This window comes from Pleuronectes platessa, chromosome 9 (assembly GCF_947347685.1).
Source record: "Pleuronectes platessa chromosome 9, fPlePla1.1, whole genome shotgun sequence".
NCBI lineage: Eukaryota > Metazoa > Chordata > Actinopteri > Pleuronectiformes > Pleuronectidae > Pleuronectes > Pleuronectes platessa.
The window spans coordinates 20,942,700-21,377,064 of record NC_070634.1 but is presented as its reverse complement, the minus strand read 5'-3'; the positions used below and the strand labels follow the sequence as shown (position 1 = coordinate 21,377,064).

The window sequence follows — 434,365 nt, the reverse complement described above, 5'->3', positions numbered from 1 at the left end:
AATCAGTCCTTAGAGAGAGACACAAGAGGCGACACATGAGAGACGGCACGAGAGACGACACGGCCAGAAAACCACAGAATGTACCGAAGTGAGAAGAGCGGAAAAGAAAATGACAAGAATGCTGAAGTGAAATGAGTCGATCCTTTTGGGAAATAAGCTCAGACTGTTCAGTTTGCCTTTATTAAGAGGCTACCGCTGGTTAGCTTAGCTTAGCTTAGCAAAAAGAGCAGTAACCATGGACTGTAAATAAAGATGGACGACATGACACGTCCCAGAAGTGAAGCCACATCATCTTGATTAGCTGAGCTGGCTGCAGGTCAGAAACCCTGCCCCCCCCCCACTGAGACTCGTTCCAGAGAGAACACGGAAGTCAGATATTCCATCTTGAAATTTCCAACTTCCAACTTCTAAGCGTTCTGTTTTAATTTACTGCACTTTGATAATTGAAATATTCTAATATATAAGAGGGAGAGAACACAGGCACTGTCACAAAATCACAGAAACGAGGAAACGAGTCCAACAGAGACGGGCCTCAGCTACAGAATCTAGAAATGTCCATTCTCTATGAGCGCCGCCATTGTTGTGTGACATCAGAAACCTGCTTCCCTGAAGTCAGGGTAGATGGATTTGCCTCGAGATCCCAAGTCGGAGCTCCGACTTCGAGCGGCGTTCCAAATAGGAAATTTGATGTTGGCTCCACACAACAATCACCAGTGCACAGACACAGACAACAGGAGTGTAATCATTGTCATCCATCTTTATATCCAGTCAGGAATCAGCCTAGTTCAGTCAAACAGTATCAAAATCCTACAAACATCTTCGAAGCTCACAAGTTCACAAACAAAACAGAGGAACTAAAACTCAAGTTGCACCTTCTATAAGAGGGCTGTGCACCAGACTTCCTCTTGGCCAAGATGAGTTGCTGAGCAGCAGGAGTAGATTTCAAGAAACTACTGATCCAGCCCAAGCAACCCAGCACACAACCATAAGAGCAAACTAGCATTTGACTGCATGAATTTGGCTCGATATCATATTCCGTTTTTTTTTAATTGTTGGACTATCCCTTTAAGGAACAACTAAATTTGTAAAAAAGAAAAAAAAGTATAAATGAGAAGTGGATAAAAATGTAAATTATGGTTTTTATTTTGATTTGTGTTGACTGAAGTGGCACATTTGTACTCCCCTGTGTGACGGTTATTCAAAGGACTACACATCTGAGACAATAATCCAAAAAGTGCACACACACACACACACACACACAGACTTTGTTATGTTGAGAGCGTTTGTCTCTGTATGGCTCCAGCAGAGAGGGGTTAAAATCCGATTGAGTCGATATCACTGGAGAATAATACATGCAACACGCAGTCTGTGTGTGTGTGTGTGTGTGTGTGTGTGTGTGTGTGTGTGTGGGTGTGGGTGTGGGTGTGTGACTGTGTGTGTTTGTGTGTGAGCAACACGGAGCCTAGGGACTTCCTCCCTCTCTCTTTGCAGCCCTCAGTTGAAATGGAATTGAATAGTCTGAATCCTCAATGGTAAATGTTCACAAAGTCAATACCAACTGTTAAGTCTCCCCTGCATTGGGGTTAAGGGCATTACCATTTCTGAGACTTCAGGAAAACACACACACACACACACACACACACACACACACACACACACACACACACACACACACACACACAAACTCACCAGATGCCCCATGAGATGATAAAATATTTTTGAGTCTTTTACAAAATGCTTACTATACATTCTGCTTAAAAATTCCCTTTTGCTGTAAAATATTCATCGAAAGGCTTGTTTTCATTTCTGTCGACTAATCTGTGAACAATAATCCTGGTGGGCGTTTTTAAAGTGACATCAGTGCCTGAGGGACGGTGGTTCACTGATCTGACTAAGCATCTAATTCAATTCAATTTAACAGTGTTTAAGCACACGGAGGGAAAAAGACTTAGAATCACATGAGCTGCATTAGATTCATCATCAGGAGCAGTGATGGGATTTAATATATAATGTTCAGGAGAATATGGGAGTGCTTCATTGGAACCCGAGCCGCTCCCAAAGAATAAAACAATACATTTAGTTTAAATTACAGATCGTGTATGTGAGAATGAAATAAGTGTATTTGATTATTTTGTGGTGTAATACAGTGGGTTGTATATTTCCAAAGAGATAACAAAAAATCAACAATGTGTTTATTTTAATACTTACAGACTTGTATATATATGTCAATATTTTAACTTCTTTATGATTATGTTTAATACATTGACTTTTTATAAAGATGTAGGAAATGACAGCACCTAAAAGTGAAGCCAATGCGACTTGATGCCACCTGGTGGCTGCAAGCAGTATAGGTCATAAATCCTGCCCACTCCATGTGGAGATGGACCAAAACAAAAATAACAAAATACAAATCAAATACATTTGATGCGGTCCATTTTTCCAGGTAGCTCCTTATATATAATGCATGTCCAAGCTTTCATTTCTCCAGTAAGTTGTAATGCCATAGAAATGGGATTACTGGATAGTGGGAGAAAGGAACGTCATAAACAGTCTATGGAACTTCCTAAAAAAATAACAGAAAACAACTTTAAGAAATGTTTTTCTTTGGCCCATGTCCCATCTGCTAACATGGAGGAGGTGGGATTAATGACTGAAGCTGCAACCAGCCAGAATGTAGCGATCAAGACCCTTTGACTTTTGGGAGCCGTCATGTCGTCCGGCCTCATACAGTCTGTGCTTCAATACAGAAAAATGTTCACAGTGACTTCAGAGACATTTTTATTTACATTTATCATAAGACTTTCTCTGATCGAAGCAAAGCGCTGTGTTTGTTAAGTAGAGTCGCTGTGTACATGTTCTGGTAGTGACGGAATAGAAGGCCCTATGCTGCCCAGAGACACTTTCTCTTTAGAGCGGGTCAGATGCGGGTCAGTACATCGTGTGGCTGCGTTCACACGTCTGCCTGGAACCGTGATAAGTTAGGTTTGGGTAAATTCGCTACCCAGTGTGGTGGCCAGCTGTACGAGTGGCGCAGCATCTAATTCATCCCGCTGGTCGTTAACGTTTGGCCAACGTGGAGCTCCTACACACAGCACAGTGTCTCATCTGAGCAGCGAGCCATAAAACCCCAGGCTCTGTCACTCAGTGTCATTTAAACCGGGAGTGATTGGAACTATCTCTGGCCTTTGCTTTCCCACCTTCCTTCCCCGCTCGCAGTCTTTCGTGGTCGCCTCATGAATAATGAATGAGGGTATATGCAGGCTGCAGCTCAGATATTAATGGAGCTGAAAAACAGAGGGAGAACCATCCTTTGTGCTGCCAGCCATCGCTTCCCTCCCTCCCCTCCCGAAGCTGCCCCTTCCCCGCTCGCCCTCCGATTTTTTTTTTTCTACCTTCCTTTTTACTTCCTTATTCCTCCTTTCCCTCCATCTGCTGCCAGTGGGCCCAGATGAGATCATGCTCAGTTTCTCTTTCTCTCTCGCCCAGAGGTATGCACTTCTCTCTTGGCTGTCACAACGAGGGCAAGGGGTGGACGCTGACTTTGAAATGAGAGAGGCCAACTTTCAGATTTAAAAAAAAAAGTCGGCGAAACTGTGAAAATGCAAGTGTGGCCATCGGTACCATCGTTCAAGGGCATGGCAGCGAGCATCCTCCTTTGTTTACCCCCATCCTGTCTTCCTTCCAGCCCTTACATGATCTGTCGGCTCTGGCCAGAGAAGCTCCGGCCAAACTGGGGCGGTCAAGGGCGAGAGGTGCAGTGCAGGGTGGAGGGCGGCTGATCCAACACCGGCCTCAGCTCACATTCCCAAGTCCTGTCCCAAATATTTCCTCATCATAATAAAAGCGATCAGATGTCAACGAAGAGAAACAGCTCCATTGTTTCGACTTCCATCACCTTGAGACCATCTCATAAAAGCCTGCTGACATTGTACATGAGGCACGAAGGGGCTGGCAGTCGGCAGAGTCCGGCCCCGGGCTGGCACAGTCGCTGCCCATCCTTGGATGACTCGCCCAAACAGGCCAGAGGGCACACATAATGGGCAGAGTCTTCTCACCCTTTGTTTGTGCCAGAATGTCTCTTCAGCCACGTTGCATCCGCACCGCATAGAGTCAAACAGGCAGAGGATCATTATTCAGTCCACAGGAACTCTGAGTCGGCCACTGTGGAGAGAGGAGGCACGCGAGCGACCCGGACCAGGTCGACCTCTGACCTCTGACCTGCAGAGCAGCATCACCTCCTGCGTCTCATCCCTCACATGTCTAACGACCATTTTATCGGAGCTTCTTTAAAAACATAAACTAAACATTTTTACTGATCAGCAGCCGGAGCTTCAAATGAATTCTGTTAATATCAGCAGTTTTTGTGATATGTTCTTATTTTTCATACAAATGTCCCAATACTGTACAGTTAATATAATAACTCTATAATGACAGGAGGGTGCACACGCCCAACAGTCTCCATAGATTCAATCATGTTTCAAACACTACTATAGATATCGGTCTCCTAAATATGCCTAACGTTTTTCATCATTATCTCATTGTATCGTGAGAAATTCACATAAATGTTGAAAAAAAACGTTGAAAAAGTTGCGATAAAATCGGTTTTATAGTTTTTGTCCACAAACAAATAGCAATGACAACACAACCTCCTTTGGTATTGTGCACTCCTCCTCTGGGCAGCATGAGTAAAACTATTAAATATATAACATAACCCTGCAGTGAATCTGGTGGACGTAATCTGCAGCGTTATCACAACCTCAACATATGACTTCAACATTATCCCAAAATAAATCCTTCCTGGTTCTTCACCACGTCCTCGACATGGAGGTGTTATTCCGTGTTCGACCGCTTCACAGCTGCGTTAAAGGGACAATTCCACGTTTTTTAAAACCACCGGTCAGTGGATCCAATTACTCTGTCACTCTGTTAGCATGTCATCGATGTGCTTGTGTATTCTCACAGTCGTGCCTTTTTCCATTTGAACACGTTGCACAATTTGAAGTTTCCGCGGCTTGTTAATGGGACTCGCAGGTTGGCAGCACTGTTTTGCTGTCCACGTTCTCCAAAGACTCCAATAAAATATCTTTCCACCGCGAAGCCGGGTTTTTTGATCTTGGAAGTGAAGTAGTGTGTCAGTGAAAAGACCGTTAAAAAAGGAGTGCGGTTCAAAAAGTTGGAAATTTAACTTTTTGGTGCTTGCCTGGGTGAGCTTCTCAGTTAATTACGCGCAAATCCCCGACGCTCGCTGCTCCAATCCGCCGGCACCGCTGTCTCGGCAGAGGACAAAGAAAACAAAGGAGACTGACAAACAAACAGTGAGTGAAAAAAATATATAAAAGGGAGGGAAGCTTTCTTTCCATATAGCAGCTGAGCTGAGGCGACAGTGGCGTTTAATCAGTTGGTTTTTGCAGCGCCGTCAGCGTGAGCAGCCTCGGCGGTGCAGCCCTCTGATCAGCGCTGGGAGAGGAGCTCCCCGCCGTGCCGCTGCCGCCCCTGAACCACAGGTCAGTCCTTGGTGAGTAGGTTTCATTCTGCTGTCGCCTTCATAGAACCATCTCCTTCTCTCATTAGGATACAGCGTGTGTCTGTACTCGTGTGTATGTGTGTGTGTGTGTGTGTGTGCACATGCATGTATTTATGGCCTTGTGTTTGTTTCTGTTTGTTTCTCTCAATGTGTGTGTGTGTGTGTGTGTGTGTGTGTGTGCGGTGTAAATGCACCCCAGGACTAGCCTAAAGGGGATGTGGATTCCCGGCCTCCGCTGAGATCCGGCAGCACAACTAGGATTTCTACCAGTGGGGGGGTTGTGTGGGTGTGTGTGTGTGTGTGCGTGCGTGTGCGAGTGTAAATGTGTGTTGGAGGCAGATGCAAGATGCATCAAGTGACTCGGTGCCTCGGGGTCAGACACACACGCATGCAGAGAAGGAGCTGGTGCTGCGGCGGGGTAAACAAGAGCAGCCTGTTAGATCTCATCAGCCTCATCACACGCTTTATTATGCTGATTTGGGAGCATACTGTAAACTAATCAGAAATCCAGCAGTCGCGGGGGGGCACTCGGCTAAAGGTTAGACATATAGAGAGTCAAACTTGCTCTGCCTCGGAGTTCTGAACTTTTGCATCTTCTTATTTCTCTCCTTCCCGCTCGCAGAGGCTCCTCGGCTGCCGCCATGCAGGAGGAACCCGTGGCTGGAAGGTTGAAATCTCTCCCCCCCCCCCCCCCCCCCGGTTGGAAAGGTTTGCTTAATGTCTGCCAGGGCTCATTCCAGAGGTGCGGGGGTGATTGACGGGCAACAGGGAACCCAACGTGGACCAGGAGTTCTGAACGGGAGTCAGAGGAGCCCAGCCTGTCGGTCGCTATATGCTAATGTTGGCCTTTAAACAAATTTACAAAACACACTCCCAGCCTCGTCTTTGTTCACTTGCATAAATGCATAAGCTTCTCATTCTGCGTCGGAACACCTTCCCCGACTTCCACAACAACGCGACAGAGGGAAGTTATAAAGTTCACAGCGTCTATTAATTCTGAGGCATCTGAATAACATCTCGGTGTTTAATGGACCCGGCGGCGCGCTTCACAAATAATGAATAAAAACAGTCGCCTCTCGTTGTGTGGACATGACTCTCTGAACAGGAGCTTCTTTGATTCGATGGAGCGTCACTCGCGATGGCGGGAAAACGCACACAACTTTTTTTTTTATGTAGCTTCCTGTCCCGTGCGTGTGCTCGGCTCCTCGGCGGGGAGACATTTAACGAGCGCACGGACTGAACGCGCACTCGCACCGGGAATGTGGCAGATGAGCGAGTTAGAGAACGAGGGGCGAACAAGGAGGCAGGTTGGGGAGAGGTGGCAGAATTACCTTTTCTGGTCATGGTGACAGCGAAGATGTGTGTGTGTGTGTGTGTGTGTGTGTGTGTGTGTGTGTGTTTGTGTGTGTGTGTGTGTGTGTGGTGGGGGTGTTAATTAAGAGTTAGTCGGTAACTGCGTGTCGTGTGTTTTGCTGTGCGATCGTACACAAGCGTATGACACACTGAATAAACTGAAGTGAAAAGGGCCTGGGGATATTTACCCAAGCGTTTTTTTAAGGTAGTTCACTTGGTTGTATCTATTATAAATTACTTTATACTTCTACTCAACTTTATGATCACATCCAATAATTTAACAAATGTTTTAAAATTAGAAAAGTAGTTTGAGGCTTCTGTCACAAACACGAATAAGTATTAACAACCTGCTAATATCACATGTTAGATGACACAAATATGAATTATTACACAGTGGTGCAGTGGGCTCTGGGTTCGAATCCCCAATTAGCTGGGGGCCTTTCTGTGTGGATTCAGACCAAGTCCCCCCCCCCCCCACACACACACACACACAACCCAAAAAAATATATTGAAAACACAACAAAACATCAAGTACAACACATAATAAAATAGAACATTGTATAAAAAGTGGTGACAGTAAAGAAAAAGGATCAAATAAAATGTAAGAAATAGTAAAAAAAACATTGAAATATGAGTTCAAAACAGACAGTGAGGTTTCAAGCCAATTATTCCACAGGGTCGAGTTCTTTTCACTTTTATACTTCTCATAAAACTTCTGCACTTTTACTCTGCTACACTTTTTTTCCCACCTTCTACTTAAAAGAAGCGTCTTTTGTTTTCACCACTGACGATGACACAGAACACCTCAACGTGCACTCGTGGCCAAACGGAGAGCACATCGGTTTGAATCCTCACCTGTGTGCACCCGCATATAATCAGCTAGAGTCTGTCATCGTCAGCCTGTGTTTGTGTGTTTGTGTGTTTGTGTGTTTGTGTTGCCGCTCGCTCTCCTCTGAGGCTCCAGTCTGTCGTTTAGGACTCGTAAACAGGAGTCGAGGGTCGTGCTGCTTTGGTGTCTCCTCTGAGCTGTCAGAGAAAACACGACACACTGAGGAGACAGACAGAGAGAGACGGAGGAGGACACGTCAAGAGAGAAGGAGGCGGGGCTGAGCTGAGGAGGAAAGAGCGGGAGTAGAGTGAAAGAGGAACACAGATCCAAGAAGGACAAAAGTGAGGGGGGACAGATGGAAGAGGACAGGACGGAAGGAGAGACAGTAAGCAAGATAGAGACAAAACAGGGGATGGAAAGACTGAGAAGGACAAAAGAAGGTAAATCCCTCAAAGACAGAGGAGAAAATTCATAAAGACTAAAGACAGGGACAAAAAAGAGAGATGAGGACGGATGACAAAAGTGAAGAGGTAATTGTAAAGACTTAAAACTGAAAATCAGCATAACGAACGTAAAAGAAAATAAAACACGAGACAGAAAGAAATTTGGAGAGGACATGAGAGGAACTGTGAGGAGACTGATTAAGACAGGAGAGATGAGAGAAGACACATGTAGGGAACAGGACAGAGAGAGAGAGACAGAAGAGGACAAGACAGGGACAAGTCGACGAATCAAACGATAGAGGAAAAATAAACACAATCAATCAGTCTTTATTCATGTAGCACAGATTCACAATTTGTCTCTTAAAAGTGAAATCCTCTTCCCTAAAAATGAGGAAAAACGACTAAAGAGAAACCTTTTAACAGAGAAAAGAAAAACGCGTGAGGAGGGACAGACGTGTAACACAACTAAATGTTCATGAACAACAAAAAGAGGAGGAGGAAATTGAAGAAAACGTGATTGAAACAATAAGTAAAAACAGAGGAGAGACAAAATAAAACAAAACACAAGTAGAACGAGAAGAAGAGGAAGAAGCAACTTAACAAATTAGATCATCACAGACGTGAACTGCACAACACAACCACAGAGAGAGAAGTCAGATCCACACAACACAACCCAACACACCGTAACACACGGTGTAAGACAGTGGCCAACAAGTTGTGTGATGACCTGCCAGCAAATAACACAACCTTTTGGCTCCTCTCTCTCTGTGATTCCTATAAAAAGTGCTTTTGTTTTTATGTGTATGTTCGTGTATGAGTTTTTTTTTGTCGGCTTACACACACACACACACAGACACACACACTCACAGCGCTCACCTGGAGGTGGTGGGTGGGAGTGGGAGGATGGGGTCTGTGTTTAGCTGTGGGCTCTGCAGACAGGGCGATCAAAGGCTCCTCAGTCTTTGTCTGCTAACGTTGAATAGACAATAGTAAAGAGGCTCCGCTTTGATTTCAGCTCACTTTTATTGATCACAGAGGAGAAGGGATTGAAATAAGAGAGACAGGCCTGAACTGGATTCTTCTTCAGCTATTGATTATATCCAGAACAGACAGCGTTTCACAACCATACAAGTTTTTCTATTTCATCCTCGTCTTCTCCTTTTTGAGTTGTGTTTTTTTTTTTTAACTATGAAAAAGTGTGTCTGGCTCCTCGCTCGTCTTTCAGGTGATAAACTCAAACTTCACCAGAAGCTGCTTCTCTGACTTGTTGTGGTTGACGTCCAAAACGTATCCAGGACGTGCTAACAGGAACCCCCCCCCCTCCCCTCCCTGCTCGTGTTTACCCTCTTTCATCCGTCCTCTCCACAGAACCTTTAAAGAGCTGTTAGACGGTTTTAGACGAGGTGCCAGTCGGTGTCGTTAGGCCACATGGGGGCATCGGACCGTGGGAACTGGGAGTTATGGGACGACCAGGTACAACCCAGGGCCTCGGCTCATCTCTCACCCCCCATCGTCCCTGGGATTCAAACCGCGCTGACAGAACCTGAGACCTGCAATCAGGTTATCGTCCCTGTTATGAGGTGAGATGCAGATCTGCCTCCGAGCTCAACTTACGATGGTTTAAATTTAACTTGCATAAAACAAAAGGAGCCGGCACCTCGTGGAGCGGTAATTAGAGACAAACAGAAGGTATTATATCATGTTGCTTGACAGGTGGATTCAGACAGCACCTTTAATCAGGACGTTTGCTTCAGCTCAAGAACCAAGAAAGAACATTTTAATTTGAACATTTCTGGTTTTAAAAGAGCAGAAGAGTAATTTCCCTCGTCCTGAGGAAGAAGCTGGTCGTTTCCCGGGATGTCGACTTTTCTCCTTTTCACGGCAGAGATAAGAAATTCCCTGCGACTGCGTCTGTGTGCAGCCGCTGGGATCCCTTCATCTTTAAACGTGACTCTTTAGGGCCTGTTTAAGTTGAGCTGACAGATGTGGTTATTTGGGGACAGCTCATTGGCAAGTTTACGGCCAGAGCGCTTATTTTACTGGAGCCGAGCACATGTGCCTGTGACAGTGAGGGAAATCCTTTCGGAAGTCTGGCATACGGTTGAAATAAAGGAGACTTAGGAGGACATAAAACCTGCCTGATGTTTATCGCTATAAAAAAGAGGAATAAAAAAAAAAATGTCAGAGTTCTGTCCGAGATCACGAGATGATGAAGTTTGACTGAGACATTATTCCTCTCAGAATAAAAGCTGCTTTTAAAGCAGGATCTTAATATTTGACAAATGATCACATCCACAAATCACTTCCTCCAGCACTTGATAAATTCATTGGTTCATTTAAAAATTTAAATTAGATTTTATGGTTTTCAATTGAAGGTGACAGCGTTTATTAATGCCCTGATATTATTTTAGAGAAATAAAACAAATAAATTGATTTAAAGCGGAATTAAAATGTGATTTAAAGGCAAATATGATTATTTTCACGTTGTTGAGTTTGTGTATCATTGTGGCTGCGTGCATATGAAAAGCTGTTTGGAGTGGATGTGCAGTGTTATGGCAACATTATAGCTCTGTCCATATTATTTATAATATGTACAAATACACATTTACTTACTGTGCATACTCTCTCTCCACACACACACACACACACACACACACACACACACACACACACACACACACACACACACACACACACACTCCTACACACACACACACACACACACACACACACACACACACACACACACACACACACACACACACACACACACACACACACACACACACACACACACACACACACACACACACACACACACACACACACACACACACACACACACACACACACACACACACACACACACACTCCTGACATCTTTACAGGCTGTATTCTGCTAACATTATAGGGGAAGGGGTGGAGTGACTTAAGTCTCACATAGGAAGTAAAAACCAGCATTTGCGTGTGTGAGTGTGTGTGTGTGTGTGTGTGTGTGTGTGTGTGTGTGTGTGTGTGTGCGTGTGTGTGTGTGTGCGTTGGCGAGGCCTGTCTACATCTGACACACCCCCAGCCACCTGTAAACTCTTCCTCTGAGGATCACATTTCTTTTGAACAACTTTTAAAGACGGGGGTTCACTTCCAGTCGTTTACGGTTTGTGAAAACACTCGTTCCGGAAGGCCGGGCCGCGGCTGCAGCTTCGTTTTCAGGGACCTTGTTTTACAAACCTCCTGTCAGGCCGCTGGACGGACCAGGGAGAGGCTGGACCGGCCTTTTTAAGAGCCCCTGGCGGGTTTAGTGAGCCACTCGGCTTTTGACTTGGGCTCTGCTCACTGCAGGCTGCTTGTACTTTACTAATCCCCCCCCCCCCCCCCCCCCGGGCTGGGCTGGCGGTTGCAGATGTAGGACATGCACAGAGTAAGAGCCGCTCATTACACCGGGGTCCTGTGTGTGTACACATGCTTATTATGTGTGGTGTTTAGCGTGCGTGCGCCTGCCTTCACATGTGTTAGTGTGTCGGGAGCGGGGCTGAGGAGTGACGCCGGCTGCGGCCTGCTGGGTGCAGCTTCCATCTGAGAAATGACTGCAGGCGGCGTCTGTCTCTACCTGCACCTCGCCATGTTCTCCCCGGAGAGCGGCGGCTGACAAATATCCCAACCTGAGAAGCAGAGCGAGGCCTACAAGACAACTGTTTCATTCTAAATGTGAGTTTAACCTGTTTAAAGTTACTCAGGTTCAAACAATAGCAGCTTTCAAATGATGAACAGGACTGTGCTGCAGTTCCCCCTCGCGTCTGGAGACTGTCCCTGGTGATTCAGCTTCTCCCAGCAAACTAATATGTTTGAAGCTCGGGCTGCCATCGCCAAGGAGGCGCCACAAGCTATTTCAAATGTGCAAAAATATTGATATTCCCGGCTTCTAAAAACAAAACAAACAAACAGGGGGGAAAAAAGGGAAGATTTTTTTTTTTTTTTTCAAGTCAATGTCCTCTGGAATGGCCCCATTTCTACGCCTCAGAACCCACAGATCACCTGGGACAGATGATGAGCTCAGAGAATATTCTGCTCTGTCTTTAATCTACACACACACACACACACACACACTGCGCTTATAAGATCCTGATGTATTTGTGCTCAAACCCTATTTAAAGTACAAGTGTGTGTGTGTGTGTGTGTGAAGTACAAGTGTGAGCAGATACAGATACAGGGTCCTTTAGCAGCAGACTTTGGTTTCACATTTCAACCTCCAGGAAATCAACCCTAACTAAACTGCTTCAGAACGTTGGAGGTTTATCTTCAGAAAACTGGTTCATTCACTTTTTCATACTTTAACGTCCATTGTGGTTTTACTACTATTTACTACAGGGGAAAAACACAAGGTTGGATAAATGTGTAAAAAGCAACGTTAATCTCTCATTTCGTCACTAATACGGCTTAATGCCTGCAAGAGGAATAATATACATGTATCTGCTTTTGATAAATAAATAAAATATGAATATTGATGGAATAAAAGGACTCAGCGGGGAAGAAAACTGCAGTGAAGGCTTTTCACCACAAGATGGACTTAGGTATGAATGGATTTGGGGTGTACAGTAAACAACAGGAAATAATTATCTGAACGCTGCCTAACTTTTTGTTTTTAATCATTACACCCAAAGTGCAGAGCCAGTTTCTGGATATATATAAATATCTCTATACCTTCAGGCCTTGAGGGCCCATCGACGCTGAGAAGCGCCAAACAACTTATGTATTAATTTCAGATATTTACTTTTGTTTGTTTTGACTGTGTTCGCGGCTCCATGGGAGCAATCTTTGCCGTGATGAAACTGAACAGCCGTCCCCGTGGAGTTCATTACAGGGAGAGAAACCAGTGCCCCCCCAGCTCCTCGGCCAAGAGGGATTCAGAGGTCCCTGAGGGATGGGTTAGTTTGGTGGGTGGAGTATATGAAACCTATACTGAATGGAGTGAGGGTGTGACTGGAGGAGGGGGGGTGGTACTCAGGGGAACACTTGGGAGGAAGGAGACCATAAACACTCACGTAATGACCTCAGACACACTAACAACACACTAACAACACAGTCGAAATTAATGAAACGACGCAAACGAGAAACATTCCCCTCTGGAGCGAATGGGAGAATGTTTTCTTTGTTTACACTCGGAGAAAAGAGACTGTGTGTTGTTTTTTTTGTGTATATTTATCGATGGATACTGCAGCGACTTGACTGCAACTTTACTTTTACAGTAAAAACAGGAAGTAGTTAATACTTTAGAAGGAGAAGGAAAATGTTCACGTGCTGCAGGTTTAATGACTTAAATCTAAATCGCGCAAATCCTGTGACTCAGAGCATTAAGCTGGTGTTAGAAAAATACAAATACAGTGAAAGTGTTCAGATGTCACCAGTCTGAGTTTCAAACCAGAGGCTCAGGCTCGTTTCCAGTCTCCATGAGACAAGTGGTACTCAGTTGACTGCAATATGCAACTTCAACACTAGAGGCCACTAAATCCTACACACTGAACTTTTGCCATTATAGGGAAAAAATGCTGCGTAGAAGCGTTGAACTTTTTTCCTCTTTCTATTTCGGTTAGTGGCGTTACCATCTGGTACAAAATAACTGAGGTACTTTTATTGTGTAGAAATTAAATAGTTGTAAACATAATTTCTAAGAACCAGAAAACAACTGTTAAATTAGCTAATCATGAAATCACTGCTACCTTGTTTCTTTTGCTTTATGTCCGACCAGCTGTAAATAAACATAACAGATAAACATTAATGTTATAAATAAAAGCTGGGGTGTGTCTCGAACTTCTGAAGTTTCAGGCTCGTTTCTCTTCTACGATTCCAGGTGAAAATTTTAATGGGTGATTGGCACAAAGACGTGAAGATGGTAATTATAATGTTTTAATTATTATTCTGTTAGCATTCCTTCACCTCAGCCTCCAGCTACACACTCACACTCCTCTCTTCATGGCCAACTCCTCCAAACATGTCATACCTCACACATTGAACATTCCAATGTATTGAAACCATGCAGAGGGAATGTATGGATCAAGTATTTTGAATACACATTTGCAGTAATTATAGACTTCATGAGCTTGTGAACACAAACCTGTCAGCTTCATTCCATGAAAACCTGTTTATTCCTCACAGGTGTTAAAAACCTTGTTTGTCATAAGTCCCCCCCCCCCCCAAATGAAATCACAAAAATAGACAGTGTGTTGCTTCTCCAGCTACGTTATAGACACATTTTATTCATATAGATAAACTTAACATTATAGTGATATATGAAAACACTTAGATTATAAACTCAGGGAACATGAAACCTGTGCCGCTGCATGTGACGGCCGACAGTGGTTCTGAACTGCAGCTGGGACAAGACAGTGTTTTCTGAGTTTGGTTTTCGGTAGTTTGAAGAAACATCATCATGTTTGCGTTCAGGTTTTTAATCGATATCATTAAGTTTACAATTAAAAACCTGTGGTGAGTTTAAAAAGTTTGTTCCATCAGATGAGACCAATTCAAAACCTCCAAGAGCTCCAAGCACTCACTCCGATGTCCAAGAGAGATTTCAAAGCTTTATTGCATCTTAGTTAGCATACAAGGCATTCGTGATGATGGTCTATAATTTGACATGAAATGTTCAGATAACAATTAGACTACCAGAAGAATAAATATTAACCGTAACATTTAATATTTCACTTTCTGGAAAAAACGCCTGGACTCTCGGGAGTGTACAGAAAAGGAAGGTCAGGTGAGGTAAAAACAAAAAAAGCCGGGACATAGAAGAGCAATGTCATGTTTCATAAAAACATAAAAACACTCAGTATCAAGACACAGACAAAGTGTTAACGTGACTTATTACATGTACACACAGATACACAGAAACAGGGTTTTTGAAAGTCTGCTCTTTGGAAGTTGTGTGTAGAAATCTTAGTTTTAGTTAAAACGCTGTTTGCATGTGGACGAGCAGCACGAACGCAGAGGAAAAACAAATATCCACATCGTTCGGGCATAAAAACTCTCAACTACAGAGGATTATAAAATAATAATCCTTAAAAAAACAACAGCAGTGCTTTGGAGTCTAAAAAGGGTGTAAACGTAAATCAATCATTGAAGCTCTTAGAAAAGACAGATACTTTGGTTGGATACAGTCAAAGCTCAAACTCTCTTTCTCATCGACCACCGGAGAATTCATTTTTGGGTTTTTCTGCTGTAAAATATGACCAATTTATTAAAGGAATTTTGCATAGCGACTAAAACATATAGAAAGTGCTTTGAAGCGATTGCTCCCCTGAAATTACAACAATACTGAAAGGTAACACAGATGTGCTTGTTGAGAGAGTAAAGAGCGAGCGAGAGAGAGAGAGAGAGAGGGTAAACAGCACAGAGGGTGAAGAGGAACAACAATCAAGGTAGTTATTACATTTTTTTTAAAGAAATCATTTCATTAGAAGAGAAAGGAGCAAAAATTATAGACAATTGCAAACAATAATTGCAAACACTGTATTTGCACGTCTGAGAAAATATAACTAGTAGCAACACACTATCAAAATATTCTGTTAACCATAATAAAATAACTTATTTTCCTGCTCCTACAAGCTTTGATTTAATTAAAAAAAACAAGAAAAAACTAAAACATGGAGAACATGAGCGATAATTCAACCGACCAGTTATGAGGCTATTTGATAAGTCATAAGAGACTCAAATAAAGCGTTATCAATCATTGTTTACATGCTGTACCTTCCATGTGGCCTGACTGTCTTTATGTAAACCAGCCCAAGTCAGTGATGGTCGTCTGTGACCCACTGGTGTAAAACTTATACTGTTACAAGAAAAAAATCTATCACCGTTCCCTCCCTCCAAATGAATAAAGGGTCATCACAACCCTTTGGTATTAAAACTACAGGAACCTCTTCACTCATCTACAGTAGCAAATAAACCTTATTGGTGCTTGTTCCTTATATCTGCGTTTGTCTGACACATTTCTCATGAAGTTTTAACACACTGTAAATATATATAAGCTGCTCTCTCTATGTGTGACTTTACTCTTTGGTAACTCAGCAGAAGTTCTGGAGGCGCGCTGGGATTTTTCTCATGAAATGGACGCTACACGAGGCACTGATCTCTTTCAACACATCATAACAACACTGCAAACGGACACAGCAACGTTAACAAGCTGGTGGGTCCATGGAGAACTACGTGTTTAATCATTTCATACTTTGCTTTATCATGATTATATCTATTTTTTGTTTTTAAACCTGACACTAAGTAATAACAGTACATGTTGCTAAAGCTGCACCGGGGAGTTAGATATTTAGGTGTCGGTGACGAAGGTAAACAGCAGATGTAAAACTGCTTGTGTAACAGTTTCTACCACTCCTTCCAGGCTGTCAAGAAAAAAAGACACTCTGAATCTTTTCAAAGACAATACATAGGTGTCGACTTGACTTGCATTCAAAGTGTTGTGGAGACATCTGCCCATGTTCCTTCCCCCAGCGCATCTCAAGTCTACCCTGCACATGATCTTTCCTTTCCTAATACATTCATTAGGCCTGATCGCCCTTCCAGCCTTCTTTTACCAGGATTCTTTTTTTAAAGTGCAACACAACAACACTTCAACCGTCAATACCGCTCTGTACGTCTCTCACTTCTTCTGACATGGATAGAGAATCTCTTCACTTCAGGAGGTACCGTCGTTCGAAAAGTTTTCACGGTCTTTTTTTTTTTTTGAGTCATTTGTTTAACACGGGACGCATCAAAACAAAAGATGCTATTTTGAATAATCTTTGCATTGATGAATTGCTTTGAGGACAGCAGGCAACACTGGACATCACACTCCTGTTTGCTAATTTGAACATTTTCTAGTATATCTGCTTTAAACAGAATCTTCCGAGGAATGGCTTTACTTCCTTATGTGAAAATACAACGGACATGCTTTTTAAAGCCACAGCAACAAACACATCAATGAGCTACAAGACACTGATTCTCAGGGGTGTAACATTGAAACCTAAGGAATGGGAGTTCCACGTGACAAAACAATTATAATCTCTATAATCTTTATCGTAGGGCAGAAATGGTTTGGGAGTCAGTGGTGTTGTAGACTGTGGCATCACCCTGGAAATATCAATCTGTTTCAAGCTCTAATTATCACAGGGAGCTAAACTCTGGACTAAGTTGTTGTATAAAAGCTGACAGATGTGTACAAGTCCAGCATGAAAAGCGGGTGGGTGGGGGGGGGGGGGGTTGTGGTGTCGGGAGAAGTTCTGCAAAGCGGTCAGGTGTGTAACTTTGGGCTTAGCTGCCCTGTGTGTGGTTCTGCATTTGTTTGGCGATGTCGTACACGTAGGTGATGTCCGGCCTCTTCTCTGGGTCGGGGTTGATGCACATATCTACCAAGTTCCTCAGCTGCAGGGAGACGAACAGGAGGAGGGGGGGGGGGGGGGGGGGGGGGGGGGGGCGGTGGGAAGGTAGAGAGAAATGATTTAGTCACTGACACTGTAATGAAACTGATTTTTTTAAAAGAGCAGTTCCGCAAATGAACAGACCTGCTAATTTTCTCATTAGCAACAGGTAACTGAGACAAAGACGTGGAGATGGGTTAGAGCACTAATCACTTATTGGTCGGCTCAATCCATTTGTACAAGAGCCCCCCGCGCACATCCGCCGGCAAACGTCTGGCATGGGGGCGCACACACACACACACACACACAAACACAGACACACACTGCTGCCACTCCATTGCCATCCTGAAACGGCACTTGAAGCTGAGCGAAGCGGCTGATTGGAGCAGATAGATAGACAGGCTTGCTGGCGGAACAGCCACCACCATCATTAAAAAAAGAAGAGAATAAAAGATGGAGAGGAAAGAGGAAAAAAAAAACATAAATTCTACTCGAGGTCGCTATGGTAACCGTCTACCAACGGCCGTTGTTGCATGGCACCAGCTTGGATGGGTTCTCGTCAGCCGCTGTACACACGTGTGTGTGTGTCTGTGTGTGTGTGTGTGTGTGTGTGTGTGTGTGTGTGTGTGTGTGTGTGTGTGTGTGCCTGAGCGAGAAAGTGAGAGAAACATGCAAATTCAGACAGTCTGAGAATTAGTCCCACAGAATGGCAATGGTGGTGGTGGTGGTGGTGGTGGAGGGGGGGAGGCAGATATGTAAAATATTCATGTGCTTCTTTGCATGGCGAGTGGGGTGGGGGAGTGTCAGGTGGAGGGAGTGGGAGCGAGTGAAGGGAGGCGTGGGGGGGAAGCATAGATGGAGATGGTTAAATGACACAACAAAGATGAGCAGCTGACAGTTTGCTGCCGATCCTTCAGGAGCATTGTTTACATCCCGACAGGCGCTGCAGGCACCCCCCTCATCTCCATCTCTCCATCGCCCTGTCTCCCGCTCTATCATTCCCTCTCTCTTTCGCTTTGTCTCCCTTTCTCCTGGATGGGGGTGACATGTGGGGCAACACAGACGCTCACTGTGGTGTGTGTCTGTGTGCTTCAGTAACAAATATAAAATTTGCACAATATCTGTTGCATACATAAAAATACACATCAGACACCGAGGAGGTTTGAAACACTTTACAATTAGCCTCTATCAGCCTAGAGGAGTAAATCTCACTGTATCGGGCTCTGCAGGGATTAGTGTCTGACCCCGGAGACATGAATTAGGATAGTCACTTAAAATAACACACTGTGGACTGTGTCAGTCCGGATCATAGAAGTGAGGAGGGCAAGGAGATGAAGGACACAATAAAATGGAAACTTTTTATGGCTCTAAGTTAGTTTCGATTCATTTAAAACTAATTTGTCCAAAATTAAACTTAAATAAGACCAACAGTAATAAATACTTGATCTGCACTTTAATGTAGTCTGAAGATTTTACCGCTGTTAAGAACTTTGACATTAAATTTGGATTCAAAGACCGACATTTTTACTTTAACAATCAGAAATGTTATAGTTTGTGGCTTTCATATGTAAAGTTGTGCAAATTTTTCTCTATTTTATGTCACTGTAACTGAATCTGTTTACAAAGTCACACAATATGGACTTATTTTCATTATGGGGACAAAATGTAAGTAAAGTGAAGACATGTTTTAAAGAAAGGTTTAGTTTAAAGTTAGGTTGCAAGTTAAGGTTTGAAGGAAATCAATGTAAGTCAAAGTTACGTCCTCTGAAGTCATAGTGTGTGACTGTATGCGTGTGTGTGTGTCTGTGTGTGTTTGAGAGAGAAGAAATGCCACCCACACAATGAGGACATGCAACACAAAGCCATGCGCACTCATACACATGTCACCAGCAATCACCAATAAGACAACATTTGACCACAACCCGACTAAATTACATTTTTGGGTGCAGGGACAAGTCAACGCAGAATTACAGCAGATGATTTAACATTTAGTTTAGGGAAACATGACTCTCCAGCCCATTTAGTTTCACCTCACTCTGTAGCACGGCCAGATGCTTTTGATATTTGCGTTTAATTTAAAAATCATAGCCGGCCTTTTGATCACAGGGTAATATCATGGTTCAGACAGTTGGGTGGATTACACTTACATATAAGAAAAAATAAATTTGGTCAGTAGAAGTAAAAAATCAGCGAACCTCCACAGAGGAGGCGGAACGAGCCACTATTGCTTAGAACAGTTGAGCGTTTGAACATGTTAAATATTTCGACAGTTTCTTTTAAAGGAGCAGAGACGATCGGGAGCTCTTTTAAAAACACTGAGCAGGTCCGTGGCAGGAAAAGACAACTGAGACGGGACTCACCTCCTCTGAGTAGTGATCTGAGGGAAGAGGGGGGTAGTCACACTGTTCTATCTTCTTACAAAGGGAGTAAAGGTTCATCTTATCCCCGTAGAACGGGCTCTGTAGAGCTGCCATCTGAAAAGTAAAGATGTGAGAGAAAGGAGATGGTGAGAAGACAAGAGGCCTTAGAGGTATAGGAGGGTGAAGTAAAATTCTCAACAGGTGCTACTCAGAAAATAATGTGGTGTAGTAAAAGTATTGCTATCAAGCTATTCCACTAAAAGTTTTGTGAACATACAAAAATACATGTATGTATTTTTATTCGTAGTGGAATGAGCGATGCTCTAAAATTCAAGTGAACCAAGATAGACAATTCCTCCCTTAGCGTCTGTGTGTTTTCCTCCAGTTTGTCGGCCCTCTCTGCTGCACTGCTTCCAAAACTTCGAGACGAGAATGAGAGGAAACAGAGATTTGAGGATGGAAAAGAACGAGAGGTGGAGTGCAGGGATGCGGTGGGAGCGAATTTTTCAATTTGCTGGAGCAGCTCGAAAACTGTATCCTCCTGAAAACAAATGCAAGCAGGCAGAACGGAGGGAGGGCAAATGGGAATGGTAAGGAAGTGTGGAAAGCATGAGACCTTCGCCGGTGAGTGGAAATACGAGGGAGAAAAAAACTCTGCCTCTCTTAGAGTATAAAACATGGCATGCACTTTTGCCAGACTTGTGACTGACTGACTTCCTGTTATTTGAATAGGAGTGTGCAAGGTGAAGCTGACAGCAGACCTGCATAAAAAGCACACTGAAATTCTTTTTTTTTCTTCTTTCAAAATAAACTGTTGATGCTCATGTGTTGGGCCCAGACAGTCTCAGCAACGGGAACCATTTTCCCTTCCTGATCTGATTCCGATAGCTGGTCTTAAATAACGTACACTGTCTGTATGCTACTAACCCTGGATGTAAATGATTGCTGTGATTGCAATCCTTATTGTGAGGTTTATTGCTAAGGCTAGCCAACCCAAAGAGATATGTCACAATTTTACTTGAGGGACTTTCCAGCGTGAAATCAAACAACCAAACTGTTGACATCTTAGCTCTGGCTCTGGTATGATACCAGAAATCACTTATTCCCCGCTCTACAAAAACTATATGCTGTATTGGAGCAGCGAAGAAGAAGTGAGTACCGGGAAAGAAAATTGCAATTTTATCTGGGTGGAAAATAATATATTTAAAAGAAATGGTATTGGATCAGTACAGAGATTCACATACTCACCGATGCCCAACCCAACATTTCAAGCAGTATCTTGAAAAGTATACACTTTTATCAGCCAACAAATAAATTGGTCAGTCTCTATTCAACAGGCCTCTTCATCAATGTTAGATCGGTTATTACGTCTACCTAACATTACCAAGTCGGGGGTTTCTAGCTCTGTTGCCTGTAGCTATGAGGGTAACAGACGCTGCCCAAAAAGTGCAGAGCACATCTCCAATTTGTAAACAGCTTCTTCATTTTAGTCTTCACTGAAAAATGTGTCAGACATTGATGTTGCAGAGAGAGAAAAGTTCCCGCTCCCTATCGGGTCGATTTTGACAGCGTCTCTGTCACAGCTTCCAGTGGGAAGTCAAGATGACAGCAGCATCTCAGCGGGCCATCTCTCTTCTGGACACCATACACTATCGCTCACTCATCCGCTCAGTTAATCAAACACTTCGCATTAATATGATACATCCTCACGAAAAACGCATGGGAACAGGAAGTAAAGAGGATTCCCCTCCCTCTCTCCTTGGACACCCTTTCTCCCTCTGCTCCAGCGATTAATACCGAGACTGGCACAGCAGGTGGGCGACAGTGATGAGGGGTGTGTGGAGACGCTCGTTCCTGTGTGTGTCAGCAATGATGCACATCTACTTGTAACAAAGCCTCATATCTCTCACCCAAGAGTTCACATCTGATTGTACAGTGATTAAGAGACAAACAGATACAAACACTAATCCTACAGACTTTTAAGGACACACACTTAGAATTAACATATATGGTATCTGGTGCGACATATGGTGTGCCAGACAAAAACAGATGCAACAATGTTAAAATGCTTAAGCAGCTCAATTGCCATCAACCAGGGCCTATAAACAAATCCTCAGTTTGTGAGACGGGGACCCTCATCACTCTTTAATCTCATCGTCTTTCCGCTTTGGCCATTTGTCTTTTACGCGTATGATACCTCCTTTTCAACCTGAGATATTTGTTTTCAATTCATTTATTTTCAAATTCTTGTATTTTCCTGTTTTGCGTATGTCGCATGTTGGAAAAATCAACACTCCAACTCTCATTGGAATATTTTCAGGAATTTTTTTTTAAGTGGCTGGCAGGAAAAGTAACGGTAAATGTCCTGAGTCTTAAAGCATCTTAAGGTAGCCTAAACGGGCATTGCAATTTATTTCAGAAACTTGAATGCGATGCAAGATTTGTATTAATTATATACATTTATATTCTTAACACTTAAATGTTTTCCAAAAAACCGCATGTGAAAATACTCTTCACTGATTTAAACAAATATTCTTACACCACTTAGTAGGCAGTGTGTATGTTTGTGGGTTGTGTGTCAGGACTGCACAGAGCTTCTCAGAAACTCAGTAAGAGGAAAAGGGGGGAGGGACAGAAACAGAGGGAGAAAAGGAAGAAACCCAGCCCGAGACACCAGGAGGCAAAGGGTTAAACAAGACCCCATCGTATTTTCATGCATCTTCTGCTTTTGACAGATGAAAAATGTCAACTGTCCTGTTTGTATTTGGGAGTTTTTGCACTATTCATCTGCTTCATTAGTGCCTGCTGCTCCGAGCCCCTGACAGCTGCCGGCCCCCTGCTCTCAGCACGCACGCACACACACACACGCACACACAAACACACGAGCATGCCCACAGACACACACTTACTCCTTTTTCAGACTGTGTCATCGCAGGGTTAGATGATTGACTCACTCTCTGACCTCTGCATCCCTGGTGTGTGCTTGTGAGACTGTGTGTGTGTGTGTGTGTGTGTGTGTGTGTGTATATGGTTCATTGATATTCGAAAGACATACAATGCACACGCATGCCTGCTGTCTGTCTGAGGGGTGTGAGCTGCTGGTGGCAGAACACACCAACGCACGCACACACACACACACACACACACACAGGCACACACGCATTAACACACACACACACACACACACACTCCTTTGTTCCTGAGCACATCTTCAGCTGGCCAGGTTGTGCCCTCCTCAGCCCAGGCATGTAAAGCCAGCATCTCTGTCCATGTACAAGGTCTGGATGGGGTCTTCCAGTTTAATTAACACCGATCCATCTCTTTCTCTCTTCCTCCTCTTTCAGTATCTTTCCCTGTACACCAATTAAAAAAGAGCTACGGAAGGCTCCCGTCTTCCTCTTCTTCCTCCCCCTTCATCCCTGGAGCCCTTACAGCCTGGGACCAAAGGGCTTCTCATAAGTTCTCAGTTACTCAATTATAAACACACATACAATTATAGGCATATGCCACATCAAAATAAACATCTAAATGTAAACACACACATACAAGACACATGTATATTTGAATATTTGTATCCCTCAGTCTTCCTTTCTCTTTCTAGCTCTCTCTCTCACCCTCACAGACACACACACGAACGCACACACACATAACTATATAACTGTAGAAGTGAGCAAAGCATGACTTTTTCATGTTCTCACTGGTCCTTCATGTGGCTTTATGATGATATATTAATCAAGGCGATAAGTCACAGAGCAGGGACAGTCATTAAAAATATACCTACACCCAGTGGAGTCATCACTTCTCTACTTCAACACACTAAAAAGGGAAGAGGGAAGGAAGAAAGACAAGAAGAAGAAGAATAGACACATGTGGTAAAAGAGCAAGATTGTTCCACGAAGCTGAACTTTTGAGGAAGACTGATAATAAGTGTTTCCCCAGTGTCCCCATCTGAGCTGAAAGCTGGCCTTTGAAATGTGAAACATAAAAGGAAAAACTTAACAATTTGGGAAACTTGTTTATGAGTTAATTGATCCAAATATCGATACCAGTTAGCTGTTAGTTAAATATGAAGCGACGACCCATTAAGCTTATAACAGGTAAACGGCCCGGCTCTGTCTAAACATCTCCCTACAAGCTCATCCAAAACATCACTACATTGTTTTTCAAGTTTGTTTAATCTGTCCCAAAACGAAGACTTCATTAGTTTCTATTTAATTGACATTCATGGAATGAGATTATAGAGGTACAACAGAGTTGAATATTTGTTATTAATAAAGATAAAAAACCATAAAGTAAGTGTTTCATCAGGATGGAGGGAGAGAGTGGATGGATTTGAGAGGTTAGGGATCAAAACATTTATAAAGTGGTAAAAAATAAAATGCTTGAGATACAGCTCAAACGTTGGTTAAACAGTTTGTTGGACATGTCACGGCCAGACACTGATACTGGTGCAAGGAACGTGGGTGTTAACGCATCAAAAGAGGCACACAGTATGAAAAGGGTTAAAGAACAAGCAGGCTTAGTATGAAAAAAAACAACTTCTCTTTTAAAAACATACAGAGACATAGCCACAGGGCAGCTCATCACATGTAAAACCCCAGCTCCTTGGAACCCAGCCTTTTTTGGGTCTCGTAAAACCAACAGCAAAACAAGAGAGGGACACGGGCTGAGGCAGGAAGCAAGGGACAGAGGCACAGTGAGAGGTATGGATGAGTGAGTTCCATACAGGAAGGAGACTGATCTTGTAAAGCTTTTCAAGATATTCTACTTCTTTTACGAACCTTTATACAACCACGACACATGCGTACAAAAAGGAGATCAGAGAGTGTGCGTGTAATGCACAGAGCCTGAGAATTACTGATGTAGATATCTAATAAGACATTTTGATTGGGAGCAAAAGGAGAGACCCCTGCCATCTCCGACTGGCATGCGAACGAAACATTTTCCTTGTCACTCTCGGCGACAGCCCTGACGAGAGCAGCGTCCCTGTTTACCTCGGTGAGGAGGCACAGGGCAGGGTCAGGTGATGTAATGAGGTTAGACACGAGGAGAAAGGGATCAAACAGAATGGGAGATGAAGACAGACGCAGATACAACGACCAGGTATTGACATATGGACCCTCGGACCCTTAACCAACCCTCGAGCACAAGAATGAAAACTGCAGGCGCTCTCAAACTGAGCCGTTTCACACATAAGGAACCAAGCTCCCTTGGATACAAACGCACGTGATCGTGAATGCACACAGGCAAAAACCTCAACACACGAAACCTCGGCCCCCACTGTATGTCCAGAGTGAAATCAATGAGTACCAAAGGGATCAGGCATGGATTTCTATGTGAATTTCTGATGCCTGAAGGTTAAGTGAAGAAAAGGGAGGCATACGGAGGGGAACCTACACGAGGGGAGGAGAACAGAGCAGAGGGGGATGGAGGAGAGAGTTTGGGAGAGAAAGAGGCAAGTTTCCTGACACCAAAATGTAGCGCGCAGCCCACTTACCAAGAAGTTGGCAAGCAAGGGTCTGTTCTTCAAAGAGAATATGCATGACGTGGTGAGCCCTCCTCTGGTAACAATGAGGCTGTAAAATCTTTATCTCCACAGGCTCCTTGCATGGCTCACCTTGACCTGGTGGTTGGAGTTCTGTCTCTGCTCATGTACCAACAGTACTTTCTCTCTGAATGAACACCCCCCATCTCTCTCTTCGCTCCAGCAATCTATAACCCTGCTCTTGCTATTTGTTATTTTTCCCTTCCACTTCTCGCCCTCTGTTCCCCGTCTGTCTAACCTTCCATCTGCTCTTTCATCTCATTCTCTCTTAGGACCAAGCCCTCACCCTCCACTAGCTTCCTATATTGTTCCTGTATGGATTCCTAAACTTTTCCACCTTATATCTTCATTCACAGTCCTCTGACCTCCTCAGGGATTAATAGGTTTCCCCTCCATCTTTTCACGTTTGCTCTCCATAGCTCTCTTCGTTGCTCTCCTCATTTCTGGTCTGCATCTTGGCTTTTCTCAGTGTTTCGTCTCTACTGTGACCCCTAGCAGTTCTCCTGTGGTGAAAGGTATAACAGATCAATGCACCGCACCGCGACTGAAACTGTAAAACAATCAATGCTAAGGCTCCACATGCAGCACCATGACAATTTCAAACTGAGCAGCTTCCCCAACAAAACAGTGGAAGGATTTTGGAAAATGTCAAAAAACAACAAAGCCCAATGTCTGATGTTGAAAATGAGAAAAACCGCCCTGCAGCTGTATCCCTCCGTCCGACCAGGGCAGATTCAGTCCCTACAGGTGATCCTAACATGTTGCATGTACAATAATGAGGTCACCATGACCTTTGACCACTGACATTTAATTAGTCTGGTTTGAGTCCAAGTGAAATTTGAATAAATTACTGAAAAATAAAGATGAGATATCAAGTACAAAAGGCCAAAAACGTGCTGTGAGGCCACCAGGACAGATAACCACCAAAATCTAATCAATTCATCTGTGAGTCCAACTGAACATTCGTACTAAATTTGAAATAAATTCTAGGAAGTGTGTCAATTCAATTTAACAAAACCAATTGGTGCTTGTGTGGTTACACAATCATGACACCTACATCAACTACACAACTGGAGCAACGTAACAATGAAATCTGATTTTTATTAACAACTCAAGTAGCATCTTCTGTGCAAAACACACGAGTGCACCACAAATAAAAAAGTACAAAAACAGACTGTGACCTGCAGCACCCACCGCTGTAAGCCAACCACAGCCGTGCATTACCATAGTGCATTGTGGGGAACTAATTAGCATGAAGGACTGTGGTCTCTGAGCAACCATGACCTGCAAGATGAGCTCAAAACTTCTTCCGTGCGTTCTCTCCACCTCTATGCCTGAGGCGCTGTAGAGGAGGTGCAGTCACCGGTGCGTTGAAATGCAGCCCAAGTGATCAGCAGCTCCGGGGAGTTGGGAGAGAGGAGGAGAGGAAACTGTGGGTGTTTCCTTGCCCGGCAGTGTGTCTCTGACTTCGTGCTTGTCTGTTTGTATTCAGTGCATGTGAGGGCTGGCAAGGTGAAAAATCAGATTGACTGCTATCATTCATGTCCATCATTATTCAGCTCCTCACTCTCCCCTCTTTGTTCCCTGCGCTGTGGGCTCCTCCCAGGCTTGTCTGCTCTCAGTGTGGTCCGTAGCCCTGTGGTGGTTTACTCCTGACTAATCAAACTAGTCAGTGTCACTGGGCAGCCTTATCTAAAACACATGGCCATGTCAGTTCTCCTCACTCAACAGCTTTTCAACATTCAGCAGGTACCCTGCCTAAAAAACTCAGTCTCAGAGTTGAACCAGGGACAGAAGCGAGGAACACGAGGGATATGAGGTAAAGAATTATGACACAGCATTCACAATTTTAATTATTAAACTGTGACAAAAGAGCATGAATTTTTTTCCTTTGCATGTCTAGTGATGCTCACTGTAAATACAGCATCACTCTGTGGGGAAGCGTAAATATCTGTATATATTTTCTTATAGTACTCCCTTATATGTGGGATTGAGGAAGGTTTGTTTGTTTGTTTGTGTGTGTGTGTCCCAGCCGCTGTGTTCTCACGTCACTCCTGCAGTCGACTGCAGGGTGACAGTATGTGCACATATTCCCATAGTTTACCTCATAGAGCAGACATCCTAGCGACCAGATGTCAGATTTGAAGTTGTATCCGTTTTCATGTATCCTCTCCGGTGACATGTAGTAAGGAGTACCCACTGGAACACAGACAAAGGGGGGAAGGAGGGGGGGGAGGCGGAAAGTGGGGGGGAGGAGGACAGAAGGAGATAGGAGGCACAAGAGAACAAGACAAAAAAGAGAGAGTGAGTGTTAACACTTTGCATTGCAAACCCATGCTCCCCCCCCACCAGTTCATCAGCATCACTGACACAGCTCACACACAGCACAGAGAAGCGGGCGAGGATTGGAGGTGAAGTCTCAAACTGTGACACATTCAGGGTCTGCAATACTTTACCGTTTTTTTAGCAATAGCACAAAAACCATAACAAAACCGACGTAGAAGTGGATTCCCTCTATTAATTCTAGGTAAGATCAAATTTAATAAGGTTACATTTCATCATGTACACCCATATACAGTGCATGCAATTGTGCAAGTACCACAAAGTTGCAAACATATGTACAGCAGACACACACGCACACACAAAATACACATAAATCAGTTTTGATTACTGGAGCTCGGTAATGATCTGAAACAGTAGTCAGTGAATATGCCCGGGGAGCAGTGGTGGAAACTTTAAAGTTGGCCACTTTCTGGTTCTGGTTTTGAAACTCAAGAATCCCCAACTGCCATGGCGACTGGCGGAGTGCCAATGAATCAGATCTTCATCCGAACGGACACGACAAGGAACCCCAGCTCTCCACATCACATGCATAACGCACCGCAGGAAGCTTTGGAGATTTGCTGCTTTCTTAGCTGAATATGACCAGATGCCTTTTTCCTCCCTGCATTTGCTTTCTGTTTATTGTGATTTCCCATGTAAAAGTCCACCAAGCACATCCAGCAGAGGTTCCACATTAATCGCATAGGGCTTAAGGATGGAAATCTTAGGAGCTCTTTAACCTGTGCATAGCAGCTCTCAGGCTTCTCTCTCCAAACCCTCTCAAACAAACCTGTGAGTCGAGGACTTTCTGAAATAGAATGACGACAGCTGCTCGGACACTGATGCGCTGCTGTTCAACTTCCATCAGTATCATTGCAGCATGCAGAGTGGGTAGGCTGTGTTACTTATGCTTTAAATGCCAAAATAATCAACATCTTCTGGCATTATCTTTAAAATCCACAATGATTATTAACCTCGTATATTTTAAATTTAAGATAACCTCACACTGTTTACTCTAATTTGCTGCTAATTAAAAATTCTGTGTGTCCGGTGCTGTACAATAATTCTCAGCTTTTCAGTCCAATCAACACCAGCTAATTCTGAGGGTGCAAATACTAGTAAAAAAAAAAAAAGTGAAGTAACTAATGGATTTAAATCTTAAATAGCACTTAACACCACAGAATGAAAGGGCTAACTATGGACTTCTTCATAGATCTGCTGTACATATGAGATAAACAATTTTTTTATTTAAAAGCAGTGTATTTTCAAATTAATTCCTTTACAAAAAAAATAGTTTACCCTATCAGATCTGACCTATACTGTAGTGATGAGTTTTGATAGAGGGGATCTGATGGTTGTTGCATTTACAATACACACTCAACAGTTGCAGTGAGCTGGGGGGGTGAGAGCAGCTTTCAAGTGGAACTCCGAAGGAAAGTCAGCTTGCAGTAATATAGAGGGGGAAAAAATCCATACTCCATACTCACGCACACGAACTCTCCAGAGCCGCTCTGCACATTTACAGGTTGGAGGAAACTGAACTGATGTAATTGCAATTAACAGAACTAATACAGAGGGGGTATTAGATTTGAAGTCTATGGGAAATGAAATGAAAGGTAGCACTTTTAATTTTGGTGCACATCTAATTGAGTTGAAAAAAAAACACGCTTTTATCTTAAAAGGTGCGGTTTTGAATAATGAAGTGTTACCTGTCATTCCAAAAAATAATCAGCATCTGCACAGCCAGAAGCAAGAGAGAGCACGCAGAAGAATAAACTGGGGACTGGGGATTGCCATTTTAATTGGTCATCAGGTTTGTACTGTGGTTTTTTCTTGTGTGTGTATTCGCGTGTGTGCGTTTGTGTATGTGGGTGTGTGTATTCGCTGTGAGATCTCATGGTACGGTCTGAACAAGCTCCCCTAACATTCATTATTAGTTGATTAAAAGAATCAGCCTCTCTTATGCTAATAGTAGCATAAAAAAAAGGCAGCAGCGCCCGACTCTGGCTCCTTCAGCATGCTAAATTAAGGGTACATTACTTATTCATGCAAATAAATTGAAAGTCATGTTGGGATTGATTTCCATTATTGTGGATGTCTATGACAACACTGTATTCTCTGTGTAACAGGGTAAGCGTTACTGTATAGGAGGTGAGATCCTATCCAGTTTAAAGAACCCTGCTCTTGTGAAAATTAACCAGTCCTGTCGTTTAAAATACATTTATTGATATAATTACACAGACTTGCTGCAATTTCCTGTACACTTAAAGCCTTAAATGGAACTTTCAAATATAGTGAAGCATTTCGTGCATAGCATTCATTAAATGTGTTAACGTTCCCTAATCTGTGATCCATCACCACTTTTACATCTGTGTGTTTTAAACAGGGATGAGACTCTGCTGCTGTGGGGACTTGAAGCTTTTCTGTGTGCAACCACCAAACTAGCATCTACCTTCTGGATCTAAGGTATTTAGTGGATGTCTGTGAATTTTAATTACAGATGACCTAGGTTACACACACTCCCTCCCTGAACTGCATGAATCTCTACATGCACATCAGTCATGATAAATTCTCAATCTGTAGAAACACGGTTCTGATTCAGAGCCAGTGCAACCGCCACTCCAGCGGGTTTTAACAGACAAAAGATTTCAACTATTAGTCAGGAGCACAGCCAGAAACGATTTATCCTCTTAGTCAAGGGAGGTTTTCTGTATTTTCTTATAATCCAATTATGTTTTCCTTGGTGTTCTATACGTCTTGGTGAGCCCTCACTCCCTCTTTGGTCGTCCACCTACGCCTCTTCGTTTCATGTCTCGCTTGTTTGGCTTTATAAGTTAATAAAGTCTTCATATACACATTGAAACAGTCATAATATATTTTGTCAACACATGCCTCTCCTACTCCAGTCTGCTTCCATTTTGTTCGCTCTCCTCCTCTTTTCCTCCCTTTCCCCCAGTACTCATCTTCAACACCTTTCTCATTACAGGTGTTAATTATAGGTTTATTATACTACTTATTACTGCCAATTGGCTGGTCTCTCTTTTCTCTAATGATTGCATTAGCTTTCCTGTTACGTCTCTGCTTTTGTTCTTTTTTGCTTTCATCCAACTCTTTCCATAACCCTACATCCTCAACACTGGAAAGCATAACGTGTGTAGTGGGTGTCTTTTGCATGCTTGTGTTTATTTTTGTCTTAAGTCCCAAGTGGATATGTATGATGTATATATGATGATGACTATATGTGAATGGTTATCTGCTCTTTCATATGTATGTTCTTTCGTCCAACCCCCATGTGGATGTACATCTCAACATTCATCTGTATAGGAGACAAAGAGTGTGTGTGTGTGTGTGTGTGTGTGTGTGTGTGTGTGTGTGTGTGAGTCTGAGTGTCTGCAGGCTGCTGAGCAGCTGAGTTGAAAGCCTAGGAGCTGACAGGCTGTATGCCTGGACCTCCATCTCAGCTCCACCACCCTGCTCTACTGTTCAACTGGGTGGCTGGGCTCATTACAGACCCACGCTGGCACGTGATTGGGCATGCGAGTACACTTGTGTGTGCGTGCATGCACACAAGCGAACATACACACACTCTTTCTTTCTATCCCTCTCTCTCACTCATGTTTTCCCTTTTCTCCTCCATTTTTTTATGTCACATTGTCATATTCTCTCCTCTTACACTGCTGCAAACTTTTTTCCCCTTTCTCTTTGCTTTGTTTTTGTCTCCTCTTCTTTTCATTGTCACTGTCACGTTCTCCTCTCTCGCACCCGGCACTCTTTTTTGGTTTCTTTGTCACTCGTTCTTTTTCTTATGCACCTTTCTTTTTCTGACATATTGCTTTCTCCCCTCTCTCTCTATTCCTCTCTCTGTGTGATTTCCTCCATTCTCCAACTCTAGTTTTCTCTCACCTTCTCTCTCTTTCTCCTCCACCTTTGTATTTCTCTTTGACTAAAAGTCAGGGCGCCAGAGGGAGGGACAGAGGGGAGGAGAAGTGAGGATGAGCAAGATGAAGAAAAAGCAGCAGGAGAGAAGGAAAGGTGACAAAGAAAGAGGAGATCAGCTGTTTAAAACGCACGGCAAGAAATGTCATGTGGAAAGCCAGTGACGCACTCAGCATCCCTTGTTGACAGGTCACAATAACCTAGGACATCATCCGTCTCGATAGCACAAGATCATCTTGGAAAACATTCTACCAAACATCCTTGTTTGGTTAAAATATTCTTAAAAGAATACAAATTACTCTAGTGACATAAGGACAAATAAAAGTCATCTTTGAAAATAACATATGCATTCTCATCATGCTTATGATATCATGTCAAATGCATCTACATATAAAAGAAAAATGATTTCAATCTTCACTGGAAGAAATATTACACTGTGAGCTGTGTAGATTAACAAATCAGTTCTGTTTGCTAGGAATTAATGAGTGGAGTATTCCAGTTGACCCCTCAGCTTGTGGGGCTGCCTCTCCTCCGTCAGCCTAAAGAGGGTGCTGCGGACTCAACGTTTAATGAGCAATCACAGGCACGTTTCACCCCGCTCTGCCAGCACCGCAGGCTGCTTCGCTGTTTGAGCTTCTGCTGAGTTCATCATGTGATTCACACTTTCAAAGGCTGGGCTGCGGCTGTACAGGGGCTGCATATAGCGCGCCGCTTGTGGTAATAACAGCGTGAAATAGGGAAGCAAGACAGTGCGAATGACGGCGTATATCTTTGTGTATATACTCTCTAGATTTTCCCGTTCTTGCTTAAAGACTTGAGTTTCAGGGAATTACTTTTTTGTGCTATCAGTGTAATATTATTTTTTATTATTTCATGTACAATATCAGTTCTGTTATTATCTTATACAATAATATATGCAATATGACATTTATTATCATGTGAAATACTTCTCATGTCATTTCAATTACTCATCTATATGTATATTTTTAGATTTTTTTATCTTTTATTACTTATATAGTTATATATTTAGACACATTTTCTATAGATATTTTTAATACTATAACAAATCATTCTTTGTGATTGTAGCTTTGGAGCAAGGTTTGGCAGGAAATGCATTCACATTAACAGAGGTCCATCTTATCTTAATTCATGATTGAAAGTGTAAAACACTGAAAATTCTGCTTGTGTTCTGGCCTTTTTCCCTCTTCCTTCTTTGAAGGACAGTCTTCGCATATCCCTACATTCTCAAAACACATCAGTGGTTTAAAATGTTCCTTGGAAAACATCCTTATTTACAGGCTTGAACAGTAAACAGAACATTGAGCTTTTAGTGTTTTTCTTGATTTCTTCCATCTTCTAGTTCATTACAAAATAGGGATTATGCTCCGACTCTTTCTTGACTTTACAGCATGCTCACAGTTAATCACCAGAAAAGGTGCTGGAGCAGAGAGACTGAAACAGTATGGCACAGTGGTAAAAGGCTGGTAGGAACAGACAGTTAACAAATTGTTAAAAATGTAAGCTAGTGTTTTGAACACTCCTACACCCATGAAGCGAGGGAGACGAGTGTGTGCATTTGTGTTAAAGCCAGTGTCGTGGGGTAAGTGCGATTAGCTACATGTTTTCCCTGACAAGAAAAAAGCTAGAAGTGGTAGAGTTGTCGGTGTATAATATTTATAAAATCAAGAATTACTAAGTTTTATTTCACTCTCCTCTTGATCAAAAAGGTTTATAGAATTGTCCTTGAACACGGTTAACACCAAAGAATGGATTTTAAACATGTGGTACAATTCAATTTGTCAGTATGTCCAGTCTTAGATGAAGCAACTCCTTTTTTTGTTACGTCTTAGTTATTGTGGCAAAAAATGTAATTTCCCTGAAACTAAAAAATATTAGTGTTATATGATTTTATTTCCTACGAGTAACAAACACACCCGAGCACTGCCAACAATAACCCCGATTGTAAAGTTGGCCGGCTTGTTTTATGGCACATAGTCACAATCAGAGCTGTGTTTCAACCTGCCTCTGCCCACTCTTCATCTGTGTTAGGGTTAAAGGTCAAGGCAACAGGAAGTGGCTAAGTGGCCTATGAAGGGGGTGGGCACAGCCCTGGCCAGGCAGCATGACTGTATGACACATGGCTCTGGGCTCACCATGCCTAATGAAACACATCCAACATTGGGTGATTACTGGGGGCCGCTCTCGCTCCCTCTCTCTTTCATTGCGTGTGCGTGTGTGTGTGTGTGTGTCTGTGTAGACTGTTGAAAAAATACCTAGCGAATGAGCGGCAGTTGTTTTGGAGCTGAAGAATCGTCCCAGTCCCAGGTCTCCTAGTTTCACTACTCCTGTGGCTGTGATGAAAACATTGGCTGGCTTGATATCTGGAGAAGAGAAGAGTGGAGAGGAGTCAGTAAAAGAGAAAAGGAAGGCATTCATGAACTGGTTGAATTTAACTGAAACTCACTGTTTAAGGGCCTAATATAAATTATATATTAGTAACAGAAGCAGCAACCACACCTGTGGTGGGGATAAACTATAGTAAACAAAAACTGCATCTGCTCTTTGCCCAGTAAACATGTCAGCGTTATGGAAATAAGTTGAACAATGAAATGTTAATCGAAGGTATTTTTGTGTGTTAGCATCCGATTTCTGTTGCTTTTTCAAACTTAACGTTGATGTGACAACGCATCAGACTTTGAAATTTACTGCTCCCGTATAATCTTAAGCTGTTTTTGAATAGGCGGTCTCTGTCAAGTGGTCATTAAAACTCTGAGCTCAGGGTTCATTATTGTCCCGGTGCCCTAATCAGAGTCAGCCCAACGGAAGTACATCACCTGTAGCGGTTTGTGTGTGTGTGTGTGTGTGTGTGTGTCTGTGGGTGTGTGTGTGTGTGTCTGTGCGTGTGTGTCTTTAGCAGCAGCCTATGTATATGAATCTGGGACTTGACCAGGCCCTATTGAAAGCATGTGGGGCCATAAACACTATGTTCTCTGGTCTATGTGTTGTTTAAGAGCTTCACTTAAACTTTCTGTCATATGCAACAAGGTCATTCACAGTAAAGAAAACCCAGATTGAAATACAGACATAATGTTCTGTTTTCTGTCATTTTCTGAACCATGACTAGAGATTGTGTTTAATCCAAATCGGGAGATGATATGCTTCAACTTCTTAAAAATGCCAACATTATGCTTTTGAGGTTTCGCCTCTTCCTTTAGTTTGTGATACATTTTTTGTGCATGTAACAGGTCTGCTAAGTTTAAAACGCAAGAGTCCTTCTCTTCCACAGAAAACCCTGCTCCTTAAGAGCCTGAAAAGCTAATATATTCATATAAACCTGGAAATAATTAAGAAGCTCGAGTATTCAAAATCATTGAAAAACATAAGACGTTCTTCACGCGCAATAAAGAAGAAACATTAAAGATGCAGGAAGAATAAAAGTTACAACACCATCAAGAGATCAATACATCCGTCTTCTTTCCCTGAGAGATAGAAATCTCTCTCGTCACAGATACAGATAAATAAAGAATTCAAGACAGCAATCAGCTGTCAAACGAGGGCTGTCTTGTTGTGGTCTCAGAGGACGAGTAGCAGTTTCTAAACGGCTCCTCAGCCGGGAAACAAGGCCAAACATTTGATGCGGGCTAAGAAGTACTGGCATTTCACTGTGGATGACTGAAAAAAATAAAAAGTCCTATTTACTGATGATCCAAGTTTGAAATTGCAGGCAGCAACAGAGGAGTGTATAAAGGAGACAAACATGATAATGATACATCGGTGTATTAGACTGACTGCGAAACATGGTGGAGAGATTATTCAAGTCCTATTGTGTTTCGCCTACTCTGGAGTCGGAGACCTGCACCGAATCGACTACACTCTGACCAAAGAGAGCTACCACTTCATTCTTCAGACACATGCTGTACTCTGTGGTTTGCATATGTGTGGAGAGAGCAGCAGGACAAAGACCCCAAACCCACAAAGCTACAAACTGCCAGAACTACATGAAGACCAAGGAGTCCCGACTGTCATTGCCTTTATTCCACAGTCCCTTGACCCCTACCCCTGAGACAGCTGAGCCTTCTGTGGCATCACTAAGGTCATTGGGACACAGGGAAATATTTCAGGGATAGAATGAGTCATAAAATTCCAAAGTCCATTTGTTCAAAGATTCAAAGTTTTACTTAAATTGTTAAGCTCATACAAACATTTAAAAAGTAAAAAATGCAAAATTCACCAATGCAGCAAATGAAAAAATAGTATTATCTTTAAAAGCGGTTTTGAATAAAATTAAATAAAATATATTTTCAAGGGCTAATGTAAGAGTTCATATCTTTGACTTAATTTTGTCAATAAAAAGTGGTACCTCTGCCTCTGTGTTTTCTTATCCATAAAATTCATAGGAGGTGAGAACAGATCTGAGCAGCATTTCTACAAATCTCTGCATTCAAAATACATAATCCAATACTACTGAAACAATTTTACATTCATGGAGGCTCAATTTATAAGAACAACCTGGTTCAGGTTTTGAGAGATTCTATATATTAAAATAAATCTATGTATTGGTATGTGTGTCGGTGTATGTTTGTGTGTGTTTGTGTGTGTGTGTGTGTGTTAACATTACCTCTGTGCATGACCCTCCGGGAGTGCATATGTTCGAGCGCACTGCAGAGTTGGACGAAGTACTTCCACACCGTTCTCTCTGGGATAAGCCTCCTCTGCTTCTTAAAGTGCTGAAAAGTAAGAGAGATAATCCTTTATTAGTAACACAGTGGGGAAATTTGCCTGAAAGAAAAAACACATAAAATACTTTAATAGGGATGGTAAAAAGGTCTTGTGTGACAAGGAATACAATTTTAAGATTGTAGCAAAAGTTTTTATGTCTGCGTGCGTTTGTGCCGCATCAATCCCCGGCCTCAGTCCTCAGCTCTGTGACTCCACTCCTAATGCAACCCAGACCGCTCTCCTCTCGCTCGGTCCTTTTTCCTAACCAAGCTCCATCTCATTTTCTCTATGGCCTACAATGAGAAGCACATGAATTCCCTGAGAACAGAGAGAAGAAATTTGTGGTACCTTCCAAAAGGCTCCCATCTGGCACACAGCAGCTCTTTTGTTAAGTGCAGGTTTGTGGGACGAGGGTTCCAGTTGTTTTCAGTTTATTTATTTATTTATTTCATGGGGGTTGTTCTGGATCATTTAGACTCTGGTCCCTCCCAAGAAAAGCTTCACTGATGACAGAACTTAAACTTGGACATCGTGGCTTTTTGATCCACAAAGACAAAAATCATTAAATGACAATTGGAGCTCCTCCTCATAGCAATGTCTAAGTATAAAAAGATGTAGGAAATACAGCTACTGGCAGGATTTTTAAAGGGTGTTTTCGTGGTTCTATTTACAGGACGGAAAAGCTTCAACTTGAGCCAGCTCCTGCACATGGCAGTTACAGTTTAGACATTTAGCAGAGACTCCTGCGAAAACCTATGACAAGAGCTACGGTATATTAAGTTCAATATCATAGAGGTCAGTACATAAATCTAACTTACAACACAGAGTAACTGTGTATGTATATATTTAGTTGTATCTTATAAAACTACGGTTAAAAAATGTTGACAAAGCATGTGTGTGATTGTTTTAGCTGTGCAGTGTTTAGAGGACCAGATTACAGTAGAAAATATTTAGTAGGAGACATTTATTATAGAATCAAAGTGAAAAATAATCTCTAGTCAGATCAGTTAGGTCAAGGTGGGGAAAGGATGTGACTATTACAAATTCATTAATTCAAATAACAAATAAGAGAAAAGAAACAAAGAGATAGAAATAATGATGAGGTGATGGAACATTATGAAGAATCAGTAAGTAAAGGATGTCAACGATGGTAAGAGGTACAGAAAACGAGGGATGGTGTGCATGAAAGAGAGGGATAGAGATAGATGGAGGGATGGAGGGTAGACCTTGGCCTACATCGAAACAAAGCGTCAGTGAGGAGCCATTCTTCCCTTGCCCTCCCATTTCCATATCAGAGGACTGTTTGATGTCAATGGGGGAGCACACCAACACCACCACCACCGCCACCCTCTTCTCCATGCCTTTAACAGCAAACACTGCACATGCAATATTCTGTAAGTGCATGCAAATCAAGGACCATTTGATTTCATTTTAATTCTGAGATGGTCAGAGAGAGTAATAGAGAATGAAGGAGGAATAGGGGAAGGAGGAGAGAGCAGCAAGGAAGACGAGAAATCAAAAAGAATAAAAAATGTTAAATTCATGCATGGGGGGGGGGGGGCTGGTGTCAGTTTTACATATGGAAAACTGTACGAATGTGTTTACTTCCCATTACAGCCAAAGAAGTGGGGCTAAGCCCTGGCATGCACCTCTGGACTGCCACTGTTACATTAGGAAAACAAATCATTTAGAGCGGTGCAGGAGACAAATGCACATGTGCCCTGTGTGGTGTCAGCAGCCATAAGGCAGAGGCACAGTCTGAATGCTCCCAGCATCCTCAGTAGCTTGGCTAAGATAGTGACGCTCAGTGGTTTGTGTACCTTACCTCCTCAAGCTGCCATGTTATGTCTTTGTAAAGTGAATCTCTGAACATTTTTGTGGGTGTCTCCATGGCCGTGTCTGTACATACCTTGGAGTAAAGCAAGGCATATGTACACTATGTGTTCAGTTTGTAGGCGTGTGTCGGCACTGGATATATATACCAGTGTGTGTATGTGTGTGATGAGCCTGCCATGTTCTTCTCTCTTGTACCGCTAATCCTCGCCTCTCCTAATTTGCTGCTGAGTAAGACTGCAAACAGCTTGTCGAGCTGTACCGATACAACGCTGCCGCATCATTTATGCATGGGAGAAGACCAGGGTTTTTACATGCACACCACTTATTTGCTATACTGGCAGGATTTTTATCATAACTCTGGATTTTGGTTGAACTACAAAAATGAATAACAGGATGAGCCGGGGATGGAATCGCTGCCACTTTTAAACAATAATGTTGCTTCTTCTGCTCCAATTTCAACAGCAACAAATCTGAACAAAAGAAATAAGATTGAGGTCAACTCACCTATGTGCTCAAAGTCACACATGATGTACTTTATTCAACCATACATATGCTTTTATATTGATTAAGGGTTATTTTAATGGTTAAAGCTAGTAAAATTGATGCATCTCCTTTATTAAGAATATCAAACTATGATGAATAGCTGGGAAAGTTGATTCCAAAAATATGTGGTCAGTATTTATAGTATTATAGTATAGTGTAATATAGTATTAAAAAATGATGTGAAAAGATTTGAAACCTCAAGTTTTCCCACATCTTCATAAAAATATAACCAGACTTCAACTTCAGGATTATATCTGTAAAAGATATGAGTTAAAGTTTAAGATTAAAGCCAAATAAGTTATCTTGGTTATTTGTTTACAAACCCCCCCATACAAAAACATGCTGTAACTTCAGAACAATTAATCACAGTTGGATTTTTAACAACTTCCCTTTCCCAGTCGAGGCACATGTCACAGACTTTCGGGATTAAAGGAGTTTGCAGGAGGCCTTATTTTATTTGGCTTTGGTTTTATTGTGGAGTGGATGAATCACCGTGACTCAGTGTCCAGGTAGTCAAAATCATTTTACAGCCGCAAACCACAGACCGAATTCCTTCAGTCTTAAAAGGCCACGTCAGCAGTTTGTTCCTACAATATTAACATTTCTTTCAGAGAGAAAATGTGAGATACAATGTCGGACCGGCAATTTTTATGTTCAGATATTGTCCCCCAAGGCCAGAACATGAATTAAAACCAGTTATACACCTATTCATCATCATATTAAAGTACTAAGTAATAAATCTCTAATTGCTGACTGCGTTAGTTTTAAGTTCTAAAGATAAGTAGTGTGAAGTCAGTGTTAATATTTGTATAAATCACATTAGTTTTCATAACTCAATAATCTGTAAAAAAACAAAGTGACCACTTTCAAAACTGGTCTAGGACTTTCCCTTTAAATGCAATAAAATTACTGTATAATTTCCTATCATCTGTGGAATTCTAGCCTCTTGTGGTTGAGTGTTATAGAAGTTTTCACAGAATCAAATCACTCCTCTATCAGCTTCCTGGACACAAGCGGCAGCTAGAGAGACAGCTGCTGGGCTGAGCTCCTTACCTTGATCATACGTGAGAGGTCCCCGGCATCCGCTAACTCCAGGACTATGTTTAGCTCATTGTCCTCGATAAAGGATGCGTGGTACTTTATCACATTGGGGTGGTTCAATTGCTGTGGGAGAGAAAAAAATAAAAAAATCAAGACATGTCATGAGAGAGATAAAGAAAAAGCAGGCACGAGACATGTTGGTGACACTTGTCACATTAAGAGCGTCCTTGGTCACACCATCTAAACCAAGACTGAAAAATCCTCCCTTGTCGAAACTATGGCCGGCAGCGTCCTCTTACAAACCTGTTACACATTCTATATCCAAACAACCGACCAGCTTACAAATAACAGAGGTTTATTTCATAAGTTGTGCAATCAACTATACTTTCACCACCAATTAAAATAAAACAGTTGGATCCATTTTTGGATTCCATATTGGTAAATGCGGACCTAATGAGATGCTTTTGTCCTCAAGTGTGACAAAGCTGGGTGATATGTCACAACAACCCCTCTGTCTGTGGTGACAACAACCCATGTGTGAGAAGCACAGACACACACACACACACACACGGCTGACAGGCTGACATGGCTGGCAGTCAGAAAAACAAGCATCCTGGGTTCATCTCTGCCTGAGATTCCTTCCTGTTGGTTGGCCAATAAGGCAGGAACAGCAATCCCTGTAGTAAGCACAAAGTCTCTATCCATCCAGAGCAAGAGAGGAAAAGGGGGAGAGAGGGAGGAAGGGAGGGAGGGAGGGAGGTGCAATGAAGGGAAAGAAACAAATGACACAGTGACACAGACAAGGAAAAGGAATGATGGAGGCAGAACTGGATGGGGTGACGAGTTTGGAAAAGAGAACAAAGATGAGGGGGGGGGGAGAATAGCAAGAGAAGGTGAACGGGGGATGGGGGGTGGGAGGGTGATATGTGGAGAGCTGGAGGTGTGGAGCTGGGTGGCGTGGCGATGTGGAGGAGAGGGGGGGCCCGTGATGCAAGCAGACGGAGCGGTGTGACAAGCGTCCTCCACTCGGCTCCACTCTGCTTTCTCTGCTGTGATTAAAGAAATGTTCATGCTCTGGATGATCCAGACAAGAGGGGAAAGGAGAGCACAGTACAGTGCACTCCGCTACACTACACTCTCCACTCCATCCCTGCATCCCTCCGCAATCCTCTGCTTTACCATTCGTTCCCCCTTTCCCTCTCTCATGTCTCCATCTTTCCTTCACCCTCCCGTGTCCGCTCTTGCCAGATGTATTTTTGGCTCAGGGTGGCAGTTCTGCACGGATCCACGCTGTCGCACAGCCAGGGAACGATGACAAGCCCCCTCCTCCACCCGTCCCGACCCACTCCTCTTCCTCAACTTCAACCTCCGGCGGAGGATTCAGAGAAATAAAGAGATGTGTTCACGTGCAGATGTTTATGTAAATGATGGATTGGAGCCTCCTGCAGTACAACAATCATTCATTGGGAAATATCACATAGCGTATTGCTTGATTATGTAATTACACATGCTGGCTGAGACCAACCAGTGTGTGTAATCACTTAATCATGCAGGACCGTGTGATGTATTTGGTGAGCTGGTGATGTGTTTCAAAGAAAGACAATTAACTGATTAATGCTGAGGGCTTAAAATTAACCATGACACTAAATTGGATCATAGTTATAAAATTCAATTACATGATTATATTCAGCTGATAACGATTGATCCGGTGTGCTGATCACCGTCACCAGCAGAACTGAATGCCTTGTATTGTCAGATATTCATATTTTAGAGTAAGAAAATTAGTGCATATGGAAATTTGGTTAGTTGAAGGAGAAACAAACTGCTACAAGAAATATAGAGCTTATAAACAGACCTAAAGAAGTGCAGTTAGTGTGTGTATCATGTTAAATGAAGCTGCTTCCTGCCAGTTCTTGGTCTTGTCAGTAAACCGCTGGAATAATCTAATCAGAAGCAGAACCCTGACATACACGCTAGAGGGTGGATACAAAGATTAAAACAAAAACAAAAAATGTTCGGTTTCCGTTTGGTCATCTCAGTCAAATAATATTTGAACTTTGTGTATTAAATCAATCTACATATAGCCAATATAAATCAGTGTCTTTTGACAGTCATTTAAAAGCTGCCCACCCACATGTAATCAAGGTAAACAGGCAAGCTGTGACCATGGTGACAACTCCATGACAGGGTAACTTAAACTCAGAGCTTCAGCTGAAATTAATTGCATCATGCTCAGAATGAAAAAAAACAAAAAAAAACAGAATGCCTGCTTGGCTCGGGTCGGCTCGTTTACTCTCTCAGACTCGGGTCAGGTTCAGATCAAAATATGCCGCCGTAGTCGCACTCTAATACACACAGACACACACACAGACACACACATTTTTACACAAATACATACAGCGCAGAACACAGACAAGCAAGCAGACAGACATCATTACTGCTCTTCACTGTTAATTTGGGCGGATCATTAGTCTTCAGAATACAATCCAGTCTTGATAGTAACCACAAGCGAGAGGGATACACAGCTGTGGGATTTCAAGAATGGTGAAGCTGGCAGATTGGCAGGGAGCGGGCTATTTCTGCAACCAACATTCCTATCAGCGAGGGTTTAGACAAAAGGACCGAGTGAGAAGTGAGATTCTCAAGTTGAAATCATCATGCCAGAACAGGAAAACACAGTTGAATGAGCAGACACAAACACAGACAGACAAACAAACAAATAGGCAGACTGTTGAAAGGCCATGACTGAATGTGTGTATACGTGTTTGTGTGTGTGTGTCCATGCACAAGTATGTGTGTCATTCCAGTCGGCCCATGCCAGTGTGCCTCTCATTATTCTGATTTGGCTGTGTCTCCTGTTGGCCTGTCTAGTGGGGATAAGGCAGAAGGACTGTCTCTCTCTCTCACACTCGGCCCTTTATTATAAGGCTGGCTGGGCAGCATAGGGCCAGGCATAACTTCCATGTTCACTACCAATCAGCTTACACGATAAAAGAAAGGGCACAAAAAAGCTAAAAGCTCTGAGGGGGGAAAACGAGAGAAGGAGAGTGAAAGGAGGAGGGGATGGATGGAACTACATGGCAATCGGGCGAATAAGGTATAGATCGACGAGAAACGAACAAGCAGAAGAGACAGACAGAGGAATGGTACGGAGGAAGAAGATTCATATAATGAGACAAAAGAAGACTCAAGATAAGAGAGATGCATAAAAGGAAATAAGAAATGTAGTCACCTGGCAGAGGGTGACATTTAACCCTGCACTGACCCCTCTTAGGAGGTCAGAGATACGGACCCAGGCGAACTCGGCTGTCTCATGCCGTCAAGTCAGTGATCTGCTACTCAGATTACAGCTCTCTGCTGGATCTCGCTCGCATCTGAGTATCGTTGTCTTTGATTGGCCCGCAGAGCCCCGGGAGCTTCACTGAAGTGTTTGAGTGGCACAAACTAATTGGTTTTGTTTTCTTGTTCTCTCTAATGTGTATGTGTGAGCACGCATATGTGCACAAACCGCCTGCAGTGCGCACTCACACACGCACACAGAGGGGCTGCATATACGGAGGGAAACACTACAAGGGATGCATGAATGCACACAATCAAACCACAAACACACACAACTTTGACACACATCTACAATCTTTCAGACAGGAAATACTGAAGCTGTCATTAGTTGTTCATTAGTATTTGGAAGCAGCCCATTTGACATGTTTAAGATTTGATAAATGAAACCTCTTGGAAAAAAGACAGTAAAAGAAGAATGAGGAACCGGAGGAGGTAAAACATCAAGAAGCACATAAGGGAGGCTGCTAAATTTCCATGCCGATGCTCTGTTGCCCGGCTTTAAACATTACAAAAAGATAAAAAACAATGATTTTGGCATTAAAAAGGGAGTCAATGTGAGCCTGGAGGGATGTAACACTGCTGCACAATACACACGTACTTTAGAGTCACACACACATATTCATTCACTCTTTTTACGTGTGTGCACGAATACAAAAACACCCCCTCTGCATTCATAACCCTGCAAGGGCCCGCGCACACACATGCATGGGCCCACGCACACACAACACACATCCAAGCCGTCTGGTGCAGATCAATTGTTTTCCTGTGGTGGAAGGTCTCAGCTGAGGCACCTTAAGAGAACAGAGCGCAGCGCATGACGCTGTCTCCCTCTTCTCTGGTTCTTTACCTTAAGGAGATCTATCTCTTTGATGCAATCTTGCCGAGCTTTGGCATCCATCAAGTCGAATATCTATCAAGAGATCAAAAGGGGGGAGAGAGGGAGAGGGAGAGAGGGAGAGAGAGAGAGAGAGAGAGAGAGAGAGAGGGAGAGAGAGAAAGAGAGAGATAGAGAGAGGGAGAGAGAAAGGGGGTGTTATGACATGTTCAAGAAATGGTAAGATTGATGTGTATCTGTAAGTGTAGAGAAAGTGTGTGTGGGGAGGGAATCACTTAACAGAAAACATGGTTGCTGTTATCTAGACAGTGGCGTTGGAGTGACTACAGGTGTTTCACATCAGTGTAAAACGGACCTATCACTCTGTGTGCGTGTTTGTGTGTGTGTGTGTGTGTGTGTGTGTGTACCAAAGAAACGTAACCTCCTGGTTTTGTCAATATGTATTTGAATCGGTAAATATTGTACAGTATCAGTGTATGCGCATAATCAACATGATATCTATTGATACAGTTAATTTCATATTTATTTTAATTTCCTAAGTTAATTTGTGGTTCTGTTTACACTTCAATATCAGAAACATCAACATAATAATACCCATGTGTTGATTAAGTTCTAGATAAATCCCCAGTGCTTAACTTCCCTTTATTGTAAGTAAACTTGTTTCAGGTCTGACTGATTGTTTTGACCTAATGTCAACATAACAACAGGTGATAAAAGGTTGTTGGACACAAAAATAGCCGACATTTCACTTTTGCTAAAACCACTGGCTGCACTAGTCATTCAAATGGACTTTATATTTATTTATTTTTCTGTAACTTACCTGGACCTTCTTCAGGGCCACTGATGTGTTGTCTAGCAGGTACCTCGCCCGGTATACCTCACTGAACTGCCCACGACCAATCTTCTTCTCGATCTGGAAGTTGGCGAGGGAATTATGGCCCATATCTGGCTGCAGTGGTTTCTGAAAGAAGAAAAACTCTATTCAGTTTGTACACAAACACACATTTGGGGTGTCTCAAATCGGAACCTGAAAGAGCGTGATTCAGGTTGATGGAACTATCGAAAATATTTCCGATATTTTATCAACTAAACCTTACTCCATGTTTCAGGAATTTTTTGGTCCAATCATGACTGAGTGATCAAATCTGCGGAAAAAGTTAGGATAGTCGAATTGCTACCATGTCCTTCTACAGTTCCAAGACATGCATGTTTGTAAAATGTGGGAGTGAAAACCTGCCCGCCTGTGGGTGTGAATGGTTGTGTCTCGCGACCTGTCCTGTTTGTGCCCCGCCTCTCACGCAAAGTCATCTGAGATTGGTTCCCCCCCCGCGACACTGACAGGATAAGCGACATGGCTCGTGGAATAACTTCTCAACATTACTGGAAGAGGAAAAGAATGATAGCTGAAGGCTGTGGGTAAAACTGGAGAGGCCCAGCCTCTGTGGTATGTTTTGCTGAGAGGCTGCTGAAGGCTTCTGATGATTTGACTGGCATCTTGCTGATGTGTCATGCTATGAAAGGTCCTGAGGAATCTGCACAATTTTAACTGTAGCAACACATCACCTCACTAAAAGCCCAGAGATCCAGGAAACAACAGAATTTCTATTATTTAATAAACTATCAATTCAAAAGTGTTACTTACATGAGGCAAGCCAGCAATAACCTTAAGGCATGCAGTAGGACACCAGACATGTTGGCACCAACTGTTTGATTACAAATTAACACTCAAAATCTAGATTTATTTTTTGCACACACACACACACACTAACACACACTAATAAACCAGAATGAGCCCCTTGGATATGATGTGAGAGGAACAAAAGCACAGAGCAGTCTGCATGACCTTTCCAGCCTTTTGTTAAACTTGTACAAGGCGTTGGCGGGAGCAAACAGAAGGTGACAGATATCAGAATGCCACATGTCACCAGTGCTTCTGCCAACGTAGCTGTGGGAGCCGCTCTGGGGCAGGCGACTTAGGACAGACAGAAGGAAGACTAGGAGAGGGGAGAAGGTCAAAAATGAAGTCTCCCAACCACCAAAACACACGAAGAAGGAGTGTCATCACACTTGTTTGCTTCACTTGTGTGCCACTGTTTGACAAAGTTACCATGAAAAGACTAGAGGCTGTACAGGATTCCTTCAGCTGCCAACTCACTACCAAGGAAGACCAGGTCAAATTCATTGAAGAATTAATGATCTTTGAACTAAACTAGAGTTTGGTAACTAATGACAAATTTATTTTCACTAATAATTCTCACAATATTTTCTCAGTCAATCAAATTAAACTCTAGTCTGCAAAATGTCTGACATTTTTTAAAGCAGCTACCAAAATAATGTTGAATCATGTTGAATCAAGAAAATCTATAATTTCTTGCATGTGAGGTGTTGGGAACTGATTCATAGATTCATAATGAATGATTCCAAGGATTGTTCATCCAAGGCTGGGGTTGGGGGGTGGGTGGGTGCGGGGTTGGGTAAATAACCAATTTAAGCACGTCATTGTTTTATGTTTGACAGCCAACGGAAGAGGTGTGAGCCAATGAGATGCCCTGTCCAATTAACACTGCTGAGGTGTGTGCATTTTTCAGCATGACACCACCATCATCCAAAGCTGTCTGAGAGTCAGTCTGACAGCGAGCATGACACTCCGCTCCACAGCCCACTGTTTAATATTACCATCGCTCAAAAGAACGGTTGTGTCTCTTTGGTAATAACCACTGAATGCTTTCACAACACTATCATAGTTCCAGTGGGGATTTCAAAATAAATTTAACTTGTATTTAATTTATGTTAAATGCATACCAATACAAAAATCTACAAGGGGCGTGTCATGCTTTAAACTTGGCTAAATTATGCTTAATAATGACTAACGAAGAAGGATGAACATTTTGAGGAAGGGAAGGAGAGAGAGAGAGAGAGAGAGAGAGAGAGAGAGAGAGAGAGAGAGAGAGAGAGAGAGAGCGAGAGAGAGAGAGAATGAGTAAAGGAAGAGAGAGAATGAGTAAGAGAGAGAGGACAAGGGGGCATTGCTTTCATTCGCTGCGTGGTAGCTTGACAAATGTTAGCATGAACCTCTAAAGCGCTGTGACAACCGCCTGCTGAGAGCACAGTCTCGCTAATGTGTCCTGGCATGCCAGCCCCGTAATCACACATTTACATATGCAATGACCTACATTTGCATGTCAGATCGCACACTGTCCGGCATGATTAACAGTGGGCACCTCCCCGTGTGGAGTCGCCCTGGGTGGCAGCAGAGGCCATGCGAGGGTGGAAGAGAGGGCTGGAGGGAGGGCAGCTTTTTTGGCAGCCAAGGGGCCGGGCTGCCAGGCAGGATTATGTCAGCCAGCAGCCCCGGCATTAGACACTTCATTAGAGCTAATCTGTTTAGCAGTGGGCAGTGTATGTAAACTTCACAGGCCATTTGCGGCACCTCTTCGCCCCCTGGCCTGGCCTTCAAAGGGCAGCCAGGCCGCAGCTGACTGACAGGCCGTCTCATCTGCCGCACACGGGTGTCACACAATCAGAAGCTCCCAGCTGAAACACAAAGCCCTGACAAACACACACCCACACACACAGGAAGTCACAGGGGAATGACCCTGAAGGACACAGGGTCAGTGTCTTAGCAAAATTGCTAGGGCTATACAGAAAAAAATATCTTAACATGACTTTCAGGTGCATGTTGAATAAGAAGGTTGAGCTAAAGGATGAGGATATCACAGACCTTTCAGAAGAACAGGTCATGTGTATCATGTTTATCTGAATGAGTTAAGCATCACACAAATGCTGCCAAGGCTAAATGTTTTATTCATTCATGGGATGTTCATGAAAAATCTAAAAGAACAAAAGAAATAATAAGGCAGGTCAGGAAAAGCCTCCTACTCAAGTCATTTAAAATAATTCTCCAGAAGATTTCAAACAAAGCTGAATATTTACCTGGAATTAATTAATCACTTTACTCAACTTTTATCCACAGCTGGAGCTGAAATCTGCGAATAATATAAAATCTTTAAAAAAAAGTCTAAGATCACTATAAAAATCTTAAATAAAACATCAGTTATCAGAATTGATAATTTACTCCAGGCCTTTACTACAAGTAGAGGTTGAGAAGAAGAAGCAATTACTTTAAGGAGCATTGATTCTTACAGTCTCTTTCTAAATTAGGATTTTGGTGTTGCATAGTTTCTTCATCTCTTTCTCACCTCACATTTCTGCCCTGTACAATGTGCTGTGCTCCCTCTTTTCACTCACATCATTCTGGTTGGTGATGGAGACAAGCTGCAGGGGATGGAAATTAGGTGGCAGCCGTGCAAGGAATTATGGGAAAAGTCTTTAAGGGACAGCATGTCTTGGGTATAAAGGTGACACACAACCGCCATGGGCAACTCACTAGCAGGGGGATTGAAAGAGAGAGAAAGAGAGAGAGAGAGGGGGTAGAGAGAAGGAGAGCGAGAGACAGGGAGAGCAGACAGACCGCTCGTCGGAGGAAGTGTGATACAGGCTGCCCGATAATGACACCATTGCCAAACAGCTGACAGGACACATGGTGAGTGGAAAAGGGAATGCAGGAGACAGGGAGAGGGAAAGAGGGTGAGAGGGGGGAAGACAAGCAGCAGAGGGAAGAGGGTGTGATGTGACAGCCCAGCAGTGCCAACGGCTGCCACAGAAAGGCCAGCGGCGGCAGAGAGGTGCTGTCTCCCATGGAGAGAGACAGAGGGGGGATGCAGAAACAGAGAGGGAGAGAGAAACTCAGGGCACGTCCACACTGAGCTGGCTAAACTCGGGGAAAAAACCCCCACCAAAAATACATCTTTCGATCGGTGCACACTGAGCATTAAAAACGTCTGCTGGAATAAACCTGAACACTGTGGTCACATCCTTTGGTTTGGTTGGAAAAAATTAGATATACAATCATAGAAAAATATCAGAAGTGAAAATGATCCCAGACCAGACATGAACCGGGGATGTTGTGTATCATCAATGGCGCCTTCCCCCCTTGGCCACCAGGACGCCTGAGATCACTGATTCAAATGTTAATATGCCCAATCACACAGAACATGTGTTGACATTGATGTGATGTTGAGCTGCCGATAATCTCATATCCGTATTGAGGCCATATCGTAATCCAGTCCACGATACATATCATTTCTTTATTATTGTCGGATCTTGAGCAGCAATTGTTATATCCACCTTGGTAAATCTTTAACATGTGATGAGACACTGGAAGAATCCACAAATGTACTTTTGTTGACTCTCTCGTTGCAGTTTGTCACGATTCTTCTTTAGATATGAAAGAGGATTGCGATGTTTGAGACGGTTGCGGTGACTGGTCTGCGACATAGTCTGCCAAGTGTTTTGGTCCGTGTCAGTAGGTAAGAGATCCTCATTTTGTCTCGGTTGGTCAGAGAACCTTCTCATGTTTGGAAATACCCCCCACTGTGTCCCATTCACACTCCTCCATGATTCCTTCATGCAAATTTCCTGCTAGCACCTGTGCCATGTGAAAGAAGGCATAGCGTCGTCCAATTGGAATTGTGTCTTTCATTTTCTTAATGTTTTAGTAAGGACAGGGACCTCTGTATGATGTAGTGTGGACAAAATTTTTTTTCATACATACAAAGTGTTTACCGAATTAGTGGGACTACTGTGGATGTAGTCTCCAAGACAGACAGGGAGGGATACAGGCAGAAACAGCAACTGGCAAGCAGGGGGGCTCTCTCCCACCCTCTGCAGCAGTCACCAGCCCCCTTGAGCACAGCACCATGCAATATTCATCCTCAGCCAGTCAGCCAGTGAGCCAGCCAGGCAGTTAAACCAGCAGGATTCACCCCAAAGGTGCTTCTCGTTCCTCTCCCCTCAATCTGCTCCACAACTGCTCCGCCTTGTCCCAGCGCTTACCGACAGATCTGTGTCTGTCAAACTCTGCAGTGACGATCAAAATCTGATCTGAGGGGGGCCTCCTTGCCAACCCTCCCACTCACTCAAAGAGCAAATGCGGCATTAAAAATGCACACCTTTCCAGCTCATCTGGTTTACCTAATGCATATGCATCATACCTTCGGGACCAAGAGAAATGATATTGCAAGCAATACAGATTTTCCTTTATTGCACATACAATTCAGATTCTCCAGGAGGCTGGTGGATTTTTTTCTCCTGCGCTGCAAAACAGACTGAACCTTTGGAAAGTGTGAAACAGATAGAGGACTTGTTGAAAGGCACCCATCTGGTTCCTGGCTAGACAGCCATCTACATATACTAACTGACTCTCTCTCTCCAGCTCCCACTAAATGGGATATCAGTTCAGACATGTTCTGTCAGAGTAAAAAAACAGGATGCCACACAGAAAGTTCACTGTGCATTCAATAAAAAAAAGTAGGCCTGGAAATAAAACTGACGTAAACTGCTAGAAATAGATCGGAAAAACAGAGAGAAGAGAGAAATCATTAAGCCTGAACAATAATACATAATCAACTGCTGAGAGTTCCACAGAAGATGTAGTGCCTGTGTGTGTAAGCATGGAGGGCTGTTGCCTGAGTCAAATTAATCATTAGAGCTTTTATCTGACTTTCTTCTGTGCACAACCCAATTATCCTTAATTTTCCAATTACAAATCTTAAAATAAATTAAACCCCTTGGCGATTCCAGTGTTAATGTTGCAGCGCCCTTGCATACGCAAGAAAAACAACTACTGAGAGCACCGGCCTATTTTTAGTGTTGTTTCTTTCTGAAAAAAAATTACTCTGGGGCATATGGATGATCCTCTTTGTTTAAAGTCTATTCAATAGTTATGGAGGCAAAAACATCCTTCTGGAAAGAAATCAATGGGCCTGATGTTGGAGGGCGGTATTAAAATCCAACAATGACCAGAGCTGCACAGAAACCTGAGCTGTATTGAACCAAGAGAGGCATGTAGGGAGGCCAGGCTCTGCCAGCTTCCACAGCTCTGATCAATAAAACAACTCAACATTCATCCACTGCTGTCTGTCTCACACACAGTGGTCTGCAGGATGTTTGGACTGTAAGGCACATCTTGATTGACGCAGGCAAAACGAGGGGGCAAGGATATTTACAGTTCAAAATGTGAAAGAGGTGGGAAACTATGCTGGCAATGAATGGATGAAGGGATATATCATCATAAATTATTGAACACTTTCCCTCATAAATTAATCTACAGAAAAAAAACGATTCATTCCACAATTCCTTGTTCACGAAAATCACACATTGTGTAAAATAAACCCTTAGTTACAAGGATATTCAAAATAGATAAAATCTTTTATAGAAGTATTTCTGATTTTAGTATGGTAGCATTGCCTCAATTGAATCTTAAATGAATTCATTTTACTTTATTTGTCATCTTAATTCATGGGGCTAGTTTGTCTCATCTCCACGTGTGTGTCCGTGTGTGGGGTTACCTGGGGTTGGAAGACTGGCACTGCTGCTTGCTGTCCTTGTGGCTGCGTATCCATATCCATGGTGTCAGGAGCTTGATCCTTTACACCTCTAAGAAACAGAAACGACCATTATCCACCCCAGCAGTCATTCCCTTAAAAATATTTTTTTTAAAAACCTTTCACTAGTACTAATGACCCTAATCAACTAGGCCAATGTTCGTTGTTGTTATTCAGCAGCTAACTATTGAGTGCTGGTTGCTGCCACAGTGTCCTGTTTCAGCCAAACTGGATCCCACGTCACGCCTGTGGATTGACACTCATTCTCTGGGTCCTTCTCAAGTTGCAGCATGGCGCAACTACGACAGGCAGCAATATCATTCTGAATGAAGTCGAGACAATGCTACTCTGTTTTTCGTTGGAATTCTGTCATAGATTCTTCCTTGGAATTATTGGTTAATCCAGCATTCAGTCACTTCCGCTTCATTCTAGCTTTACTGAGAAAACACAGTCTACACAAAGGTAAATGTGTTGGGTGTGGGTGTATGCCATGAAGCTATATACATGCATGTTCTGGCTTGTAGCCTCGAAGCAAACTAATTGCATAAGATACTCCACCAGCCGTTTCAAGGCTTATGAACTCACTTAAAACAGACAGTGGCATAATATGTTACCTGAATGAATAATTTACACAAATCTTTAAGAGAAGTATGATGAAAAAATGATTTTCACACGTGCAATTAGCTTAGGATTTTAGAATCTGCTCTCAACTCATGTACGGGAAGAACTCGGATTCTGGCAGATGCTCTGGGATCATTGCCAGTGCACACTAACTCACAGAATGTGGTTGCATAGCCGAAAAATTAACACCGATTTATCCATAATTTACACAGGATACAATGCAGTGTGTCATCCTCAAGGAAACGCGTATGTGAGGTGAGGTGTTTGCATGTATTCAACATTCAAAATTATGCTATTGAGATATATTCACACTTTTGATGTGATATTTGAGAGTGTGAATGTTTGTCTGAGGGTGTTTCTGTCATCTTTGAGTACAAATTTCACTCTAGGAACCAGTTACTTGGGGATGGCTTGTCCATTTGGGGACAAAAGCCACACCCTCAATAGGGAGAAAGCTGCTATTTGTGTCAGACGTTAGGGTAAGACTACGGAAAAAGTATTTTTAACATACCAAAAAGAGGCAGAGGAGAACATATCTGTGTGCGTGTGCTTTTGTGTAACGGTTGCTGTTCATCGACAGTAAGTCTTAGCATTTACAGCTGGTAGTTGAGTTGTGAATGATAAGGCCCAGTCAGGAAGTGAATGTGGGTGACTGCGTCATTGTTTCCAAATGCCTCGGTGGCTGCCTGTCCAAACTACCAGGCAGCCTCAGAGTATTCAAACTAAAATAGTGCCAGTAGCGTTTCCAAAATTCTCTGTATTAGTTGGCAGGCCATGCTTAAACATAACAGAAGTGATGAGTTTTAAAACTCAAGCATGTCATTGTGGAAGTTACCGCACTGGAGAAGAGCTGTGTCCCTCCTGTCAGTCCCATTCACTAAAGGTTAATAATGCTAATTAGACACCAGCACTGAGTAAATAAATAAATTCACAGCATTGTTAGAGCTTGTTTGTGTGTATTGAGCGCTTTCATGTGCATGTAAGAAGAATGTAAATGTCCACATGAGCAGGCAACAATTGTGCCAATACTGTGGATGTTTATTTTAGATTAGTTCAGCTATTCTTTCCGGGCGTTCACTGGCCTTGGTGTGAGCTTTGAAGATCAGGAAAATAAGTGTTTGCAGAGCGCTGTCTCTCCTGGGATTATATTGGCTATATTAGGCATATTATTTCCTGAAATTTACATTAAAAGCTTGTTTCAAACAAGTTTAAATCAATTCAGATCTGAAAAGGGTTTACAAATAACACGGCCTTAAAAGCAACCACTGCTGGAGGCAGCAGAGGCAAACACTGTAAAATGTCCGGTCCTGAGGATCTTTTTTGCTTCCCATTTTTTACCTAATAAACTCTCTAAAGTAAAACAACTTTTGAAAGCCAAATAATGCCACAGCTTTCATAAAGGTCTAACTCTGGTTAGGCTGAATAAACAACATATTCATGTTGATAGATTTTTGGCTGTTTCCTTGAAAACCACTATAAGGCCTAAACACTGAATGGTACTAGGTAGTCTGCCTTAAATTTAGGCTACCTACAATGCACCATAACAGTGATTCCACACAAGCTTTTTGACGGAGCAATAAAATAATATATAATAAAAGATAAGAAAACAGTACTTTTTAGAAACCCAACCAGAGAAATGTACCATTATGTGAAGGTCAGTGTTTACACAGGCAGAAAACCACTAAGACTGAAATTAATCACACTCCCTATAATCGCAGTATATGTTGTACCCATGCAAACCCTTAATAAGTAGACAAATGGGTTGAAAACTTAAATTTCCTATAGATAAAGGTTCCAGTCACATACAATGAAAGATCTGGGGTTCAGTAATCTGCTCTAATCTCTATATAATCATCATCACATTTTGAGCATGATCCCGTTAATGTGGATTTTTGTCACGTTAATGAAGGTGTTGCCTGTTAAGTAATTTTTTAAGCATGTTTATCTTCACATGTTAAATGAGTGGTTGGCAGCTTAATGAATTAAGGATGAAAGCTAGCGTCAGGAAAATTGGTTTTGCAGATGTGTGCAAGGTGATTTACATATTGATTAGATAAATGATTCTATAGTGGACACCTCAAAAATCTCAAATAAAAGCCAATGACATGATGTTCTTGAATTAGCAAGATTAACAAGAGTCTGATTAAAACATGCTGAGGGCTCCATTATGATATTTTAGACCACAGCGATGAGATGATTGTTGTGTAAATTATGATCAAATATGTATTATTATAATCAAATTAAATGAAGACTGATAAAAAAACTTTCAAATTGATTAAGTTAAATTGGTTGACAATTGTACAAGCAAAAAATATCTTAATCCTGGAATAAAATGAGTGAAAACTTCAGCCACATAAAGAATTTTGCACTCCAGCCTTTCATATGACTAATAAGATATGCATGGAGAACTTAATACCAGGTGAAAAAGGACTTATAAGTCAACGCCTAACTGGTTGGCTGACCAACATGGTTATTATGATTTTGTGGTCATGGGGGACTTGCATGTTATCAAACCAGCCAGCGTTCCTGCCTCCTGCCGTGACTCTCTGCACTTCAGCCTTGTGTTTCGTTAGATTGGGGCTGGCACCCTCACTCCTCTCCCTCACCCTCTATTGTTTCTGACTGTCGACATGTCAAAATAACCAGGAGGCATCCGAGGTCCCTGACGGTCTTTTGCCTCCCACGTCCCACATTAACGAGATCAATTAAGACTGCCATGTTAGATTAACGCACGGCGAGGAAGAGCACAATTAACGAAGCTAACTCAATCAAGGGGAGTCAGCGAGGCAAAGTCAGACTAAAACCTTCACCATATTAACCGTGAATCTCCCTGAATCACTCTTTCCACTCCCCCACTGCAACGTTTCTCTCATCAACCCCCAAAGGTCCTGTTGTCATCACAGGAAAGGAATTTTTGACTTCTAAAAGATTTGGCTGACAAAAAGAGAAGTGGAAACTCAAGGTACCAGTCTGCCTATGAGAATATGGTGTCTGGCCTGACTGGGATTTTGGCAGCAGCAGAGCAGCAGCAGCTAAAGCCTAAATCCCCTAACTATTCATAGATGCCTGTCAGAGACTAGTATAGAGATTTGGTTTAAGACAGCTGCTGTTTACACCAGGATAAACTCATGTTTGGTATGCGGTCGAGAATCATGTAGCCTAAATATGTTAATGCGCAATATACAAGTAGTGTTCCTAAAAATTTTTTTCATTTTTTACCAGTAAGGAGTTATCTCGCTGCTGTGAAGTCTCGTATCTAATGTCATACAATTATATTGTTAAACTTTAAAACAATAACGGTTCAAACAAATGATCCAGGAATATTCTTCCGTTGTAGGCTGGCAGGTGTGAATATAAAATAATTTAGCAGATGAATACTGGGGAGATCTACATTATATTAAGAAGCGATAAGCAAGAACCTAATTTATCTTCCAGACAGACTGATGGCTGTTTTTCTGCCACCCAGACCACCACCACTCAGTGTAAACAATGTTTTTTTGTGAAATTATAACCCGACATTGTCACAGCAGGCCCAATCACAACAAGAATATGATATGATGGACGAGGGAAGGGAGGAACAGAGTGAGGCAGAGCAGGAGGAGGAAAGACAAAGACATTAACAAAGCTATTCAGCAATTTTCTGTGAACAGCGTTCGTCTTCCTCCTTCAGCAAATGACAGGATTTGCATGTCCCCAGTCCTCATTTAAATTCTATCAAACTCATCTAATCTGTGTTTTTTTTATTTGCCTGTGACACCGGATCAATTAACCACTGTGTTGTGCAAAAGCTTTTGTTTCCTACTCAACATAAAAGCTGCTTTCAGACGTGCGCTCTGATCTACGGGAGAAGGCAAATGTCCGAGACAGTTGCACCAGACATTTTCAGGCTCCCTAGTAAAAAGTTTGGAAAATATCTGAGTGAGACAGTGTGAGAATACAACAGGATATTCAGAAGGATGTGAACCTGGGAAAATATTCTTGGGAAGCAAAAGAAGTGCCATGTATGTAGAGGATGATGACAAAGATTTTTTTTAAAGGGATAATACATTTTTGGATTAATGAAAACTATAAGATTCCATAAGAGATATGCGACCTCATAGGTTTCATGGTCTATTCATTGAGAAAAGCAAGTTCAACCTGTGTTCATTTATTAGTGGATTAATTATTATAATAAATCTTATTATTGTGCAGAATTTTTCATCTTATTATTTCTCAAATGACTATGGTGATGAGCTTTTCTGAGCCTCAAAAAGACATTCTGGAAAAGTATGTACAAGTTGGCTTTTTCGCAGACACAGTGGACAACAAGGCGTCCAACTTTGATATGAAAGAGCATATCTTCAATCATCTGTGGCAAAACTGAGTGGGAGTAGGGCACAGCAGGGATGAGGTAGGACAGAGTGAGACAGATGCAGAGCCGAGAAAAACGCCAGGAGAGAGAAAAAAAGAAGCTTGTTAGCCCTGATGTGCTCCTGGTCGTGTGAGAGACGGTGTGGAGCTGCGCACCACAGAAGTTGGCACTGGCTTTAGCGCCTCTTTAATCCCCATTTCCTCCCTACTGCATTATTCATTTAGAACCGGAGAAGAGGAAAAACAAAGAGCGGCAGCCGATTATGAAAAAAAAGGTGGATCAAGCAAAGTGAGAGGGGGGCGTGGGGGTGTATGGGGAAGTGAAGGGGAAGGGTCCTGGAATTAAGCGGTCCCAAATAGAAGAGTGCAAAATCAGCTCTCGATTGAGGACGATAAATGTGAAAACAGTCTGATGAACTTGGGTCTAAGGAGGAGAGAAAGGAGAGAGGGGCAAGATACGGGGGTGACGAGAGGGGTTTGCGGGGGTATTTAAAAAGGAGAGCGGAAAAATATAATGCGACACTATCCGGCCCGGGTGTAGGATGTGAGGGAATCAAAGACACCTTTGAGACGGCAGAAGATGACAGTGAAAGTGCCATAAGAGTGCTGTCCATGATTACAAGAAGTGCAGAAATCTTTGAGTCTCTGCTCATGAAAGGCCACCCCAGGCCTCGTCTGAAACCCCTGCTCGACTAACACTGATGACACAGAAACGGAAAGAGAGGAACAGAGAAAGAGAGAGCCACTAATGATGGAGGGGTCCAGATACTACAGACGCGGCTCGCTCTCCAATTCATTTTAATCACTATTCAAAATCATTAGCTCAAATGTGCGAGCACTCGTGTTCGTTGGACCGAGAACCGAGAGAGAGTCGCGGAGCGAGAGGGTAGCAATTACACCTCAGCGTGTGCGCCAGTCTTTGAGGACTTTGAGTAAGACGGTCCAAGACTTGATGGAATAGAAAATGAGGAGAGGAAACTATTGTCTCTCAATCTAAGAGAAGAAAAAAAAAACACAACATGGAGATAAAGGGGAAGGCTTTGAAAATGTGCTTTGCGGAGGCAGCCAAAAACACGACGAGTCGAAGCATTTGGACTTTTCAGTTTCCCCAAATGTGACTATAAAAGCCTTCAGTTAATCAGGGAGCAGCTCACTGGGAGAATATAACAGAATCTCAAACAGTCAGACAGAGGATCCAAACAACAAAAGGGACATCAAACAGGATTCATTATTCAACCAGCAGAACATGGCTCGATTTATGACCAGGTCTCTTCAGATTGGATATAGTGTGTGAATGTCTAGTTAATGAGTGTAATGTACAAATAAATGTATCTGATCAAACCCAGAGTAGCTTTTCAGGCTCTTCCAACTATAGTCTGACCAAAACTGTATTATTATTTTTTTTAAGCGAACACAGACAACAATATTCCAAATTATGATGCTCCTGTTGCATTTTACAACGTAAAAGGAGAAATTAGGAGCAGCTGTGGCTCAGGAGATGGACCAAGTCAAACAATAATAAGGAGGTTGGTGGTTTGATCCCAAGTCATACAGAACAACACTTTGTGACAGTGTGTTCAAATGGCTGAATGTGACTCTGGGTCTTAAATAAGCAAAACACAATCCATATGACTCCCTTACAATTGGTTATTTAATATCTGTGTTTAAAAATAAACTGACAAATATAAATCACTACATATTTTTGACAGTCGAGGGTGCACCCCACCTCTCACTCAGTGTCAGCTGGAATTGGTTCAAGGACCCCTGGTGACCTTAAATGATAAGTGGTATAGATCATTGATGGATGGATATTTTGGTTTTTGAATGCATTTTCATCCATTCACTGATTACTGCAGCTGCCTGTACCTGTCAAATCTTCACCAAGCAGACAGCCCAGCTGGACACCGCAGCATAAAGGCTAGGAGCTTTCAGAACTTGAAGAATCTCAGTCGACTAAGGGGGTCGGACTGACTGATGATTCAAGTCCTAAATGACCAGGGGGCAACACACGTGCACAGATGTGCTTGTGAATCAAGTTTGTGATGAAGAGTTTGTAGAACAAGAGACCGGAAAAACAACTTGAAAACATGTAATCTATGATGTGTCGTGCATTACGCGTTTATGTGCCTGTGAGTCTGTGTGATAACTTCCCCCTCTCCCTTGTGAAGAGAGCACAGCAAAATGATAAAAAATAAAAGGAAATTAAAACAAAGAAAAACCACTCAGGTCCGCTGGGACAACACAAGGCCAGTGATCCATAATGCTGCTTCCCAACTATTTATAGTCCTCCTTTACATTTTTCACTTTCCAATTTTTATAGGCTAATGATTATTTCACTCCAGAAGTAAATAGCACAGCACAAATAGCCTGGGCTTCATGTGCGGCCCAAATTGATTTATTCCCCAACAATCCTAATTAAGTAGCACAGTGCTCCGCTCTGGTGTGTGTACATTTCACCTACTGCAGCTTCTATAAAACATCTGCACTATCATCTGGCCTTTTTATGAACCAGTAAACCCATTAACTACACTGGACCCTGCTCTGTCTTCATCTGTGTGTGTCTGTGCGCGCCCACCTGCACATTTGTATCTGCTTCCATCTCAGTTTTCATTTTACATTCTCAGCCACTATGTATAGTAAACATGTCCGACACTGTGAAAAGAACTCAAGCACATGCAGGTGTCAGCCACTCTCCATCTCCCTCACACTTGTCCTCCCCACCTCCTCCCCACCCCCCTGCTCCTCTGTGCTCTGTTGCTTCTGTGTCTTGTTGACACGAGCTGGCACGTGGCTAAGAGCCCGGGCCACCTCTCTGCTCTATTGTCCTGCCCAATACACTTCGGCACTGATGGCTCTCTTGTGGCGAGGGGCCCTTTGTTGCCAGCCCGTCACTTCAGCAGGTGCCCTACAGCAAAAGGCAGAAACCAGCCAGCCAGCCCGAACCGCTTCGTTAGTGCAGAGGCACCGTTTGATGTGCTCATTTCATCAGCCGGAGACGGCAGCCAAGCAGGATGCTAATAATCACTTGAAAAACAAAAACATTCTACTCAAGCTTGTAAAAGATAAACTCCAATTTCAATGATAAAAGAAGAGTGACAGACAGCCATGGTAACAGTAGAATTAAAAGACTGCACACCAGACCAACCCGCTCTCTTTTTTCCTTAAAAAAATCCACCTTTTCCGAGGTGAATCCAATTCATACTGTCAGTCACTGAGAATAAACAGGGTACAATGACAAATTGCTGACTGTGTAAGGAAAGACAAAATCATGTGGCTATAGTATGCAAAAACATAGCTGCATTTAAGACAGCTGTGTGATCCCTCGGAAACCCTAGTGAGTGACGGAGCAGTCTGTGTGAAGCAGAGAACCCCCCCAGGCGTGCAGGAGAGGGGACCCTGGGGGTTTGGCCTACACTTGCACACCCTTGCTAAATTCACAGCCCTTCAAGATGCCATCTCAACATCACACCCCAGTTAAAACATATAAATTGAAGACGTGAAAGAACGTCAATGACACTTAATTCATGCTGGCTCATCTAGCTGTACGTGATGCAAGAACTTTTTACAAAAAATTATTAAAAGAAATCAGAGGATTCCCATGAAACCAGTGCATTAAGACCATTCCAATCATGGATTTACATCCAGCTCCTGGTTGTACTGTAAATGGTTTGAGGGTTATAGGGTTTTCAACGTTTAGGATGACAATGCCTCATTAAATGAAGTGGATCATCACAGAGACAATTAAAACTTACACAGACACTAGAAGGGCACTCAGACTGCACACCTCTGCCAAGCCTGAAGCCCTATCACGCCCTTTAAAGAATATGGGGGGAGGGGGGGCAAAATCGGACACAACTCCAACATTTAATGGGTTCTTCCTTGACTCGAGTCCCGTCCTTTTATTATCTTGTGAAGCACTTTGTAAGTTTATTTAAAAAAAAGCCATACAAATAAAAATGATGATTATATTATAATCAATAACATTATCAGTTCATTTAAACATTTGAAAGAAAATATCCCCACCCAGATGTGCACAACACAGCATGAGTAGGTCCCAAGGCTTACGGTTGCATTAGTGCCCTGTAGCAACGACTCAGGGTCTTTCACAATGCAAAACAGAGCATTGCACAGCAGAGCAGAGCTCTCAGTGCTCGGGGACCAATAAGGACTTTGTTTGTTAGCCATGTCACTGACTGACCACTAAATTAGCTTCATCACCTCTGGAACGAGTTTATCGGATGTGACATTGTGTACCACGGGGCAGGGGCTTTGTTTGTCTGCAAGGCTCCAGGGTGTTTAGTGTAAAAAAAAGAGAAAGACACAAAATGGGGACAAATGAAGGGATTTTACAAAAACATAAAATAAGGAAATGGCATGTTCACTTTTATTTATTTTTGCACTGTTCTAAATAAAGGATTGTTTTACACAGCCCTGTCAGCAGTGACAGTCTGGTCTTCGTCAGGATGGCTGTGTTTTCTGAAGCCTATAACCTCGTGATCATGCTAACAGGAGTCAACAGATGAGAGCATCATCTTCCAAGCAGCGTCTGAAATTACATTACCCTTCTTTGTCCTCTAGCAATATCTATAGAGGAGGAGATGAGGCTGCAAAGGAGGCAGCTTGACATGGCCCATGTTAACTGAAAATTTCATAAAAGCAAACAACCCACGGCAACAGAGACTCGACTATCCTGGGATACAGCAGCAAATAATTTGGCGGAACATAGTAAGGACCCTTGCAGACAAGAATCAATTAGTCATTTGTTTTTTCCAGAAATTCGGTGTGTATTTAAAAAGGAGATAAAAAAGCTACTCTTTTATCTTATTCTTATTCTGATCCATCTCAGGACTCATTTTAACAATGTGAGTGCATTGGTCGAACAAGATTGTTCGATTGTCATTGTGAGAATGGGATCTAAATACTTGATACAGATATATCAATATACAGGAGCAGCTTCTGCATGAATGAGTAAATATGACTCCTATTGTAAAGCGCTTTGAGTGGTCGTTAGTAGAAAAGCATTGAATAAATGCAGTCCTTTTACCATTTAGGCACCATGGCAGATGCTATTACAAGGGTGGATTGGCCAGGTAGAAAGAGTGCATCTGCAGAGAAAACAGATCTGTGTGTGTAACAAGCAGTATACATGAGTAGTGCCCATGCCATCGTATAGGGGCGTGTATGACTATTTAGCTCTTAAAATAACAATGAAATGCTGCATCACTGACTTCTGCAACAAATCGGTCAAAAGTCAAATTATTTTCAGATCGCCAAAACTTTACCTGACCACACCATGGGCGCTCAAATAGGTGCATTTTCTGTGTTTGTGGGTGCTTGAGGAAAAACGACAACTGTGTTGCTCTGAAACTAGAAAAAATACTTTTGGTCAATACTTTGACCAAATGTAAGATAGGGCCCTAGCGTTGTTTGAGACAATGAGACCTGTGATATGATTTTCTCATCTATGAAGGACTATTGAAAAACATCTGGTGAATGTAGTCTATTTTTCCTCCACATAAATCCAGGAGTTTCTCATACTCCTTTTAAGCAGTCTCCCCCCTCCCTGGACAGTTTGAGACTGTTACCCTGCGTCATCCCCAAAGTTTGTCTAACGGGAAATGTCCAAATCATTAGTAACGTGAGAGGAGCATTTCCCAGGCATGTCTTGTTACATAGTTGAGTGCTAACGTGAGGGCTCACGTTGGGGCTCTACTGAGCCCAAGCCTTCTCATAGACTGTGAAGGGGGTGGGAAAAAGAGGACCACAACCACTCAGCATCTCCATGGTCAGTAATGGAAATATCAAGACTCTACCTAAACCAACCTGAGCTCAACAGTGTCACACTGAAGAAAGAGATTCCAAAACATCAAGTGTGGTCAACACATAAATGTGACACACACAAACCCCCAAACAAACATATGAAAATGGATTTAAATAGAATGCATATAATGAATACACACAAATAGTGAGCCCATGGGAGCATGGCTCCACAAAAATCAATCTTTGGTCTGGCACTGGATCAGTTTCAACTTGCTGTGGCCTCTGTGGTGGGCCCTGCTGGCTGCCTCACACACGAACACACAATCATCTAACCAGATCCAGAGTACTGCTACTCAATCAGAGGTCAAATGCAATACTGATGCTGCATACGAGTGTGTGTATACACCCATGTTGTTTTCATTCTGCCAAATAGGATGACTCCTATCTATGTAACCAAAAACAACAGGAGTATGTCAGTTGATTCCAGTAGCCTAATTTACCCCGTCCTACATCACATCACACAGAGATGATTCAGCCTGACCAAATATGCTAATCTACAAAGCAAAGCCAATTATAGCAGCTAAGGTAGGGTTCTTTTCAAGGTTTTGTTTTACACTTTTGAATTTGGGATTTGAAAAACAGACATTATGTGATGATTATTATCAGGGGTGCAGACAGGCAAGCATTGTTCATTTCTAGACATATGGTTCAGTCTTGACGAGTAGGTGTACCTTTGAGGAAAACCTTGGGACTGAAAATAAAGGAAAAGGGCGACCATACAAAAGCCAGTCAACATTTTTGGAATGAGTACTCGAGAAAATAAAAATCTTCTATATCTTACCACTTCTCTATTTCACATATTCTATGTACAGTAATATTTGTTTTCTCTGCACAGCAATGGAGTGATAAAATGAGAAAAGAAGCTTATACTGCTGTTTAACGCTCACACTGCTCTGACTTCGGCCAAGATGCCAAACGTCTCGAAAATGTACATTTTGAAACAAATTGTTAGAGAAACCAATGAACTAATATGCATGTGAACGGAGAAGATGCACAGGCAGACGCACAAATGCACACGCGGGAAGTTAAACGTTTATTTTATTCCTCAGGCGCTCATTCTTCTTTGCATGAGTGCATCATCCAGCGCGCTGACAGAGCATCCCCAGTATGTGTGCGAGTGTAAGGAGCTGACGATCAGAGAATAACGTTACCCCTTAGGGGTCGCACCTCCCTCCATTCTCGCCCTCCTCCCGCACCCCTCTGCTCAGTGCCTGCAGGGATTTCCCTTTTCAGTCCAGGAGAGATGTCAGACCTGTTCCACCATCCCTCACATAGAGGCTGGACTCTGTCCTCCATTCACCCAACATCTGTAACCAACTCCATCAATCAGCCTCAATTCTAGATATCAACTCGAAATGGAGCTGTACAGATCCACAGCTAAATAAAAACAGGATATAATCAAAATGTGATGGGAATAAGGGCCACAGCCCTTTAAACGGTCGCTTTTATATACCTCATTCTAGCGAGTGCTGTTTTAACCACTCTCTTAACCCTGTCCACAGATCCATCACACTCCATTCTAGACATCATGAAACCAATTCCTTTCTTATTTTCTCTCTTGTCCTTCCTTTAATATAGTAACTTCCGCCACATCTTCATTCTGTCATCAGAAATAGCCACAAACAATGAGAAACTCCCTCTATAAATAATTATAGGACACAATCTATTTAAGAAAAAAAAAAATCACACTGACCTCTTATGCATGAGAGCTGCTGGCATGGTAAAGGTTTTTGCTTTTATATCCCTTTGAAAAAACGGTAAATACACAAAACAAATCCATAACTGTAGAAAAATACATTCCAAAAGTTATTGATTGATCAATTATTTATAACCTAGAATTATTTTTGAAAATCTATTTATTGTTTTGAATAAGCTTCTCAAAAAGCAGGATTTGTGGCTACATCTTTGACATACATTTTTGGGAAGAGAGTTAGTTGAACAAAACAAGCCATCACCTTGCAAAATTGTTATTTACATGTGAGAATACATTAGCATTTCTTAGAATTACAATGTTATACACCAAATGATAAATAAAGACTGATCTGCACTTTAATCAACAATGAACATATCAACTCAAGCATCACCATCGGTCTAAAGAGAATACCAATCACTGTCTAGCATCCCTTATCAATGATCAATCAATCACACATTGATTTGAAGAGCCCTTGTGTGACACAACATTTAACATAACCAGAAGTGCAGAGGGTTGATAATATTTTTGCGATATTCAAGCCAAAACTATGAAATACGAGTCTGAGGAAAGGCTTCTATATGAGAATAGAGCTGTCAATATTCAGAAAATGAAAACAGCAGTCATCAAAATTACAGAGAAAGATCGAGGGAAAGAGAGTAAGAGGGAGAAAAAAGCTCCACAACAGGCAGCCAAACCAAAGAGGTCTTCCCTGCCTCCTTCACATATTACAATATTAATATTAATGAGACTTCCTGTTTTTTTCCCCCTCTGTTTTTTCCCGTTAGACGATTTGAACATGAAAAACTTAAAAAGCGTAAATTCCAGGAGTTGCGTATCACAGTTTGACCTGGAGCCACACAGCAGACACCAACCATGACAGACTCACTGTTCAAAGCAAGCAGGAGCCGCTTTCATCAGGGGATCCTGGTGTTTTCTGTTTTTTTACAGTGTGACACCACCAGCCCATGCCATCTGCCTTCTTATAAAACCAGAACTTCAAGATGTGCTTTCTGCTTATGCGTTGTTTTTAGGTGGGCTTCACAACCAAAGCCCAGCGTCACGCAGGCTTTTGCTTCTATGCTGCTTGCTGACTGCTGTTTACAGTCAAGCCCCGCAGAGTGGCGCAATGTTGAATATTCACTGTTAAACTGTCTAGCCAGAACTGGTTGGGAACCCAGCCAGGTCTTCACAATGCAGTGGCGTAGGATTCTTCCTCCCCCCCAAAATGCAACCCGATAAAAATCCATCACTCCTTCTCCAGCGAATCCAGAGTCAGACCAGTCTACTTCCCTCCTCTTACCACACCCACTTCCTGAAGTGTCTCGCCTCCTGAGGAGACCTTTATTAAGCCCAAATCCTCCTCCATTCTTACTTAAGTACATTTAGTTCATCATAAATAACTACATACCAATACATTAACACACATATCATTTGCACATTAAAGCCACCTCTCCTCTATATCGGAGCAGGCCTCTGCTGACTCCTGATGCCTGCCTTCAGACATCTGTAAAATATTTTTATTCTGTGCCCCAATACCGCACTGGCAAAGGTCTCTCATCCTTGGCTTGGCAGGACTTCTGACAGAGCCAGCCGGCAGCGCCATACAGGCCTAACCCCTGCTGCTGCAGCTTCCTGCTGCTCCTAGGGAGTCAGGCTGCCTGCCTCCCATTGACAGAGGGCCAGGCTGGGCAGGGAAAATGAGGCTGAGGGGAGGCCCCCGGGAGAGGACCCCCACTAGTGGAGAGCAGAGTCAAGAATGGGGGGACAGAGGCTAAGGGGTGGGCAGAGGCAAGAAGAAGTGGTGAAAACTAAGTAGGGAGACGAATGGCAAGTCAGCAAGAGGAACTAAGGGTCTAATACACGAGGCAGTCATACAGACATGGGTGGCATGGATGTGGAAAGGGAGCGAGACAAAGGGGCTCGAGGACATGTTCGGCAGCAGGAGTTAAGGGGACCTTCTCATTATGACTGCGCTCCCTCCTTCATGCCCCCAGGCCTTGACCACAACCTCAAAGCCCCAGGCCAGACCAAGGGACCAGGGAAACCAGGGAGGACTGCTGTGAGTCAGGGTACAAATGCAGAGAGAGGAGAGGGGGGGTGAAACAATTTCCTCAGCACCCAAACGAGGTAGCGTGAAACAAAGAGAATGAAAATAATCCAGATTTCACAATTAAGGTTGTTTTGTTTCTGTGATCCTAGTCTTATGAGATTCATTTTCAGGAAAAATGCTCTATTATAAAAAATGTCCTAATTACATTACTTTATTAAAATTATTAAAAGTCAATCCAGGTTAGAATATATCTGGCAGCAACATTGAAAAAACATGTAGAAAAGCCTTTATCACAAACTTGTTCTGAAATACTTTCTCATGATATTTATTATTTTGTTGTTTGTTTGAACTCCCAGTAGCTTAGCTCCTAACAATGACAATATGAATACAATTGAAACTGCTGTTTGTGCTGTTCAGCAGCTCGGTAGCTTTGTAACACGAACTAAGTAAACTGGATGTTAAAGTACAATGTGTTACAAATAAAGATTCTAGCTTTATAAACCTGATCCAGTTCAATAAAAAAAAAAAGCCTTATTCAACCCTAAACTTGATCTTGCAGCTCAATTAGCGACGTCAATAGAAGGTAAAAAAACAGAATATTAAACTAAAAAGATTTGCAAGAGAGACTGTCCCTAGTTTTTCCACACTGAAAAGGGGGAGGGCAAAACAGACAGTCTGTCAACACAAAATGCTCTCATACAAATTTGTTCAATTCTGCAGCAAATCCCGTGTGAAACATTAACGCTCATTTGTGGTGAGGCTGGAACAAACGCCCATAGCACAGTCAGCAAGCAACACACACAAAAAAACATTCCTCTCTCATTCCGTTCATGAGTGCAAATTCATTCTGCTTTTGTCTCATCTCATGACAAATGTATACTGTCACTGTCACTGATGTGGTGTTTACACTGGCATCCAGCATCTTGTAATTATTCTGTGAAAGTGAATTTGTATCCTGAGGGATTTGTGTTTTTGCATGTGGATAATCAAAAGAGATAGAGCGGGAGAGGGGACATTTGTAGAGTGATCTCCAATATAAAAAAAAAGGAAGATAGTGCTTGAGAGCCATCTTTTCAGTGCAGTTCAAAATATGGCAACATGACTTTGGTATCTGTTTTGATCAAATGTGGACAACATCTGGGGCTCTGGTTGTATACAGGCCTCAAAACAATTTGACCCTGCCCACAAAACAATTGATTAATAAAAAAATACTAAAAAATACTAAATCCTAACAAATACAATTTGTCTTATGATGGCAATTAATTTTTCTCAGAAAATAACAGCAGATTGTATCCCAACATGTCTTTCAGGGGGGGTCCCTTCTCTATGTAGTGCTTACCTACAGAAACGGACAAACAATAATGACTGACCATTGGAACTGGTTTGTAGTGATGTGCTCCCACTAATTAAAATGTCCAATCTTGAGCATCATTAAATTTTTTTTCTTTCATTAAAAACATGCTAAACTGGATATGTTGCAAGGATAAATAAGCTTGGATGGAATCAAGGATCTTCGGTGTTGTGGTTATGGTTCACAAACTTTCACTCGACCACCTATTTCTTTCAGAGACAATGATATGTTACGAGGGAGAAGGAACTGTCTTTGCCAAGCATGGAACTACCAAAGTTGACGATTTGTTTGAGCAAGTTGATTAGGCTAAAATGTAGCATCATCATCATCGTCATCATCACTACCATCTGACATCAGACGCCTCGCTTAGAGAAGTAGTTACATACGTGTGTTTAGGTAAAGTAAGCAAATGTATTTGTATAGTACCTTTCAGATACAAATCACAATCACAAGTTATAAAGACAAGAATTATTCTTGAATTAATATAATTATAATAAAAAAATGTTATAAAATGTAAATAGTCCTACAAAGAAAAGGGTTCCTCAGCCCCTGGTTTAGATGGCAACAAACTGCAGTATAATTCTCAACATGCAGGAACCCACAGGCGCAGTTCTCATGGTTCTATAGGTAGAGATACACACAGTATCTACTGTATAATAAATATACAGGTAGGCCACAAACTAAGAGGCTCTTTATGTAGCCTGACTTTGAAATAAAAACTCACTGATTACAGTCCTCTATAAAATTTGAAGAGTCTGTGTACTTAAACAAATACTTATAACAGCTATATTACACCTATACTCTGTCAAGTAAGCAGCTCCTAACAATGAAAACAGAAAGCTGCAAACTATTTAAGTTCAATATATCGAAATTAATGAAATATCTACTCATTTTCTGTACGGATTTACAACAGTGTTACCGAGTAGACCTTGTTTTAACCTTTCCAGTAAGCAGTGGATAAAAAGCAGGCGTAATGGGGCTATTTTTTCATCTTTGTTTAAACATTATTTCTGCTTAAGACTATTTAATGCGAGTGGGAAAACGCTTTAATGTTATTTCTTAGATTAATCCATTATTTTAATAGGTTCATAACTCAATTACACATAAATAGACTTTTTTATAGAGCAGGATTTCAGAATCAAAGCAAAGACAATAACTGTGAAAAAAAAAAGAATGAATAAAATCTTTTTTCAGAAACCCTTTGCGGGGAAATAAACCATTGATATTGTGTGGTCATGACACAAGCTGACCAAGGGGCACTGACAGCATTTCATAAACTTTAAGCAGGGTCCTAGGTCAGTAATTTTTGTGTTTGCATGTCTTTGTAGTGTGTTTCCCCCCAGAGCACTATAGAGCCCAATGAGAAAAGGCATCGACGCCACAGTGAAACCGAGAACTTTCACGTGACGTGGGGAGCCGCAAGGCATCCTCCAAGGATATTTGAATGTTTGAAACATCAGTGACCCTTCATAAGATAGAAAGGAGATGGATATGAAAAATATTGACAGGCTGGCTGTTTGAGGGGAGTGTAAAAAGCAGCTCAGACAGCCCACTCTCATTGCCAAAGACCTTACTCTAAACCCTAACCAAACTGAGCCTGGAAAGGATAGACGATGCTTAATTCTACTGGGAAAGGCTTCTAGTTCGCCGTTTATCTTTTGAATTTCCTTGCTTTTTATCATCTGATAATCTAACAGATAATTGCAAAGCCCCAACACCAAAGTAGCCCATATCCTAAGCAGTGATCTGCTACCTTTGCCAGCATCGTTTCTGTACAAGGCTTGGCCAAGGTCTTTGACATCATGCAAAAGACAGTGTTTAATGTAGCTCAAAAGTCGCCTAAGGAAGCATCTTGCTTTAAATATGCTTTGTGAAAGAAAAAAAGGCAAGCTTTATTTTTTTGTTCTTTACGAAAACCCAAAGGCAAGATGACTGTTACAGTGGTCAGATGACAAATGTCTCATCTGATCTTTAATCCAGTGGAAGGGCCAGCTCCGGGGCTAAAACAGGAAACTCTCACAGGATTGAGCGATTTGGTAAATTCCACTGCGCTAAATCACTTCTGTGGGTGCAGTAGATTTCTCCACACCAATGACTAGCATTGTAGTTTCTCTCTCTGCGAATGTCTTAGTAGTAGAAAGCCATTAAAAGTGCACCGACAGAGAAGACATGTACTGAATGGCCTCGGCCAATATTTATGTATCTGAGACCAGGATAAATTATCGAGAGAGAGATATACTTTTTTATCTGTGCTTCCAAGAAGGTAAACAAGTAAAATACAGAAAGAAAATAAAGTCAAGTGAGATGAACAAAATCTGTTATAACAATAGAAGCAGATAGCACATATTCTGTCAAATTGAATACATTTTTTCTGTGTAAATTGGGATCATGCCTTCGAGGATATAAATCGTCTGGGATTTGTTTTAAGCACTCGACTTTACAGTTGTGGCTCTCATCTGTAATTTGACATGTTTCTTGTGTAGGTGGTTTGGGGGGACCACTGTTTGGAATAATTTGCAAACTACACTTTTCTGATTTGTGTCAGACTTATACATGCAAGAGAAGTGGCTCCTTTTTTATGTATGAGCTACGCATTGACTCAGCTGGTAAGAGTCCTTCTCCTTTTGTCACTTACTGTGTTGTGTGTCACAGTGACTTTCTTTAAGTTGTTTTCAAGCTTATTCTCTGCCCGAATGTGTACGCAACAAGTCATCCAAATTAACAAACAGTGTGGGTTAAAGTGAAATAAGCATTAGCTAATATGAGAGATATTTTTCAATTGTAGCACAATATACATTGTCACATTGCACAGCCCCAATTAAGTCTGATGACAAAAAATCTCTTTCTGTGCTTCTATTTTCCGTCGGACTAAACACTACTGAATGCCATTGCTATAATATCTCTCTGGTTCTGCTGCTTTTATTAAATGAAAACACTGCAGCAGGAAATCAAAATCATTAAGTTTTGCCAAAAGCTGTCAAAAGTAATCCACCTCTCGTCAGCTGAGGTTCAAAGCAGGGTGTACTGGCAGAAATCCCTCATCACACAGACTGACACGAACATTTGGCAGTGATTTGCTGATCATCCGGTTCATGACACATTCCTTGATAGTCAACTTCACAGAGCCAGCCGGTGTTCATCTCCATCACCTGATGACGCTGGCACATTCAAGCCTGTTGTCTTTGACGATCATCGTATGTGGCAACAGAGAAGTGAGTAATAATTGGGTCAACAAGGTATGTCAGTTCCCACTAACTCTCGTCTGAATCATCTCTGTGCAGCGTAGCCAAATGTGATAGTATGACGCCGGAGTTATTTGGCTGTGATAGGCAGCGACAGCAACATGGTATAAGAAACTGTTTTAAACCTTTGTGTGACCTATGAAATGTTCAGGGCCAGAGAAGCGTGGCGGTGCCTAAATACCTGTATGGTTCAGCTCTCACCTCATTTTCTTATGCGTTTGTCGAGGCTTTTGGTTACATGTCATCCTCTTATATTATTATTACAATTATCGTTTAAGATTTATTGGGATCATAAATATTCACTACAAGGCTTTTTCAAAATGGGCCACTCAATTCCACAGCTATGAACTCAATCAGTACGTAAAGGTTTCGGCACAAGAAAAGCACTAAGTCACAAAAGAAAACTCTCCTCCTCTAAAGAAGACGTCTAGATTTATTTTTCATTCAAATAAACCATTTCTACTGGTATTTCTCTTCCAAATAAACCCTGTCCTCCAGGCTATAACTCTTATTGGGATTTAACGGTGTAAAACAGACAGCTGGGAGCAGTGCTTGGGCCAAGTCTCTCCTTTTTCCCAGAGATACAATACACATATAAACTTTATGGTTTAGAAAAATATACTGACACAATTTCGGGTGAAATCTAATGGCTAAGAAATGTTTGTCTGGTGGTAAGAATTGGAAATCACAGCCATAAGGGTTTAGAAGAAACACACAGTTGTCCTTGTGTTAGAATTTTCATAAAAGAGCATGTTGTTTTAGAATATGGTTGCTTTGGTTTTAGTTTAATAACACTGCATATTGCCACATAAATGACAATTAGAACTGAACTGATAAATACCAAGCTGGTTGAAGTATATATTATATGATAATAATTTTCCATTGCATGTTTTATTTAAATTCGGCATTAAGAAATTATTTGATTCAAATAACTAAATAAATTATCAATTTATTCAACATATTTATTGTTCATTAAACTATTTAAGCCAACTAACCCTGAAGGGTTAGGGTTAGGGGTTTCAGCCCCTCACTCTTTTGCATTGTCAAATCACATCTAATCATATCATATTAAATTACAATTTAAAGGCCTATTCATCACCTACTTTTACTATCAGGTCTGTATTAAGTTATCAAATTTTTATTCAACCATTCATACTCAACAACAGGTCTCTAATATAATTTAAGTGTCATACAGCTGAGGAGACACCCTAAGGTTAAGTCACCAATAAAGTTTTGTCCAAGCACAGACAGCATGGATAAGAGTACAGCTGTAATTGAAGTATCTGCTCTCCATCTGTGAACATCCATAAAATGCTCGTCGTGTCCTACTTTTGTGGTATGTGAGTGAGCTCATTGGATGCAGATGCAACATAAAGTTATACATGTTTTGATACTGGCTGGGGACCAGTGTAGCAAATCATTGCCGTTCTCATTCTCTCCTCTTCTCTATTATTGTTGTATAGAAAATTGGGTCCAGGTATTTTCAAGGATTTGCCTTTCACATATTTGGATCAGATGTGTTTACCACAACAGGAAAATGTCCAGATCATTTAGGTGAGAGGTTGGGGCCTGGGTTGAGCATCCAGGAGGCAGGACGTGATGTCCAAACGTTCGCGATTCTCGTTTTCTCAATTTGACATTTTCGTCGGCGTCTGCTACGTGTATGGCTCCTCATTAATATCCCGCAATATATTAGTTAATTATCTGTTTTTGCATCATCAACACACCCATTTGCTCTGATATTTTCCAGATATTTTAATAGACAGCTGGCAGGAGGTTCTGGAGAATGTCCAAAGCAACTGACTTGGATATGTGTTCTCAAATACAGCCCCTTCCGAAAATGTCAGGAAAAGGTCCGGAGTTAAGTGTACGTCTGAAAGCAGCTTCTGTCTCCTCACTGCCCACTTCCAAATATAGATTAAAAGGAAACCTTTAAAAGATCATAATAACATATAGGGGCAAAAAGGGGTATATACCCATCAGCCTCTCTCTTTCCCTAAATAGACTCATCAGGTAGACAAGCAGCAAATGTGGACAACTAAATCTGAATCTGCAGATTTATCAGGGTTTCTGCAGGTTTCAACAAGTTGACTTGAAGACTTTAAGACATTTGTAAAACCATAATACATGAAATTCAAGACCTATGTCAAGCATGAGTTATTACCTCAACCTCCCAAAGTTATCATTTCAGTTGATTGTTGTATTTTGATTCACTTTGTCAATATATATTTCCCACTTCAACAAAACAAAAACCCACAACATTAAACAAAACAACGGTCTTGTTTGTAGTTTTGTTTCAGCCACTGTCTGTAGCTAGAACTACAACACATGGAGACACAACAAACTATGTGTGTCACCAAAACAAAAAACTAATATTTAGGAATGGGATGCAACAGAAGTAGCGTTAAATAAACGTTCACATGATTAGGACCTACCTAAAAGTTTTTTAAGGCCCAGTATGAAATATTTGACCATATTTATAATTTTGGAGGCCTAAAGGTCAGAGTATTGAGTTCTAGACTTGGCCCTCTTAATGATGGCCCGGTCTGAAACTGTGTGTTGTGTCCAAACGGAGGAGAAAGATATCAAAGTGTTTATTCAACTATTAACAGGACCTGACACATTTATAGTCCAAAGTAAACACGGCAGGATGAGTGGATGATTACTTTTAAATCCCTGAGGAGAGAACTTTAGCTACTTTTTAGATCCGTAAACCACATGAAGACACACACATGAGCTAACTTACGTGGAACAGTGTATGCAGAGTAGATAAACCTATTCTGCCACCTCATCTTTAGCAGTAAAACTTATAAATGAACTGGTATTTGTGTAGCACCTTACCACAACATCACCGTGAGGCTGTAGCGTGATGCTTGTTAAGTGTGTAACTGTCCTTCTTTCCACTTCAGGTTGAAAGCTACGTGGAGCTAAAGCTGTTGAAAAACACGCTGTTATGCTAATGTTACTGTGACACTGTCAGATCGAAGTGACAGCATCGGACTGCTGCGGCGGCGAGTTAGCAAACGGCGTGCTACTAGCGAGCTAACAGGCTAAAGCTAGCTGCGCGAAACTTCGTAGAAACTTTCCCGAAGTGAGCGTCACACAACCAGAACGTGAGCTACACAACCGAGTCAAAATGGAGGGGAGGGGGGGTGATACCACTGTACGTTCGCTGTGGTCCACTTTCACGAGCTGGGTGTCAGGTAACGCTGTGTCAGTTCTTACCAGGAAGTGTGGGACTCTTCTGGTTGCTAAGCTGTTCCTTCTTCTTCCTCTTCTTCTTCTCCTCCTCGCGGTTATGGCGCACGTCTTTTTGACTTTCCCTTTTCTCGACAAGGTCGCTCCGGGGGAAGTCGTGTGTCTGCGGCGGCGGGGGCCTCTCGTCTCTCCTGCGTGGCACTGCCGAGTCTGAGCGCCTAACTTTTTTCTTGTGTGTGTGTGTCTGTCTGCGTGTGTGTGTGCGTGAAGCGGAGACAGAGGCTGTGTTGTGGAGCCAGTGGAGATGTGTACGTGTTTCACGTCTCTCCTCCTCCTCCTCCTCCTCCTCCTCCTCCTCCACCACCGTCATCAGCGGCTCTCCTGACCCGCGTGCCAGTTGTGTCAACACGGCAGCATTCTCGGGAGGGCCCGGTGTCAGAGGAGCGGAGGGAGATTCAACCGGGGAACTCCAGCACAGACCTCCCTCACTCCATTTCACTGGGGTTTTATTGAAGTCATGTTAAATGTGTGTTAATTTGTGTGTGATGGTGAGTGAGTGTGTGAGTCCATTCTTTACCCAGGAAACAACTTGAGTTCAGTTTTAGTTTCACCAGTGTTGTTGTGAACATTGCTTGTGTGTGTGTTTGCTTGACCTGATGCTGGTTGCAGCTTCTCCTCTGATCCCAGTGCACATATGGTTTTAAAAGGGGATAGTGCCCCTGGAAAATGAAAATGCACTGGTTACCTACTCACCACTGTGCCGATGGAGGAGGTGGGTGAAGTGTTCGAGTCCACACAGCACACCTGGAGCTTCAGGGGTGGAAACAGCGCTGCAGCCGAATCCAACACAATTGAAGTAAATGGTGACCACCTCTTCAAATGTAACCATACTGGTCCTGTGTAACCATACTGGTCCTGTGGTGTCATCCAAGCCCCGACATTCAAATTCAACTTGAAACTGCGTCATTTACACCATGTGTTTAGCCTAAAGTCCTCTCTCCAGTCAGCTGTGTTCAAGTTTGCGTGCGCACACACTTCCCACTGCATTTTGTGGTGTTTTTCATCTTTATAAAGGATGTTTGTTATCTAGGATGATAATGCAAATGCCCTGAATAAATTTGTAATCGTTGAAAAATGACATAGGTGTTTTGGGGCCTGGGGAGTTATGAGAGCACGTAAGTTGCTTGCTCTGCCCAGGTAGTCATCCAATCTTGTATTGTGTTATTATTATGGTAAATGGGCTGTGTTTATCCTGTGCTTCTCTCCTCTTAATGGCCCTTTTTTAAAGCACTTTACAGCTTAGTCCACCCATTCACACAATATCATGTCATGCATCACATTCTACCGGCACAGCCATCTGGAGCAGTTTGTGGTGTCAGTGTCATGCCAAAGGACATTTTGTCTTGCAGACCGGAAAAACTGGGAATCCAACCACCAACCCTTCGACTAGTGCTCTCTCTCCTGAGGCCCAGCCACCACTAATAGTGATGTATTTTCATTTTAATCAATTGTTGAAGCAGAGCTCATTTATCTTCTCTGCTTCAAGATTAAAGATTTGATAGGCCTTGAAAAAAGTAGTAATCTTGACTCAGAAAATTGACTCTGATTTTATAGAGAAAAGCAAAATACTAAACATAATGTTAGGTCGTTTAATCTATAAACATGCATCAAACTTTATAAACTGACGCAGTAGCTGTCAAACTAAAGTACAATATTTCTTGATGAATTGAAGTGGTTTAGAAGTGGGAATGACTTTCTCCACAAATTCAATTTAAGTATTGTAGTGAATGGACTCGGTTACTTTCACTCACTTTGTGTGACACATACTTGCAACAAAAACAATAAGACTGGTTGATGCAACTTTGCTCACAATACGCAGGATGATTGGTCGAAGGTGTGTAAGCGAGTGTGGGTGTGTACGTGTGAAAGAGGGAGACGGAGCCAGCTCAGGCTTAATGGAATCTGCTGAACACACTGGTATCCACACACATCCACACAGAGCCTGGCTCACTATTACCATACGCAGATGCATGCAGGGTACCCACACGTCCCATGACACACACCCGCACGCACACGCAGCGGGTAATTGGGTATATCATGAGAATTTATTGACAAAAATGGTATCGCGGATTGACACGCATGGACAGCGAGAGCATCTGGAATTGATCAGCTTACTTTGCTTTGATAAGAGCTTCGGCGCTGATTCCAGACTGACAATTCAAACACTGCTGATACACAAGAAACACATCTGTCTCCTTCCCATCCCCATTGTTAATAATCAACAAGTTAGGTAGGTTTGTGTTTTTTCTCCCTGCTTCAATAGCCTTTCTTGTTAACCTCACTGCAAATACGGAAAAAGGGAGAGATGCCTGGAGTGTAGGATTTCTCCCCCTTTTTCTTCAACAACAGTTGAAGATTAAAAGAAACGTCTCACGGAAATCTGTCAATTCTGTATGTGAATAATGCTGTGTGGAATTTAATGGCATGAGTTATATTGGGTTTCCTCTACACCCACATTTTCTTTCAATAAGATCAATGGCGCTCAGTGACAGATAGGGACGGTCTTTTGTATCTTCAAATTTCAGGTTTCTGAGGGAATAATTAGATGGATGGATGAAAAGTAATGCATCAGTCTGCGAGGGGAGCTGCACCCGGAGATCCTCTGGTTCAACATGCATGCCTCCACGTCGGTTTGGTAGAAAAACTGTTTAATAATCGTGTCGAATTTCCATTGTTCTAAAAGTGGCTCTCTGCACTGATCTGGCGCTTTAAACCAATGGCAAACTTTTTGTGTTCTTTTTGCTGATATTGTTTATTTAACAGAGAGAGGATTTCCTTTTGATTTGGGGATATTTTTTTTTTCCACGTGAAGAGAGTGATGTCATCTGTTTCAATCTTTTCCCTTTTAAAACTTTCTGGTGGCGCTCGCAGTGAACCCCCCGAATCCAAGGACCTTCCTCCGGATGCTCTGAGGAAGGTAGAATCGCTGGAGTTACAGTGATGCTTTGGACATTTTACTGTAAACGTGTCATTTAACTCTGAAGCTTTTGATTCTCGATCATATTTTCGTGTGCACAAATGTAATCTGATGACAACTAAGTTGAATTTATTCGTCATCTAGAGGCACATTAGGCTCAAATTGATCTTTAGGCTACTTTCAGATAATTTGTAAGCATGAATATTTAAATTGTGAAGAAGAACTGTGATAGTCTGAGAACACATGCACGCTTGCTCAGTTTTTGTTTTTCTTCAAGACACACATTTCACTGCAATTCTACCTGGGCTTTTCATTGCTAAATATGCAGAAGTGTTTGCACCCAGAGGCTGAAAAGCACATTTTAAACACTTAAAAAGGGAGAAAATGTTGATATTCTCACTCATGTCTTTTATATCTCCCTCTGTGTTGTTGATCTGGCTCAGGGGTTAGGTATGACTGCAATGTGGTAGAGACAGAAGCTGCAGTCAAAGCTCCTGTGATCGGGTGCAGACTTCATAGAGACCAGCAGATGGAGGGGAGAGGAGCTGCGTGCATCCTGAAGGTTTAGCGAGAACTGAGAGGTTACACTCCGCCAGTACAAAGATGACCTGTCACACACTGAAGCATGCCGTATCAATGCAGACGAGCTTCCTGTTTATCTGCCGCACAGAGCGCAGCCATTAGAGCAAGAGAGAGAGAGAGGGATTACAGATGGAAATATGTATGAAATGTTGTCTCTCCCTTCGTATACCCAGACGAACTTGGAGGCAGCGAGCATGTGATGACTGCATTTCCATTTTATTTTCTGCTAATTAATGTTGTTTTGTCTTCAAAGCGCAATTGCAACCCATAGTGATCAGCCTTGATCGCAGCATTTTCAAGGTTGTTTAGATGTGAGCCGTCACATAACAAACACGGGTAAATATAGAATAACAGCACAACAGAGAAATAGAGGATTTATGGCGTGTGGAGAGCGCCGCGCAAATGAGGCACAGGAGAGATAGTCTGCGGTAATGTGAAGGACAAAACTGGCATATTATTTCTGCCTAGATCACTGCAAGAAAATCTATTTCTCAGTGGCTGCTTTTGTGTTTCTGCATTTGTGTGTGTGTGTGTGTGTGTGTGTGTGTGTGTGCGTGTGTGCGTGGATGCATGTGCACAAATGTATCTGTTAGCATATTCCTGCTCTTGGCAAACATCCAGCACAGTGGATCTCTCCACCTGCTCGGCGTCAACCAGAAGGGCAGGCCTCAGTCTCTCACACACACACACACACAAATGCAGAAACACACACACACACACACACACACACACACACTAGTCGCTGTATACGTCTACAGTGGCTACACACACATACACACACACCAGTAGAGCTGCGTCTCATTCACATCATCACCCCGCTGACATCTGCCTGTGTGTGTGTGTGTGTGTGTGTGTGTGTGTGTGTGTGTGTGTGTGTGTGTGTGTGTGTGTGTGTGTGTGTGTGTGTGTGTGTGTGTGTGTGTGTGTGTGTGTGTGTGTGTGTGTGTGTGTGTGTGTGTGTGTGTGTGTGTGTGTGTGTGTGTGTGTGTGTGTGTGTCCTGGTGCCGGTGTGTATTTGTGTTAGCAGGGTAGCTGGTGTGCAAGGTGAGGTTAAATAGGTACCTAGCATGAGAGGATGGAACTGAGGTGGAGCTGGCAGAATGTCACACACACACACACACACACACACACACACACACGCAGCGACAGTAGAAACAACACCATCAGAGACACATGTAAACTGCAGGTTGAGGCAGAGTGAAGACCTATGCCTCAGTGATCACTCCATACTTTGTTTTGACCCTGTCGCCTGTCACTGTGTGTGTATGTTTGTGTGTGTGTGTGTGTGTGCAGTGTGTGGTTATGCATGTGTAATACCTTGCAGAGACTTGCTGATCACACAGAAGGGACGATGTTGTCGGAGTTAATACATGTTTGTGAAATAATCACACATCTGTTGTTACATGTGGGGAATAACTTTGATTTATGATGGAAGACGTTCAAGATGGAATATCTGACGTCCACATTATGACCAGAGATTTCCTCTGATACACTTTTGTTATGACTGATAAAGTCAAGTGCTCATACCTTTAGTTCATCATGTGACCTTTATGAGTGATGCACTTTCTGAGGCAGATCTTATCAAATAAGAAGCCTCGGCTTCAAATGACACAAAACTGAGCAGGATTTTAAAACATAACCCTGATGAACTGACATGTATCTGGATCATAGACCCTTTTAATTACATGTGACTCCAGTAAAGGTTTCATCAGCAGCTACAGTATTAGTATTGATTGTCTATACCAGGATCTAGGATTCTAATTCAGGGGCCATCAAGGGGCCACAGTTTACACTAAGGGGCCGAAAATATGTCCTACATCCTTGAATTTCCCACGGGATTAATAAAGTATCCATCTATCTATCTACCTACCCACATTACCTGATTCAGGAAGGTGCACATTTGATTAATTGTTTGTATAGTTATAGCTTTATAGCTGTGATGAAAGCCACATGTAATCGAATATATTTCGGAAATTTGTCCTTGTTCAAGCACAATGTCTTCATAATAAGGACTTAAAATTCATTTTAATTTTTCTTTATTTTCACTAGTGTATTTAAAAAATACAACTGACATGTCAAGGACACTTCAGGGGCCAATCAGATTTAAGCTGGGGCCTGAGCCCCCCTCCCCCCCTGTCCTCCCCCTGGATCCGCCCCTGGTCTATACATCTGAAGTGTCTCAGAGGGGGTCGAGTTCCTGGCCAAGATTTATATGGAGATTGAAGCTGAAAAGGTAAAACACAGTGTCACACCTATCACCATAGGATTACTGAAGCTTTATGGACAAACTGTTCGTGTGACAGCAGACACCTCGGGTTGTCTGGATTGTTTTTGCACAGTCATTGTAAACAGACGCTGTCATTTAACAGGAGGAAGTGGTTGGAGGTGGGAGGAGGACGTGAGCTGGCAGAGACCCTCCTCTCTCACATGTCGAGGCCTCTACACAGACGAGGTGATATTACTTATTTATTTATTCATCGATTGATGCAAAGTAAGGATCAGAGCTTGAGGAGGGATATCGCTCTATAGTTTTCACAGGAAGGTGATCAACAAATATACATGTGCTCAAATGCTTGTATGCAATATAGTCCTCATTAGGTCCAACAAGGGGGTTATGTTTCCACCCCTGTCCATTTGTTTGTTGGTTTGTTTGTTTGAAAGCAAGATTGCCCATAAGCAACTGGATGGACGGGTAGGAAGCCATCACAGTCAGGTGCGGATCCAGATCAGGGATTTTTATCACTCTGTTTTTTTTTGGATTTTAACATTTTCACCATTTTCCCATGGAATAATTCATGAACCTTTATGGAAACAATCAGGTATATTTAGGGATCTCATATCTATGAATCTGTGAAATTTGGTGCAGCTTTATTGAATTTAAGGAAACTGGAGGTAGGTTCTCTACTGAGGACCATTCTAGTTCAGCAATTCTCTCTCTCCCCTCAGAAACCTCCCCCCCCCCCCCCCCCTTTATTTTACCAGTCTCCATATCATTTAATATATATTTTGAAATACCTGGAATTGGGGTGAAGCAATCCTGCTGGGAAGAAGAAGATGGTTGATCAGACACACACCACCACTCTCACATTCTAGTGTTGTGATAGGCTGCATTCCAGTCACCAACAACAACCCCAACAGGCAAACCCCTGAAATTCTTGTCAACACGGGGCCGTGATGTTGTCCAGAATTTTTCATCCCGCAGTTCCAAAGGAGGCAAAAAAAGAAGAAGCTGAGCGGCGCTGGCTGTGTTTGTTTGTGTTTCCTCTCCAGCCCGGCTTCCTGTAGCTCTGTGGTGTCAACCCGCCCACCGTCAGACCCGGGGAACGCCAGCCCGGCTGCCACAGCGCGCAGGCACCCCAGCGACTGAGGTTTCTTCTTGGACTGACTGAAGTGTTTGCTGTTTCCCACATTGTTGGAATTCAACACCAGCCTGTTTACTGGTCCCCATGTGGCTTTAGTCTCTCTCTCTCTCTCTCTCTCTCTCTCTCTCTCTCTCTCTCTCTCTCTCTCTCTCTCTCTCTCTCTCTCTCTCTCTCTCTCTTTCCACAACACACCCTCTCCTTACATCACACACACACAGCTTATAAATACTAGGTAATGAGACTGTACGCTGCCAAACTCTGAAGACATGTGTGTTCTGTAGTTTGCATATTAACTTCTTCTCCAACCATTTTACTATACATGTCAGATTTGACTTCAATCATAACGAGCTGTGGTTTTTATTGCAAAAAAAAACATTTGTGTGAAAATGTGTGAATTTACCTTTAAATCCCATTGAGTTTGAATAGAATTGAAAATAATTGTTGTGTTAAATACACTGTGATAGTGCCACATGTTGTACGATCTATATATAGGAGTGTTTAGCTGTGTTATGACATGCTCCAAATATATTTAGCAAAAATCAGTAGAAAGGACGATAATGTGTGTTACCCTCCATGTTGACCTGAATGTCGTGAACAAATAATCTTGAAGCATCGTGTCCGTGTCCTTACAATGACATTTGTTCAGTTTCCCACTGTGAGGTGCTGTACGGGCATCAGGGACGTCAATCTTATCATTATCGTGCTTTATTTTTTGCAGCTGACAATGACTCATACAGTGAATCAAAGGAAATAATACACATCTCAAGGAAAAATGTTAACAAGATGATGAGGCGCATGCAAAATGAGGATCTCTTCTTTATCTGCTTTGTGTTTTTTTTCTTCTTCTTCACTTCCTTCCCTCGGTGCAGCCAGATGGCAAAGCTCCAGCTCTGCAGTCCCCCTTCATACACTCATCAGGTTTGATGGGCATCCTGCTGCCGAGTTTCAAGGAGGCCATGTGTTTATGAAATGACACTCGTGACAAAAGAAAACTACTATTTAGCAAGCTGATTCTTGGGTGGGGTGCATGGGGGCAGCAATGTGTGTGTGTGTGTGTGTGTGTGTTTGTATAGAGTAAGTATAGTTGGGATGTATATATTGTGCTTACATAGGAGCAAGGAAGTGGGGGAAGTGTGTGTGTTTGTGTGTATCTTTCAGTAACATCCATACTGTCTCCGTTTCACACTCTTGTCATGTCGGATGCCATGTTTTTTTTGTTTTTTTTGTCACATCCTGTTTCTTTCTGTTTTCTTTTCTTTCTTTTCTTTTTTTTACTATGTTACAATACATTTTATTATAATTTTGTGCATCTTATAATTCCAATACAGAAAGATTTTCTTCTTTTTTATCACATTCATATCAGATTTTATACATTGTTGGTTCTCCTCCGCTGATGGACTCAAACATTCAGGACAAACCTTTGTACTTTTTCTTTTTTTTTGTTAAATCCTCTGTTGTACATTTGCAACTGAAACAGGATTTTATGGTGGTTGTTTATTTGTTCTCAATTTGCTATCATCTTATCCTAATATTGTCTTTGTCTTCAATGGTGATGAATTCCCATCAAAGTTTTCCCCTTCTCTTAATACTTTAGGGAATTTTCAAACGTCGGGATGTATGGCTGTAATGCCCCAAGATTTGTTCTCCCTGAAAGAAATGATAGAGTAAGAATATATTAACTACAGAGCAACCTGGCTTTACTGGGTCTGCATTTACTCTTACTTCATTTTAGGTTTACCAATATGTAATGCATAAATATATATATATCAATAAATGCTTTGCAGCATTCCTTGGATTTAAATTTTAAAGCCATGTTCATGCATTAAAAAGCAATTTCATATTTTTGATTGCAGGGTTTAGATGCAAATCCATGGGGCATTACGTTAAAAAACCATAAACATCATAAAATAGGAAATAGAAATAAAAAATGAAGGCAAAAATGAGGACGTTTAACTGGTCATCAATAACTGAATGCTGTCTCATTTGTTGATGTGACAAAACAAAAGGAATCGTTTTCGAGAAGGAACACAAAAAATGGCAAGTGTAATGAAAAAGAAAACCCATTTAAAGCAAAGTAGTTTTATTCACACAAATTTAATAAGATATATAACAACCGTTTGGTCCATAAATATTTAAGGGGAAATAGTTTCTATACACCATCTTTATCAAGAAACAGGGAAACATGGACAATCTTGATAGAACACTTACTGTACTCAACTATTAACACGAAGATCAATATATAAGGTTCTTGGATTACCCAACTATATCTGAAAGAGTGCACAAATGCTTTCTATGACATCGCTGCCCCCTTTTTTTAAAACAGGATACACCAAAAAAAAGATCTTCGGAAATAAGATGCAAAACAGTACAAAACTAGTGAGGCGTCAAAAGGATGTGAATCAGTTAACAAAGAACACATATATCCTGAAGTTCACAAACTTTCTCCCAAGTTATAGCATAAGGCACATAGTAGAACTGAGTTAGGCGTCTACCTCGTCGAGTAGATCTAGAGTTACCACTTTGTTCTACAGTAGAACAAACTGTGACGCGCTCACAATGAAATGCATCGACTCCATTGAAGATTTGCTCTTTCCCTCTTTCTCTCCTTTTTTCGTTTCCCTCCTCTATCGTTCAGCCAGAAGAAACATGTTTTTGGTTTCTGTTCAGTGGCAAGTGTCGTTAAAGAAAGTATAAATATGGCCAAAAGAGAGAGAACACATGGACGATGACTTCCCACTGGCTGCCTCTCACGACTCCACCTATCTGAGGTCATTTGAATGTTTGTGTCAGCTCGACAAATCTAGTCTGCAACGTCGCACCCCCCCCCCCCCTTACTTTTTGTCAAAAAAATCACATTGTTACCCTGAGCAACATGATAAAAACGATAATGCACTTTTCACTGGGCAGTATATTGTCACTGTGCAATTGAGTTTAGCTGTGGATCTGTGGATATGTTTGCTAGGATTCATCCATTTGCCTGCGGTTAATCGATGAGGACAACGAATCTGAAAAAGTGCTCTGTCACGGAAACAGTCGATTACAACGGTGCCCGTTAACTGCTCTCCGATCTGAATTCCTCCCGCTCGCCTCTCATCACCAAGCTCTTGTGTTGATGTGACTGCGTTACGTGTCGAACAGTCACCACTGTACAGACTGTGGGACTGGCTTTTTGAAAAGACATTAAAAAATGTGTATGTGTGTGGTTTTTGGGGCATCTGCCTGCCATCTAACCGGCGATGGTTTGGTGCTTGTAATGTAATTCAGACGCTCTACACGTAGCTCTGTGAAATATCCCAATGTCCGATTCCATCCAACTCAGTCTCACAGACTGAAACATTCGGAAATAATTAAAGCCTGTTTTCTGGAGTTACCCAATACAGAACATTCTACAAGTTTATTACCCAAATTATTCCAAACAGAAAAAAAACTCTTTAAATTGGATAGTGCGAACACATTGCATACATATACAGGGTTCTGAGTGCAGAATATTCATATTATTTACCAATTAACCATAAATTAGAGAGGGCTCATTTGATCATAATTCAATACAAATGTACAAATCAAGTCAAATCAAGTAGAACTACTTATTTTCCAGACAGGATTCAAGTTTAGTTTTTTTTTTTTCCAAATAAGCTGTGAAACACACAACAACTTTTCTAATGCCTTCAACTTCAAAAAGTCCCGTCCAAGATCTGCGTCCTGCGAGTCAACTACAGTCATGGCTGCCGTGCGGTTTTCAAATGCTACACATTAAAATGATTTCCTCGTCTTTTAATGTGGTCGCTGCTGTTCTTGTTCCTGTTGTTCTTGTTTGTGTACACAGTACAGCACGTTCTGTGCCAAGGAGCTGTCTCTGGTTCATTTAAAGGTGTCACTTTAAAAAAATAAAATGTCAATCGAAGAAGATCAAATAAAAATTCAAAAAACAAACCAGCAAATCAAAATCAGATGAAATAAAAAATAAAAATAAATCAATCCGCTAGAGATGGATTGTTAGAAAAGGTTTGTCAAGGTAGTTTGTGAAGGGCTCCCCGAATCATGGCTGTCCAAACTAGAGGTGACGGAGGTCACTACAGTGATAGAGGGGTTTGTCAGGTCTGTTAGTGTGGCCGCGCTGGAGGGGGGGCTCAGGGCCCCACTGTCGGATGAGGGTGCAGGGAGTGAGGTGCCATCAGCCTTATCAACTCCATTCTCCTGTCGCAAAACGTTCCTTCTGAATTTGGCTCTTGCGTTTTGGAACCAAACCTGCAAACCAATCCCAGTGTGGCTTTTACTTTTTGTGTTTAGGTAGGATTAACTTTTAAAAAAGAATCATGTGTACATCAAGTTATCACAGCTGTCACTCTATCAAGCTGCTCTTTCCTCACATAGATAAATCTTTATACGGCATTTTGAGCTGAAGGGGCAGATAGCTATGAACCAGTTAGCTCCTGAACAAAGATATTTAATAGCAAATCAAACAATAATCCTGATCAAAACTTTTATCTGCGATAGTTGAATTACACCTCTTTCTGCTACTGAGATAAAAAGGACATGTGCACTCTCGTTATTATTAATATTAGCAACAGTCTGACCTATTTTGTGCTTAAGAGCTACTTTTCTCCTTTCTTTCCCAAAAAGGAACATTAAATAATTTACAAAATCTCAGATAATAACCCCTGGATATACATCTAATGACTAAATGGACCAACCAAACAAACAGAAACGAAAAAAGATGACGTGGATGATCATTTGGGTGTGGGATGAGGGGGACGTGGAGGGGGGGTGGGGTGCAGACACACACATGGGCTGATCAGATCAATAAGAAGAACGGACTCGCGGCTTACCTGGAGAACTCTCTTAGTGAGCCCCGTTTTCTGGGCCAGCTGCTTTAAGTCCTTGGCATCTGGGTTGTGGTTGATGGCAAAGTAGGATTTCATTGTCCGCAGCTGATGGTGTTTGAAGGAGGTCCGCATGCGTTTGGTCTTCTGCGTCGGGGCGTAGGACTGCTGGTCCCGGTCCATGTGATCCGTGTCATTCTCGTTGCAGCCTGAGAGGTCAGGGAGCAGAGCACAGGGACAGATCAGAGACCCGGAGAACTACACATTCATTTTCATTCTCTAGCAATTCTGTTTCCCCCCAAAAAAAAACGTTGTCTGAGGAATATGCGTGGGACAATCGGTGATGATGAACTCTATATGAAGCAAATCACCTCAGTGAGAATCGTGTGTTAGAGACAGCCATCACTCGTTATTATGATAAACGTGTTTCATGGCCTTCACACACTATATGAACTCAAGTAAATACGTATATTTCCATTGACCTAAGCCAACTACAGAGTATTATTATGTGCTGCATAGTAAATAATTGAAGTTTTTATACGTAGTTAGAAAATACAAATCAGCGAAAGTAAATCAACGGACCTGATGAAACTGCAGACATTTAAAACATTGCGAGTTTAGGTTATCGTGTTTGTTTCTGTGAGCGCCGGAGAGTTAAGAAGAAATTAAATGAAAATAAAGCAAAGTGATGACTGGGCTAAATTATTTCTGCTTGTATTTGTTAAGACTATCAGGCCTAATGGGGCTCATTTGTCAATAGCTGAGCATGTAAAATACTTAAAGATGGTGATGTGCAAAAAAACGGCTCCACTATATTAAACGCGTGTGTGCAATGTAACGCTGAGGCTGAAAATCTTCATCAAAGCATTGACAAAATCTATGTTAACACTCAGTTATAAATATATATTTAAAAGAGATCTGTGCATAATTCTGTTCTGCTGCAACAGAGACAATCCCTTTGTCTAATGAATTCTCGCATGTGACTGTTGAACATTGACATGATTTCTATATGAAAACATCAATTTTTTTTATAGAATGTAGGTTTCACATTAAAACAAACCTCATCACTTATTCCACTGAAGATGCAGAGGAGCACAGATTTTAATATAAATCATAAAGTAAGCTGCTGTAATTTGCCTGTCTCCCTGCGTGTGTCCTAAATGCTGAGCAGTAGTTTTTCTCTGTGGCTGATAAATGATCAGATGAACGATCTCAACACAAGGTGCAGTGCAAACACTTTCCTGTGCATGAATCATTAAGTTAAATCACAAATCAGTTTAAATGAGGAACAGTGGCTTTTATGTGTTTGTGTTTTACTTCTCCTCGTGACACATGTCATGGACATCTCATGTTGTGCAGCTGCAGCCTTCACAGGGCTTGTGTTTGACTTGATGTTACCCACTAGGGGTCTCTATATCCAAACAAGACCCAAGTTTCCACAGTGCTGTGGAATACTCTGTGGACCCACACCTTTCCCTGGTGGAAACAAACATGAATGTGCTCGCTAAAGCAGAAACAAAACCTCGAACAAAACCTCGTCCCATTTGTCAAGAAGGAGATTCTCCTGATCTGCAGAGCCACATTTTAACCGGGGCAACAAAAAAAAAAAAAAGATTTAACAGCACAACAAAGGAATAAAAAGGGAAATGTCAAAATGAATCAGTTGTGCCCTCAAGTATTATTTTAAAATGTTCCACTTAATTTTTAGTTAATGGGATATTTAGAATCTTGTGAGGTGGCATTAAATTCAGCATTTATTTAACTTTTTTTTTTTTTTACTTCAAAACAAAAAGCCAATTAGCTTCTTCTTTTTTTGATATAATAAAAGAATTCGATTCTATTTAAAAATCCCCATTGGGTCATATAATATTCCCAGTTGGTCTTTCACTGGTCTGACATCATCTCGCTGCATTTGGTCTTTCTCTGCATTTTCTTTTGTGTGACTTTTGTACCTGTTGTGGTTGTGTTACTCATTTTATAGCTTTGTTTGAGGAATGCGTGTTGCCCCATTAAAAAAAAAACAACCCTGCAGACCCTCGCTGGTTATTTCTCATCGCATGAAAACTTGAGGATTTGCATAATGTCCTATGAATTGTGTTTATCCGGGAAACCGACCCCAGCCCCTGTGTGGTGTACAGTGCCGGGTCCGCAGCCCCCGGGCCCCTCTCCCCGCGGCAGGCCCCTCTGCGCGGCGCTGAGAACCGGCGCTGACCGCCGCACAGGAGGCCAGGGATTCCAACGTCACCTCCAATTAACGGAGAACAATTAACGCGCAGATTACCCTTATTCCTCCCCATTCACCGGGAACACAGGAAACTTGGCAGCACAATGACAAACTTTCCCAAGCGCGCACTAATGCGCAGAAAGCGACAGCAGAATGGGGACGCTGCGGGGGGGTCGGGGGGTCGGGATATAACATCCACAGATTCAATAGCAAGTTTTCAGGAGAAACCTACATTCAACAGTAGCTCAGTGTCCGCCGCCCTCACTGCTTTTGTTCCGCCCGCAAAAAAGGTCAAGCACGTGCAAAACGTGAGATGATTTTTCTTGACGTTTATTTGGCTGCGAGTTTGTCTTTTTCTTCTTCTTCTCTTTTCCACGCACCGACCCTGCGCCACATTTCAATCCCTTCACACTCGCTCCATACATTTAATTTGACCCGAATTAATGGTAATTGAAGAAGTCGATGGCCGAGGTCAGATTTCGATCCTTCTCCCGCACGGCTAGAAGCAGAGAGACGGTGCGTTCAAGGACCACGTACAACAGAGAGCTGCAGATTAATTAGCCCTCGGCCGCGGGCGTTCACCTATATTTGCATCTGCCTACAGGGCACGTGGATTCATGTCCTATAACATGGGAAGCGAACCCAAGGCTGGGGAGATGTGCGTAAAATATGGGAACCCCAAGAAAATATTTTAAATATTGTTTTTAACGATTAAAAGAAGATTACAAAAAATATTTATATTTATTTAAGTGCGATTTTATTATTTATTTTTACGGGCTCTAATTAAATGAATAAAGGATATAGGCCAGTATGGTTTTAGTATAAGATACATAAACCATAATGTGGCAAAAGGTTCTCAACTGGTCCAAGGACAAATGGGTCTTTAAGTGGATATTTAACCCGAGCTCCTCAAAGAATGGCTCCATGTTTAATTAACATTAGAGTTCACGTTATAGGTCTCACCGTTCTCCTGCAGTCAAAGACTAAAGGCTGCTTTTCCACCATAGTAAGAATGAGAACCTTATTCGCCTTGTTATGTATGAATTATATATTTATACACATAAACCGATATCCTCTTCCCAGTGCGTGGGGCCCAGCCCTCACCTGTGTTGTAGCTGGGTATATCTATCCCCATGGCCGGGCTCTTCCTCTTGCGCGGCCTGCCCTTCTGCGCGCTGCCGGTGCCGTTGAAGTAGGGCAGCGTGAGGCCGCCGCCCTTGGCCGCCAGCTCGGCGAAGTTGAGCTGGGGGTGGTAGTCCGGCCCCTGCACCAGGCTCTCGAAGTGCAGGCGGCAGTACACCATGCTGTCCTTCATGCCGAAGTGGTCGCCCGTGGTCAGCGTCTTGTTGCACGTGGTGCACGTGAAGCAGCTCAGGTGGTACACGGAGTCGCGCGCACGCATCACCATCTCCGAGGCCGAAATCCCGAGGTGGCAGCGCGCGCACCTCTGCACCGAGAACCTTCTGGAACAGACACATCGTCAACACACCTCATACATGGACACCAGGTTACACACACACACACACACACCAGCACCGGAGCGGGATACACGCACAGGGTCACTAGGGCTCATATATGTAAAAAAGCAACATGTGATGTACACGCGTGTGTTTCCCCCTCAGCAGCCTCCCTGTGTGTGGGTCTGCTCAGCTGCAACAAGCCAACACACTGAGATCACAACCTGAGCTGCAGCAGCCACATCTGGCCTGCAACTGGCTGACGGCTGCCTGCTCCACGAGTCGCACTGGGTTTTAAAAAATACTATCTGTGTACAAATACTTTCACTCATAAATAAGAAGCTTTACAACGCCAGAAATAAAACTGATAACCCGGTGTATTTAACATTAAACACAAGAGGCTACATGTTATTAGAATGTGAGAGAGCTCACAACACATCGAGCATTTCTCTGTCTTTACTGCGGCTGTGCATTATAAAGCCACTCTGGACTGTGCATGGATTTAAAAAAATGTATAGGCTATATTAAAATATAGGTTAACACGTGACCCAGGAAATATGTTTATTTTTTCCATTCATGCTGACAAAACAAAAACAGGAATGTGTAATGTGGGTTGTTCTTTGTTTATGAGAGTGACTCTCAAGTTAATGTGTAGTTTACATAATACTGCCAGAGCTGGAAAGTCTAAAGAACAAACATTTAAAATTACAATTTAAGATTATTCCCATTGAACAACAAGCCTGGTTAATGCAGACAGTTGTGATTTATAAAAGAATAAACATGAGGCCTGATTGGATCAGAAGTCAGAAACATTAATCCGGACGAGCAGTCTCAGCCTGTTGAATCGCTGCTAACAGTGTATGTAGTTTGCTTTCTTTAAATATAGTTTAATTTTTACATTACACCAGGAACATAAACGGATCCATGCGTGCATTGGGTGGGTTATTCTACGCGCGTGCATGTGTGTGCGTGACAGGAACTGACGTGTAAATAGACGATGAACCTGGATTTTTCTTACCTGTAGTAATCATCTTTGCAGTAGATACTTCCATCCTTTGCAAAACACGTTAGCTCCGACTCCAGCGCCAGTTTACATTCACAGCATTTGAGGCATCGCAGGTGCCACTGTTTGTCCACGGCCAGGAGGTAATATCTGTCCGAGATCTTGCCTCCACAGCCGGCGCACAGAGCAGGCTTCTCCGGGCTCATGGAGGGCATGGTCTGCGGTCAGAGGGAGAGGACACGGTGACTACACTTTACTGCACCGGCTGGAACATGCACAGTATGATATAACACATAATACACAACAATAGCTGGACATTTGGTTAAACTTGATTCTCCACCTCGATGAGGCCATTGGAGCTTTTTCAACACGATGTTAAACAATCACAAGCTTCGGGCCCAAATTAAGAAATAAAAGCTGAACAACCGTGATTCAAAAATCCATGAAATGTCGAGCAGAATTAAAAACATTGGATTTAACATCACGAGTTTAACCTGCTGTTTATTTGTAGCCGTGAACAACAACTTCACTTTAACTGATTTAGGAACTCACTTATATTTAATGTATTAAACATATTGAAAACAGGTAAAGAATTATTTTCTGCCAAAATCCCAAAGCACAAATTTAACAACAACAATAACACGAATAATAATAATTATAATTACTATTATTCAGACAATTTTCTGAAGTTATTTTATAAACCCAACTGCAACTAAAACGATGTAATTAGCCCACAGACAACGAGATGTTACTGTTAATTATAATAATGTACAAAGATTAATTTAATAACAAGAGAAATTCAGTGTTTCAGCTATTTAAACAACTGGATGTTAAGCTGCAGCCAGTTTGCTTTTGGTAATTCGTTTTGTGCAGCTGATAAAGTTTTCAACAATTGCAACAATCCATGAGGAAGCGAAAAGTAGTTTTAACAAATTTAGTTGGACTAAAATACATTTTAAATTTGATTTGTCCATAAAGAAGTGGCTGAGATCCTCCTCTCCAGTCTCCTACTCACCCGCAAAACAACTACAACACGTTTCCCTGCGCGTTACCGGTGCCACAGTCGCCGTTTACGCAGCAGCGAGGGTAGAAAAAGGAGTTTTAACACGGGTCGACCCCCGGCTCTTACCGACTCTCTCCCGTTCAGCTGCATGCCCTTCGCCAGGCGCGACTCCGTTTTCGACCTCCTCTCCATCTCCTCCATGATCCCTTGGATGTGATCCCCGGAGATCCCGTGGAAAAGCATGGCTCCCGGTCCTGGACGCAACTTGCAACTGCTTGCCTCTCTCTTGCAGCCCACAACTTCCATATACCTCAGCGCATCCGACGTGGGCTCTGGGGCTCAGGGGGAGGCGCGGGGAACCGGAGCAGCAGCAGCCACACAGCCCCAGAGACTCAGGCTCAGATCACCTCCTCGCCACAGTGCAAAGGCAACTGGAAGAAAAGGAGGAAGGCAAAAAAAAAAGAAGCTACAGCATGGGTGGGACAGGAGGAGGAGGAGTGGTGTGTGTGGTGCACCAGCGTTCTCTCCTGCTTCCCGTCAAATGTCTCTCCTCCAGAAAGAAAGACAGGACCAACAACAATAATAAAAAAATAAAAAAGAAGAAGAAAAAAAGATTGTATAGTCCAACTGGTGCGACAGAGCGGCGTGGAAGTGGTGGTGGTGGTGGGGAGGGAGGAGGGGAGGGGAGGGGGTGCAGTATGAACACTCTCCCAAAATAATGACACACAGTTATTGTTGTTTCTCTCTCTCTCTCTCTCACTCTCTCTCTCACTCTCACTCTCTCTCTCTCTCTCTCTCTCTCTCCCGGTTCTCCCGCTTCTCCCAGTCAGGGGCTCCGCGGTGTTTGGAGGTCAGGTTGGGACTGACTGGATTTCAGCACCGTGTCCTATTTGTGAAGGGAGCGGAGCCTGCCCAGTCTGAATAATTTGGTAGGAGGAGTTCCCCTCTCTCTCCCTCTCGCTCTCACACACACACACACACACGCACACACACACACACACACACACACACACACACACACACACACACACACGCACACACCCCCCCCCCTCTCTCTCTCTCCATCAGACACTCTCTCTCTCTCTCCCTCCCTCTCCTTCTCCACTGAATTTCTATTCACCAACAAAGAGCTGTCACTCTCTCCCTCAAAAACCTCCCGATGCTGGCTGCACGCTGCTGCGAAGGACCACCACTTCATGGTACTGACCTTTTCATTTACTTTTATTCCCTCATTTAGAGGCGAGGACGCTGCGTTGTGGACAACCGATGCATACAACAACAACAAAAAGATAATACTAATAATTAAAATTAACTAAAATAAACTTTGAATAATTTAAACGCATATTTTTCATCCATTTTACACATCTTAAATAAGTATTTACATCTTAATTAAAATGAATGGTCTTTAGTTATAATTACAGGACGTTTAATTTCAGGAGAGTTTATTAACTTTTATTATAAGTTTTATCGTGAAATTACATTAATATTTAGGGATTTAATTGGTTGTGAATCTGAATTTAGTGTGTGTGTTTGTGTTAAATTTAGTACTGTCTAAAAAAATTATAAAAACTAATAAAATAATAAAATCTGCTCAGTGTCAAACTCCTTTAAAATAAGAAAATTTTGACATTTTAAATTTATTTCCCCCACTTATACCAAAGCTCATTTTTTTTGCTGTATTGAAAACAGATTTAATTTGAGCAGGCGACAAACCACTCCCTCTTTTATAGTCTACATTTACAGGCTGGTCTTTTCGGTGCAAAATCAATTTTTATCTCCATCAAACGAGCATCATAGATTTTTACCGAGCCTCATTAACACGGTCCCTGCAGGGTCTCTGGAATTAGACCTAAAATCTGCTTCACTGGTTCTGATCATGAACAGAAACAAGACCATATATATTTCAGTGTTTTCTTATGGACCCTGCAGCATGAAAAAACACCTCCATAATATTTTCACGTGATTCTTTACCATAATATATATAATCTACACTGTGCACGAGGCTGTGAAGCTACAATAAAAGATCCGTGTCCGTTTTAAAGGGTGTGAAAACTCTGTAACACAAAGTACACACACACACACACACGTATATATACACACACATATATATATATATGCAAACCGATGAGTTTAAGGTCCGACTCACTGTAGGACGAGGAATGGTGACAACATCCAAGAAAGAAGTATTTTGAGGTATTTTGACAAACACCACACAGGCCTTTACAGCTGATATCCGGATAACGAGATCTGCATGCTCCCTGCAATATCATATATATATATATATATATATATATATATAGATATAAAAAATACTAATATATATATTTTGCATTAAAACAATATATATATATATACTGTCTGAATCTGTGACTCTGGTCCCATTAATAGATTTACTGAGGGGAGGGAGGTGGTGGTGGTGGGAGGTGTTTGCAGGTGTGGATGCTTCATTACTTCATCTCGAGACGTGTTACATTATCTCGTGTGTCTCTGCCCCCCCCACCCCCCACCCCATCCCCACCACCACCACTGACATCACCCACCACCATGAAGTTGTGTTGGCTTTAATTGGAGGCCCCCTGATAACGCAGCCAGAGGACTTTAAGGCTCGGGGCCCCTCCTGGACGAGCTGGACCTGCAGCTGTTCATGTGCGCTCTGTCAGTGTCTCCGCAGCAGTGCTGCTGGTGGTGGTGGTGGTGGGTTTGAAAAGAGAGTGTGGGGGGGACGCGAGGATCTGATTTCACCTGGACAAAGACACCCTGAGAGGAGGCATCAGCTCAGCCCTGCGTGATATTTAATCTCACCGCAGGTTTCTATACACCCTGGAAATTAAATAAAGGCGATTTATGATGAGAATATGACTTTTTCCCATTTGTGCATGCTCCCGTTTAATTTTATATTTCAAGATGGAGACATGTATGTGGATAGAGAAGAGTGTTGTGACCCGTTGCCTGCAGCAGTGACATTTCATTTGACTGAAGTGGGTGTAACATTGTGTCAGTGAGGGGCTGAGGGAATCAGGTCTTTTGTGTTGTCGTTCTGTTGTGTTACGTTTTCCCCCTTTTCCCCCCTTGTAATTGGGATATTACCTGCAAGTAAATAAATAAATAAATAAATACACACTGATGACGTGTTTGTTTGTATTATTTTAAAGCATCACATTAAACTGCAGATGTTTTATAAACTAAAGCTCATGCAAGACTTTTTCTAATAAAACTAAAGGGGCAATATTTTTTGCATGAATTGGAAATGAACCCTGCCAATTAAATAATGTAGTTCTATGCTTCCCATCACGTTTCATTAGTGGCTTCAGATATATTGGAGGTAAAGGAATCAGGGCGATGGTGTGTCATTTTTCGTTTAGCTCCAGACGATGATTTGCCCTAATTTAAGTTGCACGATCTTGTAAAAGCAAATTAAAGCTTTAAAAACACGAAACAATCCGAATTAATCACTGATTGTTTTTCATGTTTTTTTCATATTTAAACCTCGCTTGCAAAAAAAGAGAAAACCAAAATATAAACAATGACAAATGTGGTGTTTTAAAAAGGGCGATGATGTCTCAGGGCATGAGTTTTGTCATATAAATAAAAAGAATAAAATCTCCCATCTCAGTTATTAATAAGAATTAAATGACTGGGTGTGTATTTGAAGAAAGGCGTCTTTTTGGGGGGGCTGCATTTGGATTTGATACCAAACTCCAGAATAACAAATTAAATAATTTAAGATTGCATTCATTCATTGCTGAAAATACGTATTTACAATAACCGGTGTATAAATAAATCGGTGAAATGAATGAGGGGTTGGTTTTACCTTCCACTACGTCTATCCCGGAGACGAGCCTCTATCGCCCATGCCACTGGATTTATCAGGCATCAGATCAGTCGCGCATTACTTCACACGCTCTCCTCTGTCGTTGCTCTCCTTTCTTTTTTTTTGTTATAACCTCTCCCCTGAATTTTTAATTTCCCAGTCCGACACGTGCATATAGAAGAGGTCTTACCTGAGGCTTTGCGCAGTGAGATCCAGATCCCTGTGCAGCGCGCAGGCGGAGGCGCTCCGGACTGTGCGCGCAGTGCGCAGAGCTGGAGACGGAGGAGACGCTGCCGGTAGATGGGGGCTGTTCCTCGTTTCTGAGCCTGCACCTCCAGCTCAAGCGTCAATTAAAACACAAGACATTTAAATATTCCTCTCCCATGTGCAGGCGGCCCTCAGCGCACCACAAAACACACGCACACACACACTTGGAAAAATGGGGAGATGAGCCACTGGCCTACTCAGCATGTAGGTTATAATGTGTGATGCATACTCGTAAATTAAAGAGGGTTAATCTGCAGGATCTGGAGTCAGTTGTCGCCAAATGGTAAACAACCATCATTAGAGAGATTTGAAACCAGATTCAAGGATTTTTAACCCACTTTCCACTTGTTTTAATACAACTTATGTTTGAATTCACCCCCCAAAGTTTTATTTTGGACCTGAAGCACGAATTTTGAAATGAAAAGGAATAGTAGATTATATCCTAAAATGATAATTACATAATGTGTGGGTCAAAACTGAACGAGACGTCAAATGGTCACAAGTGTGATTCCACTGGCTGCAGAGCAGAGGTCTGTGGGAGGGACTGATTGGAAAGGTCTGTACAGTCAAACTAGATCAATCAATCTGACGGACACGTGGAGCACAACAACACGTGCCTGTGGAAAGGAAAGGGTACTGAATAATTACATCAAATCGAAATCAGATTAGAAATAAAAAAAATAGATTTTAATTTCTGAATTTTAGGAGAAAATCCAAATTCAAGAGTGATTGGCAGATATTTACTTAAGATGATTTAAAATGGCAAACGAATGATTACTTTAATTCATGAAACGGTACAAATGTAAAACAAAATATGAATTTACAGGTTAGGATGTATAACGTGTGTTTTTTTCACTGGGTGTGCACTGAATACAGAATATTTAAATAACTGAATCACTGTGTTCACATTTCGTTTCCCCTGAACTGTGACGTATGTTTCTCCGTTTCTCTCACCTGCAGGAGCAGAAGCGACCAACCTCATCTACATTCAGTGTATAGATAAACAGTCACAGTCAATAAAGCCAGGAAGCATTTTACACACCATTTGGCCTCATATTGCAAAAATACTGATTGAAGAAATAATAATAATGTCAATATTTTACTAAATATTAATACAGTTAATGTTTGGAAGAAGGTTTGAGTGTTGCTGTGACAAAATGACCAATATCAATATTTTTCATGGTAATGTAATGGTAATGTTGCTCTAATTTCATTGTGCATCGCTGGATCACTGTTCACCCGAGAGGCTGAGCATAATAACAGGCCATTAAATAATAATAGAATTAATAACCCAATGTAAGACAGTTTAAAGGGCATGTTCTGGATTGTATGTTTACTGTTCACATGACAGAGGGAGGTCATCCACCAGGCAGGATGTCCCAAACCACATTCACACTGGCCACATGGAGGACAACCCACTGACGTATGGACTGGTTTCCAATTGACAAGTGAATACTGAGTGAGTGAGCGCTGGGACTGGGAGCAAAGGGTGGCAATTAATTACACCTCTGTACTGCTTGCATAAATGATCATGTGCCATATTGCTAACAGTCATTTTGCTTTGCTCCTTCCGCCTGGGCTGACATCACAATGTATCTCATCAATAATGCAGCGGCACTGAGATCCATTTCACTGTGTACTATGACGCGTACTGTGCACACAGCGCTCTCCAAGCATGATACCCAGCTCTGCAGCGGGCTTGGTTCAACAGTGAAGCCGCAGATGCAGCACCAACCAGGATGCCTGCCTCCCTCCCTGCCTCCCTGCCTCCCTGCCTCCCTGCCTCCCTCCCTGCCTCCCTGCCTCCCTCCCTGGCTCCCTCCCTGGCTCCATGGCTCCTCTCTGCTGTAGGGCACGGCGGTTAGATTACCACACATCCAGGGTTCATCTGGAGTTATCATTTCTGGGTCACCTCAAGTGACACTCGAGTCTCACAGAGGGAACCCTCAGTGGGTCCCGAAGCAGCGCCAGAGAGAGGAGCGGAGGAGAGGTGGAGGCGACGTGGGCAAGGAGTCCGAGGGAGGTGAAGGAGGAGGAGGAGGAGGAGGAGGTGGGAAGGCGATCCCAGGATCCACTGTGGCTCAGGGAACCACAGGCTAAACACTGACAGAATGAAGGAGAGGAGTGGGAAGGGAGAGGGGGTTTGAGGAAGAGGAGGAACAGAGGGAGGAGTGCAGCTCTGGATATCCCAGTCACATGAGTCTGGGTGGGTGGGTGGTGTGGTGAGAGGATGGTGATATGGAAATATTTACAAACACACCATGGACATGGAGTCACAGTCATTGGCAGTGTGGAAATATTAAAATATTAGGATAGAATATAGCCACACTAATGTTTTTATTATTTCTGATGCCTGCAACTCAAATGTTTAACAGGGGTTAAGAATAATAATGATAGAAGAGGCTATAAATAGATCTCGTCGGTCGCCATGTATCCTGTTTTTCATTTCCATCCTTATTTTCTCTCTCCCTCACTTTTTCCCCTCTCCCTCCTCCAAACTCCCCGCTCCCTCCACACTTTCTCTTTTCCGTCTCATCCAACCAACGCTCCCCCCTCCCTCCCTTTACCCCTCTCTACGCCGCTCCCCCCGACCCCCAACAGCCCTACCTCTCTACATCCCCCCCCCTCCTTCGATCCCCTCCCTGCTCTGCTCTGCTGGAGCTCAAATCACAACCCCGGTCCCTGGCAGATGGAGGATAGGAGAGAGAAGCTCTTAACTAGCCAGCCTGAGCCTCTGCTCTCTGCACACCAACTGCTGCCTGCCTCCCCTCCCTGCCTCCAGAACAGCTCCGACTGCACACCGCCACCTCGACACACACACACACACACACACACACACATACATACACACGCTCTCATCTCCTCTGGGGACAGAGTATCCTCCTGAGGAATGGTGCACGTATTAGTCCATATCTGGCCACACTAGAAAGGACATGGAAACATAATAGATGGATGTTCTTTATCGCTGTATAACCTTATGGGGTAAAAGCAGCTTTTTGGGAGGAGGCCCAGCGGTTTATGTGATGCTTGTTGTTATCCTGTCAAACGGGCCCCTGCTTCCGACTGCAAGACGGAGTCAGAGGGGAACATCATGATAAATAGGTTGGGCTTTAGATGGTTACAAAAAACAAAACAATGGCACCACTTGTCTTCTAAATGTGGACAAGAAATCACAGATAGGATTACATCAGCGAGGGACCTGGACGGAAGTAAACAGGCCAAAGTTCTCTGCAGGCACTTCGAGGTTCCCCGTGACTGCCCCCGACGCTTCTTTCATCTGGGCTCATCTGGCAGCCTGGACTTGGCCTGGCATGAGCCTGACCACCAGTTGCGGTCAGAGGGAGAAGCCGCTCCTCGGTGCTATTTGCAGCCCCGTCTGTCCAAAGGCATCTGACACGCTGACTGTCACTCAGTGGCCATGTGAGTGTGTTTTTGTTTTTTTATCACTAATTCAACCACAGGGATCTGGTTGTCCATATGACCACTGTGGGGGCTGCTGCCCCGAGGCGAGCTGACATTGTCTGTGTAGAGCGACCAGACGTTGATGTTGGTGCTGCTCAAATTCTGCTTGAATATCAACACGCACGTGCACGCAGCCGCACGTGCACACACACACACACAATCACACAAAGCAGTGCCCGGCCAATTGCTGCGACTGATGTTCCTTTCAGCCATCATACGGCTGACACTCAAGTTGTTTTTTTTCCTTCCCTCCACCAACACTGTGTCAGTTCCTGGCTGGTCTGGCCAACAGTGATGGAGACACTGTAACTGACTGTGGTTGGGGCCATTGGCCGTGGGGCTTCTGTGCCTGTTTGAGATGGAGGGGGGGGAGGGTGAGGGGTCTGCTCGGCCTGTTAACTGGTTGTGACTAGAGCCTGTCTGGTCACAGTTCCAAACTGGACAGCTCTCTCTTTCTCTGCGGCTAGGGCCACCGTCCTGTGGAAAGGCACACGGCCTATAGCTGCCACTCTGCTCCAGCGCAGCATATGCTCCAGCTGAAGGTCAGAGATGTTCAGGCCAAAACGCCTGAAATAAACACCTCACGTCTGGTTGGCGGTTGTAACTTGGGAGGCACATCTGCGCTGTGGGAATACCGCTGGCTGTGGGTTAGTGCGTGTGTGTGTATATTTGTTTACATTGAGAAGTAAAACCTTATTTTTTTCTTTATTTCATATAATTCTACTGGTACTTAATAAAACAGACAAAATCAACAAATGAATGAATTGATGAACTAGGTAGAATAAATTTGTTTTGAATAATGTGACAAACTTGTCAACTGAAAACTAAATTAGCAATAATTAGGTGTTGTAAATAAATTAAATAGGGGTTCAAGTTAAATGATTTCTTGCCAATTATGAATCGCCCATTTAAAGAAACACAACTCAAGAAAATGCTTGATTTAAAAAAACACAAAATGTTTTATTTATCATGTTTAATCATTCAGGTCATAGATGTTCAAGTAAATTTCACCATAAATCTGTCGAAGTCATCGCTGTGCTGTTTGTGTCTAAGTCACCGACTGCTCGGCTACAACATGATGGGAGAAAAAAACCATTTCAAATTGTGCCATCACTGGATTGGGGAGACGTGGAGGGATGAGGCAGACATGAAAGTTGGCCTATTTCATGGTCAGGCTGCAGGACCGCCGAGGCCCTGAATGGCAATGCATCTACTTTAATGTGACAGACAAGTCCCTAGGCAAAACCCGCAGAGCCGCGGCAGGCAAGCAGGCCCAGGTACTTGATGAGTGTGACACCTTCACCATCCCGCTGTAGGAATGTTGCTGCCGCACGCTCCGCTGCCTCGGTTTAGAATAACACCAAATAAATTCGCCTCTCATCCCGCCTGACGACGCGTCCCCAAGAACCTGTCCTCCCCAGCACTGTTGGGATCATGAATCTCCTTGTAGCCGCTCACAGGGCTTTGCTCCGATCACTAAGCACTTGCCTTTGGGACCCACCTGCCGAGGAAAATTGTGGCCGCGCCAGTAGGCGGCTGCGACAGAATTCCGCGGCAGACACATCCTCTCATCCCGACGCGGTTTGCCCAATCAGGTGGAGACGGGTGAGTGTGTGTGGCAGGTTAGGAGCCAGCGCCTGAAGGCATCGCGCTGCCTACCCACATGCATTCACAAATCAAGTGGCACATCTCAACTCAACATCTCTTGTTAGCTCCGAAGGTAGCTCCGAATGAGCGCTTGACCCCACCTTGTACCATTACTGTGGGCTACAGTGTGCGGTGCTTAGTGCAACCTTTATACTATATTGGCCTATTAGGAGCCACAGGGTAGTCTGATGGAGATAGCCTTCCTATGCATGTGTGCGTCTAAGCATGCTCCTGAACATGAGCTGATCTAGCGCAGTGCTGGGATAACAGGGCCCAGGAGTTCATTAGGCTGCAGCTCAGGAGAGCAGCCGCAGGGAGCTGCGCTGTAGCCAAGTGTTGCCAGGAGGCTGAGCTGCGAGTCCGGTGGGGAGGGCTGCTGTTGATGTCCATGGCATGTTTGTTAACAGCCTGATTCCATCAAGTGGTGTAAAAGCAGCGCAGCCAAGTGTGAGGGCTGACCCTTGGCCCCTGCCTAGTTTTAATAACACAGTATTTCAGTCAGAGGTAGACAGTTCAGTCGAGCACTTGTGGAGTGAGAATGATGCAAATATTCATGTGGTTTTACATTTGGGAGAAAAAATAACGAGAGATGCAAACGAGCTCAAGACTCTGTCCGACTATCTACAGATACTTTTGCTTATGTGCCCTTTATCTTGAGGGCGAAGATCTAAAATGCTCTTTCAGTTTTCATCTCCATACTCCCACAACCCTGGTAAATGTATCAGACGAGAGAGAACACCACATATTATTCAAGAGTCTTAAGTAGATACGGACATCCGAGTAGCACCGTTAAAAAGAAAAACAAAACAGAGACGTGATAAAAGGCTATTTTACATGAGGCTCTGTGGAAAGAATCCTTCCTCCTCCATCCTTGTCTTGTGAGAATGAAAATAATCCTAAGAATCGTTGTGATTCATAGGAGGTAAGTATTGCACAGACACTACCCATATTTCATCATTTAGTACACTGATAAAAAAATGACTCAAGTAGTCAAAATAACGACAGGCAGAAGAGAAGCAACATGCGCTCCATTCTAAACAGGCTCTTACATTCTACCTTTGGCACCAGTGTGTTAGGCCTATACATAAAATAAAGAATTAAACTGTTTCTTCATTGCAGGGTCCTTCACGTTGACCTGGTCATACGGACACTAGAGGAGAATCAAAAAAGATAATGGTGTTAAATGGTTACGTGTGGAACAGATCGTCAGTGAACAAGAGAGTAACATGTGCAAAGAACATATAAGAGAAGAGCAAAGTGAGAAACAAGAGGGGAACAGGATGAGGAGGAACCGAATCAGGACTGAACCACTGGGAGACTGGGGGAGATGTGATGGTGCAAGGCAGGACAGAAAATGAGACGAGGCTGGATGGGACAAGATGTGGACTCGACAGACCAGAACATGTCAGATATGAAAACAAGAGTGAGATCATGAAAACCATCCTGCACCCCCCATGTGTTTAAACAAGAGGTGTGAAAACTGAAAACAAATCCAGGTAACTTGTGAAAGGTCAGAAGCCTCTGACAAAGTCCAAACACCAACAGAATCAACTGGGATCTGTGCCTTTCAATCCCACCAGTAGTGAAGTGTATAGGTTCTAGACCTGCCTGTTTGGAATGGGCTGTTTGCTCGGCCTGTGGTGATGCTGGTTGCAGCTTTCTTTCTGAAACTGTAAAAGTGACCTGCTGTAATCGAATTGCCGTGGTAGGTAAAGACTCAGTCCACAGAACCCTGAGTCTGCACCACACCTGCTGCACAATGAGCTGCTCACCTGTTTATTCAGCCACCACTAGTCACCTCTTTACATGAAACACATGTGGAGACATGAGGCAACAGAGAGACATTGCTTTGGTTATTAAAGAGATGTTGATAATTTATGTTGAAGTCATCTCCTGCCTCTGTTGCGCTGTTTGGACTTTATTGCTGATTTTTCCAATACAGGAAGGTGATGACACACGCTCACATTCAAGAATCAACACTAAGATCTGGAGCTAAACAATACATTCACTTGTTATCAACTTCCACTGATCAACATGTGTCATATAGATGCACAGAGTGGAAGCTTTAAATGAGCTTTAGTTAAACGATTTTGTATTTAATTTTTTAAGTATTTGTGTTGTTTTTTTAAACAAAAACCTAACAGTGAAAATGTCAAAGTTAAATAAATAATGTCATCATCCTCATCAGCACCATAGACAGCTGAACTAAGGCTGCCCTGAACTGCTGTACACATACAAATTGTTTTAACACGATGGAATCAGGAGTTTAACACTGACTATAAATTATAGTATGGAAACAGACCCCGGGACAGAAAAGGACCGGACAGGATGGAACGGGGGTTGAGCAGAACACAAAAGAACACAACTACACAACTGATGAACACAATAGAGCGCAGAGACAAACAGGGCTGAGGAGGAAGATGCATTTGGTAAAACAGAAAACAAAGAGCTCACATGTCTGCAGGCGCTGCCACAGCATTTTCCTCTCTGAAGGTGGGCATACTCTGTGAACACCTTGTACCCACTGGAAGGGTCGACATACAGCTGCTTCTTCGCCTGAATATAATGAAGATATTATTATATGATTAGTGTGACACAAAAACACATATGGGAATGTGTGACCCCTGCATACTTAACCCTATACATTACATATACACAAAGGCATGCTCAAGCACATGGAGACAGATTGCTTTGGGTCGACTCGAACACAATGGATGACCTCTATGCATAGAAACAGATGTAAGACAGTCGAATTCTTATGATGTTACTAATTAGTTAGTGCTGTCCTTTTGTGAGCATTTCACAGTGCACGGGAAGACGGTCGTTTTCATTCAGCGCAGATTTGCAGGAAACTGAACGAAACGTATTCCAGACACAATGGGCTCTTTTATTTGTTGTGTTTGGACCGATCGTTTGTCTCGCACAGACACACAAACACCTTCTGCGAGTGGAAAACACTGAACTCCTCTGCCATCCCTTAGGAAGTTAGAAAATGTCAGCTCTCAGTCTGTTTCAAACTGAGAGCCCACTAGTTGGTGAGCTTTGACAGGCTACAAAGGGAAAAGGGCCCCGGGCACTTTGGTGACACAGCCTGTCATTTCACATGGCATTGCAGGGCCACATAGTGAAGCTGGCACGGCCACGGCCCCCTCTGTATTGTGCTTTTCCCACCCCGGCTCTACCACTCTCCTCAGGTCGTAGCCAACTTGCTTCAGCTTCACCCACAGTCAGAAGCACAGTATTTACAGCGAATAAGCCCAAAGGCGTAAAGACGACACCCGTACACTGCGGCCATCAGAGCTCACTGGCCCTGATAAAGAGCCAGGAGGATTTAGTGAATATGATGGATCTGATGAAGACAATGATCATTGCTTTTATGACATGTGCTGGGTGGAAAACATGTGAGATGCTATGCTTCTAAAGAAAACAGTAACAAAGCTGCTGGGACTGGAATCGTCTTGAAATATCTCCAGGCTACTGTTTGAAAGGGTTTTTACATCACATGCGGTGAATCCAGCCACGATCTCTTTGTTAAATGGTTCAGAAAATAATAAATATTACAGCTGGGGAGAGAAGACGAGTGAAATCTGATACCAAAACAAAGAAGTCTATTCTGCAGCACTATACCCACTAGTTGTAATTGAAATGACAACATCTCATTCTGCCGGGGACCCATGGGGGATCTCTGCCCTGGAGACAGATGGGCTCTAGAGAAGCACCACAGCGAGCATATCATTACGGCTGGTACAGCATCAGATTATATAAACAATGTTGGTATTGGTCCAAAACCATTTGCATCTCATAATTTTAGGCTTCTTGTGCAACTGACAGCAGGTCTCAGGCTATTACATGTAAAATATGGTGTTTTTAAAAAGCACTTAAAGGAGACATGTCTTACACAATTATCCTGCTTTGTACGAGGATCCTCAAAATAAATTATTGGTCAATATTTTTAGGAAAATAGAGATTATTGGTTTTAGCTACAAAATCATTTACCCTTAGAACACATTTTGAAGATTGAGATTCAGCCTGTGTAGTGAGTTGTGTTTGTTTCATTGCAGCTCAGCAGTTTCGCTATAATATTATTCACCAATGACTAAATTCATCAGTATCATTTTTACCTCAAACAGGGAGAATATGTTTTCACCACTATTTCATCTGTCAGCAAAATTACTCAAAAAGCGTCTGAACAGATTTCCATGAAACTTGGATGGAACTTTGGCAAAGACAGAACCTGGTGCATTTTGGGGGAGATCTGGACGAATGGACAGATCCAGAAATGTTATTATCACTTTGTTTAACATAGCAAGGTTTTTTGTTGTTGTATATTTTCCTCATAGAATGTTTATAAAGATGGATGACATGACAGCTCCCAAAAAGTCTCTTCAAATATGAATATTATAGCTCATAACCAATGAGTAAACTATGCACGACACAAAGACGCTCAACATAAACTCGTATAGATTCTAAATTTTCCAGGTTTAGAATCATGACTTGGCAATAAACTGATATAAATAATTTTCACAATAAAACAGTAATCATTAAAAGCAATATGACAAAAGTCCGATACATAGTGAGGAGGTATAAATACATAATACCTTTGATTTGTAAAATGTTTCCTTCACTCAGGGGCAAAATTCAGTCTTTAAACCCAACTGATAGTATATATACTATATGTAATACAAGTATAGAGCATAATAATAATAACACTCTGAGATGAGTAGTTATTCTTTATATGTATGCAGGCACTTTGCTGTTAATACACAAGGCTCACATGGATGTACTTGTATCTGTGTCACATTGGGAATGATAGACTTTAGTTGTATTTCTAGTGTAAAGGAACTATCTGAATACTTTGTGCACTGAAGTTTTATCACACAACAAACAGTAGAAAAGCTCTCATTCATCACAGCTAGTCGAGTAGATGACTGAGCCCCAGATGAAGGTGGAGCTGATGCTTCTCACCTCACACGCCTCTCTATGGACCCTGTGCACGTCCATCTCTTCCTGGGAGAACCTCCCCTGGTTCTGCTCTCCCTCCGCCCTGCTGCTGCCGCTGCCTGTCCCCGGCTCGGACCGCCTCCCGTCGGCATCGACCCGGGTCACGCAGCCGCTTCTCCTCGGTGGCCCCGAGCTTTCCTCGGAGAGGTTCGGTCCAGACATCGTTAAGAGTCGTTTATTGAAGCGGAGGAGGATCAGCCCGCAGACGAAGGCTTTACCCGGGTGGTTCTGGGGGAACATGCTCCTGGAGCTGGAGGTCGTCACTGGGGAGAAACACGTAGAAACTCCTCACACAGGGTCACGTGTAGCAGGGGAACACAAACCAGCTCTTTATTCAATAACGTGTTATGTGTGTGTAGCATGTTTACCTCCATGTTTACCTCCAAGCCTCCAGTGTCTACTTCCTCGTCACATGGGTGACATGTAACCGTCTCATCCACAGGTCCACACAGCGCCCCTGCTGGCCACAAGCAGCAGCTCCTGAACCACTGCTGAAGTGAAGATGTCTACACTTTACTGCATAAAAAACTTAAAGGTTCAGTGTGTAGAATTTAGTGGTGAAGTTTCATGTTGCAGCTGAATACCCCTCACCACCCCCCCCCCCCCCCCCACCTTCCAAACATGAAAGAGAACCAGTGGAAACCTTCAGTTATCATGAAAACTCAAAGGGTGTTTAATTTGTCCAGTTTAGACGACATGGCGGCCTCCGTAGAGAGGACCTGCTCCAGATGTAAATATAAAGTATTTAAATCTAAAAGACTCATTCTAGGGGAAAAGAAAACCACAATTTGTGCAATGTAGATAACACATTCGTGAAAACATCACTAGGATTATTTTATATTTAATTTCTGCCAATAGTTTCCTCACCTGAATCTTACACCACAGCTTTAAGAAAACAGATTTATTGTAGATAGATTTCTGAGCAACTTCCTTGTAACACACACACACACACACACACACAAACATTTGTTTTATTTTTCTATGTTATGTGCATTTGGCTCGACCACTTCTTTAACTGACAACACAGCCCCAATTCACACATACGTCTCCCTCTGGTATTGTATATACAAAAAATGAAAAAAAGAGACGATACACACACAAAAAAGATTGTTTACATTGAACTTACACTAAAGATTGCATATCTATGAATTCACCAAAGTCTGTGGAGATTTCTCAATATTCTAAAAGCTCCTCTCTGGAGATTGATGATAAACGCGTCGTTTTTATTCTTTTTAACTGATTTAAAGTTCAGCAGAACTCAATGGACCTGTTTCTTGGAAGTGACTATCAGTCAGTCACATCTCGCTCACTGAAGTTACATAGAGCAAGAGTATCTATCTATCATCTATCTAAGAAAACGTACTGCGTAATCTGTAGGTTAAGATTAGTTTAATTGAAACTACTATCTACCAAAAGAGAGTGTTGTGTAGAATAATATAACATTTTAGTGGACCACATTAAAGGTGCAAGGTGGTGAAGCAGCTAAACCTCCACTGTCCCTTCTTTACAACCTATGTCTCCTTGACTGCCATTGAGTGCAAAAAAAGACTTCTTATAATATAAGTAATGTGGGGACTTGGAGTAAGCACTGCAAGGTTGATGAGTGGACATTAATGAGTCCCACCAAGGTTAGCCACCGCTGTAAGCCACCTCCGATGATGCGTCTACTCCAGAATTCTGGGTAATGAAACCTGACAAGTGTCTTTTGACTGACATTGTGAGGTCAATTTACCATCAGACAAATTACACATCACTCGTACAAAAAATATGCAGACCTACTATTGGAGGCATAGAGGACATCGAAATGTGGTAGATGTACATAATGCTTTCAGTTTAGTTTAGTTCAAAATTGCACAATATATATTATATGAATATATAGAAAAGACACTGCGGCAAAGGAAGAAGCCTAGATGGATTATTCCTGAGTCATACATGAGTCCTCCCCTTATTTCAACAGAAAGAAAGACAATTACAAAAAATAAATCTAATTAATAGTACATTTTCAAGCTTTCTGCATCTGATGTATTTTCAATCCAGCTGCTCTTACTGATAAATATTGAAAAAACTGAGGTTTTATTAACGATATTGCCATAGACTCTAGAATACAATGCAATCATTTGTAATAACTCTGCTGCATTAGGTTTAGGGTTTTCTTTTCTGGGCCTGATAAAACTTAATTTTCCTTTTTTTATTGTTAGTTTCTCATCAGTGAATATAATCTTGGACTGTCTGGAAATATGAATCCTCACTGGTTTGCAGTACCCAATGCTTTATGAATGTGAATGCTTTGCATGTGTCATATTGTCTTTTTTATGTTAACGCTGCAGCGCCACCATTATCATTTCATAGGGATGCCTGAAACAGTATGCCCCAGTCTGCTGCCACTTAATTACCTTCCAGTCAGCCTGGAGAAATCTGGCTCTGATCCAGTCAGACTCTCTGGAGAGGGGAGAGCACTACATCTGAGCTATTGGTTTCAATTTACCATGGGACAAATATTGCTTAAACATGAGACTCAATTCAAACGTTAAAAGGAAAAAGTCTGCACGCAAACAGAATTCACATGGCGCGGAATAGCGGCAGTGATTGTGGAGAAGGTAAAAATAAACACTTACAAAGAAACAAATATGTCCCTTAAGATTGAAATCAGAGCCTCTAGTTATTAATTGATAATGTCATTAGGTGTCACTGTGGGGAATTAGTCCACTGACGAATTAGCAGCTGACTCTCTCAGCTCAGAGGATGTTTTGTTTGCGATATTACACTGAAATCAGATTTAACTAAATGATTTGAATCACAACATGTGTGCGTGTGAAACAAGGAGCTGAAACCTGAACTGTTGAGCTTTGAAATAACATTAAGAATAAATAAAAGCATAAAAAATAAATGTACTTTGTGTTTGAAGGGGCGTGCTGAAGCAGTTTCCAGTCGCCATACACAGTGGGATAACTTTATACATCCTACACACATCATCACACACACAGTCTCTCATAATTTATAAGTGTAACTGAGTTATGCTTTGCAACATCAGCACTGATTTCACGCTTGGACAGCAGTAGTCTAACATGGTTAGTGTAAGTGGCATATGCTCATGACACACTGTAATTACGTGGAGGAAAGTGAGGTAATCGTGCCAGCGCCTACCAGACTTCCCCAGTGCACCGCAGTGGGATTTGTTGGCGACGCAGCAGTTTCTGTGTTGAGGGTTAAAGACCTTCAATGGGGGTAATGACGGAGGAGGGGCAAGCACTGCTGTTTCACTTCTCACATTCAGATCAAGCTAAACAAGCTCCAGACATAAAATTTGCTGCTAAAAAATTCTAGGCCAATAGGTTAAAAAAGGTGACCTTGAATTTGATTGCTTTTCCCCTGGTGCAACTTGAGGCGACATAATAAGTATGTCAAACTCCAACCAACAACTAATAGTCAAATGGCCATTTTCACAAAGTAATCCTTTACATGTGACACATGAGGTAAACTGTATCCATGCAGATTAGCCTATTAGAGGCTCAAAGAAGTTTGCTTTTGGCCCCTGTTGACCTCCAAGAATCCATACTGCTCTTTGTGAACTGTGTACGAACAGTGTCATGTCTGTTTGTCAAGTCCAGCACACACAACAAACATACGGCTATGCCACGCTGATTATCATCTTGTGACCCTTCACCTGTGGAGGGGTGTTGTGTTCCTTTGAGTTTGTATTGAGCTCATTTGTTGTGTTCAATCAAGTTGCTTTATTTTCCAAGTAATGAATAGAAGGAGATGTCCTGGGAAGGATGTATAATTCTATCATAGGAAAACTGTACGGCTACAGCCAATAATTATCTAGATCATCAATTCGTCTGACAATAATGTTCTTTAATAATCAATTGATTGGTATGTGTATGGAATGAAATTGGTGGAAAAGACCCCATTTTTTAAATGTTGAGTTTACTGTCTTAGAAAAGAGGGAATTGAACTATTCGCATTTGAGAAGTGATCAGATAATAATCAACATTAATCATCATTTTCAGTGAACTATCCCTTTAAACTGAAATGTTAAGATAATTAATTATATATCTGATGTCTGAAGTTCACTGGCAACAATAATGACAATTGGTTCTTTGTTTAAAACATTTTTTCAAGCAAATATACCCAAAACAAAATCCCCTCTCAAAAGCGAATGGTTCAATTCCCTATTGCTCTGTAACCGAAGTAAGAAATGAGTAAATTCGCCTCGTCGTTGTTTCACCTGTAATGAAAACAAGGTTCAGTTTGTGAACTCACAGTTTAGTCATGGGTCACATGATCTCAGGTCAGCTCGTGCGCATCCAACCTGTTACCCCTCGTGCAGGGGGAGACGCCGATGTGACGCGCTGACGTCAGCAGGTCTGTGACAGCACTTCCTGGAGTCGTGTTTGTTGTGGGAAATAATTACCACCGTGGAGTCGGACCTGGGAGAGGACAGGACGAACTGCAACCTCCAGCCCGACCTCCGAGCATGTGTCCGTGGCGTCAGCTGAGACGGGCGGGGAAGTGACGGCCCGGACCGAGGAGGGGCACGCGGGGGACAGCCACGGACCTGACAGCCGCTGCAGAGCCGAGCCGAGCCGAGCCGAGCGGAGCCGCCGACAGCCTCGGAGCTGTCGCGATGTGGTAGCCCAAACCATGGACAGCAGAATAAAGTAAGAGTTTGCTCTCGTCTCTCGTTCACAACTGTCGAGCTAATGGCTAAGAGTGTAGCTCTGGCTAACCGGCGGCAGCTGAACGTGAGCCGCGGAGGAATGTTGTAATTCCACCGCCATCCCCGGCATCATGTCCGGCTGTGGACTTAACCGCCGAGGCCAGCTGGCTCCTCGGCAGTCGGGTCAACCAGTCTGTTGCCCTGCTCTTGCTAGCCTACCGCATATTAGCCGCTCCACTAGCCGAGCAGACAGCCTCTAAACCGGGGGTTACCTGTGGACACGACGCGCTCCTCACCATCACCTCCACCAGCCGGGTCCTGCTCGCCGTGACCCCGGTGTTCCCCCCCCCCGGTCCTCCGCGCACACATGAACACGTATCATTCATACACGCAGAGCAAAGCGGTGTCAGCTGCAGCTAACCTGCTGGCGTGGAGCTGCGACTCATGTTCACTGAAGTAGGCCACCTCGGCACAGGTCCACCTCAGGAGCGCAGAAATGCTGTGAATGTGCAGGAATCGAACAGTGACACTGTTGTTACACATGCGTGTGATGCTGTCAGCGTAATAACAGCTGCTTGTGATATCCCCAAGAATCAACAGTGTGTGTTTTTTTGTTGTGTTTTCAGGGAGAGTCCAGAGAGAACATTTGATCTGGTTCTGCAGGTGTCCTGTCCAGCAGCTGAGCATGAAGGTATGTGATGTTACTGCTACAACTGTCTGGGATCAGTTTGGGTCATACAAGTTTAAAAACATGTTTCTCATCTAAAATGAATAGAGATACAGTTGAAACAAGTTGTCACTTAATTATTTTATCAAGAGCATTTTGAACTGCTTTAGTAATTGATTGATTATTGATACAAGTTTTCCTTAGTGTAAAACTGTGCAAAAGGTTATTGTATTAACTTCATAGCTTGCCACTAAGGTAATTGCTAAAAAAAAGAGTTCATGCATTGGTCAGACGTGAGGATGTGTTTGACACATATTCATAAAAGGTCTCTGCACACGATCAGTCCGCAAGAGTCTGTTTCACCACTCAATCTGCATTTAGTTTCCTATTAACCCAGAAGCCAAAGCAAAGACAAAGAAAAGGAAATTGGTGATATTGTTGTATATTAATGTAGATACAAATTATGTCTGTTTTTTTGAAGATCACACTTTGATATGTGGGAAGTTTTCCACCAAATCTGACGTTTGAAGATGAGATGACATTGATTGATCAGGAAGGAATCTGTAGATTCTTTGATATTGAAACATATATTAATAGTGAAATTATTAGACTCTGGGCATTAATCAAACATTCTTGGTTTCCTGAGTTTTGAAAGTGGGGATTTTCTCAGTGTCATAGCTCTTATATCGTATTTTTTTACATACAAGCAAAACAGATCCAAGATCTTATAAAGAAAATCAGTAATTATTTGATGAAAAAAAACTGATAAATACAGAATTTTAAATTACTGTGTCTGTGGCATTAGCTTCTGTTTTCATGAAGGTTTTTATGTGTGCTTGCCAGTTGAATTTTTTTTGTTCACTATTTGTTTTTGCCAAATATTACTGTGTGTTGTGTAATTCCGGTAATTGTAAGGTTGCACCGCCAAAGTGTCGTGTAACGTCACCAGCTGTGTTTACCAAAACGTTCTTGCACAGTATTTTAGGACAGACAGTGAGCATCACACAACAGTGCAGGACTGAGTCGAGCCCTGCACAATGAGAGCAATCATTATGTCTGCTGTGCTATTGTGTGTGTGCCCCAGAGAAGAACCTATTCTGTTATTAAGCCCCGACACTAAGTTCACCATTGTAGCCTTTTCTCTTGCAATTGTGACCCCACAGAGATTGTTTGAGAGAGATCACGCTTTGGTCAGCAAGCTGCATTAACAGTTCTGCTGCTTTCGGTGGTCAAACATTCCAGCTGCCGTGGTCGGGACAGAAAGCGGTCGGGCTAGCCTGGGAAATGACTGCAGGTGATGAAGAACAACATCATATTCTGCCTTTATGTGTATGGGAAATAAAGCGACCAATATTTCACATCAGTATCCAGTGTCACCCATAAGTCAAATATCATGTAAAAACATTTTCACTGCATATTACACCAGCTGTCTTATTTTGCCCACTGAGTTGTGACGTTAAGGAGGTGCTATGTGGATGGTTCACTCGTGCAGCTGCTGAGCTGACCAGAGTAGGCTGAACGTTGTCCTTGGATGTAGTTCTGATATTGGATTTTAAACCAAACTCATAAACCACCGGCCTGTGCTGTAATAACTGACTTCCCCCACGTATGATCCAGGGTCAGACTCATATCCGGACTTCTGCTCCCTGGAGCACAGCTACGGAGCAACGTTTGCACACCCCTCCAGTCAAATGGAACATGAGCATTCTGCGCAGTCATTTGCCTGAAGCACACTCGCTGCTCTGTGCTGAGCCCTGATTGGACAGAAGAACATCCCCGTTGAGGAAGTCATGTTGTAGATGTATATCTGCCAGCAGGGGCTTACGGTTGTGGTGGCTTGTTTTTTAAAGGAGCAGTTTCAGATGGCCATATGAGGAATGAATCACTTCTCTCTGAATCTAATCAATTTCCCTTTCTTTGTCTTGGCTTGCGCTTAAGTTTATAGGAACTGAAATGCTTCTTGAATGTTAAAACTGTGCTGAATGGACTCTTAGGGCCTAACTGGATTGATTGCTTAAAAATATTATTTATGTACATGTGTCAAGCTCTTAAATATGGCTTTTCCCTTAGCTCTTGTTTGCATTTGCCTTAGTGTCATGCTAGGTACTTTTATTATGCGATGAAAGGGTTAATGCTGTGAGTCATAACACACCGGCTTTGGCCAAGATATGAAACCTTCTCAGTCACTCGCCACAAACTGGAGCTGCTTCTTCTGCGGCCAAACATTAGGTGCTTTGCCAAAAGGCAGCACTTCACATTCACACATTATCTTCCCACTGCCTCACACAGGCAAACAAATAACAGTGCAGCCGTGACAGACTATTACATCGTCATAGCAACGTTGTATAAAAAGCATTTGGAGAAGTGGAAGGTTTCGGCTTGCTCATATATTTGATATCACCTCACAGTTAAGGGAATTCACGTTTCAATTTAGAGTGAATCTGAATGGATTTCCGTTTATGTGAAATCCTTCCACCGGCAATTTGGTTAACTGTGCTTTGTGCGTTAACATGACTGAAAGGGTGTATACTCTTTGTGTGCCTGGAAAGCGTGTGTGTGTGTGTGTGTGTGTGTGTGTGTGTTTGTGTGTGTGTTCAGGGTTTTGCTGATGCCGCACCAATGTTTTGCCACTCTCACCACATCCTGGTTGTGCAGGTCTGAAACTAGATCCACATGCCGCAGCATGAAACGATCTAGCTTAGAGTGTAATGGGCAGATCAATTTGTTAGTAGCTGCAATGATCAAAATGCAGAGGTAAAAAATACCTGCACTGAAGTCAGACAAAAATGGCTTCGCCTCTTTATAGATGGTCAGTAAGGCTTTCCCACAACTTCCTGTGTTAACTGGGTTTCACACCTCCTGTAGTCTGCAAAATATGTGCAGATAACACCCACATATCTGCAGACAGGGTTCCTATAAGCTTTTATTTAATAAGTTGTCTCACAGTGACCTTTTTGTACCACTGGTCTCCGAATAGATTCCTCACTCATTATATCCGTGACATTTTGGAACAGAAACTGGCTGAGTTTGAAGTCAACAAGGTTATAATTCTTGCAAGCCAGAATTTTCATAATGAAGTTGTTAATACTTTAAAATTAATGAGTAAATGTTAATTGTAAAAGTTTGGATAGAAAGTACATTAACCGACAAATATACAAAATCACCCGACAGTAATTGTGCATGCGCAGGAAATAGGTTCCATGTGTGGAGTAATTTTAGTAGCTTGACTTGTGCTTACTTCCCTTATAACAGGGATTACTGGGCCTTGTGCACCATTAGGAACTGTTATCTGACCCAGTGGTGCAGGCGTGGTGTAACGGCAGCACACAGCCCATCCCTGACCATGTAGATATATACACACGTTTTAAAAGAACAACAAATTAGCTGTTGTAAGATAAGGGGAATTTATTTTTTATATACTGCGGCTTGATTTCGTGCGAGTGAGATTGAAGTGACAGCACTACCCTTTTTTTTAACTGATCACAGCGATATCATTCTGGGGTTTTTTAGATCTGTTTATGAATAATTATTGGTCACTTTTTTTTTGTGCACAATTGATTAAAGAAATTTAGTTTACGAAGGACAAACTGTTAAAGTAGGCAGCATGGAGCTTCATGGGTTGGTTTAACTTTCGCTGTCTGTTCCTGGCAAGCATCCACAGCAACAACATACCATTCAAGCCGAAGATAACAAACACACAAGTCCTTAACAAATGTAATTATAATACAGAAGGTTTAATTTGAGTATGGATTTTTTCCCGGTTGTTGGAGTTGCGGTCTCCACACTTGTCAGTAATTGAGATGTTAAGAGAGCATCAACATTCCATAACTGGAGTGTTGCTGGAGGGGGGGGGGGGAAACAAGAAAATTAAGCTCACAACTACAATGGTGGCGTTGTCAATATCTGGACTTGGCCCCACACTTCTAACCATGGATGTGTGGGTAGATGACAGACACTGGCCCTTTTTCCTCATGCAGGTCCACGGAGACCTGGCCTCCCTGTTCAGCGCGTGCTCAGTTCCGCTTAGCTCTGTTGGCTCAGTGCTCCGTGGATGCTCAGGCTGTGAGCGAGCGTTGCCTGAGAGCGTGACTGGCATGCTAGCTACTAGCGGCCCTGGCTACATAAAGCCATATTGATGTGTTTCCAAGATGCTGCCACAACTAGCAGATGACACTAATGCTGCCAAGGCAGTAGGTGGGGACAGATGCTACCTGTCCTCACCCGCTCTCTCCAGCCAGATTGTTCCCAGTAACAAAGCAATAAACTTAATAGATCAGCATATCAATTTTACCGCAACATTCATGCTGCAATTAGGGGAATGATTTATTGTTTTAGAAAAAAACTCAATGAGGGCAGCTTGGTTAGAAATGAGGCTTCACAGAAGTGAGATCCTGGGATTGAAACCAAGCCCTGGTTCCTCTCTTTGCGCTTTGCTCCTGTTTCTCACGCTGACTTTTCTCTTTTCGTCAGTCCTCCTCCCACAGTTCAGATATGCAGGTCAGATGAATTTGGAGCTCTACCTTGTCCTTGGGTGGACGTGAATGTTTTTCTGTGCACTGAGATAGACTGACATTCCGTCCAGGTTGTTTTCCTGCCATTTACCCCTGACCTGAGACCCCCATACCAACACAGGATTCAACAGTTATTAGGATTTTATTTTATTGATATAGACCAAAAATCACAAATTTGTCCTAAAAGGGGTTTGCATATATCACACACTTTGAATATTTCTTTTGAGCTGTAACCTAAAATATATGAAAAAAATAAAATCTGCACTTCATGGGTTGAACACGGCTCATAATGCCACCCAGAAAATTAAAACCTACTTTGACCTTGCAAGGCCGATGCTGAGTTGATGCCCTCTAATCAAATACTGGTGGGTTCATTATCAGACTTGGAAAATGGTCCTTATTTACAATTTGTGTCTTTTATTCCAGTAGTGTAGCATTACCTGTGGCACCTTCCCCATGGTCCTCCACCACACTAATGCCCACTTCAGGGGATTCATGAGGGGAAAAGTCCTCAACTTCTAAAGAGACCAATGTGGCCGAGGTGTCTTGCAATTCGGAAATGTTACGTCATTGACACTGTCACTCTTACATCCAGCCCCCCCCCTCAGTTTCCTGCCCAGTTTTTAGCATTTTTCAATATTATCAGTTTGTAAACTAAGGATCAGAGCTGCGGGTGGAGTTACGCCTAAAAGGATTGTTGTCATTTTGTTTGTGGCTGTCAGTTATGCACCATTGTTCATATGTCTTTTTTTTCCCATCTGACACAAGTGACAGGTTTATTGTCTACTTTGGTATTTCACGAGTTTGTCACTAAATGCTGCCTGAGGTTCAACCGTTAAAGCATAAGAGCACTTTCATAAGTTCTGCGACTCCCTTCAGATATTCATCAAGAAAAAAAACAGAAAGCAGAAGTAAAGAGTAGACATGTTTTATGCTTTGATTCACTTGGCCTTATAGCTTCACTTTGTCCAATTATGCAAAAGTTACTTTAGTTCTGTATCCTAGGAACATTTTCGCTGAGACCCGGAGGTTTCGCGGTGTCACCTGCTGTTCGCTAGTTATTATCAATCTGCCTCTCTCTCTGCCGTCGCCCTCTCAAGTAGCACTGTGATGTTCCATTTTTCTCCCCGTTGGCTTTCACCTCTTCCCATATCCACCCTCCGTACCCTGAAGAGCAAAACTCCTCTGTAGAACTTTTAGAAAAGGTTGAACGTTGACATTCTGCAAAATGTCAGAATTGCTCCTTGACCCGAGCGTTGCCAGTTCTGCATTCTGATTGGATCCCGGCTGTGTGTGGAGTTCACGGCTCACACTCAGATGGGAGGCCATTGGAGTACTAACAGATGCCATGGCAACAAGGAGGGTGTTGATTGGTCATTAGAGAGGCCACACTCTTCCACTCACACTCCTGAGAGGACCCCAGGGTCTCACACTTTGTTTATCTCACAACCCTCCTGCCTTTCTCTTTTGTCTCACTCTTATGACTTCGCTAAATTGGCTCTTTTACCAAGAATCAGATATCATCCAAGACTCTTTTGTCTTTTATTCTGTTGCCTCTGAAAAGAACGGAGGAAGTCTCTTAACTTCCCTACCGTGGTTTGATAATTAACACAGTATGAGTTAACTTTGAGAATTCCCTCTCACTCTGTGTCCTCGGAGTGGCGATAGGATCACGTTTGAGCCACAATCCAAGTTATAGCAGCCTAACCTCTCTTTGTGTTTGCATCCACGGTCTGGGTCAGAGGGGATTTTGAAGAGTTTTCATGACATGATGTACTTAAACTTTGACCTCTGGACGGCACTCCAAAGGTTCACAGCAGTAGCCAGAACTATTACAGGATTATTTGTATCACTGGTGTGGAGATCAGACCATATTAAAGGTAACTGGAACTATACGATAAAATATGCTAAACATCCATAAAATGTTTGACAGCATAAAGTTCTCATCAAAAATAAAATTTGAATGTATAGATGATATCAATCTCTTGGTAAAAAGGCAAAATCTATTTTAAAGAGCCACATAGAATCTTTATTTATTTAGAAACCAAGTGTAGATCAGTGTGAATCTACGGCAGAGCCTTTAATTATGATTTAATCCCCTTTTCTTTTCTCAAGAGTATCACACAGTAGGATACAACCCAATGCTTGTTCGTATATTTTTTTATTTTTGGCAAGTCAGTGTCATTGCTTCTCTGTGGTCTCCAGCCTGGTTCTTTTGTTCAGGTCTGGAGTTATTTGTAACTCCCTACCCGCAGTCACTCACCCATTCAGTGGCTGTGTAGTGGCCTGCTGCTTACTGGGTCCAGTTCCAGCTCTTTTCTTATTTAAAAGCGGTGGAAGAAAGTGCTGCCCTTTACATTTCATCCTAACCGGTTTGGGTTCAGACTATATGGAGAAGCTTTATATATATTTACACTGTTACCGATATGTCTGTGAAAGGTTCATATTGGCTGCTCATTATCTGACAACTTATAAATTGGTCTGGCTCTAAAGTGAATTATATCCTCCACGTTCAATGCAGGAGAATTACACATTACCTGCAATATTATTTCACTTCTGGTTTTTCTTGGTGTATGGAGATAAAAATAATTCTGTCCAGGAACAGCTGCCTGTTTCACACATGCATGCATTACTCAGGTAGCAAATCTCCCGTCTCGACCCGTTCCTCCTTTTGCATATCCACTTTTTCTTTGTGATCACACCTTGTTTGCACAGTCTCAATCAAGGTGCCATACTTCTCACTTCCCCTCCTGACTGTCACTCGTTATGACAGGGACACACGGGCTGTGCAGAGGGAACAGAGGGAACAGGTCACTGGGAAATTTTTAGGTGGTGCCATGTGACCTCACGACACATGTTCTCACACATGCATACGCACTCACACACTGCGAGTGGACTTTTCTGTTACCTCTTCCGAGTACAGGGTATTATTGGCCAATTCTCGAGGAACTGGGGCAAAACGAGGTGGACTTGGACAGGGAGGAAAGGAGGGAGATGGAGGGGGGGGTGAAGGGGGTGGTGGATATGCTGATGGCAGTAGTCTATAAATTGAGAGGTGAGATACTGTGGGGGTTGCAGGCTGCAGTTTTCCCATTCACGGAGATAGTGGAGCGCTGAAACTCCAGGGGAATACAGTGTTTTGTGTGTCTGTGATAGCAGTTATATGTTTCAGTGTATCGTGTGTGTGTATGTGTTAGTATGTGTGCATGGAAGCATGGATGTGTGTGGCTGGGCATGAGAAGGGGAGACAGAAGAGCTGCAGGAGGCTCATCTGAATTCACTAATGCTTCAGACGGGGAGAACATGGAAAGACTTCCAGGCACTGACTCTCACAGCTATTTTTAGACTGACCCCTTCCACGGTGAAAAAGTGAGGAAAAGGAGGGACCTGATCAATAATTTAAAATAAGATGATTTTGATGAATGCAGAAGAGGATTGTCACCTCACCTTCACCTCACAACATTGTGTTTTGTGGCTTGTTTGTGTGTTTGTGTGCATGTGCTATTTATCTTTCTCATGGCAGATGAATGTATTCCCATGTGGCCGCTCTAAGTTATGCTCTAGAGAGCTGTTGGAATTCAATGTGTTAAAAATAAATAAAGCAAAGGCTAAGTTAGTGTCCAGCTTCCATCTCTTTCCTGTAGAATTGATGGCCAGGAGTTTACAGTATAAGTTCAGCACAGCAGATGGCATAAGCATGTACAACCAAATGCATGCAACCAATTATTCGAACAACAATGATTGGCTAGTTCTACTGCATGTAATACCTATGTGGCCTAGTTTAGCCCACAAATGAACAGGATTAGTGCAGCTCCTGCTTTAATGGAGCTTTAGTGATGTTAATCTTTTCTAGTCTGACAAATTGGATTTCATAAAAAAAAAAGATGTGCTCAAAAATATGGTTGACTTCCATGACTGTCAAGTGGAGCAGATTTTATGATGACAGGATTTTAACAGGATTTGGGGATGACTCACTCATCATGACTACAGCAAACAGTCAATTCCTCACACCATGCGCAGAGGGATTGCAGCAATGGCGTATTTTTCAGTGATCCCAGGAAGCAAGTTTCAGACCGGTTCCCTCGTTGGCTTTTGGAATGTTACAGAACATTCCCTCTGTGATAAACTAGAGATTATGACGATTGATGATTATGATTATTGTTTGGTAAGATAATCTTCAAAGATAAACATCCCTGTGATCTTTTTTTAAACGTAATCGCCAGATACAAAAAGCTAATATAAGTCTATAAATAAATTACACAAAACACTTCAGCACCACCACCGATATGCTTCTAATTTGTAAATTCATTTAGATCATTAACCTCCTCTGCAAGCTCCTTTTTCTCTTAGAAAGTTATACCTCTCTAACACCAAATTAGCAGTTATACACCTACAAAAAGGGATGGAGTTCTTTCCCATTTACCAATGCTGTATTGCCAGTGATGTATCTTGATGATGAGAGTGTGATACGAATAAGGGCTGCTGGCTGTTCTTGCACCAACCCACCAAAAGGTGCAGCGTCAGCGTCTCATGACAAAATGAAGAAGATGAAGAAATTAGTGTGGTCGTCTAATGCAGAGTCATCTTGGTGAATGCCGATTATATCCATTCCCATTGCAGACAAAAGTCACATGTAGTGGGTTTTTTGACCAGTGGAAAAGAGGCTTTAGTAGTAGTTTGGGAGTGCAACACAACCAAGGTGTGACTACATTGGTTTTCATGTTTGGCATGATGACATTTAATGTTCCCTACAACTTGTTTGCAACCCCCTGTTTTTAGACACGCAAATGTTTGATTTATGTAGTAGAGTAAAATGTGAAAATGTTTTAGGCTTCTGCACAGACTTGATTTTAGAAGTAAAACCAAAAACCCATTCATGAATCCCTTCAACGTCAGGATGAGGGAACCAGAAGTGCAAAAAGTATAACTTATTTAGGGGTTTTGGAGACATTCCTGCAGCCCTGTATATTATAAATTTATAAAGCTTTTCATATAAACCAAACCATATTAAACAAGACACAACTTTCTCTGATATTTGACTTGCAGGAAAGTGTAAAGATTTCAACAACATTGCATATATTTGTATTTTCTACTGTATTTTTTTAGCAAATAACATTCCAAATGAAATCTCAAGTATTTATTTGAAAGGTATTCTGAAGGATCCCCTGCCATTCTGTGAATCGCATTTGCAGACACACAGAGGAAGCAGAGAAAGACGGAGCTTGTTACAGAGGATGATGTCTCTTATTTTCTGGGGTCACGGGCTGCTGCCACATAGACTGATGTGAAACTGTCCCAAAGATGACTGATTCGAAAGACAGAAATTTATTTTCTCCGGCAATTAAGGAAATCAACCTACTTATTGATATGATGTGAGTACCGGTATCTTGACATCTAGACTGCTGTCCTTTAGACCTTAATTCTGTGGCCAAGGCCGAAACCCATGTCAAGCAGAACCAGTAGTGCAAGGCCACTGTCTGTGCTGTCATTTCAGCTTCTCTCCTCACGGTTTACATGTCAACAGCTATGCCCCGAGGCTACGTCTCTCCACTCAAGGCCGCTGCTATGTTGCCTAACACCACACAATTACTGTGAAGATGATGGCGTTTACATGCGTGTTACTCCTACCGGCCCTTAATTTGGGTTCTGGCCTATTTTTCAAGACTGAAAATATAGGTCGATCTTGATGCCTTTTGTGAGTGTCGGAGATCATTTATCATCTCAAATCACTTTGTTTTGGTAGATAGACGCACAGACACAACACATTTATGCTTTCCTCTCTTCATCTACCTTTCAAATCCTCCTGCCTGCTTCTATTGTTGGGTGGATTTTCTACGAGTGGAATACCCGCTAATTACCTCACTGAATGGGAATTAGTTAAAATGAGACCAGCAGTTGTATGGATCTAAATTTAATTGACATTGATGTAAAAATGTAGGACAAGCCCATGTTATTTAGCTGGGCTGCAGGACCTGCTCCCAACCAGGGCTGAACTGGTCTGACTTTGAAAGGATATCTTTTTTAAATTGGTATACAATTGCTAAAAGATTATTGTAGCATCATTGTAGATGGTGGAGTCAATATTTAATTGGGTATTTTAGGAGGTATTCTTTTCAAATAAACAGTGACAATTATTATATTTTCAAGTTATCTCAACCTGACCATGTTTTCAGTGTTTTATCCTTTTGTCCTGTTACTAAAACCTCAAATCAGTCCTAAATATGCAGGATTAGTTTTTCATCAAAATCTGTGTATTATTCCCAGAGAAATCTCCCAATGCTAAAGAAGGTGATAAAAGAAATTCCTGGATCCGCCCCTGTATCCAGATCCGCCCAAAAGTTGAATGGATTCTTTGTTGGCTCACGCTCCATCCTACATTCAATCAAACTGGGGCAAAAACATGACGTCCTTGGCAGAAGCAATCAAGGGCGAAACAATTCAAACAAATCCACGGTTTGAATCAGTGACTTGCGCCATGGTTCGGTTCATACCTCATATTTCTTTTGTTCTTTTTTTATTGATTAATTAATTAATTTGAAATAATAATTCAGAATTTAGGGTTTTGTAATGGATTGGTTTATCAGTCATCTCTATGGAACTACAGCATTAAACCTGAGTCGCATGTGAATTGTGGAGGACATGGACCTAAAGCTGGGACTACAGCCAGAAGTTAATGGGTCCAACTGTGTGTGAAAGTGGGTGTAGTTGTTATACTATCATGTCATAGCTTGTGCTGTCACTTGTTGGCTTTGCACATTTCAGTTCCAGTGAGACTCAGAGGAGGTGCAGTATCAGTGATGCATTGTGACTAGTACAGTTGATTTTGATTGTTGACGATGGTAATAATTAGGCAATAAGAGATGTTTGTTTTTACATTCTTATTTGAATTTAGATCATGATGCTCCTTGATTCCAGCAAAGCATCTTGTTCTTGGTTTGCAATTAAAATTACATCGTTGAAAGTGAACACAGAAGTAATAGACATTTTAGATTGAACCTAAACCCTTGAAGCCACTTAGATAAAACTGGAAAAAAGGAAATGGAGAAATCAAATAATAGATTGACCTGCACATTACTTTTTTCGACCCCTCCCTCAGTGACTATCACAGAAAATCCCCTCAGAAGTTGGTGTTCTCTAAAACTTCACTCTTACATTTTTAACTGAAGCCAGTTGAATATTTGGAAAATGTTTGCATCAAAGTATGTTTGTTTCAGTGGTTGTAAAGTATTTGCCCTGTTTTTTTTTCTGTTCACATTTTTCCACCGTCAGTCCTGTGGTGCATTGAGACCCCTGTGAGCGCGTTTGTACGCTTTTAACAGATACAGATGTATTGTCATCCCTGTGGAAAGATTGGCTGACTCACTGGCTGTCTGCCTGCCTGACTGAGAGCTGTCTGTCTGTCAGCCTTTGCATGTGAACTTCAAATCACAGCTCTGCAGCACCGAGCATGTAGCCGCCAAAGGCAAGGCTTTACACTGTCATCAGCACCACACGGCTGCCTCTGGGTGCTGTGCCATATGACATTAACTGAGATCGATCCGCTCCACACCTCAAGGAGCTGCTGTGCTACACACAGTGTTTTCTCTGATGCTGCAGCCACCACCTCAAAGACAAGAAAAGGAACTCTCTCCCAAGCATATGTAACTGTCTGACAATGACCTGATCTCCAGCTTTTCTGAAACTTTTTAAGTCGTGCATCCCCAAAACAATATTTTGTCAGGCTCATCAGGCAAAGGTGCCTATTCTGTCACATGGGACGTCAGCACAAAACTCACGGATTTCTTTTTTTGACAGAAGAGCTTCAATAACAGTGTGCAACCATAACAAATAGTCTCTGCCCAGGAATAAAAACAAATCGAAATTATCTTTTATAATGACCTTGTTTTGGTCGGCGCTTGTTTCTTTGTCTGTTTGTTATTTCGCAGGATTATGCAAAAATGACTGGACGGATTACCACAAAAGTTGGTGGAAGGATGCAGATCCAGGAATTTCTTTTCACTTTCTTTAACATTGCGAGATGGGGTGTTTTCCATAATTTTTTCATTTTGATTTCTCAGACAATAAGGAATAGATCTGGTTCAAAAAATGTTTAAAGGACGGACATTTATACTCCAATAAATATCTGGATCAAGTAAATATATATTTGGTTTCGTAAGGGCCTGTTTTAGTTTCAACATGGTTCAGCGTAAATAAAGTGAGTTGTATTGTTTGAATAGGTAATATTCATGTCTTTTTATGCATATTAGATTGATAAAAGAGACATTAATTTACTATGCCTTCGTAGATGCTGTTATTTGACTGAAGCAGATGGTTGAACCATATGGAAAGAATTACATGAAGAACATCCAGCCAACAACTGGTGACGGAATCACCGTTACCTGTGCTGCTGCGAAATATCCTCTGTATTTCTCCATGGATTTGGGAAATAAACATCTAGATCAGATCTGGGATTTCCGACTTTGAATTATATCTTAGATTTTGGTTCACATCCCTGCCTTAATGGAAGAGCTCGATTTCCGTGGCAGCTGCACATCATACAGCGTGAAGAAAGTTGGAGAGTAGTCCGTCTGGGGAGATACCGGTTTGTTTTTCTTTATCTTAGGAGGCTAACTCTCCCCCAACAAACATGCTGTCTGTGTGTTGGATTGAAGATGCAGTCATGCGGAGCTGTTGTTTGACATAATGTTGGACCAGTATGGAATCTGACTGGGAATATCAGCGTTGATATGTGGTGATACACAGAGGCTGTCACAAAGGTTGCATCCATATGCTGTGCCACTCACTCGTGAAGCTGTGAAATTGGGTTGCATCCCAACTAGCCTGGAGACAGTATCGCTTTCACTTCTCTCTTTCTGCGTCCCTCCCCACCTCCTCTCCCCCTCCTTCTCCCTCTCTATCGCTCTCGCTCTTTTTCTCAGCTCTTCCTGCTGAAGCATTTTTCCTCATAAAGCCGCGAAGACGGAACAACTAATGTGGCATTAATAGGGTCACATCATCACCATGCAGCTCTTTCTTTCTTCTCCTTCCAGTGAGGCTGAGGCAGTTGTTTATCTTCTTCAGATGTAGCTGAAGAAATGGCTTAGAAATCCCCCAGGCCAGCATCTCTCACATTTGAAGCCTGCCAGTTGATTTTTTTTTGGCTGGTAAAGCAGGCTCTACCTTAGAGGTTTTCTTTTTGTTTATTTAAAATCTCAAGCTAAAACTGGAATTAAATTGTATCACTGCTCTGCAAATGCAGACCTGTTTGCAGAACGAATCTAGATCTTTGCTGTGATATATTTGTCACTTTTATAAGAAATGCGTTAAGAAATATTCTGTTTGAGTGTTTTGCATTAGCACATCCTGTTTCGTTTGCGATCCAGTAACCAATTTGATATCAAACGTAAATGTCTTCTAATTTAATTCAGGTCTTTCACGGTTTCTGTCATTCCCAAAGCCTCATGTTGAACAACATAGTGTGACAAATCAGTATTAGTTAACTTGAGGACCATATCATCGTTTAAGAAGTTTCTCTTTTCTCCAAACCTTACTAAATCAGCATGAAATGTAATGCCATTTGCAGTGTGCAATCTGAGACTTGATGGGCCAAGGGGGGGAGAAGGAGTTTTAAACGTGTGTGAGTGTGTTTTTCTTTCTGCTGGCTTTTGAAAGACCCCCGTTAATCTGCTTACTCCTTTAATTGTGAGTGGAGGGGTTGGGCCTCCTCCTGGCCAGAATAAGGCTACTGATCCAGAAGTAAAACGATGACCACCACAGTTATTCCTTCCCTTAGGTTGTGCAGCCCCCCAGTCTTCTTTCGCCACACCTCGTCTCCTCCTCCTCCACCATTCCCTCCCTCAGAGGGAAGAAAACCCCTTGTTCTGACAATAGACATTTTTTGCCATATGTTGGCTTGACATCTTCATCAGGTTCACAGCAGGTTACCTTAGTTAACTTTCACTCCACTGCCTGATGGGATTTTCTCCCTCTGTTTCTCCAATCGGCCCAGGCTCAAAGTCTAGACGGCCTCCGAGGCAGGGTCCTTGCAGCCCTGTGCCCACAATGGCAGTATTGTGGATGGTTAGTAGCGGTAGCTTCCTCCCATTACAGCAAACAGGCTAGTGCTAAAACAATGCTTTTGTCTGGGGGCATGTGAGGGGGGCCTAATCCACTACATACTGTGAAATAAATCTCTCTGAGAGATGAGAGAGCGAGCGAGAGAACCAGAGTGAATGAAATCATTGCCAAGGAGGTTAGAGTGCAGCAGTTTAACCCCTGGCCAAGAAAGAGGGAGGAGAGGAGGCAAACGGAGCGAGAGAAAGGAGGAACAAGGAGAGGCAGGCACTACATCCCTTCATCTCTGGAGCACGGATGGAGGAGAGGGGCTGCCGGTGGCTTTCACAGCCTCTCTTCTCACCAGAGGAACTGCTGTTCACCATATGGGATTTGGCCTCTCTTAACAAACAGGCCTCCTATTCACTTGCAACACACATTCAGTCGTTCATGGAATAAGGTGAAAAAAGTGCATTTTTATGCCTTTAGAACATTGGATGGCCATGAGGGCTCTAAGTCTGTGTTTGATTCAAATAGTATAGAGAATTATAAACTAGAGGCTTTCATCTAAATGTGTATTCACACTGGATTTAGGGTTAGGCCTTTTTTGTGTTATTCTGAAGTCTCTCTCAGTGTTGCAGCCAGAACCACGTATTCAGGCCACTGTTATTGAGCTGCTAAGGTGATCCTATAGAAAGACTGCACTCCCACAGTGCACTCTGCTCTGTGGGTGTGTATCATGTTTACCATACGCTTTTCCCGGCAGTTTGAAAATTCTATTTTTATAAAGCTTGACGTCGTTCAAAGAAAGTAAGCGAGTTGGATCGTACTTTTGTAGGTTAGTGACAAAATGGCTTGAAGTTGAATAACTTGCAGTGCAGCGTTGGGCAGTGTGCGCTTCCTGACAGTAGTGTTACGTGCCAACTCTTTTCTTCAAGCCAGCAGCATTAGGGCAGCATTAGGAATGACATTCTCTGCCAACAGCCTCCTTTTAGCCTACTCAGAAATCCCATGAAGCATAGATTTATGCCAGTAAGATGAATATGCCAGTATTTTTCAGTTTTTTTCAGCCTACTTGGAAGCGCCGTGGAGAACAGATTTATGCAGAAAAGTGAAGAAATGAAAGATGAAGGGGTAGGCTTATTTGTTGTTCCTCTCATGTTGCGGTGCAAGCGTTCCTCTCTAATTTATTCTGTTTAATCCCGTCACGTTTAATGATCCACCTGTGAAGGTAGGAAGGGAGTGGTGTCAGCTGAGAGAGGAGAGGTCTACCTCCCACTCTTACACATCCATCCATTTCTTCCCTCACTTCATCCTTCCTCCTCCCACTCCTTCCCCATTGCCCCGCTCTCAGTTCCCAGCACCCTTCACCTATTAACCCGCCTCTCTCCATCCTCCTCCAACATGTAAAGACAGGTGTCTTAGGAATAGCCAAAACATTGATTTTTGACCATCTCCACCCCCCCTCCCCTGTATCTGTGTCACGGCTCAGGGCTGCTTTCATGTTGCCCCCGTCGTTACTGTTGGAGGTCACCCACGCTTGAAGCCCTCAGGGATCAATGGACATGGTACTGTACAGTAAATATTCAATCCCGAGCTTGCCATGTATCTGTAAACACGCATGCACACATTTGCACGCAGACACACTAGCACTTTGCACGGAGACCAAGGGGTCGCCGCCTGAGCGCGTCGTCACATTTACCCACCTCCATTTCCTGGGGTGTGAATGGAGGAATCTGATTCTGGATAGGTGATTTCAATTCAATTCTCACCCTCAGGATCTGTTTACGCTCCACCGGGGTGAAATATGCTATAGGTTGGCCAGTGGCGTCACATCAAATGGACACTTTTTATACTGCTTGTAACAACTCTTTATAGATTTTGTCAACTGTAGGAAATACAATAAACACGTTTTCAATTGTTTGCATTTTTGGGGCTTTGGTGGACAAAGGTGAGGAGGAGGCTGATGGGAAACAAATCCATGTGTTATGCAGGCAGGCTGACCATGGTGTGCCTGAAAGATTTATTGGTTGATAATAATCGGCCGATATGAGCCGTTCACAGATATTTAGGTTTAGGTGTTAATTGTTTGTTTTTTCTTAATTCAAGGTCAATATATTTGATTGTATTTGTGTTTAAAAAAATTTTTTAATAAAGTCTACGATTTAACTGTGAAATCATGTGTCTACCATCAGGGATTGACATTTTATAAAATCATTGCCAGGTTTTAAAAACATATTTATTGGTATTGGAAATTGTTAATCCCTTATATCTATATTGGCATAAGGCCTCAAAAACCATTTCAAACTGGCTTGTGTATGTCAGATGTCGGAACCTGACGAGGATCAAATATTTGTGTGTATTTCATGTACTCATACCTGCAAATGTCTTGGCTGATGTCTTCTAGGGCCCCTGTGGGTCCAATTTTAACTGACAGCTTCTATCGTCTGTTGCAAGAAGAAGATGTTTTATGACCTTGTGGATGAGTCAAAACATTTATAAAGGCCGAGTGCACTTGTAAAAGATGTGTTTTGAAAGATCACAAAAAAATCCTCATCCTCAGAGGTGGCAGACTGAAATGTATTGAGCATAATCTCTACCCTCCACCTCAAGCATTGACAAATTTGGATGACATTTACACAAAGCAATTTATGAGCAGGTCATTTTCACCTGAGATACAATTTATGTGCTCGCAATAAAATTGTTAAGCCATTCTGCATATTTCATAGTTGGCGTTGCACAATTGAGAAATGAATTGCATTATATTTTTTGGTCAGAGTTGCAGAGCTCTTTGTGTGTCTGTCTGTGTGTCAGTGTGTGTGTGTGTGTGTGTGTGTGTGTGTGTGTGTGTGTGTGTGTGTGTGTGTGTGTGTGTGTGTGTGTGTGTGTGTGTGTGTGTGTGTGTGTGTGTGTGTGTGTGTGTGTGTGTGTGTGTGTGTGTGTGTGTGTGTGTGTGTGTGTGTGTGTATGTTCTGTGTGTGAATGAGGGGAGGCTGGATTAACCAGTGCAGGATCTGTCATGGTGACATTTGTGTCCCCTGGCGGAGCAGCAGGGGTCCTCTTCACCTCTGTAACCTTCAACTTACAGCCCCAACTCCCTTCAGGCTCCCTCTCGCGTCCACCACACGCCCAGCACGTCTGAAGGGAGGGGCATACAGACACAAGGGAGCGTGAGGCAGCCACAGAGGTTGATATATAGGGAAAGAAAGGTTTTGGAAGATGTTGGGGATAAAAGCAGCATGTATACGCATAGAGAGGAGAGGGCATTAGGCTGAAACGGGCTGGAAAAACAAGAGGAGTAGGTAAAAGTATAAAAACTGAAAAAGAGTAGCCAAATGAGTGGCAGGGAAAGGTGGAGGTAGAGCAGAAAGAAAAGAAAAAGAGCCTGTAGAAGAGAGAGGAAAGTATACAGGATTTCTTAAGCTTTCACTGTGTTATAGAAAACCTAAGGAGTAAAAAAAAAACTATAGGCATTAGGCTATTTATCACACTGAGGGAATAATATCCCCCTAGTGCTATAATGGCTGGAACAAGAGATAAATGAAAGACGAGCCATATAAATGATTGTATTTACAGGCGATACACAGCGACATTATACATTTGTCTGGTGAAAACGGAGCCCACTGCTTCAGCTGTAAATTTGAACACTGCCGTCAGGATCGTCTGGAATGTGGAGAAAAGTTTTTCCCTTTGCTAGTAAACCTTCTCCGTTTTCAGACCTCTGCACACCTGGCCAGTCTCTGCAGAGGAGCCAACAGAGCTGTCAAAAGTTACCAACACTGGGTACAACAAGCCAACCCCCCCCCACCCCCCCCACCCCTCCTCTCCTCTGTACCTCCCGTCCCCTCTCCTCTTCCTCTGTCCTGTATCATTGTCCGACAGCAGTTCCCATCCTCTCACCCAGTAAATCGGCATAAAATAGCCCCTAACTTTGGCAGATCATAGGGTTGGGAGAAGGGGGCGGGGGGCGGGGGGTGTAGGGGGGGTGCTGGTGGATGGAGTTGGGGAAAAGAGCTTTGGGCTCCGGTGCCTTTTTTTTTTCTCTCTTTCAAGATGGGGCCCATGAAATTATCCAACAGGATTATGTAAGCCATCATGGATTCTGCTGCGTCCTGTCATGCGTTGGTACATTGTATTACCCCCCCCCCCCCCCCTCAGGCAGCCTGCCACTTTACAAGCTTCTCTGCACACTGTGGTGCTTTTGCATATCCTCTTTACTGCTCCTCTCGTCTGACTTTAAGCTGTTTATGTTCAGCTTTTTGAGCATATGTGTAGGTTAGGATCAAAGGCAGATATAACCCTTGTTAAAATGGTCATACAATAATCAACCTCATGTTTTACACTTGTTGAACTCGGTTATTATGTTTTCTTCCAGAGTATCACTGCTATCAAAAGGTTTGTTGCTCACAGATAAAGAAGTCTGGTATGTTCATGAGCCTGTGGGCCTTGTGTGTGTCCGAGACGGTGAACCTGGCATGTGAGAGCGCGTCTCTTCAAACCCTCGCTGTTCCTGTGGAGGTCACAGGGTGACCTTGCAGCTGTGGAAACCATGTTTACCAGAGACCCCTGTGTTCAGGCTGTGGCTGGCTGGCTGCTTCCTTTTAACCATATTGTATAAGCCTGAGTGTTTATTATAATTTTTGGAACATAGCTTTCAGAGAGATGTACACATGTTGCACAAAAGCAATCGTAGGCTGACTGGTTACTACAAAAGATCAAATGGCAATTTCTTGCAGTTTGATATATTTATCCTCCAAATTGGACAGTTCCTTCTCTATTTTAATAGTAATAATAATAATAATTATATCTTTATTTATAGAGCACTTTTCAACGCAAAGTACAAAGTGCTGCTTCTTTAGTGAACAATACTTGTCATCACATCCAATAATAAGAGAATATCTGTTTATTTGCTATTTGATTTGCTTTTATTATTAATATAAAACATTGATACATACAACATTTTCTTTCTTTGCCTGGAACTGGTTATTTTACTGTAGATTATTTTGTTTTTTTTTAACTAATCAATTAATATGTATTCTATTGAAAAACACAAACAGAAATACCCATCACAATTTATCAAAGCAAATAAATTGTAGGCTTTTTATCTTAGAAGCAGCGGAAACCCTTAGTGTTCAATTTGTAATGACATTTTTGAAGCTTTTGAGCTCTGTAAATCGAGTCACACTATAGTGATATGTTATTAATAAGTGACATAACAGTTAGTTTGCAATATCAGATAGATTGTTAATTTCCTGTCAATCTACAAATCGGTTAATGTACTTGGCAAATCCTGCAGCATTAATTTGTTTGCTAAAAAAAAAAAAAAATCACAAACCCCTTCACAACCGCTATTATAATAACAATAATAAACCTTTAGCGAAGCATTTGCCTCATTCCAGCAAATATCCAGGCTTGTATCAATGTACGAATAATTAAGGGAATAAACCCGAGTATATGTGCTGATGTGGCTTTCTTAAACGCGCATGATTTGGTGTATAATATAAGCTATCATATCTACACTGAGGATATAGATTTGCATATTTACAGCACATACAGCCGAGACGCTCTCGCTCTTGTCTTTCAATGTGTGCGCTCGCTCTCTCGCTTTCCGCGTGTGTGTGTGTGTGCGTGCTGCGTGCACAGACTCGAAGCAGCCACCCTTGCCCCCACCCCTCTCATTAATATGTATGTGTTCTGAGGCAGCTAGCGAAGACGATGTGTTTCTCACCAGCTGATTAATGCTGTCTGTCAATTACCTCTAGATCCAACCGTGCTGTGGAGCTTCCCCCAGGACCACACAGACCAGGTTGGAACACACTCTGCTTTTTCATACTTCTCTAACTCTCTCTCTCTCTCTCTCTCTCTCTCTCTCTCTCTCTCTCTCTCTCTCTCACTCGCTCCCCGTTACAGACAACCTCCACCTTCTCCTCCTCTCCCATCTCCCTTCCCTTTCCTAATGCCCTTCCTCACCCTGCCATCCTGTGGTAACCTCCCCCAACACCTAACACCACCACTACCACCACCACCACTACCACTCTCCTCCTCATTCCTATCTCTGCTTCCTCTCCATCTCTCGTTCTCTGGCTCCCTCTCTCCTCCTCCTCCTCCTCCTCCTCCTCTCTCCCTCTCTGTCTCATTGTACGTCTGTTGCTGGTAATGAAAAGCAGTGAGCAGGTCTTCAATAACCGACGAATCTGTAATTATCATGCAACCGTGACAGGAATGCACACCTCTGTTTTCCCCGTTTCTCTCTCTTTCTGTCTCTCTCTTTTTGTATCACTTGCTTTTTCTCTCATTGTCCTACTCTGCCTGCTTCCTTTTGTTTCACATTTATAGGTTTATCGGATTCATTTTCAATCTGAGAGCAGCAGTTTTGCAGCACGTTTTGCCACTCTGTTCCCGCTAAACTAAATACTGCTGGGTTCTCTATACATGCATTGTATCACCTAGTAATCTGTATTGATGAGGACATTGTTTAAAGCATAATACCAGTATTTAACAGCTTCAACTGCTATCCATTATAATAACACTGTACTCCCAAAAGAAATAGCTAAAGTCACTTTCCTGGGAACATGGGAAAATTGCTGCACTTAAATATGAATGTGCAAGTAACACAAGCAGTCAGATTGTTTACAGTTACAGGTTGTACACAAGCAAACAGTTATATAATCTAATCTATAATAATCTACTTAATTTTGAGGTGAAATATAAATGAAGTCTCCCAAATGCCTATCATGGGTAAATATAGTAGAGGTCAAAGGTTAAGTAGATAGTCTGCCTGTAACGTGCAACGGATGACACTCGTTCAGTCACGGAGGGCTGCCAATGCATTTCCATAGCCGTGTGTCCCACTTCCACTTCCAGTTGATGAGGTAAACATAACACTGCACAATGAAACAAAGTAAATAATTGTCACATTAAATATAAAAATGTAAAATGCTTTACTTTTTTGCACAAAGATGAGTTTAAAACCTCAACCTTTATTCAAGTGCAGGACAAGTCTTAACATTTAAAGCAATTGATAATGTGACATTTATAGTGCTAATTATAAATACCGACACATATATGAAATATTTTTTCTTAACACAATTGTTTTGGCATATCGACCATTCCTGAGTAAATTGATTTAAAAATTTGGTTTATAAATTTTTTACTGGTATTACATTGGTATTAGCTGAGTTAAACTGTATTGTTACGTAATGCCTAATAATATAACGTAATGTCTTTTTTTGCAGAACAGTTATTGTTTGATTGCTGGAGTCTATTCCTGTCTGAAGTCACTGTAGCTAACTTGTGTTAACACTAATAGAATTTGTCAAAACCACTGTTGTCATGAAGCTGAATCATTAGCCAGTCTTATTTCTTATCTGCCGTCTTTGGGGGACAATACATTTTTTAAATTGGATTTGATATGCCTTTTATTTAAAAGACCCGATCTTTGCTCTGAGAAAACTACACAGTCTCAGCAGGGTGCCTTTGTTTTAATCTCTGGCTTCACCTTCAAAGCACAACGGTCGAGATCCAACTTGATAAAAACAATCACAGCGCCAATCTGTATTAATTTCTACGTCGTGCTTGTCACTATGTACTCTAAATAGATTTGACTGAATCATTCTCCTGTTGTTGCTCCAGCGTGTGGTGACTCCATGACACCTGATCTCTGTTGCCGTGAATTCCCAGGCAGTGAATGTGCGTGTGATTTTTGCACCGACACTTAGATTTGACAAAAAAAAAAAAAAAATAAACACACAAAACGTGGAGCGAATTGTGTCTGTGCCAAGAGCAGCCACAGGACAAAACGGGACCTGGAGCAAAATCACTGGACAGATGACTGCAGCAGCCCACGAGGGAGAGAGGGGAAGAAATGCACGAGTAAAAAGAAGAAAAAAGACACTGAGGGAAAGACAACAATATGTGCGTAGGCTAACTATTTCTTAACACAGCAGCCAAGCCAGCGAGTTTAAACAGCTCTCCTGCCTCTCTGATCCACTTTGAGGAATAAACGGGCTTGTAAAAAGATGCTTCAGGCAATGTCTGCCTGCCCCACAAGAACCAGAGCATGCTATCAGAGTAAGTGGTAGAGGGAGTGAGGGAACGAGAGTGTGAGCAAGAAATTACAGACTTACAGAGGTAGGCACAGGAAATGCTAGTGAGGGAAGACGGGTAAAAAGAGCAACTGAAACCAAAAGAGGTGAAGGGGGGGGATATAAATAGTGTAAACATAGTGTATGAGTTGACATGAGCCTGTCTCATCCTTCTCTTCCAGCATGTCTTCTTTTTTAGCCCCCCCACCTCCTCACTTTTCTTTCATTCTGTTGTCAACCAGATCGTTTGTGTGGATAAGATGGCCCTTAAGATGGCTAGTTAGCGTGCTGTGTACAGAGGGATTGGCCCTTTCCCCCGTATACATAAAGGCTGTATTCACGGGCCTCATTACCAGGATTAGGGCTCCTTTCCTCTTTTGTGGGGCTGTAGGCTGGAGTCCTCTGTAGCCACGGTCGCCTGTCTCTCTCCGCGGCCCGAGCTGGCCAGCATATGGCAGCAGCAGCCAACAGTCTCCGTCGAGGGGCTCAGAGCTCAGAGCAAGGCCTCCTTTTGTTTAGGCCGTTATTGTTGCTCTGCGTAGTGACATTTGTAGGCCGTAGGATCGGGGTGGAGGGGTTAGTCTACCCCAGGGGAGAAGGGGAGAGAGAAGGAGACAGAGAAGCGAGAGAAAGAGAGGGATGGAAGGAGGGGGGAGAGGCGAAGACATGAAGACAGACAGGAGTGTGGATTATGGAAATATGAATTGATTTTTTTCTGTTCTGTGGTAGAATAGAAAGCTCAAAGGAGAACAGACTGCAGGCTGGCTGGCACGCCGGGGTGGTGCTGGGGAAATATGAAGTGAGAGGCGCTTGCTCCCTCTTTCTCTCTCTCTCTCTCCTCTCCATTTCCTCTCTTTTTCCCCTCCTGCTCCCCCTATTCCTCCCTCAGCCCCAGAGACTCTTGATGCCCTGGTCATCTGCAGATGCCACTTGGAAAGAGTGGGAGAGATGGAGGGGAGGGGGGGGGGAAGAGATGGAGAGAGAGTTGGCTAAAGCATATATTTGAATCACAAGAAGGTTTTTTTTCCCCATTTTTTGCAAATGGAGCAGACAGATGGAAATCTGTCCGTTTCCTCTCAGATCTCATCCCAAAGTTGTGGAAAAAACACAGTAGGCAGAACGCACGCACACACGCACATACGCACACACTCACAGAAAACGATTCTGCCAGTTAATCCTAGCTAACCACAGCGTGTTGCATATAAGGCCCACTTCTCTGTAGAGAACAGAAGATAATATGATAAACACTCAGCAAGTTCCACAAACGGACAGAAGACCATTTGAAAACTAAGAGACTGTGAGAAACTCTACAACATTTAAAAATGTGAAGTTACTTCTCTGTTTCTTAAAGTATGCCGCACCTCTTCCAAGTGTATTAAAGAAACTTATTTTAATGCTTAGAGCCTCCAGCAATACACTTTTTATTTGTTTATTTAATGTTTTTGTTGTCATTTTGTTCACGTCTCGTCTTTCTGTTCTATTTAATTAGTTTTGGTCTTTGGTTATATTTACCATGTCATTGTCAGGTTCTGCCATTTAGCTAAATCATCAAGAAACATTTTTGAGCAGTGGTCAGTGATATGCTATAAAGGTGATGGATCTCCACTTCCAAAGATGTAGTTCACATTCAAAGTAAAACCACCGTACACGGGGCACCAGCCCGACCAGGTGATCTAACCAGTGTCCTACAGTTAGGCACTAACCATAGGTTCAACCTTCAGAATGAGAATTTACATCATTGGCTTGCATTAGTTTACTCAGGATTTTGTGGGGGGAAAAACATTGAATGACAGGCAGCTCTGCAGAATAAACCACTTTTTACTACTGCGGTGAGCTGTAAAAGCAACACAGATTGCCCAACATCACACATCCTGGGGGTAGATGGGGGACAACATGAGAAGACTTCTACCCCTGTCAGCCAAGAGAAGAAACCTGAGGCTGCTGTAGACACACACTCACCAAAATTGGTCAGTTCAGGACCTCGTCTGATGAATCAGGGTTTCTGCTGAGGCTGCAAATGATAGTGTTAGAATTTGGCATGAATCCATGGACCCAACCGACCATTTGTCAATAGTCCTGGGTGGCTGAAGCCGTGTGTGGGATGTTTCCTTGGGCCTTAATACCAATCAATCATCAATTTACCATCTGCTAATCGCCACTTCCAGCATGATAATGCACCATTTCTTGCACATTCCTTTCTTACAGTTTAGAAGCAGCTTTCCTCCCTCAGTACATTTGTATATCATACATGCACTCACACGCATACAAAAAGAGATAATGTTGTTTTTGCTTCCTTGTTATGGTTCATTCTGTTGAAACCTCTTATAGCTCCTAATCTTTCCCCTATTTTTCACTCTCCTCTTGTTTATTTCTTTCTCAACTTTCATGCCAATTTCTCTATTTTTAACCTACCCTCCATCTCCTCAATACCCTTTCTACCACTTACTCCCTGCATGTTTATCAACCTCCTTGTTTCCAAAAGCCTCATTTACAATTTCCCCTCACAAGCCAATGTTGCAGGAAATAGCAAACTACACACACATTTATTTTTCTAGCAGTCTCGTTGGAGCATAATATCCAGAAAGAGATAAAGGAAAATTTGAATTATGAATAGATTTATTGCAAGGTCTAACTTAAGTTGATGTTAAGTCTCTATGGCCATTCCACACATTTGAATAAGGAACCTTCGATATTCCTGCTGCATACTGCATCGAATTGACCACATAACATGCTGTTTTTTATTTATGCCAAGGCTACAGTAGCTATGATTTGATCCTAAAAGGAAATATCTTTGCTTTGATACACATGCATTGCTATGTATAATTAATTTGTCATATTAGATGCATTGCCGGGGCTCAATGTTGTAATGCACTGTTTGCTTTTATTGTTATTGAGCAGTTTTCTTATGACTCTGTAGATTGACTACCATGCATTTTCTTATTCAACTTTTATACTGTCAAAAAAAATCCCTGTTCACGTCTACTCAAAACCTCACTGTGTCATCGGTGGGACAGAAAGTGAGGTAGGGACAAAGAGAAAGAGAGGCAGACAGTCTCTGGAGGCTTCAACCTTTGTGAAGCCTCGTGTTGCTCTGACGCCATGCTCCATCAGGGCAGGCTGCCTGACATGTTGTGATCGGTGGCCACAGCTCTGTAGACTGGCTCTGGGTAGGGGATGTATTGAGGGGACTCTTTGGAGGAGAGGTCAGGTGGGCGGCTGAGGGGTCCCGTGGTCTGAGGGATGTAGCTGGGGGACATGATTGGTGGATTTCAGCCCTGAGGGAGCTCAGTGTTGACCTTGGGGAGAGAAGTAAAAAGTGGGTAAGAGTGTTGGTTGAGAAGTCCGTAGCAAGGGGCCAGGGATGCTAACTTAAAGACAATGACATGTAGCCCTATTGAGACCTTATAGGGAGTGGAATAGACATGTTGTTTAGGAGAAGGGGCAGACGCAAGGGGAGGCAAAGGAGGAATGGGAAGTAGTGGGGTTTGAAAAGAGATGTATGAGATAAAGTGTGACAGCTAAGGTTGAAGGAGGTGAAAAAGTCATGATATCGATGTGCTAGACATGTAAGAAGATGAAAGGAAAGTGAGACGTGTTGAATTACAAAACAGGAACGAAATTGTGAAAAAAAAAATGGAGGACCGCAAAAGTGAGTGGGTTAGTTTGGCTGTGATGAGACTCAGAAGTGTGAAAGTTTGAGGTTTTTCTTTACGGGAAGTGTAAATTCGAACGGCCTCGAGGTCTACAAACCCAGCGATAAAGGATTACAAAAATGACACATTGTCCTTATTCTAGTCACTTCTGCAGCTTTTGACAAAGTGGCACATTTATGTGTGAATACAGGGAATTAGTAAAATATTAGGTGATATACTCAATGACATATTAATGCAGCATATTGTAAAGTTCATGTAGGCTGAGTGCAGTTGACAGAGGAAGGCAAATCTGTCAGACTACAGGCTTCACAAAGACAAAGCCGTCTTCCCCGCCCATCTTCCAAACAGATAGGAGACAGAAAAGCCGTGATGCTCTATGGTGAGCTGTGTGAGTATTTTGTCAGCTCTTTGGCTGCTGCTGCAGCCAGTTATATGAAGCTGTAACAGCTAGGTGTAGGGAACTGAGAGATGAAAAAGATGGAAATTCATGCCTTTTTTGTTTACGTGTGTGGAGAAGTGTAGGCCTGAATGTGTGCGCCTATGTGTGTATGTGTGTATTTTGTGTGTGTGATGTCTCAGTGTGACACGGGTTCTCGTCTTTCCCCTTCACTGCACCCTGACAGCAGTGTCAAACAAGGCCTCATATGATCTGTGTATGTCTTTGAGAATATGTGTGTGTATGTGTCTGGGTTGATCGTGTTTTTATTCTTCTTTCTAACCCCTTTCACCTCAGATCCCTGGGGTGTTCCAGGGGTCTTGCCTAATGGACAGTCTCGCCCCACTAAGCTGGCCTTTCTCTCGGGCACTGAGCTGGACGCCTAACTAGGGCCCTTTGTTGCTCATGGGTCCTGATTGCGCTGACCTCTGGGCTCTCTTCCTGGGAGAAGAAGGGTGGTGGAGAGAGAGGAGGAGAGCAGGGGAAGTGTTTTTACGCCTGGTTGCTCACATCTCTCCACTATCGCCCAGTGACTGGTGAAAAGAAAGCAGTGGTGTGTTTTGGCAGCAGTGTAGAGAACCATTGGCTGCTTGTCTTTCTCAATCTGCTGGTGGACAGTCATGGTTTCAACTATAGATGCACCCATCCCAAAAGTACCTCATCGGATAAGCCAACAGCTCTTTGGTACAAATATGAGCTAAGCCAGTTCCTAGCCTGACAATGAAACATCAGATATGTGCAATATAATCCGTCCATCCATCCTTATCGGATATTATATATAGCTTATCTTTTAAAGGGTCATAAGGGGAGCTGCAGCCAATGCCAGCTGACATTGGGCGAGAAGTGTGATACACCCTGGACAGGTCGTCAGAGTATTACATGGCCAACATATGAAGACAACCACACTCACATTCGCAAATTAAGATGGTTTAGGGTCTAACCCCAACCTGGATGTCATCAAGCTTCGGAGGAAGTCTGACTACCTTAAGAATACCAGTGCAGACACATGGAGAACAAAGATCCTGGCAGAATCAGGAATCCAAAATGGGAACCTTCTTGCTGTGAGGCGACGTTGTTAACCATTGTTAAGAGAGATTTATGGGAAAAGCCTTAGCATCCTCAATCACCAATCAACAATGTGTGAGCTCTTCTAAGACACGGTTCCAGAGGCTTGCGGACATGTTGCCTCCTCCAATCAGACGACAAATGTGGCGCAGACTTACTAATTCAGAGGGTCTCCTGGTGAAGGTGTGCAGTGTGTGACCCCCTGTCCCCCAGTCAGTAAATGACTGCAAGACTCCCAATCACAAGACAGCGAGCCATGTTGAGCTGCACAGTGATCCCATGACTTTGAAAGTTGTGTAGTCTGAACTTGGCATAGGATGGGTAACTGGCGGTCATTCAAAAGATTCAAGTTTCTAGCATTTCCGAAATTGGAACGCTGGTGCTGGCACAGAGCGGCTGGGATGACCACAAAAAACAATAGATGAAGACAACCCTGCAAGAGAAAAACATTCAAGTTCAACATAAACATACACAGCTTTCATTCAAAGCCCTCTTTGATTATCAGAGATTCCAAAAAAGAAAGTAGCTGCTGCTCTGGCCTGTTTGAATTTTTTTTTTGAACATATAGCCTCAGTTAGGGAACAGAGATTTAGAAGAGGGAACAGGGACATGTGGTGAAACATTGTTCCACCTTTTTGTGTTTGGTAATGAAATATTGAATTCAACACCCATTTGTCAGAGTTGTGTTTTGCAATGAACATATGCTGACTGGACTTGTTTAAAGCTGCCGCACATATGCTCCCAAATGTATGTATATTTTATTTGAGAATGATGCCAAACTCTGTCAGTATCACGGCTGCCGTCACAGAGGAAGAAAGAGTGCATCTCCACTTGGAAACAGGTTGTCCCTGTCAGCCAGGAAGCTCATATTTACAGTATCAGATGCCAGACTTACCCGAAACCACACACTCCCTCTGCCAACAGAGCTATCACACCTACTAGGATGTGGCTTAATTGGCGTTCGCTACCCCATGCATGGCACGACCAGCAGCCACCAGCCAACGACAGAGATAGAAGCAATGGCAGAACAAATAGGGTGTTGTGTAAAAGGGGAGAAGGATGGAGAGGGAGGGGGAGAGGAAAGGAGGAAAGGAGGAAAGGAGGAAGAGGAGCGTGCAGCGATGACCTGACCCTCTCTGCAAGATTCCATGTACATCTGTCAATGAGACGTCCACAGCCAAATGTTTAGGAGCCAGTGTTGCACTGCTGCTCCCCCGCTGAGCGTCAATGTATACATTCTTTGTGCATGTGTGTGTGTGGTTGAGAGAGAGAGAGAGAGATTGTGTGTGTGTGTGTGTGTGTGATGCCATGTGTTAGAGGCAGGCCCACATCAGGGTTCATACAGTCGAGCTAAGCCCAGTGGGAGCTGAAAGCTTAAAGAAGGAAATCCCCCCCCGGCTGCTTCGCACACGCGCACACGCTCGTGCATTCTCTCTCTTGCTCTCTCTCACTCACCCCCCCCACCCCCTCTCCCTCTTCTCCTGGCACTTCATTAATGAAGCCCATGCTTGTATGTTTGGGGCATATGCAGCTCTCTTGGCCCAACACTACGTGTGTGTGTGTGTGTGTGTGTGTGTGTGTGTGTGTGTGTGTGTGTGTGTGTGTGTGTGTGTGTGTGTGTGTGTGTGTGTGTGTGTGTGTGTGTGTGTGTGTGTGTGTGTGTGTGTGTGTGTGTGTGTGTGTGTGTGTGTGTGTGGTTAGCGAGTGAGACATCTCCCCCTATCACATGGTAATATATTCAGTGGAAGATCTCGGCAGAGGCATAATACTGCCGCTCTCCCCTGTCTGAGCCCATCTGTGATATGTAGAAAGGACATCAGCAGGACAGGGTATTAGCACTGGAATAATGCACACTGTTATTGTTGACGCCACATACTTATTCTCCACGCAATATGCCCCCTCACCGACTAACATAAATACACCCATTGTGGAGAAAGCAGAAAATAAATGAGTGCTATACAATAGATGACATGTGTAGTACCCTACTGAAATGCTTTATTGGAGGTGACTCCAACAGCTGATAGATGGAGAACGAGTTTGGCACTGGACATTGGGGGTTAACACAAATTCGATAAGGACGGAAACTTGTGGAAGTTGATTTCCCGGTGATGATTCCATTGAGGAGGTGGATATAAGGTCTTAAAATGGAAACTTGTGCTGTTGCGTGGTTCACAGGAGGCCTAACGCAGTCTTTATTTTGTCCTTGGTGTAGGCAGCTGTGATTTCCTCAAGGGTCCTAAAGTGCAGATTTGAAAATGACATGTATTTTCAGCAAGGTTTCTTCTCGCTATAGAGGTGGCACATACACAAATGAATATAAGAACACGTATGCCTGTCAGGTGTTGTCATGAGCTTGAAGAGGCCAGAATATTAGTCTGCCACCTTCAGCACCTCCTGAAGAACAGCTCAGACTGTTGTCAACCAAAATAACCTCCGTCACCAGAGGAGCTCTGCATCAGAAGGGTCAGCGTAACCCGAAACTCGCGGTGGGGATTAAAAAACATCCAGAAAGACAAAACTCCCTATTTCCCTGTCTCCCTCTCCTATCAGCCCGGGCGCAGTGAGCAAGAATGTGAAAATGTAACGCCCCCGTGTCAATTTAAAAGTGCACCTCATCGGCTCCTATACCCCTCCACCTCTCCCTATCACCCCCCTCTCCGTCTTCCCACTCTCAAGCAGCTCTGTTGCTTTGGTCCAGCTCTGAAGGCCGTTCTTATTACCGGCACAGAGCGCAGGTCAGAATGGCAAGCCGGCAGCATACTATTAAAGCCTAATGAAAGGAATCTCTGCAGGGTCTGGGGTCTGAAGCGGCCAGAGGAGGCTGTGCCTCTGCCCATTGTTCTTCTGCTTCTCTCCTCACTATTCTGTCGTGTTTTTTTTTTAATATCCCATCTTTAAATCTGACTTCTTTTCTGTCTACCGTCTGTCACTGTCTTTGTCTCTCTCACTCACTTTGTCTTTTCCTTTGTCTTGTTCTATCTCATACTCTGCATCTGTTTCACTCTACCTGCATTTTAATCAGATGGTGTGTCTCAGATGACGTTTTCTCTCCTGTTCATTTGTCAAGCTGTGTGCTCATATTACATTACATTACATGTCATTTAGCTGACGCTTTTGTCCGAAGCGACTTACATTTTTAGTACACTCAACATTTTATGAGGGGCCATTTTTTAGGGGTTCAGTATCTTGCAAAATACACTTTGGCATGCAGATGGGGAAGAGTGGGGATTGAAGAATCACATTGATACGAATTGAAGAATAAGAAATGAGGTCACTGATTCCCCCCTCGACAGGAAGGTTTGAGGTTAGTGTCACCTATCAAAGTGTTATCCTACAATAGAGACAGTTATGTCTTGTAATAGAGGTAAAAGTTGCCCTGCAGTGGCTCCCTTTTCAAGAAATATATACAGAAAATGTATCGTGTAGCTTTATCATTTAAGTGATTTGGCCTGATCAAAGTGCAGTGATGTGGGTTTTTAACTACAATATGTCTCATGCAACACTTTCCAGGCATCAGCATGCCGGCGTTTATTTTATAAGGACTGGAAAAAATGGCATTGTTTAAGAGCTGGTAAACATTATCGGAAGCAGAAATTGCTGGTATAGATTGTTTGATACTTATAAAGCAATGGGTTAATATGCTGTGGTCTATACCGTTACAGGAGGATGTATGAAAATGTATGGTACTATATTATATGGTACTTTGTGTTCCTCTCAGCAAAACAGAAAGCCCTCATCACGTAATAGGTTGCAATGCTAACTTTTATATTACATTTCACAATGTCAATGTTTTGATTTTGGAATATCTATTTTGGAAATTAACATTTAAATTCCACTAGTTTAGCATCACCTCTGGTTTCGGTCCTGGTTTATCAAAATATATCTTTCCTTTTTATTGACCTCAGTGCAACATCGACGCTACACCTGAGGATTGTAAACTCCACCAGCGGACAACCACTTCCATCGCTCCTCTGATCCTCTGTCTTTCTGTATTCATTCCTTCACTCTTTCTCTTATTCTTAATATGTTTGCCTCTGTTATTTTTTCAGTCTCCACAGTGTCTGTCCCTCTCATGGAAGTATCACTTCCTGTAACCTTTGGGTGTCTGGGGCAGTTTTGTGATTACTGAACAAACAGGAAGTTGTCCGGGAAGTCGTTGATCACAGTATATTAGAACAAGACTAACTCACTCCCCCTTTCTCTTTAAAGTACTGATAATCGTCTCCCGTTCAACAGTTAATTTGGTGCAAAAAATAATTTATGAGTGATTTGAGTCTGACTTTTTGTTTTTATCAATTTTGAGCTCAGTTTTTATCCACGATCGTACGAGCCTACCCAATCAAGGTTTCATACCATCATACATTTTTATTCTGCATTATTTATTTTATTCCTCTCGCTCTAAAACCAAGGCTCAGCTGTCCTTGTGCCTTTACACATTGCAAATGAATGCATATCCATGCAAATTCTTAAAAAAGAAAGGCTGAGAATTTGAATATTTTGCTTAAAGCTGCACCCAGGTCGACCCTGCCATTCGGCATTTGAAAGCAGTGTGTCTGTTTGAATACTGAGGATCTCTCTTTGTCATGTTCGCCAGAGGGGCTGGGTGAGCGAACCAGCACCGGCAGGATGGGCAGAGATCGGCTGGCTAGCTGCACACAGACAGACTAATTGGAAAAAGGGGGGCGAAAGGGGGGACGAGGGGTGTTGGTAAGGGCGAGGAAAAGGTGGGGTTTGCAGGAAGGGGGGAAGCTAAGATGACGACAGGGGGTTTAGGAGGGAGGTGAAAGAGGACGGAGAATGGGGGGATGTAGTGAAGGAGGGAAGGACGAGAGGAGGTGATGAAGAGGGCACGAGAGCGTGCGGGAGGAAGAGGTGAAGAAAGGGTGAGTGGAGACACTGTGGTTTCCAGCGCTGATGTGTTAGTAGCCCTGCTGACTATGTCATTATACTGTTGAAGCGCTGGCTGGATACCCAGGGTTCCCGCCTGCTGCAAACAGCTGTATCCTCCAACTGTGCTTGGCTCATATGGATGAGAAAGCTTCGTAAAAAACAGTTTTCTTTTCGACCACATTTCGAACAGGAACTGAAATCTCGAGTATCGAAGCAAAGCTTTGAATCCACCAGGGCAGTCATCTATCGAAGGAAAAAGTCATATCGATGTCTAGTCCTGAGAAGGGATATTATACATTTGTGTATAATGTGAAGTATGTATTAAGTCAACCACCCAGTGAACTTTTATGAAATTGCACCATGGTGTCATCATGTTGGATCGTGATAATGATTTAGTGTCACCAAGAGAGTTGTGTAGAGGAACCAGTAGGTGTTTCTGCATTCCTTAAAACATGTGCAATGTAGCGTTCTAAGCTTAAGGTAAAAATAAACAGTTTGATAATGATAAACCAAAATATCTTATCTCAAGATCCATGCACCAGTAATTCTTTGAGACATTTAAGCAAATCTTATGGTCTTCCTCTGAAGTTTAAAGATTTAGAAGGGCAGGACATGGGCTTTATATACAGATGAAAGACACGTCTCCACTTCCTCCCAAACGCGGCCATCTTGCTCATTTGGAGCAACAGTCTGTGCTGTAGCCATCAGGGAGGATGGAACCAATGTGTCAAGGTCCCATCGATACAAGTACTCACACAAGTGCTTTTTTTGTTTGATCCATAATCCCAACCACTAACATGGAGGAGGCAGGTTTTATTACCTGTACTGTAGTCAGCCTCCAGAGGACGATTCAATGCTTTGGCCTCATTTATGGGGAGCGGCCATAGTGTCCATCTTTATATAAAGTCTATGATGCAGAAGCTTTGTGCCCTGGACTCTTTATGTTGCTTGACGGGTAATTCTTTAGACCATGTGGTGTCATCCTCGTTACCTTTATTCTGCCAAGGTGACTTATCTTACTACAGTTTCATATTTTACCTACATGTTATTAAGTGTGCAGCAGTAAGCCTATACCTACTTGATAGTAGTTTAATTATCGTGACCAAGATAATCCCAAGAATACCATATTCCATAATATTTTGCATCGATTATGGGTTAACAGATATTAGCTTTAGATTATATCCATTATGGTCAAGAGGTTGTTCAAATTCGAGCAACCTAATTCCTGGTTTGATACCCGAGTCCCCTGGTGGGACTATAAATTGTCGAACAGATGCACAGATGTGTAGCTTACTGTACCATTATAGATGTTTGAATGTGTTTTACTACCTTCCCCAGCGTTTAATTGATTCCCATTCATTTCCATATGGTATTAAAACATTTTTTACTTACAAAGACTTAACTCGAGTCGGGTCATTCATAGCAGTGAACATCTTGTCCGCATTATTCAGAATTGTGATATTTTCTGTGGTAACGCAGGGCAGGCCATTCAAATCAGCCTGCACTTACAACTGCATTACCAGGAAATAATAAATTAACTTTGACAAAAAAAAAACAAGAGTGGACACAATGTACACTGTGATGGATTATACAGTGAAAAAGACATTCAGACATATAGCTGACAGCAGACAGTAATGTAAAGTACATGTGAATTGTAGTAATGGGTTAACGCATGTATGCAAAAACACGGATAATAGTTCTTAACAAAAATCTGCTTCTAATATTATAAATACCAGTGGTGCATTTACAAATCTGCCTGACACCAGCCTCCATTGCTCCTAAAACTACATCCTGTATAAGGGGCTCCTGGGGCCCGGCTGCACTGAACTAGGTTGAGTTACACTGGGTAGCTAGCTAGATTGATCTGGCTGCAGTATCCAGGGGAATATAAAGCAGGGCAGGGGCTTAAAGTCTGAGTCCCCCCAGGGAGGAGTCCTCACTGCATGGGGAGAGGGGCATGAACTGAGCTGCTTACCCCCCCCCCCCCCCTCATCCCTCCCTCCTTCTGCCGTTCTGTCCGTCCACTGAATGTCTTCTCCGTCTCTGCCTTCCTTATGACATTCCCTCCTGTCAGTCTCTCAGTCTGCCTCCATCTTTTTCTCCTCCTTGTATTTTATTACTCTTCGCATTAAATTGCCCTTTTACTCCATCCACACTCCTTCCCTCCTTTCATCCACATTTTCTCTACAACACTCCTCTCTCTCTCTCTCTCTCTCTCTCTCTCTCTCTCTCTCTCTCTCTCTCTCTCTCTCTCTTTCCTTTATATTTGCAGGCATATGGGAAAGTGAATATTGCTCATGAAGTTCACACCCAAAATGAAACACCATCAGGTCTGGTGCTGAGTTCAGTATTTAATCTGCCTATAAGGGACACATCTTTTTTTTCAAACTGGTTAACATCATTCTGTCCATGCTATGATGTTAAAAGCTGCGTTCCCCCCCCCCCCCCCATTTATAGTGATGGTGAGTGGCCAAGAGGGGAGGTGCATGTGTATGTGTGTTCGAAACAGTCAAGCTGAGCCCACACAGTATGATCTACCACGTGTCAAATCCCCACAGCGCCTGCTGTGCGCCTCAACCATATATAGCTTAACCTGCTACAATTACTTCTAAAAGAATCAGGGTGCAGCAGGAATAAAAGTGAAGTTTAGGCCTGTTTTTTTTTTAAGAGTAGAAACGCGGGAGTGTTTTCCGCGTGCTGCAAAGTTAGCTGCTTCTCCCTGCTGTACCGTGCTATTCTGCTGGGGCATGGTGCAAAGCTTGACGCTGCTGCTGCTGTGTGCTGCTGTAGTGTTGTGGTGCCGTGATAGCAGGATCGTCCGCTGGGGGAACCCAGAGCGTTCTGTCTCACTGAGTGATACCCCTGTCTCCACTCACGATAAACAGCACGCACAAACTCCCTCACATACACATACACCAGTGTCTGCCAACCCCAGCCTAGCAGCAGATTCCTCCCTCTCCCCCCCACCCCCCACACACAAAGCTGCAAATATATTAGCTGCCTCTTTTTCTTTTGTCTTGAGAAAATGGCAAGCAGGGTGTGTGTATGCATCTGCGTGTGAGGTGGGGTCCTTACTGTACATGGTGGTAGAACACCCCCTTTATGCCATTCCAGTTTAGATATCCCCATGGTATTTGGCCAAGGCATGCAGAGAGGGAAGCGGAAACTGAGCTTCAGATGTGTAAGAGAACCAGTAAAGGCTCATTTATGCTCAACGTTATTTATATATATATCTATATATATATATATAGAAACGAATCCAGATGGCGCCTTCTCTCAGTTCATTTTGTCCATACTTATGCACACAAAAGTTCCACCTTTTTAAAACTGCACAACGTCTACAAGAGGTACATTTTTACGAAATGCTCCTCCATCGCCATGTTTGATGGTGGAGGATGTTTGTCACACACTGGAAGAACATGGGAACTTCCATCGTTTGAAATTGATTATTTAATTTAAAGGGAGCATTAATGAGGGAAACAGAAAACAGACTGACAGATGAGTTGCGTATAAGATAAACATGGTCCCTGTGTCTTTGATTTTCACAGAGGGAAGGTGTTGGACCAGAACTAAATTTGAGATCAGTAAAAAGGGTTGATTCATCCAAAGTACAAAAAAGTTTCATATTCACTCTCTCACCTCTTTTGGTGCTATATATATAAAGTCATGCGGATCATTTTGGTTTTACCTGAGGTATTTTATATGTTTTGAGATATTAGTCCCTGTGGTCTCTTTGTTAATACCACCACATTCTGCCAGAGACATAGACCCAATAAACGTGTTTGACAGTAAAGTCTGTGGATTAGCCAGAGTAACAGAGATTTAAAAGAAAACGTTGCCCTTAAAATTTTGTTTTTCAACTCTCTACTGAAATTACTTCTCTTCTGACTCACTTGTGATGGGATGGAGGCAGAAATAAAGGCCATGAACAGCCTATTTGCTTGGCTAGATTGCACTTTTTTGGTAGTTTGGGTGAACTAACCCTTTAATTAATTTGTTGCATTACACATTTGACAGTGCTCTGCAGACTGACAGATGTTTAGCCTTGTTGACAATGGTTCTTTAGTCAGGTTATGTTTTGGGCTGCGTTTGCTCACAGCAGTTTCCCTTCAAAGCTTTTATAGATTTTCAATAGTACATTAGAAAATGTACTAGTGGTTAAATATCAAGGCCCCATTGCATCATCAGAAAAGTGTCATCGTATTGATCTCAGTAATATTTGAACAGAAATTATTTGACTATCAATAAGATGCTATTGGGCGCCCCCCATACGGAGGCTTGAGTCCCCCGCAGTGACTGTAGGTTCAGTTCTGATCCTGGTTTGCTGCCTGACTTACTTTCTTTGTCAAATGTGAGAATCTGATTCAAAAACTGTGAACTTCATATCTTTAGGTTTTGGAAATGTTGCTCTAAAGAAAACCATCAACAGATTATTAAATAATTGCAGCCACAGGATCTGTCCCACAAGCCTCAGCCTTTGAGTCTCTTAAATGACTAGACAGTAGATTGAAAATGTGAGGAAGATATGTGGTGCTTAGAATGTAAAAAAAATACATATATATATATATATATATATATATATATATATATATACAGAAGATATCTGTTGTCAGTGACACATTACACACATACAGACACACCACTTCCCATTGGTCCTGTATGAGATCAGAGTCCCTGCAGGCCCTCGGCTGTCACTCAAACACAGATACCTGATGTGGGCGGGGCTGCGACAACTCTCAAATCTGGCAAGTCAAATGTTTTTATTTGTCGGGAAGGCAAGTGCCTGTGTGTGTATGTGTGTGTGTGTGTGAGAGAGCGTGTGTTTGGGTTTGTGTGCCATATGCAGTGCGCCAGGGAGGGCTCGCTGGAACATATTGGTGTGCGTACATGGTGGTTAATAATAGCAGCAAACACATACAGCGATGGCAGCTCTGATGTGTGTGACAGATTTTACAGCCGCGCACACCGAGACGCAGGCCCACACATGTACACACACACGCACACGCACACACACACACACACGCACACACACACACACACACTCTCACTCCCACAGCAGAGACGGAGACCTCCTCTGCCACCGAGCCCCCATCTTTGTTGAGTTCTCAATTTTATCACAGATCCTCATAAGTAAAAACAACCACTTCCCACCCACCCTGCCTCGCCTCCCCGACCCTCCCATACACCCCATATGTGGCAATGTGCACACACAAACATATAGCCGAGTCAAACTCAGCTACCCACACACACACACACGCACACACACACACACACACACACAAAAAATGCATACAAATGTACATCTAACATCTAACCACTCTCTCACATTGAAAGCACAAAGTCCTTGAAGCAGGCAGGCACTCACATACTGTACATCACACACTCAAACGCACACACATACATAGGACACACACACACATATACACCCTCAGCCCCCCCCCCCTCTGTCGTAGCTCATTGTTGCCTTAGTCTGCTTGTCTGTTGTGATGGTTGTGTTGTGCTTGGGTGGCAGCTTTACGTTTTTGATAAGGAGGGGCAGGGGATTCAGTGACTGCTCCCCACGGCGAGGTCTTAGCAACAGTCGGCAGCAGCAGACATCCAACCTGTCGTCCAGATCAGTGTTTGGGGGAGGCAGTGAGAGAGGGGGAGAGGGGAGGGGGGGGGGGGATGGTGGAGCATCTCTCTCAGCTTGGTCATCTCCAGTCAGAAAGAAGAGACAGACCTTGGGTTCAGCAGCCAAGCTTGGCAGGCGAACGAAAGAGAAAAGAGGTGGACGGCAGGAGAGGCCAGAGCATAGCAAAAGAGCCACCCAGTCCCCAGGATTAGTCAGTGAGTTTGGCAGAGCCTGCCCAGGACAGAGAGAGAGAGAGAGGTAATAGAGAGACAGACGGCAAAAAGGACCTGGTGCCCGGCCTCTATTCTGAGCCAGAGAGACGAGGAGCGACAGACAGAGCTGGGACCCGGTGCTCGGTGGCTGTGTGGCTGGTCTGGAGTGGCTCACCCATATGGTGCTCCGCTCTGCTCCTGCTCCCTGTCTAAATCCATATGCCGCTGGTGGAAAGGTGCCCCTCTCTCCCCTCCTCCCCTCCCACCTCGCTCGAAGAGCATGCAGACCCTCACCCTCCCCGCACCTTCCCCCCCAACCCACAGGGGAGGTGTTGGGAGGTGAAGCCCTAAAGGCTTGTCCCCCCCCCCCCGTCGCTCCTACCTCTTAACCCCTCAGAGCTGCTTAGCCCATTGTCACTACAATCTGCCACCATAGCCTTCGTGTTGTGCCCCCCCAACCCCCCCCCTCTCTCTCTCCCTCTTTCCTTCTTTCTTTCTCTCTCTTCCTTCATCTTTTCATCTCCTCTTGGCACCCGATAATCGATGAACTTATTAACTGCTAATTATTCAAGCTGTGGATCGAGGATCCCTCCCCACCCTTGAAAACAGGGGAGCCTCTCCACTCTGTTCTACCAAATGAAGTGGTTTATGTTGCCCATTCATTTGGATTAAGTGCATTTAGGCTGCAGTGTTTAGGATGTGAGGACCTTGTCAGATTTTTATCAGCAGCATTTAGCATTAATCCTCATTTTGTCCAGCGAGTTGATAGCACCTACTTAGCAGAAGCTCAAGAGATTTAAAAATGCATGGTTATTACTGGGATATGTGTTTCTCTAAAAGGGTGTGTTCTCTCTGTTCTGGTTTCTCAGGAGGTCCTTCAGACGATACCAAAGTTCTGCTTTCCCTTTGACGTGGAAAGGTACGATTCCTTTCCTTCTCCGCTTCCGTATTTTTTTCTGAACTGGGGCTCACTGTCGCCTTCACACACACACACACGAACACACACACACACACACACACACACACACACACAATCCCTCCTCCGACTAACATAAACACACATGTGCATTTTAACATATATATAAAGATGATCTGTGTGTTTTGCCTCTCACTCTTCTGTTATGAACTGTAACGTTACCGTCATTCGTTGGATCTGTCACATGATTACTGTGACTATCAAACTTTAATGATGAGTGCGTTCACTATTGCAAGAGGCCTTTCTGGATGTAAACCCGCCCCAAAATGTCCCTTTATGAATTTCTTTAAAAAAAAAAAAAAAGAAACACAGCTGTTATGAAAACATCCCCAATCTTAATGCTGTGCCGTAGAGAACAGATGTTTATGATAACGACGAGTGACCAGCCCACTTGCATGTGTGATTCACAGCACTGTGTTTACGAGAGCGTGCGTGTGACAGAATCCAGAATATGACGGAGTGGGTTTCTGTCTAAATTTTTAGTCTAGTCAGGCCAGCAGCTCTCTGAAAAGTACCGGGCTCATATTTTCAGCACGGAAAATTACATGTTAAAATTCCCATTGTAAAGATGGGGGGGGGGGGGGTCCATAAAGTATTTTACTGAAGCTGAGCTGCTGCCATCTAGTGGTGCAGGGTTGTACCAAGTTTCTCTGGAATTCACCTTGAGGTTAGAAACGCTTTTTACAGCTTTTCAATACTAGAAATGTGTGACATCAGATTTGGACCCTGAATGGAAATATCTCTCATGGCCAGAGAGAAAAGCAATAAAGAGTTTCTGATCCAGGCCCATTAAACTGTGTTGAAATATAGTGAATTTATAAAAAGACTTCATAGATTTTCTTTAACCTACTGTATTCAGTCAATTATTTAGACTTTATGTGCTTTGGTCATATATATGTGTGTGTGTGTGTGTGTGTGTTTTTGTGTGTGTGTTTCTCCCTTGTGTCTGGATCCAGGGTTAACCAGAGTCAGGTGGGGCAGAACTTCACCTTCGTGCTGACGGACATCGACGGCAAGCAGAGATTTGGTTTCTGTCGTCTCACTCAAGGCTGCCGGATCTGCATATGTCTGCTCAGGTAGGACACACACACACACGCACACACGCGCACACAAACACACACCCACCACCACCAGTCCCTCTCCTAATCGCTTTACCTTTTTTTTAATTTAATACTCCGAAGGTACATATATTTATTTTTCATTCAGAATCATTCTGTCCTAATGTACTGAGACTCATTTTAGCCTTTAACATGTCACACGTTAAGAATAAACTTATTCAACTTCAATCAATTTAACAAATGTCATAAGAGACACAACTGGAAATGCCGAGAACTAATGCGCCCTTTGCAAATGCAAACATTTAAAGTTAACCTTTCACATTTTACTTCTAAATCAGAATCAAGGGAATATGTGAAACGAGACTTTGTTCAAACACCAGTGACTTTACTTACTTATTCAAATAACCAAGACTTGGACTGTTTTGCCCTTTTTCAAATGATCAACGGATCACTGTCAAAACCAGCTTTCTTTAATATCTGCATTTGTTTCTCAGGTGTGATAGGGAAACATATTTTTTTTCACACAACCCAGAAGTTTATAGAGCTTTTTGAGACAACATTTCAATTCATTCTCACGCTTCACACTGAGCTGCACTATGCCAGCATAACAAATTTATATTCTCATCTGCCCACACAAATATGTTAGTGGTGTGCCTATAATTACCCAAAAGTTTAGCAGTTTTTGATATTTCACAGGTGGATTCATCATATCACAGGATGCCTAAATGAGGAAACCAAACCCAGGAAAATTACATTTTCCTCACATAATTACTCTTCAATAAGAGCTATTATCATTTAATTACCGCGTAATTGCATGTTGACACAACGTTTTTACACGTGTGATTACCTCACCATCACAAAGAAGGAGCACCCCAGCGTTAATACCAGTGAGAAGGCTCATGCACTTTCGAATAAACTGTGCAGAATGTTTAAAATAAATCAATTTTTAATGAGTGTATTAAACAGTTTAACAAACACCAAACTGGAGACAGAGCACAAAGCCCTTTCTTTATCTCAGTGTAAAGCAGCACTCATGTAAGTGCTGTCTTGCCTCTGTGTGTGTGTGTGTGTGTGTGTGTGTGTGTGTGTGTGTGTGTGTGTGTGTGTGTGTGTGTGTGTGTGTGTGTGTGTGTGTGTGTGTGTGTGTGTGTGTGTGTGTGTGTGTGTGCATGCATGCATGTGTATGTGCGTGCGTGTGCGCTGGGTGTGTGTGTCTGTTGATGGACAGTCGTGGGTTTGTCACTGCCCTGATGAGCTGCTGTGAAGAACGGTGTCCCTCCTCCCCACACCACCCACCCTTCCCGGCCAGCTTCCATGGCCTTTGTGTTTCTTTTCTCTCCCTCCGTCTCTCTCTCTCTTCCTCCCTCTCTCTCTTTTCTCCTCGTTATTCGGCTACTGCCACAGTGCGACAGCAAAGACGCTTGGCCCATAATTATGCATGAAGCTTCGCTGCCAATTAGCAGAGGCTCCCCTGTCCCTCTCGCTGAGTTAGACATGCTAATTCATTTGACATATGATGTATAAAATTCATTATGCATTCTGAGTAGTTTGCATGGCTTGCTTCATTTATAATAAAATAATGTATAGAAAGTTTTATTTTTTAATTCAAATTTGTTTATGTGCTCGTAGTTTTCTTTATTTTTTTTGTAACCCTGATCTTTTTCCTTTTACCATCTTAAATAGCCCCACAGTATTGTGAAAAGATTCATGGAAATAGTCAAAAATATAAATAAGAGTATCTCATTGAGGAAATGTGTAATTAAGTTCCTGTGTTCAAGGCTCTTGGTTTAAAAGTTTGTTCTCCTTGTTTACAATTAGTTAAGCCCATTCCTTCATATTAGCAATGCAAGCCAGTATCAAAAAAATTAAAGTAGATTTTTGTTTGTTCGAAACATTTGCAATTGTAGAGGAATGACGATAATACAGTTTATATTAGTTGTTCATCCTAAAGAATTGTAAGTAAAAAATTTGTTTGGTTAAAATCCAAAGCACAAAGGCCCATGCTAGCCTTCTAGTCTATATTCATTTAATCTATCATTTCCCATGGATACAAAATAGAGGTAATTAAAACAGTTTGCATCTGTGTGATTGTTGAAGTGCTGGGACCATAAAATTGTCACCTCTCCTTACGGGAGGAAGTGCCTTAATGAGTAGGACAGTTTTATGTGTACAGCCCTTTATAGTCTCATTGCTGGAGCTGTGGTCCAAAGAGCCAGGAAAAACATCCAACAAAAAAAAGAAATGCGTACGGAAACACAGAATTATAACTGGTTTTATTTTGAAACCTTTACTCCCCTGTCTTCCCTCATTCTTTTCTCACCTTTTGACAGATTTTCTGTTAAATGGGTGTAATTCAGAAATGAAAAGTAAGGATTTCCTCAGTTTTATTTAATGGCCGAGGCTTTAGCATACATTCAGGGACTGCGTTGCTCTGTTTATTTGGTCACTTATGGGCTTGCCAGATGACACTTCCTTCCCCTGTGCTTAACCCTTGACCTGAGAAGGTAAATGTGTAATGAAGTCTTCCACTGAGCCGTCTACAAAGTGTAAGATGACTTACGATTACAGGTGCCTGCGCTTTAAAGGAAATTTAAGACTCATCGGAGGAACATGAATAAATGTCAAGCTTAACACCTTACAAGTGCTTTATGGTTGCACCAAGGGCTGAAATTAGTGCTCTAGTATTAAGGTTTCATCAAACAACTAAGCACTGCGGTTTATATGTGTAATATGTGAGTGTGAGTCCACAATATTCTGAGACAGTTTCACTCTAAAGTTTCATTTTGGATACAACCAACTCACTTGAAAGATGTATTTCTTCGCTGCTGTTATAAAGCATAATTATAAAAAGTTCCGAAGGCACGTCCACGGCTCTATCGTTTATCAGACCATCTCGCAGCAAGGAAATATCTGCGCCTGGGATGGAGAGCACGGCGGGCTGTGAGTGGGCCACAGATTAACTGGTTCATTCTTTGAATACATGGCACTTTGAGGAGACATGTGTTTAAAATGGCAGGAGAGATTGCGGGGCCCCCACGCACTGAGCACGCCAGTGATGGATGCCTCTCTCTATCGGAGGATTTGCGAAGCACAAACAGATCTGAGCAATGAACTGTGAAGAGTAGGAGTATCTCTCTAAGCTTTTCTAAACTTTAACTTTACATCAACAAAGCCAGCGGAACGTGTGGGGTGGGGGGGGCGGTGGGTGGGGGTAAAATAAAACAATACACCTTTTACGTTATATACTTTCGGTTGTATTTGAATAAAGCACAACAAAATTAATGATCTATACTGTAGGACGGTGTTAGAAAGAATATGGATAATTTGGGCTTGGCTGCCTTCCCCATAGTGATCATGCATTTTCCTCTAAGACAAAGGATTTCCAGCACCTCGGTGTAGGAGTGTAATGACTGTGAGAACAGTGAGGCCTGATGGCTGTCTCTCTGACAGCGAGAGCCCTATTTACATCTCCTCCTACTGTGATAAATGAAGGATTAATGTCCAGAAGCCTGGCTTTAGAAGACAAAGTCACCCCCCCCCTCCCCGCATCATTATATCAGGCTGAACTTTGCGTGTGATGGTTAAAAGTAAAATGACCCCATATGCAGATATTTGCATGTTGTTTGACGTGGCAGAAATAGGTCTTCAGGTTGATATCCGGTCAGCACGTGAATTAACATACGCGTGTTTGATTTGGCCTCTCCTGCGAGTGTGACCTGATTGCACTGAATCTCATGCAAACGTCAAAATATTGGCATGTAAAGAGGCTGATTGTTTCAGACTAATGGTCACTCAGCCTCTCTGATTGGTGCGCTTGGCTGCACTTCCTCGGGAACCCGGCCTGTCATTGGCCCCTTGTGGATTTAGCGATAGGAAAATTTGCATTAGGTTCACTTTATTGTTTTTCTTGTTGTCTGTTAATTCCAGTCTACAGAGCAGCCAGTGACCCATGCCCTGGATTCTCCTTATTCTCCAGCTAACAGGACGTCTTCGCTTTATAAACTCACACCCTCAAAACTCTGACTCTGACAGATGAATTATATAATCATGGAAATGCAGATTTAATCAGAATAATTTTAATTGAATTATAGTTTTTATTCCTGTTATTTAAGACAATTCACATACTGAATATTTATCAAATTCAGTAAGAAAATATGATTGGCCACTCATTTATTTTTCAACTCATGAATCCAGTTAATTAAACAATCATGGGAGTTTCTGTTGATTTCATTGCGATGCTAAGAAGATCCTGGTAAAGAATTGTTAATCATGCAATTTTGGAAAATTACAAGTTAAAGCCCTCAAACTAGATCAAGATTCAACACCTTAATTTGACATAAGTATTATTATCATTTAATTACATAACATCAAATGAACTGAGCCCTAGCAGCTTTCGTGCCAAAAAGAAGATGTTGGCCACCTTCCACTCCGATTGGAAGTGGACTTGGCCAAGAATATGTCAACTTGGTAAAGAAAGCCATGCTGCAGATGCTCTTAGCTTATGCTGGGTGTTCTTAGTGATTAGCCATAACACAAACACTGCAGTATAATTTATTTTGAGCTTGTTAATGAATTTATTTATTTCACGTTCATTTCATAAGGCAAAGATTTTTTTAAGTACGTGAAGGGCATAAAAAGAAGCAGAAAGGAGGAGGGAGGAGGCAGGAGGCATCTTGGGCTGCATTTTTGTTAAGCTTGTGCATCTGGGAGCAGCATGCTTGTAAACCATAGCATCCCTCCACATCACATTAAAGCTATGGTTGTTTTTTCTTTTTAAGATCTAAAATCTATTGTTTTTTTCTTCCACCCTGCCATCCTATTGGCTTAAAGAGCAGAAATGTCAAGAATTCCTAGCATGTGGAGAGCCCTGGGTGCGAAGAATGTCAAAATAAAGCCTCTTCTCTTTTTACCGATGTAACAATGACACTGGAGGAGCTGCAGTGAAACACAAACCATTCTAAATGTCCTGTATACATCTGACGTTTTATGGTTGCAGACATTAACCAGTAGATAAATCCGGTAATATTACAAGAGTACAAATACAAACTGTTCGTTTTGCAGGGTCCAGTTATTTATAGACCTCGTGACAAAGTTTCCACGAGACAGAATCTCTCTGTATGTGTTGTCCTTCTACATCCTGCAGGAATGGAGACCCTGTGATGCATCACATGTTAATCGGTTTTGATTTGTTCTGTGCCTTTTATTTGTCTAATGCATATGATTAACCAGCTAGCCTTTTTGTTTTTGTCTCTTCCAGTTATTTACCATGGTTCGAAATCTACTACAAGCTGCTAAACACCCTGTCGGATTACCTAATGAAACAACAGGTAATTATAGAGAGTTTTTTATGTACATGAAATGTGTTACGGGAACACGATATGGAAACAAGGCACGGTTGTAGGATTTGACTGAGAAACAAGTGCACAGTTTTGTGTTTTTGAATCTGCACTGTGGTAAGATATTTCCCTCCATTCTGTTCTTCCTCTGGATGCTGCATGTTATCTTTTGTGTGCAAGTTTTGTTCGGCGTCTTTGGCTCGACTTGGCTTCTGTTGTTAGCAGCAACAATGTTGACATTTCACAGACCAAACGCTGATCTGACACTGGAAGTTATTCCTGATGATTTACTGGAAAACAAATCGTTAAGAAAACACACACGCACGTACACACACAAGCGCACACCAACACACACACACACACTCGCACAAATGCTCGCATTTTATAAAAGTCTTTTCCCCTGACTATTCAATGCATTGTACGAGCAAAGGGAGGGGAAATGTAAAATATGCAACAAACTGGGGAGATGTGCAGCGTCTAGCGCAGAGGGTGTAGGTGATGTTCCTGTGTTTAGAAGAGAGAAGAGGGAGATAGAGGAGGAAGGAGGGAGGGAGGGAGACAGAGGAGAGGAGAGGAGAGGAGAGGATAGAGGCAGAGAGCTTTGGGACTGCTTTCAATTGTCATGTAGTCACTGCTTCCCCTCAGAGACCCTCAGAGAGTCGTGATCAGGACTCAGACTTTTTGCCAAAGTAGACAGTCACATAAACATGTACACATTTCTCCGACTAAAAGGGATTCAGGAGGATAATCTATTACATATATATAGGCTATACGCATATATAATATATATATATATATTTATTCTACAGAGAGAGTGAGAAGCTGAATAGGATAGTTTTGTGTGTGGGCAAGAATGAGGAAGAGAGAGACAGAAAGATTGCTGGAAATCCTGAGTGACTGAAGTGTTAGTGTGCATGATTTGGTTTCTATTTACCCCGCTGTCCGTTCCAGGCGAGAGGGAGATGTTGACAGACGAGGGAAGACAGAAGAGCGATGAGGGTTTAAGGCGAGGGGTAAATGAACTGTTTCCCCAGGCCGTGTTGCTGACCATGCGTGTGAGCATTGAGCCTCTCATGACAGGAGGCTGTTCGATTGCACACACCCCGACACCCCCCCTCCTCCTCCTCCTCTCCCACCCTCTTCTTCTTTACTGTATATCGCCACCCATTCCTCTTGAGTCTCTGTTTCTCTGAGGCTCACACACGCACGCGCACACAAACAAACAGTTCCTCAAACAACTGCTGGCAGCCAAAACCAAAACAAAGTTCCCTGAGAGGGCAACAGAAAAAGGAGCTAAAACCAACAATGCTCAACCTCTGCGCTCACAGTCGTTATTTAAGTACACGTTGCAAAGTTTGGTCCCCCTTCGGGTTTTCCAGCCATTGGCTCAGGAGTGTAAATAGCAGTCTTGTTGTAGAGCTCATAAACGCGGGTGGAATAATCTCGGGGCCTGGTCTGTGGTCAAGCCGGCTCTATGATGGCTTCCGAAAGCCCCCATCTTCAGAGCGTAGACCCCTGCTTAATTACCGGCAGCCCTCTCAGCCATAAATCAACGCTGCAGGATAATAAGCGTCTGCAGCCCTACGCTCAGCCGTCTTTTAACCTCACCACTGCTCGTTAAACATATGTCAGTCGGATGTTTTGGAGCCCTTCAGGCCTCACTGCAGGATTGCCCTCTGGTCTGCATCAGTCCCAACGCTGTTGTTGAGATTGACACATAACTCGCGACATCAACAACACAAGTAAATAGAAATTCGTTTGTGCTGTGTGTTTTGATGTATCTTTTTTATTTTTGTTGTTTGTTTCTCTCCCCCCCCCCCCCCCCCCCCCAGGAAAATGACTTGAACGACATGCTGAATTCTCTCTATGATCTGCCTGTGCCAAAGCCCTTCACGCCAGTCAACCTGAGTGTGGTAGGTATAGATCTTATATTCCCCCTTATCAGAGGTAAGACAGCTTAGAGTAGACTCAGAAAGAGAGAGGAGAGAGGGCCAGGTTGGTTGCTCTAGGAGTGGATTGCATCAGGAAGGAGACTATAGCACAACGATAAAATGTGTAGTATTTTCTTGAAAATGTCTCGCCAGCCCCCCAGTCAAATGTCCGGAAAATGTCTGAGTGAGGCCATGTGAGAATACGGCAGGAAAATGTTCACAGTGAGTGAGTGGACCTATTGATGAAGTTCTGAACATTCAATAGTCGCAAAACTGAAACTAGAATGACGCTCAGCAGAGTTCATACCTCTAACAACAGTCCCCTTAAAAAAAAAAACACATTCAATTTCACTAGATCTGAATTTTTATCTAGATCTGCAGCAAATTACACAGACTCATAGATATTAGACCCCTAAACACGAATTACTCTCTGAGAAATCAAGGAAAATTTTATTGCAATGTTAAAGAAAGTGGATCCACCTTCCCTGACCCATGCATCATCCTTTCACCAAGGTCTGTGGTAATCTGTGGTAGTTTTTGTGTAATCTAGCTAACAATCAGTTGGACAGGTATGAAAACATGACCTTCTTGGCAGAGGTGCCAAAACAAAAACAGTACAAATATCTCAGTATGAGAAAGAGGTGGCGTACGTGTAGAAGACGCCGACAACGTGGTCAACTTGGAAAACGAATGAGATTGTGTAAACATGATGATCTGCCCCCTGCACGCTCTCCCCAGATGACACCCACTGAACACTCCAGACGTTTCCTTATCGTTGGGAACGCATCTGACCGGGAAAATCTACTGCTGGGACTTCATGTTAAAGGCAAAACATTTTAAATTCCCCAGATATTCTCTCGAGTTGATGTTTGGAGACAAAGAGGGAGGAATAATGAGAACCAAAGTGAAATGGACACAAAGAAGAGAGGAGGAGACCAGGACATGGCATGAAAACAGACGAAGAAAAAAATATGGGGCAGACAAGCAGAAACGGGGAGAGATCAACAAAGTAAAGAGGTTGCGATAAAGGAGATAAATGAGCGAGCAGCAGAAAGAAAGTGGGGAGGATCAGATACTGTAGGTAGGACGAGGGGAGACACTGAGGGCCCACGACTGACACTCTGTTTGGAAGCAAGAAGTGGCGCTAACAGGTTTGCGTGTGATTTGCCTGAGCTGGGCATGTTTCAACTTGAAGGGTCCTTTCACAACTCCTCATGTGTCCTGCTTATCAAAAAAACTGGAATGGATTAACGGCCCCCAGGTCCCTCAAAGTTCGCCTGTGTTTGTGTTAACTCAAACACACAATCTCATTGTATGGTTCCAGCTCATACATAAAGAGATCACTCTTAAACTCCAGTAAGCCTAACACATCTAACGGCTGTTTAACTCACGATATTTTTTATTCACTTATATCTGTGTTTCTGAGTTGCTCAGACTCTACAGCGTAATGGGATCAAAAGAGTTTCAGCGTTAGCCTTTGTGCTCGAGGATTAAACCCTCCTCCTTTTTTTTAACCAATTAAACAAGCTACTCTGGGTCTTTTCTGCGGCACAGGTCTCAGAAGGATACCCATCTAATTACACAGATGAATATACAACATAACAATACTAATTCAAGGTAATCAATATTTCTCCAGCAAGGTTAACAAGGTCAATTAAGATTCCTTGTGATTAATTTTTTCTTTGTGTCAGTTTTTTTTTTTTTTCATCGGCTCTCCATGAGAACAAAACCTTTTCATCTGAGTCTCAGAGCTTCATTGGAAAAGAAGCCCCAGAGAGCAGAGGTGATAGCTTCATCTCTTTTTCTGGAGAAGCCACTAGTTTGATATTTAATTGATGAAGCAGAATTATTCCCTAAAAGAGTTTTTTGTTTTATCGTGGCAGCCAAGAAGAAGGATCATTGTCCCCTTTCATGTGTGAACCCTGTTTTGCTCTCTCTCTCTCTCCCTCTCTCATTGTGCAAGAATGAGCAGTTGTATATTGCCACTGGGCAAGTACTGAGAGATCGGGGAAGCAAGGAGATGGTGAGTGGAGGGGAATGAGTGAACAGCAGAGATGGGAGGAGGGAAGGAGGCTGCTGTGAAATATGAAACCGCCGCTGCACTAATCGCATGGGAGCCGCGGCTTTCCAATTTGGCCAAATAAGCTGCTCTATCTTTTTAAATATAACAAAAACAAACTATCCTGGGCCTTGGTGTGTGTTTCTTCTCTTCTGGAAAACAATCAAACTTTGTAAATGATTAATGCCATTCCACTCTGCTATATTCTCTCTCTGAATATCAAAAGTTTTTTTTTTTCCCTCCACACTCTCCTTATGTTTAAAGCAAAGGCAATTGTACTCAAAAAATCTCCTTGATGCCTTTCCAGTTAACCCACTTTCAATGTTTTTATATAAACATGTCATCGAAAGATGAAAAAAAATAAAGATAGGATAAGCAAGCAAACAGCCAATGAAAGTCTGGGTTGAGTTGAGGAGCATGGCTTGTGATTATCACAATAGCATGAATTTACAGACCAATAGGGAAGGAAACATTTAGCGTAGAAGAGAAAAGAAAGAGAGCTGCCAAGAGGATTCTACTGTACGGTAAACTGTTGTTTGTGTGGCGGTTACAGGGGGTGTCCAAATCTACTTCAATCTCTATCACAATTTACTTATTCGACTCATATAGTTTATAATTGGCCCGGTACCGGTTCTCTTTTCGGTTGGTTTACCAAACAAAATACTTGAAAAGACTTTTAACACTATGACATTAATACAAGTTCTGCCCCGAAAACATTCCTTTTATTGAAAATTATTAAACCCGAATGTTGCCAATAAAACAAACAGGAAAGAGAAGTGGGTAATACAGTGAAGATCTGACTTCATTTGAGGATATTTAAAGTTTTCAGTCATAGTTTATTTCACTTGCACAACAGTAACAACTCAACTTTTCAACATTAATGTTCGATAAAATCCATACAGATTATCACTATAACACATGTCTTAAACCTTTAATGTCTACACAATATATTTTTTGTAGCAGCAGTTGTGGCTTCGCAGTAAACCAGCAGCTATAATGCAAACTACACATAAAAAGAAAATTCTGCAGCTCAATACAGCAACTTTACCCAAGATTTATTAACTGTCATCAGAATAAACAAGTTAAAAACATGAAGTACTTCTTACATTTCCAGCTGTTTATTACTGCAGGGCAGAAAAAACTGGCACTTTTGCTCTGTCAGGCACTTTGTAAATAAAACATTTATTTAACTTCATGACATTGTTGATATTAAACTTATTATATTGAGCCTAATGCTGCTGCTGGAAACATGGGAAAATAGATTCAACTAATTTCCAACAAATTCTTACATTGCAAACAGATTTCCAGATATGTCAGCTAAATTTAGAATAAAACTTAAAATAATCGCCCGCTTGCTTTTGTAGATCCATTTATAAGTCCTAATGGTAGCTGTGTAAAATATGCATGAAATATGGCTGTAATAATTGAAACAGTATGACAAATTCACTTATCTTAAAGACGGGCACGTAGGAGTCAACATGAACATCAATCTTTCGCCCAGAAAATAAATTCAAAAGGCAAAGCTCTGGATGTGGGTATCGGGTTAGAGTTTGCTCGCGCTGCATGTTCGTCTCCTCTGAGCTTTATTATAACTACAATGAATGCCCCCCTCTGGGGAGTATGACAATTCTTTACACATGTTGTTTTCAAAATTGTCCCTTAATAGACGAAACAAGTAAGTGGTAGTGCTGCCAATTCTTGTAAGTTATTAGTTTGTGATTTATTTCTTCATATTGTCACATATGACTTTTGAGCATCAGTCTTTTCAGAGGTTGGTAGAAAATTCTCTCCTGCAGATGTCATGTAAAATCAAGGGAAGTTTCAGAATCAGGCACAAGTCAAATACTGAACAGCAGCACTTTATACTTTATGCTCATGTCCAACATCGTAGTTACTTAAAAAACATTGAATCAGTTAATAAATAATGTCATGGGTTAGGGTTATCCTGCACTGAATTAAGTATTTTGAACTTGTATCATGTCCTATAAAAATAAATAGTTTTTAACTTATCCCAGGACATTAAATTAGTTAGTTATTATTATCATTTCCTTCCCTACATTTCCTCTCTGGCTGTGACGGGCTGCCTCTCTTCCCTCATCATCTCTAGTCTCTATAATCGGAGACGTCTTTCTCTCTTGGTGGAGATACTTCCCTTAGTATTGCTGATTTTGAATGCCTTAGCATGTTTATTGTAAGCCATGATGTTGTTTATATAATGTATACCTGTCAAGTTTTCTTTATTCATCGAAAAGGATGACCTGTATTTAGGTGTATATTTCTTTAAATACATATTTATTATATTTTGATTTAAATATGGCGCTAGTATAATTAAAACCTGTTTTCTAATCAGGCTTCGTCTATTCATTCAATACCTTTTTACCACCACAGCTCAGGTGCTGGATGCCATTGTTCCTGCCACTTGAGCCTCAAATTCAGTTCTTTAACACTACAGCAAACACTGACTATGTGTTTGCCTGATATAATTTGCCTCCCAAGTCAATAGCGGGAAGCCATGTACAGATGAATAATTTGTAATCTTTTACTGTACTCACTTTGCTTGCAGTGTGATAAACAACTACTGTCCACGCTACAGTGGATTTCAGCAAAGACCTGCAACAGATGGTCGAGTGGAGGCCTAGAGAAACGCAGGTGTACTGCGGATACAGGAGAGTGTGTGTGTGTGTGTGTGAGAGACACAGCAGTGTGTTGGAGTTGGTGGTTTGTCTACCTGTCTCCAAACAGCACCTCTCTCTGGCCCCTTTGATCTGAACACCGAACCTGCCCTGCTCTCCCAAAGTGAGACAGGCAGCCCTGTGATCCTCTAAACAACCTGTGTGTGTGCACCAGCGTGCGTCTGTGGATGCACACGTGTGCACATGTGCACGGGTACTTTTGTCTGTGTCTTGTGGCTCCACAAAGCCTTTTTAATGCTTAAATAAAGACTCAGCTTTCCACTGGAGACATCACCCCAGTCTGTGTCTATGGGGAACAGAGCTGCTATTGAGCTTTCTCTGCTCTGTAGGCCTGATAAAAGCGTTGCCACAGTTCAGACACCAGCTCAGCAATTCATATAGACAGAGCTGAAGATGAGCTATAAATCATAGAACAAAGTGAACGGCCTATTCCCCCCGTCTTCCCCTCATTCTCCTCTGTGAGTGGTGTGCTTCGCTCGTGACCTTCCCTCTTCTTTCTCCCCCACATGTTTGTGTTTTCGCAGCACTCGTACTTCATCGCCCCGGATATCAATGGACTGCCAACGATCCCTGAGAGTGTAAGTACACACACGAAAAGAAAAGAAAAGAGACAGAGGGAGTCAAAGACAGTTCCCCCCCTTCTGGAAACATCTCTGCCTCTAATCGCTGTTAATCAGATACACTTGTCACCTTTTGAAATTATTGCATCACCGTCTTGTCTCAGCTTTATCTCCTGTGGTGCTTGTACTTTTAAAGTTGAAGTTCAGTGATTGCCACGGGTATTAGAGGATTCAAACTGAACACATGTTCTTTGTTTGAGCTTGTATTCAAATTGTAGCTCAACGTGAGTTTAGCAAGTCTTTATGGCAAGATAAAAGACCCGCTGAGAACAGTAGTCGCTCTGGCATTTTAAAGCGACATTGGTTAATATGGTATCTATTTTTTTAACTGCGAATACTATATTGTATCGAAAAAAATATGTAATGTCATGACAGGCAAAACAATATGTGCACACGTGGAAGTCCAAGTCCTTTTTTTTTTTCAGCCAGTACTGCATGTCTCTCTTTATGGCACATTGTGGAACTCTCCCCATCTGAAGCATCCACACTTAACTGTAAACAACGACAGTCTGTGATGTGCCTTCTGTTCCTGTCTGTCTTCCAGAGGAACCTGACAGAGTATTTTGTGGCCGTGGACGTCAACAACATGCTCCAGCTCTACGCCTGTATGCTGCACGAACGACGCATCATCATTACCTCAAGCAAGCTTAGCACTGTGAGTCCATTCCCTCCAAGTCATCCTCCCTGTTAGAGTTATCAGCCGTAGGAGAAAAAATAACAACCTCCAACGACGTCTTGAAAGATGATTCATGTCTGAACATTGTTGGTGTAGGTGTAAGTTTCTTTTACATTTTAATCGGGTTTCAATGAAGAGTTTCCAGTCTGTGTGTAATGCTTGGTGTTTGCAGTTTGCCATGTAAACATCTTGTCTGCTGTCTCTCTTGCATCCCAAGCAACAAAAAAAAAATCAGATATGAGAATATGACTATAAATTTGCAACATTGAGTCATGGTTGCGAATTTTTGGCCTCATATCAAATTCAGATATTGAATTAAACTGCCCAAAAAAGTGTATTGCTGAAATGTTGGGACTATTCCCCAGATAGAACATGATTCTCTTCATCAATATTCAAACAGGATATCAAACCCTAAGTAGTATGATGAGAATATTTATCTGACATGGCTGCACCGCTTGTAAGGGGAGCGCTGAGCTGATCTGTCGGCCTCCCCACCCAGACATCCTGCAGTCAGGCAGCCGCACCATCGCCAAGCTCTGACAAGCTGTGAAATCCACACTGAGGCTGGATTATATTTGACTGTTTGTCTTATAACTGCAACATATTAATGGGCAAAAAGTCTTAAATTATCCGTTATTATGTGTCTCAGCTCTTTCACTTAATTTAAAGGCCCTTCAGCCTGTACGAGGGAGGAAATCTCTGTCTCTCTCCCCCTCTTCCTCCCTCTCTTCCTCATTCCATCCTCCTCCTCCTCCTCCCTGTTATCTCTGAGACCGACGAGGCAGAGCCAAATGTTTATGACAGATGAGATGGACGGGGGGAAGTGATGTCATCCAAGTCATATCTGTATCTGCAGTGTAGCGGCGTGGTTCTGCCTCGGTATCTTTGTGGAAGGCTGCAGAACAGTGAACAGCCGGAGGGGCCTCTGGTGGTGATGGGTGCTGGAGGAAACGGTACCAGGGTTCCCCCGCAGGAGCTCTAATCAGGACGAGCTGTAGAAATCAGCCAGCCCTCGGAGAGTCTCACCTGTCTCCCCTCAGCTCTCTGGACCAGCAGCACCTCCTCTCAGTGTCGAGTTAGCACACTCTGCTGTGACACGAGGTTACACGATGTAAATTACCAGACTCAAGGGTGAAGGTGTTTTCGTTTTAGAGGGAAACTGGGGTGAGGGGGGGGTGACTTTTGTCTGTGATTTACAGTTTTCTGCACAGACAAATCTTGGCTTTTTTTTTTATTTAATTTTTTATACAAATATATGCCGACAGGATATTTTAAGAGCTTCCACGTCAGACCTTTACCTCTGTAAGCCTTTTATCCTCTGCAATCCTTCCTCCACTCATCTGTCTATCCATCCATCTTCCTCAGGGAGAGGTGTTTTGGTTTGGTAGCGATATATGTCAGGCGCTGTAGTACAAAGGTATTTTCACATCCCCACTGGGATTACTAGCAGGCCTTGTGTTATTACTGTTCCTGTGATGCGTTATTTTTTGCTGCTGGGTAGATTGACCTCCTAGTTCAAGTGGAAAGGTCTTCCAGGATTCTCGAAGTGTATACATACTAAACTGAAAAAAGAAGAGAGAGTGCAGCTCATTATCCACACCACTTGTCTTGTGATCAAATATCTTAAAGGATGAGAAATATATAATTAATGTCAGGGTTTGTCAAAATGTTTGTTAAAGTGAGTGTTAGCAGTCAGCGGTTAGACGGGTAATATTTCTATAGTCGGCTTGCCCCGGATATAGAGGATGTATGAGAGAAGGTATTGTTAGTAACATCGTTAGTACCATCCAGCTGCTTTTCACCACCTCCGCCTGTCCAGCCTCTCAGCCAAGCAGAGAGAAACAGGGAATTCAAAGAGCAGGGAGAGTGAAAGACACACACACACACAGACACACACAGATATATTGCATTTATTCTGCCTGCTCTAGGTGCTGCCTGTGTTAAAGCCCCCGGTGAACCCACTGTGTCAGTCTGTCGGTACATGGCCGGCGTGTCTTGCGAGCAGCCAACAGCAAAGGAATAAATCATGATCTTACAACAATGCGTCAGTTGACTTATTGCTGTTTCGTGACCAGAGGTGAATGGTACCACGGTTTTAAAAGGCCGGTCGGCGGTGGCACAAGGGTGGGAGCCAGCCGAGCGTGCAGCCTTGTCATAGGGCCGTATAATAGGGCTGCATCCGCCCTTCCTCTAACTAGTCAGTTGGGAGGACCCCCACCACCACCACCACCACCACCATCGCCCCACCACCCTCCGTGTCTTTCATCTGCCGAGGCCCCCCAGCTCTGGAGCCCAGCCTCTGCCCTGCCTATCGCCCAAACTCACACAGCTCAGCCCCAGCACCAGCTGACAGCAGCCCTCTCATCAGCCTGTCAGGCCTATGCTAACAAGGAGCTATCCATCCGCCATGCCCTAGAGTGCCAGCTGTCTCTCTGTTTCCTGCCTTTTCCTCTGTTGTTCCTCTCCTCTCTTTCCCTGACTTCTGTCTATCTCTATATTTCTCTATTTCTCTCCATCTTAGTTATTCCTGCTCACTGATATTTCATGTCCATCTGTCTCTCACGGACTCTGGCTGCACCGCTCTTTCTCTCTGACTTCACCCCATTCTTCCTGGGTGTCTTAATGTGTCTCTCTGTTGTTGTTGCATCTGCAGAAATCCCCCCTCCCCCCTTCCCTTACCCTCAATAAACTTATTTCAGCCCTGTGCCATGTGTCTCGCTGTAACGTTTGTGTTGTGGCACAAGGGGCCGTGTATGTGCACATGTGCACGTTGCGGGTGTCTGTGCATTTTTTGCATGCATCTGTTCATTCGCGTCTCCTGCACTCACAGGTGTTTGTACCTTATGCCGTATGTCTTTCTTTCAGAGTCAGTGACCATGTGTGCATGTGTGGGAGGCCTGGCGTTAGCTGTTACCCGCTTTGTCCTGTGTGCCCTCTCTCTCCCTCTTTCTCTCCCTGTGCCACCTACTTGTTTGTGGCACACCTCCGTAGTGCTGGGCCTGACATCCCTGTATGTCAACAGAGGGAGAAGCAGAGCGCGGGTAATTGGCGATTTAGTTGGTGAGGGGAAGGGGGAAGGCTTAACACGACGATAAGCAAACAGGAGAAACAAGGGAGAGATGGCAACGTACAGCAAGACAGCATGAGGAGAGGAGGAAAACAGAATAAGAAATTAACTTGGATGAAAATTAGACGTGGAAAGTAGAAGAGGGGATTACATTTGGAGAGTGCGTAGGGATAGAGTTGGAAGTAAAGGCTGGTGGAAGGGGAAATGATTGTTTAAGGCTGGTGTGAGGAGGTCAAGAACAAGTCTGTTGATACCATTCCTCCTGTCAAATTGAATTACGTTGCCTGGAGCAGCAGTTATTTGTCTCACACTCTGCTCTCACTATAATTTAACATGTTCAACAGGTTCCTCCTTCTGAGAGTCGATGTTCAATCTGGTAAAATGGCCCACATCCACCTTTTTACTGCCCCCTTACATGTAAAGTAATATGTGAGAGGTGGTGTACGCGGGTCCCACAGTCGCTTTCTCTCCACTTCTGTCTGCTTTACTTCAACATGTCCGGTTGCTTAGGTTCAGAGGAAGGGTGTGGGTGGAAACACACTGCTGGCTGACACAGTCTGCAGAGCTCAGAGTTGCAGGGTTGAGACGATGGGAGATCACTGGTGGGTCTTGTTCTTTAGGGAAACATCACTGTTGGTTTGTGTGGCCGTTCGGGGCAGGTACAGGGACAAGCCTGTCTGGATATGAGGATGTATGAAAACAGAAAGCAGTGAGTTGTGGCAGCTGTTTGTCAGCTTGTTCTTGTTAACTGGTGAAGTCTGTGTCCAAATTGTTACCTTTAAATTCATGTAGAAAAAGCCCATTAGCTGTATTCATGCTACTCATTCTAAGCATGCTTTTATTATGTTGTATGCGTGCTGTGTATAAAAACCCGATATTTAAGTGTGTTGTTGATGGATGTCATTGTCCCACAATGCACTGCACAAAGAAGGAGTCACCGCTCACAGCTTGAAAATATTAGAAGAAATTCTGACTTGTGGTGAAAGAGCTTTGTAAGTTGCAGAAAAAAACTTTTATAATTAAAACTTTTACAGTCTCATTTGTGAAGTTTTATTCCAAAGAGGTAGTTTGATTGACATCCAACGTGTTTTTATGAATGTATACAAACTGAAAAAGCAATATTCTTAAGACATTTATTATGTCGTACACACAGTAGACTGTAAGTATATATCGTCTGGAGTCAAGACACAGCCAGTGACTCACGCCCAGACCTCTTTATTGACAAAACTAGTGTGTGACCTCTTAGCTACAGTTTATTGCTACCTACTTCAAAGTGGCAATGCAAATTTATCTCCCACTTTCTTCTCCGCCTCTTCATCTCCGTAAGTCTCCGTGTCTCTCTCTTTTCTGTCCCTCTCTTCCTTTAGTGTTGTTGAATGGATCTGGGTAAACCAGTGTTAGTGTGGACACTTTCTGTCTCAGCAACAGCGCACTAAGAAAGCTCTCAGGGCAGAACCAAAGACCTTGACTGTTTTTTGAAGCAGGCTGTCGCTGTATAATCGGTTAGCTTCTCTCAGAGGAAGGGGCAACACACACACACACACACACACACACACACCCACACGCACACAGTGTGAGAGTCAGCCAGCCCCTCATTACCAGGCAGAGCCCTGGTCCCTGAGGACTGGACCCAGCACCTAATCCCGTATTTGTTCTTGGGGACTGTATCTGTGATTCTCCATTGAATGGAATATTAAGCACCCAGGTCTTTTGTGGAGCGTGTAAGCCATTTGGCTCCACTCATCTATTATTTATCAGCCTGGCAAATATTTTATCAGCCTTAGCCTCTCATGACCCACTCTCATGTGAAGTCCCCCCCTAAATGAAGAAGGAAAAAAAGAGAGGAGTACAATTTCTCTTTTTTTCACCCATTTATCTTCCCTTTTTACTTTTTGCCTCATTTGTTCTCAAACCTGAACAAGGACACAGGGATACGTATTAAGCTCAGTTAGCGGAGCAGATATGTGAACTATTCCTCTGCAGTTCCCTCCAAGTTGCCCTATCTCAGGCACACTGCCACCTCCATCGCTTTGGAGATAACAAATAAAAGAAAACAGGAATCTAGATTTGCTTTATAAATCGTTATCTTAGTTTCAGTGTCCCCCCCCTCCCTTCCTCCCTCCCCAACTCCCTCAAGCCAGCCAACCAGCCTGAGAAGAAGAGAGAGAGAGAGAGAGAAAGACTCCTGTTTTCCCTTTCAACCTGAGAGTAAATCATGCCAATTGAGGGACTCACCTTGAGGTCTGGTGGAGATAATTGGAGTTGGTTAGCGAGGTGTTCTGTGCTATTACCTCCTGGTACCAGGGAATGGCTGGGGCTCGTCTCACACTCCCTGAGGAGAAATACACTTGCCTGTTGGTTGTCCGCTAAATGTGTGTGTGCGTGTGTGTGTGTGTGTGTGTGTGTGTGTGTGTGTGTGTGTGTGTGTGTGTGTGTGTGTGTGTGTGTGTGTGTGTGTGTGTGTGTGTGTGTGTGTGTGTGTGTGTGTGTGTGTGTGTGTGTGTGTGTGTGTGTGTGTGTGTGTGCGCACATGAGACGAATGTACATATGTGTGTGTATACCCATAGCCGGTTTGCTGACCTCTCTTCATCACATTTTAATGGCCCGTTAATGTCAAAGCTTTGGAAAAGGGAGAAGGGTGTGCTGATTTCAATAGTCGCTCTTCCACCAAGTGCTTCACTTTCACACATTAATATTCATAGCATTGATTTATTTTCAGAATTAACCAAAAAAAAACAACAAGAAAACAAACTGTTTGCCAGGGAATTAATCCTGACAGGAGCGTGGCATTGTTGTGTTTTATTTGAAGACGGCAGCCAGTGTAAATATGCATATGCAGATACACAGAGCAAGACACCAATTAAATGTTGATTAAGTCCTAACTATTGTGGGACTGGGTTTATGAGAGATTGCACGGAGACGATGAAAAAAAAAAAAGGAAAGAAGATCATTGCCTCCTTTTTTTTCTGGCCGATATGAAAAATGAATGCAGTTAAACATGCAGGCAGGGACACAAACACATGCACACTTGTTTTGTTGCTGGGAGCTTTTCAGATGTCCAGGCTTGATGTTCGGGTGGATCGTGCAGGGTGGGGCCCCTCTCTCTTTTTTCTCCGGCAGCAGTGGTTTTCAGCCGCCAAAAGCTCGCCCACTTTTGGCCGGTCAATTGTGACATTGTGTGTGTCAGTGAGCAGGGGGTCTCCTGGTAGTTGTGCTTGTGTGTGTGATAGTGTGTGTCCGCTTCACACATTGACTGTGAAGCTGCAGCAGTATAACAGCGGCTGCTGCTCCGGGGTCCCGGCGGTATTGGCCTAGCCCGCAGTCTCTCTTGGCTAACTCATGTTTCATTCTTTGGCAATTTGCCCTAATGAAGTCCCGCAGGAGCCCCTCAGACCTCTGTTCTCTTTCCATATTTAATCATGTTATTTTAATCTGGGGGATGAGCTAAAGCCTCTTTCTCCTGCCTGGTGTGTGTGCCTGTATGCGTGTGTGTTGCAGGTCATTACTATAGCAGAGTTTTTATGAGACGGGAATGTCAAGATGGGGGGTGCTGCTGGTTTTTAAGACGCTGGAGACAATGACTTTAATTTTATGTGTAATGTTGGTTTGACAATGTAGAGAGCGTCTTTAAAAAGGAATGTCATCCTCGTGCGATTGCTTCTCATTATTTGCTGAAAAAAGAGGTTAATTATTCCATATTTTCTCTTTAATTTCTTAGTCATGGTAGTTGGGGTAATTTAGATTTGTATGGCTCCTGTCAGCGCTGTTTCAGACTCCCTTTGTTGCTTTAGTGCAGGTCGCAGCACAATTCTTATTTTTGACGTGGAAATTGAAAAGCAGTTAATTAGGAACGCAGGGACGGTGTTTTGCTCATTTCTGTGTTTGAAACAGGCTTGAATCTGTTTTGTTTTTTTTATATCCAATTTGAAAAACGCCTTGTGCAATTTTAGCAATATCATTGCTGTGCTGACCCACCACAATTGAATCAGTATACAGGAAGCACTGGTTTCAGCAGTTGTTTCCTTTTCTTTGTTTTTTTAGGTCAGTCTTTACTATACTTTCCTTTGCACCTCCCCATCGATCCTCCTCCCCTCTGCCACGTTCATGGGGTTAAAGACAGGCTCCTGTCAACTGGTTGATCTTTAGCTTTCAGGCTGTTTTTCTCTTTCTCCAACAATAGCTTGCAGGTCGTGTGTTCATCACAAAAGCGCCTGGCATGTCAGTGCACCATGTGTTTCTGAGGGCTCTTGTTTGTGCGCAGGATTAAAGGTTTACAGCAGCACGTTTGTCAGTGATAACTCAATGAAATCAAAGTACATCAACACCATCACAACTTCAGCGTGCTTGATCAGATTTCTTTTAAAAACAGGATATTACCAGGGTATGGTTAGAAATGGAGCGTCTGTTCTCTAGACCTTGGCAGTTAAACTCAAGAAATCAAGAAAACAAGAAGAAAAAGGAACATCAGTGTATTTAATGTAAATGTACAAGACTGTTTCTCACCTCGCTGCTCTTCTTTCTTAGGGGCAGTTTTTGGGAGTGAATTCAGTCAAACTCTGAGAACAGAAGAGTTTTTTTTCTGTCTCTGTTTTCTGTGTTGTTGTGGAAACTTAGGTTGAGTTTGTCCTCTTGTCTCTTTCTGTAGTTAACGGCATGTGTCCACGGTGCGGCTGCGATGCTCTTTCCCATGTACTGGCAGCACATCTTCATCCCTGTGCTGCCCCCGCATCTTCTGGACTACTGCTGGTAAGGCTGACCACCTCGGAAAAAGTCACGCACACACACACACGCACACACACACACACACACACGCACACACACACACACCCCCACCATGTGTGCTGGTCATTCACTGAGCTCTGCCGCTAAAAACCTTGGTGTAAAATTGCAGATGCACGTGTTCACACATTCTCCCACCCGTTCCTCGCGTGGTTCTCACGATTCCTCTCGTGGTGCGCCTTCTCCTGTGCGGCCCCTCAACATAATGAACAGCCCAGATCACCTTGCTCCATATTTCATGCCAGCGCTAGCTCCACACTCCCATCATCTTAGCCCTCTCAGGGGTTCATTACCATCCATCCAATGCAAATCTGACAAATCTGAATGGACTTGATTGGAACTGAACGGAGAGTAGCGGCTCATCTGCGAATCCGCGAGCGTGCGGGTCAACTTCAGATCTGTGCATGTTAAAAAGAAAACACAGAGTGTGGAAGTCAGCTGATGTAAAGGGAGCTGGTTTAAAGCTGATAGCTCGTACAGTACAGGGCTTTTTACCACGAGGGACACATCAGCAGAACGCTCTTCATCACTGACAGTAAAATGTGATTTTCAACACTCTGGGAAGACTCATCTTTATCTTATTCAATCACAGGGGTGAGCTCCATGCCCTGATTAGATAACTAAATAATATTACATGCCATATGTGTGTGAGCAGTACCTCAGAGATCCTGCTCAAACTGGTGTGTGTATGCGCAAGTATCTGTCTAAACCTATTTGGAAAGTCGGTGCTGCACGTTCATATAACAGAGTGGACAGTTACTACAGTGCAGAGCAACAGGCCTGCTGCTTGTGTTTCTGTTGCTTTAAGTTAATTATGAGCCTGTGGCTTCTGGATCTTTCTGGCCAGACATCCACTCAACCAAAGCTATTCCGTTGTTGCTGCCTCTGTAAACCTCATCGTAAAAACCGGCTTTCTGTTATTTGACTATTAAGTTGATTTTATTCATCTTGGTACTTTTAATACAACTTTTAATATGAAGATGAATATGACATTGAATAAGAATAAAATAACATGAATCGATAAATATTTATTTAGCATTCAGAGAACCCTTTTGACAATTCTGCTCTTAAAGTTCTCTACAGTTTTACAAGTTTTTCCTTAGCACTTGAATCTACCATCTTGTTAGTGGAAAACTACATGAATTTACTTTCAAAAACACTTTTTGTCAATACTAAAATTTAAGTTTTTTCTTTATTTAAATATATAGTTGATTAGTAAAAGTTTCAACGTTTCAAATGTTTGTATTTTTTTCTGCAATGTCTGTTATAGTTAAAGACAAAATATACAAAAGATAAACTTTTTAGCATTTGAATCAACAAGTCAGTAACCAAAAATCCAACGACTTTAATGAGGGAGAAACATGGTTGTTCAACTTCAAAAATCCAGCCGAGTAAAGATGAGTTTGTTTGTCCTGGTACACGATGGTTAAATCAATGTTAACTTCCTGTGCTCTTTTGTAAATACATTTAAACAGAAAACAGTTTTGTTGCCCTTGTTAGGATAATCTATATATGTGCAGCTAAATTGAATTATACAGCTCTGACTATTTTTCCATACAGCCACTGCACATCTGTTGTGGCACAATCGTTTTCACAATTTTCACAATTTCCATATTTCCTTATTTCTTTTGTAGAATATCACAGACGCAATCACAAGTTATATCACAGTCGGGTCATTTCAGGGCGTTCGGGCTACAGCTCTAAAATACAGATAAACCACTCAACACATTAAAGGAGCCGTAATTTATTCAAGTTTATGGTTTAATAAATAAAGATGAGTCAAATATCAATGAAGTGATTAAATTGACTTCAGCAGATCGACTAATGTGTTAATGAAAGAGCAGGCACAAGACATACAATGTTTGTACCCTTTTCCACATGGGTGTGTGGAACGTACAGTGATACTGGAGCCTCCATATGTATTATAACCACATTCAGCCATCTGATAATATTATTGTTGTTGCTTTGTTTTCCTCTCTTCATTCCACAGTGCCCCCATGCCATACTTCGTGGGAGTTCATCTGAGTCTGCTCGAGGTATGTTAGTGAATCTGTGGGTATGTTTACACAGTATGCATATGAATGTGCATGTGTATAAATGTACATCATTATACTGTATGTGCATAATTACATGTGCTGCTGCAAATTGATGCACATGTGTCAACTCTGTTCATAAGTAGTTAAATGCTGATGTTTACTAATTTGATTTAGATGTTTGTTATGAATTTCAATGTGATTGTCTGTAGATTTTCTAGAAATAAATAATACAATTTAGGGCTGTAAATGTTTATTGTAATGCTGCAATTGCAACATTGGACCTTGAATAATGTTATAAAATTCAAATAATTAAATGAATTAGAGTAACGTGGTTTTGCCTCATGCAAATCAAAAACACCCTGAATTCTTAACCTGTCGTACAAAGAGAGAGGGAGAGAAAGCATCTGCAAGCAAAGAGCATTTTTACTTCATTGTTAAACCCTGTGTGTTGGCTGGGGGTCAACAACATGGCTGCTGTGTGTGAACGCATGTAGCACAAGCACATTTGAGCTTGTGTGTGGGTGTGTGTGCAATTGTGCAAATGCGTATGTTAGTCTATGCGTGTGTGTGTGTGTGAGGGTGTGCAAATGCATATGCTATAGTGTGCGTGTGTGTGTGTGATATTTGTCTGACAGTTGCAGCAGTGGCAGTATTTATCACACTCTGCATCCATGACAGACCCCCTTTCCACCACTACATAATTAGTCCAGATCAGCATGTGAGCCTCCGCTGCACAGGCTGTCACAAAAGTGACAAACTAGAAATTCACACACTATGCTGTACACAAGACCCCCCCCCCCCTGCACACACAAACACACACACACCTGCCTGCATCCTGTACCACACTGAAATAATTGTTGAATTTGTCGCCATCAGGATGCACACAGTACAGCATCACTGTGCTGTTGTTGATGCATGAGGTGTTGGTGCTGTTGAAAATGTTTGCCCAGTCCAAATGTTTTCTCCCAGTGCCGTTCTTCATTCTCTGAGTTAGTTTGTTACAGCAAAGATGTTTTAATATTATTTATGTTTTCCCACACATCATTTTTCATTGTTAATCGTAAATCAGTGTGACGACAGTGTGGTTTTAAATGTGGCCACTTTGTTTTCTCCTTTCTCGTTGCTTCAGGGCATCAATGACTTTGTCTGCTGGGAAACACACATGGGCCTCAGGATTAAAATTTGATCTTGATTTAATAAATACCCAAATAACATTTAATGATCGGCCTTTTTTTTTATATGCCAAACATAATTACCAGTGTAATAATGTACGTACATAATTGTTTAAAAAAATATGGCGGGTAATGGTTTATATTTTACGGCCCTATAAAAAACAAATATTTAAACCAATAAAAATGTGCTGGGTTTTGATAAAAAAAATAAATAAGCATAACATTTGTTAAGCAACAATTAAAAAATATATTATATAAACTTCTATTTGACACAAAAATAGTTACAGTTGGATATTTGTTAAGTATTTTTAGACAGTGGTCAGAACTGTTCTGAATTACTGTGACTGTGCTTTGCCAATAACTCTGCACATGTTCTCCTTCAGAGAGTACGCAGTCGATCACTGGAGGATGTGGTTATTCTGAATGTGGATACCAACACCCTGGAGAGTCCATTTGAAGACTTGCACAACCTGCCCAGTGACGTGGTGAGACACACACACACACACACACACACACACACGCAAACACTCACACACTTTTATACTTCTACCTATGTGAGGGCAGATACTAACATATTTAATCTTTCACATGAATTGCAGAGTTACATCAAAAAGAATCAGCTCTGTCAATAACATAAGACATTAATACATGTGATTTACAGGTACAGACCTTAATCCTCGAACAGCTCTTTGTTTTGTAAGGACTGGCCAAAATGTCCCCACTCTGTGTGTGCGCCTCGACTTGTACTTCTATCGTTTGAGTTACACACACCCACACACACACACACACACACACACACACACACACACACTCACACACCTACCTTCCAGAGATCCTCAACCTTTATTGTCTCATTACACTTGACACACAGAATGTTCATTTTTACTCACTTGCATAAACACAAATTTTCTTGTCCTTCAATGTACTTACGGTCTCTCTCTCTCTCTCTCACACACACACACACACACATACACACACACATACACACACACACATGCAGAAACTTGTCAAAGTACAGCGCTGTCCCCTCCCCACATCATTAATGAGTGCAGCACTGGCTCCTCGTATTGTGGCTGTCTAAAGTAAACTCCCGTTGTGTCGTATGACGCTTGAAGGCGAACAGCATTCCCCCGACCATCAGAGGCTTGTGGGAAAATGTGCAACTCCTTTCTCTTCATCTCCAACCATTCTAATCATTATTTCACATAGTCTTGCATTTCTGCCTGCCCACTGGCACGTTTCTGAGAACGGGAGATCGGAGGAGGGAACAAGGCAGAGGAAAGAAAAGAAAAGGCAGAGATGGGTGATTTTCTAGGGGGAGAGAGTGAGAGAGTGGGAAGAAGGGGGCCAATTACCAGTGTGGGCAGTGAAGCCACCTGCCAGCGCATCGTCTCTTTAATTAATGGAGCACTGACGGCGGTCAGTGCTACAGGAAACATCACCACGACGTCAGGGTCACTTGCACATTCACACACCTTCTTACACACACACACACACACCTTCTTACACACACACACACACACACGCACATACACACACACACAAACAGACATTCAGAACAACACACGTTCTTGTCTCCCCTGTCTCTGTCAAAGCAGGGATCTGTTTGTTGAGCTGTTTTCCTGGGCGTGTGTGTATTAGGCCTCCTCTGTGAGACACTGAGGCCCCGCTGAGATTGTGCACGAACTATTACCCACGTTACTCACGGTGTATACTCAGGTTCCACCGCCTACTGGACTCCTGCCCTGACAGCAGTATATAATTCAATCCCCTGCCCGGCGGACTCCAGACCTTCTCACTCCCACACTTCTCTGGTTCTCCTGATTTAGCACTGCTCAGCCTACTACAACTGCTAGTGCGTATGAATGCCTCCTTACTACCTGCACCAGTGTGATCTTTCCTACATTTTATACCATTTCCTGCCTACTACTTTTAGACTGTTTGCCTGCCTACCTTATCGCCTGCCTGGCTGCTCGAGTTTCATGACACCTGTCTCCATTCTTGTCTCCCTCTCGGAGTACTTACCGCCAGCCTGGACGTTTCTTCCACCCGCTGTTTGCTTCTCTGCCTGTGTGCCTGTCTGGCTGCACTACCTTCCTCTCACTTCCTGCCTGCTTGCTTTTCTGCACCCAGGGACTCAAGTCCTAAATTAAACTGCAAACTGAGTTTGTCATAAAAAGGAGTCAGGGCTTTTGAAAAGCGACAGAAGCAGAGAGAAAAGCCTTTGTCTTTGCCGTATGATAAATTAAGTGGCAGGCTCAGAGCCTTTTTCGCTTTGATCCCCTACTCACCATTTTTCCTGACTAATGACAGAACATAGCCCGCATATCATGTCAAATTACACCACCTGAAACAGAAGCTTCTCTGGCATTAATATATTTATTGTAACAAATTGTTGTTGTTGTTTTTATTCCTTTTTCCTTTTTTCCCCCGTCCCCTCTTATCTTTTCACCGGTGCTAGTAGATTAATAAGGAAGCGAGCAGGTACTAATTGAGTGGAATTCCAGGTCTCTTGTTAGTTTGCTTGTTAGCGATGAGGACATGCCACATGGCATTTGATGTTTGTGTTTACACACAGAGAGATGTTTGAGGCATTGTGCAGTTTGTCAACCAGAGGCCTGAAATGTTGATTAATGCTTTGTGATTCTCCGCCGCAGCCCAAACGGCGGCGCGTTGTTTCAGAGCTATTAAACCCGCTCGTCGTTTCCTCTAAATCGCACTGTAACACAGGCTACTTCACACACAGGCTACTTCACACACTTCATTCACTGTGAAACTGAATCCCTACTCTCCAAGTCATGAATATTCTCATTTTAAAAGTGCGGCGTCGCTTCATGTGAATATACGAAGCATGTAAAGGATTATAAGTTAAAGGCCACAGGCTTTTTTTTTGTGTGTGCATACATCAAGTAAAAAGGGAAAACAAAGCGCTCTGATGTTGATTTAAACAAACCTTAAGAGATCCGTCTAATTATGGCATCGCAGACTGTGAGCACATGTGGACTGGATTACGTGGCCCGGCTGACCAGTGGCCAGGCTTTTAGCAGGTTCAGAGTTCACAGTTGTCCTGAATTAGCCGCCTTCTTTCAGACAGGACCCCTACACCGGCTCCACTAGTGCCCGCCCCTTAATGGTCTTTCCCCACAATTTCACACATAATATTTTAGATTTATTGACTATTACAAACGCTACCATGCCAGTAGCGGTTCCGTTTAGTAAAAAAAAAAAAAAGAGGAAGGATCTAGATGAGAGAGTAATTGTTAATGGGTCAAAAAAGGATGCAAAAATCTCCAGAGAATAAGTTTTGACATTTTCTTTAAATTGGAAAGTGACTTGAATCAGAAGTTTATAACATTTATCGTCTTTTTATTTGTCCTTTTTGAGGATTGGATTTGTCTTTTAAAATGTTTTGACAGTTAAAAGAAATCAATGTTATCAACCTCTTTCATTTTTTCATCTTTTTCGATTTTTTACCCCCTTTTGTTATTTATAGCTGCAACATGCAAAATGTCTACTGAGCATCCGTCTAAACAGCTCCTATTTTAACCAGTATATTTTTATATTTTGTATGAAAAATAATGGAGATCAAGGAACTTTTTAGATCCTTTATTTGAGTTTGCGTTTTTTATTTATTGTTGTTTTTAATAAACATGGTGATAGTGTTCGAGAAATAAAGGAATATATTCAATAGTTTTCCCCATTAATAAATCATACTAATCTCAGAGAGACTGTGCTTGTGTCAGTAAAATCAATGTGTTGACAAGCACACTGAAATGAAATAGTCAATAAAAAAGCTGTAGTTTTTCCCTGGAAGATCAAGGTATTTCTGTTTCTTTTTCTGAAATCCACAGTTCCTCTTCCGCACCCAGATTTGTGTTGATAAAGTTATAATTGGCTTTTTTGCCGGTGGAGCTGTTTACTGCACTCGTCATTAAAAGTATCCAAGAATAGCAAATTAGGAGTCTGTTAATTCTGAAAACAAACACTGTGCGACTGAATCGGATTCGTATTTGATCCCGGCAATTGATCTCAAACCAATGACGGAAGAACGGAGGATTTTTTTTTCATGTATTATTCTTTCTGTGCCACATATTCAAGCTGAGGTGCTACAATGCAGCTCACATCTTTATTTTCAGATGCTCCTTTTCACATCACAGCCTAATTCCTTCTATTCTCCTCCTCTCTGCCGCTCGCTACTTTGCTGACACCGTGTACCCATGCATTCCGAGCCCTCACACATTTGATCATTTGTATTCCCAATCAAGGGGGAAATTTACAGCACACACTCCTACTTCCTGTATTTCAAGCCTGCATTTGGAGGTTTACAAATGAATGAGGGGGTTGAGGTTGTGTCTGCGCGCCTCTCCTGAGATCACCTGGCACACTTAATCAAACATCGCGGCTTTAATTTGGTGTTCATTTTCCGACGCTCCCAGAAAACAACATCTACATCATCATCTACAAGCGAGCACAGCCGACAGCAGCCGCACTCACACACACACGCACACACAGATGCACAGACACGCGCGCACACACACACCCACACTCTTATCGGCCAGGAATGTTCATCAATGACACTCAGATCTAGCTCAGGAGTAAACTTTTGCTACTCACAGATTTTTGAGTTTCTCCGCCAGATTCCCCCCATTTTGAGTTTGGATACAGCCGATTGTGCCTCATTTCACTGGAGCCCTTCTTAGTGGAGCGGAGCCATCTACTGTAAAGCCCCTCGCACACTGTACTAACTACATGGTAGCTCAGTTGTGAGAAGGCTGTTGCTCCACCTCAGTTACATTCTGTGCATTTTACAGAACCGATCTCGCTGCCGCAACGTACGACAGGCAAAGCTTCTGATTTTGTGGCCGTGTCGACTCCGTGCTTTACCAACTGCAAAGACCATTTGAATCATTACCTGAAGGGGTAACGATTTGGTTTTAAACGGCGCTGAACTCTTCACACACCTACACCGCGGTGTGAGCAGCCGTTCCTTTGCTCATGTGGAGTTTAAAAGCTGCACTTCATTTTCACATAGTCGTTCTGCCGCCGGTTGGCTCCGGATTAAAAGTCAAAAAAGGGAGAGCAGCATCACCCACTGCGTAAGTTATTGAAGTGAGAGATGACATTTAGCTGTAGTTAATTATGTATGCAAAACTCAGCTGCTCGGCTGCTAGAAGAGGTCAGCCTGACAAAGTAACCTCACACCGGGGAGAATCTCGTGGCAATGGGATAGCCCTATTAAAACACACACACCGAGACTTTTCCTCCCCTTTGCTTTCCCACTCCTTTTCCTTTCGCCTGACTAATGTATAGTGTTGCATACAATATCGTGTGACTAAGAATTGCACGTCTCACTGCTCGCCTCAGTAATAGTCCATCTATTCTAGTCTTTCTTGATTTTTACATAATATACATTTTATCCCCACACTTAACTAATCTAATATTCACAGTAGTTATTTTTACTATCCTACCTCAGACTTTTGTTAAGTGTGGCGTGTGGCTGCTTATGGGAGGTTGTAGTTAACTCCACCTCATCAAATGTAGTAATGTCCCCATCGTTCTGCAATTCTATTGTAAGACGAAAAAAAGAGTTGATTTAAAAAAAAAAAAAACATTCATAAAATATTTAATTTTAAATTGTACGAATGGATATGATTTCTAGATTCTGAGTCACATGCTCATTGTTTACATGTATACGTGCATGTGTGAGAATATATGCCCGTGGTTTTCCTTGTGTGTCTTTGTTCGAATTTGTATGTGTGTATGAGTGTGTGTGTGTGTGTCTGTGTGTGCGTGTGCGTGTGTGCGTGTGTACAGTTCAGACTGCAGCACATCAAAAGAAAGTGGGAGATTTTCATAACTATTTCTTTCTTTGTAGTTCTTTAATTGCGTCCCCATGGCTTTCTTTCCCTGGACAGAATCTTAAACAAAACATTCTTTTTTTGTGAGAAGAAAAACCCAACTTTTCATTTATTTTTTTATTTTGTTAAACAACAGACACGTGTCAGGGTCGTTATTTGGGAGGAGTTGTTTTATGCTCAAGTGAAAATTTTATATAAAATTCTAAATATATACTTGTGTGTGTAACTTTAATCTTTATTTATTCATTTTTATTTTAGTTTTATCAGCTTAATATTATCAGCCTAGCGCCTACATTTGGCATGTTTTGATTGCTATCTTTTCTGTTGTTGTTTTTTTCTCTTAACGTGGAAGTCTATGATTTTTCCAATGTTAATTAACTGCAGCGACCATGTCTGTTTATATAATCACTTGAATTGAAATATTATTTCTTCATTCACGACTGCAATGATAAAACCAAGATTATTATATTATCAGGTTGAGTTTTATAATATAGTAGCAGCAGTTGTACACTTCATTGTCTCTTGTTTTGTCAACATCACCCTTTCTCTTCCTCTAAAAGCTTGTGCTGGAATAAATGTATTATATACTACATACAGTACCTCAGTGTTTTATTAGAAATAGATAGTATTGATGCATCAAGTCACTCTGTGTGTGTGTCTGTGTGTGTCTGTGCGTACAACAAGCACTCACACACTGATCTGCCTGGTGTCACCTACAGTGGTATCATCCCTTACAGTCAGGCAGGGATCATCATTGCACCTGCTAATTACCATCTCCAGCTGGAGAGTTAAATGGAGATCTGTTCCGTGTCTGACCTTTGAACCCCTGCTCTTTATGTGACGCACTTCAAACCCTGTTTTGGGCTGGCTGGGCCGGGCCTTAATGAGGCCCCATGTCTGCCCTCTGTGGGCTGTGCGCGTTGGATGCCCTGCTTTCATCCCCGACCATCTTCCCTTGATGTAAATTGAAAAGATCACAGCTATGGGGAGAAGACCTGTACTGGAAAGGCCTCTCTGCATAGATTATGAATATCATAACTCAACAGTTTTTTTTATTTCCTGCTCTCCCACAACCACACAGCCCTCTCTCTCTCCTCCTGCCCACCCCCTCTCCCCCCCACCCCATCTTTCCCTGTACAATGCTATAGTTCTAATTGGACCCAATGGGGGACTTTCTGCTTTTGATCTCATCACCGCCACTGTGACTTTACACTAAAAATGTCACTGCCAAATAGGGTTATCACCTGTAGAGCTTGGCCTTCCTCTGATGCCTGTACGCATCTCGTTAGCTTCACTCAAACTGGAGAAGTTAATTAGTCTGACAGGTCTATTACCGTGGAGGCACACCTGATGATTGTGGTGTAGGCAATTACTAACCATACATTTATTTTTTGTATCTCTTTCAAGGTGGTCGCTTAACAAAAACACTCGTCCGGTATTTTGTCATTTCGCCGCTACCATGTTTGTGACATTTGATGAATTAATTGATCACCGGAATGGGAGTGAATCATTTTTCATCTTGCTTAATTTTACTCATGGATCTTCAAACTTTATCACCCATTTTTCTCAAACACCGGGAAGCAAAGGGAGTGATTGTGTACCCACCTCATTAAAAAGTGTCTGCCACTGCAGTGCTCTCACCCGTTCAAAGCCGCAGTACAGAACTCTGTGTGCAGAGTAAACTCCACTATCCCATCTCCTCTGACAGTCTTTGGGGTATGCCTCCTCCTCTTAGACTGACATTGTGTTCGCTTTGATTCTCCCCCCCAGAAAAAGACAGTTTAATGATTTGCAAGGATGAAAAAAAAAAATATGTGAAAATGCACACAAACATGAAATATTAATTCCAGAAAGGGCTTTACATAAACATAAAAGCATTTAGCACAATGAGTGAATATGGAGATGACACTTGTTAATTTAACCGTGATAAACTTTCTATTTGATGCCTGGGAGCTTTTGCAATGGCACCACGGGGACGTTGTGGAGAGTGAGAAAGCCCAGGGGAGAGGAATCGACGCTGTTCATTTTGTCTTTGTCCCAGTTTACGACTGCCACTCTCTCCGCCATCCCTCTCGCTTTCTTTCTCTCTACGCCTCTCTGTTTATTTCTGCCTGTCCTCTGTTCGAGCTGTGCTAACACTTTGCTTCTCCTCCCTCCAGTTTTCCAGATAGGCTAATTGCGGTCGCCCAGTCCGTGATATCCCTCTAACGCCGCGGCCTCACAGCAGGATGCATTTGTCCACCTCTCTTTGAAATTGACCAGATCAAAATAATAATATCACATTGCAGAGCAACTGGAGCCATTTAGTGGTGGATTGAACCTCTGGTTGTCTTTCTGCCTAGAAATACTGTTACGAACAATAACAGCATCAAAACCAAGAAATAAAAGATTTTGTTTTAAAGCAGTGAACAAATCAGTCAGAAATAGCAGATACATATCTGACACAAACACTGATCACACTCCATTTAATGTTTTGCTGTATTAGGAGGCGATTTAATGAGCTGGAGAAATAAGCAGCACATTGTTAAATTTAAAAGGCAAACTACCAACCACAAATGTCAATTTACTCTGTTCCTGGTTGTTTCACATGCACTTTATCTCCTCTGCATAGGCAGTAGGTTTTATAACATAGAGATACACAGAACATCCTCACCTTACCAGTCACATGCACCGTTCTGTAGGAATCATTCATCTGAGTTCTATGTACATTAAGCATTGATTCATACTTTATTTTTTTGCTTTTATAACAAAGCAATGCAGTGTTATTCAGGGTTGAAACTGTTATTCTGTTTTTTACGAGTAAAGGTGGAAGCTTCTATAAACTTATCGGTTTTCTTTTGAAATCATGATTCAATTCCATGCAACCGCTACAACAGCCCACTCCTCACTGCATTCAGTAATACAGAGCTCCTATGCAACCCAATCATGCTTTTGTGCGAAGCTGGCACAGCCCACACACAGAGTGGCAGTCCCTTCGCTATCTCTGCCTCCTCCTCGCTCTGCCACTGCACAGTCAGACTACTGCTGAGCAGGTGAGGAGAGCCTCTTGACAACTTCCTTCCCAGACTCCCCAGGGCCCGCTGGCCAGGGTGAATCTTTTGTCATCCTGAAACAAGCCCGGGCCTGCTGCTTCTCCACTCTCGCCTGGAGTCCTGGAGACGGAGCCAGGAGAGAGGAAAATAATTAAAGACATTTTATGTCAAGTGTCCCTTTCTAGAGGGAGTCCGGGAGAGCCAACCGGGGAGGGGAAAACAGGAGAAAGAGAAAGGAGGGGAGTCAGAAAGGAAATGAAAAAATGGAAGAGTAGGTGATGGGTAGCAAAGCGGGGGTGGCAACGTGGAGAGAGAGGGTGAAGAACGAAGAGTGAGGATGTGAGTTTCCATTTCCTCTCTGCTGTCCCCTCCTTCTCGCCAACCCCCCATCCTCTGCTCAATTAGCAAAGCAGCAGGTGCTCGCAGCAGCACAACAGATAAGCTCGGAGGAAAGGCTGAAGACTTTCCCTTTCTTCTCTTTCCTTTTTTAAGATGACCTGCAAATGTGATACTTCACACCCAGAATGGGCTAGCTGTTTCCTCCACCAATTTCAGAGGTGATAATTCAACTTTTACCTCTCCACCCCTGCCTCCCCCAATCTCTCCCTCTCCTTCTCCCTCTCCCACACCCTCCTTGTGTTTCCTCCAGGTGTCCTCTCTGAAGAGCAAGCTGAAGAAGCAGTCGACGGCAACAGGAAGTGGTGTGGCGAGGTCCTTCATGAGAGCGCAGGCCGCTCTGTTCGGATGCTACCGAGACGCCCTGAGATATAAACCAGTAAGGATCCAGTGTCAATAATTACAGAGCGATATTAACAGCAGCACCGTTTCATATGTGGGCTGATATACACTTAAATGAATCTTGAAATATGCACTGGTTTACCATTAGACCCATTAGATTTGAGGCATAGTGTTAAATCTAATCTTTTTGTAACAGTTTGTCCATCCATATAAAAAAGGAAAACCATTTTTCCACTCTTGTCTCGTGTTGTGGCTCTCAACATGTTCTGTCATGTCCCCTTTCAGAAGATGTTCAAAGCCCTGAACCACATAATTTTTAAATCAATCAATCAATCAATCAATAACAATAATCCTAATGAGGTATAGGCAGGTTTTCCCATCATATAAATGCAACTAGGTGTTGTCCATGTCCCCATGCAGTGACTGTATGTTCCCCAAATATCTTCTTACGTTTCTAGTATCTGTGATTTCCAAGAACATGCAAACATAACAAAAGTTTTTTTGTTATGTTTGTATGTATGTTTATTGTGCCTAAAAACACTTTTGTCTTGTTAATAAAAAACGCAACAAAAATAATATATCTCTGGATAATCAATAAGCAGCAGACAAACGGATTCAAACTTTTTCAACCCTCAAATTTCAACAAAGCTTTTTGCTTCTTTGAATTGCATTTAGATAATGAGACAATAGATAAATATAATATAAATATAAATATATAATGGATAAAGGCCACAGACTGAATCTTTATCTGAAAGAGGAAACATACATGAATATTTTTGCGCTCCAGAATATGCAGTCATACTCGTGAACTCAGTTTGTGTGAAATGATTCAAATTTCCCCGTCTTCCGGTTGCAGTGGGGCCGTTTCGACTGAAGGTAAAAGGTGTGTTGTCAGTCAGAGCGCAGAGCTGAGGTGGGCCTGTCTGAGGTGGTGAAATGTCAGAGGAACCGAAAAGAGTCGGGACGTTCCCTTTGAAGATTCCTTTTAGCCACCTTTGGTGTTTCACTCTCCTTTGCTAAGCCCTCCTAACGTTTCTTCTCGATATCTTTTCTGCTTATCAAGTCTGAGTCAGAGCAAAGCAAACTACAGCATGTCCTGTTTGTCAAATAGCGAGGCCTTTGTTCCTTTGGCTTTGAGATTAATTGGACTTTGTGGACTACCGGAGTCAAGATGCTACATTATTGATGCTGTCTCATTTTTCTTCATACAGACAGTATACGAACAAGCTGCCTCCCCTCTGACACAAGCACTCTGTGTGTGTGTATATATTTGTGTGTGTGAGCACAACACGCAGTTAATTCTGAGTTCGCTCTCGCTCACACCACATCTTAGATGGTATCTGTATAAAAGCCTTGGAGTTTACATACATGCACATCTGCATTCATGAAGATGCAGATGATTCTCCCTGTGTTCTGATATCTGTGGAACATCACTTTACTAGTTGTTGCTCCGAGTCGAGGAGAAGATCTTCCTCGACAGAGCCGAGCGGAGCGATGGGGTTCACTGGTCCATATGCCTCGACAGAAGGAGGGGTGTGGATGCTTGGTGGGAGTCTTGCTGAGTTGTAAATGAAACAATACTGGAAAAGGATAATGAGTTGAAAAGCAATCAGCTGATTAGAGCAGCATTTCTTAGGTCATCTGTTTCCTCTCACGTCGGTGCTCCCCCAGGTGCTTCTCACCAGCTCGGAGCGGCACACGTGTCTGACACATGAACCTGAAATAGCAATTCAAATTAATTTTCACCACCATTGATGAAACCAAGTCAGTTGGGTGTCTATTCATGGCTGCGTGCTCGGTACCTACTCGTGGCACAATTTGCCAAAGTTCTACTCAAGTTGGCATGTACCATTTCATATCATCCGACCAAGTGTCAAAACTCTGCAGGGGGGGGATGTGATGGGTTTCCAATTAAGTAAACTGGGTTTTAGACACAACCTTCCCCCCCAGCAGCTGTTTAGGAAGTTGACAAATAATGGTAATTTATCGCTAAACCCTTGTTTCAGTTAGATGTGTTAAAACATTACAAGTACCAGGAGTGAGTTTGTATAGATTAGCCCCATTGTATTGCTCTCAGTGTTGTTATAATTTAACTTTATTGACTAAATACAATTAAGTTTTTTTCATTGTCTTTGATGCGCTGGTTGCTCTGGTGGTTTCAAAAGTAAATACAAAAGATTAAATTCATGTTGGTGTCTCACAGCAGTTGTGCTGACATGTATGTACCACAGGATTTGGCTGGACATTGATTTGTACACTGACCCACTCCTATTAAAGTTAACTTGGAAAGTTTTTTAGTCCCAGAATGCTTTTTATCTTCGTAGCTGCAGCGTGGTCCGAGGCTGTAGCCATGCGAAGACAACGCTGATTGAACCACAGCTGAGGCGTCTTTAAACTCGGCTTTTAACGCGAGAATACGCCTTAAAAACTTTGTGTGATGTAAGTGGAGCAGTGTCTCTGTGATGTAATTTGGGCCACTGGTATCATCCCCTTTAAAATGGGGTTAGTCTCCAGTGTCGTTAAGTTGTTTTTATGTGCCACGCTGTGCTCATAGCCTGGAACACACAAAGCACATTGTTTCACACCAGAAGAATTCGGAGCATCACTGAAATATGTGAGAATTATGTTAATTATGAGAAAACATGAGTTGGAGATGACTGTGGGGCTGAGTGTGATTGGCCTGCAGTGGTTCTGTTGTCATCCTCCATGTCTATAGCTCACAGGCCAAAAGACATGATGTAAGAAATAGTAATAATGTGTTAATGTGCGCGTACAGGGGAGTTTACTGGGACACTGTCTTCTGGTCTGGGGGAGAGCGTGTGCGCTCTGCCAGGGGAACGTGTTATTCTATAAGGCACTATTATTATTGTTTTACTCTCCCTCCTCCTCTACCTTCCTTCCTCTTTCCTTCCTGTCTCTCTTTTTACGCTCAATTTTCATTTCAGGCTCACTTGGCTCACTAATGAAGAAATCAGTTGAAATAGTTCTTTGTAAGAAAGTGCATAATGAAAGCAGGCGCGATGCGAGTGTCTCAGTGCTGTGAATCACATTATAAACCACAGCGCTCGGTTCAGACCCCCTGCCTTTCAACACACCAAACGCATCTGCCTTCCTTCCTGCGGCTCGTTTCTCAACCGAGTAAACACGGCGAAAAACAGATTGATACAAAGAACTGTGAGCCAAAAATGAATTAGAAATAATTGTGTGTTTTCATTTTTGTCAATAACGTCTCCCTGGACTCCTCAGGGGGAGCCTATCACTTTCTGTGAGGAGAGCTTCGCGAACCACCGCTCGAGCACCATGAGGAACTTCCTGTCCATGGCTGTCAACCTGCAGCTCTTCAAACAGGTACAAACATCTGTGTGTGTGTGTGTGTGTGTGTGTGTGTGTGTGTGTGTGTGTGTGTGTGTGTGTGTGTGTGTGTGTGTGTGTGTGTGTGTGTGTGTGTGTGTGTGTGTGTGTGTGTGTGTGTGTGTGTGTGTGTGTGTGTGTGTGTGTGTGTGTGTGTTAATAATCATTTTACAAACCTCTTTTAAGCCAAATAAGCAGGTTTATGCAGTTGTTTTTTAATGCAGGTAGAAAAGTTTGCCTCTTGGTTTATTATTTTCTTTCCAACGTCATGTTCAATGTCAAAATTGCGCCGGAAACTGAGAAGCTCTCTCACCCCACTGTCCTTCCAGTGTTGCATCTTGGATGATATGAAGAAAAATAAGCTATTGTGTGTTGTTCCCATGATGTAAAAAAAAACATCTATACATAAACATTAATGATTATTTATGCATCAATGCCCAGAATTTCCTCAAGTGTCCAGAATGCCAAAACAAAGAAAAGGAGCAGATTTGAGTGTTCGCTTGGTTGTCATGTTTCCATCACTGCCGATTGGAGCTGGATACAAACCTGTGTCTACTGCAGAGTCATTTGCAGAGAGTCTCCATTCCCAGGGCAGAGAGAAAGCCAGATGTTAGAGGGAGGAGGTACTCAGTCTCTGTAACGAGTCAAATTAATATGAACAATGAGAAAATGTGCAAATTCCGGTTATGTATTTGACTTTGACCGTGTAAAAACTGGACTTTATTTACTTATCTATAGATTGCTGTCACTTATATATATGTATAAAACACTGACACTGATGCACAGCTCTGTCCCTGTGAGCGTCAGCCGAGCACATATGGAAACAGATGACTGATAGAAAAGCAGTTCTTCCATGGCAGGCTACTCTGTCCTTTCCCCATCAATGTCAGTTTATTTTTAAGCTGTTTATTTTTTTGAGCAGATTTTTTTTTTATTTTGCAGGTCTAAAATAAAGAATCTTCAGTTTTATAGGTAGAAACTGTCTCTCAGCACCTCATGTGCTCAGCAACCTGTCAACTGGGTAAAGTTAGCATTTAGTATCTTGACAGTTCAGTAGTTCAGAGTCAGGAAAAATGGAGACGAGAGAGAGAGATAGTGGGGAGGGGGGGGGGGGACTGGGATTATAGATGGTTATTGACCCCGAGAAACTGTTTACTGTGGTTATCTCCCAACACTCCTCTTAATGTGTCTCTGTTTGCTCAATTTTACTGAATGTACAAAAACAACCACGATAAGTCAGGCATGTTAGAAGTACTCTTACTGTACAAAGCCATATCAGGTCAGGCAAACACATGTGGCAACTTTAAACATAGTCATCAGAAAGCAATCTATTTATGTTTAGTGTATATGTAGAGTGTGTGAGTGTGTGTTTTTGTACAGTTGTGAGGACATTTTTATCCAGTTCTCACGACTTTGACATGCTTTTTGAGGGATAAGACTTGGTTTTAGTGTTGTGGTAAGAAATAGGTTTAGGTCAGAGTAAGGGTATTAAGTCAATGAGTTGTCCTCACAACATTAGAAGGGATCGGAGTGTGTAGGTGTCACTCACACTGCCCCTGCTGTGGGAACTAAATCTGTTAACTCACTGACATCACGGGGACTCGTCTTCCTTATGGGGGGAAAAATAACATAAATCATTGAATTTTAAAGTGAAGTCACGTTTTAGGTCAGGGTAAGGTTAGGTATGGTGTGTGTGTGTGTCTGTGTTTGTGTGTGTGTGTGTATCAGGGAGTAACTATCCTTTATTCATGCTTGGTTACACGAGTTCCCCCTAAAATCACTCATGTATACTTAATATGTTTTTCACCCCAAATCCCTTCAGCGAAACTAAACTTAGCTGAGCCTGCGCTGAGAGGAGAGACACCTCTGGCTCCAAAGAAAATTTCCTCTCACCCCTTGAATTTTTCTTTGTGCTCTCTGACCCGTGATAGTAGTGTGATTTACCCCCGAGAGTTTCTGCACAGCGGCCCTCAATCAGCCTTTTGTTTTTCTGGACACTCTGCCCATCTATAATTTTCCCAGGCAGAGCAGATAGCGAGCATCAGTTCAAAGTGTCCTCCCGGCTGGCTCCTGCCTCGGCAGTAGCATTGGGAAACAGGCCCTTATCTCCTCCACCTCCTCCTCTCCAGCTCGGGGGACGGGGTTAGCTTATCTCCTCCACTCCTCTTTTGACTAAAGTGAGGGAGGCCAGTGCTTCGCCCGGGCTCTGCTCTGGCCATGACCCATACCCGTCCACAAACACAAACAATACTCAGCGTGCCTGGCCACACGCATACACACATCCATTGTATATACATAAGGCTGTGGGACTGGATTTGTTTTCTGTTTTTCTCTAGGTTTTTTCTTATTGATTGTTTTTACACCAACTTGTATTTTAAGCTTTTGTCCAATATATTGTCTTCACTGTCGGTATATTTCACATTATTTATAAGCAGATGAGTACAGCAGCTGTCTAACCAATCCCCCAGTAGCACAGGGAATAATACATGTATGGATTTTTATTAATAATAAAAAAATCAACAAATGTTGCATCGTAAATATTACAGTAAAAACAGGGATTAACCAACAGTAGCATTAGTTGAAAACTTTACTTTTAAAGGTAGTTAATTATTTTTTGCTAATTTGTTTTTCTGTTTTCTTTCTCTAGTTTAATTGAACAACAATAATTCCCAATGCGTGAAGTAAGGGTGTCATGGCTGCAATATTTGAGCTTTGGTGTAAACAACCAGGTTGTGTTGCTCCATTATTAATCAGGCAATCATCTGTGCTCGACTTTACACAGTTTATCTGAACCATTATTATTTAATGACATGTATCACTTATTCAATCACACAATAGCTTTGGGGATTTTTTAAATGTCATCTTTATGTCAAACCTGAACCAAATTCAAACCACATTTTTTGTGATTGTTACACCACAAGAAACTGTTGATCACACACTTACTGAAACACACGTGTGTAATGTGGAGGTGTCGCCTGAGTTTGAGGTGTTACCATCTCAACAGGAAATTGTTTTTTTTTTCCTGGAGATACTTTATTTAGTGATTTTGTTTTCTTTCCCTGAAGAGAAGCTCCTTGGTGTCATGATCTGCCAGAAATAAACAAATTCCTCACTGCCAAACAATTTTTAAAAACACACATTTTAATTTAAGATTTTTATTTTTAAATCCTCATAGATTTAACTAGATGAGGTTTGTTTTAAAGTGACCAACAGTAGGAACAAATTTTATTTTTAATATTGTGCCACTATGAAATATAGACACTGAGCCAACACTGGAATGATAACATTCAAACACACCACTCATTATGACACTTGTGCTCCCAGACGTTTTCCTTTCTGCTCGGTCCACCAGCTCTTCTGTGTTCAGAACAAAACAAGTGGGAGAGACCATCCTCAAGACTGCGGAGGGAAAACCTGTCTCCATTAACCTGCTTCCTATCAACTCAGCTCCTACACACTCACGAGCACACATGCACTCATGCATTATATCTGTGTGCGCTGTGCTAGCAGAGACTGATTCAATGAGCTCTCACTGAGCCACACAGTGGTTCATTGAGTCAGCAGGAGGTCTGATAATGTCCTGCCAAGAGCCTTTGGAGAGACAGTCAATCAATAACCGTCCATTGTTCTGTGTATAAATGAATGGGAATGAGCCAAAAGGTGCAAAATCAAACAATTTGATCATGTGGTGGCTCCCTCCACTTTACACAGTCTATAAGACTCCATATTGCAGGAGTTACAGTAAGCTGGTGAGTAAATGTTGTAAAAAGCTCCTGCTGCACATAATTAGTGATAGAAAGCTGCATCTTATAGCCAGTAAGCTTAAAGTCTTATTTGGATCTATACATTATAAATATTGGTGGTGATTTAGAGAATACATTTTATGAGCTTGATTAACATTTATCACATCATGTGAAGCACCAGTTGTGATAGTCTCCTTATGCTTCCTCTCTTTTTACCAAATCTGCTCTGGTAACTTAGCAAAGATGGTGGGGAGATCACAAGATGTCATGCAGACATGAAGAGGTGGAGCAGGGTTTTCCTCAAAATGTGAAACTCGGTTTGACATTATTTACACATGTAGTTTGGTCTGAGATTCTTTGGTAAGATGAATAGATAATTAAAGCAAAAGCATTTAAATTTCATGAAGTGACTTGTTCTTCTTGTCACTGGATTCACAGTGAAGTTCTTCCTGTTTGAGACTCGTCCTGAAATCACCTCCCGTTTCTCTGAGACGTTTTTTCCCCCTCTAATTTTGGGTGACTCTGGTGACAAAGAAAATGAGCTCCTTGTTTTCAACAAGTTGTTTTTGTGTCCATGCACGTACATGAGTGTGTGTGCTTGTGTGTGAGTGTCTTTGTCTGTCTGTGTGTGGTGATCACAGTCTGCCATTGTTGAGTAATGTCTAATTAAGGACCACAGTGCGGCAGGTAATGTGCCTGTGGTGTGTGCAGGGAGATGGGGGAGGGGGCGGATAGGTGATGATTTGGGTTGATTATCTGCACTAATTGGACTCGCCAAGTAGCCAAGCAGTGGTCGGAACCTGGAGTCTCACCTCTCATTAAAATGATCTAATGATGAGCTTCCAGATCCTCTGACCAGAGGAGCGGGCGGCGGGGTCGCTCACTAGTTAGCAGGCTGTCCCTGTGGATGTGCACCCGCTGCGACACTGAGACACTGTTGTGTTACACTTTGGACACACTCGCAGAGGTGGGTGTAGCATTGCTACCATTAAAACAAAATCTGTTGCTGTTTTTACATATACAAGCATTTGAAATGTAGGAGGTGGTGGTTTTTAATTAATGCAGTTATCAGTCAAAAATGTATTTCAGCGTTAAATCTAAATGACACCACTGCTGATTGTTAGCCGCTTTTTCCTCCCACCTCTAAACAAAAAGTCCTGTATGGATTATTAGGAACTTTTACGGGTGAAAACAAAGATTTATTATAGATAATAATATTATAAAGTTTTATTTCAATAGCGCTTATCTTAACGAGGTTATGGTTTGCTTTTCAAAACATATTGGAATTAATGCAAAAGCCTCAAACAATCTGATAGAAAGTTTTTCAAAGTGTAAAGTGCAGCTGAAACTTTCCAAAAGTATAAGGATGTCAGTAAAGTGTTGAAGAGGTTTGTTAATGGTTTAAAATATTTCATAGGAACATATTTATATATATTTATATACATATACACGTGCACACCATTTTGGCAAAACAATAAGATAAATGCCATTTAATGTGTTTGTAGGCGATATTTACATTATTTATGTTTTCCCTTCTTTTATTAGTTCATGCTTTAATGCTACTGTCTACTCTCATGTTATTGTATTGTGTTGAGGCGTGTTTGTGTGCATGTTTGCTTTTACCTGCACAACATATTTAAGAGCATTTGTGCTCATGAAATGTGTCTTGACTGTTGGGTCCATATTTATGAGATGGGGTTTTATGCGCTCCACGTTACACAGGGAGGAAATGAAACTTCCTCATGTCTCAGACAGCGTGCAGCATGTAGTCTGCGGCCCTAATCCCTCATCTGCTCCACATTACCAAATCCCTATTACCTGCACCCCACCTAATCTTCCTATGTAGTTTCCGTCAGGCAGGATTAATAACACCCACTGTGGTTAGAGTGTTTGAATCTCTGTGTGTTTGTTTAAGTGTGTCCACTTTCTCCCCCCCCACCTCCTCCCCCCTCCTTTAATAAGCACATTGTAATTTATGGTCCGTAGTTCATCGACGGACGGCTGGCCAAATTGAACGCAGGCCGCGGCTTCACCGACGTGTTTGAAGAGGAGATCACAGAGGGGGGCTTCTGTGGAAGTGAGTAGCGCCGGGCCCTGTCTATCAATTAGTCACCTGACGTGTGTTTGCCATATTTCGTGCAACAGGCAGAAGTTATTGTATTACAGTGAAACATTAAAAGTGTGAACGTAAAAATAAGGAGAAACCTTTTAAAGTTATGAAAATGAAAAAGAGTTTTGTGCTTCTCTAAACTGTGAACCAGTAAATTTAGGAAAAGACAATTATCACAAGAAACCGGCTTGATACAAACACACCTCCATATGAAGAAACGCTTATTTATAGTATTGGAAAAGATCACTTATTGCTCAAGAGAGAAAAGAAGTTGAGTACAGAAATAGGTTTAGAGATAAAGATATTAGCACTGTATAAAACTATTATTGTCAATTATTGTATAAAAGTCTGACACTACCCATTGTAGAATGTGAAGCTCCTCTACAGTTGTTTGCTTTGTTGCTGTTTTGTATATTTGTACAAAAGCAGTAAAATTGGAAAAAGGTTAAAAGACAAACAATTTTAAACTAGTTGAATAAACTTAAATCAGTAAATTGTATTATATACGTTTGTATAAAATGTCAATATGACTGCATTTCTCGTCCTCAGATTCTTATTGTTCACATCACATTTGAAGTCTTCTTTCTCATAAACACGCCTGTGACCACATAAAGGGCTTTAAATATTAATGCGCTAATTAGCTCTATTTTACTTTGAAGAATAGAGTTTAATTATTAATATAGATAATACATTTTTCTCATACACAAGTTGCTCTCAGCTGTTCTCAAATCAGTGCAGAGCTCAAATTAATAATGATAAATATATAAATAATAAAATGGCTTATTGTTTTCTATATTTTTGCCTCTCCAGTGTCATTTATATCAAAAATCCTTATTGGAACTGATAAACAGGTGAATCTCAGTGAAAGAATTAATCTCATTTTGGCAGGAATGAGCTTTATCACATCAGAAGTTTGAGTGTGAAACAAATCCCACAGGAGCGCTCAGACAAATGAGGTTGTTTTGATCATAACACCTCAGGTTTCGAGTCGTATTTACATGACAAGAAAAAAAGAAATGCCGTCCAGATGTTGCAGCTAAATACTCATCCTGTTATTATAAGGCTCATCTTTTCTGATCGTGACCCAAACCCCCGCTGTCGTCTGTAATTATCTTCTGTAAACACGTGAGAAAACAGTCCTCTATCCTGTCCGAGTTATATCAAGTCCAAGTTACATCAAGGTTCAATTCTAGATCATTTTCAATTGTAAAAGGTTAAGTTTATAATTATGATTGTAAAAGAGGCAAAAAGGTCAAAAGAAGAAAACAACTTTTAACTCTGGAAGTTTACTGGAAAGACTTAGAACTGAACCCAGGCCAAAGACACAGAGTAGTTAAGTTTAATTAATAGTTCACTTTTATTTTCTTGAGCCACTTTACAAAACACTGTCACTACGTTTGTTCGGGATAAATTTCCCCACAATTTAAAATTCTCAGTAAATATGTGGAGCTAAAAGACTGTGTCACAGAGTAATATCCATAGTTACCTTTGCTTTGCAATGTTCACACTGTGCTACTGGGTGCAAAATGATTAATTCATACGTCCTGTGTTTTATCCCCCAGGTAATTCAAGGTCTTATCAGCAATGGATGCACACCGTGAAGGTATCACCAGAAAGCCGTGCATCTCACACCTAAATGCTTTTATCTGGGGCTTTTCTTTATGTTCCACTCATTTTCTTCCTGAGTTATATTTAATTAAACGCGTGATTGACATGACTCCGTTTGAAGTCCCGGTGCTGCCTCTGGAATGAAGGGGCTGCCTGAATGTACAGATCCAGCTTGAGTGCACTTTGGTGTGTGAAGCGGCGCGTGCAGCAGGACAGTGGAGGCAGACAGGGAGGGAGACAGAAGTGATTTGACGTGACAAGACGTCCTCCAACATGACATGTTGATCTGGCAGCAAACACAGGCGTTACTCCGCTGAACCGACCCAGGAACACAGATCTCTCCCTCCTTCTTCATCTCCTTCTGTTGCTTTCCTCCTCTCCTTTCTCTCTTTATTTCTCTCCCTCTTTTCATCTCTGTCACAGCCCCCCCTCTGTCTCTCACTCACTCCCTCCCTCTCTCCCCACGCCTTCAGCTAAGGCTGAATTAGTTCTCTAGAGTGCTCTTCAAAGGTTTGTTAAAGTTCACATTTCCTGACTGACAGGGATCTATAAGAGGGGCCTTCACCTCGGCCCCTCTCCTTCTCTCCCTCTCTCCCTCTGCCGACTTCTGAAACACTGTCTGCCATTTACTCTGTTTAGCCGTTTAGCCGACGCTTTGTGCTTACACTAAACACCAAACACTGAGAGAAAGAGTGCGACGCCGAAAGGGGAGATGCAGCCTCTCAGAGAGGGAAGACGAGACAGGCGCACAGAGATATTGGGCACCTTAATGTCAGGCTGCAGAACTCAAAGTAGAAATCAATCCTGCACAGTTCCTTCCATCTCTGTTTTAGGCTGCTTCTGAACGAACACCTCCTGAATGCTGTGAGTCGTACAGTTTATCATGGCTCAGCAACACAAGCCTGATGTCACCGTGGTTTCTTCCTGAAGTCAAGTTGCGATGCTCTTTATAACTGCAGACGAGTTTTGGCTGTTTGATATTGAAATTGAATCCTTGGGGTTGGGTGATCTTGCAGAAATATTGATTGTGGTATTGATACGTTTACTGTACATCACCGTAAGGCAAATACATGCTAAAAGATACTGATTGAGAAACAATGAAACAGTTTTAAATTCCCTTTAGCTGATAAACAATGCCATTAAATGTTTGCATATGTTGGTGCATATATGTTTGCATACATACACATATAGTAAAGGAATAATCACCTGATACCTGATGACATTTGGTTTGAATGTGTGGCAACTCCCTCTTAATGTATTTCAGTGTCTGACAAAATAATTGTCTTTGTCTATCACAGAGAGGAGGAGCACTCATCAACACGGCCGTGACAAAGGTACGTTCTCCTGCAAGCTGCTTATTAGGGAAACACATCAGTGCTTTGTTCGATACCGTACGTGTATAAATTGAATCCTCAAGTCTGGAGAAATCCATTGAAACGGAACCTGGGGTGACATTTTTGCAGGTTCTTTAGGGAAAATTAATCATTACGCGCGAATATATGAAAATTAACTCGAAAATGTGTCTGTTGGAATTGGCTGTGGAGCGAGTGGGAGCGCCGTGCATGACTAGTGTGCGTTTGATGAGCGGTGCCGTGTCGCTATGTGCTGTACAATAGGTGGTCAGGGTGCCCTTTCATGTTATCGCCTCCTGTTAGTGTGCGAGGCTTTTCTTATCCAGCCTTTTGTCTCCGTGTTTTTGCCACAGGGATCAAAGCATTTCTTGATGTTACATGAAACCAGAGCAGAATGTTAATGCAACATGTTTTGATTAGTAATCTGTGCGTGTGTCTGTGCGTTTTTGTCTCTGTGTGTATGTGTTTCTGTGTGTGTGTGTGTGTGTGTCACTGTGTGTGTCTCTGTGTTTGTGTGTGTGTGTGTGCTGTTTTCCCACCTAGGCCAGGAGTCATGCCAAGAGGGGCATCCGGGACATTAAGGGCAGACTAAAAGCAAGGGTGAGCCACACGGACCTTTTGCGCCTCCCTGACACACACACACACGCACACACTTTTACCAGCACACATACACACGTGCACACATGTCTTCTGTTGCACTCCGACAGATACACACACACATCCTCGTAGAAGCAAACGCGAAGGGCTGCTTTACATGTAGTGTGTGATTCTGACGCTGCGGCTTTTAATGACTGTTGAAGGCTGCTTAGCGCTTTGTTCGGGCTGTACATTTTTAACCAGCGCCCCTCTGGCTATGGCCTGTCATGTCATCCGAGCCCCAGCCCCTCTCTCTCTTTTATTGTCTGCATATTTCATCAGTTAGCCTGTGATTTCCTCAAAGCTAATGTAATGAGGTGTATGTTTCCATAAGCCTGATGGATTTGATAAGGCAATAGCAGTTTGATCTGTCAGTGGGAAGCTGAGGAGCGAGGGCACTGATGATGAACCAGGAGAGCATGCGGTGCTCTGCAGTGTGAACACTGTGCACACAAACACACACAGGCCCGGGCGGAGCCGAGGAAAAAAGAGGCTGAACTCTATTTTGATTTTTAAGTCAAATTTCCCCGTGCAGTGAGAAAATCAAATACGTTGTCTTTGAATCTAAATAAATCGGCATTTACTGTTTGTTACTTACAGCTGCACATGTCGACACACATATTGAGATTAATCTACTGTGAGGTGGTCTTGATTATACTTTTATATATAAGGTTGGTGATATAGTAAATATGTTATTGTCACAAGCGGCTTTAGTCCTCTCAGTACTCTCCGTCTTCACTGCTACAGTATGTCTGTGGTTGTTAGACCCAAGCCCGTTAAAAAAGCTTCAGCTCTGTGCTTGAACAATTTGACTCTGTAATTGGATCCGAACATCATCCAATGAGAAGTAGGTGATATTTTCTGAGCACTGTTTCAGGTGCAGATTTGACGAGCTGTTTGCTACCTAACAGATCTATGTGTATGGGACTGACTAAGATAAATTACAGTGCACATGTTTATCATAGTGAAGGAATGAAACTGTTTAATTGGTTTAAAATAACAGTTTAGGTCCATGACACAGAGGAACAGGCTGTTTCAGATATATATACTTATTACAATTAATTAATTTTTTTAGTCCATTGAAATATATTAACTTCTATGTTGGGGAGTTGTCTTGTTATTTCAAACAGAATATAAAACAAACTCACTGATACTTTAGTCCAAATTGATTTATGATACAAACCATCTAAGATTTAAATTCTTCATCTTCTCTCAGGAAGAGGAAGAAGAGGGGATGCCGGTCTGTGCAGGGTCTCCCACCAGCACCAAGAGCCTGTCTCCAAGGAGACTGCAGAAGATGAGACGGGTATGACATACACACACACACACACAGACACACACACACGCATGCACACACACAGACACACACACACGCATGCACACACACACACACCCACAAACATCAGTAAATGAGTTAACTACAGTTACACTGACTTATCCTGGATGCTGTCTTCCACTTCTGTTCTCTTTCTGCCATTGCTTTTTATTTCCCTCTTCATCCCATTTCCTATCATTTTCTTCTATATTCATCTATCTCCTCTCCCCCCCCCACCACCACCACCACTCTCCCTCTCTCTTATAACAACTCTTGGAAGTACAGTAGTTTGTCAGGGTGCCAAACGTAATGATAAGCATTTTCTTCTCTGTCAACACACTCGTGTTGTACAGTCAGTGTTTTCCTCTGAACAGCGCGGACAGTAGAAGCAGCTCATCTGCTGGTCAGCATTTCCTGTGAAGAATTTGCTTGTGCACCATAAGTGGATAGCACTTTTTTTTTCTTCCTTTGTTGTGTACAGAGCGGGCACACGATGAGCGAGGACGTGCACGCTCACAAAACACACATTCATCAATAAATTCATCAGGAGACTTGAGGACATTAGGAAATTATGAGAGCCTGTAGTGCAGCGTAAATTATCACGCTCGCTTATAATTCCTGGTGTTGGAAGTTTGGTTTTATGTTATTGCAACTGCACACTGTACAGTAAAAAGCACATGCATATAGCCTGAGGCGTACTAGTTATATTTCCCTCTGCATATTATATCTATACCTCTGGAATCCCAGCTGGAGCTTCTCTCCCTCTTATTGCTGGAGGAAAGAAAAGGCAAACGGACACTCAATTCTATCTAAAAACAAAAAAAAGCCTGCTTGCACACACTGACATTTTGGTCACAGCCATGTAAGAGTGTGATTAGGAGAGGTTGCGCTGCCTCTAATTAGCATTGTGCTTCCTGTGTATGTCTGTGTGTCTGTATGTCTGTGTATCTGTGTGTGTGTGTGTGTGTGTGTGTGTGTGTGTGTGTGTGTGTGTGTGTGTGTGTGTGTGTGTGTGTGTGTGTGGTGTGTGGGTGTGTGGGTGTGTGTGTGTCATGAGGCTGGAAAGTCTTAGCGCACAGGAAGGTGTGACGGCCGGGAAGAGGAGCAGCAATTAGGGCTTTTATAAAGGCCTCCTCGGACCATCCCCCTCCTCCCCCTGCTCGTGCACACACAAAGATGGGCCAACACACAAACACACACACAGGCAGATTAAAAGTTAACATGCAATTGATTTGCACACAAACACCCATGTGCTGTTTTCAGGATCCACACACCCCTGTCCCTGCCGCTGAGGCCTGTTCATTGCCACAGTAACGGGTCCCTGGGGACGACTTGAGGAGGGACACACGGGACCGCATGTCCCACAGCCCTGGTTTTGTGTGTTTGTCTTTATCATATATATAGTTTATCATATTCTCTTTAGCCATAAACCACTGGCATCGTCAATTCAACTGCTTATGGTTCCTAATCCAGAGTGGAGGGGTAGTCCAGTTTATTTCCCTCGTTCCAGTCACATTGAAACCTCTTTGCGAACGCTCCTGTTCCGTGTGTTCTGTTAACTCTGACGAAACGAGATTCTCTTCTGTCAACTGAAACCAAGACTGAAAACGGAGAAGGCGAAGAAAGCCTTGATAATTCATGGGCTGTCAGTGTGCAGTAACCCCTGCAAGACTGAAACTCTTCAAAACTCCTGTTTTAGAGAGTTTCAAAACAAATGAAGAAAGAAAGAAAAGGCTTTTGTTTATAAAAACCACAGGCACATTATTTGGCAAGTACATATGGAAATAAAAACCCTCCTTTTAGGTTCCTCCTGTAGCTTTTCATCAGATGTTGTGACACTTTACGTTCGCCATTTATTTACTTTTCCCTTGCTGTTAATAGTGCACCACATTTATATTTCAGTTAGTGCCACAAAAAGTGATGGAGAAAAACAAAACTGTTCTTTTTCCATCTCATCTCTCTGTCTCTTACCTTTCTGGGTTTTTATTCCTGATATTTCTTCCTATGAAATCTTGATACTGTTGTTCTGCCCACAACTGTCTGGACCAGGTGTTCCCTGCACGTGAAATTGATCTCAGTGGGACTCACCTGGTTAAATAAAGGTTAAGTAACATGAAGGAGAAAAACACTCAGACTTTCACTCTAATAGCTCTTCTTCTCCTTCTCGTGCCCACACACACACACACACACACACACACACACACACACACACACACACACACACACACACACACACACACACAGACCTTTATGCTTGGAAAATTCTTATTTCAGCCTCGTCCTGTCTCTGTCTATTAAATCCACGAATCCAAATATGTCCCTATAAAACAATAACAGTCCTAATTTGATAAACTTCCCAAACATATGGACAAACTGCCCTCTCGCCCTTTTTTCCAGTAAAATAAATGGAAGCATGATATGAACCAAGTGACATATTCGTGGGCATTGTGTCCTCTGCCACCCCCCCCCCCCCCCCTTCCGTCATCCTGCCATCCTCATACCTTTGACCAAGTGACAAACAAATGCTCTCTCATCTACCAGATAAATTCAGAAACACGTTGTTATCAGAAGCTCCAAAAAATGTGAATCTGATTAAAGACATTCCAAACTCCCGAATGAAAGAAGCCGGAAAAAAAACCCTGATGCATTTTTATCATTCATCATTTTTTAGCAAACACCTCGAAGTCTGTCCTTGAAATGAAATGAATGATCCTGGAGAAGCTCCTTTAATTAATCATAGCGGAAAAATAAATCAGAGTCAAAAAATTCGTATTCCATTTGATCAGCCAACACATGTACCAAAGTGAAAGTGCTGCTGTCATACGCGTATATATTTCAGCTGTATCCAGCAATGTGGGTGATTTGTAGTGTTTGGTGAGTTAGATTAAGAATGTAGGAGTAATCCTTTCTTTTGACTGAAACAAGAATGAGTAGGACCGCTGACTTGTTGTCTGATACAACAAACAGCAGCCATTGTTCTGGCTCCTGTAGGCTTTTGGGTGTGTGTGTGTTTGTGCCACATCTGTTTTCGAGATCCTCTATGTATTATTTTGTATATTTGGTGTGTGCATGTGTGTTGTTTTATGTGTTACTGTGCTGTAAGCATCTGCAAATAGAAAGCGTGTCTGCACCTCAGCCCTTTTGTACACGAGCATGTCTTTCGGTGTGTGTGTGTGCCCCATGTACACAAACACGCATGCATTTAGCGGCTTGCCTCAGGTTGGAGGCAACAGAGTGACAGCTGTTAAGAGAGCAGAGGGGAGTGGAGGTTGGGACAGTGTTATGGACAATGACAGCCAGCAGGCTTGAGACCGGGACTCAGCCCCAGGCTCTGGACTCTTCACCTGTTGAGGCAGGAGAGGTGCCAGCCTGGAAAACACCCCACAGCATCATGTGGAGGGCGAACAGGGAGGGAACACAGATGTAGAGCAGAGGTACAAAGTCACATGGAGACTTCAGTGTGTGCAGTGTGTAATGCATTGTTGTGTGTGTGTGTGTGTGTGTGTGTGTGTGTGTGTGTGTGTGTGTGTGTGTGTGTGTGTGTGTGTGTGTGTGTGTGTGTGTGTGTGTGTGTGTGTGTGTGTGTGTGTGTGTGTGTGTGTGTGTGTGTGTGTGTGTGTGTGTGTGTGCTTCATCAGTGGGGACAGCTAATGTGTTCATGGCTGGTGGACACAAATTTAAACTGTACACAGGGCCTTTCTGTGTATAGTGTCTGTGGTGTTCAGGGAAAAATACACTTTTTTGTGAACAATGGTTTGTCTGAGTTCAAATGTAGCTCTACAAACATTTATATTTTATTACAGTTACACTTTACTTGAAATATTGATCATAGTGCAGCCTATAGACATTTATATTCAGCAAATGATTCTTATAAGGACAATATGCAAAAGAAACAGTCTGAGTAAAGGGAATAGCTCATATCTATTTCACAACATATTCTTTAACTGTACCATAAAGAGCATATTATGTTTGTTTTAATTCATAAACATGCAGTTTTGATGCTTTTTCGAAAAATGGAAAACATTTCAGATATGTTAATAATATAATATCCATTGTAATTTTGTGGATACATATTTTAGATGAATAGCTGAGATGCATCACAGTGAACCTTTGCAGGGTCAGTGTGTGTGTATGTGTTTGTGTGTGTGTGTGTGTGTTCACATGGTTATTTGTATGCGTTTGTAGTCTCAGCCTCGCTCAGGTTCTCTCCACCTCAGTGACCACAAGCAGCGGCTTCCTCGCTGAAACCAAAGTGCCATCTCCTGGCAGGGTCCAGGTACTGCAGCCACTCACTTGGAGACACCTGGTGATTTTTACTGGATGAGTTTAGAGGAACAGAATGAGCATAATGCACATTCTCCTTCTTTTATGGCTGATGTTTTTTTTTTCTGTGAGAAGGAAGTGAGCTTTCAGCATAAGCCAGTTGGACAGAAAGAAGCAGTGGATCTTGCCTCAAACGTTATTCCCCCCCCCCCACACCTCCTTCGAGTGAGCAGCTCTTAAACAGGCAAACACAGACTTGGCCATACTTCTGCGAAGGCTCTGTCTCTCCCCAAGGTTTGTTTGCATTTTACCGGCATCTCTTTACATACACTGCCAAGCTGTGAGATCAGTGCCCGCTCAGAAATACCATATGAAATGTATAATGTAAGACCGGCTATTAAAGTCCGCGAGCGTCTGGCCCTGTCACAGAGAGGCATAGTTGTTCCGCTTCACCGGTCATGCAGGGAAGGAAGGGAATAGGAGGGGGAAAGTTTGTTTCTCCTAATGCTGAAACTAAGATGGATGATGATGACTATTTTCCCCTCATAACTGCAGAAATGAAATGAAATTTAAAGACTTTTTTTTTAAAGGCACCTTAGATATATTCATTCCGTAATAAAATGTTATAACATGAGAATAAAGGATAAGTTACAATTTTGCCATCATGTACCCACAATCCACAACTATACGACTTTAATGTACAGTAAAGACAGGAGAGAATGTGTTTTTTCTTTTTTATGTCGCGTGTGTGTGTACAATTACAAAATAACATAGTAACACACAACTTTGCAGTAGAGACTGAGGTGTCAGCTCTTCTCCTTTCATTTAGGAAACACAGGAGGCTTCTTATCCTCTTCTACAATATTGGATCGAGCCATTTTGACTAAAATAACCTGACGATTTTTTTCATTATTTCCGTGACTTGTGTTCGTCTGCTGCGCCCCCCCGACTCTCCCGCTCTCTGCGTTCTGTTCGGTCTCAGTTGTGGTGGAGAGGAAGGAAGCGGGCGAGCCAGGCAGACAGAAACAATGACATCTGTCACTGACAGCAGAGTGACAGAGGGGGAAGACGGGAAGTGGAGGAGGGAGAGTCGCTTTTTTTTTTCATTTTCACCTTTCAGCTTCCCATTAGCCGACAGTGAGAAGCTAATGAAGGAGCGGTATGATAATCTGTTGTTCTGCTTTCTCATGCTTCCCACTGTCCTGTCAGGCCTGTGGTTGGAGGGGATGGTGGCAGAGCTGTCACGACTCCAACTGGGAGAGACATGATCTCACTGAGGACGTCTACATTTGAAGAGTTTCCATATTTTTGTTGTTTTTTTACAGTGACATTAAGAACATCTAATTTTAGATCTCAAATGTAACTGCTATTTTGGGTTGAAACACTTCTGAAGGAGCAGCGACACTACGTTCAAATAACTGACAAAAGCACACTTTGTATCTCACATTACCAGTAAAATGAATGCAACATGTTGGCCATTTAGGGAAAAGGATGTAAACCAACCCCTGTGCCAAATTTGGCGCTTCTATCGTAAAACGCTCAGTTGCTGTAAATAGTTTTAATCTTAACTGCTGCACTAAAGGGTCACAGTGAAGAGAGGGAATGACAAATTGATAAAGCCGTGAAGAGAGGTACCATCCATTTACTGCTCCCTATGGAACTTCCTCCCAGGTAGACGGCACCAGAGCTGTAACGGAGATCAGAGGGCCAGGCTTCATGACCTGCGTCTGGTTGTGTTTGGGTTCACCTTGCTTTAATAAACACCTCAAACACACAGAGAGGCCCTGTGTCCCCAAACCAGCAAGTCCAGCACAAATGACCAGACTCAATAACTGCACGCGCCATAAACATACAGTGCAATGGTTTGTCCGTTTTTTGTGTGTCCGTTCCGCTGTCCGGAGCTCGCCCAGTGTCTCACAGGTGCATCTTCCCTCGGCCGGCCTGCGTCGGGCTGGCTGGCACGTCGCCCTGGCCCCTGATTTACTGCCCTGACACAGGAATCCATTAAAGGCTGTTTAGGGATCCCGGGCCCGAGCCCCTCTGAAATCTCTTTCATTATAGCTCCAAGCTACCATGGAGGGAGAGCGGCTCGGCCAATCAGCGCTGCCACCACATGTGTTCGTGTTTAGCCCGATGGCTGAGAGGCTTAAGTGGCTACTGCACACATCTCCACCGCTGACTTTTATGGAGAAAATGGCACTTTAACTCTTTGTGTTTTTTGTTGTAATGGAGTGCGTATGTGACTTGAGTTGTGTGTGTGTGTGTGTGTGTGTGTGTGAGTGTGTGCGTGCATGAGTGTGTGTGTGTGCGTGTCTCTTCACTGGCCGAACACGGGCCCTAAATGAGGCCAGGCCAGTCACACGTTACATTCCGCCTGTCTGGCTGGCACTGCGTCGGCTAATCAAGACCGGCTTGGTTCACGGTTCCAATGCTGACCCCCCCCCCCCCCACCCCCCCCTACCTCCACCATTCCCATCATTCTTTGGGGCTTTCAGGAATCTTTCTTCACCTCTCTCCATTTGATTCCTTCCTTTCTTTAGTCCTTACTTTCCTCCTCCTCCTCCTTTGTGTTGCCTTTTTTTTTTCTGACGACATCTTTGCTGCAACCGAAACCACAACACAAACACACAAACCCCGACCGTCCTGGCTCCTCAAACACACACACACCTCCTCTGCACTTTTGTGGTTGTAAAGAACCTTTCACTCCACGTTGGTCTTTGATAATGTGGCTAACGTGAGTTTACAGAGAAGAAGAGAGAGGTGGAGCTAAGTAGGTGTTAAAAACAGGCACAACATTACAGTGCATACTAATGCACACATACAGATTGTTAACTGCGCCCTGTGAGTGTCTCAACAACAACAAAAAACACACAGAGACAGAAGCATAATTTTTGATATTTCCCAAACCATAGACATGGGAGTGTGAGCAGCAGTTTATATGGAGAAGGAGGTAAATGGGCAAAAAGCAAAGAGTGTATATTAGAAATTGAAAGATTAACATAAGCGAACACGCTCACACAAAGTGAGAGGGAACATGTGCGTGGTAGTGGAAGGCATGTTAATAAGTGGCCTGGGGGCAGATTTGGGTTCCCATGGGGAGAGTCCTGCCCCGCTCTGTAAAGCTTCTGTCTCTTCTTTAACTCGCCCATTAAACATGGTACACAGGTGGCTTATTAAACTGCATCAGACAACTACACTTACACACTGATCATTCAACACAGCGACGTGACAAACACAATCACATCCGCCGGTGTGTCGTAGTGCAAACGACTTCGTGCAGCTTCCCCTCGTCTTCGCTCGCAGTCCGCGAGTCGCTTGTGGTTCTCATTTAACGCCGAGTTTGATAAAATACTGCGGAGGGGGGGGGGGGGGGTATTAAAGATTTTCATCCCTAGACTCGAATTTGACAAATTTAGTCTCAGCCCTGAGGGTCCAGGCTCATTAAAACAAGCCCCTGTCTTATGGAGACCCACCAAACACAGACCTGCATCTTTTCTTTTCTTTTTCTACTACTATCCAGTCCCCAGTCATATTTTTCATGGAAAGCTGAACCTCAGCACAACGCCACATTCTGTCTAGACTCCATGTTTCACGGGAGCCTCGTATCTTTAAGCAGAGACCCCCCCACCACCCCCCACCCCGTGGGTCCGTTTTTATTGTTTTATCATGTTATTCTTTTTGTCTTAACTACATCCACTTGCTCCGTTTTTCTCATTAACAGCAGAACCTCAGAAAGTCTCCCATGAGCATGGACCCCAGAGATCTTGGCTACGGGCTGGATGATGATGAGCTGGACAGTGCGAGCAAGTACGAACTCCCATTTTTATGAGCGATTGCTTCACACTGATTTGTCGCTGAAGTCATTTTCAAGTAGTTTAAAGTTTGCATGTCATGTACGTCAACACGAGAGAACTTTTACTGGCGAACCGATTTAATTTTATTGAGCCTGTTTAAAAGTGTGTTTCCAAGCAGAGTCCTTCTCCCTTTGCTCTTGATAACACTGCCCCCAAGTGGACACATTTAGTAAAATAATAAAATTAGAGAAATGTCTGAGGTTGTTTTCTCAAAACCACGGCAACTTTGTGAAGGTTGACACGACACACACCCGCTGATTCACTCCGCCTGTTGCTGTGGGTTCTCTCCTCTAAACACAGGCTGTCCTCAGAAGACAGCGGGGACGTCCCCTCCTACACAGAGGACAGCGACGACTCGTACTCGCTGGAGCTGGACATCGACTCGTCCCGCTCGGGCCAGATGAACCTGCTGGAGGAAATCCTGGACTCTCTGAACACCACGGGGCTGGACCAAGGCAAACTCAGTGCCGCCAAGAGCCTGGACTTCTTCAGGTCCATGGATGAGTTAGACTACAAGACCTCGGTATGAAAAGACAGGAAGTGTAGATATTAGAATTCAGATAATGAATTCTACATTGTCACTCTTATTTAAAAAAAGACGTTTCTGATTTCAAATCTGGACGAATCGCACAGTTCCCTTTTCAGAATTGCTGTAGTTACTTTAAACAAAATATAAGCTTGATATGATATATGTTGCTTCCATGATCAGAGAGTTGTTCTTTAATTCTGAAGGAATCCAACTTATTACTTCAGCTGAAGTCGAGTGGCGCTGAGTGGATGACACACTTGAAACTTGAAACTACATTTAGATTCAATTGATTCAGATTTGTATTTGGATCTGCACCAAATTGCACACACTCATAAATATCAGCTCCCTAAACATGTCCGATTGTTTTATGAAGATTTGTGAATTATTCTTTAAGAAATCAAAGTTTTTGTTGTACTAGTGTTGACTTGTGACATGTATCAATCATGTTCATGGGCCAGTCTCAGCAGCTCACGTCGAGGTACAGATCATTTTCACACACAGACAGCAGATATGAGGGGACTTGTGTAATGGTGTTTCCTTGTTTCTTCCAAATCAGACCAAACCGACCCCCCCCACGGAGTCTAACCCTGCAGATGACAGTGGTTGTGCTGGGGACCAGAACCAGGGCGGCTGGAATATGGGCCAGGACGACAGCGCCATCCACGGTAAACACCTCCCACCATCTCCGAGGAGGCAGCCCAACAAGAGCAGCCTGAAGGTGTTGAAGAAACCTGTGGTCGCTCCTCCAGCCCCCCCAGCTCCCAGATCTGCCCCAGTCCCTAACCTGTCATCTCCGGAACGACATCCAGGACACCGCTTCTCTTACATGCCCCTACTGCCCCACAGCCCTACACCCACTGCGCAATCTCCCACACTCTCTTACACTCACAGCTCTCTAGCACCGGATTCCCACCTGGACTACTCTCCTGATCCAGTGGGCCGGTCCCGGACCATCTCAGACCCCCAGGCCTGCACAGAGTCTTCTCAGACCCTGAACCAGAATTCCTCCACTGGCATCCTGAGGAGGAAAGTGCTGTCCAAGGAGATGGTGAAGCAATACCAAGAAAAGGCCCTTCACAGGCTGGGCAGCCGGGTCTACCAGGAGGGCGAGGAGAAGCACAGACAGTCAGCCATGCCGGTCCCGTGGGAGAAAGAGGTGTCCAAAGAGGGGCTCCTGGGGCTGGGCCTGGGTCTGTGTGAGAGTCCAGGCTCTGGGGAGGCTGTGGTGCAGGAACAAACCCTCCTCGAGGAGATCGACGCCAGGTGTTGCCTCGGCTCGGTCCTCCACACCAGCCTGCAGCTTTCCCAGGTTCACTGCAACAACAGTCACCAGCAGGTCCAGGGCAAAGCCACAGAGGAGTCCTGAGGCACCTCAAAGACTCAGTGTCCGTAAAACGCCATAGAAGTATATCCACTGTCATCGTAGAGGACATGAGCAGTTCAGAAGTTTTTCTATCTCAACACCCAGCGATCAGGAGAGGCCACAAACAAACTTGATGTCATAGAGGCAGCCGCGAAGCGGTAGCTAGGATGCTAAAAGGAAAACGAGAGTGATGAGCTGGTGCACTGCACAATTCTCCATCTGTCGTCCATCTTTGTTTTCAAATGATTCAATTTGTATTTCAGGTGAAATAATCTGATTGTATCTCAACTTATTATTTCCAAGATAAGTGGACAAACTTTTTACTTGTATCTGGAAGTGAAATAGAAAAACAACAAATTAGTTTTCTTTGTAGTGATTCAGATGCTACAACAAGAAAAACTTCTGAGTTTATAAAGATTCTGGAAACAAGTGACAGCAGCAGGACAAACACACAAAGTGAGACATGCAGTGTTATTTCACTTGGATTTAAGAAAGATTGATGTTTCTGCATCACAGTATTTTTGTTGATAATCGTCTACATTTCTGAACAACACATTCTCGTGTGTTATATTATTCATCTACAAAACATTTCACAAAGCAACACTCGACCCTTGAATTATGTTTTGCACAGAATCTATGTAGCCGACAGGTGAAGGAGGAATTGTTCACATTGCGAAGAGGAAATCCAGAAACTGCTGCGTCAGCATCACGAGGGGGGGGGGGGGGGGGGGGGGGGCTCCTCATGGTCCAAACATTTCACATGATCAAAATTTGCACTTGGTTATCAACAAATAATACTCAGTTATTACTACGTGGTACGAAAAGTCAAACAGGATTTTCTAGAAACAAATGAAACTAATGATACACTGTGTAATTTAATTTTTTTTGTTTTTTTTTTATCACCATGCCTTAAGTGGACATGTGATTTGTTTATAATACTCTGGTGTCTTAATCTATCTATCGATACCAATACAGGTACTTTGTAATCCGATTACTTACAGATCGTTAATGCAGCAGTTAGTAGAACTTAAACAGCACTATGTGTATCTGTATTAATAGAGTAGTTAATATATGATGTGCTTTAAGTTGCTGTTTTTAAATTGCATTCCCGATCATGAACTGTGCACGTGGAGAAACCTCTCTCCTCTCCCTGCGTTCCTCAGGACACTTCTGCAAATACACTCACAGTTTAAAGACGATTCTTGTGAAAAAAAAGCCAATATCCTTCCTCCAGCTCCTCTTCTTCCTCTTTTCCCACCGTCGCCTCTCTGTCCCTCACGTTGTCTCTCGCTCTCGACCTTTAGAACGACCGCCAGTCGTTGCAGAGCTCGTGAGGTTTGGAGCGGAGGTGGAAAAAGTTGAACTTTATGCGATACGACAGATAAAACCGTACATTCCTGTTATTATCTACAGATCCCGTGGAAAGACCGAAACTAACGATACAGTGCTCTGCCTCATAGACCCCCCCCCCCCTCCCCCCCTGTTTGCGGCCCACAGCCTCAAGCCCATTTGTTCCTACTGATGATGTAAACTTTCAAAGTGGGTCACAGATCCTGAGTAAAGTTCTCATTTTCAGTCTCAAAACAAGCCGTAGCTTCTGTAGAGAACAGAACTAAACACATTCGTCTGTAGACGTCTAATCAGTGGAATTAATTCATCGTTGATTTTGGGTTTTCTCACGGGATTTGTTGACTTTTTTTCCGAAGAATACAGAACCTCTCGTATAACTTTTTGTATCGTCTCATCTCACATGAGGAAATGCAATCTCTGTCCCTCTAGGTCCGAGTCTCACACTGTAACGCAACGCAGTGATGGACGATTGTGCTGTAACGAAGCAATACAGTTCTCCTCAGAGAGTAGCTACATGGATGTAACGTGTACAGAGTCGAAACTATTTCTATAACAGACTCTCCTGTGGAGAGAAAACGCCATGTCCGGAGATTGTGGGTTCCCATCGTTCTCTTGAGTCACCACAAAACCCAGGATGGGGGAAAAAAAACGAAAGCCCTTTCATGTGCTTGTGTTGGGATTATTACATTTATGGTTCGTTGTTCTTATGATTTATGCCAGACGCCAGTCGGTGTGGCAGTTTAACAGCAGCTATTCCTCCACTTTTTGAGTGCTGCTCTGCGTTAACGATTCGCCCATAAAGTCTTTGGCTTCTAAAAGCCCAGGAATCGTTCCTAGTAATTCCGAAAAAGGAAAAAAATAAACTAGACTCCAGAACAATCTCCGTACGGGCCTCACCTATCGCAAACAAGCTTATTTACTATGCAAGTATTTAAAATGATGAAAATATAGTATTTTTTTCCACATTATATTCTATGATTCTACTTGAAACCAACCAAAATTTAATTCCTAGTGAGAATAAACCTCACGTGTCCCTAATTTAATTCACAGTGTGCGCTGAGGTGTGTCTAAAGGTGTGTGTTGTGCCTTAAACAGTCAAGAGTACCATCCTATACCATCACAACAAGGTACAGTATCATAGAAAGTAATATGCAATGGTTTCCGACCACCTTAAATCACACTATGGAGCATCTTTGTATTTATATGACAAACGGACACAAAAGCCCTGATTTGGTTTGGTGAGGAAATGACCTGGACTGAAGTCGGGTAGCAGCGTTGTTTGTGTAGCTGTTGTGTTTCTGACTTTCTGCTTCAGCTGCAGTTACTCCGTGTTTTTCTTTTTCTTTGGTCCCGTGGGCGCTGGGAACTTCCTGTATTGAAGAGAGGGTGTTGGAATTTCTCTGAGTCATTTTGTCTTTATTTGTAAACAAAGTACTTTCCTGAATTGTGATATTAATACGTGTTTAGTTTGTGCTCCTTGTCTTTTTCATCTCTCTCTTTTTTTTTACTCATTCTGAGCAAACTGTATTTTAAAAAAAAAAAAACATTTCTCAGAGGAGTTTCTTTAGTTGATTTCATATTGATGAATAATTATTTTCGACTGAATAGACGTGTATTTTTTCTGGCCTAAGTATATTTTACATGAATAATATATGATCGGTGTTATATGTTGTAAAGACAAGATATAAATGACGCCTAATATTTGAATGTTTTAGATTTTATTTTTGGAGGAAAAAAACCAGAGAGAGAATATAAGAGAAATGTCCCATGTAGCCGTTCAGGTTCAGAAGCATCTGCCACCTTTACTGAGACTGATGCTTGTACATGGTACAACGCTTCCTGTTGTATCCGCATGTGTGTACCTGTTTGTGTTGTGACGCTATGGTTTACTTTATTCTTTTGTTCTGAATTATTATTTGAGCAGTTGGCACTTCCATCGAATCAATGGAAATGAACGTTACACTTCTGCCTTGCTTTGGCTATCGTAGATTTTTACGTCATCGAGCCTTTTGCATTTCATGTAGAGGAAAACATTTCTTTCTTTTTCTTGTTAGCTGTAAATTTAACTATAGAGGTTTGTAGGGAGAAATAATTGAGCAGTGAGCTGCTGCTGCTGCTGCGGATATGAAAAGCTTTAGTGACTCTGGTCCTGTTTACACTCATGTTGTACAACAGTGAAGTTATGATTGTCAGGGAATTCGCATTTCAACGTGTGCAAGCTTGAGACAATAAAAGATTCCCAACACTCATTAAAAGCTATTCGTTAATATAAAGTAATAATAATTGAATATTTGAAGAGACGGATGTGAGGGACTTTGAAGCAGCTTTTCTAAACTTACTACAGAGTAAAGAACAGGTTTAACTTCCCCTAAGCAAAATATTCAAGAACAGATATTTTTTATTATAGTAAATCTGAATGTTACAGTGAGAAACTTCCTTTGCTCATTTCAGTCTGTTTGTTTTTTATTATTTTATTATCTCTTTTTTTTAATGCCATTTAATTTGATTCTCTGATTCTGGGCACAATTGCATGTTTTCATTGCAGAGAAAACAACCGTCTTAAACAACTGAGGTCAGTCTAATGTGCTATTGATGAGTAACATGGTACAACTGCACGTAATGTATGCACTGTGAACTGAAAATAAAATGACACTGTTTCATTCTCATGCTCCAGGAACTCTTTTTTATCGCACAGAATCACACGCAGTGAAGACAATGTGGTTTATTGTCTATTTACCCCCCCCAGGGCAGTTACCTGATCTGTCTCCGTGGTTATGAGGTATTATAAGCTATCGTATCGTCCGTCTGTCCCGACCTTGTGGTCAGACACATCAATAACATCTTGAATGAATTTCTCTCATAATTTATCATTATTTGGTCCAAAACTTCACTTTGACTCGAGAAGAACTGATCAGAATTACAAGGTGACATTTCAAAGTAAATTTCATTGTGAACTTGATATTTCAGGAACACCTCTGAGGAATTCTTTCAAATTTGGTACAAAGGTTAACTTTGACTAAACAATGAACTGTGACTTTGACCTTTGATTAGACGAATACATTTACTTTAATTATCCAACAGAATACTCACAGTACAGCATTCAAAATCAACATTACTACTTACACACTTCTTGTTTCTATAAATACACGGGTCAGTCTAGAAGTAACTATTCACAACTAGTGCAACTAATCATGAAACGTGAGTATTTTTCTGTCAGGAGCTGCAGTGAGAGAAAAGTCTCATGGGAATCAAGACTCAGCATAAAGACACGTGACGCACAAAGAATCCGACATTTTCCTACGATAAGAATACACACGGAATGAATTTAATCTTGAATAAGGAATGTCTTCACTCTTCACTTGTTTCCCCGTGTGTCTGAAGCACTGTTCCATCGATTCTGAGGACACGGTCACAGAGATGTGAGACACTCGATACGTTCTGAGCTCAAATCTTTGTGTTTAGACGGATGTTGTGTCGGACGGCGACTCCAGCTGCAGAACATCTCAGGAGGACGGATGAGGCACTGACAGGGCCGGCTCCAGCCTCTATGGGGCCCTCAACACAGTTTGATTTCGGGGGCCTCCCACCACTTTGTTGCCAATACTATTGACTATTGTTGAAGCTTCATCTTCCCCCCCCCCCCCCCCCAGAGTCACAGTTACAGCTCGGACTGAGACAGCAGGGATTGATTACACCAGTAGTATCGGCCATCACGCCCGTTAACATCATGTTGTGTTTTTGTATAATTACAAATAAGAAAAAACACATTTCAAGATTTCCTGTGGGGACATGTCGGGGGGCCCTCTAGTGGCCACAAGCGCCCCGACCCCATGCAATGGGTCTGCATAAAATCTACACAGACTTCCAGCATGTGCATGTGGAAACTGGGAAAGCCAGCTGTGGTTTCAGGGATGAGGTGCAGACCATGTGAACATGCAGGAGCCAGTTACACATCAGACATCAAGTTTTCTGTATTACCATGACAGCAGGATTACCACCCTGCATGTACACACAGTCTCTCCCCCCCCCCCCCCCCCCCCCCCCTCATATCAGTCTCTCCATGGGAGGCGGTTGAGTGATGCTCCACATCTCCACCCGTGATCCCTCCTTCTCCTGCCGGCTGGGACTGTAGGTGCCGTGGGTGGCGCGGCGGTTCAGCGCCACCACCAGTCCAACGGAGGTCAGGATGAAAGCCAGCAGCAGGACCACAGACACCAGAATGATGGACAGTAAGAGGTCAGAGGTCAAACCCTCAGAGGTCAGCTGCAGGACAGAGAAACAGATGCTTGTGAGACTTAAATTATGATTTGGGGTCAAAGATGTTCACGCACAGGATACGTTGTTGATTCGTGTCTCTCTCTCCGTCACACACTCTTACACACACTTCTCCTCTCCTGCCTGCTTCACACTACACCAGGCGCTCCACGCGCGCTGCCAACGTGCTGATGGATGTGTTCCCCAGCTCAGCGGGTGAGTCGTGACCGCCGGCGGCCTCGAGATGCCGCGGACCGAAGCTGCCCTCCGTCTGCCGCCTCTTTCTCAGTTTGGCTACGGCCAGTGCCAGGCCCACCATCACCACTATCGCCAAGCCAATCAGACACGGAGCCAGCACAGCGGCCACCCGTGAGCTGTGTGGAGCACGCTCTATCTGTGGAGGATCACACACACACACAGGCAATATGCCGCCTGATGATCCCATCGGCACAAACACAGGAAACAGCACCAAGGAAAACACACACACACACACACACACACACCAGAAATAGCTTATACACACAAACACACGTTCGCAAATCTTCCTTATTAGGACTTTGCATTGACTTCCATTCATTGTGGACAAAACCTGAACTCAGACACACACACACGAATGATTTACCTTATGGGGACCTGCTCTTTGTCCCCATATGGAGAGAAGGTCCCGATACTGTGGTAAATAGATGTAGGTCCCCACAACACCATACGCACACACACACACACACACACATATATCCTTATACCTCTGTCTTAGTGAGGACACTCACTAGCATAATGCCTTCATGAGCCCTTAACCTCACAAAGACATAGAGTAAGTAAAATTTCAAACACACGCACAGACACACACACACACACACACACATGCATACACACGAATCTCTACATAAAGTGTGTGAAGGCGTTTTATTAACTTGTGAAACCTGCTAAGATACATTTTTAACTCGAAGCCCTTTGATATTCACACACTGGGAAAAAACACACCAACAGCTTCAACCACCACCAACAAGAAACACCAGCGCCCTGCACCCACCACACACACACACACACACACACACACACACACATACACACACACACACACTTGTCTGACCCCAGCAGTCAGGCCCAGTGAATCACAGCGAATCAAAGTGCAGCAAGTGAGTGATTGTTAATGTCATTAACCGGCCGCTGGAGATCCGAGCGTCAGACGCACTTACATGGGTCGTGGGGGTCGGAGCGGTGGTGCTGACATTCTGAGCTGCTGATGAAAAGGTGAAGCAACAGCACAACAGCTGTGAGTATCATCCCTACACAACACTTTCAATTCTGCCTCACACCAGAAGCCTCTTACTCGGCCTGTCAGGTTTACACCAGGCTGTGTGAGGAAGAAATCTCAGAAGTCAGCAAACTTTATCCTGAGCAATCACTGTGGGAACGTGAGAATTCTAATAAAAATTCAACCGTCCATATCCTGAGGCAGAAAAATAACTTATGCACTCACGCTCGACGCTGTAGACTTTACACTTTCTCCCCCTCGCTACAGGTTCTTTGTTGACTCCTGGAAAGTGCTTACCTGTCACTGTGGCTGCCAGAGCGAGTGTGACACCAGCGAGCCGGAGCAGCCTGCAGCCAGGACCCGCCATCACTCACCGACTGCCACACACTCAGACACGGAGACGTCTGACTAACCAGTCTCTAAGGTGCATGGCGAGGCCGCCCTGAAGCCTCTGCAGCTCCACACAGGGAGACGGCAGCTCTGCTTCCCTGCTGTCAGCACTATCACCCTGCTCTCTGTGTGTGTGTGTGTGTGTGTGTGTGTGTGTGTGTGTGTGTGCACGTGTGTGTGTGTGAGTGTTAGATAAGCTGCCCTCATACGTTTCTGTGAAGCAGGCCGAACTTCTGTGAATGCCACCAGTTCTCTGCTGAAACTGCACTTCAGCGGCAGATGCTGCTTTTATGCTGGCGAAAGCACATCTCTCTCTCTCTCTCTCTCTCTCTCTCTCTCTCTCTCTCTCTCTCTCTCTCTCTCTCTCTCTCTCTCTCTCTCTCTCTCTCTCTCTCTCTCTGTGCTTCTCTCATTGCGGACAAGAGAAGCCGAGTCACATCAGTGCCGACACTGAAAAACTGATTCTTATTTCCTCCCCCCCCATCAGGGCTGGCCATGCCTGTAGAGGACACACACACACCCTCAAACCCACACACACACATAAAGGTGCACGCAGACGTTAAGATGGGAGCTAGAAGGCAGGTGTATGAGCCATGCGTGTTCTTGCATGTCAGACGTGTGTGGGAACCTGACAGTCACACACATATATGACTGTAGAATATCTTATCAAAAACCATCTGCATTAATGTGCTGCTCTAAAAGAACCCCGGCTGCAGGTTGGATCGACGCAGCATGAGTGAGGTTGGGTATTGATGTCGGCTGATGAGGTAAAAACAATTATTATAGCTTAGATTTGTCCAAGTGCATCTATAGTCAGGTTCTTATATAAACAGTTTCATGTGTGAACATTCATTTTGTTCATACTTGTCATTAAAAGATTTCTGTGAAAGTGATCAGGGACAAAATCTCCAGCCGTCGCTCTGTGCAGGTTTAAAGGCTTCAGTTTCCAAGTTGGACAAAACATGTGGAAACCATCCAGAGTTAAATTCTTCTAGAACAAAAACTGCCCCGTTTTTATGACTGTTACATCACTGCAGCTCCAGAGGGAAACAGCGTCAGTGGAAACACCCGCAGGGAAGTTTATGTGTAAAAGACTTGGACCATGTCTACTTGACTTGACAAACTCAATCTGCAGGGGCCTTGTATTAACTTAGATGAACTAGGTTTTGCACGTGAAGAAGACGGGAACTCTTTGGAAGCACATGAAGAAGAATGTTTTTAATGGCCAGTGTGAATAGGAGGAATGAGGAGTGTTCATATGTTGTTGTTGTTTTAAAAGAGACATATGATGCTTTGCAGTGTTTCTTCCCTCTGCTGTGCTATATAGTATTTTGTCAAAGTAAAAGCTCTGCAAAAGCATAAATATCTTGGAGGTGAAGGGAGCTGCTCCTCCAGAGAAAACACAGAGCATCCTGAAACACTCGGTTGTGTCAGTAATCACCCACTCACTCATTGTCAATGTCGCAGGATTATGACGAACACCAACAACAACGTCAGCTGATGGTAAATCAGCCCATAAATGTTTATTTTACACTTAGTATTTCATACTTTAAGGTAAATCGAATTATATTAATATTGAATGATCATCTTTAAATTAAAAAATAAACTAGTTTCCTGATTTTTGTGCTGGGATGGCTGCTCTTCTTCCGTTTACATGTATATGACAGGTCGAGCTGTTCCTGCGGCTCTCTCTCCTCCCGTCTCTCCGCTGCGAATGCAATGCATGATGGTCCATATTGCTCGGTTAGCGACCATCGGTTGTGCACCTCTTTTCCCGATGCATTGTGGGAAACAATGAGTGAAAAGCATAGGGTATAAAAAACTTTCGGACACTACTACAAAATGGTGAACTCACTATAAAGTGATTGTTGAGTGATTTCCGATGCTTCCAGTTCATTGTGATGTCATGTGACATTTGCATAAAGCTCAACTAAAACCTAGTCTGACACGCCCCCTAACAAAGTCAGGTTGATGTGAGAGCGGACGCCGATTGACCAATCACAACCGGGTGGGAGCAGTTGACCAATCAGAGCAGACTGGGCTTCATCGAGAGGAGGGCCTTAAAGAGACAGGAGCTCAAACCAGGAGTTTCAGACAGAGGCTGAAAAGAGTAGCTGCAGCAATGGACAGAATGAGGGAAGAGATGTGATTCATGAACATTAGAGTAATACAAAATTTAAATTATGAACCTGCACATGAGCATATTATGTCTCCTTTCAAACACTTGACCTTATTCACTCAATCTACCCTTTATCCTTTCTGTGTGCACAATGTAGAGAGCAAATCCGGCCTTAATAATGAAATGCAAAGGTAAATGGACAGCGGTGTCTCAAGGCTGCAGCACGTTGCCTTCACTCTCTCTCTATGTGGGTGTGTGTCTATGAACTCAAGCTATTCTCAGGGTTAGTTACTCTCACTACATCTTGTTAAGACAGATTAAGTGTCTATGTTTGGTGGAGGACGGCGATCAATGAAAAGATCAGCCAGAGGACATTCAGCTGAAAACCAAATGTGAAAAATGGAAAAAGAAACATGTAAAGGAAGATGAGGTGAAAGAGATGAAAAGAGGACAAACAACAAATCAAGGCTGATGAGACAGATTTAGTTTTATTTGACAGAGACAGGAACACGAGGACAGAACATGATGAAGAAAAGACAAAGACAGACGTCACGTGAATCAAACGTGGATCATTGGGACAATGTCACAGCCACAACACAGAGAGACAAACACAAACAGTGGGGGGGGGGGGGGGGGGGGGGGCAGTGATCCTGAGCGTCATCAAACACCGACCACAGCAGTGCTCACAGGTACCGTTCAAGCAGAGCCGCCGAGAATTCAGGCTCCAAAAACGGACACCTCACACGGGAAGGTTCAGAGACAGAAGCGTCTCCTTTTGGTACAAAACAAGGCTCAGCAGTCAGTCGCTCAGTCAGTCAGTCCAACCCCCCCCCCCCCCCCCCCCGATTGTTTTTTGATCGTTCACACACGCAGCTCCCACAATGCAGTTCAGACCCGACTGGCAGGACGTCCTCCAAGAGAAACATCACAAATAACACAGATTTTACAAAGTACCTCACTTCACCGAAAAGTGCTTTATTGAATTTGGACTATCTCTCCCTTTGGACCACGATCGCTAGTTTTTTTTCTCCAGACATAAAATTGGTGGGGTTCAAGTTTAATAACAAATTCATCTTTCATGTGATTTATGAGGAAAACTTGATCTCTACAGCCTCTTGGATAGGTAAATTAAATAGAGTTATATACAGCTATATTGAATAAAGTGCTTCTGATGACCAGCGAATCATTTTAAGGCACAGAAACAGCTCTGTGGGCGTTTTTTAAACTGCACTTCAAACTAGAGAAAAACTTAATAAATAGAAAAATATCTTGTGTGTTGGTCATAACTTCCTGATCAGGAGTCTTGAATGCTTTGACCAGAAGACCACTGACCATCAACCACCTGACAGAGCTTCAAACCCCCCTCTGCATCCATACTGTTCAAACACACACACACACACTCAGTCGTTTCCTCCCCAGTCAATCTCGGGCTCGTCGTCCAGCCTGAGGATGAGGTAGGAGAGCAGCTGGAAGAGGTTCTGCCACAGCAGCAGCGCCACGTAAAAGTAAATGTCGCTTACGTCCATCTGGCACAAGTCTCCCGCGAAGCTCATGTCGCACATGCAGACGAACTTGTTGATGAGGTTGCGGCAGTAGCCTCCGTTCAGACAGGGGTTGGACTGGCACTCGTCCACCTCCTGCTCACACCTGCAGACACAGACACACACAGGCGGCTCAGAGGCACTCACAGCAAATGGTTACGTGGATTGATTTGTTTTTTTTTGAGGGAGCTTTTAAAGATACTTTAACGTTCGATTCCTGACAATTGTTGAATCGACGATGTTGAACGTATGGTTCATGAGTAGGTTGTGGGGGTGGAAGGAGCTGAGCAGCAGGAAGGTGTATCAGAAGAGTGAAAACACAGACTGTGTACAAAGATGCACGACACAACAACTCCCCGAAAAGTCAACCCAAATCATCTTGATCACCCCCTGTTGGCCAGCTGAAGAATAGGTCATAAAACCCCGTCTTCTCCATGTTAGTGGATGGGACATGGATGAAAACTAACAAGCACTCATCAAATATGTTTTTCTCAAAGATGGTTTCTGTCATTTTAGGTGTTTTTTTTATCGCACTGATAATTTTTAAACGTCATGATTGACAGCTGAGACTGACTTGTGATTGGTCGAGCACGTGTATGGGGGCAGGACCTCGATACCATGGCTCCACTCCGTCACGTGATAACTACTGTTATAAGAATAACGTAAAACTTACAGGATGGATTATCATGAAACCTGGGGAGCGGATGCAATATGGTTCCGAAAAATATCAGCGGGCGGAAGATCCATAAAAATCTGGATCTAGTGAATTTAAATGTTGATTCATGAGGAGGCTGTTGGGTCGGTGGTCTGTTGAGTGTCATTTTAATAACAACCGAGTGTTTTCCTTTCCTACCGGTGTCCAGTGAAGCCGGGCGGACAGTCACACGACAGCTCTCGGTCGGTGCAGTTGCCTCCGTTGAAGCAGGTGTAGTTCCTGGTTTCATCGCCGCACACGGACACAGGAAGCTTCGGTCGTCTGGTGAAGGACAGTCAGACGCGTCAGAGGATAAAAACATTGTGTTTTATCTGAGGTCACACAGTCAGAGGTATTTCTGTATGGCGTGCAGCCGTCTTTCTACAGAAGCAGGAGAATCTCCCTGCTGTTCTCCACAGGGGACACAAAGAGGTTTAGGTTGTGACCAGGATAATAAGATTAAACCTGTCGCAGGAGGTCAAATCACATAATACAACGATTTCCTCCTTTATCCTGTATCTGTCCAAAGCAGCAGCTCTGTTTTCAAATGGAGGGAACTTGAAATTCCTCTCTGATTCGACGACTAAACACAGACATCTTTGTTTTTCAAAAGTGAACAATTTTGGAAGGTGAAGTTTTCATTCACATGCCAGCGATGGTTTTGAACTCCAGCTGTCACTCAGGTGAAACACAGCGTTAATATTAGCTTTGCTTGGCATTTTGTTCCACATTGTTGAACCCCAAAAAACAAAACAAATATCTAACAGGAGACAAACACCTGAGAAACGGAAGAAAAAGTAGAAGAACTTACACATTTTTGATAACAATGTACCACGGAATCTCTTCAATGCGTTCACTGGAGGGAAGCGGGAAGAAAGCCGAGAAGATGGAGGTAGAGAGAGACACAAACAGGAGAGACAAACAAAAAGAAGTCATTTTTTGATGAAAACTTTGCAGCGTAGATGTTCCCAGCAAAGGGAGACGTGCAGCCTGTCTGGTGGCTCGCTTGAGCGAGACACTTGCAAAGCCTTTCCTTGTGCAGGAGGTGCGAAATGCAGGAGGCGCTGTGTGTTTACAGGATAAATGGTTGGAGGCGTTCCCCTGCTGGTTCTCCGAGGCAAACGGTAGATGACAGGGGGAGAAGAAAACTGTCGCTGAACCAGAGAGCCGCGTGTAGTGAGAGGCTCGGCAGACTGAGGCCCTTTCCGGCTGACACTAGAATAGAAACACGGCTTCTGAGACACTCGCTGCAGGCGGGGGGGAAACGCTGAACAGAGGCAGACGTGTGGAGACATTTACAGTGAGGGCTTTTTGTTTGTGCCGCGGTGCAGTCGTTTCTCCCTGAGCATTTATTTGTGTATTTCGTGTTTTCTAACTAACTCGAATCTCAAAACTGTTCACTGAAGAGCAAAGTCGTCTTCAAGGCATGAGATGTTCATGTTGGTGTTTCCCTCTTCTGCTTTACGCCCGTTGCTCTCACCACAAAGAGGCTATTCTTTGCTGTGTATAAATGGCGGCTCAGGAACGGCTCGTTCACTGACAAGAAGGTCAATGGTTCGACCATAGATATATATATATAAGGCTAGATGTCTCGGCCAATGGAATCGAACGTCCGTACATGGCGGCCATCTTGCGTCAGGAGGCTCGCCCTCCCATAAAATTGTGATGTAATGGTACGTACTTTTTAAATAACCACAACTTGTTCAATTTTCAAACGATTTTTAAACGATTTGTTTTTTATAAAGTCAAAGATGTAGTTATGACACTGCATACTTATGAATAATTATGTTCTTTTCAAAATAATTGAATAATGTTCTTAAATAGGTACACGATTTCCCCTTACAAATATACATCAAGAATTATTTTATTTTATTTTCTTTAAAAAGTACATGTACCACTACAACACAATGTTATGGGTGAGCGAACCGTCTGACACAAGATGGCCGCCATGTGCGGACGTTCGACTTCGTTGGCCGGAAACGCGGATGAGACATCTAGCCTTTATATATCTATCTATGGGTTCGACTCCCGGCTCCACCAAGAATAACTGTGCCAGCAGTGTGTGTGATGGAGAAAATGTAGCACATATGCATGAATGTGTGTGCGACTCTATAAAATACAGACTATTTACCATGTAAGTCATCTTTTTACCTGTATCCAGAAAGCACTTACTTGCAGAGGGGTCCCGTGTAGTTCTCAGGGCAGAGGCAGGCGTATCTGTCCGGCCCGTGCAGACAGGTGCCCCCGTGTGCACACAGGTGGTGCTCACATATGTCCACCTCCTCTTCACAGTCCACTCCGGCGTAGCCAAACTCGCAGGTGCACTCGTAGGCCTGTCCTGTCACGCTGCAGTTGCCGTGCACACAGGGACCGGTAGCGCAGGTGTCGGTGAAGAAGTCGCAGCGCCTCCCGGCCCAGCCGTCGGCACAGCTGCAGTTGTAGGTGTTGAAGTGGTCCTGGCACTCCCCCCCGTTCAGGCAGGGGTTGGGCCGGCACACCGGGCCCCCGCTGCAGCCCAGGACCGGTGAGTGTAGAGATGTCTGGATGAACTGCTCCTCCTGCAGCCGTGGGAAGTTCACGTCGGAGGAGCTGAAGTAAGACAGGGCGATGCCACCCAGCTCCACGGTGCCCAGACACCCAGCCAGGGACCAGCCGGAATCAGGAGACAGGCCCCCCAGGAAGATGTCCACCCCCTGCTTTAGGAAGTCCAGGTTGCCTCCTCGGCTCCTGGAAGTGCTGGCCGCCTCTATTTCCTCATCCAGCACTAGAGTCCACCGGGAGGTGTGCGCCCAGGGTGTCGCCATGAACACCTGGACACTGTGCCACTCTCCATCACTGACACTCCTCTGGCTGCTGATGCTGACTGTAGACGAGGCCTCCTCCTCACTGGCGTCCACAGCGGTGGCACTCTGCAGCTCCATGAAGAGGAAACCATCCTGAACAGAGACTGTGAGGAATGCAGAGCCCTTCTCCGCGTGCAGGACGGCCGTGTTGCGCCTCCTCGTGCGCAGATTCAGCGAGAGGTTGGTCAGGTTGCGTGATATCTGTCCGTTTCCCCTGAATGACAGCACCGTGCTGTCATTCAGGAAGGTCGCATTGGAATAGCCTGAGAGATCAGGAGGTGATGTTAATATTTGTCAAACTTAATTGTTTCAAATATGTTTATTGGGAAACCAATCACATAGCAGAGAAATTAACAGTCGACAGTTATGTTTCCTTTGTTTTTACAGAAGGTGAAAAAGTAGTCCCTGACAAAAAAAAAAGACTAATGACAAAAAAGAATAGCAAGTGAACAAGCAATGCCCTGCATCAACAAAACAGATGAAACAAAAAGGACAAGACGGAGTGCATCCATAGGGACTCAATCAGATTCTCTTTCGAGATGAGAGACCAAAGGTAGCCAGATTTTATCAAAATCCCTCAACTTGTCTTTCAGAATAAATCGAATTCTCTCCAAATGCAAGGTGTCTGTCAAATCAGTCAACCAATGTTTATATGAAGGGACCTCAGACTTAATTGTTGACACATGTACACACTTGCTTTGTTGGACCATTAAAAGTGTCAGAATACAACAAATTTAGATGATGAACAGTTAAAGGGGTAAAAAAAATGAAAATACACTCATTATCTTCTCACCGTACACAGCTTTCGGTGAACTATCCCTTTAAGTTGGACATTTGCTTGTTTGATAACAGTAAAATCCTTTTAGGCAACGATAGAGGTCAGAAAACCTGTAGGAAGCAGGTTATTGGCTCCTCGATGAGTTAATCACTGAACGTGGGAAGCTTACAGGACAGACGGGTGACACAGTAAATCATCACTAATCCCAACAAAAAAAAGGGATAAGCTGGCCTCAGGCCAATCCTGCTTTACGGAGCACGTCCACTTTACCATGTGCCCAGAGTGAGGCCGCTGTGTAACCAAGTGTGTGTTACACGGAGGCCTACTCAACAATGAGCAAATACACAAACATCTTTATCCGACTAAACTAAATGTTTAGTCCTTTTTTTTTAATTCTATGATTTTGTGCCCTGATCACTTGATTGATTTAAGACATTCACCCAGACAGACGGGTTCATTCTGACTCCACTCACATTCGTAGCCCTGGTTCAACATCCTGCACTCTGAGTCCATGGGACAAGGGGACAGCTCGCACCACCTGACCTCCTCACAGCGCCGACCTGCTGTGCTGGGTGGGCAGGTGCAGGTAAAGTCATCCCACATGGAGTAGCACATTCCCCCGTTCAGACAAGGATTCTTCTGCAGATGAGAACAAAATCATATTGAGGTTCAGTTATAATCAAATCCTGCATAAAGTCTAATAGACGCATTGCACTAGATATGTGTTTTCTAAAAAAAACGGTTGTACTGTAAGTGCTGTAGTTATTTACTTGTTTTAAAGATACAGTGAATTATTTATCAAAATGTGTTATCTATGACACACACATACACAGTGTCGATGTGTCTTTACTCACACTGCAGGCGTTGTCCCCTGAGCACCCGCTGGTCACATTCTCCATGAGCTCCAGAGGGTAAGATCTCACTGAGGTGTCCAACCCAAAGAACTGCAGCCTGCTGTCGTTGATCCTCAGGTCCTGAATACATCCTTTAAAATATCCACCGAACACTGAGGTGCTCTTCTTCTCCAGCAGCCCTCCCACATGCACGGTGTCTCCGGCCTGCACACTGAGCGTCCTGATCTCCACCTCCCCCTGTTTCTGAGCTGCTACGTACAGAGTCATACGACCCTCCACCACCTCCACACTCACAAAGTGGACCTCCCCGTCGTCCACCGCGCTCTCCGCCCTCACACTCTCCAGGTCATTGACCTGAACCGTGACCTTGCCGTCCTCCAGCCACATCTGCAGGTACTGGCTGCTGTCGTTGGCGAGCACCAGGAGGAGTCCGTTGGGCCTTCGCGTACGGAGGAAGAGAGAGATGGAGAGGTCCTGAACCAGGTCGTCTGTGACATTGAACACGGCATAACTGTGAGAGTCTTCATTCCCAAAGCGTGCGGGCACATGCTCTACAGAAAGAGGGAAAAGTTGATCGAGATGAGACAAGGTTGGAAAATACATCTTCAAAACTTTTCAGCTTTGCCAGTATGAGTTATGAGATTCATCACTGATGACAAATGTGGTTTTAGAAGCTCAAGGATTGTCATTTATTTGCACTTCCTGTCATGAAAACTAAGATAAAAGGGAAGTAAAAATACAAAGAAAGACAAAAAGACAGCTGGAGTTCATGCAACCAACAATTACAAGAAGAGATTAAGCTTGTCTTTCTTTTTAAAAATCATATTTGGGACAATTTAGCTTTTATTTACAAGAAAGACTAAATTTGAAAGGGGCAGAGACACGCAGCAGAATGTCAGAACGGAACCTGTGGCAGCTGCAGAGGATTCAACAGAACTGTCTCTAAATATAGATACAGATGCATCATTTTGGTTAATTTAATAAAACAAACCTTGTTTTAATGTTCAAGATTTAATTAATTATGATTAAATATTGCAAATTTCGATTTCTAATAATGGATTATCTTATTTTATCTTCTTTTCCATTGTGATTCGGGTGTTAGCAGAGTTTTAAGCTAACTGAGGGGACTAGTCGTCAGAGCACTTTGAGTCGAGGCTCAAACGAGAACAGCCACCAGCCACCAGCCCTCATGCACCGTGTCCCCTGTCAGCACTTTCTCCTGTGCTTGGGTCAGCTGATGAGACAGACACAGCACCGAGGACACACACACAGAGGACACACACAGGGAAGACACACACAGGGAGGACACACACAGAGAGGTCACACAGACAATACCACACGCTGCGTAATGTGGATACTGTGTGTGCGCCGTGTGCATTTCCGTGTGTGCAAATATCCCATCAGACACTGCGGCCAATGAATCTCCTTGGCCAGACTCAAGAGGTTAGACATATCCTCAGAGGAAAACTTAGAATTTAGATATCTTCAGGGATTTTTGTAATACTTTTAGTTGATAAATGCTAATATTTTGTTCCCCCGTTCATCAAATCTCTCTGACGGTCAGTTCTCCGCGGCTCAGTGATGCTGTTTACTCTCCTTCCTTACGTCTGTGTTCTTCCAAAATAGAATCCCTTATATCCTTAATCCTGTGCGTCAGATAAGAGGATCTGCTCCTCTCTCCTTCACTGTGGCTTTTAATTGGCCTCATCTCTGCTCCTGTCTATTTACACATCAAGGATGTTATACCAGGATAAGAAATTTGGTCAGAGTGACTCAGTATTTCTCTCTGACCTCAATGAAACTACACACTGCTTGAATGTGAGCGTGGTGGAAATATCAGAAATGTCCTTTAATGATTGCACGGTGAAGTGTGATGCTGCTGACGGATCTACAGATGCAGACGTACCCTCCTCGCAGTCCTGCCCCTCATAAGGCCTCGGACACCAGCACTGGTAGCTCTGCCACAGGTTGACACACTGTCCTCGGTTTTGACAAGGCACATCCAGGCAGCGGTCCCTGTGGCTGCAGCCGGGGGACACGTTAACAGCCGAGTCGCTCAGCCACTCCTCAGGGACCACGAGCTGCCAGTCGACAAACACGTCCCGCATGCAGCCGATAAATCCTGGAAGTGGAGCGTCCTCACGGGGGTCGTGCTGGTCCTGAGGCGCTCCTCCGATAAATGTGTTCCACATCGCTCCAGCCAGGGTGCTCGGCCTGACTGAGGCCACCCTGTGACAGGCCTCGCTCCCACAGCTCCCAGCATCATGCAAAAGTTTCAGGCTCAGCACCCAGTTTTCCAGCACGGCCTCTACAGAATGCCACTCTCCATCTGTGACATTGAACGGAAGCTCCAGGGCCTGGGGTGGGCTCTCTGCCTCAGCCCCAGCAGAGGCCTCCCTCCTCAGGGTGAGACCGAGCTGCCCCCCCTCCAGCTCCAGGCTCAGCAGCAGGCCCCTGTTGCTCCGCTGGAACAACAAAGCAGTGGGCAGCAGAGTCTTGAAGCTCAGGGTGATTTTGCAAGAGAACTCTGCCTCCACCAGAGGGCTGTGGAGCAGCAGGTAGCCCCTGCGCTCGAAGGAGAATGTGGTGGGGGTGCTGCAGAGGTGTCCGGTGAACCCGGCCGAGCAGGAGCAGTCGTAGCCGTGAGTCCCGTTGATCAGGAAAGGAGAGCAGGAGCCTTGATTCAGGCATTCGTGTCCCTCACAGCCCACCAGCCTCACATCACAGTTCAGGCCTCCATAGAGAACTCCACCATCACTCTGTTTGAGGCAGTGGCAACTGTAGCCTCCGACGAGGCCTTCACACCTGCCCCCATTCTGACAGGGACTGGGATCACACTGGTTTACCACCTCCTGACAGAGGGAACCTGTCAGAGCAAGAAATACAACAACGTCACCTGTAGCCTGTGGTTTCTATCAAGTGAAGACACTGATTCAGTTGTGAAGCAAATATAAAACATCATCGCAGAAATAAAATTCTCAGGCACTTGCACAACTTCTGAAGATGAACTGTGGTCTGTTGTGAGTTATTCTGCTGTAAAGGTAACTAATTACTCTTTATTCAATTGTCATGCAAGCAAAAGTATTTCCCCGATGTGAGTTCACCAGTCACGGTCAGTTTGAGTTTGTATGAAAAGTTAAAAAGAAAAGATTCATTAAATTCTCATTATGCAATACCACTATTACATATACAAAAAAGCCAATTAGATGTTACCTGTTCCAAGCAACAAAATCGCCCAGATCCATGTTGCAGGTGTCCACATCATGCCGTCACTTCCCCCCCCAGAATAACCCCGAACTTGTCTGAGTGCATCATATTAGTTTGTTTGTGTCCCGGTCGGCTCCGCGTCTCCTTCTCCACAACCACACCGAGCTGAGCAGCTCCGGTCAGGAGACCAGCAAAGCCAGATCCTGGGGATTAAACTAATGCTATTTGGCTACCTCACTGAGTCCGTGCCACTGCAACTGGCAGGGTCACATTTTTAGAACACAACCCTCAGCAGGCAGCAGCTCACAGTCTTACCTGCGCTACCAGATCATGGACTCATATAATGTGGATGTTGTCATGTGGAATATTGTTAATGACATATCTGCAGACCGTCTATAAACATTGGCTGATTTGCACTCACACATTTCTCGTCACACAACTATAAGAAGGGCAAAATGCAGTTGTGTCATTGTCAAATATTTCATATTATTGTGAAGCTTTTGTTAAGAAAACAGTGAGAAAATCCTCTTGAAAATATAAATGCAGTTTATAGAACAAGTTGCTGTCTGCCCCAGTGTCTGTTTCTCATCCTCCCACTGGGGGGCGCTATAATAATAAAAAGCTGACTGATATTGCCTTTAAAGGGTCAGTTCACAACAACAGACTCCACAGCATCTTTTACATGCTGATTATGGACATTTAACGATAAGCCACCTATTGTGTAGGTTTCTATGTATTATTCTTTGTTACCTGTTATTTACAATACAATACAACTTTATTAATCATTGTTTAATGATTGTATACAAGATATTTGTGCATTTGTGTTTTCTGCATGTGGCTGGATACTTAGAAGATTGTTTCTGCATATTGGTGCGATGCATTGTATAAACACAGAGGGGCGGTCGCTGTCTGTGATTATTCAATCAAAGCAGAATAAGTACAACTCAACCTTGTCTGCATGACAAGAGTAATGTATTATGTAAATGATATATGTTGTAAAAGAAAGAAATATATATTCTAAGAAGCACATTTTTTTAATTTGAATTCACCAAATGTCTCTGGTGATTTTTATTATAAACTTATATCATTATATCACACAAGTCCCTACGTTCTGTGGAATGCGGCTCCTTGAAACGACCTCCTGTTTCCCTCACTAGAGGTGTGTGTATAATTCATTCAGCTGAGGACCGTGAATAGAGTACCTGTTGTTCCTGGAGGACAGCTGCAGATGTAGCCTGCGGCGTGCTGCGGGTCGTAGCGCTCGGGCAGCAGAGGCTCGCTGCCGTGCAGGACCTGCCACGACCTCTCGATGCAGTGGCCTCCGTGCAGGCAGGGGCCGCTGCTGCACTCACTGATGTCCGTCTCACACTGACGTCCCTCGAAGCCTGAAATGAGGAGACAGATAATAATAATGTATTAGATCTAGAGTTCCCTTGCATATAGATACAGATTCTACAAACACACACAGTAGTAACAACCTGATGCTGCAGTGTGTGTATGATAATCTGTATGTTGCTCTAGCAGATAATGGTTTCTTATTCATATTATGTCTTATTATACATTTCTCATCTGTCACTCATATCTCTCCATCCTCATCCTCCTTCTATAAACTTTGTCTTTGTTTCATTCACCTGGCCAGCAGTCGCAGGTGTAGCTACCCAGCTCGTCCCTGCAGGTGGCGCTGTTGAAGCAGGGTTGGGAGAGGCAGGGCGGGGGTGGTGTCTCACAGTGAGGGCCTGTGAAGCCTGAGTGAGAGCAGTCACATCTGTATCTGACACCATCACACGAGAAGACAGGATTTCCCTTAGTGTGCGTTCATGATGAGAAACCGATGCATGAACGTATGAATAGCTGAGCTTGTCTAATCTTGGCAGGACGTGTCCTCGGGGGCCACTCACCCGTTCCCCCCCTCTACACACGGGGCCCCGTTCTGGCAGCGGTGTCCTTGGAAACCGGACGGGCAGGTGCAAGTGAAGCCACCCGCGTCGCCGTGGCAACTGCCCCCGCCGAGGCATGGCTGTGATTGACACTCATCAATCTGGAGCTCGCAAGTGGCCCCTGTGGACATCAAAGGAAGACAGATGCCAGAGGGCGGGAGCATACGACACATGGACTGAAGTGCAATGGAGCTGTTTGTGTGGACTGTCTGTGATCATGTGTCTTTTCATCCTGCAACAAAGATCTGCAGATGTTTGCCACTCTGAGATAACCCCCCCCCCCCCCCAAAAAAAACAGTACACAATAAAGCATCTATCCCTTCACCGCTATGAGGATCCATGTTTCACCACAGTTTTTAAATCCATCTGCAACTGAGCTTAGACACATATAAGTATCCAACTACAGTTAATTCTATTTGAAAATAATCCAAGAAATATAAATAACAAAGCTGTTTGAGGGACATCTCACTTCTAAGATGCTCGTGCTCAGCACAGCTCCACTCACCAGTGAACCCAGGAGGACACAGGCAGGAGAACCGTCCCACTCTGTCCACACAGGTGGCTCCGTTCCTGCAGGGCTGAGACACACACTCGTTCACATCAATGTGACAGTGAGAGCCCTGGAACCCCGGCACGCAGAAGCACGAGTAGCCCCCCCGGCGGCTCCTGCATAAGGCCCGGTTCTGGCACGGGTTAGGAGAGCACCGGTCCACAGGTTGAGGCGGCCTGTCAGGAGACGCACCTATGAAAATATCATATTTATAAATTGATATCAACAAACAAACAAATCCCTATTCCCAGTCGTCTTGATGGGAATATTTTGTAATATGATGCTTCTCATATTGGTTGTTTTGGTCGTGGAGCAGAAAGATTTACAACAGAAGGTGCATCAGTGACTCAGAGCAAAATGCTTCTGGTTGTATTTAGAATACAGCTGATGGCAAAAACACAATCTGAACAGCTCCTTCAACGACTCAATTTACTCGTGTACAACGTAACGTTTGCATTTTTCATAAACCAATGGAGCAGACGGGCTTTGATAATGAAGCTCCTTCATCTCTTGTTAGAAATAAATAAATAAAAAACACTTGAGTTGAGACGTCGTCAGGAAAAGACTTGAGTTTAATGGCCTCTCAAGGCGCTACGCCTGGTTGCCATGGTGACTAATTGCACTGTTTGGCCTCATCATTCGATCTGATTCCATAGAAATAGATAAATTGCTGAAGAGATATGAAGCACAGAGATGTCACATTTCAGTCTTCTCCTTCAGCTTTGTGTTTCAATCAGCAGGATGTGATCGTGTCCAGAGTGGATGGATGAAATGTAAATGTTCTCAACTCTGCATGACTTGTTTTCTATTTACAAATAAATTAAAAGTTTCTTATATTAACCTCCTTTAAGTCAAAACACACACTACTGTATGTTCATTTAGTGTTTTTAGTCATTTCAATGTAAACCTTATCCCACTATTATAATGTTATTTCTTTCATTCAAATGAGAGTCGGGAACAGTCAGTAAACTGATATAATAGATAAATAGTTAACCCACCAGATCCACATTTTAAAGAAGAATAAAGGTGTCACATTAAAGTTAGACTCAATCAAACCTGCCTTATAAAAGTAGATGTTTGTTAATCACGAGTAGCTTCATGAACTTTTTATGAAAGCTTTTACAAACCGGATCTCATGGGCGCACCACTTCAGGCATAATCTTGGCAGATAATAATTTTAAATCTCAAAAAACTACTGCAGTGGTTTAGGCAAATACTTTCAAGACTTCCTGATTTTCCCATTCTCCTAATATTGTATATTTAATTCATATTCAGGCAAAATTAAAAAGGTTAAACAGTCTAACTTTCTAATTTCTCAAAAACCCTCAACCCTATGATGGTTTCTTTATTTCCTTCAAGTCTTCTTTCCTCTAAAATCACACATCACTTCCGTTTCGACCCCCTGCAGCTGCTACATTTGGGAGAAAATATCAGAGACAAATCAAGACATTTAGAAATTGCCATTCTCCATGCAGAACAAATGGGAGCCGGCTCAGAGGCGACGATCCACGTCATCCATGGACTGTGTATGAGGAGACGCGTAGGCAGGATCCATCTGCACAAGTGTTTCCTCCATTGCACGATAATCTCTGCACCACACTTTTAAAGCCTTGAAAGCGATGACGGGAAATTGGACCGATAAAGAGAGAGTACGTGTGTAAGTATGTTTTTCTTGATGGGTTTTTGACTTAATTACGAAGCTGTGGGCCACACAAGTAGCCACGACTAAGATATTCCGGTAATCACCCGCGGTAATCATCCATCAAGAGTCCAATCAGGCCGAGTGCAGATTGTAAAGACAGAGAAGAGCACAATCACACTCGGTCCTTCATCTTCACCCTCTCAGGCTCTGTCTTCTGTCAGTGGCGGAGGTCAATCAGTTTGCCAGACAGCAGGCGGCGTTCTCCTGCATGGAGCAGCTTATGCTCGTCTAGACCGGGACTCAGCGTGACTCAGGTATCGGCCGAGTGCCCCGGGGGTGTGATGGATATCATCATGGGCATCAGCGGCGCTGCTCTGACCATATGTCCATATCAAGGATCAGCCAATGAAGTCGGAACAGATTAGATGTACATGTTGCAGCAGTTTATCTTCCAGACTCTGATACATTGATTCTGAGAAGAAACTAGAATTGGCTTATCTCCGCCAAGGCCCAACAGTCCCCTTAAATCCAATTTCACACACTTAGATATATATCAGTCCCCTCAACATGCCTGATTTCCCCCCCCAGATCAATTAATTATTCCCAGGGAAAATAGTGAAGGTGTTAAAAAATGCCACATGTAAAATAAGCCCTGAATCGACCCGGATCCACACCAAGTTTAGAAGGTTCTTTTCTGGCCTTCCACCAAGTCTCATTGAAATCTGCTCAGATGTTTGTGTGTAATTGTGTTGACATACAAACTGGAATTGCAGTCAGGGGATCACATAAATCTCCACCAAGGCCCAACAGTCCCTTTTACATTTGAACTCACTTGATCCAGATTTTTATTTGTATCTGCATCAAATCAAAAATATTTCCCTGACCGATACCACACCCTTCCACCAGGTTTCATGGAAATCCGTCCAATAGTTTCTCTGTAATCCTAAAAACAAACCCCAAAAAACAACAGTGCCGAAAACACAACCTGCTCGGATAATAACCATGGAAAAAAAGAAATTGCCGGTGACTGTCCGTGTATGCTTCAGGACATCATGACAGGTGGTGTCCCTCCTAACTAAGATTTGTCTTTTTACTCAACTGGTTTCTTTCAGTGTTCCCCTGAGGCAGAGTTCAGAGGATTCAGAGCCATGCAGGCCTGTTGCCAAATTGAGACACGTCTCCATCCGACCACACATCCCCTCCCACCGCGTGTAGGGCTTTTTTTCTGATGCAAATCAGTGCTGAGGGTCTTTGTGTGGTCCTATCTGGAGGCCCTTCAAATGCAGCACCTGACATCTCCTCTGGACTGATGCATGTGGCCCGTGCGTCTGTCTGTTTGTTTCAGTGGTGATAAGAAGACACACAAAGCAACCGCCCCCCCCCCTTTTAACCATGATTACCACCCAACCCCCCTGCAGATTTTATTCCCACTCCCACTCCCACTTACCACACTGCCCCCCCCCCCCCCCCCCTTGTCCCCCTCTGTTGTTAGATCTCTTCTACTCATCTTTGGGAAATGTGTAGATCACAATAAGTGATGATTTAGGCTCACCGTCTTGTAATTGAAATTCAAAGCATGGACTGGTTGAAATGCAAAACAACTACTACTCTCAAGCTCAACACATAGAGGCTGGGATCATATCGTATGCTCCCCTGAGTATTTTCAACGTTTAACAAAGTGTTAGCATGAAAACTATAAGTGAAATAAACATGTTTTAAAAGAGTATTATGAGATATTGCATGCTGCATGGGGTAATGATGCTGTAACACCAACTGAACAAATTCAAAATGAACAATTAGAATAAGTATAACACAATCACAGCACAAGGTTATGAGTTGTTTACAAGATATGATGACCCACAACATGCAGTAAAAAAACAATAACTGAGAAATAAAGCTCAGAGCATTTACTTACCATCTATCACAAACAGTGATGAGATGAGAATTGTGCAGGTGAGAAATTCAAAATTGAGACAGTGATTTAAATCCATTATGGTGCCAGGACCTCATCCTGCTCGCTGTGTGGAAGTCTTGTCCTGCGAGGATCTCTCTGCTTCTGCTTCTGTCTGCGGCGACTCGTCTGTTGTCAACTCCAGATCCACTTGATGCTCACTTCTCCTGCTGCTGGAGCAGCATCAAGAGCCTCCATCACGCATGAGGCAGAGAGAGAGAGGCGTGTGGCCCCCAACAGGCCGAGCACACAGGGCCGGGAGGGGTTATTATGGGAGGGGGTTATAACCGGTTCTCTGCTGAGTGAGGGAGGGGCGGCTCACTGATGTAAAGCAAGGTTATAATTATAACTAAGACCAAATAGAGCATTAAATTAATAAAAAAAATTATAATTAAATGTACATGGTTCCTAAAGGTTGATACATAGGCTACAACACATTGCAGTAAAAAGATTTTTAAAAAAAGTTGGAGAGTTAATTGTATCATATCAAAAACTAAGAAAAGCATATAACAGGCCTGCACAATATATAACATTTATTTATTTAATCATACATTTTCAATTATTAAATGGTTGATATCTCGACATCGATGCCTCATTAAATGCTTAAAGGTTTATTTACAGTATTATATTGTCCTTTTAATTAATTTAAAATGAATGAATTATAGATATGATCTCCTCCACATTACTCTAATAAATAAATTATATATATATAATAAAAGATAATATCCAGAGTCAATGTAAATAGTGACACAAATAAGAAGCGGTACAAATATATCAAACAAGAAATATTGAATTAAATAAAAGATAAATTAAGGAATAATCGAACAGTAAAATCTAGTGTATTATTATTATTGTTGTTGATAATATTCTAAATATTTAAATCTATTTAAAATCCTTTTTTACAACTAACCAGTACAACTTAGACAACACACAGAGATGTTTCCATAGCAACCGGACCAGGAAGTGGAGGCCGCGGGATCAGTCGCAGTCTGGACTTTGAGAAGTTTATTCTAATTATTCTAATTAAAAATTCGAATCCCTCGAATGACTTGATCACAGTTTGATCATAGAGTCGCTGGAGCCTTGAGGGTCACTCCTCCACCGTCAGAACCCGATGTCTGCGTCCGTCAGAGCCGCTTCAGCGCCGAGCTCATCGAGGCCGGAGCCGGTGATGGACCCCAGAGGTGAGGGGGGGAGGTTAGCATGAAGCTAACAGGGGGATGCTACACTGACACAAGATCTGTGTGTGCGTCTGTTCGTGTGTGTGTGTGTCTGTCTGTCTGTCTGTCTGTCTCTCTCTCTCTCTCTCTCTCTCTCTCTCTCTCTCTCTCTCTCTCTCTCTCTCTCTCTCTCTCTACCTGTATTAAAAGTCCTCATCTTGATTATCTGTGTTAATCAATGCAGATGGAAGTTGAATATAAAAGATGTTGGATATGAAAATAAGACCAAAGGGCTAAATGGAAATTTAAACAAAAAAAAAAGCCTTAATGTGATATTTTCTTTTGTTTACACTTCATTGCCTGACAAACCAAATAAGTAACAGAAGACTGAAGTGTTAAGTTCTGTTTAGTTAATTTCAGGCACCATATGAATACAAAATACTTAAATAATTTTTTTTAAATACGTGTAAGGTGTGATAAGAACCAGTGAGTTCTAATATGAACAACAAAAACATGAAATACAAAACATACAAAATCTTCAATTCAGGTTACAAGTGTCAAATGTCCTTGTTCCTGATTCAAGAAATATCTGTTATTATACGGAAAGCTCAAACAGTGGGAGAGGTACCATCCCCTCCTACGGGTCACAGTCTTATTATTAAATTTTTTCTCAGCAGCAGAACTGAATTTCCGGATACCAGCTGAGAGCAGGAACATGCAGCTTCCTTCATTCAACAACCAGCTGGTCCCAGATGAGCTGCTGGTCAGCCTCAGCTCCACTGTCTGCACCAGGAGCACGCTGGGCCACACGGCACACCATCGCCACTGCAAGGTACATTCAATCCTACTGTATATGAGAGGGCTATCTCACACCAGTGCTCCTAAAGATGACCTTGTGTTTCAAAGGGCTGTGGAATCAGACGGCCGGACGCAGTCTGGCATCACCCGCTCGGACGCAAGAAATACAGACACTTCCTGGAGCAGCCAACGTCCCTGACCGGAGCAGGCAGGTCTGAACCTGAAAGTCACAAATTACACATTTCTGCATGTGTACTCTACAAGTTTAATTTAGATTTTGTATTTTATAAACTGAACATCCAGTAAATCCAAACTTATTGTAGGTTTCTCTTTAATCAGCTGATTCAATAACAAGAATATAGAATGAGGGTAACATGAAAAGTCTTGAAAAGTCTGAAATTTGTCTTTCTGTGATCCACAGATGAACTAAGGAAACTGAATGTGTGTATATTTGTTTGGTGTCAATACAGAGATATTTCGTTCCTGTGTGATGCCATGGTAACCCAGAGGAAGACGACACCCCTCCCACCCCTGACCGACAGGAACAGCATTGGTGACACACAGGTAATTTATTTTAACTTATTCTATGAATTGCTTTTATTGGAAGACATAAACAGATTTAAACGATATTCCTACTTTGAGATCAGGTTCACGTGGTTTTATTGTTGTAATTCGGTTACAGTTCTGAGTTAAACTTAAGTCCCATTCTATGCATCCACCCTAGTATAAAGTATGAGGGGATAACTGCAGCCACTTTGTCTTCCAGAACCTGAGTATCTCAGACAGTCTGATACCAGAGGAATATCACGTTGTGAAAAACAAGGGGCTGCGAGGCCTCGAGTTCTACGAGGAGTGAGTGTGCTTCCTTATGTTCACCCACTTGGTTACTTCTGTACACTCATCCTATCGTTGTCAAATAGAAATCTGGTTTGTCTGTGAACTCTCATGTTGTATCTCTTGCTCAGTGCATTTACAGTTCAGCTGCAGGATGACGAACACAAGCTGCGGGTCTTTCCATCACTGTGAGTTTTAAATTATAAACCTTTGTTGAATAGTCTTTACCAGGAGATTTTGCTGTCTGAATTAGAACAGCCTAATAAATGGAATCGATGGTAAGATAAGGGATGAATGTCGTGAAGGGAACGTGAACTGAGAAGCGTTACAGATCGGTGTGTATGATCTGTGTGTCCAGGAGGCCCAGCGGCAGATTAGAAGTGGTCCAGCTGATGAGGATGATGGACGACATGCTGGAGAAGGCTGGAGTGGATCAGCAGAGTGAACAGCTGACGCAGCTCTCCCAGGTAGAGGCTGGGTGCCTCTGCTTGAAGCACCGACTCAAATCAAACACCAACACGACTAAACAACTAAACAAAAACAAACATTTCCAACCACAACCTATTTAGATGAATAACATTTTGTGTAGCAGTCCTTTTTTAACCTTGCCATGGAATGTCTTACAGATGGAGGGTCTGCTGGAGCTGGTGCAGGTTGAGCAGAACATCTACAACATTGTTTTCCATGAAGTGATCAGGCAGGTCAGCGTGGGCTGTGCTGAGAGGGGACAGCTGCTTGCCAAGCTCAGGTGAGCAGCCGGCCACATCGGGATAGCATCTAACTTAACCTTGGCACTTAGTGGAGTTTAATGAGCCTTATGACCAAATATAGATGTAAACAAGAACAGATACAAATAAAGCAGTCCCATATAAAATGAATATAAACTGGATTATCCTTTTGTGAGCTTTTTTATGAACTGTCTATGACCCTGGACGCCTTTTTCTCAGCAGCCCTTGTGTTTGTGTATCCAGACAGCGCTACCAGTCCCTGCTGGAGCGAATGCCCCGCTGCCTGAAGGCCCTGCACACTGAGGCAGTGGCACAGAGGGCTCTGGACCGCCGGCTCACTGAAGAGATCCACCACATCAAGACATCCATCCAGCAGCTCAGCACGTACGTAGGTCGGGGTCTGGCAGCCGGGTCACGACTCACGATGGAGGAAATCACATAATTATACTGGACTACGTTGGTGTGATTTTATTTTAAGAGGAAAAGAATAAATGCAAGGAAGGAAAATAAAAGCACGAATTAACAGGTGTGAATATGGAAATGAATGTGCTCATATCTGAGGAAATTTGTGTTTATGTGTTCTTCACAGGGAACTGTTCAAGATCAGAGACCGCGATGCCTCGGTTTCCCAGCAGGTGGAGTTCACTCACAGGCAGCTCGCGGAGGAACTTGATCAGACTCACACCAACTCAGGGTCAGATCCTCGTTACACTCACAGAACCTGACCTACCTCCACAGAGCTGAGTCCAGACTGGATCTGAGTACATGAATAAATTAACCAGCTTAAACTTAATGAATTAAATTTTTCTGATTACAATTATAAATGTATGATAATATACATTTATCAGTTATTTATTTTACCTGTAGTATGGTGCATTCATGTAGTAGTTTACAAATGAGGGTGAGTGTATGCTTAATTATCCAAACATTTTTATTTAAGATTTAACGACCTGTTATGAGAAAGTAAAAAGATCATTTCTATAAATGTTTTCCTCAGAGCTGAAACCTAAGTTCTGCATGAATTCAGTAACATGAGCCAAAGAATAAAAACGTGGCAGAGTGTTCCCTCTGTAATGTTCCTGTGCTCTTCTCAGTGTGGTCCAGGGTTACCACGAGCTGTATGAGCCGCAGAGAGGTCGCCTCGAGGCTCAGATGCTTCAGATGACTGAGGAGAGAGACTCGTGGAGTCAGCTCACCTTCTGCTTCGCCCTCAAGGTGTGTGAGCCATGATCTTACAGCAGGACTCACCTTCTGTTGTGTGGTGGCAGGGTGAGATGATGGTCTAAGTAACAGGTTTACTGAATCTGGAGGAATAATGGCTTAAAGTTGATACAAACATGTGAAGTGTTTTTTCTTAATGGTAGCGAGAGGAGCTTGAGCCAGTCTCAGCTAACATTGGGCGAGAAACAGGGTACATCCTGGCAGACATATAGAGACAAACAACCATTCACACAAGTCGATAAATATTAGGGAGAACATGAAAACTCCACACAGAAACAGTGCTGACCACTGGATCACCATGCCACCCTTAGTAGAGTCAATATTACTTAAAGTTGATCCAAACATGTGAAGTAAGCTTTATCTCCGGTTGTCAGGTGATCAGTGTGAAGAAGCTGGAGCTGGTGCGTCGGCTGCATGTCCACGAGCAGAGCTGGTTTAAAACAGCAGAGCACTGCATCCTCTACCTCACTTCAAAGGTAAAGCAGTTCCTCCTCCTTTACCCTCTCTGTATGACCCATGAAAAACACTAAACTCCACACTTATCTTGTTGTAAGTATTCCTGGTGGTTCAGTTACACCCTGACTATGACAGTGATCATCCTGTTGTAGGACACAGAAGACATGAACATCATCATGGAGCTTTCTGACAACTGGAAAGAGCAGCTGATGGCTTTCGTGTCCCAGATGAAGAAGAGTGACCACGCTCAGTTTGAAGAGATGGATGCCATCCAGCAAGACATCACCAAGTGGATCTCCTTCTGCACAGCACAGAACCAGTAGGACAAGTTACCAAAGAAGTTTATTTACTATTCTATCATTACCTAGTGCTGTTGTAAAATAAAACTTAAATATAATTTTCAAAAGCAGTAACCACCTTTTATTGGCACTTGATTCAGTGCCCAGTATATTTAGGCAAAGTCCCTGAGAAGAATTGTTTATGTGTGAAATCTGCCAATAATGTTTTTCTGTGTTTCAAGGTGTCCTGACTCCAAATATGAGAACGTTACACTGGGAAAGATTCATGTTGATTTGAACCAGTGGTCAACTGTAAGACAACACATTTACTTTGTGTGTCTGTGGTCATTGTGCTTTTATCTACCTGATGTTTCTCACTTTGATCATTCACATGAAGTCTCTTATTTCTGACATCTTTCTGATTTATGATCTCACTGTCATCATGTGTTCAATCTGTTTCCACAGTCGTGTTTTTGATCCAATCACATCATCTCATCACTTTCCTCTGTCAGCATCAGCCTCATCTCTCTGAGTTATTATCACTTGTCACATCAGATCCATGTTATCTAAGCTGTCACCTGTTTGCTGTATTTCACCTCTTTTCCATCTCATCTGTCTCATATGTGTCCAGCACCAATCACTTGTTATTTAGCGCTGTCATCTGTTTTAAAACCTGAGGCATCAAAAATTATTGAATGTCCTATGTAGATGTCTTTTCACAGTAGCAGAGCATTAAACACTTCATGTCGAAACATTCTTCTGACCAGTATTTCTCTCTCATTTAGATTTCTTTAGATTTAATTGCAAATATTTAGTGGATCTGCTTTATTAGTATGTTTTGATCTTTCAAAATGTTCAGTGAACAGCCAAGTGTCTTCTGAAGTCTGCCTCTGTCTGCTGTCTCTCTTCAGATCTTGGCCCAACAGTGTGAGCGATACCAAGGGGAGGAGCTGTTTGGCTGCCAGCAGACACTGGGCGAGCTCGGCTGTGTCCAGGAGAGATGGCTGAACATGAGCGCTCAGCTGCTCAGGAGACACTCCTCTCCTGACCGTGAACCTCCGATAGGTGAGGCGGCCCTAAGTGAGCTGGTCAGGGTCCTGCCTGAGCTCCTTAAACGACTGGACACACAAGCCAGTGGAGAAACTGGTGAGAGCCAACACCTTCTCTGATTTGAATGTCTATAGACTCTTTTGTAGCGGAGAATCCTCGAGATACTGACCGGTGTTTCTGTTTCAGGCGTCCATGGAAAGATCATGTCACTGCTCGGGGATATGGAGTCTTGGGTGTCCAAGCTTGACTCAGCCATTCGCCAGCCAGAGACGATGTATGTCTCCGATTGGCTGAAGCTCGAGCAGGCACTGTGCATTTGGCAGAGTTTGGCTGAGGAGGCCTTGAAGAACGAGATGAGAGAAGGAAAAGGGAACGAAAGGGAACAAGATGAGCCCGATGTGTAGTACGTTGTTCCTTCAGTGGCAGAGCAAGTTATTATATCAAAGGTTCCATTCGTACAGTATTCTTTCATCAGGTCAAAATAACTTGTTAAACAATGGATTTCATTTGAAGACTGATGCCTTGTTTAACAGCATTTTGTAAATGTTGACCTCTGTGATATTGAATGTTCCTCAGCTCAAGACAGTTAGCAGTTTGAGTTTTTTAGTTTATCTAGACAAACCGAGTCTCTAAGCTTTTCTGAACACATTATATTCATTGTTTTTACAGTTTTATTAATGAGAAAATGAACTTTAACTATTCCCTGGTAGTTTTTTTGTCATCGCTGTCAACTGTCTGTTGTGTTTGCTTGTTCAAATAGTAAAGAGACAGAAGACATGTTGGATAAAGTGAAGGAGTTTATAAACAGCCTGTCCAACACCACCGATGGTGAGAACCAGGGACTCAGTGAGGAGGTGAGTACCAACCAGGTTCAGTCCAACTGTCAAGTGAGGTTTGCACCCAGTTTGAAAATGTTTTGCGAAAAGTCCATTGTCACTTAAATGTCTCACATCAAGTGGAACAAACATATCAGCCTCATGAATTGTGAGGATGTTATAAAGATTTTCGGTTTGGGCACCTCATATAGGTGACACAAATTTGGGAAAACTGATACTTTAAATATTTTAGAATTTTATTTTCATCATTTTAATATCAAAAGATCGACTGTAATATTACAAGCTGCTGTCTTGTTTTTCATTGTATCTTCCCGACCAGGTCAGTTCTCTTCACATGGCTCAGACCCGCTGGATGTTGGATCTGTTGCTCCTCATGGTACCTGACCATAGAGAGGACCAGGACCAGGACCAGGACCAGGATCAGGTCCATGAACAGGAACACCAATTAATTACAAACATCTCACCGCAGACACTGGATACGGATGCCAAGTTCCTGACCCAGAAACTGAACTATTTTTCCAAATACATCTCCAGGTACCAGAAGTTGTTACCTGCTACCCTGCTAACCAGAGTTACTAACAATTAGTTTGTAGTCAAATAAACAGACGTTGTTGTCTGACACAAGCATTGAACTGAATCAGAATAAAGATAGGAGTGAACAAAACAAAGAAAAAAATGCGGAAATATGTTTAGTGACTTTAAGATTTAAAATGTATGTGTCTTGACTTTAGCTTTTACAAGTTGATTCTGGAGGAGACGACTTTTCCATATCAAGCTGAGGATGAAAATGACATGAATGACTCGTGTAGAAAGCTGCAGGTAAACAACGGTCTCATCAAGAACATTCCACCAGGGGGCGCCATACTAAAGTACAACGCATGCTCGGCCCTGCAAACCTACATAATGTGGTGCATGTGTTTGGTCCTGTGTATGTTCTCAGAGGGAATGCGTTGATTGGGTGCAGACCTGTGTCATCCTGCTCTCGGGGGTGAAGGGGGGTCAGGTGGAGCTGCCTGTGAGCCAATCTGCCACTTCCTCCAGGAGTGATGTGTCAGCTTCCCCAGCAGACAGCAGTGGGACTGTGGTGAGGACTCAACTCAAATATAACCAGCATGAAAGTATGAAATTGATAACTGGTCAAAGAGAACATATTTTAATGAAGATGAGCGGGGCTGTTGTTACTTATATATTATAAATTGAAATAATAATTATCATTATTTAAACATCAGATTTTAAAAGCATGATGTACTTTTTTCAGGATCAAAAGCCACCGTTGTTTTACTGTTTATCATGATGCCTGTGTGTGTGTATGTGTGTGTGTGTGTGTGTGTGTGTGTGTGTGTGTGTGTGTGTTTACAGGTAAACAAAGAGGTTTCAGCAAAGCATACAACATACAGTGAGGTTACAGATGTCAAAGATGAGACTGAGGCGGAACCAAGAGAAGTCAGTTATTTATTTTGGATAAAAGCTGCTGATGATGATGATGATGATGGTGATGATGGTGCTGTTCCTCTTTTGTTCACAGAGCACAACTGACGGACATGAAATAAAACAAGAAGTTTGTGAGGTATTAAAGCATCTATGAAGTGTACTTTGATAAGTCAGTTGTGTGCCAATTGTAAAAATAAAAAAACTGATACAAAACAAAAACTGATCTGAAAAATATCTTGGTATTGTTTTTGTCCTGCAGGGGGAGCTAATGGTTTGTGAAACACCAGTGGTGAAGCTGATCGGCTATGATGGAAACATAACACAAAGAAAGCTGGGGGAGAACAGAGTCCACCTGAGAGAGGTGGGACAAGTAAACCACACACATAATTAGTATGTATTGACCTGAAAACATTTCTCTGACCGTCCGTCTGTCTGTGTGTCTGTGTGCGTGTGTGTGTGTGTGTGTGTGTGTGTGTGTGTGTGTGTGTGTGTGTCAGATTGATGAACTGGTTGTGTGTCCAGCAACAGATAAAGCTCAGAAAGCTTTTAGTGATCTGACCACAGTAGGAGTCCTGCAACAGGAACTGCAGTAAGTTCAATGTTCCAATAGCTCTATAGGACACTTGTATTTTTGGAATATTACCAATACTATGTGATAATATACACAGATCAGCTTTTGGTCTATAAATAAAGAACTATTATTTTCTGTTTTTTAACTCATGTTATCTTCATGTTCTTCTTTTATTGTTTTGACTGTTTTGTGCTGATTTGAACACTCTTCTATCTCTTTTTTAGTTTAATTGATTTTTTGTTAAGAATAAGAAATGGTAAACAATTACCACAACTTTGCAGATTAATTAGGATCCTGTCAGAAGGTCAACACAATAATAAATCAATTTTTTTCTGGCAAGTTTAGTAACGATCAGTCGTTGTCGAAATAACTTTGTTGAAAGTCCACGCATCAGCTAAGTTCCTTTTGTTGGACATCTTGATTCCTCTCTGTGTGTGTGACAGTGATTCTGAGCTGCGGGTCCAGAGCTCTGAACAGCGAGCCCTGAAGGCCGAGGAGGCCCTGCAGGCAGCCCTGGAGAAGATTCAGGACCTGGAGAGACAACTGCAGGGTCGGCCCAGTCTGGAGCCCAAAAGTATTGAAGGTAAACAACACATTTGTAATGGCTTTTAATTGAGGAGGAGAAGCAGGAACAGGCAGTGTAGAGGAAGTACAGGTCTCTCTCTGTTTGTGCTGCAGAGAAAAAGAAAACACCGCCACCTTCTCCACCACCAGAAAAACTCCCAGCTCCTCTAAAGAAAACAGCTCCTGAGGCCAAACCAACAAGCACCACCAGAAGGACCAAGAAACGCTGATGTGAGGGCTAATTAGAAGAGGCTGCAACTCCCTCTGGACGTTTATGTTTGGAACACGACCAGAGAGGAATGCAGCAACAAGCAAGTTGTTAAGATTCCATGGCTGCTGTATGAAAATAACTATCACTTAGTGCTACTACAATTTGTGTAGTGGTTTGATGTGGCTTCATTGAACCTCATTATACTTTTGATGTTAAAAAAAAAAGGCATGCACTTTTCCCTAAAAAAATAGTTAATATTTATATTTCAGAGAGTGCGACTTTTCAGGATCTTTATTTTTGCAGTGAATTGGGATTTTGTTGTTATTTGAATGCACCTAATGAGCAGGCTGGACAATACCAATGTGCACTAGAACCATAGTTTTAAAGTTTCACAAAAAAGAACAAAACTCAATAATTGTATATTTACCAGGACTGAACATTATTTCCTGTAAGTGACATCTGGTTTACAAGACATGTAATTTTCTGTTTAAACAGAAGCTTAATTTACCAACAGTAGAGGCTCAGGTGTTTTAAGGGAAATGTTTTCAAATAAAAAGTTATATCACAAATCTTGTCCAACTCATCAATCACTTTATCTGTTGTTGTTGATAACAATAAAAATAATAAAATGGTATTTATTCACAATCTGTCACATCATTGGTGAGTCTGTTTCCCGCTCCCCCTCTGTCATTGTCCCTTCTTCCTCCACAGCAGGAGGAGGCGGAGGAGGAGGTAGAGATGAGGAGTCAGAGGTCACACTGAGGAGATCTGGGGGGAATGGAAGGACCAGGGCTGGATGGAGGTGACGGAAGGAGGCCCTGAACCCCTCCCAGGCAGCTGATTCCACTTCTGTTGCTTTTACCTGGAGGAGAGAAGCTCTGCTGTTTGTAACCAAACACTTTGGACCATTACCTCAATAGAAGTCAGAAGTAAAGAACCCATACTTTACAGGCTTTACTGCCAACTGGTTTGCTTTGCCTTTTGCCACTCTCTAGTTTATACGACTAGTGGAAGCTGCCAAAGTTAAGAAATGTTCTAACGATAAAGTTCACAAAGCTTTAATTATAGTATTTCCAAATGATGTGCAGATAATGCTAATAATAATAGAGTTCTTGAGTTTGCTAAATGCTATTCTTGATAATAAATAAAAAACAACCCACAAACAATTGCAAAGCAGCAATAGAAGATAATTACAATATTAAAAAGGTGCTCTTGTCACTTACTCTGGCCTGTTGTTGTCTCTTGGCCTCGGCCTCAGCAGCCAGACTCTGTTGTAACTCCACAGGAAAACTGAGCTCGTCTCTGACAGAAAATCAAACACGAGCACAACCCATTGTGGTTTGGAGGATTTACACATCTCAACATGACTTTTTTCAGTTTTCCTGGAAAAATCGTTGAATGCAGAGGAAATAGATGCTTCGCACACAGATCGGTAGCAGAGTTATCTCCTTGTTTTGTGCCTTTCCTTCAAAATCATCTAGATTCTCCATTTTAAGCATCATCCCCTGTGCCAGCATCAGGGTGGCTGGAGGCATTATCGGTTGTCCATCCATCCCATATTATCTCAAAGGTCAAGGTCACTTTGAACAGATAAAACTATTGTTTTGCCTTGTGAACGTGTTATTTTAAGACAACATGAGAGAATCCTTTTAAATTTGGCACAAATGTTGTCTTAGACTCAGATTAATTGATTCGATTTTGCTGGTCAAAGTTTTGAATATGATATCTCAATTTCTTCAAAAAAGACCAACTGTCAGTTGGACTCAAAGATGAACTGATTGGATGTTATAAATGTGTATGTAGACTGCACTGGTTGTCAGAGGCATTCAACTGCTGGGCTGTAATTCCAATGAAATGCTGTCACTAACTGGGGTTAGGATGCTTAAGAAGGTGAGTTTCAACCCTATACTAATTACAGAATCTGTTGGGATTTCACTCTCCTCAGTCTTACATGTCTGCTCTCTCCACTCGGATGCCCCAGCGACAGGCGACAGAGTCAACAGCAGCTTGTATCTGCTGAGCGATCCTCCTCCTGTGCTGTAGGATGTGGCTGAAAGTGTGTTGGGCGAGAACGTCTCTGACTGCTGCCTGGACCAGAGTCTGCAGAACCGTGGTCAGACTGGACAGGGCCGTGCAGCACAGAGCCACGTTCTCGATCTGGTAATAACACACGGCGCTCAGCTCTGGCCTCACCAAGTCCTTTGTCACCACCTGCATACACACATGTACTGTCTGGTAAAATGCTTACTTTAATCACAATCCTTTAACGTTAATTTTTTTTGAATGTAGTCCTACTATGGTTTAAAGTTGCCGGTTATGTAAAAGTTTCATCTCAGGGCTCAGGGGAAGCAACGATTATTTACAGTCATTTTCACATATGTAGCTAAATGTGAATATACATCAGTTGTGTGTTTCATTGTTCTGTACCGTGTGATGAGGAACCTTCAGCATCTTCAGTCGGATGTCAACCTTGTGACAAACATCAAGGAGAGGGAGATAGAAAAGAAGACCTGGGTAGAGGAAAGAGAAAGATTTGATCAAAAGATTTATAAACTGAATTATTGTGTCGTTTTTTTCCTTTCGGACTTTTGAGCGATACAAAAAATGTACATCACAGACATTATCTTTGTTTAAAGCATATTAAAACCTGGGCCTCTGGGTCTTTCACGCAGTAGGTGGCCGAGTCTGAAGATCACAGCCCTCTCGTGCTCTCTAACTACCTGTCAATCAAAACAGAAGACATCAGTCCGTCCACATAAATGGAAACATATGAACGTTTCAGTTTGGTCTGTGGTGCAGTTTGTACTTTGAAACAGAACCAAATGGACAGAGGGAGGAAGAGGAGAACCAGAGCCAATGCGAGGGCCATCAGCAGCCACTCAAACACTCCCAGGTCCATGCGCCTCAAACCTGCAGAGAGCCACAGTTAATGGTAAGAAGCACTTCAACGTCTGCATGGAAATAAAGACAATATTAACAATTAACTCAACTCAGATATTAACTCCAAAAGTGGAGAAAAGATATTAAACAACTTCTAAGAAAGACAACTTTAAAATAGACTTTTACTTCTGCCATAAAAAGTGTAAACATAACAAAATGCAACATAATCAGTAATAAAGAACATAAATGAGGATCTGTCAGGATTCTCCTCAGGCTTCAATTTACCATCTTCCTGCTCTGCTGCCTCCAGGAGCACCATGTTCTCCTCCTTGACCTCATCATCCCTCACTCTGTCTATGTCCACCACAGTTGATTTCAACTTCACCTCCACCTCCTGTTCGGCCTTCACGTCGTTTGTCTTTGGCTTCTCTTTCCGAGGCTTCTCTTTCCTTCCCTCTGGGGCCCGGCCTGCCTTCGACGGCCTTTGCCGGTGACTCCTGGGAGGAACCACGGCTCCCCTCTCAGTCTCCTCCTTGGAGGTCATTCTGGAATCGGGCAGGTGGACGTTTGAGGAGTTGTCCATGTCGGCTGGAGGCTCAGCAGTAAAGACTACAGAAGCGCAGAGGAAGGAAAAATTGTGGAGCTGTGAGGTGCTTCTTCTGGCTGGAGTGTCTGGAGCCGTCTACTGTGGTAATGAGACACGATATGTTGGTGGTGAATCCGGGGATTTGATGGTGGGAGTGTAGGATGGCAGTGGGAGTGCCACACGAGACCAACTCTCTTTTGAAATATTTCTGTTTTCAACATTAGTGAGCATGAAATCAAATGTTTGTCAAAGATAATAAAATGAAAATCATTAAAACCATCTCTGTCATTTTTACCCCTGATTTAAAATTGCCCTATTTGATAGAAAAGCAGTTTATTCCAGTATTATTCTGTTTTATTTATCAATTCTTATCCAGATGTACCAAAAAGGGTAAGAAATAATTATAGATTACAATCTATTTATCCCCAAACATGTGTGTTTTCTTAGCCAGTGGAGCTGAAGGATTGAGTGTGTCTTCACAGGGAATGTGCAGACTCAGCTTCTCCTTTTCAAATAGCTGACACAGTTTTTACAGTTTAATTAACCTGGAAGTCAATTCATGTACCCATCTGTAATCGAAATCACGAGTCTAATTGTGTCCAAACCATTATAAGGACCTCTTCACTCAACTGTGGAGAGTTTATGGGATGAAATGGCAATAACCATGATAGGCCTCCACACAATGAGCAAAGCTATACATGAAGTTAATCTAAAATGGAATAAGGAGATTTGATTGAGGGGAGAGCCACAATCTGAGACTTTTACCAGATTACCACAAAGAGCATGAGCAGGACATTGATAATACTTCAAAGACACTGACTGTTTGTGATTTGTATGGTTGTGAAAATGTTTGGCACAGAAAAATTTAATATCATATTTAACTCTGATTTTCATACTAATTCAAGCCAGCAGTTCAGTTTAGCGTCGACTTTCTAATTTAACAAATATTTCTTAATACTATTATCATATCTATTTCAGATTTTCCAGTTTAGACAGTCATCCGATGAGACCAGTTGTAAAACGTCTTCTCTGCTCCAAAACGAGTTTAGGCAGATTTTATTTAACCCCTGATGATGCAGTGACATCATGGATGGACAGATGGGCTAATGAAAACAAAGACAACTGATTTGCATTATGGGAAATTTAGGATTCTGTGTTTTTGACTCAGCTTCTTATTTTACTTATAGATATAACAGATCCTTTTCTTTTTTTCTTTGCATTTTTCAAATAGCATTGGATGTTGTAAATTACCCATAAATAATTTATTAAATTTTTTGGATTTGTTAAAGTTAAAGTTCTATAAATACTATTGAAAAACAGCCTTTAGAATAACATCGGCTTTCAGACAACATCACACCCATTAACATTCAGTTACATCCGGACACTAAAGTCAATGAAATCCGCCAATAAGAGAAAAGGGAACTTTTTAAATAAATAACGTGAACGACATTATTCTTCCTGCAGGAAACATCTTTATCTTTTAACTTCATTTACCGCCTCTCGTCAGACTTGACAGTGTCTTAACGTGTTGACATTAATATACGTGTATACTGTTCTGTCGAGTCACGTTTAGCTACTGTTAGCCGCTACTAGCTAATGCTAGCCGCGGTTAGCTAGCGAGCCACAGGTGCGCAGGTGACGAAGAGGAAAGGGTGAGACATCTTGGGAGGATGAAGCCGCAGAGACGCTGAACACACACACGAGGTAACTTTGTGTCCTCAGAACTTCAGGAAGCATTCGATGACGTCGTCTCTGTATTGAAACACTTTACTAGCTGAGCAGTTGTGTAATCATTTATTGCACCACGTGATTTAGGTGGTTGGAAGCCAACTTCAATTGTATGCTAATCCAAGTGTTAGCCATGTGCTGCTTAGTTAGAAGTTACTCCCGAAAAAATAAGGAGCTGCAGGACATGTTTAATCAATTTAACAAAAGATGAAATATGAGTGTTTGACCATGATTTTTATTTTTGAAAGGATATGTTAGACCCAGGGAGACTAGGCAATGTATATGTATGCATATTTTCTTCAATTATATATGTCCTGAATTTCCTTGTGTTCATGGTTTCTTTACTTGTACTGTCCCATTTTGTTCCATCCCCTTTGCTGGTGGCACCTTTACCCATTGTGGTACTGATTAAAAGTTCTTATCTCATGATGCCCTCAGCACAGTGTCACCCGATCACTCTTTCTTCCATTTTGTTTCCTGCTGTGTATTCTGTTGGTTCAACAGGCAACATGAACCAGGAAGTGGCCTTTGCCAAGTTGAAGAAGGATGTTCGCTCCTTGCTCATCACGTCCAAGCTGGGCCTGGACCCTGATAAGCTCAGGCAGGACTTTGCTGCAATGTTGGGCTATCCCATTCCCCTGAAACTCCTGGGCTTCAGAAATGTCATGGACATGGTGAAGGAGATGCCCGACGTGGTGTCTATCAACTTCAACGCAGACGGTGGAATATTCCTAAAGGGTAGAGTTGATTTGTTCATTTGTGGGTGTTTATCAATTTGGATAAAGTTGCAGTTCATTGCAGTGAAGCCACCCTGGCTATGGTTTCCATCAATGCAGCTGTAGGCGATGAGTCCACGTCGAGAATTGAGGAGCTGGTAGCCAAGCAGCGCACTAAGACGGCCAGGAAATCTACCAGAGGTGGTTTCGGCCACTTATCGAACCGCTCCCATCACTATTTCCCCCCTGTGATGCTTCCCCGAAGAGGTCATGCTCCTATAGCTCTCCCTGCCCAGCTCAGGGCTCAGTTCTGCATCCTGCTCTCCCAGGTATGACCTTATCATTTACCGTTTCTCATCAAAACCTCTTGTGTGTCTTCTCCACAAAAAGCTGAGCTGTTAGAAACTTTCCAGATGTTTGATTAAAGGCATCTAAGCCAAATAGTTTGTTGAAACAGGACAGACTGTTCGTTTTTTTATTTTAACCTAATCAAACGCACCCAATTAATGGCGAGGCAGAGGCGCCAGAATGAATCCTATGTTTATATTTCTGACCAAAATCATGTAGTTCTCATATTGCAAAATGTTGTTTAGTTTGAGTATTGAAGCAGCCCCTCTTTTAGGGTCCTCTCAGGTTATCTGACCTGGAGGTCAGCTACCTGCGCTGCTTTGGCCACCCCCTGCGTGTCCACAACTATGGCTTCTACTCCACCGGAGAGATGCTGGAGGCAGCAGCAGACCTCATCCTCATCCAGCAAGGCCGGCTGGGCTCAGTTCTGACCCTGAGGCAACACATGCTACCCAGTAACCTGGTCAGACCGTTTAGTACACCAAGGAGGACTGGACCTGTGAAGCCACAGTCACCTAGAACTGACGTGCCAGCACCTACAGGGCCTGGCACCATTGCTCACACAGCCTCAGTACTCCCAGGTGTGCTATTAGAGGGGTGGTTGTACTTGGTAAACTGGTAAATTCATTTACTGGTCTCCAGTTTTTGGAGACACTGTTGCATTTACACCTTTTAAACATCTTTATAAAATGTGTTTCTATTGATAAATCTTTATCCAGTGGCTTTATTGCATTACACATTACTTTTATTTGAGATCGGAGAGCTATTTAATCTGTCCAATGTTTATGGAGCGGCTCGGTGTTAGCGGGTTAGTAATGATAAACTCAAACAGTGTTCAAACTCGATTTGAAATTTTGTAAGTTTTGCACAAAAAGCCCTGAGCAGTGGCTCCTAATATTTCTAAACACGTTTTTGCTTTTCAGCTCCTGTCCCAGTGCAGCAGAATCCTTTGGACCAGTCTTCTGCTGAGACCGCTTCGGCCCGTGTCTGTCAAGAGTCGATAACCGTCAGTAACAAGCCAAACAAGGTTGAGATGAACCAAAAATCTGAAGACGAGCTCTTCCAGGAAGATCAACTCTTTCAGAAACGTGTTGTCAAGGTTTGCTCTGATTTTGCGTCACTTTTGTTGAGCGGTCATCTTGTTCATCTTTATATACAGTCAATGGTCTTGTTGCTGAACCTGGAAACTCAAACAAAACTTAATGTTATTTAATCTAAGTTCAAGTATCTCTGTTCTTTCTCCTCAAATTCTCCATCAGCTGGAAGAGGAGCTTCGTCAGAGAATCCTGGAGAATGGAGTAGCTGCCACCATTAGTCAGGAGCTGAAGGACAAGTTGCTAAAGGTTACATCCACTAGTTTGAGCAAGTTGATTCAGAACCTATTATTTATGTAAATTATTTTTGAAACAAGAAAGAAGCATTTTCTTTCTCTTTTGTAATGAAACTCTTTACATCCTCACACGCTGCAGGTTGTACGTCAGACCTGTGGAGGGTTATCGGTGCACAATCTGCCTGCAGAGTATAAGGTAAAAGTAAACCAGTCATTCAATGCTCCTGTTTACCTTCATATTGTCACATGAGAGTGGAAGACAAATTATACGTGGTCACATTTTGCGCAGCTCATCTGTGTTGATTTGCTCCTCAGAGGTTCTTTGGTGAGGAGCTGCCGCTGCTACAGAACGGCTTTGTCAGTGTCACAGAACTGGTCGATGCCATGAGAGACACCTTGCACCTCAAGCCTGCAGGGGGCGACGACGCACAACACTGGATAGTTATGGACATCCATGACAATGAAAGCACACAGTCAGGTGTGTACGTGCATGTATTCAAGTACCAGCAGTCAAGGCCTGTGTGTAGTTTGAAATGTGCTGTAGGAACACCTCAGAAATATAAATGACCATAGCAGCTGTCATGGAGAGAGGGAGGACACACTAATCTTAATGTGGTTAGATATCAGTCATGCGACAGAGTTGTGTAAACAATTAAACATTGCTTTTGGAAAGAAAAGGTCAGACTGGCAGAATAGTGGAAACTTGGGATGACAGGATTGTTTGAAGAAGATTTAGCTGTAAATATAAAAATGTTACGTTTATATCATTAAGTTTCATTCGATTACCAGTCTCTCTGTATTTAACACTTTTCTAATGACCTGCTGGAATCAATAGTTTGATTGTGTCTGTGGCTTTGAACTTATCATGGAATGAATTTTTCTGTATTGTGTAGACTCAAAGGAAACTGACGGTACAAGCTACTACTTAAACGGCGGAGAGTCTCCTTGGGAAGGCAAACTGGAAGCAGACAACCATGAGATCACAGAAGATCTCAAGAGCGAGAAGCTAGAGACTAGTCACATTTCCAAGATCCAAGAAATGGTGAGGCAACATCTTTTTTTTATTCCATTATTTTACATTACCAGACTCAATCAGAAGCAAAAGACCCGAATAAAAATGTCAAAGCAATACGTAAATGTCAATCATGAATTTACATTTACATTTTGTCAATGAATAGCTTAGTCAGCCCTCAAACCGGTTATCACTCTTTATTTAACTTTTATTAGATATTTTATATTACTAATGTTTTGTTATAATCTTGTAGACTTAAACTGCTGTGTCCTGCTCACTACTTGTTCTTTTTCCCCTTTAACTTGTTGTGTCCGCCTGTAGAGGTCTGAGATTTACCCTGTCATTCAGGTGCACTGCAGCCCTGCTGTGCCCCTAGATGCTCTCCAGAGTCAGCGTCTCAAACCGCCAATGCGACGTCAAGCTCAAGAGCAACTCCAAGTCCTGGTGGAACATGTGGAGTCGCCAGGACATTTCTACATCCGCTTCAGCAACGTTAAAGAGGCGCAGGCTATGGAGGACATGATGATTGAGATGAGGTGGTGGACATGTTCTTTGCCCCTTGTTTAAAAGACATAAGAACAAAGTTCTTTTGAATTCATTAGCAGTCTGCTGTTTTTACTATTTCATAATTCCTGGCACACTCTTAAAAAATACGGCTTTGACTCAGTGCAAAGTGGAAGCTGGGGATCTGAAATTTAAAGATAAATCACTAATCAAAAAAAAATCCCACATTTTAATAATTTCAAAACTGCTTCATCCTTAAATTCACATGATTCCTGATGCTTCTCTGGGAGCAATGACTTTGTTTCACTCCCTCTCTTGTTTTTGCTGTAGACGATGTTACACCTCTCCCAAGGTGTCGGAGCGCTACACCCTCCGGAAGCCATTCGTACGACGGGGTCAGGTCTGCTGCGTGTCACCTGGTGGAATATGGTTCTACCGAGTGGTGATCCATCAGATCATCAGTCCCACTCAAGTCGAGGTGTACTATGTCGACTTCGGTGGAATGACTGTTGTGCAGAGCGCCAACCTCAAGTTCCTCAAGTATGGGCATCTCAGACATTGAAGCAGTTAATCGATGGAAGTCGTACCACTAAGCTGGTCAGTGTGTGTGTGTGTGTGTGTCTTATACTGAACTCTTCATCTCTCCTTTCATCAGGTCATGCTACTTGGTTCTTCCTGCACAAGCTGTTCCGTCATCACTTGCTGGAATCAAACCCAACTCGGTGAGTGTGATAGCTGACCTGATATTCTATTCACATTCATGCAGAGTTCTGCACCACTTCTATGTTAAAACCAAACCAAACTGTCTATCTGCTTAAAGTTAAATCTAGTATTCATCCTGCATCATTACTAGTCAGATATTCCTAGTTCATAACCTAGTTGTTGAGAAACCATTCATCTAAGGCTTCTAAAGACAGTAAGTGTGATAGGTTAACATTCAATTTAACTTAAATGCAGACAGTAGTGGTTCCCTCATAAACATTTGAATCTTCCTACAGGATAAAAGAGTATAAACCAATATTCTAATATTGTCAAGAGATTCACATGTTTTCTGAGTCAGTCTTTCTACAGTTTTATTATTCAGAGCTGTAATCATTGACTTTTTAGGAGTGTGAGTGTTGTGGTTGTTCTCTCTCAGGGCAGCTGGACTGCTGAGGCCACTGCTTGTTTCCAGAAGCTGTGCTCTGATCGCGCCCTGGTGGGCACTACGTGTTGTAACACTGGAGATGTGCTGCAGCTCTACCTGTGTAACACACTTACTGCTGACAACGTCTACATCCACCTTGCCCTGCTGAGCCAAGGACATGGGACACAGTGCTGCCCTACAGCCAGTGCAGCAGTGAGCCCCTCACACACAAACTCTTATTTGCATCGTGATTATGATAAATACAAAAGTTTGTGATCAGTCAGTTGATTGGTGTTCTTTCCTCAGCTGTGTGTCCAGGTCAATCCAGTGAGTCTCTACTTGGGGGAGGGAAAGTTTGACCTGCCAGAGATAGAGGAGGAGATGATCTGCCCTGAGCCAGCAAACACTCCTGAACCATCCATGTCAGCCACACTGAAGGTAGTACACACACACACACACACACACACACACACACACACACACACACACACACACACACACACACACACACACAGAGACACACACACACACACACACACAGAGGCCTGGCTGCTGCACTTCTTTATTCAAATCTATGAGGTTGTGGTTCAAACTAAAGATTAGTGTGAGTACTTGCCTACTTGGATGCGTGTGGTGGAGTTGTAGAATATGATGACTCGGTTGTTTTCTTATCTAAGAGAGCACTCTCCTTGTCTCTTCTCTTGCTCCCTCGCACACGTCAGTCTTTCTAATGTTGCTTCTGTTCCTCTCCGTTCATAGCTCTTATCTTCCCAGCCATACTGTGAGTGGTGCAGGCCCACTGCAGCACCAAGCACCCTCAACACACAAACTGTACTGGCATGCACACACAGTCACTGCACGAACATATAGTCTGACTAGTGGAAGGTCACCGCTTGTTGTTGTTTAGTAAATAAGATGGCAGCCAATCAGTGAGCTGTTTGAGGACTATTGGCTTACAAGGCAACAGAATATCCCAATGAGTAAAGGAACCTCACTGGTGACTAACTCGAGTTTCTGTTCATAGGTAGTAAGTTACTAATGCTTCTGAAATTAGGTATCAGAAAGGTCTCCCACACCCAGTGTTCTCTTGTTCTTCACGGTACTTTTCCTCTGACGAGAGCAACTGATCCTGTTGACATCACAGTTGTGTAAATAGTCAACTTGAAGCTACCATACAATCATGGCTCAATTTAAAATGTGTCAGCTGATCGTTTTTCAAACCTCAATACTGTTTTCTCAGTCTGTGCTGACTGTGCATCATGCTGCTCTGAATACTGATTTGAATGTGTACATGTAACAGGTAAGCCTGAGCCAATATTTACTGTCGCCCAACAACTCGTTATCTTTCCTTCTAGTGCACTGCGTGTTCTGAACTTGCCTGTTTGGAACGGGCTGTTTGTAAATGAGCTCACTCAGTCCACAGAACCGCTGCTGCTCCACGAGCTGGTCACCTGTTTATTCAAAGTTCAGTGAGGCGATGAGCAGAACCCTGAGCTGGAGAATTAACAGATGTTGTCGTGATTGACATTGTCACTTAGGTTAATGTGTCCCAGCCACTGCTGCTATAGATAGATATGTGAATTAAACTAGGGCTGAAAAGTAGATTCAATACTGGCAGGATTGTCTTTGCGTAGAATTGGAGTCTTTTCCTCAGTACATCAGTGAGCCTTGATTTCCTCGCTCATCCTCACAACGACTCCTCTCTCTCTTTCTCGTCTAAACACGCTGCCTGCGAGGGTCTGGATGAGTCTCCCGTCTCTCATTAGCTCCTGTCTCACTACGGAGGAATTTATATCTCATTTATAGTCCCATCTTTTTAATTTTCCTTTTAATTCAGCCTGATTCTGTCTCACTTTTCTGTTGTCTGTCATTTTATCTCCTGCTACATAAATAAATCTGACCTATGAATTTATTTATCAATCCGTATCACATTCAACTATGGACCATTATATTAGTTTGTGAGACGTAAGTGTGAAGCACTCAGAGGTTTCTTGGTGTCTCAGGTTGAAGAGGAAGAGCCGCCTGCCCTGGAGTGGATTGAGGACAGTGAGGTCATCCATCAGGTCCAAGTATGACCCCCAGACACTGACCTTATGCACAGCCACACCCCCACCATCTTCACTGTGTATTCAGAAAGCTTAGATCTGTTAGAATTTGGATGCCTTTAGATTTTTAGGAAGGATTTAGACTGAAATATTGTTTTTAACTTACTTGTGGAATACAACTCAAGATTAGAGATTTTGGATTTCTGATTCACTGTAGTCACCTTATTTTAATAACAATGAAATGGTAGACAATGTTTATCTGTATGTGGACACAATTATTTTATGTTAACAAAATGTAATAGTGTGAGCAAATGCTGCTCAAGTCTAACTAATGTGTCTTCTTAAGGATACACAGGCCGTCAACCCATTCAGTGTTCCTCTGAATGAACAAACACTCAGCTGTAGTGAGTTGGCCTTGTCCGTGACCAACGAGTTCCCTCATGCTAACTCTACAAGTCCTGCTACCAGTCCCCTCGTCCCTCCAGATGTGATCCAGACCAAGACAACCCCAGCTCGCTGTACAGCTGATCTCACAGTGAGGAGACATCTTTTGTCTTTTTCTAGAAACAATTCATAGCTGTGGAGTTAAGGTAACGGTAAAGTAATGAGTGACAACTTATTATAGAAAAAACTTGATTCTGTTTTCAGATGTTGAGCAGGACTCCTCCAACAAGTACTTCCAGCAATAATTTGAGCTCCTGTTACCAGACTCCTGAAGAGGAGCAGCACCAGTCGAAGAGCTCTTCCCCTTTACTGGTCTCACCACCTCAGCTCCTGAGGACCCTCTGCCTCCATACCCCTGACCTGGGCAAAATCCAGAGCTGCATTCAGGGTACGTATACACCTATATTCATTGATGCTATGAGGGAGGTACAGCACACGGTGTGGGTATAATTTATAATGATGATAACCAATACTAATAGGTTTGTGAGTGGCAACAGATTTATTTAAATAAGTTTGTATAGTCAGTTTTATTTATACTAAAGTTATTTCAGCAAATGTAATTTTGTCAATATTGAATGGAACCTTGTTGTTTTTCTCATTACTTTTCATCATTTCGCAAAAAGCTTCACTACTTGTATGGTGCTAAGATTTAGTGCCAGTTTGGTGCATCTTGATTAAATGAGTTAAGGGCCTGTTGGTCCATGGCAGAGGAATGAGCTCTAGTGGGTGTTGTAGCTTTTCCTAGTTTTTTTATTTGGGAGACAACCACATTTCCATAATGCTTAGGGGGTGTAAACAGGAAAAGTAATCATGCCAAGTTTTTTTTGTACTGTAATTGTTTACATTTGGCACCATTAAATCTATAATGGATCTAAGTTTAAGGATTAGATTCATCCAAATGCATTGTTAGTCATAATACAGACAAATAAACACTATATTTCTAAAGTCATCTTATAAAGCTTTAATCCTGAGTAAGTAAAGTTCCCTTTATATTGTAAAATGATAACATTGTGGAACAAAAGTCAAAATTTGTACACAAAGCCTTGTCTCATGCACACACACACACATTTTCTAATAGGATTATACAATGACCTTCATCAACCTGCACATATGCACACATTGGCTCTCGCTCTCTCTCCTTCTCTCTCTCTCTCTCTCTACCACACAGAAAAAAAGCCTTCAATGAAATTAGAGTTTATCCATGGATGCATAGAGGGTGTATTGATTTCCATGGTGCTGCCTGCAGTAGTGGATGTACCTGTACTGAGAACCTGACACAGATTCAATTAGATCTGTTACCAGAGCTATTTGACCCAACAAGCCGCTTTCATTGCATTTGTCCTGATATCGATACACTGCTGTTCCACCACGCTTCCACCCGGACAGTGTTAATGAGAGGAAGAGTTGGTCAGGGCAGATTTATCTACTAATCGCTTTGTGCGACCTGCAGCGTTTCACACAGATTCACAATTAGAGATTTGAAAACACAATATTCTAAGTAGTTACTGTATATTAACTTTAGGCTAATGGAAGTAGTGTAATAGAAATTCTTCCTTCTAATATTTTGTTCCCTCGTATGCCCAGAGAAACGTTATGCTGCGCTCCCGGAAAAACCTGACTTTGCCGAAACTTAACTCAGAAAAGAAAAGTCTACACTTACACAAAAAAATGCAAACTCAGCACTTGTCCATTGTCGCGATTCTCCTGTCTCTCTCATGATGGGCCTACGGCTGTGAGTGGCTGCTCAGCAGATTTGTTACCTGCAGGTCAGGACTCAGCTTGTTTTTCTGGAGTCTGCAGAAAAGAAAATGACCATTTCTTTGGTTATTTATTTATCAGGCAGTTTGTTATAATGTTAAAACTAAGTTAACAATAGCAGAGAATCTTGCTTTTGCTGACTTCCAGTGGTTGAAGTTGTTACTTTTGCTGATGTAATGAACTAGTGCACTTTCTGTGAGCTTGCGATATCACTGTCCGGTATGAGTGCAGGTCCAGCAGAACACACCTCTGAACAAAGGTAGGGACATGGGTTGTCTCATGTTTAGTCTGGGACTTAAAGACAAGAACCCATCAGGTGTCATGGAGGTGACGCTGAGGAAGGGCGACAGTCAAGATGGTTTTTAGTGACTTTGTTCGGCGTCCCTTTTGTGACTATAGAAAATATCACTTACCACATGGCAAAGTATATATTTACGTGAAATGTATCAAAGTATTGATACTGGTTTGTGTTTGATTGTGTTTTCCAGGTGCACCTCTGTCTCTGCTCCAGATACGTAACCCTGGCCTCATGTTCCCTTTGTTTGGGGGCAGGTAGGTTTGAGCCTCCTGTCACTAATCTGAAACCAACTTCCAACGACCTGAATGAGTCAAAACACAAAGGAAGCCTTATTTACAGCATTTTCTTATAACTATCACTGACCTGAAGGAAGTGTTGACATATTTCTTATAAGAAGTTACTTTTCATGTCATTTTAATCATTAAGATTATTTAAACCTAGAATATGTTGAGCTCTGTTAGTTTGTAGTTGCTGTAACAAAAGACAGGAAGTGAATGGTTGTTCTTTAACAGTGAATAAGTTTGTCAGTGTTGTTTGTTATAAAAACTATTTTTGTTTAGGTTAAGTGTTTTATCATTATCTCAGAGGCCATCAAGATGCTCGTATTTCTTTTGCGTATTAATATTGTTCTGATTTAAGGTTGAAACATTTCAATATTCTAACATGATGAACATTACAGTCGTATGTAAGTCATGACAAATGTAATTTTAGTTTGAGAAATAAATTTATTATGATTGTTTTATTGTTTCAATTTGAGTTTTGTGATTCTTGGAAGTGGCCGGTTCTTTCCACTGATTTCTTCTTCATGCAGCCACAACCTGACATTAGTACGTAGATCAACATTAAAACACATCAGCTTTTTATTTCATGGAGCAATAAGCCTGTTAATGTAATCTAACAAATAAAATATGAGCAAGAATATAAAACATATATTCTACTTAAATTTCCTGTCCAGCACTGGATCACTTGTGATGCTCAGCTGTAAACGAACAGACACCAACAACACCATGTACAGTTGGTAAATGTAAGAAGACAAATGCATATAAATATGATTTTTCTGCAGAATACGTTTGTTGTGGAAATGCTTCGATCAATATTTTTATCTTCAAATCCAGTTGGTGTCTCAAACTTGATCCTAAGATCATCTGAAGTTATATTGTTTTTGTTGTGCTTCTAGATAAAATAAATAAAATCCGGTAAATTTTTCATTTCAGCGTTGATTCAGTAATTCCTCAGCTGTCGTGCAATTCCTCCCTTCTTCAGTGTCCATGTTACATTCACCCCTGCAATTAATCCACACTTTGCCTGGTCCTGCTGACTCATCAAATTTCTCGTATTTACACAAGTGTTCTTGTCCTGCTTGCGAACAGCTGCACATTAAATCTGTGTCTGAGAGAAGATGATTTAAGAGACAAGATCGCCGCACAGGAACAATGAATAAAAAAAACAACAACCCAGAGACCGACTCTAAAATCACTGACGCTCATTGTCTCATTCATTTTCCGATGAGAGAACAACACGATGTGTCTTTTTGAAACCTGTCGAGACGGGAACTGAAGCTCAGGAACCAAAGAGTGTTCGGACTAAAGGTTAAAGCCGAGTGTGTCGTCCGGGATCATTAGTCTGCATCCTGCTGAGCTCCCTGACCTTTCCTGGCTCAGCCTATTAGCTTTTTAAAAGGCTCCTAATGAGAGGAGCTCCTCCTCTCACTGAAAAACAGCAACACAATGACGGCCATTAACCTACATACTGTACACACATTCTCGTTCACTCATTCTGGTGGAGACCTGACATTGGCGTAATGCATTTCCTCGCCCCCAACCCTCAAACATGTGCGCTCCAGCATCCTGGTTCCCACAAAGCTGTCGGATGCTCGGTTTTTGGACCCTGCAGATATAGTTAAACACCTTTAAATGACATTAGATTAGGATAAAACTAAATAATGTTCTTATACACCTGCTTTTATTTTGTTATACAAAAGCCAAACCCTGTTTCAGATTTGTACCATAACCACAGACTGTATATAAAATGTCACCTATTGGCCCAGTGTGCTTGTTCGAGCTTTCGTAGTTGTTTTAGTGATCTTGTCTGGATGGAAATATTTAGATACACACACTACTTCTTGGGACAAACACCAAATGACAAACATATTGCTGTGTTTAACAAACACACACACAGTAAACCCTTCTTAAGCAGGAGAGTAATGTGGTTGCAGTTGAATCAGCAGCCGACAGCAGCAGAATATCTGCTGTATGAAGCATGAAGATCTGATGACTTTGATTTACACACGAGAGCTCAAACACGACTGTTACATGATTCACAGGCTTTGGTTTTCTGATGAGATGTTGGTGACTGGACGTATTGATCACTGGGAAGTTTGTCTCCACTTATTAACATTTACATACTTTGGGAGTTAGATACATTCTAGAGCAGCTTGATTGAAATAACTTTTTATTTCCTGCTTTTATACGGATTGATGGTATTTTCTTAAATGATTTAAAAAGCACATTATCATTAAATATTCTCCTTAAAAAATAATCATTGCTAGCTCTAGTAATTACCTAATGCAAACCTCTTGAACTTGTGTTCTTTTCATTTGGTCGGAGCTGCACCTTATTTTACGTTTAGTTGTGTATTAGTTTTTCACTGAAACCCCGGCTCTCGGCTCTCAGAGCTTTACAGGCAACGGTTTCCTTATTCGCTATTCTCACCTGAGCCGAGGCTGTGTGCTGGATATTAAACTCTTCATGGTCCGAGCACTAAATCGATCAGATTCATCAGTGATGATTTGATCTGGTCACGATCAGGCAGATTTTCCCCACGTCTGTTCACAGCTGCTGGGATGCTGTCGTCTCTATGACCACCAGGGCGGGTGTTTTATCACCAAAGATTCTTCCATTGTCTTTTCTATTTATTCTTTAAAGTTTATTATTGTATAGTTTTCCACTACATCACTTGCTCCTGGATTTGCTTTATGCTTTAGCTTATTTTTGACTTGAGTTCCTTGTAAATTGAAATCCTACTTGGGGATAAACCTGATTTAGGTTATAATCAATATTTCTATAGACAGTAGTGTCTTTTATCAGAGTTTAGAAAAATCTGAATGTCACTGGTTACAAATGGATCCATGGATTCAAACGACCAAAACATTGAATCTCAGATGGGTCTTCCCATCTGCTATTCTGTTTCTGAGGAGGTTCTACAATGTTGTGTGTATTTCATCATCACAAATAATTGATGTTTCTCTCTGAATCCCCAAAATGCACGACGGCGATTAGCTGCATAATCTGGTTCTGTTTTCCTTCCAGCCACGGTGAGCCATCTTTTCTCACCCCCCCTCATCGTCCTCCCTGTAGCTCGGCTCCATTGACAACAAGCTTTTTTTGTTGTTGTGTTCCTGGTTTTATATTTTTTACTTCTGCATCTGTGTGGTCAATGTGTGTGTCTTTGTGCGCTCGTATGTATTTTGGGAGGGTTTGTGTGTATGTGCACATTCATATGCTGCGTGTAAATCAGCGTGTGGAGTCACACTCGTCCGCTGAGATAATTTCTGGAAGGGAGGCGTCTTTATTTTTATCCTTGTGTCCAAATTCTTATCTCCTGTTTTAATTTTAGGACAACCGAGAGAAGCTTCATTATCCAGCCAATTCCTAGTAGAGTGGAAATGCTCCTAGTTAAGCATTGCCACTCGACTCATTAGATTTATATGAAGCATCCTTACGTTTTCATGTTACTCCCAACTCCCCAGCTTCCAGTCAATGCGACATGTTTAGGAATGTATTAATATTGTCAAGGCAAATTCCAAATATTTTATGGGGAACATCAATGATTTTAATTATAATGTTGTGTTTGCACATCATTTTGAGTTCCACTACATTTCACAGGTTCTTACTCTGTGTCTACAAGGAGGTGGATGTTTATATTAGGCAGAATGAGTCGGATAAGAGGTTCTGTTGTGTGGAGTTATGGAACATGTAGGCGCCAGCATTTAATGGAGCTTGACCCTTCTACAACATGTAGCACTAAAGAGCACTATCACTAATTAATATTGTACTATGGTATACAAGGTAACATTATAGTATATTATAGTACTACAGCAGTGTCTGAAGAAGCTTTTGCTTGTGGTTTACATCTGTTTACATGAAGCCTTGATTCAAATGAAGCAGCCTCCTTCCAGCCGTGCCTCCTGCCACTGTGCTGAGAATTTATGACTCGGTGGATAAATGGAGGCCTTGAAGAGACCCTGGGGGACGGAGGGGAGCTGCCTGCTGGACGGAGGGATGGAGGGAGACAAGATGAATAAAGACTAATGCTTCCTCTCATTTCTTCACCTTGCCCTTTATGGCCCCCTGATGATTGCACACTCTCCTTACATGGTGAAGTGTCCTGTTTAAACCGAAGTTTGTACAGTGACTGTTTAGACCTGCCAGTGTGCAGAGAATCTGGTTTCACCAGGGAAACTAGGATGTTTAACGTCAAAGGAGTAAATCTAATTAGTGAGCAACTTAACGGGTGACATCAGAGCAGCATGTTTGTCAGAATGGAAACTTTCCATGAAGTCTTTCCACTCTAGATAAATTAGATACAAAACACACGAGTATAGAGGGAGTCACTGTAGGACTTAATGAGCTATATGGTGTAATAACAATAAAAACACTGGTACCATCAACTTCAGCTGCACTGAACTGGTAAACTTAGTGACAGGGCGTCCATCAGGTAGTGAGGAGGTGTCCTCAGCTTTAGTAGTTGTTGTTGGATGAGAACTTCTAACAGAAAAGTGATGTCCAATCAAATCAAATGAAGCAGAAGATAATCCCATTGTATTGTTTTCACCGTGTGTGTTTGTGTGTGTCATGGCAGAAAATGTCTGTGTCTGAACCAAACTTGTGGCTGGTGGAGGAGAGCTACATATGGATTAGCTCAGCTGGTTGAGAGGAAATCCTCCAGGTCCAGTTTTCAAACCCTCAAAAATATTTGAGCGTATTTTAAGCGGAGTCCTCGGTTCCATGTTCATTTTGGGCCTTTTGTGTTGGATTGTTCAAATAACAGTTGAGTGTGTTGCTGTTATTGTGTCCATCTTCTTTGTAACTGTATGGACTGATGCTTTTGTTGATCAATAAAAAAAACACTATTATAAAACTGTTCAGTATTGCATTCTAAAATTCAAGTTATTGAAATTAAAAGGGTGAAAATCACGAGTCAGAATAGGTTCTTCCTTTCTACCCCCTTTCACTGTTGCCACTTGGATGCAGATGTGGCCGATGTTGTTTGCCAGCAGCTTCCAGCTGCAGCCGAGCCCCTCGGCTCAGTTTATGTGCAATGGCACTCACTGACAGTTCCATTAAACCATATTTATGGCAGCCACAAATAATCGATATGCAGATACGCCGGCTTGTCCACATTCGCAGAATTGTCTTTGGTCCAGCAATGCAATGCATCAAACTGCCGCACTCGGTGACAACAGAGACAATATGCACCATTACTGGGTATTGTTCGTCCCTGTAGACCTGCTTACTCGTCCTCTCTGTCTTGTATCCTGGCTTCCAACCTCCATTGTCATGTTTTCCTCACCCACCACCCTTCTCTTGCTTTCCGTTTGCATTTCAACAACTTCAATCTGTGCTAAATATTGTTTATTCTGTCAAACATTGTAAAATACATCAATAAAATAGGCACGGTAGAAATGTATTCCTTATATGAATGTTCCTCTGATAAATGCAGTGAATCTGTGTAGTTAAAGCCTCTCTTCTTGCTCCACACTCAGTCCCTGTGGAGAATTACACAGGATTTGTAGAACAAAAGAGAGTAAGCTATACATCATATCTGGGATGAGCAGGCTCCAACTCTTCATATAGACCACGTCAGCCCCAGACCAGCAGCGTCCTGCCTGCCACGGATGCAGAGCTGTAACTGGCAGCAGTGGGAGCAATGTAAACCTTCAGTGGAGACCTTCATTGCTTCGAGCTGCGGTTTGAAGCTCGTGCAGTTCACAGGGAGAAAGAATCATTGGGATCAAGAGTGACGGCCGTGTGGATTCTGCAAAATGGCAGCACGTGGCCGATTCTGTAAATTGAGGTTTCAGGAAAAGATTGTGCTTGTGATGGGGGTTGAACAACGAAAACAATCATAGTTCGGAAAAGGTTGTGGCTACGGCTTTAAAAAAGGTCAACATTTATTACCAATCTGTGGGTTTAAGGGCAGCTGTGGCTCGGGAGGTAGAGCGGGTCGTCTAATAAACAGGAGGATTGATGGTTTATAAGACTCTTTGTGATGGAAAAGACTGAATACTTCTAGGAGGTGAACCCTTTAAGTGCCTTCTAAGACTAGAATAAACACTGCATATAAATGCAGTCCCTTTAGCTTTACCCTGACTGCTGACCGGGCCTTTCTGTGTGGAGTTGGCATCTTCTCCCCTCATCTGCGTGTTTATTTTTATTTCTTTGTTCTCCCACATCCTCGGAATGGTTTCTTGCCTCTGAATTTTGGATGAATGGACCATTAGCACCAGCCAACACAACTGTGAGTGGAAGGCCTGTGAGGGGTCCTGTCCTTGCTGGTGCTCTAAAGGAGGTGCAGTCAGGTGGGAGGTGAAGGCTTGTGTGATACCTGCTTTGTGTTGGTGGCAGGTTTGTAGTCCGATGCAACAAGGGTAAGATGATGAAGGCAACGTCTTTGAATCCAAATTTGAACACATATTCATGAGCACAGGGTTTTCATCTACATAGCAAGATAACATGCAGATTCTTCAAAATTAGTTCAATTTTTTTAGCTTCTGAAATCAGGACAGGAGCTTAAAGGAGCTGGGGCTTGAACCACTGCTCCATTGACCCAAAAGGAACCAGTCGATGTGGATTGGGTGTGTTAATGGGATGTTTTCTGGAGATGTTTACGTCCAGCTGGGTGGAGACTCAAGCTAGAGGACATGTCTGTAGGAAAAGGACATCAGGCTATACGCCTTGTTTATTAATTTGCTGTCATCAAGTCGTAAATCCACGATGGCAGAAACAAACCGCAGGGATGTTATGGCTTCACAAATTGAACAGGTGCCTCGTGAGCGTCCGGGTTCCTGACTCTGCAAGACTGCTGTTGAGCGATCATGTGAAATATACCCTTGTTTATTTATTGTGATTTATAAAGTAGCCTATCTGCACTTGAGTTAGCACAGATGGATATGTGTTGCTGTTAAGTGGGTGTGTGTGATCGGTCTCCGACTGATGTCTTCAGTCAAATGATGACACGTCGTACTTAGAGAGAGCCGATCTGAATGAAGAGCCGCACGTCACCTGATGAATGGATTCTCTCACAGCCAGCGGTGTAATGCTTAGTCATGATCAATCATCGCAATCGTGCCCCCCTCCCCCCCTTTCCTTCTCACTTCTTCTCTCCTCTTCTGTTTCATCGTCCTCTCTCCTTTCCGCCCCTCCGCCCCCTTCTCTGTGCTTCCTCTGTCCTCAGCCAGATTTATCTATGCAGGGGACAGAGGTAATTAAAATGTCACCAGTAAACCTTGTGTTTTCAAATTTATATTTTTAAAGTCACACTGACCGGCTGAGAATCAAAGCAGTGGATATGTTAGGACATGATAACTGGCAGAAAACCCTTTGAACCGTGATGTCAACGCCGACCTTCAGACAGTTTTGCTCATGTGACATTGTCATGTCAGTGCATAAAGGGACCAGACAACACAGTGGGCTGTCCAGATTGAAGCTCAAGCCATTAAACAGAGGGAACCCGTTATGTCCGTCTAGTGGAGCCCTGTGAAAAGTTATAAAACGAAGGGTTCGGCGGCTCCGTGACTAACGGGGGCTCAGGGCCTGTCCTCCTGGGCCACAGTGCACAGGAGAGTGGGATTCCCAAATTGATTTCACATAAAATATTTCGAAAGGTTTTGAGTTCAGTGGTACTTTGAAGTCCTCGGGTCACCGAACTGACTCATCCACATAAATATATGATTGTGTTTTATTCCTCCACCGTTCAACGTCCACCCTGTGAGTGAGAGGACAGCGCGCAAGAGTTGTGTCTTAGATGTGTATTCCAGGTCAGGTGTCACATGTAATACTTTTAAATTGTGTTAAGAAGTATAACTGGCCACAGTTAAAGGGACAGTTCACCTAGAAATGAATCTTCACTCATTATCTACTCACCACTGTGTTGATGGAGGGATGGATGAAGTGTTTGAGTCCAAGAAACACTGTAGGAGTCTCAGGGGGAAACCGTGTTGCAGTCAAATCCAAGAAAATTTAATAATAAAGCAACAGAAAAAACATAACATGCCTCCATGTTCACTAATTGGCATATAGGGCTGAATAGATAAAGAGTGAATTTCCCTTTTTGGGTGAACTATCCCTTTAACAGTTGAAAGGCAGCTTGATTTAATGCAGAATCAAGCAGCTCCAGTGACCTGAACACACCCTAAAAAGAGATGTAGGAACATTTTGTAATGTGTATTTCTTTTTCTGAGAGGAGAGAATACGTGTGTCTGGGAAAAACTGTCCTCGTCTGTGTGTGTGTGTGTGGACACGGCCTCAGAGAGACAACAGGCAGCGTGCTAGAGTACCAGGGATGGGCAAGTCCAGATAAGCATCAAGTCCGAGCTGCCTCTCAGCACAGGAAATAGCATTAGCTCCGTTGTCACACACACACACACACACACACACACACACACACACACACACACACACACACACAGAGAGAGACACAGTGACCTCTTGCTGCCCAGGTTGCCATGGAGATGCTGCTCCCTCTTTATACCCCCCCCCAACAGCTGCTCATGTAAAGGCCGACGTGTGATCACTATGTGTCTCCATCATTTATACAGTTGCATGTTAATTACGTTCTGTTTCAGGTGCAGCACTCAGCTTTATTAAATCTTTGTACAGGCAGTAATTATTACATTGTTTCTCCACTACGCCACCCAGAGGGGGGGGTGCACTTCTGGTAAAGGTGAAGCCAAAGCGTCTTGATCGCCCCCCTGGTGGATAGTTGCTGTATTGGTCAACAAGTCCTGCCTTCTCCATGTTTGGGAAGGGGACATGGAAAAAACTAAAACGTAAATGTTGATATTCAAGTGTTTGGTTTTTAATTAGTTATTTGATGTTATAAAAACGGGGGGGGGGGGGGGGGGGGGGGAGACGACACATAATTTGTGAAGCTTACGTGTCAGGGCTCCATCCCCCGATCGCTGCCGAGCAGACTCTGGGTCCTCGTGTGCAAGATGGCGATGTTCATATCTGGGATATTCTGGCTTCATTTCTGAATAGTGGGAGGAGGCGGAGACATGTCGTCCGTCTTTATTCACAATCAACGGTTCAACCAGAGCGACTGCTTCTCCTCATCTGCTGAGTCCAGCTAATCCTTCTCTGTTTGATCAAGTTAAAAAATACATTTAAGAGAAGTCTCTCCCTGCAACGTGAATTCCAATATGTCCTCTGGGGACATGTCTCCTGTTTCCATCTGCATCCGTCTCCATATTGAACTTGACTTAGAGACTCAAACCTCGGGCTCAAACTCATCAGGGTAATGGATCGCTTTGTCTGGCAGGCCGATCGAAAGGTTGCAACAATGTTTAGCTCATCTGCTCGGCCTCTCATTGGAATGAATGTTTAGAATCAGACTCATTAATACTCATCCCCGGCTGTTAGCCTGCTCGCTGACACCTTGTTGCAGCGGTGTTAACCATCTCGCCAAACCACCATATCAACGTCCACCAACAAAGCTAATAGTGATAGATATTGTGATGATAACTGGACGGGTTAAAGGAGTAACATGCACATTCTGGACTCTGAGACCTCTGACCTGTGAACTCTGCACTCTCTCTGGTCCACTCACTGAGAGGAAAGAGGAGCAGTCACTTCTCACAGACCTAGCAGCTGGACGAGCAGCTGGAGGCACAGGTCCAGTGTCGCACCCGGGCGGTTCACTGCACCTCCCTCAGAGCCGGGAACAGCGAATCAAACGCACCCCAAAAATAATGGCAATACCACTGCTCCAGCTGATTCTGCACCATGGAGATGCTGGAGATGGCTCGAGTGCGGCCGGATAACGGAGCCGGTTCATCTGATCTCTGCCACAATGGTTGTATGTAGTGTGCATGAATTGCAATTTCATTTTACACGTGTGTGCATTAACCTGGTTGTGCTGTGTTTTATTGAGAGTACTATATTCCAGAACTCCTGCGTGGTCTATCGGAACACATTTGTGTGGTCACTGGGTTTTCATATCTTCTGTGACTCAACAATGCTTTAGTATCATTACAGACAAGTCAGCTCCTGTATCCACACTGTGTCCAGTAACCACAACCACAGCATCAATAACCACAGAGTCTGTAGAATCAATCAGTGTTAAAGTCTTAAGCTGAGAGTGTATTACAGAATAACGGGACTAAAATAACCAACTGTTCCTTTGGGCAGGAGGAAATGCTACTTTCATTGCACGGCAACACAAATGTACTTTCTTGTATTTTATATAAAAATTCCCCCTCTGACCTTGTTATTGAATAGTAGCTTCTTATTTACTGTACAGACATAACAGTGATTTAAGACTTATCCTAATTTTGAACTATTCCTTCTTTGATTTAACACTCCGCTCTGGTTTACATTCACACGGTTAATTAACAAGACGTCTGGGTCTTTGAGCTTCTTTAAAGATTATACCAGTGACTAATTTTCACCATGAAGAAGACGTAACTATTTCTCATCTACCAGAACTCTGTCTGTATTTTGGGCACTGGGGGAAACTGTGCTTTCTCCAGCATAAGGCAGTTTTCTAGCTGAATGAACACTGGTGACGTAAATTGCTGTTCAAGCAGCTTTATCTCTGCTCTGTAGATGAGACGCTCTATGAAGAGAAGCTGCTCTTTCAGGGGAAACTTTTCTCTCCTCCATTTTAAACATTGCACAGCCCGTAGCTCCAGACTCCCTGAACTCCCTACCACTGCCCTTCGGTCTCTTAAAAACGTTTATTATATCGAAAATTTAATTTCGTTTTTTCATTACCAATCTGAGCAGTTTTTGGCAATATCAGTGTGTTTGGCTGTAATTACCCGATAACTCTGGACCCATCAAATGTGTGAGGCTAGTGGACAAACAGCAGCAAGTCATTGTCAAGAAACCTCTTCGTAATTTGAAGGGCACTTGAGGGTCATGTCTACCTTTTTGTTTTGCCTCTATCTGTTTTATTTGGCCAAAATGTCAAAATAAAAGTCTTCCTATCCTCTTCTTGCTGCTTCTTTTGGATGTTTTAAATCCATCAAAGCTTAATCTCAGTTTTTAGCCAAATCTGGTCTGCAGCAGGTCTGAGTTACTCTGCTGTATTCTGCCACGTGCAGCTCAACACCATTTATAAAAACACAGAAACGGTTAAATTGCTGTGTCAAAACATTTACAGCAGTTTCAAGTGAGAAAGTGCAGCGTTAATGAGGTAAAGATCAAATCATTTGCATGCATGTAAATGAACCGGCTGAAATACTCGCTGTTCTTTGACTTTCACAGAGAAACTGCACGTTGGTTTATTCATTAGCCGAACGCTTTTCGAAAGACATCAGAGAGCTCGGTTTGCTCAGAGTTCCTGATTTAAAAAAAAAAGGAGCAAGTTGGAGTGCATGTGTTCGTCTTCAGAGATTCATGAAGGAAGAACCGCTCTCATTTCTTTTTCCAACCGGTCTAAGCTAACAAAGACTTTCCCCCTCTTTCACCCCTGATCTTCTTCATGGAACACGTGGTGTGAAGTTGTTCCTGTGACTTCCACCACCCTCATCTCAAATGAATCGGTGCAGCCGGACTCGGGCGGCCCAGGCCTTCCCTCCCTCTCCGTCGATATTTGCACGGACTTGGTTTGCAACAGTAAGTAGATTAGGAGACCAGTGATTGAGGGCAAATCAATTACTGTAGCTCAGTGGTCTGTGTTGGGGGAAAAGGGGGGGGGGGGGGGGGCACAACCACATTACCCAGCCTCTTTCTTTTCCCCTAATGGGAGCATCCTGAACCAGACATGAGGGTTATTTTCTGTACCTCATAGTTTGTGACCAGCCGTGACTTTGTAATCACGATGATGATGATGGTGCACGTGTCTGCGTTTAGTGACATTTATCTCAAGTTATTACAACGCGGTGCACAGAAGGAGATTAGGAGGTTATAGTGTACGTTACGATTTGTGATGAGCTGTGACTTCATGCCCACGGTTATCATGGTGCATGTTTCCTCTTTAAAGGACCGTTTTGTATTTTCGTGAATTAATCGTAATTTGGTGTTACTAAGTGTGTGTGTGACAATTATTATTTTATTTTTATATATTTTTATGTTACTGCTTTCATTAATCACATCTTCACGTCACTATTATTGTTTTTATTATGGCAGACAGAGCTTAAATATGACTGTTACACAATTGTTCCTGGTCTTCTCTACCTTCCTTTCCCCTCCCTATCTTCTCTTCTCCCCAACCCCCCCCCCCCTTCTCTGCTCCACTCAACCGGTCGAGGCACATGTCCACCCACAGTGAGTTTTTCCTTTCCACTGGTGCCAATGCTTGCTTGTTGTGGGAACTGTTGTTATTACCCAAAGTGCCTCGAGGTAATGTAGCCTTGGTTCTGATTTGCTGCTAAATAAAACTGAGTTGAAAGAGAGACCAGGAGGTTCTATTTGCATAATTTGTGATCTAAGGCACCGGTGACATCCCTCCTCTGTGCCAGGTATCCATTTCAAAGTGGGACTCATTTGGAACAGGTGGAGGGATTTAGCCGCAGCCAGGTTCTCGGGATATTTCCTCTGAGACCAACCTGCTCCCTCACATAGATCTCCATCCCTCTGACATGTAGCACATCAGCTCCTTTGCCAGGGAGGTGGTGGTGTGTGTGATGCGGGGCGGCTCCTCTCCTCCCACCGCCTCCTCCTCCTCCCTGTCCCCCGCCCAGCAGCGGACTCCGTCATTCCTCCTCCTGGTCCCACACTTGTTGGATGTGCACGTTTGAATTTTTCATGCTTCCTGCAGCTGCCGTTGCTCTCCTGGTGTTTTAGGGGAAGACCGCTTCTGTGCGTGAAGGTTACAGCGATTTTACTGGTTACATGCGCGTAAAAGGCGCGTATCCCGACGCGCCGTGGCCGTCCCTGTGCCCGTGTGTTGGCTCCTGTGCCCGGGTCGCGTCTGTCCCTGCGCTCGTCCCTCTGACCTCTAGTCTCCTGGTGCCACAGCGGGAGCGTGGGGTGTCCCCGGCGGCGTTGTGCGCTCTGGACTCCGGCTCATCCTTTGAGAAGTTCCGCCGCAGTCCCATGCACAGCGCGTCTCCTCCTCCTCCACCTCCTCCTCCTGCTGCTGTGATAAGAGTGCTGGTGACTTTTCATGGTCAAACTCCACAGGATTAGCCCGAGTTGGACAAACGGACCATGTAACCAGATCAGGTAGGTGAACTGATGGAAATGAGGGAGATGGGGGTGGGGGGGGTCACATTTCTTGTTTCATCAGAGGAAAACGTTTCCAATTTCCTCTGGATTCAAATGTCAGAGGTGGTAGATGCGTCTCTGGCCCTGGACCTCTGGTGTGAAGAAGGGAATTTCACGTTGTGCTGCACAGAAATGTGGCTCCAGCTATCGTTTCACTTCAAATCAAACGTGAAATGTGTCTTTATGGCTGCCGGAGGAGGTGGAATGACAGAGGAGCAGCTCAGCAGGAGCTGGTCTTGGGGGGGGGGGGGGGGGGGGGGGGGGGGGGCATTTGGCTGCTGCTGCTGTGATCTCCTTTCACACTGGTTCAGTCTGGTCACTGTGGCCTGCTGCTGCTGCTGCATCGCTTCAATTAGACAAGGTGGTCAAGGCAGTGATGGTCCTGGTGATTGTCACGTGTACTTTAATAATATATCATGAAACATTTTGGACAGAGAGGACACAAGGTCGAGGCTCCCGAGTTACTCTGGGTTGAGCAAAGCACTCATCACACAGCTGGATCTGGAGCGGTTCAATTCCCAGAGCAGCTGTGGCACTGCTGGTTTTCAAAAAATGGTTTGGTTCAAAGTGGCTCATTGTATTTTACACTGAACTTGAAAATATGACAGTTTCCATATCCATGGGTACATACATAACAAGCAAAGATATAACTACCTTTCATTTCACTCGTCCACTGCAGAAAACAAATTTTTATAACATTTGCAATGTTGTAATTCAGACTTTGAGAGGACAGATTTTTAGGCGAATGATTATATTCAATCACAGGTTGTATATGTAGTCCCATGTTACAAGACTGATCAGTCAATGCCAGACAGTCACACAACCAAACATTGTGTTCTGTCATTTGTGTAGATTAATTGCTGCATATTGTCCACTGGTTTCATTAATGTTAGCAAGGTGCTGTTTTACGAGTATTGTGCAGTCAGGTCAAGAGAAATTAATTTTTGTTGAATCCTGGGTTTAATTTTTGTAAATTAGTGCATGAGACATACAGTAAATGTGGCTTAACATCTTTCTGAATCGTGTGCATTGTCCTGTGGAGTTGAAGCTGCAGGAGACGGTGTCACCACACGTCTTTCTGTCTCCCTTTGTCTCTGCAACGAGGCTGATGAGTAAAACTGTGTCATTACATGAAGCACAAATTGATACGAGGGAAACATTTCTCTTCAGGGCTCCAACATCCGACTCTCCTATCACACAAAGATAATTAGTAACGTATCCCTTCATGCAATTAGTGTTTTTCCTCACGGGGCAAATCTGCTCACATTAAACATATAAACAAAACAAAACAAAACAAAAACTTGCAACCAAAATATCCCTTCGTTAAATACAGTTTGTGAAGTGTATCGATCTCTCTCATCAACACCCAGCGGCAGGTGCCGTGCTGCTCTGACCCATTTCTCACAGAGGAGGCTGTGACTAAGTAACTGTTGAGCAGCCTCTGAATACCCTGCTGTCTCCACCCCGCCACCAACACACGCCATACACACACGCACGCTAACACGCACAAACGCACACGCTTCTTAATTCCTCCACCTCCAGTGCCTCCGATACGACAGGAAGTGGGCTGATTTCCCACAGGAGTCTGCAGTCAGGGCTGTCACTGCAAACACAGCATCAGCAGACACAATGTATTTAAGACACAGGAAGTATAATGGCGTGCTGTACAGACGGATCAACACAACGTGGTGCAACACAACATTCGGCCTGTCAGTGGTAAGTTGTTCTGTAGGAGCCTCTCTGGCTTGGAAACTAAATATTTGATCGTCCTCAAGTTAATTTAGGAAATGGCCTTATTAACCCCGCACATCTCATTATCGCTGATGGGAGACCGTTTTTTTATTTTTATCATCGGTTAGTTGATGCTGAGAAAAGTGTTGACAGCGATGAAATGGACCAAATCACTCTCGTCTGTTATTTATGACTTGACAGCTGCCTTATCAGTCTGCAGGTATTGTGTGTTATTAAGCACTGAAGGAGATTGGCACTATGTGATGCTGCTCTTTGTCTGAATTGCATAGTTGTGTAGACTGGATTTTAAAAGCTGTACAATCTTATTGGATAAATCTTCCTCCAGGGTTTGAAGTACCTGAATCAGACAACTGAAAAAGACATTGAAGAACCTCGGCTGGTCACAAACGAAGTCATCCTTCCATGTTTGCTGGGACGTCGTGACCAACAGTCTTGCATCAGGGCCGCATCAGATTGGCATTTAAAGGCTAGTTGCCTGTGTCGTGACGCAAAGCTCCCTGTAATTAAAGTGAAGCCTCTCGCTGCCAAAAGAAAGTCCCCCTCATTACGAACTCAAACCCACTCCGGGTTGTGTGGAATTTAAATGAGCCCCTTTTTCAATCAGAGTGAAGTCGTTGCCGGTGCAGGAGTCGGCCTGTGAGTCACAGATTTAGTCTCTCCTGCTTTCTGGAGGCAGATTACTGTACTCAGCCTACTTCTGGTTGTTAGGTCATGTCGGGCTTCCTCCTCCTGACTCTCCACTCAGCGCACTTTCTGGGACGACATGCACGGGATGGTGTTTTGAAGTCGCGGTCGTGTTTGCGTGTGCACTTGTGTTTGTGTTTGTGTGTACGTTCGGAAGGGGAAAGTGTTTCAGTGTTTCAGGAGTAGTGTGTGAATTATTGAAAAGCCCCTCAAGGTTTTCCTGGCTGCAGGATTGGTATTTCTTGTCGTACAATTGCAAGTCGAGTCGAGTTGAGTTGAGTGAACTGTAGTTGTGCGTTAGAGGTGGGACAGGCTGTGTCCAAACCGCTGCAGCATCACCAGGACAGGAGCCTCGACTCGTAGGCTTCAGTGAGACAGGCAGAGAACCTCGTCCTAAGACCATCCAGCTCAGATGCATCTGGATTCTGACAGAACAAGCTGCTTCATCTTCTGCTTTTAGCCGATGGAGGAGTTAAACAAAGGATGGTGAATCCATTTGTTCCAATGGAAGCTGCTCATGCAGTGCAAACAAGTCTCCCGCTTAATAGTCATGTGCACAAAACTGAGCACTGGATGAGCCTGGCTAATATTCATAAAGGATACAACAATAAAACTTGAAAGAACCTTTTGACTTTTGATGGATAAAGTAGTTTAAGTGTTATGGACCCATTTGAATTCTGTAATGATAATTCATAGGATCACCCAAATAAAAGGGAAATTCAAATCAGCTCCGTCTGAACAACCAACCAAACAGAGAGGATGAATGTGCAGACTGTCAGAGAGAGGATGCACAGGCTGATCCTGCAGGCACAGACTCAATCCTCACAAATCGACAGTGAAACCACAAGTTCGATGTTTCAGGTGAAGTTGAGATAGAGATGCACTTCCTCCAAAAATGTGAAAAATACTGTTTTTTATTCAATTCTTTAATTCCATATTTCAACGAGCTAAATGACATCTTAAAATAAAAAGCATCAGAGGTACAATGCATATCCTGCACATGCTGTGTTGACTTGTTTTTATATTGTATGATGTCATTCATTCTGTCTATATGATCAGAAATAATGTTTTGATCCGTGAGCTCTAGGTCGGGTCCATATATTTATATAGACTGCAGAGCTTCCTTGTGCAGACATGATTTTACTTCCTGACTTCTTCATTGACCTTGACCTTGAGCAATCAGCATGAAAATGTAATGATCTGGAGATACCCCCCCCCCCCCCCTCCTCCAAGTAGTAATCCCACCAATGTTGGTTAAAATCAGTCCATGAGTTGTTGAGTTCCGATGCTTCCAGCGACCCCAGTCTGCAGGGAAAAGTACCCCCATGAGGAGATGGGGCATATTTTACTGCCCAATATCTACATGAGGGACAGTTAATTATTTTTGTTTGTCTTATTGTTCTTATTTTGTTATCATGTAATTGTAAAAAAAAACACATCTTGGACTTAAATTGCATTTTGCAGACGACACAAAGTTCGTCTCTCTGAACCGGCATGAAATCACAGAGTTGAATTTTGTATTCACTCTCCTACAGGCACAGGACTATGAGCAGGTTTCATTTGTTTCGGTTAAATATAGACAGGCGGTGGGACAACTGGTGGTCCGACTGTGGCATTGTGTTAGGTGGCGTGTGGATGTGAACGCCGCTCTGAACGCCGGGGCTGCGTGAGGATGAGGCCACTGAGAGGAAGGCTTGTTGGCAGAGCCTGAGGCCCCTGGAACAGAAACGCTGTTATCTGCAAATGTAGCTCGACTGCTGCTGGCTGCTGTATCTGTGGTGACTCATCAAAAACACACACACACACGCGCACATTCAGACACACACGCATATAAATACACATCCAGATATATTCAGAGCAACGCACACGCACTTTTGAAAAGACACAATATTTCCTTGACATTTACAGACACACACATGGATAGAATCAGACATGAGCACACAAATCTAATCTTCTGAACACTAACAAAGATGCACATGGACGCTGAGGAACACAAACACATGATATACCCTGTCATACTGGTGCTATAGGTGTGGTTGACATCTAGCACCGGCCAATGGGCGCAGGTTGCAGGTGGAGTGCCGTGTCCTTGAGCTGTGAATCTGGCTCCATCCCCCACTCCTCCAAATTTGGTTACCGCTTCAACAAACTAAGATGGCGTTGGCCCGAAATGCCTGACTTCATTATCTTCTCACCACTGTGCCGATGGAGCTGGTGGGTGAAGTGTTTGAGTCCACAAAACACTTCTGGAGTTTCAGGGGTAAACAGTGTTCCAGCCAAATCCAATACATTTGAAGTAATGGGGGGGACTACTTCAAACATAAAAAAACTACAGTAAAAAAACATGTGTGTAGTCATCCACGTGCCTGTAAGCGCACACTTAGATGACACAATAGGAGAAATATGGAGGAATTTATATTATTTTACCGTTGTTTTTTTACATCTGAAGAAGTAGTCACCAGTTATTTTATTTCAATATTGTATTGGTGAGTAGATGATGAGTGAATTTCCATTTTTAGGTGAACTAGAACTTTTATTCATCATTATTTAAATTGTAAAAAGCGTGCTTGAAATTTACATCCATCTTTCACAATAGCAGTCGGCAGTTGTTTTTCTTCTGATTCTCACCTTGTGCGAGCTGCAATAAGGGGAGGGTCATAGGTCACAGGACCCAGATAACATCTCTGTAACCTGAGCTGAATATGGATGAATTATGTGCTGAGATATATATTCACCATGAATAAAACATGTTGCACAGCTGAGATTTAAATCTCCTCTGATGACGTCAAGACTTTGGCTAGAAATGTCAGATTGTTTAAATGTCTTTATAAATGTCAGTTTGCTTAGAAATCTCTTTATTTTTACAGTTTATTTGGGTTTTGGGTTAAATTTGCTGCGAAATAGGAAAATAAACAATAGAAAATGTGAATTTAATGAGTGAGAATGTAAAAAGAAGAGGCTGGAAACCGAAAGTAGAAACTTGAATTACATACATGTGATATCTGTAAGCTGCACTAGTTCATTTTAAGAACTCCTTAATGGGAGAATGTTAATAATAATGTGGTCATACAGTTTTTCTTTTATGGGGCAAGTAACTGCTGTATGCCAGATACAATAAACTCAAATCTTTCATTTACATGCCAAATGGTGTAAGTGCATTCAGACTGATTTTTAAATGAATCCATGTAAAGCAAGATATTATAGGAATCAATTAGTTTAGACCAAGGAAACCTGTATCCATTCAATCTGAGAATAGTCCTAAATCCAATTTCCGGTCATGTAAAGGTTGTGATGTTCTCAAGACATAATATTTGCTGAGTCTGCTGTCTCTCCTTCCTGCTTATACATTGCTGGAGATTCAAATCATTCTATTTCTTATTGGCACCTCAAAAAACCACAGCGGCTTACTTTCCAGACGTCTTTGGTTTTATGTGACATTGATGCAGCAGTTTGATATTTACTCAGAGGAAAGGTTTATGGCTGCAAAATGAACAGATTTGGGTCAGAGACACGTCTTCACTGCGTCCGTCATGTGTCCAGAACCTCTGAGTTTTTACTGACGAGTGAGTTGTGACAGTGGCTCATATAAAATCCTCAATGAGAGTCTCAAGAGGTGAGAGACACGTCACAACTAATGCAGAGAGACGAGAGGAGATGAGAAGCGTTTGTCCTGGAAGTGACTCCTCCTCAGTGTGTCGGCCCGGCTGTTGCCCCGGTGGAACAGTGGATTCAGTTTCTGTTCTGTCAGCAGAAGGTCGGAGGTTCAGGTCTTTTTTTTCCCGCACATCAATGTGTTGAAATTAAACACTGAAACACACACCTATGCTCATTAATTGTCTGGCTGACGGTTTTAAGGCCACATTTCTTTTCATCCATCCAACTATCCATTCATTCATCCATTCATCATTCCATCCATCCATCTATTCATTCATCCATTAATTATCTTCACCGCTTATTCTTTGAGGGTTGTGGGAGAACTGGAACCAATCCCAGCTGATATTGGGTGAGAGGCGGGGCACTCTCATAGACTCTCATGGACATAAAAATGGACGTGGACTCTGGGTCCCGAAAGTGCAGCCAATGCAGGAAAGTGCCTGAAACCTGTATTATCTCAAATGAGCAGCAGATGGCGACTCCACTGGTTTGAGAAAAAATGTATTAGTTTCAAAAGAAAATGACTTACTACCTCTTACTTGATTTATAACTTCAGCAGACAGTTCTTATACATTTACGGTGTCTATCGCTAGCTTCATGGTCCTCTTCAGTGCAGCACGATGTTCATTCGGCAAATTATTTTCACATTTGGATTCAAGTAGAAGATAAAGCTTAGTATGCATTGGGGTATGGATACGGTGTCATTGACAGCTTGTACCGTCCAATGGATGCAGGTCGCAAGGTGTAAGTGGGCTCACAGTCAGGCTCCACCCCCTTAATCCTCCAACTCTGGTTACTACTGGCTCCAAAAAAAACAAGATGGCGCTGGACAAAAAGCCAACCTTGAGGCGTTAAAAAAGGAGTTCACAAACCAATGTGGGTCTCCAGTATATCACAGCACTGACATACAAAGACAAACCACCCTCTACATTCACGCCTACAAGTCCAGTTTATCTCGGATTTATTGAATTTATCAGTTGAGGCAAAGGATGAATTGAGACTAAGGGATAGCGAAGACCTGACTGGTTGTGTTATGGCTTTACAAACTCTGTGTTGACAGACCAATATCTGCCGTTGTTTTTTATATTTGTAGTACAACCTCCCAGAATCGGACTGACCTTTATGACAGCCAGTAAAGTATTAAAAACAGAAATCGAGTAAACTCAGTTTGATCCCTAGAGGACGGAGCTGTTAAAATCCACTTCCATCCACCAGTGGATTCAAAATGTTGTTCACAGTGATAAGACGCTCCAGTCCGTCAGTCAGATTCTGTTTGGTTTAATTCCTCATGGGAAAACAAGGACATCCACTGGTCCTCAGAGAAAGTTATCAATTCATTAATCCCTCACCTCTCTGCCCTGCCGTTCTGCTCATGAGCAAGGCACCTCTGCGGCCCTGCCTTTTCCCCCGCTTGCCCTGCCGTCTGCGGCTCCCTCACTGCCACAGATAAAATGTCTGTGTGAATGTATGCTAATGTAATATTCGTGGTACATTACTCCCTCAAAGATAGGCGCTGGACCATTTCATTTCCTTTTATGAGGCCGCCGTGCTGACCGGCAGAATGGAGGTACAGTAATTACCGCTCCCTCTGTACTGGGTGTTCGTTCGATGATGACGCACCGCTGCCAAGTGTGAAAGAGAAGCTGGCATATCCCAGAACAGCAGGGGAGGAGCTGAGCAGCCATGATGAAACCTCCACAATCCTCGTAAAGCAGGGCGACGTTCAGCGGGTTTTTCCATCAGGTCAGTTTCCTGCTGAAGTTCTTCACTGGGAATCCGCCTGAGCTCGACTTAAATAAACCAGGGAATCAATTGGATCTTCTGGTTTGAAGTGTGAGTGAGTCACTGCCTCTGTTCCCTCGAGGAATCTTAACAAGCTGGGGTTGTGCTGGAATCTTAAACTGTCTGTGTGAAGGGTTCATCCTGAATGGGACCCACAACCAAGACTGTTTTCCAGCTCCTGCCCTTGTTCCCAACGCATGAGACCAACCACTTAACAACCACGAGTCTCAAAACATTGCTAATGTGCATACTGTGCAATCCTGTGGTCACAATGGAAAAGTGGCAGAATAATTTTTAAGTTGTTAACCTTTAGAAAGAAATGTTGCTTATTTGGTTAAAGTATTCTATAATTATCCAGATGTTTAAAACGTTAAATAAGTTATATCGTCATTAAAAATTTGTTTTCAACTAGAAAGACACTTTGAGAACTCATACCTCCGCTAAGGTCCAACAGTCCCTGATGAAACCACATTTAAGTCGACTAGATCCAGAGCAGAAAAAAAAAAAAACTTATTTAAACAGCCATTAATTATTCTCTGAGATAATGTTGAATAAACGTCCTCATCTCACAATGTTGAAGACATAATAATTCATAATTAATGTTACCAAAGTTCAATGGGGTTTTTCCCTGAGCCCTAACACATCTAGTCAGGTTTCGTGATAATCTCTCCGGTAGTTTTTACGTAATCTTGCTTACAAATAAACAAACAGAACAACAAAAAACAAATGGACGGGCTTCAAAATGTACTTTTCTAGTTGCTTTTTTTTTTGCTTGTCGTCTTTCATTTCCTATTCCATATTAAGTATTAAATGTGGAAATATATTTTGATGTATTTATTTATTATAATATTTTATTATAATAGTTCAGTGTATGTTTTTGAAGTGTGGTGCAGTGGTCCTGTGTTTTAGAGTGGATGTCTCCAGCAGATGAAAATATGATCCATCTGTGTGAGTTTGACCTTTGGCCTCAACATGTAATACTGTTCCCGGAGCCGCTGATGTTGGAAATGAGGTTGATTCATCAGTTGCAGCCAAATGCATTGGATAAAAGCATTCAGCAAAATTGTGTTAGCTGAAAGTAGAGCCCGGTGACCTTGGCACATTGTCTGTGTGAGACGTGGGCCTGTTGTTCCTGTTCACTGGCCGGTTGTTTGCTTCCTGGTTCCAAGCTCGGATCAGCAACTTTGCTGGAAGGTTATTTACTTTTATTATGTGAGTGTAAACCAAAGAAAGAAGATGTTCAATGATTGAACCCAAAACCAAATCAAACTGAATTTAAATTACATTAAGTACCGTATGTAGCCGCAGTGCAGCTTTAGTTCCCTTTGGAAGCTGTGATTCAGGAGGTTGAACAATAACCAGGTCGGCGGTTCGATCCCCTGCTCCCCTGGCCTTAGGCAAGATACTGACTCCCTGGCAGTGTGTGAATGGTTTATTATGGTCTGTACATTGCCACAGGCTGATTTGTCTGCCTTTGTTTGAATGAAAAAGTTTGTTAGTGTGAGTTAATCTTAAAGAAGTGAACTGACCTCCCTACAGTTCCACACATTTTAACTTGGGATGTGACTGCCTGGAACATAAGCTGTGTGCCGCTCCACTGTTGCAGCTATAGGAGATACAGCAGTACAAGTTTCGTTGCGTTAAATCGAGTTGTATTCATTCCCTGCTGCACAGTAACTTTGAGAGTTCAGCTATCAGGCTCCTCATCAGACGTCATCGTCACTGTTATCCAGTGAAACATCTTCCTTAATGTTTTAGCTGTAACAAGCTCTCTGCTGCAGGCTGTCTGTGGGTTTTAATGGACGCACCACAGCATCCTCCCGGACACCAGTGCTTCCACTGACAAGATCTGAGCTGAAGGATTTTGAGATAAAAAATGTGTTTTGTGTCATGTGTATTTTTAAGGTCCCTTCTGTGCATTAGACAGTTTTATTTCCTCAAGCGAATTTAAACAAAATGATAAAAAAATGCTTAAAACACGTTTTTTGACTTTATTGTTGATTTCCCAGGGAAAGATTCCTGGATCTTGATTAAAAAAATCTGCCATATTAAGGCGACGGATATTTATTAACGTGTTGATTTCAATATTGTTTTACGAGACGATTGTGGGGCCTTGACGGAGGTGTGACTGACAGAGATGCAAAAATACAAAATATAACACAAGTCGCAGGTATTAGACCTTTAAATAACGTGCAGTATAAAAAACTAAGACTAATTAAAAAAAACTAGGAGTCAAGTAGGGGGCACAGTGCAAAGTATAAATGTTTAATGAGCTGAGAAATGATTAATTAAGTCTAGGTCAGTGAATGTGATCATAGAAGTTGTCACAGTAGCTCTACAGTTGTACAGCAGTGAAGTCCCTGTGGCAGGATAGAGAGCAGACGTCGACTGGGGGGCCCACAGCGTCTCACTGGTCTGGACGATAGTCGCCAGTTTCCTTGTAAGTGAAGGTGTTCCCCTCATCTGGAGTCACGAGTTTGTAGAAAGGCTGAATAAGGAGCTGGCAGCCTGGAGTCCAGGAGCCTGGAGAGCAGCACAGCAGTATAATGTTCACCAGTTATAAATCTAACAGCGGTATATTCTCCATCAGAACCTGGTCCCGATTGGACGGAGAGACGGGACTCAAGCCGCGCTCCAACTATCTGTCCTCCCGGCTCGCTCCATCTTCCCAGGGACCGGGCTGTTTTACTGCGTGTATTGATCATGTGCTTTTATAGGGCCAAGAGGATCGTTCCTGGGAGTGGCTCCTCACATTCTTTGCCCCAAATGACCCCCAGCAAAATGAAGTAATTGAACTAAAATGTTCGGTGTCATCAATCTCTGCCTACTGGGCCGTAACTGCTGCGACAGCTAAAGAGGGAAGATGGGAGAACGCTTGGTTGAGCTCCTGTGGTTCCCTCCGTGCGTGGAGAAGGTTTTTCAAGGTCACGTGTTGGAGGAGTCGCGTCCTCAAAAGTTGTCATCCTGAGTCTTGTTCTGTCAAAAACTCTCAGCTGTAAAATACTGATGAACAGTTTGTCGTTCTGGGATCAGTTTTGTCTCCATGGTACGTCTTTTCCATAAAGGATTGCTTCTTCACAGGATGTCTTAATAGCATACAGTATACCTCAACTTAGTAGAAATGTTATAATCAAACAATAAAATATTTATTCGTAAAGCGGTCAGTGGTAAAATAGTGATATTTAAGAGGTAAGAGTGAACCTGATGCGAGGTGCAGTATCCGCTCCTGCAACACATTATCCTGTTCATTTTTAAATATCACCTATTAAAACGGTGTTAATATATATGTTATTATATGTGTTATTATATGCAGATACACGGTAAAGTCATTAGTATTAATGGTTTTCAGCAAAGTAAGACTTTTTTGATAACAGTTTATTATTGGACACGTTTGAAATATGCTCCACTTGCAACATTAAGAACATTAAGAACATCAACTAAAGAAAACTGAAGGATAAACACATGATACATCACATTATGTCCACAAAATACAGTGCAAGGTCGATACACAGACTTTTGATCTGGGAAGTAGAGTTAGACTTTTCTTATTTAACAACTTCTAAGATCTTGTCTCTTTCCTCTTTTATAAAATCACAGGAAGCCTTATGTAATAAGACACCTTTCTTCCCCCCCACTCACCTCATTGCTATGTGTGTACGCCTGCATTCATGATACATAATTTAGCATATGTGTGATTTTGTAGTGTTTTTTTTATACAAGCAAAGAATCAGCCCCATTAGGATGATCTATAATAACTATTCATTATTTTTCCCCAGTGCCATCATCGGGTCATAGGTTTTATTTGCCACACATGTTAATTCATGACCATGTTAAAGATATTCTCATCAGCCTCAGCTTCTATTGTTTGTTGTGATATTAATACAATTTTCAGGATTAAGACACCATCTTTCTTTCAACTTGTCTTCACTAACTCGGCTGTAGTCTTGTTTCTGTTGAAAAACACCACATCAGTGCTTTTGGGTAAAACTTCAATGACTTCTTCAAGATGTTACATTTGCATCTTTCCCAGGATCCACGCTGCACTGCAGCCACCAACCAGGACTGAGCTGTTGCTATTCTACAGCATCAACTCAAAGCTAAACTAAACTGTGTGAAGTTTCCTCCTTCAGATAGAACAGATTCTGTTCTTCTTCTTTTCACATTTCACCCATGATTCTACTTTTACCGTGAATAATCTTCCTGAAAAAGAAATACCCCAATTTCTAAACCGACCCCCTAAATTGTGTTCGCTTCACTCCCACTCGTCCCCCAAAAAAATAACACACATTCACACGCAAACACACATAGACGCCCACGCTGGGCTGCAACAGAGACGATGCAGAGAGGGAACAGATAGAGGAAAGCCTGTAACAGGATTAGACAAATTACATTTTAACTGTGACCATGAATCCCATTTGGATGGAGGACTTGTTTTCTTTCCACTTACAACAGCAGCCATCGAGTTTGACGAGGAAATTGTGGTCTTCCAAAATAATATCTGCTCAAATTTATCATGAATTAATACCTGGTAGTTGCATTAAACCATGTGTTTTTTTTAGAGAGATGTATTTTTGGGCACTAGGGCTTTTATTGATAGGAGAGAAGAAAGCAAAGTATGTGCATTAAGGCATCTTAGGGATCGATGACAATCTCTTTGCTCATATATCAGCCGCTTTATTGGTATCAAATTTAATGTTCTAATATCAGAGCAGAAACCTCCACTTTGGGATGGCCGTAGAATTTTGTTCCACAAAAAAAGGCCAGTTTTGACGTTGTTGTCTGACGAGGTGAGGTTGGCGTCTTGCTTGAATACAGGGAGGACATGTTGTTAATTTCAAACCTGTGATCTTTTCTTCCAATACACTGAGGACAGATGGTGTTGTAGTGTGTGTGTGTGAGTGTTTGTGTGTGTGTGTGTGTGTGTATGTGTGTGTGTATGGAGGGCCAGAGACTGACACCAGCTGACTGCTGGCCTGAGCAATTTAAGATCCAAAGAATCAATCTTGTAAAAATCTTCCAGGGCAGTGAAGGTCCTTCAGATGCTCCTGAAGACTGATGGCCGAGACTCCAGAGGGAACACTCCATCAGAGCCAGAGAGGGGGAGATAGAGAGAGAGGGAGAAAGGGAGGGAGAGAGGGAGGAGGGGTGTTCTCATTACTCTGATTTGACAAAAATCAGCATCCGGGGATCCTGGGGTATTAAAATATGAGGGGGATTTTATTCCACAGACAAAATAGTTTGACAGGACGGAGACAAAGGGAGGGCAGCAGTGGAAGTGGGCACGATCACCGGACAAGCAGATGATAACAAAGCCTGATGAAAGTCGCAGTCTATCGAAGGCTGGAGACTTCAAGTGAAAAAAGCTTTAAAGATCAATTCTCTGGTGTCGAGATGATAACATGGCTTAATCTTACATAATGGACCGGAACAGACCGAGCGACACACTCTGGTATCATTTCTCAATTTATTTGAATAAGTGAACAAACATAGAGTTGTAACCCAGTGGTTCAACAGTTAATGAGGCCCACGTACACTGAGTCGTATCAAAGTGTGATATAACGAGCCATTAGCACTGTGCATCAGAGTATAACATGTCGCAACAAGACGCAATATAAGATATTTCAGCCGTAATGGGGGATGAAAATTATATATTTTCTGCCTCAAGCCAAAGTGTTGCAGATACTTAAAAAAAAAAAAAAGTGATCCCGAAATGAAGCTGAAATGTGCTGAGCCCAGAATGCATTGCAGCTTCAACTCCAGAGGATGTCGGGACTCTCTGTGATCGTCGGGCCGTGATTCACCTGAGACGCAACTGCCATTCACTTTGATTTGAAATGGAGATAGAGTTTCCCTTCTTCAGTGCACGTGAAGTGAAGCTCGGAAATATGGAAACACACAAAAGTCTCCCTTTAAATCTGTGAATCCTTGACGACCTTAGCAGCTGTCTCTCTAAATACATTATGGATGTACCGATCGTGAGCTGCTGCTGGAAATGTGCTGCAATCTTTATTTATATTATACTGAAACATCAACACTTTGGTGTGAGAGTTAGGTTCACTGGTTATTTTGTAAATTGAACTTTATCTCACCGGCTGCAGAGGCAGTATGTTTGAGAGTTGTCCGTCCATTTGACTGTTCCCATTCTTGTGAACACGATATCTCAAGAACGCCCTGGAGGAATTCCTTCAAATTTGGTGTAAAGATTCAATTGGATTCCCCACAAAACCTGATTCGAGTTTGGTGGTCAAAGGTCAAAGGTCAAGGTCATTATAAGGGACTATCGTATGAGTTTAGGAAAAAACTATGTTGGCTGACACTGCACTGGTTTTGGCATACAACCACAGTGCGCTATTTCTAGTATTACATGTTAGCCTGTTTGAATACTGCATGTGCGTGTGTGTGTGTGTGTATGTTTGTGTGTTTGTTTCTTATCAGTATACAGGGCTCTTCAGGCAGTATGGGGGATTGAGGGCCACTCTAATCTGGACCCAGAGGTGACTGATCCAGCTTTCTTTCTGTCTGTGCTCAACGTGCCTGTGTGTGTGTGTGTGTGTGTGTGTGTGTGTGTGTGTGTGTGTGTGTGTGTGTGTGTGTGTGTGTGTGTGTGTGTGTGTGTGTGTGTGTGTGTGTGTGTGTGTGCTGTGTCTGCAGATATCTCATTGTCTATACAGTTTGTCAAATTAAGTAAACTTAAATTAATCTAACTAACAAATTGGTCCCAAAGTGCTGGCAGAGCAACATGTCTAATGTGAGAAAAACAAATCTGTGTGTGTGTGTGTGTGTGTGTGTGTGTGTGTGTGTCGGAGTAAAGGATGACGTGGTGACAGCGGTGACTCCCTTTCCATTTCCTTCTTGCAGTACAAGTAACCGCGCTGGCATTAATTATGAAAAATCGGGTGGTGTACTCAAACTGAGTTATGATGAATGAAGTTGAGAGGAATCTGTCAGCTGCCGTCCCGTTTGGTTCCCACAAATAATTGAAGGCTAGTGTACTTTCTGACAGAAACATGCTTTATGAGCTTGGTGCCGGTGTAGCGGCTCAGTTCGCTGCCGGTGGAAGCAGCACCGCCTCCTTCTCCTCTGCAGTGGAGAGTCTGAGAACAGCTCCTTACAATCAGATTAGAATCAATACCATCAAAATAAAAACAATATGATATGAGATATTTTAAACTTGCAGGTTAAAACTGATCCATTTGTGTCCAAGTGTCATTGTGAGGGATACAAATAAATCCACAATGTGCTCAATAGAGAAAAGGACAATGACTAAAAAACTTGAGAAAATGCTGGTGTAACTCACACAAAGTGTTGTTTAATTTTGTGTTGACTTGTTTTTGATTGGATCACAGCTAATTAAAATAAATATATAATTATAATTTTTTAACGTTTTTCAAACTTAGTGTAGAAGAAGGTACAGATCAGCACACTGTGGGAATCAGCCTTTAATTAGAAAACAGTTGGTTTCTGGATTAATTGTTGTTATTCCGACTGAGGCAGCCGCTGCAAACCCCCAGGACAAAGCTGTGAGACCAGTGACCACAGTGACCACAGTGACCACAGTGACCACAATGACCACAGTGACCACAATAACCACAGTGACCACAGTGACCACAGTGACAACAATGACCACAGTGACCACACTAGAAATCGCTTGTCATGTGATGCCCATTGACTCAAAATGCTCCTTTCCCTCATATGTCATCATTGCAAAAGGCAGAGCTGCCAAATGTCATATTTCTCTTTTTTACACCAACACTTACTATTTTTGCACTTTGTATTTCCTTATATTTCATATATTTTTGGAATATATGAGAAGAAAGAAGTCTTGAAGGGGTAAATTACTGTTATGGATGTGTGTGGGAGACCAACAGGGTTCTCACCCTGAGTCAAATGCTCCTGGTGAATGAAAGGGGGAGCATATTCACTTCTCTTAAACAGTCTGCCTACAGTTCTCTGGGAGGACGAAAGCATATGTAGAAAGATCTGTGGCTCCAGGAGGACGAGCACAAGTCTCATAAATTGTCTCACTTGAAGACTATGAGGTTTCCTTCTCAGTCCCCAGTCCCCCACGGACACATTTGTCACCGGTAGCAATCTGTGATCTGTCTGCAGGCACGTTGCACTGTGGATGGCATAGGTATTGGATTCAGGATCTCTTTAGTCTGGTTAATTAATATGGATTTGCACAGTGATGGACTGACAAACATCATTTTGTCACATCTCATGCACGGTTTATTCAGACGTCAGACGACGACAGGACTCATAAGTGACAGGCTGAGAAATGTGCTCTGTCTCCTGTAACTCAGAAAGCTGTGGATATGTGTGTTTACCTACAAGTGTAGCGCTACAATTCTTTTATCACTTCCCTTTTGTTCATATTATATCCTACTGGTTACATACATGTTTACCCCCTCTATACGTTCATCCCTCCTTTTTTTTCATCCATCTGTTCCTTGTCTACCCACAGGACACAATGGACCCAGCCTCCAACTCAATCATCAGTTTGACATGTTTTTATCAGGAGGAATAGATTTCACTTCCCCTGGACAAGCCTCAGTCTGCAGATTAAACCCCCCCGACCTACTGAGGCCTTCGCTGCTAAATCACTTTTACTGCTGCTCCTCGACAACGTGCAGGGGCAGCACGTGCAGCCTGTGTGGAGACTTTGTCCAAGAATATGGTTGAGAATTACAAGACCGATGCTTAAATATCTTTGAGGATTTTAATTGAAATTATTTTCTTTCTCTCCTCTCTGTCCTCAACGTGTTCTGTTTCACCGATTTCTGCTGTGTACACTTATGAACAAGCATCCAACAGAGAAGACATCACATGCTTTCCCTGAGTGTGGTGGCAATGTTGTGTTTGTTTACAGCAGATGGACACCACGACAACACATTTAAGTTTTGTACAGCACCTGTCAGTAAACAACTGCGTGAAGATTTTATTTTTATCACATACAAATACCACATTGTTTGAGGTATTTATAATGGAACATTGCATTGCATGGTGTCACATGACACGCAGCTACATTTGTTTCTGTCCTGTTGGTGCCACCTTGTGGAGAAAATGTTTTGACTTTTTAATTCCCTCACGATTCCTCCTCCTTCTCCTCCTCCTCCTCCTCCTCAGAGATGTTCATACAGTGTGGCTATCCAGCGCCGGGCCCTCTTATCTTCAACCTGTGATTTGACCTCTCAGCTCCTTTGCAACCTTCAAACACTCCTCTGATGTAAGTCTGTGAATTCAAAATTGTTTGTCTGCAAAAGCCGTCCAACATGTTGATCCACAGTCTCCCACAATCATTTATGGGGTTTGAGGTGTGTGGACTGTGAAGGCCAGAGAATATGATTCCTATAACTGTCATACTCATAAACCCATGCATGCCTTTTATGCAGCCATCTGCATTTGCTTGTTTCGCCAATCATTTGTTTAATTTAATCATTTTGGTCAGCAATAGACAGACAGACCGACAGACAGACAGACAGACAGACAGACAGACAGACAAATGTGAATATGTGTCGTTTAATTCAACTTCTACTGTTATTGCTCTGATTTCAGGTGTTAAGCAACTTTGCTGAACGTGAGTATTATGACCTTAATCATGAAGTTTATTCTGTTTTGTCAAATCTAAATAATTTATGTTTTTGTTTTAAGTTGCATGTTTGAAATGTGTGTTCACATTTGATTACTTCAAAATAAAGTTCCCCTCTGTGTTTATCATCAGACAGGCTACATGATGTGATCATTCTAGCTTCAAACATTAAGGCTTCGTGTCAGAGCTGTGCAACGTGATGAACGTGTCCCTGTGCGCATGTCATTTACTGCATGTTCTCCATTCTTGTCACATAATTATAGAATGACCTTTTTGAGGTTGGCTCTATTACAGTGCTTACATCGGAAATATATCCCAGCAGATTGCCTCCCTGTTTACTGGAATACTGACATTTACTGTGATTTAATTAAACCTCAAATCTTCTGAGGAGCAGGTCGTTGATGATGTAACTTCCTGTGCCTGTGTCAGAGTTTGATGGAGAGCTGGTCGGATGACAGCTGGAACTGTTGTCATAACCGGAGGAATACTGGCCACAGTGATACTTCTGTGTATCATAGCTGTGCTCTGCTACTGTCGACTCCAGGTATGTATTTGTGTTTGTGTGTACTTTAGGCTCATATGTTTGTATGCATATGTGGTTATATATATGTACACAAAGCATGTGTACACACAGTAAGCCACTACATGAATGCATTGTCACCTTTTATTTTCATGTTGAAAATACTACTTGCAAATACTGTAGTAATTAAACTTGCAAGTAAGTACAGCTTAAACAATGATAGTTGGATTTGAGTAAACCCAGTACCCCAAAAATTCAAAACCAGATGGGTACACAGCAAAAAGTGCTGTCTTACCAAGATTTGAAACCTATTTTTCCCCTTAATATATATATATATATATATATATATACTGTATATATATGATATAGTCATTACTTCATCAGTCCAATTGGGGGACATTTCACATTTCACCTGTTAAAGCAGCAAAAAAGAGATAGTGTAATACACACCCAGTAAAAGTAATTAATATGTAAATAATACAATATAAACACTAAATTCAGAATATTTTTCTGAAGGTAAAAAGAAAAATATACAGTGTACCAGTATTGCACATATATGAAATTCTAATTACACAGATCAGCAATTATTATTGCACAGTTAAATTAGTTGAAAGCCTGAGTTATATATATAAGTGGTCTCCTGGGAGCAGTGCTGCTTGTACAAATTGATGCCAGAATCTTAATTTAGGACATATGGATGTAAAACCACACCCTAACCAATATGTTAATCATATCAAACAAAAAAATACTGTGAGATAGCACATTAATGAACCCAGACTGTAGACCTGGAGTTTATTATGAACATGTGTTGAAAGGTGCTTTTGTTTGACAAGGTTACGACAGTGTGATTCTCTCTCTCCTCTAGTACTACTGCTGTAAGAAGAATGGGTCGGACAGCGGCTCCATCTCTCAGCAACACTTTGCCTGCAACTCCTGCAGCGTCACCGGCCTGGACGGATCCATCGTCAGCCCACTGTCCCTGTCGCCGCCGGACACGGCCAGATCCTCCAACCCCGCCAAGCCCGGCGGGGGGCGACGCAGCTACTGCCCCAGCTGCTCGCCCTACGACTCGCCCTTCTACATCCGCACCAACGATGAGATGCGCAATGGCGGCGAACGCATCAGCTACATGCCCACACACTACGAGAACCAGGCACTGGCGATGCCGCTGCCCGCCGTCCGAGGCTCCCTGCTGAGGGAGACTCAGCGAGGGCGGCCTCCTGATTTCTACACCAACACCCGCGCCATCAGCACCGAGGTGTGACCAGCCCAGAACCCCATAACACATAACAACACACATACGCACACATACACACACACCAGCACCAACACTAACAAGACCACATAAGTGATTTAACAGCTGCCACCAGTGAGGATGTGCTGGGTGAAGATCCACTGTCTGTGCAGGTCACATCATCACATTGAGGATTACTTCTGAACGCCAAAGTTCAAACCTTCACTTCACTTTATACTATTATAGATTTTAAATACCCATGTCCATGAAGACAATAACTATATAACTGATGAAACTGTAGCTGTAAAACGTCCTGTAAGAAAATGTCCCTTTATGTTTCCACATGAAGGGAGCGCTTGTGCACTGTCTGTTGACTGTTACTGTAACTCTACTGACTGAGGGCTAATTTCTTCACTGAGAGAATTCCATGGGTTCCTCCCGCTGCATATTTCCCAACGACTGCCAAAACGACGAAAGGAAACTGTATAATGAAGTGTGTGAGCAGCCATGAAGCAACTGTGTCATAATAGGAAGAGTTGAAGAGACTGAAATGCATTTGAAAATGTTACAAGGGCAATATAACGAGAGGAGCATCCCCTTTGCAGTTCCCTGGATCTCTGGAAGCATGTGAGAGTCACAGGAAAGGTAGAAGAGCGCAGACGACTGGAGCTTTGTCTATGCAAGCAAACTGCTGCAGCTCTTCATCTCCAGTTCTCTCCTGTCAGCAGTTTTCATCCCATCTACTTTATTGGAGGAACATCTTGGGGCGGCGTGCAAACCCAGTGAGCTACGACCGTGCCCTTAGACCGACACACATTTCGACCTGGATTGTGGATACAGTGGTTGGGTTGCCAGATCTGGTCGCTGAACCACCACTTTCTCCCCCGTGAAGTGTAAACCTGTGAAGAATCAAGGATGCCTGGCTGAGCCCTCGAACGCAACAGTGGTGCGCTTAAAAATAACTGATTGAATTTCTCTTGACTGACAGTGATGCATAAAAGTTTGATGTGTAAATATGAACTGGAACGAAAGTGTCCTCTTGAGAGATGCACCCTGGGATCTGAACTGTGTATTTTGAAAGAGGGAGTGTGATTTACTAGTTTGTGCTATTTTGTCCACACACTCCTGCTATACTCCTGTACTACTCTCATGTTGAATCTTTGAAATGCAATTAACCATTTTCATTTATTTTCATGGTTTGTTTTTCTTCGTTTTCATATTGTGAGAACGTCAGAGAACACGTTTATGTGATTGGAAACAGTTTCACTTGTTTTCCCCTTTGACACTTCCCGGTGTTACTTGCCATTCATGATGATAGTTCCAGTGATATATGTCTTTGTATTTCTGTGTACAGGACTCAGAGGCTTTCTGAGGAAACCCCACTCACTTGCATGGTGTGACATTGTTTGGATAAGGTTTTCAGAGTGGCCACGTGTCATCAATCAAGCATTAAGCTAAGAAAATGCAGCCTCATTTCAGAAACATAATTAAAGTTATCAGCAGCTACTTAATTTCTTTCTAAATTACTTTTTTTACATTCAGGTTAAATAGATGCAAACTGCAAAGAACAAATAAAAATAACCAAAAGAACAAATAAATGTACAGAGGACTGTTAAAATGAAAGTTTGTCACAAAACATCAAAATGTTTGCTTTTAGGGAAACTGGTGAAATCTAGTCGGACACATCTCGAAAGAGGATTAAGAGTTTCTACATGTTGTTGTCCACTTCTACAGATTATTTGTCACCATTCATTTATTTATTCATTGTGTTAACTATCTATTTTACTACTTACTAAACTATTTATCTTTGAACATAGGAAAAAAATAAGATTTTTAGAAATGTGGGTAAAATGAAAATCGTACACAATAAATACAGAAACAGTAATATTTGACAGTGTTGACTTTTGACAATTAAAGATTTGTAACTGCTTGAAATTGCTTTTGTGTCATTATTAACAAAACACTCACAAACACAGACACACACTTTTTCCCATTGAATTTGCTTGAGTTTCATGAAGATATCAAAGAGCAGTTTTCTACAGAGTGTTAGTCATGGTCTCTGAAGAACTTTGACCTGCAGCTAATGAATGTCATGAGGCAGACAACCCCTACCAGATATTGAATTTAATTTTCAGAACAAAGCTTTCATTTTGCATGTTGTTCACCCCCCTACGGATAAAACATTCAAATGCATAACTCTTATAAGCTTTCATATTTTTCAACAATCAGAATTGAAGGGATTGACCCGAAGGAAACATTGCAAATGTTCAGGACAGCTACAAATACCTGGATACCTTTGGATTCTGAAGAAAAAAGGACACCATGGACTTCAATTGTATTAGATTCTGCTGCAACCAAGTTCCCCCCTGAGACCAGTGAGCTATCCTCTGAAGTATTTCTTTAGGCCACGAATGAGAATAGGTCCAGAGTGTGTACGATTTAGGTGAAAGCGATCTATTGTCAGAAATTGAATATAAAATAATCCTAGCGATGTTTTCACAAGTATATTTCATCTTAGTTGTGCAAGTTGTGGTTTTCTTTACCCTACAATGGGCCTTTTATATTAAATACTTAACATACAACAGGAGCGGCTCCTCTCTACGGAGGCCGCCATTTTTTTTTTACAGTAGCCAAGACTGGACAAACTAAACACCTTTTGAGTTTTTAAATCACAACTGGAAGGCTACCACAGTTTCAATTTGGTGTGGGTGAGGTGAGGGGTATACAGCTGCAACATGAAACTACACCACTAGAGGTCACTAAACTCCACACGCTGATCCTTTAAATTGCACAAAATCAGAATCAGAATTATTTTATTGGCCAAGTATATTTTCACATACAGGAAATTGACTTGGTGTGGTTGGTGCAAAGGACATAAAACAACAATATATACAAGTAGACAAAGCATTAACTGAAAATTGGCAAAAGAAGACCTTCAACCCTATAAAGGATATTCACCATCTAGTCCTATAACATATTCTAATATTGCGCATGTTGAACGGTCATATTGCAGAAACTTCTCTATGTTATAGGTATATGCAAACTAAGGACGTGCATGAGCCGGAGAATCATCAGGACTACAGCGCATGCGCTGAAATGGAACTTCGATTCCGAGCGGAGTGATTCCTCCTCCCGGACACGACACGATCTTCGGGCGCAGCTCTTGACAGCTAAGCAGCGAGCAACTCGTCCACGATCCCAACAAGTGAGTTGACAGCTCTGTCCTCCGCACCTCCGTCCGTCCTCCACCCGCAGGTACGAGCCCCGGGGACCGCAGGGTGGGTATCCTCCTCCTCCTCTCCCCCTCGGTCCGGCCCCGGAGCCGGGCGGGGTGTCGCTGAGAGAGAGAGAGGGAAAGAGAGAGAGAGAGCCCCGCTCCTCTCCGCCTCTGCTGCTCCAACTGTTTCTGGACTTTGGGCTGGTTAGCGTTAGCCAAACTTAGCGTTAGCTCTCAACGCGTAGCACCGCTCACTTCCTGTTTGGGCTCCGCTCACCTGTTAGCTCGCTGTCGGCGACCTGCTTTACTCCCAAACCCAGTTGTTGTGTGTGAAAGCAGCGTACGAGGATCTACCGCGTCAGTGACTGTGACGGGTGAGTTAGCCAGTGGCTAGCTAGTCCGTCTCCCACCCCACCTCCCCCGTGCTGCTGTGAAAGAGGGGGTCAGGACTCCTGGTGGTGTTGTGCTGCACCACCCAGTGCCACGACCGTGTGATTGAATCCACTGAATGTCGGTGAGACTGCTGCTGATGAGGGGAAAGGCTGAGGTGCAGAAGGTAGCCTGCTGCTGATGCTGCTGCTGGGAGGCTGTGTGATGAGCCTCCTCCAGGCCCTGCACACTACACCACCCACTGTAGGACTCAGAGTTCACAGACACACACTAAAAAGAAAACACACCCTGACATTGCATAAGGCAGTGTCTCATTCACAGTTGAAGCCCTGGCTTTTTGTTTTAACGAGCACTGACTGAATCCACAGATGGAGCATCAGCACTAGAGCTGATAGATGGTTCCACCAGGAAGCACTTCATGAGATTTGTTTTGTTTTTGTGTCTCATCCAGAAAAAAGACTCTTTGCAGCTTTTGCTTGACACTTTTCATCCAGTTGAGTTTTATGTGAGTGGAGAAGCTCACAGCCGTGTTGTAGAAAACACACAAGTTACATCACTGGATCTGCTTGTCGTGTTGTCAAGATAGTTCTTTGACAGGAGGGAGGTCTCTTTTAGAGCTCACTACTAAACCATCAAGTATTTGGAATAACACCTTCCATTGGACTATATTCACGGTTGTAGGTATATGTTTGTATTTGGGAATAAACAGACAAACCAGCAGATAGTGTGTATTTGACTATAAAATGAACTATGGCTGCAGGTTTAGACTGGGATGTAATTCACTGACTGGTGTTGGGTGTCACTAAAAGGCTCTTGAGTTGGTTTCTGTCCCAGCTGCAGTAATAGCTGAACTCTTTGTTTGTACTGGGCATGTGATGAATCACCTGACTCAGATGTTTTGGACTTATTGAAGTCACTGTCGCTGATGGATTCTTCAACAGAAGGAAAATTACACCGACAGGGAAATGAACTCCCAACCCTGGCAGTGCTGGATACACCTTTATTACAGTTTACCTGTTATTTAGTTTTCCTGCAAAACCTGATATCATGACAGGACTAAATAGTTCACGTAGGCAATTCTTTTCAAATGTATAGTGTCTTATTAAGTTAGTCAAACATAACCAGCCTAACCCTAACAATGGCTTTATGTTAATCACTACTGAACAGGTTTGCCATGCTGCCATGACAGGTATGTTCTTTGTGCTCATGACACATAATCAACTTGTTGATGATGAGGCAGCAGACTGTTGACATCAGGTTGAGGTTGGTCAGCCTCAAGTTATCCTCTTCACAACAAGGTCAGTGAGGTCATGAAGCAGATGGAGGTAAACATCAGATATTTAGCCACCATCACCTACAGTCTGAAGAGACACGAGACCAGATCCATCACCAGATTGACCTGTCAGCCAACTCTACATTGTTGTGTTGTGACAGAAGCTTTCTCACTCATACCTCCTGCACCCAGCATCATTCACTCTGTAAAACTCCCCTCAGATTGAATCTAATCCTAATGTTTGTATTTCAATCGTTGATCTTAAATGAGGTTTATGCCTCTCGACTCTCAAACAGTAATTACAGTATTCTGTCTGTTGATACTGTTGTATCTCAGCAGGGGCAAGTCAGCCCTCAGAAAGACGTGCACCCATAGACATGACGTAGTTGCTTCGCCCAGCTCCTGTGGGTGCTATGCAGTCTGTCTACACCACTGGCCGTTCACAGTTTCCACACAGGCAGTCATTGGCGAGCGAGGCTGCCAACTGGGACTGGCGGAGAAGGCTGGTAATGACTGGGTGTACATTTGTTCCGGTGTTTAGAGCCAGTGAGAAAGCAACTGCCCCGGCCACCGGAGGACACTGACTTGGAGAGAACGGAAACAGTCTAATCTGGATGAACACTGTTGTGTACTATGTGTGTAATTACTTGAAAACTCATGGATCCCTTTAAATTAGTCCTCAATTGATAAATCCTTGGAAATCATCCACCATATTTCAGTGTAGTAGGTCAGACATGATAACATCTCAGCAAATGCACTAATCAAAGCCTTTGCTCATCATGTTAGGAATGCTCTCTACTTAAAAGTTAATAACCACTTCGGTGTGGGTTGGAGTGTGTTCATCACATGATTCACAACCAGTTTGACATCCGAAGAAGAGACGTGGAACTCGTGGACATTTCCTCTCAACGACATAGATTCCCATCCGGCCTCTACACTATCTGTGTTTCTTATCTTGGTTCCTTCTCACTGCAGCTCTGTCCAGCGAAGTGAATCAGTGAGAGTGTTCCCTTTTTTGCTTCATGCTCTTTTCCTTCTAATTGAATAGGTGTGATCGGAGCACATGATGCTGTTGCTGCTCATGTATGTCTGCGTTTAGCCAAATGCGTGTTTGAATTTAATTTGCCCGGGTTAAGTGTGTATGAAAGCCTTTTGTGTGCATGTGAGCATGTCACTGTGAGTGAATGAATGACCCCCTTCATGCTTTTGTGCTGAACAATGTGTTTGTGTCTGTGTGTCTGTGTGTCTGTGAGTTTGTGTTTTTGTGTGTCGGTGTGTGTGTGTGTCTGTGTGTCGTTGTTCTTCCACAGCATCATCATAAACTCTAAACTTAGACCCCATCTGTGTGATAGCTGCTTGAGCTGTACATCCTTTACACAAATGATCTATGTTTTTAGCTAACTATAGTAAAAAAAACAAAAACTAAAATATAATAATCTACCAATCTATCTAATCTATAAAAGAAGTAGAAGTTAATGCACTGGTATTGGCAATGGTTATGAAAAGATACATCTCAGTTTGGACATAGTAACTTATCTTATTATAAGTATCATATATGATGATATAAAACTGAAAAGCAGCACATTTCTATGATTCAATTTGATACAATGATACAATTTATTGATAAAAACATATCGAGTAGCAAAATAACTACATATTTATTCATCATATGATTTGTAAATTTGTTTAGTAAGGAGGTTAATGTGGCTTTTGAAGCAGTAGGCGTTAGGCTACACTAAAGTACTCCTGATTGTTTATTGTTTATATTATTGTTTATTTATTTTAACAGTACTGTTTTGAGGACTTTCTTAATTGTATATTAGAAACAGAACAGTGCAGCTTTCTTGCCCACAGTAAAATGATCTGCCATCTTGACGTGTTTGTTTGTGGTGCAGGTCGACTCACAGCAAAACAAATGAGCCAGCAGGATGTAACATGTCGAGACAATGGGTTGGTGTTGATGTGCAGTGAGACACTTTCAGGGGGCTGGTCTTCTGGAGTCTGTAGAAGTAAAAGAAAGAAAATATATACAAATAATGCCAACAATTAAATTTCAATTCTTTTCATTTGAAGCTTCAATAATAAATTGAGTTGATTAGGAATTACCTGGAAATGTGTTGTCACACATCTGACAATGGTTGATGTGACTACGTCAGTGGATTTCTAACTGTTGCAATATTGTCCAACCAGGGCTTAAGATAATAACTGAATGTTCAACAGAAACAAATAGGTGATGTTAGAATAACACGGAAGGATGAGGATGTAATCCTTTAATTTCAGGTTAGAATATTGTATGGGTGTCATTAACTCAGAGATGACATGTTGCTTTGAGTCATATTTGCATCGACTTACGTCTACACCAAAATGTGGTTTCCACAACCAGGAAGTTGTTTTGCTGTTGTCTGACAGGTCTTCGGTGTGTGTCTGTGTGCATGATGGGTGTGTTTGGTGTGAGAGCCGAGTTGATTTGCACGTTACAGTGACACCGCTGCTCACTGCACATAAATTGTGACACATTAAACCTTGATTTGTTGAATAGGACAAAACATTCACCGGCCTCTCAATAGATTTACTTACTCAATGTGGTCTTTGACTTATGATCTTATAACCACATAAGTGAGAAAGTTGCTGAAAGGAGAATTGAAAAATAGTTTTTTCTTGTAACAGGGAGAATGTTGTGGCTTTCGTTCCCACTGTACTGTGTATCTGTGGTAAGGGGGGGGGGGGGGGAGCATCTCCTGTGTGAGGTGTGTAACTGATTGATAGTTGCAGCCTATAATCCCTATAATCAGGGCCAGAAGGGCAAGAGTAATACCAAACTGTAGAGCAGTTCAAAAAAGACACGGAAGTCATAAAAACATCTCCAATATTCAATTTGGAAAAGGGAACAAGTATTTTAACAGAGTTTGGTGTATTTGTTACAGCTGCATCTCTTATTGTTCATGAAGCCAGGGATCATGGGTAATATCCACAGTTCAGTTGTGTTCCAGTTCAGTGAGTGGGTCTACCCAGTCTAGAGAGTGATAGGCTTTGCTTTTCTCTGGCTGAAAACGACTTGATCTCTCACAGAGCACAACAGAATTAATCACGACATGTGGCTGCAGAGGGCGCTGTTGCTCAGGAAATAGCTACATAGTGTTGCTTTAACCATTTCAATGCTTAAACTGCTTCATGTTGCTTCCTTTTTTTCTGCTTGCAGATTGTGTACAGAGCTGGGGCGGACAGGAGAGGGAAGGGGAGAGCTTGAACCCTGGTCTCCCCCGCTGACCCTGAGTAAACCAGCCAGCCATGGATGACAGCTCCTCACTGGGAAAAGTCAGCAGCTCCACCGAGTCCGTGGCCACCGTCACCAGTGAGGAGTTTGTTCTGGTACAGCCCAGTGCAGCAGGGTCACCACAGGGCTCTGAGGGCAAACCGAGACTCAAGGTCAGAATCACACCTGGACACACTGTTACACCTTATTAGACTGGTGCAAGTTGTCATTTTCCGAAGCACAAAAGTATCCAAAACTACACAAAAAGATTTAACAGGGCAGCTAAGAGAGTTTTACCTTGAGGTCTTCATGTGGTTTTGCTGTGTAATTACAACCCAATAAGGCATATGTACAGCACGTGATTCACAAACTTTTGGCAAAGGATTGAGGAAGCCCTTGTCTGTCCTCATCTATCTCAATGTTTCCTTTTCCTCACCATGTTTAATCTCTCCTTGTTGCTCCCTGTCGTCTCATGTTAAGTCCCCTTTTCCTCTATTCCTTAGATGTCTTGCAATGGAAGCGAGCAGCTGGAAAGAGCCATGGAGGACGTGCTGGATGATGATGATGATGATCAGGTGAAGACGGAGGTGGAGAAGAGCAGCGTGGAAAAAATGGAGAAGCACAAGGACCCAGAGAGCCAAGTCCTGGAGCCACCACCTCCAGGTAAAATGTCATCTCTTGACCTTTCAGCTCCATCTACAGTTACTGTCTTATTTTCACAGAATATTATTATCAATAAGCAGTTCATTTCATAAACTGTCATATTTCAGTGAGCTTTTCTGCACAGATTTTTTGCATTTGAGGCAAAGAAACCCAACAAACAATTTCTGATAGAGCTCATACTTGGCTTATCTCTTTCTTCACTGGCATTTCATATCAGAGTGGAAATACCAATTTGTAATGCATTCCTGCACGAAATTTTTTTTAACACTGACCAGAGAACCTTGAAAATGCATACCATTGGGGGAAAAAAATAAAATAAATTGAAGTCTCGCCGTATCAGATTGGCAGTGCCGCTATCTGAACCTGCTGACATTGCTTCAATGCTGCATGTATCAGCAAGGACGAGTTGACCCAGACATCAGGAGAAAGACCAACACTCTGTACTGGGACTGATACACTTCACTGTTTACCTTAGTGGCATGTACAATGCATTAGCAGTGTACAGGCTCCAATCCCTCTGAGGTCCCTCATCACTAAAACTGCAATAATGGTGGAAAATGTGTTCTATTATGAGGGATTTATGAAGTCACCTAATCATGTTAAAGAGGTTGAATTTTTTTGATATGATTTTGCCCTGGTAAACTTTGGTGTTGCATTATGGCAGTACTTAAGATTTTGTTACGGTTCTGGTTTCCAAATGAGTCTAAAAAAATATTACATATGTGTATAATGTGATTGTTGTCTAAAAGGCCCTTCTAGGAACAAGCATTTTGAATCAGCAGTTGCTGTAAATGCTGTGATGCATTGCACGGGATTATTGCTGCGTTAGTTACAATATATTGTATCCCTCTTTACCAAATAAACATTTAAATAAAAATAGAATAACATGTAAATCCAGCATCCAGTCATTTGAGAGACTATGACATTAGCTCCGCAAACACAGGATGTGAGGAGATGAACTAAGGGGGAATGTACCTCTTGTATGTATTTTTAGGCAAATGTGTTGACAAAAAAAAAAATTGTAAAGCCCTTATGCTGAAGCGCTGCACTTTCTAGTGATATGAAACAAACACTGATGCCGTGTCACAGAGGAAGGAAGCACAATCATTTGGCTGTCTGCAGACAATAATCAAATTCACGGTGATGCTAAAAATGAGATTTGTACGACAGAAAACTGTGAAAAATCAAGGTATGTCCAAACTTTTGCATTGTACCATATACTGTAATTATTTTAGCATTACTGTCTGTTGTATAAATCTCACAACTGATGAATGCAGCAGGTGAAAGAAAGTGAAAGTTTCAGGTGCTTGAGAAGAATGATGACCATTAATATTTAATATATGTGTTTGTACCTTAGATGGATATTTTTACTTACAACAGCATAGAATTAAATGTTTTAGTCAAGACAGAATATTCGTTATTTTTCATTTACTCACCTGGCAGACATGCTTCTATCCAAAAACAAATCACAACTGGAATGTTACGTTTAGACTACATGTCTCTTGTTTTTAATTCATTTACAGTTACTTTATTTTTGTGTTACTGCACAACTGCAGTGGGAGCAGAGAGGAAATGGTTAGTTTGAGGGTCAAAAAGGAGTCATTCAGTCAGCAGTGGAAATCCAACCGCTTCTCATTGTTCGGTTTCCTGTTTGGGAAGTGTGAAAGATTCAGGCTAAAGGCCGCAGTAGCTGTCGTGGACCTGTTAAACTACAGGATGTTAAAGTCCAGAACAGGTTACGTTCTCATTATGCTGTGATGGAATGACAGATTCACATGATATGTTGCTTTCTCTTGGTTCAAGATGGACAATCCATTTATTTCGGAATATGCACAGATAACCCCTAAGAGTACATCCCAGCTTTTGAGGAAAAATTAAAACCATCCCAACAACTCTGTGTGTCCACAGAAGCATGTCCAGCACCGTCCAGCCCCGTTGTCCTGGAGGAGGACAGTGTCCAGTTTAACAAGCTGTCCTACCTGGGCTGCACATGGGTCAAAGCCCCCCGCAACGAGGCAGAGGCACAGGAGGCCATGACCACCCTGCGAGCAGAGAGCGCCATCCCCATCCCCATCACCCTACATGTCCCCTGTGGACCAGATGGCTCAGTCAGGTCTGTACTGGATTAAGAGTGAAGTAAGATGAAGAGAAAAGTAGATGCGTTTTTTGAGAATGGTTGTTCTGGTTATTTAAACTTTAGAGTAGGAGTAAAGAAACTACACTAAAGAAATTGCTGACCCTATAATCGTGGACTGACAGACTTCTTGTGAGGTCCAATAAAATCACAAAACCTAATGGTAGCTGTGGTTGTGGTGCATTCAAAATGAGGACACCAGGATATATCTACAAAGCTTTGATACATTATTCATCACAGTCTCCAGCAGATAAACAGTCACTTAGGAGAACAACCGAGAACAGATCATCATGAATTATGTGTTTATCCAACGACCACAACACATCTGCTGGTGGATATCCAGCAGAAGAAATGAACTTACAGAGGAATTGAGTTGAGAGAACACTTTTCAACCATCCTGAGTCATTAGGTGAAAGGGGAACATGAGACGTGTAGATGCACCACAGAGGAAATGAGACGTGACTTTCTTTTGACTCTGTTGAAAATGCAGTGACAAGGATTACTTACTGACTGAATGGAATATAAAATGTTATTCAGTTCCTTGAGTCTTTGTACTACCTCGTCTTTAGCCTAAGTTATCTAATGCCAGTTTTACACACAACATCTGAAAAGGTTTCCTGATGTTAAATATTGTCAGTGGGATGTCGGGGTCACAAAAAAATAGTTTTGGTGGTAATTGTAAAACAATTATCATTGACCAAAACAGATAAACTCCTCTTAAAACCATTTTCAAATTAAAGTTTACTATCCTCAGCCTACTTCTGTTTCGATTGTTAGTCTGAACCTTGACTCTCTGCAGGATCGTGGACCAGGCTTCAGGTACAGAGATCGCCTCCTTCCCCATTTACAAGGTGTTGTTCTGCGCTCGCGGACAGGAGGGCTCAGTGGAGAGCGACTGTTTCTCTTTCACCGAGAGTTACCGGAGTTCTGAGGACTTCCAGATCCACGTCTTCTCCTGTCACATTAAGGAAGCTGTGAGTTTCATGCATGTTGGCCCCATTACAAACTGCAACTCAACATAGTGTTCAGCTCTCTCTACTGCATGTAATCCAACACCATTGAGACACAGGATAGCAGGCATCAAGGAAGCAGTTGTGAGCAGGAAACGATAATTAAACAGAACTTCTGCTTCAGTAAAATTTGCAGCAAGTAAACAAAAGCTCACTCTCCATGGATACGATATAATACAACAAGTTGCGTCACAGACTAAACACAAAGCTTCTCGTTTTATAAGTTTCACATTTTATATTTTGGAAGCAACATTGGCACATTTACAGATATCATTTTAAGCCTTCATGATTGTACCAAGGGTGTGAAATGGAAAACAACCTAATCTACTCTCAGTAATGTTTCCAGTAAATCTCCACAAATAATGTGTCGGTCAAAACCAATGACAAAAAAACTCTGTTCTTAAAAACTCAGATGTTTATAAGAACAGATATATCTGTTTTTTAATCGTACAGAATGTCCACTGTATTGGGATGTACTGACATTGTTGAACCAGTTGAGGGCACTGTTCTCCTGTTATGTTGATCTCAATAATCTCCGTTCTCTTCTAGTTATTTCTATCCCTTAAATTGTCCTGTTCTATTAATTTCTGTTTGTGTACATGTATTCTATGTACTCATTTCCTTCTCTAAGATTTGATTTATCTTTTCTGTTTGCTCATAAGCAAGATGTACTCTTTTCTCTTCTCCTCACCCTTTGATCCTTCCCTCTTCTTTAACTCTCAGCCCGAAGTTCATCACCTCCCCTCTTCTTTTTTCCTCCAGGTCAGTCGGATCCTCTACAGTTTCTCTACGGCCTTTCGACGTTCTTCTCGGCCGGCAGACATCAGGGACACGACGCTGTCTGGTCCGCCCGACAGTGACCTGTACACCTTCACTGTGTCGCTGGAAATCAAAGAGGATGATGGCAAGGGCAACTTCAGGTACTGGTTTCGTGAATACACACGAGAAACAGCCTTTTTAATGGAGGAACCTTCATTTGTTTGTCATACATGTAGTTCTGTATCATCTTAGTACCACAAAACATGTGATTTAGAAATGTGTGTTTTATTGTTCATTTGCTGCTCCAATAGTAATTGATCCGTCTGTTATCATTCATCCTCAAAGAGCCTGAAACAAGGAATTGATTTTTATTTTCTAACAGTTATCTGATCTCCTGAAATAAACATTAAAATAGCAGTTCTGAACGTTCGGCAGATGCCAGTTATATACATTCCATTAAGGAGAGGACTTGATGGACTGCATGTCATGTTTTATCTGTAATCATCAATACTTTTGTCATACTAATGTAATGATATTTGTCAAATATACCTTCATCAAGGAAGGGAACAATAAGTTCCAGCTACATCAAGGACCATCACAGTACAATGCACAAAGTCAAAACTCTTCTTCTCCTTCACAGTCCAGTGCCAAAGGACAGAGATAAGTTTTACTTCAAGCTGCGACAGGGCGTCCAGAAGAAGGCCGTCATCTCCGTTCAGCAAATGTGCAACAAGGAGCTGGGCATTGAGAGGTGAGCTGTGTTTGTGCTGATGACTTCCTGCTGAGTTGCAGGTAGTCATCAGTTTCAGCAGGACGATCGAGGTAGGAGGTAATGATGATGAGCCCTCAAACACGGCTGTAAATATGCCGGTGGTGGACATTGCATATTCAATCTGTAGCCATGTTATGAATTTCTTTATGGTTTCCTATGACAGCACCAGGCTGCTTAAAATGGACAAACTCAGTGGTTGAAATACTGCAACAACAATACCCTTGAAATCTCACTTATTCTTATGTGTTTACTTGCTCCTGTGGCACGGTAGCTCAGAATAACTAGGTCAGCTTCATCTCTCCCCCATGTCTTCCTTACCCTTTACCTCCTATTGCTCTCAGAGGGAGACCAGCACCTGCCCTCTCCTGTATTTTTAGCGTCAGTAGAAATGGTTATTGTGCTCAGAGCTGATCCTTTCCGAGGTGCGCAGCCTGTGTTCGTGTTTTTATTATGCCTCCGCGTCGGGGACAGCCTTTGGCCGGATGCATTATATTTTCTGGTTGTTCTTCCATCCCATTCTCATGAATGAGATATCTCAAGAACACATTCAGAAGAAGACAATTTCTTCCAATTTGATACAAATATATACTTTGACTCAAGGAAGTTCGTGAGTAGATGTTTGGTGGTAAAAGGTCAAAGCTCACGCTGGCCTCACAAAGTCTGTTGATTTTTCTTGAATGTGATATCTTAAGATCAGCCCGAGGGAATTTCTCCAAATTTAGTACAATCATTCACTTAGACTCAAAGATGAACTGACTAGATTTAGGGGACCAAAGGTCAAAAGGTCAAGGTCAAATAACTATCTGATGTTTTAAACACAATATATCAGAAATGGCCAAAGGGAATTTTATTACATGTGGTATAAACATTCACTTTGACTCAAGATGAACTGATTTGATTTTTGGTACCTGGTCAAGGTCACAGTGGCCTCGGATCCCTGTGAATGGGATATATTAGGACTGACCGTAAGGACTTTCATTACATCTGTTGCAATTAACTTGGACTAACTGATTTATTGATTCGATTTCAGTGGTCAAAGGTCACAGTGACCTTAAATGAATCTGGTGTATTAATATAACTTACCTTTAATACCCTCAAAATGTTTTAAGCTTTGTGCATCAGTGATTGCATACATTTTTATCTGTATTTGCAGCTGAGCGGCCTTCTTGTTAGAAAGAGAGTGTCTTCTTTCCAAGCTTATTAATCCTGGTGAACTGTCACAAGACATCTGACCCCTACTTTGTGAAATCAGTTAGAGCCATAGTGGATTAGTGATGGATATACTGTAAACTCACTCTTACATAATTCAACTCTGAAACTGAGATTCCCACATTGACCACTTGATGGCACCTCGAACCTAAAGCTGAGGGAACTTGCTTGTAACACGAAACCCCTGTTTGTTCAGTATAGATTGCTTATGGACTGACTGTTGATGGAGCACTGACCAATTTACCCATCCAATAAGGTGACAATGAGACCCCTGATGGGTGTTACAGTAACAGTAGATAATATAATCCCACTTTTTTTTCTGGTTGTTTAATTTCCTGTGGCTATGAAGCCCTTGTTGATGTAAGGGACGTCTCTGTTGAGGTTCAAATGTAGGACCCTTTGTCACAGGCAGTGAGAGCAGGAAGGGGCTTATACATGTATGGCTGCCTGACATGCCTAAAAGATTACACTGAGTCTACTTCATTGAGTGTAGTATATTCCATATTATAAGTTTCCTCTCAGAACACTCTGCTGGTGAATGCAGAGTATTGATTTATCGTTGTACCTCCTGCATCTTCCCTCCAGGTGTTTTGGGATGCTGCTGAGTCCAGGACAGAAAGTCTGCAACAGTGACATGCATCTCCTAGACATGGTGAGCAGACACTTGACTGAGATACAGTTTACAGTACATCATGATAACTGAAAGTCGTGTACTTGCCTTGTGTTCGTCGAACATGAGAATAGGCAGACTGGTTTATGAAATACTAAACTCATTGTAACCTTTTAAATAGAATAGGAAGAGTATTCGGTATAATTTAAACACCTATCTGTGCACTATTTGTCATTTCAAAGTGACTTGTAATTTACACTATATAAAAAAAAAACGTGTGTAACGAGAACATAAGCAAATGGACACATATATATATATATATCTAATAAATATCTACACAGGAGTCGATGGGGAAGAGCTCTGATGGGAAGTCCTACGTTATCACAGGAACGTGGAACCCCAACTTGGCTGTCTTCCAGCCACTGAATGAAGACACACCTAAAGGTGAGGACGGGTTATATACTAGGCAATGCGAGCAAGTTTCTTTTACACGTTTACATTTATTTTCCACCATACATAAATTAATGTTTCTGTTGAAAATATTCAATGCCTCAGTGTTTCTGGAATTAACGCACAGTGCACATAAACAATTGGATATTTGTAGAATAACGAATTGAGGAATATTTTTGTTGAACAAGATTTAATCTACATACCTTTGTTCCATTATGGTTATAATAAATCAATAAAAACTGATAAGATTGTGTTGTTCTAGAACTTGTGATGGGTAGTTTATGAAGTAGCAAATGTTTCTATATATTATAATACGCATTGGAAGTGTCACAAAAACCCAAGGTCACGTCTGGGAATTATGCAGCGCTCGGACGTGTTAATTGCTTTGTTCCATTCTCTGAAATAACTTATAGTCTGTGCACTGTCCTGTGACCCAGTGCTTGTCACAGCTCGACATGTTTGTGCAGAGATGGAAGCGTGAACACGTCGCGCAGCAGAGCCAACAGAGCCGTGGACACACTTCGTTCTTATGCAATTCACTTTGCATTACTGGCTTATATTCTTATTTTATCCAATTCTATGTCCAAAATACTCAAGACCAATTTTGAATAATGAAATATTATTATTATATTATAATGTAACCAAACTTTGGTGCCTGAGCCATTAAAAGAAAAGCCTTTATTATCTAAAAAAATAAACTAAGAGTTAGGCAATCATTCTGGACTGAAGCTGCAGCAAAAGTCCCTCTCATTCAAAAACGTTTCTCTAAACGAGCAGGTTCTGCTTGACATTATCATTATTATTATTCATGTCAAGGGTTTATCTCATGTTCTTCTACAAATGTATTCAAACTTCCTCACTGTAAACACATTTCCTCATGTCCTCCTTCCCATTTGATTATACTTCCGTTATAATAAAACCAGAATAGATGCATGAAGTGATAAGTGTTAGTTTGAGCCATACATTTTATTGTTTATGTAGCTCCTCTCGTTTCATATTAAGAGAAAAGAAAAATGAAAGAGTCTCACATAATGTGTCCCAGATACTTCAGCCCCAGTAACCTTGTTTTCCTTTTTCTCCCTGTTATGGATCAGATAAACAAGTGTACATGACGGTGGCAGTGGACCTGGTCGTGACTGAAGTGGTGGAGCCGGTTCGTTTCCTACTGGAAACTCTGGTCAGGGTCTATCCATCAAACGAACGCTTCTGGTACTTTAGCCGGAAGACCTTCAGCGAGACCTTTTACCTCAAACTCAGACAGGTATTTCCCCTGCAACTGTTAAATCTAACCCTGTACACATTTTGCATCCTTTTGCATATATTCATGCATGTTTAAACCAGAGTGTGATTGATTAACCAGAGATCTTTTTAACCTGGTAGATTTTTGGTTTCTTTCTCTAATGTCTGGTCTGACAGGGGATCAACAATATCTTCATTTCAATCCTAAAGTAAAGAACCAGTTTGAGCTTATTTAATCCAACACAATTTCTCCAATCATCCCCACGCACACTACAGCTTACAATGTTTTAGATACATGTACAACTGTAATGGGATAAATACCCCGAATCGGTCGAGTCCTTTTTCACAGCATTATAACTGTCGCTGGTTTGGTTCACATAAAGTCAAATTCATTAATGGAGCCCATTATCACGTGCGTCCCAAAGGGCTTTGTTGTCCACAACAGCGTCAGTTCCCAGCCCGAGCTTGTCAGAGAGAGGAGGGGGAAGTGGAGCGAGTGGACGGACGGCTCGGAGGATGTGTGCAGCGGAGGAGGAGGAGGTCAGAGCAGACAGTTAGGAGGCGTGTTGCTGTGTCAGTGACCAGTCAAATGCTCTACTCGAGAGAACCGAGACACTTGTTTTTTTGTAAGATCAAGTGCGGAAAGATGCAAATATCTTATCAGCGGATTTTCCATTTCCCTTCCTGTTCACAGGCCCGTTTATTCAAAGTTTGGTTTCAGTGTAACTCGGTTCACGGAGCCCTGACCTGGAGAATTCGTTGTCGTGAATGTGTGTGTGTGTTGTCGTGATGCACAACGTCACACATGTTGATTAGTCCCAGTCGGACCAGCTACAGAGCGCTGGTCGTGTGAATGTGTAGCAGATGAAATGAACGCTCCTCGAGATAAGTTCTACATACAGAGAGACTTCTGGAATTCGTTTTTTTTAAATGTCCAACGGCACACGCCCAGAAACATGAGCCCTTTTGAGTTTCCTCACTAGTTGCTTGATTAAAGAATTGCTGAGTGAGAGAGAGAGAGTTAAGAATGCACATTCACTTACCTCCCACCAACACAAGGACACCCGTTCTGAACAGTTGGTGCAGGTGCTTAGAAAATACAGTTAAGCCGTAAGCCTCTTCTCCCCTGTTAAAAAGCACATCTCCTGTAGGAGGCCGTGGGGAGCTGGCAAAGCAGTGAAGTGTGGGGAGGCTTTGGATTGTAGAGCTAATAAGAGGCTCTGTCGCATTATTGGCATTTGGGTAATTAACAGCGGCGTCTGACTCATCCGCCTGATTTCCTCCGTAGTTATCTCCACAGTAAATGGAAGGGTGTTGGACTGGTGCTGTGGTTCAGAGCAAATTAAAATAATATTGTATTTTTAGTCAAAGATGGCAATCATGTCGTCCTGTTCTCTTATTCTGCCAAAAACTGTTATTAGTCATCCGGCGAACCAAGAAGTCATTATCTGTGCCAACCTGTGGAAATTGTTTTCTTTGTCTTCTTAATTCCCTCCGCCCATGAGGTCATGCTTTAGTCTGCGTTTGTGTATTTGTTAGTTAGCAGGATTATACAAAATCTACTCAACCGATTTCCAGGACATTTTTGGGAGGCGGGGGGGCATGACCCAAGGAAGAACCCAGTACATTTTAGGGAAGGTCCAGGAATTATTTTTTTTACCATGGCGAGATTAGCGAAATTAGCCTTTGCAGAGTTATTTGCTGTCTAAGCTTCCATCTGTTGACCAGCACATAGGAGGTTGAGTTGATTACTCAGCGAATCATTTTTCTAGGTTGTCCGCTTTACCTGGAAACAAACCTGCCTGTCAAGTCCAAGTTGAATTCAAGAGTCCTGTCACTTTCTACGTCAAGAATGGGGCTGAATAGGATTCCATATTAAGGATTCAGGAATTCATGAAAGAGATCAGCCTCCCCACCCCCCCCCCCCCCCCAACAAATATCCGTAGGTTGTAAACCTTTTAACAAGTAGTTAATCAATGCAAAGTTGATGCTTCAAATGCACGTATCTGCGAGTGAACTTTCCCTTTTTTAGACGAGCAAAGTTCAAGATGAGCTTGAACTTTAAGTTGATGGGACCGACTGCGGAGAGCGATACTAGAGGTGTTATGAGAGAAATGCCACCTTTGTGAAAGCTCAGGGTTGAAAATAACCTTGAAAGAGAAAAACACTTTGGGATGTTGCAGAGACGCATTAACTGTTAATGCAGTCATAGAATAACATTTTGCTGGGAGAGCTGTTCTTTATATCAGCAAACACGGTTGGATAATAACGTTTTTCTTTCTTTTTCTTATTATAAACCAGAGTTAATAATTCGGTGTTTGTCTTGGGCCCAATTTTCGGTCACAGTTTTATCAGTGTTAATAATTCATCCCGTAGGGTTAACAATTCACTGGCAGAGGCCATCGCAAAGCAAATGTGTTACCTAAGCCTCCTTGGATTTTCTCTAAAAATAGTCTTGGCTTGATATTCTCTCTCAATTTGTGCTCCCATCACTGACTTGAGTTAGTCATTAGATGCCATGCGAGTGGGCAGATCAATGGCGCTCATTGATCCATTCTACCAGGTGGAGGAGAGAGGCAACAGCACTACAGTAATTGAAAAGACCAGAAATAAACATCAGTAGCTTATGACACCCAAGGTCAAGTCTGCCGGTGTCTTAGTTCTCTTGTGCACTTCGTTAGTCTTTTATGAAGGATTTAATGATGAGATAACTAAGCTTTTATTAGGCTTTTATTTTTGTTAAGCAATTTTTATACTCTCGACTTCAAGATAACAATATGGGCTCAGGGGGTAGAGTGAGTCGTCCTCTGACCAGTGGGTCGACGGTTTCAGAAAAGACTACTGAATGGATTCAAACAACATTCGGTGGGAGACTGGAAAAGTGAATTTTTTTTAATATTTTCTCCAATTGGCAATTATGCTTCGATGTTGATAGAAAAAAGGATCTGGAATATTAATGATTGTGATATCTACGGGTGTTTACAGTTTATTGATTGAGTTTAATGGCATTGTTAGGCCCTTGCAGAGGGATGAGCTCCACTGAGTGCCGGAAGCTGACTGTCCTGGACAGATGGGAGTGGAGGCTCTGTTGGTTGGAGGAACTCGGTGCTGGGCCTCACCCCCGACGCCTATTTAGCGTTAAACTCTGTCACATCTGTCCTGAAACTGAAGGGATCAATAATTTGATGAAGCATTTTCAAACCTTTAAAAACAACAGAAAACATTAAACCTGTTGATCACTTTGTTGCCTCCACCAAGGAGGTTAGTTAAGATACAGTTAGTATTTGGATGTTTTTTTTTGTGTTGCTATCGGGGCCAACCTTGTATATATATGTATATTTGCATCACAGTTTGTACCTGTTATATGTACTATGAAGAGCATATTGTCAGGTTTTACATTACTGATCGATGCACTTGAATGTAATTTTGTACAATTGTACACTACCAATAATATAAATTATCCTATGGTCAACATAAAAACACGTTCTGTTTGTATAATTGCATCATGAAGGTGGTTGATGAATTTGCTCTTCATCAGGGATCAAAAAGTCTCTCTTTGTGTCCGTGTGTGTCTGTCTGTGTCTGTCTGTGTGTGTCTGTGTGTGTGTCTATGTGTGTCTGTGTGTGTGTGTTTGTGTTTGCAGCAGGCACCAGAGCGGGTTGGTCCGAGCGATGCTATGTATGAGGTGGTGAGCCTTCAGAGGGAGGCTGAGAGAAACAATGAAGGAAGAGGACAACTAGCCCCATCCACTGAGGAAGAGGAGGCTGATGAAGGTACGGGCGTCTTTCCCTTTTTTTTTTGCTGGGTTTCTCCCCCTCTTTCTGTTGGTGGAGTTAATGATTCACGATATGTTCTAAAAATACCACAGTACATAATCACTAATATGTAAATCTGCTCAAGTCTTTAAATCTCTGAAAAGCCATTGAGGCTTTCTCTGTCTCTGTACATCAGTGATAAGATGCCAGGATTCTTCATCAGAAAGCTCTCTCCCCCACATTCGCACACAGTCACACACATACAGAGATGCACATTTAAACACACACGTGGCACGACACAACATCATTTGTCTTCCAAATGTTGTTTGATTGAAAAATGCGACCTTGCGTTGCTTTGCTCTGTACAAATTCCACTTTGCCCCGGTATCAGAGAAAAATGGGACACTTATGTGAACCTTCAGAGGCACTGGCAAGAAAATAATTGATTTACTTCTTATAGCCTGTTGAATGGAGTGTTGGCTTTACATTCAATTTATCCACCCCTGCCGTTTTTCACTTTCTTTTTCTGGCTGGCAAGAACATGTCATTTAAATGAGTTCTTCAGATATTCAGTCTGATATAGAGGTATACTTTACTGTTTAATTTTGTTTAGGCACAAAAACATAGACTACAGATAGAGATGTATGTGCTGGTCTTTAAGAAAGTATTCAGACCCTTTTTTACTAATTTTGTTATTTAGCAGCCTTACGCTAAGATTGTTTGAGTTCTTTGATTGATTGATTTGTCAATATATTCTAAATATCCAGAGGGGGACCTCCATGTACGCTCAGGACCCCGCATCCCCTCCTATGAAAGGGAACGTCTCTGAGTGATGTTCAGGTCTAAATCCTGCTCATAGCAGCACCTGCTGAGGGTTTGCAGGTGATGCATTTAAAGGACTTTAGGAAGCTACGTATGCCAATAGCTTCAGGCAACGCATTTAAGTAACATCAGTAACTGGGTAAAATATCCTGGCTTAGACCATTATTATTATAATTTTCATAACATAACCTTAAATTCTGCTTCTGGCTCCATTAAAAAAAACATTGAGGTTATTAATAAGATCCTTTTCTGTGACACTTTGAATATAGCTTGTGTGCCTCCCATTTCTCTTGATCATCTTTGAGACGTGTCTACACCGTGAATGACGCCACCTGTTTTAAAGATTTTACCATATGGCTGCAACATTAAGGAACTGTGAGAAAAGCAAATGGGTTTGAATACTTTCTGAATGCACTGAACATGCATAATGGAACATGTGGGTTGTGTGTAAGTGAGTGTGGCAAAGCATGTGACAATAGCAGTGGGGATTGATTATGGGGACTGTGTGTTTACACTGTGGTCAGGATTGAGCTGCAGGCACAATCTCTGAGGCTTTGAATCGCTGCCTGTATGATAATGGCCACGTGTGGGTTTCAAGTGTGAGTGGCTTTATGTGGAGCCTTGCCCAATCTGTTACGGGGTTTCATGGCTTGTTTGCACAGCAGCACCACAGTGTCCAACTGCCGTCAAATACCCCTCACAAATAATGTAACAGCCCGCGTCAGTCAAATAGTTTGAGATCCAAATGCTTTAAAAAGTAAATTATATATAAAACAATTAAAACAATTGTGTCAATCTGAGCTGACCATCATACCGAATAGACTCTTGATTAGAGTAGGATCTGATCTTAATGTGTCTAGATCAAGACACTGAATCCATAAAATGTAACCATGACAAATGAAGGTGACTAATCAGAACAGGGTTGATATTTTCCCATCAGTATTGGCAGCAATGTCCGAGATATGGAGGCAAAGCCGCAGCATTATTAACACCACCAGCCCTTGCTGTTAGACTCCAGTAGGTTCCAAACACAACCCACTAATATAAACAGGGCTGGCGTTTCCACCTGACCACTGGCTTGGTGGTGCAAGTGTCTTTGAATAGAACCTGTCTAGGGCTGCACCATATTAGGAAAAAGTGGGATATGCGATAACGTTAAATGTTGCGGTGATCATATGACTTGCGATAAGTAAACAAATGCTAGTTGCTGTGTTAAAGTCTTCCTGCTTTGAAATGCATTATTTCCATTCCATCAAAATTGTTTTATTGCAAAAAGCAGCCCGGCCACAGCACCACCAAGTCCGGCGCAGACACCCATGGAGCCATGCACAGCTCCACTAAGTTACAGTGATCATTTAAAGTATTTTCATGCATGTTTAGACCATAAAGAATACATTTTTTACAGTACTTACCGGCTCTGTCGGTAATTTACTGCTCATGCTGTGTATGTGCGTGTGGGCACATCCCTGTTTTACTTAGTTTTCATTGTGTAATTTCTTCTCAGCAGCCAGAAATACTTAGATATAAAAAGGACTATTATTCATTAATCGTCCAAAAACATATATATTTGGCTGCATTACGTGCTTACATTATGCAAAATGCTTTGAACAATGTTCAAATCCAGAGAAATTCCCCATTTTATTCAAAGTGAGTCAAAGATTCATATTGGTCGCCTTTTGATCGCCTGTCACTGCTGTAACTTCTGGGGCAGACAAAAGATTATGAAGGAAAAACACACTGCTAGCCAGGTAGCTGTTTGCTGCATATTGTCAATAAAACCTTAATACATTAATCTTAATCCGTGAACAAGCTTTGTGTCAGAGCCATGTCAGGTAGATTTCCATCAACAACTCCCCTGATCCCAAGCCGCTCAATGACTTCTGTTATTGTTTTGCTTCAGAGAGCTCTAGCAGTTATAGTTGCATATTGGGTTAGTGTCTAAATATTAAATTGAACAAAATTTGGCATGACATCTTAATCACTGTGTTATTTTATTCTATGAATCCAATCACAAAGAAATCGACTTGATTGACAATTTACAAGTTCATTTGTCTCAACTTGTCCTAACAAGATAATAAAAACCTTCAATTTTTAAAGATGGAAAAAAACAACCTTTATTAAAAATGTTGCTTTTTTTCAGCTTGAAATGTATTAAAAGGCAAACATCATCTTCCCTCTGTCAAATTGCTGATTTGCCCAAAGTCACAAGTAAACCCTCCGAGGCGCGAGCCGGAAGCTTTCAACTGGCACTGAGGAAGCCATTCTGGGGGCTTTTTCTATAGCGCCCCTCTCCTCCCCCAGAGCTGAAAATTGGAGGCAGTCAGGGCCATGAAGCTGGAGGTCGGCCTCATTGTGTACAGAAATGAATGCACCCCCAGTGCAGATGCCACCGCTGCAAGCACACACACACACTCGGACGTGCACACGCTCGGACGCGCACACACACACATTCAATCCATGTGGATGTTTTTTCTTTCCTTCTTGGAAGCTGTGGATGTGGAAAATAGGCCCGAAGCAGAAATCTTCTTTTTTCTTTGCTTTTCCTTACACAACATGCTTTGTAATGGTTGCTCATTGAGTTTTTGTTCACCTTTCCTATACACACCTTCACGCACACAAACAAAAACTGTGGTCTTTCTTTATATACATACACAACGACCATGACATTGCTGTCAACTGAGCGGTAAAGGTTAAAAAACATTAAAACATTAGGACATTAAATAGAAAATAAATATGTTTTTTTAAAACCCACTTTAATTTAAATCCTTTTGATGCCTGTAGGGAATTTCTCCTTGCTTTTATTTAGACAGAAGCAATCCACTAGTGGAGAGATCCTATTTGAAAGTAATCCTACAGTGAAAGCATAGCCCCTCTCCAGATTAAATGGTAACAGTAATGGTCCTTGTCTTCACTGTTTCTTTCATCACCTGGTAAGTTGGCAGTGGCATTGGACTCACGCGTCCTCGCCACGTGGCCTCAGCCAATCTGAGAACAGAGGCGGCGGCTTTGTGCTGGATCTGAACCATTTGAAAGGGCTCATCAAACATTTATAAAAGACCTGGAAAGCTCCCACTGAGCCTGTGAGGATGTATAGGTGCATCAGTGCATTGAACATGGTTGTATGTTCTAGAAGAAAATGTCTTTAAGTCCTTCTTCAATGTTCGGGTCTTAGAAAAAGGCTTCAGTCGGAGTGAATGATGCCTTTTCACACCTTTTGCCTTTGAGGGCTTTTGCTTTCAGTTTTTTTTTCTCAGTGAAGCCTCAGTGAAGTTCATCGTCACCGCTGTGGTTCTTCATGTTAATGTCAGTTGGCAGAGAAACTTATAAGACATCAAATTGGACTTGATGGGATAAAAGAATTTCTATACTTCACACACAAGTTCTGGCCATACCAAGAGCAAGAAAATTACATATCTAGAGTAAAAAAGGCTCAGGCTCTAAATATCATATAGATTGTAGACCGATTGTTGATGTTAACATATTCTAAACGCAAACATATTACCCCTTAATAAGTTTACTGTTTATAAATACCTGGCAATACCTATTCATTTTGCATTTCTTGGCCAAAAGTGATAAAAGCTTCTTACGGAGGCTTGATCCTGTAGTGGCCGTAGGTTGGTTTCTAACCCCGGCTTCTGACCCTTGTCTTTCCCATTTTCACGCCTTCTGTTCTATCAATAAAAGCAAAATTACATGAAAGACAACCTCCTTGGCAGAGAAAATGAAGAACATGGATTATGAGTTAACTCTGGACAAGAAAAAGAAACTGTGTGTAAATTACTTCAGTTGTCCAGTTTGATCTCTGTGTGTCTCGAAGTGTAACACATTTCAACCTGTTCTATACATGTGGTGCTAATGATGTATTCTAAACATATTATCGGTGTGTCCTTGTTAAACAGTGTGTGTGTGTATTTGCTCCAGTGGGCGGTCTCTGTGTGGGTGTCAGTTCATCTCTCCTGCAGCAGAACAGACCAGACAGTCAATTAGTGCCTCTGCATCTAAAACAAGTGGTTCTCTCTCCTGATTGCCTCTAGTCTGCCTCACTATCCACCAGACAGTAGAACAGTAATAATGGAAGGTGTAGGCACTGCACAAGCACTCCTGCCTCCATCGGACTGCATCAATCTTAAAGTTGTCAAATGGAAACTATAGGTGACCTTCGGCAAAATACCTGAAACATCTTAAGGTCCAAACAACGTGTCCTGCTGTGTTTCAATTTGTGCTTAAAGCTGTGTTACACTGAAACATGTTTGATGTCTTGTCAAAACAGTGTTGGTCTGGGTACGTTTTTTCTCATGTGGACTAATGTGGATTAATTTATACTCTAAATGTCTGTTAATATGTCTGTGTGTGTGTGTGTTTGTATTTCTTGCAGATAGCGACAGTGAAATCTCTAGTGGGACAGGAGATGTTTCCAAAGACTGTCCTGAGAAAATCCTGGAGTCCTGGGGAGGAATCCTCAACAGATGGTAAGGCTGCAAAAGAAACGTGGACATTGCACACCCTAAAAACATTTGGTAAAACAATGAAGTAGGGACAGTATTTTGGGATGTGGGCCGAGAGATATCGAAAAACAGAGGAAAAAAACAAAACAGACGTACAGCAGGTAATGGTTTGAATTAGAAAGTATATACACTGATAGACAGACACAGCAATGTACAACATTCAGCCCCTGGATATGTTGTTATTGAGTCACCTATTACGTCAAATAAGATTTTTTCTCACAACCACTCGTGTTTCCAACTCTACCAAATATACAATGTGGATTTTTGTGAAATGTGTTATAAAGAAAGCTCAAGGCATTTGGAAGATGTTCAGCTGTTGTAAAGGCCATTCAAATACATTTCAAGTATAACGGGTCCACACTGAAATTGTTCAATATTATTGATTTGAATTTCAGTAATCTTAGTAAGAGGTATTGCACTCAAACATTGCCTCAGAAGACCCATCATATATAAGTACCTTGTGAACAAATGACAGCATGAATGTAAACATAGAATGGGGTGTAAATATACCACACTAGTTATAAATGCAATTACATCAGACATGAATATGAGTCCTTTAGTCTCTTAATCTTGTGCAAAAAGAACTATGACAAGATAAATTAGTGCTGGGAAGTAAATCGGGCCCAACGTCCCACATGCAGACAGGGATTTACAGTTTATTCTTTATCATCCCAATTTGTATGGAAAAGCGTTCTGTGCAGATATGACCATATGTGTTAGAAGTTACATACTGTCATCTTTCTATAACTCTATGCATTTTCAACAGGCAGCATTAAAACATAGAGCTGTAGCTACAGACGTTTGCATAATTAGATGAATAAAAGATGTTTCTGGCTTCTCATTTGATTCCGCAGCCGGTTTTCCTGCTGTTGCATCAGCACAATGAAGTGAAGTAGTTCATTTGGAAATTGCTTTCATATGGCCTCAACAAATGCGTTATGATGAGATTTCAAGCATCATTAAAAAGAGCTGACAGTGTGTTTTCAAAAGCAGCATAGTTCCTCATGTGGGAGAATGCTAACAGCATGGCAGCGCTGCGGTTAATAGTCCAGACCAGGGGTTTTCAAAGTGTGAGGCGGGCCTCCCCACGGGGGTCCCGACAGTTTCAGGGGAATCTCATTGAATGAAATTGAGAAAAAAAAAGTGATTAGCTAGTTATTAAAGGAGATCACGTAAAATAGCCTAAATGTGTACAATTTGGTTAAAGACTTTGTTCTGCAATACGGTAGTTTTGAGGTTTTCAAATATCAGGAATGAATAAATGCGTCAGGACAAATCTTTCTTGTACATTTGATTTTGTCGGAAGTTATGTCAAACTAGGGCTGGACAATAACCATTGCAATATAATTGTCAGCAATAGCAATATAACAAAAGCTTTGTCAGAAGGGAGGCACACAATGTTAGAGTTTGAAAACCCCTTGGTCTAAGTATTGAATTTTGTTCTGTACTCAATAACAATAAACTACTCAACTAGAATGGCCCTCAGTAGAGCACATGCCTCTGCCAAGGCCCAACAGTCCTCTTAGATTCAATCGAGGTACACCAAATAACAGACATCAGTTCCCTTAATATATCAGATGTTTTAGATTTATTTATCAAAATCCATGAATAATGGAAGTAAAGTGAAAATGTCAAAAACACTTTTTCTCAACTTTTTAAAGAATGGGAATCCTTGACAAAAGTAAATTTCTCTTTCTTCACATCATAATTCTTCCAAGTTTTGTAGAAATGTGTTTTTGCGTAATCCTGCTAACTAACAAACAATCAAATCGACAGGGGTGAAAACATAACCTCCTGGCTGGAGGTAATAATGTGCTATTAGTTACTAGTATTTCTGTCAGTACTTGTATGGCTATTAAACTCACAACTGCAGTTCAAATTGTAATTTTTAGTACATTTTAATGAGGCAGTGAACCTTGAGCTACTATAAAGAAATTAAGTAGTCTGTGATTACACCAGGCAGCTTGCATTGTAATGATGTGTACCGGTGAAGATAAATAACAGGGTGTTCAGTCAGCCCCTCCTACCTGGCCAGAGGAGGGAGGAAACATTCTGAAGTAATTATAGTTCAGTTAATGACTATGTTGTTTTGAAGATAAATACCATTAATGTCAGTGCAACGTGAATACTGTGTGTGCGGTGTGCAACCCTGCACTTCATTGTTCTTTTGGTTGTCCCTTTCCGAATGTCACCAAAAGAGCACAACACAAACACAATCATCAAAATAACATTTAAACTGACTGAACTAGAGACAGTAATAGATAACTCCTGCATTGTGTGTGTTTACCAGGCATGGAAACCTGTCCACTCGTCCAAAGGGTTTGTCCCCACTGGTGCGCAGCGGCATTCCTGAGCCGCTCCGAGCTGAGGTCTGGCAGCTGCTGTCCGGTTGCCACGACAACCATGACCTGCTGGAGCATTACCGCATCCTCATCACCAAGGTAAATGTCCACGCAGATCAGGGAGGGACATCTGGGACACCTGGGACACCACGTCGCATTTACACAATTCCTCGTGTTTTTATGTTGACATACGTGAGCTGATGTGGGACACGTTTTGAAAACAGTCACAAGTGCTTTGCTGTGTTTTGCTGGAAAAGGGAATTATGAAAGCATGTCACTATGATGAGAATACGTGGGGGAAACATTTGTCCTTATTGTGTTGTAGAGTTCGAACATCACTGACACTGGTTTTGATCAGAACTCTGTGTCATTTTTGTGACTTTTTTTAATGAATGTGAGACGGTTTTCTGGACAATAAGAGCTCATGTTGTCTCCTCAGCATCCTGAAGAACTCGCAACCTCTGAGTGCAGCTTAATTTTGTCCTTTGTGGTCAGTCGTGTTGACAGATGCACCAGCCCTGTCTGGACAATAGAAGGATTTGGTTCCGCTGCCAATCGAGGTCACTTTCCTACGGTTTCTGTTTACTTCAGCTTTTATCTGGTGGTGCAGGTGTTGCAGATCATAGTTGTTCACAATTCATGAACGTGCACATTTCTGGGTTCTTCTTGCTGTTGTGTATGCACAACTTGGCACATTTGAATAAGTTGTACAGTGGATAGCATGATTATGAAAACAATATGTATTGCTTTGATACTTCAGTGATCCTATGAATGTTATCACTTCCACAGTTTCTTGTAGTTTTAATCTTTCAAATTCTTTTTTTTCTTCTACTAAAGCTAGTAAAATTTTTCACGTTTTTCTTTTGTAAAACCAAAATCACTTAATCTGATCAAGCTGTTGTGTAACAAAGGTCTGTGACCCACCCGTGGATTTTTAGTCAGAGATTTGTAAACCAGTGAGGGTGAGAGAGCCACACTGGACCAGAGTGAAGCAGCAGGAGGAGCTGATATAAATACAAAGCATAGATCCTTTATGGAAAATACGATAGTCTTTCTCTTTGCTGCACAGAGATGGGTGGAACTACTTGTCTGGATCAATAACAGAGAGAGGGGATGGATGGAAAAGGGAAAATGGAGAGATGGAAGAATGTGGCCCCATAAATATGAGGTTTTAGTCACTTAGGGAGAATAGGAGAATAGGAGAAAAGGAATGTGTGTAAATGTCCAGAGAGTTCTCCTCGTCTTTCACCTGTTCTCTAAATTCCCTGTTTTTCTTTCTCAGCAGTTCTATTTCTCTTGTCATATTTATCTGGTAAATTGGGATCTTTTTTCAGTTGTACTACACGCCCCATTTCTCTACCCAGCTTCCACTGTCCCTTTTCTTTCTCTTTCCTGTTCTATCCTTATTTTCCCTCAACCAGTTCCTCACTGGTCTGTTTGATAAACCATCTTTCTCCATACCTTATTCTCTCTCCTCATCTCTTTCCTATGTGCAGTGTTTTTTTAATGCCTAGTATCTCTTTGTCTTACATTCCATAAGACCAAGATTTTGTAGTTCCGCTCATTTATTCTCATTCCACTGGCTTGGCCACACCCCCGCAGCCTTTGTCTTACTGGAGTAGTGATGGTATTGATAGGCTGGTGGCGGGGCTATTAATAGCTCCACCAAATGAATGGAATTGAGGTAAGATGAAGGAGGGAGGGGGCGAGGGGAAGGAGCCAAATGACAGCAATGGCGAGGGTGATGTGGAGCTTAATAATGTCTGTTGTCTGGGCTCAGTGAGGATATTAATGCTGATTGAATTCTAAGTAACTGGACGGTCGCCCTTATGGAGGGGACACTGGTGTAGTTAATCAGCTCTGTGCCTCACCTGCAGTTCCGGACAGGCATTGTGTTAGTGTTGCGCAGCAGATGTGTGTTAAACCATGTCCCGTTTCTGTACTAGATCTCCAGTAAATTATTGATGTCTGTTTTATAATGTGCTCAGTAATAGAATTGATATTAATAGTGACTAAAAAAATTGGTATTGGCTATCATCAAAATTGTTATTTTTAACTCTGGTATCAGTATCAGCCCTGAATTACACAATCCCTTGATGTGGACACACTTCTTGGACAGGAAGCAAGAAAACATTGCACAGATGAAGATTCAGTATTGTGAAAGAAATGAAGGCACCAGTCACCCACTTTGTTGTCTTGAGTTGCGATGTTATTGTATTTATGCCCGTGCCACTGCTATGAAAACCCATTATGTAAAAACATCACGTGATTAAATAGGTTGAACACACATCACACTTTTGATGTGTGAATAAAATGACCTGCCACCTTCAGTGAGTCAGCCTCCAAATCACTGTTTACCATTGAATTCAGACTCGAGTACATGGATGGTTTGTTTTTTCATGCTTGATCCATTCAAACGAGTCGATGCCTTTTCATAATCCACTGTCCACTTGTTCGTGTCATATCTCTGAGGCCATGAATCACATTTCAAGTCTCCAAAATGATATTGTCCAGTGTGAGCACTGAGCATTTAGCTGCATGTGGCCCTTGGTCGACAAGCTTGATATCATATATTGCAAGTGTCATGTTCAGTGCTGTTCTGCTCTCATTTACAGTCATCACACACACAAACACACACACACACACACACACACACACACACACACACACACACACACACACACACACACACACACACACACACACACACACACGATGGCCTGGGGGCATCTGAGACTGTTCTGAGTTCTCTGTTTGGGGGGGTTACAAGTGACATTTGAACAACCTTTTCGTCTCCCTAGAGCTGAACAAGCCCAAGGTGTACTGCCACGCTTGAACCTACAGCTTAAAAAAGCTCAGCCAGCTATTTCTAGGTCCGCCTCTCCAAAGACCAATCTCACACACGCCACAGCCAGCGTGTTAACCGAGGTCAGGATCTCTCCACAGGTACTACGGCTGTAATCAGAAGCTGGAACAGCAGTTTCACAACAGCAGGAATATAAAAGACCCTTATTCTGTATGAAACTGAAGGTCTTCCAAGGAGATTGTTTTGCAAATGGAATTATTATTTTCTTCTTCTTTTCCTTTTACCTTGCTTCAAATAATGACCTGCTCTTTTCTCGCCATCCAAACAAATCTCCACCTGTAAGAGGGTAACAGGTGGATGTATATTAATATGCAACTGGCTAACTAGACAGAAATGCAATAGGTACAAATATATATATATATTTTTTTAGTGAAAGCATCTTTCTATCTTCATCACAGTTATTAATGAGGATCCAACTGTTTTGTAATACCATTACATTTATTTGGATTTTGTGGACGTGCTTAGGCCTCAACCACAGTGCTATCTCCTGTTGAGACTCTTTTGACTCCAAGTTATATACGATAAATCCTTTTTAGCTGTGATTATTCTATGTCACTGTCATTTTCTACTTCTTCCCTGACCCTGACCCTGACCCTGACCCTAAACCAAACCCCACAAGACTCGTTCTTTATGATCTAATAATCTAATGAAATTTAAGCGCAAATAATTCTCATTCTGATGTTGAGTCATATTGAGACCGTCTGTCAGCTTAGCGATGACATTTAACATCATTCTATAATCAAAGGTAACATCAGTCATGCAGCCGTGCGCGCTGGAATAATGTGTCACCCACGCATGATAACCCACATACAGATACATGGAGTACAATGTACATAAGATAGGCTGCCATGGTAACTGCAAAGGTCTATGGACTTCACTCTGCTTGAAGTTGTCTCCATGACAATTCTGTCTCCTTTCGCCTCTGTCGCTCACCATTCTGCCTTGGTTCATTAAGTAAGTTATATTTGGATAATTAGAGCGTGGGTAGGTGGCACGCTGCTGACAGAATCATCCCAAATTTTAACTACTACTTGTACAAACTTCTGGCAACGTTTGCACTACTGTACAACATGTTTGCAGAGGCAGGTAGTTCGAACTAGATAGTTGTGGAAGTCTATATAGTGAATTGAAGAGGTGTTTGGCAATGCATGATGGCATTTGACAAATCCTAAAAAAAATTCTAAACTCATTGCCTCAGTGGAATATATTCTGTATGGAAAAAGGTAAAAACTACCTTCTTTTTCTTTTATTCACTTTTTCACCCCATGCATGAATTCCACCCCCCTGGCTGAAAATACAGTATGCATACATGCATAGATACATGTTGTTCACATACATAAACATAGCTCCACTGGCTTAGCTGTGTGCCCTACTACACTTCTCCCACAAAGACACACACGCTCCCCACTCTTCCATCCTTCTTAGTATCTGACTGGACCAGCTGCACTGCATGGCTTCAACACAGCCAGGGAGCACCACTTCCATTCCCCCCACCTTACAATGTATATGTATTCAGTGCAGCCCCCTCCCTTCCTGGCGCTGTGCGTTTCCATAATACAGCCCTGAAGCTTCCATTCAAAGATCCAGAGCAGGAACCCAGTAGGCACCACCAGAAGGACACACTGTCTTTCTTCCTCAGCTTCCTCAGGTTCGTTTTATTATACCGTTACAAATGTGTAGTGTCGGCAGTTGTTATTTAAATTAAAGCCATTTACAACCTTTTCTTTTATGGAAATTAACATGCAGTATTAAAGCTGTAACAAAATGATTTTATAAATAAAGGTGTTTGTTATAGCTGTAATTATGTTGCTATATAGTATTGAATACATCTATTATCAATGCATAGCCTCCTAGCCACGCTGACACTGATATGACAGCTGGGATTAAGATGATCCACCCTACAGCGTCTTCTTTGGTCACAACACTTCTGTCTCAGTCCTCATACCCACTGTAGCCTCACAGCTAAAGTAGTACTCTTCATCTTCCTCTTCCTCTTGCACCAGCGTGAAGCTCCTAATACAATTCAAGTGCAGGAATTAATAATTTAAACAATGTGTTGCATTCATTTTACCATTATAGAAGTGATGCAAATTATTTGCAGTGTAACAGCTACCTTAATACTACTAAGGTTTGGAAACATTTTGCATAATCAGCTAAATACTGTGGTACTGCATACATTGAGAACAAACAGGCTGTTAACAAATTAAGTATGTATATGTATCTATGAGAAAAGTACTGCCTTTGTGTTAATGGGGATAAATTCATTTATTCAGAGAACATCTTTTTGTCAGTCTTGACAAAAACACAGTTTCATGTAAAAGTGTAAAGGCTGTTTTTTACAGATGACTTAAAGATTCATTCTAAATGCTGACCTACATTCTGCAAGGACAATAGGAGCTACAGAATAATGAATATATCACAACCTGATCGGTCAGAAAGGTTTTCACCGCCATGTGGTGTAAGATTAAATGAAGATGATGAATGGTGATTTCTGTCGGCAGCCTGCCTTTGACCTTTAGCTCACTCTTTAGCCCTTTTACCATTCAATTGCAGCGATCCCCGTGTAGGCAGGATTCATGGTGACATTGTGCTGGAGGTGAAAATAGTCGAGAGATTTTTCTGTTAAGGGTGTTCAACATCAATTGATGTCATGTGATCACAGTAGCTGTGCACAACATGCTAAGCGCTAGTTCCTATCTTAATGTTTGACCTTTTCCCCCTCCCACTGTTTCTGCTTCATATATGATCACTGTTATATTGACAAGTAATAGATTGTGCCAGCTACTTACTGCCAGAAACAATAATCACAACTTTTTCATTTCTTATTTATGCGACAGATTTAGAGCTGCCTTGCACAACCTCCTATGGCTGCGACAGCACTCAGAAGTGACTGCAAAATTTGATCTTCAAAAACCAAAGAAGTAAAGTGCACACCATACTGACTCTTTTTCCAAGCCCGCTGCATGGCTGTGGTGCTTTATACTCCGGGATACCAAAAAGCCAAGAGTTAGTCAGGCCGCAATCTCGCTTTCGCTGGATTAAATACTTCAATCGTCATATTATTTAAATAGGAACTGCTCTAAAGGCAAACACGACTGATGTTATCAAAGCTTTACATTCTTGTTCAGTGCCTTTCAACCTGGGAACTGAATCAAGACAAAGTTTGGCCGATGGTTGATAAACATAAATACTGGCTTCTGCTTGCTAAGCAGGTTTAGTATTGGTTCATTGATGTTGCTTGCTGAATGTTGGAATCCCGGCTGTTAACCAGTGCTGATCTGCTGCTCCAACCACATGTTCCTCGGTGCTCCAGCCCCCAGACTCATAAAGGAGAGGGTTGTTAGTAAGCAGAGTGCAGAAGTCACTACATTTATATTTCGCAATTTAAAAGATTTCGTAGTTGCATCTGTCACAGATTGGTAAAATCAGGTGCTGTTGAAATCAGCAGAGATCAAACTCATGATTATTGGGGCACAAACTGCATAGTACGGGTATAGGACTATTTGCTATCACAATACATGCCTGTACTCCAATTCTATTTGTCATTGCAGTTAAACAATAAATCTGTCACTATGACAGACATTATACAGAACATTGAGCAATTGCTCAGTTTATGGAAGCATAACAAAATGTTGCGTCATCATCCAGTGTTATCAAGAAACTCATGTGGGATGGGTCATAATCCATTTTGCCGCAACTGAGTAGACAACCGTTGCATCTGTCTCCTCAGACTTGATGGTTTTGTCGAAATTAAGGGCTACAGACCAAAACAAAAGAAGGTGAAGTAAAACAGAGCTAAGCTGATGTTAATAAAACACAACAGGAAAAGATGAAAGCCAGTGAAGGTCTGCAGGTCCCTCTCCCAGGTCTGGAGAATGTATGTGTTGTTTTGGGTTTTTTCATTGTCACATGAAGGCGTAACTTAATACCATTGTCTTCATTTCCATTTTTTTTGGCACCTTTTTAATTAATGGAGACATTTCTGACACATTTGGCAAACATCTCATAATCTGTTGCACAAAAAGTACCGTTTGATTTTAAACAAAATGCCATGCTGTCTGCCATACCCTGGCTGAGTAGAATACTACTTACCATCCTTTTCATTCAAGGGGGCGGCTGTGGCTTAGGGGGGTAGAGTGGTCTAACCAGAAGGTTGGCGGTTCGATCCTCAGTTCTCACCGTGCATGCCGAAGTGTCCTTTGGCAAGATACTATAACCCTAAAATGACCCATCATAAATATTGAATGCACTGATTGTAAGTCACCTTGGATGTGCCAACTCAGATGTAATGTAAAAGACCAAATCTGACCAAGCACATGCTTATCATTGGCCACCAGGTTGTGTGACCTTCTTTGGGTCTACATCTGTAAACTAATTCTTCCAAAAACACCTCCTTACTCACTTTACTGGAAGTTGCCCCTCTAATGTCGATGTTAACGACCTGCTTATGACAACAAATTGTTGCTGAGACTGGAATCCCCAGGAGCCCAGGGGTGGATGAGGGTGGGGTGCTGGTGAGCAGTGAAAGGTGAATCAGCCTCCACCTTAGTTTCCAAGTGGCCCTGCTGGCTTTGTTTTGGAGCAGAATGAATTATTAATGGTGGCCTTCTGGTCGTGTTTTTATCAGTGTCCACCCCCAAAGCATAGAACACTGTGCTGAGACACCTCCATTGACTGGCATCTTCCGCAGTGACAGCCGAACTTGCATAGTCTTCACTTGGCCTCTTTTTATTTTTTCTATTCCTCTCTTTCTGACCACTCTTTCTGTTTTTTTTTTTCTTCATTTCACCGTTTCTCTGAGTGACCAAATTAACCAACACAGGTGCAGAAGAATATCTTGTCTCCATGACAATTAAAGAGCCGTCCCTCTACATTGCAGGCTTACTTGCAATCCATTTCATAATCAAATTATATGAAACGCACTGTATTGAACCTTAACATTTTAATTAATGTGGAGTCCATGTTGTGTTTACATAGTGTAAAGGCTGACCACAGAAGAGGGCAGGTTCAATGCTGCTTTCCACATCAACCTTGCAGTCAGCCACTCCCTTATTGACCTCAATGATAGGCTCTAATCAGCTAAAAGTGTAACTGCCCAGTTTGTTTTCATCCATTCTTCTGCTTAGCCAGGTTGCTGTCTCTCTACCCTCTTTATCATCTGCTGGCCAAGGATGCTCCCAACTAGCCACAATTCCTAGCAACCTCCATATGAACCTTGAGACTAGCTGGATAAGGGAGAGGTTATATGTTATTAGGGTCAACAGTCCTAGATTGATGTAGATGCCACACAAAGTAGTGAGACTGTGAGTGACTCATGAGACTTATCATGAGATACACTAACATATCAGTGCTAGCTAGATACTTGGAGATGGGAGAGGAGGAAATGGGACTGTAAGAGGAGAAGGAAGTAAAATAGGGGAAGGAGGTAGTGTGTGTGTGTGTGTGGGGTGGGGTGGGGTGGGGTGGGGTGGGAGGGGGGAGGAATTTAGTTAATAGAAAATAGACTGTGAGAGATAAGTAATATGTAAATAGGAAAAGTATCCAAATTTACCTCTGGGAGAGAGCCAGTGTGTGAGACAGAATAATGTGGCAGGGAGCCTCAGGTGCAGCTGGGAAGAGGAGGCGGGGCAATGAGCACGTGGCTATGGGAGAGAGAGCGAGAAAGGGTGGGTGTGTGTGTGTGTGTGTGTGTGTGTGTGTGTGTGTGTGTGTGTGTGTGTGTGTGTGTGTGTGTGTGTGTGTGTGTGTGTGTGTGTGTGTGTGTGTGTGTGTGTGTGTGTGTGTGTGTGTGTGTGTGTGTGTGTGTGTGTGTGTGTGTGTGTGTGAGAGAGCTAGAGAGACTGTGTGGAGAGAGAGGGAGGGAGGGAGGGAGGCAAGTGTAAGCCAGTCACAGCATCTCTCCTTCTCACTGCACCAGGGCTGAGATAGTCTTCGTCCCTTTGCTTCCCCCGCTGCAGATTTTACTCATTTCCATCAGCGCAGTCATCTTTTTTTTCTCCTGCTTTTTTACTTGCTTTTGACAGATGCATTGCTTTCATCTCTTTCTGTGTGCCAAGATCTGAGGATTTATCTGCTAACAACATGGGTTGCCCTGTTTAACGGAATTAAAAAGGCGGACGCTTGCAGAGGACAGTGCTTAAGACTGGGACTCCAACCGAGACTTGTTCTTTTCTTTATGTTGCTTGAGTGGATTCCCCTTTTGTTGCAATGCCGGTATTTTGTACAAGGCAACAGACACACTGAGAGAGGAGTTTAAAGCAAGGCTGTACTTAGCGTCAATAGATAATACTTGAATTGACTAATTCCAGTTAGAAAGTCTATGATGGCATCAGGCACTTGAGGAGAAGTTGCTAAAACTGTTCCTGCGGATTCTTCAGAAGGTCACAGCAAAAATGCTAATGAGTTGATGGGATAAATAAGTGGATTGCTGAATGATCCCCACACCCCTCTCTGCAAGCGTCTGCCACAGGATTGCTGAGGAGCCAAAGTGAGTGGAGCGCTGAGTTATTCAGCCGGCCTCTTATTGCTCCTGGAGAGTCCTTTCACCTGCCTCCACGGAACTCAGACATTCAACGCTTTCATCAACTACTGGCCTTTTACATTTGTTTATCTTTTGCAAATTGCAGTCCAGAACACTGAGAGGCAAGTTTGCACATTTGGATTTAAACTGCACATCACTTTAAAGGCAGTACTCATCCAGACATTTTGATGCGCTTGGTTGTAACCTTATTCTGCCTGAGGATGCCTTGTAAACACATTTTCCTCCCAGCGCCATGTGTGTTGAGAGAGCTGTGACATTATCTCCTGCGGAGATCCCCTTGTTGTTCTAGCCTGTGTCTGTGTTTTGATTCAGACAATAGCTGGACATTCATGGGCTCCAGACACTGACCAGCGGACCACCAAAATAAGGGAAGCCTGCTTTAACATAGTAAACACACGAGCACATTGAAACTTTGGATGTAAGAGATGGATGTAATCAACACCAAGAGAGACTCTCCGAAGTAGCTTTTTCTCTCCCCAGGAAATAGTTGCTTAAATGTATTTTTTGAAAGGTATCTCCACACTGTAAATTTGAGCTGATATTCTCCTCCCCCGAATCTTCTGTGTTCTCTGCCCTTGTGAGGACAGTTTATGCTGTGAATCTCCCGATGGCAACCCTCATTAAAATCAGGAGATGGGGCCACTGACTGGCAGGCAAAGCAGCCGGGAAACTCGCCTTTGGGATAGATGCTGGCCACAGCACAATCGCTACTCTGCCTTAGGTTTACTGAAGGAATACAGCTTTTTTTCCCCTCTCACTCCTGACTGTTACCCAACCACTACTTTCCCTAACCATGAGTGATTGGAAAAGGAGGGCCGAATGGCTTGTCCTACTATTCCATAGCCTTTATTGATTTTCCTCAAGTCAGTGTTCATTTGATTGAGACCCAGCTATGTGAGTGTACAGTGAAAGAGAGAATGAGTGGAGAGTATTGAGCTCTGTTAACTGAGGGCGGTTGCAGATGCCCAGTAAAGAGCGGGAGGAGGCAGGCAGTTCTCCAGTTTCAGGCCAGCTGCCGTATGGGTGGCACACCACAAACCTGACCCACCTGGATAGCACCCAGAACAATGAACCAGTCTGAACTGACAACGGACCCGGTGCTCACTGCCAACAGCAGCCATGGAGACTTCTTTCATGGACGGACCTCCAACCACTCTTGTCCCTTGGGCTGGGGGCTAAATGAAGGCCTAGAGACTTGCGTCCTGGAGACTGCTGTCATTGTACTTCTGACAGTGCTCATTATTGCAGGGAACCTGACAGTGATCTTTGTGTTCCACTGCGCCCCCCTACTACATCATTACACTACCAGCTACTTCATCCAGACAATGGCGTACGCCGATCTGCTGGTGGGTCTTAGTTGCCTGGTGCCCACCCTGTCTCTGCTCCACTACCCAGCAGGTGTCCAGGAGCCCATCACGTGCCAGGTTTTCAGCTACGTTATTTCTGTGCTGAAGAGTGTTTCGATGGCCTGCTTGGCTTGCATCAGCGTGGACCGCTACTTGGCCATTACGAAACCACTATCTTACAACCAGCTGGTGACACCATGTCGGTTACGAGGCTGCATCACCCTCATCTGTGTCTACTCGAGTCTGGTTTTCCTGCCCTCCTTCTTCGGGTGGGGTAAGCCAGGATATCATGGGGACATTTTTGAGTGGTGTGCTCACTCTTGGCCAACTTCTGCCCTTTTTACAGGCTTTGTAGTTTGCCTGCTCTATGCACCTGCTGCACTTGTTGTCTGTTTCACCTATTACCACATATTTCGCATTTGCCAGCAGCACAACAGGGAGATCAGTGAACGACGAGCACGTTTTCCCAGCCAGGAGATGGAGGCTGGTGAGGGGAGTGGCAGTGGTGGGCATCAGGGAGGGCACGGACCGGATCGACGCTATGCGATGGTGCTCTTCCGCATCACCAGTGTTTTTTATATGCTTTGGCTGCCCTACATCATCTATTTCATGCTAGAGAGCTCCCATGTGCTGGCCAGTCCTGCCATTTCCTTCATCACCACCTGGCTGGCCATTAGCAACAGCTTTTGCAACTGCGTTATCTACAGCCTCTCTAATAGTGTTTTCCGCCTGGGCATGCGTAGACTCTCGCAGACAATTTGCTCTTTCAGCCACTGTGCAGCCGATGACAGGGATTTTGTGGAGCCTAAACCAAGGAAGAGGGCAAACTCCTGCTCCATCTGAAGGTGTGACTTCTACAGGATGAGAACTCTCCTGGAATCTATCAGTGGAATCTTAACAGGCTTAGCAGCTTGTTAACTTTCCCGGTTAAACTGGCAGAAACTAAACAGAGAATACTTTCTGTTTACTGACACTAGTGACTTTGCTTTGGTCCCAATTATCCATCGTTCATTGCATTACCAGGTTTTAAGATTCGGGTGTAGTGTCTAAACAGACAGAGTTAATGAGAGCTTGGCACCCAGTGATGGCTTTTATTCTATGCTATGCGACATAAGTGTTGATCAGATAGAAAGTAGTCTCCCCATGGTTTTCACAGCTTATAAGTCATTAACCACCTAGTTAGAAGGAAAACTCCACATTCTATCAGATTCTAAAAACAATCCTCAGACATCAAACTTGACTCACTCGATTTCAGCCCTGTGACATTTTGTTAGTGTTTGTCAATCCAATTGACCTTCTACTGGATGTCCCCTCATTTTCTAATGTATGCCTGTCATTAGCAGATACAAGACAAATTACACTTACACGTGCTCATATACCTGTTTAAAGATTGTAAATGCATATGTGAATTTGTAACTGGACGAACACACAAAGCAACAATGATAACAGCCATTATGCTGCTGATAAATATCCAATTGTGTTTGGCCTTGACTGTTCAAGAGAAAAGTGAAGAATTATTTTTCTGCTAAGGTATTTGGAAAATATTCATGATGCACTGGTCAGGTATTTGGCCACTACTGATAAAGTCACCAATCTGACAGTTGGTTGAAACTGACTAATGCTGTTTACTCAGACCTTCTGCAAAACCTACTAAATAATCAGTCAATGAACAGCCGTCTTCAACAGTAAGATGTCTAGTATTGCTCTGCGTAGATAGTTGTGCAAAACTTACCACTACATGACCACATTCGGGCCAAGGACTGTAAAGCTTCAGAGAGGAGTTGTGAAACCTTTAAATCAGTTAAAATCACCAAAACTGTACATATTTACAGATCTATACTATGGACAGTCACGTTTTTTCGTACATTTTAAAACATTGCCTACCGCAGTAGTGTCACCTGGGTCAAATTGTCCACAGGTGAAGCTGCTTCCATTGTTTACCAATTTAGATATAAGATGGTTATCGTTGGTCACCAATTAATTGGTGCATCACAGAAAAAAAGCACCTTATATGCCTGGTTTCACACAAACGCGTCTGTATTGAGGACCTCGATACAGAGGCGTGAGTGTTGAGGGCAATGAACTAGCCAGCACAGTGTTTTCCCCCAAGGGTACCCTTTGGCATAAAATAGCTCATCAGAGCCAGGGTTCCCACCATTGGTGTGACATTCCTGATATGGCTGTGTTATGAGTATTCTGCTAACAGTTTGATGCATGAGTGCTCATGACAGCCATTTCAAACCAGTAAATAAATATTACATCCCTCTTCCCCTGTGTACGGAGGGCCATGTTCACTGGATAGTGAACACAGGATAGAACTGGCAAAATCATACGTTATTATCTAACAACATTTCACATTTTCATTTTTTAATTTGTAATGGGAAACTTGCCTGTGTCACATGCAGATTAGGATCAGTGCTTACCTGAAGATGTAGCTTGGTTTGAGGTGCTTTGCATCAGTGGCACGGTGTTGTCTTTATTGAGGTTGATGGTGGATTTTATTTCCTAGCAGCTGTGATCAGCGGCTCAGGTTAATGTGACCTGATCTGTCTAGAGGTTGCTGTGAGGTTAACATTTAACTGATCAGAAATTACATGCTTAATTGTTATAAAGGTGTAAGGCTATCAGCTTATCTTGTGTTTGGTTTGTTTTGGTCTGGTGAATGAACACAGTATTTGGTGTGCACTCGTTACATGGCCAAACCGAACTAGGAGTTTAAAATTGGGGGAAATAATAGTGAATTTGAAGCTGGGGTTGTTGAAATGGATAAATGAAACAGATGACTGTGCTGAAAAGAGCAAACTAAAGGTTTAGGAGTCCTTAACTGTTTGTGTTTTTTTGAAGAAGGGGATTTAACTTAATTCTGCTATAATAAATAGATTTTCTGTTCTTGTAGCTAGGAGACTGTTTCCCAACCCTTGGTCTTTTGATGGACAATGAGGAGATGATGTGTGCTGGTGAAGAAACCTCCCAGACTGCCTTTAGTTGTGATTCTCACCCTTTGCTGCAGCACAGTACTATAGTCATTCCAGTCAATTTACCTTGTACACATTCCCTTGATCATTGGATCAGTGTCAAAATGTAATTCATTTTGCAAGAATACAGCCACGTACTATAGCCAATGATTTCTCTCTTTGCTTATATAGTATTCCGTGCTTTAGGCCTTGCTTGTTGTGTATATTTGTCCACGCTAGAAACCAAGTGACCCTAACCCAGTCCCTTGATATTGTTACTGTTTTTCCATTCTTTGCTTCTGAACAGTACCCAGTGTAAGTCACTTTAAAGCTGCATTAAGTGATTTCTTTGACCACTAGAGGCAGAAAGACTCTGAGCCTTTTCCTTATTATATTTAAGTCACATGTTAGCAAGCAATTCTTAATTGACACACCCAGCAGCAACCGATCTACATGAGCATTCCAGTAGAGTCTTTCTGGCCACCTTATGAATGTAAGTAAATGTTGTTTTCAAGCCAATCGACTTTTGGGTTACTCACATGCTCTATTTTCTTCACCAGCTACTTGTTTACTTTAGCTCTTTGCTATTTTGCATGAGGTATGTAACGTGCAGTCAACTTGAAATAATTATGTGCTGGTAGTTGCTGCCCATGGTTTATACTGTATGTGCCAGCATTGGTTTGGTTTTGTTGGTTCAGACAACTGAGAAAACGGAATCGTTGAGGTAAAAGCAGCTGTGTAAAGGGGTGTTGAGTCTCCGAGAGATCATCAGAATTCATCACCCTTTAACATAATCAGGAATTATTTGATTCATTGTTAATATTTAAAAAAAGTATTGCTTTATGCAGCTTTAATGCAGTACAGATTGTTCTGTATACGTGCCTAAAGATGTATTTTTTAGAAAAAGTGAAAAAAAAAAAAGATGCTGAGAAGTAATTACTGTTACATGGACATGCTGCACTTTTTAAAAAACTTTTTCCAACTACATGAACATACCTTGTACATATTTGGTTTATCAAGGTACATATGATTTAATTTTCCATGACTTTGAGATAGGGTTTACACTTAAACCAATAATAGGTCAAGTCAATCATTCATCACAGTCAAACTGACTCCTGTGTTCAAGTGGGTTCATGTTCTATTATCTGACATCGACATCATATCTGTAAGATACGAGGAGACACCAGATATGTCTGAGTCTTGTGATTTCCCTTTTTTACCTATATGACCTAAAGAACAACAGTAGGAAATCACAGCCTAGCCTTGTGATTTCTTTATATTCATTTTGATAGCTCGAGTTGTTTGTGCTCTTTTGGAGCAGAGTGCCGTGAGGTAGTAGATGAGGTTCATAGGGTCTAAATTAGTGCTGTATTATAATTACAGTCTGGTGACAAACAACAACACAACACTATATATGATGGGAAACAAAATTCTGTGATGACCTTAAAATACAATAGCTTGGTGTTACCATATAATGTGCAAGTTGGAATATTCTATTAAAGTGGAGATTACAGTATTTGGTCAGATGTTGCACAAATATGCATTCCTTTGTTTGGCTTTTATTTTGTAGAAGGTTATGTAATGTATGTGTCTTGGTTCAGGGTTTCAAAAATCCAAAAGCCATTAATTGAATATTTAAAACAAATAAATTGTTAATAAGTGTCTGTATTACACTGACCGAACTGACATGTTTAGAAACTCAAAACTGTTCAAACAAGCTGTCCTACTTTGAAGTGAATTGATAGGGACTTTTATATTAGAGAGATTAGTAAAAAGTTTAATTAAAGGTCAACATGTATTTATTTATTAAATTATGTTTATACCTTTACGCAATATACTGTATATGGGTATACTGTATGTAAGGTGTGTGTATGTTTTTAAACTGCTGTATAGCCAAAAGACAATTCTGAAAAAAAAAAAAAAAAAACTGACAAAGGTGTGGCACACCCATTTGTGTTAAATCAACTAGGCTGCTAATGATTTAAGTAGGAGGCAGAGTGTGTTAAATTACACAGTATCTATTTTTTTATTTTGAAATGTTGTCAAAGGTTATGGTTTTGCTGTTGCTGCCAATCCAATAAAGATAAAAAAAATAGTAGACATTGACATTTGTGAAGTCGCTTTTGTGAAATATGTGTGCGTCTGTGGGGCCAATCACCATTTAGCCAGACTTCAGAGCTGCCCTCTTGTTTCCTCCTCTTGGCTTGAGATGTGGACTCGTGACTGATTCTCCTGACTTGATGGGATGTGTGCGATAAGCCAAAACCTGCCACTGCAAACATTTTTAAGCTGCCTTTAAGCAAGATGGTTTGAGAGAGAATCATTTTTTTAATTAGTTAGTGTGTTAGTATCAATGTAAGTAAGATACGTGTGTATCTGCATGAATAATGCAAATCTAGTGACAAGTAAAATGCATTTAGTTTTATCGTCCATCTGATAAGCGGATCAAATGCCCAAGTTATGCGTTTCCTCCTCGGAGAAAAACTATATAGGATAAAATGGCCACCCTGTAATTTATAGCCATTTTGTCAGCGAGTGAAACCCTTTGGTGGAATCTAAAGTCACATTCCAAAGAAGTTCTGGCTTCTGAAGGTTGCACAAGAAATCCCAGTTTCTTAACCTTGTAATTTTAAAGAGATGAATAAGAGGAACTCAAAGGTGGTGCTTGAAGAAGATTAAGACTTGGAGAGAGAGAAAAGATGGCTATTTGGGTGGTTAGGTAGTTTGGGTAATTATCAATTGTAGGTAGTGTTATTAAACTTTGTGATTATGTACTTTCTTTTTTTTGTTTAGCTTGATTTTAATATATAAATGACATTTGGGCTTCAAAGTAAAAATCCTATTCATTATACTTCCACATACTCTAATTATCAGCAGGATGAGCCACTCTGAAATTGTTATTTGGAGCTACATAAACTTGTATCCAGCTATTTATTCCCAGTGCTGTGGAAAATGCTCATTGCATCAAAAATGTTGCACGGCATAAAGCCTAAATACACAATCTTGAGTCCTTTCATTGTGGGTGTTGATCCAGTGTGTTTAAGTTTCATTCCAGCAAACACTTTCAAGAGCAGGCAGTTTTGGATGCTGTACCAGTTTTTTTTTTTTACTTTGATATGTAGATTTGGAACAAAAGCCTGTATGTGTTCCTCCTTCCAAAGAGCACTGGATCCACTCACAATTAATCAGCCAAACCAAGAACAGCAGCCGGTCCAGGCCTGCTCAATATTCATGGCTGACACTATATCAGGAATTCCCTTTTATTTCCACAAATGGCAACACTCGCCTCACTTCCTCTTTCCCTTTCCATCCTGCCACTCTCCTCCTCCTCTTTCCGTCCTGATTGAGAAAGGACCACCTGACCCTCTTTTGAGGCTGGGAAGTCATAATTGGAGGGGAAACCAGTTCCTGCCTCTGTGTGTTAATGGTGAAGCCTTGCGGCACCCACCGAAAGCCTTTGATGGCATAAGGAGGACACACTCGTGCTCCCACACACCAACGCTCCCTCATACATCTTGCATGGCCGCAGTCTTTGAAAACATCGGCTGGCAGCCTGAAAGCCGACAGGTGTTACCCTAGTCGTAGCCGGCTCTATGTCCTTACAGTAGATTATGTGCAGTGTTTAACTTAACATCTATTTAACCATTTACTAGACTGAGGCTGCATCATTTCTGTGTGAGGCTGAACTGCTTTGAGCTAATTGTCAAAAGGGGATAATTAGGATTTCTCCTCTGGGAGCCATGGATTTGTATTTGCATGATTTTATTTCAACCTGGAATGAACGGAAATGGACCAATTAATTGCCTCCAATGTGTTTAAAAAGTGAGCATGCTTTCTCCTATTCAGGAAAAGCACATGCTAACACCTTCACTTTATAATGATAATCCTAGTATCTGAGCCTGAGAGAGAGCTACCTGAGCCCAACCCAAACCGACGTTTTCCCTGATTATAGTTTTGCACAGTGTGACCAGGCCAATGTGACCGAACCCACAATTTTGTGTCGGAGCCCAACTCAACCGGACAAGTTTGTTCCTTCCATTTCATCATCAGACTTGATAACCATTTGTAGACAGGCTCTCTATCCAACAGTGGAAACTTGACCGAGAGCTTTCTGTTCCTTATTGTCTGAAGTGCCTCGACTCTCCCAATGTGCACGTTGGTTTTACCTGTTTAGAGTAAGGCTGACTGTTCCACTTTCAGTTTTGAAAAGGTCTGAATCTGCAATTTTCACTTATTGTCCTTTCAATCTCTGTGGCATCATCATTCTTTTCTTGGTTCTTGCTTAATGCTGACTGCACAACTAAGGAATTCTACCTCACCCTTGAGCAACATAGCATCTCCTGGCTAGGGGCAAGTATGAAAACCAATTAAGGTCAGGGTTATTATTTATCTGCTCGGCCTATGATGGCACCAGATGGGTTTCATTGCGGATTTAGCCTCTAATGCTTCTATGTCTCTGGTCACCTAGTAAAATTCTTCTTTCTGTATATTTGAACTGATTCTTTAATTGAAAGATCAAATTTGCAAGTGCTATACCCTAATTGTAGAGTGAAGGTCGGCCATGTTGTGATGCTTAAAGGTTCGGAAAGCGTCATAAATAATACGGGCCATCATACATTTTGTGACACACACCCAAACCTGTAAATATCCTGTGCTCTGTCTGAGGTAAGCACACTCAGGGACATTTATCACACACACACACACACACACACACACACACACACACACACACACACAGAGGGGGAATCAGCATAAACAATACAAAACATAAGCAACTAATAATAAACATGTTTAAATTATATTGGCTGAACTGTATGTTAACTGTATATGTTTTTTTACATAGACATATATGGTGCTTGCTCTAAAGTGTAGCTTCTACAAGAACTGATTGTTTAATATCCATTTTTTTCATTTAAGGCAATATATAATTGCTCTGTATAGACAGTACTGTCAATGCTAAAGTGAACAATTATCTCGTATATTTTGTGTGATTTAGTCATAATTATAAAAGGCTTGGAGGCGCAAAAGTATTCAATATTTTACAAGTAAAAGATGAAATATAGGAATTTGACAGAATATAAACTTTAGAATGACAGCATCCACAGCAGAAACTGCGGTGAGCAGCCAGTTATTGATTCACTTAAACGACTGTAATGATCATTACATCTGTGATAGACTGCTAGCAGTGATCTACATCACCACCACTCTCCATCACCTCTCCATTCTGTCATTGCCTCATGGTCAGAGGCCCTGAATAATTTAGCAGCAGTGGATGTACAGAGATACATCATAGTGAGCACTGTACTATTTAAATGAAGATCATGATAAACTTGATTTGAAAATCTAAATTAACGTAAAAAAGGAAACTAATTGAATTTACTTTAATATTTTATTTGTCTTGTAATAATTTTTCTAATACATTTAAGAAATATAGACATAATCACCCGCCCATCCGACAGATTGATGTCACTGATTCTTATATCATTGTAATGCCTTTGAGGTTTATTGTGAGAGAGTAATTTAATACAGTTTTTATCTTTATCTTTTATTTTATTTACATAAACACACAAACTGTTGTATTGTCAACCTACAGATGCACTAGGTGGGTTTTCTGTCACCTGCATTAAAGCAAGTGAGGAATGTAGGCTTTAGAAAAGTCTTTCAAAAGTCGTGATTGCCCATTATAGTGAACTAATGTTGGTCACATTTTCGGTTATCTGAGAACCAAAAGAAAGGAATTAATTTGGTGTTATTGCATCATCCAAGTTACTTATGTGAAGGTATCACAATGATAAATTGAATTTTGTGCATTTATGAGTGAAAAAGAAGAGATCTTTGCATTTTATTTGTCTGATTGATCGTTCATTCTTCTTGCTCAACTCTGTCAGACAACTAAGATCACCACTGCTGGCACTTTGGACCCCGGACCACAGTCTGTCTTTTGTATAAACAGAAAATTATTTTATTTTGGCATTATAGAGTCTCATTAAAACATTAGCTTTGGAGCTGCAAAACGTTCACTCGCTGCAGCGCTAAAGGTACATCTACATTTTCTTTCTACTTTTCTTGACATAATTTAATTTGCACCACTATTATTGGACTAGCTGTTCATACATGCAAGGCACAAGGACAATCACCTTGAAGGACAGTGGAGGACAAACATGTTTTCTACTGGTCACCTCCCTGCAGACCTCAGGTACTGAAGCTCTGCCAGCAGATGTACAGCCAGCCTCTCTAATTTTCTGTCAGGGCATTTTAGATAAATTAAATACCATAAATCAGTCAAATTACCCCCTTGGCTCCTTAGCATATTTTTTACCTTCTACCTCGCCTGTTTCGCTCTTCCTTTATCTCCCTCTATCCTGAGGTTGTGTATAGGCAATTATTCAGTAGTGAGTCCAGTATTGGCCTCGGGTCATGGTTGATATGGCCGGTTCTTTCTCTGTGGCATTTACCCGGCTACGCTTGGAAAGGAGGAGGGAAGTGAACGAATTGGATTAAAATAATAATAATAATTTGGGGTGTAAAGTGCAAATAGCCATAAAATGTCCACAAACTCGTATTGCAATACAAGAATACATTATTGTGATACTACCTTCTTATAACTGAAACCACAGTCGGTTATTTTCACAAGCCGTCTTATCTGTAAGAGCTATGTGTTGACGCAAAAAAAATCCTGACATTGCTTAGGGTATTTGATAAAACACACATTAAAACCTTTGACGGGGACACCTGTAGGCCCTGTAGACCTGTAGACCTGTAGAGGCAGTGGACAAGTGGCAGAAACTTGGACTATGGGCAGAAAAGGTCTCTGGTTCGTCTCTGGTACGACTCCAAGGAGAAACAACAAAAAGACGAACCTGGATTGATCTGTCCAAAAATCCAAGAGGATTCTCCCTACCCTGTCTAGTGCCCCTGAGCAAGGCACTTTACTCCCCCAACATCTGCTCCCCGGGCGCCGTACATGGTCGCTCACTGCTCTGTGTGTCCTGCACCAGATGGGTCAAAAGCAAAGGTTAAATTTCCCTACCTGCATGAGTGTGCCTGTGCATGTCTGTGCATGGGCCTGGGACTAATAAATGCATCTTAATCTTAATCTGTACACCTACTTAGTAAAGAAATTATCTGAGCAGCTAATCATGTAGTGGTACAGTGCCTTGCATAAGTATTCACCCCCCTTGGACTTTTTCCCATTATGTACTGTTACTAACTGGAATTCAAATAGACTTAAATAAACTTTTTCCCGTTTGATCAACAAAACATGCATAGTACTTTGGAGGTGCAAAATAAATTTTATTGTGACACAAACAATAATGAGAACAAAAAAGTTGACATCTGTTGGGTGCATAAGTATTCACCCCCCTGTGTCAATACTTGGTAGAACCCCCTTTCACTGCAATTACAGCTGCAAGTCTTTTGGGGTATGTCTCTACCAGCTTTGCACATCTAGAGATGGAAAGGTTTGTCCATTCTTCTTGGCAAAAAAGATGAAGCTCAGTCAGATTGGATGGAGACCGTCTGTGAACCGCAATCTTCAAGTCTTGCCATAGATTCTCTATTGGATTGAGGTCTGGGCTTTGACTGGGCCATTTTAAGACATTAACATTCTTTAATCCAAACCATTCCTTTGTAGCTCTGGCTGTATGTTTAGGGTCATTGTCCTGCTGGAAGATGAACCTCCGCCCCAGTCTCAAGTCTTTTGCAGACTGCATCAGATTTTCTTCAAGGATTTCCCTGTATTTGGCTCCATCCATCTTTCCCTCTATTCTGACCAGTTTCCCTGTACCTGCTGAAGAGAAGCATCCCCACAGCATGATGCTACCACCACCATGTTTCACTGTTGGGATGGTGTGCTCAGGGTGATGGGCAGTGTTGGGTTTTCGCCACACATAGCGTTTTGCATTGAGGCCAAAAAGTTCAATTTTGGTCTCATCTGACCAGAGCACCTTCTTCCACATGTTTGCTGTGTCTCCCACATGGCTTCTGGCAAACTCCAAACGGGATTTTTTATGGATTCCTTTCAACAATGGCTTTCTTCTTGCCACTCTTCCATAAAGGCCAGATTTATGGAGTAGACGACTAATAGTTGTCCTGTGGACAGATTCTCCCACCTCAGCTGTGGATCTCTGCAACTCCTCCAGAGTAACCATGGGCCTCCTGGTTGCTTCTCTGATTAATTTTCTCCTTGTCCGACTCTTCAGTTTGGGTGGACGGCCTCCTCTTGGTAGGTTTGCGGTTGTGCCATATTCTTTCCATTTTCTTATGATGGATTTTATGGTGCTCAGAGAGATGTTCAAAGCTCTGGATATTTTTTTATAACCTAACCCTGCTTCATATTTCTCCACAACTTTATCCCTGACCTGTTTGGTGAGCTCCTTGGTCTTCATGATGCTGTTTGTTCAGTAATGATCTCCAACAAACTCTGAGTCCGTCACAGAACAGGTGTATTTATACTGAGATTAAATTGCAGACAGGTGGACCCTATTTACTAATTATGTGACTTGCAAATGTGACTTGTGAATGCAATTGGTCGCACCAGATCTTTGTTAGGGGTTTCACAGTAAAGGGGGTGAATACATATGCACTCAACACTTTTCAGATTTTTATTTGTAAATAATTGTGAAATCCATGTAATATTTCCCCCCACTTCCAAATGATGCACTATTTTGTGTTGGTCCATTACATAAACTCACGATGAAATAAATTTTAATCTGTGGTTATACCATGACAAAATGTAGAAAAGTCCAAAGGGGGTGAATACTTATGCAAGGCACTGTAAATGCAATGCATCAAATCATGCAGGTCAGGAGCTTTGGTTTATGCTCATGTAGAACATCAGAGAGAAGGTGAGAAACTCTACATCAGTGAACAGAAAAGTGAGGCTGCAGTGGGCAAACACTCACAAAAACTGGACGTTGAAGACTGATAAAAGAAGAACCTGTAGTCTGGCTTGATGAATCAGGATTTCTGCTGAGGCTCACAGATGGTGGGGTCAGAATTTGGCGTCAACAGCATGAATCCGTGGAACCAACCTGCTTTGTGTCAACAGTCCAGACTGGTGATGTTGTAATGGTTTGGAGAATGTTTTCTTGGCGCACTGTGGGCCCCTTAATCCAATCAATCATTGGTTGAATGCCACAGCCCATCTGAGTATTGTGTCTGACCATGTGCATCCCTTTATGGCCACAATGAACTCATCTTCTAATGGCTACGTCCAGCATAATACCGCACCATGTCACAAAGCAAATGTTGGTTACAGTGAAAATGTGTGGCCTCTCTAGTCACCAGATCTGAATTCAGTTGAACACCTTTTGGGATGCGTTAAAACAGGGGATTGGCAATGAATGACAAACCTCCAGAACTGATGTGATGCAGTCATGTCAGCATGGACCAGAAGCACAAAGGACCTTTTCCAACATTCTGTGGAATCCATGTCTTAAATAATTGAGGCTGTTATGGATAAGCAAAGGGAGGCCCGACCCAGTAATAGTATGTCGTTCCTGATCAAGTGCTCAGTGAGTGTATATTGGCAGCTTGGAAAATAGAGAGTTTAGAATTGTATGGGTACAAAGAAAAGAGGGTAAAAAGAAGCGAATCTGGTTTATCAGTCATCTGGACACAAATTCTGACTTAATCAGATGAAGAACTGGAATAGCTAGACTGTACATGTATACATGTATTAGAAAATATTATTTGCATAAATATGTACAATGATCAGTTTCATACAAAAGAAGATGAATTCAGTCCCTATATAAAAGGGAATATAATTTCTTTCAGGTGAGCTGTTGTCCTGTCTATCTGTGTATGGGAATAACTGCCAGATATCCAGAACCACATCCCTGGTTCCAGTTGAGTGTCTCCATTGTCTCCCTGATTCTTACCAAATGAAAATCAGGACTTAAGAGGCAGCGTGTCGCTATGGAAACCCGGAGTCTGAACAAGCAACAAGGTTTCAGAGAATTTATGTGAAGTTCATAAACAATGTGCAATTACAACAAGATTTGTAACAATGGCTCCAAAATAGCTACATCTGCATTATTCATTTGCATGAGATTTTATTCAGAACATGCAGTTGAAGTAAAATTGTGTCAGTGAAGGAATCTAAAAACATACTTGCTGGTGTGTTTGTGTAGTAGATGCATCTCAGCACTGTACAGGCTTTTATTATGAAGGTAACAAATGGACTGAAAGACACTGCCCCATCCTCACGTGCAGACAGAGCAATTCGCATTTAAATAAATACGCATCCGCACACTAAAGTCTCTCCGTCTTCTGTCATGGACCCACTGTCTGACCCTGCGCTCCACCAGTTCCATCCCTGGGGGTCTTCTGTCTCCGCATAGTAGAGATTCGACTCATATCCTCCAGTAAAAAACACAACACACAGAAAATGACAGATACCTGGAGGGATGCACTTAATCCGCTGACCTCAGTCAATGATGCTCTCTGTGGGTGCGGCAGAGAGAGAGGACCAAATAGTACGGCGTGCTTTTCACAGCATGTGTATTCTTTAATCATTTTGCAAAGGCACAATTTTGTGCACTAACCTTTTTGGGTATTTGAACATAGAAGGGACTCAGAAGTAAGGGATTCTGAAAGAATTGAACTCAACAGCTAAACAAATACACCCTCTCTTTCATGCTCCTTCAGATGCCCCACCCCTCAAATATATGGATATCCATTGGAAAAGCATTGACTCCAGAAAGACAGCTTGCTGACCAAAAGAGAAACATGGTGGAATCCAGAGGGTTTTTAATAAGGGATGGAAGTGGACACACGTCCTCGTAACTGAAACGAACAGACATTATAATATAAAACAAACAACAGTATCCAACACACAATGGTGTTGGCCAGGTTGTGGGTTAGCAGTCTGTCCCTCCAGTTGCTGATGTGAGGCTAACATGCAGAGAGGATGAGCTGATTTCCCAGAGCCAGCACAAGTCTGCTAATTTAATGATGCCAGACAAACAAATGTGGCACCGGTACGTGCCTGCTGACCAACCAGTTGAGATTAGCCATGTTTAACAGTAGAAACAGCCCTGAACTATTGGCTCTTTGGCAAAACGGAGCAACCTACATTTATCTGTCTTCATGTCTTGCAGGGTTTCCATAAGGATATATGGACGAGCTAGTTAGTGAGAATCAGGGGAATGCCAATTCATTTTCTTACACGATTGTAAACATGCGGTGAATAACTACAGAAGAATTAGGAATCAGATTTCTCCATCTGTTGCAAATGAATATCCTCTTGATCAATTAAGCTTTTGGGGCTATTCTTTGTCTGCCTGCTGCTCTCTATTGTGTCATGTGTTTCTCTGATGTTTTGGCTTGTCGCCAAATTTACTGCAAGCAAAATCAGAAATTTTGCCTTTTTGCTTTCTGCCCGAACGCTGTGTCTGCAATTCCGACTCCACAAATTGAAATGCAGAACCAGCCGGACCATTAAAATGCCACGGCAGCGATACAGAGACAGATGAATTTGCAATCTGCCAAGTGGGCCAGCTGTTGCCCCCCCCTCCCTCCTCCTCCCTCATCCCTCATACCTCCAGGGAAGCCTCCAGAAACTTCCTCGCCAGCTACCAAGGACAAAGGCCTCAGGGGGGACCTGATTTTTAATTACTGGACTGCCTTCCCCTGAATATCACACCAATAGATAATCTCACTGTGTCCCGCAGAAATGAATAGAAATGAGGAGTGTATGAGGGAGCCAGTTGTGTCAGCAGCGAGGGGTGGTGTCATTAGTAGGCCTGGCTGTCTCACAGTCAGTAAAGACTTTGAAGTTAAAGTGCAGTGTGTGTTTTTCTTTAGAATTAAATGCAAAATAAGACCGGGGCATTTTGGGGGGTTTTGGGCACAAAATCCTCATTAATCTGGGATTTTTTAGATTTTTTTTTTATACCATTTAAAGGTCCTATATGTAGAAAGTTTTATTTCCAATTTTTTTGTTATAAAGCAGATCTAGGTGCTTTATAAATACTCTGAAAGTATCACAACGCTCAACCCACAAAAAAATGCACACAGCCCGTATTCAGAAACTCGACAGTAAAAACAAGACGTCAGGACTTTGTGAAAAAGTGAAGTCAGACAAAATAATGGGCATAGTTCAAACTATGTTGAAAATTACATCACCGTCTAATTGAATTTACCTGCTAACAACAGTAGTTTGTGCCTCAGTCAGCACAGGGTGTTCTCCTAAAACCTTCATTTTTTGAGGAAGCCAGGAGTTGCCTCAGTGGAAATTAGTGTCAGACCTTTAAATTGCATAGAAAGCATTTCATAATAACCTTCACAAGGATGTAAAATATAAAAACAACTTAACAGATTTCAACCAAATTTGTTTGTAACGCTGTGGTATGGGTCAGAGAAGATCCTAATAGTCTTTAGTGTGGATCTAGATCAGGGGGGAGTACTGGTACTCAGTACTGGCCTCCCATAGAAGGATCTGTCTTCTATCCAAAAGATGAAGAGACTCTAATATTCTGTCATTTAGCAACCAGTCTTATCTCACCATGCCTTCCTCTCTGCCCTTTAAGTAATTTATCCTTCCCTTTATATTCGTACTAACTATTCATTCTCTATTATCTCGATTCTAATATAATCTTTATCATAACTGAAGCCTTCGGTTTAAATAACTTTGATGTCCATAACAAAAGAAACAATGCAGCTTCATGCGGACTCTTAGTTGGAGGACATCTGGGGTTTAGTTCTTTAACACACCGTGCTGCTGGTCCATCCCCGTCTCTGTTCTCTGACACGGCCAATAGAGCAATACTCCCCAGTCAATATGATACCAGGCTCAGATGGCACATTTACTTCCTGACTCCTCTCTGAGGCAACGGTGTCAAAGTGCCTTGAATGTGTTAATTTGATCGACCACTCTGCCACATTGAGAAGGGGCAGAAAACCCTGATGAGCCTGCTGACTGAGGAGAGGATCAATAATTAGGTTTGACACTGAATGGAGATGAGTAACACATAATCAGTGCTATAATTTGTCTCATTGGCTTGAGGATTGTGTTTTACTGTAAAACCTGCTGTGAAACCTGCAGTTGGGAGCTGTTAAACCACCTACGCAAATTTAATTACACTGTTTTAATAGAGTTGTATTGAAATAATGCAGGTTTCTGTTTAAAGTTTTGTGAATTTGAATGGGATAAAACTCAATATGTTGATGCTGATTCAAAACTAGTACAAACTTCTTGTTCTCACTCTTCACATAACAGCAGGGAGCTGCTGGCTCGCTTGGTTCAGAATATTCTAGATGAATAATATCAGCTGGTCTGCAAATAAATGACTCTAGTGGTGTTTGTTTGCAGTTGACCAGAGATATTATACCACAATATCATATTTGCTTTCAGGAGGCTATGCTGAAAAATGTCTAATCGTGTGTGGTGTATTATTTAATTTGTCAGGAACTGTACGTTGGGGCTATTGGCATGTTTCGGAGAATACAGTAGGGGTAGACAGTATTTATTAGATCCTCTATTGTTGTTAGATGTCATTTTATATTACAATAATCCGGAATTTAGTGCATTTTCTGCATTCCATCTACAGACTGGAAATATCTTACCCAGTGATCACATTTTTTCTACGAGTGGCAGTTTCTGAAGTTGTTACGTAAAACATTTTGTTTTTCCTGTCTGGCTGTGTTCCCTCCTGTAATTATTTTGCACACACAGTTTGACTTTGTATCCAGCAATCTGTCTTCATGGTTGCCTCCAGTGGTTTAACGCCAGCAGCATCATCTCTGATTGGCCGGGCTGTCACTTCAGGACTTTGTGTGCTCTGAGTGTGCAGCTGCCTGAACCTGGCTGGCGCCTTCGCTCCCACCTCATTGGCTTTGCAAAGCCTGGCTGCCTCTGTGTCGAGGGGTTCACCAGCCAGCACCCGTGGGCCCCAAGCATCCACACCAAGGAGTTACATAACTGTTAGAAGGGAAGAGTAACTTAATAGCTTGCTGCTTCCTACACAATGGTATAATAAGGTGATGGAGCTGCCTCAGAGTTTCTACATTTAAATTGGTATGCCTCCGCGCCGGCGACAGCCAGTCGTTGTCCGTCCCATTGCCGTGAAAGTGACATCTCAAGAACGCCATGAGCGAATTTCTTCAAATTTGATGCAAATATACCAAAGTTCAAGGTCATGGGGGCATCACAAAGTATGTTTATGTTTTTCTTGAACATGATATCTTGAAATCAGCTTCAGGGATTGTCTTCAAATTTGGTGCAAACGTTCCCTTGGACTCAAAGATGAACTGATAAGATGTGGCTGGTCAAAGATCATGCTTTTCGCCTCTTGAATGTGAGATCTCAAGTGTTAGAGGGAATTTCTTCAACATTTGTTCAATTGTCACTTGTACGAAGATTTTCTGATAAAAGGGATTATGTTTCAGTGGTCAAAGGTCACAGTAACCCTATATGAATCTTGAAAAGAAGCATGTAGAAATATGTGCACGGACACAGCACTGATTGTCACAGGCATATAACCGCAGTGCGGTAATTCATTTTAAACATTGAACTGCCACTTACATTCAGAGAGTGAGAATGTGAGAGCAGGTAGGTGGTTCATTATGTTCCTCAAGGACATTTTGACAGGATTGCTGTTGATAGACAGACTGACTCATGCTTCTAAAGTAAAATATTGACCTTGTGCTTTGAAGCACACTTTAAGTGTTGCCATAAAATGTACTCACCTTTGTTTCTTAGATCTCGTCTGTTCAAAAATGATTTTAGCCTCGATACATGCATAAAAACAACTGTCCTTAGTGTCACATTGATGTCACATGGATGTAAGTGACCCCATGCAATCAGTCAGAACCATACTCCTCTCCTTCAAACATTCTTGTGCAACACTGTTTACTGCCAAGCTCATCTGCACAGCTGTAAGAAGGAAAGCAAAATTCCAATAGCGTTATAGCCGTCAATACATATAACAATTGGCAGTGATTCCTAAGGTGTCTTATCAAGGCGTTATAAGATTATCATAAAAAAACTATAGGTTAAAAGAAAACGCAAATACAGCCAAATATATAGATCTTGAATTAAAAAAATTAAGATACATTTGTTGATTTAAAATATAGAAATAAATGCATAAATCTTTCATATGTTTCTTACTCTGTAAAATAAAAGTTTTATTTTTGACGCAGTATTGTAAAGATTTGCTGTGAAGGCCAATATCAGCCAATTGTTATCAGTCAACTGATTTTTTTGGATACACACTGCTTAAAATAGAACTCTGAACATGTGGGGTATCTTTTCCATATCCTAACTCCATTTGCTGTGCTCGGATTCTATCTCTTCAGTAGTTATGTATGCACTAATAACGGGTTGATGATGCATTTGAATCATGTTTAGGTTTACTGTAAAGAGCAAATGCCTGTTCCCCTTTCCTCTACTCAGTGACAGTCCTACTGAGTCTTGATACTGTACCCTAGTATGCTGTAGTAGTAGATCCATTGTAGGTACAGCACGGTATTCTTTCTGTGGAAAAACCTGACCTGTCCACCTGATACTGCAGGGACTTGCAGAGGGACTTGCAGAGGGACAGCATGGCTAGACTTAACTAAGGTCACTGGTCATCAATGTCAGCTGCCCTCAGATGAGTGTCCAGTGGTCCTCAAGGTGCCCGGTTTTATCTGTCCTCCCTATGGAGACAGGAGGAAGGTAATGTGGCCTAATAGGCTAGAAGGCAAAAAACAAGAAGTGGACGGGGGACTTTAACTGTCTGCTGGAGGAGCAAACTTGACATGGAACAACTCTGGTGTCATCTCAGCTGTACCCACCTCTGAATGAAATGTTTTATCATAAAATGACAGGTGTTCACTTGTGTTGCCTTCAAGCCTAACTTAAATGAAGGCAGAGTTCCCGAGGAAGTGATTAACATTTAAAATATCCCCCCTTAAGCATCTGCCCTTTTACTTCTTTGCTCTACTACAGCAGCCGATGCAGTTTAGTTTCAGCCACTGAGTCTGAGTCTGTTCTTTCTCGTATGTTGTGGCTAGAGCTGAATACTGAGTGCTGTACAATACATGAAGAAGAAAACTACGAAAATATAATTACAATAAGATAAAGTAGAAAAAATAAAGGCTGAGAAGTGAATAAAGCATAACTAAGGATATGTAAAGACCTGGGACAACATGTGAGTCTTTAGTTTAATCCTAATTCTTAATAGAATTTAAAAGCTAAACAAATTCAGCAATACATTATAAACATGTATATATTCAAGTCATGCAATAGTACACACTAATGTAATCTATAGCATTCATAATGTTTTGCATTTGTACAAAACATAGAATGCCTTACATGCTCTTATATGGCTGTATTGTTTCTCCAGATAGTTTTTTTTCTGCAGAGGAAACCCTCCGACTCTCTGGATTAAATGATATTGAATGTGGAGGGTTGCGGAGGGGGAGTACAGGTTTGGACACATTGGACACATCAGCAGATTTTATTTTTAGCGGCACGCGTTAAGTAGTTTACCTGTTGTTGAGGTCTGAGTAATGGTCGGTCTGCCCATAAATCCCCCAGGCTACAATTAGAGGAATCCTCTCATTCCCCCTTGTGTACATATCCCCCTGCCCTCTCTTTATCTCCCTTTTTTTCATCTTCTGACTCAGTCCGTCTCTCTCTCTCTCTCTCTCTCTCTCTCTCTCTCTCTCTCTCTCTCTCTCTCTCTCTCTCCCCCCAGCCTTGCTCTTTTCCTCTCCCACTCTTTTTTTTCCTTGGTTCCATCTCCTTTTCTTTCCTGCCTTGTTTACTGCCTTCAGTCAGTCAGTTTAAAAGACACCGGGGGATAAATCTGACAGTTACGCACACGCACAGACACACACACACACACACACACACACACACACACACGCACACACACACACACACACAGAGTAAGTCAAATTCCGACTGATACTGTACAGTGTTGATGTAATCTCCCTGCTTGTGCTAATGCTTTTTTAATCCTTCCATATTTATTATATCTACTTAGTATTTTGTGCTGATGTATAGCATTCAGGCTCATCTGTTTACGGTATAAGGACAGTGTATGTATGTGGGCTGGAATGATATATAATATTCTATGGTTTCAACTGACAGCTAAATGTCAGGAGGAAGGTTTGCATCTACTTGATTCCACAGACTTTTGTGCTTTCTTGCATTCAGCAGTGCACATTGTTTGTGTGCATGTGTTTGGACTGCGGGGCATGCTCTTATGAATATGTGTATATAGTACCATTTTACACAGGCTTTACGGTCTAATAGGCTTCTATAGTCTTGCCTTGTCACTCCTCTGGAAAAGCTTACTGAAATTTGCATGCACTGGTTTTGCCACTCGGGAAATATCCAACAGTCCTTTTTGTTACTGGTGTAAATCATCACACCAGAAACCACCCACCGTCCACTGTTTTTAAGTTCAAAAAGAAGAAAATACAAACTAGGAGGATTACCTGGAGCCAAGTCTTTTCTTCAGACATGATGCTGCCTCTCTGTTGCAGCCGCACATCCCCTGTCCCTATACCCCTGTCTGACAATGGAACTAAAGCATGGCTAACAGTCTTCTCGATACCTCTGTCTCTCTCCATTCATTCTCCTGTTGGGATGGTATAGCAATTTCCAGACTAAAGATCTTTTGGATGATGGAGGCAGTGCTGACGGTGCTGAGCTCTCGGCTTGTAACTGTCACTGACAACATCCAACTCTCTCCTCATTTTCAGAAGATGAAAATGAGGAGAGAGTTGGAAGTGTCTCCCCTCGCCGCTCTATATGCAAACATTCACATTTCTGTTCCTTTCTGCAAAGAGCAAATCATGATGTTTTCAGCCAGATGTGCGTGATAAAACGTTTTTTTGTGTGCTTGTTTGTCTGCACAAGTAGAGACAGGACACATTTGTGTTCACACAGGGAAAAGAGTATGACCACATCCAGAGTGATGGGGTCTCAGGATGTAATGAGGATACATTTAGGTGCGTTCAGACCTGTACGTAATGATGACCACTTGTAAACTAGAGCACTGTGATTGAGAAGTGATGCTGCTGATGAGGCTGCAGTTTCTCCAGAGCACCTCAGCCTCCCTGCAGAGATTCACCAGCTTCAACACACACACACACACACACACACACACACACACACACACACACACACACACACACACACACACACACACACACACACACACACACACACACACACACAATGAATATGTGCATGTTAATGACAAATCTCACTTATTCTGAGCCTATGAGTCTTCGTCTGTGGTGATAGTGACAGTTTCATCGAAATATATATGGAGCAGAATGTTTATACAATAATGATATTCAACTAATGAAAATAAGTATATTCTATTTACATTCCTCTTCTCCCCTTGAGACTATTGAAGCCCAAAACATTACAAAATGTGAAAAATCTAGTAAACAGTTATAACTACAGACTTCTCTACAGTAATATATATATATTTTTTCCAAAGCTCAGCAAGGCTCCTGTTATTCAGATCTTTTAATAGCAGGTAGAGTACGTTTGTGCTGGAAATGTGTGAACCATCACTCAGAAGAAATGCATATTGAGACCATAGGGCTTAAATGTATTTTCCTGTTTGCTTCCTGCATTGCAAATGAGGGAGGATGAGGCACATACATGGGGCATAATGGAGGGGGAAGCAGAAAAGTGATGGAATTTAAAGAAAAGGGGAAGCAGATTTGGAAATGAAATAGAAGAGATGGCACTTTAGAAGATGAAGTAGAAAAGAGGGGAGAAGATGGCAGTAGGGAACAGGAAGAGATAAATGACAAGAGGAAAAAAGGAGATGGTAGTTTAAGAAGATAATGAAAAATGCAGAGACAGAATAGAGAGAAGACATATAAATGCTTCCTAACAAGATGGGAAGTATAAGGGAGATCGAGCAGAGTACAGAGGACGTCCTAGCCTCATTTTTTGTGCTGTTTTTTTTTTTTTTTTTGAGTAATGAGGCTGTTAATTATTAGAGGCATGCATGGATAATTAAATCAAAGTGTTTACAACTTCCACTGTCAACCAGATTCTGAGTGGTGCTCGCTGATATTGCCATGGTAATTACAGTGTCGTGAATGAGTTTATTGATGGACCCACTCATAAGAGTAAAACATTAATCATGAGTCTCTAATTATTTTAAAAGTTAGGTTTTTTCTTGCTTAATAATTGATTAAACTTCTCTCAGGTTGGTGCTGGCAAGTTAAGACAACCCCGAACACATAAAAAAAAAGTCACAGCCTACATTCCTGACAAGCTTCTTTTCTTCCTCTTTGCCGCATAAGGAACACAATGTAAAACTGTTAGTTCCATTTAATACACAGAATCACACACACCACCTCCGCGCGACAAATCTCATTAAAGCATTACACACAGTTGTGCCAGCAGCCTCTATCAAACCCTTTGCTGTGTGTATGTGTGCACACATGTACAAAATAAGCATAGTGTAGGATTTTCTAATAACGTGGCACACAAGAGTTATATTTAGATGATTGTTGAATCTAATATCAAACATAATCCAGGAGTAATCACAGTAGAATGTCACAAAGTGCGTGACTTATTATTTTCAATAGTCAGTATTCTGTCATAGACCTTTAGTTGTGGCTGGTTCTGTTTTTGCGATTTAGAATAATATATTACATTTCTTTATATAAATCTTGTTTTTTAAAATGACAAAGCTACAGCGAAACTTACAATATAGATGTTTTTAAATGTCCAAACAAAATACAATACATTTTTTAATGGTTCACCTGCAAAAATATATATTTGATTCATTATCAAAATGATTGCAGATTCATTTTCTGACAGGTTCACAGATTTTAAGTCAGTCTTACAACAGCGGTTAGGCATCAGTATGTACAGTATATGGAAACAGGTTTCTATGTACATATGGACACTTAAACAGGTTGTGTTTGCTGTGATCATTCCTCCTGTTCATGCTGACCATTAAGAAATCCCTTCCTCACCTTCCAGTGGAGGAGATGGGGAACAAAGTCCACAGTCCTCCTTACGTGCAAAAATAAGGGACCTCTTGAACTTTCACAACAAAAGCATGACAAATCTGCAATGATTACCAAACGTGCAGCAAACTGCCTTCTCCCTCTTACTTTAATACCCCCCCCCCCCCCCCTTCTCCTCTCTCTATTGTCTGGAAACAAGAAGAGGGGAGAAGCATGACAGATGAAATTTCTCACTCACACTTGCTCTTGTGCACACAGTCTCACAGTTTGTCTCTGAGACACACAAACGCACATCAAGGTCAGTCAGGCTCAGGCTTGGTTTATCTGCAGCTTGCAGTGAGCTGTTGGAGAACGCTGCGCTGCCAGTCTCCTCTCTGCTTTCTGTTTGTACTGCACGCGTGTGACAGTGTGCAACTCGCTGTGTTTGTGTGAGACTAGAAAGTGAGAAGGAAATGGCAGATTGCCTGTGTATGTATGTGTGTTAGTAATTGAGGAGCACACAGGAAAACATGTTTGGTATGTGTGTATGTATGTGTACCCCTTCCGTGGCTCCGGATTACAAAGACTATGTGATTGAGGCCTGGGGAGTGCTGTTGCAGGAGGAAAGGGACAAACACTAATACACACACGCTCTGCATCATAGCTGTGATTAATGTATTTGTTTGTCATTTTACTTGCCTTCTTTTGTAATATATATACAGAGCGTCATCTCTGAATTAAAAAAACATGGATATCAGAATAAACAGATGTCGATATTTGCCTGGTCACATGTTTATAGCATGTACTCAATGTGTGTTGCAGGATTCAGCCCAGGAAGGTGTGATCACCCGCGACATCCACCGCACCTTCCCTGCACACGACTACTTCAAGGACTCTGACGGAGATGGACAGGATTCTCTGTACAAGATCTGCAAGGTGAGATTACTGTTTTGCGATTGTGGAGGGACACTGATCGAGTAACAAAGATGGCTGTCAGTTACATCCAAATACTTTGAAATGACAAGGAACTGAATTTAGATCCAACCTGCATTGGATTGCACAGTACTGTAATTCTGTGAGAGCAGAAGTTAATCCTGAAACTAGTGCTTAACATTTCAAATTTGTGCCCGTCCCTCACAAGCCAACTATTAGCTTTTTTTCTCTCTCTTTGTGGTCTGGCAAGGCTCAGTAAGAATTTGCTTGGCATTCAAAGTTGGCTCAAAAATCTATATATGATTGACAGTACCCGCATTTTACTGAGACATATCCATGAATCTTTCCTACATGACATAAAGGACATCAAACCCCTCAGTGGTCATTTATCTTTTCCTCTAATTCTAAGTGAAAGAATACAGTGGCTACCACCAAATTCGTCTTCTGACCATTTGATTCTGAAAGATATGTTGCATAGTTTAGATTTGGATGATTTGGGGAGATAATTAATAAAGATAAAATATATATAATTTTTATATATATATATATATATATAAAATATGATAACCATGAATATATTAATAATTTAAACCATTTTGATTGTGCTGCCAGGCCGATTGATCTTTGAGGCTTTGCAGGGGATCTGAAAAGAATAAACTATATAAACGTAAAAAATGATGCCAATATCCCATAGCTTAATTTTATTATAGGCACCTTTCAAAGCAACAAGACACACAGGCTACAAATCATCTACTTTTTATAATCAATCAAAAAGGTCAAAACAATCCCACCATAACCAATAGAAACGTTCAGAACAAATATGCCAGTTTGAAAAGTTGCATCTTGAGATGAGAGAGATTTAATATTGTGAATTTAATAGAGGGATCACAGGCGAGGGGCAGAATGACCAAAGGCTCTCGACCCCATGGTAGTTAAGTGAGCAGATGCTGTGGTGAGCTGCTGGAGAACAAGAGTAATATGTTTTATGGAAGCAGTTCTGGTAATAACACGAGCAGCTGAATTCTAAACCAAATGGAGTTTGTTTAGAGACCATAGAGAACAGTGTTACAATAGTCAACAGGGAATGTAGTAATGGTTTGATTGAGCATAGCAGTGAGTGCCGCTAGGTGCATGCGATAGACAGAGGGAATTAATATTGCACAGATAGAATTGCATAGACTGAACAACATTGTTAACACTGTCTTTCAAATGTGTGCTTGGAAAGATAGTGTGCTATCCGAGATGACAACTTACATTGTATTGCTTGTTTAAGAAAATGGTAGGGGAGTCAGGATTCGATTTCTAGTAAATATCAGGACATGTGGGCTGTAAAAGAAGCCTCGGTAGATATATAGAGCCTGGTGTCATCTGCATAACAGTGAAGTGTAATGCTGATTATCATTTGAATTAATTAAATTTTGATCGTGGCCAAAGAAATATTATTTAAATGAAACAAAGGAGGTTTCAGCGATTCCAGTGGAATCTGAGAATTTTATGTGAGATGGTACCATCAAGAAATAATCAGGAAGTCTGTGACTGTTTTTAAGAGAGAAAGTATTTTAGAGAGAAATAGTAAAGTTGATGTAATCAAAGTCGTCTTCATGGTCTTGAAGATTCAACCATGTTGAGAAATGCCCTCAAATGAATTACCATGTATAACACGTTCTTAGCATGTGATAATGTCAAATGCTATGATATATTGAAAACATAGAAACGTGCAGTAATGAACAACCATTTCTGCTGATCCTTTGAGGATCCGCCACAAGCTTGGTAACAAAATAAGACAAAGCAGCATTAAAATGGAAAAGTAAAATAAGTGCTATAAGGTGAGGCTCCCAGTGAGAGCACACGCGGTGCATTTTATTCCGACAAATGCCAAGGTCAGCATCACTGTAATGTATTAAAGCCAGTCTTAATCTCTGTCACTGTCCTGCAGCTCTGAACTCAACAAACATTTCGATGCACAGATGACCTTGCGTTGCTCTGAAGTCCAGTATATCCCACAGCTCTGTCAAAAACAGAATACACTAAATGTGACACACACACACAGCTCCTGTACATTTTCTCTGTGTTCAACGGGCGATTACTTGCACCTGTACTTAACCTGCCACTACATCAGCTACTAGGTTCTTCAAATATTGGAAAAATATTAAATAGAAATGAAATTGTCTACTTTTATCATTAGAGACATATTTCAATAACTGATGCAAACAGTAGTTAGATGCTAAAAGTTTAAACTCAGTAGTTATGTAATGAACAGAAATGTGTGCACACAAAGCTAAATTTGTGAAAGGATTCAAAAGGAAGCTGTACGTATTACACAAGTATAGATACTGTACAATAGACATATTCATAATAAAAGGTAGTTGTCGACGGATGAAGTTGAACTTTTCCTCCTTTTATATTTTTCCTGGTGATGCAGAAGTGTAGTATGGCCAGTCAGCGCTCAGGGAGAACCTGTCAGGAAGGGTTAGCATCCAGTTTAGACCCAACTAGGTCAGTGGCGAGCCCGCCTTCATTTGTATGCAAATCCATGTAGATTTGCTGCTGATAAGGTTGGTTGGATCTTGAGGCATGAGTGGGTTATAGGCACAGAGGATCCAGGACAAAGTTTATATTCATCTTCATATCTTACTCAGTAATAAGCCTGGAGTCTTATTCTCTAACCTTTATTCTGCAGGGAAGGTCACCTGAGCCCCATGTTCTTTTTCAGTGATAATACGCTTCATTCTGTTAATGCTCCACTCAGGAACACACTTCCAGCTAACCTGTACAACCTCAGACTGTCTGCTGTTGGTCTCTCACAGGACCTGCTGCAAGAGTCAGGGGCTAAGAGTCCAAGAATATCACTAACAGTGGGTTTTCAGGGAGGGAGGAGAATATTGTTCTCCCAGCTGCTCTGGCGATTCAGGAACTGTGACTCTCGGATAAATGGATGAAGAAGATCTCTTCTCTATTTCCATGGACACTGAATTCAAACAAAGCTGGGGGAAAACGCAAACATGATAACGCATTAACATACCTCATCAACCGAGCTAATGTTGCGTATCCCAGTGATCACTGAGTATTTCCATGCACACGTAATTCAAGATACTAGTTTATAGCCTGGTTACCGCCATTCTGATCAGACTGCCACATACGTGTAAAAAGCATGCCTGCAGAAACTTAAGGTTTGCCTGAACTGACCCTTGACCTATAAAGACAAGTATCTGTTACTACTGTAAACTGAACAGGTAATGTAACATGACAGAGCTACATATCTCAGACGAAAATGTATTTACAGTCAAAATGTGTATGTTTTCACATGTACTGTTATTCAATACTTCACACACAGAAATCATCACCCTGTCAGCTAGTTTACTTATCTTTTTAATATAGTCGATGAAACACCTGTCTGGAGTGTTCAGATATTAATTATCGTGTTCAAGGACACTTTGACAGCCCAGATGCCCACTAATAGTCACTGTTGCAACAGAGACCCGAAGCCATGACTCCACATGTGGCCTAGACTCTCTTTCAGTCACTGCAATCTGTCATTCAGCATTTCTTTTGTCAGCCTGAGGTATCTGAGGTTTCTTTTCCATATATTGAGATAAACCGGTATCAGCTACAGACCTTATGCTGTAGAAGCTGAAACCTTCCAACTGCCCTGTAGTCCTCAGAATTAAAGCCCGAACAATTTATCATCTGACCGATAAGAATTGGATGATATCAGCTGTTATGAAAACTTTTATTTTACTTCATCTTCACTTTTCACCAAATCAATGACTGATAACATATTTTTACTTCTGAAACATTTTGTGAAAATTTGTATAGAAAGTAAAAGGTATACTTATTTGTTAGGAGAAACTATATATTGTAATAATCTATCCCTCTGAGCCTATTATCCGCATCAGGCTAACTAATTTAAATTTCACCCACCAGGACCTCCCCCATCCATCTGTCAGCACGCACTTCTCCAAACCGAGTTGGGGAAGTGTGAATGCCACACTCCATCAAGCATGTCAGCTTGTAGATTACACTCCAGACATATCCACAAGACTTCTCCATTACCTCCACATCCAGCTTCAAATTAGCTGAACAGATCAGCAATGTAGCTCTGGACGTCCACACACATTTTTCAAGCATGGAGAGGGGGTAATAGTCTTTTAGCCCTATGTAATAGTGGGTTTATAATATAAGTATTATATATATATATAGTTATGGTTAACATACATATCAAAGTCTCAGCATCCTGCCAGCATGACTGTCAGGAAGATATTGAAGTTTTACCAGCTTAATCATTTAAAATTGCTTTGGATAAGGCTGAAAACCACATTATATTTTGAATTAAAATTGTGTTTTGTTTACCACCACCATCACACTATACCAGGACTAGTTATGGGGAATAGGATTAAAGGAAATCTCTTGTGTTCAGTGGTTTTGTGTTTACACATCCTTGTGCTGACCCGGTGGGGAACACCAGGCGTAACAAATGAGGACTGGGATTAACAAATGTGGACTGGGATTTTCAGACATTCTGAGTGCGGCCAAATATATTTTATTTATTATTATTTAGCCTACTGTATTGGAACTATGATGGATTTTTTAATTTAAATACTTCCAAACAAGTTACACAGAGTGAAGGTTGAATGGTTGAGGCATGTAAGCCTCCTCCCTGGATCCCTGTTTACACTGTGATTGCTCATTAGCAGCCCGGAAGGTTAGGAGACAGCACTGGTCCTGAACCGTCATCTGAAGTTCTGACTTTAATAAATAAACCAACAAGGTTTCTCACCATCCGTAAAGACAGCTAAAGCTTGGAAAGTATGAGCAGTCCATGTCTTTACCGACGACAATCACTGAATCAGTCTTTCCATCCCCGGCGTCAGCTTGTCTCCATGGTGATTGATCTGCATACTTTATGTTGTTGGTGCCATGAAAGTGAGCAACCATAATCAATATTATTATAATATCCATGTATCAAGTATAATGTTAACACTTAGTGACGATGAAATCCTGTCTGAATCTTAAGCTCCCTTCAGAAAGACAGAGCTTAAGAGTGGGTTTCAGTTCTGTCCGCTCCATCTGTCTGCAAATAAGTAGCTGTTTACTACTTGAATGGTGATAATAAGTCAGTGTTAATAATTCGCCCCCTTAGTGTCATTAAAACAGTTATTGCAGGTTAAGAACTCAATCGTCTTTTTGAAATAAATGCCTGTGTGTAATACAGAGTTGTTATCCAGTGGAACAGTATAGTACACATCTCATTCGACTCTTTCCCGATTTTCCAGTGGACCGTACTGTGATTTATTTTTCCTTTATGCCTATGTACTTGTCCTCAGAATGTCTGTTTATTTAAGTGGACATCAAATATTGGTGTTATGTTATTAGATACAGAGAATTAGCTGTATAGGGGAGAACAGAGGGACACAGCCTCCAGGGTAATTCCTCTGAAAGAAGGAAAAACCCTGATATTAGAGAGATCTGATCTCTGAGGAAATGTCATCTGTATACTGATGCTCTGACAACCTTCACATTAGAGTGATAAGACTTCGGACGGCCGGAAGATCAACAAGGCACTAAGCTTTTAAGATAAAATGAGATGACTTGTCACAGTCTCCAAAAGGTTTTTTGAAAAGATGCAGCTGAAATTCCAGTGGGTATTAGAAATATTACCAAACCATGCGGGCGCAAGAAAGTCATATTTCAGGATGAGTCAAAAACTGTTTATTGCTCTTCTTGATCTCTTATCCTAACCTCTGTTAGACAGAAAGTCATTCTAGCAACATACCCAAACATAACTAATGCTTTATGTAGCAGGTAAAATGACGGGCTGTTAAAATGTCAGCTGACACTCATCCCCCTTCCCATTGCCTTAGTGCAAGACATTAAATACGCAGCTGCTTCACTGGAATCGCACATCCACTGGTGTCACTTTATCAGAATGTGGCTGAAATGTGCTGCCCCCAGACGTTGGTAACTGTGTGACTGTGAATATAGGTAATTGTGTAACCAAAACACAATTAAATTGAATCCTAAGTAGCCTTTGCCAATTTCCAGCATCTCAGGAATCAGAAATGAAAATCTGCTGTTGTTCTTTAATTCATCTTGGCTCAACAAAGCCCCCAATAAACAAGCCTTTGGATCACATCATCCATTCAATGAGAGAAAGATATTCACACTTGCATCAGGGATGTCACTTCCATGGTGATGGTGTAGTTTCTGAGGTCATTAGCACCTGTGTGAGCCAACCAGTGTTCGGCTTGTGTTCAAACCACCCACTGAATAGTTGGTTACGTGGGTGTTAGTGTTCGAGAGACTAATTCTGATCCGCCTGGTGTATTTAAGATTAATTCAGCTGTAAGTGAAGCCATTATCACATCACAAGTTATTATTCTGTTCAATTCCAAAAAGCATAATTGTTAATTTCTCACGACTCTGAAATGAAATTCTTCCCTCCAGGATGTAGATAATAGAGTTGTTTTGATAGACAGATGCTTTGTTGATCCTCTGGGAAATATATCTAGTAGTTTATGTGACGGTTACAAAGAAAAGCTGCACACAGGCGTACAAGAAGGAAACATGAGAATAGTAATCGAACAGTAAAACAAGCATAGATAGAGGACAGAGTAAAATACACAAAAAGGATAAATATATAAGCATAAAAGAAATGTATGAAAATGTAAAAAAGTATGTATGTTGAATGTGTTTCTTTATTGTTATGGTCCCGGGGATGGTGAATTATTTGTACATTTGTTTTTCCAAGATCATGTTAAAGTGGAAGGGAACATACAGAGTAAAGTGGCAGTTGCAAGAATACAGCATCAGCGCCTTCGTTTTAAACCATATTTATTGATGTCTAGGATTTCTGGCTGAGAGAATAACCAAAGTAATTTTTTTCCCCTGTCTCCTTTCCCTTTTTCCTAACAGGCCTACTCTGTCTATGACGAGGAAATTGGTTATTGCCAGGGTCAGTCGTTCCTCGCTGCCGTTCTCCTGCTGCATGTGAGTAAACATGTCATCCCTCCATCCATCTTTTCTTGGTCAACAGAATGCATTTGATAGATCTATATTGTAGACAGATACAATACACACACACGTAGACTTTAGCTGAGAGAAATAACGCATCAATTTGCAATATATTGCAAATCGATATACATCACAATCTATAACATCAAACACTGTGGATGCTTTTACTTGTCTTGTACTTTCTACCTAAACATTTATCCTTTACATTTACTGGAGAACCTCTCGTGCTTTTCCCTTGTTTTCAAAGTAAAAGCTCTCTGAAGCTGCTGGAATGTTCACGTTCTACTAAACAGTCTGAGGACAACAGTGAAACAAATAGTCAAGGCCAACACCACTACAAAGAAAATATGTCGTTATTGTGCGGCTGCATCTTCACCAGACCAGCTCTACAGAAACCAAGTCTGTTAGCTCTGACAAGGTGTAATAAAACAGAACGGAAGACAAAATCACGGACACACCAGAGGCTCAGGGAACGAGACAGGCAGAGAGAAAGAATGTCTCTGGCTGAAAAGAAAGTTGCTGACCGCTCAAATGAAAACAGCAGAATGATTTGGATGAATAGACGGAGTGAGAGAATGTTAAAGGAGGAAAGGCTGAAAGCACGAGACAGGGTCATATCAGAAAATGAGGAGGGACAAAGAGTTGGAAGAGGCATTCATTCACAGGCACACGTTTGTCCTCAAGGTCACAGGCAGTCGCCGGGCTCCATATCTCCCTTTCACATACGTGTTGAAGTGAACTTCTTTCTGTGCGTTGTTCAGCGTTTTTTTATGCATGTGTTGCAACTTGTCTCCGTAAAACACACTTGAATTTTTGTTTGATGAGCCGTTGAAAGACAGATGGGGGAAGAGACAGGGGAGTTGACTAATGGAGGCGGGACTCCCGAGTGGAGGAGAGAGGGCGGTGGAAGTTTGGTCGACGTCCAAACGACAAGGGCAGCAAAGGTTAAAGAGTAGGAAGACGGAGGGGGAGTGGAGAGGAAGGCAGAGGTCTGGAGGAGGTGGAGGGAGGAGGGAAGGAAAGAGAAGAGCTGCGGAGGAGGAGCACGTTCAAGACAAATAACGAGGTGTAGCGGAGAGGGACGTAGAAATCAGAGGAGGGTGGTAGAAGAAAACAGTAGAAGTTATCGAGAAGGAGGCTGTAAATTTTAGGAGGGGCAGTAAAACAGAGAGGTAATGGAGGAGGAGGAGGGAGACAGGTTATAGAGGAGGAAGAGGAAGAAGGGCGAGGTTGTAGAGGAGATGTCAGGAATATTAATAGGGGTTCAGCTTTACCTGCAGGAGCCCATTCAGCCCCAAACACATACTGTCACTCTGATTAAATATCACCTCACAGTGTGTGTATGTGTGTGTGTGTGTCTGTGTGTGTGAGGGGAAATAAATCCATATAGCCTCACAGATGCACACACACACACACACACATTGATAAGTTTTCTCTCATGGCTCTTATCTTCATTCATCTGAGCCACATATACACTGAAACATGCAGAAACTGTGACATGTTCACTTATAAATATATTTTCACACGGTTGCTAACTGTCCTCTCAGATAATTTTCACCTTCTTCTGTCTTTCCTTGTGTATTGAGAGCTCGTCAGATATGTCAGAAATGAAATTCATCATTTGCTTCAAGGGGCAGATGGGTGGAGTTTACCCAAATCTTTGTAAATGAAATGTGACTCTGCCATAACTATAACTGACTTGCACATAATAAGAGTGAATCTGTTTCTTTTCTTGAAGTCTCTGTTCACCAAATGTCCGGAAGAGCTCTCAACAAAAGTTACCCAGTTTGCTTTGGTTGCGCGAGACGCTCTAAACGTTTTATTCTTGTTCAAGGTTCATTCGTTAATATGGTCCTTTTCTTTCAGATGCCCGAGGAGCAGGCTTTCTGTGTGTTAGTGAAGATCATGTATAAATACGGCCTCAGAGCTCTCTACAAGAACAACTTCGAAGATCTTCACTGCAAGTTCTTCCAGCTGGAGAGGCTAATGCAGGTTGGTGATGCAGTTTGCTGGATTTGAGATGTAATGGAATGTATTAATACAATGCAATAACATAGTGCTAGGAAGACGACCCTGGTTATCAAGTGGGACAAGCTGCTGATTTAGGAAATCACCCCATTATTTGGTCCCATTTCATTATTCTTATTTATTTAAAGGGACACCAATTTAGTGTTGATACTCTTATAATTCTGTATTAACAAATAAAACTCAATGCAGCAGGCCCTGAGGTCCTTGTTGCCCAAACCTCAGTCCAAGTGTATTCATTGATTGTTTATCCTCTCAGTTTATTCATCACACATTTTTTTTAGTCACCTCTGGCTACGGCTGAAGAAACCATTAATCTCTCCACTTGGTGGCTGGATTTAAAATGCTTCAGCCTCAGGGTCCACTACTATTTCAGCTAAAAAATGAAAAAAGTTTATCAGACTCTTCGGCCATGTCATAAATGTGAATGCCATGAAATTTGCTCGACATCACCAGCCATCCGTCTTGGAGATTTCCTTTACACGAGATTTGATTTGATTTTTACTTTCCGAATAAATGTCCCCTGGGTTGTTTCATTTAATTACTTACTGAGTGTAAGGTTTGTACAATGAACCAATAGTGGACACCATTAAAAGGAAAAGACAAGCAGACAGCAAATAGTCTCACAAACTGAGTTAAATCATATCCACAATTGTAAAGCTCATATTGCATTTTCAACGGGCTTTACTCACACTGATTTCCTCAAGACAAAAGTAATTGAATATCACAGTAAGTCATTAATGTTCTGTATGTTCCGGACCTGCAGTCTCTCTATATGACAAACTGCATTCTGTCCGTCTGTGTGCAGTCACATCTCTTACTCAGGTATTACAGCCTAGATCCAAACACTGAGTTGAGTTAAATGGTCCTGGCTCAGCTACCAGTCGTCTCTCAGCACCTGGATCAACTCGGTTAGCACTCAATTAGCATCGACCTAATGAAATCAATGTAAGGATGTTAGCATTGACTGCTAATTATTGGCACTTGGGCGGGAGCTCACTATCTGATCCAGTCAGGTGTGATGTGGCATTGGTAAGTGTTAGCTGCCAAAGTGGATTTCCATCAAGGCTAATTGAATCCTGTATTCTCTGTACATGTGTTGACACTGAGGCAGACGCACACTTTTTCTGCAGCTCTATTTTTCTCCTTAAGTAAAGTTGATAAACGCTAAAAAAACAAAAATATGGTGAAGAAGGGGAACGAAGTGTGAAAAAGATAATAATGAGAGTAAGAATTTTCCTCTTAATAGATATGAAAGAAAATATAATGACACCAGAATTTACGGTATTAAATTCAGGTGTTCTTTCACTATTTATATTATACACATCAGATAATGAAACCACTCAGCTCTGCAAACCTGGATTTTGAAATGTCATTGCAACCTTAGTTTTAAAAATCCTCAGTACAATAAAATGCTTTCAAATTAGATGTTAAACAATGTGTGATGTACAAGTGATGTCTCTTTTATATTATTTGAACTGTTTTATGTGTCTTTTCTTGCTGCACTCTTGAAAGACATCATAATCTTTGAGACGGCATGATTTAATAAAGTATGAGTAAAAATGAAGTAATTTCAAATTGAAATGACAACTGGAGCCTCATACTTGTATTGTTGTAAATGCTGTTTTATCTCACACGATTCTGCTCCTCCTGACAGGAACAGCTTCCAGACCTGTGGTCCCACTTCCAGGAGCTGAACCTGGAGGCGCACATGTATGCCTCCCAGTGGTTTCTCACCCTCTTCACTGCCAAGTTCCCCTTGTGCATGGTGTTCCACATCACCGACCTGCTGCTCTGCGAGGTACAACTTGACTCACGGCCCTACTTTGTTCTTCAAATACTGGAGGAGTTGTTTGTTTCACATTGTCCAGAGTCAACTTCTGTAAAGATGAAAATACTACCAATGTGGAAGTAAAGGGTTGGGGTCATGGGAAGGGAAGTGGTGAGGTCCCCAACCATCACAACAGGCGGACAGGGACATGAAAGGAAAGAGAAGGATGGATAGATAGCAGTTTGTTGAACTTTACTTTTACCAGCAATCAGTATTTAGAAGGTAGAAAGCACCTTAGACTAAGTGGTATCAGCATTCATCCATCTACCATCTGCCCTTCTTAATCAATAGAGATGCCCGGATCAGGCTTTTTAGGGTTGAAACTATCACAGATTGAATTAAGTCAGTAGGATCTGGTGACCCGATCACTATCACAGCTTCCTTCTTGCTCTTAGGCACTTTTACAGGAAGCTCCTCTGAAGAGTTCTTCCTCTTCTCGGTATTCCACAGTACTCTGTGACTATTGTCATTGTGAAAGTCATCGATTTTTTTCTTCTACCGCATTCTGTGATATTTTGCAGCGATGTCCTTGTCTTTAAAATGGATTCCCCGTACATCAGTGAGATCACAGTGGAGCTTGAACAGTCAAATGAGAAAGAAACCATTTTATAAAATGCTCTGAGATGCTTCACAGTTGTTTAAGCAGATGTGAAACAGTATGAAAAGCAGTGGGAGGTGAAGCATTTATTTAGCATAAAAACTACATTCCAACACACTGGCATTGATAGGGAAGATACAGAACTTCAAAAAATAGAGAAATTCCCTAGACCACTTTACTATAATTGTTGCCAGGTTAAAAAATTTTGACCGAATCATCTAAACTGCAGCTGAGTAATTTGGGAATTTAGGTGAAGACAGAAACAGGTTTTCAACTGATCGCCACCTGCTGGTGAGGTGGATCCGGTGGCAGGTAAAGAATCTGGAGCTGGAGAATGCAGATGTGTTCAAATTTGTTTTAAATCTTAAAGTTGAAAAGTTCCTTAAAACAGTGAAGTCATAAAACTCTTTGTCTTCCTCTCTTTTTCCATCCTTCTCTCATTCTGCCTTCCTACCTCACTTTTTTCCCCTCCCTCCTTCCCTCCCTCCCTCTGTTTGCCTATCGGCCACAGGCTGAACAATTAAAAGGTTCCCAGGTTTTTCTCAACCAATGAGCCGCATTATGAGAATCTGCTCGTTAAACCAGAACTCTTATCTCTTGCATCCGTCCTGTCAGGAAGGATGCGCCCCCCCCCCCCCCCATGTCGAAATTCTCTCCACCATCTTTATCATCAGTTTTACTTGTTTGCATCATCATTTTTTACTCCTCTTGTTTTCTCTTCTTTCTTTGTTCTGTCACTCTCTCTCTCTCGCTCTCTCTTTCCACCATCTTGTCTGTCGTCACCTTTATTAATCGCTCCTATTCTCTCTTACTCAGCCGCAGCTTTCTGCTTCTCAAAAGTTTTGATTTTCATCATTATTTTTTCCTCCCAACAACATTTTTCCTCCCATCCATCCATCCAACTATTATCTAAAACACTTATAAGGGTTGCTGGAGCCAATTCCAGATACATATAGACATAAAGCCATACATGCATACATACAAACAACCATTAACCTTACCCCAGTCAGCATGTTGGCCAGTAAGACCCTGGTTGAATCAGGATTCAAGCCAGAAACTTCCTTGCTGTGAGGTGACGGAGCTAACCACTGCACCCCCGTGCTGCCCCTTGTTCCCCAGCATTTATTCATTTTCTTTTTAACTGAACCTCTCTTAACCGCTTCATATCTTGAGGTCACTACCCAAGATTTGTTTGTAATGAATGAAACGTTTTTGTCTTTTTTACGTAGTCTCGAGCCATCACACATCCCTCTGCACATTTCCCCATCTCCATCGTTCTGCCTCTCTGTATCTTCTCCTCTTTCCGCCCATGAATCCATCTTTCCTCGGACACACATGACTCTGAGATTATCTTTTGAGCGGGCCTCAGCCCTGTAGCACCATCTTGAGGCCCACAAAGAAAGGCGTATGGAGCCACCCCCTCTTCTTCTCTTTCTCCCGTTATTTTTAGAGCCGTCCAGATATTTTTAGCTCTGTGTTGCCATGTGAACTGGTTGTCACGGAGACCAAGGAGACGGGTGTTCCCATGCGATGATGACACTGATGCTTTACATTAGCTTTTTCTTTATGTGTCAAATTCACTGTTATTGTATCTGCAAAATAGGGAGAGCAGACACAGCATCACAGCATGCATGTCCATATTTATTTTAACGTCTGAATACACTCATTTAATATTTTCTGAGGTACCTTTGTTTGTAGTTAGAAATAGCTTTAATATTCGTATTGGTAATTATATTACAGATAAGTTTTAGCAATCAACCAGAATCAACCAACATTTAGGTTCTTAAGAAATTATAAAGCTTATCAACCATGATTATATATATTGCTAAGGGTTATTGCTAAAGTTATTGCGATAGGCTGCTTTGATTAACTGATTATCTTCTGGTTTGTAAAGAAAAAAAGTGCTAAAATATTAAAGTTCAGTTATTTGATGGAGTTCTATAGAGTCTGGCATGTTCTCTTACTTTGCTGCATCACTGCCATTTTGCAGACAACTTTTCTGCTGAATTTCTTTTTGTAAAAAGTAAAAAATGTCAGGAGACTTATTTCCCAGACAGTGATTGCTTCCTCTCCCGTGCAGATTGCCCTGACAATTTTGTTTTCTTTATATGGCAATATGTCCAGTCTCTTCATCTTTAACCAGGAAGATCCGGAAGTGCGTCTGCAGCAGAGCTTCCCATCCTTATGAAACTAGATTCTGTATGAAAACAACTGGGTTAAATTAAGCTGCAGAAAAGCTTTAATTTCAAACACGTGATGTTTTTTGCACAAACTCTTACAAACTTTTAGAAATGTAAGGTAATGGTGACAGTGTAATAAAAAAAAAGGAACACTGACATAAACTGATGTGGTGATATGGCTCTCAGCATTACAAAAATCTGCTTATACACGTGAACTCAGAGCTCTTGTTTCTGTGCTCATATCCAATTCTCTTTTCTTCTCCAGGGTCTGAACATCATCTTCAATGTAGCCCTGGCCCTGCTCAAGGTTAGTATGATTTCATTCATTTAAAAAAACTGCCTGTTAATGCAGGTTTAACTATGAACTTCTTGTTTCAGAAATTGTTGTCGTCTCTCTAGTTTTAGATCCACCTTACTTAAATAAAGGAGAGATTATATTAATTATTGAATATATCTGTTGACTTTTGTTGTGTGCCCAAGAGACAACAAAGATTTCATTTTATTTGAGTTTTTTGACATTATTGGACATTTGTGCAGAGCAATGATTCAGGGAGGCATGACTCTGCAAAGGAGGTGCTCTGGTGCAGAGGTCTCATGGTTAGAGGTTAGTCAGTTCGTTGGCCTTCATCGCCCCCTAGTGAGCACATGAGAAACTGCATCTGGAAGTGAGAAGCTTCCAAGACAAATTAGTCATGTGTAAGAACTAATTATCCTAAACATCATGCTGGATGTGATGCTGTGTGTCACACCAGCTGCCAGTATACTTATATAAGATCCTTAACAGAATAAAATTCATGTGCTTTTGTGTTGTGGGGGATCTCTTCTTTGGACTTTGATTTAACTGATAGCTTTCAATTGATTCCTTTACTATTATTGTATGTTTACGTTTTTGCAGTTTATAGACTGGAGGAATTTATATAGTAGTTTCTATAAAAGTCTGTTTCTGTACAGTTTTCCTCCGATTTTTATATTAATATTGTTTAATTTAGAATCAAAAAAATTAAAATTTCAATAATATATATATATATCAAATTTGAATTTGGTTTGATACATACTAAACAATCAATAGAGAGACATTATCACAAACTTGAGATAAAATAACCAAACACTTTTATCGATATGATGTTTTATATTTTAGTGGCATTAAAAAGCACTAGTTTCCATGTTAAAAAGGAAATCTGGCAAAAATGTTGAGCCATTAGAGTGGACTGGTGTCGAAGTACTTGTAGTTGTTTTATGAGATCTGTCTGTGGTTGGATGAATCAATACATTTCGCAATGACTGTATCATATTGAATGATCGTGCCTTTTTGTTAAAGGCACACATTCATTTGAAGGGATTGTCTGAATGGAAGTGACACCGTCATTTCAGGAACACTCAGGGAAGAAGGCCTTGCACAGTCATCGTCTCAGTCAACAACGATTAACCACAACACAAAACGTCTCAGCATCATCAATAATCTTTTTGATTTATTCTCAAAGAAATCTTTGAGTCAATTACCGGGATCGATGACAAGGAATTCTTATGTTAAAGGATTTAACCTGATCTGTTTTTCTCGGTGATCTGGTGATTATTTATTAAAACAACTTTTCTTAAAAATATTTGTGAGTCACTAAAGTTGTACAGGTACAGTTTAAAGATGCTGATATAAAAAAATAGTTAGTTATTAAATCAGGATAGAACATTTTTATCAGGTGTGTAATTTTGGTTTTGCCACCAAAATCAATCTTCAAACATCATGTACCAAACTTAAATTCTGATCTAATAAAAAAATTCCTTCTTAAAAAACAATTGCACATTAAATAACCACAGCAATATAGCTTGAAAATATGATTAATGATAATAAATACATATATATATTAATTTATATAATAATATTAAATCAATATATTACACTGTAATGCAGCTGCACTTAGGCCTTCTGCTCCGAATCAATAATTTAGTAATAATGTATTCTGTGTGTCAGAGAGAGAAAGATGTGGTGGATGCGATGGTCGGGAATGGAGAACAAATGAGGATGATAGGAGGGTGGAAGGGGCTTCCACTGCCGGCCTCCCATTGGCCAGGCATGACGGCATTATCCCTCGAGTCTCCCTCCTCCCTCCTCCATCCATCCGTCGCTCTTCTCCGCTCTCATCACCCCTCCCTCCGTCTGCGTTCACCACCCTCCCTCTCCTGCTCGGCAGTCGCCATCCACATCACAACAGGAGCATGAGCGATAGCCTTAGCATTCTGAACCTGGAGTAGGAAATCTCAGTGTTCTTGTGTTTTTTCTGGTGTTTTTATTTTTTAAATCTCTTTCATCTTTACCTCCCTCGGATATCTGCTTGGAGCCTCGTCTCTCGTTCTCTCCCTTCTTTACCTTCTTACAGCCCTGCCTCCACTCTGTGGGCTGTATTTCTCCAGCACGCTACCTCTGTCCACCACCCAGACCTCTGCAACGGAGCCGCCCCTGCTAGCTGCCAGCTGTTAGCATCACAAGGGGAGTGAGACTGGTGAAGAAAGACAGGAAGGCAGCGTGTGCTAGAGAGAAACAGAGGAAGGGGAAAACCGTGTGGTTTCTCTGCCTCGCCTCCGGACCATCACTCCTGATAGAACACACACACTCATGCAAACCGGTGTGGTCGAGAGGCAGAAGTGACTTTCCATCTGAAGGAGCTGGCTTATCATCTAAAAGATCCTCTGACCGATACACACCGGATGCTTGGCCGCTGCTGCTAATGGAGATGTGCCAGGCTCCATGCTGGATCTGTTGACTGGCCTGGAACTGGACAGAGCTCAGATCGTAGGATTATATTAGTCAAAGACTTACATCCTTATAGAGGACATTTTATTCCGTGCGACTACCTCGTTCCAAACTCGTGCATAGCATCAGCTTCCACTCAGCCGGAAACCAACGCAAATATGCAGTGCATCATCTTCCCCTGAAGGCAGACAAGTGCCAATCAGCCAGGCTAACCGAGCACATCTTTGTTTCTGTTGTGTTGTCGGGACCGTCTAGTCAGTCGTAGGCAGGGACTCTTCAGATAAAAGGATTCATACGCTCATTTCAGTGGGTTTTACATTTCAAAGAGAGCTGAAATCCAGGCGTGGCTAGCCATTTGGAGACAGAGTAGAAAACGCATCACATACTTTGATGTGTTTGTCTCATTCGCACTCAGCATTGAGTGTTAACGCCACTCAATCGGAGAGGATTTCCTCTCCATCTTTGAAGCCTATCAACGAAGGTGTAATTTAAATAAAGGTGCAGTCCTTCTCCATCGCTGCTGTTTGCCGGAGCAGCGGCCCACGTGTTGAGCAGCTCTGTTGCTAGGCAACTGTATACTGGGTTGGAATTGGTTGGGGGAGTTTGGCAGAAGAAGATGAAAGTGGGTAGTGTGACTGGTTTACAGAAAGAGTCTGGCAGGTAGCTGGAAGACTACCATGCCGCAAGCAGCTTCGACAAATCATTGTGTGACTGTTATTATGCTGCGTCCGATGGCCGCCTCTGGGCTCTGACAGTGGTTCAAGCTGAGTGGCCACCGCCTTGGTCGTGAAATTGTGTCCTGAACCGTATCAGTCTTAACTTAACCCCCCCAGAAAGCCACTCACCTCGGACAAACTGACCTCAAATCAAATCTTGGCTCTCTTAAGTTGACCATATATTCCTCCATCAACTGGGAAACCCACTGGATCATTTTGACGACATGCTTGAGTCCTCTGCCACCCTGACCCCGGAGCGGGACCGGCCCTCTCCCTCGCCCTGTCCCGCTCCACCACCATCTCTTCCCCCCTCCTCTCCGGCATCTCCTCCCCCTGTACCGGCCCTGACCTCCCATATGCCCCTTCCTGCAGCGCATAGAGCGTTGGAGGACGGAGAGGGAAAGGCTGAAGAGAGTGCACAGAGCGGTGAGGCCTCAGCGGACTCGGTCTGCAAAGTGATGGGTATTCTCGGGATGGGACACCGGCTCTTCGTTCCCAAGCTCCTGGCGGTGAGAGGCAGGTGGTGGGGCCGGTAACAGATGCTGGATGGGGAAAAAAGAAAAGATTAGCATGCATGGGTTAATGACTTTATGAGGGAGTGGTTGTTGGTTCATGACCCTCAACATCCTTTATAATAGATCACCAGTCTGTTTTGTTAACATAAATACAGATTCTTGTCTAAAAAAAGGCATCTAAACTTTAATAGAAAAAAAATCTCTTGAAATATAAATCTAAATTTGAAACAAGGCACTTATCTGTCTATCCTCGGTCGGAAAAAAACCTGAATGTTCATTCACACTATCTGAGGTACCTAGTGTCTTTGCATCTGTTCACCACCAGGTGGTGGTATTGGTGTGTTTTGAACACTTATTGATTAGATATATCTATATAATTTTTCTTCATTCACTTTTGATTTGATAGATTCAAATTAAGAGCGGCACTCTTTTGCCTCATGCAATTAGCTACTGATTAGCTGCTCTGCAGTAGCTCGAATGCGGCCTCATTACTTTTTGATAAGAGGGAGGAGTGTTTTCTTTCAAACAGTAACTTTCCTGTCAGCAGGTTGTTCTCCAACTTGTAGACGCTACTGCGGGACAGTGAATGTGTTTGTCGATGGTTTAGGTTTGATACGTTATGTGTTATATTTAAGGTATTCAGCCATACACTCTGGTTAAAAATTAGGTTCATTCAATTTAAGGTCAAATTTCAGGTTTGTGAGTTTTTAAAGGCTTTAGTGGATCTGGGGAAAAGTAAAACAATTATTTTTGACTAATCATTGTATCGTTGTAACATTGTATTGTTGGACAATGAATTGGATTGGTTTGGCCTGACTCAAATTTAGAAATCTTCTAAATGTGTTCATATTTCAAGAGCAAATAGCACAGCGCGGCTACAATATGACCTTTCTTCTGTCCTGTTTGTCATCAGAGAAAATATTAGATTTCTTTTCAGATCATTTGCTGCAAGTTATTGGTTAAGTGTGATTTAACTAAATGAATCTCGTATGAATCACTGTGACCTTCATGAAACAGTCAATCGCTTCATCAGTCTGTTCCTCCTGAATCTAAAAATCGAACAACAATCTGTTGGCGGTTTCTCTGTGCTCTTCATGTCTCATTTTAATGGCATCCATTGTTTTTGTCTGCCTCCACCACCTACCCTCTCCTCCCACCTCCTCATGTCTCGCTCCAGACGTCCAAAGAGGATCTGCTGCAGGCTGATTTTGAAGGGGCTCTCAAGTTCTTCAGAGTCCAGCTCCCGAAACGCTACAGAGCTGCAGAGAATGCCCGAAGGCTTATGGAGCAGGCCTGCAACATCAAGGTAAGCAGCACTGCAAACAAACACACCAAACCAAGACCCAGCCCTCAAACAGCGAGGTGATAAATAAAAAAAGTCCCAGAGTGATGTCCATTCAAAGGATTTGCACTGTAAAAACCACAATCTGCATGACCACTGTGTACAAATGCACACATCATGTGCATAGGAAGGAGTACGGGTTATTGTGCGAGTCTGAGCAACACAATAAAGTCGTTTTGGCATCTTCCACTGAGATACAAACATGTAACAAATCTTTCTCTCCCTGGAAATGTGGAGATGATGCTGGGAAGTCGCTCAGGTCAGTCAAAAAGATGAGTTGAGAGTGTGACATTTTGATTTTCTCGGACTTTCTGTTGCTACCTGTTTCCTTCTGGAGCACAAGCTGTGTCTCTGTTTCATCGGGAATGGTGTTTCTCAGTGTGCTGGGATCTCGTATTTTGTTTATTCCAACCAAGGCTAAAACACAACAGACATCTACCTTTAGTAGCTCTAAATGTAAAAGCTTTTGTCATCTGGATGCACAGTGGGTTTGATCTCTGCTGTTGAAGAAGCATAAGGAGAGAGAGAGAGAGAGAGAGAGAGAGAGAGAGAAAGAGAGAGAGAGAGAGAGAGAGAGAGAGAGAGAAATGTCTGAGGTGGTTACTGCATTCTATCACACACAGTTTAGTCATGTATGTTGAAATCCATATTTTTTGTTCACTGGGCTGGTCTGAAATAAAAATGATTTGAATAGTGTTCATAGTTTCATCAAAGACTTCTGAGATGTGTGTTCACTAGAATGTCCTTTCATGTGTGCCCACACGTTATCATGCTCCTGTTGACCTTAATGAGGCTGCTGGCATTTAGGGAATTTGCTGAGTTCACTAGAGACCAAGTGCATTACCCAGTGTATAAGATAATATGTCTGTCAGCAGAAAAGGAAGGAAAGGAGTTGACAGAGACAGATGGAAGAGATAATCTTGCTCCCTCCCCTCTTCTGTCTGTCTCTCCCCTGCTTATTTCTTTGATACAGTTAATATCTTACATTGCAGGTATTCTCTGACTTTTTAATCCAGAAAAGCTCAGAGTGAGTGAAGAGGTTGAGATGCAGCATCGTGGTTGAGGGCCTGTGTGCAGGGTGCATGGCTCTAAGTGCCTACGATTCCTCCATGTTCGGTGTATTTCGATGCTTTTCTACACACAGGATATCCTGCGCTGTGACTCACACTTAATCTCTGGTGGTATTGTAGCATTTTGGTTGTCTTGCACAATCCTGACAGCGTTAGGACCTGACATGTCATGTTGTTCTAGAAGCACACACACGTGAGAAAGTTCACTCTGCATGCTCTCACGCTCAAATACACACACTTTACCAGGCATGAACAGATGTCATTTTACCAAGCACCAGCGATGATGCCTCCTCTGCAGCCACACGTGGTGATTAACGTGCTGATTGATTTTGTGTGTGCAATGGATTAAGTGGTTTCATGTAGAGAAAAAAAAATGTGTCAATGTTGACTGGAGCTCTGACTGTGAAGTCTCACTCACTGAAGTGAAACACAACAGAATGGTGGATATTACCCATAAACTAAAAGCTTCCTCACTCTTCAACAATGATAAACATTGATTTATAATGACTAAAGTATTCTTAACTGATCTACAGTTGTGCATTACTCCTGATGGGATGGATTTTGGCAGATTAAACTGCAGCTAACATTCGGTTTTGAAGTTCCCACAGGAGATGGTACCCACTCACCAAAGTTACATATAGAGGGTTCAGGGGGAGGAGTGAGAGCAAGGCCCTAGAATGATACTGGAGCTCAGAACACAGATATTCCTGAAGATATTCTATTTTCCTTCCTATGTGGAGAGCACTGTCAAACCAGTCAGTCCATATCTCCATGGATTGTAATCAGGTGACAAAAGGACATGGTATATGAATCAGATTATTATACTCATCAAACCATTCAGTGACCCCCTAATGCTCTATATAGAAGCATCTGTCTTCATCGCACACACACACACACACAAACACACACCAACCAGATGCTTCTGACTAAATTAGCTGTCATCTACACAGGTCTGATAGGACGACTAAGCCCCTGGGCACACGTGTGACAGCCTGTTTCTTTCTGCTGGGTCTCTTGAGCATCCTTTGCCTGATGGTATAAACCCCTGACGTCCCTCAACATCTCTTAAGATGGCGTATTTATTGTCACACTTTTTTTCTGCCTTACACAAGCTTTCTCAGCTGAGGTCTCTTTTCTTTGCACCTTTCTCACACACCCACACACCCACACACACACACACACACACACACACACACACACACACACACACACACACAAACACACTTAAACAGAGAGTATTGGATTCAATCCGTCTGTTTGGATCACAAATATTTTGTCACCCTGTAGGAATCTTAGAAAGAGTCTTAAGCTGTATATTATTGGACTCTTGGTCAAATATTTCAGGGAATGCAGGATATGAGCAGAGTGGCTGATTTGCGAAAGAGAGAGAAAAATACAAGTGCTCAATAAATCCTTTGATGGCTTCTCCTCAACAAGATTCTCTCTACTTTCATCTTCTCTTAATACAGTCCCTTTTTTCATTTTAAAAATAGAATATTCCTTGTGGATACAAGTATATGGAGCGAGTCAGTCAGAAGCTGAGAATAATGAAAATGACTGAGTGGTCAAAGAGTCTTGCTTTCCTTCCTCTCCATCCCACTCTTCTCTGTTTTTTACCACTTACCATCCAGCCGGCCCAGACCGGCTCACAGATAACAGCCTGTAATATCAGCTTGCCTCATGCCACATTGCACAACACTCCATCACATCACATATATAACAAGTCAGGCCACATAGAGCCTTACAACCAGCAATCCTATCATTGTTCAACCTTTCATTAGAAATTTGTCAGAGGAACATCAGTCACAGTTTTACTAGATTTCAAATCGTTCCCTTTGTCTTTTTGTTTTTATATTCAATTTACAGAGATATCTTACAGAGAAAAGCTCTAAATATTCACAAAGTTTCTCATTTATGTGCTTGTGAAATGACTTAAGCACTTAAAGCTAGGGTTGGTAATCCCAGAGAAGCTTGCAAAAGCAGCACAAACGCAGTGAGAGTACGAGCAGGGTGTGTGCAGGCGGGCAGGTTGGTTAGTCACAGACAGATACGCCAGCCAATAATTTCATCTATTAAACAAGGGTTATCTATCTGCCTTCTTTCAACCAATAAATTTGTACTCATTTGTACAAGAGGAGGTTTCTAGACAAGTGGAGACAGTAGTTTCTATGGAGGAGTGTTAGAAGACCTTCCATACTCAACTCCCATCAGGGACATGGGGAAACCAGTCTGTCCCAGCCACTTTGCTTTCTCCTCAGACCCCTTTTTACATATTTTTCTCTGTCGACGCCTAAACCGGATCAGCTGAACTCTGTAAGCTGCTTAAAACAGCGAAAGAATTCACTGGCACCTTGGCTTGATGAACACAACGGGTAGTAGGGTGGCTTAGGCTTTCTGGGGGATTATGGGAAGATTTTGAATTTCTCTGCCTTCTTAAACATCCACCAGGCCGCGACCGGAGTGATGACTTTTCAGGACCCTCGAGAAAAAAAGGAGAGAAATGGCGTACATTCATTTGCTGCTCAGGGTTTGACTGATTAATCCGGGTTTTATTTACCAAATCCCTCCTCCAAGAGGAAAGCTCAACTTTTAACCGACCGAGGAGAAACAAGAGAGAAGGAGTGAGTGTAGAGAGACTGACAGGATCATTTAGAGAGAGAGGGATGAAGAGTCCTAGACTAAGACTCACATGGAAGGTTTTAAACAGAGAAATAGAGAGAGACTTTGACGTATATAGTTCAAGTAACGTATTAGAAGCGTTGAGATAAATTAAACAGAAAATAAGAAGGATACAGAGAGAGATGTGGGAAGCTGCCATATTGGAAGTCAACCGCTTAAGGGCAACAGTAGCTGACTGTGACAGACTCCATTCTGCATTTATAACTTGGTTGTCTCAGCGTTGACCACGTGTACGACGATGAAAAATACTGCATCTTGAAAAATGAAAAAGAAATAATCGTGGATTCGTCCCCTTGAGCAAATCTTCAAAAATATGAATGGGTTCTTTTTTGGCTCATCCTCACACCAAATTTCGGGATAATTCGTCAGCAGTGTGAAAACAGAGCGGTAATAACTAGACACATGGGAAGAGCCACACAGACGGGTGAAGTGATGGTTGTTGTTAAGTCCCTTACGAGGGGGAATAGGTTTCCATGAGGTAGCTTTAGCTCTGTGTATGTGTGTGTGTGTGTGTGCGGGGGGGGCCTACACAGCCTTGTAGTGGCTCTCTCTTCACTCTTTGGGCGTTACAGTTGGAACGATGTGCAACCGTCAGCGACAAGTCACTGTGGTGGATCTGACAACTTCCTTCCTCTCTTAACCTCAAACGCACACACACACACAAACACACACGTAAACAAGCCTTTATCTTTATTTTTATCAGCAGCAGAAAATAGAAGAAAAAAACTTCTGTCAGTAACTATAGAGAGAATCAAGCAGAGTGAGGGAGAGAGATCATAAGAGTGTGGGGGGGGGGGGGGGGGGGGGGGTACTCACTCAGTGGAAACGAAGAAAAAGCAAACTCATCCTCCCCTGTGTTGCACAGAGAGAGAGAGAGAGAGAGAGACAAACAGGTGTGTTGTACTGCCCCCTCGCTCTCCTCCTCCTCCTCCTCCGCCTCCTCCTCCTCTCAGTGGGCGGGATTCGGCTCCTGAGGGACTCTCGAAAGCAGCCCGTCGCCTCCTCCTTCACTCTCAGAGAGAAACAAAACCTGTCAGCCGCACTCCTCTCCTCTCCTCCACCTCTTTCCTCCTCCACCTCCTCCTCCTTCTTCCCTTATTCTTCTTCGTTTTCCCTCCTCCGTGCTGCTGGGAACTAGCAGGAGTCAAGATGATGCAGGAGATTTCCATCATGGTGGCGTACGACGCTCATGTGGTGGACCGGCCGGGTGAGGAGGACACCCTGGCTCGCTTGGTCGCCCACTCCAGACCCCTCAGAGCTCTCAGGCCGGTGGTAGGTCTGGAGTCTTGTCACTTTTCTTTCTTGAACATTCACAGCTCTACTGGCCCTTTTGTCCTTGGCAGTTGTTCGAAAGAATAGGGAAGTTATTTCTATTTTCTCGTCTTCATTTTATTTGTCTTTTTCACTTGGGCCGCCCCTATGATTGTGTTTATAAACACTGGTGGAAATGCAGGCTTTACAGAAACTACATTTCCTTTCATGTGTTTAATGGTGTGTGGACTCCTGCACAGTCGATTTGTGTATTTGAGTTTTTTTCTGAAAGTGCGTCTGATGTTTAAGATTACAGAGCTTTGTCAGTCAGTGCAAACACGGAGCTGTGTGACTTTGTTTAAATTTCGTACATAAATTGTGAGTGGGTGTGTGTTTAGTAGACTGCACATATTTCAATATTCAAACTGCTTCATCTGAGAGTGGATCACTCCCCTCGATGCTCATACACGATGCCTGTGATTTCATCTTAGAGGTTTGGGACCAATTCCATTTCCTGCTTCAGGGATTCAGGTCAGGGAATCTAAAATGGGCCTGGTACCATTTCCTGCGTCACCAGGCAACTTTAATCGCATCACCTGAACTACAGAGGCCCCTTTGTCCTCAAAGTGGCTTCAAACATCTACAGTGAAAGTTGTGGTAAGGCAGCATGTGGTTTGGTGATGCTTCGGCAAGTTTGAGCTCTTAGACTCTGACTGTGCGCGTGTGTGTGTGTGTGTATTAACAACTAGTTTTAATGAAGCTGCCTTGAGGATGACATTACTGTATCTAAGCAGAGTGGGCTTATCTCAGTGCCCCTGGAATTTCAGGAATATCACTAACTGACATTTGAGCTATTTTCCTCCAATGTTTCTGGGAATGTCTGCATATTTTCGGTGTCTCACGCTGAGAGATATACTATTGATAACGTGGTGATGTGTAAATTGGAACTTACTTTACAGTTCAGTGTTTAAAGAAAATATCAGATAACAATGAAGATATCAATGTAAAGGAAATGGAAGCAGGAAAAGTCAGGGTATAGTTGCACTGATATTTGCCAACATTTAATTTATTAGTTGCATCAGGTGGTTTTCAGGTGGTTTTCAATCAAACTGAGGTAACGGTTGGAAGGAAAAAACAAATGAGCAGGCTGATGCAGTTATGTGAAGGTCATGGTGTCGGGGATCCTGAGTGATTGTAGCTGTAGTGGCTCTGTGTGTTTGATTAAAGCGCCTCGCCTCCATCAGGTGAGCACAGCCCAGTTTTACTTTCATTACACAGCCACACTGGAGTGTTTGTGTGCTTTAGGGGTGTTGGAAGGCAGCGGGCTACATAATCAGTAACCAGCCTTCAGTTTGTCTGTCGATGATTTCTGATTCAATGTGTGACTCAGCGCTTCTTTCTTTTTTAATTCTTTTGTATCAGCAGAGAGGCGCGGACTCAGGAGATGCGAGTTTAAAGCCCCAACATGTTGAAGTGTCCCTGAGGGAAACTCTGAATCTCTAACAGCTGCTGTTCTCCAGCTGATGCTGATCTCTGAAATCTGCCCTTGTTAATCAATTAGAGTTCAGTGTTGTGATGATTTGCTCGTCGCATTCATTAAATTTCACTGATTCACTTAGGACTTTCACAAAAGTGTAATCGTGTTAGACTCATAGAAGCTAACATTCTCCTAATATTGAGTCGTAAACCTTTTTACACGATTGGAAGAATAGACTCATTGTGGCATGACAGAGGAAAATAGGTTGGTTGAAAGAAAACACAGAAAACGTATATTTTCCTCTGACTGTAACACAATAAGCTAAACTTCACTTCCTGTGTGTTAGAAGAAATCTGCACATCAGGGGGAAAAACTGGGGGTTTGTTACCTGCAGAAATCTGTGACTAACCATCTCATACAGGAAGGTTGGAAAATATGATACAACCACTGTCTTTGGTTGGTGAAGTTGATTCTGTGGGAGAATGCACGAAGGCAGAAAATGAGTGTGTGAGAAGTGGCTTCTCTGGTTTCCACTCTGAACGTCAGAATGGCAGATCTGGAGGTGGAAACACACACACAGTTTTCTCCTTTTCTTTCTCAATATTCTTGCACGTTAATTTTATGTTATAGCCTTGAACCTAAGAGTTCTTAATACACATGCACAATGAGGAACTTCCTGTGCATTCAGGAAGTCCTCAGTCCCCTTTAAAAAAATGTAATACTTTGTTATTGTTCAGGTCTTTGCTAAGATAACAAGTAACATTATTTGCTCTCTTATCAATCTACAAACAATACCACACAAATACAAAGGGGAAAAGGAGGGAGGTCCCTTTCTCAATCTAAAACTGCAGGGAAAAGAAAACATTGATTCACACTTTGGATATAAATGATGCACCGTGGCTGTGTGATAGTCTAGTATTGGAAATCAAACTCCTGTGTCTCCCAGTGTTGATGCCTAGTGCACCGTGTGCAATTCTTCCTCATTGTTTGGGTACAATCCAGTTATTATTAACCAGTGTTCAGAGACCCGAGCTGCTTGTTCTTCCCACACAGATAACAACAGAATAGGTCTGAGTTGTGTTATCTCCTGAGGAGTTGTGTGTCACACAGATTAAATTGTGACGTTCATTAAGCTCAGTGGTTTTTGGGTCATAAAGACACAGGTCAGTGCGGAGGTCAGGTGATGACAGTCACTACGCACAGGCACCCTTAACAAGTGGCTGGTTTCCTTTCTGATATAGATCTATGTATTATACATCGGTATATAAAGGAAATGTGCTTTACAATGCTCTTTGTCTAGCTTTTAAAATCAGGCACTTTATTTAATCATTCACAAAGAGGTTCTTCATTTATGAATCGGACATTTCTTTATTGAGGTGAAATGATTTACATGTCATTGTTATGTTGTCACTGGATGTTTATTTGACAAGCGAATAAATGATTAACAATGCTGGACTAAAGGCTGAATGGCAGAGAACTGGGAGAGGGGGAGCAGTGAAATCATTATTGAAGCACTATAAATTATTTTATTGGTTTTGGTTTTACAGTGAATCGGTGTCATTTATCATTTTTTAGATAAGCAGCAAACTGCAGCAGACTGAGTGTATGGGTTTAATTTAAAGAGGCAGAAAGGATGAATATTTATTGATTTTAAGAACAATCCTTTTGTGACTGCACCAACATTTGAGCTACAGAAGTGACTCTGCCTGTACCCTGCTGTTCTAATCAATGACTGTCATGTTGCACTTTGTGATGAGGAATATCTTTCTAAGATATCCTTATTCACGTGAATGTGTTTTTCTTCTCTCTTGATATGTAACCCATAGATAGAGACGTAAGAGATAAACACTATACACAAAACTGAATCAGGCTCTTGACTCGATTTCAACAAAACCAGGGAAGGACATGGATACACAAAGACACACTCTACAGTCTCAGAGGAGGGAGTCATCTGACTGAGACTGACCTGGAATCCCCAGCCTTAACGCTGGACACTATGGCAACACTGTTTCCACACAGGGGAGATAACATTACCCTCCACCTGAAACAGAAACACATGCACACACACACACACACACACACACACACACACACACACACACACACAGATGCAGCTCACACTCACTCAGTCATCGATGTCCAAAACACGCAGCTTTTCTTTCAGGTGTTTTCTCTCCATCACTTGAAATGAGAGACTTTGCAGAGTTCACCTGTTCACAGAGAAACGTTTGTGACCCTCAGGCTCTCTGCGCTTGTGGGAAAGTGAATCTTAGAGACTTTTACACAACACAGAAACGTATCATGATTTGCTGAACTAGGCAATGTCCTTGTTGGCAGGTGAAATTGAACACAGCACAAAGATGTCACAGTTGGATTTTGTGTTAGTAGTTTTCTTAGATAAAATCTCTATGTGCCTACTCTGTGTTGAATTTATTCAGAGTAAATATTTATTTTAGAAAGTGTAAAATTTAGTGTTTGTAATGTGTTCATATCAGAAACAGCAGACTGTGCAATAGAAAATTGAAACTGTGCAGCATAAAACAATATTTCAGCAGAAATGTTCAGCTCGGTTCATTTATGTAGATTTATTCTGACCTTTTGAGTTTCTTTTAATGTTGGAGTTGTAAAAAATGAAACCCTTACTGCTCACATCAGGTCACTGCAATCGACTGCAATAACTGTAGCTGTCTATAGAGCCCTGTTGAAGTTTTCTAAAGACAGACCTACTTTCTTAAAGCTGCAGTAGACCTCTTACTACTCTGGCACAATGTGACTGTTGCTGGTTCCGACTCAGAGAACAACACCGCAGCGAGGACGCCTAATCTGAAAATCACTTGTTTTTGCTTCTCCAAATAAATAAACACATCTTCTCTCTGAATCTCCAAACAGCAAAACATGCGCTTTGATTTCTATCACACAGGATATGAGATGTAAGTTAACGATGTCCACAATTGTCCTCTTGCTTTCAGGTTCCAACCAAAAAGCTGAAGAAGTTTGAGAAGGAATATCAGACGCTGAGAGAGAGCCAGCTGCAGCAAGAGGACCCCATCGACCGATACCAGGTCGGACACAAACCCACAAACACACACACATACACACATTAGGACATGACTTTCCTTATCTTGGTTACTTGTGCTCCAATGTTTTATCTTCTTGTAGCAGGTGGAGTTAAACGCACACATCTGTTTTATTGTTCAGTCTTAGAGATGGTGAGAAAACCCTTTGCTCTTCATGCTTCTTTGAAGTCGCCGTGTTTCTTAAAATAAACCAAGTTTCTAATATTGGAAATCTCCTGTGAGCATGAGTGTGTTCATCAAACTCTTTTATTCACTTACTCTCTCTTATCGTGTTTGACCCGTCTATTTTTGGCATTGTTGTCAAGAGGGGTGTAGCTGCAGTGACCTCATCTCGTCTGATTCTACGCGAGGTAATAAAAAAAAAACGGGAGATGTGAGGGAAGATATTTAAAGATTCATCCAAACTCAAACTGTCAGCGCACAGCACGTCTTTATTTAATGTGTTGTAGGTTTTCTTTCTCTTTTTCTTTGTTTAAATCTGTCATTCTTGTTTTTCCTAAATCTCAGGGCACAGTTAGATTCTCTTTTTCAAATTTGGGTTAGGGTTAGAAAATAATCCTAACCCCTCTGTGGCGCTCTGTGGGTTGAATTTCTTAAGTCTGCAGGTTTAATATAGAATTTACAGAAACAGTTGATTTCTAACAAACCAGCTGCTCTTGTTGCATTTGTTTGTTCTTGTGGACAGACTCTTAGAGAATGATGTAATATATTTCTTTCAACAATAATTAAGTAAGTTCACAACAAATTTGTAAGCGATGATGTAAAAACCCAGGTCTGTCTTTTTATTGTGTCACATGATTTTCCCCAACAACCAAACTGCTACAGATCCAGCTAAAGTATTTCAAATTGTGAAATGTTCACTTCCATGTGTTGTTCATTTCAGCAAAGTCAAGTTAGTTAGTTAGTCATATAATAATTGAATTTGGCTTTTTTCTAAACAAAGGCTGGAAATGAATATAGTTTGACTTTGTTGGTCTTTGTAAGGATGTGTAGAGGTCACACTGACTGTGTTGTCAAACATTTGTGTCATTTAGAGACGACTGGTCGTAGTAGTTGGAAAGAGGGAGGAAGGTCACTGCTGACATTTAGTTCAAATTAGTTGTTTAAATTCACTATTTTCAAGCCTCATGGTTTATTATGTTCTGGATTGAGTTAAACAGTTCAAGCTGTGTTCTACAGTTGTCTGACCCACTAAACAACAAAGCCCCTCAGATCCTGCAAGACAAATGAAGATAATATTTCCTGAACTGATTTAACATTAAAATAAATACTGGACCGTGTTTCTAGGTTTATGAAGTTTTCAGCCATTGTTTTTTTTTTTGGATGATTTCTAAAGTTCAGGTTCAGTTCAACAACAACAACAACAACCTGCTGATGTCCAGAACACGCTCAATGAAATATCATAAAAGTAGCATATGTGAGGGCATAAAACGGAATTTGATGAAACAAGCAGTGGCATTAAACAATCAAGTGAAACAGTAAAACAAAACCAGGAAATGGTTCATCATAAAAATCCCTCCTTGGTTTCCCCTGAGACGTGAGTGGCCTGTTGGTGTAAACAGCCGAGCTGCATGAGCTGCTGGTTCTTGAGGGAAGGAAGGAAGACTTTTACTGTAGATCAGAAGTTGGATCAGAGCCACCTCCTCTGGAGCCAGTGGAAAAACTTGGTTAGAGAACAGGAAGACAAAGACACGGAGCAGAGAAGCTGCCACCTCTGAATAAACGCAGGGTTCGATTTTACACAAAGGAATTACATCTCGTTATCCTTAAAGAAATTCAACAATTCACCATTCTGTGTGGTTCTATGCTCCGGGGTTAGGTATGTACCCGTGTGTTCCATCGTTTAGTCGACAGTAGTTTGTATTTGTCTGTGTGTTATGTGCTTGATACATGTAACGCATATGTGGTTTCTATGTCACAGTTCTTAGCTGCTTTCATTGTTTATATAACAACTAAATAAAGGGTATTTAAAAAAAAGAGCACAGCACAGAGTGTGTGAGGGAGAGAGAGTGAAGTGTCTCCCAGAGAAGGGAAACTCCCGCCAGGATCATGTGTGTGAGTTCAGTCAGTGCTGCTGGAGGCTCAATATGAAGGCGTTGTGCCTCTGGACAGCAGCACGGTAACCTGCCTCTGCTCCTACAGACAATCCACTTAATCTACTTCTGAAGGTGTTTGCTCGTCTTTATTGTTGTTGACATTAATCATTAACTATTTGTTACAATTTAAAGTGAATTCTTTGAAGTTCAGTCTAAAACCTCCCTCCCTGCTAACTGAGACGATGCGGCTCCCAAATTAAATTCACCACTTAACTGCAAACAGGAAGTGATTGAATCTGAAGAGCAGCATGAGGGCTCCTTGCAGGCAACGCTGGACTCATTGAGTGATATGTGATACTTTTATGTTTTCTTTTCCTGCTGGTATCTGTTTGTGTGATGTGTGATATAATGCATCAGAGGGTGATGGAGCTGTGTGACTTTCATGGTGACTCCACACATGCTGGTGTCAGGCTAGTTGGTTTATCCTAAATAAGAGATGAGCCGGACTGGTCCAATTTAAGTATTTATTGAGATGCAATGAAAGTTGAACAGCATAGCTATGGACAATTATCACAGCCTAGGCTAAATCAGTTAGCATTAGGTAGTTAATAATGGCCCCAAACAAAAGGGGTTTGATATAATTATAACAGTAGATTTAATATGATTGGTTATGAAAGATTGAAGGGGAGTCACCGCACATCATTTTGGTTCTCCCTTATTGGTCCACAGCTGTAGTCCCCCACCTCTTGTTAAGGAATCCAGGAAGTGACAAGAAGCCGCTCTCTGTGACGCTTCTACTACTCTGATAGTTGCTAAGCAAAATGTTCTCTTCATGAAAGGCCTTGACACAGCTGATGCCATGTGGGCCATTGGAGAAAGGAATATGATGTTCCTGCTATATCCAAACAATGTCCTGTTGATGTAAACATTAGGATCCTCGAAACCAAAACAACGAAACAAAACAATGTCAACAAAGTCACTCTGTCCAACCTCCAGAACTTATCAGACAGCTGCATGAAATATATGTGATGTGAATGAATCTAAGGGAATAATGGTTTAATACCAAAAGTTGAAATTCAGAACAATTATAAGATTCTTTATTAACACTATGCAGCAAGGGTTATTTATGAATAATTTGTATAAAGGCCTTATATCTCTCCCAACCTGCCTTTATTGAAAATAGTACAGTCAGACCCCAGAACAGCTAAAATATTGAATTCTCACACTGGTAACTGTTCTTTGTTTTTAGTTAAAAAAATGGTTGAGATCTGCTCATGTGAAACCAAAAGGAGAGTTTCACTGAGTAGAGAGATGCACGTATATTGTACTTTTACAGTTTATATTTGTGTAATTGCAGTAAATACAATCATTCAGACCAGTTAGGTATTTAATAGTAATTATTATGATGCCTTAATAGAGTAGCTGGGTGGGTGGGTGGGGTTAATTAGGGGAGGCAGAGGTCGTCTGGGTGACAGTGACAGGATATCACAGTCAGGTGACGCAACTTAGACCAACAGCTTTGTCCCACTGAGGCATGGCCGTCATGTGAGACTGTTTACAGGCAGACCAGCAGTCATGGGACTTCTCTAATGGTCTACAACGGGGACTTTAACATGGTGTGTGGGAGGGGGGGTGTATTGGGTGGTTTTTTTACCGTTTGAATAGAATTACAATTACCTTTCTTCAGTCTTTACGCTGCCTCTATCATAAAGCACCAGTAGACAGGGAATGAGGGTGAATGAGGTAAACAAAGAGCCGAGGACGAGGACAGTTCATGGACGGTCTCTTAATCTCTAAGCCAGAGTGTCTACGTTAGATAAATAATACAAAAACAATGAACGTTTTATGATTTATCCAAAAAGAAAAAAAATTAATGTTGTTATCATTTCATCATCATCAATGTGTTTGTGTGTGTGTGTGTACAGAGGGAGAACCGTCGCCTTCAGGAGGCCAGTATGCGACTAGAACAGGAAAACGATGACTTGGCCCATGAACTGGTAACCAGTAAGATCGCCCTTCGGACCGACCTGGACCAGGTAACGCTGCAACTCAAGACCATGTTTTTCTAACCGACACACTTGTTTCAAACTGAAAAAGATTCTATACATCAATTTGAAGAATGGATTTGTTTCGTAGGTCTGTGTCTATAATGTAGAGCTATCAACCTTTTTCTCTGACATGAACAGACTGATACCAAACACTCTACATCAACAGCTCTTGTTGAGCTGCACACACACATTTCATTAAACATCCACTGCAGCTGCTCTCGACAGTGAATCTATGCAACTGTATTCATTAGTAAACAGTCGAGATTTTTCAGTTTATCGAGTCTGTGTTTGTGTTGAGTGAAAATGCTGCTGCTGTCCTACAGTTGCAGATTCTATTCATTAAAGGGTCTTGTGTGTGTGTGCGTGTGTGTGTGTGTGTGTGTGTGTGTGTGTGTGTGTGTGTGTGTGTGTGTGTGTGTGTGTGTGTGTGTGTGTGTGTGTGTGTGTGTGTGTGTGTGCGTGTGTGCGTGCGTGCGTGTGTGCGTGCGTGTGTGTGTGTGTGTGTGTGTGTGCGTGTGTGCGTGCGTGCGTGTCCGTGTCCGTGTGTGCATTCAGGCGGAAGACAAAGCTGATGTTTTGAACAAAGAGCTGCTGAGCACCAAGCAACGTCTCGTGGAGACGGAGGAAGAAAAGAGACGACAGGATGAGGAGACGGCTCAGGTAACAGCTGCCTCTCAACATGCCTTAGTGATCAGTTGGTTTAATGGTCCCAGTCATAGCTTTGGACCATTGGTCGACTTTAACTAACATGTGTGATAAAGAAAAACAGACCTTTGATTAAGTTTTCATGAGGCAACACAACACATCATCAAACACTTCATTGTTTGATGATATTAATTTAGAACTGTATTGTAATGCACATTAAGTAACGAATGCCTCTAGTGAGCTTCTGTCCACGACCAACGTGTAACAACATCAACAAGAGGTGGATTATTATCAATGTAAGTCACAAGAGAACAGGTTCAGTTTGCTGTTTAATTACAGCAGATTCCATCGAGTTGTTCAGAAATCTGTCGCCACTGTAAATGATACGGAGCATTTTGTAATTAGTATTGATCATCAGCCTAATTAAAGGTTCAGTGTGTAGAACCCAGTGACATCTAGTGGTGAAGTTTCATGTTGCAGCTGAACACCCCTCACCTCACCCTCCCCTTCCAAACACGAAAGAGAACCTGTGGCCTTCAGTTGTCATAAAAACTCAAAGCTGTTTAGTTTGTCCATCTACTGTAAAAAACATGGCGGTCTCTGTAGAGAGGACCTGCTCCCGATGTAAATATAAAGTATTGAAAAATAAACGGCTCATTCTCCGGTAGAAAACAACAACAATTTGTACATTTTAGATGAAACAAACAACTGAAAACATTACTAGAATTATTTGATATAACATTTCTTTCACCTAAATTTGACACACGGATGGCCATGTTGTTTTTATTATCAGTGGGAGCTGATGCATCTTTAAAAAAGTTATATTCCACCACAACACAACCTGAAATTAAACTAAAAAGGTAGCATGGCCTTGGCTCTACATTTACTGTTAGTCAATGAGTTTCTATTGATCTCACCACAGGGGCCAGTAGTGGTAGAGTTATTGTTTACCGAGCCATAGAGAGAGACTGATGCAGTATTAACCAGTTGAATCCGTTCCATGAGAGTTCTGCTGTCGTTCTGTCCCTCGCAGCTGAAGGAAGTGTTCAGGAGGGAGCTGGAGAAAGCAGAGCTGGAGATCAAGAAAACCACAGCGATCATAGCTGAATACAAACAGGTTTGATGTTTGAATCACTCATTTGTCGTCAGTGCATGTAAATTGTATGATAAGTGTTTTAGTTTTGTGAGCTCTAGAGGTAAAGTAAGATATCAGTGTCACTCTGCTCGTTCTTAGCAGAATCAAATTCACGTATCGTGGTTTAAATTGTATTTGTAGGGTTTATCCATCAGTGCAGCATAAAGTAAGAGTGCAGTAATTAGACAAGACTTCCCAGTTAATAAAGGCTGAAATCAGCACCAGGTTAAGAACTGATTGCTCCCATTGAATGTGTGCAGCTATACGAGTGAGAGAGGAGTTTTAATTGAGATTAAAATGTCTCTGCTCAGAGGATTTTCCTGGAGAAAACCAGGTCAGAGAATTCTTCATTGGATCTCATTTTGTAAGTCATGTAATCTTTTACACACCTCGGCTTCCCCTCTCTGTTTCAGATCTGCTCCCAGCTGAGCACCAGACTGGAGAAGCAGCAGGCGGCGACGAAAGAGGAGCTGGATTTAGTCAGGGTGAGTTTGCACTGTTGAGACACTGTAGGAGGCCGCAGGTGCAGGTTTGGGGATGTTTAATATCTTAATTTAAGATAATATGTCCCGTCACAGGATGAAGGATTTTATAGCTCTGTTGTGTGGTTGAGTTCACATGAAGCAGTCGGACAAGCCCATGTTGGTAACATCATCCCACCCACAGAGAACCTGATTGCACATGACTCGTTTAGCCCTTGTCAAACATTAACTCAAACGTTGCTCCTCGGGTGCGGTGGAGTACCTCCTCACGCCCGGATAAAGATCAGGACATTCTCCTCTCATGTGACGTCTTACCACAGAACATCAAGTTGAAACAGGAAGGCTTGATCCAGGAGAGAGGGGTATACATAAGGAATGATTATCAAATAAGCAGGAGAAAAGTTGTACAAATCTAACAGAGTTTACATGAAAGGCCACAAAGAGCCTTGATGAAGTAACTGGTTGGACTTGTTCACAGTTTACAATGTGTTTACTCACCCTTGTGCCCCCGCAGAGTAAAGTGTCGGGCTGCGATCACTGTCGAGACCTGTTCAGCACCCTCGGGACCCTCCAGGTGTCGTCCCCCGGCAGGGACCACACGTCCAGCGAGCCGCAGGACGAGGAGAAGGACGGGCTGAATGAGCAGCTGAGGCATCTGGAGCTGGAGCTGGCCCAGACGAAGCTGCAGCTGGTGGAGGCCAAGTGTCGCATCCAGGTCAGCATCAAGGAAGGACAGGGATCCATAACATGATTAGTGATAATATCAGGGATTATTGAAGCTTCTATGGAGATGCAGGGCAAAAATATCAAGTCTGATTCTTCTCGCAGAAATTAGTATATTAAATAAATCTGTGAGAATCATCCACATCAGATATTTTATTTAGCAGTGATTCAAGTATTCACTCAAATCGCTGGAGCTTAATTAATTAATGTCTCAGTGTGCTCACAACAAAGCAAAGGTAGAAACAAGGATTTCTCTAAAAACCTCATATATTCACAGCTTTTAAATGTCTCTCTACATTCTTCAACACCTAAGACTCAGTTTTATAACCATTAATACAAAAGCACCTGAACAAAACCCTGAAGTAAAGTGTAAGGATCCTTGGATGTGACTGTTATATGGATAAACACTGTTAAAAGACACAGGATGGTTAGAAGAACTCACAATAAAGAATGTAACCTGTCCACAACCTCCCTGCTCCTCCCGCTGACTCCCTTCTGCTCCTCTTGTCGCTGCGCAGGAGCTCGAGCACCAGCGCGGAGTCCTGATGAACGAGATCCAGGCGGCCAAGAACTCCTGGTTCAGCAAGACCCTGGGCTCCCTGAAGAGCTCCAGCTCCTCGTCCTCCAGCTCCACATCCCAGACGCCGTCCTCTCCGAAGGAAGGTCCTGCCTAGATGACCCCACCTCCCGCACTCCCCCTTCATAAATATATATATATATAGATATATACAGATATCTAAATATATATAAATAAATCCCCCTGCAGGGATGCACACAAGAGCTGAGGAACACAGATTGAGGAAACAAGCAGCAGAGAAATGCAGTATTCCTTTTCCAAGCGGTGGCGAGGTGCAGCTCAGCAGCTTCTCTGATGGCAAATAGCTTGAAAGATGAGGGGGGGGGGTATGGGGGGGGAGCAGCCTCCTGTCTTTCTCTTCCTGTTTACATCTGAGTGAACAAAAAAAACATTTCTTGAGCTTCCCTGCTTCACAGCTGATGTTACAAGTGAGTGTGACTCACGAGTGAGGCTTTAACTTTCTTTAAAGGGTCAGGGCTCATCGCTGACACTGGTTGGTTTAGTTAAATCTCTAAACTCCGCTTAAGGAACCGGAGTTTATCAAAAGAATGGCATCGCTCATGTAGTGGCACCTTGTGGACAGACATTGCCACTGCAGCGTTAATAGTCCGTTTAACTGATTTTAGGTAGCTGAGAATTAAACCTACAATATGTTCAGTGACAGTGATTCAGCTACGTCACATTTATTAAACTGTCACAGCCTAGAAAACTACAAGAACCAACTTCAGCGCGGCAAAGCCACGGGAGTCTGAGAAAGGAATACTGCATCCAAGGTGTCAAACAAGAACAACATAGAAGTTGTATTCCTTTATAGTAATATAACGTTAAACAATGTTGTCATATAAATATGTATAAGTAATTATTGATTTTTTAAAATAATCCTGTACAGTTCTTTAAAGCGAAGAAGAAAAAGAAAAAACATAAGGAAGAGTTTTGTTAATTTTTTTTTCTACTGTTTGCAATTTGAATGTCGTGTCTCTCCGATGTTGATGTCTGAGCACGTTGTGCGATCGATGTGGTCGAGTCCAAACGCTGGAGAGACAAAGTGACAATGTGCAGCGGCTCCATTCGCCCTGCCTCTTTTCCATAAACCTGATTTAACGATCACAATCTTGAAATTCAACAGAGAAAATCTCATTTCCATCTCATTGCTCTGAGTAAATTGAGTGGCAGGTTGTTGTTTTACTCTGTTTTGCAGCCATAATATTTATAAAACAGAAACAGGACTTTTCACCTTCTGCAAATTTCACTTTAGGAATTTTCTTTTGCTTTTACGTTATTTTAAGTTGCACTGACGTCTATTACAGTTTCTATAGGTTTGCGTTCACGTGATGCTTTTTCCTCGGTTCGATCTTTAAAGAAATAAAAAAGGCTTCCACAGAGCCGGAAAGGTCACATCCAAACTAACACTGAGGTGACCTCTCAGTGATGTTACACAATGCACTGGACGACTTCACCGCTTCACACAGGTCATCAGAATTCACTGTAGATAGAAGTCAGTGCAGTACAATTATCAATCAAAGTATTTTATATATCAGAATTCATCCCTACATAACCACCATGTATAATGAGCAAGATCAGGCCAAACGCCATCATTGACAAACACATTGACACTTTGTTTAGTTTTTTTGTGTTGTGGTTGTGAGTTCAGTGTTGAAAGGACGACAACCGTCACTGTGGAAGCCAGAAGCTCCGGTGTCCACAGTGGACAGCTGTCAGTGTTGCTCTGTGCTCACAGCTGAGTTGAAATTACAATAACTACAATAACAATAACAATAATTAAAGCATCTTTATTGATTTTAAAGATTAAGTAAAACTTCTCACCTGTGACATTGACACTAGTATCTGAAGACACCAGGAGGATTGTGTTGTCTCTACTTCGTTGACAAACAGCAGTTAACCAAAAAGTCTCTTTTACTCGAACATGAAAAGTTGTTTTTCATGTCGGTGCCAAAACAGTCTTGGTTTATTCGCCGCTTTTCTTGAATCGGTGTTTGGACTCGCACGTCGTCCGTGTGTATGATCGAGTGTTTTGGGATGTGTGTATGTTCATGTGCGTTTTCCACTGTAACTCAAGTGGCTGAAGTTGAAATGGTTTCTTCTTCACCCGGCTGCCTTTTCTGTTGATGACTGAAGCCGATGGCTGCGTCAGCTGTGCCATAAGGTTCTCGCCACTGCTCCGTCCACCAGTGGTTCTTTGTCTGTGCCTCATGAATCCACAGTTTCATCTGGTCTTACAGAAACATCATTATGTTCTACAGTTGCCCTGTGTCACACGTCTCCACCTGGAGCTCCCCACAGCGTCCACCGCCCCCCCGCTAACGGCCCCTCATCCACCCTGCTGGAGGAAATCTCTTTAAAATCACGAAAAGCAAGAAAAGGAGACTGACTTCCCTCGTCCCCCTGTGACGACTACAGTGTCCTACAACCAGTGTCATGTAAACTGAGGCCAAGTCAGAGGGAGGGGCCCCGTCTTTTATGTGCACTAACACAACATTGATATTTTAACTTCAAGACGTGTGTGTGTGTTTGTTTAAAAGTTATCCTGAGCACAGAAGCATAATTATTTTTTAACTGATGATTGTCGTCACTGAGAGGTCAGCTGCCAATTTATAATCCGCTCCAGCTCCCAGTTAATTTCCAGGCTCAGCAGGCGGTGAGTCGGATCAGAAGTGTGAATGTGTGTGTGTGACGCCACAGTCCTGTTACATGTGGAGCCGCTGATCCTGGACCAGTGCGACTCCAACACTGTTTGCTGTACAATATCTGTCTGGCCTGCATTAATAAATTCCAGTTTTTCAGTTCATTGATGCACTTTGAGATTTTATTGATGTACTTTATAACGTGTGATATAACAATAAATGCAATTTCTCAGTTCTAATGAAATCAGATTCCGTTGAACATCTTCTAGCTCTGTAATGGAGAAACGTGGACGAGGGAGACCAGTAACAGTTGTGTAATCGCTCTGTCCGACTGGTGATAGGATACACAATTATGTTATTAATGTTAACAGTTAACAAGTGGTTAATAATAATGATGACAATAATATTATCACCAGTCTATGTAAAGGTGGTACATAAACCTGGTTCTTTCAAGAATAAACAAATTCTGAGTTTCTGGAATATTCACATTTTCCCTTTTCATTTTTAAATATTCACAATTTGACAAATTCAAATTATATAAGTGACCACTTGTAGATTTACCACAGTCAAACGTGAACATATGGTTATTTATTGTGACTTTACTTCACTGTTGTATAAAGAGCTCGACAGCTGGAGAGGAGTCCAATCACACCTACAATCTCAATCAGTCAAACCATGATGCTTTTGATATTTCATGTTTTTATGACCAGAATCTTATATTTTATGAATGAACTTATAAATTATTACAGTCCAAAGATATGATTAATTGTATTGGATGGATTAGAATAACATGAAAGAAATAAGTACACAAAACAAATTGGTGAGTGAAGCAAGTTTTTTAACAACTAATATGACAGTGGAGAACACTGTATTTGCAGGTGACAATAAAATATCACACACTTCTGATTCTGAATAATACATTTTTCTGTTAAAATTTGGTAAAAAAAAAAGTTAGAAAAACATTAACAACTTTCTTATAAGGTTGCTCAAATCCCCACATTAAAAAAATCGACGACATTGAAGCTGGGATTATAATGTGAGCTAAGCCTTCTCTGACTCCGTTTCTTGCGTTGTGTTGTCCTGGAAGAACAGATCCACGTACTGCAGGATGTGCTCGACGGCGCTGAGCAGCAGCACGTCGGTGTTCACGTCCAGGTCCAGCTCTGACGAGTAGTTCTTCACGGGGACGATGTAGGAGGTGGACATACCCATCAGGTCTGCAGCTTTACTCATCTACAGGCACAAGCATCTGTCAAGTCAACGGGACATTTTACAGAACATTTCTCAAACTGGTTTGTTTCAACCCACCGTCTGTTTTACTGCTTCGCTGGCGTAAACCATTGAGACGTCTGCGGCTGTTCTTGCACAGATTTCATCCACATGGGTCAGCAGAGCCACCTGGTGGATACCTGATACACACACACACACACACACACACACACACACAATTGCAGTTATCAGAAAACTTAAGTTATAACAAGAGTCAACTTCCTCCAGCGAAGCTCTGAACTTCATAAATATCTAACTAGTGCTACGATCCAGTGCAATATACAAAACATCAAAACATGAAATGTATCAACATCTGTGTGTGGTTAGGAAAGTTTGGCACAATAATATTCCAACAATATTTTGTCTCAGTTTTCACAGCGATCCATCAGGATTATATATAAATCTCTAATATAAAAATATTAATATTAACTAAAAGGTTGGATTTAAAAACTATTTTAGTTAAAAACTTTACTTTGCCATTTTAGAGAACGATGCTACGTGAAGTTTCTTTCCTCTGATTCACTTCTCACTGTCTTTCCTCCCTCATTCATCTGTCCTGGTCTTGGAATTCACAGACCTGATTGGCTGAGAGACGTCACATGAGTTCATTTACTCATGTGAAGCTGGTCTCTAAGTTTGACGGTGAAAATAGAAACGCTTCTTTCAAAATTGGACGATTCTCAATGATTTATTGGTTATAGGTCTCTGGGCCTTTTAGGGAACTCTATTCTGCAGAAATCAGTGACAGTGTTTTCAGTTCAGGTGATCTCTGAAGGAAGAGCCCAGCCCTGTGCTGTTACACACATCAGACCGAGGGACAAAGGTTAATGTCTGAAGACGACTTGCTTGTCCTTGGCTCACCCATGTCACTGATGTGCTCCCTGAGCTGCTGGAACGAGGCTCGGAGGCCTTTGGGGTACGTTGTGATTTTAGAGGCGTCCAGCACAAAGGCCACACAGTGGATCTTGTCTTTGAGGCTCGGCCACTTCACGTAGTTTCCAGTCTCTGATCTCACTGCCTGGTCCGGGCAGAACTAGAGGAGACAAAGGAAGAGAGTCGGTTTTCAGTCGGGAAATAACATGTTTGAACCGAGACGTCAGGAGGATGAGCGGAGACAACCAGTCCACGATCACATTAGAGAACTACAGTAGAGAGTTTCCCTCTGCCAAAGACCCTTCAAGGTTCAGTGTGTAGAATCTAGTGACATCTAGTGGTGAAGTTGCATGTTGCAGCTGAATACCCCTCACCTCACCCTCTCCTTCAGAACATGGAAGAGAACCTGTGGAAACCTTCAGCTGCCGTAAAAAGTAAAAAGGTGTTTAATAGGTCCAGGCTGAGGACCTGCTTCCGATGATAAAGTATTTCAATATAAAAGGCACATTCTCAGGTAAAGAAAACCACAATTCGTACAATTTAGATTACAACACACTAGTGAAAACATCACTGGGATTGTTACCTTGTGTCCCTCAGGCACGTGACCTTTGATGACGGACAGGATGTCGTGGAGGGTCAGTCCGGTCATCTCTCCGTCCCCCAGACCCATAGAATCACACAGCACCAGTTTGGTCGAAACCTTATTCTTCTGACCACAGATGGTGAACGACTGCAGCTAATACACACACAAGGAATTCATGTGATGGACGACTCTGTAAGCGTGTGTGTGTGTGTGTGTGTGTGTGTAGCCTCCTCCTGCATAAACTCAGTTATTTGAGGTCACATGCTTCCCCTCAACAATGAAATTCAAGGAAAAGAAAAAGGGAACAGTAGCTTCAGAGATTCATGCTGCTGCTCCTCTTGTACCTTTTTGGTGAAGCTGGTGGAGGAGGCGCCCACCATGGCCCGGTTGGTGACTCGTCCGTTGAACACCGAATGGACTGAACTGATGAAGCTGGACTTTCCGGACCCGACGGGGCCCAGGAGGAGAACCCTGGCTTGAGTCACCTCCTCCCTGCCCGGTGTGTAGGAGCCGACGGCCTCCATCAGGCTGCTCCTTCGCCTGTAGGTTGACATTTAACAGGGATTGTTCACCCATCGTCTACTCACCACCCACCAACCCACCCCTACATCGGGAAAAAACGTATGATCCAATTCCTTTTTATCAATTCCATCTCCACTGAGTTATGGCAAAACTGAGGTTCTCATTGGTCTAACATTAGAATGTCTTCGGTGGAGGAGACTGCAGCAACCCTCCTTCCTGAGTCTCTTTCTTCTTCTATTGTTTAATGCTGTCTCAAATTCCTGCAATTGGCTCAAAAGTCTAAAATTTCCAGGAAATGAAATGAAAATATAACTGAATATGATCCTAATGTGTCTCCTTTGATTGAATGTAACTTTACTCACTCTTCTGTCCACTGCACATTCCTCCACGAAGGGGGTTTAACTGCTGGAGAGAATTTAAGAGTCAAGAGGACATTTCATGAAACATTCAGCATTTGCAGTGTTCCCCGTCTGAATAGTGACATGCATTATGGGATGGATAAGAGGCAGAACACACGCTGATCGCAGCCAGTTGCAGAAGCTACACTGGAGCTTACTATCAGCACAGAGAGATTCTGAAAGTCTTGGTTGAACCGTTCAGTAGTTTACCTGCGTTGACCGGGCGAGGACCCAGGGGTATAACTTTTGGAAATCCAAAGCTGTGGAGGGAAACAATCGCACAGATCAGAGGAAGGAAATCCATGAAGCAAAAAGCAGAAAATGTGTTGGATTTCAGATCTTGCACAAATAACAGATCATAACAATACTACGTAAGGGAGCGTGTTAACATTGTGACAGAGACAAATGAGTGAGAGTTAGAGACTATAAACTGAGATCTTATGACACAATGAACGTTTTCTTGATAGAAGCCCACAGATATAAATAAATGTCAGTGAAAAAGAAATCCAGCTGAAACATTTGACCCATTGCTCATATTCTTAAAGAAGTTTGGAGCTTGGTTTATTGAATGTCACAGTTTTACTCACACTTCTTTTGAATCTGTGTCTTTCAATTCACCGTTCTGGTTCACTGCTGAACAGAGTGTAAGAGTCAGTGAGGTTTAAGCAAACATCCTTCTCTCTCAAAAAAAGTCTCTGGTCTGGTTTTACCTGGAAACTTAAAAGTCTGTGCTTTTACTTTGCACGTTGTGCTCGTTGGAGCTGTACATCTGCTCAGAGCTTCTAAGGCCGTCGCTGGTGAGCTGGTGGTGGGTTGAGCTGCAGTAGGTGATCCAAATGAAAAGCTAATGGTGGGTTGATCTAGAGTAGGTGATCCAAATGAAAAGTTAATGGTGGGTTGATCTAGAGTAGGTGATCCAAATGAAAAGCTGCTGGTGGGTTTAGCTGCAGTAGATGATCCAAATAGAGAGCTGCTCTTGGGTTTAGCTGGAGTAGCTGTTCTAACTGAAAACCTGTGGGTGGGTTTAGCTGCAGTAGATGATCCAAATGAAAAGCCGCTGGTGAATTGAGATGGAGTAGTTGATCCAACTAGAGAGCCGCTGGTGTGTTGAGCTAGAGCAGCTGATCCAAATGAAGAGCTACTGGTGCGTTTTGCTGCAGTAGCTGATCCAAATAGAGAGCCGCTGGTGGGTTGAGATGGAGTAGCTATTCCAAATAGAGAGCCGCTGACGGGTTTTGCTGCAGTGGCTGATCCAAATAGAGAGTCGCTGGTGGGTTGACTTGGAGTAGCTGATCCAAATGAAGAGCTGCTGGTGGGTTGACTTGGAGTAGCTGATCCAAATAGAGAGCCGCTGACGGGTTTTGCTGCAGTAGCTGATCCAAATGAAGAGCCGCTGGTGGGTTGACTTGGAGTAGCTGATCCAAATGAAGAGCTGCTGCTTATATGGAAAACAATCGTACGTCACAGGAAGACGATCAATAAAACAAAACAAAATGATCTGAATATCTAAAATATGATAAATGTGCCTTGAAAGTAGCAACATTGTTGATGTGTAGACAAATAAGAGAGGTCCCTATGACGACTCGGGACAAATAAGCCAATGAAGTCTCACCAAAGCCTTTGCCTTAAAACAAGTGGTGTGCTGATATATGTATTATGTAAGTCTGAATAATCAAATAAATAATCAATCCATTAATAAAAAAATAAAAATTATCAGCATTATTAGCTCCAGCCTGAGTCAAATCTCTATCACAAAAGTGTAAAACTATAACATGTCATTTTTAATGTGTTAATCTTGCGTCGTACTTTAAAAGTCACTGCTTTCTTCTCATGTGTTTAATGTTCCAATGTGTCTTAATGTGTGTTCAGTTGTTTTTAAATGTCCCCTGCACCCTCACCTGCATTTCCCATGTATACTGTAATGTGTATTATAGCAGTGACAAATAAAACGGCTGATGAGCAGCTTTTCACATCAGTTCTCATGGATGAGAACGAAGCATCACACCGACTCATATAAAATCAACTATAATCTGAAATCAAATGTGAAATTTCCCCTGAGAGCCGAAACTGCACAGTAAAAAAATCTTCTACAAGTAAATGTCCTGTATTGTAAATGATTACTTATTTACCAAGAACAAGTTCCAATGGGTTGCAATGATTTTTAGGTTTGTACAAAAGTATTTCATCAATATATATGAGTATATGCAAAGTACCACAAAAATAAAAGTAGCAATGAAGAATGAGAACAGTTCAGGAAGATGTACATGGGTGCGGCACCACCCCCTGTTGGTAAGAGACTGTTACTGCAAGCCAAAAGCACGTTCACTCAGCAAATCAATAAAAATTGATTTAATTTAACTTCATCTCCGTCAAACATTTTGATAGAAGCATAGTAGCATTCGTATGTGTTTGTAATAAGTATCTGACTTGATTCTAGAACTATTATACTATACTATAAACTATAGTATATGATCTATGTTTCCTTTCAGATCCACCTGCATGTAGAAGGTGACATAGAGAATAAACCTGTGATCTGCTGTGAACTGTCCGAAGCTCAATGTGCTGACAGTTACTTTTCAAGTCCCTCTTCTGTTGCACTGTAAATGTTGAAAATTGGTGACGATACGAATGAACACAAAAGCCACATGTTGCACCTCAGCGTCTTTAACATGAGTTCATATAAAATAATATAAAATTCTTTATGGGCCGACTCCGATCGTCCCTGCTGCTCTAAGTGACACGTCACAGACAACCACAGACAACCACAGAAACAACACGTATTACAGATCATCACAGAACTTCACAGACCAACACATGTCATCAGAGGTTAGTTATTGAACTGTCTCCCTCTCTAACATCTGGTTCTTTCAGTGAAAACCTTACCAGCTCTTATAAGTATTCACTTACCTCATCGTGAGTCCTGTGTTGAAGCAGCAGCTGCAGGAAGAACGAGAGCAGAAGTGCAGGCAGTGGTGTTTCTGACGAATAGAAAGTGAAAGTGCTGGAGAAACATACACACTCACACACACACACACACGCACGCACACACACACACACACACAAACACAGTGAGTCTTTGTGGACGGCCAGTGTGTTGTTGACTATAATACATTTAAACTGAGGCTGGGAGGTTTCCTCAGAAATGCCACACACACACTTTCATTTCGTACTGACACCACAGAGTTTCACTGTTTCGTGGAGGAGACACACCCGGACTGTGTCTACAAGTTACACACACACACACACACACCCTGACTTTGATTTATATTGTCTACAAGTTACACACACACACACACACACACACACAGACTGTCGTTTAGTTACACACACACACACACACACACACACACACACACACACACACATACATCTGTACATCTACCTTAGTGACGACACTCATAGACATAATGCATTCCCTAGCCCCTCACCCCAGCCTCAACCATGCAAACTAAATACCCAACACAAACCTAAACCTCATTCTGACCCTAAAACCAAACTAAAACTAAAAAGTGGGTCAGAAAGTTAGGAGTGGCCAAACTGTCCTCACTCTGTAGGATTTTAAGGTCCTCACAAAGATATCTGTTTGTATTCCTGATCTGCACTAAATGACCTTTTTCTCTCACCTTCTGCTGAGTACTTTTTTTTATCACTCCCCTTAATGTTCTACTCACTAGGTTCATTTTCAACAAAACACCAAGGCAGATTGCTTGTATGTGGAAACCATCCTGTGGGTTTGCTTCATGGAGAGTGAAGGTGTGTCAGTGGATCAACGTGTTGGTGCAGAGGCCTTGAGACGAGAGGACAGAGTCAACATGCTGTCTCTGAGGGACTAAACACCAGATCAGACGTCTTCTACAACACTCGGTGAACTGGTTTGTGTGGAAACGTTTGTCCTGAAGAAATGTGGACTGGAGGGATTTGCTGTGGATATAAATAATTATGAAATATGAGCATGTTTGAAGAGCTCCTTAGTTCTATTGTTTCTGCTCATCCTGTCCACTAGATGGAGCTCTGGTCCTGTGTGTGAAGCTGTGCCCTCCTGCTGGCTGCCAGTAGAGGTCCACTGAGGTCCACGCTGTCTCTGTCTCCTCCACAGGGAGGCCACACAGCCTGAAATCCAAAACTTCCTGTTTATTACTGTCCTCACTCAGTAGCTTCTAATCAGTGGAGAACTGTGTATTCATCTGTAATCAGTGGTGCTGACTGATATTCATTGGATAAGAAACTCACCAGGGGTTCAGGTGTGTGTTCATGTACGGGCCTACAGGAAACTGGGTCTTGACTTTAGCTGGGTTTGCAGTGATACAAATAATAAAAGTATTTTGGGTCATTTCAGCACATTTTATGGCAAAAAATTGTCAAATTCAAAATTCGAAGAAAGCATTAACTTCAATCCAAAACTGCCCCAAGACATGAATCGAAGCTCAGAATAGGTCTGGGGTGGTCGTACTGTGAATGCATGGATTCTATCAGACTGTGTTTATTTGTAAATATTATATAACGAGCTGCTCAGACTGGTTCTTGAACAAATTATCTCTCCTAGTATTTACACATAAACAGAAAAGTGAAATCCTTGGACTGGTGGCAGGGTCGGATACACCAGCTCCTCTCTATGGACCTATCAGCTCTTCACTCGCTAAGATGTCACCAGAATTAAACTCCACAGAGGAAAATATTGGCGAGAGCTTCGTGGGATCTAAACTTGTTTACTTCATTATCAATGATAACTCAAATCATGTTAGTAGTTACACTCGACCTGTTTCACCCTTATTGGCTGTGGAGCTCAGACAGAAGCTCACAGGAAAATGCTGACGCAGCAAAACTCCTCCATCTTAAACAAACGTTTAAAAGTTTAAAATGTTTACAGATTCTTTCAGTTCGCTCGTCTGTCACTCAGCGTGAAGTTATCCAACTGATCAGACACGATGACAGTCCACGACAAGGCTCAGTATCTTCACGGCCTTGTGTGGTCATGCAATGCATTTGCTGTATCAGCAGAAACCACGAGTCCCTCGGCTCTTACTTCTGGAGGAAGGAAGGCTGAGAGATGTTGAGTCACCTTTTCGGATGGAGACGTCCGGGCTGGGACGGTTGCAGCTTTGAGGTCATGACTGGGTGTTATTAAAAGTCAGTGGAACTTTGGCTAAAGCCCTTTGAAAATGCACATAGAGGATGTCTCCCTGCCAAAAACTGGAGCCACAAACCCAAACACGGTAACTGTGCACAACAGAACTCCCGATCTGACTGTGCCGTGACCAGAAAACATGTGTCACGCGTCTATAGATAAACGTCCATCCACAGAACAGAATTCTGTCTTGAACTATGATATTTATTGTAGCGAGGAAGTAATACTCGGACCTCAGTAGTCTGGATGTGGGAGCAGGCGTTTTGGATAGAACATGTTTGGTTTTTATGACGTGAGCAGATTTGGTCAAATAAACAAAGACTCTGCATAAAGGTGATTTGAGAAAGGTCAGTGTGTGATACCAGTGTGTGATACCAGTGTGTGCTCAGGACACGTGAAGTACCCCCCCCCCTCCCGCAGAGACAATGATCCTCAGGCAGAGGTTTAATGTCCTCTGTCTTATTTATATCTCATTATTACTGCAGGATAGAGGTTGTTCACTGCTGGTCGAAGTTCAGTCAGATTCAGCTCCAACTCAGCGGCTCCAGCTGATATCTGCAGAGTGGAGGAGCTGCAGGAGGAGGGGGGGAGAGGGGTGGGGGGTGGGGGGGGGGGGGTCGTCTAAACAAGGAGCTATGCTGACGATGAATCCGTGTGACACAGCTTTTTTTTACAGGCAACCACCACCCCCATCCATTCTGGGTGACACGTCCTCTCTCTCTCTCTCTCTCTCTCTCTCTCTCTCTCTCTCTCTCTCTCTCTCTCTCCAAGATTAAAATAAGTAAGGCTGTTTGTCCATCAGCTGAAGTGTGGAGATGAAAATGATCTTTGTTTTCTTATTGCTAATAATACAAAAGTGTGTGTCTGTGGCTTTCTTCAGCTCAGATGGATTTGGCAGCAGCTCTCCTTCCCCTGCGTTTGGGTCTCGACAGCAGCCGGTCGGACGGGACGTGATGTTCTCAGCTGACGGCCTCTCGTCGTGTTTACGGTGTCGTGTAGAGAAGCAGCCGAGTGGAGGACGTCATTACACCTTCATGTAAAGTGTAGGGTGGCTCATCTGCCCTGTGGATTTGAGTGTAGCCTGATATTAAAGCACAAGATTTAGTTTGTGACGTTTGCAGTAGCTGTAACAGCCAGTTCAGTGATATGAGTTAAGTAAGAGCCTCTGTGCTCTTCTTCAGAAACAGATACAGCTGTGGCCTGTGTGAAGCTTCTGTGACTGTGATGTTCTACTGATGTTGAGCACAGATTGGTAGAACCCAACCTCCTGCATGTTGGTTCTTCCCCTTTTCATTTTGTTTCTCCTTCATTGGATCTTTAAGTTTCTGTGAAAGTTTGTTTGTTTTCCTACATTTAAGGAAACTGTTAATTAAAGTTAAAGTTCCTGCAGGTCGCAGGAACTATCTAAAAAAATATATTTTCTTCTTTTAAAACCATCTGAATTGTACATTATACATATTTTGGGTATATGCACAGTATTTTTCCTCCTTTGAGTTGTTGTTTTTTGTTCTGTTGCAGTTATAATGGCAGTTTTTTTATTTTGAAGACCTCTAGTTCTGCAGATAATTCATTTTTCTTTCACTCCATGAACCAAAAGTACAAACAACTGCTGGCCCAACCCTCAGGTTTGAGTCTTCATGGTCAAAGTACCCTTGAGCAAAGCACAGAAATCTCCTCTTGAACTATGTGACTCCTCTCCTGGAATGAGTCATTAGTGTAAACATGACTCTGCTGCTCTGTCACCTCACAGGACAGGAGACTGTTGACATCTTGGCTTTGTTTCCTTCTGCTCTCAAACTTCTCACCTGCTGTAACCTGCAGAATTCAGAATCCTCATCATCACGGGGACAGCTCAGCCCAGGCTGCCTGTGGGTGGGACTTGAAGAATGGTTTCAAAAGGAGGTGATTGATGATGTCACTGGGTTGTTGTGGTCTCTGTGAAAGTCGATATTAGACGTTGGCCACAATGGACGAAAATACTTTGTTCTTCTATCTTGTTTAAAATGACAGCTGACAGCACCAACACCGAGGTCAGCGTCAACACGGAGCCGCAGAGTGACGCTGGCTCCTGCAGAGCAACAAGCTTGTGTAAGTGTTGAGTACAAGTGCAACACAAACATGTCATTACCTCTGCCAAGGAGGTTATGTTTTCACCCCGGTCTGTGTGTTTGTTAGCAAGATCAAGCAAAAAACAAGCGAGCTGATTACCATTGCACTTAGTGGTAGGATGCAGCATGTGTCAGCTGTGTTCACTTTGGGTGCGGATCCAGATCGTGGGTTCATTCAGGAATTCTTACAGACTTTCTTTAACATTGTGAGATGATGAAAATCAGACATGTTTAGTGGACTGATATGTATGAGTGTAAGTTTATCTACACAGTCGTCACAATCTGCAGATAGTCAATAGTTTAAGAAAATAGGTATGCAGAAAAACTAAAACAAAACAAAGAGAGAAAAGTTTGTTCTGCAACTTTATTCTCTGTGAAGCAAGGAAGAGATTTTCATCATGGTTCTCTTCCTGCTGTTATGGGCCATTCAAACGCTGGTTGCAGTTATGACACCTGCTGTAGTTCAGCTCCGCCCTCGCCCAGCGCCGTGAGTCAGCGTCAGACTGTCAGACTGTGTCCCTGCAACCAGAGGAGGATGAGACACAGAATATTTAGATAATTACTAAGATGGTGGTCAATGAGTTGAGTAGAAGCTGCTGGTCAACGCGCTGAGCGGATCTGGCTGCTACGCCTCACGCAGACAGTCAACAAGCCTTAATTAGCAACTCAGGCTATCGAGTGTCTGGCCGTCACCAGAGCTGCTTGTTTGTGCACTGGACGTTTGCACCGTCTCTCCCAAAAATAGCTCTCCGTAAACAACTTTTAGATTGAATGACTTTTCAGAGAGCTGTTAAGAATATACCCGAGAAAAGCCAAGTGGACCGGAAAAGACGAGTCACCATTTCACCTACTTCCACGACCTTTGTACGCAGCGAAATAACACGGCGCCAAACTCTGACTTTATGTGAAATTCTCCATGGATTAATAGCGCTTGTATTACAGAGCACTTCACTGTGATACTACTGTAGAGAAAACACAACCGAGAAAGTTCATCTTTGGTCAAAAAGCCCTTGACCGACGGCCCTGCAGAGGGAAACATCTCCGGCCTCCTCCGGGCCAACTAGCCCTGCTGCTCAGTGGAGGAGTGACAGGCTGCAGTTTGGTTTTGTTACATCAGACCCAACTTCCAGAGTCGACAGCCTCAACACGTTTGTTTTCTCAGTTTGGCCTCGAACAAACAACTTTCACATTTTACACGTGGCTGATGGCCCTGAAGAGGCTCATACCTCCGCCAGGGCCCATCAGTCGCCTTACATTCAGTCAAGCTGCACCAGGTTGCACAAGCTCACCACTTCCCTACATTATTTTGGCAAGATCCATGAATTATTCTCTGGGAATTCTGGGAAAATGTCAAAAAAAAAAAACAATGTCGAAGAAAGTGATTCCTGGATCTGCCCCCTGATCCAGATCTACAAATTGAATGTGTTCCTCCCTGACCTGATCCAAATCCTCCGAACCGAGAGCAATCGTAATCCTTTGAGTAGTTTTTGCATTAACCTGCGAACAAAGGCAGAGGAAAGAATATGTTTTCTTTATGTGACAGAATATGCAAAGCAGACGCTTTTTGCTTTTCTGTCAGGAGACTCCGTTTGGAGCGATGGAGGACTCCTTATCTCTTGATCTTTTTTCCTCATGCAGAACACACAGACTTTTGCTTTCTGTCCATCTTTGCTTCTCCTATTTCACGCGCGCTCCAACTGACCTATGACCTTTCCCGTGAAACAATGTGTTTTTCAATGGTGTTTTTCAAAATGACCACACTCTGCTGCTGGGGTCTGTTTTTAAACTGAGCACGAGCTCTTTGGGCTGTGGGTTAAGTTTGCAGCCAAACGTGTAAAAGTGTAATTAAGAGAGGGAGGAGGGGGGAGAGGGGGGGGGGGGGCTATGAGAAGAGGAAGAGAAAGGGGGCCAAGGAAGTAAGAGAAAGGAGGGAGAGGGAGAAAATAAAATGAGACCAAAATAGGGGAGGAAGAGAAAAAACGAGTTGAGTGCAAACGGGAGGAAAAGGGCGGAGGAAGAGAAGCACGAGAGGAGAAGGGGAAGGGGGAAGGAACCGGTCTGAACCAGCACAGGCCGACTCTCCGTGCCATACACCCCCCCCTCCTCACCTCCCTCCCTGCCCCGTCCTCCTCCTCATCTTTCCTCTGACTCAGACTGGCTGAACTTTTTCTTTTGGCGCCCCGTCATGCGCTTGTTGTCACCGGGAACAACTTGGATATACATTCCCTAGACGTGTAAGAGGATCCAGAGCAGCGTGAGAGCAGGGCACTGATGGAACTCGAGGGCCAGGGTCAATCACAGCCTGAAGTTGAACTCTTATATATGATTGTTTATGTCACTTTTTTAGCCATTTCCTTATTTTTTATTTTATGAACCTTCAATCGCCATGTTAATGCTGTAAACTTTAATTTTCTATAAGCTGTGTGTGTGTGTGTGTGTGTGTGTGGTTTTTGTCCTGAAATGAAAAGTGATTGTTTGTTTGAGAGGTGCCATGTATTAATAAAGTTGCGTTGAGTTGTTGGGATTGTCCAGAGCTGGACAGATGTTCCCCCCGTTCATCACATAAGGGAATCAGGACGTGTCCCAGGGAAGTCAAACTGGGAATATTGACCGCCCAGCAGACATTCTTGGGATTAGTGAACTGGTGGGACAGTTTGTTCCTGCGCTGTCGTCACAAGCTGCAGATCTTTATGTGGACGCTACAAGGATGAAATGGAGCGGTTACACTTTCAAGGAAGTGTATCTGGTTTCAGCCTCATTTCATAAGAGGAGTGATTTGTGTCTTGTTTATTCTATTAGACTTGCATGTGTGGGGTTCTGTGTGTTCTGTTCACCAGTGAAAAACACAACAACAAATTAACAACACTGATATAACGAAGAACATACACAGGGTTGAACTGCAGTAGTTCTAGGAGAGTAGGACAGTTATTACAGGAAGGCAGCAAAGGAAGCTCCTTACACAAATGCAGAAGAAATTCAACTTTATTAATCCTGCCGAGGAAATTAATTAACCACATAAATGACCGAGGTAAATGGCCTTAGACTAAAAAACAGGAAGCAATAAAATAATACTAACAAATAACTACACAAATCAGTGTATATATCGTATTTATGAACAATGAAGGTACACAGAACATTTTTAATTAACTTGATTTAATTTATCCATTTATTTATCAGGGACAATATTCATGAATCCCCCTCAGAGTGATGTCAACCTGTCGGATTGCATTGACCTCATGAAACTAATGACACAAATAAAAGGAGACATGAGGCTTTTCAGTGTTTCTCCAGTGTGTTGTGGGTTTTGTTGTGAATGTAAAAGTTGACTAAAGTTTAAAAAGTCTGCGGTTAGAAAACGCTGAAGCTCCTGGAACGCTGTGTCAGAAGTCCGGCTGACGTTTCCGTGATGTCATGTGACACGATGCTTCAGATCTGCATTATGTTCGTCGACATGCCCTACTCACGTTGGAAGTTGTTGACCAATCACAAAAGAGTGGGCCAGCTGGCCAATCGGAGCAGCCTGAGCTTCATTGGGGCGGGGCCTTAAAGAGACAGGAGGTAAAAATCAAGTGTTTCAGAATGAATATGAACATGAATATGAATTGAATGTGTCTCTTTTAAGAGATTTGGAAGAAGCCAAGAGAAAGAAAAGGAAAAGTTTTCATTACTATGGAAAGATTATAAAAAAGAACATATCATAGAAGTATGAGGTGTGTGAGGAGAGAGTGGATTTGATCTCGCTCTCTGTGATGAGCTCAGGCTGAAGCTGGCTGTCGCTAACACAGCTCATGAGAACTGAAACTATTCCTGGATCCAGCCGGCTGCCAAGTCCTAAACTTATTCTCCCAGACTGGCAGATGTTGGACCGACGATCAAACACAATCTATTGGTGTCTATTACACTTCCAGTAATCGACGCTCATCAGAGCAAACATGGAATCACTGCACGTGGCAGTTCGACTCAGGCTCCTCATGTGATGGCTTCAGGTTTTTACTGATGATGGAGCCAGTGCTGCCAAATATAGATATAATGTAAATCTGTTTCTATTCTTTAATTATATTTCATGATTAGATTTTCATATCAGTGAAAAATAAATCCTCATTCAGAAGCAGACAGAAGCATCTGTGTGTTGTGATTCTACTGAACAATTTCTTAACAAAGAAAGGTTGACTGGGATCAATTCTGTATTAAAAAAAATGTGTGAATTTTCGTCATTAGCACAAATTGATGATTCAACCCCAGACCAGTTAAACACTGGTCGAGCTGTCAAACTGTGGAACATCACAGACGTAATGGGAACTTGTTAAAGAGCAGAAATGACTTAACACATCACACTCCCTGGGCCGTATCCACGAATACTGTGAGAATACGCTCACAAAGCTCCTGACTTAGCCAAGATAACATTTCTAATTTTTTAGGAGAAACTTTTTTTTTCCCTAGTAAGTTTTATCTTTATCTAGTCTTTGGTGTGAGAGGAGATTCTTGGAAAGTTTTCTTGAACTTTTGTCACAAGGAGCAGCTCTTTGTAAAATGAAGCTTATCAGCACAGATGTATTTAGCTGTGTATTGTTGCATCCATCCATCATCTATTCCCTTTATCATAGGATGAGCTGAAGGCCAAAATTAGTAGCAGACGACCACTACTACCAATTATACTACTACTACTACTAATAATAATAAGTGGAGTATGAGGACAAAATAATAACAGAAAAGTAGCTAATAAAAGTGTGTTTGTAGAATTTGTATGCAGATCGTTGAATTATCGAGACAATAACTATAGAAATACTTTCACTTCGGGGGAAATTGATTTACCAACTTGTTGTTAGTGAAAGCAGTTCAGTTGGACGTGCAGAGAAATCCACACACTGCGCTAACTTCTGCGTCTTGTTTGAGGCTTTTCGGCCCGGTGGGGTCATCGCCCTCATTAGAGGTCTGCAGCAGGGGTGGAGTAGAGCCAGAGGTCAGACTGCCGACCTCTGACCTCAGCCCATAACTCTGCCAGGAGCCTCGCTGCATGCAGAGCAGATAGTAGGCGCTCTGTGCCGACTCACAGGTTTTATAACGCGTGACTAAAGGCAGCTTTATATTGTTGGAGCAGCCCGGAGCTGTTGTTGTGTATTCAACAGGTCATTTTCTGTTACTTTCACTGTCAACACCACACAACTCTGTTTCCATTACGGCTCTGGAGAAACTTATTTGGCTGTGCACATTTCATTCACAGCAATGGGAGAAAAGGATAAAGGTCGTATGAATGACCTTCAATTGAATCCTTGAAATTCCTATTGATTCCTTTTTATAATCTTAACATAAAAAGGATAATGTCAGTACACAATTCAACAAAATGTAGTTGTTTTTAGGACATTTGAAAAAAGAATTGTTGCATATTGCATCTTTAACGCTGTTCTTATTGTTTATTGTAATACTGCTGCAACGTTGATTAAGGAAATAACAAAACTGAGTCGGAAAAACAAGTTTGTGAAAGTATCTGTTTCAAACTGACCCTGAGAGTTAAAGTGCAGTTTAGAGAAACGAAATGAGAAAAACATCCTCGCAGCCGTCAACGTGCCCTTGAGCCAAAATCTCAGAAAAACACAATCTTAGTTGCCACCAGGAGAAAAACGTCAACATGTATGAATGTGTGGAAGTGAACAGATATGAGGCAGGATGTTGGCATATAAAAACAATCAGTGGATAAATAGTAATTCATAAAAAGCCCAAAACCCAAATCCTGAATGAGCGTCTCTCTCCAAATCCCGGCCCCTTCAGTGATTGGAAAAACATGCACCATAAATCCAAGTACAGCACAGCCGGGCAAAGTGTCTCTATGTGCCACAGCTGAAAATCTGTTCCACCTGGACGAGGCAAGGCGGCACCACCTAGTTTTTCCATTGCATAACTCCCCAGCTGCATTTTATTTATGGATGGAAAAATGTTTCCTCTGTTTTCTGCTGCCAAACCTTCTAGTAATAGTTGGTCAAAACACTGAGTTGAATCTGATGGAGTTTGTTTTTCAACGGACACAGTGGATTTTCTGCCTGGAATCTTTCTTCTCAAGCAAAACGTTCAGTTGGATTGGCAAATTTTCAAGAAACTTTGTCAACAACATTTAAAGGTCAACCTCTGACCTCTGATCCTCAGGCCCAAGAGCACTACGAACAATCAGATCTACAGATGTTCTGTTTTTATATCAGAGCCTATCCGCTCGGTGACGCACCACCTGCGACTGGCTTTCTCTTTGCATTGAATTTTCCTTCGGCCTGTTTACGTTGCACGATTACCAGAGAAGCAGGGCTTGTAAACAAAGGCCCCACGAGGCCCAGAGGAGCAGTCGTCCTGCCAAGGCCCGACAAGAAATCCAGGAACAGGAAGAGAGAGTCAGAACACACGTGGAATGATTCCTGTTTCTGTTTCTGTAACTCGGCACAGAGCTCTCTCTAAGCTCAGCTGTGCTTGGTGCCTCTGAACGTGACCAAAACACAACAGTGAGTCTGCTGCAGCCAATGTTCAAGTCCAGCAGCTGTGATCCCACTCTCCCTCAGTCCAACTCTGCAGCCCGAGCACGCAACCTCACCAGACACCAATATCTGTTGTGTTGCTGCTGCAGAGCTTTGGATATCAGGCATGCTACTGTACAATACATGCAAAGAGCTCCAGAATGTTGTAGAGAGGCTAAATGCACAATCTACAACTTGATATGATCAGAGTTTCAGTTTTGCTATTTTTACTCATCAGAAGTTGCAGTTATTTCACTTTCAGTTCTGTGACGTATAAATTCAGTCGATATCTGATTGAAAACAGGAAATCCATCACGAATGACCACAATATGTTTGTGTCGGTCCGTGCTTGTGCATCTGTGCACATATGGTGTGCTGCATAAAAACAGTCCTCATATGCCGTCTCTGATTCCTCGTGGAGGGAGGGGTCACGGCCGCTGCATTCTCAACATGCAGCTATGCGTCGGGCATGTCAGCGGGCGGCCCTGCCAAGGCCCTCTGTGGTAAAGGGCAGTAGATGCACTGAATGCCCCCCCCGCTCTAACCCCAAGCCTCGCTGTGGGGCTGGGCCAGCGAGAAGCAGCGCGAACCGGCGTGAGCCAGTGCTGTGAGCTACATCACCCCCCGTCTCCTCCTACCACCAACTTCCTCCTCATACGTGCGCACACACACATGCACACGCACATACATTCAGATGAGTTTAGTTATGGGGTCTGCCATTGTCTATTTTGACAGTGAAATATGAGCCTAAACTAAATTTTATTTTCTGAGCCGGCTGCAAAGCATTTTTTGCCAAAAGTAAATTCCTGTTTTGATCAGAAGCTTGGTTTTATTTCAACGCAGGTGTTTTTATTTTATTTCATTCTTGTTGTAAAAATGTGAACGGCTTTTAAGAGAAGATTTCTCCTCATAAGTGCTTCCCTTCATATGTGAAAAGCCATAAAATGATTCTCACAGCGTGAGAGAGGTTTAGCCAGAGTGCTCCAAGTTTACAAGGCCCTTTCCTGTTGTTGGGGAGCTGCGGAGGGTGTTGTTGAGCCAACTTCCCATTAGTCCCCACTCGTTCAAGGACACACTTTCTAGAGTTTACAAAGGAAATAACTTCCTCTCACACCATAACTGATTTATGAAACTTTCCCCAGAGTCTTTAAAGGTCTCAACGTCAAACACTTCAGATAAATATGGTGAAGAACATTAGTTTACAGTGGTACCAACTTACATCTGTGCAAACCAGATCTGTAGTGAGCTTGATAAGAGTGAAACGTCTGAGTCGTTTAGAGATGGTAGTGATTCTCCTCACTGATAAACCTTATTGAGAGAACAGAGAGAACAAAGAGTTTCAATTGGTGGCAGCTGTTGTATGAGTTGAGCTGAATACAATCTGCCAACAGTGAAAAGGACAATTGATTTCTGTTGAGCAACTTTCTGGTACAATGAGTCAGAGCCACTGCTCTGCAACACCCATATTTTATAGTCCTCATAAACAGTTATTAAACCAATGTTTTGCAAATTCCTTGGTTTATGAGAAGCACTCTCTGACTCATTAGTATCTATACCTCTTTAGTAAATCATAATTTACTTCACTGCTGTTTTCCCCCTCACTCTCACACACGAAAATCAAGGACATCCATTATCACAGAGAGACTCATACAAAAGGCCACAGACACATGATGCACACACAGAGCAAATGCTTTCCTCAGTAAAGTTTCATGTAACGCAAAAAAAACAAGATGTGTTTTCATGTGCAGTCTATATAAAGGCAGGAGGGGGAAGCGTGTGTTTAGTCACACTAACTCATCGGTCACATGCTCCCATCTGAGAAACACAGGAAACACTTTTCTCCTTTCACCGTGTGTGATGTGCATCACAGTAAGTGTGTGTGCATGTGTGTGTGTGTGTGTGTGTGTGTGTGTGTGTGTGCATGTGCATGTGCCAGCAGCATGGTTTGCATGTGCAGTTGATTTCTATCTCCACCTGCATAAAACAACGGCACTCTGACGGAACATGGGCATAAACTTTAAACAGTTAAAATATTGTGTTTAAAAAAAGTTGTTCTTGCCGAGTGTTAGGGTAAACACGTCTCCGGGGACCTGTCAGAGATTTACTGTGACACAGCTTTGGATGAACTTTAGTTTTGGGAAGATCTCGATTTTTGAGCAGCATTCATAACTTTGCAGTTGTCATGCAAGAGTGTTGGAGAGAAACTAAAAATAATCTTGAAAGCTTTTATGCATATAAGCAGATTACACACAAAAGTCTTGTTATTAAACACAAAAGTCCAGATACAGAGTTTATATTGATCCTCTCCAATTGTGGTTTTAGAAAAGATTGATAGAAATTACCAGTGAGTATATTTACCAACCAATAAACACACCAACTGAGCTCCTCTGAGATAAGTATAAATGTCCATATATATATTTATATGGAAGTGTAAACTATATATATATATATATATAATACAAAATACATTGTGGTCAATTGTGCCACAAGATGTCATTGTCACAAAGTCACACACCTGCACCGTGTTTGTTTCTCTGGTCGTGACCTCTCATGATCCCATCAGGCCATTTAAACGTTTTAAAGGGTCGTGTGATGTCACCGCAGAAAAGATGCTGTGGCATGTCAGGGGAATTCGAGCTCCGTGCTGATTGGACAAACAGAGACTTGTTTCGCTGTTTTTTCTTTTCTTAAATGCGCTTGGTAACAGTTCACCCAATGAGAGCAGAGCAGAGGGCGGGGCCTGATGTTCCCAGCTGTCTGTGTTGTCAGACAAACACACACACTCACACACGCACACGCTTTAGTTCCACTTCCCCTTTGTTGTCGAGGCTGATGCTGAAAGCAAGTTTGTCCGGTACATTGCAAAGTTTTGCAGCCTTGCAATTAGTTTAAATGTCGTCAGTCTTTGGGAGAACAACACGTTTTATTTGTGCCAGATGTTTTCACAATTTCAAAATGTCATCTTAATATATCCATTTATCCCCATGCATCTCATATATGATATAAGATGGAGGGAGAAACACGACAGAACACAAATAATCCCACAGGAAATGGTTTATTGCTCATTTGTGCAGATTGCAAATGGAAGAACTGATAATCAGGTTCAGTTCTCAGTGACAGACAGGATTTAAACTGAGAGTGTTTGAAACTAATATAATCTGCGGTGAAAAGTGAAAGTCAGAGCGTAGGAGTTTGACAATTTAAAAAAAGGGTGTCGTATAGGCTACATGCAATTGCTGCCTTTTAAATGACACGTGTGTTGCTTCAAAGCGTCTGCACAGGAAGTTTTTTTTTTTCATATTTCACTGCAGAGAGATAAGATTGAGAGAATATACAGTTTACAAAAGTGCATCATTGCCTCCCAATTATAACTACTGGAAGGGTTTCTTACATCTCCAATCTCCCAGTTTGTTTTGTAGGTCCGTTTAAAAGCATAGATTCTAACCATTTCCTTCAAACGGCAGTAAAGAGGTCAAAGGTCAAAGCTGCTTTGTTGTTGCACTCAGTGAAATTCTCCAGTTTCTGTAGGTGTGTTTGTTCAGCTCTGTGCTCACAACACATGCACACACCTTGGAAAAACACCAAGAAGTTATCTCTGGATTCAGTACACTATCCTTCCATTATTAAATGTATCTATGTTTCTTTTGTGGTGTTTGTTTAACTATTCACACACAGCATTAAATCATCGTCTTGTATTTACTTGTGTTTCTGCTGCAGTCTCATGTCCCCCAGTTCCCTCTGATAACATGCACCTTTCCCTCAGACCCAAACCAGCAACTTTCTCCACACACTACAACAACAGGCTGAAGAGTCGTGACACACGGGCCAAACACACACCAGCCCAAACAAGCAGAAACGGGCACATGGGCCACACACACACACACAGGGCAGCAGCATACAGTTAGACACGCACATCCTCCATGTGTTATTACACTTAAATGTCTGGAGCCTCAACACAGCTGGTGCTGCACAGAGGAAGTCTGTGTGTGTGTGTGTGTGTGTGTGTGTGTGTGTGTGGGTGTGTGTGTGTGTGGGTGTGTGTGCAGTTATGCAGTTGTGCAGTTGTCACTCCATCTGCTGCATTTCTGTGCGGGTTGTACTCTGCATGTGTTGGTGTTGAACTTGTGAACTTGGTGTCCGTGGATGCAGTCAAGTTTGTATTCAAACTCTTGCTCACAACAACAAGCTTTGCAGTGTGATTGTATGTGTGTGTGTGTGTGTGTGTGTGTGTCTGTGTGTCTATCCATCAATATTTGTTTGCATGTGCTATACAATGGAATATGTTCAAATATGAGTTAACATCTACTTTGCCTATATTTCCATGCTTCTAGACAAACAGCTTTTAAATTCTTAACATTGGCCCTTGCAATGATTAACATAGTTTTGTTTATCCAGGTCAGATATTGTAGTTACAAGCTATATTCGTCTCTGACTAAGTGATTCGAACCCAGCATGGCTTTTTCTGATATGTATGTAACAATGCACTCTACTCTGTCATTCTATGCCGTTGTTATTGTTTCAGATCATCTGAATATTCATTATACTAATAATCAGACATTTCTTTTGATCGTTTCTGCTGTAAAATTTGATGAACGATTAATGGAATCAATACTGAGACTGAAATTAACTGAAAGTTTAGAAGTGGTTTAAAAAGTGAAAAACAGTAGTGAAAGTTTTATTCATAACATCTCCTCACTCGCAGTGTTTGCGGTGTTATGTCTTATTGTTAGAGCGGTTAGGTGTAGATATGTAAAAATCTAAATAAAAACAGATAATACTGTAAGTCTCCACTTCCTCCCGTGGTATAAAAATGCAGCTAAGATGTCCTGGATCCAGCTGCTTGAGTCTGCACAGTCGAGATCATGTTGTGGAGCCGCAGCAATGAGGTTCTCCCCAATCATGAGTCAGCCTAAGCTGTCAATCCATTTATAGCATCAAATAACGAATTAAATCCAAACTTGAAAAAACATTGTGTATCTGGACCTTAAGGTTTGGTTTGCAGACAAACATTGTTTTAATTGGCTGTCTGTCAACCCAGCATATATCACTATATCAATATATACAGTAGGTTCATAGGGGATAATAATTCGTACGACTGGTGAACAACAGCTTAAAGATTTGTAACATTTCAAAATGAAAAATTATTTTGTTGCTGATTGTTGCTGCTGGAGCTATTTTTACTGATCAGATGTTCACACCTCAATTTCATGTTTATCATAAATGTCTTAATATGCTTCTTGTTGCTCTTCTCGTGCATCGTAGTGCCCTGCAGGACGGGATGGTTTGGTTGACAGGATGTCCTCTCGGCTGATCCACCTGTGAGAGCTCCGCGTTGGGATACAGTGCGTTCTGTCCCACTGTCCGTCTGTTTGTCTTCATTCCTTCATTCATCCCAGAGCCGGTCTGTCCTTCTCTTTGGCTTTGCAGATGTCAGATCAGATAAGCGTCACAATGGGCCTTCTGTGTCTGAGGCATTCATGCGCTTCACTAGTCCCAGGTACAGGGAGTCCTTGTTGTGTGTGTCTGTGGACGGCCTCACCCTATCCAGTCCTGCTTTCATCCCCAACACAAACTCCCATCACATGGGGAATCGCACAAACTCGCTTCTGTTCGCTCCGCAGTCTTGACTTGTTCTTATTATTTCTTAATAATGCTCAGTTTTGTGTTAACATGTTAATTTGATCTTATTGCGTCCGTGGTTAAAAACCAGTTGCCACCTGAGTACTGATGTGTTTTTCCAAATAAGGAAGTTGTCAAACAAGTCTTTGTATCTCATCTCTCCGTCTCTGTTGGTTTCACAGTCTCTTATCTCTTATTTGCTCTTCATGTACAGTATTTCTATTTGGTTTTCACCGGCCCTCTTTCAGCTCACCTCTCTGCAACTTTCTCTTTGTCCTCCTTTTTCTCTCTTTCTCTCTTCCCTTTCTTCTTCTCCTCTCTCTGTTCTGCCGGGTAGGTTGCGTGACCAGAGATGTCTTCTTACCTAATCCCCGGCTGAGAGCTGCGGTTGCTGTGTAACGTGGGACAGATGCAATGCAGCAGAATACTGTGTAACTTTTCAGTCAGTCGTGAACAGTAATAACTAAGCAGTAACTCTAAACATACAGAATATAAATAAATCAATGGAGTATATTAAATATGTAGTCATTTTGAATGGAAGTCTATTAAAAAAACAAACAAACAAACAACATTATTTATTATTTATGAATAATCACAATAGAACAAAGTTCACATTAAAATTATTTACAGCTCAGTTATAAGAACACCTTCTGCTCTCCTTAATGTTATGAGTCTATGTTTTTTTCCCCTCTATATAATATAAATACCTGAGTGTAAGACAACACTCTTCTTATTGTCTTCATTCAGTGAAGTGAAAACCAACAATGTTAGGTTCCCAGAATGACCTTCATTATAAGAAACCTCATCTAATTGTAATGTGTCATCATGCAACTCAGATAAGTTGATGTAATTCCGTGGTTTCTTGCAGCATTGTCTGTTCCCATGGATCAAACTTGTCTTCTACTGAGGTTTCTGTGACTGTTGATTCTGTGGTTCCTACGTCAGGATAAAATAAACACATTTTTTGGGGGCCAAAAAGTTATTACAATCTCAAGAAAATCCCCAGGACGTCTCCAGTACTTTACCCTGGACTGGTAGTTTTCCCAGTGTCGTGTGTTTATGTGACCTAGACCGCGGATTAAATCAGCTGAGTGGCCTTATGACTCTCCTGCTGGGCTTCTGGCTGCAGATTGGGGGCTGTGGTGGGTCGGTGTCAGCGGGCACTCGGGGGGTTGAATCTGTTTGCCTTGTTCTGTTTCTCCACACAGAACCCCCACTGAGCTGAAGATCCAGAGGGACGCAGATGGACACAGACCCACAGATATTCAGAGGCCTCAATCCGTTTATACCGGTGTACAAGTTAAGTTGTACAACATCATCTTAAAGCAAGGCGTTTATAATAACACCGGTTTTCCCCTGGATTAACAATATGATATTACTGCAACCTTGCATCAAGTCCTTCTGATGCAAGGTTGCAGTAATATCATATTGTTAATCCAGGGGAAGTCCAGCTGACTCACTGTATTTGAACAGTGATGTCATAGTCAGATGTTAAACTGGTTCCTGAAAAGTTGGCTAAGTCCTAACTTTCCCTCCCGTGTGATTCTGATTCCTTGTGGTTTTATGTTGTGTTTGATTAGTGACATAAATTAGTGATAAATTATTTTTAAATTTTTAACTTCAAAGATCACAAAACTCCTGTGTTTCAAATAATGTTCATGAAGATAATGGTGACATGGGGTTAAAGAGAGAGAGGAAGGCTCTGGTGGAATGTAAGAGGACATTTCTTTGTCACATCAGCAGGAATAGTTCCTGCAACTTTGCAGGAAAAGCCAAATTTCCACTTAAACAGATAAAAAGGAAGTGCACATCTCACTAAGAGAAAATATGACTGAAAAAATGAACGTTACAAAAATAATACCTCTGATATCCACTTTAAATACACAATAAACATTTTGTGCAAGTGCTTCCATTAGTCAGGGGCCGCATCCATTGGAGGCCGTCCTAATGAGTAGGCTCCTTCAAAAGAGACTCACCAACACTTCCTCCCTTTTCCAATCAATGATGGATCTAACAAGTGGATCAAACCTATTCCAGCAGTCATCGTGTTGGGGACAAAGTGAACAAGTTCTCTATCTGGATTGCTGAGCTTGCAGTAAGTGCAGCCAGTAAAAGCAACTAACGATGCGGTGGTAAAAGTGGGACAAGCAAAGAAGAAGATGTCTGTAAACCGGACCATTCCAATTCGATACTGCCTTCATGGCCTAAAAGAAGAGCATTTCTCCAACTGCTTTAAAAAATCATTACTCTTTTCTCACATGTTATGAACCAAGTGATTAATCGATTGACTGAGAAATAATCTGCAGATGTGCAAAAATAAGTTTGAAAACCCTTACAGCAAATTGTCTGTCACTGCAGGAACAGAAGTGTTATGGTTTGATAAAAAGCATTTTCTACACCGCTACAAAGTTTGCTCGAATAAAAGAGAGAAGTCAGTGTGATTCACTTTGATGGAAAAATTCCATCCAGATGAGCAGGTAAACAAAATAGTTTTCTGCTCTGAAAACAATCTGTTACATCGAGAATGTGGAGAAAAACAAGCTGTCGTGACTGTGGCTTCAAAGTCAGTTAAGAACTATGTGTTTTGACAGACTGACACACCGTCCAACCAGTTTGAGAGATGAAAACATCCCAAGATGACGTAGACGTCGAGAACCAGCCGTGTCAGCCTGTCTACCCCTCCACTCCTCCACCATGACCGAGCCATCCACCTCGTGTTTTTCTGAAAGATGACTCCTCCCCCCCGTTCGCCAACACCTCGGTTATAAAAGCATGCACTTGGCCAAGAGAGGGAGAAAGAAAAAAACACCCGACAGGTTTCAGCTTTCCTTTCAATGAAAAACAAACAGGGAGAGAGTTGAGAAGGAGGGACAAGGGGAACAGATGGGGAGACGGACGGATGTGTGTGTGGGGGGGGGGGGGGGGGGGGGGGGGTTGAGCCTGTTTTGTTGCCCTTCGACACAGGACCAGTAGGACTTCCTCTGAAGTAGCAGTTTGCTGTGTGTGGGTTTGGGAGAGGGTGGTGTTCCAATGAGTTGTGGTCATGAGGGAAGGGGGGGGGGGGTCTGTCCTCTGTTTAACCCTGTCTATTGGTAGCAAACAGGCCACAATTCCACAAAGTCACATCCCCTCGCCAAAAGTGGGAGAGTGTGTTATTCCAGGGAATCAGCCCCACAACACGTGCGATCAGGAAACAACACGGGAAGCTGCAGCGAACCACGAGGATTCAAACTACTGCAAACATAACCACATTCCCAACAAGGTGTAAATACATTTTACACCTTGTTTTAACAAGTGAAGATCTAAATTCTGTGGCTCACAAATCTCAAGAAACATTCATCTCATCCGCTTCACATGTCTGTGGCATGTTTAATGAAGGAAAAACGCAGATTATATGTTTAGAACTGTGCTCAAATATCGAAATAATGAAATACAATCTTGACCACATTTCTCGAAAGCAGTTCATCATCACAACTTTGGTCTCACATGTCTCAGTCTTTCCCCTGAGCCTCTCTCTGTTTGCCACTAGGATCAGGAACAGACTTTTGAAACAGTACCAGACAGGCAGTTTTTTGTTATTTTGTTTTTGAAATAAAATCGTACAATCCGTGCCTCTGTCTGAAGTTGCTGCACAAGTTCTGCGAAAACAACCCTGCTCTCTTTAACGATCCTCTGACACTGAATCCTCTCCCGGGGGGGACGAGCTGAACAAAAACACCTCACTCATCCAGTCGTGACGTCACGGCCAGTTGTTGTTACCCTCTCAAACTCTGAGGCTCCATGCGGGTGAGGGGATAAACGATACAGAAGGAGTGGCAGTGGAATAAGGGGGAGGTTCTGCTCCTCAATACAAACCAGCAACATTGAAATTGTCTGCAGCCGTGTCGGCAGCTCTCTAGGGCTGCACCACATGCTAACCATAGACTGTGGTGCTAACATGCTAATGATGCAGTAACAACCAGTTCTGATCAAAGGTGAACACACTTCTCTCGGGTCATATTACTACTGAATAAATAGTTCAATCAAGCCTGTGCAATTCATCAAACTGTGTAAACATACAACACAGACACACACACACATATTAAACAATTGTGCAATTTTACAAGTATTTAGCCTTTCATTGTTATTACAGTGTTATTACACATTTGTTATCTTCTTATTATGTCTGTACTGCGCCTTCTTATTGTATATTTTTATTTTGGATAAACATTTTATTCTATAACTGTATATTTATCAAACTATTAGCCCTTTTCTGCCAATATTTACTTATTCAACAACTTTATTTTCGCTACTTCTATGCAAAAGTTCTTCTCACGATTACACTTGTATAACTGGTGTGACAATAAACATCTTGAGTCCTGAATCTTGATGTTGGCCTCACTGATGGAGGAGCAGTTCAGAGCCATTTAAACAGCTGCATGTTAACAGCACAATATTCACCAGACAAGCACATTCCTCCGTTAATACCTCACAGTCTCCCAGAGTCTGTGGAGACACGGCACGGTGGACAGTGGTTTGAAGGGGTTCCTGGGTCTGAACCTTGGTTTCATTGAGGCCCTGCTGTGTGGAGTTTGCTTGTTTGCGCTGTGCAAAGACACACAGCTTGAGACTTAAAATTGCCTGTAAGGTGTGAATGGTTGTTTGACTTTATATGTCAGCCCTGCAATGTGCCGGTGACCTGGCCAGTGTGTACCTCACCCCCAGTGTCAGCAAGGATCGGCTCCAGTCCCCCTGCGGGCCTCAAAACGTGTAGACAACAGATGGATGGATGTGGAGACACCCAAAACTTTTCAAATGCAGGGCCTGTAACCGTCGTGATGTACAGCAACAAGCTCCTTCTGTCTTTCTCCCCTCAGGAAACACTTGAAATGAAAACAAATAATCTGACTGCAAACTGAGGCCCTAGAGTTGCCCTAAATTGCTTTTACAGTCAGATTAGCAAGGTCAGCTCCACAATAACAAGTCTTATCTCACAAGGTGATAAGATCGAGGCATGTCTGGCTTCTTGTAGTTGTTTGTGTAGATGTTTAAAGAAGATTCATGTGTAGTTTAGGTTAAGTCCGGAGTTTGAATCTCACCCACACTGAGTTTTTAGGTACAATGTGTTGTTCACCTTCAGGACACTTTGCATTACACAAACATGCTTTAATCGCAGCACTGTGTAACCCTGCTGCAACACTCCATGAACCAACTGACCAGGGCTTTATCTTATCTCCACATCATCAGCTTTCAGAACAGTCAACACTTTTTGATTCGCTTTTCAGGAGCAAGAACAGCCCCCCCCCCCCCCTTTAATACCGATGCATGTAAGCACGCATAACTTGTCACATGTGTTCCGACTTAGAGGACGTTTGTGCTTTTCAAAAATATCATCTGGGATCCATTTTTAGGTTGAATTTTCCCGAGAGCAGTGGCCACTAAATCTTAGCCGTTGGTGCAAGGAGCACGGCAGCTGTGTCATTGGCCTCCTCCATCTTTCCTCACATTTGGTTTCACATCTGGACCGAGGTGCCGTAAATGTCAGGTGAACATGCCCAGAGCTGGAAAGATGTTCAACGTGCCCAAGTCGTTAAAAGAAGAACACAGAGGTTGTCAACGTTCAGAGGTTAATAAGAGCAAATGCACCAGAACAGATCAAAATATGATCCTTAATATCGACACATTTCTATACATATCCAACAGAAACACAGCACATTTAACATTTTGTCTCCACCAACGTCTTAGGGAAGCATCCGTCTTTTTAAACCGTGTTCACCAGCCAGCCTCTTACTTTGTCCGTCTGCCATTTAGTTGTGAAATGTAACAAGACTACGGGATGTCTGTTGAAAAACACGTCTCCGCTTCCTCCTGTTGTACAAATATTTAACCAAGATATCCTGGATACAGGTGCCGCCATCTGTTGTTTCACCTCGTTTTTATAACATCAGATATCTTATTAAAACCAAATTTACAGGAAAAATCTGTGTGATAAGAAGAACCTAAAATGACATCTAATGTGTCAGTTGACTTTTCAGTGTGGTCCGTGTCCCATCTGCTAACATGAAGGAGGTGGGGCCTAAAGGAACCATACTGCAGCCAGCCACCAGGGGGGAGGATCAAGATTATTTGGCTTCAGTTTTGGTGAACTCTTGCAACGTCCTTTTTTATATACAGGACAAAGAATTATGTCTCTGTGAGGATGTCTTTTCTGTCTTAATGACACAATAACACTGCTTTTACTTGACCCGTGCACACTAACATGTTATAACATTAATAGTTCCACCTTTCTGTAAATATCTGTATGATCATGGATGAAAAGAAAAGACGGATAAGATATTTGTCTAAATTCTCTCTATCTTCAGCAGCACATGACACCTCCTTCTCGGTTGACTTTGTGAAGCTGTGTGTTTACTTCCTCTCGCTGAGAGAAGCTGTGGTTAGAGAAGAGGACGACATGTACAACGAACAATAAAACTCACGTGTTGAAGCCGCCACTGAAAGTCAGCGTTTGGTCACAAACCACACGTTGTCTGTTCAACCAAAAGACTAAAGATAACGCGTGAGTGTGTTGTTTGAAAACGATGAAATAACACAGGACATATTTTAGTTCAGGGCACGAAAGAGCTAGAGGGTCTGTTTTATTTTTCTTTATCTCCCTCAGGCTGTTTCAATTTCACACACCAGTCACCTTTCTAGCTTTGAAGCCGAGGTTTACAACCACCACGTCCCCACAGTATGGAAAGCACCTGAGATAGTGCATATAAACACCAAGGTCGGAGAAAATGACTTATTGGAGCCTACGTCCTTTACAGTAATGGAGTTATGTAACAGTGACTCTCTGACAGGGGCAGGCTACAGTGACAGTTTTTTCCTCTAATAACAAACCATTGTCCTGCTTTGAAACAATGCACACACACACACAGCTGCTATCATCCTATGCAAATCTTGAGGATTTAAAAAACCAATGGACCCGGGATATGCCCTGAAAACCTGTTTTTTTTTTTTTTAAAAGGGCGAATGAATCAATAAATGCTTCTTCTTTCCTTATGTGACAGTGTGACTGTTTTGTTGGATCTGTGCGCACTCCAAAGAACAAGCGCCAGCAGTGTGTTGACATCTCTGGTTCCGTCTTATCAGCTTTATTCTATTCAACAACCTGAAGATCTTTTTCTCTGTTTTTTTTAAGCGTGGAGACCCTCAGGGTTCAATACTAGGACCTGTATATTTTTATATTTAAAGTTTCTTATTGTATATGGTCCCTCTTCAGCTCTCAAATTATGTTTGGATCAACTACTACTGTATATTCTGAGTGCTTGAGCCATCAGCTACTGGACTGATGGATTCAGTTGGAACGTCTTGCATCCGGTGAAAGAGGGGCAGCACCCCCCCATGTGATTAGATTTAGCCAACATTAACATGTTAAGGTTAGTGGGGACATGTCCCTGTCCAGTTAAAGATTATTAAAGTTATTACATCCTTGCAGTCACTCTTTAGTTTTATAATGTAGATACGATGATAATCATTTTGTAATCTTCTAAGTCCTGTAAATATCTACACCTAAAAACATAAAGTTTGATTTGGTTTCTATGCCCAGATGTTATTAGGAAAACAGCTTAAAATGAATTTGCATAATGAGTGAATTGGACATTTGTATTAAACTACTAACCATCAGGACCCCGAGGGCAGGAAAGCTGCAGACTTTGAAGTTAAAATGTTTCTCTGATAAAAGTCTCTTTCTCTAGCTTCCAGCGACTGGCATGAACAGAGGCTGGATTCACACCTCGATCATCCATTTATTCAAAGAGCGACGGAAACAGTGAGTCTCTGTGCAGATGTTCACACAGACCTGAGTCACATGAAAGGGAGGACTGGGGAAACTTTTTAGTTACCGTGCGAATAGAGTCTTAATAAAAGTCTCATAAATCAGCATTGTGAATGTGGTGAAGCGTCTGCTCACAGAACCTCCCACTGCTTTTCTGCACATCTTTACAGTGACACAGTAAACATTTCCTCACTGTCCTTTACTGGAGCTCACACGAGGCCATGTACAGCTCCACGTGCACATGTAAATACTGAGACTGGAGTCAGGGACGCAACCACCAACCTCGGTGCCCCCTCCCCTCGCCCCTCGTCATCCCACATGAGCCAATGGGAGAAGCGCAGCACCACCCCTGTGCTCTGGTCTCCTGGAGCTTGCACATACCAACACTGCCTGTGGGCACATATGAAACACACACTGTTATGTGTGTACAGTAAATGCAGCTCTGGGAAAATGATCTTCTCTTGTTTTACTGTTTATATATTTGCATTGGGTGAGAGGCTCGTCACACCATCGACAATCCATCACAGGCCAACGCACAGAGACAAACAACCATTCACACTCACATTCACGCTTACACGTCGATTTAAAGGTTCAGTGTGTAGGATTTAGGTGAAAGGGATCCAGTGATGTTTTTTTAACCTGGAATGCGCCCTTTATATTTAAATTCTTTATATTTACATCGGTAGCGGGTCCTCTCTAACGGAGGCCGCCATTTTCTATACAGTCATCGAAACAAAACTCAGACATTTGCTTTCAAAAGATAAATATTTTCTGAAATGAAAATTATTTTTCTAACTCAATATATTTTTCCCCCAACTTCAAAATACTTGTTCAGATGGGGAAATAGTTGTTTCACTTGTGTGGAGGCTAATAAAGGATTATCTTAACTTTCTGAACTATGGTGGCAATTTCTTGGAGTAATAAATTGATTTGAGTTCTTCACAAGGAACCAGTCACAGTTGGTGTTGTTCTTACGAACAGATTTGTGCAGGTTCCTGACGCTCAGATAAAGTTGATGTTGTAGCCTTGAGCCTCAGAAGTTTATGTTTGTCACCTCAAGCAAATTCAGTTAAGGACTTTAGCTCTGGAGAAAAGAAAACCAACAGTGAGTTCGGTGGGGGATATTATCAACATGTGATTTTATTTTTAAGTAGACAAAAAAAGGACTAACACAGACAAAGGACTGGAGTGTTGCTCATTTTCGAAGAAGATTAAATATGAACTGAGAACTTTCTTTTCTGTTATGAACCTGCTTCAGGTCATAGCTGATGTACAAAATCAAGTTTTCTGTGGGAAAGGATGAAATACAAAGACATCATTTGGGATACAAACTAGCGCGTATAGAAAACAGACACATCACACTGAAGACAAATATACTTGTTTGTTTCTTAAGGTGTTGATGCATGTGTGTAAAGCAGAATCAGTTTCTCTTATCTGTGAAAAACTAAGCTGACAAATGTCGGTCAAAGTAAAGAAGTGCATAGTCCACACAAAACAAAATCCTGAGACATCTACACCGGTAATTATAGATCTTACTTATCCTAATCCACAGGAAGTATGTCCACAGGAAAGCCATATTTATAAAATTAGCATTGTGTAGAAAATTTCATGTCTATGCATTAGGATCATGGGACTGGAAGATGAGGCGAATGGAAAAGTATGGTTATTTTAAAAGTGTGTAGAAAGTAAGGTCAGATGATGTGAGAGATTTATTTTCAGCTCTAAGTGCTTTGATCATCTCCCATGATTCACTCAAACCGGGTTGTTGTAATAATGCAATATGATGTTTAACATTTCACCAGTCGATTATCACCTCAACACCCAGATGAATTGGGAAAATGCCTCCTTAGGTTGCATTAATTATTACTTTACATTCACGTTTATGAAAACATAACAATATATAATGCAAACAATCAAGATTTAAACATGACTTGACTGATGCATTTGATCTTGAATCCTGGTGAAGGCCATTCTCCTCACACTAGCAGAAGAAACCCAAAACCTTATGTCATTCTCTCACTCCCATTCTTCTCCTTTTCTCCAAGCTCCAAACTTGACCCCAGCCTGTGTTTATATCTTCGTCTGCGTCCTATTGACAGTAACAACAACTCTGTTTACATCGGAGCTCTTCCCTCGATTGGTCTTTGTTTACTTGCCCATAGAGCCTGACGTCAGAGCCCAGGACGGCCCTTCCTCCCGAGGGACGGCCATGAGAGGATTAGCTGTGAGAAGTGAACATGATTAAAAAACCCACAGAGAGATAGTTTATGTGTTCGCTCGCCGGGACGTGTTGTGTAAATGATGCAACTGGTGGAATACAAAAGAATAAACAAATAAAGTTGATAACAATTTGACCTGTGTGGGACACCGAATGTGAACAGGATGTTATGAAAAAGAGAGAGTGGGCTGAGCGGCAGTTCTCCTGGTGAAGAGTTTATAAGTAGTGTTTTACAATGGTTCATAACACACTATAATGTATTTGAATGCAGCTGGGACGATACTTGAAATATTGATTAATTATATATATATTCATTAACTATGTATTTTACATTATTTTATGTTATTGCAATTATGTTGTGAACCATTCATTATTTGTCGGTCTGCACCATGGATTTAAGTGACAGTTGCTAACAGGTAGATTAATAATCACTTGTCTCTGATAAGTGTAAACGTTACAGTGTGATAAATCCCACTTACGTGTGTTTATTTATTAGTTTTTTCAGGCTTTGATGCTGTTATCATAGGACAGCATTTCATGTGAGAGAAGGACAAAGCGGGGGGGGGGGGGGGGGGGGGGGGGACATGCAGCTAAGGGCCGGGAGATGTTAGCAGGTGTTAGCGCCACCTTCAGTTGTGCACTCAAGCGTTTTGGCCTCGTAGTCAACGATACCTGAGGCTAAAGGTAAATCACTATGGAAGCCAACAAAATTGTGTAACACAATAACCAAACATTTCCCACAAACAGCAGCAGAAGTTAGAAGTAAGAAGCAGTTAATATACATATACACGTGTATATATATATATATATATATATATATATATACATTGTTTTTCCCCAATACCAGAGAAGTTCAGACATCTTTCTTGACATATTTTCTTCAAACAGACAATTTTCCACGCTGGGATGTTGTTGTCTTGTTCGGTGTGAATGCTGCTGCTGAGCTGTGAGCATATTGTACACACAGACATCAGCACTTATCATTTGAAGGACAATTCAGGGTCTCCAGTTAACCTCACCCCGATCACATCCTTGGACTGAGGAAGCTGGAGGACCGTGGAGAAAGACACTGGAAACCTTCTTGCTTGCTTTTTGGCAACAGTGCTACTGACTTCATCACTTGGCCGCTTTGATCTGGATATGATAAATAAAAAGTGCCTTGAAGAGACCGGACGTGGATGACACCTACCTCTAGAAGCATATGACAACAATGCCACAATAACCCCAGTGTCTCCTCAAAGCAAACATTTGAGAAAGTAAAGAGTAAATAACCTAATTCAGCCCCCCCTCCCCCCTTACATAAGGTTTCTGATGTTTTCCTGCATAACCCTGTTTTCCATCAGCTCTTGTTGCTGCAGGCAGGGCAGCCCAGTATCGACCCCTCTTGTCTCAACCAACGCCCACCGCCGTGCTCTGCAGGGAGTTACACACCTCCCCTCAGCAGATCACATCACTCCCAACAAGGAGCCTGCGGGCCAACAACAAGTCAGAGACAAGCCGAATCAAATTACACTCACAATAACATTTACATTTCAGGCGTTCGGCTGACACCCTTATCCTGAACCAATGGCAGCAGGCAGAAGTGCAGTTAGTGACTGTCCTTCTTTCAATAGATCAGCGTTACAGGATGATGGAGGTAAGGAGGTCTAAGGGTCACAGAGACAGAGACCTGGATAAACTGATTTGAACCACACGTTCCGTGGAAATATGCAAAACTAGGAGATAAAGAAGGAATTTATTGACATGGGTGATGTTTTCTTTCTAAGCAGCAGACCGAAGCCGGCACAGCAACTTCATTTGTTCTGCACTTTCAACACAAAGGTTGATTCAGAGTGCATAAGACGTGTGAAGCAAATCAATAAAACGGAACATTAAAGTAAAGGTCAACCAAATAGAACTGAATTGGAACAGTACTGGAAAAAACACATTTTGATTATTTACTCTAGTTAAACTGCAATATATTTATACAGTATGTGCCTCATCAGTGTAATCACATTGCTAAGTCAACATACAAGATTTACTCTAAGGGTGAAGTGGCTCGAGGTCAAGCTGTTGTTATTTTCAGTACTTCATATACTGTGAAGTACTTTCAACAAAGCATCATACTTCACCAACTGATCATATGTTTTAGGTAGAAGAGAGAGATCAGTGTAAATGCGATCAAATGCTTTGTTGTGTTATGCTGTTTAAAAATGAGCAGATCAAACACCTCACTCTGATGGGACGACTGCACCAGAGTTACTGTCCACTACTTGTTTTTTAATATGTTGAGGCAAAGATCCTCTGCACTTCTGTTTGGTTCCAGCTTCTTGAAATCGAAACTGAAATATGTGTAATGTAAAGTACCTACAATGTGCGGTGGTGTTGAAATGAGCAACTTTACCTTTGCAGGCAGAATAACAACCTGCGAAAGGAGTCATTGAATTTAAAGTTCTGTATTTATCTCAAACCTTCTTCCCAGGATATCGGACGACAACGTTTTCCTGCTGTCAAGAGAATTTACATCCGACTTGTTTTGCTTTCGTTGGACATAGTGTTCTTTTTGGCCTGGAAGGGAGGTGATTGGGCAATACGTTCAAGTCCCAACGCACTCGTCTCAGCAGCTTACCCCAGCTATTATTTGGCTGCTCTGAAGCTCGAGGCGTGTTTCAGTTTGTGCTAATCTTACGCTCTTTCCAAGAAAAATACATTCCTGAGTGCTGCCTTCATGTTTGTCCCACCATGGAGGAGAAACTTTCTCGCTGCTGGCAGGCGGCCAGCTCCTTCAACAAAACAACCTGGCCACGTGCACCGTCGCATGCCAGGGGAAATAGCTAACATATGGCTTTAACACACGCAGCACACAGGGAATATTCCACTATCCAACCAGTTTACTGTGTCCTTGAACCAACAGTCCCGCCCTCAGCATCTGAACCCACACACGATTTATTGATGCAGCTAAAAATTGCCACACAAGACACCAGACACTAACAATGTAAGCTTGGATTTTTTATCGTACATATTTAAATTGTGATGAGTTGAAAGGTTAAGTGCCTGCGTATGGATTGAAAGAACATCTCCTTTTGAACAATGCATTGACACAAACCTGAAAACATCAAGTTGACGTGAGGACACACAGTTTTCATTGAGCTGCAATGTTTTCTGTCAAAGATACGATATAAAATATCAATAATTCATCTCAAGGATCCTACGAATTAGCTAAAATATCACAGTTAATACAGTGGGGCGGTCTGGCCTAGGGGGTAGAGTGATGGTTCTCCAACAAGAAGGTTGCTGGTTCAAATCCCACTCTTCTCCATCTGCATGCTGAAGTGTTCTTGGCAAGATACTGAACCCCTAAATGGCCCCTCATAAATGTCAAGTGTAATAATTGTAAGTCGCTTTGGACAAAAGTGTCAGCCAAATGACATGTAATGTAATAATGTAAGATATAGATATAGATATACTGAATTATAGACACATTTCTTATATCATTATTACAATTGATCTAATTTGATGAATGTGAGAAGGTGTGTGTGCAAATTACATCTGGAGAAGCACTGGCCTGAATCTAAGCTCAAGCTCTAGTGCAGTCATTCAGCCCATTGACGACTGCACACCACAACCATAAGAAAATAACAGAACAACAGTGCTGAAGACAGACACTGAACTAAACCGATTCACTTTCCAAGGGCTGGTAAACTGAGCGATGGCACCAGCTCCAAACATCACTGTCAAAAGCTCGGCAGGTGGTTATTTCAGAGATCAAAGGTTCTGAGGTCATCACTTTTTCGGGTTTTATGTTGTCTCGTAATCTGGGACCCGCGGTCTAACAGACTCGTGATTTCTGTTTGTTAGAATTCATCACGTCATGCTTCTTGGGCTCTGTGTGGAGCCTCCATTGTGCCGACGGGGATTCACAAACAAAGAGCATCGCACAGGCCTGAAACAAAGGGAGACAGATTATAAACCGAACAAAGCAACTAATAGATTTTGTGGAAACCCTGAATTTCAACCGGGGGAGGAGCCGGACGTAAACAAACCCCTTCCAGAATATTCTGGGGAGCAGTTTGCTGTGCAGTGCTCTGTCAGTCCTCTAGAGTAACACTGATTTCCATGAAGCCTCAGAGAGGGAGGGGACCTGGAAGCTGAGCCCTGACCCCCAGTACCCCCCAACCCCCCCACCCAACCACCAACACCACCACCAGACAAAATGTCCTCACTTTCCAATAATGTCCTCACTCCGTAAGATCTATGCCCAAAATCCTCCTCACAAACTGCTCGACTAGTTGCCACTAAATCCTCAACACCTTAAGGAGAAATAAAAAAAAAGGGTTTGTTTGAACTGGAGGTGGATACTGGTGTTGAAATCTAATGTGTTGTTGAATCGTCCACATCCCCCCCAGTAGCTTTACTTGGTTCTGACATTTGACTGACGCTGTCTGAAGCAATCGCTCTATGTTGTTGACATTAAAATGACCTATGGATTGTTTTTTTACAGGAGGACAGTAGCGTCAGTATTATTACTTATTATTTTGTTCTTTTATCAAATGCAGTGCATCTTCAAATATTTGGAAACCTGTTTGGTTAATTGATTAATTGTATTTTATGTAACTGATTAGTTTAACATCACTTTACTGAATCAACATTTTCCAAAACATATCTGCGGCTTTTCATCAAAAATTCTGGTTTATTAATACATACAATACATATTTTTGTTTTTTACCACAGTTTTCATATCTTGATGCCAAACTAAATGTCCATACAGTTAAACTGCAACACCAATATAGTGTTCAAGTAATTGAAATAGAACATTTCCATTATCGAGTTAGCAATTGTCATAGATACAGTAGAAGATGGAGCTGGTTGGCCATAAACGTCCTTCTGATCAGAAAAAGAAAAAACCTTAAAGCTGTAGAGACAGAACAGACAATGATTTAAATTCTTCGTCCGTGGAGACAAAACATATTTGGCCATGGACACATCTGCACAAACATCTTTCCTGCATTTTCCTCCAACATGGCCCACAACAAAGCTTTATGATGTCTTGCAGAACCGACGATGTGTCCTCGCCGCTGACGGGAAGCGGCTCTGTTTTGGTTTGGTTTGTCTGCCACAGATTTCCCTCTGTGATCACTTTGTAATGTGGGCAGACGTCTTAAAAAACAAAGAAGTATAATGAATAAAAGCTCAAAGATAAAAGAGAAGTACGTGTTTAAGTGTACTTTGGCCTGGTGTGTAGGTTTCTCAACTAAAAAGATCAAATGCACATATAGGTATTACTGTACCTATCTTCAAGTTCTACTAATAAACTATTAAATACTGCCAAGATGCACTCTTATCTTTAATATGCAGTATTGGTCTTTTAATATATTTTCATAATAATCATTGTAATGTCTCACTGGATATGTTGACATCTACTGACTGTTTATTAGTTGTCTGTGATGCACCTATAGTATTATTATTTCATGACACTGTGGTTGGCAAACAGTCAGAAAATCAAGGACGCTAATCAAGGATACCAAACTCCCCCACAGTGAATGAGCTGACTGGCAAATCTTCCTATGTGTAAAGTCTCAAAGAAGCATCTCTCGGTCTTATCAGGTCACATTTGGCATCACTCTCACTTGTTTTTTCTCTGGATCAAACTAAACACCAAACAGACCAGTTCAGGATACGACTGAGCAGAGGCGACCCGTCAAGTTTGCCAACAGGATATCTGACTGAGTCATTCATGATCTTGCTCAATTACCGTGGATCAAGAGATAGAACTTGATGAATAACACAGTTTCCAAGAATATGATGACTCTGCAGAACCTCTGACTGACAGCTGGCTTTTTTTTCAGATTGTGCTCATTCCTCACAAACAGGAACATAGTTTGACGTGTTTGCAACAGATGAGATCTGCAGAAGCTTCCTCATTTTCTGTGAACCCCCCCCCCCCCCCCCCCCCCCATCCACTTGATTGCACTGCCTCACCAAAGTGTCCCATCAGCAAAGCCATGTTTAAAAAAGAGTACACACTTCTCTGACTTGTCGGGGCTGTTAGTCTTGTGTCTGAAACTCGATACGTGGTCATTAAGTCTTCAGCATGTGCGTGTGTGTGTATGTGTGTGTGTGTTATTGTGTGTTTGACTGTGTGGGTGGCGTGATCAACCGAGGTGTTCAGGAACTTGTCAGAAATGTCTGGACAAGAAGCCTGGAACGACCCACTGACTCACACGACTGGATCTTCTCTCCTGACTGGATTTTCAAGTCACTGTACAGTATTTTCCCAAAGGACAGCTGCAGGATTCCTGCAAGTCCCTGTTGAAAATGCCCTCCTGACCTACAACCAGCTAATCCTCCACCCAAAGAACTTGCTTTAAAGCACAACTTCAATATGATACAGTTTTGTAGTTCTCCATTTACATCTTTATAGCAACTATCCATCCCTGTTTCAGCTTGGACTTTGCTCCGGTAGAAGGACCTGAGCAGAGGGCTGGTTTTATCCCCATCTAACTCCTTTATCATTAACCAGAACAGTGACTCTGACACCTAATCTTTATTTAGGTCATGTGACTGTGTTAACTTGGTTTAACACTGAAAAGAGGAGTCCTGAGGAAATGGTGCTGGTGAAACCATCTTTTTGTCACGTTATTTAAAAACGGGATGCTCCGATTTCTTTGAAAACATCCCGGAGTGGATTATCTGACTATCCCTAAAGATATTGTTTGTTGGCCGGATTAATATAATATAAGGGACTGATGGTTTCTACATTTTGATTTAATGGTAAAAATAAATATCCCTCTCTGAATTAAGGCTCAGATACAGTCTTGTATTTTAGTCAGGTCAAGAGAACAGGTGCTCAAACAGACCTGTTGTGCACATCCACCTTACAACTGGGTCACAAGACACCTCAAGGCTAGACCGGAGGTAAGTAGGTTACATTGTGTGAATGCAGGGGGGGGGGGGGGGGTCCTTCCAAAATAGGACGTCAGCCTTTTATAAAAAGTGTGACCAGTAACTCAAATGTTAAAAGTCTTCTAGTAAATAAATGCAGCCTCTCATTTGACAGGATCCTCTGTCGTGTGGAGGTTATAACATGATTATCAAAACTAAATTATCCCAATATAATTATAGTTGCAGCTGCAGATAGGACAAAGTAAATGTAGCTCTTGTGTGTTTTTGATGAAATCTGCTAATGGAACCGTTCAGAAGAATTCTGTAGAATGTTTTTGTGGTTCAGATTAAATTTAACTAAAGACTTAATAAATTATGTGAGTTAGATGGAAAAGATTACA

The 434,365-nt window shown here is 42.3% G+C and overlaps 12 protein-coding genes and 1 long non-coding RNA gene across 30 annotated transcripts; 6 read left to right on the top strand and 7 right to left on the bottom strand.

Moving 5' to 3' along the window:
* Positions 1–14,711: 14,711 nt before the first annotated feature.
* Positions 14,712–73,965, bottom strand: nek7 (NIMA-related kinase 7). Of its 2 annotated transcripts, none has more exons than XM_053430050.1 (10): positions 73,824–73,965; positions 51,436–51,523; positions 44,847–44,987; positions 44,039–44,101; positions 39,865–39,975; positions 36,332–36,440; positions 33,987–34,094; positions 27,560–27,654; positions 19,911–20,024; positions 14,712–17,554 (listed from the first exon to the last, which is right to left on the bottom strand). In XM_053430050.1, the coding sequence occupies exons 2-10, from the start codon at positions 51,493–51,495 to the stop codon at positions 17,444–17,446; spliced, it is 912 nt and encodes a 303-aa protein (XP_053286025.1). In that variant the 5' UTR covers positions 51,496–51,523; positions 73,824–73,965; the 3' UTR covers positions 14,712–17,443. The 2 variants fall into 2 exon arrangements, with proteins under 2 accessions (XP_053286025.1, XP_053286026.1); XM_053430051.1 differs by lacking the exon at positions 73,824–73,965 and adding an exon at positions 73,440–73,703.
* A 7,493-nt stretch (positions 73,966–81,458) lies between these two features.
* On the bottom strand, positions 81,459–92,245 carry lhx9 (LIM homeobox 9). Of its 2 annotated transcripts, none has more exons than XM_053431471.1 (5): positions 91,351–92,245; positions 90,237–90,439; positions 88,866–89,224; positions 85,544–85,746; positions 81,459–82,364 (listed from the first exon to the last, which is right to left on the bottom strand). In XM_053431471.1, exons 1-5 carry the CDS (start codon positions 91,528–91,530, stop codon positions 82,308–82,310), a joined length of 1,002 nt encoding a protein of 333 aa, XP_053287446.1. In that variant the 5' UTR covers positions 91,531–92,245; the 3' UTR covers positions 81,459–82,307. The 2 variants fall into 2 exon arrangements, with proteins under 2 accessions (XP_053287446.1, XP_053287445.1); XM_053431470.1 differs by lacking the exon at positions 81,459–82,364 and adding an exon at positions 82,781–84,962.
* A 7,454-nt stretch (positions 92,246–99,699) lies between these two features.
* Positions 99,700–105,887, bottom strand: c9h1orf53 (chromosome 9 C1orf53 homolog). Of its 2 annotated transcripts, XM_053431450.1 has the most exons (4): positions 105,781–105,887; positions 105,377–105,675; positions 102,866–102,967; positions 99,700–101,561 (listed from the first exon to the last, which is right to left on the bottom strand). In XM_053431450.1, exons 2-4 carry the CDS (start codon positions 105,650–105,652, stop codon positions 101,490–101,492), a joined length of 450 nt encoding a protein of 149 aa, XP_053287425.1. In that variant the 5' UTR covers positions 105,653–105,675; positions 105,781–105,887; the 3' UTR covers positions 99,700–101,489. The 2 variants fall into 2 exon arrangements, with proteins under 2 accessions (XP_053287425.1, XP_053287427.1); XM_053431452.1 differs by lacking the exon at positions 105,781–105,887 and having other exon boundaries at positions 105,377–105,767.
* Positions 105,888–109,976: 4,089 nt separating this feature from the next.
* On the top strand, positions 109,977–213,403 carry dennd1b (DENN/MADD domain containing 1B). 3 transcript variants are annotated; one of them, XM_053430361.1, is made up of 23 exons: positions 109,977–110,073; positions 110,699–110,763; positions 131,045–131,088; positions 150,106–150,155; positions 151,169–151,288; positions 156,528–156,597; positions 158,439–158,519; positions 160,501–160,560; positions 163,814–163,867; positions 164,454–164,564; positions 172,298–172,398; positions 174,422–174,467; positions 176,023–176,124; positions 185,179–185,304; positions 188,514–188,615; positions 194,348–194,438; positions 196,034–196,074; positions 197,378–197,413; positions 197,975–198,031; positions 199,284–199,373; positions 207,367–207,452; positions 207,800–208,022; positions 208,585–213,403. In XM_053430361.1, exons 1-23 carry the CDS (start codon positions 110,057–110,059, stop codon positions 209,392–209,394), a joined length of 2,583 nt encoding a protein of 860 aa, XP_053286336.1. In that variant the 5' UTR covers positions 109,977–110,056; the 3' UTR covers positions 209,395–213,403. The 3 variants fall into 3 exon arrangements, with proteins under 3 accessions (XP_053286336.1, XP_053286337.1, XP_053286338.1); XM_053430362.1 differs by lacking the exon at positions 160,501–160,560; XM_053430363.1 differs by lacking the exons at positions 160,501–160,560; positions 196,034–196,074; positions 197,378–197,413; ... (3 more) ...; positions 207,800–208,022; positions 208,585–213,403 and having other exon boundaries at positions 194,348–194,446.
* A 1,746-nt stretch (positions 213,404–215,149) lies between these two features.
* crb1 (crumbs cell polarity complex component 1) lies at positions 215,150–234,796 on the bottom strand. The gene is made up of 13 exons (XM_053430876.1): positions 234,721–234,796; positions 231,119–231,355; positions 230,575–230,734; positions 230,308–230,447; positions 229,879–230,061; positions 227,376–228,335; positions 225,470–226,020; positions 225,089–225,254; positions 223,167–224,100; positions 221,806–221,850; positions 221,154–221,276; positions 220,280–220,406; positions 215,150–215,389 (listed from the first exon to the last, which is right to left on the bottom strand). Exons 1-13 carry the CDS (start codon positions 234,794–234,796, stop codon positions 215,150–215,152), a joined length of 3,942 nt encoding a protein of 1,313 aa, XP_053286851.1.
* Positions 234,797–235,870: 1,074 nt separating this feature from the next.
* On the top strand, positions 235,871–244,913 carry axdnd1 (axonemal dynein light chain domain containing 1). Its single transcript, XM_053430785.1, has 26 exons — positions 235,871–235,940; positions 236,591–236,748; positions 236,823–236,926; positions 237,185–237,278; positions 237,481–237,566; positions 237,680–237,736; positions 237,907–238,015; positions 238,175–238,296; positions 238,520–238,660; positions 238,866–238,970; positions 239,371–239,491; positions 239,872–239,973; positions 240,106–240,272; positions 240,474–240,543; positions 241,143–241,377; positions 241,468–241,684; positions 242,042–242,135; positions 242,437–242,651; positions 242,849–242,936; positions 243,058–243,201; positions 243,477–243,560; positions 243,643–243,684; positions 243,808–243,909; positions 244,046–244,137; positions 244,563–244,702; positions 244,798–244,913. Exons 1-26 carry the CDS (start codon positions 235,871–235,873, stop codon positions 244,911–244,913), a joined length of 3,075 nt encoding a protein of 1,024 aa, XP_053286760.1.
* A 630-nt stretch (positions 244,914–245,543) lies between these two features.
* nphs2 (NPHS2 stomatin family member, podocin) lies at positions 245,544–248,357 on the bottom strand. Its single transcript, XM_053430960.1, has 7 exons — positions 248,060–248,357; positions 247,701–247,804; positions 247,542–247,614; positions 247,322–247,404; positions 246,846–247,105; positions 246,118–246,196; positions 245,544–245,756 (listed from the first exon to the last, which is right to left on the bottom strand). The coding sequence occupies exons 1-7, from the start codon at positions 248,355–248,357 to the stop codon at positions 245,544–245,546; spliced, it is 1,110 nt and encodes a 369-aa protein (XP_053286935.1).
* Positions 248,358–250,597: 2,240 nt separating this feature from the next.
* On the top strand, positions 250,598–260,423 carry tdrd5 (tudor domain containing 5). Its single transcript, XM_053430959.1, is given in 17 exon segments — positions 250,598–250,826; positions 250,925–251,133; positions 251,415–251,733; positions 252,076–252,251; positions 252,412–252,495; positions 252,622–252,678; positions 252,798–252,964; positions 253,401–253,524; positions 253,816–254,030; positions 254,329–254,538; positions 254,654–254,720; positions 255,137–255,337; positions 255,431–255,562; positions 257,128–257,193; positions 257,516–257,704; positions 257,818–258,001; positions 259,860–260,423. Coding segments are annotated over 17 exon segments (2,697 nt in total). The 3' UTR covers positions 259,928–260,423.
* Positions 260,424–272,865: 12,442 nt separating this feature from the next.
* Positions 272,866–294,252, top strand: fam163ab (family with sequence similarity 163 member Ab). 2 transcript variants are annotated; one of them, XR_008339718.1, is made up of 6 exons: positions 272,866–273,060; positions 290,101–290,200; positions 290,530–290,551; positions 290,993–291,107; positions 291,949–292,962; positions 293,046–294,252. XR_008339718.1 is itself a non-coding variant. In XM_053430824.1 (5 exons), the coding sequence occupies exons 4-5, from the start codon at positions 291,015–291,017 to the stop codon at positions 292,345–292,347; spliced, it is 492 nt and encodes a 163-aa protein (XP_053286799.1). In that variant the 5' UTR covers positions 272,866–273,060; positions 290,101–290,200; positions 290,530–290,551; positions 290,993–291,014; the 3' UTR covers positions 292,348–294,252. The 2 variants fall into 2 exon arrangements, 1 of the variants encoding a protein (XP_053286799.1); XM_053430824.1 differs by having other exon boundaries at positions 291,949–294,252.
* Positions 294,253–295,399: 1,147 nt separating this feature from the next.
* Positions 295,400–394,255, top strand: rabgap1l (RAB GTPase activating protein 1-like). Of its 5 annotated transcripts, none has more exons than XM_053431309.1 (26): positions 295,400–295,522; positions 300,397–300,623; positions 300,954–301,113; positions 303,022–303,226; positions 304,047–304,221; positions 305,020–305,177; positions 305,657–305,767; positions 307,583–307,649; positions 307,949–308,051; positions 309,152–309,318; positions 312,941–313,070; positions 318,250–318,343; positions 320,670–320,820; positions 355,177–355,290; positions 362,200–362,274; positions 364,165–364,290; positions 365,981–366,124; positions 369,198–369,239; positions 374,087–374,215; positions 383,698–383,790; positions 387,767–387,877; positions 388,445–388,549; positions 389,568–389,651; positions 390,083–390,154; positions 390,666–390,866; positions 391,393–394,255. In XM_053431309.1, exons 2-26 carry the CDS (start codon positions 300,486–300,488, stop codon positions 391,546–391,548), a joined length of 3,111 nt encoding a protein of 1,036 aa, XP_053287284.1. In that variant the 5' UTR covers positions 295,400–295,522; positions 300,397–300,485; the 3' UTR covers positions 391,549–394,255. The 5 variants fall into 5 exon arrangements, with proteins under 5 accessions (XP_053287284.1, XP_053287282.1, XP_053287283.1 ...); XM_053431307.1 differs by having other exon boundaries at positions 295,422–295,572; XM_053431308.1 differs by having other exon boundaries at positions 295,464–295,595.
* gpr52 (G protein-coupled receptor 52) lies at positions 329,469–336,493 on the top strand. Its single transcript, XM_053431321.1, has one exon. The coding sequence runs from the start codon at positions 331,196–331,198 to the stop codon at positions 332,315–332,317; it is 1,122 nt and encodes a 373-aa protein (XP_053287296.1). The 5' UTR covers positions 329,469–331,195; the 3' UTR covers positions 332,318–336,493.
* Positions 394,254–400,892, bottom strand: LOC128448593 (interferon-induced protein 44). Of its 7 annotated transcripts, XM_053431319.1 has the most exons (11): positions 400,646–400,892; positions 398,650–399,176; positions 398,449–398,607; positions 398,326–398,371; positions 397,949–397,998; positions 397,703–397,745; positions 397,163–397,358; positions 396,819–396,971; positions 396,224–396,395; positions 395,402–395,502; positions 394,254–395,326 (listed from the first exon to the last, which is right to left on the bottom strand). In XM_053431319.1, exons 1-11 carry the CDS (start codon positions 400,648–400,650, stop codon positions 395,135–395,137), a joined length of 1,644 nt encoding a protein of 547 aa, XP_053287294.1. In that variant the 5' UTR covers positions 400,651–400,892; the 3' UTR covers positions 394,254–395,134. The 7 variants fall into 7 exon arrangements, with proteins under 7 accessions (XP_053287294.1, XP_053287289.1, XP_053287291.1 ...); XM_053431314.1 differs by having other exon boundaries at positions 398,449–399,176; positions 400,646–400,891; XM_053431316.1 differs by having other exon boundaries at positions 397,703–397,742; positions 398,449–399,176; positions 400,646–400,891.
* Positions 400,893–405,368: 4,476 nt separating this feature from the next.
* Positions 405,369–414,117, bottom strand: LOC128448478 (uncharacterized). 2 transcript variants are annotated; one of them, XR_008339749.1, is made up of 4 exons: positions 413,981–414,117; positions 412,685–412,773; positions 408,436–408,513; positions 405,369–405,490 (listed from the first exon to the last, which is right to left on the bottom strand). It is a non-coding gene; the product is annotated as an uncharacterized LOC128448478 (long non-coding RNA). The 2 variants fall into 2 exon arrangements; XR_008339748.1 differs by lacking the exon at positions 405,369–405,490 and having other exon boundaries at positions 408,086–408,513.
* Between the last annotated feature and the right edge of the window lie 20,248 nt (positions 414,118–434,365).

Coding starts and splice junctions, on each gene's coding strand:
- gpr52 (XM_053431321.1), top strand. CDS start 331,196: ATGAACCAGTCTGAACTGACAACGGACCCGGTGCTCACTGCCAACAGC.
- nphs2 (XM_053430960.1), bottom strand. CDS start 248,357: ATGGACAACTCCTCAAACGTCCACCTGCCCGATTCCAGAATGACCTCC. Junction 247,615..247,700: donor CCATTTGGTTCTGTTTCAAA/GTACAAACTGCA, acceptor TTTGATTGACAG/GTAGTTAGAGAGCACGAGAG. Junction 247,405..247,541: donor TGAAAGACCCAGAGGCCCAG/GTTTTAATATGC, acceptor TCCTCTACCCAG/GTCTTCTTTTCTATCTCCCT.
- c9h1orf53 (XM_053431450.1), bottom strand. CDS start 105,652: ATGTTCCCCCAGAACCACCCGGGTAAAGCCTTCGTCTGCGGGCTGATC. Junction 102,968..105,376: donor TCCATAGAGAGGCGTGTGAG/GTGAGAAGCATC, acceptor CATTATATTCAG/GCGAAGAAGCAGCTGTATGT. Junction 101,562..102,865: donor GTGGCAGCGCCTGCAGACAT/GTGAGCTCTTTG, acceptor ATTCTCCTCTAG/TGTCCGTATGACCAGGTCAA.
- fam163ab (XM_053430824.1), top strand. CDS start 291,015: ATGACAGCTGGAACTGTTGTCATAACCGGAGGAATACTGGCCACAGTG. Junction 291,108..291,948: donor TCTGCTACTGTCGACTCCAG/GTATGTATTTGT, acceptor TCTCTCCTCTAG/TACTACTGCTGTAAGAAGAA.
- nek7 (XM_053430050.1), bottom strand. CDS start 51,495: ATGGATATGGATACGCAGCCACAAGGACAGCAAGCAGCAGTGCCAGTC. Junction 39,976..44,038: donor AAGAGATAGATCTCCTTAAG/GTAAAGAACCAG, acceptor TCTCTCCCACAG/CAATTGAACCACCCCAATGT. Junction 36,441..39,864: donor ACCTCTCACGTATGATCAAG/GTAAGGAGCTCA, acceptor CTTACTTTTCAG/CACTTTAAGAAGCAGAGGAG.
- lhx9 (XM_053431470.1), bottom strand. CDS start 91,530: ATGGAAGTTGTGGGCTGCAAGAGAGAGGCAAGCAGTTGCAAGTTGCGT. Junction 90,440..91,350: donor AGCTGAACGGGAGAGAGTCG/GTAAGAGCCGGG, acceptor CTCTGACCGCAG/ACCATGCCCTCCATGAGCCC. Junction 89,225..90,236: donor TGCAAAGATGATTACTACAG/GTAAGAAAAATC, acceptor TGTCTGTTCCAG/AAGGTTCTCGGTGCAGAGGT.
- dennd1b (XM_053430361.1), top strand. Junction 110,764..131,044: donor TCCAGCAGCTGAGCATGAAG/GTATGTGATGTT, acceptor AATTACCTCTAG/ATCCAACCGTGCTGTGGAGC. Junction 176,125..185,178: donor ACAACCTGCCCAGTGACGTG/GTGAGACACACA, acceptor TGTTTCCTCCAG/GTGTCCTCTCTGAAGAGCAA.
- LOC128448593 (XM_053431314.1), bottom strand. Junction 396,972..397,162: donor CCACCAGCTTCACCAAAAAG/GTACAAGAGGAG, acceptor TGTGTGTATTAG/CTGCAGTCGTTCACCATCTG. Junction 396,396..396,818: donor ACGTGCCTGAGGGACACAAG/GTAACAATCCCA, acceptor TGTCTCCTCTAG/TTCTGCCCGGACCAGGCAGT.
- axdnd1 (XM_053430785.1), top strand. CDS start 235,871: ATGTCTGCGTCCGTCAGAGCCGCTTCAGCGCCGAGCTCATCGAGGCCG. Junction 240,273..240,473: donor TTCTGCACAGCACAGAACCA/GTAGGACAAGTT, acceptor CTGTGTTTCAAG/GTGTCCTGACTCCAAATATG. Junction 242,136..242,436: donor ACCAGGGACTCAGTGAGGAG/GTGAGTACCAAC, acceptor CTTCCCGACCAG/GTCAGTTCTCTTCACATGGC.
- crb1 (XM_053430876.1), bottom strand. CDS start 234,796: ATGGATTTAAATCACTGTCTCAATTTTGAATTTCTCACCTGCACAATT. Junction 228,336..229,878: donor CTGTCCTCCAGGAACAACAG/GTACTCTATTCA, acceptor TTGCTCTGACAG/GTTCCCTCTGTCAGGAGGTG. Junction 220,407..221,153: donor CCCGGCTTCACTGGACACCG/GTAGGAAAGGAA, acceptor CTGTGTCTGCAG/GTGTGAGCAGGAGGTGGACG.
- rabgap1l (XM_053431309.1), top strand. CDS start 300,486: ATGGATGACAGCTCCTCACTGGGAAAAGTCAGCAGCTCCACCGAGTCC. Junction 303,227..304,046: donor GGACCAGATGGCTCAGTCAG/GTCTGTACTGGA, acceptor GACTCTCTGCAG/GATCGTGGACCAGGCTTCAG. Junction 369,240..374,086: donor TAGCCCTGGCCCTGCTCAAG/GTTAGTATGATT, acceptor GTCTCGCTCCAG/ACGTCCAAAGAGGATCTGCT.